Source organism: Hoplias malabaricus, chromosome 1, assembly GCF_029633855.1.
Source record: "Hoplias malabaricus isolate fHopMal1 chromosome 1, fHopMal1.hap1, whole genome shotgun sequence".
In the NCBI taxonomy this organism is placed as follows: domain Eukaryota; kingdom Metazoa; phylum Chordata; class Actinopteri; order Characiformes; family Erythrinidae; genus Hoplias; species Hoplias malabaricus.
The window spans coordinates 56,230,438-56,807,153 of record NC_089800.1 but is presented as its reverse complement, the minus strand read 5'-3'; the positions used below and the strand labels follow the sequence as shown (position 1 = coordinate 56,807,153).

Below are 576,716 nucleotides of genomic sequence, written 5' to 3'. Positions count from 1 at the left end.
TGGCTGACCCATGTTGAATTCAGCTTCCAGTTTTTGCTCTCATATGTCCAGGCATTTCACTTTCAGCTCACTCAAACATTCTCAAATCTGAGCTGACAATGAACTCTGCTTAGTCTTGTCTGGCGTTGGCTTTTTCATTATTCTTGTGAGAGGGCAGCATTTACCTGGGACCTCCTGTCAAAATTCTTTTAAGTTACTAATGAATTTTGCCATTTAATTTGTTTTAAAAGATACTATTCAGGATCTCCTTTGTTTTCCAGAAACCTTTCATAATAAGTGAGCTGACATTATTTGGCATTCAGTTTAACTGCATTATCATATAGTAAACTTCCTTTTTATTACAAGGCTAAAGATTTTGTTACGACAATGGCTATAAATTGTTTCTTACAAATATGTAGGCCATTATTTTTCTCTTAGTATCACAGGCCACAAAGATTTATCCAAAGGTCAGTTGATAATTAGTGCTACCAATAGAATCAAGCGATAATAATCAAGAAAAACAAGTCTATTATTCAGCCAGAACACAAACTGAACACAGAGGAGCCTGCAAGCACTTTCCCTTTGATGATTTTCTGAACGTGGCACTCTTTAATCATGCATAGCATTGTGTTCCTGTGTTGAAAACTCTAGGGTTTTTTTTTCACCCTTTTCCAGAGATTGTCAATGGCTCCTCCATGGATTACGCTCTCCTGCTGCCTCTGAAACCTTATAACTCTGTAATCCAAGAGGAGGCATGGCTCTCTCCATTTATCAGCACACAAGTAGATAAATGGTAACACCTTTCAGCCATTTGAGCTAATGAAATATATGCAGCTTAAGCTTTATCTTCCGAATTTGTTTGGGCTTGTATGCTTATGAAAGTTCTCTATTGTGGGTATTTAATCCGGGAAAAATATAAATGTATTTGGATGCTTTATGGATTAAAGAGAGAGCCTTTTTTCCTCCTCATACATCAAACACAATGTACATGCAGCTCGATAAACAGACTGGTGCTCGTGTGTTTATATTTTCTATTCACCAAGCCAGCAGGGGTGGCACTTTAGAAGACATGTCCTGTTTGTGTTTGGGTGCTTCAGTATTATAATTATGCAACTGGGACATAAGTTGAGGATTCAGATGGAAATACTCTTTTTTCCTACCCACAAAATGTAAGCCTAGAAATTGAAATCCTGGCTCATATCAACGAGGGATAAAAACAAAGCCAAAGCGTTCAATAGAAGTGAAGGTTCCTCATATTTGTGCTGGGGTTTAACAATGCAGCTGCAGCGGTGTGTTCCTGTCTGCAGCTGATAGGGCTTGGAGGAAACAAGGACCTGGACCACATCTGCATAGTTAATGGACACTGGCCACAGTTGTATCACATTCATTCCTTATCTACACTCATTCCTATGCCGTTCCACAACAGCAATTAGTATTCCCTTCCTCCTCTTTGCTGGAACTCAGGAAGGCTGGCAGAGTGACCAGTGGAGAGGCCACTACTCCCCAGAGGAAACAGGACTGTGGTCTGAGTGCAGGAAAGAGATTGTAGCAGAGGAAGGTGTGGTGTTCTTGTGGTTGTGTGTGTGTGTGTGTGTGTGTGTGTGTTGATGCGTGAATGTGTATATTCTGTTCTGCTGGCCTGCTATTATAAATGTGCAAGCCATTGAGCAAATTTACATAGTTTATTCATAAATAGTTATATTCCTGGACCACACTGGCTGAGGACCCTAGACATTTTAGTTGAAATAATTATTTGCATTAAGATAAAGAGTTTAGAACACTCTGTTCAAAACTATACTGCTATTACTATAACAAAATATGCTAGCTGCATGATTTTCCTGTAAAGTTACCAGTTTGGAGAGCATCTGTTTTTAGACTGATACCATTTCATTAAGAAAAATCATTTAAAATGTGTCAAATTGCAATAATGTCCTGACATTAGCAATTTAACCAGTAATTTAATCAGTATAATTACTTTAATTAATCTATTATAACAACACTGCATTTTTATTTGAGTTCATTAACCTATTTGTACAGGTTCTTTGCCCTTCCCTGTATTTCTAATGTACAACTCAATAATTCTGCATTTCTTTAAACTGTGTGCCATCTACAAACCCTTTTCCAAAAAAGTTGGAATGCTATGAAAAATCATATAAACTACAATTAATTAAATATAACATAAAGGCAATATTTAAAACATTGCAACTGAGAATTGCCATTTTGAATTTGGTGCTAGCAACACGCTAAAAATAAATAAATAAATAATAATTATAATAAAAATTGAACAGGAAGTTTACTACTGTAGTTTTTACTGTAGTTCATGCTTGTTACAGAATTTTAGCTGCTCATCAGCTCAGAAGTTGGTGTTTCATAAGGCATCAGTTGTTTCAGTGGGTGATCTTTGGGAAAGATCCATGTTATTCACTCTCATTTTGGACAGTGACAGCTTGCTTTACTTATTTATGGATTTTACATTTTTCCTCACTGTTGTTGCACACAGATTTTAGCATGGGATTTTCCATGCTTCTGCCTCAGCTTTACACAAGTCCTGAACACCTTGATGGAAGTATTCATCGTAGCCCTGCCTCTCTCCTGCTTGCCCACTGGATATCTACTAAACTTCATCTGAAGACTATGCGAGTGTGTGTGTGTGTGTGTGTGCAAAAGTGTGTACCCCAACCACTTTAAAAACTGCCAAGTGAACACTGTGGCATTCTGACAGTCGAGGCGAGCATCCCCCGCCGGACCCATGGGCATTTTAATTGGCCTACTTCCGAACTGTAATTTTTTTTAATTGCTTTGAGACGCCGGGCTTTCCTTAAAAAAAAAAATCAATGCAGATGTAATAATATCTGTAATTGTCTGCCACGCTCTGGGGACACCACAAAAGCCTCGGATCAATGGAGGAGAGCAGGGAAGCTGTTAGGGTTAATTTTTCCTTTTCTCTCAGTAATGACAGGGAGACGAGGGCTGCTCCCACTTCGCCTGCCCAAGTTCTACATTTTCTATTGTCTCTGTGCGTCTTAATTGAGCTGAATGCAGTTACTTCAGTACTGGAGGCAGCAGAGCCTATGATTAATGAAGCAGCCAGTCATGGCACTCTGATAAAAACCAGACAGAGAAAAAAAATCAATCTGTTTTGCCTTTGCTTTGTCTTTTCTTTTCATTCCTTTTAAACTTGAAGAGGCTCCCAAGGGTTAACAGATGGAAGCATTTGGCTGATGGTTGATGCCTTGAGCTATAGTGCGACTAATGACCAACCTGGGCCAGAGTTGGAGTTATTGAATGCCAAGAGGATGATTGTCCAGCACACGCTACCTGTGATCAGGATGTCACACTTGCATATAAAGGTTGTGAAAATTGGTGGATTAGGCCTCAGGTGCTAGGAGGGAACGGCCTGTGTAGCTAGCCTTCCTCTGGCATCTCTGGAGACATGTGTCAGGAGTCAGGGGGTAAAAAGTTCACAGGTATTAGCCTCCCAGGGTCAGCCTGGCCTTTGACTAATTACCTCATTAAGTCTCACTCCAATACACCCTCCCTGCCTGCGCTGCATCACTCTGGCCTGTTTCATTGCAGGGAAGTGAGGCGAGGGAACTCGAAATGACCCTGCCATACAGCACTGGACACAGGCCACAAAGGGCACTCTTAAAGAGGCTAAACTCTGTATTTGGATTAGACTTTGCTTTGACTTTGCTCACACGCAGCAGCTTAAAGCAAGACATGTTAAGTATAATTTCCATATATAAATATAAAACTAGACACAAATATTAACAAATGAATATTTGTTACATATTTAAAATGTATAGAAAGGCGCATTTATAATGCTCCATTTGTGGTGTAAAAAGAATCATTGATACCATTTCATACAGTATGACTTTATACTGATGACCATGGTTTTTGTTTAAATTTTCCCTAAATGTCTATGGCGTGTTGGATCTTTTTCATATATTTTCAGCGTTGGTGATTTTCCATCGTTTTACCTTCCGCCTGAGATCCACATCACGGTTGGTAGCTGTAGACTTTTTTTTTTTTGCCTTATTATGAATGTGATGGATATTCTCTCATTACTGCTCCAGATCATTAAGAGAAGAAAAACATTAATGTTGTTTACCACCGTTGCTTGAGTCAGTGGCTTTCTGGTGCTACACCGTTGATCTATGTCCCTCCCCTTTTCTCTTGATATTAATTAATGTTTATATTTGAGAGTGTTGATACTGCTTGGTATTTCCAAGACATTATAATTCCTCTGTGAAAAATTCCCCAATTACCATAAAAAGTATGAATGATAATTATGGAACAATGTAATGTCAATAGTTCCCTGATTAATCCCTGAGAACACAGCCAAATGGTGTACGCGGTAAGTTACTAATTGATAAGCAATTTCATTTATTCTTAATTACTGAAAGGCCCATTTTCCCCCACTCATGATTAGACTTCCAAAACTACTTATCCAGTCAGTGCTAATGCGTTTACTGTATGAAGCCATCTTGCCCTTCTTTCTCTCTCGCTCTCTCTCCCTCTTGATTTGGAAAGTTTTCAACTCCCATTAGTTCTGCACATGCATATGTGGTTACACTACACGAGTAAATCTCTCCAACAAAGTTTCACCTGCAACACGCAACATGGATGCTGGACTGGAACACTTAAAAGGAGAGGTAGAAAAACATTTATTACCCAAGGCCAGGTTTAGGGTATTAATGTGGTTTACCTCTTTATAATGGAGGAGCTGTGTAGGTTGCTTATTAATTCCCAAAGCTAGAAGCTAAAGTACAGGAGCCAGTGTCAAAGTCCTACCAATAGTTGTTGGGGTTTTTTTTTTGTTTTGTTTTGTTTTTTTGTGCTTTCCCCTTTGTGTCCCTCCCTTTTGGGCAAGAAAGTGGACTGTGCTGCTCCACAACACGAAAGATACAGCGTAGAGCTTTCTCTCCAAGCTCCAAACACTGTCACCCAAGCACCCTCAGACGATTTTTCTCCGCTTATCCCAGACCAGAATTCTTCATTTGGTCACACCGCCTGCTCCTGAATAGTCACCTTTGAGAAGATTAACCCTTTCATTAAAAATGCTTGACCGGGGTCACACTACTGCCTGGCTCTGTGCTCCAAGCTTGCCTTTGATCTATCAGCTATGGAGAAATTATTAGCAATTTCTAAGCCTTGCCATGTGATTTGTTTTTGTAAATTTGTAGAAATTATTCCTAATCCTATTATGTGGCCAGGGGGAGAAAAACCTGTATCAAATATATGAGGCTTTTGTTATCAAGGGGAGGGTTAATGTGGGACCACTGAATGTGGGTCCATTTGGAGCTATGGGAATGGAGACGCCCCAGCAGAAGGGCTCTAATCTCTTGACCAGGCCAAACACCTTTGAAGCATGTCTTAGCCCTGCACAGCAAATGTCACTCAGACCATTCGAGCCATGAGCTGCTTGAATCATATGTTGTCTCTGCCAATTGTGAACATACGGATTTCACTGGCAGACTGAATAATTGTGACATTACGATCAGTCATCTGCCAATATATTACTGCGCTGTGTGTGCAGCACATAAGCAAGGAAAGAGGGGGAAAAAAATCACTATTCGTCCACCTCCCATCTCCCTTTCAGAGCCCGACACTTTGCAGAACAAAAGTCAGCGTCTAAGTCCAAATCTCATTTGACAATGCGTAGCAGCCTGTGCTATTTTAGGTCCTTTGTGGTGCCAATCTCCTATCTCTCCTGTGACATTTTTTCAAAGAAAGAGTAGATTTCCTAGAGACTCTGCCCTTTGCAACTTCCACAGTGTATTCTAGCCTATAGAATCAGGGCCCTCCTTCCCAGTAATACAACGGCACCCCGCTTCTCCTTCACCACCGACCCCAGAAAGGGAAATTAAGACAGCGTATCACACCAAGATCAATTTTAAAAAGAACCCTCTTACAAATGCCTAATTCCCAACCTTTTTCAGCCATTTCGAAATAAAAGTGTTTTCAGTGTTGGAATGTTCCCAACGTTTACTATACTTAAGACACTAATAGGCCTAATTTCTCTGCACCTACCTAAGGACACACATATTTTACTAAAGTATTTTATTTGAGTACCCTGGTTGATATGAGGGCATATCACTGTATTCTTGTATTTTCTTAATCAGTAAGATCTAGCCACCTATATCCCTGATATTATACACACCCCATAAACAATTTTGTTATTAGCTGGTTTAAAAAAGCAGAAATTGTTTACACTATTTTCCAGAAGCAGAAGCTCTTTTTAGGGAAGTCATGAGAAGTCAACACATTAAATCCTGTATCTTCCTCTCAGTTCTTCTTGATTGCATTCAAGCCTGCACTGTGGTTGCCAGACTGTCATAGAATGATGAATTTGTATACATTTTCTCTATCAGGTAAGCAGATTCTTGGAGTTGGCAAAGACCCATCATATTAATTTGCCATAGAGGTACTGGACATCATGCCATTTTATTATTCAGATGGGCGAAAAGAGGGGAAAGTCGGTCTAAATAACACACTTCTAATTGGCTGTGTTTTGCAGTTAATTTCCATAAAGAGGCTGGGGAGAGTGGAAGCTCTCTCTGGCAGGGTTGGAGCTGTGGTTCTCCTCACCGTTAATCAGGGAATAAACTTTTTGCCTGTGTCTCGAAGGGCAAAGGGGAGCTGTGTTAAATAGGAAGGGCTGACACTATATCTTCACTACAGCTCTGTAATTGTGTGGGTGTAAATTGCGGTAAAAATGGCCTGTCGTCAAGTCTTCAGAAAGTGTTCAGTTTGCTGTTTCCAAAAATAAGGTAATGCTCAGTGAATAATGGAGGAGAAATAACACAGAATAAAGTGTATAAAGTGAAAGGGCTGAATGTGATTGAAAAATGGATTGCATATTTAAGCATATTCCATGCACTTGTAAGTGATCTTGCTGAGCTCTTCTAAATGACAATAAAGACTTATCTAAAGTAGTTTTAGGGTGAAAACCCAAAAGGATAAACATGTCATTCATATCTTTTTGCTTCTGAGACCATAAGCTTATTTCCTGTTATAATTCTCATTACAGAATTGGATGTAAATTCCTGTACACTGAGCATTGGTCTGATAGCCATAGGCTCTTTGGCCAGTGTACTGTAGCTCTGAGGATCGAGGGGTAGAATAGCTCTGAGAGGAACTGACCATTGTGTGTGTGCTTTTGAGCTGTAGGCCAGGCCTTTACTGTAGGATGAGCCAGAGCAGAGTAGCTAATGCACCATGCGTGATCCCGCTACCGTGATTTTCCGGCTGCCATTTACAAGCAAGGGCTGTGGGCTGCTGAATAGAGGTGGTCTCAACAGAACCAGCCCCTTCAGATTTATCGGATTACTGAGGGCTCAGATACAAACCCTGGTAGCGTCTTATCCAGAGCATTTCAGCATATACCAACGAAAATATATTTTGTCTCTCATGGTGCAAAACCTTATTTATTCATTTGGTTTTTGTTAGAAGACAGGAAAATGCCTGCTGACCTGTGTTAAAAGTTCATGAACAATGGGCTGACAGATTTGCTCCAAACTTACAGCAACGTGTTTCATTATTTTTTTTCCATCTCTTAAAAGTTCCCACAATACTGTCAAAGCTGGAATAAAAAATATATATTTTTTTTTTTTTCTGAATTCCTGCAAAGTTACTCATATGAATATAAAGTCTTTAATTTTCAATTCCTAAAACCATGTATTTCCAAAAACAAAACATAGATAATTAAATAAAAAATTAAAATAATTAGCAAGCAATTTTTAGATACATTCTCCATTTCTTTGATGATTTTTTTTAAATCACTAGTCAAACCCAATCATTTAAAACTAAGCACCAGTTTATGTCAGGAACACCATGTGTGTGATAAGACTACAGACGGGCTGAAAATTTGCTCTGTGTTTTCAGCCACCCATTGTGTGCGTGCAGGTGAGAATGCAAGTGCCAGGAAAGCTGTTGAAATCATCACGTTGTAAAGCGCCCTGAGAAGGCACCAGAAGCCTCCTGCTACTCCACTTTTGCTGGATTGCCATCGCTAACAGCAGACGTAAAGGCATTGTGTGCAACAATGAAAAGTTTATCACTGCTCCACAAAACTGGCTGGTATAAGGCCTAGATGAAGAATATTTTTAAAGTAGCGCAGCACATTGGTGCTGTTGAATACACAAGCCCCCTCTGGTCCACTTAAGTGCTTCACAGAGAGAGGAAGGAGAGATGGAGCTGCCAAGTGGAGCTTTATGGGGACAATTTAACATAATGGTCAAATAAATACTGGTGTTAAAAAACACCTGTGAGCAGCTGCCGCAACACTAAAACCATTACCATTTTTTTTGACTGACGTTTTTGCAGTGTTTTAGAGATTTCACTGTATTTCTCTTAAATGCTTGTACAAGTTGTTTCATCTGGCAAAATCAATGTCTACTGTATGCGTGCTGCATGGACAGAATAGCCCCAAATGAAACTGCTCAGCGTTTATTTTAAACACCATTGGACCCATGTTGCACTTCATTTTGTGGAACTGATAAATATATCCTAATGGTTAATAAATTCATAAGCCCCAGTGAAATGGGCTATACAGTGGGTATACTTGAACAAGGTCTTTCTTTCAGCTGTGCCCTTAATAAATGGATGCAATGCCTGCTGGTTCAAAGCCTGGAAGGTTTCTTTTCCCTACCATGTGTGCAATTTTGCAAGCAAAAGAAATGTACACAAGGACGTTGCACTACCTTATGTACATAAAGGGATTTCTTTTCCTTCATTGAGTCAACTTTAACGAGAAAGGTGACTCCTTGAGCGCTTCAAAAGAAGGCTTTAGAAAGAAAGACCTTCCCTTAGCCCCAGGTAGATGTGGGTAAACAAAACTGTTTCAGGTAACCACATACCAAACTTTGTTTTCCACTCACAACACAAGGCTCATTCGGGTCAAGAGCAAGGTGTTTGCTGAAGGAAGCGCGCGCTTGCTTTGTTTGGCCCTTGGGCATTCTGTCAGGGGTTTGTCCTCAGGGTCACAATGCTGCCTCAGTGTTAGCAAGCTGTCAGACTTCTCTTCACCTCGAGATTTAAAAGAGGTGCAATTGATTCAGCAGTCACACTGCACACTGGTTTATTTAGATACACCGTTTATTTTTAGCTCTGCCTCCAAAATGAACTAAACCTCCACGTACATGTTCATAAGTTTGAAATCAAAAGTTTTTTAAAAAAATAAACGGTTTTTGATGTTTCTTATTAAATCAGGTCAGTCAACTATTGTTCAGGCCTTTCAGTAGATGTGTGAGGTCAGCCAAAGGTCAGCTACTTCTATTCAAATAAATTCAAAGAAATTATAATATGCGCAGGATTTGCTGAACTGCAGAGTTATGAGTGTGACGGATTTCTTTAGGATTTAAAAGGTCATTTTCATACATAATAAGTAATGATTAGGTTTGAAAGTCTGTGTCTCTGTCTCTCTTTTGTCTAGCTCAGATTGGGGTGACCTGCGCTGGCCTGTCCACTGAATGCCTTTTGACAGGTGGTTGTTTGTGAACCCCACTGCCATGTTTGTTCCTCTCTCAATGTCTGTCTCCTGCTTCCTCACTGGCTCCGTCGCGGGCTGCCAGCAGGGCTTTGCTTTGCATGCTTCACTGGGGACATTGTCAGCCTAAAGTGTGCTCTCACCTTTGCTCTGTGTGTGTGGATTTGCAGGCTTATCTAACCATTATTTCTATGCTCACATTTCCTCTGCTACTCATTGTGCACTCACACAGGTGAGCCCTCTGTACCCTCCCCCTAAAATATTAGCAAAATACCAGATTGTGAAAAAGTCAGAGACCACTTAATTACCAGACAAACCGCCATTAATTACAAAATTATTAGTTTTTAGGATCAGAATAATATATAATGCCAGTTAAAGCAGTGAAACCAATTTTAAATATTTATTTTAGGCAACCGTTCACTGTATTATTTTCTATTGTCATCATTTTTTTTTTTTTTTGCTTTGGGTTTCTCAAATAAATCTGCAGGTAATACCCAAAGTTTAAGAAGTTTTAGAAGTTGTTTGTATTTGCTACTTCTCTGTATTCAAACAATCCCAAGCACATTAAAGACAACACCTAAAATTGGGGGGAAACAATGTTGTCTTGTTTGTTAATGCTCAGAAGCTCCACATCTTTTGAGTGGAATGGTATGTTTGAGGGGGAAAATGACTGTTTGTATGTGGATTTAGTGTAACATGTCTGTAAGATTTGATTCACTGTTCACTTAGTTGTTGTTTTTTTGGAGCACTTTTGGTGTATGTTTACTTTCATGCAGTTAGTACTCTCCCGCATTTAGAGTCAGTTCCATCTTCAGCCAAAAAAAAAAAAATGTACTCACCTTTTTCAAGACATTCATACATTTATCCATTTACAGTCACTGGGGCTTCGTAAACACATTAGAATTTTATTAAAAAGTGTTTTTTTGATTCAAACCATAGTGATGCTGAGGTCTGTACAACTTGTACTCAATTCCCATTTTGACTTGAATCATAAAAACAACATGAAACGTATCTATTTAATGGATATATTCAATGTCAGTATATTTTGTGTTTTACAATTAAAATTTGCATGGCTCTGTCTAAACATCAATTTCTATTTCTTATTTACTATTATCACATTATCACATTGTAGTAGAATATAGGGAGTAAGACAAACAGATATCTCTGCTCTAGTTCGGTCTGACAATCACTCCAAAAATATATTAATATCCTAAAGCATGGATTAAATATGGCATTAGAGTTGGCATTAAGAGTCGTTAGAGTTGACTCAATGCATGCAATTGGCCTCTCACATTTTCAACAACCTTGCTCAGGTGATGTTGTGCAATCTATGGGCCTCTATATACTTGTTGGACTGTTTCAGCCTGTGATATTGAAGCGGGGGGAAAAAAAAAGACATCAGAGGGTCCGCCCATGGTTCATGTCCACCCTAGAGCCCCCCCTTCTCCCTCCTCTCAATCCCACCCCATTCCAAGCAGTGGGAGTGCATGGCTAATTTACGAGCGTGGGTGATGCCAACTTGCTCTCTGAGGAGGGCAGATTTTAACACCTCCAAATGCTTTAATGCATCCCAGCTGACCTTAATTATAAAAGCATGCCGCCCGCGAACCCCTTCGCCCCTCGAGAGGAGAAGGGGTGTGAGCCTGGCTACCTGCCGCGAGCTCCTCTGGAACACAGCTCAATGTTAATAGTTGCATCCTGAGAAGAAATCAATAAACCTATAAAAGGTGATATCACAGTGTCTAGAAGCCCTCCACCCCTTCTCTCTCTCTCTCTCTCTCTCTCTCTCTCTCTCTCTCTCTCTCTCTCTCTCTCTCTCTCTCTTCTCTCTCTCTCTCTCTCTCTCTTTCTGTGGAGGAGAGTGCTCTATAAAAGATAGTTTCTGTATTTTGTTGTGGTAGACGTTTAGGTTGTTCATAGGGTCATTCTCAAAGCAACGTCTGCTCTAATCTCTAGAATCACACACTAAATGAACAATCATATAAAGCCATTGCTAAGGACATGCAGTTCATCCAGTTTAAGCAACAAAAAAAAAGTAGTTAGAGTAGATAGATCTCTAAGACTCCTGGAGACCCTGGACAGGGCACGTAATATACTCCACCAACCGAGAATGTCTGAAAACCGACATCGCTGCCCCAGTTGCAAATTGACCCATAACATTGAATTACGAGCAAGCACGAGGCCCATGCATGGCAAAGAACGTTGAGACATCGTTGTGCTGATAAACTGCCAAGACAATAGATAACTTTTTATGTACCTCCTCATGCAGAGCACAAATATTATGACTTCTAGTACATGAATTAACTCTCTAGCCTGGGGGTCTCCCTCTCAGCTGAGGTTAAGAGCTTCTTTAATTAAAGATCAATACTGTTTTGCCATATATTTCGCGAGTGCTGAAGGAGACTGAGGTGTTCGTCTCCACAGGCGCAGAGGCAGGCAGGCAGGAGTGATGGGCTGGTACTGGCAGAGAGAGTGCTGCGATGGTCTGCTGCATACTCGGACAATTTCTGGATCTAGCGAGGAAGTTAGAAGCAAGCAGCTGAACCTGTTTTAGCTGACTGTAACAGTTACTACAAGATGCATTACCGTACATCGAAATGTTTGACATCCATTAGACGTTTGCTGCTCAGTAGGATTTGCTTTATTTTAAATAGTAAAGTATAATAAGAAAATAAGGTACGTGGAAATAACTTTTATCTGCTCAGTCACCATGACTACTTTGTGGCATAAGCCCCAACAACAGTGAGGCAACTAATAGAAACAGCAGTGGCTTATTACCTCATTCATTCATTACCTTACTTTCCAAATAAACAACTCAGCGTTTTTCACGACGAATAATATTTTCTAATATTATTCTGATTACATATGTTGCAGCTTTTCACGTCAACAGTCACTTGGCAGCAGACAAACCTGAGCTACAATTTGTAAACAAGCCATAATCCCTCACTTGCATCTGGTACAAGTTTTAAGGTGCAACTAAAGTTTCTGTAGCATGGTCTGAGATCTGGACAAGCAGTGTTCTGGACAGTTGCAGTTCAGCAAGCGCAGCTGTTCCGAAGTCCCTTGCCTCCTGGTATTTCTTTTTTTGCTAAACAGCCGATATCAGGGGGTGCCTGTGCAGCATCTAGGGAGAGCAGGGTGGAGCAGTAGGATTGATCAAAGGCGCGGCCACTCTCCAGAAGCACACCTTGGGCCCTTGTTTGTAGTGCGGGAGATAGCGGGGCTCAAAACACACCTTCAGACTCCAGGCTGCTAAATTCCCCTCAGATCTCCCTAATCCGCTCAGATTGTGTTTGACAGGACAGGGATCCTCCTGCTGTTTCCGAAGCCCCACTCATTCCGGAGCACAGCTAACAAAGGGTGCCTATCCCGCCTCCTCAGCGCTAAGCAGCTTTCCAACACGAACGTCTCGTTTGGTTCATCACCCCTTAGCCTGGCTAATGAAGTCTGTTAATTGTCTCTAGTAAAGTTCCACCACCCAGTCTACTGTTGTGAAACTCCATGTCATGTAATTAAGAATCACCTCCACTGGAGCTGAAGAACAGTTTACAGTAGTTGGCAAAAGTTTAGGCACACTTGATAAACAAAAAATAAGTACACATCCTACAAAAAATACACACTGCCAACTTGTTAAATTTAACTTAAAAAACTAAATTAAAAAAAGTCTGAGCAAAAAAAAAAGGTATACCACATTGTATCTAAAGTTTTTCATTTTTAGCCAGTACAGTTTTCCTTTGTAAAGGATGCTACTTATTTATATTCACATAGAAAGTCATATAATTTGGGGTGTGGGGACTTGGAGTGTTCAAAACTGAATGTTGGAGTACAAAGTGCTGTAGTCGCTGTATTGTTTGCGCATATGCGCACGTTTCAAACAGTAAAATGTTGTGTCTAGTGCTGTCAGAAACACAGCACTTCCAGTGCAATTTAATAATGTGACTTTACTGTGCAGGTCTCAAGGGAACAAGTACTATTTGCAGATACACACAAACTCTAAACACACGCACGCATGCACGCACAGCGAAGTGTGTAGGGTGCGACCGATGGCTCAGACTCTTATCGACACCAGGCCGGCTCTGGTTTAGCCTGACCGGGTCTCTGAGGGCCCGTTGACCAGCTTCTCCTCTCCCCCTTCTTGACACACAAGAGTAAGCCAGGTTAAACAGTTAAACGCCAGCAAATCCTGCACTGCCCTGTGGGAAATTTGCCTCTAATCCCAAACTTATAGGCACACAATCAAAGCCAAAAAGCCTGAGCAACAAATCTGATCCTCCCCCTCCGCACAATCTGCGGCCTCCTGGGAGAACAGGGAGAGCGCGGAGGACAAGGCTGAGATGGATAAATACCTAAATGATGAGACAGTCTGGGGACGTGGGAGCAGTGTCTGGCTATGGCCGTTCACCTCCAATTTGGCAGCCGCGCGAAGAAAGGCAATTGGGCGGCAGCCCCCACACAGCAGCCAGTCCTTATTATTATAAGTTGAAGTGCAGCTTCAGGAATGATTAATGACAGTGTCAGGGCGAAAACAAAGCGTGGCGCAAGTTATCTCTCATCCACCTGCTCCAGCAGGCCGACTGGACAGGAATGGAAAAGGGCTGGAGAGCAGACCTTGATAATGGGACTGCAGAAAGGAATAGAGAATAGGAAAGATAGGACAGCAGGGACTGACCAAGGAGGAAAGAAATGCAAATGCGAAATGCGACTCACCCTGAAATATGTGCGGTGTTTAATGACTTTCCCACAAATTAGCAACAACTTTCAAAAATATATTGTCGCAAATATCCTCCAATGCAGCATGTTATTTTTTAGAACAGATTGAAAATGTATATATATGCTTGTGAATATTCATCCACACGTTGTTGTTGTTGTTGTTGTTGTGTTGATGCAGCGCAGAACAGTGGATATAATTCCAAGGTGTGAAAATCTGCAAGGTCTGTTGTGTGATTGATTTGACACACAGAGTGGACTTTCATGGCGTCTGTGTTTGTTACATACAGGCCGACTGTCCCCTGCTGTATTGGTGTTGACATTTATAGGATGGTGTTGGAGGCAGCCCTGGACAAGGCTCTAATTAGATAGAGAAGTATGGAGAAGAAGAGCAGCCAGACAGTGCCATCCAGTGGCTGCAAGTGGAATTGCTGAAAAAACGGCATACTTCAACATGAGAGCACGTAGTACGCTGTCCATATTAACACAGTCCCACTTGATGCGGTTTATGTTATTTGCTCAATATTTTTCATGAAGATATCATGATAACCTCATGCGCGGTTGTGTTTGGAAATTCTTCTTCCTGTTGGAACCACAGCGGGCCACTGTAAATTTTATTAATGTTTACATCTTTTTTGTTGTTGTTGTTTAGATATTCTGCCATTTTGATAATTCCCCAAGTGGATTTTGATTAATTTAATAGCTTTATTTATATCAAGAATGGACAAAAGCTAATATTAATATATTCATGTACAGTTTAGTGATTTTCTGATTACATTTTTTTTACCTAAATAATATAAAAAATATGTTGCTGATATTTCTATTGCCTGAAAGATGTTATCTGCAAGAGATCCACCGTGTGACACAGTCTCAGTAGTTTGTAGAGTATGTTGAAATAAGAGTCTCAAACTGTTGTGGTCAGTGTGCATTAACAAGCGAGTGTGTGTGTGTGTGTGGTCAGTGTGTGTGTGTGTATGTGTGTGTGTGTGTGTGTTTGTCTGGACAGCGCCTGTCACAGAAGACTCCCCAAATCAGGTCAACTGGTGACAGAGAGTCACAGCAGTAGTGTGAGCAGAGAGAGCGCAGCTGACCTAGATAATGACATGTAGAGTGTTTTATTTATGCACACACTACACAGCCTCACATGCTAATGTGCATATGTGGGTTCAACTGCATGTGTGCCTGTGTGCGTGTATATGTGTGTGTGTGTGTGTGTGTGTGTGTGTGTGTGTGTGTGTGCGTGCGTGTGCACACACATGCATGTGTGTAGTCCTGAGTGTGTTTGTGTGTTGGTGTTTGGACACAACTGGATTGCTGCATCAGCAGTACTGCAGCAATGGTCTCCAGAGTGTTCCTACTCCAAATTTCACAGTGTTATATACAACACAGTGTTATATAGGACGAAAATAGGCTCAAAATACAATACTATATATATATATATATATATATATATATATATATATATATATATATATATATATATATACCATATTTATGTTTATATTATACCATATTTATGTAACAAAGCACACATTTTCAAGTATATTTGTTTTGTTATGAGATGCTATATTCTTCTATTTATATTTTCTTAATAAAACACATATACATACAAACATACAAATCAATACACAGAGCATCTCCAAAATAACTGCCATAACTCTTCTTAAAAAAAAAAACACCCCTAAACCCCTATCATTTAAAGGATAATCGATTAGCGATTAAGCGAAACTTGGATTTTTTTCAATTTTGAATATGAACCTTAACATATGTTTACAATTAATTATAAACTCATTAAGATGAAGAAAAGAAAAAAGAAAATGATTCTCACTGCACTCCGGTCACAGCATGGATTTGTGCAATTTTGTCAGCTTTAACCTGATCTGATTTAAGCAAATATACTGTGACCTGGCCATTGGATGATAATCATAAATACTGGGCTTCCTGAGAGTGTGCTGGAAATGGTCAATCTAATACATGGATGATTTCCATTTATTATGAAGTTAGTATGATTTTTTTAAAGAAATATATTACATATAAAAATAGGACAAAAAATCAAACAGTACATTTTTAAAACAGAAGGTATTTTGTGCTGATGTGTGAATGGATGATGTGTAAGTTTGCCCATCTGGTCTATTATATAGCACACCACAAACTGCATCTGTGAAGAATGCCTAGGCTTGTAAATAACGCAGACATAAGTATTTTAGGTCTGCTTGAGAAATTCACATCTTGCCACCCCCCACCCCCCCAACACCACCACCAAAAAGCCAGGAAATGAAAGTCCACCACCACTAGCTCTGTTAATAATGATTCCCAGCTTTAGAAAACGTCTCATGTCGCTGGACCATCATCATCAAATGGTACTATACTATCCTCCCATTTTAAAAGTTCTATTTGTAGGTAATAAATAAAACAGGCCTGCAAACAGCAGCATGGTGCCATCGGGCCGGCCTGTGTACATCTGTGACTGCTGCGCTGTGGCAGCATAGCAGTACTGATAGAAAGGTCAAAGGTCAGCTATACTGTGGCCATAGCCCTCAGCGACGCATCCCACTGAGACAGGCTCAAGTGTGACCAAGTAGATACATGCACGTTGGAATCTGTCTGCGTGCCATTTCAGCATGAAGCCAAGCTCTTGAAACAATCGAGAGGGCATTCCAAAACAGAACTGTTTCATTCCAGCGCGTCCTAAAGAGGCCGCCCTTTTCCTCTCTTCAGATAGTCACGGACAGTTCACACTACAAAATGTCAGACTGATGCATGACGTGATGCCGCTATGTGGTGCCAACATGTGTATGCATAGGTGTGCATGTGAGTGTGTATAGTCATTCAGTCTAACTCTGCTCATATGTAACTCATTACATAATACATCCAGACTGCATGCGTTAACAATAAACAATAAACAAAATAAGATGATGTAATAAAGGACAGACCACCAATCAGCAATTTGTTACTGTGCGGTTTACTCTCTGCATCATATTAATGACATGTCGCAGGTCTGTGCTCTGGAATTGTTAACTGTAGCCATGACATATTCAGTAAAGTGCATTGTGACTTTATCATGTCATATCACGCAACAATAGACAATGTCTTATATCCCCAGGCCATACATTATCTACTCAGAACGTAGTGAATGCTACACAGGTTATGCAAACATATAATCAACAGTACTGCAATTGATGAAAGAGTCCTCTACTCAAATATCTTCATAATTCCAACATTAAGATGTATGTAAAAACGTTCAGACCCGTTTGATAAGAAATGCCTACAGAGTAAGAAAACATGAAAAAAACATGGCCTGAGCCTGAGACATTGTGGTGATATAGCTCTGAATTTTATCTGTTTGTGGTGGAAAGGTACATGGCAGGAACGACAAGGCCCAACTGTCTACTATCACCACAGACATACATAAGATTAAAACCATGCTTCCTATATTATAACAGCACTCCATGTGCTACCAAAACAGTTCTGAATCATCAAGGCTTGGACTATATAAGACCTCTCAGTTCTTCCTGTGGTGTATGGCACCAAGACATTAGCAGCAGATCTTTCACATCCTCAAAGTTTTGAGGTTTGTCCCCCATGGATTGGATTTCTTTTTCAGCATAGGCCAAAGATGCCCCATCAGATTTGGATCTGGTGAATCTGGAGGCACCTTTAACATTCATCAGGTTCTGTAAATAATTCCTGAAAAGCACATTATCTTCTTGAAAGAGGTCACTGCCACTAGGGATTACAATAGCCAGGAAGAGGTTTTCTTGTTCTGCAACAATGTTAACATAGGTGTTACATGTCAAACTAACATCCGGAGAAATGTCAGCACCCAAGATTTCAAAGCAGAACATTGCACAGAGCATCACACTGCCTCCGCCACCTTGCTTTATTGACACGGCACATCCTGGTATCACCTGTTCCCCAGGTAAGCGATGCACATGCACCCGGTCACCCACATGAAAATATCACTCTTCAGACCAGGCCACTTTCTTTCACTGCTCCATGGTCCATTTCCAATGGTGATGATCAGTGTCAGTGGTATTACACAGAGTGAAGCATGGGCACTCTGATCGGTCTGAGTGTAGATACGAGTGAGCATTGGGCCACCATGACCCTGTCCTATGTACTAGGATAACCCCACAAGACCTGCTCTGACAGTCGTCTAGCCGTCACACCGTGGTCCTTCACATCGTTACATTTGATCACTGTTACTGCTTCCAACATGAACTTCAAGAACTCACTAATGTATCACTAATATATCACTGCCCTCAACAGGTGCCCTTTTAATGAGATTAGATTTATTCAAGTGTGAGTGCTTTTAATCTTATTAGTCCTCTGTGTATATTTATAAATATATAAAACAAAACACATATTCACTGGTCATTTTAAGAATAAATCTGTGTTTTAAAATCTCATGCACAAATGATGACGAAAAATACAGAAAAGATACAGGAAAATACAGGAGTTCCTCTTTCATCCAAAATAAATAAATAAATAAATAAATTCTCCACTGTCTGCAATTAATTGTGTTGTTCTTAAGCTGGAGTTAGAACGAATATTTTATTTAAGCTGAAGAAAGTGGGAAGAGACCATGGTTTTAGTGGTGGTGGGGGGCGTGGGGGGTAATGAGAGGATAAGTAAAGCTTTTCTTTGGGGGGGGGCTGCTCTACGTTTTGGGAGTTTTTTTCTCAGAAAATGTGTGTGTGTGTGTGTGTGTGTGTGAGAGAGAGAGAGAGAGAGAGAGAGAGAGAGAGAGAGAGAGACTGAGACTGAAACAGGGGCCTTTGAAATGCTTCGCCGCGGAAGCCTCCCTTTGTGTGTAACGAGTTGGAGAAATCAAACCCGAAATGAAAAACACCCAAAAGAATCCCTGAAAGGGAACAATATCTGCTGCCATATGTATATGTTGCTTTACACATCCTCCCCTTTTTCATCCCCTTCGATATTATGCGCGCGCCTCCTCGTGAAGGCGAGCCGGGCGTCTGGAGATTCTTTTAATGAAAACAGGAAGGTACAGAGAGCGCGCGGGAAAAAAAATCTCTTATGCACTCAAACGAACAACCTAGGGACAAAACATGAAATCGCGCGCAGTGTCTTCCCTTGTAGTCCCGTGCTCAGACAAGTGCGCGTTTAGCGGCGCCGCTCGCGCGCGGGGTCCGGAGGGATGTGCAGATATGTGTTTATCAGAAGAGGAAAGGCTTCTCGTGCGCGCGCTGCTCTGGGTGAAGAACCGAGGATTTCACAAAGCCGCGGAGCCGCTGTTCCCCCCCGCGCGCTTTTAATGAGGGCTCTGGGGGTCAGCGGGACCTGGCTTCGGGTTGATCACCTCGTGTTTTTGGAGAAAGACGGGAGTATTCAGAGCGACAGCAGCTCCATTTCAGATCAGATTTTACCAGGGAATAACATTAAATCCCCCTCCGGACATCGACTAAACCCATAAAACACTCCCCTATTCACCAGAATTACAGATTTAAAGAAGAAGAAAAAAAAAATCCTCCAATGCCTTAAAAGAGGTGAAAATGTAACTATAGCCTACACCTTTACCTTGCCACGTGCACATCTATGAAGATTCAATCAGTTCCTGCCTCTCAGCTGCTGTCCTGCAGTTTTGAAAGCCCCACTGCACAAGTGTATTGCAACAGATGAAATCCTGGCTGCCAGAATCTGTGTTTTAGTTTATGGAACACTGTAGTTTCAAAGTAGAAATACTGTGTCACGGTGCTGACCGCAGATTTGCAACAGACGGGTTAGCAAAGTTAAAAACTTCATGTTTCCTGGTGTGGGTCTTTAAACCCAGCTTGGAATGGGCAGGGGATTGCCATCTATGGACACTTGAAGAATCAATGTTAATTTCACCTGAGGAACAAGCACACAGAAAAGGCCTATGTGACGGGAGAGTATACCCAAACTATGTACAAACACGAATATCTGGCAACCCAGCTTTAAAAACAGCTGTAAATATTAACCCTAACCTAAATATAAGGCAAAAAAAAAAAAAAAAAAAACAAAACAAAAAGCATAATAAATTCCAATAGGTTAGAAAAGGAGTATTGTTTCCACTGACAGAAAACTACAATGCTTTTGGGTAACAGAGGGCTGTAGTGTATTTACTGAAACAGCGCCACCAGTGGACGTGTGCTCAATTAGTGAACATACAATAAGAAAGAATTCACCTGAATTTACAAATGACAACATCTTAGGTGTGATCTTATAGTGAACTGTTTACCTTTTACACGTGATTGAAAATTTATTTAGTAGTAACTTACTATCGGCAATACATGACATTTTCGTGTTTTTACTCACAGCCATATTAGGATTTACTATTGTTTTGATTTGTCAGTAATTATAACTCATTTTTAAGATAACCGCATCATTAGGGTTATCGTAAACACAGCTAATTCACCAGTGTCAAATTAACACTATTAGTGTTAATACTGAGAGTGTTAAATTATTACACTAATAGTGTTAATTTGACACTGGTGAATTTGCTGTGAAGGTATCATAAAGTTATGTTAAAAATATATCTTTTATGTTACATGCTTCTATTATTATTTTTATTTTTATTATTACTATTATTATTATTATTATTATATGTTTTATATTCACAGTTTTGTATTGAAGTGTCAGTTAAATTCATTTAAAGTGAGTCAAATAAAGAAGCATCTCTGTATGTTCATAATTTACTCACACTTACTGACGAGTGATCATAGCTTTAACTTGGTTACAACCTTTTAATACATGCTTCATTCTGGGGACTTTTTTCTCCTAAGTCAGCACCAAAGCTGAGTGTGTGAACTGAAGTCTGCAAGACTAGAGCCAACAAAAAGCCAATGGCGCCACTTTGTGGTTTTTACACAATACTACCACATAAATCATAAGAATACTGTCCAAGATAAAATGATTGGATATTTGAGATCATTCTCTGCAGCACTAATCTTGCTGATAAGTAAAAACTGAAACAATTTGAATTATTACTGTGGACTGTGACTTTTCTGCTAAAGAGTGTTTTGACCTGTGTCTGTGTAAATGCTTGGGCCAATTTATATGATATATCACATATTTTTAAATGAAGATTTCTTAGCTCAGGTTGAATATATAAAAGTATAAAGAAGGTAGTTCATAAGCATCTCAGTTTACAGATGCCCTTTAGGGATGAATGCAGTTTCCAATGACATGAAATGAAAGGCAGAGAGACTGAGACAGAGCCTCTGAAGTGGACCCTCGACCAAAGACTGAGACGGAGCCTCTCAGGTGGACCCTCGGCCGGAGCCTCAGACGGAGCCTCTCAGGTGGACCCTCGGCCAGAGACTGAGACGGAGCCTCTGAGGTCTACCCTCGGCCAGAGCCTCTGAGGTGGACCCTCGGCCAGGGCCTCAGATGGAGCCTCTGAGGTGGACCCTCAGCCAGAGACTGAGACGGAGCCTCTCAGGTGGATCCTCGGCCAGAGCCTCAGACAGAGCCTCTCAGGTGGACTCTCAGCCAGAGACTGAGACAGAGCCTCTCAGGTGGACCCTCGGCCAGAGACTAAGACGGAGCCTCTGAGGTGGACCCTCGGCCAGAGACTGAGACAGAGCCTCTCAGGTGGATCCTCGGCCGGAGTCTCAGACAGAGCCTCTCAGGTGGACTCTCAGCCAGAGACTGAGATGGTGTCTTTCAGGTGGACCCTCGGCCAGAGCCTGAGATGGAGCCTCTCAGGTGGACTCTTGGCCAGAGACTGACACAGAGCCTGAGACGGACCCTCGGCCAGAGCCTGAGATGGAGCCTCTGGGGTGGACCCTCAGCCAAGGCCTCAGACGGAGCCTCTGAGGTGAACCCTCGGCCAGGGCCTCAGACGGAGCTTCTCAGGTGGACCCTCGGCCAGAGCCTGAGACGGAGCCTCTGTGGTGGACCCTCGGACAGAGCCTCAGACGGAGCCTCTGAGGCGGACCCTTGGCCAGAGCCTGAGACGGACCCTTGGCCAGAGCCTGAGATGGAGCCTTTGAGGCGGACCCTCAGCCAGAGCCTGAGACGGAGCCTCTGAGGTGGACCCTCGGCCAGAGACTGAGACGGAGCCTCTGAGGTGGACCCTTGGCCGGAGCCTCAGACGGAGCCTCTCAGGTGGACTCTCGGCCAGAGACTGAGACGGAGCCTCTGAGGTGGACCCTCGGCCAGAGACTGAGACGAAGCCTCTGAGGTGGACTCTCGGCCAGAGACTGAGACGGTGCCTCTGAGGTCTACCCTCGGCCAGGGCCTCAGACGGAGCCTCTGAGGTGGACCCTCAGCCAGAGACTGAGATGGAGCCTCTGAGGTGGACCCTCGGCCAGCGCCTCAGACGGAGCCTTTCAGGTGGACTCTCGGCCAGAGACTAAGAAGGAGCCTCTCAGGTGAACCCTCGGCCGCAGCCTCAGACAGAGCCTCTCAGGTGGACTCTCAGCCAGAGCCTGAGACAGGGCCTCTGAGGTGGACCCTTGGCCAGAGACTGAGAAGGAGCCTCTGAGGTGGATCCTCGGCCAGAGCCTCAGACAGAGCACCTGAGGTGGACCCTCGGCCAGAGCCTCAGTCGGAGCCTCTCAGGTGAACCCTCGGCCAGGGCCTCAGACGGAGCCTCTCAGGTGAACCCTCGGCCAGGGCCTCAGACGGAGCCTCTGAGGAGGCCCCTCGGCCATGGCCTCAGCCAGCACGATTTTAAAGGAGGATCAGAGTGAAGTGGCAGTGTGTATACTATAGTGGGAGTTACACATCAAAGAAACATAAAAGGAACTCAACACATCCATCTTGCTTCTTGCATTTCTTACCCCTTTTTCTGTCTTGCATTCTGTCTCTATCGCCGTCTCAGCTGTCAGCCATCTCAGCTGACATATGTCTACTCAACTAATCCAACACCAGAAACCTGGGCTTTCTGTAATCTCAGCTTCCACATAACATTTGATGAAGGATTCTCTTTCAGTCAGTCAATGGAAGACTTTTCAGATCTTTCTGTTCATTTGTCCTGTTAGTTTTTCTGACTAAACAATGGGTTTACCCATATGACTAAGACGTGCCATTTACTGATTTGCAAAAATCCTTCAGAATCCTTACATTTTCCCAATGCAATCACTCAAACAGGATCCAAGTTACAGCCAGATCACTGTAAGCAAAGATCGATTTATAGACTTTATTATTAAAAGTGTACATGGAATAAGTAAAACCTTTTCTCTGCAAAGATCAGAGTTGACCTGCACACAGACATGTGCAGAGTATAGGTTTAATTCCATGCTTGATTTTTGAGAAAAAGCAAATACTAAAGTGATTTTCACTTTGACTTTAAATTCACTGATGCACGGGTGACTACATACATACATACATTTTCTTTTCTGCTTCTCCATTTCAGGGTCGCGGTGGCACGGGTGACTACTTTCTACAAATACACAAGTGCTCTGGTGTTTTTCTCCCAATACACCTCCATAGAAACTGAGCATGTTAAAAAGAATTATAATATTGATTAAAGCTGCTTGGTTGTGCTGTATTAATTTTGCAAACACTGAAATTCCACTAGAGGGCCAGAAGAGGGCATATGTGAACACAAAATCAGATCGGTAACAGAATCAGTGCTGCAGAAACATGAATCAAAACATGACTTATCTCCACTAATCTGAACATATGTGTGGTATGATCTAGATCTAGTAATCTAGTACATCTAGTATTAGTATTTCCCCTCTTTATTTAAGCTTGATCTGTTCATACTTTAAACATAAAGATAAAATAATAATATCAAATTATTTGGATATGTATACAGGTATATGTATACCTCCCACTCTCCAAAAACACACGTTAGTAGGTTTATTGGTGACTCAAAAAGTGTCCATAAGTGTGAGTGTGAGAGTGAATGTGTGAGTCTGTGTCAATCTGTGAAGGACTGGCGCCCCCTCCAGGGTGTGTTCCTGCCATGTGCACCGTGATTCCGTGTAGGCTACGGACCCACCATGACCCTCAACTGGATTAGCGGTTTGAACATTTTAGCATGTCTCATGTATTTGCTATTGGACAAAAGTTACAGTACCTGCATCATATTGTGACACTAAGGATGGACAATAATTCAGTGATAATATATATATATATATATATATATATATATATATATATATATATATATATATATATATATATATATATATATGAAACGTTTCAATAACGAAGATATGGCTTTTAATCACATTTTTAACATTTCAGTATATATTATTTACAGAGTCTTTTACTGACTGTGAGTCATTACAGGGTGCTGCCATCAGTTCATTGGACTCAGTTTTAAGGATAGTTTAAAAATATTAATACTGACAAAGCCAAGAGGTTGTTGTTTAATGGTGGTGTAAATTAAGAAATATATTATGATATAAATGTTGGCCATATCCTCCAGCTCTATGTGACACATGAAATATAACTGGACCTCTGTGGAAAAGACAAAAAATCTGGAACTAAAAAATCCAACATTCCAAAAGCATTTCAACAGATTTAACCCTATTTCTTCAAGAGTCTATATTTTCAAAGAGGATCCTGTCATTGCATACTTACAGGCACAAAATTATTCAACCAATAGCCTATCTTTAAACAGTAAGTAATGCACATTTTCGTTTCAAAGACATTTCTATAGTGAGCCAAACAAGCACACACTACTTTACACACACATTTTCACAAATGTATGTATATATATATATAGGTAAGTTATATAAGTTATATATATATATAACTTTCTAAAATGGTAGGCGTAAAATATATTAACTATAAAATATGATTGATATCGAATAATTTAGGAAAAGCGGGAAAAGATTTTAACCAGAGACCTACCTTTTACGATTACCTGGTGCAAACGTCTGGAAATGGCTGGTCATTTCCCGCAGTGGCTTACTGAAGCTGTTCTTGTCACCACAGGTAACTTACTGTAGCTCACTAACCTGGGAGGAAGATTAAGTGTCCAAAACAAACAAGTTAACATGACAAAATGGGGGAAACAGTAGAGCAGAAATGTGCTGTTCACTGTTCACATTTGGGGAAAAATCCAGAACTGGCGTAAAACAGCTAGTTTCTGACTGACGAAGATGTGCAGCCACCATTGTAAATAGTCATGGTGAAAGCAAGTGGCTCACTTTTATTTGTTTTCGCTTGAAATGGAAGAGCGCAAAAATAAACCAACAGCGACCCATTACTAAATTAGTCAGTATGGGCTACTCTAATTTGTAAACGCATACACATATCCAGCAAGTGGCGCAATACACCAGCACATCTACTGCACACACACACACACACGTATATATAATGTTTAAAATATTTATAATATTTTAAATGTGTCATTTTTTGGCCAGTCATTACATATGACTTACCAGTAGCACATGGAGCAGCTAAATAAAGGCATTTTTAATTCTTAAAACAGTACTTACACTTAGGCCTATTTTAATTGGTTTGGTTTTGTTCGGTAACTTCAAGCTAGTATCAAAGGTCTGACTGGCATAAAAAAAATGTATATATATATATTTTACAAAGCTAAAATCTAAATTGTAAGCAGGGGGTCTGTTTGTTCAGACTCGAGTCTGTATGACTGAAGGCCAGTAGCCTGTGTTCTGCTCTGTTTCTGGTATGACTGTTCCATCCCAGTGTGTCTCCATCTCATTCTCAACCTCAACAAACAGATACACCATGTTTATTTGCCCTGATTGAAAAAACAAATTTGAAAATACTGCTGCAGTTCTGGAGATCAAAACCGTAAATGCAAAAATCAATTGGCTCTACAAAGTCTCAAGACTGCCATGTAGCAAATTGCCCCTGAAAGATAGTTGTATACAAAGCCCCTTTTATTTGCTCTTATTTTATGCACAAAGAAGGTTGAAATGAGCTCTATTCTAAAACTCTAATGAAGCGTTCATAAATAACACATGTCCTGTGTTTTCCTTTGAAACAAGGCCAGCACAATTACTTTCTGACCCCATTTGACATCATGAAATTTGGCTCCAAAGAACTAAGGGCAACTGCAGCCTGGTAAGATTCTCATACTATTAAAAAAATGAATCATTTTTAAGAAAACTTCCCCTTAAACAACTAAAGAAGAAGGAGGTGTCAAAGATGTGTTTTAAATTGATCTTACTCTTGACTTCAAGGACAGAAACAAGAGCATGTGTTCTAAATAAGTATAGTGGGCTTTAATTATAATAAGTAAACGTTGTAACACCAGGTATGGTACAGGGAATTTCCTTCCAATTTAGCCAGCTAATACATGATAATCCCAGAATACACAAAAACGCATAGTACCCTGTACTCAGTACTCTAGACAAGTGTTGTGATGCTTAGTAATCTGCTAGTAAATTTTAATTCAATGACTAACAAAAAGGTACTTTAGTGAAAAAGAAGTAGTCTGAAATTTGAGATATGACAAAATCCTGGAAATCTGAGATGATCCTAGAATTCTGACATTGTCATCATAAACAATAGAGGTTAAAGAATGCAGGAAGTAGAAAACAATACACTGCCATTTTGAGTGTGTAATGTATGTGGAATGCAGAACCATGAAATAGCTTCATAACAATCCATAAAAGAAGTAGATTTTTTTTAATTGAGCACATCTTACTTTACAAAGCATTATTTTTGTTTGTTTATTTGTTTGTTTTTCTTTTCACTTTTTACATTACAAACTTTACCTAAAGTATGCCCGCAGTCTTTACACACAAACACACACTTAAAAACACAAAAACAATCTTATATTCATTATTGTCTGAAGCTGGCCAGGTGTTTACAAGTGATTTTTTTTAATACAGTATGAATCAGAGTGAGAAAAAAGTGGATGTGGAGAGGAAGAAGAATGTCAATTGAACCCAAATTACATTCCTATGTGCCTTCCTGGGTGGCCAACAACATTCCTTTACCTGCCCTTCAGGCCAGGTGCACACTGCACAGCACATCCTTCCGTCCTATATATATATATACCACTGTATGTAATATGTTGGTATGTTATTAAAGCCTCTATTGTAAGTGTACTAAAACTTTTTAAAGCAAACGTTGTTCTAGTAGTACACTGAATTGAACAACTTACAAACACTAACATGGTATTCACAATATAATATGGTACTATATGATAGACAGTGTTTTTAACTGTCTAGTCATATGAATGTGTGTTAAAATCAGTTTAGAAATTACATTTTGTTGGCCTTAATATTGTAGTCTACCCCTGTTTTATATAGTTTATACAGGACATATTGCCATAAAAGAATATGTAGACGAACACACACACACTGCAGTGAGGGAGATTCACTCATGGGGATGTGGAGAGGGAGGGAGAGGGAGGAAGAAAGGAGTGGGTGGAACATCCGGGCCTTTAGACTGGCTCATCACTGACAAAGCACAGCAAATCCACAGAAGCCTCCACACAGTGTGGCTCAGTACCTGCTTCAAATCCACACACACAAACATGTGAGCAGCACTTGGAGGGGATAAGTGACTGTGGAGTGGGAGGAGGCGGGCTGGAGGGACTGGGAAGAGGTGAGAAAGGGGAGGGTGGAGGGAGCTCATTTCAATGCTCCTCTCATGCAGAGGCAGTTGTATCTGCAGGGTTTGCCGAATGTAAAAAAGCCACAGCCGGCCCAGAACAAAAGGACCATTCAGCATGCAGAGCTGCTTCCCCTCCACACTATTCCAGTATCGTGCATACACACACTCAGGCACAACCACACACACACATTCATAGGCGCATACACACACACACACAGTCTACTTGTACATGCTATTTGACAGGCACGGGACTATATGCTTGAAAAGCTTGAATCAGTCCCATTATTCCCAGCAGCTCACTGGACTGTTCCTTGCCTTCACGCTCCAACTGCCTCCGACTTCTCCCACAGCCCCCACCCTCGCACATGTCTGCATGAAGAGCACACACAAACCCCTAACAATCCCCTCCTCTCTCCCCTTTTCCATATGGCCACCTTTCAGCACTTGACTTCCAGCCATTCCCCCTTTTTAAAATCGAAGCAGAGGCTGTTTTACCACCCCTCCAGCAGCATCAGAAGTGGTACATTCCAAGGCTGCAGAAGTTGAGAGAGCACATTGTTCATAATCTAGCATTTGAGGGGTGACTTCATGAGTTGTAGGCTATATCCATTACCAGGGATCATTATTTGCACCCACAAGTTATTTAATATCAACCCTGAGATATCAAGCCAGCTTGTGCCATCCTGTTTAGCACAACATCTGAAAACCATCAAATAACCTGGACACAATGCTGTATTCAAGTAGAAACTGTCGGCTACTCCCAAAAGAGTCTTGGGAGATTAGTGGGGGTTTGCTCAGCTGAGCTTGTAGAGTTGGGGGAATAACGTATTGTCTCTGGATCTTTAGACTGTGCATGGGTTATACCAGAGCTATATATATATATATATATATATATATTTTTTTTTTTTTTTTTTTTTTTTTTTCAGATGGAAAACAATCAAACAGGAAGTCTAAAAAATATTGTGAAATAACTCAAAGCCTGTATATTTAAGGAATCACGTGTATTTTTCTACAGTGTAGTTGAGGTCAATTTCATTTCCTCTACACATTTAATATCCTCTCTGCGTTCAGCACACAGCCTCCACACCCTTTCCACTTTCGACATGAATTATTCAAATGGGAGTTACCAACTTTTAATCCCCAAATCAAATAAATGTTGTATTAGGCCAAACATGATTCACATCTGCAAATCATAAGTGTGTTAAAGTACACGCTCATGATCACTAATCCCTTTCATTCAGTGGAATTATGGGTGACTCCACATGGACACACCCATTCCAAGCATCAATGATTCTTAGTTTAAACCTACTCCCTTCAAACAACCTTGTGATTACAGACATGAAGGCCAGACAACACATATATCTGTCTAGCGCACCTGATCTGATGTGGTGTTTTCAGTGGATATCAATAAGCAAAATAATAACCACTTAAGTTCCACTGACCTTTATTGTAGACATTTGCTACTTTTGCATGTTCAAAACTGTGCTTAAAATAAAATGTGCCCATGGCCACACACCCCCTTTCCAGACGTCAACACCTTTCTAGCAAACCTGCAATTAGCTTACCTGACAGGCAGCGTTCTTCACAGCCCAGACCAACACTAAAAGCAAGTATGCAGTGTTGTGAGCTAGTGAGTGAGCTATAAATGGTGTGAATCTGATGAATGACACTAGCCTGTGGGCTCACTCTTCTCCATACTTGACAAGATTAGCTGATTGGCTTTCTTCCTGTTGTTAAGTGTTAACTGAAACCTTTAATGTCCAAAGGGGGAAATGGCATATTCAGGATTGTGAATGGCCTACGTTTCTACTTACTTAAAGATTTACACTGGGTGGAAGTAGAAAATATACATGTGACACTGGAAAATGTTGAGCTTAACTCACCAAGGGCATATATTGTCAGAGTTTTGTGCTGCATGTTCTGAGGAATGGTGGAGGAATGTCCAGAGAAAAGAACAACTTGTCCCGATTGTTTGTATAGGAACTGTTGTTTAAAAAAGCCTGAACAGACTGACAAGACAATTTCATGTATCAGAGAGAGGCTTATAAGTGGAACACTGAACAATGGTGCTATCTAGATTTCATTTCCAGTATAATGAACATAAGGAGTGGCTGAAAAGATGCTTTACACTGCTTTGGAAATGTTTAAATATACAATATTTCTTTCTTTCAACATCATAAACGTTCATTATTTCAACCCAAATCTGTAAGTATCATTATCTAAGGGTCTAGCCACAAGCTAATGTTCTAGTAATGATCCATTATATGATACAATCTTTTAACAGTAAGCAATGGTGTGTCAGTTAAGGAATATGCTGCAAAATATCCAATAACCAACAAAAGCCACATGTAAAATAGTGATGAATAATATACCTTGGTTTTTTAAATACAAGATCTGTTTAAATTGTTAAGATATTTTAATTTATCATCCACAAATGGCAGTACAGCATACAAGTTGTACTTAGTCGAACATATAATTCATTCATTCATTATCTGTAACAGCTTATCCAGTTCAGGGTCGTGGTGGGTCCAGAACCTACATGGAATCATTGGACGCAAGGCGGGAATACACCCTGGAGGGGGCGCCAGTCCTTCACAGGGCAACACACACACACACACACACTTTTGAGTCGCCAATCCACCTACCAACGTGTGTTTTTGGACTGTGGGAGGAAACCGGAGCACCCGGAGGAAACCCACGCAGACACAGGGAGAACACACCACACTCCTCACAGACAGTTACCCGGAGGAAACCCACGCAGACACAGAGAGAACACACCACACTCCTCACAGACAGTCACCAGGAGGAAACCCACACGGACACGGGGTGAACACACGAGTCACTCGGACCGTATATCTAACCCATAACCTCCAGGCCCCTGGAGCTGTGTGACTGCAACACTACCTGCTGCGACACCGTGCCGCCCACATATAATTCAGTGAAAGTTAAAAAAGTATTAACATTTAAACGCAAGTATACACAAGTTATAAATTAAAAAAAGTTAAAACTTTGCTTGGTAGTGTATGTGATGCGGAATATGGGATGCAGTGACTAATAATAATAATAATATCTTGACACCAAAGTTAATTTAATTGTGAGCAGATTAACTTTTAAATTATATGAAATAAATTGACTCTTTAATAAAACAAAACACTTAAATGCACTGGAATTGACTGACAAGGAAAAAACAATAATAAAATAATAAAAACAACAATAAAAAAAATTATCTTTTTTTTACATTTTAAAATAAATGCCATGAAAGGAGTGAAGGGTATGAGTTTGTTTTAGAAACTGTGTTATATCAAGTATTTAATTTCAATAACGCTCTAGTGTAATCCTTACAAATTAATTTCAGTTGTTTGCATTCTTTCTAGCTATAAAAAAAGTCTCCTAATAGCCGCACCTCTGCTGGAAACATCTCTGAGCTACACATCCTGTTGACCTTCTGTTTGTTCTGTTTGGTATATTTTGCAGTGTGATCAACAGGAAATGCATGAACATCCATATTTGTGGGATGAGAAAGCAGACTGACTTTACGAACTCTGAATACTCATAAGGATAGAGGCATGCTGTTTAGAAATTTCAAAGATGCTCATTGTCTTTCTGTTAAGGGGAGACAAGAGCTACTGTATTTGACATTTGTAGCTCATGATGGAAAATTAAATAGTGAAAAAAGGATTCTCTTTTTATGTAATAGCTGTATACACATTTAGCCTGTTACAACATTTTAAAACGTAACTCTTTAAATAACAAGTCTGTAATCTTTATGATTGGCACAATGGTTATATAAGCTCAGTTTTGTGGTCAAAAACTAAACTTGCCTTAGACTACACAATGGGCATCTTATATTTTTATTATTTTTTTTAATTGTAAGGATAATTTTGTATTTGAGATAAACATGCCATTTGGTTCCTTTATGCCATTTATCTTTAAGAATCAGTGTTGGCTAGAATATCAGTATTCATGTTTGTAGCTGCAATTGTACACTATATTAGCCAGCGGGAAATACTAAATTCTCAAATAAAATTCTGTCACTATGAAAACCAAACAGGATCATTTAGCTTGATCCCTTACATTCCACAGAACAGACATCCAAAATATTAACAATATATTCCACTGCTTGTCTTTCATAGCATGGACTAGATGTCAAGAGTAATTTCATCAGTAGTTCATACATATTTCTTTTTTAATTCCAGTATTTGAACCTGTATGTCCGTTTAGCACTGAACAAGGCTGAACATGAAATTCAGATTATTATGGCCTGATTTCTAGAAAAGCCAATCTTTTAAAATAATAACAAATATTACATTTTATTTGCAAATTTTGACAGTATGAGCAGACCCAGATTTTTTTTCATGCACTATCAGTCAGTGTACCTTTACATACAGAATCAATGAAAATAAGGTTGTTCTTCTAAACACAGTGACAGCATTATATATTTTCCATATATTGGCCATTATCAATCTCAAAAATCTTTTAAAAGATGTTTTGCTTAAGGTCAGTATGTAAATTTAGTATTTCATGCTCAAATTATCCCATGTAAAAAGGAAACAGGAAGTAATATGACATAAAATATATATAATTGTTTTGGACAAGAGCATCTCCTAATGCATCAATTTAAACGTAATGAAATTGCACAATGTATGTGCTTTTTTAGACTACATTTCTTTAAGAATCTGATTCTTTCTGTTGTTTCAATCTGACCAGAATTCATTCATTCATCATCTGTAACTGCTCATCCAGTTCAAGGTTGTGGCAGGTCCAGACCCTACCTGGAATCTGGAATCAACCTATCAGTGTGTGTTTTTTGGACTGTGGGAGGAAACCAGAGCACCCGGAAGAAACCCATGCAGATACAGGGAAAACACACCAAACTCCTCACAGAGAGTGCCCCAGAGCAGGGCTCACACTCACGACCCCAGGACCCTCGAGCTGTGTGACAGGACATTACCAATTCTACTGATAAGATAAGGGGGTGGTAGGGGATGGTTGATCACAGCACAACATAAAAGCACCATCCTTCTATAAAAAACAACCACAATACTATCACTAAACTATGCTACAAACAACAACAACAATAAACAATAAAAAGCCCCTTACTGGAGAAACTCTAAGGCATGCTGGGAGCCAACAAACATGCGCCTTTCACTCCTCACTGACATGTGGGGACCATATCAGATGACACAATAACTGAAAAAGGTTGGTTTTTTGTTTTTTTAAGAGTGAATAAGAGGGAAAATGAAACGAAAACTGTAATAAATGTTTTAAACAAACAAGCCATATGTGTCAATACTTGTAAGGCAAATCAACAGTAACTGTAGAAAATATGCAGTTTCTTTTAACCAAGGTCAATAAAAAGGTGTGTGTGAAGTCAGGGGGGACAACCCGTTTGTACTAGTAAATACTTTTTAACTGCAGTCAATCACATGCAACTTTTTTGCTTTCAGACATTTATCAGGACTACCTGTCATTTTCCAAGAAAAGGGAAAATCAGTAGTCTTTGTGAATAGTGGCAAAGCAGAATCCATCCATTTATTTTGCAAATACTCCAGTTTAAAAAAGGTGTTATACTATTTTAAGAAGCTGAAGTACGCAGACTTGGCGGCTGAGGTGAGAGAACGCAGGTGGCAAGCACATGTAAGTCTGGTGGAGATAGGTGTTAGGGGATTTGTAGCCAGGTCTGCCACATCCCTGCTTGTGCAGTTCGGCATCAAGGGCCGGAAACTAAGGGCAGCTGTGAAGGGGTTATCAGAAACAGCTGAAACGTCTAGTCAGTGTATGTGGATAAGAAGAGCACAGATTACTTGGGGATGTGCACTGTGGAGATGCCATTGGGATTGTTGGTGATGTAGCATGTACAGTTCACATGGAACTGGTGACACTGAGCATGCATTAATGGTGCCAGTGGGGCTAGGTACAGCGTTAGTCACCAGGGGGGCCAGTGTGGATTTACAGGTGCTGATGGTAAAGGGTAAGGTAGGACTGTAAAGCTAGCTTGGAGGGGGGTGGGTCTGGAATGCCAGACTTCACAGTTGAGCCTTCCGGAGGGGTTGTTGGCTTGATTCAGTGAAGCACTGACAAGGGGAGGTACCTACCTGATGATCCCTGTGAAGAGTTATTGATGCAGTGGGTGGCTTGGGTACTCATGTGTTGGGCTCAATGAGTAACTGTAGTTGTTAAGGAGGTTGCTGATCGGATCATAAATGGCCACAGCAACCTTAGTGCTGAGTTGCAGGATTCAAACAACAGACATTTTGTGGCTGCCGGTAGAAAGAGAGTGTGGTGAGAAGTTCTAATGGATTGGCAAAGGAAATTTTTCATCTCATCCTGTGTGTGATTATAATAATAATAAATGGTTCATAAATTACAATTAGATCTGAAGTGAAAGCATATTATCGATCTAAGAGATCTCATCCTCATTACATTATCATATATTTCTTGTCCAGTAAACATCTGTCTTACACTAAGTTTACATTTGTCTATGTTATTGTTAAACTTATATTAAATTATTTAATGTGATTTTTATTGCTCTCAGGGCTGCTGCCTCCTGTCGGAGGGACTGTGATTCCATTGGCTGCAGTGCTACATGATGGAGAGATAATGCTGGCTAGATTGGCTTAATAAAAGTGTCTGACATTAACAATAGGAGTGTGTGAGTGAATGTGTAAGTGTGTGTTGCTCTGTGAAGGACTGGTGCCCCCTCCAGGGTGTGTTCCTGCATTGCACCCAGTGATTCCAGGTAGGTTTTGGACCCACCTTGAGCTGGATAAGCAATTACAGACAATGAATGAATGAATGAATGGGTGAAATACAGAAAAAATACAACATAGGGAAAGAGACTGGAAGATGTAACCTTAAAAAGCCAAAAAAAAAAAAAGTTGTTATTTTTGGGCAATCCCAAAAAAGCACATTTTAGAAACAAGCTCCAAAAAGCAACCTACAACTACCAATATTTTTGACAAGTCAGAATAAAAAATTTAAGATATCTACAATCACTTAAGATATCTACAAAAGGCAAATAAGATCAAGTTAGAAAAAGGCAAGATATCTCTAATTGTGTTTTTGACTAGTCATAATTTAATTTTAGATATCTGAAATGTAAGTTTAAGATTGTGAATAATTAATTTCAGATATCTTGAATTGGAGCTTGTTGAATTGGAACTCAGTAGTAAATTGGACGTAATTTACACTAGTCACAATGTAATTAAAGATACCTCAAATGATTTCGCCTAGTCAAAATATAATTAGAGATAACTTAATTTAGAATTATGCCTAGTCAGGAATGAATTGCAGATATATGTAATGTAAATCCAGTCAGATTATGTTAAAACGGCTTGCTTTAACAACGCATTCTGTCTCCCTCGCTCTCTCCGTCTAAACAGTCTCACGCGCATTGGATAAATACGGAACACGTCTTTTAGTGTCCAAATAAAGGACAATTCTGTTGGCAACCCTAAATATACCTGACAGGCCAGGTAATGAGCTGGCTGTTTTAAAACCCGGACGTGGAAACTATAACCAATGTCTGTATTTGATGGCCTCTGGTGTAGGATGTGTCTCATTTTTCTTTTGCTGATCAAATGTGCTCACCAGCACCCTCTTCGTGCCCTTACCCCAGTCTTTGGTACTGGGTCTATTTCAGAAAAATCCTTTAGATAAATGTAAGGACCAATCAACGGCGAGTTTTGTTTACAGCTGAATGACTAACACGGTGGATAAAAAGTATTAAGATATCAATTATTGATATATTTGTTAATTAATTGGGATTGTTACTGAGATGCATTGCCGGTACTGAGCGGCTGTAGATTAACAATCCTACAAGGTATTTATACACAAGTACAACCGCACAAGTCTATCCCAAATACACACGTTTTAACCTAACATGGGGGGTTTTGCCCTATAGGGCTGTGTGTTTTGACGTCAGCACAATGTAGACTTGGTAGGGGCACAGGCTTAGGGCCTTTCTCTCTCTCTCTCTCGCTCCATATCCAAACTTCCTTTTGGATCTGATAATAACTATATGAAATATATTTCAGAATATTCTTCTATATGCGTATGAAACGCTAACAAGTATAGTAGTTTGTTACATCTATGGAAAGTGTTTAGGCTATATGAACTGAAAATAACGATGGCTAATTCAGAAAACAAGTTTGGTGTTTTGTTAATGGCGTTTTATTTTGGCTCCGTCGCGGAAGGATTCGAGCGAAGAAATCAGGCCAATGCTTCCGCCCAGTTTTCCGATGCGTGCTTCGGCTCCGAGTTGAAAATGGAGTTTGAGTAGCAGTAGAGGTCCTCTGAACTTCCCGAGGAGGAGACCTCGCTGATTCAGGCTTTTACACGCATTCTTCGCGCACACAGTTTTACAAAAGACATTTATCTTTCTTTCGAGTGCGCCCACGGTCCTCAGGGTGGCACGCAGACGCGGTAGAACTGTATTATCTGGTTTTGTGGCTGAAACTCCAAGTTGCCGAGGGGAGTAGCTCGGCGCTGGGGTCGCAAATTAGAGCCGTCTTCTGTGTGGGTTTGTGCGTCCGTTTTTTCTCGGGACTGGGACTATCTGGATTTTGTGGCTCTCTCCACAGAAGAGGATGAAGAGGATAGCTACTCGTTTCCGAATGGATTTTACTCATTGTGAAGATAGAGATCAGTGGCTGCGGTCTCGGTTCTTGTTCTTATTCTGAACTCTCTGTGTGTGTGTGTGTGTGTGTGTGAGTGTGTGTGTGTGTGAGAGAGACTGAAAGCATGCACCGCAGACGCACACAGTGGGTTTGTGAATAAATAAGAAACTGCTAGTTTTTGATGCTAATAAAACTTAAAAATGTTGCTTTTCGCGGTTCGTTTCTCCGCCTTGACTGCGTCGTCGATGCCGTTTCCAGGATTTGGATCTCCGTGAGAAAAAAATGAGCGAAGAATCGGCAAATCCAAACAACGAGTGAGTTCCACCATTCATTTCTCCTGACCTGTCTGAAATCATCCTATTTTATGGGTTTATAGGTTAATGTAGGCGGAGAGTGGTGCTAGGGATTCCAGTCTCTTCTAAGTTAGTGTAATTATTCCCAGAAGTTGATAATATTCTTTTATAGCAATATTACACACACACTTCACGAGTGTATTCTGTGTTTAATAATATAAAGCGATAAAACAGTAAGTCTGGAAAATATTATTTTATTTGGAGTAAAATTATTTTAAGGGCAAATTCAGTGAATACAAAACTCGTATTATTAGTTATGTGGATGGCTTTATTTCCAGTGTCGTTAGACTAAACACTATATGCACGTTGAGATCCATTTGAGTATCCACAGGAAATAATGTGGGATTCAGCACATTTGCAGTGACTCTTGGTTATGATGAGAATGTGATACACATTCTGCCAGTATTTTTTGCAGTCGAAGGTTAGAAACTTGAGTAAAAATATATGTAATATCTTAATATTCCCTCTGCTCCAGCTCCATGGTGAGGCAAAGTATTCCGTGTTATTTCAGAATGAAAGGCGGTTTTCACGCCACAAAATCTACACACACACGTTCGCTTTAGGATTTTTAAGAGCTGTATTTTGATTACTATAATTATTTACGTCCTTCTGTGGTGAGATAAGAAGCGTTTCGTTCTGTTTGCGGCTTTAGTACCGCAGTGCCAGGCTCAAAGAAGCTGCGGACGCCATATTTTTTCTCAATCACTCTCATTTGCATATCACAATCCTCATTCATAAAAACGGCGAAATGACAGCTTCTGAATCGAAAACCAGCCATAGTTGGTAGGAAACATGTCTTATTTCCTCTGTAATGCCAGGAAAGTTCTTTTTATTTGATTTCTGTTGTGATTTTCCCCTCTCTTCGGTCGTGTTTTTTTTAAATGGGCTGATCGCTTGCGTGCGCTTGTTGACAGTCACTGAGAAAAGCCTGGGCCACGTGACCGCCTCCATTCATAAAGTACCTGGCTGCTCATTCACATTGAGCTGCACTGTACACCGAGTCTCCAAACCCAGCTCAGGGGTCACACTAATGATCACACCCTGCAACTACACACATTAATGTGTTTGTGACGCATGTCTTGGTTTTATCCAGCTCCTTTTGCATTTCATCTCTGCTTTTAATGGTTGTGTATTAAGAAGGCATGCACGTTACGGATGTTTTTCTGACTTCTTTCAAATACATGCCCATTTTTTTCCTTGCAATTTTTTTCCATTGATAGAATGTAAGAAATCTGTGTATTTGAACTAGTCACTATGTTTCCATAAATGATGTACAAATGAAAAAGGTGCTCTTCAGACTAAGGGTGTAAGCCTATTAGTAACAGTAAAATATACAGATACATATTTGAGAAGATTTAATCCAGTCAAGGTTGTTGGTAGTCTTTTTTTTGTGCAGTTCTTATGTTCAGCAAACACTGCTGGTGTCATGAGGGGGTTGGGGAGAGACAGCTCAAGAAGCAAGACGACACCATTGTTTAACAGATTTTCTCCTCTTTCACATAAACAAAAGCATCACCTTTTTCTGTCTGGATGATATTTGAGTCACAGAGAAATGGGCAATTATAAATGTCTGCGTTTTCCATGTGTAACAGCATGTTGCCTTACCTGTGACGCAGTGTTGTTTTCGTGTCCTCAAATGTATACATGCAGTATCATTTTCAAAAAGCCTTAGGTTCCACATTTTTCTTTCCATCTAATGATGCAAGCCTCACCATGCACAAGGTGCTTGTGTAAACACCACATATATTATCAATGTAACAACGAGATTTTTGTTGATCCTGTCTTTTTTTTATTGAGAAAAAGATTACACAATGATTTCCGAACCAAAAGATCCTCCCTTTTTTCTTTAAATTTAAGGTAAGCTTAGATTTTAAATCAACTCTGCTCATAAGGGATATATTATGTTATGATTTTACACTACAGAGGTGTAGATTGTGAAGCCAAAGTCAGAGATGATGATGTTCAGGTTTTGACCTGCATATGTCAGATTAGTAAGGATTTTACATGGATTACATTGGATAAGGCATACTTGTCAAGAGAAGAGAGAGATTATTTGTGAACAAAATTTGGCAGTTTTGCTGATTTTTTTTTTCTTTTTTTTAAATTCATATCTAAATCAACATTTTGATTAAAAGAAATCAGTACAAACCCTTAATATGCACTGTATATGATACATTACAGAATGAGTCAGTACAGTATTCATTCTGTTCTATATGAATGTCCATGCTATTGTACATTACATTGTCTTTGTACAGAGTACCTTGGATTTTATGTTGTTGAGTGTATAATGTGTGTGAATATGAGAGTACAGGCTAAACTGTTATCATAATATTGACCAAAGCATTAACACACACTCCCAGTTTTTAATATTAATCAAATTTAATGGCCCAATCTGGCTTTTTAAATCTGTTAAATAAAAAAAGATCATTTAGTTAATGTGTAACAAATAAAGAGCTACATACAAAGCAAGAGGCAGCTGACTGTTTAGTGCAATGAGTCATGGGAAATTAAGCTATTCTGGTATAGGTGTAGTAGTTTCAGCATTCAAATACAGTACAAATATGCTCAAATGCCTCATGTTATTTAGGGCAGAGAACTGAAACACAGATCTGCCAAAATCTAAACAATTGTCAGTAACATCTTTGTAGGAAAGGTTACACAAATTGACCAAAAAAACATGTTTCCAAATGTTGTTTTAATAAGAAAAATCAGTGGATTCACAGCGGAGGCAGTGTTACTGCCTTTGATAATTTTGCTTTATTTCTGCCTTTTGAATAGTAAAGCATTCGTTAAAATCTAATTTTATATGTATATAATTGTAGAACAGGCACACTACTAAAGGTTCAGGATACCAGACAGACAAACCATTAATATTGCATTAAAATGAAATGTATTTTAATGTTTTAGGTTAGTATAACAACAAAAGTTAGTGTTAGACGTATTTGAAGTAATATACACACTGAGACTGTTGTACACTTTGAAAGTGCTATACTCATTTTCACATATGAACTTGATGGACTTGATTCTCTGCATATTTTCTTGAGTTGTCCATTCACATGTGGCATACAATCTATTTTCAGTGTCAGAGGGATTCTTAATACAGGAAATGTTCCGTGTTGTTTAGACATGGGGCGGCAGCTATGTATCGCATGTAGGAGGCACGGCATGAATTCACTGCAAATTCTTTGTACATTACCTGCTGTAGTATTCACCCATGCGCTCACAGGCAATGTTCATTACAAATGACTCAGATATTTGTGTTCACACATACAGCTCCTCCTAATGTCCAGAAACGTTGTGGGCTAGTATACGTTTCTGAAAGGGGCTATTGATTGTAAAGTACCTAACCAGCAATCACTTGAATTCTATATAGCACTGCATCCAATGTAATAGGAAAATTTTATTTTTATGTTTAGTTGTGCTGTCTATATACAGAGTGAGACACATGGAGTACATTGACCTTGAAATCTCCTGGTCCTGCAGGCCAAAATAATTTAGGCTGATCTAGAATTAGTAAGAAAAGAGCCACAACATATGTTTGTAATGGATCTTTGGGTTTATCCTTATCTGCTGCCCACATACAGATATCAATTTGTTTAGTATATTGTTATAGCATTAGTATCACAAACATTAAATGTGTCATATTTCCTAGTCAACGTCTTTCTTGTTTCCATCCAGTGTGTATATATATATATATATATATATATATATATCTTTTTTTTTTACAAGCCAAGCTTTTATGCATTGTTATAACAGCATAATTATAAACTACATTACATACTAAATTTGCTTCTAAAATCACTAACCTGTGTGTGTGCGTGATAGGCAGTTTTTTAAATTAAATTATGATAATGTGTTGGTATCACACTTGGCATAACTGGATATTATCTAACATTTTAAGGCAGAAACATTAATTCAGGAATGTAGTAGTGATGATGCAGTGTACAAAACCTGTTGGGCAACCGCACGGACTAGTAAAGTTTGTAAAAGGGAAACAGACTTAAGTCCCTCCCTTTACAAACACAGATTAGATCTTTGGTGTTTATTAAAGCTTAATGAACATCTTAATCGCACCAGATATTATATAGAAGTTGTTGATTTTTATGACCGCATACACTTATTTATTTTTTCCTTTTTAAATGTATTTTTGTTTATTTAATTTCTTATTTAAGAAATTGAAAGGTGCCCATTCTTACTGCCTTGTGGACCAAATAGTTTATTTCAGGGTCTGCTATGTCTGTTTTTTAAATGCTCTGCAAGGGAGCCAGATCACATAAAGCCTATAATGTTCATTTTCTAGAAGTTCTGTTTGTTGTACTTTACTAATGTAAAATTTTCTTTGAATTGAATTACAAGCTATAAGCGTAGAATTCTCTAGGTGCACAGTGAAAACAATCAGGACTTCTTGACCAAGTCTTTATACTAATTATATGATAAGTGATGTCATGGAGTGTATGACAGTATTCTTTTTAAAGGTGCAAGATCTGAAACTTCACACATTTATACAGCATCAGCTACTCATTCCAATGTAAAGGTGTAGTGGAGTTAAGGCGTCCTGAGCAGAGAAAGAAGTCACACTCATTTTTTGCTGTTCTCAAAGACTTGTTTTCACTCTTGGGACGACAGATAGCCCCACCCTGTGGAAACCTGGGTCCTCCTCAATGAGACCGGCACCACCCACAAAGCTTTATCTAAGCAAGATGCTGGATTCCACTACCAAACATTCAGGACAACACAACAATTCACATGTTCCTTCACTGATGGGAAATACACATTCTTCCATTAAAACAGCAACTAACAGAATGAGACAAGACAAGAATCAACGTTGAACTGACTTTTCCGATATGGAGAACACTAAGTTCTGCTGAAAGGCTCCAACAGGATTCTGAACTCAGTTATTCTCCTAGAAGCGCACTCACGGGTCTCTGACTCCTCTCCCCACCCCAATTCAGGTTCATTTTACTTAGTGTGTGTGTGTGTGTGTATATATATATATATATATATATATATATATATATATATATATATAAGTCTTCAGGAAAAGCTGTTTTATGGGTGGTCATTTTTGATGTATGTAAAATAAAAAGGCCCATTCCATCTGCCTTATTAGGTAGACTGAAATATTAGCTAGTTTTTTATATATTCATTTCTATTAGTTTTTTTTTTTTATTATATCTATTATTTTATGTTTAACATACCACTAGGATATTTGCGGTATCTTTTACCATATTATGTAGAGCAGACAAACATGCAGAGCTCAAATTTTTTTCACACCATATTTTAATTTGGCTACATTTTTACTTCCTGTGGTTTTGACAAGACTGTGGTCTGAATGAACTGAGGCATATTACTTTACTTGTACTCTGTGTTTCACTGGTGGTCATCCAAGTTCAAACAGGACTACTGGGTAATACACTGTTAAAACAGGAACCATCTATATTAGTACATGGTGAAAATAATTGGCATCTGCCACTCATTTGTGTAGTGATATAGATGGAACAGGCTGCTTGAATGGCTATTTCTTAGCTCTGTACTCTATTGCACTGTACTACACAACTGCTCTGTAATGCTGCATAACTGATAATTCTTAAAGTTATAGGAGCAGATTCTTTGCATACTGTGAATGGTGTGTGTGTGTGTATGCACACGCATCATTCTCTTTTTAAGATTTGTGGTACAAGTGTGGGGAGAAAAAATGTTACAATAACAAAAATAACAGATTTAAATGGTCAGATCTGAATATTGATTTTTTTTACATTATAATTATTTCTTAACCTTATTAAATTTCTTAACATTAATATTATTATTCATCATACTTCCTTTATTTATTTATTTAGCTAGCTATTTTGTAAATATTGAGCTTTTAAAAGATTTCTCAGTTAAAATGTTCCTGGTATAACTGGCATGCTCTTTGTTCCCATGATCAGACATAAATACTGTGTAAGTTCCTTCATGTTGGTCTCAATTCCTTTTAGTAATTCAGGAACAGAACGTATGAATGTCACATGCCTATATTATCATTTCTTAAAATTGTGTGGCTAAGCTTGTATACTAGTTTACTTTGATTATACCTACCCTTTGTCATACTCTCTTTTCCTAGCTTGTTAGAATATATCAAGAGGGATGAACATCCATTTTTGTAGTTTGAATATTTTGTTACAGTAGAGAAGTGCTTCTCTCTTGCCTCCCAATATGGTTTCAAGATGATCTTGAGGCCAAGGCCTTTGCCTTTTGTGCTTCATTAAGACCCAGTCTTGCTCGCTGGGGGCTGCAGCTGTGCATAGACTGTTCTTTCCTACTAAGCCAACGGCATAACAGACTACAGATGTAATTCTAAAACCTAGTGCTTTTGAATGATTTCCAAACATTTTGAAAACTACAAAAATGTTATGTGCTTGCCTGAGTATATTGTTACTGTCCAATTAAAAACATGTATCTTCCAAAATAGTAACTTTACAGGAGATGGAAAACTCTCAATGGAAGTGAATGTAAAAAAGGTTTATAGTCCCTGGGAACTCATTTTGAAATTTTTTTTTTGTATAATTCTAAACCTGGGTGTTATGTGAAACATTCAGCAAAGTTTAAATAAAAAAAAAAACAGAAATATGATTAATCTCTCCTCAAAAATGTCCAAAACACGCTCCTCAGAGCTCTCTGAGAATGGTGTGGGCGTGGTCCAATAGACTAATGGTCGTGCGACTGACAGCTCTCTACCACTGGAGAATGCTGTTTACGTTACCATGGCAACACACAGCCTCGAGACAGCACAGCCACTGGGGTTTTTTTTCTGGGATTTTATTCTGAACTGCAGTTGTCACGTACACAAGACACAAACATATAAATATAATATATCATTATTATGAAGATGATTCAGAAGTTCTGGCAGCAAATAATCTTCGCTCATGGTCGGCGAGGGACTGGTAGGTTTCTTGCATCTACAGCAGAATTTAAAACAGCACACCTAGCTCGTTGTTAGCTGATGTTACTGCTTTGGTAGTAATACTGTTCCGTCTTGATGTCTTCCTGGGTGGACAACTATGAGTTTACGTGCTTTTATGAACACAGTGGACATTCAGCTAATTTTAAGCTGTTAGGAAGAACACTCCCTCCCCATAGCTTGGTGAATAGCTGGATAGCTAGTTCGCTCATGGCTCATAAGCTTTAGCTCACCAGTCTCTTCGATTCAGAGAGGAGGCATGGCTCATAGCCTTGTGATTGGTCAGCGTAATGGTGACATAGGCATTACCCACTTTTAGGACTGCCTACATTGAGAGGAGAGCAGTACTGGTCATTTTTGAGGAGAGATTTATCATATTTCTGTGTTGTGTTTTTTGTTTTATTTTAAACCTTGCTATATGTTTCACATAACAGCCAAATTTAGCATTATACAGTAAAAAGAATTACATTCAAAGTTAATTCACAGGGGCTTTAATTCCAAGTAATTTTGTAGCATTTCTATTCGTTCATTCATCATGAAATATTCACCTGATATGAAGGGGACCTACTGACTTCAAATGATATAGTAAACTAATAATCGACAAAAAATGAGATGCATGTTTTTAATGGACAATGGTGCAGGGTCAACTTTGCGTATAGCGCAGTGACACAAGAATTGAGAGATGTTGCCCTGTATGGCCACTTCCTTTTGAGATTTATTTATGGCTACACTTTCATGAATGTAAACCAATTTTGTCAGTTTTAGCTTAACATGTAATGTATATAGGGAGCTGTCCTACATTTAACTATTAGATTTTTCTGGGTTTCAGGAAGGAAAAATTCTTTCCTTGGTATGAGATTGGTTTTTATTTAATTTATTTCTTAAGATAAGCCTGATTTGTAAAAATGAGTCTAGCCAAGAGGTATTAATATTGAATTATACGTTTGTTGCAAGAATGAATGATCCTTTCACTTTCCTTGTGAATGAGCCATTTTTTTTTTCAGGTTTGACATATGGTTGCAAGGTGTTCTGGGATGTGATAAACCCTAAATATAGCAAAGAGAGGCCTGCTGATTTAAAACAAAATCATAATAACAATGGGTTTGGTGGGTTGGGGTATTTTTGCAAAAGGAAGTTTGGCCTTCCATACACTGGTAATGGAAACTCTGGTGCAAAGCCTAATTGATGCGTGAATACTGCAGGGCTGGTATGAGCAGGATGTGAAAGTAAAGGAGCTGCTGAATTACTGACATTAGTAACAGGAAACATAGAAGTATACAAAGAATTTTGCTGAGTCATGCTCATTAAATCCTCTTTGAATAGTTCTAAAGAATGGAAAAGTGAAGAGTTTTGAATGAATCTTGCCTTTCGATGCACTGGTCTGTGATGGTGGCTTGCTAGATGAGCCTAGTTCTTCATCTCTCTCAACTCATTTTGTGCCTTTGCTCTACCGATTAGAGTTAGGTCCCCAGAGAGCACTTTAACATCAAAGCTCCCAGCCATGCTGCTGCAGTCCAAATTTGCGGTTCTGCCTTTTCTGTAAATGCAGTGCAAGGTTTTAATTTTCCAAATGCTTGCGGTTTAAATTAAGATCATCTCAGTATGTGGCTTGATTGATGTTTGAGAATAGTTCTGCTTTTGATACACAGACGAGAGGCCGTAATTTATTACGATGCCACAGCATTGGGCACTAAAACCTTGTAGTTGGGCTTGCTCCTCCAAAGGACGGTCATATGGCGTTAGCGTTGGTGTGATGCAGAATATTGATGGTGCCAAATCCTGAGGCGTTGGATGTTCTGTCATTTGGTAATGTTGTAGCACTTAGAATTGCATCCAATAGATTGATTGATTACTTTGAACTTTGTTAAAATCTGCATATATATATATATATATATATATATATATATATATATATATATATATATATATATATATATATATATATAATCATAATCCTTTTTAAAAATCCCATTTAAATAGGTTAATAATGTTGTCAAAATATTTATTTTCATATTGTTGCTGTGGTGCATCGGTAGATTGACTGTTGGGCAAAGTGGGGACAGTAAAATCTGTTTTAAAAAGTGAAAGTATAATAAAAATAGAAATCATTGATTAATGTTAAACCTAATTTAAATATAGGCAAATTGTTTTATGTTCAATATTTAATTTATTTAAGATTTCAAAAGCAGTCACATGGAATGTGGTCTGCTGTTATCATGTAAACTGAGGTCTCAACGTCCCTGAACGACATCTTGAAACTAAAATATCCACAAGTTGTATATATCTTTCCCGGTTAATGATGTCTTCATATATGTACTAATTAGCCATGCCAGGAGCATAAATACAACCTCCCATAGCATTTTTTAAAAACTTTATGCCTGTACGAATCTTTTCAAGTTTGGCTGGAAGAGACAACTTCCATTAATTCTCTTACTATTACATTTCTTCTTCAAGTGTGACTCATCAAATCACTGTAGACATTTCCACTATGCAGCAGCCTGCTTTAGAAAAGGAATTTCTTTGTATTTACAGATGTATACATGTTGTTTTCTACTGTTTTTGTTTAAGTACGGTTCAAAGTGGATTTACAAATCAAATTTCTGTTTCATTCTACACTCTCTCCAACTTGATTTAGAATTGAATAGATTTACTGATTTTGTTACCCATTAAAATACATGTTATGGCTCTTTTATTAATACATTAAAAAAAATGTTCTCTCCCTCTTCCTCACTTTTTTGTCTGTGGCCATGTTCTAACGTTCTACATAATACTCAAGAATATAGAAGCACAGTTCTTTTTGAGAAAACAGTGACTCAGCCAAATAGAGAGGCTGGGTTATTTTTTTTCCCCACCTTTCTTTTGGTTTGTGTTTTTTCCTTTAGGAAGTGGTGTAGAGTAACTAGCTGTGTGAGAGTATCACTTAGTGGTCACTGTGTGCAAAAGACAAAATTACTGTTCTATTCAGATTTTTTTTCCATAGTCTGATATTCCTTCCATTTTCAATAGGAATAGTTTTTAAAATGACTGCTTAATTTTTGAACATATTTTGACCACATGTTTGTCACTGCCTAAACACTGCTCTGATGGCACGAGTTTGATTGTAAATTTTTTTTTCAAAGGAATAGGTGGTGATAACAGTATCCCTCGCCTGGGAGGCCAGAAAACCAGCCGTTAGCCATGACGAGCCCAGCGGTAGTGAACTCAGGCTCTCCCTCTTTGCAGTAGTCAGAGTCTCATTAGAATTTTCTTCTCCCCCTTAAATTATGCTGAGAAATATTGTGTTTTAACACAGATAAAGGTGAATGACAAAAAGAAAAAAGTTATGTTCCCTGAATGTGAGTAAGTAAATGCCATCAGTGGAGGAACATGTGAATTGTTGTGTTGTCCTGAATGTTTGGTAGTGGAATCTGCCATCTTGCTTAGAGAAAACTTAGTGGGTGGTGCTGGTCTCCACAAAGTTTCCAGAGGGCGGGGCTAAAAACAAGGCCTTGAGAAAAGCAAAACAGAGCAGTGTGTGGCTTCTTTCTCTGTTCAGGGCTCTTTATCTCCACTATACCTTTACATTGAAATTAGTTTTTTAATGATATATAAATGCATAAAACCTCAAGCAGTTCACCACTTAATATTTTGAAATGATTCAGTAAACCTGGAGAAATACCAGTAAAGGCAATGTTGAATGAGTATGACCCTTGAGCCCTCTGCACTGCATAAGAAACCGTCATGCTACAGTGATAATTATAGCCACATGGGCTTGGGAGTGCTTCAAACAACTATTGTCACTAAGAAGTCCGCCACTGCATGAAGAAATGCAACCCGGAAAATCTGTTAGTTAAGGAGAAAACCATATGTCAATTTTATGAGGAACTGCTAACATGTTCTTTGGGCCCAAGCTCATTTTAGATGGTCCAAAGACAGTAGAAATGCATGCTGTTGTCAGAGGAGTCCATTGTTCAGCTTGTTTTCATGAAAAAACGATGTTGTGTTCTCTGTGCTAGTGTTGAAAGGGACCTTCCACACTGTAATAGGTGCAAAAGCTAACATCTCTCATGGTATGGGGGTGTGTATCAGTGACCACAGCATGGTGACTTGCATATGTGAGACGTTTCCATTGATGTGGAGGCAAACATTGAATTTTTAGAGAGCTACTTTCAAGGTGACATCTTTTCCTGGGCAATTCATGTTCATTTCAGCAAGACAATGCCAGGCAACATGTTTACATGCTACAGCAACATGGCTGTGCACTTCACTGACCCACCTGCAGTCTATATTTCTTTCCTATGGTACATTATGTATTGGGCAACGGTGTCCACAGAGTGTTAAGTAGCTTTAGTCTAGAATAGGACAAAAATCCACTTGCCAAACTTTTACAATTAGTATCCTCTGTTCCCAAATGAACAGACTGATTGTAATTAAATGAAAAGGGGATGTGAAACAGTGGTAAAAATACCTCTGTTCCAACTGTTGATGAACATCAGCATTAGCTTTAAAATATTTTGAGCCAGACAAAATCTATATACTTCTATAATATTTCAGCCTTTACACTTTCACTTAGAACATTCTTAATCCTCAGTTTGAAGAACCTTATTATCCACAAGGGAATCTTAAGTGACCCTTTCAGTGACATGTTATATACTACCAGTGATGTGATTTTTGAATGTACACAGGTGTCTGGAGACTTTCTTAAGGTTACATGCATTATATTCATTGCCAAGTCTCTGATTAGCATTTTAGTGAAGAACAGCTTTATATCTTCTACCAAGCCAAGATTTTGTTTGCAAATATGCATTTATCTTTAAAACCTCACCAAACTTACATGCTTGGTTTCAAAGTCCATGCACTTTTTTTAATAACTCTCCTCCTGACTCTAGGTAAAATTTTATTCAATGTGTTTTCTTATTCTCCACTTTTTTTTTTGCCCTAAAGGAAATGGGCCAGCAGAGCCTAATAGGCCTCCTTTGGGTTGGTGCAGGAAAGAGGGGTGACATTTTTCCCTTTCTGATGCTAATGAAAAGAGGAGCTTTTCCAGCTTTAGCTTGCAGAGCGTGTCTCTCCTGCAGCATGCTCCACTGCCTGGACATTGTGAGAGCACAAAAATCCAGGCCTGGTATCCAATAACGTGAAATTTCAGCAGAGAAGCGGCCATTGTGTGATGTGGAGTGGGAGGGGGGTTGGGGTTGACTTGGCAGGAACCCAGGGCTCAGGCCACATCCTACTGCTCTCCACTCCCTCCCCTTTTGTACGTGCAGGAAACGGCTGTCCCTGGATCCCCCTGCCTCCTGGAGCAGCCTTGAGAACGAGCGCGCCTCTTGCTCTTTCACTGCAAGATTGTCTCACAGCTTGGGTTATTTTATACATGATTACAAAGCCCATGATTATATGCTCTCTGCATTTTTTTTAAGCTACTGCATATATATAACATGAATAAATATAAGTTTGTTCTGATTTGAAGGGACATAGTGCCTTTAATGGGTGATTATTTTGTAATTTTTTCTAGTTAAATTATTCCATATATTATAGGTAAGTGTAACAACATTCCATTCGGTATATTTTGTTCTTGCAATTATACATTAATCAGTCAAAACATTTAAATTACCCTAATATTTTTTTTTCTAAACTCATTGTCTATTTTTGTAAGCCACTTCGAAGTTCAGGACCCTTTATTTGTTTGTTTATTTGTTTGTTATTTATTTAAGTAAGTCTCCATACCACCATAGAGAGTAGGTGTTACTTGGATCTTAGATCATCCTCAGCACTTCACGATGACACAATAACACTGATATGATGGTGCTGAGTTAGTGTGTGTTGCACTTTTACAAGTGGATCAAACATCAGTGTTGCTGGACACTGTCCACTCACTAGACACTGTATTATGAATAGCTAGCTTATGGGGGGGGTTGTTATATATTTTTGGGCTATATTCCCAATCTAACACTGACCCCAGTTGTTTTTAATAACTCCAGCAAATGGATGTATAAGGATGACTCCATTTATTTATTTATTTATATATTATAGCAAAATTCTTATACTTACATACATACATACATACATACATACATACATACACACACACACACACATATATATATATATATATATATATATATATATATGTGTATGTATGAAAGTATAAGAATTTTGCTGTACAGTAAAAACTCTAAAATAGCAACTTTACAGGAGAAGGAAAAATCCTTAACATTCAACGGACAATGATGGAAAAAAATTACTTTGATCCAAGTAATTTTGAAGCATTTCTATTGGTCCATTCATCATCAAATTGTACACAGTACGACAGAGAGCTGATGTGTTCGAATGGTGTAGTAAACAAAGATTGACAAAAATGGGAATACATGTTTTTCATTGGGCAGTGACAATATGTCACATTTAATAAACATTTTCAGAAAGGTGTTTTACTATACTGTCAGTCTGAGTTATGGACATCAACAGTACTAGAATTTAGAAATGATTGGTTGCAGTTTGCTGGGAGAGTAAAGATTGGATTTGAGCAATTGAGAAGGAAAAAAAACGCTTATATGGTCTGAGTTTAGATCTACTCTATTCAAGAGTGATGGGCACATAAGGGTAAGAAAGGAAGCACATGAAAGCCTACTGTACAATCTCTGGAGACAGTCTTTTAATATGGGGTTGCTTAAATTGGTCAAGTCTAGGCTCAGCAACATTATGTGGCAAAAGGGAAAAAAACTCAGCAGAGTATCTGAATGTACACAAAGACCAGATTATCATATCAGTGTTTTATGTTTTTTTCCCCCTGATGGTACATCCATATTCTACATTATTCATTGCGCTCAAATAGTGAAAAAGTGGTCCAGGGAGCATGATGAATTGGCTGCCACAGTCTTTGGGACGTTCTGGAGAAGAATTTATTGAGTGGTTAGACACTTTTGCTATCAATACAAGATCTTTGCCAAAAACGTACGCAACTCCAGATGGAAAGAAATATGTTGTGATGTTGCTTAAATTGTCACAACAATGCCATGGGTGTCATGATCGAAGCTACAGGCTGTCCGATGTGCACCTTTTCTTGGGGCCAGGCAGTGTATTTTATAAATAAGACTTCAGCTGCTTAGCAGTCCATGGTTACAGTTGACTGACTTTTATATTCACAATGCACCATAGGAAACTATCTGGTTTGCAGGCAGGCCAGTCAAAAATATGCACTCTATTTTCAAAGACATGCTGTTGTAGCATATGTAGAATGAAGCCTGGCTTTGTTTTGCTAAAATTACCATGGAATTCTAAGGAAAAGACATTGCTTTCATGGCAGATTGTCTCTAAAATCTTAACATCAATGCCTCCATTTCATTGGTACCTTCACACACAAGCAAGTCACCTATGCTGTGGGCATTGATGGATCAACTTTTGCACTCAACTAGATGGTCTCTTTAAAAATTGGTACTCTTATGTCCCATTTTCCCAAAACCAAGATGGAACAGACTAATCTGACCATAGGCTGCGGTCTTTCCAAGCATCTGAGATGAGCTTTGGCCCAGAGAATTCAGCAGGGTTTCTGCCTAGAAGAGATGTATGGCTTTATTTGTGTAAAATAGTGTTTTAGGTTGAATATCTTGATGCAGGGATTTGTTAAATGGCAACTGCTTTCCAAAGTAACTATAAAAGTAGAATCATAGTTTCTCATATAGTGCCATCTGAGTGCTCAAAAGTCTTGCACATTTTGTCTCTGCATTTCCTGAATCGTTTTACAATATTCATTTTTTATGCATACATTCATTATGAAAGACTTTATTTTTTTTAATTTTTATATATATATATATATAATTTTTTTTTTAAAGTTAGGCATTTTGTGTTGAATAATATAGTATATATAGGACGCTCGTTGTATACATTTTATATTCTCCTTATTGTGGAATGTTTGGAAAAAACATTGTGGAAAAATGCCAGTGAAAACATTGTAATAAGTTGTAAAACATTGTAATGTCTCGCACCCGGACGCTGAGAATCTCTGAGGGTCTCTGGAGAATCTCTGGAGCTGTGGGCGGGTCTGGATGCGGAGCTTCTGCAAGATGATTGGAGGATCAGTCGAAAGACTGAATCCCGTTTTGATTGACAGCTATTTTGAGATCTACACCACTTAACACTTAATCACTGGGAGCTTCAGTCCCATTCCGGATTTTGCGAGTGAAGTCGAAAGACAAACTGCAACCCATCGTACCCACTCTATGATGTAAGCCGACAATGAGTTTCCCGTCTTTGAAAGACCAGCAGCCACCCCTGATATATACATATATTTATTATTATTATCTTTATAAATCTACATGAATCTTTTTATCATTGGTTTTTGGTCTTTTTGATGTTCAGTCCATCTCAAACAATACACTTTAGTTCCCAAGATAAAATGTAATTTTGTTGTTTATGGGCTTTCTAGTCCTCCTTCTTCCATAGTGCTTCTACACCAAAACAAAATGTCTCAGATCACTGACCCATTACATAGTGATGGTTCCGTTATTACTGCAGCACTGTTGTTGTGGCCCCAGATGAATGCCACTATCACCATTATTATTATTGCATTAATCCCCGTTACTTCCATCACATTTACACCAGTACTCCAATAACTACACTGTAGCAAAATGACAGACTTGTGATACTGTTTATTTCTATCAGTAGTTTAATCAGAGGAGGATGGGTCCCCCTTGTGAGTCTTGGTTCCTCCTTGTTTTTTTTTTCCTCCAGCCTGGAGGGAGTTTTTCCTTGCCAGTCGCCTTTGGCTTGCTAGCATGGGGCTTTCTAATTTGCATTGCCACCTGTTCTGATACTAATTCTGTAAAGCTGCTTTGTGACAACATCAGTTGTAAAAAGTGCTATATAAATAAATTTTGATTGATTGATGATATACAGTCATCTTTTCCCCTCCATCACTTTGACATTCATTATGGACATTTAGGAACCTGATAGCTTGGTTTAGCACAGACCTGTCATACTCTGACATACCACTCAGCAGATTGTATTCATGACAGGTGTTTTTGTTTGAATAATTGTTGTCTTGTTGTTGCCCCCCATAACAAACCCTCTTAACCATTTACTACATGTAATATTTGCATAACGACTAATTTCTTTAGTACCGTGACCCTGAACTGCATAAGCGGTTCCAGACAATGAACAAATGACTGAACACATTAATTAAATAATTATTCATTTCTCAAGTCATAAGATTCTGTGATGTGTGTCAATATGTAGTTAAAAATTAGCACATGCATATCAAACAAATGTTAACTGACGATTATTAGGAGTGTGAATCTGCACTCTTGGGCTTGGTTATGATTTGTGGTGTAATCTTAAAATCATTGAATCGTTAAACCATTTTAATTGTGTTTAATATTTTGATTTCTACAACAACCATGTATTGCTTCATTGCCTTTACTTATCATTAATTAAGCATAAAGCTGAGTGCTTTAAAGAATCTTCTACTTTTTAAGAGATATTTATCCAAATATGACTGCTGCACTATTTCTAATTGTTTGTTAGTGTTCTGAGAGGTTACCTACTACAGGAAAATTCAGTAGTAGAAATAATTCTCACTGCAAGAACTGTGAAATGAAGACTGTTGTCTAGGTATTTTAATATGTTACTAGGATCCATAAAAAGCTGTGTTCGTCAAACTGCGACCTTTGTCATTTCCAGACACATTGGTGTGTTATTATCTAATCGAAGGAATTGTAGGCAGCGAGTCTGAAGTAGGGGAAAGTTTTTATAACAGAACAAGGCCACATCAGACTGATATTTTACTGGCAATTGTATCATATCGTATCATTCCAAACTTAATTGCCCAATATTTTATTAGCACCGATCATCACCGTTTTATTTCACAGATAATTAGCTGTATTATTTAAAAAAAAATTATGGTTATGTAACATACATGTTTAAAATTGTCTAAATTTACCTGTACTGATTAATTATGACATTCTCAAGCAATATGTCTCACTAACATGGGGATTGTGGATGTGTTATTTATTTACATATAAAATGTTTATTTTATTGGGTTATAAATGTAGTTAAATGCTTAAAATGCAAACATATATATTATTTTAAATAATTGTATGCATTTTCACATATTAAGACTGAAATTAAGCAAAATATTTTCACTACTCATATAATTCTGTCATTATTGTACATCCCTAATAATGATCCCAAACCTAAGTGTGGTTCATACAGCTGTTTCCTATCACTCTTCATTAGGGTCCTCAAGTTTGTGTTAGTAATGACCTGTTTGATTGTTTTTGCATCCACAGTGACAGTTATGCACGTGTGAGAGCAGTGGTCATGACTCGGGATGACTCCAGCGGTGGATGGCTGCCTCTGGGAGGCGGAGGACTCAGCTGTGTGTCAGTCCACAAAGTCAGCAGGCCAGACACGGACAACTCCAGTGGCGTGGATTTCCTCATCCAGGGAGAGCGCCTCAAAGACAAATTGGTAAGACTGGTGCATCCGCTTTTGGCCCCAAATCCCTACCATTATGGACTCCTACCCTGCTGTGACGCATATCCTCCTGAAAGGAGCTGTGGGATGAGATCATCACACCCTGCACTCACAGGAAGTGGCTGCTTGGCGTCAGTCCATAGTGCAGGTAGCTCAAAATAGGAGCTCACTGCATGATGCAGAGTGATGTCATCAGGAGAAGAGACAAGCTGCTCAGAGCAAAGCGAATGTGGGAGTTCTGTCTGCTTTGACAAACGAGAAAAAGATTGGAGCATTAAAATATATTTTTTAAGATTTAGTGGTCATTATATTACTGATAAGAATTAGCACTCTGTTGTTTTAATCAAGGAAATATCTGCGTTTAATGCTGTGAATTATTTTACTTTGGGGGGGAAACCATGGTCTAGTCCAGCCATGTCCATGATACACTCAACACCTCATGCCATCCCAGCTGTCAGCATTTTAACAATTTTCAGAAGTCATTAAATTCGTACAGAATGTTGCACCTCAAGTGACTACATTATCAGTAGTTGTAGGTACAAAAAAGTGCAGTTTGTGAAGGCGGTTGTTAAATTTAGGAAATTAAATCTGTAACCCCATGTTTTGGTAGTGTACGAGAACACTCTACTGTTATTCTCCAATGACTTCTAACTTCCGTCTTGTATGTATCTCTTCTGAAATATCTCATTTAGAAGTTTTAGACACGGGACACGCTAGTAAACTGAGGTGTGTTTAGGTAGTTGCTTATGGGAATTTTGTGGACTATCATTTCAGGGTTGCTTTTTAAATAATATTTGACCATAACTTGAATATTGGCAAGAAATAAGGTCTCCAACTCAGGGATGATATTGTATTGTTAAATTTCATCAGTATGGAGGGAGCAGGCTATCTTTCTTCTGAGATGCACAGAGAGAGAGATGGTTGCGACTGTAATGTTGGAGGGGATCTGCCTACAAGTGTAACGATGCGGCACAGAGTGTACTGATGAGTCAGCACAGGCTGAATATAGCCCTCCAATGTGCCTCTGCTCTCTCTCTATTCAACCACCTTACAGACGAGCTTTAATTTGCCTCTGAATTACACAGCCATTCGTCAAGTAGAGGGGGGGAAAATGACTGGTTCATATGGGTTGTGATCTTATATATGACCAGGTAAGACTTTATTATTTGGACCGTTCATTTCTTTTCATTGCAGTGCCTAGAGATCCATTCTTTAAGCCTATGAAGTTTGTGACGTTGAGGATGAGGCAGTGCTCTTTTGTCATGTGTTTGCCATGCTTAGGGCATGGTGGGCCTGCTTTCTGCTCATATCTCCTGGAACACCTCCCCTCCCCTCCTGCTCTTTGAAAGGGGGAGAGCACTGTTAGCAGCCTGTCTCTCTTCACGACACAACAGTGCAGAAACTCCAACACCAGTGCTCCACACACTGGACTGGAATTCCATTCATATCTCTCTTTCTGCCTCACATCCTTTCATCTCTTTTTACTGTCTTTCTTCTTTTCATGCTTTTCTCTCCGCCTTCCTTTTGTCCCTCCCCCAGTGTTTATCTCCATTTGCTCACCTTTCTCTCCTCTTGCACCATGCCTGGCCTGCTGGATTGTACTATTGAATGGAGTCCTCTCCTGTAGCAGGGATACATCCTCTATTCCATTTGCATTCAACTGACTGGATGAGGCTCCATTAAGTCTCACCTTGACAATCAGTCCCTAGGCCTGCTGTGGGAGTGGGCAACAGCCTTAATGACTACTGTTCAGAAACATTTCATAATCTTTCCAATTAGTTCCTGATAACTCAGTGGTTTTCATGGTTCTGAAATATTATCACGAAAAATAATATATGCTACAGGTATTTTGTTTATATTTTTTGTATTGGTACTGAACTTATAAATCAGGAGAAATGTAGAGATTAAGAAAGAATTTTGACAAGTGTAACTGTCAGATCTCTCTCTCTCTCACCCTAGAGACTAATGGGTGTCTCTCATTTCATTTAATCTGCTCAGAGAAAGGCCTGGAGCTCATTCAAAGACCCTTATTATTAATATACTTTTGAGCACTCGCTCTCACGTCACCATGGCTGCTTGCGTAGACTTTAGCGCAGAGAACTATATCATTTGAAGAAATGTATAATTAATCCTCATCTGATTATTATGTTTGTACATGCTTCCCAGGTTAATGCTGATGTTGTTTTACTTAATTTATGTCTAAATTCTCATTCCTTTCAGGTTGTGCTGGAGTGTAACATAAAGAGGGATCTGGTCTATAACAAAGTCACTCCTATCTTCCACCACTGGAGGATTGATAACAAGAAGTTTGGACTGACTTTCCAGAGTCCAGCTGATGCTAGGGCCTTTGACCGGGGGATTCGGCGGGCCATGGAGGACATTAAGCAAGGTTGGCCCCTTTAAAAATTCTTTCAGCATGAACAACAAAAGTACATGCGTAAAAGAACTGTCATAGGCAATTCTCATAAATAATTTTTTTAAGCATTCATTTATTTAACTAAACAAAAACACAAGCTGCCATCTGAAATAGAACATAATTCTTTGTTTAGGTTAGATTTTGTTTATAATTACGGCCAGGAATTCTTGCTTCCTTTTGTTTTTTTTTATCTGGGAAATCGCCTGCAAATAAAGTTTGTGCATGTGTGTTTATGCCTGACCGCACGGTAGGGTCCAATTGAAGACAGTCACAGCCCCAGATACCAGACTCCATGCAATCTCTTTAAAAAGTCTTCAGAATGTGACACATCTCTTGGAACCTGCTTAGTGTGGACTTTTTTGAATGCAGTTAAATGGCAAGCCAAGCCTGGGTGACTGTGAAAGGCAAGGATTACTGGCAAATAAGTAAAGTATAGTCAGTTTGGTGATGAACAGAACTGGAAAGGACTGGAGAGGAGGTAGCCATTACAACTAGCAATAGTTGCTTTTAGATTCTGTTGTGGTACATTCTGTTCAGGTCTTTTTATCTTGTCAATACGTTTGACCTGTGGGGGACCAAGGGCCTCACTGGGCATGAAGTAGTCGATGCTAATGAACAGGGGGCCTTGCCCTTTGTGCGATCCTCCTTTGGCAGCTTTACACTGCATTTACTTTATAGCAAATATTTTGCCTGGTCTTGAATTGTACATACACAAGCAACAGGCACACACCTGTTTTGGGAGTGAGAGTATTATTTGATTAATATCTGAATAATGTCTTGAAAAATCAAAAATCATATTTGACTGGAAAGCTCATCCCTAAACTTTTTTTATCATGCAGCAGAGACAAACACTGAAATTGCTAACAAGATGGAGCAAAAGTGAGTGGGAGATTATTGTATTGTAAAATGTTTATCAGAACTTTTCTTGCATGTGTTTCATTAAAGTCCAGAACTAGCCTATATCTCTGAAAACACATTCAGTCTGGGCAGCTAAACCTGTGTAAATTTAGCATAACATCCCCAAAGCTGCCAATAGTCTGTGCGCAAGTGGTTCTCTTGGCTCTAATGTAAACGCTTCCATAGAGCAAAGAGAAGGGTTTCGTCATATTGCCTAAATGCTAATTACTGATGCACATCTTCGTGTCTGTGAGTGAGACTGTGCTGTGGTTCAGTTTGCGTGGAATTTTCTGGAGGGTCTAGGACAGAGCAGACTCAGCAGATGGGGTGGGCTACTCTTGTGTATTTCAGGCACGGCCGTGTTGTGTAATGCCTTGCACAGGTTCCTCTGTATTCCTGTTGCATCGCTCCACTGCTCGGACCGCAGTGTGTCAGCTATGCAGGGCTCTGTTGCCATGGCAACCAGGCACATGGCTCATCCAGCACTGTGGCCTGGCACTGGCAGAGTCGTGCTGTAGGAGGCTTGAAGCTGTTTCTATCCGTGCTGCTTTCTCCTTTTCTTTTTTTTTTTCTCTTTTCCTCTTCATCCCCCTCTCTGCCTCTCTCTTTTTTTCATCCTTTCTTTCTCTGTTATATGGAGCAGGACAAAGTCTGGCCACAAGTTCTGCAACATCTGTAGCAATCACAATATTGGTTTCAAAGTGGTCGTCCCAGAAATCAGTAGTCCAGTAGTCAAACATTACTTTCAAACTCACTGGACTTACAAAAGTCCTGTCCCTTTCCTCAGCCCTATCATCGTCTCTCACATATTTTATTTTTAATGACTGTCTTTTACTAGACTGTAAGTTTAGCCCTCAGTGGTCAATGGTTAGTTTACAGTTGTACAGTTCCCATTAAAACTATACAAAAAAGTAATTTATTGAATTTCCTGCAGAAGTGTGTTGCTCTGTTCCTCTGAACGCAGAGGGTGCGGTGGCCTTAACTCAGCACTGTCTTCATCCACTAGCCACACCATGGGTATTGGGCTCACTCTTCTCCTGTTCTCCTTGCAGGTTGTCCGGTGTACAGTGACTCAGACACTCCTGAAGATGGATTACAGGTGAGTCAAATGCAAGTTTAATGCTGAAAGGAATATAGAGCGGCGAGGACTTAGCACACTGGGCAGAACTTTGAAACATAAAATAAACAGTTGCCTAACTCCCCTTAGTCATTTGGCATTCATTCTGAGTGGTCGGTGTGTGAACAAATAGAAGAACTCAGCATCCTCCATTAGCAAATGTCGTGTGAAATGAAAATCTGCACCTGGTATGGCAGAAGCATGTAGCAGTCAACAGATATCTGACTCAGTTTTGCAAATGTGTGGTGATGAAATCTCTCTCTCAGGACAGACCTTATCTGTTGTCTTGAATACTTTTTCTTAATCGACTGGTGAATGTGGCTTGATATGTAGCTTTGAGGTTTTCTGTATCTCAATGTAAATACTTTAAGTCATTAATAATCAGTTATAACATGTACATAGAAAAGGCAACAGTGAGCTGTTGTTCGCCAAATAATGAACCCACATGCATACTATTGGACCGCAGATCTTGCCGGATACTGATTTTACTTTGTCTTCTCCTTCTGTCGACATTAAGCCAGTCAGCTTTATCACGTTTGATACTTTAGGTTTTACCATTTATCCACCAACTTGAATAAAGTATCTACCAACAGATTGTCTTTTTAGACATTAATGATAAAGTGGTTCACCTTAACCTATGAAATTAATAAATTCACATTTTCAGATCTCGGCATATTCTTTACTCTGACATTTTTAGTGAGATGTGATATTTTTACTATTTAGCAAACATCAGGTCACTGATGCTGTTTCTATATATGTGTTACAAATGATTAATAATAACATTTTAAGGGGTTTGCAACCTAATAATAAACCATTTAATAAACACATTTTTAAATCATTAATAAATATAAGTGTAGTCTTATTTTAAAATATGTAAATATGTTGTATATATTATAGAAGATTTTCATGGAATTAAAGAAACAAATTGACAGTTAACAAATTGAGGTATTTCCTTTTTAAATTGTTACTTTTTTATGATTAAACAGTTTTGAGTACTAGTTTGGTTTTAGTGGAATTTTGAGAATTGCTTTTGCTTTTAAGTGTTTTTTTTTCTCTTTGATGATGTGATGGAACACATTTATTGCTTGTTTGTATATCCACTTAGCAGCATTCCAGAAAAGGCTGTGATATGTTTTTTTTTTGTCCATAAAAGGTGGGACATTCCCTGCTGCGTATCTCTACACCCATGGGGTCTGACTTAGCCACCAGGAAGGCCAGTGTGGATTTTATGGTTTTTGATAGTGTAGGTAGTTGAAATGGTGTGTAAAGTCCATGTAACTGGTGGCACAGAGCAGGCATTAACAGTGCTAGTGGGGCTTGATATGGTCTTAATCGCCAGAGAGACCATTGTAGATCTACGTATCATCACTGTCCAATGAAAAACACGTATCTCCAAAATATTAACTTTATTGAAGAAGGATAAAAATATTAACTTTTAATCAAGGTCAATGTAAAAGGATTTAGTAAAGTAATTTTGGAGCACTTCTATTGGTCCATTCTTCTCAGCAACTTTCATAGCTGCCTTGTTTAAACAAAAGATTTTAAACTGTAAGCTACAAATCCATAAAAATTGAGATACATGTTTTTCACTGGACAGAGACAATGAGTATGATAGGGCTGAAAAATTGAGCTTTCTGAAGATATCGTGTGCTTAATTGAACGAAACACTGAAGTGGGGTGGTGCCTACCTGATGACCCCTGTGAGCTAGTGGGTGTTTTGGGTACTGGGCCCCATGAGAAACCTTAGTTGTTAGGTGTAGCTGGTTTCTGATTGGGTCATAAACAGCTAGAGCACCCTTAGTGGTTAGGTGTAGTATACTTAAATTTTCGTAAGTATATGTGGTTACTGGTAGGATGTGAGTCATGTGAAGGCCTAAAGGACTAGCATAGGATATATTACACCCTATCCTATGTATAATTGCTACCAGCTTTTTCATTTAGTGTAGACCTCACTCAGTTTCATATTTTTGAAAGAATCTGCTGGTAGATGTGTAATAATATAAATAAATATTTTTAAAAAATATATTTATGTATTTATTTTTAAGGTGCTACAGCTAATTTAAGATCCTCATCCTCATTTGATTTCATTCATAGAGAAAAGGGCTGCCAACCTATGGATCCTGCAGAGATTACCTGGGATCAGTGATACATCCGGTCCAATAGCACTGCTGTTGCTAGGCGGCAGGAGAGTAGGGGAGGGATGCAGAGAGCCACTGAGGATGTAGCCATGGTGATTCACCAGCAGAGCTCTGGGGTTATAGACCTAGGACACAGCACAACACTTAGTCACTCTCACTCCACGGCTGAACGACTAGGTCACTGCCTCCAAAATGGCATGGAAACATTAAAAAAATAAGCTTGCTTTGGTGCTTACATATTTACCATTTCACCATCCTGCGGTGATAAACCAGGACTATAGCACATGGCTCGTTTTTGTAACGGCTTCTTGATTGAAACAATGTCCTTTGGTATCCCTGAAAATGATAAATGTTTTAATGTTATTGAACATAGATGGCATCCTATCGGGTTTAACGTCTCTTCACTTTTTTCGACTGTGAACTGAGAAACATGATCCATTAGTTTTCTCCAGATCTGGAATATGTGGCACTGTTTAAGGAGAAATAATTGCAAAACTCTGAATGCTCTTTTGGAATAAAGAGAGCAAAGATAAGATGAATTGCGCCCTTGTTTTGAATAGATGGAAATGCCTGAAGATTTGACTGCTGGGAGTTAAGTATGCTTTCCTGGTGTGATTGCAGCCATCTTAGTTTGAGCCAAGAATTTGTTTGCAGTCTCCCCTCCCCTCCACTTCATGAGGAAGTTGTGTACAGGAAAATCATCTTGTGGGGAGGCAATAAACTTGGAAAGGAGCATGCATTTTGGTCTTTGGGTTATGTTGGGTCATGATTAGTTAGATCCTGAAATAATTTGTGTTGAAAGATGGGTTGCATATTTTAAATTCAAAACCCTAGGATCTAGAAAAGAAATACGTAGATGAGGAAATACAAGCAAACCTGTGCACACATGCCATGTCATGAAAAGGGAGACCTTTTGAGAGTGCAGGCCTGTGGAACTGAGGCCTGTGGTTGCCTTGGAGGTTAGAGAGGGAGAGCAGGCTTTCCTCCTGCTGGTATACTGCCAGCCCTCAGTGCTTATCTCCCGCAGACCTCTGTGGGCAGATCACAACCAGATTTGCCCCTGCATATGCTGGGGCTTGGGCCGCTCTGCACTGAGGGCTTTAAAAGGAGCTCCAAGTCTGGTTCCCATTTCAACTGCCTGACTCTTCTCCCTTCCTCCCACCACACACACACACACACACACACACACACAGCTGTCATCTGACTTTTTAAGTTCTGGACTGCGTTTCTCCAGCTGGAGCTGGTTTATGACATTCCCCCAGCAGACCCATTGGCTGTGCTTTCCCTCCTCACTCGCTCACATGCTCATATGCATGCACCATTTTCTCCTCTCTGTCTTGCTCTTCTCTAGGGGTGAGAATCTCTAGACATCTCACAGTTCAATTAAAAACATGTTCAGGGTGCTAAGAAGTGATTCTAAAACACTCCATCTAAACACAAGTCTGGATTTCTTCAGTCTCAATTGTGATTTGTCATTAACTGAGCATATTGTTGCTGCCTGAACAAAATCTTTTGATTTTCTTACATATTTGAAAATAGAAACATATATTTACACAGTCAGTTTTCTCGCCATATTGACAAATAGAAATGGTCTTCTAAAATTACTTAAAAAAAAAAAATATTTGAATAAAACCAAGTTACAGTAAGTTGTGTGAAAACATAAGCTTTTCATGTTTTTTTTTTTTTTTCTTCCCCCACCCCCTTTTACCTCTGCTGTAGTAGGGTTTTTTTTTCTTTTTCTTTTTTACTGGGAGATGAGTTGTTCCAAAAGTAACAACATATAGTGTTTTAGTGTAGAAATATACCTTTTAGTCTTTTACTTATTATCCAGATAACACTACTGCATTATTGTAGTATTTTGTCAGCACTTACATATCTTCAATCTTACCCTTTCGGACCTTGTCATATTCAGCTTTTTATTACTAGCTATAAACAGTGCTAGCATTAATGTGCTCAAGCTAATTACAGACATTCAGGTAACACATTCCATTCTTTGTTTGCTGGTGTTTTATATAAATACTTTTTATATTTAAATTAAAACCTAACTTTTAATTTTTTTTAATCATATTCACAAAATGTCATTGGAAAAGGACATTGTGACCTCAAACATGCATGCAAAATAAAATCATTCTTTCTCCAAGCTGAGCCATGTCATGACATTCTCTTTTGCAGTGTTTTGTTTTACAGTACGTGAAATATAGAGTTTATATATTACAAAACATGTTTTCCTTGGAGAGATACATCTAAGAATGGAACCCCCCCCCCCAACCTTACCATCCACATTTTTGCCTCCCTTCATACTGTCTGCATGTGTGTGAGAGCATGTGCTTGTGCGTCAAGAGAAAAAAAGACACAGTGAAAAAAGAGAGGGAGAGGGGGAGAAAAAAAAGAAGTCAAAGGAAGCATCTCTTAGCAACCACAGGACAGTAATTACTGTAGCAGCAGCTGGGAGCAAACCAGATTTCCGCTGTGCGTTAAAACACTGGCGTGGGCTACTTTACACACGGTACTGACTAACCAGTGCCAGCAGCCTCCTCCACATGCAGGAGAAAAACCTGGACGTGGGTGGTGTGGGTGGGTGGGTCTGTATGTGTATGAGAGAGATGTGGGGGTGAAAAAAAAAAAAATGAGGGCTTTATGCAGTTTTCCCTGAGAGTGACAAGCTCATGTGACTACAGGGATGTGCATCCTGTAATTTAGATATCAGTTTTCGAGCCCAGTGATATATCCCCACTTCCTTGTGTTTTTTGGAAACTTCCTTTTCTTCTGTGTTGTGGTGGTCAGGCCTAACTGCAGTGCTCTGCCTCCCAAATCAGAGTCAGGCTCCCTCCGTGCTGTCCTCTGTGTTGCTTTTGCACACATCTGAAACTCATCACACATTACTGAATGTCATTCAGTTGTCAGATATAAAGTTGGACAGTAGTTTAATGTGATTTCACGCAGAGTTTCAGAGTATAACCATATATTATGGGTGTTTTGCCGTTGAAAATTTGTAAGGAATAAAATCCTCTGGGTACAGGCTGCAGAGATCGTGGGTGCTATAGGTCTCTACCTTCCTTTATTTGGCATATTTAAGGTGTCTGATGTTTGATAAGCTTATGTTAATAGATTTGACAAGTGTAAAAAATGTGTCTGGAAACACATGCAAGGAAAGGACGATGTTTGAATCATTCCAGGGTTCATATATTTTTTAAGCACAGAGCTCCATCTGGTGGAATCAAAGAACCCTATATAACTTCAGCAAAGACTTTTATAATCAACACTGATAACTGTATAAGGTAGTGTTTATATTATTTTATGAGGATCACATTTCATGCTTTTAGGATCACATGTCCTGTTGAGATGTTTTATAACTGAGGGGTTGTAATTACTGTTTATGTTCTCAGGTTAACCAAGATCCCCCTTCCATTTGCACACCCATGAGAGAGCCCTTCTCCCCACATGGCATAGTGTCTACTGAGCCTTTCCGGGGCTGTTATGTGCGTGCTCAGCCCTTTGATGAATTTCCCAGCCCCAACCGCCGCTACATGCCCCCACAGGTCAGTTGAAGCCTCATATACATGTTTTATGAGTAAATATAGTATTGTGCGTTTTAAAATACAGACTACTGTGTTTTGTCTAGTTTTTAAAGACGGTATGTCATATGTCATCACTCACATAATCAAGTGTATCTGAAATTACTTAACTCAACTTGGTTTGGGCCTGCGATGTGGTAGGCAAGCAGTTTGGAATAAAACACACACACACACAGGTTGAATTACAGGTTAGATGTCTTAAACTCATAGTTCTGAGCAAATGCAAAGCTACAGAAGTAATCTGTGAAGGATTCAGGAGCCATTTCAATTACAGCTTTTGAAAATAATTTACAGCTGATTAATTTTTATTAAAATTATTTAATTTGCTGAATTTCTGCTGTAATCCTAATCTGAAGCACCAAATTTTGCCAAGCATGTTACATACAAGGAATTGGCTTTGTTGAGTACATATATGAATGACATGTAACATATAAAATTTGAATTTTTTTTTTTTAGGTCACTTTCAACAATACACGCCACGTAAGCTTTCACATGGATGATGAAGAGGTGGTTCGTATTAACCCCCGCAAGGACGTTCTTATCCGGGGATACGAAGACTACCGGCACCCTGTCATGTGGAAACAGGACATGGAGCGAGATGATGGGGACTTCACTACCACCTTTTCCAAACTGGACAACAAGAAAAGTGAGTACTTGTTTCCAGAAGGCTCGGAAACACACGGTGGTGGGAAGGACTCCATTAAAACCCAGCAACCCTCTCCACTCCTCAAGTCCAAGAAGTCTCGGAGACGCAGAGAGGATGGTGAGCGCTCGCGCTGCATCTACTGCCGCGAGATGTTCAACCATGAGGACAACTGGCGGGGTCAGTGTCAGGATGCACCGGACCCCATAAAGCAGTGCATTTACAAGGTTAGCTGCATGCTTTGTGCAGAGAGCATGCTCTACCACTGCATGTCTGACTCTGAGGGTGACTTTTCGGACCCATGCTCTTGTGACACCAGTGAAGAGCAGTTTTGTCTGCGCTGGCTGGCACTGTTGGGTCTGTCTCTCATCGCGCCGTGTATGTGCTGCTACCCTCCCCTGCGAGCCTGCCATCACTGTGGAGAGGCCTGCCACTGCTGCGGGGGGAAGCACAAGGCTGCCGGATGAGGTCCGCCATGCCACAACTGCCAACACCACACGGCCACATGAAAAAGCGCTAAAACGGCATCGTTTTTTTCATTCACCTTCAGACAGGTGAGGTGTTCTACCCACCGATGGAGGCTTTGGAGATTTGATTTGTCTGAGAGCAGCGGAAGCCGACAAGCTTCTTCAGGTCTTCTCGGGCTCTCGGGAGCTGCGTCACAGAGCTCATAACGTGAGGAAAGGCGTTTACGAAATGAAACTTGGAAATATCACTAAATACTCACAAACGTGCAAAAAGAAAAAAAAAATACAAGCCGTCATGTCAGACTCTCATTACAGATAACATGTAACCTTTGTGAAGGAATATTGTCTTTTGTACAGAGATCTAAACTATAACAAAGAAAACAAAAACGTTGTGCATACAAGCGATCTGCTGTATGGTAATGCTAAAAGGGATATTTTCTTGCTTTTTGTGAATTTGCAGTAGGGCAGAAGTGGCCTTTTCTTTTTGACTTGAGCATTTGCAGATCTGTAATTGTTAGACAAAAAAATGCACTAGATATGTTTTCTCCCAAAAAAAAAAAAGTAACCCTCATAATCTAATGCTACATTTAAATAAGAAAGAACAACATTTTGATCAAGTTTTAGGAGTAATTTTTTTTTTTTTTTTTTTGTGTGATGGGTGTGTACACAGTTTGTTTTTCCTGCTTATCTTTTCATGGTTTGTTAAAGACAGTAATGTCATTTCTTTTTTGAAATGGTGTTGTGAAATATAGCCTCTGTTATTAATTGTGCAAATGTTTAAAATACATCCATCTATAATTGGCAAAATTATTTGGACCACATGGGTGCATTCCAGCATTGAGTGACTGTGGACAGCTGTGATATTTCCTCATTTATCCCCAGTCATTTTCTGTGTCAAGAGAAGTTGAATACAGTTGAATATCTTACAGTTGAATACAGAGACCAATTGCAGGAATGCTCCTTTGGCTTTGTTTATTTAAATTTTTTTTTTCCAATCGTGTTTATCAGAGTGAAACTGGGTTCTTTTCAGCTTAATTGTTTTCAAGCTGACATTGTGCTCAACCAGCAAGTTGTTTTTATTTTTAACTGACATGGTACATTTAGGCATTATTATGATCCTGGTTAAAAGGGTGTCCAGTTCTCATTATTTAACAAGGCACTTATATTCCTTTTAAACAGGATGCCCCTGTATTTGAGTTCAGTAATACAAAAGCACTAGTTTCCAAGCTTTGCTTAGAGCTCCATTTCCATGTGTTCCTAGTGTATTCCATGTGATTTGTTTCTATATTTTTGTCATTGTTTGGAGAGTTTGTATACAAGACCATCAGTACCAGACAGCTAAAAAGAACCCACACAAACCTAAACACAGGCAAGCCACACTTACTCAGACCTGCCACTGACCCGATAAAGCATTTGAGATTGTAAATCACTAAGGTACAAGATTTTGTTCCTGACTCTAAATAATTAATTCCTGTTGTAGGTAAGAAAATTTGGACAGACATTCAATTGGACCCTTAAACCCTGCCAGATTTTGAGGATCTAGTACATGTAGATCACATACACGGTACATTTTATAAATGTCATCCAAAGGAAGCTTTTATTCCTGATAGCAGGAATATCGCCCCCAGTATTTAAGAGGCAAGTACCTTAGCACCAGAAAGATCTCATCCATCTTCCTATGCTCTTTACACAAACACACTTTATTTCTATGCAACTATTTCCTTGAGAAACACTTAGACCTCTTCAAGTCAGTGACGTGACACTTTAATATAGTAGATGTTAATCTTGGTACCAAACTCAAAACCCTATGTAAATACGTAACACTATATTTAAGCAACAATAATAATCCCATTCAAATTTTTAAGAGAGAGTTGTATTTATCACTGCTGTCAGTATATTGCTATAACCTGAGTTTGACAGCATTTTGTACATAGGTCACATTTTAGTATTATTTCACATTGAAAGTAGAGGGAGTACATGATGAAAAATGGTTGAGCTTTTAATAGAGATTCTCTCTAGTTTTGTATTGCAAAAAGGATAGAAAGCTAATGCGGTACAGTAGTGACGGTCCACTTCTAAAAGGTTTTGTCATATGAAGCTGCTAGAAACAATCACTAATTTTGCTTTGAGAGAAATAAAATTCAGCTATGGATGACTGTTAAAATATTATAGTTCTTAGATATATGATATTGATAAGTTTTTATCTTTTAAAGGTGTTTTTTTTTGTTTGTTTGTTTGTTTGTTTGTTTTTAAGCACACCCGTTTTTGTTTGTCCTGTCTTTTATCCCATCTTTCCCTTGTTGTTGTAATTGGATTGCATTTTGTATTGTAAGCTGAACCAAGGTTAGGTGAACCTTAACAAACTTGCTGGCTGAGAAGCAAATTGTAGTATATGCTACATTCATACAATTCTATTGTTAGACAAATACTGTAATACCTAGTTTCATTCTGCATTAACCAGCACAGGGCAACCACGTGTAATGTGCTGTATTTAATATGCAACCTGTCCAAATTCTTTCTTTACATTCTTTCCACCTCACCTTTAATTTAGTCTTTATCTGTCTTCAGTTTTTAACCACTTGCTGCTAGTCTACCTTTTTTTTTTTTTTTTTTTTTTTTTTCCTTGGACATTGTGCATAACTCTGGAATGCATAAAAGATAAACATTCTTAACTGTTTAGTTTAGAGAAAAGCATATGTAAACATGTCATTTCAGTGTGATGTAAAAATGGCTCCTTTCACAGCAGTTCAGTGGTTTTTCTGAATTCTCCAATGCTTTGGTGCACTGATATGTAGCTAGGCTTTTTTTTTCCTTTTAATAGCGCTTGATGATGTAAAGCTCATGTGATTAGTTCTAAGTTGTGAAAACATTTGTGTTATTGTAATTGCAGTATACATGGTACTCTGATGATTCCAGTATGAACACTGCCTGTTTCTTTATCTGCATCTCTAAGTTTTAGTGCCATTCGCTTCACCCACTGACAACCTCGAAAAAGTGCCTCATGTCCATCATAATTTCCATCCAAAAACTTAACAGCTCTTGCTATGGTTGTATTGGTTTATACACGTCTAGGTATTTGTATCATGGTTTGAAAATACCAAGTATATGATGTAATATTTATAGTTCAGTAACTCATGTCATAGTTGTATTTTCTTTATACAGATGTAGCTTGTTACGTTTCATAAATATATAATGTAAATATGCATACAAATATTTGTAACTGTTTTTATGTTACATCATACACTTGTAATTTGACATATAAAATAACATACCATAATAAAAGGTGAGTTTTAAAGTAGAATGTTTGTGTGTGATTGAGAGAAATGGAAGCGTGCTTTGAGTAATAATGTTGGTTAATCTACAACTTTACAAATTAGGCAGTACTAGCCCTTGCTTTTAATGTTATTAGTAAAACTTTATTGCCTCTTGCATATTTAACTAAACATGGCAACATTTAAGTTGAACATTGGTGTTACTAAAGCTGTATACTTTTTTTTTTTTAATTAAAATAACAAAGCTCAAATTGTTTATTAATATAATTTATGCAACAATGCAAGTAGAAAAATAGTGACAGGTTTGTATTGTTCAAAAAGGCATTCTACCAAAATGCCTGCAATATTCAGACTTTGAGATTAAAGCAAAGTCATTCAGAATGTTATATGAAAAGGTTCAATGTCATAAAACACACTCCTACAAAGAATCCCCCGTCCACAATTGTAACTGCATGTTTGAGTTTACAAAACCTCCAAAAGAAGTGTTAATGGGTATGTTTGATTTGTTTGTTACTGAAAAGCTAACTATAAGCAAAGCTGGCATCAAACACAGGCCATTGGTTTGCAGGCTGTGCCTGAGAAATGTGATATATGCATATGATTTTGTGCAAAATGGTGTCAACCAGCATGGTCACCGTTTTTGTAGATTTTTAGATTACTACAAAATCTGAACTTAGTAACAGTGCTTCAAATTGTCATAATAATAAGTTAGATTTATCTTTACACAAAGAGGAAAAGACACATACAGGGGTTGGACAATGAAACTGAAACACCTGGTTTTAGACCACAATAATTTATTAGTGTGGTGTAGGGCCTCCTTTTGTGGCCAATACAGCGTCAATTCATCTTGGGAATCACATATACAAGTCCTGCACAGTGGTCAGAGGGATTTTAAGCCATTCTTCTTGCAGGATAGTGGCCAGGTCACTACGTGATGCTGGTGGAGTAAAACGTTTCCTGGCTTGCTCATCCAAAACACCCCAAAGTGTCTGAATAATATTTAGATCTGGTGACTGTGCAGGCCATGGGAGATGTTCAACTTCACTTTCATCTTCATCAAACCAATCTTTCACCAGTTTTGCTGTGAGTATTGGTGCATTCTCTTCCTGATACACGGCACCGCCTTCAGGATACAATGTTTGAACCATTGGATGCACATGGTCCACCAGAATGGTTCGGTAGTCCTTGGCAGTGACGCGCCCATCTAGCACAAGTATTGGGCCAAGGGAATGCCATGATATGGCAGCCCAAACCATCACCGATCCACCCCCATGCTTCACTCTGGGCATGCGACAGTCTGGGTGGTACCCTTCTTTAGGGATTCTCCACACCGTAACGCTCCTGGGTGTGGGGTAAACAGTAAAGGTAGACTCATCAGAGAACAATACACGTTTCACATTGTCCACAGCCCAAGATTTGCGCTCCTTGCACCATTGAATCCGACGTTTGGCATTGGCATGAGTGACCAAAGGCTTGGCTGTAGCAGCCTGGCCGTGTATATTGACCCTGTGGAGCTCCCGAAGGACTGTTCTGGTGGAAACAGGAGAGTTGAGGGTTAGCACCCGAACATCCCTTTCAGACAGCTTCCTCTTGCGTCCACAGTTAATCCTGTTGGATGTGTTTCGTCCTTCTTGGTGGTATGCTGACATTACCCTGGATACCATGGCTCTTCATACATCACAAAGACTTGCTGTCTTGGTCACAGATGCGCCAGCAAGACGTGCACTGACAATTTGTCCTCTTTTGAACTCAGGTATGTCACCCATAATGTTGTGTGCACTGCAATATTTTGAGCAAAACTGTGCTCTTACCCTCTGCTAATTGAACCTTCACACACTGCTCTTACTGGTGCAATGTGCAATTAATGAAGATTGGCCACCAGGCTGGTCCAATTTAGCCATGAAACCTCCCACACTAAAAAGACAGATTTTTCAGTTTCATTATCCAACCCCTGTACACCTGTAGAGTGCAGAAGTAGTGAGAGAAGAGGTAGGTCTTTAGCTGGGATTTAAAGGCAGAAAATGAAGAGCATTGACTGATAGGTAAAGAAGTTTTTCCTTCTCATGTAAATACCTATTTTTCTTTGCACAGTGAAGATCAACTACAACATTACCATGATCACATTATGTCTAAACGTGAAGTTCACAAACATGACTGGCTCAAATTTTTTTTTTTTTTTTTGATGGTTGCATTCCATATAATTTTATCATCTCATGGTTTTCATTACCATGCCTCATTAAATATCTCATTTAGTCAATATTAATTTTAATCAACTAATTAATGTCTGGGAATATATATATATATAATGTGTGTGTGTTTTTTTGGACGTCAGAACTGTTACATAATAGAGTCTACATTAAAAAATTCCATGTGCTGCCTCATTTTTACCTGATAAAGTTTAATACGTTGGTTGCTCTCCTTTATTGTTAATGTGTTACATTTCAGTATCTTATGAGGAAAAAAATGAATAAAAGCAAAGTTTTCACTTACATTCCTATGAAGCATGCGACAGTGCAGCACGTTGGTGGTTCAGTTACTTAAGCAAAACGAAAATTGATGTTTAAACTAAAACGGTTTTAAAACAGTGGGAACTACCAGCGGCTGGAACTGAAGGTGGTTCTTGTTTCATTACGAATGTGTTTTGGTCGTGAGCTAATGCTAGCAGACTAGCGGACTCTACTTGTCCGCATGAGCGGTCTATTAACTGTTTGAAATGGAAGGTGATATTCTCGATAGTCTTGATCAAGTCGGGTAAGTAAAATCATTCATACACGCCAGCATACATTTGCCTTTTTATTCTCCAGCTTCTTATGATTAAATGCTCCGTTCCGACTTAAAAGTGGAGCAGTGGTTTGACTGAGCCTGCCTCACGCTGCAACATGTTTTACAAAGGTTTCAGTTTTACCCTCCTTTCATTATTTCTGTATGTTCCTCTTTATAGTTCTATTCTGAATGTGCTTTATCTGAAGTGTGTCCTGCTTTAGTATTACCCGTGTATGTTAATAAATATACGCTGATTTAACTGTGAAGTTACGCTGGTAAAATGCATCTTGTTTTGTATCCACATTTTCCAGCTACCGCGGAGTCCTGGAGAATGAGAAAGCTCTTCTTAATGCGTGTGAAGGTGGCTTTTCCTCTAAAGAGTATACAGGACTTTGTACGTGGTTAACAGCTAAACTGGAGGAGCTTTGTGATCTGGAGAATCACAGCTCAAGCATATCAGGTTTGTTTATCTCCACAACTCCACTCCACAAGTCGACATATAAAATGTTAATGATGTAGGTGAAAATGAGCTTTGTTCTGACTGTTTTCAAGCCGTACAGGTTGAAACGCTATAACAACAGAAAAAGTCCAAGCTAAACCCTTTTGTTGTATGTATATTGTGGCATTACACCGGGTTCAAAACATGTATTGTATTCAGCTTAGTTTTTATTTTATGGAGGGTTGACTGATCACTGATCCATATGTTTTGAAACTATCAACAGCAATTTGGAGTCTCAAAAACAGATAATATTGTGCCCTGTATTAAAGAGAGATGTGCCAAACCAGATATATTTTGGAATCCTTGCCTCTGACAACAGCTTTGGCCTAAAAGTTAGAAAAGGTTACTGGCATGGTCCTCTGGATGGAAGCGAAAATAGAGGGGGTGTGTGGTGAAAGAACATTGCTGTCTCCTCACTCACCATTCAAGAATGAAATTTATTTGTGCAAGGCACTTTTTCAAATGTAGTGAGGTTGCCTTGGCATTTGTAGGCTGTGGTTTAAGTAGCAAAATGTATATGCTTGTGTTTATGATTTACAAATAGATGTTGCTTTCTTATAAGTAGGATATGTTTTTTAAAACAAGTAAATACAGATTCAAATAATTGAAAAATACATAATGACAGAAATAACATGCAATATTTTTGGCAGACTCGGTCATCTATAGAAACCAGTTTAGACTATTATTTCCAACACGGCCATGATGATAAATACAAAATGGTACGGCAATTCTGAGGGCTGTTGATATGTGGCAAATGAGGCCTAATTTTAGATTTTTGCTAGTGTTAAACGGTATAAATTTTTTTTGTCCTATCCATTGATATTTTGATAGAGGATGCTGAGATGGAGAACCTTCACTTAGGCAAGCTGCTCAGAGAGTTGTCTTGTCCATATAAAGGGCTTGTTTCAGGCCTAATGCAAGGAGAGCTAAAGAGCAAAGAGGACCATCTTAAAATCCTTTGTAAGTTTAATGACATATGTAACTGTATTACCTAATTATAAACTCTCTGAATATTCATTTAACAGTGTATATGTTTCATTTGCAGTGTTTCTGGTGTCTGAGCTTCAGGCTGCACAGATTTTGGCCAGCAAGAAAGGGACTGAAACAAAGGACAAGAAAGAGATCACACCTCTGAATGATCTTCATGCAATTTGCAGAACACTAAAACTCCCAGAACCAGGCCAACAACAACTATCAGACCTATTTTTTTCAATAGAAAATCATGTTAGTTTATCTCTGATTTGCTTGTGTCATGTGATGTTTTCTGCCTAATGAATTCTAACGCTGAAGAGGGCGTATTTTGACTCCGAACTGTATACAAATGTATAAAATTATTTTTTATTATAGCATCTTGATCGTTTCTACATTAATTTCTCAGTGGGAAAATGCTGACCATTATGTCGTTAGACTGCTAGCAAACACTGATATTTTTAAAAAAATGACTGACTAACCTGTAGTTCTAAAATCACCACAGGTTAGTAATCTAGTAATATAAAGAACAATCTTTGATCTGATGTATATTGTTTATATGTTTTATCTTACTTTACACAAGGTAAATGATTTACTCAAAAAAGATCCAGGGACGCATATTGGAAAACCTGTGCTGAAGCAGTCGCTTGACAAGGAGCAATTGGTAAGTTATTGTGTTTTTTTTTTAATTATTAGAAACACATACAGTATACAACTATTGGGAATTTCTGTGCTGTTGACCAGTAAATCCAAAAATGTATTAAATATAACCCACTTACCAGTTATACCTTCACAGCTGAACACAGAAAGAAAACTGAATTCTATATTCAGTATAAATAGTTTTATTTATTTTATTTTTTTTTTTTTTTACTTTGTATGCCTGCCTCTTGAATTCAACAGCTCAGGAGACTAAATCAATCCCAAACAAGTAGTTATTCTTCAAGATGCATTAACAGAAGAAATATTTCCTCGTCTTTTAAAATGAAAATCTCTGTACACAACTCTGCACCAGCCATACCATTTGTTTAAATGTGCTTTAAAGAATGTTTGACAAAGTGTGTTTCATGTGAAATAGGTTCATTTTTAATGATTACTTTATTTGTATCCCCAGAGACAGCTAGAGAAGATAAATAGCGTCCTTTCCTCAGACTACGAGTGTCGTCGGCGTATGTTGATCAAACGGTTGGATGTCACAGTGCAGTCTTTCAGCTGGTCTGACAGAGCTAAGGCAGGTTCAGCTGCTGTGATTATTCTATTTCATGTCTCTGCAGTGAATATGATCTACAGTTTTAACATGCTCCTGTTTAGGAGGGCATCGCTGAATCAATATTTCATGACTGCAGAGGCTTAATGGCAAAATATAGAAAAAGTTGACTTTTTGCTTGTTCTGTTTCATCAGGCTAAAACTGACACCATGGCCAAGGCCTATCAACCAAAGAGACACTCGCTGACATTAAAGTCATCAGTAAGCGTTGCTCATCTACTGGCAGCACGAGAAGATATCTGCAATGTAGTGAAGACAAGCAGTGGTGCCAGCAGAGAGAAGACTGCTTGTGCTGTGAACAGAGTGAGTGGGGATGTTTGCATGTAGTGGCCTGTTTATTATGCTAATTTCCCAGACTTGACATTAGTATACTTCATTACTTGTTTTCTGGTGTTATTTTCCTGTTAAATGACATGTAATTAACTGTGTGTAACTATGACCCTACATTCCTCTTTTCTTGAATGCCAACACACATACACTTCAACTTTCTTTTTTTTTTTTTTTTTTTTGTAAATAAAAATTACTTGTCCATCTAGGTGCTTATGGGAAGGGTTCCGGATCGTGGAGGAAGACCTTCAGAGATTGAAGCACCTCCCCCTGAAATGCCACCATGGCAGAAAAGACAGGATGGAGGAGGGCGAGGTGGATACAGAGGAGGAGGAGGAGGAGGATACAGGGGTGGTGGTCGTGGTGGGGGTGGATATGGAGGAGGTGGAGGGTATGGAGGAGGTGGGTCAAAAGGTGGTTGGGGTCAAGGAAGTGGACGAGATCATTGGGGAAAAGGCGGTAAGGGCGGGTATTATCGGTGACAATTATTTTGTTGTTTTAAGCAATATATCAAGGTATTGAAATGAATGTGCATAAAGTATTAGGGTGTATTTGTGTATAAACAAGTAACATTTTTCCTCAGTTTTTATTTATTATCACCTAGAACATGAGACTTGCCCAGAGACTGAAACAGCTAATGAGAACCCTGTAATAAAAATGGCCTTCTTTTCTACTGTCATCGAAAGAGCTTCAGTGAATTTCAACCATCAGTTTGCACCCAGGTCCTTCTCTCAGCCATGTGCTTGATCATGTTATTGTCAGTGTGATAGATGACCGTTTTTGTAATGAACAGTTCCTGATTGGCCAGTTTTTATATGCACATTAAAATATTTGCTTTAAGTAAACAGACGGACATTGTTTAGGGGTTTAGCATTCCTTGTTTATTATGAACAATGAGATGCCAACAGAAAAGTTATGGCACTACCTCCAGCAGCTAGGAATGAACTGAAAATCAACCTGCTGTATATAACAAAGGTGCTTATTAATTAGAATCTTTTTATTTGTGTTTTGTTTAAAGATAGTGTTACTGCACCTTTTGCAAGTTAGAAAAGCCTGTCTAGTACTAAGTGGTCATTGAAGTATATTGTACACCAACTCAATAAAAGGTCTTTCATTCATTTTATGTTAGTTTTATTTTGGATGTTGTGTAATGGATATACAATTTTACGGCAAATATTGTGAGCCATGTCAAACTCTCATGGAAAGCACAAAGAGATTTATGATTAAGGGAATGGGCAGCACAGTTTTTTATGCCCCCCTCCCCCAGGCCACAAAATGTTTTAAGGAGAATGCCACTAAATTTCCTTTATATCTGCATAATTCAACAATGGACATTAAAAAAAAAAAAAACATTTGGAGTGGTTCAAATGTAAAAGTATAAATTTAAGGTTCATCTTTAAACGGTGCGGCTTTCCATTCTGGTGCCTACGTTTCACCTGAAATGCCAGTTACATGTTTACAACTATGACATTTAAAGCGAAATGACTTTAGCTTTGTAGGCATTGTCTCTTGTTGTCTGTTTGTAAAATGCAACCTTTTTTAATTGGACAAAATAATGCCTTCTGAACTGAATCTGAGATTTAAACAATCGTATTAAGGAGACTTCAGAGGAATAGATATTTTTTTTCCTTTCTGGCTCAAAGCATTTCTGTCCAAATTCAAGATTATTTCACGAGCAAATTATAAACCGTTCAACTGAACAGATTTCGGATGAGATGTTTAGTCTTAGCATCCAAAAGTCATTTCTGCAGTGACCATTATGCAGTTAGTGGTGCTGATTATATAATACATCATTTTATTAAATATTCAGGTTCCTCTATGATTTCAGTGTTGTGGCAATTTTTGTGAAAAAGGTAAAAGTACATTGTCTGGTTGCAGCGCAGCCCATATCTGTTTTGTGCTGTACTTGGGTCTTGATTTGTTTTGCTCTGGGCCACTTCAGATTTGTTCCTTGCACATGGAAGGCATTTTTAGTGAGAGAACTCAAGTGGTCTTGCTTTTTTGGTCAGCTGATATTTATCAGTCTTCATTAGAACTTCATTAAAAATTTCATAGTGATTTTGTCATGTGGAAACTGATACACAAACTGTGTGAATATTCAGTACACAGAGACCTGAGCATGCCTGTCCACACAGCCCATATACTTGTAGTCAGCAACAGTTTTTGTGCATGGCGTTTAAAGGTTGTAGGACTGCTGATGATTGACAGAGCAGTTACAGTTTACTTAACTGTATCTTAGTTTTAAAAAGGTTATGATAATTTCAGTGTTGCACACATCACTGATTTACCTTTGTACACACAGAGCTGGACGATATGACTGAAAATTTATGTTGCAATATATTTCTTCAGTTCGGTCAATAGGATATAACTCCGATATTAATATTAACAATAAAAATAGCTAAAGAATATCTGCCAAGAACTGGAAGCCACACACCACCATCAACAACAACCTCTTGGCTTTGTCAACATTAATATTTTTAAACTAACTTTTAAATTGAGTGCAATTAACAGATGGCAGCACCCTGTAATGACCATCAATCAGTGAGATGCTGTAAATAATTTATAGTACACTATTGAAAATGTGATTTAAAATCATATAATTATTGATACATTTTATATTACAATATATATTGACATTGAATTATTGTCCAGCCCTATGTACATCTTTAAGTCACACACATCCAGTCGTATTAACTCTTGTCTAGATGTTGTAACATATTGTCACAGGTTTTATTGCCATATACTGTTTATAAGACAATCTTCTTGATGTCACCATTGTTTTATCTGCTGCTGGTTGTGTGTACAGTTGTACACGCTATAGAGCTTCGGAAGGTTTTTTTTTTTTTTTTGTAAAGCTCGTTGTGTCCTGGGCATTCATTTTCTGGCACGAACAAATCATTGAGATGCAGCTTGGCCAGAATCCAGCTGAGTCTGTTGACACTCCTCTGAGATGAAATGTATAAGTCCAAACTGTCCTGATCTCTCTTGTAATCCTCTTCACTGCTCTCACTCTCAGTACATTAAGAATCTAATGGAATGTCTTCTAGCTACAGTCAAAACAAACAAACAAACACAAAGTAATAATATATGGATAATATCTATTTACCATTATGTTGTCTTACATGCTTATGTTCTAGCGGCAGTGTGGAGTTTTGAGGGTTTTTTTTTTGTTTGTTTGTTTGTTTAAATGGAGAAAATTATGGCAAGCCATTTTATCATAGCATATGTTTAGCCTAACTTTTACCAATTGCATTTTGAATATCTACAAACAAACTCTGACTTGTATCAATTAGAGTTTGAGTAGTTAGAATAAAGATATCCATAATTACTTTAATGATTCTTTAGGACGTCAGCCTAGTCATAAATTAAATTCAGTATATCTCCAATTCAGTTTTAGATTTCACAGTTCAAATCATACTAGTGACATCTCACTTATTCAATAATGGCAGCTACCCTCAAGTAAAACTTCTTAACAGCTCAGTTACAAATGTGATGACATTCTTACTAGTAAAAATGTAAAGGTGTTTAATGTTAACTCTAGTCATGTCAAATGTCTAGTCTAGTCAAAATTACAGATACAGAGAATTACAGAAAAAAAGTTCAAATGGGCGGTCATAAAAGTCTTTAAAATGTTATTATATGATAAATTCATTCATTTTTAATCAATTACCCCAGACATGTAACTAAGACCCCGAACCGTGTTCCAGAAGAAGGCACCTCACCACCGGGCCTCAAATGGTTAACAGGGTCAACGTCTGTCTCTGAAGTCTACACTAGGGGGAGTAACTCTGTTCCTCTAATAAGAAATGTTTTGCTGTTGAAAATCAGTTTTCGTCTGTGTAATACTGAACAGACATGGCTGTTGTGTGCGGGGCTGAGAGAGAAAGCGTGAAGCACAGTATCTGTGCTTGTATTGACGAGAATAAAGAGAAACTGAGTGATTTGAGTCAGGCCATTTGGAGTCGTGCGGAGCTGGCCTATAAAGAACAACAAAGCCACGACCTGCTAGTTCGGTTCTTTTCAGAAGTCGGCGACTGGACAGTTGAACCCAACTACGTTTTAGAGACGGCTTTCCGGGCTTCTTGGTGTAATGGTGATGTTGAGACGGTAAAGCCGGTGAAAGTGTGTTTTCTGTGTGAGTATGACGCGCTGCCTTCTCTGGGACACGCTTGTGGACACAATCTAATTGCAGAGGTTGGTGCTGCGGCGGCGCTCGGCCTGAAAGAGGCGCTACAGAGACACACAGACACTCCTGCACAGGTAACGGTGTAGCCATATCTCCAGCATACAACTGTGTGTTATGTAAAATTTCTCTTTAACAATATATTTTTATACATAGTACCGTATAAAACATCTATCACGTGAAGATTAGCAGGAATATAAGTGTTATATTTGTGGAGGGAACATGTCCAGAATACACAGTATGTAAAGCAATAAGGACAACTCATGAAGTTGCTTTATTATGAGCGAACCAGTTTATTCTCCATGGTGTGGGAGCCCCCTGTTGGGCCAGACATGTCCCTCACGGTACTTTTCACACATCCAGGCCGCTGGATATTCTCAGTATAATGATTGTTTCATAACATCAAGATGAGTCTTTGGAGAAAATTACCTATTGCTCCTTTAAGTTACAGAATAAGATCAGAATATCTTTAATTCATAAACTTGCAATTAAAGACTGAATGGATTGCACAAATCTGGGCATCGACTTATCTGTCAGATAACAGTTCTCGGGACCCCTGCTGAAGAGGATGGAGGAGGAAAGATAGACCTGATCAAAGCTGGAGCTTTTGAAGACATTGATGTTGTGTTCATGGCTCATCCTTCACATGAGGATAAAGCCTTTCACCCCTGCACTGCTATTATAGAGTAAGCATTTTAAAGGTTTTAGTTGTCACATTCCAGTATTGTTTGCATTTAATCACTGTCCTATCTAAACTTTCCAAGTATAAATAAACGTATTTTTTAAAAGGTTGCACAGTCTCATTACCGCTTCCCATGATATCCTGACCAGTGTTTCACTAAATGTCCATACGTTTGTAGACACCTGTTAGTTCTAAGAGTTCTGCTACATTAAAAGTTCATCAAATGTAGAAACAAATATTTGATTGTGAACTCACAGCTTGTGTAATCTTTATAGAAATCATGAAATGAGACACATCTGAGATCGGTCCAATGCCAAGCATCAGCAAGAAGGTTGTAAGAAGTCAGCATCGGACTATGCTGCATTCTCTGAAGTGATGTAAATGTACCTTTGGCACAAGCTGGAGTGGCATTTGTGATCTACAGGGTGGGCCATTTATATGGATGCACCTTAATAAAATGGGAATGGTTGGTGATAATAACTTCCTGTTTGTTGCACATTAGTATATGTGCAACAAACAGGAAAAAACAATGGTGCGCTTTAATTGTGGTTTTAACGTAACTTTATTCTTTCATGAGTTATTTACAAGTTTCTGACCGCTTATAAAATGTGCTCAAAGTGCTACCCATTGTGTTGGATTGTCAATGCAACCCTCTTCTCTCACTCTTCACACACTGATAGCAACACCGCAGGAGAAATGCTAGCACAGGCTTCCAGTATCCGTAGTTTGAACTTTGAACACATTTTATAAGTGGTCAGAAACTTACTAAATAACTCATGAAAGAACGTTTAAACATTTACGTTAAAACCAAGCACGCCATTGTTTTTCTTGTGAAATTCCCAATAAGTTTGATGTGTCACATGACCCTCTTCCCATTGAAAAAACAAAAGTTGGATCCAAAATGGCAGACTTCCAAATGGCCACCATGGTCACCAGCCATCTTGAAAAGTAACCCCCCTCCCATATACTAATGTGCCACAAACAGGAAGTTAATATCACCAACCATTCCCATTTTATTAAGGTGTATCCATATAAATGGCCCACCCTGTAGATCTAATCCTCCAATGCCAGTTTTTGACCCCTTCATTCAAATTCTTACAGAAAATTTCCAACTATAAGTTTCCTTATAGATGCTGTTATAGCAGCAGTCAAGGCAAACCACTTTTTAACAGCTTTAATTTCACAGAAATGTTGGATGTATCCATAAATTTATGGTATATATTATTTTTCAAAAATATTTTTTTCAGATGATATAAGTAGTATATCATGTTTATACTGAATTGTCATTATATTTTCCAGCTGCACTGTGAAGTACCATGGGAAAGCTGCTCATGCTGCTGCTTTCCCATGGGAGGGTGCAAATGCACTGGATGCTGCAGTACTTGCTTACAGCAGCTTATCTGCACTAAGGCAGCAACTGAGGCCTGAGTGGAGACTACATGGTAAGAGAAACATGTATGCTCAAAAATATTAAAGCTGGTTAATATCATGCATTGGTTCTTGTTGGCCTTCTTATGACCCTTATTTTGTATGAACAATGTCACCACATTATCTTTGACAGGCATTATTAAGCATGGTGGAACAAAGCCTAACATCATTCCGGACTACACTGAGATGGAGTATTACATACGCACTCCACTGCTCAAAGACCTTTCTGACCTCAGAAAAAAAGTAGAGGCGTGCTTCAGATCAGCTGCTCTGGCAACAGGCTGTCAAGTAAGACTTCCGTCTGTCGTCATTATTTTGTTGTATATAGAGGGGCAAAATTCAGCTCCATAAAATAAAAATCCTTCCCAGTATTGTGTTTCAACTGCTCTCACACTTCTGGGGCTTCTTTGAGCTGATTAGAGAAGCCAAGCAGCTGCAATGAAATCCTAGAAAAGATCTTTATTTTCCTGCTTCATATTCTTTATTTAAAATACACAATCCTTCTTATTGTAGGTTGAAATGACGTTTGCAAACACTGCCTATTCCAATATTCTTCAAAATACCATTTTGGAAAAACTTTATGAAGACAATGGCAGATCTTTAGGCATGGAGTTCAAAGCAAGTGGCAGTAATTTTTCAGGTAAGCTAAATATTTCTTCTCATTGCTCTGAGAACAATAGTGGAATAGTGTTCTTTTTATTTATCTTCTTTTCTTGATAAGGGCTATCTCTAGCTACACATGCTTTCAGACCTGTACTGTTTAATTATTTCCTCTTTGTTCTCCTCCTATCTTTTTGGTTTGATGTTTTACCAGGTCTTGTATTCCTTTGACTGAGGCTAATTATCACCTATCTATTCTTCATTAAAATATCTCCTGACAAAAGAAATAACTTAAAGAAGTACCTAATGAAAATTTATCACTGGGAATTATGTGAATAACTTCTGTCCATTAATGTATATAATCACATACACCAATCCATCATAACATTATGACTTATGACAGATGGACTCCAGTCTGTAATTGTAGAACTACAAAGTGCTCCTGTGAACAGTCGAGCTGAGACAACGGACAGTGAGTGTAGAAACAAGGAGGTGGCCATAATGATATGGTTGATCTGTGTTTACAGTATTGACACAATTCTTTTGTATTTATTAAATAACTTTTTTTTTTCATTTGGTTTCAATAAATATTTTTTTCAGGTTCCACAGATTTTGGCAATGTGTCTTGTATTGTCCCTGGGATACACCCCTTCTTTTACATTGGAACTAAAGCACTGAACCACACACCTGAGTATGCCACAGCTGCAGGTGAGTAACAGGACCACCAGCAAAAGTAAATGCAGTTTATGTTTTTTTGTTGTTTTTTTTCTTCTCCTTTCAAAACGCATACTTTGCCGTGCCACACCATGGAACAATCTAAACTGGATTTGTTTGTGTAACTATGTATCTGTGGCTCTGTTTTGGCAAAACAACATTTTGCCACACGTGTCTGTATTTTAAACATCTTTTAATGTGGGTTGTGTAACAAACCAAGTTTCTTGGTTTGTTTTTGTGTGTCGCTGACCGTGACCAGTCAAAGCTATTGTCTGTAGCTCTGTTAACCTTTAAAGATCTATGTGCAGTCACAATTCAGCTTCCTCATTGTCCACTACATAACACCAATAACTGTTTTATAGGCGTTTTTTCTCCAGTTATATATTTACTGATTAAGTCTTAAAACAAGTGACTAAATAACACTCCTAGTAAACCTTGTTTTCTTTAATGCTGGTACGGCATGTTGGATTGGCCAAAGTAGGCTGATTGGGGGGTAGAAAAACATTTTTACATTTTTAAAATTCTTGTGCAATTTTAAACATTTAAAGATCACTCAGTAAATTCCTTGAACTGTACAGCGCTGATTATAACGGACAATTATTTCGCTTTAGTGATTTATTTCTTGTAGAAGGGCAACAATTTGAAACCACAAAAAATTCCACAAACAGATCTGGAGAAATTGCATTTAGAAAAAGGCCTGTTTATGTTTCTTTGTGAAACTTCAAAAAGAAAGAAATGGTACTTAATGTTTACTGTATCTTTGTGTATATTTGTATATATATTTATATTCATATTCTTCTATGGACCCAAAATAAAAAATAAAAAAACTAATGCAAAAGTAAATGACTTTGTTCCTCTTGCCCTGATGAGTAAACTATGTACTCCCTTCTGTTACAGGTTCAGGGAAAGCGCAGATGTACTCACTGCGGACAGCCAAAGCTCTGGCCATGACGGCTGCAGATGTGCTTTTAACTCCAGCTTTACTTGAACAGGTCAAAGAAGAGTTTATATTGGCCAAACAAACACAAGAGTAAAGAACCCATTGAGGTGTTCATTCCACAATCAGGTATAAATTGACCCACTTCAGTTTGGCATGAAGTAGTCATTGTCTTTATATCTAGTTCTTATTTCTTTTCTATCTGCTGTGGACCTGAGTACACTGATGTTTAGATAATAAGTTGCATCATGGGAAAGGAAGAGCTCTAATGTCAGGTGTTAATCACATTAGTTCGATCTGTTACTGAGGTCCCAGGAGAAAATGTTTAATTACACTGAAACACAATTTAGCAAAATGAAATATTAATTACATTTCTCCAACACGATTAGATAAAATTTAGCTAGTTATAGCACAAAAAATAACCTAGAGGCATGTGTAATGGATGAATAGATTCTGGTGGTGTTAATTAATATGGAAGTAAGGTTTAATTTCTTTCATTTGTTGGTTTTTCCTAGGAGTTGTCTTTTTCATGTTGTCAAATTACTTTTTTTGATATTTGACCAATAGAATAGCACCATGTCTCTCAACTGACATGTTATGCATCCTAAAAAGTGTCCATATTGAACCTTTTAAATGATTCATTTTTTTAAATGCTTCATGGTATACAGTATACGATACTGATACAGTCACAAATAATAACAAAAAAGCATAATTACAGAAAGAATGACAAATAAAATGTATGATTCTCTGAACACAGTTTTTAAAAAGCATCCATCTGACAAAATTCTGGACTTTTATTTTGTATTTCACTCATTGTATGCTGCTGTTCACATCAGCAGTGCACATACGAAAAATGCTCAGATTTCACAAAACGTTTGTTAGACAATAAGCTGTATTCTTTTTTGTAAATAATACCATCCACCTATTCCTATATAATGTATTGTTCTAAGAAAGCCTGCAGTTCATCAGATTTTGTAGAAACATGTTCAGATAAACACTTCAAATATACCTTGTGTTTATTATATTTTACTGAGAGGCTCCAAAACTTGACACAATACAAGAAGCATGATACATTAGTAAATTACAGACCGTTTAATACATGACGCATGAAGAAGGCTAAATGTACTTTTTTGTTTCAGCTTGTCACTGTCTCATTCCTCTCGTGACAATTTGTTGCATCATTAGAAAAGATTCGCTGCCTTCAGCTGACCAGATCACACTGCTGTTCTGGTTAAGACAGCAAATTGCCATCTTCTTGTGTTAGGAGTAGATGGACCAGTAAATGATGTTGAAGAGGGTGTATGCTCCTGGGAAGATAACCCTTGAGTACTTGTCAATGGCATGTGTGTCTATCCAGATGTTGACATAGCCTCTTGAGCTTTTCACCTGCCTGGGGGGTTGACTGTCTGCTATTGTAAATTGGGCCAGCATCCTCTCCTGCCTCCCTCCATTCTCTGGCATCCCATAGTTCCCTGTGGTGTTTTGGTCCACATCACTGTAGCCAGTCGTCATCATGATATCATCTTCAGCTGGGTTTGCTATACCACAGGTGCAGGGTAACTAGAGAGGAAAAAGTCAAATTTGGATGAGCTGGTAGAATTGGAGGTGTTAGTCTATACATTCCCAATCAAGCACACCATTGTTTTTCTTGTGAAATTCCCAATAAGTTTGATGTGTCACATGACCCTCTTCCCATTGAAAAAACAAAAGTTGGATGGTCACCACCCATCTTGAAAATTTTCCCCCCTCCTATATACTAATGTGCCACAAACAGGAAGTTAATATCACCAACCATTCCCATTTTATTAAGGTGTATCCAAATAAATGGCCCATCCTATATATATCCATCCATCCATTATCTGTACCGCTTATCCAATTTAGGGTCGCGGGGGGTCCAGAGCCTACCTGGAATCATTGGGCGCAAGGCGGGAATACACCCTGGAGGGGGCGCCAGTCCTATATATATATATAATTTATAGATATGATCAAGAAAAGTTTAACAATATTTTTCGAAAATATTTTTCTCCAAATTTTCTGTTCATCTTTGTTAATTCTGTTAAAACATTATCTTTTTTTATTTAAACAGGGAAAACTGCAAAATTGTCTGGACACTTGCTCTTAAGGTTCAGAGTTAAACACCCTTACCACAGAATATGTGGGAATATGTGTGTAGACTTACTCTCTCTCTAAGTTTCCTCTCTCTGCGTTCCTGTACTGTGGTTAGGTAGTTGACTGCTGCATACTCTATGACAGACAGGAATACGAACACAAAGCTGACCCACAGGTAGATGTCCACTGCTTTGATGTAGGATACACGTGGCATGGAGGCATTGACTCCAGTGATTATGGTGGACATTGTAAGGACCGTAGTGATACCTGAGTTAAAACAAATAATTGAATGAGTGTGGTGCAGATACTCATAAAGCTGGAGGTTGCCAGTGGGCTTAGACCTACCTAAAGGTACTCTAGCAGGCACAGCCCTGCGGTCTATCCAGAAGGACACCCAGGACAGCATGACCATAAGTGTGGCTGGGAAGTACGTCTGCAGCAGGAAAAAAAAGATGTGGCGCCGCAGGGTAAAATGGATGTACAGCCTGTTGTACCAGCCTATGAAAGGGGAAATACAGCCTAATAAGCTTGGCAGTTTACAGCAGGGCTAATTACTTCAGGTCCTGTATTGCTGGAACACAGCACAATTTGGTGATTTCCCTGCTCTAACACACCAGCTTGTCCTGGTAATGAACTGATTAGTTGAATCAGGTGTGTATTAGCAAGGAAATTACCAAACTGGTCTGGATTAAGGGCATGGAACAGATGATTCCTGGCAATTTTGTGTATGGCAGTTTTGATACTAGTGAAATAGGGTGCTGGATTACCTGTGCTGCTGTAGAAAGCCAGCTTTGTAGTTGTGTGAAACTTTTGGATGAGAAACTGAGAGAGTGAGATCCTGTCATCTGTGTTCAAAGACTCATTCCCTTTCTTCCAGTACAGCATGAGGTCATCATCCGTGTACGCATCTACAACAACAAAAGTAATGCTCTTTCTGACACTTCTTTTCATACACAAAACAAGGCTTGGCTAATATGGTTTTATATTTCAGTGAATAACATTGGTTAAATGCACTTTAGAATGTGAGAAATGTATTTTCTCCAGCACCACCATAATCAATACATGTCTTACTGTACAAAACAATCCTGATCATTAAAATTGATTATTAAAAATATATATATAAATATATTCAAATTTTCATACAGCTCTCTATCTCGAGTGAGCAGGTCTGGGTGTCCAGGGGAAAACGACTCAGATCCATATTGCACATAGCAGTTACTGTTACCCTGCAAAACACAAATGATTTCACATATTCATTTGTTATTTTAACTGCTTCATGCTATTAAACAGAAAGCCAATTGATTTACTTTCTGCATGGAAAAATTATTAATATGTGATCAGAGGGACACTAAGTGAATTGATGTGAAATGTATGCCATTTACAGGAGTCTTAGATTTTAAAGATATTTAACTGCAACTAAAAGCTACATCACAATGTTATGTTATGAAACCGCCTAATGGCTGTGTTTAGACACAAGAATATGGTCTAAGAATGAAAGAATGTTTCACCAATAATTTATTATTATCAATCATACATAAAAGGGCTCAAAAGACAAGGAAATTGGTGATGTTGGATAAAAGATATTTACAGTCAGGCATCAGCTGTGGTCACCCCTGGGTCTTATCACAAACACTGTATAGGAATTTTAACTTTAGTTTCTGAACCAATGAGTTGGTTCACATCTTAATTATATCGTTCATAAATTGCCTTTTAAAGAGGCCTTCAGAAACCCTGTTGATGTTGATCCTTAAGATTGTAAAAGGTAGTTTTCTAGGTTTGTGCTATTACACATACTGTATATCTACTAGACTACATTTGTGTGTGTGTTTATCCATTCTGTCATGTTGAGGCAGATGTTCTCTTTGATGCCCATTGTGGTAATGTGCTTTATTAGAAATATTAGCTTAGGCAATAAATGAAGGTCTAGGGACGCTCTTTTTTTTTTTTGTTGTTGTTGTTGCTGTTGTAATAGCAGAATGCGGCCATCTGGCCCCCTTTGCTGCAGTCACAGTAGCTTTAAGAATCTGATTATAGTCCCAAATCTTTACATAAGTGTATCCATTATGTTTCCTAAGCTGAGGGAAAGAGAGAGGTGATGGCTTGAATGTTTCTGCTGTTAGCAGCATTGATCAGAGGTTCGTGAGTTCACTATCGAGCAAAATGTTCTAAATTTAACTTAAAGTGGTGCACTGTAGACTCCAGTAGCCTAAAGGCAAGAACGCTTGGACACAGTTGTTGTGGGTTCAAACCCAGCTGATACCTTCCTCCTGCTGCTCGCCTTTAGCAGGACTCGAAACGCCAAGTTCACATAGAGACTCCCTTTGCAACTGGCTAATGTCCCTCTGATCTTAAAGCAATGCACACAATAACAAGCTTTATAGTAAACCAGTTACACTATACAAGGAGAGATTTATGGACAGTTAATTATGTACTCCCTTTGTCTCAGTAACAGTTTCAAATCTTCTGAAACACTGAAATATTTCGGTGAGTTTTTGATGGCATTCAGCCACAAGAATATTAGTGAGGTCATGTACAGCGGTGGAAGGATTTGGTCTGAATTACAAACACTATTCCAACTGATCCCAAAAAATATTAGATGGTACACTATCACTCATAAAATGATAAAATGGGTGGTTTACCCATCTAGCTGACATCTGACATTAGCAATGGTGACCCTGTTCCACAATGTCCCATTTCATTTTATGCTGTCCTGCAGAGATTGCCATATTGTGTGTTCGTTCTACAGAAGTGAACATTTATGTTCAAAAGGGGTACATTTTAAATGATCTGAATTCACACATTAGAAGTTATGTCTAAAACATTTGTATTTGTTGAGTATTTCCTTGTAAATTGTACCTTAAACTGTAGAGAACATTTCCATCAGGATAAACACGCAGCATCACATTGTCTGTGGTAGTGTCATGGATGAAAGATCTTTTAGAGTGAACAAAGAACATGTCAGGAACCCAGATCTTCTTTACCAATCTGCTGTCGAAGGTCATGCTCTGGTTGTTGGTGCTTGGAAAGGACAAACGCTCGTCCTTCCAGTAATGCCTCAGATACAGAGTCATGGTGAAATCCTAAGATAAGAGAAGTTTAATACTTCTGGAGACCACATAAATTTGAGCTTTCAGTGATTAGAACAGTCTAAAAAACAAATAAAGCCCTCATATACACGGTCAGAAACACTGTCACTGCGGGGGTATCTTCATTGGTGCATATTTGTACCTTTAGTTAGGGAACATAGTTTAACCTTATTCTATTTTAATTGTATATTTTAAAAATGCTTTCATATGTCCCATTTAATCTCCAGGACATATACTGTGTTATTTTTATTTGTATGTAACGTAACTTTAGGGAACACAACAGAACTTTAAAACCACTGATGTACCTTTTAAAGTATGTTTACACTGGACCTTTATTGACTAGTAATATACCTCTAACTGACCTTTTTTTTTTCCTGAGAAAAAAAACATGTACACAAGCTTACCTGGCATGGTGTCATTTAAAATGTGTTCCTCCTAAGTACTATATTGACAGTCAGAACTCACCATATCCACTTCAGAAATGGTGTCGAGGCTCTCCACCTGAACATCTACGCCCACAGGTATGGGAGGTCCTGTGATTGCACAATTAAATGAAAAAGGCCATATTAAAAATATCCATGGTATGTGGGACACTTAATCAGGTCATTTACTTGCAGTCTGGCAAATTTTAAGCCCTTGATTAATTGTGACCTTTAAAATGTACACACCACTGTAATTCAGGGCTCAGGAAAGGGTTTTATCAATGAACAGGATTTGATGGTGTTCACAGTGCATAGGATTTATGCCCTTTTATGGCCTCAGACTCTCGATTATCTCCATAGTACAAAAATACAATTAGGTCACAATGGATCAAAGTTGTAGTTTTCACATCTGGACTGTTTCCAGGTCTCTTTTTTGCCTTTAGTGTGTAATGTATTTTGTATTAAAGCTGTTAACACTTGATATCAATCCTATGATTGATTATTGTTCTTATTGCAAGTTTACACAATGTGTTTAGTGCATTGGTGGTTATTTTGCACACATCTATAATTGTCACTGCAATTTATATTAGCTATAAAGTGAGAAATTCACTGATTTTATCCATATATAAAATCTTTGGTTATGAAGCCATTCAGCGTGGTTTGTTGTGAAATGCTCTGTTCTAGATGATCTTACAAGGACATCTGAAGAGTTTAATATATGTTAGAGCTACCTCACCAAACATTAATGCATGAAATGATGACGGCCTGAACATGATGTTAATTGTAAAACATGGTTTTGGCATTTTATATATATATATAATTTTAATTCAACCATGGGCACGGGGATAGATACAGGTTGAGGCAAGGCAAAATAGTTATAAATGAATTACAATAAATTGTAGCTTCACTGTTCATTGTGTAAATAACTGGAATTTTCAATGTATAAATTGTTGAATTTTGTCCAATTTTGGTATCCACAATTTAGAATTTTATGGTATACTTTCTTTCAGAGCTCAGAATACTTAAGTCACCATTAATACAAAGGTCATGATGTTTTCAAATCCTGTAGACTGTGAAACCCACTCCAAATCCCTGTACACTGACCATGAAACCACAAACAAATCCTGTTCACCTGGAGCATATTCAGATATTACCAGTGTAGGCTGCAGGCTTTATATCAGTCAGGGTCAGGTCACGTGAGTGATACTCCTTGAGGATTAAGCAGGCTAGCATGGTATTTAATACATCTCCACTTCTGAAGTGTATTAAACTGACTACATGTATTTCCAGATGTTTAATATCACAGAGTAACATTTAGCATTTTAAGAACAACAAGGACATACTACATAGAAAGGAGGTAAATCCAATCATATTCTGTAACAAATTTAGCCTGAAATAGCACACACTCAGTGTGATTGTGGATTTGAGAGATTGATATTATTTGAGCACGATAGGCTACTTTTATTCTCAATCTTAAATTAACTATTTTAAATACAAATAGCTCATTTTAAATGGTTAATACATACCTCCAAAGGCTGGCCTCATTGTGAAGTCATGGTCATCTATCCTTAATAGTTGCTCTGATTTTGTCATGGGGGATTTTGTCATATCTGGACTTCTTCTGAAGATTGGACTGTTTAAATAGTTAAATATATAATAATGCAAAATTTACATTTTTTTTTAAATGTACTCAACATCTGCACTTTAATGCATCGTAATGTAACATTTCATCCCTTAGGCATTAATTGATTTAAGTCTGGGACTAATCTGAAAGAAGATCTGGCAGTGCAGATGTGAAACTCTCATATATTTATGCCTCATATTAAATGTGATGACTCACTACTATGACTGATCAAGTTCCTGGATACTGTAATATAGAGAAAGTATTGTTGGCTTGGCACAGATATCTGACTTAATGTACAAGAAAACATTAGAAAAATGTTTGAATAATATGAAACAAATGACCTGCCAGACTTGTGAATTCCTCCCTGTTGCATGTCTGTTTCCCTCCTGATTCTGTACAAAAAAAAGAACAGAGATCCCTTGACATTATATTAAGAAATTCAAACTTTTCCCTGCACTGGAAAAGTTTTTGTCCTATTTTCTACACTGATGGTGGAAATAGCTAAAGGCTAGGGTGACCTTATGGTCTAGAGGCCAGTTATAGCAACATTATTTGAACATTACAGCTCACTCCAGACAGAATTTGTGCATCTCTGAGCAGTAAGCCTACCCTGCGTAATATTAAGTAGGTCACAGTAGATGAATTTGAATGCCCAAAATGGATTAAGAGAGGAACAAAAGAAGAGAAGTGCACGCTGCCTCACGGGCTGCTAAAGTGGGCTGGCTAGGCGTAAAGTGGTGTTTAATATTATCTACCGTGACAGTGGCAGGGTGTTGCTGTTCAGGGCAGGGAGGAGAGTGCTGTAGTAATGGCTGTGACTCTCCTCTGTCCCACTCTCTCAGCAGCTGGTTCTTAATCCTCTTGGCAAAAAAAAAAAAAAAAAAGGTCTCTCCAGTCCAATGCCCTCCCTGCCTGCCCCAAAGAATATTATACTCACACACTACAGATAGTTTCTTCTTTCTTTTTTGTGTGTGTGCTTTTTTCCTTTCATACACTGTACAAAAGCCCCCTTTATTCAATATTCAGCCAAATAGGACATTATATATTATCTATTTATTTGTTATTATATTTGTTTATCCACAATTTCTTGCTGAATTTTCTCCCCAAATATTTGTTGGTTACAATTCCACCCTTTCACTGAATCTCCTAATTACATACAGTGCCACTATCCTCTGGAGGTTGAAGGAGAACACGTGCTTCCTCCGAGACACGTGAGACTGTCCATGCATCTTTTCCAGCTGCCACAGATGGTTTAGCACACTGTACAAGAATTCAAATAGTCCAAACTTGTTACATCACTCGACAGACACCCATACTTTGGTGCTAAATAACTAACATAAGTATATGAATCAGAATAATTTTAATTATATTCATCTGAATCTTGTGTATTTGAATTGTGGTTCTCTAAAATCATTTTTGAGATCATCACCTGGAACTGGACTTGAGATCCTTGAGTTTTTCCATTTCTTTAGATAATACTGATGTTTAAAAAACACAGAAAAAGGCTGACATCTAACAACATAGTAATATCTAGTTGGCCACTGAATCTGTTACCAATAAGTAAACAGAACTTTTCCTGAAGTCATTAAGGTGTGAAAAAATATCTTTGTAAAATTCTAAGAAAAACTTAAAGCGAGTCTATTGAGGTATATTAAGGCAACCATTTAACTGCCTTAGATATAGTTTTACTGTAATTTTCTTTTTAAATAAAGTTTACAGGTGTGGCACAGTGTCACTGTCACACAGCTTCGGGTTCCTGGAGTTATGGGGTTCAAGTCCTTAATCAGGCGACTGAGAGGGGCTTGGTGTGTTGACTGTGTCTGGGTTGGTTTCCTCCAGATGCTCCGGTTTCCTCCCACAGCACAGTCCAAAATAATCCAAAAGCACACAATGGTATGTGATTTGCCCTGTTAAAGTGCCCATATGTGTGAGTGTGTGACTGAGTGTGTGGTGCCCTGGGATTGACCGCAGCCCTGTCCATGGTGTGCCCCTGCCTTGCACCCAGGGGTTCTGTGTAGGCTCCGAACCCAGCCAGATTTTGAATGACTTATATTTAATAGCCACATAACAAAAAATTAAATAAGAGTAAGGTGGTGATGTACATTTTCACAGAACACACAAAACTAAATAAAAGATACAGAGTAAGTGGATTTACATTTATGCCTTAAACTGGGATCACATATTTTACTAAATGTTCACAAACTTCAAGAGAGACTATAGAGTAGTTGTGGGAAACCCCAATAGGACTAAACCATGCCATAGGCTGGAATTGTTAGTGAAATGCAATAAACACAAATATATTTGATTTGTTCATTCTTTAAATATTATTTAACTTGAAAAAGTACAAAGAAATGATTTCCATTGTCACTTGCCAACTGGACTGTATTTTTAAATTTTCCGAAATTGATGCCTGCTGCAGCACATTCCAGATACGGGACAAAGGCAGGTTTGCCACTGTGTTTGACATTTTTCATTTTAGTTAATCATTTGGGAAAAGAGGACACTAATTTTTGAAGTTTGGCACTTGGAATTTTGGCCCATTCTGGCATGACACAAGACCTCCATGATTCCTTTTGTCAGGTTCTTTTCTTCATGATGAGCACAGGAGACAGATCTGGACTGCAGGCAGGAGTTAAGCACACATTTTGTGTCTATGAAGCCATATTCTAGTAGCACATTTAGGATAAACACCTGGCACTGTTGAGCTGAAATAACCATGGACTTCCCTGGAAAAGGCATTGCATTTATGGGAGTGTATGTTTCTATAAAATCAAATAAATTGCTTAATTGTATCTCGGTAAAACCTTTGCTCATATTTGTTTTTTGCACCATTCACTGATGTATGTGTAGATGGTCTATTATTCTTTGGCACATATATCACATTAATTTTCCCAAAAACAAACAAAGTGGACTCATCTCAGCATCATACTCATATTGACCCAGATGGCTTTCCCCTGGCGTAATACAGTTTCAGGTTGCATTTCTTGATACAGCAATTGACTGTGTTAAAAGGAAAAGATGTTGTGAAGTAATTATGATCCCATGTGGGTATATTTATCATGTCATTTTTATGTAGAATGTTTGTTTTTCCATGCAATGCCATGTGAGGCTTGAAGGTCACTTATTACTTTCCAGCCTTTCCCTACACAGACTGAGATTGCTCTGAATTTCCTGAAACTTTGATGAGAGACTGTGAGAGACATAAATACTTTCAAACTTCCAACAATATATTTTTTAAATCATTTTATATAATTATATATTTTTAACTGTTTGATATTTTCCCCACAAGGTTAGATGCACATTGCTGAGCCATGACCCATCTTTGCTTATATTGCTTTATATTTGCCTGCTTTTTGTGGATGGTTTAAAGAGAGGCATCTTGAATACTGAATAAATCTTTCACTCTTATTTTACCCTGTCCTATCTTACTATACTATCAGTGTGGCCAGTAAAAACATTGGAAATCTTTTCTATGTAATTTTGTCTGTTAAATAAAGTTTCGAGAGAAAAAACAAATCAGAGATTTCTGTTTTATTGGATTTTATAAAACATCTCTGTAGACACCAGTACCTTACTTTACTATTTACGCATAAGGTCTTAGTGGCTTAATGCCTGGGCCTTTGACTTTGCCTGCTTTTCCCAGAGATTAGTCAAGTCACGTTTTCAAGTTATTGTCTGGTCTGTATGGAGTAGTCAACAGCAGTGTACCATTTTTGTGCTTGAAAAGTTTAAAGAGGTAAACAAATACATTACATCAAATGTGGGCAGCTGGACATCGTGCATAAATTTGGCTCACATAAATTGTGCTCCAAAATCTTAAGTAATTTCAGGGTCTTAGACACATTCACAAACTCTCATACCTATGACCATTGTAGTTTAGAAAAAAGTCTCTTTACCTGCTTTGTTTGTAAGTCTCCAGTTTGTGACCTCTGTCCCTGTGATGGGTTGACCTCCCAGCTGCAGCCATTAGGTAGACACAGAACAGCAAGACAACAGCATCTTTCTGCATGGTGCACATTCCCCTGTACGCCTCCTCCAGTCAGACTCTACACACCTCACCAGCAGTAGAACCTCCTGCACACACAGCTGAGGACATTGTTTTTACACACTGGAGCCTAGGAGGAATGCACAGCTCTGCCTGTCTGACTGTAAACATCCCTCAGTGCTTAATCTCCCCACTGGGAAAAGCAATTTTGACTAAACCCATAAATCCTTGAGCGTCAGATGGCACAAATTTGATCCCTCCAGTGGCGGACGCGCAATGTTCACTCTGCACCGCCCCGAACCAATTCTCCTAATGATCCACTGCTCTGCATTTCACTGTGAGGTCAGTCACGAGGATGAAGGATGCTGCACAGACAGTCAGCTGCACTAACTGCGAGATGCTGACCCCCTTGTCAGCCCACTCAGAACATCCAATCTGGATGCATTTGTGAGGACTGTCTAAAAAAACATGTTTTATAATTGTGCTTAGACAGACTTAAATCCCCTGTGACATTTGCATTTTGCACATGACTATACAATAAAGCACTCTAATGCAAACAAACCCTGCCCTCAGAAAGTACTCATGTTTACCGTATGGTGCAGCTTATTCAGCTTCAGTACCATGACAGTGACATGATCATGATCCTAATTTAGAGTTAGTTTCACATTTTGTTTTAGCTTTTTAAAGAACCCATATCCTGCTTTTTTGTGTGTCATGACACCACAATCTGAATTAAAATGAGAACGGGATATTGTTGCATCTAACTTAATAAATAGGGACTGAGGAGTGAATGTTATCTTTCTGAAACTTTTACTATGTTTAAATCCTACATCAAAGTTTTATTACAAAACATGATGAAAATTTGGTAGTCCATGACATGGGTCATTTGAAACTGGTATTAAGAAGTGTGTGTGTGTGTGATATGCTTGATGTTGGGATTTTTTTTATCTTAGTGACCTAATTCCCATAAGTGAGTAAACAGTAATGACATGCTGACGACATAAATGGAATTCTGCAATGGCTAGTTTGTATTTTCATTAGGCCTACACACATTGGCACAGCTGCATGCACAGTGGCATTATATCTTTCTTCCTTTCTTTTTTTATTCATCACCAACAAAATTTACATTTTAAGATTGTGTGTAGCCAAGGGTCAAGATTTTGTTCCTGCCCTGTGCCCAGTAACTCAGTGGGCACAAGTCACTCTGGACTGAACCAGATAAGCAGTCACAGACAATGAATAAATACACAGACCAAATGGCTTCTCTACCTGCTCTTTCTGTCCCTCTGACAGGTTGACCCCCTAGCTGCAGCCATCAGGCAGATACAGAGCAGGAAGATCGCAGCATCTCTCCGCATGGTGCACTTCTCCCTCCTCCCTTTCTCCAGTCAGACTCTACACATCTCACAGGCAGTAGATACTCCTGCACACACAGCTGGCTTAGAATTTGAACAGAACTACATTTTAGTTTCGGATATTGTATAATCACAATTAGTACATAATAAAAACAAGCAACTCACCTTTGTGAGGGTCATATATTATTCAGCCTTCATTGTCAAATATCAAGTTATTTTTCGCGTGTTATTAGGTGGACACTGTGTGTAAAGAGAGCATTCAGGTTTATTACTCGGTATAGTGATAGCAGTTCAGCTCATGGGTGTTTCTGTTAAGCCCTCATCATGTCCCAGTTCCTGAAGTCAGAGACATGAAAGCTTGTGTGACTTCTAAGCGAATGTCCATAGCGCCATCTGCTGGACTAGATGTCAGTATCACCATCCGCCACAGTACAGCGCCTCCTGTCGGTTGATGTTCCTGTCTATGGACAAATATCTGAGAAGTTTTCTGAGAAATGGCCACATTAACAAGTCATCTAAAAAATATATAACAATAATAATATCAAGAATCTAAATGTTTTCTGGTAATTAACGTGTACCAAAATAATATGAATTCCATTTATATTTATCTTAACTCCATTAAATTAATTACTCCAGTTATTTCCTCTGTGTGCCAGGTTCAGTGTATGTGAATTTAAAATGTGATATAGCTAGCTAATAATAATAATAATAATAATAATATTAATGTAATATAAACAAAATGTAAACAATATAAAAAGTTAAAGTATTTTATTTATTATTTAAATGTGCTAATAGGAAAATAGAAGGAAATTAGTAGCAACATTTGTAATAAACTCTCTCTCTCTCTCTCTCTCTCTCTCTGATCTGATGATGATGATGATGATGATGATGTCACGCGGAAGGTCAAAGTTGGCTGGTAGCTATGATGCTTCACAGTCAATTCAAACATGGAGTCTATCTTCCACGAAAAAGTGAGTTCTGCCGCTGTTTGCTGTGTTGTGTCGGTATATTTCGGAATGGTTTGGTGCAGTGAGAGCTGTGGTCCTGTAAAAGGGAGAGAGTTGTATGATTAACGCGAGTTTAACTGAGTCTGCAGCTCTTCTCTGGGTTGTCTAGCTCACTCGCTAAGCTAACTGGCTAACTGACAACAACACAGGAGCTCGTCGGTGTTTTAGCGAGTTATGGCGAAGTGTTGGGGCTGCTAATTTTACAAGTTTAATGCTCCGTTGTTCGGTCTGTTTTAGAGAAAATATCACGATCAATATGGGCGCAGGAGCTGAGCTTCATGTGTTCCTGTGTTTTAAACAGCTAGCCTCAATATTAAAGGATAATTCTACGATTGAGTGCAATTAATTGTATCAAGTGTGTTTTTTCAGCAGTATGAGAAAATATGCTTTACAGTTTAAGAATGTGTTAACACATGTCGGAACAAATCTTGCTTAAGGTTTATTAGCTGACACTGACAACTGTGCTGTTATATGGCATTTGACATTTAGCACTAGACATGTAACTTTCAGTAATCTACTTCACATCAATGTTTTTTCTTTAAAATTCACCTTTTATATATCATGAAGTGTCAGCTTGGTTATCATTAACTGAAGTTTGTAAGTAACATGTTATATTTTGCAAACTTTGTGTTATTACATGGCATTATTTGCAGTTTCGTTACATGCACGTAGAACACAATAAAAGGCACATTTCCTCTAATATTACAATATGTTATGTTCTTCTTTCTCTGTCAGAGGCCATAGTTACATTAACGCTACCCTTCCTGCATTCGGTTATACTTAACTTTAGAATGCTGTCTGAACAGTACACTCCAAGAGCTGGAACACACCTTCTTTTTAACCCATGGTTGGTATTTGTCATGTTGGACATAGAATATTGTGCAGCCTTATACTTGTAATGAAAAAGTTTGGAGATGATACCCGCCATGTGTGTGCTCACCAGTGTCAGCAGTTGTTGCCTCTTTAGCAGTCAGTGTCAATTGAGCAAATATTTCCTTTTATTTTCTTACAGCAAGAGGGCTCTTTATGTGCCCAGCACTGCCTGAATAACCTACTACAGGGAGAATATTTCACTCCAGTCGACTTGTCATCCATTGCACAGCAGCTGGATGAGGAAGAGCGAATACGGATGGCTGAGGGAGGTGAACTGAGTGAGGAGTACAGAACATTTTTACAGGTGAGCAGAAGTGTTGGAGTACCTAAGTGGTTTAAATTATTATTATTATTATTATTTTTGGCTCATCTACTTATTATTTTATTTTAGCAACCCTCTGGAAACATGGATGACAGTGGGTTCTTTTCCATTCAAGTGAGATATTTTATAATATACATTGATTGACAGTATATTAATAAGTATTCTAAGAGAGTAGTTTATACATCAGTCACTGCATTTTGTGTTTGTGAAACGTAGCTTTAATGATATGGCGGTTAAAGCATTTATGTCAGTTAAAGTTTTTAAGGTCTCGTTGTCAGAGAAAACAAATATGCGATATCGGATGTATAGAAGCATGGCTGTAGATTTGTGTTAAATAAATCCTAGATTTTTCTTCCACATTAAGATATTAATTTTATAGAGGCCTTTGGCAGATAATATGATCTAACACTGCCCTCACCTGGATCGATTGGGTATCACAGTTTTGCATTGGAAATTTTGTATGAGAACACACAGAAAAGCATTTTACATTTAGAAATAGTATTTGAATTGTCAAAAAATAACTGCCTTCATGACAGCTTTAAATTTATCATGGCAGGTTATTAGTAACGCTTTAGGAGTGTGGGGTTTGGAGCTGATCCTTTTTAACAGCCGAGAATACCAGCGACTTATGATAGAGCCAGTGTAAGTCCGAGTATGTTTTTTTTAGTCTTGTAAGTCTTTTATATTCCAGATGTTCTGCCTTTTAACATATATTCATTAATATGTTGTCTGTGGTTTCAGAAATGAAAAAGCCTTCATATGTAACTACAAAGAGCACTGGTTTACAGTCCGAAAACTGGGGCAACAGGTATGTCATCTGAATATTTCATTTTGTTTTAATTTTACAGCATTTCTTTTTAGTCAGACTATATGTTATACAAGTGCAATTCCAAAAATGACATAAATGACTGCTTTAATAATAACCACTGTGCAACTATAAAGTAAATGCATTGTAGTAAATAACTAAATAATTTACCTAAATAATTTGTACATGAATTTTCATACAGTCTTGTCATTCTTTGTAGTGGTTTAATTTGAATTCACTTTTAACGGGACCAGAGCTGATATCAGATACATACCTGGCACTTTTCCTTGCACAATTACAACAAGAAGGTTAGCCCTCTTTTGACTAGTATTTTTAATTTACTGCTTCAGTGTCCGTATATATTATGTATGACACTTATTATGTGTTCCTTTCTTGTATTTAGGGTATTCCATTTTTGTGGTCAGAGGTAACTTGCCTGAATGTGAAGCAGACCAGATTTTGCGAATCATGAGGGTGGAGCAGCAGCATCGACCAAAACTTATTGGAGAGGATGAGGCTCAGACAAGTAGTGGACAAAGGTGTATAGAATTGTATAATCAAGGAATGACTTGTATATATTTTAATTGTTCATTGTTAGAAATTTTAGTACTGGATTGAATCCGACTTTTTATGCTAAAGTATTGCTGGACTTCTTTATTAGATGTGAAACTACAGTAATTTTAGTAATTTGTACCAGTTTTAATGGCAAGGAAGTTTGACCTTGCACCCTAATTTAGTGTCCTCATTTTGTCTTCAGAACCTCAGTGCAGCATGCATTAGAGACAAGGCACGGTATGGAAGAGGGTGTGCTGGATGAGGACGAGGAGGAGCTTCGAAAGGCTTTGGCTCTAAGCAGACAGGATATGGAAGTGGAGGATGAAGAGGCTGACCTTCGCAGAGCCATACAGCTCAGTATGCAGGGTATGATGAAGTGGACATAGGCTTGTGCACTTATGGCAATTAAGCTTCGACTTCAATTTTCTAACCAGAAAGTGGATTACAGTCCTGGAACAGCTTAAAATCCATGTTCACTAAATATTTTTAATCTAAACCTATGCATTGATCTTCAACCGTGGTTTTACAAAACCATTATCTATTATCACATTGCCTTTACCATTTCTCAGTTTTCTTCCTTAATTCTCAAGTGTATTGGCACTTTGTCCACTACACCATGGACTGACTTTTCACCATTTTTACTTGTGGAGTAATGAAGTAAGTCAGTGGCATCTCTACTGTGATTTCTCTTTATGAAATTTGTGTAGTTCATTAATATTTTTATTGATTCCTCACCAGACTCAATAAGAATTTGGAGCAGCATGTCTTGGTTTGAGTGACCCTTCCTTCGAGATTACTACACACAGTTTGACTAAATTCTGATGAGTTTTATTATATTTTGCAGACTTATTGACGATATAAATCTTCCCCTTCACCCTAGGAGCCTCAGGAAGCAGCAGCCATATAGATACAAAAGATGCTGAAGTAAACGTAACTTCAAGTTCCTCAGGAAGAATTACAGGGGGTTTAGCACAAAGCACTCCAAGTGAAAGCCTCACAGCAGAAGAGCTCCGTAGGAGGAGACAGGCCTACTTTGACAGGCATGTAACATTTTACAACTAAAAAAACCAAAGCTTCAAATATTGGAAACCATTATGGTTCTTAATTGTTGCTTTTGGGAATTTGCAAGGCTGGTATATTTATGGCCAAGCTGCCTAACATGTCATTGTGGTATTGTAGCAACTCTCGTGCATGCCATAAAATTTAGCTGCTACTTTGTTTTGAACCACCCTCTAGGCAATCCCAACAACAGGCTGAGTCCACTTCCTCACATCAGATGAACGCAAAAGTTGTTGGTAAGGTCTTTGAATAAATGGCATTCCTGTTTATGTAGTAATATTTATGAAGGGGGAAATATAATCCCAGATTTGTGAAATCACTCTTGGTATTTCTTTCTTTTCTTTTCTTCCTCAGGTGAAGAACAGGACACTGGGGATAAACGCAGCCAGTGAGGACATGGAGGCCATAGGGATATATAGCCAGAGCGCTAAAGGAACCAATTAATAGCCGCCCAATCCACCTCTTTAACCGCCTTTGTGTTGAACAGAAAGGACCAGAATTCAGGACAGGATGTTTACCACCGAGGCACAGCCCTGTGGGTCCACTCAACGCTCTTATACGGATGGAGCTAATAAAATAGACATTGATGTTAAAAAAAAAGTACCATAATCTACTGTTTAAAGAGGTGTTGTGTGCAACACTGCTTTACTTTTTATGGCAGTGTGGGAAATGGGAGGGCTCAGTAGCCCAGTTCATTTTTCTTGCTTAAGTCTTTTATGGCCTTTTTACCACAGCGCCTTTTTAAAATGCTTATATAATTTTCATAATCCTGATCTGTTTGTCATTTTTGGAGGTTTGTGAATGGAACAAGTGTGCCTGCTGTGGTGACTTAATACATGGAGAGAGGCTGCTTTCACAAACATGTCAGCCAAGAGAGCACAGAAAGGAAACTGAAACCTTTCTTTAGGCTGAAAGAAAGGAACAATTATTGGGCACACTATACCCTGTTTTATCTTTCTTTGCCAGACATAACCTTAAGATGGACCGTTTCCTTGTGAGTTCTGATGCAGTACCTATGTCATAGTGTGGGTAATGCTCTAGAGTGACTTAAAGAAACTCAAAACTACCTTTTCCTTGGTGTGGGTTCAATGATATAAGGGTCCAGTATGACATTTTAATGATTTTAATGTCCGTCTAGTTTTGCAGTAAAAATTAGCTTAATGAAAAGTATTTTCGATTTCTTACTCTATTTCTGTCCTTCAAGATCAGACATTTTCATGGCTCTTTAAAAGGATGGAGGCTACAGCAGCAAGCAGTATTTAGACTGCGTGGATTCAAAGCTCTCAGTACAATTGGAACGATAACTGCTGTTAACTTTTCAACAAATTTCATTACTCTCTGTGTGTTTGTGTATACAATCCGAGCTCTATAAACACATCTGTTAAAGGGGGATCTCCACTGGTGTCCTTAATATAACAAATTATAATGTATTGACAACTCAGTCAACTAAGACCCTGTTTAGTCACTGTACATCAAATGCAGTAATTAAGTTTTCCTTTAAGTGTTTAAAGGTATCTCTCACTGGATTTACAAGTGCTGGAAATATCTGTTTATGACTGATATAAGCAGAATTCAAGAGTTTTTAAAGCAGTGAAAAAAAAAGTATGATATATTCTGATAGTAAATATATATATTACTATGGAGAACGAAGCAGCAAGCTTTTCATCCATATTTTTAATTCACTAAATTTCCTCCTAACAGTCTATACTCATGCACTTAGTTTTAAGTTTAATAATTCATTAAAGCAGGCAATATGTGAGGCTTTTTGTTTTAGATTGTTATATTACTTCCAAATGTTTTCGCAGTAGAATTTACATGATCATTATGCTCCCGAAATTTACCTTTGTAGATATATATTAAAAAAAAATTCTTTTTTATTAAAGGATGATTTCCCCATATGTTGTGTCTGCCTTTTCGTAGTTTGTTTAGATACTTTTATAAGTACAAACTTTTCTCTTGTGCACTAGGGGATGTTGTGACAGTCTCATGTGATCGTTCTGATTGAGAAACACCAAGACACTTTAAAGAAAAAAAAAATGCACGAAAGTTCATTGTAAAATTATTGTAATATATTTTAAGTTGTATCAGGTCTGTACTGATAGCAAAAATGTAAAGTAAATGCATATTTGAAAAAATATATTTTTAAAATTTTGGATTAAGCTTGCTTTCTAGACCCCACATATTGGAACACCCAACTGTTAATAGATAATCTTCAATGCACACTTGTACTTTGGTTCTCCAAACAAGACGAACAGAAGCAGTCTGAAACAAACCCTTTAGCTGGTGGTTTTTTTGGTAAGTTAAAAAACATAAAGCTCTCTATAATCAAACATTTGTTGTAAATAGTAAATATATTGCATCTATGTATATATTTTTCTGCATATCATTGCTTCCTATTATGTTTTTTAAGGTGAGGTGTTTATTTATTTGAAAAGACAAACATACCTAGTAATTACCAGGTTGAGACTTCAGTGCTTTGCATTATTCAAATGCATTAGACCCAGGAAGATTTCTATGAAAGCAAAACGTAAATTAAACTCTTACAATCAGTCTAATGGCAGCAGTAAGTACTGATTTAAATGTTTGGCTATTTCTTCAGATCAAACGTACAGAAAGATGAAGATGGAGTCCAGGGTGTTCTTTCTTCTGATCTGTATTTCATCCTTCATGTCTGCTGTCAAAACTCAGGAAGCCCAAGTTCCTAACATCACTGATCTGACCTTTAAAAATACAGACTTTGCCATGAACCTTTATCGTAAGATTTCAAATTACCATGATAATAACATTTTCTTCTCACCACTAAGCGTTTCCACCGCATTCGCTACACTGACTTTGGCAGCCAGGAACTCGACTCGCAGCCAGATCCTGTCAGGCCTGAATCTGGACACACTGGAGCAGACTGAGCAGCCTGAGCTCATTCCACAACTCTTCCAACACCTCCAGGGGAACATCACTCAAGACGGTGCTTTGAAACTGGAACAGGGAACAGCACTCTTTGTGGACCTGCATTTCCAAATAGAGAAGGCCTTCAGCGATCAGATCAAGAAGTATTTTGAAGCTGATATCGAGAATGTGGACTTTGGAAAAGTCGACATCAGTAAGGGGACAATAAATAAACACGTGAAGAAGAAAACTGGGGAAAAAGTGAAGGAAATAGTGACTACCATTGAACCACTGACTCAAATGATGCTGATAAATACCATTTTCTTTCAGGGTGAGTTATAAACACTTTATATTGGGCATAGTCATGGCATTCTATTTGGCTTGCTCCCTTCATGTTCATTCCTTTTTAAACGCCAGGTGCCTGGGAGAAACCCTTTAACCCAAACAACACGGAAAATAGTCGCTTTTACGTGGACAAGTACAACATTGTCCAGGTTCCCATGATGTTCAGCACGGATAAGTTCTACATTGCCAGCGATGATGAGCTGAAAGTGAAGGTATTACGGCTGCCTTATTTGGGTGGAGCAGCTATGCTCATTGTCCTGCCTGACGCCAACGTTGACTACACCATCATAGATGATGAAATAAACGCTAAGAGATTTCATAGCTGGATCACGAATATGAAAAAAACGTAAGTAAATATGTAAAAAGCTATTCTGCATTCACTGTCCATTCTCTCAGTTCCACTGACCATACAGGAGCACTGTGTAGTTCTACAATTAAAGACTGTAGTCCACCTGTTTCTCTGTATAATTTTTCAATCACCTTTCACCTTGTGCTTCAATGGTCAGGACCTCCATAGAGCAGATATAGTTTGGGTGGTGGATCATGCACCACATCAGTGATGCTGGAAGTTTTAAACACTGTCCGCTTACTGCCCTCTCTGTTAGACACACCTACCTTGTTGGTCCACATTGTAGATGTGAAGTCAGACACAGTACCTCGTCTGTTGCTACACAGTTTGTGTCGATCATCCTCTAGTCTTAAATCAGTGGACAAATCTTGTCCACTTATACCAGCACAACACCCACTAAAACATCTCCAGCATATCAGTGTTACTGCAGTGCTGAGATTGGTCTATAGAGTACCTGAGTAGCATACTTCTTGGTGCGAGATTGTTCCCTGCTAGACATGGCTCTATGACACAGTCGAAGATATTTTACCCAGTTGACAGTCTTGGGGTGCATCCAAGATAAGCAGGACGGTTCCTTTAGAAGAACTGGCCCCATTTGACCAAGCTGTTAGGAGGTGCTGGGAGAAGTGGTGTTGTGAATGAGAAACCTGGACTGCTTCAGACTGGAACTGGCAATGATTCCAGGTTCTGTTTGGTACCCGACAATGGTCAGTTTCAAGTATGGAAGTGGTGAGTGCTTCTGTCCTGGCTTTGTTGTGGAATGACACCCTGCGTTGTCTTACACCCTGCTGGTGTGGTGAAGTTGGAAGCCATCACATACAACAATCAGGCACTCCTAGTAGTAGGTGATAAATAGGACATGATATGTACAGGACATCATGCGGCCATATGGCAGCAGGACTACCAACTGGCAATAGGATAATGCTCACCAGCAGGAATGGTTTCCCAAGAATGCCACAGTCTAATTGCTCTTCCTTGGCCTGCCTGCTCGCCAGAGTTATCAACAATCTAGCATACATGGACTAGCTGTGTTACCAGCTTCAACAGTCTACAAGTGCACAAGATCTACAGGCCCAGCAACAACATCTGTGGGCATCTTGTATCCAGGCTCGCAGTGACCCAAGAGGAAACTAGAGCCCTTTTTCTGTTGTAAAGGTTTCCCAAATAAACTTTTCAGACTAATATTTTATTGACTTACATGTTATTATTACATTCACACACACAGTTTAATTTGATTCCAACAACACCTTCTTGGTGCTTTATTTATTATTTTTTTAAATATACTTTTTATTTATGTTAAATACACTACATATACTGGATTAGGAACACCTACCTTGTATCCATATTCATTGTCCATTGTATCCCTCCAGTGATCATTTATTCATTCATTGTCTGTAACTGCTTATCCAATTCAGGGTCGTGGTGGGTGGAGCTTACCCGGAATCACTGGGTGCAAGGCAGTAACAAACCCTGGAGGGGGCGCCTGTCCTTCGCAGGGCAAAACCCACTAACACATTCTCTCACATACTCATACCTATGGACACTTTCCATTTCAAAACTCAATCCACACACACACACTGGCGAGAAGCGGCAGTCCAATGCACACAGTGTAATCTCAGCCAGGAACAACCGTCCACCTGGTGGACTGCATCAGACACTAGGGATTCACACAGGGTTGTGTGCCAATCCATATCTGGGCATACACACCTCCACTCACACTCACATTCATTCACACAAATACTCAATCACTCACACCCTGACTGTTATAAGAGAAGCCAACTCATCTAACCTGCATGTTTTTGGACTGTGGGAGTAAACCTGATTTCTTGGAAGAAACACATGCAGACACAGGGAAAACATGGAAACTCCACCCAGATGGGTCTTGAACCCAAGATGCCAGAAGCACTTTGTAATTGTACAATTACAGAAAGTAGTCAACCTGTTTCTCTGCAAAGATCATTAGTCCCATTTCACCCAGTTCTTCAATGGTCAGGACCACCACAGAGCAGATATGATTTGGCTGTTAGTTCATTCTCAGTGCTGCATTGACACTGATGTGGTGGTGATGTGTTGATGTGTGTTCTGCTCGTACGAGTTTATCAGACACAGCTGTGCTGCCCAACCAGCCTTTGTAATTCTTCCATGTATGAGGAAAAGAGCTATTTAAACACTCTGTCCACTAACCTAGACACACCTACCTTGTTGATCCACCTTCTAGATGTAAAGTCAGAGATATTATGGTGCTTTTAATGTTATGGCTTATGTATATATGTCTCATTCATTCTTTTTCATATTCCTAGGAAACTGGAAGTCTATCTACCCAAATTCAAAATGGAACAGTCATACTCTATGCACAAAATCCTGTCCTCCTTGGGCATTCACGATTTATTTAGGGATAGTGCTAACCTCAAAGGCATGAGCCAGGAACCTGGTCTGAAAGTCTCAAAAGTGAGTGTTTATATAGAGGCCATTTGAGAGTGTGCTTTAAAGTATATAAATTGCTACCATATGTTATTATTAGTCTTTAACTCTATACAATATATACAGTCTTCTAATAAGAAAACACACGAAATACATCCACGTACTTTCATTTTGTTTTCAGGTGCTGCACAAAGCTGTGATTGACGTGGACGAGAAAGGCACTGTAGCCGCTGCAGCTACTAGTGTATCAATCACAGGTTACTCCTTGCCAAACACATTCAATGTTAACAGGCCTTTCTTCTTTTTCATTTACCACGAAGCTACCAACAGTTTACTGTTCATGGGCAGAGTCATTGATCCCACAAAGAACTAAACCAGCAGACTGCACTGGATTAATTCTGGGTTAACCGTCTGAGTAATTAAAACACCTATGTTGCATTATGTTACCACTGGTTACACATTAAAACGCATGTCTGTAAAATACATCAACTGTATTGTGGCCTCATATTACATGATGTAATGGATCTTGAGAAATTGGCTGAGGAAAAATGTTGATAAATTATTTAGATTTTAAGTCAAGTTTTCATTTACAATGTCACTTTAATTTCACTGGTAAATAATTTTATTTTAGTTTAATAGAAGGAAATATTTGTACGTATGAAGTAATAATACATGGAAAGTAAATTTATGAGAAAAAAAATGTAATTTAGGCAGATTTTTTTTATAACAATAAATAAATACATAAAATCAGTTTTAGATAAATATTTACATAATGGGAAGAAATCGACTAATTTACTAGTAATTTTACTTGGTCAAACTTAAAACTGACAAGTTCTAATATCAAAAGTAGGTTCTATATTTTGTAAATGCAAGCATAATTCAGTGCTCAGATGTAAAATCACTCTAAATATTTTGGTATAAAACAAGGATTCCTCTACTCTGGTGGTAATACCAGGGTTTTCTGAACAGAAGCAGGGAAACACTTCCCTGAAGGTTTAAAAAGTGTATTAGGTATTAGAGCAGAATGTTCATGATGGCATTTGTCTCCTAATGCTTAGAAAAGCGAGCTTAGGACCAGAAAATCTCTGGTTATATCCCCATGACTGGCCTAGCTTGCTCTCTCTCTCTCTCTCTCTCTCTCTGTCTTTCTCATTTACAATTTCAATGTACTGTTGTACAGTGATCATGAAGTATGCATCTCAATAAATTAGAATATGATCAAAAAGTTAATTTATTTCAGTAATTCAATTACTGAAACCCCCATCTTGCTGTATACAATCATATTAATGGAAAGTTGAGTAGAAGGAAAAAGTGTGGTAGAAAAAGGTGCAAAAGCAACAGGGATAACAGCAGCCTTCAAATATTTGTCGAGAAAAAGGCCATTCAAAAATTAGGGAGAGATTCACAAGGAGTGGACTGCTGCTGGAGTCTGTGCTTCAAGAGCCACCACACACAGAGATGTGTCCAGGACATGGGCCACAGCTGTCACATTCCTTGTGTCAAGCCGCTCATTACCCATAGACAACACCAGAAGTGTCTTACCTGGGCCCAGGAGAAAAAGCACTGTACTGTTGCTCAGTGACCAAAGTCTTGTTTTCAGATGAAAGTAAAGTTTGCATTTCATTTGAAAATCAAGGTCCCAGAGTCTGGAGGAAGAGTGGAGAGGCACACAATCCAAGCTGCTTGAGGTCTGTTGTGAAGTTTCCACAATCAGTGATGATTTGGGGAGCCATGTCATCTGCTGTTGTTGGTCCACTGTGTTATATCAAGTCCAAAATCAGTGCAGAAAATTTTAGGGCAATTCATGCTTCCCTCTGCTGATGAGCTTTATGGAGATGGGGATTTCATTTTCTAGCAGGACTTGCCACCTGTCCACACTGCCAGGACAGACCAATACTTGATTTAATAACCACAGTATCACTATCTGTAGGGTATTGTCAAGAGGAAGATGAGAGGCACCGATTGAATTGAATTACTGAAATACATTTACTTTTTGATAAAACTCTAATTTATTGAGATGCACCTGTAACTTTCTTTGAGGGTGCATAACAAGCATATTACTTCAGATTTGCAATGCAATTCATTCATTCATAAATGCAATTCATTCATTCATTCATTCATTCATTTGATAATGCATGAATGAATTTGGTCTTTTTGGTCTCTTGAATGTGTGCAGCTCTTTAAAACCACATATCTACCTTTCCAACATTAAATACTACCAAAAAGTGTCATATATTAACATAAAAATATATACTCCACCTCTCCATCAGCAATGAGAGTAAGAGTAATGAATCTAATGTAGGCAATTGACAAAATTATATAATTTAAAATTTTCATTGCTGTACATTTTGAGAAAAAGTGCAAGTGGACTTGTACTTACATTTAGTATGAGTGTGGCATGAGGAGACCATCATCAGGGGGTTAAGTATTATATTTTTCAAAACATCTATATATTATATTAAGCAACACATATTTTAGAACTTGATGTAATTCTTCTCCATAAGACCATGTTAAATGCAGAACTATCCCATTTCCCCTTCTGTTTGTTCAATATCCTGTCCTGTAATTTGACGAGTAGAGCCTCTGTCGTTGCTACTAAGGGCTCAGCTCTGCAGAAACTGCGCTAATGCACTTCTGGTTTCACCTGAGTGGATCTTTATGACTTGCCGTAGAAACCGCATATAATAAAGTTGTAAAACTTGAAAATACTACGACAGAGGGGGAGTTTCTTAGAGGTGTCTGGCAACCCTCTATCTGTCGTCACTACTGTAATGGCTGCGTCCTAGTGCTACGCATGTGCTGCTTCTTCTGAGAGTGACGACTTATGTAAGTACTGTGTTTCTGTCTTTTAAAGATTTACCCTTGTGTCTGAAAAGCGTTAAAAACAGCACTGTATGAACTTACAAAAGTAGCCGATTAGATGCATTCATTTGAAGCGCAGCTTAATGGCTAATGCTAACTATTCAGGTCATTATGTTTCAAAACGAACAAAGCCTTTTCACATTTGTAAAGGCAGTACACCCAGTGCACGAGGTTAACTTATGAAAGAAAGACAACAAAAAAAATAAAACATGAGTGATGTTAATGTAAACCCTCAAGTCCAGGCGCATTAATCCAACTGAAGCTGCACGTGTTCTCATTTATTAACTTGTCTTCAGTGTAGTTTCTCTATAGACTAATTTTCCTTCACGTGTTCTCACCATAATGTACCATATATGACATAAAGTTTTAGGCACCTAGAAAAAGAGATTTAAAAATAAATGTATCAGAGAAAAAACAAGAACCTAATATAAGAGTTAAAAAAACGTTATTACACTATGTCATGATATTCCATATGTGAATTTGTTTGTTTAAAGGCTAAGCACCACTTAATGGACCTCAATGAATATTTCACATTATTTTAGTTACTGACATATATAAGTATGAATTAAAATGAAAATATCATGCTTAATTTGCTTTAAAACTGACAATTTTATTAAATTGACGGAAAACCCCGAGCTCGCTACGGAAATTCTTGAACGCAACCGTGACGTCACTGGTGGACAACAGCTGAACAACTGAACCAACGGTCTTTTAAACCTTATTCCTTCAATTAGTAAGAAGTAGCATGTTTTCTGACTATCAATAAACACAAGTTAGGAACTCAAATTCCACTGTGTTTATTTGTTTGACATTTTCATATAGCTGGTGCTTAGCCTTTAACCGGTTAATTTAACAAATCCATACGAAAAAGAAGAATATCTAGAAATAAACTGGGCTGGGTTTCCCAAAAGCATGTTACAACTAATACTATTCTTTCAAGGTTTAGTGAAAATCATCAGTTTTCAACAGAACATTCTCCCTGTTAAGATCTTAACAATAAGATTTTGTTTGGGGAACTGGGCCTTGGCTTTCACACTTGCTCTACGTTTTAGGGAGAAATATTTGTATTAAATTGTATACAAAATCATAGTACGTATCAGGAAGATTAATTATTTTTAATAATAATATTTGTTGTCTAAGACTTTACACGCTGAAGAGGCTTTATTTTTAACACAGAACATGAGTGCAGACAACACAATACTTCCATGGACAAAAATATAAAGTACAGGGCCAATACTAAAAGGACAGGCCATGTGGTTCTGCTATTAACCAGGACACAATACTGCGAAATGCAAGTTGTATATAGAAAGGTGTAAGGTGTATTAACATAATAATCAAATATTACAAAAGCAGCAGTCACAGGTAGCAGCCAGAACTTTAAAAGACTATGAATATGTTTAATACTATAATCTAGCAGCAGTTAGTGTAAGAGGGGGAAAATAATAAATAAAAGAGCAAATTTGCTAGAAGAAATGTAGTATGGGAGATTAGATGTGTACAGTGACTTTAATGTAAAGTGCAGCATTTTAAAATGTGGGCATTTGAATATGTGTGTGTGTGTGTGTGTGTGTGTGTGTGTGTGTGTGTGTTGGAAGGTGTCTGTTAGTTTAGTCTCTGGGAGTTTAGTAGCCTATTGGCTTGTGGAGGAAAAGTGATTGCATAGTCTAGCCGTAATGGACCGAATTCTTCGGAACCTTACTCCAGCCTGCTGAAAAGGGAGCAGTTCCTGTGAGGGTTTTGTGAGCTCATCCACAATTCTGTTGGCTTTGCGGATGCAGTTTTTGGTGTAAATGTCCATGACTGGGGGGAGAGAGACCCCGTCTCAGCTGTTCTCACTATTTGCTGGAGGACCATTCTCCTGGCAACCACCAAACCCAGACTTGTCCAGCGGAGTGCCATACAGAAAAGTGTGATTTGCCACTCCAGAGAAATGTCTCCACTGCTCTAGAGTCCAGTGGCGGTGTGTTTTACACCACTGCATCCAACGCTTTGCATTGCACTTGGTGATGTAAGGCTTGGATGCAGATGCTCCGCCATGCAAACCCATTCCATGAAGCTTTCTACGCACTGTTCTTGAGCTAATCTGACAGCCACATGAAGTTTGGAGGTCTGTAGTAAATGACTCTGCAGATAGTTGGCGACCTCTGTACACTGTGCGCCTCAGCATCTGTTGTCCTCACTGTCATTTTATGTGCCCTACCACTTTGTGGCTAAGTTGCTGTTTTTCCCTGTTGCTTCCACTTTATACTACTACTAATAGTTGACTGTAGAATATTAATAGTTCCTCAGAGTGACCCATTCTTTTCACAAATGATTGTAGAAGCAGTCTGCATGTCTAGGTGCTTGGTTTTTATACCCCTGTGGCCATAGAAGTGATTGAAACACCTTAATTAAATTATTTTCCTAAGTGAATTAACACTTTTTGGCAATGTAATATATTTGTTTATCAAAACAACGTGTTTGCAAATTATTTATATAAATCAATATCTACGTGGATTAGAAATGGCTAAGCTGTACCTCTTCATTTAGTGCAAGTGTATATCTATGAATATGCAATTAGTTCCCACTTTCATTTCTGCTTACTCCTCTGCCAGTTCCCTGCAGACTGAAAGCCTTGACCCACAACTTGACAGTATTATAAACTTAGGTTTGCGATGTAAGAAATTCTGTCTAAATTCACGTGATGGCTTTTTTTATTATTATTTTTTTTTGCAAGTAATACAAAATAAAGAATTTTATACCTAAACTGTTATAGGCTGAATTTGTGGCCATATATAGATGGTCTTGTTTTGTGAATGCTAAAACATAGTTTTTCCATAAGGCAGGATCCTTTAGCCATTATACCTTGTTTAATATAGTCTAGTATGATTTTATCTGGTTAAATAACTTAAATACTTATTTCTTACTTGCAGGCCATTAAAAAAGGTGAAAAAAATGAAGACCAAAAAATTGCTGTCAAAGAAGCACTTTGGATCAGCTAAAAAAAGAGGGATCCTAGTAAAAGGCCAATGGAAGACTGTCAAAATAGATCCCAGCATTTTCGCTGACGAGGGCATGGGAGAGGTGGTGTGCTTTGAAGAACTGACAGACTACTCCCTGATTGAATCTGAAAAGACAGCAACTGTGTCCCAGATGTTACAGGAGCCCATTGGGAAAAAGAGGAAAAGAAAAAATAAGCGAAAAGCCAATGAAATGGATGCTGAAGAAGAAACTTTTGAGGAAGTGGGAGAGGAAACTGCAGAGTTGCCATTGGATGATCCTGCTAAACAAGTGGATTTTGTGGAGAAACCAGCTAAAAAGAAAAAGAAGAAACCTAAAAGCAACTCTTCAAATCTTGAGATGAATCAAATGAACAAAGAAGAAAGTATCGAAAGCTCTTCAGAATGTTTGCCCAATCTGGCAGAAGATGGAAAAGATCATATAAAATCAAGCTCAGAAGAAAACTTGTCTAGCATTAAGAAGAAAAAGAAGAAACAACAAAAATCAGGCACAGAACAAACAAAGCCTGTTTCAGAGGTGATCAAGTCAGATACCCAAATAGAGTCTGCTGGCATGTCGAAAAGAAAAGCTAAGAACTGGACAGATGCAGCCCTCTCAAACTCAGCCAGTAAGGATACAGATGTGTCTGCTTGGAAAGACCTGTTTGTACCAGCACCAGTTTTGAAGGCACTAAGTAAACTTGGGTTTTCTGCACCAACACCAATTCAAGCTCTTGCTCTTCCTCCTGCCATTCGGGACCACATGGACATTCTAGGAGCGGCAGAGACAGGTAAATTGACCTGTCTGCCATTTGTACAGCATCAACTGTTTTCTAACTAAATGTTAAATATACCATGTAATAAAATGGGGAAATTCATACTTTAATTCACTTTGATTAATGTAAACCTCTGTCACTGATTTGCAGGAAGCGGGAAGACATTGTCTTTTGGAATTCCTATGATCCACACAATATTAGAGTGGAAGAAGTCCCTCCAATGTAAGAGTGCAGATGCAGACGTGTCCGCAGATGAGGAGACGGCTGACACAGCGGACGCAAGCTACAACAACAACAACAACAACGAGAGTGACCCTAGTGCACAGGATGACATTACAAAGGATGATGAAGACAGGGGGGTTAATTTGCAGTCAGCAGTAATTGAAGACAATGTAGGTGGTCAAACGGAGGAAGGTCGTGATGATGGTGTACCAAATGAAGAGGAAAACATAGTCCAAGACTTAGACATTGAAACAACAAAAAAAAGGGAACCCAGTGAGAAAAAGCCTTTACTTGGCCTTGTCCTTACTCCTACTAGAGAACTTGCAGTTCAAGTCAAACATCACATTGATGCTGTAGCACAGTTCACAGGTCAGTGTCATTACGTCAGTGTGTTTATCAGTGTATTTTAGATTGACGGATCAGTACAATGCTAATAATGCTGTCTTTACAGGTATAAGAACTGCTATTCTGGTGGGTGGGATGGCACCACAGAAGCAAGACAGAATGCTAAAGCGCAAACCTGAGATAGTCATTGCTACACCAGGCCGTTTGTGGGAGATGGTTCATGAGAAGCACCCACATTTGCAGAATCTGCGGAAGCTCAAGTAATGATTGGGGTTCTGATGTTTTTATAATAATAATAAAAAAAACTATTTTTATATAGACACAGTTTACTACTTGCCTCACAATGTAAGCAGGCTAGAAGCACAGTAGATTTTTTTAAATCTAGAGTCATGTTTATTATGCAATATCTGGAAATACCCTGGTCAAAAGAACACATCCTCTACTCCAAACAATCATAAACATAACATTGTCTAGACATTTTAAAGCACAGTTCCTATTTATTTGCTGTATTTAACATATTGGGGGAATAAATATAACATTTGTTTTATACTTTTAATTCTGCAAATAATCAGGGATTATGCCTTAAATTATACAGTTGGTTTCTATGTTGGTATCAGATGTGTTTATAGAAAAATGATGTATCTTATTTGACCAGAGAGACACCTCAATTTTTCACAATACACAACTCATATTATTTAGTGGCACACTGCTGTTTATAAACTTACATCAACAACCTAAGACAAATTTTCTTCTCTTTTCAGTGATACATGTAGTTGGCCATTGTTCTTTAAGGACATTATGTACATTATATACTCAAAACCATATTGTTTGTTTGTATAGTAACTTTAAATATCTGCTTCATATTTTGCATAAATCAGTGTGATGCACAAAACAATTATTGGCTGATGAGAAAGAATTTCCTCAGGTGTCTGGTGATTGATGAAGCTGACCGCATGGTGGAAAAAGGCCATTTTGCTGAGCTGGAGAACCTGCTGGAAATGCTGAACACATCCCAGTTCAACCCAAAAAGACAGACCTTTGTGTTTTCTGCCACACTGACCATGGTCCACGGTCTGCCGACCCGTCTGCTGCAGAAAAAAGGAAAAAAACTAGAGCAGCGCAGCAAGCTGGAACTCCTCATGGAGAAAGTGGGAATCAAAGGCAAGCCCAAAATTATTGATCTTACCCGTAAGCAGGCCACAGTGGAGACACTCACTGAGACTAGAATTCACTGTGAGAAGGAAGAGAAAGATTATTACCTCTACTACTTTCTGATGCAGTATCCTGGGCGCACAATGGTGTTTGCCAACAGCATCGACTGCATAAAAAGACTCACATCACTGTTGACTATTTTGGACTGTACCCCATTGCCACTACATGCCAATATGCACCAGAAACAGAGACTGAAAAATCTGGAGAGGTTTGCAGAGAGGGAGAGGTAAGGTATAAACAAATAATTTTTAGTGACTATTACAGTCTCCAAAATGAGCATTTTTCACCACTGAACCAAATTTTATCTTTTTTTAATTACTTTCAAGCAGCTCCGTCCTCCTCACCACTGATGTTGCTGCTCGAGGACTTGATATTCCAGATGTTCAGCACGTCATCCACTATCAAGTAATCCAAGACCATTTCAAATAGATGGTTTATTAGTTTTTCTAAGTTACATTTCTTACTTCATATCCTTTTTATCTTGGAACCAGGTTCCACGGACATCTGAGACATATGTACATCGTAGTGGACGTACAGCTCGTGCTTCTAAAGAAGGTCTCAGTTTGCTCCTGATCGGCCCAGACGATATGATGAACTTTAAGAAGATCTATAAAACACTGGGGAAAGATGAAGATCTTCCCATGTTTCCTGTTCAGAGCAAATGCATGGCATCTGTTAAGGTAAGGGAGGTATTTTCTAGACAAAATATTATATTTATTGCTTTGTTTTATGAACTGTGTAGTCAAATACAGTTTGAAGAATTGTATGATTTGAAAAATGTTTTGTAATTATTTTTATTAAACGCTGAATTCAGTTCTTGGGTGCACTCCTGATAATAACACTCTTACACATTTCTACAGGAACGTGTGGATGTGGCTAGAAAAATCGAAAAAATTGAATACCACAACAACAGGGAGAAGCAGCAAAACTCTTGGTTCAAACAAGCTGCTGAGGAAATGGATATAGACCTAGATGATGACTTGCTTTTGGGTAAGAAATATTTAGATATTGTATTGATGGATTTAAATTGGCTTGTGTGATTTGTTATTATTATTTTTTTTAATTAATATTAAGAAATGTGTTGATTCATGATTTTGAAGGAGCTGGTAGGGATGAGTATGAAGAACGGGAGCAACAGAAGCTAGTAAAGAGCTTGAAGAAACATTTGAAGCACCTGCTCACACAGCCCATCTTCAAACCCCACATGAAAACGAAATATCCGACTCAGATGGGCAAGCTGCAGCTGCCAGAGCTACCCATGGCCAATGAAACGGCTGTAATTAGTGTGACCAAACAACAGCAAAAACAGCAGCAGAAGCATAAAAAGAAAATGTAAAAGCTGTGTATAGTTAATGAGGAATGCTTTTTATGTATTTGTATAAAAAGGTGTTAAAAAAATCAAAAATACATCAAATCCATTTTTAAATGCTTCTCAACAAACTTTTTTTTCCATAATTTATTGATAACTGCACATATGCTTCCTGGTTCTCTGTGAAAAAAATGTTATGAACATTTTTTTTGAATATCCTTTTAGGCTGTAAGTGAAATTATATAATCAACAGTCTTCCAAAAAGTTACTCCATAATGTTTGGTCCTGGATCATTTTCAATGTTCTCTACACTTGTAGAGTATATCATAGTGAGAAGTCTTATATAGAAGATGTATTGAAGGTTGGGATCCTTCTGGAATGATGTGGTATACAAGGCTGCCATCATTGCTGTCCATAGATATAATACACAGACTAATGTCCAGTGCCTTAGATAAAGCCAGGATCTCCACATGATCACATTCCATAGCCATGGCTTCCACTTCCTGCTAAACCAAACAGAGCCCTATTATCAGTGCCTCAGATGTGGACATGCTCTTTTAATTAGTAGTTTATATTAATATTAACTAGAGCTCTGACCTGAGTACAGTAATCTTTTAAGTTGGGTGCCTCCACAAAGTGCTGGAAGAAAACTGCATTGATCTGTAAGTGTGCAGATGTGAGGAGCCTCAGGTATTTCACCATGCTGTCTGAGATAGCTTGAATGTTGAAAAACTCCAAAAGGGTATATTCTCTATCATCTGTTTCAAGCTGATCCAGTACCTTGAGAAACTGGAATAGTGCCACACAGTTCAGTTTAAGGGTTAACATCGTTTATAAGATAAATCTCATGGCTCAAAATACTTACAGCACTGAGGTGATCTTTAAATTCACTTTCATCAAAGCCAGTTGTTATTAGCTCTTCTTGACTTCTTAACAGGTTTTCTTTAAATCTGAAAGAAAACAAAGACAAAATGCAAGTACCTTCCTTGGCTTAACAACTTTTCAGGAGAATACTGCAGGGAAATGCATTTGAATGTACCTGTTAATAGCACTTGTATTGCGCATCAGTGTTTCTACAAGGCGGAAGCACAAGGCTCTGTAAAAACAGTTTCCATCTCCTTTTACTTTGCGAATAAATCCAAACTGATGGCAAATGTCCTACAGTAAAAGAAGCAACACGGTTGATGTGGGGAAAAAAATACAGTAATATTTTTCATTAAAACTTTTGAAACTATATCAGACATCAAAATTCATAATGTAAATGGTTGTGCATAAGCTTCTTAATTGTGATTTTTCTGCCCAATGTTGAGATTGCAATTCAAAGTGAAATTATATTTCTATAAAGCAGATCTGGGCTTTTTTATATGACCAAGAACATCAAGAAATATTGTGAGTTTTTAACACTTTTATGGAACTGGTTGTACAATAAAATGTTTGGAATCTAAATGTTCCCTTATTATAAAGGACAGGTTATACATTGCAGCTGTTGTAATTAAAATATATATATAATTTTAAGCTGTGATTTTGATATAAAAGAAGTTGTCTGCCCTAATTCACACACCAGTTTGATTCATTTAAGCTTTTATTTCAGATTTACACACAGGCTAGCAACATACACAAACAGAACCGAAGAAAAGGGGGAGACAGATACACGTTAATTACTGTGTAAGGCGCATACCTTGTATTTTGAGGCCTCCGACTCATCTGTCATCTGAGTTGAAATCTCTTCTTTGGCCGAGACTAATCTGGACTCGTCCATCTGATAAATAAGGGCGCAAATTTACAAAATGCATAAAATCTCCAATTAAATCATCCCGATGGCACAGGCCCATGCAAAATGTGGAGACACCTGTTTGAATAAGGATTGGTGAATTTCAGATTATAGATGGAAAAGAAGTCCTCGTATATTTCTGCACGTTTTAAGGCACAATTACTGTTTGTATTCAACAGATAAACAAAGTAAACACTCAAGTAGGTTACAATTTGTGCGCTTTGCACAACCATGTGTAGTAAAACATTTGTGTACCATTATATCTTCTATTAGACGCCGGGTGTCCTGGTCCGAAAATACACCAGTTGGGGTGTTTGTCCTGGAGGCAGAGAGCGAGTGTTCAGTGTGTTAACGGACGGGAGACTCTCCGCTGCGTGGTCCATGTAAACGGTCGAAGCTTCCGGTCTTCCAGCACGCGCTCCTAAAGGACAGCTGTTTCAACTGCAATGTTTTTGATGTTGTATCTAGAACTCTCGGACGCGGGGTGGTCGCATTTACCGGAACTACTGAGCGACAACCTGCCTTCCCTCCTTTAAAATGGATAGTGAAAGAGTTTAAAGAGGGCGGCCTGTTCCACTTCCTGCTCTCCCGTCAAATCAAGACATAAGCGCAGTGTGAGAGAGGGCGCCCGCGAGACAGTTGGCCGGTGTTATCATGCCGTATAAAGCACAAAAGTCTTGCTTCATGTAACCCTTATAAAATGTTATTAAATGTAAATTGTCGATAGTTAGTGGTGCAAAAAGCATTCATATGGATGCCCGTTTCCTATGGAATATATTGAGATACTAACTCATTATTTTGAGACAGTATCTCATTATTTTAGATAAGTCGATATACTGAGATATATATTGAGATATGAGTATACAATCTCAATATATTGACTTAGAATCTCAACATAATTAGATAGTATCTCAAAATGTTGAGATATAAAATTGCATATTATTAAAAAAAACAGGTGCCTTTTTTGTATTATTTTATGTGGCGGAAACAAGCTTCCATACATTCCTGCTCTATCAGCGCGACCACAGAACTATCCTAATCCTCATCAAAGTGTCCTTATAATGTTCTTATAAACATGGCAAAAACTCTGCATTTAATTTTTTGCTACATATAAATATGATTAGTTGTGTTCCCAAAAATGGAAATAGAAAATCGAACAAGTTATGTAAGATCTCTGATTCATTAAAATAAAAAAGAAGTGTAAAGGCTCTGTTCAGGAAAATTATCTCAAACACTACATTGAAATAGTAGCATTTAAAGATCCAATCCTATGGAGCCCTGGAAGGGACATGGGTAAGAAAAATAATAATTCGGTTGAACGATTTACAATTTGTTCACAGGTTTTAGTTAATTTGAGTGAACAAATTAGTAATTTGTGCGCACAGATAACTAATTAATTCACTGGGGGCTCATAGAAGCCAGCTGCCTTTTGACTCTCTTATAATGTTCAAGCCCTGGTAATAACTACAGTCACTGCACATGAAGTAAAATGACCTTATGTAGTCCATAAATCCAAAAGATATCAGTTCAGTGTTTATCACTCTGTGTACATATGGATTATTAAGCAAGTGTTGAAGTAAAAGGCTCATAGCTGTCATTTAAACACAACGACACCAAAAGAATATTTATTTGCACTGGATCGAATTTCAGTGCCCTACATTTCACACAATTGTCCTGTTTAAAAACTTAGTATATAAATATTTTACATAATTCCTGTGAAGGTTGGTTAGGCTCCTATCTGTACGTCAGGGACATTACGTGTTTTAAAGTCAAGTTTATATAAATAAATAAAGAACAATATGTAGGCTTAATTAGAAACGAACTGAAACAACATTTGAATAAACAACTAATAAACCAATTAAGAAATAAATGTTTAAATAAAGAAGGAATATTACATGCAGGTACTAAATTATTCATTTATTCATTCATTATCTGTAAACCTTATCCAGTTCAGGGTCGCGGTGAGTCTAGAGCCTACCTGGAATCATTGGACGCAAGGCGGGAATACACCCTGGAGGGGGCGCCAATTCTTCACAGGGCAACACACACTCACACATTCACTCACAAACAAACACACCTACGGACACTTTTGAGTCGTCAATTCACCTACCAACGTGTGGTTTTGGACTGTGGGAGGAAACCGGAGCCCCCGGAGGAAACCCACACAGAAACAGGGAGAACACACCACACTCCTCACAGAAAGTCACCTGGAGGAAACCCACAGAGACACAGGGAGAACACACCACACTCCTCACAAACAATCACCCGGAGGAAACCCACGCAGACACAGGGAGAACACACCACACTCCTCACAAACAATCACCCGGAGGAAACCCACGCAGACACAGGGAGAACACACCACACTCCTCACAGACAATCACCTGGAGGAAACCCACGCGGACACAGGGAGAACACATCAAACTCCTCACAGACAGTCACCTGGAGGAAACCCATGCAGACACAGGGAGAACACACCACACTCCTCACAGACAGTCACCCGGAGGAAACCCACGCGGACACAGGGAGAACACACCACACACCTCACAGACAGTCACCCGAAGGAAACCCACACAGACACAGGGAGAACACACCACACTCCTCACAGACAGTCACCTGGAGGAATCCCATGCAGACACAGGGAGAACACACCACACTCGCAAATTAATTAAAACACGTGATTGAATTGTAAATTGTTCACTGGAAATGTTTTTACCCACTTCCCCTCCAGGGCTCTGTACAATCCTATCTCAATAGAAAATATTCTATATCCATGGTGAGCTCCCAGCATGCTTGGTGGGTGAGGCAATGTCATATGCTACTTTTTTATATTTATTTATTGGTAAACATTGCCTCTCCTCACCCTTCCAAAGTTTTAATGGTTTTAATGCATACACAAGTGACTGCTTGCTAAACACATTGTGGGATGTGATAAAGTTAAATATCTACTGGTTTGTAGCCACATTTGAGTGAAACTATCGATTTGAGGGTCTGTAGTTTGCACTTCACCAAAACTCCCAACCGTTCAGACAATCAGAAAGTACTTCAACGAGGCAGTAAAAACAATTTCCAGAGGACAACTAGGTAGAACAGATATGGGAGTGTTTGTTTTTCCTAGGATTCGAAAGTCAACCATGTGGGAACGTCCTTCTTGGAAATTAGAAAAATATATTCAGTAAAATTTAATTTTATTTTTACACTTGAAACAGGTTCAGAAGGGCTGAACTATTATATGTGGTTTTGCATTGACAAAATGGTCACAGTAAAAATGATAATGCTATTTTGCATAAAAACTCCAGAACACATTACAAGCTCACTCATTCATTCACTGTCTGAAACCGCTTATCCAGTTCAGGATAGCGGTGGGTCCGGAGACTACCCGGATTCACTGGACACAAGGCGGGAACACACCCTGGAGGGGGCGCCAGTCATTCGCAATCCACCTGCTAGCGTGAGTTTTTGGACCATGGGAGGAAACCAGAGCACCTGGAGAAAACCCACGCCAACACAGAGGGTCACCTGGATTTGAACCCACAATTTTCAGGACCCTGGAGCCGTGTGACTGCGACACTACCTGCTACGCCACCGTGCCGCCACATGTTCCCTCTAACACCTTATAAAGCTGGAACCAGTACTGGGTGGTTATTCTCTTACTTGAAGCAGATGATTTATTTTCTTATTATGTTCTAATAACATTTCTGATCAAAATAATTAGGCTCATAAATCAAGCATGGTAAATCGTTGACACAAGTCTGTGGAGGACATCAGGGCATGAAATAAAATATGAACATTTTCAATAATTCAAACAAACTGCATTTAAATCTCTTATTAACTTTCACAAATCTATCATTGCATTGTCTTTGTTGAGTTGAGTAGTTCACTTCTTCCACTTGTTTTTCTGGAACCTTTCAGATTGAATTTACTTGACGTGTTTCTGGTCAGGGCAGATCCTTTACTTCCAGTGTCTCCACTCACTCTGATTAATTCTGAGCCAGAATCACTGAGATGCAATGCTTTCTTTTCCATGTCTGCCTTCTCCATGATGAACTCCTGCAAAAATGAAAACAAGCACTTTGAATTTTTCCATAAAAAGTGAACCAATATTTCTTTGTCTTTACGGGGGCACATAATTAAGACAGTTGATGTTGTTTACAAACAAAGTTACAATATCAATAAATATTAATATGTTACAAAATATTAATATTAAAATATTACCTTTATCATATCCATGATAGTCAGTACATCAATATTTTCTAATGGCCCATAGTGCTGGAGATAGCATTGCTGCCCAAGGTTTTTCACTGCAATTAAAAGACTCCCAACCTCCTCAACCTAACCACCCAGAAAAAAACAATATAGATGTAAACATTTTTATGTAGTAAATGATTTCTGTTGAAATTCAGTTCAGTTGGATATCAGTGAAGCAGAAAAACTCAGTAACATAAAAAATTAGACCTGGTCTCTGGACTGACTCTGGCGAATGTGCAGAGTCATTTCCAGTTGTTTATTCTTCTCTTTGATTTGATCCCACTGGGTCTGCAGTTCTGACAATTCCTTATTGGTCATCTGCCTCAACAAAATGCACATACTGTTTTACACGGAAGCCATCATTTAATTGTGGTGTTTCTTCACCAGATCTTGACTCTAATTTAGAATAAAATTTCTAGGCCTTATGAGCTCATCTATTTATTGTGTGGTTCTGAGTTATATGATAAAGTATGTAGGCTGCATACCAGTTTGTTTGTGTTTTGCTCTTGTTTGAGTGAGTCCAGGTTGTGTTGTCCCTGGTCTAATTCCTCGGCTAGGCTGCTGAGGCGCTGCAGCAGGTCCTGCTGAGTGATAGACAGAGTCTCATGGCGACTGATGATGGGCATTACCAAGGAATCAGCTCCATATTCTAGATAATCTGCAGGTAAAAGCAAACAATGGAAAGAAGCATAGAGAAACCACAGCAGATGTTAAACCCAAATATACACACTATTAGTTTGAGTTTCTGATGAGAAACACTAACATTGAAATTAATGAGTTACATTTACTGTATACTACAGTATTTTCTCTTACTTTCTGGAAGCAATTCTAGAACCTTCATCAGGTAGACTTCATAAATCTTATATTGTTCAACCCTTTCTTTTAGATATTGATGCCTGTGGATAGATATGCAGAATAGAATAAAAATTTGGCCAGTTTATGTTAAAATGTTTGAAGTATGCACTTGCATAACTTCTGTCTTCTCACAAACCTGATCTGAAGCTGCTCAAGTTGTGCAGACAGCTCTGATTTCTCTTTCTCCTTCAGCTCATTCTGTTTTCTTTCTACTTGGTATTTCCTCAATGAACGGCGAAGCTTCACTTCATTCTCATCCACAAACTTCTCAAATTTTGCTGCTCTAGCTTTTGTCTTAGGAGAAGACAAATAAATAACTTTACAAAAGAGCAATTCAAATTTTCTATGTGATCTAATAGTCTTTTTTTATTGTGTGACATGTTGATCATTTAAGATTAACTTAAAATTCACTGGCATGATATTTTTAATTTTATATGACACTGAAACTGTCATCAATTTGAAGGAGGGCTGGACAATAATTCAATATCAATGCGTATCGTAATATAAAACGTTTCAATAACAATGATATGATTTTTAAACATGTTTTCAATATTTTCATACACATTTTTTACAGCATCTGTCACTGACTGACAGTCATTACAGGGCACTTTTGTCAGTTCAGCGCTTGATTTAAAATTTTGTTTAAAAATATTAATATTCACAAAGCCAAGAGGTTTATGTTTGACGGTGAAGTCAAGTTTCTTGTTTGTTCGTAGAAGTTTGTCAGTGGATTTTATGTTGTTCATATCGATATCGGAATTATCAATCAAAATAAAACAAATATACTGTGATACTGTCCAGCCCTAATTTCAAGCATTAAAATATGAAGAGACAATGTCCTGCATGTTTAAATCTACATACTTCATGCTGTTTGTGTAAAAGTTCCACCCTTCTCCGCTCCAAGGCCTGCAAACGATCTTTAAATTCCAGTCGTTTCTCTGTTAATTGTCTGTCCACCTCCTCCAACTTCACCTGCTTCTTCAGCACAAGAGTTCTCTGAAGAGTGTTCACACCTGTGTCCAATATTCTGCTAGAGGACTGCAGAAAAATTTGAAAAACCACATGTAGTTAGTTTAAAAATATACACTTTCACTAACATACAATTCACAAGAAAATGGCTGTTAATTTGAAATATATTATTACTGGGAAAAAATTAATCAGGATATTTTATCAATAGGGCGGGCTCCAGTCAGGGTCTGGACCTAAAATCAGTTTATTATAAAACAAAACATCAGAATGGGGAAAAACCCACAGTTTGTCTGACTTATTGTGCAATTTCTTTTCGTTTCATTAGGTTCAATCACAGAGCATGACAGCGAATGACATCACTCTGCATGCAGTTGGTTTGTGAACTAGTACTCATCAAAAGCTGCTTAGCAAATTGAAAAAAGTAGGCAAAATCACATCCAAAACTGAATGACATCTTCAAAACTGCTGGGGCAAAGAATAAAAAACAACGGCTCATTTATGGATGCATCCATAAATTGACACTCAGTTCTCTGGAAACTTGGCAAGTGGACTGCCAAAATTTATATTTGGATATTACTCGTTCATAATGTACTCATTTAGCTGTTTTATTAAATGCATACCTCAGTTATGACAGGGATGTGATTGACATCCTTGGCTTTTTCTTTGTTATGAAGACTGCAAGGAATCAAAAGAAAGAAATATTTACAAAACAGCTTCTTACATTCCTGTGGTAATTCCAAGGCAGGTCTGGCCTGTTGCTAGCAAAGCTGTGTGTGTGACTGGGTGCAATATTTCACCACATTAATGTTTTAGAAAGCATAAATGACATGTGTAACACTTTAATAACAAGACAACAACACCGGCCATTTACAATCAATCAAAATTTTTAAGTACGTAAAGATATTTGTTTATATTTACTTATACTTGTATGATGTTGAATGCTCTGGTAAACTAACCGTGGATACATTACTATATGGATATAATAAGCACATATTCAGGCACTAATTTGCATCATAAGGACTTTTTAATCGAGTCGGCACTCTGTGGTATGGGGTACTTCTTTTATCACGTGTCAACGGGTTGTAAATACAAAGTCATACTGTTACCTGATGTCCTCTAACTGCGTTACAAAAATATTTTTCATTCTGTTCTCCACCATAAGCTGCAAGCGAGGGTCGTCTTTGTTCAGAGAAGGGAGAGACAGTGTCGCCATTTCTGGAGAGGGGTCCAGCGTTCAGTTCTACCGCTGAAAGGGGAGAGAGAGGGCTGAAAGAAGTCCCGGGTTCGAAGATCTGTTCGGGCTGTATGTGTCTGTTGGTCGTTACCATGACACCGCTGGACACACACGCAGGCATGCGCTCTGATCCGCTCTCTGTGTTGTCATGGTAACTGTCCGTCAGGGGCTCTCCTCAGGTTAAGGTGTGTTTACATTGAACGCCCTGAAGGGGGCGATGCGAGCTACAAGACTGAAGCACATAAATACAAAGGAGTGTTTAATTCATGTGCTCACATCCTGTGTAGGAAATGGGTCCCTATTGACAATTTCCCATATTATTATAACATATATATATATATATATATATATATATATATATATATATATATATATATATATATATATATATATATATATATATATATATATATATATATATATATATATATATATATATATATATATATATATATATATATATATATATATATACTGAATTCAGGAGGGTAGTGAATGGTTTTGGTCATCTAATCATCTAATTCTAATCTCATGCCGATATGTTTACCAAACATATTTGACAGTGAATAGTGAATTTGCACTATATAAATAGGGCATGGGCGGCACGGTGGCGCAGCAGGTAGTGTCGCAGTCACACAGCTCCAGGGGCCTGGAGGTTGTGGGTTCGATTCCCGCTCCGGGTGACTGTCTGTGAGGAGTTGGTGTGTTCTCCCCGTGTCCGCGTGGGTTTCCTCCGGGTGCTCCGGTTTCCTCCCACAGTCCAAAAAACACACGTTGCAGGTGGATTGGCGACTCGAAAGTGTCCGTAGGTGTGAATGTGTGTGTGTCTGTGTTGCCCTGTGAAGGACTGGCGTCCCCTCCAGGGTGTATTCCCGCCTTGCGCCCGATGATTCCAGGTAGGCTCTGGACCCCCCGCGACCCTAAAATTGGATAAGCGGTTACAGATAATGGATGGATGGATAAATAGGGCATAGTTTCTGACACAGTGATAAGTATCTGGAGCCTATCACCCAACAAACGATGAAATGAAACAACCCAGCCAGTTATCTGCTTAAATAAGTAAGCATGCCATAAAATAATGTTGTGCTGTTTCTTACACAAATCACAGAGACTTTAGGATTGTCCCATACCTCCTCTGAGTCTCCACTCTCTGGTTCTTTATATGTGAAAGCGCAAAGACAACATTAAACTGAGCAAAACAAGCAAAGAGGAGTAAAAATCCTGATTTCACTAGGTGAAAACAAGAACAGAGAAGAAACAGCCTCAAGCAAATATAGCTAAAAAAAAAACATCAGCTGTGGCTCAGTCTCACTTAAAGTTAAAGCCACTCAAAACAGTTGTTTTTTAAAGGCCTGTTTAGACAGGGTAGAAATGGTGATGATTTGTTAGGCCCTTGCAGTATTTTGCATTGAGACCACCACTTGTGGAAAAGGGTATAATATATCCCCTTTCAGTGAGACTGTAAAACATTTATTAATTTTTTGCAACTTGTTCATGTTTGCCATGGGTCCATGCAATCATGGATTTAAATCAGGAACACACCCTGCACAGGGCACCGGTTCATCACAGGGCACCAAACACTTACACCTATCAACACTGTTTTAGACTGTCAGAGGAAAATGAAGGTAATCCACACCAAATGTATTCACCTACAGTGACTTGAGGTGGGGTTTCAACACACAACCCCAAAACCCTTTTGCACCATTATGCCACCTTGGTAACAAAATGTAGTTGATGTGAAATCACAAGATGTTATCCATGCAGTAGTTGTTTATTGATCAATAAATGGAGTACATGATATCCACTGTAACTTGAACCGAAAATGTTTTCATTCATTCATTCATTATCTGAAAGCACTTATCTGTAAGCACAGACACAGGGAGAACACACCACACTCCTCACAGACAGTCACCTGGAGGAAACCCACACAGACACAGGGAGAACACACCACACTCTTCACAGACAGTCACCCAGAGGAAACCCAGACAGACACAGGGAGAACACACCACACTCCTCACAGACAGTCACCTGGAGGAAACCCACGCAGACACAGGGAGAACACACCACACTCTTCACAGACAGCCACCCAGATGAAACCCAAACAGACACAGGGAGAACACACCACACTCCTCACAGACAGTCACCCGGAGGAAACCCACACAGACACAGGGAGAACACACCACACTCCTCACAGACAGTCACCCCGAGGAAACCCACGCAGACACAGGGAGAACACACCACACTCTTCACAGACAGCCACCCAGATGAAACCCAAACAGACACAGGGAGAACACACCACACTCCTCACAGACAGTCAACCGGAGGAAACCCACACAGACACAGGGAGAACACACCACACTCTTCACAGACAGCCACCCGGAGGAAACCCACACAGACACAGGGAGAACACACCACACTCCTCACAGACAGTCACCCCGAGGAAACCCACACAGACACAGGGAGAACACACCACACTCCTCACAGACAGTCACCCGGAGGAAACCCACGCAGACACAGGGAGAACACACCACACTCCTCACAGATAGTGACCTGGAGCGGGACTCGAACTCACAACCTCCAGGACCCAGGAGCTGTATGACTGCGACACTTACCTGCTGCTCCACCGTGACGCCCACTGTAAAATATGAAGGACGAAGGAGTGCGAACACACCACAATCCTCACAGACAGTCACCCGGAGGAAACCCACACAGACACAGGGAGAACACACCACACTCCTCACAGACAGTCACCCGGAACGGGACTTGGAGGTTGTAGGTTGGAGCTGTGTGACCGTGACACCCCCGAAATTTTTTTATTTTATTTTTTAATTTTTTTTCAGTTTAGCATCAAATGACATAATGGACATGCATATGGTTCAGCATAGTGCCAGTTTCTAACAAAGAACAGGACCCAAATACAATTTAACAATTTCCCATTTTTAACTATTACAGAAAAAATATGGCAAATAATATTAATGACATCTTTACTTGTTTTCCTCTTATTAATGATTGTTTATGAGGCACCTCTTAAAGAACAAACAGTCCTCTAATATATGACATATATGTGAGGTTTTAGCCTCCTCCTCAAATACAGTTATAATTTAATGTCCATGACTGGATGGTGCAGAGGCAAATGAAATAAACAATGTTAAGCATACCCTTAAAAGGCATTTGTAGTGCAGTCAGCACAGCTTGGTCTTGTCAGATCAGCCAGGGAGAGAAACGGGTTACAGATCCACATTCACACACGTACTGTGAGTACAGAATTTCCTATGAATTTGATTTTTCTGCTTCAAAGGTTTATGCTTCTACATAAGTATTGTCAGTATTACTGTCTTTCATCTCTACCAACTCCTGATTTAAGTAGTTTCTGTTTTGTTGGCATGGAAAACAGCAGAGTTGGTGAGGTTTCCATACTAGGTTTCCTCACAGACTTGAAGTGCACTGCATACTGTAGACTGCAAAGTGTACATTCAAATGTGTTTGCAGTATCCAAGTTAAATGTATTTAATGTATTTCAATTTGGTTTATTCATAATAGTTTTGCTGATGCACACATTTGAATCGCTCAGTAATTCAGTGCTGAACTTTAATACAAGATTCCAAACTTTAATTTAACAAGTAAACAAGCTGTGTTAGATTTTCTAAGAGCAATGACATCATGATGTTTTGGTTGATTCTGCTGAAATAAAGCCATGCTGATTCAGATTCAGCATGTGTTTAAGATGGGCATAAAATCCTGCAATATACACATTTCTAATGTTTGAAAATGGTCATAATGTAGAACTTTTCTTGCATAATAATACATTTCCATTTCTTGGACAAGTCTTTATCCATGCACCAAAGATTTGATACTTGGCCAACGGCAGTAAACCCTATTGCTACTTAGTTGCTCAAACTATCTATCTCAAACTATCAAACAGGTCTATTCGGCCTGATGGAGGCGCTATAGCGAAGTGAGATGTGTTGCGGTTTGTATCGCCTACCCCGTGTGACATAGAGGCAAAATTATTTTTTCCCTGATTCCTCAGACCCTACAAAAACTTCAAGAACCCACAAACTCTGCCTATGTAGATTTTGAGCTAATTTGCATAACATGCAAAATCACACATATTTGAGTGAAAAGTAGCTCCTGGATATTTACCCAATATGGACATATGTGGTATCAATAGAATCCTAAGAACCTGTGATTTACTAAATATCAAACAAATATTGGAATTTCATCACTGCATTGTGCCGAGACCCCGGCCAAAAATAGTGGTGGAGCTTGAGTTTGAAATATCAGACAAATACAGCTATAAATCCAAACTTTCCCTTAATGGTATGATACTTCACAAGCTTCATTCCTGTAGGGGTTGGAGGGTATGATTACTTTATGGTGCAACTGCAAATGTAGGGGGTGCTACAACAACTGAAAAACTGTTACACAACACAGGACTGTCAGATTGACATGATGACTGATTTGCATGTACTGAGAGACGTTCAGAATCAGATTGTATAACAATGATGTCGCATTAAAAAACACATGGTTGCCATTGGCAAATCAGGTTTCAGCAGCTATTTGACAACCTTAACAATGTCCATTTATCATGAAACTTGAATGGGATGTCTATGGGGCACTTCTTAAGTACATAAAAAATTCACATTTTCAACATGAAAGTATAAAATATTTCACTGAAATTTAAGCATAACTTCAAGAAATTTGGTTTACACTAGACTCTGCGTACTATTTCACAGCAATTACAATTATTGTAAAAAAAAGTGCATACTTTTTCCTCAATTGTCAGGTATGAAATGGACCTTTAAAAATGAGTCCCTGGATCTTCATCCTGTCAACAAACAACTGGTATTTTTGCATTTTTTGGGTGGAGCTCTATGCAATCTTTGAACTATAACTCAAAGAAACTTGGACCAAATCATCTCCATATGAATGTCATTTCTCTGAAGTAGTGTGCCAAATATGATAAAAATGTTACAGTATGATCAGATGCTACAACTGGACAGTAACAGGTTGCATAGCTTTTTTATTGATTATAGTGCCACTTAGGGAAGCAGTAACACCAGAAAATGAAAGATATTTTCTGCAGCTCATTGGAAAGTAGCTTGTGCATTTTCATAACATATGGTTAAATCATTTTTGAGTTACAGCTGTTTTTAAGCAGAGCCTGGAAGTCTCATATTGATGAAAATCCAACATTTTTTGATCTTTTTTAAAGATGCATTACCAAAGGAGAATAAATACAGGTTGAGTGTGTTATTAACAATGGTACATTGTTAATACATATATGTTATGTATATGTTAGTACAATGGTAATACAATAAAGGGCCAGGACATTTACATGATTCAGGCTTAAGATCACAGTAACAGAAACGACCTATTCGACTTAAAATAATGGACACAGATTGGTAATAATCATTACCACATAAACCCACACAAGCATTGTACATTGACCTCAAGGGTAAAAATGAAATATAACATCTTTTTCAAAAACAGCAGGACATTTTGGCAGGCAGGCCAGTCAAGTGCACAAACTATGCAACATGCTTGTAGCGCATGCAGAATGAGGCCTGGCATTATCTTGCTGAAATAACCATAGACTTCCCATGAAAAGATGTCACCCTGATGGCAATCATCTATATCATGGTCAATGAAGAAAGCATAATCTGTCAATGTACTGAAAAAATCGTATCAGTCTAAAAGCACTAAAAGACAGTGTCATTATATTACCATATTTAATGTGTATGTCCAGTAAAGATGTCATATAATTAATGATGTTAAAACACATTTGTTGTGCTTACTGTTAGATCCTGTGTTTAATATGACTCGTACATTTGTCTTACACTCTAAGAAAAATTTGTCAATGTTATTTTTAATCTTATATAACGTTATCTAATGTGTTTTTTGGCAGGATGTTGGTGCAAAAGGTAGTGTCGCTAGGTAGTTCCAAAAACATACAGTAGGTGGATTGACTACTCAAACGTGTCCATGTTTGATTGTGTGCTTCCCTGCGTTGGACTGGTGCCCCCTCCAGGGTGTTTACCCTGCTTGCACCCAGTAACCCATCATGAACCTGACTTGAATACGCGGTTACAGACAATTAATATATCAATGAACAAATACACTGTAAAATATTCATTCATTCATTCATTCATTCATTCATTCATTCATTCATTATCTGTAATCGCTTATCCAGTTCAGGGTCGCGGTGGGTCCAGAGTCTACCTGGAATCATTGAGCGCAAGAGAGAACACACCACACTCCTCACAGATAGTCACCTGGAGGAAACCCCCATAGACACAAGGAAGAACACACCACACTCCTCACAGACAGTCACCTGAAGGAAACCCACGCAGACACAGGGAGAACACACCACACTCCTCACAGACCGTCACCCGGAGGAAACCCACATAGACACAGGGAGAACACACCACACTCCTCACAGACAGTCACCCGGAGGAAACCCACACAGACACAGAGAGAACACACCACACTCTTCACAGACAGTCACCCGGGGAAAACCCACACAGACACAGAGAGAACACACCACACTCCTCACAAACAGTCACCCGGAGGAAACCCACGTAGACACAGGGAGAACACACCACACTCCTCACAGACAGTCACCCGGAGGAAACCCACACAGACACAGAGAGAACACACCACACTCCTCACAGACAGTCACCCGGAGGAAACCCACACAGACACAGAGAGAACACACCACACTCTTCACAGACAGTCACTCGGGGGAAACCCACACAGACACAGAGAGAACACACCACACTCCTCACAGACAGTCACCAGGAGGAAACCCACACAGACACAGAGAGAACACACCACACTCCTCACAGTCACCCGGAGGAAACCCACGCAGACACAGGGAGAACACACCACACTCCTCACAGACAGTCACCCGGAGGAAACCCACACAGACACAGAGAGAACACACCACACTCTTCACAGACAGTCACTCGGGGGAAACCCACACAGACACAGAGAGAACACACCACACTCCTCACAGACAGTCACCAGGAGGAAACCCACGCAGACACAGGGAGAACACACCACACTCCTCTCAGACAGTCACCCGGAGGAAACCCACACAGACACAGAGAGAACACACCACACTCTTCACAGACAGTCACCCGGGGGAAACCCACACAGACACAGAGAGAACACACCACACTCCTCACAGACAGTCACCAGGAGGAAACCCACGCAGACACAGGGAGAACACACCACACTCCTCTCAGACAGTCACCCGGAGGAAACCCACACAGACACAGAGAGAACACACCACACTCTTCACAGACAGTCACCCGGGGGAAACCCACACAGACACAGAGAGAACACACCACACTCCTCACAGTCACCCGGAGGAAACCCACACAGACACAGGGAGAACACACCACACTCCTCACAGACAGTCACCTGGAGGAAACCCACGCAGACACAGGGAGAACATACCACACTCCTCACAGACAGTCACCCGGAGGAAACCCACGTAGACACAGGGAGAACACACCACACTCCTCACAGACAGTCACCCGGAGGAAACCCACACAGACACGGAGAGAACACACCACACTCTTCACAGTCACCCGGAGGAAACCCACACAGACACGGAGAGAACACACCACACTCTTCACAGTCACCCGGAGGAAACCCACACAGACACAGGGAGAACACACCACACTCCTCACAGACAGTCACCCGGAGGAATCCCACACAGACACAGGGAGAACACACCACACTCCTCACAGACAGTCACCCGGAGGAATCCCACACAGACACAGGGAGAACACACCACACTCCTCACAGATAGTGACCTGGAGCAGGACTCGAACTCACAACCTCCAGGTCCCAGGAGCTGTATGACTGCGACACTTACCTGCTGCTCCACCGTGACGCCCACTGTAAAATATGAAGAACAAATTTTTTAAAATAATTAAATTTAAACATTAGCAATGATATCATTGTTTGTTCACCTGCTTGGACACTGGCAGTCATCTTGACTAATGTATTGTTTATTGGGTGGGATTTGGGATGCATCTCCCCAGTGTTTTCTAAAGTGAATTAAAATAGCACAAAAAGATGATCTAGTGCACCTTTAATGGCCTTTATTGGTCGGATTTCCACCACCTTGACGTCATCCATATTTCTGTACGTACAATAAAATAATGTACATTGTTAGGTGTTACATGGGGGTTTTAAAACAGCGTTCAGAGAGTGGCACACTGCGTTTAGCCTTTGGGAGAGTGGTCTAATTATGGGTGACTAAGGATAGCTGGGAATCTGTTATCATTCTTATCTGAGACTGGCCGGCCTACTTCCAAAAATGACATTAAGAAGAACCACACAAGGAAACATTAAAAATCAACTGACCTCTGGGTTAATTGCAGGGACAAATAGATGCATTTCATTTTCGTTTCTTTGGGAGCATGCCAAGCTTGTTTTGTGGAGCGAATGTGCTTCAGGTTAAGTGTGCTCTTTTTTTTTCATTGCATCTCTTTCTTTGGAAGCCTGCATGTAGGAAACATGCTATTTATACATGTAAGACTATCAGAAACCACTAGAATTCAAGCCAGGGCGATTACATTCCCGTGTAGCCCAGGCTAAAAGGAACAATACACAAAGCACGCCCACTACATGATGTCAGTTTGATAGCTCCGAACGTTTAAAGGCAGCCACTGGCAACACAAAGCGACAAGGCTGTGGGTGCCTACATACATGGTAATCCTCAGCAGCCTAAAATTACCTCAGAGAACAGCTGAGCCCTCGGCTACCTCCACACCCCCCCCCCCCCTCCCTCCCTCTCTCTCTCTCTCTCTCTCTCTCTCTCTCTCGTCCTGTGGTTATATCTCTTTCGCTTGTGTTAGTTACAGCCTCATTTCACAATGACACGTTTTAGTTACGCTGAGTATTTTTCGTTGTTTCGTTCAAGCGGAATGAAGAGCAGTTCGGCGCTGGCTATGCTTGGCCAGTGTTTTGACAGTGGAGGGCGGCCAGGGACCCTCAGCGACGTCACCTCTATCCCTCCACAGTGAGTGTGCCTTTGTTTTGCTATTGTCTAAGAGTAGAGGTCACTAGAGCAGCCTTTAAAAAAATCATGTGAAGAAGACTATTCTTATTTCATTCAAGTCAATGTAAAGAGTACATTAGAAAAGTCCATTTTAAAAACCACAAAAACGTGTGTACTATTCTTCGGTTTTAGTTAATTAATTTAACGTATGCCTTTTCACCTTTGTTTTTATCTTATTATTATTGTTGTTTATTTAATTATATTTTTAGGTGCCAGGTTTCCTTCAGAAATGTCATAGAAAATGCCTATTTCTTTTCTAAAGAACCTTATCCAAACAGCCATTATTTGCAAGTTTCTTTAAGCCAAAAATGGTTCTTTTGTGGTTTTCCACAGTCCTTTGCGATGAGTGTAAATAATTTCATTCATTCTTATTTGCCAAAAGCCAAATCAGGCCCATACCTTCTCATCTAGGAAAGAAAGTGATGCTCTCTCTGCCATTAAACGTCATTGTACTATGGACATTTTTGGGAAAGCCAGCCCCAAGTATGTAGTACAGATCTTTCAAATCACTCAGAAATGTGAACTGTCTATGAGTGTAAATAGAGAATAAAACCAGATTCCACTAGCTTAATATTTATTATCAGAAATGTTATATGTGTTTGAATTATGCAAGGCAACCTCACATCTAATTTACCAATGAATTAGCAAATTTTGTCATGTGTAATTTCTTGGTGTTCACAACAGTTCAATTAAGCATATGCGTTATGTGTTTCACAGGGATGTAGAGCCAATAACACTGGCTATTAGAAAAGGTGATGTGCAGAGAGTGTCTGAACTAGCTGCATCTACATCATGCACCCAAACACAGAGAGCAGTGGAGGGTTGGACATCCCTGCATGAAGCAGCATTCTGTGGACAAGCCCGTTGTCTTAAAGCTCTGCTCAAAGGTAAGCGATATATAGAAGCTAGAAGGCTTTCCTTTCTTTGTGATTTGGACGCAGTTAACTAGGGAGGCTGGAGACTCAAAGCCTCAGGATGTTTTGCTCTAATCATTTCTGCGGAATTCTAGATGTGTGGATAAACTTGCCGAACATGTTTAGCCGCTGTTATGTTTTGGCTGTGCTATGATTTCACACGTGTCAAAGCAAGGTAGGTAGAAAAGTGCAAACTAAGAATATATATATATGTGTGTGTGTGTGTATGTGTGTGTTTTATCTTCACCCAGCAATGCCAACTTCAGTAGATAAGCGCACACTCCAGGAGCAGACAGCTCTTCTAATTGCAACTGATGGAAAACACCTGGATTGTGTGAAGTGTCTGCTGGAGGCAGGAGCGGACCCAGATATCTGCAACAAAAACAAAGAAACACCACTGTATAAAGGTTCCATGTCCATTATTTAAACATCATTTATATTAGCTCTTGTTCTATCTGTGTGTGAGAGAAATATATATTTGCATTAGTAAACGAAAGACTGTTTAACTTATGTTCACATTATACTATTTATCTTGTACCTCTAGCTTGTGAACAGGAGAGCATTGACATAGTGAGAGTGCTGCTTGCATTTGGAAGTGCAGTGAACCAACGCTGTCGTCGGGGGTGGACAGCTCTCCATGAAGCAGTTAGGCGTGGAAACATAGAGCTGTGTGAGACCCTCCTCCAGGCTGGAGCTGCCATAGACCCTCCCAGCACCCATGGCACCACTCCACTCATAGAGGCTGCTCGGCATGGGAGGACAAAAATTGTAGAATACCTCATTCAGAAAGGTAGAGTGAAGATATTGATGCTATTACATGAACAGTAGCAGGCTGACAGTCATTTCATTGTGGGATGAGAAAAAAACAGTGAAATTCAACAGCAGTCATGCATCATTTTTAGTAGAAGCAAGCAAACAAGCTGCACACATTTCTTATCTACAAAGCATAATCATCTGATGTTGGTGAATGGCAATATACCACTGTATGGCTCCAAGCACTCTCAGTGAACCATTTGACTTTGAATTTATGGTTTCATGGGGTGATTGTTTTTATTTTAAAGGCCTAAGGTCATATTGGGAAGCCCTGTGTTTATACTTAGCAAACTAGATTTCGCTGTTGGACATGAAATTAATAGCTGAATTGTTATTGATTAGCTCTGGGTACATTACGTGAGTTACGATAGAATCCATTAAAAACAAGGTTGCTCATTCTTTTTAAACAAATAGTGGTTATTGCATATGTATCTCTTTTTTATTTATTTACATATAGTTTCAAATGCAGTTACATGGTTCATTTGCATGTGTCATTTAAGTAGAATATTTAAATTTTATTCATTTAAAATATTAGCTGTTTACGTATAGAAATGCTGAGGCTGATTATGTTTATCAGATTGCCATGCCTTGTCTATCTTCTCAAAGCAGTGTGTAAGAATATGTAATTTGTCAGTGGGGGGTGATATCTGTTGTAGTCTGATAAGATAATACTAATGGAGGAAGTGACATGGTAACATACCTTAACTGCAGCTAACAGGAAGTCAGAGTGTCAAGATAATTTTTAAAGCCATTTCCTTTTGTGCCTAATATCATAGCAATATGCAGATTTTCTTTGCATTTCCTAAGTGACTGATTAAAACATAGCAACGCCAAATTATTGTATCTCTAAAGGTGCTAATGTGAACTTCCAGTCATGTGAAGGAACAACAGCTCTGAGCGAAGCCAGTAAGCATGGCCATCTCAACACAGTACAGTTTTTACTCAGACATGCAGATGCCAACAAAGCCTCCAACTCCGGACTCCTGCCTCTGCACATCGCTGCCCAGCATGGACATAAAGAGTAGGTATTATAATACACCACCCAGGACTAATTAAAAAAGTCTGTAATTTTAGTCATGTTCCATACAATGTCACTTCAGGGCTTTCTGAAAGTAGTACTCTCTGGCTTCAGACAGCTGCTGTAGACACCTCTGTTGTCAATGACAGCTGTGTGCTGACAATGTGACATAACAGTGACTTAACGTTCAAACCTACCGCTATGGGAAACAAGTGTTAAGGGTAAGGGGGCCAAGTGGTCAAAAAGTACATTATACTGACAGTGCCTGCTGGGGGACAGGTGATGAGAATATAACACTTGCATTTAGCAGCAACTGCCAGTAGTATTTCTGTTTGTCTGTGGTACTGAAGAGTTGTTTTGTTTTTTTGTTTTTTTATAGTAAATATAGATAATTATATAATAACTCTTTTATTTGGGAAATAAAAGTTATTGCTTTCATTACTATGTTTGACAACTGTATTTACATATTTTATTTCATATTTGCATACTAACAACCTTTAATTTATAGTCTGTGCTGAGAGGGTTGAAAGTGTGCTTCCTCTTTCTGAAGAAATATGTTTTCTACAAAATAAGGCTACACACATTAACTTTAAATAAATTGCAGATTCTAATTGATATATTTAATGTGCTTCCCAATATAAGCATAGTGTCAACTAAAGATTTACTGTTCAGAGGTGTTTGGAGTGAAGTATACGGATGTAAAATTACACCTTATGAAAACTCCAACGTGCCTATAGTGGTAAAATGTGGTCAGTAAGCCTCTAATCTTTGAACGCCTTTGTCCACTCTTAACATAAGTAGAGAGGTGAGTTATCACATGTCACAAATCAAATTGTGCTAATCTTGACTTTATCTTGTTATTCCCAGAGTTGTCTCCTTGTTGCTGCCTTTCACAAGTCGAGCTAAGATACGACAAATAGGCATCACACCCCTCCATCTGGCCTCTGAGTTCAACCATGAAAATGTTGTGTCTTTTTTGATCAATTCTGGTTCTGATGTAAATGCCAGACTTTCTGACAAGCGCTCATCCATGTACCATGACCACCGCACCACAGCTCTGTACTGTGCAGTGTCAGCTGGGAATGCTGGGATTGTGAACACTTTGCTACAGGCTGGCGCAAACACTAATTTGGACCCCCTCAATCCACTGATGATTGCATTACAGCAGGGTTGTTTCAGGACTGTTGCCACGTTGGTGGAACATGGGGCAGATGTTAATGCCTGTTTACCAGCCCATCCCACAGATTTCCCAGGAGTGCTGCTGTGTACACGTCATCTGGGAATATTACAGTATCTGCTGGACAATGGCTGCAAAGCACAGGATTGTTTCAGATGTTATCATAATGTTAGCAGGCAGACCTCTTCCATTAATGAAAGCAGAAGGGAGGATACAAACCAGAGGAGTCATTCAGTGACGACAAATACAGTTTCACCGCAAACCACCTGCACAGAATCAACAGCCAGAAATCTACAGGTATGCACTTTGTAATCTTATGGAGGATAAAATCATTTTTTGTTGTAGAACATCATGTTTATGTTTAACACTTGGAGCCTTATAGCCTTAAATGAATATGATTGACTTTTATCTTTATTTAAGACGTTTAACACTTCAAACTTGGGCTGCCTAAATTATGAGTCAAAGCTTTTTGTTTCTGATATTTATTTTGTCCCACACCCAAAGAGGGAATATATTTTGTACTATGTATAACTATTTTATTTAAATATTATTTTAATTATTATTAATATTATTGTTAAAATAATGTTCAGAAGCATTTTAGCTTGTATATTTTTGTCCTTTTAGGCTCACCTGTCTTTTGTACTTTTGGCAGAAATGATCTTTTTCACATTCATAATTATATAAATATATTTTAAAATAGATTCTTAGTAATTATTAGATAGCAAACCGTATTGTTAATACATGATTACAATGATTAAATACACCCCTGATCATTATTAAATCAGCAGGCCTTATATACTCACATAGAGTCACACTCATTCAAACTTGGCTTAGTAATGTAACTGTACATATTCTACATGTATAATTCAGAGCAAAGCCTTGGCACATTTACAAATACAATTTCACCTCTTTAATGCTTTTAACATTGCTCTTAATACTTGTGTCTCTTGTGTTCAATCTCAAACTCCAGTTTTGTGAATGGATCTCTTCTGACTCTGTGAGTCATATGGCTGCACCTCTGATCAACCTGCTGCTGGACTATGTAGGGAATGTCCACCTGTGTTGCAAATTGACTGAACTATTAAACAGTAAAGAAGTGTGGAGTGAAATTAAGGAAAAAGCGTGTAAGTAAATGATTCTAATTTATAAAATTTGGATTTGCGCATGCTTCTGTTCTATTAGCACTCATAAAATGCTGATGTTCTTCTCTCTAATTTACCATGGACAATTCACCATTATTGCTATTGTGCTTTGACCATTATTCACTGTGTTTTGACCTCCACAGTGTCTCCTCGCCAACTGAAGCACCTTTGCCGGATAACGATCCGTGAACAGGTTGGTGTTCAGAGACTGACGTCCCTAAATACTCTTCCACTTCCAAGCAGACTACTTCAATATCTGCGCTGCTTACAGACCAGCAATAGTGAATACACAGACCTGAAGCTTTGGTCAGATCAAACACAATGTGCCAGACCACAAAGACACTTATGATGACTCCTCACCTCAGTTTCAGTGTGGGTTAATGCTACAGTTGCAGCTGAACTGCAGATTATAGGACCTCTGCACATTTTCATTATTATTTGCCTGTGAGAATTCTTGGAACAATGTAAGAAAAAGTGTTGATGGTCAGTCAATAAGTCAACAACTGAGGTGCTTGTAATATATGAATAATTTTAAGAATAGTTAATAAGCAAAAAAAAAGTATTTTAAATTATTTATCATAGCAGCCTGCATTTATAAATGAATGATGAAATCCAGTAATTAATGATGGAGAATTCAACTACTCTGCAGTCTCCTGGAAATATGTTTTAACAGAAGATTAAGACATGAATGGAGACTCTTTTGATGTAAATTATATAGTAATGTGCTTGTGTTCAGTGTGACATAAACAAGGCCAGCATGAGCATTTATATTGGTCAGTTTAACCAAACTATGAACAATGTACTCAGAATTGTGTTACAATGTTTTTGTAAACGTGACATTCCTTATTAGCGTATTTCCTTATTTGTTACATGATATGTTTTCATCAAGGATGAATGTCACTGCAATGATTAAAGCTTGTTTTAGGATTTGAATTAACATACTGTTCATGAGAGAGTTGGATATAAAGGCTTGCTGCAATTATTTCATTGTGCACAGGATCATGATTCAGTATAATTGACTGCCAGAGAGAACAGGAGTGTGAAATTAACCGGAAATCCTTTTACTGTTTTGCTGAATCTATGTCATTTGAGGTAGCACATCCTAATCAGTGTGAATAGGTCAAAGCTTAAATATATTCTCACACATGATGAACAGACATCTTAACACCTGACCCGCATTCAGAAATATAACATGCATCCATTCCCTGAATATAACAACAGTGTCTGTACTCTTGGATAACTACAACATTGTGTATTCGTTAAAACAGCTCTATTATCAACGAGGTTAATATTAGAAGTTAATAACATATTCTAAATGTTCAGCATTTGCATGAACACCCTGGCCTCAGTAACATAAGCTGCCAGTGGATTTGAATTTGCTACATTTATTTATTTGCCTTTTAAGTGCTTAATCAAAAGTCAAGGGTCATCACAATGAAACAGCACATTCTTGGAGGGAAATTTCATATTTTCTATAATATCTGCACAATAAAGTCTTAAAGGTCTAAACAATGTCACAAACAATGTACTGAATGATCTGGTGGGAATGTGTTGTTTTGGAGAAGTTACAGTGGTGGTGAAGGGAACCAGTTTTGTAATTTCACAGGAAATAAGTGCCTGAAGGTTCCACATTTGTTGCCTATGTCAGATACATTGCTTTATGGTAGTTTTGCAATAAGAACTTTTGGCCTAAACTAAGAGCCACTCATTCAAAATTACAAGGCTCATGATTGTGAATCTGTTTTACCACACTCAGTTTTTAAAAACAAATATAATGAAATGCACTGGTGTGTAATAACTATTTGCGTCATGGTTCTTATCACCACCCCTGTAAGAGTAGTATCTCCAGTAGCAGCTCCAGTCACACCGAATAAATTTGTATGTGAATCATAATGCCATCAGCATAATCAACAGTGGGCAAAAATTTAGATGAGACAGGTTTGTTTTAACTGACACTGGATGACGTGTTTTTATATTGAAAAAGCAGAACGGCTGGGTTTTTATTGTATTGTGAACTATATAACAACATTTTTGTCTGCAGCTCTAATCAGGGTATGTATTCTCATGAATTATTCTTGTTATAAAAGTCTCTATTCTGATATGGTAATACCAAGTTTAGATCAACAGTTCCCATCAGAGCCTCCTTCATTTGTTTATCCTCAACTGTGCAGACATTTAGAAAACTGAATTTCCACTTGAACCATCTAAAAACCTGTTAAAAACTTATTTATGTCAGCTAAGAGTCTGTTTACACCCACACAGATCTAAATGAAGCCAAACACGCTGAAAATGGAGGCTGAAACCGGTTTTGTAGGGATGGGTTTGACCACCACGTGCGTGGTGCTGTTTTTAATTCCGTCAGGCACTTTCTGCAAAGCGTCCAGTTCCGCGGTGCTGATTTTGGCCCGGAGGCCCACGTGGCTGAGAGCGTGCTGGGGCACGAGAAGGTGCGTGTGCGCGTGTGTGTGGAGCGCTGTGTTCCCGCGATGCTGGAAGGGGCTGCAGCCGCAGGTGAGCGCCAGTCGGAACGGCTGCAAGTCCGGGGAGCCGCAGCGGGCGGACGGCAGCAGCTCGGCTTTCAGTGCGTCTTGAAACCTGGCGCTTTTCTCGCACTCGTACCCCGCGTGAGTTTCGTCTTTCCACGCGTGTTGAGAAGCGCGCGGTTCTTCCCAAAACGAGGCCGGGAGCTGCCTCTTGCGCATGGGCACCTGCCTATGTTCCAGGCGCTCCGCGTGGCGCTCGTGCTTTTCATTACCTTGCGGCAGAGGCGCGCTTTCTTCGGGCTTGTCCTCGCTAGCTCGGTGCGTGGATTCGGAGACTCTGTGCGCGTGGCACCGCGGCACTCGGGAGCACTTTTGAGAAAAGCGCTTTAGCTGCTTCTGCAGGTATTTTCTGTGATCCACTGAGCGCCTGCACGGCGCAGATTTGTCCAAAGCGGCCTTGATGTCGCTCGAAGCCAAGTTCACGAAGTTCAGCAATGTTTTTACCTCGCTGTCTGAGCTTGCCATTATTGTTTTTCCAATTTTTGAATGCAGATTGATGTTTTTAATCCATGCTTCTGGTGCGTTTCTTCAGCCTTCACTCTGTTATAAATGATGGAAATTTCACAGGGAGAAATTACACAAATAGCACCATTAGAACAACAAAAAAGTTCACAAATATGCTATTTAATTTCACAGGGAACTAAAATAAACCGATAGGATGCTTGATGCCCAAAGCGTTGAACTGAACTCAGCCTTCTTCTAAAGTGAATACTAGTTGCATGTGAATAAAACGCAGTACATAAAAAGGATTGCCAAAGTACATAAAGGGAACGACAGTTATGGTGTTGATGTAAAATATTTTATTCATGTGTAGTGTACACAGCTAAATCTAGTCAATTCAAAGCATTTGATTTATTCCTTGAAAAGAGTCAATAATTCTTTATACTGATTATTTTGGCAACATATCAATAATCAACAGTAGCAAAAAAAAAAAAAAACACTATTAAACTTACTGTTTATGCTGTGGCCCACGGCCTTCTCTCTCTCTTTCTTTCTCTCACTCCCTCTCTCTGGAACGGTTTAACCACTTGAAGGAGTTGAATGAATATAAACTTCGTGTAGTTATGGAGCTTTCCTCTGAGCCAATCAGCGACCTCAATCCCCCACCCCAGTCGCCCAATGAGCGACAGAGTTCCTGCTATCGAATTCTTCACCCGCGCAAATTGTTGTCATGGCAATCCCTAAGAAAAGAGGCTAATAGATGCTATATTTCTTTGTGTCTCATTTCCCCCAAACTCATTGGAACACTCTAGGACAAAGTCTAGTGTTTTTGTTTCTTTTTCTAACTTTTTTTAAAAGTTTCCCCATAAACCTTTTATCAGCAGTTAGCTAGCTAGTTAGCTACATAGCTTAAACATCAAACGCTTGGTAGGCTGTAGCTATCTCAAGACTGTTCACTAGCTGGGGTTCTGGCATGCTTCACCGCAACAGGACAATAATAAGCTTTTAGGGCTTCCTTTGGGTTAGTTTTAACTGTTCTGATCTAAAGTTCTCTTCTCTACCTAAGAGTGATGTAAGGAGAAGTAGGATTTTGGTGGGGGGAGGGGGGTGCCTAAAGAGATGTGCGCATAACCATGGAAAGGGGGCTTGAACGCTCAAGAATCTTGTCTTTCTGTTTGCCCCCTCAATCGAGCACCACAAAAGCTGAATTACTCATTCAAACCTCACGGGACAAAAGCGAAGGAGTTGGATAGCACTCCTGCATTTGTAGTCAAACATTTAGAGACTTAAATCGAGTCGTCATGAAGGAGAAAGAGTTAGACAAAGCCCATAGAATTGCCATCAGCAAACATTTTCCTGTGTCATATTAGTGGGGTCTCCATGACTCCTTCTGGCCTGGGGACAATAGCACAAGTTTGCACACTCGAATACTGTCACCCTGCCAACGCCTACAAGGGCCAGAAACAGGACAATCCCTGCAGAAAGCACGGGCTCCACGGGGAAGGTCGCAATAGAAAAGGAAAAAGGGACTTGTGAAATGCTAATTGAGCCCCGTCCCACATTGAGAAGGGGGAAAGAGAGCAGGCTACCTATCGTCCTGTAGAGCCACCTCCTCCTAGCAGTGGGGTATTAGTTGTGAGGAGCAGTTGTCTGGACAGCATGCTGCAAAGCATGCCAAAGCACCTTACCTTCACATGTTGGGGCCTAAGCACAAAGTACAAACACAAAGCATCAGTAGACTTTTAAAAGCTTTTTAGACCATTTAATGTAACTTTGCGTATGTATTGTCAGTCTTTAATGTATTATAAGCCACACAGAAAAGTAAAACTCACAAAAGATTTCCACTTATTTGAACTGGTGCCAAAACATGTAAGCAATAACTTACATTCACAATGTCAATATGCTGAATGTAATGACAGTAATGTTTGTCTTTTTTCCACTGCTCTATAAATGATCATAATATGACAGAATTTGTGGCAGAGGTGCCTTTCAAGCCATAAATAAACCATGATGAACCTTTTACTGAGTAAATGACAGAGTACTCCCTATAAAGGGTGTGCACAATTCAGTATTCAAAACAGTGCTGCATGTACACTATGTTTCAAAACAGCTTATAATGCATGACATCCCAAATTGAAGACTAGGTACAGGACATAGTACTTATAGCAAACTGCTGCAACTGTTTATCACTTATCCTCATCCCCTAACTCTACAGCTCAGAGTTTTAATGGCTGCAGGACTCCATTGTCATTCTCTTTTTCAGTTCCCACCACTCCTCTGTTCATCTCAAAAGGCCAATTAAACAATAGCATACCCCTCCCCTAGATGCCTGGCTCACTCATGCTCTTTTGAAGTAACAGAGAAAAAAGGAGGAACGAAGAAAATAAGATGGGCTAATAAACCCCCAGTGTCTGCTTGTCTCTCTGACAAACTGAAGAAGATGGATGGTAGGATTTTTCGACAGATGATTGATTTATCTGCAATTGAAGGACATGGACAAAGTATGTAAACCTGGACCAGTGTAAGTTGTGTTTCATAGTTGTCAAGTAATTTTGATAGACATAAAAGGATTTTGAGGTGTTTAAAGGATGACCAGAGGCAAATTTTAACACTGACACTGACCTAAATTAAATGTAGATTTTTAATCTGTGGTTATCCATGACCAAAACCATGCCCGACCCTTGCTGCAAGACTGAATGCTGGGGATGCAAATACGCAACTGTCTATCAACTTTGTATTATCTGTGGTATCCACTAGAGGGCAGCAGTGATTTGATGAAATCTTATTATCATTAACAGACGTGAAAAGCACAAAACATACTTCTAAAATTCAGTGAAGTTATGCCAACGGTTACAGTAGTACATTTGTTCTATTTATTAGTTTCAAGTTTTCATTTTTTTCAAGATATTACCCTTCATGGTTTAATATAATTTAATATATAATATAATATAATATAATATAATATAATATAATATAGGCGCAGCAGGTAGTGTCGCAGTCACACAGCTCCAGGGGTCTGGAGGTTGTGGGTTCGATTCTCGCTCCGGGTGACTGTCTGTGAGGAGTTGGTGTGTTCTCCTCGTGTCCACGTGGGTTTCCTCCGGGTGCTCCGGTTTCCTCCCACAGTCCAAAAACACACGTTGCAGGTGGTTTGGCGACTCGAAAGTGTCCGTAGGTGTGAGTGTGTGAGTGAATGTGTGTGTGTCTGTGTTGCCCTGTGAAGGACTGGCGTCCCCTCCAGGGTGTATTCCCGCCTTGCGCCCAATGATTCCAGGTAGGCTCTGGACCCCCCGCGACCCTAAATTGGATAAGCGGTTACAGATAATGGATGGATGGATAATATAATATAATATAATATAATATAACAGCGTTGTACATCAGGCACCAGAATTTCTCCTCCAGCATGTTTGGTTAAAGGCTAGGGGCATTCCCATGGTCCCTGAGCCAGAGATAGTACATGGCAGATTTCAGCATTGCTAAGCAGTGCTTTAAACAGGTAACGCGTCCTCTGGGGCGAAATAAGATCAGGGCGATGCAAGACCAGGAGTTCTAAATGTCAGGTCTGCCTCTCACTTTATCTCTAATAACACAAAGGCATGGCAGCTCTGTTATTCTCCCTCAAATGGCACTTGTACCCTTGGGCTAGCATTCTACAGTGAACATGTCTACGTGCCAAATCCAGACTTAATCACTCACATTACCAGTGTGTAAACCATTTCTAAATCTGAGTGTACATGAACAACAAACCTTTCATCTCAAATACTAATAATGCTAACATGTACGGCATGTAATCTGTCCAAAGTCAATGATTTAATCTAATATCCAATTAAGCTGTGACTTCACATCATGGTCTTATAGTAGGAGTTTCTGTCTACTGTGGACAAATGCTAAGTGTTTCACATGATATGCAGTGTGATCTTTGACTAATCTGCTCCAGTTACGCAGAGTTTCGGTTTGAGTTTTATACTGAGCTCTAAGCTCTATCTTTCTCAAAGGTAAAGTGGAGAAGAGCAGAATGACATCTGGTGAAAAGCAGCTGAACAGAAGCCAGGATGGCTCTTAACATGCAAGCTGGTTATGGGTGCTGAGTATGCCTGGCAGCCTTATAGTTGTGAGCTGAAGCACAGCTTCTTTTCCTCTTGGCCTGATCTGCAGCTAATTTCTGTAGAAGAAGAATTCAACATCTGTGTAACATACTTACTGCAACAGACAGTATTTGAAATAAATATGCAAGATAAATATTGTCACTTTACAATCAGTTACATGTATCTACTTAAAAAGCAGCTTAATATTTCAAGTCATTTTGGAACATTTCTATTGGTCCATTCATAACGAAATTTTCACAAAGTGTGAAGGACGGGTCCTGTGTTCCAATTATGTAATAAAATAAAATTGACAAAAGTAGAGATACTCATTATATGAGGTTTTACAGAACAATTAATCCATATACACAATATCTTATCTTTATCTTATGCAGGCATAATTTGTATTTCTGTAGTTACAGACTAGTCCATGTGTTCCTCAGAATACTTTGTTACCCCCATTCTTCCTGTTCTTCAGTGATCAGGACCATCATAAAGCAGGTTTAAGTTGGATGGTGGATCATTGTCAGCGCTGCAGTGACACTGACGTGGTGGTGGTGTGTTAGTGTGTGTTGTGCTGGTGTGAGTGGATCAGACACAGCAGTGCTGCTGGAGTTTTTAAACCCCTCAATGTCACTGCTGGACTGAGAATAGTCCACAAATCAAATGTATCTAGCCAACAGTGACCACTGAAGGACTAAAAGACAACCAAAACCGTGCAGAAAAAATGAACTGATGTCTCTGATTTTACATCTATATTGTGGACAACAAAGTAGATGTATTAAAAGAACAGTATGTAAGACTTTTACTCCTGGGGCTCCACCTAGTGTCATTCATTTTTACAGCAATGTACTGAAATCAAGGGGGAGAGGTAAGGAGTGGAGTGGTTTCCTACCCTCCTCCAAAACTTACATAGTGCAGTTTCTGTGGTGCTGAACATGGAATAGCAACAACGGAGGCTCCCTATAACAGGTAAGCGAAGCATCACAATGCTTGGGAAACAGTAATTTGTAAGGCAAATTATTACATAGTGATCCTTTAATAATGCATGAAGCGTGTGTGTGTGTGTGTGCATGCGTGTTGGTTCTTTTATATTAACAGAGATGTTGGGAATGATGTAAAAATACATCCTGTTTTACTGTATGAATGTATGCCACTGACAATGGTAACACGGTAACACAGTGCCTTTCCATTTAAGCATCTCCTCTAGTGTACATAGGAGAGAGGCAAAGGATGGTAAGTAGATGACAAACCAGAGCTGACAGAGAGCGGGTCTCCTGTTAATATCGGCACAGCACCAGAGCACTTATGCAACTTTCTAAGACTGATCTCGCTTCATGAGACTGAGTGCCCCACATATCACTCAGGACTGCTTATCATCGTCCATGACTTTAAACTAAAACCACTGCTGTTCTAAATACACATACACTGTAACAGAAGAGCTGCGACAGATTCATTAATTCATTGACGATACTGCAAGGCAAAACTGTCAAAAAATAATTTGCCATTGTTTATATATATATATATATATATATATATATACATATACACACATATATATACTGTATATATATATAAACATATATAAAGGGGCCTACTAGTCATTTCTGATGATAGATTAAATGGCTTTTTCGCATTCTAGACATGACTCTAGTATCTACACCCCATAACTGTTTTAACCACACTGTAGAACAGTGCACATTTCAGCCGCTGAATTAAGAAGAATATTTCAAAATGTCTGATTAGCCTATTTGCTAAACTTCAGCTGAAACTGGAATAGCATAATAACATCAGCTGATATCCTGCACTATACTAAAAATGTAACCTGCCCAAATGTCTTCATAAATTAATATTAAGATAAATAGACTGTTTATTCTCCCTTGCTGCAAATATTTTGGTGTCATGTTGTTGTTTTTATTCAATGCTTCACTTACAGATACTGCGTGCTTGAAGGTGAGGTGAGCAGTGGTTCATTATAGCTTAAAAAACACATGCGTAAGCCAGCAATTCTGAACAGGGCTGTTTAGACAAGGTTGAGGAAGGTGCTTTCACCAGGCCAGGTGCTGATGCTAGATGATAGTTTTGGATCCCAAAAGCCAAGTCAAGCTCATTTGAAATATATTTAATTGGAACTCTATCACTGGGAGCATTACTTTAAACCAGAGGTCATATCAGGTTGTGTCTTTTATCCTAAGGTTAATGGCACACACTAATATTCCATTAGGGATTCAAAGTGGTTAAAAATTGTAGTGAACCAAATAAGCTAAGTAAGAGGAAGGAACGTGTAAGTTAAATTACATAGGCCCTTATTCAGCTCTCTCTCTCTCTCTCTCTCTCTCTCTCTCTCTCTCTGCCCCCTCCCTGCCTCCACCCCTCCCTCTCTTTCCCCTGAAGCGCAGCAGCCCTACGCAGAGAGGAGCATCCAGAGAGGACCGCTTCAAGAACTTTCTCCGAGCGTTATTCTCCTTCTTCCGTGTTTACTTCTCTGTGCTTGAACAAGTTATGAAGACAAGGGACGACTCTGTGTGGATTTGAGCTGCAGAAGGGGCAGGACTAGAGGACGAGTGGGTGCGTAAGCGTGAAGGATCACGCAGAGGGGGAATGCATGCACCTAATGCAGCTGACCATTCCTCTGCCTCGTGCGTTTCTGACCAGCACTGGGGACGAAAGGTGCTATGGAGAGACTCTATTGGACTGCGGAGCACATGCGTATAAAACGCGCCTGAATAATGGGACTATGTGATCAGCGTTGAACTCAGGAAAGTTTCCAGAGAAGAGTCTATCCAAATATTTAGAGACAGAAAGTACTTGCTCTCGAGGGGTGGTATGAAGGCTTGGACGGAGAGGAGAGAGCAGAGCCCTGTGCTGGAGTAGACGAAAGGGACGAGGTCCAGAGCCTGCAGTCCAGTCCAGTCCTATGCGTCCTCCGTTTGATTCCACGCTAATCTTTGCGCCACAAGAGCTCAGGAAGATCAATGCGGCTGCTTCCACACACAGCTCCCTTCACACTGCGCTTCTGCCCCTTAGTCTTAGGGCACTGCTTCTTCTCGTCCTTCCTGCTGATGTGCCAGGTAAGGTCCAGTGATGTTTGTCCTGCTGTTTCTACCTCACTTTATACTAGACAACTTGCTACAAACTACCACAGGAAAGAAGAATCCCAGAAGCCTCAACAAGTCATAGTGATGTCAGTGTTTTTATTATTTACTGCATCTTCCACTTCTTCAGAGACTTGCTTTAAACACATTTGCAGGACATTTGCTTAAACTCTACACATTCACTGTTCTTCAAAGATGGTTGCATTTTCTGCTTCGTATGATCCCAGTAATACCAGACACGTTGATTGATTCTGAGGTGTAGGCTCTGGAGCGGCCAGTGTGTTTTTCTGAATATCACTAGCTCTCATTTAAGATGAACCAGCTTTTCTTTCTTTCTGTCTCTGTTTCCTTTTTCAGTAATTGTACATAGATAACTACATTCTGTCAAAATCTGAGTCTTGTCACAGTGAAAGAATGGACAGAAACACCTGTAGAATTTTCATGTCTGAAGCATGAGATGAAATTGATTGTCTCTCAGAGATTAAACGTGTAAGGACTGTCCTGGCCCTAAAAAAACATCAAAGGTCACCTCATTAAATACGACATCACAGAATCATAGACTACAACGAAAGGCTTCAGCAGTTATTTAATATTGTGCTATGCATGTACATTCACTTGTAATTGTATTAATACTGGTTCTTTTTTTCCATCTATTTGGCCTATTTTACCAGACCTTAGAAATGATGTGCATGTATGAAAATACCTTGCAGTGTTGAATATTATAACTGTTTCCACTTTGCCCAGCCTTAATGCGGTCTTCGTTTATGCCGGTGTTTTCCACTCCTTGCCCAGAAGTACCCCTCTGTCCTGCAGATATGAAGGTTTTTTCTAGTTCTAACACACACACTTCAGTTAAGGAAGTCTTTCGGATTACAGCGTTTGATATCCGCAAAACAAGGGTACTTCAGGACAAGGATTAGGAACCAATGATACAAATGCTTCATGCCATAACTCATATCTCTGTTCTCGTAGTTTAGGCTTGTAGACAACACTGATGTGAAAATCACACACAGTTTTCACTATATTACAAAGGCAGAGTGATCAGATACACAGTGTTAAAACCGGGTCTATCTTTTTGGAACATCTCAGCTCAACTCATATATTTGCACACACTACAGTGCCCACGCAAGTACTAATAAGAACCTGCAGGCGAGTAATGGGGTTAAGGATCAAGAGTAATGTATTCTCCCCATGTCTCAAAGCCCTCCCACTACCAGTCCTAAAGGCATAGAAAAGCCCACTCTGTGGGTGGGCAATTTTTTTTTTTTTTTGCAGAAAGTGGGATTATAGCGTGTTGGGTTTGACTGTGGCTGCAGGCAAACCTCGTTCTGTGTACTTTTATTTTGTCTCCGGCGGATGCAAGGGAATTGTGCTGAGCCAAATTATCATATTCATCAATGCAAGCATCTGCCTGCTTTTTTTGTTTGTTTTCATGATTTTTATCAACAGTTGGATTGTGTAGTCACACCTCCATCATGTGGGCAATCACATAGTAGATCTCAGTACGCCACAACCCACACAATATGTCACGCTGTACGTGCTGTTGTTACATTTTTCGCTCTTCATCTATCACTCATGCATATTCTCTAACTCCCACCTACTCTCTTTCTCCTCTCTCTCTCTCTCTCTCTCTCTCTCTCTCTCTCTCTCTCTCTCTCTCTCTCTCAGGCTGAGCTTCAGAGGTCATGCTCACAGCTTGGCACTCAGAGAGGAGGTGAGCAGTGCAAGTCTCTCTGCTACTGCAGGACCTATCCACCTCTACCACCCCCACCTCCTCCCCCACCTCCTCCTAGGCTGCTGATCCCACCAGGTAGGGGTTGTTTTAAAATCTGGGTAAACCTTCTACTATCCAAACCAGCAAACATTACTGTCACAGTTTTAGGGCTGGATCGGAGGTCAAGGGACAAATTCTTTCTATAAGTATTGTAAGCAGAAGTCTGTGACAGACATATGCAAAACATAACCTAGTTAAGCAGCGAGACATTATGGAAACAATTAATGTGGAGCAGTGAAAGAAAAACAGAATCCAGTGGCCACAGTTTTGAGTCGAGAGAAAAAAGATCCGCATCCGATGAAAGAATGCCTTGCCATCTGTTTAGCAAAGAGGTGCATCTATTATGTTGTTTGGCAGCAGAGGAGACACTGCAAAGGTAGATGAAAGAATGTGTCCCACTCAGCATATTCTGCAAGCAAATTTCACGGTCAGTAAATAAACTGAAACTGAAAAGAGGTTGGTTCTACAGCAGGATAATCATTCATAGCATACCTCAGAGTACTTCAAGAACATTTTAAATGAACCTTGACATTTTGTAGGATATTTAGTGATATTTATTGTTATCTTTTTAGACTTTTTTTAGTTTGATGTTATCTAATTATTCTGTTTTTCATACCTTCATTCAAAAGAAGATGAGTGAGATGAGTGTTCAGAAATGGCCTTGTCAACAAAAATTCAACAGCTAGAAAGATGCTTCTCATGGGCTATGTTTCAATGCAGTCCAGGTATCTTTTAATGAATAAATATCTGCAAAGAAAGAATTAAATGCACATATACTTTGAAATCAGCACTTTGAAAAGTTAATCTTGTATTGTGACATTAGTAGAGAGTTTGGCTGTGGTGTACATAAAGTTGAATTTGTTGGGAGCCTTGTGGCTGTGGAGGGACATCGTTTTTGAGAGCTTTTTCAGTCTTTGGAAAATGGAAAGTATTTTCTTTCCACTCTGGTGTGGGAGGGTGCACAAACAGTGGGCTAATCACGCTCTGCTTGACCTTGGGGAGTTCCCCATATGCCTGGAGCAGCTTGTGAGATGTTTGCCTGCTGCTCTGCCAGGCGCTGTAGTCAGCTTCCCCTGGAGGAGCCCCTGATTAAAACTCAGATGAGTTAATTAAATTAGGGTTTTGATACAGATAGGGGGCTAATGAACTGGGCCAACATTCCAGCCTACTTTTTTGAAGTTGAGATATTTACAAACAGCCAGAGGCATTTTAAAAATGTGAATGTATTAAAGTATGACTCTGAGTGAATTTTGTATAATAAGCACATTCAGAGAACACCTAAGAAACGGTGTGATTTATATTCGTACTGGTTTTATTTCAAACTCTTAGCAAAGTGCATGAAAGCAGACATTTTTTTGAGGAACCCGTTATAGTAGACAACATCTTTCAGATTTTTCATGCCTCATTTTAAAGCTGAATGATTTTCATTTGTAAATTCGTAGCACATTTTATTCCTCTTTCAGTCTTACATAAGCAGAGCTGTATCTTGATTTATACCATATTCTGAGACAATTAAACACCTCGTCACACACATACACAGACACACACTCTGCATGACGGAAAAATAAGGAAATTACACACCAAAACTTTAACCGCAGGGTGCAGCAACACACACATACACACTCAAACTCACACACACACTGATGGGAATCTTGTGAATGGCTTCTCAGCAATGCCCCAAATTTGATGAACAATTCAAATTAGACAGTGATTAAATTAATTTTAGCACGAATATTACACTGCTCTTTAGTGAAATACAATCATGTGTGAGTTGAATTAGGTTTGGCCACCTTCACCTTCTGCCACAGAGATAATGCAATTCAGTGGAGCTGATTGCATTTTAAGGTGGTTTGTGTTCAGTTCTAACATGAATTCAACATTTGATTTTTAATTGCAAATCCAGACACATTGTTTTATTAAGATTTCACACAGCATTGAATTAATGTAATAGATCTTTTACTTTACATTTTGGCACAGTTTCTGCATGTCAATGTTTAAACACATTCACATGTGCACTGCTTTTCAATGGTGTGTTTATGTTTGAGGTGTCTCATGGTGGAAAGCAAAACTGTTGGGTCCTGATTACATTTCGAGCTGTACATTAAAGGCGATGTTCACAACTATAATCAAAAAGCACTTTTTTCTAATATCCTGAGGATGTTTCCCCGCCAGACTCTCTAAATTTGGGAGTGCTTACATCATGAATTAAACAAGCCCAGTTACAAATTAGTACAAATTATTCATTCATTCATTCATTCATTCATTCATTCATTATTTGTAACCACTTATCCAGTTCAGGGTCACGGTGGGTCTGGAGACTACCCGCAATTGTGGCAATTCAAACAGTCAATAATAATGTAAAGGGAAGACAAATTTCAGCCACTTACAAACAAGTTATCTTTTTGTCCCTCAAACATACTCTAAAAGACACTAAGTTTCTGAAGGTAAACATACAGAGAACAGCATTTCCTTTGTGTAAACATTCATGCCTTTGCACTGTATTTATTGCTTTTCATTTTGGCACTAATTCTTCTGTATAGCAATTATATATGCACATGCTGAAAGCCAAAAAGAGGGTGATGTACTAGGTTGTGAAAGAAATGTCCTGGGTCAAAAGGACATTCATCGTTCTCATCTGGGTTAATAAATCCTGGGCTAATTTAATTTAATTAATGCTAGGGGTCAGCAATATATATATATATATATAATTGTCAAGGAGTGATTATCATTTGAAATACAGCTATAGGATATTAAGGGGAAAAAAAGATTACATTATGTGCCAAATACAAAACTTACTGGAGGTGGTGTGTAGTAGTGTACCATGTTTGGCTGTAAGGCTCCTGTGGATTGGCTCTCATATAGGAGAGCATTCAAGTGCTGATTATTTCTGATCCCAACATGTATAGAAGTGTTGACTGCTATAAGAAGTTACTGTATGAGAAAAGTCAGCGTGCAATGCAGTCAAACATCAACTCTAATTTCAGTTCATGGTCCAACACCAGCTCCAACACCAGCTCTTTTGCTGAGGCACACTCCAGTCCATCATGACCTGACACTAAAAGCAACATCATATTTCTCTGAGGAGGATGAATCCAATCCAGCTCCTCCTCTCATTACACCTTACTCTGACAAATCCCCCTCTCCTATCCATCCCATAAAGCAATTTTAAAGTGATTTGTTTTTATTTTTTTGTAATATTTTTTGTCAACTATGTTTGCTATTTTGTTATCATGTTAAAAATACAGTAAAATTACATCCATAGGTAATGCAAGGAACACGTCTAACCCATTTAGCATTATGTCTCGTGGGAAAATATATATTATGCAGCATTTTAGAGAACATAACCCCTTAAAAAGAAAAGTTACTGTAGTTGGAACAGAAGAAATATGCAATGTTTGAAATATGAAATATGCAAAAAGAATTAATAACTAAACTGCAAGCTGTGGGGTGAATTTTTATAGACTGATGAGATATTATGGGATATCTGAAGGATAGACTCTTGCAATCATGTCTTCATCCGTAAGTGGATGACCAGTGCATGTTTGTGGATGTATAAACGCATATGAGATTGGTGATCTGCTATTGATTGAAGGCATCAGGAATGCTGACAAGTACAAAACACTCTGGAAATATCTTGACTGAGAAGAAATTAATTATAGAGCATGATAATGCAGCTAAGCACACAGCTGAGAAGACTGAGGTATTTGTCAAACAAAGACCTCGGAAAACTTAAATGTGTTTTGAATTGCATAGTAAGGAACAGAAAATGCAGCCAACTTTCAAGAATAAACATTAGTGGTGTTTACAAGAATCATGGAAGAATATCCCTGTAGATTGCTTTCAAATAAATTTCATTTTTGCACTTGTTTTGTTATTTACTTGTTGAGACTTCTGTGCAATTTTCATTTATAAGTACTGTGGTGATTGAACATTTGCGAACTCTTTAGAGTTTCCTGTATTTCTGCATGAGTATAACCTTAATCATCATCAGATTTTCATGCAAGTAAGAAAAGCATATAACAAAGAGGACTCAATTAAATGAAACAGCCAAAAATATTTTATTTAGACATTTATTTATTGAGGAAAATGATCCAGTATTACATGACCCCCCTGTCCAACAATAACTACAGTAACTGTCGATCTGTCCTGCATTGGCTTAGAGGAATTGTATCCCATTCTTCTCATTACCATGCCATTCCTTACATAGGTGAGCTGCTTGCTTCAGGTCTTTACATGACATTTTGTTTGAATTGAGGTCAGGACTTGGACTTGGCCATTCCAAAACATTAACTCCATTCTGTCTTAACCATTCTTTGGTAGAACAACTTGTGTGATTGTGTCCACCAGTTATGGCAATTGTCCTAGCCCAGTTGCAGAAAACAGGTCACAACCACCACCATTTCACAGATGGGATGAGTTTTTATTCAGCAGTGTTGCCTTTTTCCAAACAGACAGATTTTCACTTTAACCATAAAGTTCTATTTTGCTTCTTTAAAATCTATAGATGGGCAGCAATGTCTGTTTTGGATTTTTCCTTGCAACAATGCCATGCCAGAGTTATTCAGTGTTCTCCTGATGGTGGACTCATGAACAGAAGCAATAACCAGTATAAAAGAGGCCTTTAGTTACATAAAATGTATTCTGGGTTCCTTTGTGAGCTTGCAGATTTTTACAGACCTTTTTCTTGACATGATCATTGTTGATTGACCACTCCTGACAAGGATTGTTAAGTTCCTCTATTTGTACATAACCTGCCTGAGTGTTTTAGTAAACTACAACATCTTTAGAGATTTTTGTTAACCTTTTCCAGTCTAATAAGCATCAATAATTATTTTTCCTGATTGTTAGTCAATCCAAGACTTAGATGCCCTCGAGCAAGGAACATAACCCCCAACTGCTCTCCAAGAGCTGGGGATGATGGCCCACCACTCTGTGTGTGTGTGTGTGTGTGTGTGTGTGAGAGAGAGAGAGAGAGAGAGAGAGAGAGAGAGAGAGAGAGCTAACTGCCCCAGTACACGTTGTAAAAACAAAAAATGCATGTTTAATACAGTAGCCAATGAGTGGGCAGTGTTTAAAAATGCAGGAGCACTATATATTTTTTCTCTTTGGCAGGGAGTGTGGTATCTGACTTTTGCATAATGCGGAACATTTAATATTTTCTTTTTATTAGGATTACTAGTTAACTGTAAAAATAACAAATAATAATACTTTTCACTAAGTGCATTATTTGCTTTTATAGGTTGTAAGGTAGTAAGTGGTTGTGATGGTCTTAGCCTGAGTAGTCAAATAATTCATGATTTAATGCTGTATACTGAGTCTATGGAACAAAAGATTATTGACCATACATTGTGTGTTGTACCAACTCATGAGTTGTATTTTCCACCTTTGCCATTTACACAGTCTCATGTTTTGATCTTCTTCCAGTGGCTGAGCCCCCTGTTCCCAAGTTGAGGCCCTGGTGGATGGACTTCATTGTGGTTGGAACAGTAGGATGTAGTTCAGCTTTCTTTCTACTCTTAACGCTTATCATCTGCTACAAGGCTATTAAAAGGTATACACATTCAATTGTCCAAAATCTTTTGGTAACTGTTATATAGTGTTATTAGACGCAACAATACACCAATTTGAAACAGATGAAAATAATAGCACCTAGAATGTTACAGTTAGCACAAACAAAGATGTAGGGTTACTGGGAAATTGTCCTTAGGAATATATCACTATATATCATGCTCAACGAAAAATGCTCACGCTGTCTTAAAGACAACTAGGTAATTTATCCCTCAGATCAACCTTTTATGAACAAGTATAAACGAAATATACTTGTGAGCAAGATGTAAAAAATAAATATTTTTTAGTGAGTCGGTATGCATCACTGAGCATGCTTAATACTGATTCTTTCATTCCATGTTGAGTTACTGTAAGGTAATTGTAGTGCATTTGTGGCTTTTGAATCATTTAAACAAATCATTGGCCATAATAACATTCTGTAGTTTATGAAAATCAAAGAAGTCTGTGTGTCTCTATGGTAAAATGGACTGAGCAAGGTGTTCTAAGTCCTTTACCATCCCAAGCATCAGCTGGTTGGCAATATGGACATATTTACTATTTCATAAACAGAATGTATGAGTGATGGAACTGGACACATATTTGAAAAGTGGAAGGAAGGTATTTTCTAGCCTACTGTCTCAGTCATTTTACAACATTCAGGACCACTATTTAATATTCCTGATTTCTAATTAAGGCATATTTGGTGTGTTTACCAAACAGCCTGTAGATAAAAGAGTGCTCTATCAGCCATGTTCATGCTGTGGTTATGACTAGCCTTGAATTCCACAAAGATGCTTGGTTTATTCAGTTATTTGTTGGAAAATTAAATACATTGTTATCTGATTGCACACCATGGCTCCTATTACTTGTCTGTCATAAAAAGCTCTTTTCTAATCTTTACAAGCAAGCTCTTATAGAAAGAGGCCTTAAATAGGCACAGTGGCGGAGCAGGTAGTGTCACAGTCACACAGCTCCAGGGACCTGGAGGTTGTGGGTTCATGTCCCACTCCGGGTGACTGTCTGTGAGGAGTGTGGTGTGTTCTCCCTGTGTCTGTGTGGGTTTCCTCCGGGTGACTGTCTGTGAGGAGTTTGGTGTGTTCTCTCCGTGTCCGCATGGGTTTCCCCCCACGCTCCAAATGGATTGGCGACTGAAAAATGTCCATAGGTGTGAGTGTATGTGTTCCCCTGTGAAGGACTGTCGCCTCCCTTCAAGGTGTGTTCCTGCCTTGCGGCCAGTGATTCCGGGTAGGCTTCGGACCCACCGCGACCCTGAACTGGATAAGGGTTACAGATAATGAAACAGATAATGAATGAATGATCAAATTGCAACCAATTTGTTTATGTGTAAGACAACAAAAGAATAATAATACAAAACAATTTGAAACAAAAGAAGAAGAAGAATCCAAGAATCATTAAAATCCATGAATAGTGCATCTTTAAAAAAAAACAGGGACTGTTTTTCTATGGTATATCAAATGAATTGTATCATTTGATGTGAATTTGGCATATCTCAGAAAGGACACCAAAGTAGATTCTTATTTTCTAAACAAGGTATACTTGTAAACAAGGTATATACTTGCCATCAACAACTTATGCAGTGTATTATCTATGAAGCCTGGCCCAAACTTTTTTTGATCAGCACGTTGCGTACTGTGGAGCCATTTACCACATGTTACGTATTGTTAGCCATCTATGAAAAAAAAAAGTGCAATGATTCTTCAGCAAATGATCTTTGTATCTGCATGATATTGCCCAGAAGCAATCTTTTAAATCATATTTTGACATCTGTATATTTTTAACATAACATTACAGAGATTAGGCTGCTGACTGCTGTGGTAAAGTCAAAACCTTCACTTCACAGATGTGATTACTACTTTAATTTCAAGTGACAAAATGAGTTGTGACCTTTAGTGAACACCACTATATGAGATAGACTGTGAATCTGTATCAGTTGTGCAACATCTAAGGTTTAATGTGGCATTTCTCAGCAGGGACATGTTCCCTGTGTTTTCAGAGAGGCAGGGGCAAGCGCAGGCAGCGGAAGTAATGAGTGGCTGGCCTTGGAATTCATTATAGCAATTCTCCAGCCTTCTATAGCCAGGGGGCATCTTAGTTTTAATGCTACACTAGCAAGAAAGTGTTATCGCAGTGAGATGGATGCTGTAGCCCCAAACTCAGGTCATTATTTATAAATTAATGTGGCCAGCCCTTTAGTCACAGGCACCAGCTTTGAAACATGCAGGCAGGTCATGTCCTTAAACCAGTAAGACCTCACTAGTCAGAACCCAGCAGCATAACTTCGGCTTCACTGGGTTCATCTTATGGTTCAACTTGTTCATACATTTAAAAAAAATAGCCAAGCTGCAGAGTATATATGTCACTCATACCAAACCAACAGCAATCCCATTTACAGTATCCAATATAAACTCTGTGAGGGACAATATGACAGATACAAAGGGTAAGAAAAAGCTAAGAATTGAACTACAAACATAGTATGAAGGTGAAAAAAGAGCATCCAAACTACAATATGTTATACAATTGGAGAAAACAGATAGAGTCATACTGTGGGGATGAACCGTATGCCCTTTGGTTGTCACATAGTGACAAACAAAATAAAGCAAAATAAAGCAGAACTGAAGATGACCTTCTTTATGCTATCAGTAGACATGCATTCAGCCTTCATAATGTTTTGGTAGCAGTTTTTCTGTTACACATTTGGAACAAATGTGGGAATGTGAGTGAGTGCTAAAGGTCTGAATGAACAAGAATAACCAATAACAAATAAAAAGACAAATCCAACAATAGTCAGTAACAAGGAGGAAGACTGGAAAGCTGTAATTGAGCTTAGGCTGTGAGCTGTCTGAGTCAGTAACAACAAGGAGACAGTATCCTAGTCTCTCCAGCCCCTCTGTACAGGGCTTCCCCAAAGAAACATGTTGGCCAAGGGCCAGAGCTGCCAGTCGCTGCTGCTAGAGGAGCCCTGCCGCAGTGGCCTCTGATGACTTACATTGCCACCCTTATCTCTGTTTGTGCCAGTCATTCGTCACTGGCATAGAGGGTTTAAGAAATAAATTCTGCTCACGTCACCACAGAGGAAATCCTGGAAGAGCTGAATGGATGTTTACTCAGTGCTTTCGTTTCACAAACAAACGAAGGGCACAGCGGCTTTAGGAAAGCAGTTGGAGAATTTCATATACACAGAACAAAATAGAAAAATATTAGAGGGAAAGTCAACAGAATGTGTTTAATATAAATAGCCTGGTCTGTGGAGGTCATACTTTAATTAATATGAATAAACAGCTGTGGTACCATACCCACACAATTAGGTGTCCAATCAGGGTGAAAGTACTGAAATTTTAATTTGTACCTGTCTCATTGTGTATGCTCACTGCCATGCCATATATTCAGCTGAATTATCCAGCCACTTACCTTACACATTTACAGTGTGTTTTCCACTGTACAACACTTGTACCAGTCTCAGGGTTCTCCTCCAAACTTCAAACGGGGATGTGCACAGCACTTGAACAGCTTTGGTATAAAATATTTATCGATTCTGTGAAGTGTTGTGTCACCACCTGCCATGTGTCAACTGCTGCCATTTATTATTGAGGAGCCACAGTGGTACCAGGAATGTGGGATGCCCAAATGGGCTGCCCGCAGACCCTATACTATGTTACACCTTCGGTTAATCACAACTCACCTCTTATTCAAAATCTGAGTTTGAACATGTTTACTCCAGGGGAATAAAATTACAATTTGTTTTACAATTTTACAATGACAGTTAAGCAACAAGATAATTAGCAAATCAATATTCCTGCTTAATTGCATTTTACAAAAAAAAAACGTTTCTGGAAATGGGTTTGGATATTTATGTCAGGCTTTTTCACAGTTAATAAATACATAGGTTCATACATTCTCAAAAACAAAAAAAAAAAACAGAAATTGTATTATTATTGGTCACTTGGTAAAACAGTGGTTTTAAAGTCCAGTTGTGTTTCTTAAACGTACAGTACATATTTGTACAGAGACGTAAATATTTGTAAGATTTCATTATAGAACTGTGTAAAATATAAAAACAAAACATAAATCCTGGAGATGAAATCAACAACTTCAAAATCTTTTCCCAGGTACAGAATATGTTCCCGTGAGGGTATCACCTCAATGACAATTTCCCTGACAGTGTAAATTCAAATTTGAATTATTTTAGAGCATGTTTTTAACTTAAGTGTCCTAAAACATTAATTCAGTGTTTAATTTTATCTTTGTGCTCAACTTTGTTCATTTCTTATACATTGTCCCATTTACATTTGGGATTCAGCAATTCATTTTTAGCAACTGAGGATCAAAACTTTAAGAGAAACTTAATAAACTTTTACATAATTAAAAAAGAACTACCAAAAAATATGTGGTTCTTGGGTAGGAAATGAGATGATAACTGGCCAACAGCCACATAGGCATATACAAAAGCTAATAAGAGCCTCTAATGGTTCAACAATATTCACATCCCCCATCAGGGACCAAAGCACATGTTTGAGACAGCTGTTCTAGAGATGCTTCCCTCTCACAATCCCTACACAATTACAGGACTATCTTGGGACTTAAATGCCTTCCCACTGGACTCCATGTTCCTCTAAAACCCAAAGAGATTTTAAAATTTATCTGAAAGTTGTGGCCTTGCATGACTGCCTCAATCTCATGTGATGTGCCTATAACATTGTCACAAGAGGAACAAAGACAGGGGCCCTGATGTACCTTTAGGGACCTTAGCAGCACCAATAGAGCCAGTGTACAGTAGTCTGGGGAACAATGGCTGCACTGACTGTATTCAGCTTCTCTCTGTGTTACATAAGCTTAAAAAGACTAGTGGCTGGCACATATAAGACACAGTGCAGTGGAGAAATATAATAACCAGTGAGGTAATGAAAGGGAGACAGAGGGGTGCATGAATAGGCCATGTTGAGTAATACAGTCTTCCACAGACCAAGAGATTTTCAACATCATGTGGGCGTAGTTAACTCTGTGCCTTTTTCTTGTTAGAAAGGTAGGAGACCGTAGGAGGACTACGGGAGAGACAGAGAACAGAATTGATTATTTTGTTATTGTGCTGGAATAGAAATATTCTACTCCATGCACACATTGATTCTGTGCTTATTTTTGACATATGCCTTCTGAATGTTGTGAGTCTGAATCAGTATTTCTTTTTGCAGGAAACCACTAAGAAAAGAGGAGAATGGGACCAGTCGTGGAGAATACGCCATGAGCTCTCGCAAGAAAAAGACCAAAAACGTTGGCACTAATAACGTTGTGGTGTGAAATACACACAGACTTAAGTGAAAATGATGCCACTGGCCACTTTTGCAGCATCATCTTCATGCTCTGAGGCACAAATGCACAGGTCAAAGCAGAAAACAAAAGGAATGAACAAGGCTGAGACTGACTGGCAAACTGTGGCTTAGGATACACTGAAGGATATTTGCATGAGTTTTTTTATTTATTTATGTATTTATTTATTTATTTACATCCCATGTTTATTTTTACATTTGATGCACTGTCATGGGGAAAACTTTGATTTCTTAGATTTCTATTTCTTAGTATTCGTTTTTTAACTATGATTTTTTAAATTATTTATTGCTATGTAAAAATCAGTGGACAGTGGGACACTTTTTTACACTTATGTTATATTTTGCTGCTGGGTCTTGGGGAATCCTTTATTTAAAAATAGATAAATAAAATATTTGCATGGTATGTCCGGGACAGCTGTCAGAGATCCTCCATATAAAATTTTATATTCAAACTATCATCTGTAGAATGGTTGACCTACTCAACCAAGGCTGTGGACACATCTGTGCTGTGTATATAAGTATTTGTGTTCTATATCATTGAGATATGCCTATGCACCGACACTTACACAAGGTGTGTTACGTCATCATTATCATCTTCCTGTGATGAACATTGGAGGTCTTTCCAGTGTTCCCTTGCATTATTCATGTGGTGTAGTGAGCTTTCATATGTGCAGTGATGCTAACATTCCATTTTTGAGGCTGTATCCTCCTCAAGGCTAGAATGTGAAACACCCCCGTATCTGTGCCAAATTCTAGTGATTACAAGGACAGTGGACATTTGCGCAGGAGGCACTTGGTCATGTTCAGATGTGATTACATGCTAATTGTTCTCTACACAAGCCACCAGACAAGGGCCCTTCGGCAAAAGTGCCACCACTAAGTTTAACCCTGCCATGTAACATGAATGATTACAAGACGTTCAGTCGTATCGTATATGCCATAAGGTCTCATCAGAAGAAAAATGAATGTCTGTTACATTGTTGATACTTTAAAAAAGGTATTATGAATCTCAAGCCACAGTGGTAATGAAAAAACATTAACGTGGACAATCGAGCCTTGGGATCTGCATCTACAACAGACACACTTCAGTTTCAACACATCATGTTTAGTGTCAGACAGTGCTATCTGTCTAGATCTGATATCTACATGCCCACAACATGAAATGTCGTTTGTCACCTCCATTGTAATAAAAACATTCTAGAAAATCTCAGAAAGCTCTATTTAAAATAACAGAAAAATGATTCCATATACTAAAGAGAGGGAATGATGCATGAATGTAAATATTGATTTCAGCATATCTGCCTTCCGGACTGTTATTCACTCATACAGAGTGGCTGAATATGTTTATACATAGTAGAAATAAAACGATGCAATATGATGTAAAATGGTTTTCGTTTGGTGGTGTGCTGTGAAGGCTAACGTTTGTGTGTGAATGTCCTTTTGTGCTCCAAGCTTGTCCAGGCTTAACATAGTTAAAGTGTCCATTCTTTCAGGAAAGTTGCTTCAGAAAACTGCAGAAATATTATTTCAATCCTCCAAAGTTCAGTCTTAGACATTGGTTGTATTCAGGCTTCAGGCTTCAGGCATGATCTAATGAATCCTGAACACCTGTGGACCTGGGCTGTTGTCACAGAAATGTACAGATGTTTAGAAGCAATAGGAAATATTGTTACAATATAATTCATCTTTCAGCTTCTAAAAGAGGCATTTATTTGACTTATGGATTTGTAAATGAGAATAATATGTCTAAGAAACTTTCTCTTGTAAATGTGCTGCTTGAGGTTAATGTCATGTGGCACTGCGAGCAATTTAAACATTCATGCATTGTCTGGCCTGCTGCAGTCTAAATGACTGAGGAAAAACTCTGATGTGACAAGGCTGTGCGGCCCGACAGGGGCTGGGCTGAATCTGAGTCAGGAAATCTCTTTGCAGGGGCAAATTTCCAGCCATGGCACCTTGACTACTGCAGAAAAAAGCACAGCTTTGTAAAGGGATATTTAAGAGGATTAACTCTGAGTCATATGCCTGTAAAAAAAACACGTAGATATCCATTCTTAACATTAAAACAGTTTTCATACATTCTATATATAGATAACAGAAACAAACACTCTGTGAAACATAGGCCTGATTAACAGATAAGTCATGTGTCATTTCTCCTGCCATGCCTGTATTTAGTAGCTAATAATAAATGCACAAAATTCTTCATCCCAATACTAAGGGCCGCTAAAGCCTTAGAACCAGTGGAAAGTGATTAATTGATCCAGTCATTTTAAGACACTCTTGGATCCACTGTTCCTGCTGTGTATCAGGGATGAGCCTGTGTTGCTGTCCAAGGTAGAAAGCAGATGGTGCCAGTCAATAACAGAATCTCTTACACTTGCATTCATCCTATATACAACACTAAAGCAATACTCCTTGAGTTTACTGAGTAGTTGAGTTTGATGTTACAAAGTTTTTTCATGGTTCCATGATGTTAGGACACAATATAGGGAAATGGGTTTTAAATGGGCTTTAAAATAGTTTAATATTTAAATAGTTCATGTTTTTAGTAATAATAATTGTCACAAGCATGTCTTCTGCCATAAATATTGAGCCACTAATAACTCAGTAATGTGCAGATACATGCAAAGACTCATTATATAGTCTTGACATCATTGACTGGGCAGCTTGGGCTAGGCCATAGAGATATTCATTTATTCATTCATTATCTGTAAGCACTTATCCAGTTCAGGGCCACGGTGGTTCAAGGGCCTAACCAGAATCATTGGGCACAAGGCAGGAACACACCCTGGAGGGAGTGCCAGTCCTTCACAGGGCAACACACACATACATTCACTCACACACTCGCACATTCACTCACACCTACGGACACATTTGAGTCGTCAATCCACCTATCAACATGTGTTTTTAGCCTGTGAGAGGAAACGGGAGCACCTGGAGGAAACCCACGCAGACACAGGGAGAACACACCACACTTCTCACAGACAGTCACCCGGAGGAAACCCACGCAGACACAGGGAGAACACACCACACTCCTCACAGACAGTCACCCGGAGGGAACCCACGCAGACACAGGGAGAACACACCACACTCCTCACAGACAGTCACCCGGAGGGAACCCACGCAGACACAGGGAGAACACACCACACTCCTCACAGACAGTCACCCGGAGGAAACCCACGCAGACACATGGAGAACACACCACACTCCTCACAGTCACCCGGAGGAAACCCACGCAGACACAGGGAGAACACACCACACTCCTCACAGACAGTCACCCGGAGGAAACCCACACAGACACAGAGAGAACACACCACACTCCTCACAGACAGTCACCCGGAGGAAACCCACACAGACACAGGGAGAACACACCGCACTCCTCACAGACAGTCACCCGGAGGAAACCCACGCAGACACAGGGAGAACACACCACACTCCTCACAGACAGTCACCCGGAGGAAACCCACACAGACACAGGGAGAACACACCGCACTCCTCACAGACAGTCACCCGGAGGAAACCCACGCAGACACGGGGAGAACACACCACACTCCTCACAGACAGTCACCCGGAGGAAACCCACACAGACACAGGGAGAACACACCGCACTCCTCACAGACAGTCACCTGGAGCAAACCCACGCAGACACGGGGAGAACACACCACACTCCTCACAGACAGTCACCCGGAGGAAACCCACGCAGACACAAAGAGAACACACCACACGCCTCACAGACAGTCACCCGGAGGAAACCCACGCAGACACAGGGAGAACACACCACACTCCTCACAGACAGTCACCCGGAGGAAACCCACGCAGACACAAAGAGAACACACCACACGCCTCACAGCCATAGAGATATTTGAATGCAATTTTCCAGTCATTTCACTCATCCACATATTCCTACTATTATGGTCTCCTCTATATTATGAGACAAAAGGAGGAAAATGTCCATGTTCATTCATTCATTCGTTCATCCATTGTCTAGAACATACCCTGGAGGGTATCCATTGCACACACTTTTCTGTTTACCATCGGACATGTTTGTAGTCATTTCTGAAATCATCACTTATATTTCTCATATAGAAAAATGACTTTGGCACAAAGCTCCTTATAGGCATGGCGTTTAACTACAGAATTACAGACTTCGGATAGTCATAATAATAAGAATCATATGACATATTTTTAGTCATGGCAGTTTGTTTCAGAAAGTTTGGAAAGAACCAGCAGTCCAGGTCTATGACCCATAGTGTGATGAGGACCAGTGTGTGGCCTGTCAATGGCCAGGTAATATTAATCTGCATTAACCAAAGCCACTCTGATCTTTCCAGGCACAATTTACAAGAGGATTCTCAGAATTCTCTGGTTAGCTTTAAATGCTGACCTCCAGGTTCCCACTCATCAAGTCATTTCACACACACACACAGGCCAGAGTGTGGAAGCAAAGCAGGGTTTAGGCAAGAGGAAAGCCAGTGTTCCTGAGAATGATTATATAAGCAGCTTTTAATGAGTGAGATATTTGAAAGGGCTGCGAGTTCAAACGACCATGGCAGGCATCTGGCAGATGTTGCATCTGAGCATGGGGAGTTGATTGCGTGCGTGCACACACACACACACACACACACACACACACACACACACTCACAGGCACTCATACACATACACACACTGCAGGATAAGGTCTCTTTGATGAGCTAGGCTTAGAGGTTGACGGGAAGTGTGCCTCACCTTCTGATTTGCTTGAGGGCAGGGCATGTTGCCAGGGATGCATCATGTGCAAGTTATTAAATGTGTACAGAATAAATGTGTACAGGCCACAATCTATACTTGATCACAGTTTGTCTAACATTGTGTAGACAAATCCCCTATTCTATTAACACATGTCCATAGCTAAGTGTCTGAGAAGTAAGACCAGTTGCTGGAGTTTTGGCTGAGAAATGTTATCCCACTCTTGTGGATTGCAGAATTATAGCTACTCAATGGTCCTGGGCATCATTTTTGAATGGTCTGGACAGCAGGTGGCCAAGACTCTTTTTTTGTGAAGCCATGCAGTTGTGAAGGATGGTTTATCATTGTCTTGCTTAAATATGTAAGACCTTCTCTGAAAGAGAAGTTGTCTGGATGTGAGTATGTTGTTCTAAAACCTCTATATACTGTTCAGCACTGATAGTGCCTTACCAGACGTGTAAGCTGCCCACATCATAGGCACCAACGCAACCCCATACCATCAGAGATGCAGGCTTAAGAACAGTGTGTTGATAACAAGCTGGATGGTCCATATTCTCTTTAGTCTGTAGGTCAGTGCCCATGGTTTCCAAAAGAATGTATATGTTTTCTATTCTGCCTCAGTCCATTTTAGGTTTTCGCCAGAGAAGACAGTGGCGTTCATGAAGACATTTCACAGCAAACCGTATTCACAGACAATGATGTCTGGAAGTGTTCCTGAGCCTGAGGGCCCAAAGAGCATGAGAATCCAGGACTGACCATCGGCCTTATACTTTGCACACAGGTATTTGCTCCAGATTCTCTTTTATAATCTGGTCATTTTTGTATGTCCTACTGTGAATACAACATAGGTTGTAATAAGCTCTGCAAATCATTGCATTCCGTTTTTTATTTATTATTATAATTTACCATGTCCCAATGTTTTTGGAATTGGGGTGTAGGTCACACATATGCCATAAGTTGGGAACATGAAATGTAGCACATTTAAAATACATTATGGAAAGATAGGAGGCTTGAACAGGAAAAAGGGCAATGCTGCTTATCTGTAACCTAATGAGACTTGGCCAGAACACTTCATCACTTTAAATATGGTTGAGGAAAGCTGTAATTGTATTTGCTGCATTTCTGAGAAAGCAAGGCTGATAAATGAGTGAAATTGGCTTCTATTCTCCATTTCACCAGGCTTGTTTACCTCCATTGCCTGTTGGTCAGGCTTTATTGAGTTACACGGCAGCCTAGACCTGGTTTGTGGTCTGATTGATTTGTTCTGAGCTGGATGGATAGCGGCAATATGCCTGATCTTGGAGCCTGAAAGAGGAGGATGATACTGGAAATCCAAAGGCCAATTAGATTTGTATGAGATTTGCCATTAGCTTTGCTCTGTGTTATTTTGACAGCTACACGTTTTACCTCAAGTAGTTCCTGGATCAACATTTATCAAAATGCCCAGTTCAAGCAAATGTTACAACACAGAATAGTTTTATTTTGGACAGGAATTCATAAAATGGACATACACTCCATATTAGAGAAAACATACTCTTGTTTATTTTTTTTACCTGAAATGAATAAATATATAAACATATTTCTCATGTTTTTAAGCCCTCAAGTTTTAACCTCTCTGTTCCACAGCATCTATTAATACATTTGAAAAGTGTTTACACTGTAGCCAGTGAATTTCACGCCTTATACTATCTGGCTGAGAAACACACAACACACACATGCACACACACACACACACACACATTCACACTCATAGGCATACACACTCACACGGGAGGAAGACTCCTGCATCTGTTTGTACAGCAATCTGCTGTATTGACACTGTTTTGACCGTCATTGTTTCGTTTTGCCTATGGCTTTCTTTCTCTTTAGCATGCTCCTGACAGTTACATGCGAACATGAAGACCTCTATAAAGGTATGCACAGTTAACCTGTATTTGTTACTGTATATTTGCTGTTGCCAAAACCCACAGACTGTAGTACAGTTCAGTTCATCGATACAAAAGCAGAGCTGATAAATATAACTATATTTGGAGGCAGGATGCTGGTTGGAGCACAGTATGGATGTATGTGTGCTGGTTTCGAAGAAGCTCCTATAGGACTGTAATGCACATCACATGGGGTAGAACTGGGAGGCTGCCTCAGACGACTGGATCTCCACTTGAGCCATTTTAAACTGAGTACACTGCAGCCACTTGCGCAGTGCGAAGGGAAAGGAGCCAGGACCAGGCCCCTGCAGGCACTGATGATTCACTCGGTTCTGGATGGCCTGCAGACGCAGCTGGAGACCAGCGGATAGGTGCTACAAATGAACACAGAATCACTCAGCTCACTGGGAAATAACATGTCATAACAAATTACAAGGGGCAGGATTATATCACAATGGTAGATTCAATACTTACATTTAAATTGGATTGAATCATAGGCAGCCACATAGGAATTAACTAGAAAAAAAACAGCGATGATGATAATTAAGGACAGAATCCCATATATGACAATGATCATATGCGCTGAAAGAGGTAATGCATTGAACGTATATGTTTCCAACCTCTACATTTCTTGATTTAATGATTTATAAAAGATATAAGTTGTTATATGTATACAAATATGACATTTCATGAAGCGGTTTTATTTATAAAAGTTCTCACGGATGTATCTTCTCAAGGAATTTGTTTCCATTTTTATTTTGTGCAATGTTAGAATTACCTTTATGCATTAAAGAAATAACTTTTACTTACTTTTACAAAAATGGTTGAATTACATTCTTGTAATGCTTCCATTAAACTGATGACATGCAAACACACCATCTCCACCATCTAAAGGAATAGAATAACAGCCTCTCTCAACAGTTGTCATTTATTATTTGCTAAATAACACAGTGCTACTAATAATTTATTTATGAACACAAATCTGCTCACGAGAATATATAGCAAGTACTGTAAGTGCATTCAAATCAAACAAACCTCTATCCATCACATTACATAGCCTGAATCATTTGTCATCTGTGCTTCAGTGCCACATAAACCACACAGCAGCAGATGTCTAACCTCATGACTCAGTCTCAAATTATGTTGGACATGCAGAAGGGTTCATATCGCACAATTAATTCATACAGTTTCACAAACACATGCTTCAGAAAAAAGCCACAAAACAAAGAATAAACTGAACATGCACGGCAAACTAAAAGAAAGCAAAATACATTTTAGCAAACAGGGTCTTACTACTTTGTTGTGTGCCATGAGCTGGAGGATGCTGGGCGTGACACGGCTCCAAAACTCCAGGCCAGTGAGGATAGCTCCAGAAGAGAACTCATTCTGGTTCTGGTTCTGTCCGGTCGGGGCTGCAGCAGCCTGCTCACAGTAGATGGTCCAAAGCTGAGCAAACATGAATGCATGGAACAGGGAGCACATGTGGAGCACTGACGTCTAAAAGAGAGAAAAGGAATATCAGTCTCTTCAGGGGAAGATTTAAGATCATTTTAATTGAAGTGTACGTGGACTAATTTAGAAAAGATTTGTTTATATATATTTCAAATTCCGATTGGCTAATTTTCTCCTGAACAGGTAAGCAAGTGATTTACAAAAAAATACAGAAATACAGATGCCTGTGTGTAGATTAAAGGTTTAAACTCCATCATAGTGATGAATGAAAGGTGTAAGAACTGTGCATTTTATATGAAGAAAGCAACAACATGACGGAAAAGAGTAAATACCCCAGTTAGTGTGTTTTAAAAAAAATTGAGGCAGATCCATGTGTGTTTCTCCAGAATGTGTGAACTTTAAATAAGTTAAGGAGGAAGAATTGTGTTTGAAAAAGGTTGCAGCTCTTTCAGATTTTGCCTTTCACTTATGTAGGTAGATGTTTTAGTGACGTGATATACAATTGGTTGCTAAAAACACATAAAGTGTACATATATTAACAGTTGCGTCAAAAAAGATTTTCAGAAGGTAGCACTATCTTCAGCTCTTAAGGTGGAATGAAGTATTGAAGTAAGAAGCTGGCAAATACCACGAAGACTGGAAACTGAGCCATTTAAAGTGGAAGTAAATGGTTGAACATGAAGACTGAATACAAAACAAAGATCTGCCTCCTAAAATGGCATTTATGGTGGAAGTAAAAATCTATAAGTAACACCATCCTTGCCTAGTCCAAATATTTAAGATGAATTTAGACAGTAATGTAAAACTAGGGAAAACAGCAGACGCTCATTCACATTTTGTCCCTTTCTCTAGCATAGGTAGATGTTTTAGTGAAATGATGAACACTTTTCTGTGTAAACGTTGATTATAGCACATTCTTTATATCTATTATGGTCCAAAGTTTTGGTCAGCTCAAATCTGGCAGCCTGGTTGAGCTTTGCATTTGTGGAGGAGGGAAAGGAGGCAGACACCTCTATCCACTGTTTAGACTCTGTATTGTAGTTACCATTTTACACACTTGGTGTCAGTATTACAGTTTGCTCCTTTAAGGGTCAAGTCCTTTTTTTTTATAACCAATAAGGTCTGGCATCTTTTTAAACGGCTAAGTATAGCGCAAGTCTGTCATCTACAAGTGGTAGTTGCATATACAGTTTGTCTGGCTCTGACTGATCTAACTCTAACTGTTTTAGAGAAGTTAAATGTACCCCTTTAAGTCTTTTTAAGACCTTGTTCTAAATAATCTTACATCCCTAATGCAAATCTAAGCACTGTTAAAATTAATCATTCAAAGTTCCATAAAACTAGTTCTAAATTATTAATAGCAAAGTTAACAACACTCTATGTTATTTTCAATAACTTTTCAGTGTTAAAGGAACAGTTTTTAACACTGGATTTTTTATCTGGTGAAACCACCTCTACAAATTTCTGATGCATTGCTGTACCTTAGATTGCTCTGGGAAGCCAATCAGAATGACAATGAGGTGGTCTGCTATGTGAGAGCCTGCATCCAATGGAATGGGCATACAGGATGTAGAGCCCTGATGTAAAGCACAGTGGGTAAGTGAGCCCAGCAGAAGCCAGGAGAGCTGACGAATGTGTGACACACATTCAATAAACTCTTTGGGTCTGCAGAAGACAAAGCATATCAGTTAAAATACACAAAGCCTTAGTGACATTTTAAACATGGACTCATTCTAGAGTGAAATTCTAATCAGCGTATAATTTTTAAGCTTAGGTATAAATTACAAATAAAAATGACTATGGGAATTAGAGTTGAAGATCTGATTCACTTCTTCCTAAAATATCTCCATATGGATGCTCTTACCCCTGTTGCATTGCAGAGGGTGGGTGGTAGAGCCATGGTAGGTAGCGAATCACTGCCTTGTTGTCACGATGATTGCCTTTACTGATCTCCATGGCAGCCACCTGGGCCAATCCTACTTTCAGATTCCCACCAAAAGTGTCCTCATGGAGGGGCTGACAGCAGGCCTTCATATGACTCTACAAGAGAGAACGTATAATTCCACAACTACTTATTTTTAACAAACATTCTGAGAAATCGATGAATATTTATGATATTTGTAGAACACATACTACATAACACATACTCCACCTTTAATTTAGTTAAAGTATGCATGTCTGCGATGAAGTCCAACAGCTCACTGAGGTACTGTCTCAAACACTCCATGGCAGCTGTTGTGCACTGAGAGAATAGAAATGAACGAGCTGTGTAAAATAAGCAGTCTGAACAAAAGTAAAAAACAAAGGCCATAGCTCTACAAAAAAAATCTGCAGTTTCCCCCTTTCCACTGCTGTTTTAGACACATTTTCCCTAACTGTCTCTTCGAGATTACAAACACGAGGTGATTAAGGCATATCAAACCAGTGGCGTAATTTACAATTACTTGTACTGTTCAACCTGCATGAAAATTTTGCATGTATATTTTTGGTCAAACAATTATTTGAATATACTTGATCTATCTTTTATTACACTGAGCACTCACCCCAGGTATAGATGAGATCATGTGCTTTTGTAGAATGGTGGACTCAGAGAGCCGGGTTCCGATGTCAGCACATACAAACTTTATGAAAGCAGAAAATATAGAGTGAAGCCTTATGCTATATATGAAGCTGTATGTCTCTCTACATTAAATATAAACGAGATCACACAACAAAAAGTACCTGCACCAAGAGTAGCAGATTAGTGTCAGGAATTGGAGACTTGAACTTCAAAGCTTGCAGCAACTCCAGAACAACAATACGGGACATATAGAACTTGTCTCTCTCCTGCACAAAAGAAGCAGAGAAAATCATCTTTTGTATTTGCCTGTATTAACTCAATATATATATTTAATTTTAGCATTTATACATTTTTCATACCCAATTCATCCTGATCATGGGAGCAGTGACAATAGCAATTGATCAAACCTCTATGAATATCTGTCATTTACGCCTAATTATCTCTTTCCGTTGCTGTCGTGCTCACTGTAATGTCATCTATTTTTAATTCCAGGCTGAAAACCAGTACAATGGCAGACATCCCAGCTCTTGTGCCACAGTCCCAGCTCAGATAAAAAACATCCCAACTGCTCCTTATCCTGCTCTGTTTTTCACAGCAACAACATCTGTGTCTTTGTGTCAGCATTTTTAGTCCCATTGGGTCAAAGCAGAGATGGTGGATAGTCCAACAGTAATCACTAAATTCTGCTGTGCTTACAGAGGTCAAAGTTGAATGCCATACTGCAAAACCCAATTACACAAAAATGATTTCTAAGAACAAAATGATCTCTTAAAACACAACACATTTTATTTTAGGAATGATATACTGCCTAAATAGGTATTTCTAAACACAAAAACAACAAAGAGGATTTAAAAGCTGACATTTTTTCCTTACATTTTATCTAAGCTATACATGCACTTCCTATTAATCATTTTACAAGGACTGAGAAAGGCAGCGCTTATGTCCTTATCCAATCAACAAATTTTAAATTACAACCTCTTCTTTAACATCATGTATAAGAGTATTTACTACTAAAACAGTCCTGACAGTGTATATAACACTCCAAGACCTTTTCATATGAAGTAGCCAACAGAATTTGTCATATTTATGATGCTGAATCATTCAGAATGTAGTCCATTCCACCAGCTTATGAAAAATGAATGCTGCACAGTCCAGGGAGAACCTGCCTAAGACAGATCAATAGAATTGAGAGCATGAACTCATAGTGCTGACAGGTGGGATGCTACGAAGATCCATCTGAAGGACAGCACCTCACACCCACTAGAAATTACTGCAGGGCCTCACTTATCATAAGATCAGCAGCTCCCTGAGGTAGATGTATCCCTTGTGCCTCTAAAGTCACATTTTAAAATGTGAAAATCAATATGGACTGATTGAATTCTTCTTTGATGGTAGACAGAAAGAGAGGGAGTCCATATTTCACAGAGAGAAGATGAAGGATAGATTTGCTCTGTGGTGTATTTGCCACTAGTAATGAAGGCTCAAATGTTAAACATTTTCAGTGATCCATGTAAACAATGAAAAGAAATTTCATTGTTTACATGTTTGTTTACATTCGGTTTACATTGTTAATTTTCCCTCAAAATGGGCTCATGATATATTTATTATCAGAATTTTCCATGCATACAATCCAGGCCTTGGAAATTCTGCGACAATTGTTTAATATATATATATATATATACACACACTTGCTGTGCATCAATTATTATAATGTAATGGAAAATACAGGGTGGGCCATTTATATGGATACACCTTAATAAAATGGGAATGGTTGGTGATAATAACTTCCTGTTTGTTGCACATTAGTATATGGAAGTGTGGAAACTTTTCAAGATGGGTGGTGACCATGGCGGCCATTTTGAAGTCAGCCATTTTGGATCCAACTTTTGTTTTTTCAATGGGAAGAGGGTCATGTCACACATTAAACTCATTGGGAATTTCACAAGAAAAACAATGGTGTGATTGGTTTTAACATAACATTATTTGTTCATGAGTTATTTACAAGTTTCTGACCGCTTATAAAATGTGTTCAAAGTGCTGCCCATTGTGTTGGATTGTCAACACATTGTCAAGACACATTGTCTTCTCCCACTCTTCACACACTGATAGCAACACCGCAGGAGAAATGCTAGCACAGGCTTCTAGTATCTGCAGTTTCCCAAGTTTCTGTAGTTACCCCATCTTGAAAATTTCCCACCCTCCCATATACTAATGTGCCACAAACAGGGAGTTAATATCACCAACCATTCCCATTTTATTAAGATGTATCCATATAAATGGCCCGCCCTGTATATATAGTACTGTGCAAAAGTTTTAGACACCAGAAATTATGAGATTTAAAAAGCTATTTATCTTAGCAGTAAGTGTTCATTTGCTAAAAGACAAACAACAAATAATGGGCAATGTTAGAATAAACCCAATCACATTATTCCAGTGTGATCCTCTGTATGTGAATGTGATGGTTTAACTTTGTCCAAATCTCTCCTTGTGGAGTCCGTATTATCTGAGGTTATCATCCAATACCTAGTTTTACGGGTTAATAATGATGTGTGCTGCTGATTTAACAAATTCATGCAAATCAAGGAGAATCTGAACAAAACAAACTTCTTCAAACTCACTCACACCTACAACTTTATAGGAAAAAAATATATATATTTCTTATTTGTTTTATATTATTATTATTTTGTATTTACTGTAATTATATATAATTTTATACAAGCACCACACTTACTGAGAAGGCATTAGGTTAAATATATATCATTATCTTAAGTGCCTAAGACTTCACAGTACTGCATATATTCATATATATTTGATGCCAGGCTATTTTCCATTACATTATAGTGATCAATACACAGCAGGAGTATTGATTGCTCTTGTGTTTTAACCACTATAAACCATCCACAAAATTAAACATGCTCACCTTACTGAAGGTTTTGTAGCACAGGCCACACAGTTCTACGAGGTAGGAGAGGCTGAAAACGCCATATTGGATAACAAAACTCAGCAGCTTAGAAGATGGCTCTAGCAAGCTCTAGTAGAGAGATTCAGAGAAATATTCACTTCTTAAAATGTACTTAGTATAGCCTACAAAATTCTATAATAGTTTATATTTTAAGTGTTCAGTGATTTAAAGTGCTTACCCTAATTGCATTAGATGTTGGGATCTTCAGTAAGCAAATGATTATTCTCAAACTGGAGTCCAGAGGATACTTTATGGAAGAAAAAAATGGCAAATGTGCATATACTCAACTAGTGAAGCATTTACAAATGACAATATTAAAGAAATTGTAATACCTTTAGAGGCAGCACAGCAGGAAGCTTTGTCAGAAAGGTTTGGAACTGGTTACATATGGTTGTCCAAAGGTTACTAGGGGAGTCCATTGGAAGGGCCTCCAGGAAGGATGCAATGTTGTCCAAGCAATGGAGCATAGTGCCCCCAGCAGGCAAACTTTTCTTATTATTCAAACCCTAAAATAATAAAACATTGAAAATGAAGTTGGAGTGCCACAAATACAAACTCCACTCCCAAAAAAGATGAGACCCTAAAAATGTAATAAAAAACTAATTCTGTAATTTGACAGATCCGTTGATATATCTTTTATATACAGATATTTACATTTCAATAATTCAAAAGAGTGTGACATGAATTTTCTATAAACATTTCGTTGTCCCAAATTTTTTAGAGTGTGTTACAAGCATCATTTTCTCAGTTTGTCTATGTTTACAATACACAATGAAGTCGGTCAGTTGAAAACTTTGGAACCATTTCTTTGTACATTTGTCTGTTTTATAAAGGTTAAAATGAATAAATGTTATGTATTGTCCTTGTCATATGCCTTGTTTTCCTAGCCATGTGTATTTGTTGTTGTTGTAGTAGGTTCTTAATTTTGTCGTACCCTTGTGTCTCTGTTTATTGGTCATTGTTTTAATCTTTCTAGATTAATCCTGTGGTGTTCCTTATGACGCTTGTCTTGACTCATTTGTGTTACATTGTTTGGCTACATTTGTATATATTCACCCTCGCAAGTTCATCCGTGTCCATGTTTTTCATGTCTAACGTCTAATTACAGACATTTTACAATAAACCCTAACTTTTCTGGAAATGGGGTTTATATGTTAAAATATAAGCATAATTTAACCAATGAAACCAGTTCACCACGAATTGATTTGACCAACTAAGGGCCGCAATGTATTAGGGATAAATACATTTTTCCTACAATCCAACATAGCAGTGAATATTTAATGGTAACAGTGGTAATTTAAATTGTGATAGTTGTACTGGAAATACGTTTTAATACAAATAAAATAGAAAAATACATTATTTCCTCTATTATTATCCAAAATCTCACTGCCTTGGAGGTGCACTACTTAAAAAAGCCATTTGCTATTCTGTGATAAGAGTGCCATCTACTGGAGAATATTCTGCCATTTTCATTGAGGCTTGTACAGATGGAAGAATGACCATAAAAACTGTCAGTAAGCTGAAAACATAAATTCCGAGACATACCTCAAGAAGCTGACTTAAGGCTGCCACAGAGCTCAGTTCATTGAAATCAATAAGAGATGTGGCTAGTGTACGGAGGAAGCTTCCATCTGAAATGTAAAAACATTATTAACAGGTGCTCCGTATTTTTGTGAGTGTGTGTGGGTTTATGTGAGTATCTACAAGTAGGTTTTTGATACCTTTGATGTTGCTCTGGAACAGCTGTGGGAGGATGCCGTTGGGTGCGAGCTGGTGGAGCACACAGCGCAGGAACTGCTTAGCTACACCTGCAGCATTCCCAGGAATCAGCATGCTATTCACATACACAGAGCATAATTTTTACACACAGCATAGTACAGGGTCATAAAAGCATATACACACACACATTTCACTAAAATGAGAACTCGTTTGATCATTTTAATCCAAGTCTCCACATTTTTCATGTTTTTAGGAAAAACAAGAGCAAGAGCACTCTATTTTCTTTTCTTCGTCAGAAGCAGAGAGCTATCCCCTCCAAACCAAACTTCCAGCGCACACAGAGCAGTGGTGAATAAGACCCTAAAACTAGCCTGGGTTTGGACATCCCTGAGATGTAGCTGGCAATTAAACTGAAGTCTATATGCCTGTGATATTGAATGTGGGACTGAAAGAGGTGTCATCACAGACCAAAAGAAGACCATCAGTGGTTTTAGAGCTCGCATTTAACTTCTGGAAGCGAGAATGTCAGGGAGGCACCATGGTAAGGTCAACTGGGTTACAGAACATTTCAGAAAACTCAGTCACCCTCAAGTTATTTTAATGCAGTTTGAATGTTAGAGTTTTATTACTGTAAAATGTAAAATATTTAATTCTAAATGTCCCTTTGATACATTAATCCTGTCTGAATAGGGCTAATGTAAATATGGATGAACACACCTTTTTTCAAAAATCCTTAAAAAAAGGAATTAATTTAATCATCAGATAAAGCTTTTTAAAGTTTTTTAAGCCTTTAATTTCAGTCATGAGTGTTTCTGCCCATGTGAGAATACAACTCATCAATATGTGATTTAAAGGACGTGTCAAAGGGAAACCTTTGGCCCCCTTGGTGTTCCTCTTGTGACTGTCCTGCTCTCTGTTAGATTCCTGTCTCTGTTCCTTGATCTGTGTCTCTGTGCCTTTTTAAATATCCTTAGTCTTTGCATACCTTAAATATTCTCAAGTTTTAGTGTTCCAGTCTGTGTTCCTATTGGCTTCCTTTAGTGAGTTCTGTTTGTCCAGTCTTAGTTTTGTTCTCAGTATAGTGTTTTTGTCTAGATTTCTAATTTCTAATGTCCTTCTCACCTATTTACTACTGTTTATTTATCTGATCTATTCTAATATCCATGTCTTAACTTCATTGTGTTCAGTCAGTAGCTTTTGTGTATCTATGTTTTATCTGTTTCTGGTTACCTTTACCTCTTGTTTGGATTAGCTTTAATTTAGATTCAGTCCTTATTTGTTTTCTCTAATTGTTGTATTAATTGTCTTCTTGTGTTCTCCTCATCCTGCTTAGGTTCTGTCACTTCACTGGTTTTGTTCATCTCTCTTCTGTTGTTGTGTGTAGCCAATAAACTGGCATTGATGCATTTACAACAGTCTCTTGCTTTATTGCACCACACTCTGGTAGTCTTCTGAATTATTTTTTATGTTTACTCTGATTTTTCCCACTCATTTAATTAGATTTTTTTGGAATGAAATTAAGTAGGAGTATGATATTATGCACTTTACTGTACATTCATACAAATAAACATCAAAGATGAAGACTACCAGCCTACAAACACACACAATAAATACACACGCATTACGTACCTTTCAGCCTGACCCGAGTGATTAGCACTGGAAGCCAACCTGTAATATTAGACAAAAATATGAAAAAATATTGCGATTGCCGAATTCTTTTTGACACTAATGATATTCGAAATAAGCACCAAGTGATCTGCTATTAATCAGATAATCTCTGAATTTCATGTCTTGTGGTCTTTTGTTTTTTCCTGTGTTAGATTAACACTGAAAGTGATGCCAAACCCTAACATCCTGCCGTTTGTTTAAATTGTGCACTCAAGTTTTTTTTTAGTGGAGCTGCTGTATTTTACCTTCCCACTGACTGCATGATGTCCAGCAGTAGTGGAGCAGCCAGGTCTGGACTCAGGTGTATAAACATGGAGAGAACAACTACAGCCAAAGCCAAGGTCTCCTCATCATACTCCTCTAATACAGCTCCACAGTCACGACACCTTTACGAACACAAGCACACACATTCATATGTACATTTTCATTCATTAACACATACATCACATCAGAGATTATAGTACACAACAAGGCTAAGCAATGAACACACGCTCTTAGACTCATGCCAGGATGAGTGGTCATACGTAAACAATTTAATCTGAATTTTGTAATATACATATAACAACACAAGTCCTTGCATGGCAACATTTACACCTTCGGTAAGTGCTACGGTATATGTCCTGCATTTCAAAATATGATTATTTGTAGCACAGTATCGGTCACAATGTGCAGGAATTCTCTCTGAAGAGGCTATGTAATGAATCAGACTCTGCAAAACAAGCTGGAAGCAGTTGGGAAAAAGACTGCTTTTGTTTCCTTGCAGCCCTCTTAGTAGCCAGCTGTGTGTTTCTGGTACTCTGAGCCACAGGGATTCCGTTACAGGCTGCAGTTCTCCAGGATGCCCAGTCTGCTGCAGTGTCCTCCCAGTGGTTGACATTGATGTAAATCAAATCAGGTCACATTGCAGGCATTACAAATTTGCAGATGGGGTCATCTGACAGTTCTGGAGCTCTCCAAAAACTTGCTGTAGAGCACATCCATGGGGATGCAGCTGGCATCTATCAACCCACCTGAGCCCTGTTTCAGTCCGTTGTTCATGTGAAAAAGTCTTCTAATGTTGCACCATTAAAGTATGTGATAATGCTGAATGTGATAAAGAAGGATGAGGTAATGCTGATCATACTATCTTTTGCAGTGCACCGAAGAGCCTGCTACTGTTAACCAGTATAAAACACTTTGTTCAGGTCGATTAAAGCATTATGGAGTGGTTTTGCTGTTTGCCACACTTTTATTGCAGATAGCACAATAAGATGATCATATTCACTGTGGATCTACCATCTCTGAAGACACTGAAAGGCGATCAGATAAATGCTTTCCCCACAGTGCTATGAAGAATGGTGCCACCGTATTTGTTACAGTCAATGTGTTTACCCTAGTTCTTCTACAGGGTGACTATGTTGACATCACACATGTAATATTGGCTGTAACTTTTCTCCCACCAGAGACAAAGGTGTATGTTGCAGGTGTTGCATGTTTTCTGCTCTTCAATACTTCAGCTTGTAAGCCATTGCTTCCTGGAGTCTTCTCACATACTAGGCAGTGTATGATTTTGACGAGCTGTTTCAGTGCTGGCAGGAAGTGTATCTAGCTTCTCCAAGGCATGTAGATCTAGGAATGCATTTAGTACTAGTGCTGACAATCTTGGTTCAAATCACAGGAATGCTCAACGCAGAGCTCCATCTATTTGCCCTGGTCTTAAACCACATTTCCTGTCTTGGACTTGGTAGGGGGAGTGCAGCCAGTAGCTTGCTTCACATCCTCATACATTCCCCTGATGTCTCCAGTGTCTACAGCAACAACCAACCTGGATGCTGTTGCACAGGAATATAACTGGTGAACAAAAGGCAAGCAAGGCAAGCATGGTCTGTGCTGGGGTTGGTGTTTTGTTTGTAGGTGAGGTGTGCTTCTTTTTGTTTCAGTCACAGGTTCCATCTGCTCTCAGCTCGCACCATACCAGTCAGCATTCCTGCACTGCTGCTAAGCTAAGACTGTGATAGCTGAGTTGTAGATGGCATTAGGAAGGTAGGACCACTTGGTATCTATGCAATGTGTGCAGGGATGGACTATGCTTTCTTCAAGGTGGCTGACAAACTGCTTTGCTCTGAGCTGAACATGCAGAACTGCTGTGTCTGATCCACTGCATAAAATGTATGCAGAGAAACAGTGGGCCTAAAGTCTGTAATTGAATAACTAAAAAGTGCGCCTATATGGGCAGTGGAGCTGAAAAATGTAACGATGAGTACAGAAAAAAAATTGTCTGGTCTGGGTATCTTGTGAACTCAGAAGAAGAAAGTTTCATTCCAGAGTTATCCTTGATGCCTACATCCATTGCATGGAAGATGTATTAAAATTCCATCAGCAAAACAACTTGATTTAACAAGCTGTGATACAGGCATTGCCATGAAAACTGGAATTAAGACAAGGCTTCCCCCAGAAGATGGTTGAAAATAAATTAAAACACTGACACATAAAAGGTAGTTCTTATTTAAAAATGTTAGTCATATTCTAAAATAGTGTTCTCCCCGTGTCCATGTGGGTTTCCTCCGGGTGCTCCGGTTTCGTCCCAAGGTCCAAAAACACGTTGGTATGTGTACTGTCTAATTGTCCGTAGTTTTGAGTGTGAGTGAATGTGTGAGTGTGTGTTGCCCTGTGAAGGACTGGCGCCCCCTCCAGGGTGTATTCCTGCCTTGCACCAAATGATTCCGGGTAGTCTCCAGACCCACTACGACCCTGAACCGGATAAGTGGTTACAGATGATGAATGAATGAATGAATGAATGAATGAATATTCTAATGTAATCTTTTTTAAACAAACTCCATTTGTACTGTTTGTGCTGTGTGTCATTTCATGATGAATAGTTAAAACGCTACAAAATAAATGAAAAAAAGTCTTGTTCCCTCATTATAAATTTCAAAATGTTTCTTCACCCTAAGGCTTAATGAATTTAATTTTGGGAAAATCTAGATACTTTCCTGACAGTGATGACATATATTATATACGTTTACCTAACTACAGGAAACAACATTGTTTAAAGCCTAACACAAAAGCTAACTGAGCCATCAATGACTACTACACATGATTTTGCCCTTTACAGCTTTAAATAATTCATAATGTAGCTTCTATAAAAACACTTGTAAAGTCAAAGCATTTTAAATATGTCCTGAAAAGGTAGATGACGTCTGTTATTATCACAAAATATACATGCACCATATAACACCTTTACCTGTCAGCCATATTGGTAGGCTGCTCATCGCTGAAGTCCTCTGGGGCAGGTACATACATGCTTACTGTGCTAGGAGCAGACAGCAGGCTGGTCTTTGTGGGTCCTGGGGGAAAAATAAAACATTAAAGTTCAGTATAAACACCTCCTAAAGTACTTTCCATCTTGTTTATGTTGTTTATTATAATGTACTCATGCTGGTTTTAGCTCAAATGAGGACACTTCATTTGACTGGTCATAAAATGTGAATGAGGATTGCCCACTCAATGACCTGTATCCCACGTGCTGATGTTGTGTGGAGCACTGGATTGGTGCTCCAGCTGTCTCTTCATTAGCTGACTCATTGTAACCGCACCTAGAGACCCCCGCTTCACCTGCCGATATTGAGCTGTGGGGCATAAACACAGAAGCACAAAAGCATGAAATTATATGAACATTTAAATAGAGACAAGACAACAGGCCTTGCAACTTTGAAGCACTCCACACATATAGTTCATAAAATCATGAAACAAATGACACAATGAATATTTTAATGAAACAAACACAAATAAAAAAAAATATTGTTTGCATTAAAAAAAATACTGTGCGTAGTATGAAAGTGAATATAAATCTTACCACCTGCTTTTTTTTTCTAAACTGTTATTATACAGTTTAGTTTTGTTTATCCTAATAATTATTTTTTAAAAACCTGGAAAAAACTCAGAATCTTATATAATGAAATGTAGGTTTGATAAATATTTAATTATTTAATAATAATAATTAATAATATAAAAAGAAGTTAAATTAATAAATTAATAAATTAAAATAAATATTTTTTTTTTTGGCCTGGATTATCAAAAGTACTGATTTTGCAGTTGTTTTAAGACACTTCCCTCCTGAATATTTCTCTTTCAGCCCAAGGACACTGTTCTTCAAAACAGCCAGTTCATGTTACATTGCACTGAATGCTTGTAAAATATAGTATGTATAATAAGATAAAAATGTATCCTACTCTAAGGGAGTACAGGTTCCACCCATGTAATAAACACTGAAGATGGGTAACGTCTGCTTTGGTTTATGAGTGAGGATGAGTGGATCTAGTTACAGATATATGGTCTGCTTAATGGATTAAAGACATCTTTATGAGCTAGAAGTACCAAGTGATGGATGTGATTATAAGAAGGTCCTTGTCGCCTACTTGTAACTGAGGAGCGGTTGCTTGTTTCTGGTATTGTGGCTTCAAGGGCAGGGGCTGAGGCTGATTCTCGCGGCTTTTCCAGTTTGGATAGAGCTTTGTGATCTGCAAGGCAATGTGGGGGGTGATGGGAAAGATTTAGTGCATCACTACGGGAGGGCCTCATGTTTTAGCATGTGGTAAACTATCCTTCTGATCTGAAAAAACTGGACAAGGAAATTTTTCTTTTGTAATATTTTACAAAATGCAGTCCTTGAGAAAAAGACATTCATAGTTGTTGGAATTGAAATGTTGCAGTGAGGCACTTGGATTTTTTCATAATGTCGGTTACAGCAACCAGACGCTGTGATGTATTTGAAATATATAGGTATTTTTAGCCAAATTAAAAATGACCAGACAACCCATACATTTACTTACGACAGGTTTCAACTTGGTGGTAATTTGTTTTTATTTTTTAGGAAACTAGTTTTTCTTAAAATGTTTTTCATGTGCTTTCTTCCAAAAGCCATGACACATACGGACACAGAGCAATATTACATACCTGAGTCAGTACTTTGTTCTCCCATCTTGTCCAGTGTGTTGAAGGAGATGTCCAGGTATTCCCGTTGGATGGCACTGACAGCTATCTTCCTCTGTTTGCGCTGGCGAGGAACAATCTGAATCTTAAATTCGGCTTCATCACTCTCATCGTCTGGCTTTGGATCGCTCTCTCTCTCATCACCAGTGTCATCGTCATCTTCAACATCATTCTCATCCTCTCCATGGATACTTCCTTCCTCTTTGCTGGATTTCAGCGGATCCAGGCTGTCAAGAGTGTCCTCTGGGATGTTGAGGAACACCGATCTTCCAGAGGGACTTCCTCCTCCAATTTTGTCTTCAGACGCATCATCTAATGAATTGTCTGGTAAGTGGGGTGTTTTTTTTAAGAGGTCTCGCTTCTGTTTTAGTGTCATTGGGCTCTCCAAACCAGTGTGGCTTGTTGAGTCTGGGATCTCCAAGGAGGCAGTAGGTGTTATATTACGAGGTGGCTTGCTTTCAACTGACAGAACAGGACTTCCTTTGAAAGGGGTATTAGACCCGCTCCTTTTCCCTTTGGAGCAGTCTTCCACACTGACTTGAACAACAGGAGATAACCTCAGAATTGTGCTTGCAGATGAGGGTGAGGGATGCTCAGATTTGATTTGCATTCCAGCTGGAGGCTTAGAAAGTGCCTCAAACAAGTCCTCATCACTCTCAACGATGCGCAATGGTGGGAGTGGCTCAAACACCAAGGAGTCACTGTCAGACAGAGAAAGAATGGAACGCTTTTCTGGTATAGATGCGCAGTCTGAAGACAAGTCGATCAGGTCAGCATCCTCTTTTCCAGGCCTGCTGGAGACGACCAGCGGTGAGTCTAGCCCTGTGGACTTATCCTCAAATGTCTCCATACAGCTTAGACGGACCTCGGGAATAACTGGCCTTACGATATCATTCTGCATGTTGGACCCCCGACGGCCAGCGCTTGAGGAGTTGTCAGACGAGTCTTTGCCCTGACGGTCTCCTCTGCGTGAGTGCCTGGCTGTAGAGCAGGAGGATGAAGGGGGCGGGGGTGGTGGACCCTGCAGGTCACATCGGTCAATGCAGGACTTACGGCGGTGCTCATCAAGGTTGAAGAGTATGGAATCTGTGTTGGCAATGTCCAAAGACTTCTGTTTGTGCATGGCCTGTAGTCTCTTCTTTTTGCTGCTGCTGCTGTCATCTCGTGAAGGGTGAAGCAGACTGTCCTGCAGTGTGCCTGGCTCTCTGTATTCCGCCAGCTCAATCTCACCTGAAGCAGGGTCAAATTTTTGTCAAATTTTTACAAAACAAAGTAAAATGTTTATAAACGTATTAGATTCAAAATGTGCATATACCAGGCCTAGGCCATATCTAAAAATATCTAACACGATATTTTTGTTAAAATAACTCAACTATGTATCAGTACACTACATCTCCTCTTGATTTAAATGTTGTGGCCAAATAAATGCATTCATGAGTTACTCTTGCTTTTTTCTTGCACACTTTTAATCAAGAATTGGGACACTTTTTGACACTGAAGGCCACTTTAGTATTTATATCCCTGCTTGTGACACTAGATGGGGGCTGATGGGGAGGTACGGGGAGATACTGCTGCCCTAAGTCCTCAGACAATCAGAAAGGGTTATGTATTTTGACCAATGAAGTTGTACCTGCTGCTCTTCTCCACAATATCCATGATTGAAAATATTGTGGTGAACACAACCTCATACCCCTCCAGATAACCTGGCTATATTAACAGTTAATCCAAATCATCAGAACACTTACTAACAATGAAAAAAAATCACAGGATTGTATGTTGCACTCTGCAAAACCCATAATGGAGAATTTGCTCTATTGTAGATAACAGCTTACAATGTTGCATAATAATAACTTGTTTTACCAGTGAAAAGAAGAATATAGCCCAAACCTCTAGACTTCAAATCAGACATATAATATAGTGCAGAAAACATATATATTCCAGGACAACTTCATCACTTTAATTGAAGTTGTATAATCTATGTAAAAGGAGCAGACACTTACTTCTTTGAGCATTGAGCTCCACAGGCTGATATTTGACAGACTTGCTGCCTCCAATCCTCTTAAGTCGTGCAAAAAATGTCTGGGATTCTTTGTTGCCTGCCCCCGTAGGTGTGTCATGGATGTCAGATTCATCAAATACACTGTCTTCTTCTGTAAATCAAGTCGTGCCAACAGACATACACATGTCAAAACTGTCAGCAATGAGTGGTGCTGTGTTTTATCCTGTATCTTCAAAATGCTCAATCTTATCACATGGCTATTGCATACCTTTCTCTTTCTCACTGTAGCGGCTAATGTTGGAGTTGTCACTGTATAGTGGGCCAGCAGAAGCATGGGGTCTGCAGCTGTGATACTGTGCATTCAGTGTGTTGATGGTGATGTGGATCAGATGCAACACAACCTCCTTACTCATATCCATGTCTCTGTATGGGTACTGCAATACACATTTATTTATTTATTTATTTTATAGTAACTCTTCCTCTATATGTGCTTTCAGCTGACTATGTGTGAAAAGCAAGATATGGATTGAACTTGTGTTTTTAATCCACATTTATTAATGATATGTAATGTAATATAATAGTAATTTTTAAACCAATATGAAATCCTTAAACTCCTTTGAGGGAATGTTTTTCACACAAATAAAGTTCTGCCTATAGGGGGCGCTCAACCATATATTTTCAGCCACAAAGAATGATTTGTTGAACATTTATCAGAATGCAATACTCAGTTATGAAACATAATTATATAATAAGATCATATGCAAAACATGCTTTGGTTATTAGTGCCAATGTCATGTTACCAGAATGAAGCAGTGAGTACCTTGTAAAGGATCACAAGCAAGGCTTTGAGCCACATCTGCCTGATGTGTGGCCTCAGTGCCCACAATGAGCAGCGTGGGGCCTCCTGGAAGTTGGGTCTGAGCTGAGGGCATGTACAGTACTTCAGCACCTGCACCACAAGGGGCAACATCTGCTTCCCCAAGCCTATGTTGTAGTCCATCACCTGACAAACACATATAGAACAGAAGTTTATTGTTGGCAATTATAACAATTAATAATAATTATATAAATACTTGAATCTTAAAACTAAAGAGAAAAGTTGCTCCCAGTAGTGTTACTGATATTATTTTTATTTAATGAGATCAATATATTAATTTGAGCTCAGACTTAATATAATAGAAGAAATCAAATTTTTCTGAGAAAAATGTTTCCTTCATCAGGTCCACGAGGTATAATTATTTTTAACAAAGCCACATATGCCACAATGTTGGCACCCCTTTAATGTTTTGTACAACATCCCTTTGCAAATAGCACAGTACTTAAACTTCTCCTGTGCATCTTATTAGGTTAGATTATACATAGCAGGCAATTTGATTATTTTACAGAGCAAGAATTATATTCTTCTTTACAGAATCCCTCCAGACCACACAGGGTCCTATTTCCTCTGTTGTGCACAATCCTCTTCAGATCCTCACATGTTTTGTGTAGGGTTTTATTCAGGGGACATGCTCATGGCCTAGTTAGATTTTGTGTTTACTAAATCAATTTTGTTTTGATGTGGACATATGTTTTGAATTATTGTCCTGCTGAAAGATCCAACGACAAACCCGATTTGGATTTAAAATGCACTGGTATGTCCATTAAGCCATTTACCCTAACATGGCTCACAGGGCTTTTGGAGGACCCTGGAATATCACTGAAATTACTCATTAGGTTCTTTTTATGCCAAACCCACCCATGTTGAAAAATGACTAAAATTAACTCTGGAGACAGAAAGTCATGAAAGTATTGTATATATTTGTAAAAAGGTGTTGCCAGGAAGGATGAAAAGACATGAATATTTAGTCTTTCAAGGCTTTGTTGACTAAGGTGTAAAGGTGTTTTTTGACTTCTGCATAATACTGAATAAAGCATTTATTTATTTTAAATTACTTATTTAATGCTTCTTAATGTGAGCTACCAAACCAAAAACAAAATATCAACCAATATTTATATGATGAGTGCATAGTTAGGATACTCACTTGTGCAATGCCAGCAATGAAAGCATTGAAGCAGGTGGAGGAACGCATTTTCTGAGGGGCGATCATGAAGCAGCCCATCTGCTGATCATAGCCTAAAAGCACATAAAGGTGCCTTTTCACAGTGTTAAAGGCTTTAGCACTGCCAATATCTGCCTCGGCACTGCTCTTGTCCTTAGCCATGAACTTCATTAGCACCATGATGAGTTGGTGAACAGTCTGGTGGTCTATCCCTGCATCCTCTGGGAGAAGATCCTTGATGACGGAGATGTCCTCTGGGGGCGAGACCTGGCCAGGCAGGTGGGCTGCAGAAAGTGGAGGTTAACATATTCACTACTTGATTGAAGAACAGTAGAGCGCTCAAGAATGTAAGCTTAATCATTAAACTGATTTGAGAAGTGCTAATTTTAGACCAGTGATTTATCTGCAGGCTGGAAGCATGGTGAAGAAATGGATCAGGATTTCAGGATGAAACACTATCACTGCAAATATCATAAAGAAAACTGTAGCCACACTTCATACCTCCATAATAACAGATAGGGTAAATAAAACTAGACACATTGAAAATTGTACATCATTACAGTCTGTATATGAATATTAATGTGTAGGATGCCTGAAAAAAAAAAGAATTTCATTAATTTAGAAAATGTTATGAGTTTTAAAGGAATATATGCACAAAAATTAAATCTACACAGTTTTTTTGCCTTACTTCAAATGTCAGCCCTAATATGTTTATTCTCTTTATAAATTTTGCATTGGAGATACAAGAATAATGTAACTAACAATAGAAGCTTACCAGTTAAAATTATGGATCATGCACGCAAGCCTGAAACTTCTGTAGATATTTAAGTAATCTCAGATGGACTTATTCATGTAGTTTTTGACACTGTATAAATATTCTATTTAGCAATGCAGTTTGCACAACTCTAAATAATGAAATTGAATTAAATATATAAACCTCAATTACATGTTAACTACACTAGGATTTGAGCTGCAGTGCAAAACAATAAAGTAAACTTTGGACAACGAACATATTCATATATATATTTGGGTAAGGAATAGGCATGCACAATGATATGAAAATTATACTGGTACCAGTAGACACCAGTAGAATATCCATTAAAGCTTATACTACAATTGTCCTTTTCATCAGCTCCAATGATGATAGTGAAGCACTTTGAATTTTTACAGTTACAGAGTGTAGTCCACCTTACCTACCACCACATTACTGCCACAAAGCAGGTATGACTTGGGTGGTGGATCATTCTCAGCGCTGCAGTGACACTGACATTCATTTATTCATTGTCTGTAACTGCTTATCCAGTTCAGGGTCACGGTGGATCCAGAGCCTACACAGAATCACTGGGCACAAGGCAGGAATACACCCTGGAGGGACTGCCAGTCGTTCACATTTTTTAAAGTGACCAATCCACCTACCAACGTGTGTTTCTGGACTGTGGGAGGGAACCAGAGCATCCAGAGGAAACCCACACGGACACAGGGAGAACACACCAAACTCCTCACAGACAGTCACCCGGAGCAGGACTTGAACCCACAACCTCCAGGTCCCTGGAGCTGTGTGACTGTGACACTACCTGCTGCACCACCGTGCCGCCCCTAAGAATGGTCCAACAATCCAAAATATTCAGCCAGCAGTGTGCTGTGACCACTGATGTAAAACTAGATGAAAGTGTGCAGCAACAGATGAGCTACTGTCTCTAAAGGTTAGGGTCACTGTGGTGCTGAGGATGATCCCACATTCAAATCCCACTAAAAATATTTTTTATTCTGATGATGTTCTATGACTGAAAAGGATCTAGCCGTATTTTCTACATTTTATAAATGTTTATGTCTCAATATAGGCAACAGCAAACATGCACATCGTATCGGCCCCATAATTCCTATATCAGTACATCCCTAGCATGGAAAAACTGTGTCAATGTAATTTCTGGCCAAATATCCCTTTAAAGTTGATATAAAAGGGAAAATATTAATGAAGACTAGAATTTTGGTCCAAGCTGGTCTTCGTTACCTGGCAGGACTTTCTCTAGCATATCGCCGAGTGTGGGTGCAGACTGTTCTTGTCTTGTGAGCCTTAGAGCTATGAAATCACACATGGAAAGACAATTAGGGAATCCAGGGGTGGGCACAGACACACATCTGAGTTTCCACAATTCAATATACATTCCACCAAAATTAAAACAATCACTTGAAATTTATTATGTTGTTTGAGTTTTTAGTCAGAAAGAAAATGGCACGTTTGTTAAATGTAATATTCAGAAAAGATCATTTTTAAATATACTATTATCTTCTTTTTTCAATTTTCAATTTCTTATATCTTTTCTGCAGAAAAGAAACAAAATTGCTTCACATTTTATTTCATTTTTACATTCACATTTAAGAAAGTGGAAGTACTTAAAAGTTAAAGTCTAAAGATTTAATGGGACCAATAATCTGTAAGTACTTGGCTGAAACTCAGAGAGTTTTGTGCAGTAACACAGGTGTTGAACAACACACAAGGCTCTAATTTTGTGGCTGCGCTGGGGTGATTAAACTGTGTAATGCCTCATTCATAGCAATTTGTTAATTGGCAAACAGAAAAAATGCACCTGTGAAATGGTGTGTTGAGTGGCACACCAAGGGGTGGTGGGGGCAAGGGGTATAACATTTAAAATCCATTGGAGCAAAATTTGTTTAGAACCTACTCTGGCTTCAAACTGTCCTTTCTTGGACCTGCTTTTATCACCAACTCAAGTGCAACAGTATTTTCTTCACTTCCAGCAGGCACCTTAAAGACCATCTAATAACTTAGAACAAGATTTTCACCAAGGATATTCCACCTGGAATCACTGGGCACAAGGCAGGAACACACCTTAGAGGGGGCGCCAGTCTTTCACAAGGTGGTACAAACACACACCTATGGACACTTTTTTGAGTCACCAATCCACCTATCAACGTGTGATTTTTGGGAGGAAACCGAAGCACCCGGAGGAAACCCTTGCAGACACTGGGAGAACACACCAAACTCCTCACAGACAGTCACCTGGAGGAAACCCAAACAGACACCGGGAGAACACACCACACTCCTCACAGACAGTCATCCGGAGGAAACCCACGCAGACACAGGGAGAACACACCACACTCCTCACAGACAGTCACCTGGAGGAAACCCACGCAGACACAGGGAGAACACACCACACTCCTCACAGACAGTCACCTGGAGGAAACCCACGCAGACACCAGGAGAACACACCAAACTCCTCACAGACAGTCACCCGGAGGAAACCCACGCAGACACCGGGAGAACACACCACACTTCTCACTGCCAGTCACGTGGAGGAAACCCACACAGACACAAGGAGAGCAGACCACACTCCTCACAGACAGTGACCCGGAGCAGGACTTGAGCCCACAACCTCCAGGTCCCTGGAGCTGTGACAGAGACACTACCTGCTGCGCCACCATGCCGCCCTCACCAAGAATATAATTTTAATAAAAACATATATATTCATTATTAACTTAACGCACACGATTTATATTTTTTCCTGAGGACATAATAATTCTGTGACTCAATCATATGTCTGGCATCATTATACATATAAATGTTATCATTTAAATAATTAATCATACCACAATTTTACAACTAATACATCTATTATTATCACAGTAAATTGTTATTAATATTATTATTTAATAAAATATTTATATCACAATTATTCAAATATCACTATGATAAATAATAATAATAACAATATTTATAATAAGAATAATGACATTAATAATAATAATATTGTCAATAATTAGAAATATAAGCATATAATAATCATTATAAAAAAGCCCAAAAATAAGTATAATAACACATTATTATAATATTTATTATTATCATTATTCACTGTGACATGCATAAAATTAATATAAACCAAATTGTGAAAAGAAAAATTTCCATATGTTCACTGTCATAACTAAATTGTCGCTGTGTTGTGTTGCTGGCTTATGCTCTGATATTAAAGGGAATAAGAGGATTTAATCTGATTGGATATTGCGGTGAAACATCTAAACACACCTGCTGATCACGTATGTAGTATATCAAAACCTCTTTTTTTAATCCTGCATCTCTGGGCATTTGCCTGTCTGTCATGAAAATAGCACACATCTTTCAGTCTTGCCAACTGCACTACCATCATATGCCTTATATCTGCACTTGCATGTGTCCACAACATTAGAGCCCATGGTGACAAAATGTTAATAAATCAATAACATACTGTAACACATTGGTTTACAGGTGGAGAGAGACAGTAGGAAGGTGCGGTACACACAGAAAATGGAAAAAAGACAAAAAGAAACATGAAGAGACAGAGGAGAAGTAAGACAACTCACGCAGTTTGTTGCAGAGAGTCTCTGGAAGAGAGAAGGCACGTTTGGACTCTGGAGGGCCCTTTATGCTGTCTCTAAGTGAGCGGACATTCTTCTGGTGATTTCTAGCAAAACGAGCTCTTCTGATCTTCCACATTGCTGCATCACTTAGATTGGCTGTGTTAGTCCTCACTGCAGTGATGGCTTGGATTATAAGGGAGTAAGTGGTGTTACAATAGAAGTACATAATAACTGTGTTGAACACAGTTTTCTACAAAATTTACAGAATATGAAAATGTCCTTGCGCCAATGTAATAAGATATTGCTCACTAACTACAATGTGTTGTTCATTAACTATAATAGCACATGTATGCAAATTGTCATGTATAGCCCTGTCTAGTGTTTTCCTGCTGTCTGTGTATCATTGTTTCCTTTGTTGGTCATGTATGTATAAGCACATGGCTCTTTGTTTTGTTCCTGTCTTCCTTGTCTCTGCCTTGGCTCCTCCCTCTTTCGCCTCCTTCGTGTTCCTGCCCCCTCATTATCTGTCCCAGATGTTTCTTGTTTGTGTTGTCTTTTTAAAGTCCACATCAGTGTCTCCGGTTTGTGGGTCATTGTGTTTGTATGTATGTTTGTGATTCATGGCTGTGCTTAAGAATCTTGCTAAGTTTTGTTGCTCTGTTTAGTTTCTCTGTGTTCTGCTGTTTAGCCATCTTGTTTAGCCCTTGTGTTTAGTTGTTTAGCCTCTGTGTTTAGCTCTTGTGTTTAGTGTTTAGCCTCTGTGTTTAGCTCTTGTGTTTAGTGTTTAGCCCTTGTGTTTAGTGTTCTAGTCCTTGTGTTTAGTCCCTTTGTCTAGTCCCAGAGCCTCTCTTTAGTTCGCTTGTTCTGTTAATTAAGTCTCCTGCAATTACCCCTGTTCCCTTTTATATTTCTGACCACCCTGACACACCCTTACACACCATATCGTGACACAAATTATGCAGTTAGAATTATTAAAACAGTAGAGAAAGTTAGTAGAGAATAATGAATGGAAGTCTGAAGTCATCACAAGCTCCTTAGAGTTTAGTGGATTAAGTTGTGACAAAACACATGGACACCCACAGATATAATAATGCTTACTAGTAGGAAAGGGAAATTCTTTGTTACAGTCCAAGTGCAGTTGAGCCTCCAGGGACAGAGTCTCAAAGCGGTTCACAAAGAATTCCCAGCTCAGTGCAGGAATATCCTGCTTCAGAGAGTGAAGCAGAAGTAGTTTGTTCAGGATGATGGGACGGTCCCTCACTACTGTGTCAAATTGGAAGTCCATGCACAGACACAGACCCTAATGGAAAACACAAATATACACATATAAATACTCATCCACATTAAAAAAATATATGTCAGAGTGTAAAAATGGTAATATAACGTGTGTGTATAGACCTGCAGTGAGGGACGTTTAATGGTGTCCAGCAGTAGCCTGGCTCTGGTGGCCACAGCTGGGTTTACATCTTCAATACTGGCCAGAAAACAGCAGAAGGCATGGGCCAGTGAGTACTTCAGTAGATGACTCTTAGTAACTGAACCGATGTCCAGAAAACGGCATAGAACTGCAACCCGCTCCACTGTAGGGGCAGACATTCATTGTAACTAACTCAGTAAAGGGTCTTTTCAAGGCCAATATCAATTGTGACACTTTTAAAAGGACCATAATTACAGTGATATACAGTGAGAGAGATAAATCTATTAGGAAAAACCCAGTAATAAAGTCAGCAAATGAGAGACTGTAACATAATGCATCAGTAGATGGCACTGCATGAACAGCACTTGTGGCTTATGGGAAGAGAAAACATTTTTTTTTTATCTGTAGATGGTTAAAAAACACTATTTTTTTTAAAAATGCTCAACAAATGATAAATAAGCAGTGTGAATGACTACTTATTAATTAATGTTAATTTCTGCACAAAATTTAAGTGGAAAAAAAGGAAAAAGCCAGTGGAAATCTTGAATCTGCCAATTTAGCAATAAACGTATTGTATATGAAGATTGTAATTACATCCGTTAAGTATGACTCCAGTTGGAAGATTGGATACACACCTGCTCTTTGTGAATAAAATTTAAGACTGTATTCTAAGGCTACAAAATACACCACATTTAGTATCCTGTGCAACACATTTTTGTTATGCAGTGATTTTCTCTAATAGTGGGATCTCCTACAAGGTCACAGCTCCTTTCTGCCAATCACCATAAGAGGCTCCTTTAATCCCACAATTCCTCAATGCTGTAGGACCCAGAGAGGTAACCATGGCAACTAATGGAGAATTTCAGCATGCACAAAAAATCTCTCCTGCATGCACACAGACAAAATCTGAAGAAGATTGGGGTCTAAAAGTGAGTGTGAAAATAGGGTGGAGCAAAACACCCTTCTGCATCAAGACTGGCTGCTTGTGTTATTATAAGCAACTAATTCCATATTCATTCATGCTACAGCCATTTAGCAACACCAATGGCTTAACGCTCCCCTTAATTCACAATGAGAAGAAGCAAACAGCACATAACTGGACATTTGCAAATGATTCAGACCTGCTTCAAAACGAATCTTCCAGTCCTTGTTGTTGAAGCTGCTCTCCACCAGCATCCAGAATATGTCTGCACCATGGGACAGCGAGATGGCATGGAGCAGCTGAGGCACTGCCAGAGAGGCCAGCTGGCAGAACTCAGACTTCAGCATGGACCACAGACTGGGCACCAGAGCAGACATTACATCACACATTCACATACACACCATGACATTATTACGGGGGACCATTTAAATTCCATGTCAAAAGGCTATATTAGATAGGTTTGAGTGTACAGAAATTTTCTCTTTTATATTTACTATAAACAAGTAGATATATATTTTGATATCATTTATTGTTACCTAAAACAAGAATTAGACTACACTATGCAAAATACGAATAAGGCAATATTTAGCTCATACCAGGGGATAAGCATCTTCTCCTGAATGTAGGCCAGGAACTGAGGGTGGTCTTTGCGAGCATGATAAAGACACTCCCCATGCAGACACAAGATCTTCAAACAATTCAGCATGTTGAAGAGGATGTCTGGCTCCTCAAACTTAGCCATCTCCTACAGCATGGAAACATCATTTACCTGAATTCAGACGTGGAACTGAACCGACACAGCAGTATATACAGGGTACAGAACTCAAGATTGTAATATTTACCTGCAGTATTGTATAAATAAGCCTGAGAGAAACAGGAAGATGCTGGTAGGAGAATTTCCTCTCAGTATTATTCTTTAAAGCTGTGGAAGAGAAAATCTCATGAGATGTTCCAACTTGTTTATGAAATAATTTTTTGTCTTTCTATTATTATTTTAATACTGTTAATTACTTAAAATACCTAAGTCGGACCATGAGGCTTTCAGGAACATCTTACCCCAAGGACCAGATGTACAATTACATCTACACTAAAACAAGTGTACTATAGAATGGTGCGTACTATAAAATATGTGTACAGAAGTGTACTATAGAATGATGTGTACTATAAAATAAGTGTTCAGACGTGTACTATAGAATGGTGTGTACTATAAAATAAGTGTACAGAAGTGTACTATAGAATTGTGTGTACTATAAAATATGTGTACATATGTGTACTATAGAATGGTGTGTACTATAAAATAAGTGTTCGGACGTGTACTATAGAATGGCGTGTACTATAAAATAAGTGTACAGGAGTGTACTATAGAATGGCGTGTACTATAAAATAAGTGTACAGGAGTGTACTATAGAATGGCGTGTACTATAAAATAAGTGTACAGACGTGTACTATAGAATGGCGTGTACTATAAAATAAGTGTACAGGAGTGTACTATAGAATGGCGTGTACTATAAAATAAGTGTACAGACGTGTACTATAGAATGGCGTGTACTATAAAATAAGTGTACAGAAGTGTACTATAGAATGGTGGATTGGTAGTTTTCACAGCTGGTTTCAATGACTAACAAAAATTGCTATTATCATTTTACTGATAGTTGAATAGTTGAATACATACGCAGGTTGTCAGGAGAATGACTCTGGTTGCCGTGGTTGTCTGGGTTAGCACCAGATGTGTTGTCCTCCTCTTCTGTAATGTTTTCTGATTGCAGACAGTGCTCTGACCTGGGGAAGACCAGACTCTCCTCAAGACTGTCTGCAGGCTCCTGTTAGAAACAGCACAAAATGATTAATGTTTTACTTCATCAGCATTTACAATTATAATGAGAACAATTAGGCATCATTTCTACAATCATCTGAGTGAGAGGGTGTTTATTTATGTACATTTTCAGGATAAAGATATATTATTCTGAATGCAATAATCTACCAAATTAAGACCAACAAACTGGTGTTGTCGTTGTAAAATGCTTTTAAACACAAGCTCTATGTTACATATCTTAACACTGGAAAGACAAAAAATTGATATTTGGTTACACATGTTACGATTAAGGTTAAGCTTAGGTAAAGCTTAGACATTTCTTAATGCACAGAGATACATACTGACAGGTTATAAAAAACATCTTATGTGTCTGTGTGTCTTACCACCAGTCTTATCTCATCAGAAGGGGCGAGTCTCTGGAGGAGCTCACAGCCCAGCTGGTAGCAGAGGATGCTGGACTGGCACAGGCTGCACTCCAGAGCCTTCTCATCCTTCTGGCAGGTGTGTGAGCCACCCCAGGGAGCCTGGAACACGCTGTTAATGATGCCCACAATATCCCTGCCCAGACTGCCCTCCAAACCCAGCATCACTCCATCATCCTGCAGCTCCATCTACACTTATTGGAGCAGGACAACAGAGATTCACTACTTTTTCAGGCACTGATGAGGAGGTTAAGATTTCACTATATGTTAAGAAACAGAGTGTATTGTATTGTATGCAAGTAATAAGCTACTCAAAGCTGTTTGTTAAATGATATCTCATTTAATGTGCTTAGAAGTGTTAAGAAGTACTTTACATTATAATTAGTATAATACTAATTCATTCATTTAGATACACACACACACTCACACACCTACGGACATTTTTGAGTTGCCAATCCACCTACCAACATGTGTTTTTTGGAGTGTGGGAGGAAACCAAAGCACCCGGAGAAAACCCATGCAGACACAGGGAGAACACACCACACTCCTCACAGACAGTCACCCGGAGGAAACCGACGCAGACACAGGGAGAACACACCACACTCCTCACAGACAGCCACCTGAAGGAAACCCACGCAGACACAGGGAGAACACACCACACTCCTCACAGACAGTCACATGGAGGACACCCACGCAGACACAGAGAAAACACACCACACACCTCACAGACAGTCATCCGGAGGACACCCACGCAGACACAGGGAGAACACACCACACTCCTCACAGACAGTCACCCGGAGAGGGACTCGAACCCACAACCTCCAGGTCCCTGGAGCTGTGTGACTGTGACACTACCTTCTGCCGCCCATGTTATGATAATAACACCCATCAACCAGGGCTTAGTTTGATCTGGCAAAAGGACAGATAGAGACCCAGCATATCCAAGGTTTGATCTGGAACCTGCTTTAGTGTATATGACAGTGTATATGATTAAATACAGCCCTGTAATGATTTGGTCAGATGTAGAAAGGAAATTCAAAATCACCCTCATAAAGTCACAGTAATGCAAATATGCCTATATCATTTAAGCAAAATAAGAGTCAGTAGGCAGAATATGTCTTGGTCAATATGGTTATTTTAAAAATGTTTCTCTGGGCACATCACCTGTTTAAGGATGAGGTCAAACATGAGAATGAAGCAGCCCAAGTTCATGTCGTCATCATCACAGTCCAGGTCCAGAGCACAGTTGCCTGTGGCATGGCCCAGGTTTTTAAATGGGCTACAGCGCAGAGGGCTTCGGAATGGGCTCCGGAAGGGACTTGGAAATGGACTGAGGGTATTGTGCTGTCCCCTTCTTCCAGGGTCTGATACTACACTCACCTACACATAAAGACACACAGACATATATACAAAATCATATACATATATTCTGTATTATCGATACTAACATTAATTTATTAATTTCTGTATCCGCTTCTCCATTTCTGGGTCGTGGTGGGTCTGGAGCCCACTCAGAATCACTGGGCGCAAGGTGGGAACACACCCTGGAGGATGTATCACACATACACTCACTCACACAGTCGCAACTACAGACACTTTTATGAGTAGCCAATCCACCTACCAACATGTTTTTTGGACCCTGGGAGGAACCAGAGCACCTGGAGTAAACCCATGAGGACATAGGGAGAACACACAAATCTCCTCACAGATAGTCACATGGAGCAGGGCTCAAACCCACAACCCCAAGACTCTGGAGCTGCGTGACAGCAACACTACAAGCTACACTCCAATGCTAACATATTTCATGATAATATTTACTGAACAGTATACACACAGAATATCTCCAGTGTTTGCACAATATATATTGTTATATACAACATATGTCAGTATATAACAAAATCAGATATTTTGCTCTGACAAAAATCCAGCTGCGTTTGGATAGATCACTTCATCTTGCTTGCCAATAATCAAGCCCCTTAACCAGACTATATATAGTCTTCAGCTTGTTGTCATGACAACCATTCTCCCTTTAGTATTGCACCCAGTAACTGAGGAGACTCACATCTCTTTTGCTCTTTTTAGAGCCTCATCTATGTACACCATCCATCCATCCATCCATTATCTGTAACCGCTTATCCAATTTAGGGTCACGGGGGGTCCAGAGCCTACCTGGAATCATCGGGCGCAAGGCAGGAATACACCCTGGAGGGGACGCCAGTCCTTCACAGGGCAACACAGACACACACACATACCTATGGACACTTTTGAGTCGCCAATCCACCTGCAACGTGTGTTTTTGGACTGTGGGAGGAAACCGGAGCACCCGGAGGAAACCCACGCGGACACGGGGAGAACACACCAACTCCTCACAGACAGTCACCCGGAGCGGGAATCGAACCCACAACCTCCAGGCCCCTGGAGCTGTGTGACTGCGACACTACCTGCTGCGCCACCGTGCCGCCCTCTATGTACACCACAGTTTGTTATTTGCATTCTAACCCAATTCTGTTGATAAAAATTAGGAATACCCGTCTGGCCCCTGCATTTCTGGTCAGGTCTGCAGCACGAGCCTTCCTCTGATTGGCCAGCTCCTTCAAAGAGTTTACACCATCGGAGAACATGCCAATCAACAACTGTAGGGGCACTACAATATCCAGTTCTGACAGCACCTGTATACAGAGAGTCATAAGAAATAATGTATTACATTATCAGCATACATAAAAGGCAGAACGTGTATGAGACTTGTGTCATTATGTGATATTTTGTTTCACCAAATACTGAGGCAGCTCATGCCGGTGGCTGGATATGTTACATCAAAATCTCAATTTCAATCTGGGAGCTATAGCTCCCTGTGTTTTTCTCATGATACCACTGACCCAGATCCATACTCAGCATGGCCCATGTCTTTATATTTTCTCTCCGAAATCCTCCCAAAATAGACACATGCTATATTTTATCAAGTTCAATCTGAGCATGTGAAGTTTATAAAAGGGAAAATGGGAAGTCAGGGATGCAAGCTTGTGGGAATGTATTTTCAGTGGAAATGAATGATTGATTATGACTGTCAAGTCATAAATGAAACAGTGAAATAATCTCTGTGTGTGTATGTGTGTGTGTGTGTGTGTGTGTGTGTGTGTGTGTGTGTTGACTCTACTCACATGCAGCCACAGTAAGGCTTGCTCCTGTACAGATGCAGGGTATCCTGTGAATCTACAGCTTATGAAACCAAACATTTCCTCCATTGAGAAGGGTAATGGACACAATTCTATATCAAACATCTTGCTGTAGGGAGAAGAAGAAAGAAAGAGGTACAAGAGAACAAGATATGCTTCATTTATTTAAAGCAAAAGCAACAAATTAAGACTTAATCAAAGTAGAAGGAAGAGGAGCTGGATGACAGAAAAGAGGAGACGAATGAGGGCAGGAGACATAGCTAAAGGGCCCTTGGATGTTAGCTGCTGTCTTCTCATTAACACTGACCTCTATAAGGTTGCTCAGTACATAAATAAACTCATTGAAGCCAGAAGGGCTTCAACGTTTGACCTTGTTTACACTGAGGGTCACAGCACCTAGCTGGTGCATTTGTTGCCATGGTAACAGACATAGATCAGGCTGGGCTTGAGGGTGATTGAGTACACTGTACCTGAGCACCACTGGGGCATTTTATGTCTTAAACATGGTTGAAAATATTAATATGATAGAGACAGACAAATAGCAATACAATAATGCACATGCCACCAAAACGAAACTTATGTCTATAGTGTTTTGCCCAGGAGATATTTGTAAATTCCTTACAAATTAAAATCAAAATATGGAAAGATGTATAGCAGATGATTGCTATATCAGTGCAAATCTTATATTCTAATAAGGGACGGACAATAATAAAATATGACTGTATTCTTACTATATATTTTTTACTGCCTATATTAAAATTTGTTACATTTGAGTGTTTTTGATGCATTTTTTTCTACATAATACTGCCATGCATTACTTTACTGAGAAAAGTATTGCAATGTATTATTTCATTACTTGCCATAATACCCAACATTGATACTGACAAATAAAACATTAAAATAAAACTAATTTCAGCAGAACCCCCATACCTAAGCACTTCCCGGAACTCCTTCAGTTGGTTGTCTGGTACTTCAGTGCGGATAGCCTCCAGCCATTCTGGCATGAAGCACTCCCACAGTGGCTGGCTGATGACGTTATAAGGGATCAAACACAGGATGCGGTTCAGTCCCTCCTTCAGTTGTGAAACTGTACTGCAGGACTTATCCCAATAACCACCCACCTAGGCACACAAACACAAGTACAAAGACTCAGAGAAGCCTAATTCTATATAAGCTATTTAGTCCTATAGCATCATAAATCCTTCTTACCCTGGCAAACTCCACTGGCTTTGGCAAAAGGCACATGACCATGACATCAAAACGAACATCACACACTGTCTTGAGCCACTTTGTCACAAACTGTGGCTTGAGCTTCTCCACCAGACTGCCCACCTCGTCGTCCATCATGTAGGCTGTGGAGTGGAACCACTGAAAGACCATGCTGACCAGCCGAGCCAAGCTCTCTGTTGGGGTGTTTTCACTAGGAGTGCACAGGCTGACCTGGGGCAGTGGAAGGGTATTGGAGGGGTGCAGGGTGTTTGGAAATGTTAGTTAATGGGATTAGATGAATGGTTAGCACAACTGAGGTAGAACATTGTTGCAGTAAGGTACATGGTAGTTTTAATAATTCATAATCTTGGAAATGGGGTAAAAGGGACAGTGTGTATGAAGAAAAATAAGGGATTTGAGCATGGCCATGGAGTTCATTAGCTGTGGGGTCTTAGCAAACTAGTCTTGGTAGTGGTATTATTAATATTGTACAAAGAAAAGGTTACATTTCAGTCTGTTAAATTCAATGCACTACCTTTTATTTTACAAACACACACACACACACACACAAATCACACAAGCCTACAATTCAACACATGCGCATGTACACACACAGATATGCCCCATACCAAGAGCCAGATGCCAAACTGACTGAGCAGCCTCTGGTCATGCTGGTCATCTTCTTTGTTGTCAAATTCCAGGTTGTCTAGTGAGTGGTGGGAGGTAGATAGGCCCATCTGACGCCGACGGTTCATCTCAAACTCCCGCTGTTCTGCATGAATCTCTGCCTCTTTCAGCAGACTGCCACAAACAGACAAAAACAGACAGGGCCTAATAACACATCAAATAACAGTAGTTTTACCACACACTTACCAGCTGACATTAATCTTATATGCTTAAATACTCTGGCTGAGAATCTGACAGCCACTGGCTTGTTGTTACACAGATATTATTAGTAGTATTCTTATGTTTTAGGAATTACAATTTTTTTTATAAGTGCACTATTTATTCATTGTTTTCTGCTGATAACAAAACAATGTGTCCATATTTCTGGTTTTTCTCATATTTTAATAATTTTAGAATTCACGAGGACCTAAAATTTTGTCATATGATCTACATTTAAATGTATTCTCCTTTTTCTGTAGTTATTTGTTAAGAAAATCAATGTATGAGACTGGAATAGCTATATATTATTCCCACATGTACAGCTCTGAAAATTAAAACACAGAGCTACTGAGAAAAATGCTATATCAAATGATGTTCGCTGTTCACTGATGATGCTGTTTTTACTTAAGGGTGCATTGTATGTTTTTTACACTTAAATTAAAGCTGTTTATAAGTTTTCTGCTCTTTTTGAAATGAATGAATCCATCTCTGTCATCTCTACTGTCAACTTCCTGTACTTGGACTGAAAGTCTCAACTATCCAAAGTGATCTGGACCACCTCTTTAACTTAAACCAAATTTTCGTCATTTGTTCCCAACAAAGTAGGTGTGAAAATATACAGCTGGTAAAGTCCTCCAACATGACTCTGAACTGTTTTCTTCTTTACCTTGATAAGTAATTAACTTGATGGTTAAATAATGTCTATATTCATGAGTGACTGGGTGGAGTAGACATGAATTGTGAATATTATGAGTTCTGTTGTGCTCGTCTACTCAGCGGGAGTGAAAGTTGTGGTTGAAGGAAGCATTTGTTTTGATCTGAGATGTTGGTGCTTTAGTGTGACATCTACTGGCAGAACGTTGGATATAGAACCTTTAATCCCAAGGCTTGTTATTTACTAATTTACTGCTATGACATGTAGTAATGGGAAGGAAGAACATATGGATCTGCTGGCAGTAAAAGGTTAAAAAACAAACAAAACAAGCATAGAGGTGTTTCAGCTATAAACAGCTTTGTGAAAGTGTGTTTTGTACTGACTGGAGGTGAGGGTCATAACTGGCAGGTGCAGTGCCTGCGTACCTGATTACAGACTCCACAGTGCAGACAAGCTCTTCAGCTCCACACTCCCGTGTATTGATGGGCGGAGGAGATGTCTGATACAGATGAGTTTCGGCTGAGGCCCCCACCTCACTGCTGTGATGGTTGACATGGCAACGCTTGCAATAGCGCACTGGCCGGTTGCCATGGCGACCACAGCAGCCAGCCGAGAAGCAGGTGACGACTGCTCGCCTCACATGAGAGCTGCAGTTCTGTTGCAAGGAGAAGAGTCGGGGGAGGGGGGGGGGGGCAACGCAAGAACAAGCAAATTAAAAGAACAGTTAGGAAGAGGACAGAAATCAATAAAACCCATCTAAGCCAAGTAATGGCAACAGTGTTTGACATCAATTCAGCTGCACTGTTTTCAAACAGGGAATGACATCCCTAGAGTCTTTCACTTTTCTAAAAATAAAATGCATGGTGAGAGAGGGCCACGCTTAATCTGATCAGTCCCTAAAAGCAATGCTCCTGAGATACTGTGCAATTTATCAAATGATCTGATATGTTCCTTTACTAGTTCCATCTGTCACCACAGCATGTTATTGGCAGAACAAACAGTAAGAGCCAATGTTGTGTAGCTTTAAATGTTCTCTACCTGCAAATATGGCTTTAATCTAACTATTACAGTTTGGAACATAAGCTCTGAATTTATTTGGTATTTGTCATAAGATGTAACAGATGCACTGCTACAGATACCAGTCCAGAAAGAAACCACAAAAAGGATGATTAAGTCCCTATAGTAAGAATACAATAAGAGATTACAGATAGTACATTTATAGGACCATAACATGAATATATTGGCTTCAGAAATGCTTATATCACGATACCGAAAGCAATTATTTCTGAAGCTCAGAACTGTGCATGTGAGCCTAAGCGAAAGTAGGATCAAAGCAGCACACTTCTCTAGATGAGAAAACTGGCATGAGTCCAGGTGAAAATCAAAAGAGCATACTACACAATGAAAAAGCCTATTTAAAAGATTGTGGATTAAAAAGGGACACATCACTCTAAGCTTCAGGACAGCTGTCCTTCATGTGAAAATGCTTTGTAGCCGTTTAGCCAGGCAAACTACCTGAGGTTAAGGTCCACTGCTCACTGCTTCACTATGAGTCATTAGCTTTTAGAGGACATGGCTTGAATTTGACACCATATAAGCTCCAAAAATCTGGAATATTGTACTGCTTATTAATTGCACACACATTAAAAGGGTTGCAATATTTTCAAATTTGAAAATACAATGAAAACTAGAAATATGTTTTCATATTTGTTATGCCAGTAAAAAAAATATGCATGGGTGATGGACTGTATGGAGGCAACTGAATTGTTACCTCAAATAAGATGAAACCATTTCAAAAACATCTGAGACCAAGAATTAATTCAGCAGTAATAATTAAACTTTGTACCTGCACAAGTGTACTAAGTTTAAAAATATTTACACCAGTCTACTATAATGCACCATCACAGGCTTCACTTGATCTGAAGATGGAGGCAGGTGTGAAAAGGTGAGTTCATTATATCAGTTTCAGATGAGACACAGACTGCCATGGCAACCACCATGCAAAGCACACACAGATTCACAAGTACAACAGCCAGTGTAAATACAGGGTGTGTAACCTGCCAACAATTGTCAGTTGTCAATCAAAGGTCCTATGTAAAATCACACAAATGAGAAATGAAATATGACTCTATACAAGGACAGATCATGCTCAAAGATGTGATGTCCCACTGTCATGAATACTTTTCCCAAACCACATACATTAACAGACATCAAATACCCACTGCCAAGATCTTACCTTCTTCTGACATATAGCCGATATCTCAGCTGTTTGGGTGAAACCATACAGGTATTTGTTACAAAAAAATCACAGAATCAAAAAATAAAAACCTCAGTCAAGTCAAAAAAAATCACCCAATAACCAAATGACACAACTTTGGCTAAATATGTTGCAGCCTCGTATATACAGATTGGCACCATTTCTGAGTGTCTACAAAAAGCTTTATGATTTTATTATTTATGAAGAAAAGTGGGCAGGAGGTTCATAAATAAATATGATTTTACTCTCCATCATCCCACATGCAAACCTACAATTATTTATGTCTATCAAGCCCTCCATATTGGGTTCACTGTGTGTGGTCTGCCTGTGTGAGAGGGACATGGGTAAGTGTGTGCGAGTGTAATTGTGCACAAGTGCTACATGTTGACTAGCAACGCTGACCTTGGGGTAAGAGTACATCAACAAGCCACTCAGCATGGTCTCTGCAGAGGTAAAACATAAGAAAACATCTCTTAAGAAACACATTTGCAACACTGAGTAAGGCCAACTTGCCCTGATATCATTTGCATTGGAAATGCAATTATTTATCTCAATTTTTTGTGTCAGAATAAAAGCTGCAAACATAACTAAATTACAACACCAATTATAATGTCAAATCTACCAGTATGTAATATTATACTCTATTTTCCTTTTGCGCAATTATTTCCTGTAGATGTCTTAGAAAAAGAGTGAAAGCAGTGAAACAGACAAAGGCTGAATTTTTTAAATATATATAACTGAGGCTTCTATGTAATTGTATGAATACCTTTGCAACATAGAATATTCAAAAATGAAAAGAAATAAATTTTAGTATATGTATAATAACAAATTAAATTCTAATATACACAAATAAAGGAAAGTTTGAATTGTAATGTAAAAATGTCTTTCATTATATTCCATCATCAGTCTGTTCATTGATGACAACATATGGTGCACAATTATGTAATATATAAATTTTGTTAAGGAACAAACAATAATAACAATAATGTTTTTCCTTTCTCCTATAAAAAAACCCCTTTAAGATATTACATCTTGCATTGACAGCAACAATATTTATACAGACAACCTTTGTCCCTCATACAGTCTTGTCCTAAAGGCCAATATTGACAAACACAAACTGGCAGAAGCCTTACCAAGCCTCTACAGCCTCTCACACCCAGCCTCACTGACATCTCTTTTAACAGTACTTCAAGTCTAACAGAATATCAGATTATACAAAATGTGAGACAAGGCCCACGGTTATAATCCCATTACCTACTCTTTAGGAAAAGGGAAGAACAAAACTATTATAACTATAGAAATGAATAAACAGAATGTTCAGATTCTCATGTAGCATGAAGTGTGCGCTGTGGATGCAGTAAGACCTACCCAGCAATCCTCTGACTACATTCTTCACAGATATAGAGTGGAGGGGGCTTGTCTCCCAGGGCAACAGAGAGAGTAGGGTCAATGCACATCTGAGAGGAGAAGATGACAAACATGTTGCAGGACACCAGAGCCATATTACTACAATAACTGTCAGATAAATTAGACAAAATTGATGAGAGGAAGCAACCACCAGCAAAATGTACTTTAGTCCTTATCTGCTAACCATATCACTGCTGTAATATCAAATTATATTTGCTGGTTTTTGGTGTCTTTGTTTTTTTTTATATATATATTTGTAAATGGTCAAAGTTTTTGCACTCCATAATGAATTGTCAAAAGGAATAGGTCCATAAATAATTAGAATTAAATATCATCATTTATGTATATGTATATATGCCATTCAAGTTACACTGTAGTTCTAAAAAACCTGTAATGTGTAATGGTAAGTTAAAGGACAGTGGCTGGGCTATTGCTCATAATGCAATGTCCAGTAATTTACAGTTGTCTTCCACACATGCATCCACTCCATCCTCAGGCAGCACAGGGTCATCTCTCCCCATTAAGCTCCCTCACCTCCAACCCATAAAGCACCATCCCCTACCAGGTTTGTAGTAATTGAAATGCGGCACCTGTCTGTTCTTGTTCTGCTTCTCAGCTCTGTCTGCAGGCTGAGCCAATATAGACACAAATGGCCACAAACATTATCAGTGTGTGTGTGTGTGTGTGTGCGGGAGAGGGAGCTAAAGGGATTATGTGTTTTCAAAATAAATAAATGAATTTAATGTATATTCAGTAAAATGTTTATACATCACCTTCACTGCAGGTTTATTAATAGAATTATGACATTCAATATGCTGGCAGTGGATGGGATTCCAAGCTGTACAAAGAAGCCATGGGAGCACAGAAAATGTAGAAGGCATTCAATTGAAGGGATAATTGACAATTGTGACAAAATTAGAAGCTGTAGATACAAGGTAAACTAGACCTTACTGACTCACCTGTGTACTGCAGTCCCCTGTATTCACTAATCGCACCCGGTGGCTTGAGATTCGGCCAGTAGTGGAAGAGCATTTGAACGGCAGGTGGCTTTACTTGGGATGGCCCATAAGATATCACATAAAGAAGGTCCTATTAAACAATAAAAAAATGTTTACTCATGTAGATCATTCAGAAAGAAGTGAAACACTATCAAAAGATAAAGAAAATGCTAAATCATTACCTTCCACACTTCTTGCTTATACTTCATTAGGCACTCCAAAAGTTGACAGTGGTACACTAAAAACAGCATCAAATAGGATTCTTAGGTTGTATACTGAGTGGTATTTCTGTTTTTGCTCACTGAAATGGAGGTTGTACTAATGTTCATGTATGACTGGTGTAGTTTTCAATCCAGACATGTAAGAGCTTTAGAAACAAGAGTATTGTCTTACAGACAGTAGAAACATATTTACCAGGGTTGGAGGTGTACTGCATAGCAATCATCAGCATAGAGGAAGCAGAAAGGTTGACATATGCTGGTACGCCTCCTTCTCTTCGAGTTGATCCCACTGGAAAACAAAAGAAAATAATAAAGGCAATAGTATACGTAAAAATGAATATCCAATTCTCTGTACAATAGAATGTTAATTATGCTGATGCTTATAATATAATGTTCTTGCACTAAACATTTCAAATGTTTGAGGTCTTTGACCATTCTCTCAGTGTCTGGCACAAATTGATGAGCCACCAATCATCATGTAAATAGTGAGCCTTTGGTGGAAGCTCCTTTTGTACCTAATCATGACACCCTCGCCTGTGAGCATGCTGTCACCTGCTCATTAATGGAATGTTTGTATCTTGAATTTATCTTGAACATTCTAAAACGTTTCACCCTTATTTTGCCTGCGTCCCAACTGTTTTGGACATCACATATTTTGATTTTTATTGCATTTTACAAAATGTCCCAACTTTTCTGGATATGGGTTTATATGTTTTTTGTAGTGTGAATTAAATCTGCAACAGTTTCAATTCTTGTTTTACCTTCCGTTGCACGATGACAGTGAAAGCAACATACTCACGTATAGCCATAGGGAGGAAGGATGTGCTCAGGTATTCAATGATGTCTTTGTGTAGGAAAGGAGGGAAGGTGGCTAAAGTGGAGATCATAGTATATGGCAAAGTGCTGAGAATATCATCGCTCAGAAATGGTAGCAGGCAAGTCGTTGTATAAAATATGGCCTGTCCCAGATCTAATAGAATAAATGAAGAAAAAGCAAAGAGACAAGGAAAAACAACAATGTAACTACCTACTACCTCACATAGATTCATAGTTTCTGGACTTAAAAAACAAATAATTCATAGACCTCTAAAGACTATTATGAAATGAAATATAAAAAGTTGCCCACAATGATTTACATCCTTTGTATCAAAAATAGCAAGACTGTGATATGTACAGATGGCTGTCAGCTCAGATAATCTGTGTTTCTTAAGTATAACAAGCCTAAGAAAAAAAAGAAAAAAAACATCTATAAGTTAATAAGCAGCATTTATATGAGTTGTTTAGAATAGTTTTCTCAGCAACAACAAGAAAACCCTAACTGGATTTTAAGAGTACACAGCGTGAAGCATCTTAGGCTTAAAATGTAAGCATCTTTTTTCTTTAGATGAAATATTCATAAACATAAACAGCTCCCACACAGAAGGCAGACAGATGGGCAAACACATTCAAAGACACTTCGGCAGGAGCTTTGCAATTGCTAATTTGCTAACACAATGAGTGTGTAAGAAATGACTTTTAATGGTTAACTGCTTTTAAATCACCAATCTTTAATTTAAATGATGAACTCAGAAAAGATAAAATTTCATTTTATTTTTTGTTTTGTTTTATTTTTATTTAAATTTGGGCTTTATCTGCCATACATACATAGATTTTCTTGCTTTGGAAAGACTCCAGTCCTGGATTCACAAAACCACAAAGGCATAGAGATTTTCCCCACTTCTTACAATATCAATATAGATATATAAAAACAAATTTGGCAAGAAAAATATTTGTTAAAACTTGCTTATCATTGAAGACTTTCGATGCCAATGACCTACAGGGGACACAGGCCTAGACTCTTCAATCTTATATTTAATTAATAACAAGCCTTTTGGTGTTAAATGTATTTTTTTCTCTACATTTAAATTAAAAATGGACTGTTTTGGTATTTCATCTCACGTTGTAGTACTGTTTAAATGGTCAGAAAAGTAGAGGACCCTGATGAAATCATCACTCACCGTGCTGACCGTGCTGCAGCAGGGGCACCAGGTCAAGCAAGGTGACGAGGGTGGCATAAAGCCCCTGATAGTCCAGAGAGGGGTACTCTGAGAGCTGAGCGTCCCGACTCTGCTGGGTGGCACCCCCCCGGTCGGCCGGGGCGTCCCGCAGAACGCTGTAAAGGAGGGAGCGAGTAACTGTAGGGTTGATGGAACTGACTTGTGGTCTTAGAGATGGGGTGAGTGGGAATGGCACAGGAAAAAGACACATGGTCATGGGCACGGCCAAATTGGAAGCTTCCTGGCTCTCCTTCCTGCCTGTACGGGACAGGATGCTGCTCCGGGGTAGAGGGGAACAGGGGAAAAAAAGAGACAACAAAGACACAAAGAAACAGCACATTACATTGAAATGGTTCTACAGAGACAGTGTAAGTAGAAAAGAACCAAACCCAGATAAAACCCACATAGGATGCAGTGTCTCCACTCAGTAAGCATGTGAAGCTTTCTTTTAGACATTATAAAAAGTAATATTCTTTCATTGTTTTATTTTATTAATTTTTTTATTTATTAACAGTTTTAAATCTATAAACAGAAGCTTGCAAATAACTGCAATGATCACTGCATCTCATGCGTATCTGGTGACAAGGAGCAAAAATACAAAAAAAATGGCATGTTTTCAGTGGCAGCCCCGTACTTCTCCAGAGGAAAAGCTCTTGGAAACACTGCCCCATTCTTATTAAATCAATTGTAGGGCAGCTGTAAGTCAAATCATTTAGGAGGCCAAATAACCATGCTTTGTTCAAGAACAAAAAAAGAAAGAATGGCAGGGGCTGTCAAAGATGAGAGCAATTTTAAATTGGTTTGGGCACAATACAGAGATGACACTTCTGAAACATGCTTCAGCCAGTAATAAACATGTGTGTGAGGTTAGACTAAAAGCTCCTTGGTCACAACACATGTTTATTGCATCATAAAAAATAATGTCAGTATGTAAATACATTATGATACTGTCTCAGTATCATTGGGGAAGAGAAATAATGAGATCCAACAGGCATATGGATTTCAAGTCTAAAATAAATGTTACTAATCTACGGTTGGGGAAGAAATTGTAATGGAAAAGGAATAAGGTTGCTTCAAACGGGATGGTTGGCAGCATTATGCTTGTGAACTAATGGGGGATGGACATTTGTGTTTGCTGTCTCCTGGGAGTATTTTTTCCCTAATTCTCTGAAGAAAAATGGCAGCAATATTTGTTTGAGCTAGGATGGGCTTGAGAGCATTCGGAAGAGAAAACTTGGTCTTTGGATGTACATTACAAAAAAAACAAAAAAACAATAAGATGTTTCATTTGTTAAACTATAAGCTGTAAGTTAAAAACATGTATGTGCAGTATTGGTAGCATTAGATAATAACAATGATGTTATTCAGTGATTAAACAGTGCTGCTAAAATATACAAATATCATAAAATAATACTCTTTAAGTTTTCAAGCCCACTTCGCCACTGTTTTGTTTTTTACATTAACCCATTTTAAATAAATGGAAGGAATGTAAACAATGGTGGACAACGCTACATCTTAAAGAGTATAATTTTGTGTCTCTGTTCTAGCTGACATCATCCATAATTAGATATCTTATTACACAAATACTAACACAAAGACACAAACTGGACTTACAGACAAACAAACAACAGTATATCCCTCCCTTAACAGGCTGTTTTCCTACACATCTATATATTTACAATTTAAGACTCAATGGATGAGTGAGCAACTGATCATAGGATACATGTTTGATCTGAAAAACAACTGGGTCACAATATACACAATATACAGCACTGTACATAAATTAGCAGACGTTTTTTAATTACGTTAATTTTTAAGAAAGCTGGGTATAAGGTAAAAAACCCAAGCCTCATTTTTCACCATTACTGAATAGGTTTGTGATCTGATTAGCAGGTTTTGATAAGCAGAATATACAACAAATTTTGAAGGCTAAACTTTGAAAGTGTACAAATATATCTTGCAGATTACACTGAAAAAAATGAAATCAAGTCTTTTGAAAAGAATAAATTAATAAATAATAATAATTTATATTGATATGCAACAGCTGATATTTGCATTTGCTGAAGCTTCCATGTTTTATTATTTTTGTTTTCTTATTTTCAGAGAATAAAAATATTCTCTATGACTGTACTCTATAATATCAACATAATGTTTTTAAATATTGTCCACATTCTGAAGATGCCTTACAATCAATCAGTACAGAAGGATATTACAAGGTCTCCACACATAACCTACATAAGTAATACATACAGACCACTAAAGTAAATTAATACATAAGGGATACGAGTATGTACGGAATTATGGACTTGGCTCACTCATGCATAGAGCTGGAAATGTGCTTCAGCTGGTTTGATTACATTATCTAAGATAAACACTCATCTGACTGAGAGTAAACTAACTTTTGTTAATATTCCTAACAATTCCTGAGTTCTCTTGCCCTTTCATTCTTCATGTCATTTTTTCCCTGCAGTCCCTGCTGAAGCAGTACAGAACTGTGTCCATGTATCAAATATCCATTTGGCTGCTCCATCCTCTGTCTGATATACTCTCTATGAACCCAACATATGCTGTGTCCCTGCCGTCCTGCTTTCAAGCTCCGCTGCTCTCTCTTTACCCCAGGCACTCTGTAAAACAGGTGTCTGAAAAAATATAAGCAAAAAGAAGAGCAGGGAGCATTTCAAACTAGCTATTTTCTCTTTTCTGAAGAGTGCACTGGAAAATGTAGAGCTCTGAATGTGTTATGTAATTGAGCACATGTATTTGTTCCAAATTAATAAATTACTGGATCTACACAATTATTTCCCAAGAATGTAGAAATATAATAAATAGCTGTCTGTTTTATTCATATGGGAATGTCATGTTACATGTTCAAAACGAATAAACCAATGTATTTAATTTCTCAGACATTCTATATTTATAAATAATATTAGGAATGTTTTTAAATCAAGATCAAGCAGATAGCAGATGGACAAACTGCACAGCATATGTCTGTCTGTCCTGTTTCCTACAGTAATTACATGCGTTATCATTGCTGGTGCCCCTCCATTATCCAAAATCAACATTGCTGTAATGAATGTCAGGGGAAATTAAAACCGTCTGAAATTGTGACCCTAATGCGCTATATCAGCAATGGTCTGTCAAACCAATAAATATTTAATCTTGCAGTAAAATAAAGTTTAGAAGACAGCTCTAACTGCAAAATCCTCAATATACTCTTGAAAGAATCACATAGCAAATAAATGCTGATCTTTAATGCCTATGGGCTACACAAACAGTGCAATGGAATGAATTTAAGTACCGTGTAAAAGAAATCAGGAGAGACATGCCCTGAGACCCAAAAGCTCCACTGAAGTTTCATTAGTAGTTATATACAGTAATTAACATTTGCATTTAGAAGAATAATTCAGTTTTTAATAACACTCATATCTACCAGAATATATATTATTTGTAAATAAGTCTGATAAAGTGTAATGGAACCGTTGTTAAAGTTTGATAATATTCCATTAAATACCCAGTCCATTTATGAAAATTAATTAGCAAAACATAGCATATCTGTTAAAGGCAACATAGACGATTCTGGAGAATTATTGTTCTCAGAGCAAAACAACTGCTCTCCTGATTGTATTCATTCAGAAGCATATTTTAAGGTGGAACAGTATCTTTGACTAATGCAACATTTAATTAATTGTTTGTATTATCAGAGTAACTCAGTGCTAACTTGAGCTGTTTAGTTTTGTAGTTTCTATAACATTTTATTTTCTATTTTAATAAATTGAATACATTTGAGCATATTTATGTATTAAACTATTACTTCTCTTTACAGATATAGATTTAGATATTGGACCAAATACATATCTAAGTGTATCTTATGACTTTCTATATTAAATATTAGTAATGAATTAAAGAATTGTTGGTTGAAAAAAGTTTCATGTTATGTCTTTTGTGCCTAATAGCACACTTACCTATGTACTTTTTTTTAATGCATTTTATGCTCTTAATGTAATGTAATGCTCCAGGTTTTAGTAAACCTGTAATACAGTTTTTAGAGGCATTGAAGCTTCTGACATTTGGGACCTTTCACCATGACTATGAACTTCAGTTTCTTTAGAAAGATGCTTTGCATATCAAATCGCTCTGATTGACTTTGTTTTCTTTTTACTTCAGCTGAATTATGCAGGACATTAATAAAATCAGTCGAATTCATCTATAAATAGCACGGGCAGAGACAGAGACAGAGACAGAGACTGGAGCAGATCAAATGATGTAATAAAAAGAGGTATCAAAACACCAACATTTATGCAGGGTTCATAATATGCTTACAGTCACTTCTTCTCTGTAAATAGTCACTAAACTGGCCCTAAGTAACTTCAAACTGTAGAAACACTCAAATAACTTCTATAAGATTTCTGCAGTATACTGTACTTCACCTGTTAGTCCCAGCGTGGTACACTTACCTTAGCAGGGTTTGAGAAAAGTATTTCAGAGTGTTTGCAATGTCTGTTCCAGATGGCACAGGATAAATATTGTGTAGCACACGGTTGTGATACTCTTGCAAGTATCGTATCTTAGACGCAACTAAACAAAGAGCAAAGTAATACATAATCAACAGCAAGCCAGGCCTCAGTGCTGTCACAGATTAGAAAAGTGGTTAATATTGCCCATTGAACATGATATATCTGCCCATTCACAATTTGTGATTCAATGAAAGCAGAGTTATGTTTTAAAACATTACACGATTTACAGAAATTTGGAACATAAACAGTTAAATTAAATTAATCTAGGGTTTTACACATTTTTCTACATTGTCACTGTAGGGGTACACTCGCATTGCCAGACTCTTTAGGGAGCGTTTGGTACCTTAACCTGGCAGAGAACAGCCTACTACTGCAGGAAAAGAAATGGACTGAAACGCAAAAGGACCAATCACGTGTCTGCTATTTTGGCATGACAAGTAGAAGCAGGTAGATAGCCAATCAGAATGCAACTGGCAGAATCCTGACAGTAAGGCCAGATTAATGCACTGAAAGTATCAGACTCTCCGTCAGCTTGTGGGTCTGAGTCTGTGGCTGAGATTACCCTCAAGGGTACAAATTCAGTACCTTCAATTACGGTACATTACTGTATTATATTAAGGAATAATTGTAGATCAAAAATTTTAATTTGTGTTCATTTCATACACCCCATTTTATCTCCATGATTTATCTTATGTTCTTTTATTTTACACAGCTCTATAATGAAATATTAAAAATATTTAAAATATTCTCTTCTGGAGAAGAGAATGTAATGTACCTTTAGGGGACAAAACTGGACTTTAAAACCAATTGTACCTTTAGTATCAATAATGTACCTTTACTGTACCATTTTGTCTGAGAGTGTATATAAAAACAGAGCTACCCAGATAGCAGACACATATGGCCTTAGCTTCAACACTAGCAAATGTTGTGTGCAGTGGATGTGGACCAGCTGTCAAAAACCGGGCTTGACTTGACTAGATTTGGCCCAGATTTCGTCCACAACACACCTAATGTCTGGCCCGTATAAGGTGGACCTGTGGCTAAGTTGAGGCAGCCAGATTCACCATGAGGCAACGCTATTAGTCAAGGTCAAATGTGGGCCCTAAGAGAACTAGATTTGTGGGCCAAATCTGAGCCAAACATGCATTGCTATCTGGGAACACCGCTAAAGAATTGTTTAGGAAAACATAATTGTTTCTTCATTTTTACATCATCTTTAGAAAGATTTTTTAGAGCAACATTATTGAACAACCTAAAAAACAATCAAATGCTTGTTCAAACAAGTATAACCAACGTTGTGTATAGGATCTCCACATCATTTATTTGACAACCATATAATTAAGGTGAGAACCACTCTGAGAATGGAAACTAGGTCTTACACATTTTTAAGCCCTTTGATAAAACCCCCAATCTCCAAATGAGGTTCGTCATCTCCACCAACATCCCTGCTTTTTAGGGCAGAATATGTAATGTACAATATTTTAAGCATAATCCATTAAATATGCCATGAGTGTCTAACCTGCAGGCAATTACATGAAGTATCTGGGGGGGTCAGATCATTCCTGGCCCTGCAGATAGCTATTGTTCGGCTATACATTCGCTCTTAATGTTATGTGTATTAACAGAAGTCGGCCCTAACTTTCACAAACACGGCTTATAGACCAGAAGCACCTTGGGGGTGCAGAGTGGGGGCGGCGGTGAGGTGAAGGAAAACAGAAATAATTGGGGAATATGAGATTTAACGAGAGCAATGGGAGACATCAAAATAGAGATGAAGAACCTGAACATAGAAGAGACAAAGGGGGAAGATGAGATTGAAAGACGCGGAGCGGTGTGTGTGTGTGTGTGTGTGTGTGAGAGAGAGAGCGTATTTTTGGCAGCTTTTTTTTCACAGTACCTGATGAGTGTGTGTATATGGTGATGTTGTCATGACTGAGCTGCTCTGTGGCGCCCATCGGTGACTCACCTGTTCATTGAAAGGGGGGCAAACCAGTTCACACTACACTCTACTCTGGAAAAAAATCTACAGCATTTTTACGTGAGGGTTCAGACTGATCAATTTCCTGATCAGTCTGAAGAAGCAACTTGACCTTGAGAAAAGCGCATCCTTCACGCTTAAATTCAATTTTCCATTTTCCTCAAAACCTTTTAACGCTTCAGTCCAAGGCGCGTCACCATCACCTGAGAGTGAATGGCCACTGCTGTGTTCAGCTCTCTGTATGTGCCTCGCTCCTTCTGAGCCTCGTCTCCTGCAGCAGGAGGACGTGTTGCAGCTTCTTCGCCTTAGCAACGTCTCTCCCTCTATCATTCCTCATCACCAAGGGCAGCTATACCCACATCCACAGCCCTTTTCAGCAACACATTAAACACACTGACCACCACCACAGCGCCGAGCAAATAAGCGGAGTGACAGAGAGAGAGGAAACGTGCCGAGGATACTTACATTGCTCTGCTTTCGTAGACATATCGAAAACGCGCCCAAAAAAAATCCCACGACGTTTTCTTTACCCCTGCGGCGTGTACACTGTTTCCCCCTCAGTGTTAGAAAAGTGAACACCCCCCACCTCTACCCGCTCGAGTTCAGGTTGTACCACTATGACCACATCAGCTGGTTTCTCTCTTCTTTCTGCGCCCCATCCACGCACACAAGCTCACACCCCGTCCATGATCTCACTGCAGTTTAAATGAGCCTAAAATGTTAATGTCACAGCCTCCGACTGCGAAAAACATCCCAAACATAGGCTAAGCTCCTCTGCTCACCTTTGCAGCGAATGGACTGCTCCGCTTGCCATTCATGATATTAATTTCTGACGATCATAGCTTTAACACAACAGCTATCTTAATGTTTCCTCGTTTCTCTAAAAATCATACAGCGATTAAAAATGTAGGGCGTTTGCAGCAAGAACTGAATGTGCAACAGTTGTTTGTTAAAGACGTCTTCCCCATTTTGGAGCGCATTGTAAATTGTTGGTGTTCATTTTAACCTTAAATTATTACAAGCAAATGAGCTCATTATATTTAACTAAAATAAACTGTCATTATTTTTACTATTTTATAGTGAATCTCTCTAAGGCTATATACACATCGTGTGCTGACTACACAGGTGTATTTCTTCCAAAGAAAAACGTGTGTCCTCAAAATATGAGCTTTATTGGAGAACAATACCTCTTTGCTTTCCATGCAGTCAATGTAAAAATATTATATTACAAGTAATTTTGGAGAATTCCTATTGGTCCATTCCTCGTGAAATCTCCACAAAATAAAAAGGACAGATGCTGTGTTCAAACAATGCAGTAAAATAAAAATAAGCAAAAATGAAGATACATTGAAGAAATTGTATTATCAACGTACAAATGTATGTCTATGCAGCACTTCGCAAGTTACATGAACAGCCACAAAATTATGAACACAAACAGGTGAAGTGTATGACATTCATTGATTATATTATTACAGCAGCATTTGTCAAGGGATGGGAAATGTTAGGAAGCAAGTGGACAGTCAATCCTCGAAGCTGATGTATTAGCACAAAAAATGGGCAAACGTGAGGATCTGGGTCACTTTGGCAAGGGCCAAATTGTGATAGTCATCATAGGGTGTTCCCTATATGCAGTGGTTAGTACCTACCAAAAGTGGCCCTAGAAAAGACATCAACAAAAGGATCATGGGTTCAGGGTTCAGTTATTTTATTTTAACCTATAAATAAATTTGGTTTGCAGTAGATGAGCCAGCAATAATCTTAACAAATGTTTTACACACAACATAGACAGAGTACAAACATAATAAAAGACATGTTTCCAGGCCTCTGGGCGGCCACCTGTTCATCAGTAATGTCTGCTTGAACCAAGCAGTTTTAATACCACTTTTTTTCTGTACTCTGGCACTACAAAATTTCATGCAGAGGGAATCAATTGAACTTGAGTGTGCAAAGATTGTCAGTCATCGTTTAGAATCAAGTCAATTTTTCACTTTCACTGGTGTAATCAAGGTTATTGGGATTCACTAATTTGCCACTAGTGCCCTTTTTTCATACACCATTACAGTTTGTTTCAAAGTTCAGTTTTCTAACAATAATTGTCCCATGGTAAATTTTAAGACAAAACCATCCAAACAGTTGTGACATTATGTGTGCGGGTATGTTTTCTGAAATCAATTACTATGATTTTATCTTAGATAAATTACAGCAGGTAGCCTCACACCATTTGACAAAGTTGTTGTTGAATGTGCTGTGACTGCTCTAAAAGGAAAAATAATGGTGAAAGCAACATGTGGAACTAGTTGAAGAGCAAACTTGGTCAAAAAAAAGTTTCACGGGTCATTATTTCCTGAAGCATGGTTATGAAATTGAACTGAAAGCAGAGAAGAAAAAAAATCCAACATGTTTATCATGGCGCTGAGATTCTTGAATGTAAAATCATCCTTTTATGATGGTAGTTAAATGTATAATATTTATTTAATTTTTATAGACATTGTCCAGTTGTAAGAAGACAACTGTCTTACATTAATCTGATGTGCATTCCACATTAAACAGGAAATGTTATAAAGCTGGAGTTTTTATATTTTTACACACCACACATTTAAATTAAGTTCCACCTTAAATGGTCTGGCATGTAACTTCTGTAGCACTTAAGGGATAACAGAATATTCAAATAAGAAACCAACCGTACCTTGGATACCTACCAGTCATTACAGTAAACCAACCTACATTAACCTTTCACTCACAGCCTCTTATCTGCAAGATTTCTAATTCGAAAATAACAAGTATTCTGACTTATTTATAGGTTTTATTTTTCTGCCTTATTTTCACATTTTACTTTGCAGCACTCAGACGTCTACAATTTATTAAGTAAATATACAACCTAACATCACATCGTTAATTTCTTTAAAGATGGTGGAATCCAAGCCTCACAAGAAGCTGGGCTCATTTCACGCATGGGCTTGTCTTTAGCTGTTATTTCTTTGTTTAAAAATATTTTAAATACTGGTCTATGATTGGTTCCAGGTAATCCCTGACATACAATGCGCTATACAATGGACAAAAGAAGAGTTTTTCTAGATACTCTGAACTCAGTCTACACAATCGTTATGAGCTAAACAAAACAAGATAAGTTAATATACACTTTTGTGTGCAAGGGTGTTTTTAATATATTGTACCAAATCATAGTTAATTTACATTTTAATCAAAGACTAAAGCATAATATATTTGATCTTTTATATATTAAAGCACAGACCAGGCCAGATAATCCAACTATAAAGCAGAGTGACCAAATATCTTATTAATAATTTCAAAGTCAATTTTATTGTTATTGTTCTCACAGCAGATGTGTGAATAATATGATATACATGTTCAATTTTCATTCCATTCACATTTTCAGAAAAGAGTATTAGAGTGTACTAGCAACACATTCAGGGCCAGTTTCTTGATCCATTTTACAAAGATGATTTACCATTTGCACTGCAACATAACCCAAGCCTAGTCCTAGTCAGGGAAACTGTCCTTTAGATGCAAAATTTCAATTTCTAAAGTAATAAAATATAAAAACATAGCTTGCCACATAGCTTCAGGGTCCTGGCTTTGTGGGGTTAATCCTCACCTCAGGTCACTGTATGTGAGCTGTTTAGTGTGTACTCGCCATGTCTACATCCGTTTCCTCTGGTTTCCTCCCACAGTCCAAAAACACATGTTGGTACGTAGACTGACTGTGTGAAATGTGAGCGTGTGTTGCCCTGGCCAGGGTGTGTTCTTGCAATGTGCCCAGTGATTCCAGGAAGACTCCAGGCCCACCATGACACGGAACAGGATGAAGCAGTTAGAGATGATGAAGGAATGGATAAAAGAATGATATATGTTTTATATACTGAGATATATCTAACAGCATCACTAACAGGGATGAGCAGTGTGGTCAGATTTGTGGAGAGGATCTTTGCCGGTAAACTGGGATATGGTGCACGATCCAGCCTGCTGGACCCAGGAGAGCAAAAGCAAACACTGATATGGCAAATGCCATTTGCTGTGGAGAAATAGTGGGAATGTGAAAGAAATTAAATTTTCTCACAAATTGCTGCAGGGTACTTTATGCAGCATGTTTTGTTTAATTCATCTCCAGTAATGAATTAACACTTCCAGTGTTCATTAGTGTCCACTGAGTCTGCGTTAATTCAACACTTTGGATATTAATTCAACTTGATATATTGCTGTGAACCATCTATACACAGACAGACAGACTGACACACACACATGCACAAACTCACATACATCTTTGCCATATCACCAAAAGTTAGTAGACACATACATGGACAAAACTACTTCTCAGGTGAAAGATATGAATAAGAAATGGTTCCTCCTATGTTGGAGTAATGCATCTAGGAAGCTTTAAAATAGTAAAAAACGTAAAGGAAATATTACAATACAGTTGTTGGCAAGTCTAGATGTGTGAATATATTTTGTAATGAATATATTTTCTTAGATTAAAATATTAAAATATTTTAGCAATGTCGTGGTAATATACACTTTGGGTATATTTAATGCATCATGTTGAGTGCCTTGCACAACATATTAAGCCAGGATTCTTTCATTAAACACTATCAGTTAACATTATGATTGTGCAATTTATATTCAACCAGAATAACTGCATAACAGATTAATTTTTGGTTACATTCTAGCTTTTGCATTTGCCTTTGTTTCTTTTATTTTTCAGTATAGTTATAGGTTAAATCAATTGGCATGTTATTAATATGGTTAGAACGTAACAATATTAGCCTAAAGTACACAAAGGGGGGTAATTAGTAAACAGTAATGTACAATGTTTTCATTATTTTTGAGCATAGTATATATTTACCCCAGCTCCAATCTTGTCCTTTGGTGGTTTGCAGTAGATATTTGACCTGAGAAATCGATTGGACAGCTTCACTTGAGCCAGAGCCCTGATGTGTCCTGTTAGGCAAAAAAGCATTTTAAATTAAATTAAAATGAAGTACGATCCAAGTGAACTAGCCCTTGTATGTCAGTGTGCACTGTAAGCTTGAAATGGCATGTCCTGTTTTGACTACTGTAATACAAAATTTATCTTACCAACAGGGAGGACCCCTGGGCCATGGTAATGATCCAAAACGATCCACTGCATCCACAGTCTCTAGAGAATAGCTGCAATTAGAATTTCTCACATTCTCACTTTGTTTTCAAAGTTTAGCATGGGAAGAAACCTAACAAGAATCTCACATGATGGCCCAAATGTTCACAAGTTATCAAAAGTGATAATTAATGTTGACAGGTCCATGATTTTGATCCTTACTCAAATAATTCCAAATAACACTCTATATCTGTTTTTCTTATGTATTTTGAGGGCAGATTTTAAAAAAGGATGGTTAAGGTAAGTCTCAAGCTAGAAAGCTTTATTATCTTTCAGTTGAGAACTATGACTGGCTGTAAAATGTAGTCAAACACTAGATTTAGTCTGAGCCTAGAAAGCCACCACAAAATCACGCAGCAAATTGTGACAAACAGCTGTGTTTTTTGTCCCTCTAGAGGAAGCCAGAGGTCAGAGGAGTCACCACTGCAGATGTCCACTTTTAAAAAGTGTAAACACCATCTAGAGACAGCAAACACATATCTATCTCTGCATAAGGCTCCATATTATTGAACAGTTTCAGCATGGTCTTGGAATAAACTGGAGAGTCTTTGTTAAATATGTGTCTAACTATATGTCATGGAAAATATAATACATGGTACCATAGGACATTATGATACTATAGTGTTATACCCATTGCAAACTTGTTTATCTGATACGGTATGATTGTGAAATTATCACCACTATATAAAATGAGTTTGGGGTTGTTCATTTTTGTTTTTTCCCAACCACAGTACTGAGAGAGCATTGGTCTGTAATGTGAAAGACCTGAGGCTGATTCTAATAAAGCATGATGGATATAAGAGCAGCAAATACACTGGCTATAATGTTAGATTCTGATTTCTTTTTAATCATTTAAAATAAATGCTACAAACTACGTTTTGTAATTATGAAGGGTTGGAAATGTCCAGCTTGCAAATATACAGGCCTTCTGCCAAATGGACCATATACAAATACAAACTTGTATAAATTACAGAAGAATTTGAAAATTTCTTGTATTTCAGTTTGACTGGGCTTAAAGTTGACTTTAACTCAGAAAGGTTTTTAATGACTGCAATGCTTGTTATAATGATTAATTAGTTAACTAGTGCACAGTTTTAATAAACACAGCGTATCTCAACACATACTGGTCAATTTCAGTTTTATACGTCAACAAATAATTTGACCCAATCAGAGGCCAATATTTTAAAATATGTAAATGAGGACCTTATCTGCAGAACAGAGAAGTCTGAACAGAGAGCTGTTAGCTGTTCATTATAGAACAGCTGTTTAGAATAGATAATTACAGCGGTTTCTAATTTAGTCTAACCCAGCTAAAAAGAGACACAACACTGGCTAACGTAATGTAAAGGTCCTCCGAATTTTAGAAGCAAACATTCTTACAGTATCAACGATGGAATGTCCCATATATATTACTTGACCTTGATAATAGTTCTCCCAATGTTAGTCTGAAACATTCCAGGTGAACGTTACATGAAAATTCTTTTACATTTTTTTTAAAAATATATATATATTGCCTAAAGGAGCGTATTTATGGTATTCTTTAGACACATTAAAAAAGAGTAACCTGTTTTACATCAATGTTTGAAATAAGGTAAACTATGATGTGGATCCATTGGATATGTTCAACTACATTAGTCATGAGATAAAACTGATTACATAGGCTCTTGTGTTAGGTTATCTCGCTAATGTTACCAAATAAGTTATTCATTTTCAAGCTGTTTTCTGCTATGTAGCACTGTTTTATACACTTAACACACCAGTGCACGTCGACAGGCAAAAAAACACTCACATTTGCCATTTTATATATTTATGAAAAAAAATTAGACAGCATAGATATTCATTTTTAATGACCCGCATTTGAGTTAATGTTTACATATTATATGTCAGTAAAACCAGCAGACTCTCAGGATTACGAGGATATAAGCCATTATACTCTTAAATGTATGGCAAAGGAATTAAACTGAAAGAAATATTTATTACAAACTTCAGATAAACATTCAAATGATGCCAAAATACAAGTTAAAAAAATCAGACACACATCCGGGACACCAAGGATGAGCAATCGATTCGTTTGGATTTTCTCTTTCACCTTAAAATGCTGCAGTAGTTTCATTCTGTCGCCGCTAGATGGCGAAATACGAACACAACATCCACACCGTGGAAAAACTACACGTTTAGCTTCCTTCCGCGGATATTATCTCTTTATTTTCAAAGTGTCTCAAAAATCTGAAAGTCTCACTACAGACACATTATAACAGACTATTGATGTCCTGAAGATGAAGAGATTTTACTGTGGAATTTTTGTCATGGCCCTGTGAACATATATGGCCCTGTGAATATATATTTTTTTTTAAATGAAACTACTGCAGCATTTTAAGGTGAAAGAGAAAATCCAAACGAATCGATTGCTCATCCTTGGTGTCCCGGATGTGTGTCTGAATTTTTTTTAATCGTATTTTGTTACCTGAATTTGGCTTATCGAATTTGAGCAACTTCACCGCGACCCTGAGATGGACAAGTGGAAAAGAAGATGAATTAATGAATTTGAGCAACTTCGAAATATACTGTTTGAATTTTTTTGAACTTGAATTTTTTTATCTGAATTTATTAACTTTGAATAATAACAGTGAAAACATGTTCTTGAAAATTCACAAGTTCAATTCAAGAGCAATTATATTCAGATGAATAATTGCGAAGCACAATATTCAGAGGTGGAAATCTGAAGACTTAAATTCAAAAGCAACAAAAATCAGAAGCATAATTTCAGTAAGGTGATATTACTGGGGTAGGAACCGCGGGGCGTGTGGGGGACGGTTCCCCTGCAAAATTGGAAAAAATGCTCTCTATATCACGGAAAGAAAAAATATGCTTTTCTCGCAAACCTTTATTTTGAAAATGCACCATCGAGGTGAACGTGTTTTGGCAGCGAAAAGGCGGTGGTCTTTCAGCCTTCGTTAATGCGCCTGTTCAAATGTAAAGCTGCTGCAATCATCAGCTTCACAGGTCTTCGCTTCTAGTGATGTGTCGGTCGCGAACGAACCGGTTCAAAGAGCCGGCTCTTGTTAGTGAACGATGAGAGCCGGTTCCCGTCTAAGACCGAGCCATTTTTTTCTAAGGCTTGTCATTCAACCAATCAGAGAACAACAAGCAAGCTCCAACCCTCCAACCCTCCGAGCTGAGACACTTGGTTTTCCTGAATGCCAATCTGCCTTCCAAAAAATAGTTGAAGAAAATGTTAAATCAGTTAAATGTTGACAGTTGTGGTTGTTTTTTATCACTACCGTTGAATGCTGCTGTTTTGCCCTTTGTAGTTTATTTGTTTATTTTATTACCCAGAAATGGATGGTTATTTAATTTAATAAGCTATTTTGTAATACCTACCTTTTGGGTTCCATTGGCTGTATTTCAGAGTTTACAAGTGATATTTATTAAGGTGTTTAAATAAAAATCCAGTTATTTATACAATTGAATGTGTGAGTGCAATTAGTGAGTTATTACAAGACAGACATAAAAACAATTGGCCATTGCAACACTATTTATTATTTTTAATATTGAACAGTAATATTTTGTCCCTATAGTCATGTAAAATGTAGGTAATATTGCCCTGTACCAGTGGAAATAAGTGGTAAAACAAAGAGCCATTTAGGAGCCGAAAGAGCCGGCTCTTTATGAAGAGTCGAGCCAAAAGAGCCGGCTCCCCAAAAAGAGCCGAAATTCCCATCACTATTCGCTTCACCTCGTCCCAGAGCCTGGTTTATAAAGTTAGATTTTACCAGCTCTGGGGTCAGTAACGACAGCACAACAGATAACAATGACGGCTAATTACAGTTGTGAAAGCGGTTTGAAAGTCAACGTTAATAGCTGTGTTCAGGTTGTGAGAAAGCATTGTAAACATGCAGCAAGTCAACGTTAGTCTCTGACCGTGTCCCAAACTTCACACTGCTGCACTGAATAGTATAATAATACATATACCCCACCCTTAGCAGTGCTTCCTCTAGTGTAGTATGTAAACAGCCGTAGCATGTTGTTTGGAACACAACCTCACTGTGTAACTCGGTCAAGCTCGAACTATGTCAGTGTTTACATAAACCGTTTTGTAATCTGATTTCAGCACAGTGACACAGAGAAAACCATCGCAGGACGTGACTTTGCTTAATTTCTTTTTAAAAACAGTAATGTTAGTGTAAGACACCAGGTTTTACACACTAGGACAAAATCACACTGTAATCAGTCATTAACCTATAGCCTAGGTTTACTGTACTTTAAACATCTTGTCTTGTTAGGAGAATGCTGGTGGAGACGGGAGTGGCAGAGAAAGAGAGTGAGGTGAGATCCACAGTGGATTAGTGCTGAAAAAGTTAGTCCAGTGTTGCTTTGTCTGAAATATATTTTATCAGAAGAACCCAGATGCAGAATTAGAACAGACAGGAGCTGCAGGGAGTGAGGTGAGGTTTGAAAATTGACTCATGAATGTAATGAAATAAGATCAATAAACAGAAATAATGCAGTATGCTTAGTTTCCTATGAGCATCTAGTGGAAATTCCTCACAGCAGTCATGCTATACTTTAGGAGCAGGAATGCAGTGTTTTACTGCTTTATCTACATATGCATCAGCTAATAGCTAGCTAATATTCTGGGTATGGGGTTGGCTTTGACTCAGCAAATATGTACCCCACAATATTAAACACTTCTATGCCCTTGGGTGAGATAATGTATAACATTATAGTGTGAGGTAGTTGAAATCAGTAAAATACTTTTTTTCCGGGGCAGCAGGTAGTGTCGCAGTCACACAGCTCCAGGGGCCTGGAGGTTGTGGGTTCGATTCCTGCTCCGGGTGACTGTCTGTGAGGAGTTGGTGTGTTCTCCCCGTGTCCGTGTGGGTTTCCTCCGGGTGCTCCGGTTTCCTCCCACAGTCCAAAAACACATGTTTGATTGGCAACTCGAAAGTGTCCGTAGGTGTGAGTGAATGTGTGTGTGTCTGTGTTGCCCTGTGAAGGACTGGCGTCCCCTCCAGGGTGTATTCCTGCCTTGCGCCCGATGATTCCAGGTAGGCTCTGGACCCCCCGTGACCCTAAATTGGATAAGCGGTTACAGATAATGGATGGATGGACTTTTTTCCGTTCTACCTTAAATGCTATAGAACAGTGGTTACCATACATATTTTAGAGAATCCCTTACTTCAAACACAGCTGAGGAAAAAAGAAAAATGTAAAATAAATGCAAACAACTGTTTCTCCTGTGAGGAATGTGGTGTGTTCTCCCCGTGTCCACGTGGGTTTCCTCCGGATGCTCCGGTTTCCTCCCACAGTCCAAGAACACACGTTGGTAGGTGGATTGGTGACTCAAAAGTGTCCGTAGGTGTGAGTGAATATGTGAGTGTGTGTGTTGGCCTGTGAAGGACTGGCACCCACTCCGGGGTATATTCCTGCCTTGCACCCAGTGATTCCAGGTAGGCTCTGGACCCACCGTGACCCTGAACTTGATAAGGGTTACAGATAATGAATGAATGAATTAATGAACTGTTTCTGCCATGTGACATATCCTTGATATGATTGGCTATGTTTAGGTGCCGCTGTAAGTCCTTATCAAAGACCCTGACTTTAGCCTGGTAAAGTTCAAATTTAAGGGGGACTGGAGCAAAGATTAGTTACGTGCAGCTTTAGTTTCTTTTCATTGCTGTTACAGTTATAAACAGGGGAGCTTCTTTTTTTTCATCATTTAGGTTTAAAGAGAATGCACTCGAAATCCTACTGTCGCCCCCATGCGACTCATTACAGTACTGCATATTTAATACACCGAGCAGGAATAATATATTTACCAACTCCTAGTTTATACACTTGCTGTCAATTCTTAGCTCCACTGATCATAGGAGCACCAACCAAATCTTTTTGGTGATCGTGTTGGGTTCCTGACCATTGACGAACAGGGCGAAACTGTGCAGAGCAACAGATGGACTACAGTCTAATTACAAAGAATTCCTCAATGGCCATTGGACATGAAGAATTGGCCATGGGTCTACAATCAATGAGATGGTCATAATGTTATGGCTGACCAGTGTATATATGATTTATATGTCTGTAATAAATAGGTATGACGGAATACAATAATACTGTCACTTTAATATCATAATACTTTTCTCACCATGTAGCCTTTTATCATGTGAATGCTTCATTTAAAATATGTAATAAAATCAATCCTTAATTTACCTTAAATAAAATGTAATAAAAAAAGGATAAATAAAAGTCATGTTGATTTACTGCAGTCGGTCATGACCATATAAAGAAGTCTAGGTCTAATATACTACTTTGGGGGAAAACACACCATGTTCCACACCATGTAGGATTTGCTGCATGGACATTTTTTCTGCAAGGACACAAAATACTATTACTACTTCAACACTGAGTTCAGAATTTATATTCCTGAGAATTCCCAAAACAAACCAAGTTTAGTCAAATGTGATAGTCCATTGCATTGACAGGCTACAATTGAAGTAACTGAAGTTGGTATGTAGGTGTGGAAGTTAACAGATAGGCTTGTGCATCTCAGTTCATATGATTTTTTTTAATAATTTGCAGGATGCAGTGACACCATGGCAAGTTGTTGGACAAAAGAGGTCCCTTTACATGTATAAATGTAAAGTATAAACATGTCATGTGCGTGTTTCCTCGGTTTTGTCAATGAGGCGTAATGTAAGGATGTAGTTCGTCGTCTCCCCGCTAGTTGTCGCCAAAGTAAACATTAAAATTAAAATCCTCTCTGAGTGAATCGGTCCTGAAACAGATCCACTAACGTCATTCAGCACAGGCCACAACACGGAGCGAAACCAGAGAAAACACCTAACTTCCACACTCGTGTCTTTTTCTACGAAACGCCAATGAGTCCAGAAAGCCGGGGTCTGAGCGTTTGTTGAGATGTTGCGGTCGATCTCGCGTACGTCAAGGAGAGTCGGAGTGTAATGTGAGGCTCTTTGTGCTTGTAGAAAGGAAATCCCTAAACTTCACACAGGGAGGCTGTTGCAGTTTAGTCAGAGCCCCCGTGCTGCTGCAGCTTTGCGTAAAAGAAACAGAAAGGTAAGATCCATTTCTACTTTGTTTTAAGTGGAACTTTCAGCCCCAGCTTGTTTAGTTTCAGGGTTTCCTTTGCACCGTCGCTGTGGTCGGATTACGTGAGCGAGTGATAAAACCGCTTATCAAGGCGTATTTCCGATCATTTTCTACTTGCATCACTGCGTCTGAGGTCTCAAATGTGAGACTGAAATTGGCTTCGAATTCGCCAGATTCTTGTTCGAAATTTCCGTTCCATCTTAAATGGTGCAAATAACTGTTGTACCATTTTTTAAGGTGGAAGGAGACATTTAGACTAAACTGTGGCGAATAAGAAGCCAAGCGAAGCTTAATCTCCTCGGAAAGCTGGCTCGGGAGAAAGATTACGAGCATGCTGAAATGAAATGACACGAAATTAAATAAATGCTTTGTGTACATTCAGCAGTGCCACTGCTTCACATATGTGGTGCTCGTGATAACAAAGCAACCCTCTGCACGAGCTTCTGCATGCTATGGTTACATTAATCCTCGTGCATGCATTATGTCACCATTATACGTTTGCAATTTTTGAAATTCTTTTTCTGTGTGTCATATTAAAAAAACCCGGGGTGTCATACTCTTGACAGAAGTGTCCCAGTGAACAGTAGCCCATTGAAAGCTTCGCAGTTGCATTGTGCATCCTGTTTGCACAAGCAGGTATCCAGTCATTGTGTGGGTTGGGACCTGTTGTTATAGAGCTCTGGCCTCTGCCCTCATTTTCCCTTGTCTGTCTCTTCTCTTAAATTATCTAAATTGCAAAGAAAAAGAAGGCTGTGCCACAGATCAAGTCCCGTCGGTTTTTCTTGGTCTCCAGTGTGTTTGGGAATGCTGCTGCTTTTGCTTTGCATCTGAATTTGTCTGCCCGAACTTAAAAGATTAAGCACTCTGTCAGAAGTCTGCTAGCTCTGTGTGTGTTTGTGTGTGCATGTGTGAGCTGCTGTGAATTAAATTAGGATTAGCAATGTGTAGTGTGTAAAAGATTGTGGAATGTGAAATATTCCAAATAGTAAATAGTCTCCAGTGTAGAGGTCATCTGTAAAAATAGAGATGACTGTCAAAAATGTGGCGCTGTCTTAAAGCCTTAGGGGAAAAGCCAAATCTGCCAAATGTTTGTAATTCTGGGCAATGGCTCTTGTCTTACTGATAATAAATGACATGCCTTTGCACTAATAGCTCCATTGAGAGACAAAGGTTTGTATATCCCTCTTCCACATATACTCCCTGTCCTTGTTCCCTCTGTGCCTTGCTTGTTCTAGCTCAGACAATTTTTTGTTGCTTTTGGGAGGATATGCATGACCTTGAATAAAGTACACACACTTTTAATATCACTAAATTCTTTGCGGTCAACCTATGTAGAGCAGGTAACTTGTATAAGCATTCCTCGTATATTGCCTCTCGAATTAGCTTTTTGTTTCAAAGTCTTTTTTAATTTAAGCAAGATATACTGCATTTTCCTACATCAGATTTTATTTAGAGGCTGCTTTAATTTCATGTAGAGTTCACAGTATGGAGAAGGTTGTGTAATTTTACAGCCGTAATTTGTGGTGTGTGGTTGAACTGTGATTAATATACGAATAATTTACATTTATTAGATTGTGATCCCATGGAATCAAGCATAAATGTATTAGTTGTAGGCTACATCATTTGGAACTTCTTGTTTTCTTGATGTGTTATTACATTAGCTCAAACAAATACTTACTGTAAATATGATGGATATTTGTCCCAGGATTAAAGGGACACCAGTCAAAATTTCAAACGTAACAATAAATGCTATATTTTGTGCTGAAATGTCATTTTGAGCTTTGCTTTCGTCTCTGCTGATGTCAAGCATATTCTTGTTTTGTTGTATTGATCTTAGAACAGACTACTATTCTTTCTCCTCTTTCAGGCATTTTCACAATATTCACAGTTGCTGGAAGTCGTGTAAATCTGAAGTTTTTTTCATAGCTCAGCTGTAATAGTGCTAAAAGACGTTTTTGACTTGCTTTTTCCAGAGTTATTTTGTTCTGTTGTGATGCTTTCAAAAACCACTATGATGCAAACGACATGGGTCAAGTCAATATGTTTTACTGAGTGTATATGTGTTTTCTTCGGCTTATGCGTCTCAATTTTGAATTGCGTTATTCTGTGAGAATTTGTCACAATACCATACGAAGGTCTTTGCTGAAGCACAAGTTAATATGCAGATGCTCCTTATGCCGTGCATGTGTACTGGAGACACGTGTACTTTGTTTGTTTATCTCGTGTGCCTGCTACCACAGAAAGCCTATTGAATTATAAACATGTGAACTTTGATCCATTTTGTGATTACACATGTGATATATGTTCATTTGGAAAGAAAGCTGTTTTGTATTAGATGTGCAGATACTAAACACTAAACCAGGAAACTTCCTGTAAAAATCTGATTAGACCTAGACCACAATGAACTAGGCTACTGTACAATTGAATGAGGGTATTTCAGTACCCTTTTGTGCCACTAGCTTCAGTAGTGTCTGTTCTCGTAGCTTCCGCTCTCTGAACACATGCTGCCATTGTTTATTGTTTTTGTCTGAAAGAGAAATGTCGACCTTGTGCTTTGATTTTAGGGAAATGTATGGCTGAGCATTATAACAGCTATATGGCACAAAGCATTTTAACCAGTTAAGTCAGCAGTGCCCATTCTGAAAAAGAAAGAAAGCAGACAGAAGCAATAGCTTTTCCCGAGCTCTTTGACTGAATTAGCAAAGCTGTGGAGTCTGTGTCAGAATTATTCTGCTTCTGTTGTAGTGCTAGTTGAGCCACTTTTCAGTGAAATGTAAGTCAACACAAAAATCACTTTATAATATCATTGAGCAAATCGCTGCAGTGCTGTACTTTGTAACTAAATATTATGATGACTACTTAATAATGGATTTGATTATAATTCGGTAGGAAGATATGAAAGTTCACCGTGCTTTAGTAAAAAAAAACAAATACATTTTTTACAGTAGTACACCGATTACTTTAGTACACTAAAGAATTACTTTTAAATCTACACAAAATAACCAGTGTCACCACATGAGCTGTTTACACAGTAGTGAAATATACACAGCACAAGAATAACATTAAATTATTATTATTATTATTTAGGAGAGAGAGAGTGTTATTTTTGTTTGACTGCATAATATATTAAATTTTATTATAATTGTATGGGATCTAAATTTTGAGATATCAAAATTATTGTATACTTAAGGAAATTCAGACTTGCACTATTTGTAACCCATTATTTGTTTTTTTACAGTGTACAGAGCTGTGCACTGTAGATGTGAAGTCAGCTGCTCAGTTCTTGGAGCAGGGATCATGGTGCAAAGCCCTCTTTGTTGTCCCCCATCTACCATGAAGTTAAAGTCTAGGTACAGCCAAAGAACTGGTCAGGAGCCAGCTGTTTGTGTGTATGCTGTGATGCTTATGTAGCTGTTCTGGGTTTCAACTGACAGCTCGGTGGCCTGGCTCATCTAAGCTCTGACTGACTGCCAGTATGGGTCACAGGAAGGGAATGATCGAAGCTCTTTAACTCATCCCTGTCTCATGAATGGCGGCACGGTGGAGCAGCAGGTAGTGTCGCAGTCACACAGCTCTGGGGACCTGGAGGTTGTGGGTTCGATTCCCGCTCCGGGTGACTGTCTGTGAGGAGTTGGTGTGTTCTCCCTGTGTCGACGTGGGTTTCCTCCGGGTGACTGTCTGTGAGGAGTTGGTGTGTTGTCCGCGTGGGTTTCCTCCGGGTGACTGTCTGTGAGGAGTGTGGTGTGTTCTTCTTGTGTCAGTGTGGGTTGCCTCCGGGTGACGGTTTGTGTGGTGTGTTCTCCAAGTGTCTGCGTGGATTTCCTCCGGGTGACTGTCTGCAAGGAGTGTGGTGTGTTCTCCCTGTGTCTGTGTAGGTTTCCTCTGGGTGACTGTCTGTGAGGAGTGTGGTGTGTTCTCCCTGTGTCTGTGTAGGTTTCCTCTGGGTGCTCCGGTTTCCTCCCATGCTCCAAAAACACACGTTGGTAGGTGGATTGGCGACTCAAAAGTGTCCGTAGGTGTGAGTAAATGTGTGAGTGTGTGTTGCCCTGTGAAGGACTGGCGCCCGCTCTAAAGTGTATTCCCACCTTGCGCCCAATGATTCCAGGTAGGCTCTGGACCAACCGCGACCCTGAACTGGATAAGCGGTTACAGATAATGAATGAATGAATTAATGAATGAATTCCTTGTTGCAAAATTTCATACACCATATGCAGATTTATATTTGAGTTAATTTGTGATAAATGTTCTTACGTTATACTTCCGCTGTTATAGGTTTACAGCACAGTTATGTTGGTGGTTTTATTTTTTATATTATTATTATTAATATTATTATATTATTTAAACCTTAACCTGTCCACAAGAGTTTTTTATTTTCTGACCATGGCTAAGCATTTCTGCAAATGACAGTCTCAAATGAGTGGATTCAGCCACTAGAGTCTCATATGACACAAACCTAAGGAATAAGTCCTGTCAACTTGCACGGTAGAGCTTTCCACGTAAACTTGAACTGTTAGTTCAGCCATGTTTCACAGAAAGGGCTTGAGGTGGCACGACCACACCCTCTGTTATTAGTTCAGCCATATTTTACATTCCAGTTCCTGAACTAAATTTGGAACTCTTTGGTGTGTTTCCACCGAAATAAACTGGTTCCCATCTGGAACCAAAGAACAGTAGGTTCTTCAGTGTGAACCATGGCTAAATAATAGGAAATAAGACAGGAACATGCTCAGTTTGTGTTTGTTTCTGGGGCTGTGTTTTGTTTCTGGGGCTGTGCCCATTGGCCAGAGCCTTGGCTCAGCATTGGTTAGATCACAAGCTTAGCAGGACGCTCAGAACTCGGCAACATTTACACACATATTATATCTCACAGAGAGAGGAGGACTGCTGAATTTGTCTTATTTCACGTGGGTGTGTGTGTTTTTGCCTGAAATATTGTAAAGGGAAATGGTGGGGAGACATGTTATGGCATTAGTGTGTTTATAAAACTCAATATACCTGCGTGCAGCCATATTAAATTTCACATGCTTTAACCTGTTACACTGAATAAATAAGCAATTGTAATTCTTAAAATCAACAAAATGTTCTTGGTCTTCTTTGTTCTTTGGCGGTAGATCATCTAGTATTTATTTTTAAATAAAATGAACAAAAAAAACACTGATGCCGGTGTTATATATTACGAACAAAACTTTGTGCTCCTTTTTTAATTTCTGCATTTATTAATTGCTCCATATTTTCTGTACAACACAAACACATAATAAAAACCACACATAAACAAAGACATTGATATGAAGCACCTCTGTTTTTTATTTTTTCTTATGTGCTTAATGTTTTTCTGATCAAGTTAAACCAGTAAGTTTACAAATATTAATTTGGGGCTCTGTTTGTATTTTCAGCTTTATAGTCTAAGTTTCATGTTTGTTTGTACTGAATTACTCATGACATGTTGAGTCAGTGATGATTCAGATTCGTTGTATGTCCTGCTGTGTTTTGAATGTGAAGACAGCATGGTGTCATTTGAGTACATTGTGCTTACTGGTGTATGTGTCAGGATCATGTCCATATGGGCATAATTCAGTGTTGTTGTTGTTGTCTTTTTTTTTGTGTAATAATGAAAAAGAAGATTAGTTTATTTTTTCACTTGTCAAATATATGTACCACTTTGTTCACAGTGGCCTTGTCTTTTTTTGTGGTCCAGCCGTGCTTAGTATTATTTATTGAGGAATAAGTTAATAATTGTTGCTTGTGGTTAAAGAGAGGCTTGTCAGGGAGCAACGGGGTACTGGGGTCAATCTCAGATGAGGCTCAGACTGCACCTAGGCTCTGCCCCTTCTCATTACTATAACATTATCCAGCCTTGGTAGCCATCACACCACATACCCACTCAAACCTCCTCACTGACCTGCCTGGTGTTTAATACATAGCTTTTTGTCCCTTTAGACATAAATATTACCGGCATGCTTAAGGCTGTAAAACTGTAATAAAACATAATTTTGCCAAATCACCTTTATTGACTGTAGAATGTAAGAATCCCTATAATAAATATAACAGAGAAATTAATTAAATAATATTTACATTTTTTCCATAGCTACTTTCTTAAGAAATTTTAAAATAGAAATATCAATTGTCAATATATTCCTTGCTTGTACTGAATAAATAGTTTGGTTTATTGAGTGTAATTCAAATGTAACTATTCTGAACTCTAAATGAGTCATGCCAAAATAATTAGGGCTGGCTGAAATAGAATTTTTCTGGCTTAGAATTCACACTGAATATTCTGAAAAGGTAACCAAAACACTTCTCTAAACCTTTCGAAGCATTTTAAGTTGTTCATAACAGATGCACTTTCAGCAGCATACCATTTTCAGCAGAGGAAGGTTTCTATAATCAAAGTTGATTTTGTTTTAAATTAATTATACCTAAATATTTATTTTATGTTTTATTTGATTTCATTTTAATAATAAATAAATACATACATAGACTGTCAGACAGATAGGTTTTCTAAAAACTACCTGAATTGAAATTATTAATGTGGCTTTAAAAAAAACAAAAAAAACAAATTGCATTAATATTGGATTTAAAATTTCAGGCTGATGTTAATATTTAGTTTATGTCCCTTTTGAAATAACCTAGCTTCATATGAACATTCTACTCTCATAATATTCAGTAAATACATAATCAATGTTTTAAAATATCTCAGATGTTGATAATTACTTAAGGGTGTGTGTGTGTGTGTGTGTGTGCATTTTCGTATATTCTTGTATGTAGGCCATGGTGTGTGAGTGTGTTGAGAGTAGTGATATAGGTGGAGGATTAGTGCAGAGCAGTGTATGTGCAGTGGGTAAAAGCTTGTTTCCACTGAGCTTTTGAGGAGCTGTGCAACTGAGCAGAACCACACACACACACACACACACACATTTTCACGTGTTTACTGCATGAGGAGGAGGAACTAACATAAATACCAGCCTGAGCTTAAACAGACTTCCCAGAGCACTCAAACACACTGCGTGCCTTATCACAGAAAAAAGAAAGCCACCATGTCTTTTACTGTTTTCCATTCTTATTTAGTGGATTATCTCAGCTCTAAAGCCCCTCAGATATATCTTGCCCCAACAATATTTTTTACCTAATGTATGTTATGTTTAGAATTTAAATAAATGTGAGGTGGTCTCAGCATTGTATACTGTGTACACATAGTCTGGACCATGAAGCACATACATTTACCACTGGGCAATATATTGCACAACTTTATCACCGTGTTGTATATCACTGAAATATACATATTTCCCCTTTCCAACTATGTCTGAGAAATAAACCAAGTAGGCTTAGTTGGATAAATAAAGTAAAACGAATAAACGTCAGAGAAGCATACATTAAAGGATGAATCTATAACACACAAATGCGTGTAATTGAATAAGTAATATACATAATTTCATAATTAATGTACTATAAAGAAAGAGGCTCAGGTAAATTGGCCATGTTTCACAGAATACATTTGTGTTAGCCTAGAACAAAACTGTGGGTTTGTAAATTGGCAAATTTAAAATGTACAAACTAAGTGAATATTTAAATTAGTCGTTGTTTATTTATTCTGCTTAACATGATTGTTCAGGGGAATAAGCAACAGTTTCTGCTAATTTGTTTGGTTAATTTAAGTTGCCTCTTTCACACATGAACTCTGGAGAATTTATAGAGAAACTCCGTAGTATCGGTTCCCGGTGTTACACCGAATTCTGTGACCGTCGAGTTCTGTGACCCTAGAGGGCGCTATTTCATGTCCAGCATAGAGGTCACAGTTTCTGACAGCTGCCGTCAGAATTCGTGACCCCACTGAATATTAATTACATAAATGTACTTAAACCTGAATGTTTATAAGGTTTACCTGGTGATTCAGTGGGGGTCACAAATTCTGACGGCAGCTGTCAGAAACTGTGACCTCTATGCTGGACATGAAATAGCGCCCTCTAGGGTCACAGAACTCGACGGTCACAGAATTCGGTCTAACACCGGAACGGTCGTTCACACACGCAGTTCATAAGGGAGATTTTCTGCCTCACGCGCGCACTAGCAGCGGGAGATAAAACACGTGCGTTGCGCATAGCGATTGTACAGCGCGTGCAGGAGAAACTCCGGAGCACTTCCCGCGCCGTTCTCACAGGCGTTGACTCGAATTTTACCCTGAAATTTTTCTAGGGCGGAGGAAGATAGTCCGGGTAAAGTCCGGAACGAATGTTGCGGGTGGTCGCGTTGACGCACACAGCTCCTCCGGGTGAACACCGGAACATGTATGGATTACCGTGCATGTGTAAAATGGGCACTATTACATACAGTTGGGAAGTCAGTTTGAATTAGTTAATAGGCTGTTTGGGAATGTTATTTCCTGATTAAAGGCTTTATGACTTAACAGGTGGCTAAATATTTATGTACTTTCATAAGGTCCACACAGCAGGCAAATAAACATTTACAGTCTTCAGTCACTAACTGCACTCATCTTGTACACGTGTGCCTAATAAGGATATTTAGGGAATGTTTTATTTCAACAAGATTTTCATTTTACTGCAGTGACATTTTAGGTGTCCCTTGATTTAGTCCCTTACTAAGCCAGGTTTTCACACAATGACAAAACTGTGAAAAAGTTATATATGAAATGTTTGTTGATTATGGGCTTGAGCTTATAGAAAAACATCAGTTGTTACGGGGATTTGTTTGTGGCCTTGAGACGTAGGCCTTGCATAAAGGATTCATTTAATGGTATTTTTCGTCTGTCATGAGTTATTTTTAATTATGCGAATTGTAGGTATTGTATCTGTAAAATGTTCTAACTTTATCTGGTCTTCACTAATTTTCAGATGGATTTGAAAACCTCTGTGAAATTATACATATCCAAAAAGATATTTAAAACATAATTCTTTTATTTACAACATTTTCAAGTTCAGTATTTTATTCAGTTTTATTTAGTTTTGACATTATTTCATATTTTGGGACCAGTACTAGAACTGCAAAGACCCACACATTTTCCAGAGTGATTTTATTCAGCATGTTTTCACCCGGTGGTTTTAATATTATGAAGAGGTCAGTTTGCAGTAAGAGAAAGCATATATCCAAAAGAATGGTTAAGATAGTCTTTACAAACATTTTCAGAATTTTGTCAGATATCAGTCAGTGGAGGAAAAGAAATCAGTGCCTTTATTGGCTAGAGCAGATTACCAAATTTTTTATTGAGAAACAGTGAAATAAGCAAAGTAAATAGAAGTAATACTGACCAGTTCAGTAAGAGGAGGCTTGGTCAAGACATTTACATTTATGCATTTCTTTTATACAATAGATATATTTTTTATCATTGCATTAAAGCTCTGCTAATTATTGATCCCTAGTGATTACGTCAGGTTCAATACTTTTAGACCTGTTTTACCATCTGTACCTTCTTGAACTGTCACATTGTTATCAGGCTGAAGTAGTTATTCAATAACTGTTAGTGAATGGACCATCCTTTATCTTACCTCCTTTCGCTGAACAGTCAGCAGTGTGATTAATTCAGAACAGTGACTCAGTTTTCTCCACCCTTTCTGCAGGAGGCATGGCTGTTTTGGTCTTGGCTTGCAGTGCCCAGAGTCCTGACCAGGCACTAGTGGACATAGTATGCAGCTGAGGAAGAGAACTCCTTGCTGGGCCGTAATGACGAAGAGACAAGGGCCCTGCAGGTGGAAGTGAAGAAGTGACAAGGAAGAGGGAAGAAGAAGATGGGAGCCAATGCCTCCAGCTACCCACACTCATGTTCCCCTCGCTTTGGTGGAAATGTACAGACACAGCAGACATTCATTGGTGAGTATTTTTTTATTATCTCAATTTTCTTCTCTGTCATTAGTCATATTCAATTCTATCTTGATATGAAGTACTCCCTAATCACCAAAAGTGTGACCAGCCTGAGAGAGTGAAAGCCAGCACATGCTTTTTCTGAGACATGTGAAATCATCCACCAATAGACAGCTCAGCCCCACAATGGAAATTGCGATCAGATATTCACACACGGCTAGCATTGCCATTATGTGATGGCGGGAGAGTGCTGGCCATTCAGAGAGCAAGACTAGTTGTTTTCTTTTGGACTCCTGGGAATGGCTGAAGCTTAATTGGTGATTGTACCAGTGAACTCCCAGTAATAGGGCCAATGCTTAGAACACTGTGCCATTTAGGAGGCTCGAAAGAAAACACCATGAAAGCATATTTGAGCTATTTTGTAGAGATGTTAAATCATGCTGTCTGATTATGGGAACAATAAATTGCATATGTCAGTGCAAACTTTACAGACAGTTTGGCTAAACAATTTAGACTGCCATAGAACCTCACTGTTTAAAATGTGAGTCATGTGATGCTTCAGGTTTGCTTGGATTACCAGTGAATAAACAGGAAAAATCTAGAATATAAATGCCAGGTTGCTTTCAGTGTCATTCAGGTCGGGAAACATAATGTGCATCATGTTTGCTTTCTTACTTATTGCAGAAATATCATGCAGAATTACTGCACAACAATATCATTCTAGTGAAATATTAGTTGCATTTAATGTTTTTGAAATATAGGACGTTTCATTAAATCATCCCACTCAAGTTCACTTGTACATATTCTTATAAGTTGTTCAAGAAAATGTTCATAAAATGTTTAACATTTAGGCAGATTTTGTGTTAATGATGACAGTCAACTTGGTATTGGTGCATCCCTGATTTCCCAAACCACAGTAATATCTTGCATTTCATTTTTCTCAAACTTGGAGACCAACTTACCCATGGGTTGTCCTCAAATGAAACGTTCTAACAAAGATATTTGACAGCAGAACCCATAGCATTTATTGATGATTAACCCTGGCCTGTGACATTCGCTGGCATTTCAGTAATGATTTTTAATCCCCTCTGTGAAAAGTGCAGTTCAATTACCAGTGAAATGGGGCTGGAGACTGTGATTAACAGAGTGTCACCAGCACCATTAGGGCGAGAGAGAGCGGGATAATGTGCTGCTGAAGCCTGCACAAATGCTGTTTTTTTGGATAGCACCTAGTTATCAGGTCTGCCCGGTAAAAGGGAATGTGTCCATGTGAATGGATGCTGATTTTGGGGAAAAGACTTCCTTGAAGTGTTTTTGGACTTTGGTGGCTGAAGACAGTTTGCCAAACTGTAACTCGGATATAAATCCTCAGATATCTTACAGAGCTAACAGTTTTGTTTTTCATTTTATCTTCATTCACTGTCTTTTCTTTATACTGAAGACTCAAAAGCTTGCGGAAAATATTCCGCTAATGGATGCATGAGTACATAAACAGGTATTAATTTAACTGCTGTGAAATGAATGGTATAAATTTTAGGACTTTTATTATTTGCAGTTCACTCAGGTAAACAAATAAATAAAATAAAAATAGCCAAGGTTAATGTAGTCACTCCGCTTAAGGAAAGCTTGACACTGGGCTAACAATGATATTAGTGTTAAAAAAAAAAAAAAAAGATGCTTGTTAAATCAGCATTATATCTGCCTTTTTTATTCCTTTAGTCCTTGGCAACACACTTGCATTAATTCACTCAAACTTTCTGTTTGTAGATTATAATCAAATATACTTAACTATGACAAATAACACTTCAGTGCTTCCATGTTGCTGAATTGTTGGCCTGTTTTTTTCTTTTCCTATTTGACTTGAGTTTAAATGCACATTCATTGTGCTATTCAGTTTGATATTTAAACTAATCTTTCTATTTGTATCATTCTGATTTAAAAACATGGAAAAACATAGTTTGTGGTTCCCCTGAAGTATACAAATACTAAGATTGCAGATATCCATATATTCATGACCATGGTGATCCTTACTTAGTAACATACTGCTCTTTGTCTCTGACTCTTAGGAACATCACTGTACTCACAGCATGGCTACACCTGGGAGCCAAAGCTATACAGTCTGGACCATGGTGGGCACGATAGGCCTCAAGACAGGAAGAAGAAGAGTTCAGGTCTGGCCACCCTGAAGCGGAGGTTCATCAGGCGCCGCAGGGCTGGCCGTTCAGTGGATCATGCACGATTGATGCGCGAGCTCCTCTCAGGCTGGGATGTCCGCGATGTTAACGCATTGGTGGAGGAGTACGAGGGCACATCTGCCCTTAAAGAATTGAGTCTGGCAGCTGGCCTGGCCAGGCCTGAATCATCCACACTGCGTTCAGACATGGCTGCCTTGTTCCAGCATAAGCACTGCACTGATGTGGACCTGGTATTTCAGGACACCTGTTTCCCTGCCCACAGGGCCATACTGGCTGCCCGTTGCCCTTTCTTCAAGACCCTGCTCTCCTCTACAGGCACAGCAGCGTCGTGCTACAGCGGAGCAGAAGTGCTGCTGGATGTGGGTACTGCGGGAATGGATGTAGCACTGTTTTCTGCTCTTTTACACTTCCTCTACACAGGAGAGCTGGGTGCTGGAGGAGTGGGTGAGGCAGAAACCCGGTTGAGGAACATTGATGTTCTCCGGCAGCTGAGTGAGGAGTTTGGTATGCCTAACCCTCTGGAGGATGACATGAGGGCACTGTTTAATTACATGTGCTACTATGACTCCATCCTCAGCTTTTGTGCTGATCCTGAAGTTTCAGAATCATGTGATGGGGTGGGGGGTATAAGTGGAGGGGGAATTACAGGAGGCAGCACTGTACACAGCAGTGGTGGAAGCAGTGGGCAGTCACCATCACCCGAAGAGGACCTGAGGGCCCACAAGGCTGTCCTCTCTGCCCGTTCCCCTTTCTTCCGGAATCTGCTGCAACGGCGCATTCGAACCGGAGAAGAGATGACTGAACGGACGCTGCAGACTCCCACCCTAATCGTACTGGATGAGTCCATCATCCCACGGAAGTATGCCCGTGTTATACTTCACTGCATGTACACGGATGTTGTGGATCTATCCTTGGTACTGCATGGCAGTCCTTCTGCTGGCAGTCTGAGTGAGGCGCAGGCCCTGCTAACAGGCAATGGAGTTGGTAAGGGCGTAGTATCTGCACGAACTGAAGAAGCCATGGAGCTCTACCACATTGCCCTGTTCCTGGAGTTCAGCATGCTGGCTCAAGGTCAGTCAAAACATGCAAAATTCATTATAAGTAAAGAAATTTAATTAAGAAATAACTTTCAAAATAATAATAGTTAAATGGCTAGAGCCATAGATTTGCTATTTATAACAAAATATAAATGCTTTTTTTTTTTAGTTTATATGCAAAGAATAGATTTTTAGATGTTTCTGATTAGATATTAATGACCTGTAAGGTGTTTTTAAAACTGGGCATTTTGGTCTGTCTTTAGTTTACAAACATATTTTTTGTAAAATAAATCTTTCAAAACCATAAACGCATCTCTTTTCATCAAACATGGCACAAATCTCCTAATGCCTTAAAGCTGGATTGAGTGATTTGTGTTTGTTACATTTCTTGAAATGCTCTTTACACCCCAGTAGCAATCTGTAAATTAAATGCTCATATGACATTGGAAGATTCTTTTCCGTAAAGGCCACAGGACAGTAAAAACTCTGTTTGATCATTGCATTTAGTTCATTTGACTGGCTTGCCTGGTTGTCAAACTATCTACATGACCCTGCTCGCTTTACACGCACACGCTGCCCAAATTCCACTTTTATTCATTTGTTCATGCTCAGAGACCCCACACAGACAAACACACATGCTGCACTGAAGGTTGGAAGAATGGGAGAGAAATATACAACCACTTGCACAGCTAAACAAATAAAGAGAAGGAATACAGAGATGCAAAATGCTTCCCACAAAAAGAGGCTGGTAAAGCCAACAGTGAAGGAACCTGAGGGCACAGAAAATTTGGAAAAAACCTCAAAGGTTGCTTTCTTATTTGACAGGTAATTATCTGATTTGTTTTGTCTATGGAGGATAACGTTAGGTGTTTTCTTACATGTGGATGAGATATAAGATAGGGATAATGCAACAACACAGCACTCTCTCTCTCTCTCTCTCTCTCTCTCTCTCTCTCTCTCTCTCTCTTATCTATCTCTATCTGTCTCTCTCTCTCTCTCTCTCTCTGTCTGTCTAATGAAGTTGTGCCATTTGTGTGTTTTAGGGGAGTGGCTTCAGAAAGAGGGCTGATAGTAGGGAGTGGGACTTTTTTTTTGGTTGGATTTTTTTAACAACTACTTACACCATCTTTAAATGTGGCTAAGATGTAATTATACAACATTTTTTCTTCATTCATTATACATTGATTATGGTTTTGACTACTTACTTTGCATCTGCTAGCTTATAATAAACACCACATGGACATGATTCAAAGGTAAACCACTTGATTTTCTCTGTAGGGGAGTATTTAAGGCATAATAAGTTAAATGAATAACCTGATGTGCAGGACAGACCCAAACATCTCACAGACTTTTTATTAGTACTTATTTCACTAATAGACTACTTTTCCTAATTTTAAGCAGTGTTCAAAGTCTCTGTTCCTACCTCTTTACTCCTTCTGTGTTCTGTTCAGTAATGTCAAAGTTGTGGTTTCTGTTAGCTCAGCATCTTATATTTTGCACTGATGATAACAGTGCCAGCAAATAAGCATATAAAAAATGTAGAAACATAGACTAAACCCACCTGAATCGGCATTGTTGATACATGTATTACCTTTTATACAGGGTTAAAAATACAGTCACATGATAGACGTGCAGACAACTTAAGGTCATTTAAAGTACATCATCAAATATCTGTTGGAAGTCTAAGACAGATCTTAACATTTGTCTGATGCTAAGTTAGCCATGACCCACAGCATGAACAGTTCCGTTTTATTAAGTGTTATGTGTTGATGCAATACATTCTATAGGTAGAGATAAAATGGCTGCCTGAATATCTGTAATATACACCAAATCAACCATAACATTATGACCACCTCCTTGTTTCTACACTCACTGCTCATTCTGAGTTCCACTGACCATGCAGGAGCACTTTGTAGTTTTATAATTACAGACTATAGTCCATTTGTTGCACTATATATTACTTTCACCCATTTCACCTTGTTCTTCAATCATCAGGACCCCCCAGAGGCCCACCACAGAGCAGGTATGATTTGGGTAGTGGATCATTCTCAGTGCTGCAGTGACACTGATATCGTGGTGATGTGTTAATGTGTGTTGTGCTGGTATGAGTGGATCAGAAACAGCACTGCTGTGTCCACTCACTGTCAGCTCTGTTAGACACACTTGCTTCGTTGGTCCAGTTGCTGCACAGTTTGTGTGGTTTTTCCTCAAGTCCTTTTGTCAGTGGGCACAGGACACTGCTCACGGAATGCTGTTGGCTGGATATTTTTGGTTGGTGGACTATTCTCAGTACAGCAGTGGCTGACGTGGTGGTGTGTAATCCACTCGCACCAGCACAACACACACTAACACACAACCACTGTCACAACAGCACTGAGTGTCATCCACCCAAATCGTACTTGTTCTGTGGTGGTCATGTGGGGGCAAACAGCATGTACAGAGCAACAGATGGATTCCAGTCTGTAAATGGAGAACTACAAAGTGCCTGTGGACAGTGGAGCTGAGAGAATAGAAAGTGAGTGTAGAAATGAGGTGGTCATAATGTTATGGTTGATCTGTGCAACTATACGTTAATATGATGTAGATGTATTATGAGTGTGATAACCATATTTCTACTTAGATGAGATTTTCAGCTCTGATGAGAAGCTATAACTAGTTTTTAAGTGTTATGTCATAATATCTGTTTAGTGGTTTTATTCTGAACTCTAACTACATCCACACAGCATGGCTTTGGTTCACATAAACAAAAAATTATTTTCAGTGCCACACATGTCTATTTGAATATAATCCTAATACCAGATGTTTTTATAATATACTGTAGTTTCAACAAAATATGATAAATAAAAAGTGCTAAAATGTGAGCAAGAATATCAGTGACAGAGTTTTAATTTATAACACCGTTTGAAATCAGACTTTTTGATGCACCAAATTAGTTACACCCTTAACTGATACTGATGTGACTATGCAATCCTTGTGCATCACTGATTTCTAATAATTACTTTCAAAAAATTTATAGCAAGTCATGTACATTTACTTTAATTAGGATCAGTGAGAGATGAGCTGCCGTGTTCACTTCAAAGACTGTTACTGGCCAGTAATACTTTTCTCGTGGATGAGGACAGGAGTGACAATGAGATTTTGTTTCTCAGTGGGACTTCTTGCTTTGACTGAGAGACTGAAGAAGTAATGATGTCCTTGTTCCACCTTAATCCATTACAGAGGAGCAGTAGAACACTAAAGTATATCAATGCTTTACTTAGACATTGGGTTAGTGTGTGTTTTTGCAGATAGATAAGGTAAAGGCCAAGACAGAGTTAATGGGATTTTTTTTTTCCACTTCACTTTGATTAAGTAAAAAACATGTTTCCAGGAATGTTTTTATTTTTAGTAAATTGCAATTAATGCCCTGGATGCGTGAAATCAGAATTAAATATATATTGTCCCATATTATAAAGTTAATTTTGTGCCAAAAGTTTTACATAAAATTATTAAAATCTGCAGACAGAAAAGTTCAAAAAATCAAAATGAAAAGCGGTGTTTATATTCATTCATTATCTGTAACCCAAATCCATTTTGCAAACTAGAAAAATATTTAATTATATTTATTTTTAAAGATACTTGACTACTTTATTACTCTTTGCTCTTATTTGATTCTTATTTTCATTGCCAGTGTTTTTTTTATTTTGGCAATAAACTGTTGTACAACTGGATTATCTCATTTGCAAAGTAAGATATTTAAATGCCACAGATTTTATTACACATTTGAAGGCACACTACCATTACAAATATAAATATTATATAACTACTTAGCCAGTTGACAAGCTCATTAAAAAATCAAATAAATTTGTCAAAGCATCACAAAAGCTACAGTTGTTACAGCAGAGTTGATGGAAATCATCCGTCTGGATGATTTGCATTTACCTGTGGTGAAGGATGTTGGGTTTTGATAGCTATTCAAACATCTTGTGCCATGATTACGCACTGTTACTCATTGTTACTTTTCCTGCATAGCATTACTGGAGTTACACATCATGGTATCAACTTGTTCACAATTGCATTTGCCAATAATGTGACAATTTAACGTTAGTACAGACATCTGGACATATGACGTGAGTCCTGTGAGTATTCTCCATTTAACTATGCAGTGAATTGACAAACATTTTGAATTACACAAGTTTGTTTTGCATGCCCAAGATTGCATTGGATTATAGACTAAATCTTCACTCTGTCGTATCTGCCAAAATATTTGAAACATGAAAACACAGTTATAATGTTCAACAATGTACATGACGTTGCGAAGGCTGGGATGGAAGGCAGGGTCCCTAGCATGCCATGTATGGCCCACACATTGCAGCTCGCTGTGAATAGTCTTCTTCCAGCTCAGTGTCTCAGATGTAATAACGATTGGTAGATGGAAAGTTGGCCATTGACCTTAAACGTGACTATGGACAACAGTTATCCACTTATGTCTCAAGAAATACAACCTGAAACACTATTATGCAAAGAGAAAGCCATGCAACAATTTTGTACAGAAAAGCTATGAAGTTTTCTGTGGCCTAGCTCACAGTGGCCACAATGGCTTTGTAGTTTGTGTACTTGCCTGTCCTATCTGCAGTCCAATCTGTCTCCCATTTCAAATGTGTGGTGCATCATGAAGAGGAAATCATATAATGGCAAGGGTGCTTAGATTGTTGGGAAATTTGCATTCTTCAGATAATTTTAATATGAAAATATGCCTTTAAATCTGTAATATCTTTTGATTGATTGCATTTCTGAGGCTTGATGTGCAACCCTGGGAAAGCTAGAGCAGGCCTGCTCCAGATTTACCATTGATTCAGATGGGTTTATATTGAGAACGTATAACTTTTAAAGTTCTATATAGTCCTGCGAATCCCAGTTGGATAATGGAGAACAGAGGCAGTGTCTTTCATCTCTCTGGCATAACCTCCAAAGCAAACCTCCAAAGGAAAAGCAAGGATTTACCCTTCAAAGTGTGTGTGTGGTGGGGGGAGTGCACCAGCTGTAAAGAGAGATACAGAAGTGTAAGGGAATGTTCTGGCAACAAATAATGAAGGGAATATAGGCATAAAGTTTACAGGGATAATGAAAAATATAGTAGGAGGAGATCTGATATAATATACAAAGTGAGTAGAGAGAAAAGGTAGAGGAAGAAGAGATGATGAAAAATGAAATGAAGGAGAGTTGCAAAATCCACTTATTTCACTGTAGTCTGTTTACTGGAGATAAAGACAAACCCTGATTTACTTTTATCAACATGAGCAGCCACTTGAGGACACTTCACCTTTAGAACATTGTTTTATTGCTGTAACCAACAAGGAACTGAAAATGAATCTTCAGATATATATATAATATTTCCTTATTTTTGACAGGCTTTGCAGTTTGTTACTTGAAATGGTGCTTTCTGTTCCATTTTTACATACTCCAGTCCTGTTAAATTTGAACTTTTCAGCTTTGTATCATCCCCAGAGTTTAACCCCATATTAACAGCAAACTGCGTTCTAAATGATGTTGTCAACTTATGATGTGTTTTCATTTCACTGTTTCAACCTTCAGAATTAAGGCAAACTGTTTCAGGTTGTCACTACAAAAAATCTAATGGAGACTGAAGTGGGGTTACCCTATTTTATTTATTAATTTTTTTCTTTTACAGCAAATGCATTAGCTATTCAAAGTGGAATGAGAAAAGAAGCATAAGGATTAATTGTGAGAATACACGGGTGGAGATAATATCCCCCTGCAGTGAGGTGATACTGGGGCTGTCTTACCACAGACCAGATAGGTGACATTTAAAAATGGAGCTTCTACTATTGCCAGCACCTGACAGATAGATGTGTGTGCCTGCCACACCAATCTGCACTCCCAGCCCCCCCCCCATTCAGTTTTCTGCTACCAGAGTTTCCTGTGTGCTACTTGCCTCAAGCAGTCCTTGCTTGTTTATAAAGAAAAAAAAAAGAACAAAGTAGATCTTTCATGTCCCTGTGGCTACCTCCTGCTCAATTTTCCTACATTAACTGACAGCTTGTATAGCTTCACATCCACTGACATCACTAGTTGAAGTTTAATTTCAATAGATTCAGGCAGTTCACTGCCTTCCTGTCTGTAGCCACAGTGTATATGTGCAGAATGAGAGACTGGAATGGGGGCAGGTGTGGAGGTATCAAAGGCATTGCTGTGAGTTGGTAGTTAATGGAGTTCAAGCAGCACCCGCTGTTCTGGTATGTGCTCTGATTTTGAGAAATGTTTAGGAAATTGGTTCAGAGAGGTGGAGGGAGGGTGATTATATGACTGAGACTTCAGAGCGTAGGACAGTTTCTTCCATTCTGAAACCATGTCATTAAATGCTGTCTGACCTTGTTTTGATTTAGCCTCTCTTTCTCTCTGAGGCTTAGCCATTAAAAAAATGTATATCAGTAATGCATATTTGGAATTAGTTTAAGTGATTATGCTGTTTCTCAGTCCAGTGCTAGCTGCAAAGGCTTGATTATGGCCAGTGTCAACTGCAATATTCTGTGTTGAAAATGGGCTTCCTTTTCTTAAATTACATGTAATACAGGAATTACAAAATGATTCATAATTGAAACAAAGCATTTGGAAATTCTTATAATAATTTGTAGACGTATTTTACTGCCCTACATTCTCCCCAATGACCACAGAAATCATAGCGCAAAATGCACGGATTGAAAAGTGCTGTTCAGTGCTACTGCTAGTTAGTAATAGTGTTGTTGTGTGAAGCAGGACCTGGACAGTTGTATGGTGTTACATTATGTTGGCTTCCTATGTTCACTAAGGCAGCTGTTAGGTGGATGAAACTGTGACCTACAGGTGTTAATATGAGCAGGGGGCCACTGTACTACAAGATGTAGCCTTTGGAAAAAAGCCCTGGATTATCTCTGGTTAGTGCTGGCCACATTCTGTGCTTGCTGCTACAAAGGGTGATTCATAGGCGTTGAGTTGGGGCTGTTCAGGGCTGGGTTTGTGCAGCAGACTCGGGCTGATTTTATCTCTCCCCTCTGCCTTTCTGTCCTTGTGCAGTTAATATGTGCAGGAGGCAAATGCTAAAACATCACAAATGGAAAAAATACAACCTTCAGGATAGGGACAAAATGAGTATAGCACTATTGATATTACATTCAATTTGGGGAAAATACTTTTAATGCAGGTGAAATTCTCTGACCTTATACCTGGTGGCATATTGGTTTAAAGAATTAGGCTGATATCAGCAGGAAATATGCTGCACTGGATATTAGAGAGAAAGAATGTGATCCAGTCTAACAATTCTAACCTTAAACAGTATTTGAGTAGTTTGTGCATGATTGTGTGTTTCCTAAACTTTTTTCATAACATTGAATCAGTATTTTGGTCTATAATTGTTTTACCATTCATATAAAAATATTCAGAAATCAGTACAGTTGAAACACTAGGTTTATACCCATAATTATCATTCTTTCAGATGTTTTTTCCCCCATTGTAGTCTTTTAAAGCAGTAACAAACACTGTATTTTTTTTTATCTTAGGATGTGAAGACATTATTGTGGAGAGCATCTCTTTGGACTCCCTGGTCTCTATTTTGAAGTGGAGCACCCAACCTTACGGCTCCAAATGGGTCCACAGACAGGCCATGCATTTTTTATGTGAGGAATTCAGCCAGGTCATGACCTCAGAAGTGCTCTATGAGCTGGTAAAGGATCAACTGCTGGCTGCTATCCAGTCAGACTACCTGCAGGTATGACTCTCAGCTACCTAAAAATTACGTTTTAAAATGGTCATCTTAATAATAGCATAATAATAGCATCTGTTTTTGTATTATTCCTATATTTGTATTTGTCCTGTAACCTTCATCTCTGTTATTCGGGCATATTTGTTTTGTGTAGAAGTTATCAGATAATCTCAGTGTGTCATTGTAATAAATTCTCATGCTTTAATCAGGGACTGGGGTCAGAATCCTTCAAACGCATCCATACTCACTCTGTGGTTGAGAGGGATTTAAGTATACATTTTAAGGACTTTCCACATCATTTCAGAGTTTTAAAACGTGTCAATTAGAGTGTAATATTTATGAACTCTTAGAATCTCTAGATATCTTTACTGTGGTATTCATAAAAAAAAACTTGTGTAGAATTGTCACACTGTAAATATAATTGTTGAATTTGCTATCTACAACACCAGTGAATCTACAGGTTTCTTCGGAGTTTTGTATGTGATGTGGTTAATGGTACATCAAAAAATAGAAGCTTGCTTTAAAAAACCTGTATGTACATCTAAGGAATAAATGGATTAAATATTTTTTAAGACAAAACCTTATGTCAGAACTATAATGAATCAGTGCCTAGAGCATCAGGCAGCATATTTACAGCCATGTAATATACTGAATTCTTTGCTGTAGCTTTTAGAGGGTTTGGTCAAATGCCTGATTCCTATAGCATCAGGTAGTGTCTCTGTCACTGCTCCATTGACCTGGAGGTTGTGGGTTCAAGTCCTGCTCCGGGTGACTGTCTGTAAGGAGTGTGGTGTGTTCTCCCTGTTTCTGCATTGGTTTCCTTCGGGTGACTGTCTGTGAGGAGTGTGGTGTGTTCTCCCTGTATCTGTGTGGGTTTCCTCCGGGTGACTGTCTGTGAGGAGTGTGGTGTGTTCTCCCTTTGTCGGTAGGCTCTGCACCCACCGTGACCCTGATTTGGATAAGTGGTTACTGAAAATGAATAAATGAACGAATGTTCTAGCTTTGTATTTTCCTCCAAAATTAGTCTCATTTTTTTAAACATCTGAACAGTTTAGTTATGCAGAAGAATTGATAAAATGGTAAAATTACCTTATTTACAAAAAAGTTACACCAAGTACACTTTGTCGATTGAGTCAGTGTTAAAGTGGGTTTGTGCCTTTGTACCAATTTGTCATGTGAGTCTCACACCATTCAGCCCATCATTATGAAATATGAGGCCGGTGATATTCTTGTGCTGTCTCTCTGTCTCCCCGGCCCCTCCCCGCCCTCTCTTTCACAGGCGAGCGAGCAGGACATTCTGAAGTATGTGATTAAGTGGGGCGAACACCAGCTCATTAGAAGGATGGCTGACCGAGGTGAGATTGCTGCTCCCAATGACCCTCTAAAGTCACCCCTGCCGCACTGAATTATTCTGCATTATCTCAAATATGCACTCTCTGGCTCTTTACTACACAGCAATGATGTATGTATTAGTAACACTGTGGTGACATGAGATCTTTCAGATTAGCTCTGTATACACTCTGTAAAATGTGATATGATCAAATGACTAAATGCTATAATACTGTAATTATATATCTATAGTTATTTATTTATTTTTATCAAGATCTTTGGCTCCAGATTTCATTTTCATATTTATAAATAAACACATTATGGATGTTCATTTGGAGCTTTACTTGTAGATTGCTTACAGTTTGCTTACAAATGAGTAAACTAGCCTGTGAGAGTGATTAGGTGTATAAATGGTTTTTTTTTTTTGTTTTTTTTTAAGCTGCTTTAATTGTAACATTTATACTCTCTTTTGTCATTTTATGGTAACTGTTGTCTAGTATTAAAACTGACAATTGTCAACTAAAAATAATTTAGTACAACAACATTCCCAAAAAAGTTGGAAAACAGTTCACTTTCAAAACTACAGTAACTTGTCTTCTCAGTTTTTATAAACAGTTAGAGTGCTTTTAAACAGAGTGCTTTTAAAAGAAGAGGTAATGCAACACAGTAGTAAATATGCCCCTGTCCCAACTTTTTTGAAAGGTGTTGCTGGCATCAAATAAAAAATTGGCAAATCATTTTCAAAAATACATAAACATTCTCAATTTTAACGTTTAAAATATTGACTTTGTACTATTTTAAATTAAATATAGTGTTTAAATGATTTGCATGTCATTGCATTCTGTATTTAGTTACATTTTGCACACTGTCCCTGCTTTTTTAAAAATGGGATTGTAATTTGAATGACATGTGAGAAGAATTTATTCACTACAGCATTTTTTCAATTAAGAAAAAGCACTGCAAAAGCATGTGCATAGATATTTATTCTGTTCTGGGATAATATTGTATCCAAAAGTTTTGATTTAGACAATTGAAAAATGGTGATTACGATGTTAGGGTTCATGAATATCATGTACTAATAATTAATTTTTAGGGTTTTGATTTGTTTTTAGAAAATGTCAACTGTCATTTTTGATTTTATGGAACAGTTACCATAAAATTACGAAAACGTGGAGAATGATTACATTTGGAATTACACTCATGTTAAACAAAATGTTTTAACAATTTGTACACCTAATATTTTATACATTTGTATGCACACCAAATAGGTTTTATACCATTGATTGCAGACATTTCAACAGTAGTGCATGCATGTCATTGCACTGTGTTTATGTGCATGTCAGAGCCCAACCTGCTGAGTGGTACAGCCCACAGTGTGAATAAACGCGGGGTGAAAAGGAGAGACCTGGATGTGGAAGAACTGAAGGAGATCCTGTCTCCTTTCCTGCCTTATATTCGCATGGAGCACATTCTCCCAGCCAACAGTGATGTCCTTGCTGATGCAGTGAGTTTTATGGTTGTGTGCATGATTTCGCATATTGTTTTTACAGGACCAGATTGAGGCACATCATGGTGGTTACATCAGGTTAGGTCTCCAAATTACCTTCAATATTTACCAGTATCTTTCTCAGAGTGTGAGGCAGTGACAGCAGAATGGAGGTGTGTGGAAGCACTGTCAGCAGCAGTGCTGTGTTTGAGACAGATGTCTGTGTTTTGCTGCAGATGAAGCGTGGCCTGATCAGCACTCCTCCATCAGACATGCTGCCCACTGCAGAGGGAGGCAAGGCCAACGCCTGGCTTAGACAGAAGAACACCGGCATTTATGTTCGCCCACGCCTCTTCTCTCCATATGTGGAGGAAGCCAAGGTAGGACTTCTTAGTACCTTGATATTAGGATCCTACACTCAGTAGAAAGTTCAGAATCAGATATGAATTTGTATGCAACACAGGTCAAGCAGGAAAAGAGAGAGGAATATTAACTGAAATGATAGCACAAAAAATAAAATCATTGCTAGCATGTGTAGTGAATATTTATCAAATCAAATCAAATTTTATTTATATAGCGCTTTTCACAACAAAAAGTCGTCACAAAGCAGCTTTACAGAGATCCGGGTCCAAGCCTCCTATGAGCAAGCCAAGGGCAACAGTGGCAAGGAAAAACTCCCTCAGCACACGAGGAAGAAACCTTGGAAGGAACCGAGATTCATACGGGGAACCCATCCTCCTCGGGTCGACACCGGAGACACAACAGAGAACAGAACAGAAGTAAAAGTGAAAGGATGACAGATAAAGGGGTTATAGTAATATAAATGTAGTATATTAGTGATGTATGAGTCTGAGGAAGGAGAAGGTGATCAGGGATTCTGTGTGAGTTAAAAGTAGGTGCAGAGTTAATCTGAGATAAAACAGCATGGCCAAGCATGATATTGTAGATGAGACAAGGCCAGGATCTTGTACAGGATACACAGGGGCTGGATCAGGGCAACACCTGGATAGCAACAGGACATCTCAAAGCATGAGAGAGACAGGAGAAAGAAAACCAGACAAAGGGAACAAATAAAAATACAGAGGTTCATGGTAAAGAACGGGCAAATTTGTCCTGCGAAAAAAGCTTCCACGGGTCAGGCAAGGGAACCCAGCGACATACAGCGTGTTGGTGGTTACTAGAAAGCTTATTCTCTGCTTATTGAAGTTTTAAAAGATAAATTCCTTGTCCTTCAGCTGGTTATCTGGTTTACGCATTGGACAAATACAAACACTTCTGTCTGTATGCAGTGTGTCCTAGAGGAGATGATGGTGGAACAGACTGATCTGGTTCGGTTGAGGATGGTACGCATGTCTAACGTGCCTGACACTCTGTACATGGTCAATAATGCTGTCCCACAATGTTGTCACATCATAAACCATCAGCAAATCACTGGCAACCAGACTGCTGCCCCATCTGTTGTGGCCAATGAGATACCAGGTAAGAGATAGACCCAGGTCATGGCTGTGAATAAAGTGTTTAAAAGTGAGTGCTTCATCTGCTGTCTTAACAAAGAAATCTGTTTAGCAAAGACATTTATGGGACATGACTTAGGATCTGATGTTCTGTCAGGTTCATAGATGATAAGAGACATTCTAGGGCTGAGAAGCATTTAGTGGATAAATGAGGGAGACTATGATGGATATGAAGAGACAGGAGCCTAAAAACTCCATCAGTAAGTCATGAGCATTGTGTCCTTGAGACAGACAGGGAGGAGTTAGCAACTGCATCTGATGGCTTGTTCAATAATGCAGCAATTAAAATTTCTGACCATCATTCCATCCGGCCCTGTTTCGGTTTTTTTTTTTGGGTTTTTTTTTCTTTTTTTTTTCTGTGTGTGTGTCAGTGCCCAAGCTGGCAGTGGTAAGAGAGATGATTGCCAGGCTGCAAGAGCTGAGGCACACAGATCAGGTTCAGAAAGCGTATGCTCTAAACTGCGGGGAGGGAGCCACAGTCAGCTATGAACTGCAGCTTCGTGTCCTCCGAGAGTTTGCCCTGCCAGACGGAGCAGCAGAATTACTTCAGGTGAGTTAATGAGCATTCTGCAAAAAATCCAGTTGTGGGTTTTTTTTTGTTTTTGTTTTGTTTTTTTTTATTATTATTATTATTAGCAGTGAGGTACACTATATTGCCAAAAGTATTAACATCCATTCAAGTCACTGAATTCAGTGTACCGAGGTTGCCAACTTTCTGCAGAGTCAGTCACTACAGACCTCCAAACTTAATGTGGCCTTCAGATTAACGTAAGAACAGTGCATAGAGAGCTTCATGGGATGGGTTTCCATGGCCTAGCAGCTGCATCCAAGCCTTACATTGCCAAGCGCAATGCAAAGCATCGGATGCAGTGGTGTAAAGCATGCCACCACTGGACTCTAGAGCAGTGGAGACATGTTCTCTGGAGTGACGAATTATGCTTCTCTATCTGGCAATCTCATACTACTTATCTGACTGCATTGTGCCAAATGTAAAGTTTGGTGGAGGGGTGATTATTGGTGTGGGGTTATTTTCACGAGTTGAGCTTGGCCCCTGAGTTACAATAAAAGGAACTCATAATGCTTCAGCATATCAAGAGTTTTTGGACAATTTAAAGCTGCTTACTTTGTGCAGGGTTTCCTGCATTGCTTTACACTAAGGGCAGCCAACTTGACAACGCCGTCCACCCCCCTCCCCAATCCCCACAACTCATTTCATGCAATTCAATCAGTTTCTTATCAAGGCTTTCAATGTGTTTGTACATGGCTTTCTGTCAGTGACCCGTGATTAATCAATACATTGTAGAAAACACTCAATAATAAGATATACTTCAAAGTTCCAAAGTACCTTCTGTGACTTGTTTAATGCATTATTCCTCAGTTTTCAGTCACAAACACGCATTCTGAAGTATAATCCTGTGTTTAAAGTGAGCTATGTGTTGTCTCTCAGTTTCCCTACAGCCGTTTGTACATGAGGTCAGAGCATGTGCAGCCCATGCTTGTAAACAATGTTTTCAATCATTGATTTTCCCTCAAAGCGTCCAAACATCACACAGAGCACATCATTTATGAAATATCAGTGGATTTTTAAAAAAACGAACGATAACTCGGTTCGTTTCTTGAGCTATGATTCCCAACGGGAGCGTGCATAGGGATCGTTGCAAGGTTGTTGCCCTTTTGTCCACCACCCTCCAGTCAGAGTCTTGACCTCAACCCAATAAAATAGAACACCTTTGGGAAGAATTAGAGCGGAGACTGTGCACCTTGATGCTGCAGTGCAAGGTCACTGGTGAACACCACTTGTAGACTCCTTTGCATTTAATTATAATAAGCTTGCTGTACATGTTACTCTGGGAAAATTTAGTTTGCCTTATAATACTGACTAAGGCTTTTAGCTTTTTTAGCTATTGTAAACTAAATCGGGGTGTAGCGGGGAATAATTGCTGCCATGTTTAGTGGCAAGACACGAGAGGGTCTGTTTTATGAATACCTGAGTGAAGTCAGAGAAGTTTGGTAGCAAGGGGAAAGTTGTGAGGTCTCACAGGAAAGAGAACAAGAATGAATGGTATAAATGAAAGGCACAATAGCTGCCTCTGGCTACACAGGGTGCTAGTGTTTTATTTATTTATTTATTTATTTTATTCATATAGCACCTTTCTAAAGACCAAATTAACACTGCACAGAACGCCATTCAATTCAACACTCAATCTACACACACACTGGCGAGAAGCAGCAGCCAAATGTACACAGTGTACTCCCAACCAGGCACGACCATAAACTGGAGGATTGCATCAGGCAGTAGGGGAATGCTGTATCACGATCATGAAAGGTTTGCCAGGTGCCATTGGTGCTTCAGTGGTCAAATCATGAAGAGGGGTTTCGCATACTAAGATACCAAACAAGAAGAATAAAAGAGAATCAATGTTTATCATAGGGAAATCACAATTATATATTGAGCTTCGTGTGAAGCCTGCTTTCACACACTGATTATGTTTTTAAATGACTGTTTAGTTTATCACTAATAAATTTAATTGTTTAACAGTCTTAAAACATTTGTAGCAAACAACAGTGCATTTGTTCATGCTGCAAATATCCAATTTATTATTAATCAAGAATTAGATCAACTGTATTTTTTTCATCAATTATATAATTTAATAAATAATATAATAATGAATAAAATAATTTAGACTTCTTATAGGCTAAACCAGAGATTTTGTCCTATTGCCAAGAATATCGTTATCGCCAAAATACCCTAAACTATTGAGATATTATTTTAGGGCCATATCGACTGCCCCTAGTGGGAAACATTGAGGAATACCATGTGAAATTTGGTTCCTATGAGGAGACCCGTCTAGGACCACCAGTGTAGACAGCCACGAGATAGAAAAGACAATAAACCAAAATGAAAAATGTTGTTTGATTGAACAAACTGTAATACTGTAATCTTTTTTGTGCCGCCCCTGCAGAACCCTCACAAGTTCTTTCCAGAGGAACGTTTTGGGGATGAGAGTCCTCTCCTCAGTTTAAGAATAGCTGGCCGCTGCAGAGTGAACAGCTCCCCTGCTATGGAAACAATGTTTGCAGACCTGGAACCCCTTGGGGTGTTCAACCCCCCTCTCCCTCCTCCACCTCCCCCATACCACCCTCCAGCCATGATTGCTCAGGCTCAGCTCAGAGGAAGCTGGAGGCCAAGGGTCCCTCTGCCCCCACCCTCCCGCTCTTTCTCCTACCCCTGTAACCACACCCTCCTCCAGCAGCGAAGCTCCACTGCACCCAAACCCAGCAGCCATTCCTTGCAGCCGCCTGACTACAGCACTGCACAGAGCATGCCCAAAACTCTTCCAGCAGAGTCATGTGGGGTGAGTACGAAGCAGATACATGTCATTATTGTCAGGAGAAAACATTGAATCTCCAAATTATTTATTTTACTCCAAAGGTATTATTATGAGAGGTATTATATATCCCCCACATTTATTCTTCTGTTCTATTCTATTCTGTTCTATTTCTGTGTTAGTGATACAACTTTAATCTGGATTTATGTTTCTTCCACTGAACATTAAAAAAGCAATGTGAACAATGGCTTCACATTATGTGTTTAAGATCCATCCATCAGAAATATTGTCTGCTGACAGCAAGCTAGAATTTTGTAGTTTGGTGCTCTCCAGTTATGTGCATCTTTTCCAGCAGCTTCTGACTGACAGCCTTTCAACGGCTTTGTAATGAAATCGCGTTTATGGATGGGTAGGTCACTTATTATTAATGACAGTAATCTAATAAAAATGCTTACTGTTTAAAAATTCATTTAAAACTAATTTAAAATCTACGTCTAATATAAAATGCTTTCTATCCATCCTACATTTCACAAGTTTTGGATTTCAGCTTTTTAAACCTGAAACTATTACAGTATTTTGTGTTGTGGCATTATATGAAAATCCAAAAGAAAATGATTATTATATGTGGAGTTAAAATAAATTCTAAGGTGAAAGCTGGAGATGTCTCTTTCAAAAGTCAAGCTACTAATTTTTTTTTTTTTTTTGCTTGGAACAATTATGGCTGAATTCTTGGGGAGAATAAATGTGCCTCTTTTTTCTGTCCAAGCTTGGTTCTCTGACATTTTTCAGGTATTTTCTTGCTGACATGGATTTTTTTTTCTTAAAATTTCTTGGAAGTAGACTGTTGGTAAAAGTCATGACTGTTCATTGTGCTCTGTATTTTCAGAGTCTGGAACCTCTAATAAGTGATTACATGCCAGACATCGCCCTTGGAGTGTCTGCTATGACACTGTCGGAGCACAGCGAGGCTCAGGACCTCACCCTTCATCCTTGTTCTCGTCCCAGCATGCCTTCTTCAATTCCTCACTATCCATCTGGACCCTGTCCCAGTGCAAGACACTCTCTCACTCATCTGCCCTGCAAGAGGCATCCCCCCAAACAAAAAGCAGAACCTCAGTCTGAATATCCAGATCTTTATGATTTCTCCACCCAGACAGACATCCCTACATCAAGCCATCCTTCTCAAGCCACCTACACTGGCTCAGACTTGTACAGCCACCATAGAGGTACATTCAGCAGCTTGCACCTTTCTTATATCCCTGACACCTCCCTGCCTGTTCACTCCCAGGGCAGGCTCGGACAGCCATCTGACTCCCTTCATTTGGATGTTTTGGGTCAAAGGCTGGACTTGGCTCAGGCCTCCTCTGGAGGACCCTCATTAGGGGGTGCTGTTGCGCCCAGTGGGCGCACTATAAATGACTCTGACCTGACCTGTGGTCTTGGGCCTTCGAGGGTAGGTCCTGATCCATACGAGGAGCACAAACCAATCACAGACGGCACAGGGAGCATGAGGGAGCCCTCTGGAGGGGTTGGGCATCACAGGGCCAACAGTGAAGAGGCAGGGATAACCCGGGATCACAGGTCACCCAATAAGCCAGAGTACAAGTATAAGAAATCTGCACTTTAAATGAGGTGTCAAAAAAGGAATTATGATAGTAGGACAATGACTGATAAAACTACAAGTTTATTTAGGTTGTTACACTACCAGTCAAGAGTAAACATTGAAGGATTTCTTTTCCACATTTTATCCCACTTATGTCTTTTAAAATAACATTGAAAACATCAAAATGTGGAATATTGTTGTGATCATTCCGAATAAATTCAAAACGGTCTTCTATTTTAAATTCTTGAAAATGTCTATTTTAGGGCGGTACAGTGGCGCAGCAGGTAGTGTCGCTGTCACACAGCTCCAGGGATCTGGGGTTGTGGGTTCAAGTCCTGCTCTGGGGGATTATAAGGAGTTTGGTGTGTTCTCCCTGTGTTTGCATGGGTTTTCTCCAGGTGGGTGACTGTGAGGAATGTAGTGTGTTCTCCCTGTGTCTGCGTGGGTTTCCTCCGGGTGACTGTCTGTGAGGAGTGTGGTGTGTTCTCCCTGTGTCTGCGTGGGTTTCCTCCGGGTGCTCCGGTTTCCACCCATGGTCCAAAAACACACCTTGGTAGGTGGATTGGTGACTCAAAAGTGTCCATAAATAAGAATGTGAGTGTGTGTCATCCTCCAGGGTGTGCGCCCAGGGGTTCCAGGTTTGCTCTGGCTCCACTGTGACCCTGAATTGGATAAGCGGTTACAAACTATGAATGAATGTCTATTTGATACATTCTTGGCATTCTCTCAAACTTGGCAGTTGCTGAAAGCTGGTTTGGGGGTTTTGGTGGATATTTTAAACTAACATTGCAATGAGGAAATGTATACATTGGCATGGCCTTTATTATTTAATTAAGGTCTTAGCTTTTGACTGGTAGTGTAAAATTCAAGTAGGGAATGAAAAATAATGTTTTCTGATATTTTGGAATGCTGTGAATTTTGAGCATGAGCTAGTTATGAATGAATGGGTCTTGTAGTTTAATTTTTTGTGGGTAGACTATACAGACAATATTCTGTATTTCTATATTCAGTTTCTGCGCCTTCTTTGGGGCACCCAGAATACTGGGATCAGTAACTACTCGAATTTAGTGATCACAAAGACAGTGACTCTATTAACTGATGAGGGTAACATCAATAAAATATGCCTATGATTTAAAATGGGAATCAAAGAAGCCTCTAGCTGAAAATGAGTAAATGCCAACACTTCTATGGTATACATATGTTTATCTACCATTTGAAACTTGAAAAATGTCAGGACTACCACAACTTGACCAGCCCAGTGAAGAACTCTTCAGAGTAAACTCTTAGGACTGTTGTCAGTACAATGGAAATCAGATCAGTTCTGTTTGGATTATGGTAAGGAATGTAGGAGTAGGTTTCATAAACACAACTCATTTTTAATCCCAGTCCATTTCAGAAGCTCTTAGAGTAGGGTGTAAAATTTTTTGTTATAAAAATGATACTGTTAGCAGCCTCAATGTGACTGTTCACAAGTGTGGAGATCAGTGCCACAAGTTTTTAAGGCCAGTCCTATGTGTTATCATAATTAAATCCTCTAAAATCCTTGCCTTGCTATAGGCTATTTGTTGAAAAAAATGTCCTTATACTTGTGATCATGTCCTTTAAGCTTTTTATAGTAAATTCATGTACGGAGAGCAGAATGCTTTTACGGTACTAAAAGTGGTCGAAAATAGAGTTTGCCGTGTGTACTGAAAATTGTCACTGGTCAGGAGAAATGGGCTTCTGAGAAACGAAGTTCTGAATTACTATACAATCAATTGGCCATGTATTTTTAATAGTATCATGTTCCTTGTTCAGCGTGAGGAATTGCTTTTATGCAGATTGAATACGACATCATTGTTAGGTACACATTTCAATTATGTAAGAGGCTCCTGGTTTCTACAATCAATCAGGACTGTTCAATATTTACATTAGCACCAGCCTTGAGAATGATTAATCCATGTACTGTAGAGAAAATACTGAACATGCTTGAATTCACCTCCTTACATCCAGTGGCCTTAGCTGTGGGTTTTAATCTCAGAAACCATAGGGAGATTGCAAGCCATTACTTATTTTCCATGGCATGGATTTAATGATTGATACTTTGGTCCGGTTTCACAAGGCTCAGTAAATATGTAGATTTGTAGTGTATGGTGCAGTCTAAGCATTGCACTGAGTCTTGGCAGCTTCCTTGATTTCTCATCAGATTTCAAAATATTAACAGTGACATCTGGTGGTACAGATGAACGCCAGAGAGCTTTAGGGTGATGGTGCACAACTTAGTTGTTTTTGTCTATTTACTAATAGCTACTGGAAGGTCTTTTCACAATCTGGTATTTTTTAGGCTACATATCCACACACTAAATGTTTTCCCCATAAGCATTTCACCAGCGGTAGTATAAATATCGTAAGATGTTTTCCAGTAGATTGCATGTTTAAGTGATATTGGCTGTTTGCAATGTGAGAGTAAGACAGAATTATTTCTTGAGGCTTTTCCCAAAATGCAAATTGTGTGTTACATTATGTAGCACTCAAAATATTTTGCTGGACACTTTTTTTTTCTTAAAGGACATGGCTATATAGCTAATACCAATATCTCTAAGAATTGAACTGCGCATTGGATAAAGTGTGTTATTTTTGGAAATGTTTTTGTAGTCATTACAAGCATTCATTTATCTGTACTGTAGAAAAGCCCTTTATCAAGGCTAATGCTGCTTATGCACTCCGGTTCTATTTTGCTGCTCATCAACTTCCTTTAGTAGCACAAGGTAGGGGTTTCTATACATGAACAAATAGTAAAAACAAATTGTGCTCATAATACACTGCATCTTGGTTGAAAATGTAAGTAAATCTCCTAAGTAAGAGCCGATGGCTTTAAGGTTCATCCTTGCATCCATTTAACACTGTAGAAGACCCAAAAGCCTGTGCCTTGCCTGGCAGAGGCTAAGTTTTTCTTAAAGAAGTGATTTTGGCCTATGCAAGCCTTCTTAGGAGCCCACGTCCATCTGTCTGTTTCTGAACTGCCTGTATCGTCTCACATACATGGTTCTGAAGATAGTATTTTTGATTTTTAGGTACCTTTAACTCAAGACATGTTGTGGTTTGATACATTTGTTTTAAATATTTTTTAATTGTACTTTAATATATAATTGCATTTCTTGTAATGGATTTTGAATTTTCACTGGTTCTATTTTTCTACTTTTACCTTGAAGAGGGTAAATAAATGACCAACTTTGTAGCTAGAGAGCATCTTCAAAATAAATCTTCAATATTACTCTATGGCAGTGTCATTTCAAACTCTGGTTGTTAGCTTAAAGAAGTCTGAATGTTTCCAAAGGAACATTCAAGAAATCTATTTATTTTAAGTTGGGTATAAAGTATAATTATTAGCAAGTTGCTGTGAACACATTGTTCCTTTAAAAGCATCCACAACCAAGTTTAATCTATTCAACTAATGAGTGCATCAGTGCATATTCACACTTAGCTAAATTACCATCACATAAGAGCTCCTAAATGTACACCCATGACCGTCAGCTCCATGTCAGTATCAAGTTAAAATAGGAGGCATGCAAATAATAACATTCCAGGAGCTAATAAAGTGCAAGGAAACATTTACTTGCAGAGGCCTCTCTCTAGCAGCAGCAGTCCTTTTGAGTTTGCTTTTTATTCAAAACACAAGTTACTGTAAAACAAAGGAACTGTAGCTTGTCCTGGATATTGGATGCAACACCGGCTTGATCCGTGCCAGCTTAGCTGCAGAGATACTGCCCAGCAGTGGACTGCTTTTTTTTCCTAGCCTGAAGCTCTTCAAAAAAGTTGCAGATTGCTTCAGGGGTCACATCCTGGAGTGACAGAGGAAAAATAAATAAATCAATAAATTGTGGAACTTTATAAAAATAGATAAATAAATTTAAAAAAAAAAACAAGATTATATTAAACTGGTCTTATAAGGCCTAAGAAGTGTAAAAATCTTTACCTTCCCCTGGTCTGTCAACTCTTGAATGAACTCCTGGAGCTCTACTTGCATTTCATTGTACTCTGTTGAAATAAAACAACCCAATTAATTTATTCATCACTAGTTCCTTTTCTGCAGAAATTGATCAAGAAGACTTATTATCCATTTACAATCTTTGTCCAAATCCTTTATTAGTAAATTTAACTACCTTCAAATGCACCAATTATGGGGACACACAGCATTGGGCTGTGGAACAGTTGAACTGTGTTCTCTAGAGTAATGGAGCACTACCCAATACCTTTGGCGTGAGCTGCAGCTGCATTGGTTAATGAGAACCAAATAGACCCTAATGTTTTTATGACTAAATGCCATTAAATTCTACAGAAAATATTCCAGTATTTATCATAAATAATTCCCAAAAGAGTAGAAAACTGTTAATGCAGCAAAGTGGGATAATAATAAAACAATAGTAAACAGCTCTTTACGGTAAATAATCTCCAGTTGCTGGACACGGTTCAGGGAGTTGAGGCAGGACATGAGTAAGTCTTCTGTTAGCAGCGCTCTCCCTCTGTTCTCATACGCAAGCACAGTGTCTGACTCATCCAGCAGAAATGGAGCACCTGTCTCCACATACACTCGCTAAACAAGGACAACAGTCTCAGTTAAAGCATCACTTGTTTCAGGTTGATGCTGAAAAACAGTCCTGTTATAATACATAATTAAATTAAAATTGACATGAAATAAATAACTTGGGCAGCACAGTGGCGCAGCAGGTACTGTCGTGGGTTCGAACCCCCCAGCCCCAGGTGACCGTCTGTGGAGTTTGGTGCGTTCTGCCCATGTCCATGTTTCCTCCGGGTGCTCTGGTTTCCTCCCGCAGTCCCAAAAAACATCATACGCATTAGTATGTGGATTGGTCACTTCAAAGTGTCCATAGGTGTGAGTGTGTGTTGCCATGCGAAGGACTGCCCCCCCCCTTCAGGGTGTGCCCGGACCTTGCTCCCAATGATTCCGGGTAGGCTCCAGGCCCACCACAACCCTGAACTGGATAAGCGCTTACAGACAATGCATTAATGAATGAATTTAACATTTTTGAAACTCAATTTAATTTTGTGTAATTGCTTTTTGTCCTATTCAAGGTCTTGTTGGATCAAGTAGGCACAAGGCAGGAAGACACCCCCAAATAGGGCACCTGTCTATTGCACTCACCTATGGACAGCCAATCCACCTACCAACATGTATTTTTAGAATGTAAAGAGAAAGCCACACAAACTCAGGGAGAACACACCAGACCCCTCACAAAGTGACCTGAGACAGGTTCAAAGTCACGACTCCAGCAATACTACCTGTTGTTCCACAGTGCTGCCACATGGGTTGATAAAGTTTAATATTATGAAACAATCTGATGAGAGGCTTTTTAACAATAACATACTGCTTTAAATACCCTACAGTACTCATCCATTACATTTAATTTTGCATAATTTAACTTAAAATGATATATGCATCCGTACACATACCTTACAATCTGTGCAACTGCACAGCTTGGACCTCCAGCAATATGGCCAGAACACTGCTCCAACTCTAGCTCTCACTGAGCCTTTGGCTTTTAGCTCCTTTAATTTACATGTCAACATTTGAGACTGGGATGTTAAAGAACATCTCTCCATCTCTTCATGAGTCCTCTTGTGGCTTAGAACACTCGTCCCTTTAGAAGTAATCTGAACCAGGCATAACATGAAAAACTATTTAGATATAAAAAAAATCATATGTAAACCACCTCAGGACAATTTCAGTTTAACGGTTTTGCGCCCTCTACAGAGATTGTGCAAAATGTCAGGCCTATTCTCATTGGGAGTGTCATCTTCCTACACTTGTTTGTTTGGAGTGTTTTGCTTTTTCTTCTTTTTAATCACACCAGACGTAACATTTCTGACACACCCAGCAAATAGCAAGCACTGCAGTTAACAATCAGATAATCAATAATGCTAATCCTAAAAATACAAATTACAGTGTGACACCAGTGCTAGGTTGGGAATGTAAAATATTTCACAGAGAACTGGTATAGTAAATCCTCCATAATATTTTAACATGTACAGTACCACATACAAATGGTCAGTATCCAAATTTTCACAACGTAATACCGTCTCTCAATTTAAACAGTAAGCGGTATTACTGTGTGTGGGAGGACTGCATTGTCACAGTGTGAAAACCTGTGAGCACAAAAAAATAGTTGTACAGTACAGCCTGACAATGCACTATGACACCTGTTTGAGGGAGCAAATTTCACTAACTGGTGCTGGAGGAAGAGAAAAGCTAAAATAAATAAATTAATTAAACAAGGTTCTACACTGTTCAGAAGCAGAGCTGGTCTGCTAACAGGCACTTATTGTCTAGCACACCACATCACCCTCCCTGTGGATCTCAAATGCACATAAATTAACACTGGCCTTCTGCTTACTCAGAGAAAACAAATTTAACACACGTCATAATTTTGAGATACCATCAACACTTTTAAATATTATGGTGTACAGTATTACCGTTATACAGCCTAACCCTAGTATCACAGTACATTTACCAGCTTCAAACAACACAGTTGCAGTGCAGTTTTGGTTTTATACACTTTGGTTTCCCAACACTTACCTCTTTTTGACAACCTTGACTTGTAGAAGGCTCATCATTACTGCCTAAATAAAATACTGTCTCCTTCTCTTCTTTATCACCCATCACAGTCGTATCCTTATCCTCTTTACTGCTTACTGGAGGAGCTATAAATTAGAAAATACACATTAGTCAACAAACCTGGGTTAACAATGTAAATGTCCTATATGAGATAGCAAATAAAGAAAGGAAGATAAGAATACATGTAACATACAGGAATAATAGGCAGCATAGGTCCAAAGGAAGGGAGCTCTGTTCATACAACTCTCACAGACCATCTCCAATAACTCCTCAGCATCCACTACTGAACAGCCCAGGTGCTGAAACAAAGAGATAATGAAGAAAACATTAAAGCAAATAACACACGTCACAAAAAAAAACTAATGTCTTCAAAAGTGTTAAATGCATTTTTACCTTTGAATGGTACCAGTCTTCACATACAATACACTGAATCATTTCTTCACCGACCTTCCATCAACAGAATATATCAGGCACAAAAAATAAGAGCAATTAGAGCAAATAACAGGGTTCCCATTTCTCAGGTTTGTTTATTGTATGCACATGTTCTTTAAAGAAAGAAACAACATATCTAAAAATGTGTATAAATATTATGCTACCAAGATCACAATGCAATGACTTCTGCCACTAACCTGATCATTATCATCAGGGTAAGGTCTGTCACAGGAGCAATAACGTCCAAGGTAATTGTGGTTATATAAGTTCCTGATGTTCAAGCCATCTTTTTCCTTTGAATATTTAATAAACAGAAGACTAATGAAGTTACTTCATATGGTATATCCGGTAAGTATGATTTTTATTTGAATTCTTCTATGCATATTTTAAACTGTTATATGGGTAAAGAATCAAATACTGATACAAAGTTACATCCTGGGTGAAAAGTAACCATTGCAGAAGACATTAATTAAAAAAAAAAATGCATCTCTTAAATGTTATTCTAAAGTGATTGTCAAGCTCTTTAGAAACTGGGCCCCAAATGGCTTACTCCTTATGAAAGAAAGTAAAAAAAATCCAGTCTTCAATTAGCATACTCAATTGGAGTGTTAGCATGCTGGTGGCATGTATGTAGTGTTGTTTCCATTTCCTCAGAGGGGAAATATATTAAGGTTAAAATGTATCAATTTTCCCCCTCACAGAAAGTCTGTTTAGTCTGGTGTCTATTATACATTTTGCATGAGGAGCAAACATTATGGAACAAAATTAAGAACACAAATCATTCGGTCCTTCTGATTTTCTGGGAACTTAATGAACATCACATGCTGAAATTAGAGGCATTAAACATCTGCCATTATTACGAATATACTTACAGGACTCAGCTTGCACTTAAAAGAGCCAAATTTTTCATTCCCACAATCACAGCGAAAGTTCCTGTTAAAAGAAAGAAATGACAAACATATTGGAGGCAAAACGTCACATTCTAATAAAACAAGTAACAAATTAATAATGCCAATACACACAACAAGAAAGATCACAACATAAAACAGCTTTTCACAATGTATTTACACTCTATACCTTTTAGTGTACAGTTCAACAACGTCATGCTCATCATGACAGTGGTTAGCACAGGCCAGGCACACTCCAGCAGGCTCCATGCCTTCACTTGTACACGTTCTGCAGGCAAATACAGCCTGTCTTTTCACATAGCCCTGCAACACAATAAAAACAGAGGTACATTACTATACACAGACTCACTAATTACATACACGCCTGTAAGCTTAAAGATAAAGTAGTGAGCATTCAATCACCTGTGACACATTATGGACCAATTTCCTCTATGATAATTAGGCCTAATAGCAGATTATATTTACCTCTCTGAGAATGTCCATTCAAAATACTGTGTAGTCCTACATTAAAAATGAATCCATGTCTGGAAAAGGTATATTGTGTGTCAAATTATTTGTGGGCACTTGCTTATTTAAAATTTCTAACAAATAAATACAGAGAACGTCCCCACATATTAATGCATTATTAGAATGTGTGTTGAATAGAAATATTTAGGGGAAATAAAACATGACCTATGACTGGTGTTCACTTTATGTTTCATGTTTAAATTCTGTCCGAATATTAATGCGTATGTTCAAAATCATTGGGATTGTCATAACGTTTTTCATTTTATATGGTTGTGCTAAATTCTTTTCAGTCAGAAGATAAGCAAAGCGTTATTTGATCGGGGTGTTCAAACTTTTGCACATGGCTGTAGGTACTGAGTAATTAACACAGCTGGGTGGGTTGGACAAGTAGCGCATATTTATAAAATAAAATTAATAAAAACAATAAATAAATAAATAAACCTTGCCCACTTCATATTTTCGTATCATCGGCGTTTCTCTTGTTGTGGTTTCAGAGCTGATGTTCATGCCCCTCACCTGCTGATAGGAACAGTGGTTGGGGTCACTGCCGGCCAGAACCACGAGAGCTTCACGGAGCTCGTCATCATCAACCAGATCCTCCGAAGAAAGAGCAACCTCCCGTCCTTCATTAGCAGCCATTCTTCTAGCAGCACAAACGGAGATCCTGTTTAAGTCAAAAAGAGCTTACGAAAAAACACACCATAGCCCGAGACAGATAACAGACACAATGGAAATAATTTCTCCGTCTCAAATTACGCCATCTTCCCTACGTAGTGCACTACAAAGGGCATTAACCTACGTCTAATATTTCCAAATTAATCTCATTAAACAGTCAGCCAATCAGACCTACTGATTTAGGGTTGAAGACAAGTGTTTCTCCTAATGAGATAAAGAAACGTTTTAGGTACAGGGCCTTATTTAACGATCTACTACTGCGCACTACAAACTATGACTCCATTGGAGACGCCGCCAAAGACGAGCGAGAGGAACATCATGTGATTTCCGCTTTGGGCAGACACACACACACACTGCTTTTGGCGGGATTTTTTTGTTTTTTAGAAAACACGTTATTTTTATTTACTAACAATTTGTTACTTTTTAAAAAATATATTTATCAAATCAAATTTAACAAAGCTTTTAGGTAACCCAATCTAGAATAATATTTTAACATTAAATCATCTTCAGAAATCTTTTTTCATTGTAGAATTATTTTGTACCATACGTAAAATTAAGTACCTAAATACCTTAAGCCCAGAGTTAATCCTCACCACTGTTAAATATGTCTATACCCTGTTTTATTTGTATTTCCAGATAACTGGAAAGTATTCTGCAAAACAGGATTTCTAACAGTGGAAAAACTAGGGATATTCCTATCGGAATTCGTACTTGTTATCTAACTACAAAGCATAAGACTCGGGTCAAACATATCCAATACGAAACGAGCTGATGGTTCTTAAGTAAATTTAACATTAATTTGTGGAACAGCACCTTGGCATCATTCATCTAATTATCTTGTACTAAACATTTTAACGGTTAATTCAGTTCAGATAAACATACCTTACTGGTTTCTCTCAGTTTCCGTGGCTCTGACAGCAGCCAATTTCGTTTACCAGAGTGCACATACATACGCGAGTCAGTGACTTTCAGTACACAACTCCTCCCCACAGGTATCTACTGTGTTAGACCTGTAGAAAACAAAAAAGTCTAGTTTATCGCTCGCTTACTACAGGCATTTAAATGAGCGCTGTTCCAACATGGAGTAGAGTACGGTCAAATGGGAATGTTTCTCAGTGTATTTCCTATTGGGCATAGTTGACATTAGGCTTAAGTTATCTGTCTAAAGCTGATATTTCCTTTTTTGTGGTAGACCTTAAGGATACAAATTAACAAAACTGAACCGTAAAATTTTGCGTCGCCTTTTTTTTCCAGTGTCAGTTTAGACGCATGCGCAATGTCCAGTTCTATGTTGCCGGGGTAACGCGGGAGCATTAGTGTGCTAACTGGCTATTGTCAGGAGAGAGTCTTACAGTCAGTCCTCGAACAGTCCCCGCACTTTTCACCATAACATGGAGGTGACGCTGACTATGGACCCGCTGTTTCTCGCCTGGAGTTATTTTAGACGACGGAAGTTCCAGAAATGTTCGGACATTTGCACAAAGGTGTTGGAGGACAGTCCGTACGACCAGGTTAGAGCCGAGCTCAGCAGACTCTTTAAGCCGATAAGCTGAAGTGTAGCTAGCTAGCACTATCCAGCTAGCTGCTATATAAGAAATGTTTAGGTAGCTTTCAAACAGTGATCTTGGCTGAACACTAATAAAACATGATTCACCAAGTTAACATTAGCTGTCTCATGTTAATTGCATCATTGTTGTTTACTGCGGTCGTTCACCGTACACAACATAAATCAGGATAAGCTGTGGTATAGCTGTAGGTTAGTAGGTTAAACTGGTTTCTAAAGAAATGTCAGCTCTTATTAAGTGCTTGTGAATGATGTGAATTAGTTTGTTGATTGTTATTAAAGTCGTATACTTTAAAAACGTAAAAGCAACTTAAAAAGCTGGTATTGCATAAAAGGGCAGCAGTAAACCCGTTGAATTAAATAAATATCTAATAAAGAAGGTATGCTGACAGATGGATTAATAAAAGTAACCAGTAAGATCTGAGGTTTATCTATATGAAAAATGTGGAGACAATATTGGAAAAACAGTGCAATATTGTTACTCTTATTTTCATGTCAAAGCTGCTTATAATGACATTACGATGACCAAACCTAAAACACTTCAATTTGTTTGAGCTATTCCCAAACATATTTTAAGTGTAGTTTTGTTAAAATGCACTGTAAAACTTATTTTCCATTCAAAGGGCTTAATTAAGTAGTGATTGACTTAAGCTTCTGTTACCTTATTACTTGTATATTTATCACACCTCTACCTTTTAATTATTTTTGCAAAGGAACATGATACTTCACTCCATATTTCTGAGGTAACAAGTAACTTATCAAATTTTAGTTTTTATCAATACTTCCCCTGTTCCCTCGCTCAAAATCCCCCAGTCCCTTCATATGCCTAATGTAACTGAGGCAGAGTCCTAGTTAGAAATCTAAAGTAATCACCCCCTCTCCACCCACGACTTCCATTTTTGTTGTTGAATGTTAAATCTAATGCTAATGTACAAGCTAAAATTTACATTAGAAAGATGATGTGTTGATTTTCGTAAAAGACCATGTTCTAGTAGAAAGTGAAATGTTGTGCCTACATAAAGATTTAATGATACAATTTTCTGATTATAAGGCGGCTTGGAGTCTGAAAACAAGGGCTCTGACTGAGATGGTGTTCATTGACGAAGTGGATGTGGATCAGGAGGGCATTGCAGAAATAATGTTGGATGAAAGTTCTATTGCACAGGTTGCCCGTGAGTATGCTATTTTGAATTTGTAGTGGTCTCTGGTGTTGAACAGAGGAGGATGTGTTCCCTGGTTTGAGTCTTGGTTCCTCTTTCTCTTGCTCTGAGGGTTTTTTCTTGCCACTGTCAACCTTGGCTTGATCTAAGGATGCTCAGACCGCAGTCTCTGTAAAGCTGTTTTGTGATGACATTCGTTGAGAAAAGTAATATAAAAATGTAATTGAAATTGGAGTGCTAAGACAAAGTCCTTCATAAAATTATGCTTTCATAATTGCTTTTAGTTAACATAAACCAGAAATAATTTTTTGTTATTCTAAGCCTTGCTAAGTCTTATTAAACTTCTTATGCTTTATCAGGCCCTGGAACATCACTAAGGCTTCCTGGAACAAGCCAGGGTGGAGGACCTACTCCAGCAGTCAGGTGCAGACATATGACAGACATAGTTTAATTGTGGTAATAATTTTGCTAAGTCAGTTTTTCTGTATCATTTAATGTGTGTGTGTTTATCTCAGAGTCACTCAGGCAACTAGATCACACTCACGTAAATAGTAACCGGTATGTTATGTTAAAATGCAAAAAACGTTCATGCATGATCATGAGCAAAATGGTACATGACCAATTTCCAGACTAAAGCTGAATTGTTTCTTATGAATTGCCTACTCAAGGTTTTTTCTCACATGTTTTAGACCGATGACACAGTCAGGACGTCCTATTACAGGATTTGTAAGGCCCAGTACTCAGTCTGGTAGACCAGGGACAATGGAGCAAGCCATCAAAACCCCTCGAACTGCAAACACTGCCCGTCCAGTCACCAGTGCTTCAGGCAGATTTGTCAGATTGGGCACGGTAGGTATTACTGAGGATAATATATCAATTTTGAGTCTTTAAATGTTCATTGTGTACACATCGGCAGTCCATAAACTCTTCATGATTTAGTATAACCAATACCGTGCATCCAAAGTTCTGCATGCCTCTTGTTCCTAAGATGTAACAATTTACATTATTTTTCTAGGCATCTATGCTAACAAATCCTGACGGACCATTTATAAACTTGTCCAGGTTAAATTTGGCTAAGTACTCCCAGAAACCAAATTTATCTAAGGTATTCTAAAGCTTGAAATTATATTCTAATTATGCAATAAATTACAGTCATCTCAAAACTTTAATAAAAATGCAATTTCTTTTTCTCTCCAGACGTTATTTGAATACATATTTCATCACGAAAATGATGTGAAAAATGTAAGTACCTCTACTCATTTATTAAGTGCTTTTCAATTTGAGGGTTGTATTACCCTAAGGATCCAGAGAGGTGCACTTAGAGGTCCACAGAAACATTCCAGCAATTAGATCTCCACTTAGTTAATAATTATAATTAATTTATTACATTAGCTTTGTCTAAGAAGTGGGATTTTTGTTAAAAAATAAAACAACACAAATTTCAACTGCATGCATTGGATTATAATTTCTACTTGCTTGCATCCCACATGCAATTTCCTTTTTCTCTCGGTGGAATGTTTTAGGCACTGGACCTAGCTGCCCTTGCCACAGAGCATGCCCAGTTTAAGGACTGGTGGTGGAAAGTCCAACTTGGGAAATGTTATTACAGGTCTGTCACACCGTTATAAAGACACACTGTTGTTGCTAATATTTTATGAGTCATCCATAATTACCTAAGCATTAGTCAAAGCAAAAATAGTATTCATATTTAGGTGAACTGTGAATGTGTGTTATGCATTTAATATAATGATATTAAGTAGAACATTTGTCTTTTCAGACTTGGTTTATATCGTGAAGCTGAGAAACAATTCAGATCCGCCCTTAATAATCAAGAGTTTGTAGATACTTACTTATATCTTGCAAAGGTACATAAAGACTAATTTTTACTTCAATTATAGCGCAAAGATGAACAGAAATATAATTTGTACATGTCTTACACACAGGTATATCAGCGTCTGGATCAGCCCATAACTGCCCTAAACCTCTTTAAACAAGGCCTGGACCATTTCCCGGGAGAAGTTACTTTGCTGACAGGAATTGCTCGCATTCATGAGGCATGTATTTTTCAAATTTAAACATACAACTGGCATTAATAGAAATGTAAGGGTTGTTTTTAACTACAAGTTATGGCACCAAAAAGCACAACTTAAAGTTCTGCCATTTTCAGGAGATGAATAACATCAATTCAGCCACAGAGTACTACAAAGATGTTCTAAAGCAGGATAATACACATGTAGAGGCCATTGCCTGCATTGGAAGCAACCACTTCTATACTGACCAGCCTGAGATAGCCCTGCGCTTTTACAGGTTATCACTTCATTTGATTTAAATGAAGAATGATCACTCTGTAGGAAGTGACCCCTGTATTTATTACTCCTTCCTTATTCCTTCTTGTCTCTTTGTTATTGTGTTTCAGACGATTGCTGCAGATGGGTGTGTATAACTGTCAGCTGTACAATAACCTGGGACTGTGCTGCTTTTATGCTCAACAGTATGATATGACTCTCTCTTCATTTGAAAGGGCATTAGCCCTGGTTTCCAGTGATGAGGAACAGGCAGATGTTTGGTATAATCTTGGACACGTTGCAGTGGTAATTCTGTTCTTTTGATCTAAACTGCTCATTTGAATAGTTTAGCTAAATAGGGTTAAGAAGTAGATGTTTTAACTAGTTTTGTGGTTTGTGAAATATTGCTTATGTTTTGTTAAATATTTCTTAACTGCAGGGTATAGGTGACTTGCCTCTAGCTTATCAGTGTTTCAAACTAGCTTTGGCATTCAATAATGATCATGCTGAAGCTTACAACAACTTAGCAGTACTGGAGCTGCGGAAGGGCCGCATTGAGCAGGTAAGAATCATTATCTGAACAAATCTCTTAAACTACTCTTCATCTGTGACACTACTGCCAGTACAATAACATCAAGAATCTTTGATTTGTTAACTCTCTTAAATCTTTATGTAACGGTCAAAGTACATAGAAACAAAATCCAATGTTTTCAGTTCTAATGAACTCCCATGATGTTTTTCACCAACTTCATGAACTTTACTGTGTTTTGTAAATATAAACAAAATTTGAATATGATGCCTCCTTCACTCCAAAAAAGTTGGGACAGTGCAAAATGAGAATTTAAAGTTCATGTGTCACCCTCTTGAAATATAAAAGGAGCATAAAGCCCAGTCTTTGCAAGCAAAAATGTGTTGTTGTTTATCACTATATGCCAGATAGTGTGAAATAGTTCCCAGTGATTCCCAATGATTGAACCAATTCCCAAATTATTGAACAATGTAATTAAAAGGAAAACTGTTGTGACACTGTGTTAAACATTGTAGACTCTGTCCCAATTGGAGTCTGTTGAAAGTATCAAATTAGAAATGTGTTTATAAAAAACAATCAGGTTGTCAGTGAAAACATTTTCTTTGTGCTTTTGTCGGTTTAATTAAATTAAAGCTTCAAGATAATTAACAAATCACAGATTCTTATTTTTATTGATTTCTGGAAATGGGATTTGTATTTTCTCCAAGTTCATCTGCACCTAGGCTGGCTTGGAATTTACATCGTGTTTTCTAGATGCACATTCACTAATGCAAACTTTAATCCTCAAGAACCCTAGTTGAAATTACAGGTTTAATATGAACCATTGAAAATGATTTGGACTTTTAAAAGCATAAAGATATGGAGAAAATGAAACAAAGTTGGTTGGACTGTAGTATTTATATGAGCTAAAATATTAATTAAAAACCGCGAATATGAATATAACATTCTCAGTCATTTATTACGTTTGTTACAGGCTAAAGCTTTTCTACAGACAGCTTCTTCTCTGGCACCTCATATGTATGAACCACATTTTAACTTTGCTGTATTATCAGAAAAGGTATGGATTGCTCTTATTTTATTGCACTTTTTAATTGAACAAACATATAGGGATGGTGTTATTGCATCGGTAGCATCTTTGTTTACACAGCTTATCAAGCAAATTATTTTCAGAAAAGGTACTGGGACATATGAGTTAACAGGGAAGGTGATAATACAATCTCTTTCTCTTTCTGTATGTGTGAAAGGTGGGTGATCTTCAGAGTAGCTACACGGCTGCCCAAAAATCTGAGGATGCATTCCCTGAGCATGTGGACACTCAGCAGATTCTTAAGAACCTCAGGCATCACTTTGCTGTGCTATAAATAGGCCTGCCCAATATTTTCACATAAATCATATGAAAGAGTATTCCAGAGCACATCCAAATAATGCTAAGGGATGTTTATACATTTTCTAAAGATGGCTGATTTCTTAGGCAGATTAGAGAATTATTTTCAGAATATATTTTTGAAGATGTTATGGGTTGGATCACTGTTTTCATATCTTTTAGTTTAAGTTATGCCAGGTGTCTGTGATATAATATCTCAGCCAACACAGAGAAAGTTAGTTAGACAAAGGACATGTGTTTTGTTGCCTTGATGGAAGGTAATAGTAGTAAAGCCTTTTACTTTGAAATGTTATAAATGTATGTTGTCTGTAATATTTAAAGAAATAAAATGCAAGTAATTTTGTAAGTAATAAGATTGTTTTTTCAGTCCAGTACGAAATAAAACAAATTATAATAATGATAACAGCTTTACTAAAAGTACAGATGTAAATCTGTTCTGCACTTTTATGCACATGCAAGACATACTGCAGAATCACAGTATATAACATAGGCAACTGAACTCTAGATGCATGCTTTTATTTGCATAAGACCCATGGCTTGTATTTTCCATGAGCTTTCACATTAGTGTTTCAGAATAAAAATGCATTTGTTTAAGGTCATTTAATACCTAAATTGTGAAAAGCAGATCTCCTGATAGGTGGAAATGTAGAAATCTTTTATTATAAGTTTATTTTATTCTCAGTATGCAATTCCTGTAACATCTTATAATCCACTTGAATCTCCAATTTTCATACTTGGCTTATTTCTTAAAACGAATTTAACTGGGTCATAATGATATATGAGTAGCCTGATGTGTAGATATCACTTCAGTGACACAATACTTTTTTGGCCAAATGTTTTTTTTTTTTTTCAATGTCCTTAAGTTTGATCCTTCTTGTGCTTCAGGTATTTAGTGCTTTAGATTTATAAAAGGTTGTCAGGATGCATTCACATTACATTATCACTTAAAAATAAACTCATTTATAAAACACTACTTCATACAATCAGTATTATGTTGCAGTCTGCAGTGTTCAGGCTGCCAAAGCAGTTACCTAAAATGATGCAGAATAAAATATTTTGGGGGATTCCTAGCATGAATGTACCAGACTGATGTGTAATAAAATGAGTGAATATGAAAAGTCCATGGGTTATTGTGGATTCTAAGATGATATAGTAATTTCTTTCTCACATATCCATTTCAGTGGATGGGAACATGGTACATCATTCCAGGACTTCAGTGGGTTATTGGTGGGATACACAGCAGCACAATCTTCATAGCCAAGGTCATCATTTGGTTCTCCATCCATCCAATATCTGTAAAGAAAATGACACTGACTTACCCTTTTACCTATAACAACATATAAATAAGCTGCAGGCATATGCCATAAATGCTACAAAATACATTTTTAGCAACCTCGAATCTTATACTAATGACTTTTGTACCCTACAACAGGAAAACTTAAAAGACTACCCTTCCGTCATAATGGTCCCATTTAGCCATGTCCAGCTTCCTTCTGTGTGATCATCCTTCAGTCCCATCCAGAATCCATTTCGATAACTAAATGGTAAATTGTACCTCAGTGCCTTTAAGGTGTCAAAAATGAACACCTGTGGATAAGAAAAATATATAAGACAAGAATAATATGATTAAACAATTCATAACAGTTAATTGTGAGGTCTGAAATAAAAAAAATTTAAAATGATTTAAATGGAGGATTTACTTATGTAAACAGGGAAAATATTTCTGATGATGTATATTGATGGTAGGTTGACATTTTGGAAGAATAATATAGTTTGAGGGTTTAAACTTTGCAGGAAATCAGATCACTACCAACATTATTGCCATGAAATAATGGAGCAAGTGCAAATTATATACAAGGTATACACCAAACAGCATTTATACAATATAATAAATACACAAATGAAGAAGAACATGACCAACAACTGCATATATATATATATATATATATATATATATATATATATATATATATATATATATATATATATATATATATATATATATAGAGAGAGAGAGAGAGAGAGAGAGAGAGAGAGAGAGAGAGAGAGAGAGAGAGAGAGAGAGAGAGAGAGAGAGAGAGAGAGAGAGAGAGAGAGAGAGAGAGAGAGAGAGAGAGAGAGAGAGAGAGAGAGAGAGAGAGAGAGAGAGAGAGAGAGAGATGTTATAATATATGATTATAAAAACATTTGTGCAAACAATAGCCAACTGTAAATGTTTTTTTAATGTTAAAAAAATATCTCAAGTCTAGTGCTAAACTAGGATCAGGACTGGTGAAAAAAACAATTACTTTCTAATTTAAAAAACACAACACAGGAAACAAAATGTAATATCACCTGTTCCTCTTTTGAGTTTATGACAAGCAGGTCAGCTTCTTTTTTTGTGCACTCTTGCCTTCCTGCAGCCCAGCCCTTGCGTGGAATTGCCTCAGACACAGAAAAGAAATAACAGGTCTTGTTCATCAGCACCCAGTTTGGTGGACATTGGCCACAGTTGTCTTCTGTTTCCGTAAGACAGAAATAAAAAAAATAATGAGGAAAGTAAAATAAGATGTCATAAGAAAAGCAAATTAAAAAATCAAATGTCTAGCAGAATTTTATTTAGCCTATTTCCCATTAAAAAAATACTTATATACTTAATATTTCTGTGACGTACCATGCCTGTTACTTTAATTCTCAAACACATATTTGAAAGATGTGTTTACAGTAATGATTACAGAAATGGTGAATACAATCATTTGTGAATTTCTTTCATTTACGCCATTTAAAAAAATACCTCACCAAGATGTAAGAGCTGAGATTTTAATTTTTGTTTATCTTCTTGTAAGTTGCGATTTTGAGATTGTTGTTCACTCTTCAGTCTTGTCTCTGTACGCAGAAGTGCCTGCAGAGATCTGATCAAGTTTGTATCTTCATTTTGCTTGTTCTGAAGAGCCTTGGTGGTGTCATTTAGATTTTTAAGGTCAGATCTGAGCTGTGCAATTTGAGAACTGGTCCTTGAAGAGTTGAGCGACAGGTTGTAGTGGCTGTCACTCACCCTATTAACTGAGAAAATAACAGATTAGGACTGAGCACTGTCTCAGAGGACACTGGGATTCTTAACATTATTGACATACATTTGGATGTTTTGAGATAAATGTATTTAACTTAATAAAAATGTAAGTAATTGCTCACTGTGAACACTCAGTCCTATGATAATGACCAGAAATATAACACTCAGGAGGCCCAGACTTATGGCTGCCAATTTATAAGTCCTTGAACTGGGTCCATTTCTGACAGTAAAGCTGCGTGCTGAAGAAAAGAAAATAGAAATTTATGTCAAGATCAGTATCTTGCCATAACCTCTGATAACTTTTGACTGCCCTTTACTTAGGTAGCATGTATTTTACACATTAATGTAAAAATGAAAGGGTTGACTATCTGTATTATTGTGTATTAGTGTCTATATATAGATTACTGAATGTGGCACTGTTTAAATTGTATTCAGCAGTATGTATTCTCTTTACTGAAAGCTGAAGCCCAATAATAGTAAATTATTTAAAATCTTGTTAGAAATTATTAAATAAATGTGAGGGTTGCTGCTGCATACAACATAATATATATTCTGAAAAGCACATAAAAAAGACAGTCTGTTATTTTTTTAATAAAATTATTATTAATCTCAATGACAAATTACATGTAAACCTTATTATTGATTAAGGCAATAACAGCTTCAGGGTTAACAGGCTGAACACAGTTGCATATTTTATGAACAAGCACTGACATACCATGTGAATAAAGAGGATGATCATCTACACTGAATTCATGATGATTGTCCAGTTCATTGTATGACCCTGTAACCTTGTCTTTGAAAATCTCTGAATCTGCCATTTTAATACTACCTCTATAAACAGTGAATTATATGTCCATGCTCTTTCCTCATAGCAAATGCAGAGCAGGCTTCTGTTTGTGGACTTACGGTCGTTGCCCTTTTTTTGACAGTCACTGTGTGTGGACTTGAGCTTGTTGTAGTGTTGATGCATGTGGGTGATGGGCTTAATATGCAAAGGGTTGTAGAATAACTAAAAGACATCTTAATAGAACTAATTATACATATAGAATCACAGATTCTGGTTATTCAAAAATATTTTAACAGTAGAGAAATTAATATGAATTATAATTAGGAACATTATTTATTAAATGAAAAACAAAATAAGTTCTATTTTGTCATTCTTCAGGCTAGTTTAACATAATTATTACAGCATAATGATATTTAATCTTGCTTTGCGCCTTTGTTGTTCCTCTTTCGTTGACGTCACGATAGTGTGCACTTCGTGGAGGGCAGGAATTGATACACGGCCGAAGTTTCATTCAAATTTTGGGACACAGCCAATATATGAATTCGGAAGCACAGCCTGCTTAAAAACGTTTAAAAAAAGTTAAAAACTTTTGATAGTTTTTTTTTTAACAAAGAAGTAAATATGTTTGGCTTATGAATGGTACAAATATGTACATAAGGGAACACCGGCTACAAACACCAATACAACATTCATTTCGTAGTTTGGGATGTGACGTCATTGCGCGGGCTGTTGGCGGAAAGCTTGAAAAACGACGAAAGAAAAGGCATCAGCTCGCGAGGTATTTTCTATTGTAATCGTTTTTAGGAATGAAACGATACAACCGTTAACGCAAACACTACATAATTTATAGGTGTTTCGGTAGGGTGTTAGTTTTGTCGAGTTATAATAGTGAGCTACTGCTTTAGCTAGGTTACTCACGGTCGATGTGTGTACTGTTGTAGTCAGAGCTGAGGCTGTATATTGCTATATTTTATTTGTCCGATAAAATATGATTTCCTCGATCTATGGACAGTGCTTTTTTTCTATCTTAGCTGACGGTGTCTTTTTTATTACTCAGTGTTTGTCCATCTGTCTGTTTTTATAATATATCGCTGTGTCTACTCGACAGGGTCGACGTATTTGCAAACAAATTCTGGTATTGTGAACTAACGTTAGTTATAGTTATGCTATCTAGTTGGTCTTTAAACTTATCTCTTTTGTTTTGTGTAAGCAATATTTGTAGATGCTTCTATAATTCCTAAGTTATTTAGCTACAGTTTTGGATTATGACCCTCTTAAAAGGTCCGTGTTCTAGGTTTCTGTTGGGTCCTGTTTGGGTCCCTCAGGACATGTGTGTGCCTTTAGGACTGAACACTGTTTTCGTTACTGTTCCTTGAAGTCGGATTCATGTCAACTCCAGCAGTTCTGATCGAAGGAGTCCACTGGAGACTGAAAACAAATAGATTTTTATAAATTTGTTGGCTTTACTTAGGATTTCACAAAAAAGTGCATTTTTGTCTTGTTTTTCACAGAACAGATGCATTCGGGTTAGAAATGTTTACACACTGCATTAATGTCAACTTGTCTAGCAGAAAAAGTAACAAAGACACATCTCTGGCTGTTAGCTGAAGAACTGAGATTTTTTGCAGTTGGTCTCCAATTCCCATTATGTAATAATCAAATGTAGAAAAAACTTTAACATTATTTTGTGTTATTGCTGAAAAATATTGATGCACTACATTTTAATATCCTATTATTTCCTATGATAGTGAAGGTAGCATAAATACATCTATGAAACTTTTACTTTGAGATATTGCTACTTATATTTTGTAACATCATATTTTGCCTCAGTTTTGTTTTTTGTTTTTAACAAAGGGAACTTTTATATCATATTGTAAACCTTAACTAGAGTTAAAATCGATTTGCAAAATGAAAGGGTACATTTTTAACTGTTGTTTCAGAACAATCTGAAGCCACTGGCCAGCCCTTTAATTACTTTATAATTTAAATGTTGCAGTTAACCTGGATGTTATTGGGGAATGAGTTATACTGACAGTTTGTTTTACAAGACAACATGTAGTCTAGTTAGCCCCCAAAAAAAAGCAACTGACACAAATAATTTGCAAAACCTGCTTATATTACATGTTTGTTGATTTTCAAATTAAAAATGAGTACACCTTATTTACAGAGAACACAACATGCACAGCATTTTTATTCACAGTTGTGAAAATTTAGAACAAAAGAGTTGGCTTGGCCAAATTATATTTTGCCCCAATATATTAAGCTAAAGTAACAGATTGCACATCACACCCTTGATACTTGCTTTAGAATCCACAATGAGCAGAAGACCCAGCAGAAGATTTTCTGAAATGCCAATGCGTGCAAATGATGGCAGAATGAGCCTGGTGAATGCAACGCCACAGAAGTATGTGTTAATCTGTTTTATTGCACATTTAAAAGTATTATTTTTTTCATTTGTTTATTTTGCATTACTCTAAAGTCTGTTATGCACAGAAGTTTAAAAATCTTGATTTTACGTGAAATATTTTTGCAATTTTGTCAGCAAAGAAAATGTCTTTGGGAAGCTGAACATTCCAAAACCTCAGTCAGGCACATCGGAGAGGAGGACAACCTTTTTTGGAAAGTGAGTCTTGGCTGTAAAATGTCTCTATGTTAGAGGAACTGCTTATGTTGGTTAAAAAAAAATCAGAGAAATATAATTGCCTAATTGAACGTGAGAACATAAACAAGACTATAATTCATTCAAGTGCTTGTGTGTATGTATTAAATATATATAAATTAAGTATGTTATAGTCTGCTCCTGTTTCTTCCCATGGTAAAAAAAAACACACATTGGATTGGCGACTCAAAAAAAAAAAAAGGGCGGGGGGACTGCCGCCCCTTCCAGGGTGCCTTGCGCCCAATGATTCCGGGTAGGCTCCGGACCCACAGCGACCCTGAACTGAATTTTGCGAGAGCACTGTACGTAGTCTTGCAATTTTTTATATATATATATAATTTGAAATGACACCACAGATCAGGCTTCTTTTCTTAAATAAACACTCCCAAGTGTGGAACTGTTCCCACCATGATTCTGGGTTGGCTCCAGATTCACTGTGTCCCTGAACTGGATAAATAGTCATAAACAATGAATGGATGAACATACAAAACTAAAAAAATTTTAGCTTTCCCACTTTTACAAGCACTGTTCTAAGCCTCTAATGGGTTAAGTGCAATATATTTTTATATTTTAGCATTGGTAGTGTTTATTTATTTATTATTTTAAACTCTTCTTAATCTATCTTTTTACCCATTCTGTTTCTTAAAATGCTTGAGGTGATAATATCCTAAGAATGTTTCCATGACACAAAACATAGATATCAATACTTTGTGGTAAGAAAATTTTATTGTTCCAGTGAAATCTTTCCTTGTGACTTTGATTTGAGTAATGTGCACATTTCGCAGTCTATGTTTTTAGAAGGATGTCCTTTTGTCACAGTGTGACATAATTTTAATATTTTTAGCCATATTGCCCAGCTCTGTTTAAAAGATACAGACAACTGAAGGAAAAGTAAAAGCCTACATGTCTTAGCTTTTTATCAGTGATGTCCTTGCCCTTTCATTTGTCCACAGAGGTGGTGGTGGTGGTGGTGGTAGTGGTGGTCAACGAAGCAGCTTCTTTGGGTCCTATGGGGGAGCAGAAAAAATCAAGGACCCCAGGCCTCTTCACGACAAAGCCTTTGTTCAGCAGTGTATCAAACAGCTTTATGAGGTGCTTAGTGCTTATTCAAAACATCATTCACTGCAAATGTATCCATTTCAGCAATTTCATGTATACTAATTACCAGAGTTAAACAATGTGTTTTATGTTATCATGCTTTACCATGTGAAGTAATTTTTTTCATGTTTTTTGTAGTTCCTTGGAGATAATGGATTCCCTGGTACCATCACCATAAAGGCCCTTCAGTCACCTTCTACTAAAGAGTTTGTGAAGATTTTTGAGTTCATTTACAGTTTGTTGGACTCTACTTTCCAGATGCCCAATGCCAAGGTTGAAGAGGAAATTCCAAGGATGTTTAAAGACTTGGGGTAAAGATAAATATCTTGCTGATGATCAGTAGTGGACTGTCTATGTTATGATGTCTCGTTTTCAGTATGACTGCTGTTGATCTTTCAGTTGAAATAATCTATGTTTTGTTTTTTCACTGATTTGTTTCAGATACCCATTTCCATTATCAAAAAGTTCAATGTATTCTATTGGGGCTCCTCATACCTGGCCACAGGCTCTAGGGGCACTCATCTGGCTCATTGATACAGTTAAGGTTAGTTCAGTCAGTTGATGGGGCCCTTTACAGTTAAAACATCAGTATTTTGATTTGTTTGAAATTGGTGTATATTTTCAAACTTGAGTGACTATCAGAATAAAAGTGAATAAAATAATGAAATGATTAATTCATCTAAAATACATATCTATTATTATATCTGAAGTGTTTTTACAATAGCCTTCTCTGTTTGATAGAAAGGATACTGTTTGGAATAAGTTTCTGTGTAAAGAAATCTTTTAAATGGTCTTACAGATTTTTAACAGCATGAAAACTCAGAATCTTCTGACAGCAGACTTCTCAGATGGCTCCACTGAGATAGAGGAGGGAGCTGAGTACAACAAGGTACAGCTGGCTCTCTTTCAGCAAATTCTGGCATGATGGTGCAACACGTAATGTTGTTGTTGTGTTCAAACCCTGCCTCAGGTTTCTTTCCTTGAGATGTTTGATATATCTCTGTCCAACTAAAAACATGTATCTCAATTTTTGGACAGCGATATATCAAAGTTCTTAAGAACAAACTGCATTAATAATGCCAGCTTACGTTTGGAGACCAGTCAAAGGAAAACATGTTTTCTTTGAGGTTTTGTGTCCCAAAATGTTTTGCATTATTTTCCAAGTCTGTCTGAACTTTTTCCACAGCTCTTCATGGACTACTGCTCTAAATGCTACAATAAGTTCATGCAGGGAGCAGACACCTTTGAGGAGGATGATGAAGAGTACCTGAGCAATTTGAGTGAGTGTTTGTTCAGAAATGAATGTAAGACCAGGAGTGTTGGCTTTATAAATGAAACATTTGATTTGTAATGGCTGCTAAGATAAAACCTTGAAGCATATATAACCAAATCAGCCAAAACATCAAAATGGGCTTATTTCTATATATATTCTTTGTACATTTTTCTGATCCACTTATAGTTCTGCGATTGCAGAACGTAGTCCATTGATATTCTGCATATTAGCTAGTCATCTCCTAGTCCTCTGTCAGTGGTCACAAGACACTGCCCATAGGACATTGTTGGCTAAATTTTTGTGGTTAGTGGACTATTCTCTGTTCAGGAGTGACATTGTTTAAAAACTTTAGGAACACTTCTGTGTTTGATCCACTTAGCACAGCACACATTAACACAACAACACCACACCAGTGTACAGCTAAGAGCAATCTACAACCCAAATACTACCTGCTCTGAAGTGGTCCTGTGGCAGACATGAATATAGAAGGACAGTGTGAAAGGGGGCTGACAAAGTATGCACGGTGACAGACGGGCTGTGATTGTTGAAATACAAAGTTTACCTATACGGTGATTGGAGCTGATAAATGGACAATGTGTATAGAAACAAGGAGGTAATTTTAATATTAAAGGTTGATCAATATATATTAGTGTCTTCTACAACTTAAGTATCAAAGGGGATGTCTAAAATTGTGGAAAAATACGGTTCCCTTTGGTTTGTTTGTGTCCAGAAGCTCAGTGTCCTTTAGATGGAACAATATATTTGAGGAGAAAAACAACTGTTTGTAAGGGGCTGAAGTTTAACTTGTCTGTAAGATTTTTTCACAGTTTGAATTACCTCAGAAAAAAAAACTCTTCACTTGAAAGACACTTTCAATTATGCAGTTAACTCTCTCTCAAATTTGGAGACATTTCATTGTAATACGAAACAGCAAAAATACGTTAATATCCACCTATGGAGCAGGAAAAGAGCAATGTCCTCATCTTGGATCCTCTTTGTGCTTTTTAACCTTTGGAGTTCTCACTATTATCTAAAAAAAAAAAAAAAAAAAAAGATGCCTTTTCTCTGCCATGAGAGAAAGTATAGTGTACCAGACACACTAGACAACAGAGACACTTTGGTTTTTACATGTTTATAGACAGTGGGACTTTGTAAACACATTAAACTGGTTTTGGGCAAATAGACTACAGAGCAGCCGATGATGAAACATCCTCAGAATTTTATATACTTTTTTGTGATTAAAATAATAAATTTAGCCTTTAAATTAATAATTTTTTCAAATTAATAAATAATAATTTGGTAATGTTAATTTGTACATGATGCTTATAGAGAGGCTGTACAATGTGGATGATGCTCTATTGGAATCTCAGAAGGAAAAACACAGGGTGCTGATGGAGCAAGTAGACAGACTGGAGAAAGAGAGTCATACTGTAAGTCTTCCTTCTAAAATAATATTTGTGTGGCATTAATTTAACTCTGATCTGATTTTAATCCTTTCCATAGCCACAGTATTTATGTAACATTTTAACCAACTACACGTTCCATACTATTTAATGATTAAGATTTATGTTACTTGATATTAAATGTATATCAAGTGATTGGAGTAATTAATGGAGTGATTGGAGATATTAAATGGAGTAACCATAAAGGGCTGACTCTTTCAGCTCCCAAACAGCTCAAAGCTTCTACATCCAGTTGTTTGGAGAAAGATTGGTTGTGTGTTTCTCTGCAAAATTCAGATAACTTCCAAACTGCTGAACAATATCAAGTCAAATTCTGTGTCAGTGGATGCAGCAAAATAGGGCAAATTATTTACCACAGCCTCAGCTAGAAAGAGTAAATAATCTTACTTTTATTTCTGTTTAAATATGTATGTGTACATAGGATCGACTGATGTCACAGAGGACTGAGAAACTCAGGTTGCAGACTGATCTTCAGAAACTACAAAACTACCGTTCTCACATGGAATCATTCAAAACTAACCTGGAAAATAAGGCAGCAGGGCTTTCTGAGGAGCTGGAAGCTACTGGTATGAGATTTTAGTCTCTCATTGCCAGAGAGTCTGGTGTTTTTTTTTTTTTGTTGTTTGTTTTTTTTTTTTTTTTCAATTAACGTGATCATAAACCGTCTACTACTGCAGGATAAAGAATTTAACTGACACACAAAATGACCAATCACAAGTCTGCTATTTTGGCATGACGTGTAGGAGGCAGATAGATAATCAGAATGCAATAGCAGAATCTTGACAGTGAGGCCAGCTTATTGCACTGAGAGTATCTCTCTATCAACTGGTGGGTACACTTTGGAGCCTGCTTCTTTGCTTGTTGTATAGATCTCTCTGCATTATATATCAGCACTGATTTAAACACATATGCTTTATGTAAAGGAGAAAAGACATTACAGTGTCATTTTAACAGAAGTTTTTTAGGCAAAAACATGAAAAGAATAAATTGAAGGGTTTAACCAGAATTAATTTGTTACTTTTATTTGTAAGAGTGAGAGTATGTGTCATTACCTGTTTTTAAACTAGATGAGGCACAAAAGTGCTTCCATTTGGTGGGTGGTGATTTAAGTAAAATTCTGTTTTGCACAAATAGCAAATGACTGTATTTTTGTGGCTTCTATTATTAACTGTCTAGAGCTGCAGCTAGAGAGCCTGAAGCAAGAGAAGGCCAGACTGCAGCACATTCTGGAGAATCAGAAGTTTACTCCAGCGGATATTGAACGCATTAACAGAGAGAGGAATGAACTACAGCAGACTCTGAGCAGCCTGAGCCGCAGTTTAGAAGAGGCTCAGCAGCTGGCATGGAATGAGGAAATTACCCTGGTGAAAACCAGGGAGAGGGTAAGTCATTTTTTTTAACATTGAACGTAATCTTTATATTAATAAGGTATGGCTATATTACATAAATAGGGTACAGCTGTACTATAACAACTGAAACCTATATTAACTTTATTGTGGTTGATATATGCAAAGATTTCTTACATTATTGACTTACATACTTATTCATCTGTTCTTGTAGGCTGAGATGAAGTTGGCAGAGTACCACAAACTGGCACGCATGCTGAAGCTTATTCCCCAGTCTGCAGAGAATGCCTGCGGCCATGATTTTGAGATCAAAACTGTTGATGACTATGGACCCACCACTGCTACTCTGATCAGAACCCAGATACAGGTACAAAATACAACTTCCACACCAAACCCAAAGCCAAAATCTGAATGAATTCTCTACTGTCATTCTGAATCTCTTATTCATGACTGTGTAGAATCCTCTTAAAAACATGATCTCAGATGTAGAAGACGAGTTCAGCAATCTGACCAATATGAAGCTCAGCCTAGAGGAGACAGTGGAGCAGGTATGAAAATTCGTCTACATGTAATTTTAGCTTCTTTCATTAAAAAGTCAGAATGGGTGATCTATTTTTGTTATGGCAATTTTGTAATGACGTTCATTTTCACAAAATGGCATGTATGCATTGGCAATTTGACATTCAGAGAAATTACACTGTAAGTTAATTAACTCTTGCAACTTATTTTAGGTAAAGTTTAACATATCTGAGAAGTTGAATGACTTAAAGCTGATAAAAGAGCAGATCCGCAGATTGGACCAGCAGCTGGAGCATGACATGCAGGTATGTCAGTTACAGTTGTTTCTTGAAATATTTAAGGGGAAGCCTTGTGATATTCATTATAGTTTTATAACAGACTATCTCTGGATATTTTGTTCAAAGTGTTGATCTATGATAAATGTCTGCTGCCGCAAATGGAATTAAAGTTCATTAGCTTGTCATAATGAACATATGTGCCTAATTTTGGTTTGAGTAGGAGATGGCTCAGGAAGAAGAAAAGTGGGCAGCAGATGTGGACTCTGCTGAAAGAAACAAAAAACTGCTAGAAAAGAAGGTCATGGATGGCTATGAGGAGGCAGAAGAGCAACTGAAAGCAGCACAACAACAGTAAGAATTCATATATAATCTTGGTTCTATCATGTCGCAGTCACACAACTCCAGCGGCCTGGAGGTTGTGGGTTCAAGTCCTGCTTTGGGTGACTGTGAGGAGTTTGATGTTTTCTACCTGTGTCCGTGTGGGTTTCCTCCGGTTTTCTCCCTCAGTCTGAAAACACACGTTGGTAGGTGGATTGGCGACTCAAAAGTGTCCATAGGTGTGAATGTGTCTCACCCTGTGAAAGACTGGTGCCCCCTCCAGGGTGTGTTCCTGCCTTGCACACAGTGATTCTGGGTAGGCTCTGGATAATGAATGTATGAAAATATACATATTATTAAAATGTGTATATTAGAGATTTTTCCTGGCAACAAATTAGGAAGAAAAACATAAATGGTCTGTGTTCTTCCATTAGGTACCACTTAGTTCTTCAGGAAACCACAGAGGAGAGCCGGTTGGTGGCAAACAATTTGACCCACGTCTTCAGTGCTGCGGCCAATCACTTGGATATAGTTGAGGTAAGAAAGAGACTATGTCAGTAAAACGTTCACAATTACCAGATATTAGTTATGAAAAAAAACTGAATTTGATCCTCATTTAGTGGCACAATCCATTAAAGGTTTCTGAGAATATTAGCAAGTTTAAAATTGTGGGCTCTGATAACTTTAATGTTCCAAATGTGAAAATAGTAGTCAATATGCAGTTTATGCTGTGTAACCTACATTTGGAAACCATAAACACTGATACAGTGGTATTCTGTGACATTTTTTCTTCTCTAATTTTCAGAAACACTGCAATGACCAACTTAAAAAGATGGACAAGGTGGATGAAATTATCACTGAAGACAAGGCAGATCTGCAACAACTGAAGGAAATGATAGATAACTTTCTTTCTAGAGCACAAAGCTTTCAGTGAGGGAATGAGAAGACGATTTGTAAATACGTTTGCACTCAAATACTAATGCTACTTGGATTATCTGTACTTATAAACTCTTTGTACACTTTAATAAAAATGTTGATGTTTTTCCTTCAATAAAAAAATCTGTTAATGCTAAACCTCGGTTACGTTATGAATGTTTTATGGGTGGAGTGGAATCGTAATCCCCATACAGTGGGTACAATCTCTTGAAAGACCCTTTTTTTTTTTTTTTGCTATAACAGGAATTCTCCAATAATTCCTCGTGTGATTATAATTTTATTTATTATGCACTTTTACAGTTCAATGCTTTGTGGAATTTATAAAAGATGCTCTGTGTAGGCTACAAATGCAATACTAGTTACATTAATCAGTTCGTTAGGCTGCATGTGCGGAACACAGTCTGTTTATATCACCTTATTTGAAAGCCAGTTTAATGTTAGTTTTCCGTGTATTGTAAGCTTGCATACTAATAATTTGACAGTAGCCCGTTTATGAGCTCTTTACTGACATTTCGAGTTCAGCTCCCACTCCTTGGATAAATCTTCGATGAGCGCCTTTAAAATATTGGCCAAAACAAGACAAACCCAGACCAATCTAGTTAAATACAACCATAAATCTGTACGTTACATTTTTGTTTATAAGATAGCTATAATATTTAGACATTCACAATACTTTTATTTTGAATTTTAACAGTTCATTGATTCGGTTCTTTTTTAGGTTCATATTCAAAAGCCAGTTAAATGTGAAGATTTCAATGAAAAAAACAATGGATAAAGCAAATAGAATTAAGGAGAATTACTTCAAATCCATGAACGGCGAGCTTTATAAAATTATGCTGCTTCCATAATTGATAAGGTTCACTCATTACAGTTTTCGCAGTAACTTGGGCTACGTCTTAATCTGTTAGCTTTTTCGCTATGTAGTGCACTACAAAATCACCAAACGATAGCTTTTAACAATCCAATTTTTTGACTAAATGCAAAACAGATACGTGCACTCTGTGGCTGGTTTGCAAATGTGTCTTTTTAACCTGTAACATTAAAGTGTATTTTTAATCCCTAGGAGCTCGTATTATCTAGATTCCTATGCCGTGCACTATTTAGGAAATAGTGAGCCATGTAAATCTTTTATGGATTGTCGTGTTCTGCTCGGTTCAGAGTCGTTTATAATGAACCATACACTAATACAGGAAAAACTCCCACTTGTTGAATGAATATTTCATTGGTTTTCTCCGTGGAAAAAAGTCATAACGAGTAAACACGTTTAATTATTGATGCACTTATTGCTTTTTTTTACTGCTTTTTATATAATAAAAAAGTAAAATGTTCCTTAAAATGGACAAACCAGAAATATGTCTACTTATTGGTTAACTTCAGCATGTAGACAGTTATTGAATAATATAATGTACAGAAGGATTCTTTGTAGAGGAAATCGGGCTCCGGCCTGGAAATTGATCTAAAGATTCACTGAACTATTTGTGAGTCGACTCCCAGAGCTGGCTACGCCTTTCGACTGCTTCAGAGTGAAGAACCAGTGCGTGACTGAAAAGCAGTCATGTCAGTTGCAACTAACAAGTAGAGTTTGGGTTCATGCGTGATTTTTTTTACACAGAAATCTTCCCGTTAGATCAGCGCCAGACTTCGAGCGGATTTTTTTAGGATCTATATGCAATTCTGTGTTTATAACTCTCTTGTTTAGCTGGGAGGGTAAGTTAACTTGAGTAATTCAGCTAGCAGTGGAGCTAACGCCATATTTATGACCGTGTGTTGATGTGAGGCCAAGATACACTTATGTTAAACTGCTTATCTTCTGGATAGACAAATCATTATTACTAGTGATCCCTCGATCAAGGTGCCATTTCGCCTTTTTACTCCTAATTTTAAACTTATGTTTTTGAAGCATTTTTCGATATTCAGATAAAAAGTTAGCAGTTAACCACATATCTTCTGTACATTTAACAAGTTTTTTATGCAGGTCTTTGCAAAGTTATCATAGCAGTTTCTGGTGAATTTGAGACCTTCAAATCCCCCTCCTGTAAAAAAAAGTCAATGTTTTGTTTTTGTTGTTGTTTTTAACTTTGTAAACACGTCTGCGTGATGGTGTAATACGCTAGAAGCTCATTGTCATGAGCAAATATAAAATTTAAAACTGCAGTCTCCAAGTGACCCTTAAACGGGGACATAAGCCAGATGAGGTTTCTTACATCATGAATTTAAGGAACCAATCCCATCAACTTGGAGTTTTATTTTTAATCTGCAGATTTGGGTGGAGATAGAGGCGGGAGTAATTACATATTCATAGATCTGCACTTATGAATGAAGGTGAAGGTGCAGTATGGCATGCATTTAGGGCCAAAATCGTCTTAATTCTAAAAATATTAGTGTCCAGATGTAAAGTATGCGTGCGTTGATGTACGTTGATGGCATGTTTTTGTGTCTGCAGAGGTATATTTTTTCTGTGTTTTTATATTTTTACATCAAATAGGCGTTTTTTGTGGGCGCAGACGTAATTGTACGTCTTGGCCTTTTCACTAAAGTTGCAACATTCTGCCAGTACATGGCGATATTTACTTACACATTGAATAAAATTGCAACATGAACGTGAATATTTTATTAATCTGCTGATTTATTTGTTTATAATCTGTAGGATATATTCTATAGTCGGATTATTATGATAAATGTAATATGACATAAATATAAATTTATAATTTTAAACACCCTTAGGTTATTACCCTGAATAAGCAATAAATTGAATTAAAAAAATACAGTTTAAAATATAAAACAAAACTAAAGCAAAAACAGTATGTAGACGCATATATTAAATGTAATGCAAATACATCTGTTAACACTCTAAAAGTGATCCAGATCGGTAATTGTTATTTTGGTAAATAACAAGTAGTTTCCTTCCTGTAGCATAATCAAAAGAAGCATAAATATCTGGTTCTCACACTGCCATAGTCGCGTGTAATACTGTACCTGTTTGTGCATATAATCTTCCACAGCTACAGCAGCAATTACTGTTTCTTTTGCAGTATACTTCAAATGATAGTTATATCTCCTGACAACCTGTGAAGATTTTTGAACTGCTTTACTGTGTAAACCTGTCATCACATGTCTCTGTGCCTACCAGCGAACTGTGTGTGCCATGCAAATACTGAGACTTTTGAAATGTCAGAAAGAAAATATTAATCATCATAATAACAATTAGTTATATTTTATTATATCTTTTGTAAAGACAAATCAAACCAAAGCTCAGGAGGGGGGACCTATATATCCTCCTCTGGTCAGACTACCTACAAATTATTGACAAAAGGTCCCTGTACCGTCACATAAGTCTGTTGTTATGATCATGTTTCCTGATATTCCTTTTCTTTAACAGAAGGGTACCAACAATTGTATCTCTGTACATAAAACGGAAATCCGCTTTTATGGCTCTGTACTCAGATCTACATCTGCCGGAGCATGGCTGGAACTGGCCAGCCTTGTGCAGTCCGCAATTATTTTTTGCTAATTTGCTGCCTGTACATGTACATATTTTACTTATAGACATGTAATATTTTTTAGGGCGGCAACTAATGATTATTTTGATAATCGATTAATCGAAAAAATAAATAAATAAATAATAATAATTGACAGATTAATCGATTATCAAAATAATAATTAGTTGCAGATTATTAATTGGATAAAAAGGAAGACAAGCCAAATTTGGTTTCCTGTCTGTTACTAGCATATTCAGGATACCATCAGTGAGAACAGCTGCTTGCTGTGGTGTGCAGATCTTCTTCAAAACATAGTCAGCAGTGCTGGGCTGTTTTTATCTGAGGTGAGAGAGAAAGTGTAGATATGAACATACATCTTTTTTAAGTTAATAACTATTGATCTAAAATGCACACAACAATGCAGGCAAATTGAAATTACATAAATGGATATTGAACCGCGACCCTGAATTGGATAAGCGGTTACAGATAATGAATGAATGAATGAATGAATAAATGGATATTGGGTGAAGCTGCCATGTGCTGAGAATAAAAGGGAAATTCAACTAACACATATGATCAGATATTGTTAAGATATTTAACATTTTAGAGAACTAATGTTGTAATTGTATAAGGAACACACAACCTACCATTATAAAAAATTAGTGTTTACATGAAGAATTAACCCAACCCTTACATTAATTTTATATTTATCAATATTTAACACAGTGTATGTAATGTAATATACACTTATAATGTAATATACACTTGGCTGTGATACTCAAACACTAACACGCAATGCCAGTCAGAAAAGACCTTGAAAAAGGCTTTAAATATATTATTTTAAAAAATGTTTGGATTTTTTTTTAACTCTGAATGTAACTGCCGCCACATTTAAGGTGGAACGGAAAACTCGCTAAATACAAGTTTGATATAAATTTACTAAAAATGAGACATCTTGTTTAACTACTCTAGCAGACTCTAGTAACATTGAGTGAGAGAAAAAGTAGAATTAACTTACTATACTTAATCTCTTTCACACATAGCTCCAACAGGCTTCCTTTTCAGATGCTCATGCAGTGATATTGTGCTGCTGTGCCATGCAAGATCAGCTGTGCACATTTTGCACCTAACGCTGTTCCTTGAAGGCATTAATATAAAGTGTTCCCATATATTTGATGACTTGGGTCGTACATTTTTCTCTCTGCTTGTGCTAACATTATCCTCTGCTATGACGGCGTCCGCCATTTTTCAAATACTTCTTCCAGAGTTCGTCACGTGTAGCAACTGTACATGTGTATAATAACTTAGACCCAACTAATCGATTATTAAATTAGTTGCAAACTATTTTAACAATCGATTTTAATCAATTAGTTGTTGAAGCCCTAATATTTTTACATGTCCAGGCGTTAGAATTAAGACAATATTGGCCCCAAATGCATGCCATATTGCAGAGTTACAGGGTTCTTTGGGAATAACTTCTGAATGTAGGATTTTAATTAACAGAGATGTGTTTTTACCATATTTCAATTTCAGGATTATTTCAGATTAAATTTATTTATGTAAAATATCCTTACTATTTCATTTTTAATTTAAAGAGTAATTAGACCTCAGACCTTAACAAGTATTATGTTTAGCTGCCCAACTAAAATTAACAACTGGCAGCAGTGCTTTTATATATATGTATATTTTTCTGATATTTTCTCATTGCCAGAATCATAAACAACTACACGACTGTCAAGAAAATGTCACTGGAAGACTATGAGAGGCACTACGCATCACTCTCAGACTCAGGATGTGAATCTGTCAGTGGCTCACATGCATCCGGCACATTGATTAACGAAGAGGAAAAATTGCACTACATTCCTATTCGAGTTTTGGGTAAAGGAGCATTTGGCGAAGCCACTTTATACAGACGAACAGAGGTAGGCGCTAATCTCATCTTCAACTGTGCAAGCTCTTGTAGTATTTATGTGGCGAATAAAAATTGGACCTGGAAATGTGAAAGATTTTATACCTCTTTATATTTCTCTGAGTGAATCTGTTTGTTTACCTGACAAACCCAACCCCTTTTTAATACTCACTGAATTTAGAAATACCAGTGTGAGTGTAGGATTCACTCAAAGCGCATTTGGGTCTTCTGAAACCAAATCTTACTTTTTGCCCTAAAGACAATTATTTAATGTCATGAGTGGACCTCGGGGGAAAAAATAAAACATAAGAATTTTTTAAATATTGGCCCATTAAATGTTTATGTTCATGGGGCTGATTTGGGCTTGTTATAATATGCTGGTCCACAGTGTTTCAGTTGCTCCTCTAGTCAGTATTTGTTTGTGGTGATAGTTAATCACAATAAACTGTTTAACAAAGATGTCAATGATATAACCATGGCCCTTTTGTCCTCAGGATAATTCGCTGGTGGTTTGGAAAGAGATTGATCTAAATAATCTCTCTGATAAAAAGCGCAGAGATGTCATGAATGAAATCAGCATCCTATCCATTCTACAGCATCACAACATCATAGCATATTTTAACCATTTCTTAGACAAGAACACCCTCCTGATTGAGCTGGAGTACTGCAATGGTTAGAAAACTTTTTTGTTTGTTTGTTTGTTTGTTTGTTTGTTTTGCTTTTTGTTTCAGAATAATCATGCAGAAGTCCACTCTTAAAAAAAGCAAATATTATGCATACTAGTAATGTGTTTTTTTGTTCAGGTGGAAATCTTTATGACAAAATTAATCAACAGAAGGGGAAGCTTTTCACAGAGGAGGTACTATTTCAAATTTATATTGTTTTTAAATTTTTGATAAAAGGATGCATTTATGTGAAGTAATTCGTAGAAAGTCTGGTGTATGTTATTTCTCATGGTTAATATTTTTTCCAAGGTTGTCATATGGTATTTGTACCAGATTACCTCAGCTGTGGCTCATATTCATAAAGCTGGTATCTTACACAGGTAAGAAGCAAGTAATCTAGCCGTGTCCCTATTGAGCACTTTCTAATTCTAACTAGTGTTTCAGTATGAAATATAAAGTACAGTTCATCACGTCCAGTCAGTAAGAAATGGCATAGTATGTTAATGTTCTGTGTTCTGTGTACTAGCCTGCCAAACTCATACTTTTATAGTTAGTAAATAGTGTATATTATATAGTATTTCTGTTTATACACAGTTGGGACACTGCCTCTGTCTACTGTAAGTGTTAGTCGTGTTGCCTTATGTGCTGCATTTTTTTTATTTAATTACAATAAGTAATAAAGTTATGGGAATTTAATTTGGATGTTTTTTTTTTTTTTATTCTTTTTCAAAGGGATATCAAAACATTAAACATCTTTCTTACTAAGACAAACTTGATAAAACTCGGAGACTATGGCTTAGCCAAGAAGCTGCACTCTCAATATTCAATGGCTGAGACTGTGAGTGATTTGAATTGCTTTTCATTTTATAAAAATGTTTAACAAATGTCCCCTTCTGTTTTCTATTTTTATTTTATTTAAAGTTAAATGAACACTTGACTGAATCAAAGCATTAACCCAGACTTCAAGGATTATGATTGTTTTTATGCTTCAGTGCTCAATACTGGAACATTTTATGAATCGGCTTTATTCCAATTTTTCCTTTTATTTACAGTGTGTAGGAACGCCATACTACATGTCCCCTGAGCTTTGTCAGGGAGTGAAATACAACTTTAAGTCAGACATCTGGGCCATGGGTTGTGTCCTATATGAGCTTTTGACACTCACAAGGACCTTTGATGCAACGGTATTAATTTTTCCATCTACTGTTGAGTACGTTTAAAAGTCAGTGAAGCAGCAGTGCTTATTTTACATTTTGAACTTTCAGAATCCTTTGAACCTGTGCGTGAAGATAGTCCAGGGTAATTGGACTATGGAGGTGAATTCTGATATTTATTCAGCTGAGATAATCAAGATAGTCTATGCATGTTTAGATCAGGTGAGTATGTAAAATTCTAAATCACCTTTACTGGCTTATTTACAGTAATTAGGCATGTAAGATACACCATAGCTTAATGCAAATGCAATGAAAATATACCTGTTTGTGTTACAGGATCCAGAGAAAAGACCTGCTGCTGACCAGATTCTTGACCAGCCCATCATCTCTAATGTAAAACAGTGAGTTTTAAATTAGGAGGAATAAAGAGTGTTAGTACACTCACTGACGGAGACATATATGAGATAGTAAGTTAGTAGGTCAGAGTTAAAATCACAACCACCCAAAAAGCCTAAATCACCTTTGCTTGCAGAGTGTTGGAGGATCGTGTGGCTGGTCTCAATTCAGCAATCAGAAAACCCAAGTAAGTAGAAGGGATTTTCTTATTGTTGCAGGTGCTTTAACGTTTATATTTTCTGCTAGAACTATGAGTTAAGCTAAAAGGTAATGCAAGTCTATTTCAACCCAGTCTTTTTAGACCTCTACTTATATTAACTTTGTTGCTCTGGTATATTAGAGAACTATTTTGTGAAAGTTATATTTTCTCTGTCATCTGTCTGATTTTTAAGGTTGAGTACAGTATCAGAGACACCAGTTGCTGTAGTGACCACTCGCTCAAGGGAGGTGTATTTCTGGGGAGGTGGAAAGTTCACACCTCAAAAGCTGGATATGTTTAAGGGCGGCAACAGTGCTCAGCAAGTGTGTTCAGGGGAAACACATTTTGCTGTGGTTACTGTGGAGAAAGAGCTTTACACCTGGGCTGTAAGAATCTTTCTTACCTCTCAGTCTACACTTAAAAATCTAGTCTTCTTTTGTGTATATTTAAATCTATTTTATACCAAATAACTGCTCAAACAAGAAAGATTTTGTTCAGTAATAAATGATTATATAATCACAAGATAAAACATATTTAAGCACTGATTTAATTTATTGTCTGCATTTGAAATTTTTGTGATTTCATCTATTTATTCCAATTACAAATCGATGAAGCATAAAGCAAATTTTGTTGTTAGCTGGAAACTTTTACAACAAACAAAGATCCTTCTCTTGCATTAGAGATGATACAGATTAAAAATTACCCACATCAGTGAATCAAATGTACAGTTTTAATACATGTATTTAATTGATAGACTTGGCATTTAGTCTATTATATTTATATAAGGGAAAATTAAACTAGAGTTTAATTATAAGTTTTCTGTAATTATAAGTAATTATAAGATAACTATAAGTTATCAGCAGCAGTACTTCAGTGATCTGTTCGGATTATACCTTTGTAATCTCATCCTGTTTGGCACATGCTTTTCATGGAGACAGTAGCAGTAGGTTGTTTTTAAACATAATTTTAAGATTGTTCATATGTCTCTAAATAAATAATTTGGTAGTGTAATAGGAATGATGTGCATGTTTTGATTATGTCCTACATGACACTATTTACAATGTCATTTAGGACAGGATGGTATTTTTTATGAGAATGGCAGGATTGATTTTATCCTGTATTGTCAACCTTTTGGTGCTGTCCTCTTAAATGACTGCTATTATATGAAAGTGTGGTGTCTTTGTGTTATGGTTTATATCCTGTATAGAGTGTGCAAGGCGGTGCTAAGATGGTGGGTCAGCTTGGCCATGGGGATCAGGCCTCATACCGACAACCACGCAAAGTGGAGCGTCTGCAGGGGAAGGCTATCCGGCAGGTTGCTTGTGGAGGAGACTTCACTGCTTGTGTGACTGGTGAGCAGGAGTCAAAAGCTGTTTTTTGTTACTGCCAGTATTTTACATGTGTGATAAAAGCCTTCAAATGTCTAATTTCAGATATGATAACTTAGTAAAGCTCAATTATATTTGTTTTCTCCAGATGAAGACCAAATGTATATGTTTGGCTCAGACTATTATGGCTGTATTGGGGTGGAGAATGAGTTGGGAATGGAGGTTCTAGAGCCAAATCTGCTGGTATTTTTTGAGGAACGACCGGTGCGGCAGGTGTCCTGTGGTGATAACCATGTGGTAGTGCTCACTCACAGTGGAGACATCTATTCTTGGGGCTGTGGAGAACATGGTGAGCACAACAGGTGTTAACAGCACCCAAAAATTAGTGATTAAGACAGAAACAAATTTTATTCACAATGGGTTATCCTCTTTTATGCAGGTAGACTTGGCCTGGACTGTGAAGATGACTTTTCCTCCCCTATGCTAGTGAGTATGGACCTTCCAGTAGCCTTCCAGTCTGTAATTTCTGTTGTGGTGACTGTACTGGACTGGGAGCCACGTCTGGACCCATATTAGTTCAAATTCATACTTGTATACCATAATATTTTGAAGCCACTCCATGAGCCCCTTTGTGTAAGATTTTCAGGTGTCTGTTAAGATATTTTTTGTAAATGTCGTTTTTATTGATGTTTTTCTTATGTTTCCTGAATATAATGTGATTGTGAATGGGAGTTGCTGTTGTTCTGTCTTTTCATTGTAGATTTTCCGTATATCTGTGATCTGTAGGTGGAAGTACCCAAGGGTGCCAGTATCGACTCTGTGTTTTGTGGCAGTGATGGTACATTCTTCCTTACAGAGTCTGGGAAAGTCTTGGCCTGTGGAAACAATGAATTTAACAAGCTAGGTCTCAATCAAGGCATCACTGGTATCATGAACCACTTTGGGGAGGTATGGATTGTATTTTAAAGTTGCGTGTTTTTTATAATAGTGTTTATTTGGTTTAAATTGAATTCTTTAGCAGTCTACAAAATTGAATTGTGTGTGTGTGTGTGTTTGTTTGCTTGTGTGTTAGATCTGTTCCAGAAGGTTCATATATAAATACAATCTTTGTTTATTAGGGTTATCAGGAGATACCATACACCACAACTCTGACTATAGTAAAGCAGCTTGCCCGCTTTAAGATTCAAGTCATTGCTCCTGGGAAAACGCATACAGCAGCAATAGATGGTATATCATTTTTCTCTTAACAGTGAAAAGCAGTTAATTAAGAATAAGAATTTAAAAAATTCAATAAAAGAAAAGACATGATTAAAACAATGCAAACATAAGAAATTAAAGCATTATCATATTACTTGCTTGCTGCACAACTAATGCATAGTATAATCATCTGTATAGCTTACTTTAACTGTACGTTTGTATGTCTGCAGAAAGGGGACGTCTCATGACTTTTGGCTGTAATAAATATGGCCAACTGGGTGTGAAGGATTTTAAAAAACATCATGGAGTTAAACTACTTTTGGGGCCCTTTGGTGGAAAGGTTGTCTCCAAAGTGTCTTGTGGAGATGGATTCACAATTGCTGCTACAGAAGGTGAGAAATGCAGAATAGAAACGTTTGAAGTCAAGTGGCTTGGTAAAGAAAACTGATTTTTAATTATATTTCTCTGTTTCCCCTCAGACAATCAGATATTTGCCTGGGGCAATGCAGGAAATGGACGTTTAGGTATGCCAGCTGATCGAGGGTTCGGCTCTGAGGTTTGCCCAGCTCTTCCTCGCCCTATTTTTGGTTCTCTTCACCATGTGCCTGACCTGTCCTGCAGGGGTTGGCACACCATCCTTATTATGGGTAATCAGCTAACAACAATAATTTTACAATTATGTTTTTTACAGGTATTGGCAACTCATGTAGAGTTCAAGATTGTTTTAAGTTATTAGCCTACCTCTCTGTTTTTTATGCATTTCACAGAAAAAGTGCTAAATTCCAAAACTATCCGTTCCAACAGTAGTGGGCTGTCTATTGGAAGTGGTGAGAGAATGTTTTGCTATTATTATATTTCTTATTTTGAAGACTTCTTGTTGTTGTTGTGTTATTTCCTTTTAATGCTCATTTATGACTTTGTAGTTTGATATTTATTTTTACGCATCTATGTTTATTTATGCATCTGTGTGTTCACCCAAAATGTTAGGCATTGGTCAGGGTTCCAGTTCATCTCTGGATCTGGGTATTGAGCCGGGTTCAGATTTTGAGTTGCGAGACGGTATTATGGGTGGGACTGTGGAAGCAGACTTGGAGGACAGAGGTCTGGAGACTCCTATTTTCTCAATGGAGAGCAAGACCAGTGAGAGTTCTTGCCCATCTTGGCTTCGCAAGGTACACATTTAGTCAAAACATAAAATTACAGCTTCATTAGGACACCTGCCAGTCATTGCAGAGGTCTTTAAAATACATGGTAAAATCATTGTATTTTTTAACCAAATGTAATTCACCACCAGTCTTTCATCTTCAGGAGCTGCTGGATGCAGAATTCATTCCCATGCCTGAGGGCTCCAGAGATTCCATGTCTGTACCTGTGGAGTCCTCTTTTTCAGAAAGTGCTACGCTCCCGTATGAAGAGCTTCAAGAGATAAAGGCAGCTGCAGTAGTAGCTGCCAATGGGAATGGACTCATAGTAAGACCTGTTATAAAACAATACAGAATCTGACTTCTTTTACACTCTTCTACATGTAAATTCTGCTTTATTCGTCCAGTTTAATTCCATCATCACATAGATGACATGGTAAAATATTACCTTATGTTGTGTGTTTTTTTAAGGAAACAGCATGTGTTGAGTACGAAAGGGTCAATGGATTAGAATACGAAGCCTGCAAGACACGTAGCCTCTCGCAGCAAAACACCCAACAGACCTGCTGCCAAGCAAGTGGTGAACTTGTCCAGGTAAAGGTTACATAAACAGGAATAAACGCAGAAATGCACCACTTGTACCATGTGACATAATTTGTATCTTGCTGATTTGACATAGTATTATGGCACTGAAACCATTAAAAACTGTAGGTACTCTTTCATTCACAGCTCCGGGAAATATTGAAAAGACAAGAATCCTCTATCCAACTGTTACAGAAACAAGTGAGTAGTAAAATAATTCTGTAGCATTTTACTGTTGGAGTGTAAAGTTTATTAAGAAATTTACATTTTATTTTTCATTGCAATAATAGGTGGTGTTCTCTAAATAATTTTTTTCACAGTATTCTCATAAGCTCTTATTACTACCTAATATAAGTAAATAAACGTCCCACTGTCTTTTGAACATTTGGCTCATTGCACAATTTGCTTCCGTTTGAAATTGAATATAATGTAAATAATATATACATATAAACACTAGGACAGGATGGACATGTTTTAGCTTTTTGAAATTGCAAATTATTTGCCTCAAACTTATTTAATTTATTAGTTTTCTGTGGATTTATTCATGTCAAGGTCCCAAATTTAGTGTGAGAATGTGTTTTTTTTAAAAAAAAAAGATTTGCTTTACAACTGATTTTTTTTCATGCATTTTCCAAAATGTACACTCATGGGGAACAGTTAAGGCACAGAGTGAAATCCTTTGTAAACGTATATTTAAACATGGACGTTTGATTTTCATTTGAATGATGTTTGATATAACACATAAAACTGAATGTTCTGTATCTAAAATGTTTATAAAACATTTTCTCACATTATTTCTCCCCACGTATATTATATCGTATCGTATATCGACTAAATATCGTATTCAGCTAAAATATATCGGCATATGATTTTTTTGTCCATATCACCCAGCCCTACTCTCCACAAATGCTGAAATAGCTGTCTGGGTTCAAATGTGCTCAAACTATAAAATAGTGTACACATGCACAGACGTAGACATAAAAGGTCACGTTTTGCATGAACCACAGAAGTAAGAGTTTTGACTTCAGTGTCAAAGTCAGAGTGATTGCTGTGTTCTCACATCTCTTGAAATTATTCCCAGTCACTGCATGTACCAAACAGATTTAATATGTAGCAAATTTAGCATGTAATCATTTTTTCTCCTGTTTTTCTCAGTACAAAGATCAACTTGAAGAGAATGAGAAGCTTTGGAGAGCTATTCAAGACCTCCGATTAGGAGCTGGTAATTGTGCAAACAACAATCACGAATCAAGCGTTTTCTCTGATGAATGAGTGGGAGAGTTTTTGCTCGAACAATAAATTACAATAGTTAATATCCAGAGTAACACATTGCTGGTCAAGGCATGCCTTGAATCCTCAGTGAATGAACTGGTGAAAGTATGTTGCTGAAATGTTAGTCCTTTGGTCTTCACTACCATAAAATAATGAGAATTGTTTTCTCAGTCGCAATATATTTTTGCCGCCTCTAGTTAACCAAAGACTACTCTTTTTATAGTGACAACATAGGTCATTACATTCCTCTTATTATTTGTGCCATACAACAGTATAGATATTTTGCTATAGATAATACACGTTTGCTCTTTAGAATGTAACAAGTCTTGACTTTATTTTATCAAGTTTCCTTATGCTGTGGTGATGTGGTGTAGTGCACAGCATAAAATATTGTTCTTACCAAGCTTTAAGCTATTTAAAGTGTCAAAACACTGCCAATATTGTTTACAGTATTGGTTTCTACACCAAAATCGCCTAATCACAGTGTGGAGAATGTGCTTTTATTAATGTTTCTTTCATTTGTGTTAAATGGCCAATGGACTCACTTGCATTTATAATGATACAACAAAACCTGGAAAGGTGAAAATGTTTAATAGCCTCTCTCATAATAGCTTAGCATAACTAATGGGACACTGAATTCAGAAGTTTGCTTTGTTTTGTGCTAATGTATGTGAAATAGTTTTGTAGACCATATATGATTTATAAACATGGAAGAATGTACAAACTACTGATGTTTCTAGATTTTCTGGGATTGTATTCCCTAGTGTCTTTTTATTACGGAATTTTAGAATTCATATTTTTATTGGAATAAATATCAAAGTATCTTCAGACAAAACAAACCCATTCTCCAGTACAATGCATGATCTAAAAATAAGTTTTTTTCCCTGCTTGGGCTCCTGTGTTTTTTTTTTGTTTGTTTGTTTGTTTTTTTAATATAAATATATATATTTTATTACCAGAGTCATTTACACCTATTTGAATACGGTGTAATAGAGTAAGTGAAACCAAAGACTGTTAGTGTGTTTTGTGTATGTTGTTTACCAATTTGTATTGTCACATTTTGTATGGTTTTCTTTTTTGATGGATGCATACAAAATGGATGCAACTTTAAGCTGTATTTGTGTACTCTGTTTAGTAATTAAAAGCAGTAATCTCACCAGTAGAGATTAAATGGTTACCTAAAGCCCTTAAACCAGAAAGCAGCTATAATACACTGAGTTAAGTGCCTTGTTAATTTCTTAAGCGATGCGGGCTCAAAAACATTTTTCAGTCTTGTTTTCACTGTAAGTTATTTTTCTACAAGGTTGCTCAGCTATAGAATTGGGGACAGTACTTACTGGGTGTATGTATTCCACATGTAACTGCTCTCACTTGAAGGAGAGTATTGCATTGCATGAATAAATAAAAAATATCTATGAGGAATATAATGTGTAATTAATTGCCTCATTCTCTATACATACTTGCTTTATGATAGTAAATATTTAAAATAATATGCTGATTAACACTCCACTGTTTATGTTGATAATACCAGGTTAAAAGGAAAATGAGGTAAATCATGTTGAAGATTGAAAAGTGTTAATGACACTGGCATCTGCAAATGCTCACACTGACAATAACTATCCATGCAGATTAGGTGAGTATATCCAGCTAACAGGTTTCAGGGACTACAACATTAAAAAAAACAATTATTCATGTATTCACTCTTTTATTGGCAGTGATAATGAATACAACACAGCTGAAAATTATTCAAATTTAGTAAAACATAATCCTGCCCCCATGTTCAGCGGCGATGCCTAGGAGGAGGTGGAGGTCTGCTCTTGATGGTCTGACACTTTGGAATGTGTCTCTCTGCTGGACCAGGAGCAAAGCGTCTGCCACAGTGGGGACAGCTTATATAATCTGGATTTACATCGGCGTTTGCCTGGGGCTGCAAACCACCTGGTGCAGGAGCACGAGCTTGGCGCATATTGTGAATAAATGCCTCATGTTTCTGACGCCAGTTGTTCTTTTTGACCTAAGAATATAAAATCATAAGGAAATCTTTTAGGTTAATGTAAATGCCCTAGTATCTTTAACATTCACAAAACAACCATATTTGGATGGATTCATGGAGGAAAAACCCCAAAGACTCTCTGGCAAGGCATTGTAATAACATTTCATTTGGTAAATGATGAACTAAGAAGTTAACAAAAATGTATCTAGCAAGTGAACAGTATGATCTTACCTCTGGAGACATAGGCCGGCTGTTTGTCTTCATGAACGCCTCTAGGTCTGTGCCCTTTGCCCTGAAATGTGCTGAGTCAAAGACTTTACGTTTCGACTGCTGCTGTTTCTCACAAACTCTGCTATGCCTCTCGAGACGGTCATTAGTAAAGCATCTTTGACATATGTTACAGGGCACAAGTTGGACATGAGCGTCGGACCCCTTCTCTGGGCTTAATTCCACATGCCGGAGGCCAGTATACTTCTGGCTGAGTGGAGGAGATTGGTGAGCTCTTTCAGTGGGCTGTTCACTTGTTCTGATGTCACCTTTTGTTTCCCTTTCTACCATCATTTGATGTTGCCACAGCAGTCTTTCTTGGGTCGGGTGCCGATCAGCAGTAAGCCCATTGGTCGTGTCATGCTTGGAGAATATTTTTGTTTGTGAATATGACTTGAATGAGTCCATTCCGTCCCATTGTTCATCCTGATATTTCTGCTCCACAAACTTGTCAGGTTTTACCCTTTCACTCCTCCTTTCTATATAATTCACTCTCTCCTTTTCTTTACAGTCTCTCACATTTCCCAATTTAATATCCCATTCTCTCATTTCATTTCTGGCTCTTTCTGTTGCTCTTTCTCTTTTGATTTTGTCTTTGACTTCTCTTGCTCTTTCCCAGGTTGTAATTTCTCCATAATTGTCCCAACTCTGAGTATTTCTTTTACTGTCCTCCCATTCTATTCCTTCTCTCCTCCTCTCTCTATAACTCTCCTCTGTCTCCATCTTGTGGTTCCCCCATCTTTCTCTGTCATCTCTGTTGCTCCTCTCTGAGTTTCGGGCTCTCTCTCTTTGCCCTTCATCTTTTCTGTCTCCTATGGTCCTTTCTCTTTCTTTGGTGCTTCTCCAGTCCCGTTCCTCTTTTTCAGGAAAGAACAACGCATTTTCACCTCTTGTGTCCTTATTCCTCTCCTCTCTTTTGACTTTGTCCCTGGATCCATTCCCCTGCTGAGTTTTTCTCATATGTTCTACAGTCTTTAACAGCTTTTCTTGTAGTATTACTTCCTTTCTGTGTATCTCTTCTGTCAACTGACTTTCATTTATAGCACGTCCATACTGATCCTTATATGTTGGCTGATATGTACGGGATGATTTGCCATAAGTCTCATCTCTTTTCCATGATGGCTCGTAGGATAAAGTATCTGAAAGCTCAAATTTACTCAGATACTGTTTCTCCTGTCTCTTGTTACTGGTCTGTTTACCCTTTCCTCTGTCTCTCTCCAGATAATCAAGTCCCTTTAGGTCCTTTTGCGTAAAAAAGTAATTATTTGGTTGGCAGTTGTTCAGGTTAAATGCCCTCTTGTGGCACACAGCCTTCATAGGAAAAAGATTTTCCACTTCACATTTTTCCTTGAAAATGTCACTAGCTTTGTCTTCTGAGTCCATTCTGCGCCTGGACGTGGCGGAGTTGAACCTCCTCTGGACCAAGTCTGGATTTTGCCTGTTTTTGCCATAGGAAATCTGTCTTTCTCTGTCGCTTGCCTTGTTGAGGTCTGATGTAGAACATAAGGATGAGGCTTTCTGTGCCAACATGTCTTCTCTCCACAGTGATGGCAGTGTATCCGGCATCATCTCTCTCTCCAAAGGCACATGTACAGATTCAGGTTGATTCATCATTTGCACTCGTGGCATACTGACTCTATACATATATGTTGTAAAAATACTATATAGCACCCTATATATCTAATTATGACAATAAATGTCTTTCTCTCTGGAACTAGAAAAAAACAGGCGTGCACTGCCCTGGTTATTTAACTGGCTTATGTTAGAATGACTGTATTCTAGTGCACTTTTCTCTTGGTCACTATTGTCTAACAGTCACTGAACTGCTTTAAAACTCACCAGAACTGTCTTTTCTCCTCATCTGATATCTCTGTCTTTACGCTGAGCTTGTTTGTTGACACTCGTCGCCTGGATACAAGAAAACAAACGTGATACTTCATTCGCTTGCTGATTGGTCGGTGAGAGTGAAGGGCTCTCCGGCCCTTTCAATGAATCAGATAATTCGACTCTGCTCTTAAGAGTCGACACTTTCGGCACTTAAACTGCACTTGATCAGTAATTGTGTATTAGGCCACATGTAAAACACTATTCAAAGCTATTGTATTAGCCCACATAAAGGATTCAGTTATAAAGCTAATATTACCTCTTCACCTCTACAAAACAGAAAAACAATTATAACGTTAAACATTCATTTATACAGTTCAGGATCACGGTGGGTCTGGAGCCTACCCAGAATCATTGGGTGCAAGACGGGAACAAACCTTGGGGGTGGCGCTAGTCCTTCGTAGGGCCACACACACTCACACGTTCACTCACACCTTTGAACACATTTGAGTCGCCAATCCACCTACCAATGTGTGTTTTTGGACCATGCGAGTAAACCGGAGGAAACCCGGAGGACACGGGGAGAACACACCAAACTCCTCACAGTCACCTGGAGCGGGACTTGAACCCACAACACCAGTAATGGTGAAATCATGAACGCTGTGTATAGGCTGAAAACTGGTGAACATCACTCATTCACATCAATTTGTTACAAACATTTACCTTGTTACCAAAGAACCTGAAGTAATGAGTCCAAGGCTAAGGTGTGTATGAAGCGTAAGTCTGTGATAGGTCTTTTTAAATAAACACATGAAAGGTTCATACAGTGATGTATCTAATACAGAGGTTTTCATAATTAGAACGCTCAGCTCTTATTTTCAGAGTTGTAGTGGCAGCAGATAGGGCATGTGCAAAAAGGGGGGCTTCAGCAGTTTTCAGTAATGAACTGTGGGACATCAGGTGTGGATTTTTGCTGGAGTTGCCCTCTTACAAATGTAGTGCACAGCTGGATATTTTCTGTCATCTTCTAACAAAAGAAATTATTCTGCATGTTTTAGTGCAGGAGACAGGGCATGAATTCACTGTGATTCTCCTGAACCTTCTGAACTCAGTTCACACATGGACTCCCCCGACTTTGTACTGTAGCACCGGAAATAAGAAGTCTGGTAGAAATGCTATTTATCTGTTCAAATATACAGCTCATCCAGGTAAAGTCCAGAAAGTTTCTGAGTTACTGTGCATGTGTTAAAGAGGCTTAGGTTGTAATTAAAAAACAAATGGGTTACGTTTTGGTTTAAAAACCATGGCTGAATTGTGTATGATGACGTGATTTAAGACATGGTGTTAATGACTTATGTCACATTGCACACGGTATTCAAATCAAGGTGGAACAAAAAAGAAAGTGTAACTCACTGCCTGGGCTGGTGCAGGCCGTTTCTTAATGCTAAAAAAAGACTTATTGTTAAGTAACTGTAGCTTCCTATTTACAAATACTGGTTTTGCCAGGAGTTATTAACGCCATTATATTTAAGCTTTTCTTAGGGAATATTTGTTTTAATAATAGTTACTAAACATGTACCTTTAATGAACAGAAATGTGTTTTGAGTGGTTAGAAACAAGAGCGGATAGGAATCGTTTAAATAGATATATCAACTAGTGTTCGGTTCTCCTAAAAGAGCCATTTCAACGTGTCGGTTTGTAAGTGAATCATCTTTGCTTGAACCAATTATGAAAGGAGTCGGAGCCGCATGAGGGGCCGTGTCTGGTACCTATGAACAAAACAGTCCTGTTTCAGACGCTCTCGGTTTATTTATTACTCTTGAAGGTGCATATACGTTTTCAGCATCTCTATCTGTGTGTCTGAAGATGTGTTGGCTGGTATCGTTCTGAGAGACTTGTTTACCAAACAGGAGAAACTGCTTTCATTGAAACGCAGTGTCGCTTGCTGTGGCCTGTTATTTGTCCCATTATAATTTTTGTTGGGTTGTTTTCGTTCTGTAGGTTTAGTTGTATTTCTGTAAGTGGGCGTTCTGTACCGATATCGAGACATTCCAATGAGCTATGTTTTTACGTTAGCGTGCTAGCCAGCTATGCTAATGCCTTAATGTAACGCTATGTTTGTGAGCACCCGTTTGATTTTGCTGGTGTCGAGCCTAAATATAAACAACATGGCACCAACTATCGACTATTAATTTCACTCAGACCACGAGCAGTGAGATTTATCCAACTGTGAAACTAAATGTGGACTCGCTATTTGCCACTGCAGAATAACAAAACACTGTTTTAAAAATCATAATTGAATGTATTTAAGTATTTCTATTTCTGGCTAAAATTCAGAGTGTTTTAGAGCCCTCAATTCAGTTCAGTCCTTAACAGTGTAGCTCCTTTATTGTTTATTATCTATGTTTTTGGTGACATCTTTGTAACCAATATCACCTGATTAGCTACAGATATTACTGAAAATACATTGATCTCTTGTGTCTTTTTCCCTGAAACCTGAAAATAATATTAAACACTGAAAATGTGTGTTCTGTTCAGACCATAACAATGTCCAAAGAGGAACTTATGTCATTGGATTACGAAGTCTATGGGAGGGTCCAAGGTGTGTTCTTTAGAAAATACACTCAGGTGAGGTCAAAGTGGTCTGTTTATACATTCTTGCATGTAATTTTTTTAGTGTGTCTGTCCTGAATGTATATACACTGTGTGCGTGTGTGTGCGCTTTCAGTCAGAAGGGAAGAAGCTTGGCCTGGTTGGATGGGTCCAGAACACTCAGGCTGGAACTGTGCAAGGGCAGCTACAAGGACCAGCCTCGAAAGTCAAAAAGATGCAGGAGTGGCTTAAAACCACTGGGAGTCCTCAGTCACGAATAACAAAAGCAGAATTCAGTAATGAGAAGACAATTGACAGCCTTGATTTCAAGGACTTTAGAGTGGCTCACTAATAAACACAGTAATGAACAACATTGTGCTGTGACTGCTTCCAAGTTGTTATAATTCTTTTTAGATATTCAAGATAAATTATTTGACTGTTACTTTTAAAATATCCTACAGTGCTAGGGTATTCAGTATCTATACCCACTAATAAAAATACTGAACTGTGCATTTCTTTGTCATTTTTACATGCAACCAAATATTATGTACAGAAATGTTTCTTCCAGTAATTACATCATCTAATTGAGTGTAATATGGCAGAACCATTTGTCATTTTGACTGGTGACATTTTATTTTCCAATTTAAGGGAATGTGTGGGGCGGTCTATTGTGGCACAAATTTGAAAAATCCTTAGAGGTTTTCTTCAAACTCAGAAGAAACGGTACTGTACAGGTACATTTTTGTTCTGTTATTTTGTAAGTCTCTAAGGCCAAATGTGTTCTTTTAATTAGCCTCAAATTTACACTACATTCATGTTCAGAGATGAAAGTGGAATGGATTTACCTTTATATAAAATAATGTTTTAAATATGAAATGAAAAGCCAAACTGAAGACATCGGTCAGTGCTGAAACAAAGAATCTCCAAACAAGTAAATACCCAGGAGAAGCCAAAAACGAGCTTGGTTTTCAACATTAGTTACTTTAACAAGATTTTAAATGTTTTGGTCGATTTATATAAATGGGCATGTACACATCATTTTAAAATATAAAATGACAATTAGAAAATATTCTATCGTGTAATATTATTTAATTAAATAGGTTTTTATTTAGCTATGCATGGGCACTTGTACGCAAATTTGTAGGACAACATTTGACTATTAGAAGAACTTTGGGTCCCTATCTTTGCTCTGAAGAAAAATATGGTATATATTAGAGTATTTCTTTCAGTAGCTGCAGTTTTTCCTCGGTTTGTCTTGGCTTTGCCAATTGGTAAATACACTGATGCTTTTTTTATGATTGAGAAAGTCCAAACATGGGTTCGCCGCAGATTAACTGTGAACCTTCTGACTGACAGCTTGTTCTTTTACTGGTTCATATGAAGGAAAGACTACTAGACTACAGCACTAAACCTTCTGTAACCAGTGCACAGTCCGTACAGTATGAAGTATGAGGCCAATAAGAATGTAACCATTCCGGGACTCGTTCTCACTGACAGACATTTAAAATTCAGCATTGCCCAACTGTACAGCAACAATCTCAGATTCTGGACCACCATGTGAGCTGTATTAATATTATGATAAATTATGCTTTCCACTTTCAAAGTGTCATATAACTCAACATACCATTTTTTCATCTCCCTTTTTTCACACTGGCAATGTCATTTACAACAGATCCAGGTCTCAGACGTACACTCCCTTTGCAGAAGTTTATTATTATTTCAACGTTGTCGTTCTTACAGTACCTATGTAAAATCAAGTTGCATAAGACTAGATTACACTATATCGATAGGAGCTGTAATGTACCTGTAGCATGCGCATCTGAAAGAATTGTTTCCAATGGAGGGTTAACCCATTAAAATCTCTGATTCTAATTAATACAGCACTGTGTAATGACCTTGAAATTCTCATCTCGGATCGTTTATTTATTGCTGTTTGGTAGGTCCATTTCCTTGATTTCAGCTCAAGGTTAATTTTGGCACATACTTGCAGCAGATACTTACCTCTTCATAATTCTTAGCTTCCACGCCATGTTTCATGTCTAAATTGACCAGCTGGTCTGGGACCCTCCCAGTACCTAGACCCCAGAATGAAAAGACTTATTGTGAGAGAGCCAAACATTCCAGGAAATGACTGTTCCCCCCTCCACCTCTCTCCTTCCAAATCCAAGCCTGGCTGCACGTTTTGTACACTACTTTTTTTTTTTAAAGGCTCAACAATTCCAGCCACCCATATGGAACCTTGCACTATGCATAATACCACGTCCATTTAGTGAAGCACTTGCACTTTTTGGCTCGTCTTCTGTATCATAGCCGCTGCTGCTGCTGGGGGCGCGTGTAGAAGGAAAAATACTCATGCATGGAAGATTTGCTCTCCAGGCAAACCTCAAACATGTCACAGTCTTCTGCTGCCGTGGCAAATCGTTGAATTTACTTTCACTTCATTGATAATGTCTTGAGAAAACAATTGTTTTGTGCAAAAAACCTGCAGTTGCATTAAATTTACACAGTCAAAAACTCTAAAATAACTAAAGTTATCTTTTGATGTCACTATTGTGGTACTGTCAAGGGGACATATTCAATATGGGTAGTTAGGAAGCATAATGGTATGATATTCTATATCAACTTTAGATTAAGTTGTGTTTATTTCACGCACCCCATCTCCAGGACTTATATTATTTTCTTTACTTTGACACAGTTCTATAATGAAAGCTTACAAATATTAACCTCTCCTTCTGAAGATGAGAATGCAACTTTATTGATCCTCTTTTTTGTTTCTTCATTATCAGTTTAATTGTGCCAGTTATATTCATGCTATGTGGAGATTAGCATCTTTTAAAACAACGTGTCTGGAGGCCAGTCGGAAATAATATAACTGCATTCATCTGTGGCCACCTGGTGAAGATCTTAATCGTCAAGAACAATCACAAAAATGAGACTCTGATTTTGTCTTAGGGCGGCACGGTGGCGCAGCAGGTAGTGTTGCAGTCACACAGTCACACTCCAGGGACCTGGAGGTTGTGGGTTCGATTCCCGCTCCGGGTGACTGTCTGTGAGGAGTTGGTGTGTTCTCCCTGTGTCTGCGTGGGTTTCCTCCGGGTGCTCCGGTTTCCTCCCACACTCCAAAAACACACGTTGGTAGGTGGATTGGCGACTCAAAAGTGTCCGTAGGTGTGAGTGAATGTGTGTCTGTGTTGCCCTGTGGCAACTGGCGCCCCCTCCAGGGTGTGTTCCTGCCTTGCACCCAATGATTCCAGGTAGGTTCTGGACCCACTGCAACCCTGAATTGGATAAGCGGTTACAGAGATTGAATGAATGAATGATTTCGTCTTCCTGAAAGATCTTATAATAGAGGTGTAAGATAGTACATAATGTAAAACTATTGAATACTATATATTGATTTGATCTGTATATATTATTCTTATGTAGATATATATGTGTATTCAGATTAGTGTTATAATTTAGTCCAAGACTAAGTTGAATCCTGTTCTGGGAAAGCAGCTGTTTTTTTGCTATTACAATGTGGAGCTGTGCAGAACAAGTCAGATTGTGCACAGCGTGTGAGAAATAACAAAGCTTTTTCTCTTCTTCCACCAGTGGAAACAATAACAGAGGTTCTTAAAGAGCAACAATGCTTCCAAACAATGCCTTCCTGGGAATTCAGACTAAAGCCCTGCCATCGCTGTGAGCAACACAACTGCCAAGCGCACAGCATGAAACAAATAATCTACTGTAACTGCTGCTCCCTGAGTCATCACTAGTGGGCCAGGGTGTCATGTTGTCTTCCTCCCATACTGAGAGGTAGAGTGTAGAGTCCACCTTCAAACACCCAACAAACACATCATGCCTGCATCAGGAGTTTTTTGTAAAAAAACAAAAACAAATATGGCACCCCTCAAAGGCCAATCGCACTGTGATCAAATTTGCTGTGGTGTTGAGCCCTTCAGCGTGGCATCACAAAACAGCTTGTTTTTCACACCAAAACTACTTCAAACATTCTAACAGACCACCTCATTAGATAGGTCATTACTGTCTGTCTGTTGGACTGTTCTAACATATTCATTAACATAGTTATTGGCAATAAACTATCACATTTTTACAAAGGTAAAGATCTTGAAGGACTAAAAGTATCTGAACTCTAGAGCAGCTAGACCTTAATAAGCATAATATTCTGTTTAGTCATTTTGCACAAAACTGGCACATGTAAGTGAGTAGATCTAGGCTCAAATGCCCACCAGTACGGAGGGATGAGTTCCTCAAACGTTTCTTAAGTAAAGAGTCTCTCCACTACTTATTCATTCATTCATTGTCTGTAAGCGCTTATCCAGTTCAGGGTCACGGTGGGTCTGGAGCCTACCCGGAATCACTGGGCGCAAGGCAGGAACACACCCTGGAGGATGCACACCTACGGACACTTTAGAGTCGCCAATCCACCTACCAACGTGTGTTTTTGGAGCGTGGGAGGAAACCGGAGCCCCCAGAGGAAACCCACGTGGACACTGGGAAATGTGTAAACTTTCATTATAGAACTGGGTAAAATTAAAGAACATAATATAAGTCCTGGAGATAAAGTTTATGAAATCAGCACAACTTTGCAGTCTGCAATTCTTAAAGAATATTATTCAAATACGTTCCCTACATTAAGGTACTGTATACTGTGTATATACCAGCACTGTGACAGTTTTAAGAGAATGTGGATCACTGTGCACAAGGAAGACAGGGTGCTAGTGTATCACAAGATATCACAGACACCTCTGGACAATGTCTGTTAGCCTACACCTACCAATATGGGTTTTTTGGCCAGAGCACCTGCAACACGAAAGCAACACAACCTGGAGAGAATACATCAAACTCTTCACATACAGTGGCCCGAGGTGGAGGATTGAACCAAGGACCCTAGAATTGTGTTGCAGAAACACTATCTGCAGCAGCACCATGTCTAACATTTCTGCACAAATATAAAAATGTTCTTCTCCATATATAATACCAGGTCAGTAAAGCTGGGTAGGTCCTCTATGCAAACACACCCAATAAACAAATGAATGTACACTATTAACTTAAAATATAGATTTGAATCCTACCATTATGTTATTATGATACAGGCATGGATGTGAACTAGCTGCATTCTGTATATTCTATATATTTATGGTAAACCTCAAATCATATCATTTAAACCAGTGTCAGAAACAAAACCCTGTAAAATGAGGTATTTCCTGGGGTGGGTTAAGACTTTTTAAGACTTTTTTAATGGTGAAATGGATGTTTTCTTAGATTACGTAACTGAAAAACAATGCTGAAATTTTGATTATTAAGTTCTAAAAAGTGCTATGTTTTTGACATGTCACGTTTGATTATTTTTTTGCTGTAGTAGTGAAAGGGCTCTCTAATATAAGGCTTCAGTGTGTGAACTATTGTGAAGTGTCTCCTCTAACATTATGACCCGCCATTATTGCTTAAATCTATTTATAGCCTCTTCCAACCCCTGCTCTAATAAACATAACTGTGGTGTATCTAAAAAGCTCAGGCCTGAGCTCAGCTCATCTATCTATTTGATTTTATTCAATTAAAATAATAATAATAATAAAATAATATTAGAAAGGAGATATACAGTGTCCAGGATATTATACTGAAACTGTAAGCTATAAATAAATGTAATAAAAACAGTAAGATAATGAAATAATAAAATAAAATAAAGTCAAACGAAAGAAAAGCATAGAAGAAGAATATACAATAAATACAAAAATTAGTTGAACTTCGTGATGATTTAACACAATAAGGCAGTCCTTCTTGGAAAAGCAGAAGATACTGGGGGATGAACTTTTAAGTTTTCAGCTCAAAAATGGAATCCCAGTACGTCAGTGTCCTTATATGGTGAAAGCTTCCTGTCGGACGCCGTTGCGTCACTGCAGGGGCGTGAGAGCGTGAGGGAGTGAAGGGGTGGGGGGGGGGGGGGCAGAACAGCAATTAGATTCAGCGCAGTGGAGGGGCTGCAGGGTCGGCCTTTCTTCTGCATTTGCATCGACTTGACCGATGCAATCAATAAAGAGAGAGAGAGAGAGAGAGAGAGATCGACTGACTGAAATATGATTTGATGATAAAAGGTGTATGTTTGAAATAACTCAAAGCCTGTGCAAAGATAAAGAGACAATCGACAGCTGCTCAAAGCCAATAACGCAGCATCAATATTCAACTCCCAGCGTTCACCTTTTCTCCACCGCGAGGCTGTTACAAAGACTCTGATGACCTCACAGCGCCTGGTATAAACACGTGTATCTCAATAAATTCAGTATAAACTGCCTCTTGTACCATGTCTGTGCATTTTTGCACATCTGTGTTGTTTAGATTTTAGTGCAGAGGAGGAGGAGGGATGGGGTGCATCAGTATTTTATGAATGAACATGCTGCACGTGCCACATTTCTTCCTCATGGGGGGTGAGTTATAACATGCCAAATTACACGCTAACCTAAACCTGTGACTCCTGAGCAGGGTCGTTACACACCGTAAAGGGGCTGTTAAAACAAAAGAGTGGCAGCGTTTATGACTGAACTGGGTTAAGACGCTTGTATTTGTGGCGTGATGCACTGAGGCGCTCCCCACGCGCAGATGGTACATGCTCGGTTCATTCATAAAAATTCTGGGGGAATATAAGGAGGAGCTTGCAGAGCAGTCTGTCAGTGGCCAGGTTTACAAACCTGGAATAAAAGGGAGCTTCTGCTTTCAGCTCGGGAGAATATTGGCTGACAGAGCACACAGCGCCTTAGCTGCAAGTGTTTCTCGCTGGTGACCGGTGGAGACATGTTCCTCAGCAAAGTGAACGGCGTCGATTCCGTGGCTCCCTGCAGCTCGGCGTCTTTGGACGGGGGGGACACCCTCGCAGGCTTTCCGCCGATAGAGACCACACAGGTAAGTGCTAGGGGGGCAGGAGGCAGTACCGGAGGAGGGGGTATAGCAAGTCAGTTTATTGGAGGAGGTTTAAATTCATGCCCAAAAAGCAAAGCAAGAGAAAGGAAAGAGGCTCTTTAGAGGAGGTTTGTCCATGTAAACCAGCGGGGGATCAAAATGTGACGCCATATATATATATATATATATATATATATATAACGAACCTGCCTTTATATCTGAATGTTTCATTCCACCTTAAATGATCTGATCTGAGAAGCTTGTATGGAACTGCTGCACCATTATTTTGATGTGGAAAGGAGAGTAAGATTAAAAAAAAATTAATTTATCATATTCAGGTGCCTTTTCAGTCTAATGTGAAGAGTGGATTGCTTTAGAGAAACAGCTCCCCAACCCCCCACCCCCATCACTGGCCAGTGCAGATACATAAATGAATCAGCTGTAAAAAAAAAAATAAATAAATAAAAAGCGCGCATTCTCCCACACTGCGTAAAACCCGCTGTCGCTGCGCATCGTTTGGCATCTGCCTTGCTTTGGCAATCAAGATACTTGAAGCTGAGCCCTGCAGAGAGAAAGCAGCCCACTGAGGAGACTCCACAGCAGGGGCTGCGTCAGCTCTGACGTCAGGCTCAATGCAAAAAAAAAAAAAGTCAAATATTGATCCGAGGACTATTTTTGGACGCCTACATGTATTTAAAGAAAAAGACACGTGCGCTGCTGAATGATTATTACGTCACAATGGGCTAATCTAGGCTATTATTCATACGTCACTATAGACTAATGTACCCAAATATTCATATTTCACAATAGGATATTCATATGTCAAAAGGCCATATTTTTACATCACAACAGGCTTATGCAGACTAATAATCATATGTCACAAAACAGCATAACATTTTGTTAGGATTAGCAGAAGTACACAAAAATGTATATGTTTATATGGTGATTACTGTCTTTACATATTTATTCAGGCTTGATATTTATAGTCTTGATATTAACAAGTGCATTTGAACACAGGGGGCTGTGGCTGAGCCTGAGGTGCCTGTCACTCCATTTGTTCCTACGGTGACAGCGATCTCTACCACCCCAGACCTGCAGTGGATGGTGCAGCCCACCATCGTCACGTCCGTCTCGCCGTCTCCGGGCAGAGCTGCAGCCAATGAGGCACAGAGCTCCCTCAAAACACATGGGGCCAAGGGGAAAAACGCCTCCAGAAAGGGGAAAGTCGAGCAGGTAGGAGAACATGGCCCTCCCCCATGCAGCTGCTGCATGAAGCCACAAGGCTGAATTCGTCACCTGCATGCTCTAGTGCACATCTGGAAGATCAGTGAGAAAGCAGCAATGCCACTAGTGCATAACCTGCATGCTCTCCACAAGCCGTGCAAGGGCAGTGAGCCTAGAAACAACTTCCACTTCATATTCACATCACAGTGTGTCTGCCACAATGGGCTATTTTTAGACGCATTGCAGAGAGAGGCAGAGGTGGGGAAGACGAGAGAGAAAGGAATGGAGAGGGAGAGGAGAGAGCTTGCCACATTTTCATGGGCTGCATTTTCAAAGGATGTGGGATGAAATGGGTAGATTCATTAGAGTAGATCGTCTAATCCATCTTTTACCACTGAGCAGCTCACACCAGAAGAGGAGGAGAAGAAGCGAATACGGAGGGAGAGGAATAAGATGGCTGCTGCCAAGTGCCGCAACAGACGGCGAGAGCTGACAGACACCTTGCAGGCTGTAAGTAGCAATGCAGATGCATGGTTTAACATGTTCTCACCACTGCAACAGTTTTCGCTTTAACTCGAATCCTATTGTCTTTAGGAAACCGACAAGCTGGAGGAAGACAAAGCAGCCCTGCAGGCCGAAATAGCAAACCTCCTAAAGGAAAAGGAGAGACTTGAATATGTTCTCGCCACACATAAGCCTTTATGCCAGCTTCCCGAAGAGCTAGACAGCATTTTCCCTGAGTCGCCACAGCCACTTCCTCCTTCAGATTCACCCAGCAAACTCCCTGAGGATGGGGCACCGGATGCACCTTCCCTACAAGACTTGGAAACTCCTTCCGTCCCATCCTCAGCTATCTCAGGGAACTCCAACATCTTGCTGTGCTCCAGTGCAGAGGTCAGTCTGTGTGACCTTGAACCCTCGCTGGACGTCAAGGAAGAGCTCCTGGAAAACATCCTCGGTACAGTGGACGAGGACAGACTCTCTATGGAAACAGCCCGTTCTGTCCCAGACATTGACCTCACCGGTTCCCTGGGTTTCACAGACTGGGAAACCCTCTACAAGTCTGTGGCCAATGATCTGGAACCCTTAAGCACCCCTGTGGTCAGCACCTCCACCCCCACCTGCAGCAATTACCTGTCCGTTTTCACCTTTGCCTGCCCAGAGCTGGACTCTCTTGCTGAGGAACTGGATGGCTGCAAAGGAGGGGCATCCAAGTCTGATTCCAATGTAGATATCCTTAACTCGCCCACACTGCTGGCCTTATAAACACAAAGGTGATGGGAAGTAAGGTAACTGGTTTGCTGACAATGGTCTCAACTGACGGGTATCACTGCGTTATGATACCTCAGATGAGTGGAAATGATGTGAAGCCAGCAGTGACGTGGCCACATCTATGAAATAAGTAATGTGACAGAGATAGTATTTATCCTCTTCCAGATAATTTTGATGTAGCTAAGAGCATGGAAAAATTATCCCATGGACAGTTATGAGCTACCTTCTGGTTCGTAAAAAAAGCATGCGCAGAGATCTCGTATAAATAAGTGAATAAACAAATGAATATATAAATGAAGAAAATATATATGTATGTATCAGTTTTATATTTGTTTGATCTGATGTGAGGTCTTATGTAAGCTGTATTGTGCACTGTTCACTGTGCAGTTTTGTGTTTTTTGATGGCAATAGTTTATCAATGTTGTGCTTTAGTACACATTCTTGAAGTTCTTGCATACCTCAGTGTCATCATTCAGACTGTGTTTTGACGTCATTCAAAATGTTTAGAGTTTTCCATGAAAACATCCAGTGCTATATCGATCAAGATGTATTTTATGATAATTTATTTTTCTACCGTTTAAATTTTGACTTGTTTGTCAAATGAGAAGAGTTAAATGAGCATTGATTGCTTATGAATTAATATTCACATTAAATATTCATGCAATGTGACCTGTCTCCTTTCTTTTGTTGATGCCAAAACACCAAAGTGTCTTCTGCAATTATATTTGATGAATTTAAAAGATAATTCCATTGAATACATTTAGAACTGTTCTCTAGGTCTACAGCAGATCAATCTATCGCTTTAATTTATGACAATTTCGTTTTCAGATCATTTCACTACTGGGATAAAGCAGTGAATTATTCGATTATTTATATAGTTTCGATTAATTGCTACCTTACCTTATATACCTTATAAAGATAAACACCATAACCACCACTCTCTATTTTTCTCTTTCTACCTCTCTGATAAAAATGGGAGGGGCGCTTTAGCATTTTGCCTCAAATGGTGAATATTGGCTTACAAAGTATTTGGAGCAACAGATGGACTACACTTTATAATTACACAGTGCTCCTGTATAGTCAGTGGACCTGAGAGAACGGACATTGAATGTAGAAACATAGAGGTGGTCACAATATGGCTGGGCTGTGTATGTGCACTGTGCAAGTGTAAAATATTGCATAATATATACAGCACACTTGTGATCAGGTCTGAAACCACCCAAGATTATTATATTATAATATATTATATTTTTATTGAAGGAAACACTTTTTAAAGTTATTCTGATGTTATTTATACTATTAATTTTTCTGGAGAAATTTCGGATTAGATATTTAAAAAATATATTTTTTTAAAGAAACAGAGATAATAGGGCATCCTCTCTTTGTAACTGCGCATCCCTGTTATCCTTCAAATCTCTGCTTAAAACGTTACTCTTTTTTCTTTGGATTCCCTTTTTGTTTTGTTTTGTTTTGTTTACTATGTACAGCATAAACTTGCACTTTTTGATAATGCAGTTAGCCGCCTCCAGAGTTTGGACACATTTCCACCTTAAATGATCCGAAACAGCAAAAATAAGTCAATATTACCCACCAATGGAGTAGGAATAGAGCAATATCCTCATTTCAGTTAGTGCTTTTCAATGTTTGGAAATCTCTCCATTGTCTAAGAAACTCCAGATGCCTCTGTCATGAGCAGAGAGAGAGAGAGAGAGAGAGACAGAAAAAGAAAGAATAAAAAAGAAAGGAAGTCTAGCATACCAGGCTGAGACAAACACTGGGGCTTTGTAAAACCATTAGACTAATTTCAAAGCATGCAAACAGACACAGACTGGAGAACTAGTAAATAGTGATCTTCTGAATTTCATAAAAAGTATTTTCTGATTACATTCTTTAACTTTGCCTTTAATTTATATTAATATATATATATGATAGCTGGGGTTTGTGACTGTTCATGTCTCTTTAAGGGGATAAACTTACAAAATCAGAAGGGGATCAAATAATTATATACAGTTGATAAAATTATTATTTGATCCTCTGCTGATTTTGTAAGTTTATGGTAGGTATATTTTAACAGAGAAAGAAAGAAAATCAACAAAATAAAATCAAAGCAAGCACTTTAAATAAAGGTTATAAATGAATTTGCATTTGATTACATGGAATATGTATTTGATCCCCTACCAACCAGCAGGTACGTGGCCCATCAGACATAAAGATTAGTCTTCTCCCTTTAAGAAAGTCCTCTTATTCTCACAGTGTTATGTGTATAAAAGATACCTGCCACAGAATCAGACTCTTCCTTTCAAGCTTTTGACCCCCATGGGCAAGACCAAAGAGTTGTCAAATGATGTCAGGGACAAGATCGCAGACCTGCACAAGGCTGGAATGGGCTACAGGACCATCAGTAACAAGCTTGAGGAGAAAGAGACCACAGTTGGTGGAAAAGAAATGCAAGATAACATTCAATCACTCTTGCTCTGGAGCTGCATGCAAGATCTCACCTCATGGGGTAAGAATGATTCTGAGAAAGGTGAGGTGTCAGCCCAGAGGTACACAGGAGGAGCTTGTTAATGATCTCAAGGGAGCTGGGAGCACGGTCGCAAAAAAAAACATTAGTAACATACTTCGCCGTAATGGATTGAGATCCTGCAGTTGCCCGCAAAGTCCCTCTGCTCAAGAAGGCTCACGTACAGACTTGTCTAATGTTTGCCAATGAACACTTGAATGATTCAGAGAAGGCTTGGGAGAATGTGATGTGGTCAGAAGATACCAAAGTGGAGCTCTCTGGCATCAACTCGACTTGTCGTGCTTGGAGGCAAAGAAATATATGGATATGACTCAAAGAACAACATCCCCACTGTCAAACACGGAGGTGGAAACATTCTGCTAAAGGTACAGGAAGAACGCATTGAGGGGCTGATGAACAGGGCTGAACACTGAAGATGGGTCATGGACATGTCTTCCAGCATGACGATAACCCAAAACATTCGGTCAAGGCAACAAAGGAGTGGCTTAAGAAGAAGCACCTTAAGATCCTGGAGTGGCCTAGCTAGTCTCCGGACCTTAATCCCTTAGAAAATCTGTGGAGGGAGCTCAAACTTCGAGTTTCCAAGTGACAGCCTCGAAACCTTTAGGATTTGGAGAGTTTCTATAAAGAGGAGTGGGCCAAAATCCCCCCTGAGATGTGCGCAAACCTGGTGACCAACTACAAGGAACGTCTGACCTCTGTGCTGTCCAACAAGGGTTTCTCCACCAAGCAATAAGTCACAGTTTGCTTGAGGATCAAATACAAATTAATTTATTACCTTGTTTTAACTAACCCTACCATATAAATAATAGCGTGTAAATATAGTTTCAAACATCCTGATGAATCAAAATAATTAATTAATAAAAACATGTAAACATTTGTTTATTTTGTAAAACACCAATGTTAAATAACCACTGTTAATGTTAAAAATAATGTTATTAACTTAACATTGGTGCATTTAGTGGGCAGTAACTTTGCTTGTGATGACTTGGATCGTGAGAAGCAAGAAGTAGGCAACCAACTGCTCAGAGTGAACTTTGCAGATATGGAAAATATTGTTCCAGATGTAATTAGTAAAACTGAAAGCAATGATACTGAAAAGAATTAAAGCTGTAGAAAGCTGTAAAGCTGTTACTGAGGCTTTTTTTTAATAATTTATGCTTTTCTACTTGATGATTTGTTTAATTTAAAATTCAAAGCTAAAGAGTGGTCTTTGACTTGTGCAGAGTAAAGTGTACATACTCTAGAGAGGTGCACGGGGAGTGATCAACACTTAGCCTAATTGATTTGGTCTTGGGACTAATGTACTGCCTCATACACACACTTCAACACACCCTTAAAGATTACAGCTCTGATATGGGAGCACGGTAAATGCCTCCATATTTTTCTGGGGTCTCTCAAAGGGTGGAAGGGCTGTTTGTTTTTTGGTATCTAAGGGGTGGAGTCTCTCTCTCTCTCTCTCTCTCTCTCTCTCTCTCTCTCTGCATCCCTGCTTACGTGTGGCAGGCTGAGTTCAGGCTCGAGTTCCGCATTCCTCACAGAGCAGGGATCTCTATATAAACGCGCTGATGCAACGCTTTCCTCTGTTCAAAATCTACTCACGACCCCCAGCTGACCTCAAAAAGCACCATCCCGCGAGCTCGGCACCAAAGGCAGGTAAGCAGGACACTTGGTGAACTTTTTTTTTCGCTGCAGCAGCAGGACTGTGTTTGCAGGGGTTTGGCTTCGCTCGCTGTGTGCTCCAGGGAGGCAGCGAGAATTTCTCCTCACTATACAAACCCCTGCATGGACTTCAGGGGCTGGAGTAGACTGTTAACACCAGAGTGAGCGGCAGAACATGGTGCAGAGGGTCTCTGTCTGTACACGGTGTTCTCTGCACTGATTTACTGATTCTGTAGGACTCTCTATGGTCCCCAACCAAAGCTCACATCTCCAGTGTGGAGCTCACTGCACACGGCCATGTCTCTGCACGGTTATGCCTCTCTCTCTCTCTCTCTCTCTCTCTCTCTCTCAACTGAAGTTTTAAATGCTGAGCCCATGGCAATATTCACCAGAAACAGAGATAGAGAGTGAGATAAAGGGAGAATGAGAAGGAGAAGGAGAGAGAGAGATAGAGAGAAAGATAGTGCAATGGATGGTCTGTAAGTGTAACCCTTTCCTCTGCTTTTCCATTAACACACTGCAGCCTGCTCTTCACTTCATGTTACGTAAGATCAGCTACATGCTTTTCCTGACCAATGACTTCCTCTTTGAGACTGAGTCATGGCACAGGGTGTGTTACTTCAGGATTGAAACTCATAGACTGTGTATACATCCAGGGCCAAATGACATGTTTTGTTGATTTTATAAATGAAAATATGAAGTAAACAAACGTCCACACACACACACACACACACATGCAAACAGACATATACACACATAAACACACAACCTCTACAGGTAACAAACCATTAGCCCAATATTGATTGATCATATTACATACAGTATGAAATGTCCCAGAACATTTCCACAAATTAGTCACAGTTTATGGCTAATTTATTCAGCAAATATACAGTAAGTGTGCATTAAACGGTACAGTTCTTTGTGGAGCACATGCACATACTTTCACTTTGAAGATCAGCATAATGTGCAGTTTGCCCTGAGGTGCCTAAATGCTGGCAAGTGACTGTACTCCTGCTCTTTGTTATATGACGGGTCTCATTCCACAACACATTTTAGATCAATTTGTACACGCCCTTTTTTCATTCTGCACATTCTATAAAGGCACAAATGCAATAAATATCAAGATTTTGTTTTATTATTAATGTCATAGTTATTACAAATACAAAATTGTGTTTTGAAATTAGATGTCGTTTGATGTTACATATATTTAACAAATTCTGTATGTTTTTAGTCACTGATACTTTTGAAAACAATTCAGGAATAACAACCACAGGTAGCTCTGTGTGTTATAGATTGTTTTATGTAGATATAATGTAATACTCAGGTTCCACCGTGCAGCTCAGTATAAATGTGCCTCATAGGAAATTGCAAGCCCAAAATGGAGAAAGTTTTATGGAGTGGTGAAAGCAAAAAAATAAAAAATAATAAATAAGTGAAATAACATTTAAATTTCAGCATCAACAGGGCCTGACGTGATCAAAAGATTTAAGGAAACTTTAGTGTGTGATGATGACATTTCTGTCCATATATATTTCAGCAAGAATGGGGCAAATTGAAATACTGAAAAACTGACATCTACAATGCTTCATCACTCAATGCATTTAGTCCCTAAATGTCTTTTAGTTGTAAAATAGAACAGCAGCATCACAAGGGTGTAAAGGCTTTACTGTTCCAACTTTATTTAAACATGTTGCAAGCATCAACACTTAAATAATAATAGTTTATTTTTAAAATGTATGGAATTAAACATCAAATAATGTGCTATGGTTTTGTTTTCAATGTAATATCAGTCAGAAATATTTAAAAACCACTGCTTTCTTATCTATGTGCATTTTTTACTCTGTCCCAACTTTTTCAATTATATATCTTTAGTAATTAAAGTTGCCTTTAACGTGCTTCTGTTTAACTGGATTAGAACTTGGAGTGTAAGGTAAAGCAGAAAAAGGGAAGACATCTGTAACTTTCATTCTGAGCTTATGAGAAGTCTCTACAAGATTAGACAAACCGATTCGTAGTTGTTCTACAGTTTACTAGTAGTTTTTACTGTTTCTTCAGGTTGTGTAAGCACATTTAAACTTTCATTTTCAATTTGCACTGTAATGACACCACGGATGATCCCCCAGAGCTCCAGACATTCATATAACATTATCCATTTACTATTACTGTTTTCTGAAAACTCTGAATTGAAATGCAGTGTGCTTTAACAGTGAAGTTCATCAAGTGTCAGAATTCTTGAATCAATAAAGGTCAATGTCATTATGTAGCTTTACAGACACCGTCATAATAACAGTGTTATGCAACAAGAAGCTGTTTCACTGCTTCCAGATTTCTTCAGCCTCTTGTTGTGCTCAACTTTTAGGAACAGAAACTCAACTTCAGACCTGACGGTACTTGTGGTCATTTGTTTATTGTAAAAAGAAAGATTAAATATTAACAACAACAACAATGATAATATTAATAACAATTCTTTATATTTCTGAGAAATTAAGTACAGCAACCTGCAGAGTTCATTCCGTTTGAGTGGCATCTATGATTTTTTATTATCTACTTTACATACAGTGCTTTGCAAAAGTCAGAAACCATCCCTTTAATTTCCAGTCAGTACAGATATGAAATACAAGTTATTAGTTTATTCCAGAAGTATTTCAGAGGAGGTTAAATATGAGCAAATCCGTTTGTAAAAGGAAAGTGAAAGTTTACAATACAGAAGTTGATAAAATGTATATAGAGTAAAGGACTCGTGTTACCTGTAAGACCAGCTGGCCAAGTGAAAGGGTGGCCATATACTTAAACTTTATATCTTTGAGAGACTGGAGATTTCAAGCATCCACCCTCTCTTCAGATCAATGAAGCTGCTGGTTGTGTCCTTAAATAATGGGCCAGGCACCCCAGAGCCCATACGTCTGAATTGTTCATTTGATTGGGCTATGGAAAAATATATTTTGTAATTGTTGTCATATGTTCTGAGATTTATTTTCCTGACACGTAACAATGACCTAACTGTACTTAATAACTGGAAATAACTGGATATTTGCGCATGAATTAAATAAAGGAAAGGAGCCACATTTTTCCACAGCACTGTATATATATTACATGCGTGTGTTGTGTTCTGTTCTTTATTTAATGGAAGAGATTTCTGAAGAGGCTATATAGCTGGAAAAACAATGTGCTGATGCTGGAGTTTTTTCCCCTTAGATAGCACTAATCTGTAAGCCACTTCTTGGTTTGAGCCTCCACATTTTGAACACAGTGTGGATCACTGGTTGAAGAAAGGGTCTTGTGGCAATGCTGGATGGAATTTACGGTGCATTCAATCGTGAGAGTGGCAAGTCACATTTCTTTTCCTTTTTCTTTTCTTTTTTAAAACTTGGGCACTTTCCCAGATGCCCATGTTGCAGGTATTTCCTTACTGTAGTGATTAATACAGGCCTACAGGTTTGTTCTTTCGCTGTTCAAGAGCACAGGGCTAATCTAATCCAGCCTCAGTGTACTGTGTGGCAGAATTGACTTTGTTATTTGTCTCTTTTACACAGATGTTGGTTTTGAGGCGTAGAGGAAATTCAAATAATGCTTAATGAACACCATGTTTTATTTGTTTAATTTCTTTACTTTGATGTCTGGTGTCTATACCAGACTTTTGTTTTTGTGCAGGAGTCCAAAGCTGCTCTAGTGTATTGTCAGTATGTGTCCAGAGCAACATATTCTGTATTCCATTGCTCTATAGAGTGTTCTGGTAAAAATCTAAACAAAGGGAACACTGTTGTATTCCGTTTATTTTTCCAAATTACTCATGCTGTCATCGCTTGAATACATGCTTGTCCCGACTGGCCCGCGTGGAGTTTTATTTGGAAGTGTGCTACAAGTTTCAAGGATGGAGATTTGGGTAGATTTACTCAGGAAACAGCTTTCCTTAATGGTATTCAGTGAGGTGGGGGATGTGTAGGGATATTATACTCATCTAAAGCTCTATTTAATAGACTCCTGCAGTTTTGTGACTGCAGTGTTGATTCTTTCAGTGGTCAGAACCATAGATATTCATATGGGCTTTTTAAAGGATGTAAATGTGGCAACAAAACAAAAATCAATTTTAATGCACTGAATTACAGTATTCTAAGAAAGAATGAGTGGAATGTTCGGTTTAAACAGGTTGACATTTGGTCTTGATGAACTGCACAATATAATAAATACCTAATAAATAGGAATACATAGTTTCAAAAGTAACAGCACACATTTAGTATTACCCAGTGGTTTGCCTGGAACTAAACATACCTGATCCAAGTTTATCCAGTGCCTTTATGGCTTTTGATTTGGTAGGGCAATGTAAACTGGAATCATACGATAACTTTACAAACTGGAATTATATTAAGCACATTAAACAGTTATAAAACAAGATTTGTTCTTAGATTGTGTGTACAAAAGTTACTGCTAGGAGCTATTTACAGACAACAAAATCAGGCATGCAGAAAAGATGCTGACCTAGAAGTTACACTGCTTAGGGCTTTTGTATATGTTGTAATCACACTCTCAGTGAATTAGCTTACTGCCACTGTTAACAGAAAAGTAGCAGCTGAGAATTTGCACATTAACTATTAACTAGAGGTTTTCCTCTTTTGTGCTTAAGCATAAATGTTTGTAGTCAAATCCCAGACCAGACAGAAAATAGACTCTCAAACTCCTGTGTAGATCTTGTTTGCAGCCTCAAGTTTTATTAAAGTGGGAGTTTTTTTTTTTACATTTTTGAGAGTGAGCAGGGTGGCAGAAGCTGATGACATTGTTCTGTTCCTCTGTGGCAACATTCCACTGGGTAGACACAGAGAGAGAGAGAGAGACAGAGAGAGAGAGAGAGACAGAGAGAGAGAGAGAGAGAGAGAAGGCCTGTGTGGGGGGAACATGGGCAGCAGGCGGGTCTTGGCTGGCTCCTTCTCTTCTTCTCTCCGTGGAATAAAAGGGAATGTGTCTGGGTCTACTTTTGTGCAGGCACTGCTGTGTGCCTCTCCCCTGGCCTCTGCAGAGCAAAACGGAAAAAAATGGAGCAAGTCTTGCCAGTGCGTCTGTAAATGGGAGTACACTATACATGCAAAAGAAAGGGTGGAGAGGATACTCTCGAGAAATATCTTGGTGGGAGCCAAGACATGGAGTGAGCCAGAACTGATAGAATTGGTAGGTGAACAGAGAGACGAGCAAAGGGGAATAAGGTAATTGAAAATTAATAACAAGCATGTGTTTGTTATTAAGTATGTTCCTACTCAGTCTGTATGGAAGGAAAGTTGCCAGTCATGTTGCAAGAGATAGGAGGACCACTCATAGCTAGTAAGGAAAAACAGAAATTTATTTGAGATCTAGTGACTTACAAATAATATATTTTACATTTGTTCACTTGGGTTTAATCCATGATTTTTAAATGACTTAAAGGTATTTAAGTCCACTTCTATTCAGCCAATGACTTTTATTACTTCTGAAGATTAAGGCTGTGGTGCTCATTATTATTACAAGGTTGTAGGCTCTTTTAAGTTCAGATACCTCAGGTAAGGATGCATGCTTAACGAAACCTGTACTTTGTCATGATATCCTTGAATAAGGCATGTCCCTAAGAAGTGATGGAAAGATGACAGAACATGATGTGACAGATTATGAAATGATGAGAAGGCAATATGACAGTAGCTTTTGATTCAGGGCTTTGAGAAGCCTATTGGGCAAAATACCCATGGTTCATTAAAGAAATCTCTTCCAGTACTCGATAGCCCATGGGGTAAATAGATAGTCCTTCTTTCTGCCTTAGTAGGTACAGATACAATAATGTGGAAACTGTGGTCAGCTGCCATTTAATTCTGAAATTTTTCATGATGCTGATGCTGTTACATAAACGTTTATAAAAAAAAGTAGAAATTGGGGCCGTTTTGTTTAGCAATACTCAAAAATGTAATATACAAACTTGATACATGTGTAGTAGTGCATCCCTGCTGTAACCATTTGCACTTTCAGAAAACAATAAATAAATGGATACAACTCGATTTAGGGCAGCACAGTGGTGCAGCAGGTGGTGTTGCAGTCACACAGCTCCAGGGACATGGAGGTTGTGGGTTTGAGTCCCGCTCCGGGTGACTCTCTGTGAGGAGTGTGGTGTGTTCTCCCTGTGTCTGCGTGGGTTTCCTCCGGGTGACTGTCTGTGAGGATTGTGGTGTGTTCTCCCTGTGTCTGCGTGGGTTTCCTCCGGGTGACTGTCTGTGAGGAGTGTGGTGTGTTCTCCCTGTGTCTGCGTGGGTTTCCTCCGGGTGACTGTCTGTGAGGAGTGTGGTGTGTTCTCCCTGTGTCTGCGTGGGTTTCCTCCGGGTGACTGTCTGTGAGGAGTGTGGTGTGTTCTCCCTGTGTCTGCGTGGGTTTCCTCCGGGTGACTGTCTGTGAGGAGTGTGGTGTGTTCTCCCTGTGTCTGCGTGGGTTTCCTGCGGGTGACTGTCTGTGAGGAGTGTGGTGTGTTCTCCCTGTGTCTGCGTGGGTTTCCTCCGGGTGACTGTCTGTGAGGAGTGTGGTGTGTTCTCCCTGTGTCTGCGTGGGTTTCCTCCGGGTGACTGTCTGTGAGGAGTGTGGTGTGTTCTCCCTGTGTCTGCGTGGGTTTCCTCCGGGTGACTGTCTGTGAGGAGTGTGGTGTGTTCTCCCTGTGTCTGCGTGGGTTTCCTCCGGGTGACTGTCTGTGAGGAGTGTGGTGTGTTCTCCCTGTGTCTGCGTGGGTTTCCTCCGGGTGACTGTCTGTGAGGAGTGTGGTGTGTTCTCCCTGTGTCTGCGTGGGTTTCCTCCGGGTGACTCTGTGAGGAGTGTGGTGTGTTCTCCCTGTGTCTGCATGGGTTTCCTCCAGGTGACTGTCTGTGAGGACTGTGGTGTGTTCTCCCTGTGTCTGCGTGGGTTTCCTCCAGGTGACTGTCTGTGAGGAGTGTGGTGTGTTCTCTCTGTGTTTGGGTGGGTTTCCTCCAGGTGACTGTCTGTGAGGAGTGTGGTGGGTTTCCTCCGGGTGCTTCCTGTTACCTCCCACAGTCCAAAAACACACATTGGTAGGTGGATTGGAGACTCAAAAGTGTCCGTAGGTGTGAGTGTGTGAGTGAATGTGTGAGTGTGTGTGTCGCCCTGTGCCTTGTGCCCAGTGATTCCGGGTAGGCTCTGGACCCACCGCCGCCCTGAACTGGATAAGCAGTTACAGACAATGAATGAACAATTCAGTTTGAAAATTCTGTAAACATAAGTCTGTTGATAATAATTTATATTTAAACAGTCCCCTTCCTCAACGCAATAGGACTACAATAGAATACATTCCATAAATAACCACATGGCTGACTATTTCTGCTGTTGTTTTTTTAACACCATTTTACACTTCTTATCTCTGATATGAATAAGATTCATTAAAGCTTCCATCAAGAAATTAGTATTTCCAAATTCAGCAGCTAAAATGCAGATTTACTTTATGAATTATGATTGCATTAATGATGAGCCATAAACAATCAGACATTCTTTGGAATGTGCTAAAAATCGTGTTGGGCTTCTTGATGATCATGTACCATTCACAGAAATTCAAAGACCCAGACCTTGCAGAGTTTATTTGCTGCTTTAGGCTTTGTTTCTGATGGTACTTCAGTTAAAATGACCTCAAACAATCCATCTCATGCTTTCTCCTCTAGCTGTGGTCAAGGGCGTGTGTGACATGATGCCCGGACAGATCCCTGACCCATCGGTGACAGCAGGCTCTCTGCCCAGCCTCGGCCCACTGGCCGGTATCTCTGCCACCACGCTCACTGACCAGCTGAAATATGCAGATCTGTGCAGCCTAGGGGCCATGCTGTCCCCTCTGCACCTTCTGGGCAAACTGGGCAAACGACACCTTCCTATTAAAGCAGAGGTGAGAAATTGTATTTGCTTAGTTAATGTAGCACTGACACTGTCAATAAGTTCTTGTGGTTTTACAAAAAGATGCATGATAAGAAGCATGCAGTACTATCCTGTGTATCACAGTGCTTTATAAAAATGTGTTTCTGATTGCAAATTCTTCATTAACTTTGTTTATTTGCTTATTTATTTATTTTTGCCAAGAACCATTTTTAACACGATCCTAATTATGCCATATCTTCATTAATGTTTTTCCCAGACTTTTTCACTGATTCCCAGGAATGTCAGCAGAGCACAGTTAACCCCAAATATAAATGTTCTCAGACTCAAAAATATGAATTTCTGCATATACCAAGAACAACAACTCCATCTAGTGGACAATCAGTGGTTTCATGTGTGTTATATAGAGGACACAATGCTGCACATTGTCATATGAAGGAAATTTTGAGTACACGGAAAAGCCCCTACAGCATGTGGCTTTTCAGTTCTCTTTGCAGTTCAGAAACTTTAAAGTCCACTAACTTTAGCCAGTTTTCTCCAGAAAAGTTAAAAACCCTGTTTCATCGAACATGCCTCTGTTTTTACTGCATTTCAAAACTGATGATTTTTAAGAGTGTATAACACACTCCCTAGTTCATGTATATCCTAGATGGAAACTAATCTGCAAATGTATTGTTTTTGTCATGTCACAAAAAACTGTGTATTTACATATCCACCTACCACGTCCTATTAGTAAAGCACTGCTGATTATGCTGATCCTGATTATTACAAAATAAATGTTTTAGAAATAACTGCTTATTGAATTAGCCAATCACAACCACTTATATTCATTGCGCAAAAAAAAACTAAGAAAACAAAGCAGCCTTTTCAGCTTTATTATAAAAATTTGGGACAAAAACTCACATGTACCAAAAATGGAGTGGGCAGAGCAAGTGATGAACCTAAGCCTAAAAAAGATGTTTTTGTCTCTCTTTAGAAGGATGAGGAAGAGGAGAGGAGGAAAAGAAGGCGAGAGAAAAACAAAGTGGCAGCAGCACGATGTCGAAATAAAAAGAAAGAACGCACAGAGTATCTTCAACGGGTGTGTATTCTCATGTGCTTCTACTGGCTGTAGTGACGTTATTTAGGTATATGAGCTATGCAGAATTCTGATGATGTTACATGTGTAAACATTTCATACACTCTGTTAATTTAATTAATTAAGTAATTATTGGCCAGATTTGCTACTGGATTTTAAAAGTAATAAGAAAACTGTGTTGTCAGGAATCAGAGCGTCTGGAGATGATGAACTCAGAGTTAAAAGCACAGATCGAGGAGCTGAAACATGAGCGCCAGCAGCTCATCCTCATGCTCAACCGCCACCGGCCCACCTGCATTGTGAGGACGGACAGTGTGAAAACACCCGAAAGTGAGACTAACCCTTTGCTGGAGCAGCTGGAATCTAAATGAGGAGGTGCAGGGGATCTGAGTGGTGCCTTTCCACAGTTACTGTTTACAGGTTAGCTTTCATACAGCTAACTAGAAGCACTTAACTCTAAGCTCTTGGACGTTTAAAGAGGAATGAGTCAAACTCTCCAGCCTGTGAGCCTGGAATTTAAGAGCATTTGTGGACACCCCCTCAAGCCACACAGACATATCCCAATCAGATTGGGCTGTGTGCTGACAGTTACACATTGGTATTACTGTTACTCTTTTCTATTTGTGGTCATCCAGTGCCTAATAGGTTCATCATAGTCCAGCAAGATCAAAAATTGGTAAAAAAAAAAAAAATGGTAACGGCTTAGGAACAGCTAGGCTGTGTGACAGCCCTTACTTAATTGCGGTTACATGTTCGATGATAAGGCTCACAGATGCAGCATTGGTATTCCTGTTTGTGGCCTTAATACCAATGTAACTGGATGATTTGTACTACACTATTGTATCTTCATGATACTGAGTCATGACTTGCCCTCAATAGCATTTTTTTTTTTTGACGCAGGCGTCATGTATGCACATATATATGAACTGTTTACATCATTCTGTTTTATTAGTTACCTACAATTTATATATATATATATATTTCTGATTTTTATACTTCTTGTACATTACATTATATGGACTGTTGTCACTAGATGTGATACATTTTATATTTCTGCAACAAATAGTTATATATAACCCTTTTTTCCTGTGACTTACTCATTTTGTTTAATGGCTGTGAAGAAATGCAAACAAATATTAAACAGGAGTCACTCCTAAATGTATTTGGGTTTCACTATATTTTATAGTGTGTGTAGCACCCCAACCAGGTACTCTGAGAAGGTACTGCTATTTAATTAATTAAATATAGCTGGGGACCTGGTTCCTCTATATTATATGGTGGGGTATATGTAGTTAACGATAGATATTTTAAGGTTATCTAATTGAATTGACCATTACCCTCATGTGAACTGCATAGCAAAACACCATACACAACCTAGACACCGGGAAAATTCACATTAAAGCATAAAGAAAAATACAAACAACACTCTGATGTATATCAACTGGTTATAATGTATTGGCTTATCCAAAAATAATGAAAAATAAAAAACAGGGCCCACACTCTCAGAAACTTAGCTTCCCAGGAGCAGCAGTTAACGGTCTCACTCGACAGTTCTCTAACCCCCCTTTGTTGCAGGCCTGATACCGTTGTTTGAGTGCGTAGTGGCCGGGTAAAACACAAATTGGTCCCTTCACTCCGAAGAGCCAGAAGTAAAAATTTACCTCTGCACTGTATCCCTTTACTCTTTTTCTCTCTCTATTGGTTGCAGGATTGAGCCTTTGGTCATGCAGTCACATACACAGGGTCTTGGGCATCCGCCATCCAATGCAAAACCCTGCAGGTCACTAGATAACGAGAAAGTTCAATCAGCCAATGGAACTGGACGGCTACGTTCATGCATTTAGTAGAGAAATAAAGGCCGACTAAGCTAGCCACCTTAAAGTATCTCAACTTCTAGAAAAACAAAATCCCAGACGTTTGTGAAATTCCGGCCGAACATTTTTTTTAACTCTAAAAAAGAGGACATGTCCGGGTAAAAGAGGATGTCTGGTCACCCTACTACTATAGCTATATCTGAGCGGAGTATGAGGGGAAAATTAGCAGCCTGAGCTAGTCTGCTAGCACTCGACTTGAACAGTTCATTAACAGTGTGTTAACATCATACAGTGGTTCTCAGTCCGACAACCACACAGCGGAATGTACTCACATACAGTCAGTCACATACCCGCTTGAGAATAATAAGTATTACCGCATGTTTTTCACTCATACACGTTCACCTTCTGCGCCATTCCCTCATGTTCCCCATTGGCTCGCCTTGCTTGTTTCTTTCTCTCTCTCTCCTCTCTCTTCAAGCTGATAGGCTCCTAGACATCAGACCCTAGAATATTATTGGCTCACCAAAGAGAAAGAGACTAAAACTAGTAGAAAGGTACATAACCAGATAAACAAAACACACTGAATTCACTGGAACATGTATCAGAACATCTACACCATTTTTTAAATAAAAATATATAAAATGAACTGTTAGTTTTTTAACCGGGCTACATGTGTAATGATTAAATCAAGGCTCTTTGATAACTGCTGTACGTTCTCACAACTTTTTTCAAGACACCACATGAAGGGGTTTCCATTTTAATACAGAATAATAATAGATGTATTCAAAATATTTTTTGAAATCCTGTCTACACATTGTCTGTAAATGTGCACCGTGGTCTGTAGTTAATCACTCATTTTAAAAACAAAGTATCTGCTAAATAATGGCTGACTGTACATGAATATTGCTAATAGTCTATGAATAGGGTACACTGATAAATAATATGCACATGAGCATGAGTGATATATTTTTACAAATCATAGCAGAATTAAGATCTCACCAATCCTTCTAAACAGTACTTTCATCAATGTTTATGAAGAACATTTCCAGAAAATGAACTCTCTAAATGTATTTATTTATGCTTCTGTGCTTATTTGGCTGGTATATATCTGCCCTCCACTTTGGCAATCTAGGGTTCAGTTCCAAACTTGGACAGGAACACAGTGTAATACCAAAAAACGTCCTATCAAAAGGACCCCTAACACCGAATTCACCTAAATCTGTAACATGATTAATATTGCATCTAGCTACGAATAAGAGAGTCTGCTAAATGTCTGCTGTGCTGACAGTATCATGTAGGAATAATCCAAGAAGATTTTAGGTATATAGAATTACAGTATTCAGGTTATGTGTGTTCACTACAAAGGATGGGTTAAATGCAGAAGACACATTTTGTTGTATGTTGTACAATGAAAAATTTATGTACATGTACATTTGCATTTGAAAAACAATTGGTCCATTGGGGACATCTAGTGGTAAAGATCTGCAATAGTTAAAAACTGGACAGTTATCTAAAGGGAGATGTATTAATAAATTAAAATGCGTTAAAATATAACTTTACCATTAGCTGGTTAGGTCAGATAACCAGAGACACAGACTGTTTGATATTCGGTCTAATGATGAATGGACTCAAGATATGAAGGATTTATTTCCAAAATGCATTAAAGCAAGTTTTCGTCTATTTTTGTTTATCAGTTGAATAAGCTTGTGAGCTTTATATACAACAGCACCATTCCAGCATAAAACAAAAAGTATATTTTTGATACATTGTTATATTAAAAGTAAATGGCGATTTTATTGTACATTATTTATTTTTATTTATGTATTTATTTAGTTTCTATTTATTAGTAATAACAAATTTGGGGATCATTTTAAACAGAATGTTTCCAGTTTTGTACACAATTTAAAACTGGAGAGGTACTGTGTACTATTTCTTCTGAGCCTGTTTATACGGTAAATGATTCTTCTGAAATGTGATAATAACATTTTCTACAGGTTTAGAGACAGTCTTGGTACGAGCTGTGTGTTAATTGGAAGATCAGTGCCTGAAAAATACGCCTTAAAGATCTTGACCAATCATAGCGCAGGTAGGCGTGGTTTATGGTGGGAAAAGGGCGGGAAGAGAAATAACACGTTAAAAACATCAGATGAATGAAGGAGCGCTGTCACTCCACCGCTTTTTCTGCTTCAGCCAGGACACGCTTTACCTCTACTGAATTTCTACTGAAGTTTTCACTGATATATTATTTTTAAAAGCTGAACACATTCAGGAAGGGAGGAAAAAGAAGAAAATCATGTGCGACTGCGATAACAACTCTGAAGACCTGAAAGGGGAGAAAAACGGACGTGTTCTGGTGGAGAGTAACATCACAGAAGACCACAAGGAGAGTTCTCCAGAGAACCCCCAGGAGTGCAGCACCCGTCTATACAAGAGAAGATGGCTCATAGTGTTTCTGTTCAGCTCCTATTCTCTGTGCAATGCCTTCCAGTGGATCCAGTATGGAATCATCAATAACATCTTCATGCACTTCTACAGTGTCAGCTCCTTTGCCATAGACTGGATGAGCATGATCTACATGCTCACCTATATCCCTTTCATATTCCCAGTCACTTGGCTCTTGGATAAGAAGGGCCTGAGGGTTGTGGCCCTGGTGGCCAGCTCCATAAACTGCCTCGGGACATGGATCAAAGTGGTCAGTGTCAGACCTCACCTGTTCTGGGTGACCATGCTGGGTCAGTTTGCTTGCTCCTTTGCTCAGGTCTTCATTCTTGGGATGCCCTCCCATATCGCCTCTGTGTGGTTCGGCTCAGGAGAAGTGTCCACTGCTTGCTCCATTGGAGTGTTTGGAAACCAGGTGAGGTTTAGATTTTATAAGCATGGATAGGTAGACTGAGGAAAGCATCCAAAACCATTTTCAAGTGAGCATAACGGTTTGGACATTGTATAAATCCCTATGTGAAATTTGAACACCCCTCGTAAATTCATGTCTTAATGATTTTATTAAAAGAAAATAATTAAACACATACTCAAGGAGCATACTCAGACTTATGTCTTGTGATGTAACTTGAAAGCAGAGGTCATTTTTCATGACAGATCTGGTCAGTAATGGCTTTTACTGATTAGCTGATCAGAGAGTTGCTCAAGTGTTAACCGTACTTATAACAATAAATATCCTTTACTATGTTTATGCAATGCTATGCCTGTTCTTACAACAGCTTTCAGCTGACGGTGCTTCCTGATTACCCTAAAAAATCTATAGGATCAGTCACTACTGTTCCGAAATCTCCTTTTCTCCTGCTTCTTTTTTGTGGGAAAATGTAATTGCCTCTAAGTGCAGTTGAATAGACCAAGCAGATTAAAACCATTCTCAAAGAAGCATGCTCGTTTTCTCATTTGCATATGACTGAGTATGACTGAATCATATAAAAGAGGTTTTTTTTAAAGCCGTCTTTCCGTATAAATCTGAACAATGGAAAGCCAGTCTTGTTTTATTCGATCAAGCAGAAGTCAGTAATATAGCATTAGTTTGAGTAAATGTTGGGCTTATTGTTGACTTTGAAAAATAATACCTCAAGGGATTGGTGAATTATGTTATGTTGTTTTTCATTATTGTTATAAATTACATCCCATTTCTATGTGTAAACTGCGGATATTGTATGGAATCAATGTTCAAAGCATTGACCACCTAGTGTTTCATTGCAAAGTAATGAGCCTTGTTTAACTGGATTGGAAGAAATGTTGGTACCTCTGTAGAATACGACTGCACTTATAGAAGTTTATACATGTTTATATAAAAAAATAATAATTAATAATCAGTTACAACAAATATATAGAAAGGGCAGAAGTGACCTGCTATTTGCTAAATAATGAACCCACATCCATCTACACTGTTGGACCTCAGATCTTGTCGGACACTGACCTTACTTTCTCTTCTCCATCAGTCGACATTTAGCCAGTCAACTTCATCATATGTTTGTTAGTAAGTTAAATTATCTTCCAACAGATCTGAGTCGTTTTAGATGTTAATGACAATGTGGTTCACCTTAACCTATGAAATGAATGAATGAATGAATGAAGTAAATTTCAAATCTCAGCATATTTTTTACTTTTTATTTTGACAATTTTAGTAAGATGGTACTTTCACTATTTAGCAAATATCAGGTCACTGTTGCCCTTTCTATATACGCTACAAATGATTAATAATGAGATGTATGATGTTTCACTACTGCTTATTTTTTCAGCTTCAGTTTCTTAAACTGCACAAAAACTTAAAACTCTGATGCATGTTATGTTTCGAGAAAACATACTGAAGTAGGTAATCATGTATTTCTGCTATATTGCTTACCACTTACTCAAGCAGACGTGAAAATGTCATTCGCAAATTAGTGAAACGGAATCAGGTCAGAAAACTAGAACTGCAGTGGTACAATCTTTCAGTACATCTAGCATCTATCAGCATTAAAAATGAAATCAGGTTTACTCTACATGCTTTAAAACGGAGATGCTGAAAATTCTTTATACATAACATGATCTAAGATTCTTTTTTGGTAGATTTGTTAAAGAGTGTGTTTTTTCATTTTGATGTTAATGTATTCTGAAAAAAAATATTGAATTTTAAATATTGAAAATGAAATCAAATTAAGTGACAAAACAAAGAAAATAGAAATGTGAATGATTACAAAATAATCCCTATAAACTTATTCCTGGTGGTTTTCCTCTGTGACAGTTCTCAAGTTACTGCACTCTGCATAAGTGTCAGCACAAAATCAGATTGACTTGTTTCATTCCATGTTTTCAGAATTAAAAACTTAAAAACAAAATACTTGTTATATTTTACAGTTTGAGGGTTGGTAGGAGTTCCCCAAATTAGTGTGCCCTCCAAATAAAATTCTGCACCTGTGTATCATTGCCACAATATCACTATTCACATAAACTTGATGAAAATGGTGGTACATGCGTACTGATTCAGGCAGGCACATGTGGAAAATGACCACTCAGATTGGTTCTGGAGGCAACACTGCCTTAGAGGCAGGAGGAATGTTATTGGGTACCAGCCAACATGCGGTGATGAACGTGATTGGTTAAAATGGATTGGTCAGAGATTCTCTAATACAGCGCTAATTAAGCTGGTAAAACTACACTTCGACCAGTCTGTTTGTCTGACTGCTAGAAATTACCCTGGAAAAACTGATGTGGAATACATTTTTTTTACTGTACATTTAGTTCTGTTTTATAATTTCTTGGAAGTGCTTCCTCAGATTAAGATGCAGAATGTTATAATGATCTGCTGCCTCTGAGGCAGATACTGAATAAGTACATTCCTGCACACTTAAGTTATGACTGCTCTGAAGGAGCTACAGAATGTTATACAATAATGCTCTTCTGCTTCAGAGGATGTAGAGCATTAGCATTTGTGAGTCTGCAGCTTCTTCAGAAGCAACAAGCATAAATAAATCAAGTGTGCAAAGTGCACTTCCTTTGAATCTGCCTCATAGGCAGCTGAATTTTATTGTATTATATTCTACAGTTTCCTCTGAGGCAGCAGTTATAACACAAATGTGCAGAAAGTACTTCTTCAGAATCTGCCTTAGAGGCAGCTGAGCATTCTGCAGTTTCCTTGGAGGCACTGAGTTACATTATCCTCCAGTACTTATGTTTTTGCAACACTCCTAAAAAAATTATGGAACAGAACTAAGTGTACAGTATGTTGCCAATGCGTTCAAATTATTTTTTGCCAGTAAGAGCAGGCAAAAAACAAGGGTCTAGGCAGAGTTTTACTGGTTAATGGCACTGTATTTATAAGTCTCTGCCTAATCTACAGGGTGGGTCATTTATATGAATACACCTTAAACTTTTCAACATGGGTGGCGTCCATGGCGGCCATTTTGAAGTCTTCAAAATGGCCACCATGGTCACCACCCACCTTGAAAAGTTTCCACACTTCCATATACTCCCATATACCAAAAACAGGAAGTTAATATCACCAACCATTCCCATTTTATTAAGATGTATCCATATAAATGGCCCACCCTGTATTTACAAATAACAAATAACATTCATCTCGCCTGTTGGCTGATAACCAATTACGTTCCTTCTGCCTCGAAGGCAGCATCGCCTCCAGAACCATTTTGAGTAGTGATTTTGCACATGTGCTTCAGAGCACCACATTAACAGGATGTTAACTGACTACATTCGATTACTGGTAAGCTATATTAAATTCATAGTTCCATTACCAAAAGAGAAGACTTGTTGATTTAATTTAAAGGCAATATTTATGTATCCCGAGTTAAGGCCATTACTGCATCTGTTAATGTAGGGTGTGATTATTTGTGTTTATTGGGGGATGCCATATTTGGCAGACAGCACGCTTGGACCATTTTGTGCCATTACAGTTTACTAACCTAAAGCACTAAACACTTCTGCTGGTTCAGTGACTCAGTGATGTGAGGATCCCTCATAGACCCTGCAACCCAGGAGGCCAATTTGTCACCACTATTCATTTCCTTGTCTTCTAGTCTCCTTGTGACCCAGAAATATTTGCTAATCTGCCCTGTCAAGTGCTATTTCAGTAGCCCAGGAGAAGAGTGGAGGAAGATAAAATTTACATCAAAGATTTCCTTTGGCAAGGGTGTGCTAAATGTTACTTTCTTTCTGAAAGAGAATTGCATCTTTTGGTGAAACTCATACATGTCAGTAATGTGCTAAAGATGCACATTTTACATGGGAGGAAAATGTCCCCATTCTTTTTTTAGAAACTGAGCAATGTGTATAGACAACTTTAGCCCATATATCGATGCTGAGTTACTAATTAATGTCCAGAATAAATATGAGGTTATATGTCTTGGACTAGTTTTTTGTCTCTCTCTGTGGGATAGCCTACTTCTGTTTGGCTTTAAGTCAAGTTAAATTTACATCATGTCAAAGCACATTTAATGAGTCACTGCATTTATCTGTGACATGGATGGCCCATAAAGGTCCCATAGATGCCAATGCCTTCGTGTATGAGTCATGCATTCTGTTACTTTGTTGAAGGCGGTTTCCGACATTTAACACAATAGTCTCTACACAGAAAACCGGTTCAGGATTGTCCTGTTTCTTGTCTTTACTCCTGTGATGTGAACTCCACTCTGTTCAAAAAGGCTTTGAAAAATAAGCTAAGGAGAACAGATATATGTCTGTTGAATAAGATGAAACACCCAACAGTATGGATTTGAACATTTACACTGAAGTCTTTAGTGTAATTTTCTTATACTCTGAATTTTGCACAGCACTGCATATCACAGGTCATCTAGTGCACATTGTACATTGTTGAAATACTGTCCACATATTTTCCAAGATTTGTTTTGATAAGGACATTATTTAACTTCCATATGGTTTGAATATTTATCTTGACACATTACCTGACACAGAAAGAACCCCCTGTTGACAAGAACCTGCAGCACATACACTTTTCATTATCCGGTGTGTTGACATAACTTTTAGTGAGCAAGCATAGAGGTCACATCTTAACTGCAGAAATGAATCAGTAGCATTTCAGTATTAAGTGTGACCAAAAACACTATGGTTTTCTTTGCTCTGTAATGACCATTAGTCCAAATGTATGACACATGCACACAGCGAGTCAAGTGATTTATTCTGACCTAATTTTTAAGAGGCTTCTTCTGGCTTGTGAACTTTGTATACATGCAAAGTGTGGAAAGTAGGTTTTCCTTTTCTTTTTTTCTTTTTTTTTTTGTGTCAGTAATATATGTAGTTAATCAGCTGCTTTTGCAAGGCCCTGTCACATGACCAAAGTGATTAGACTCTTTCAAATACAAGGGCACTGAGTAGACTCATACAAACAGAAGTGTATGAGAGATAGTACGGCTTTGGGTTTGGAGGAGTTGTCTTGGTGCTAAAAAGACTTCTAAAGCAAATTAAGCTTTACATACAAGGACATAAAATCTCCAGAAGGCTAAATGTTAATATAAACCAAAGGGTCCAGAAAGCTAAGGGCTTCTAAAACCCAAGGCTCCAAAAAGTTCCAGAAAGACAAAATGTTTCAGAAAGTTAAAGGCTGTAGGAGACTCAAGACTCCAAAAGGCACAGCGTCAGGCAAGAGAGACGAAAATGGAATCTGTTTCCTTAGAGCAAGACAGCAAAGGCCCAAGTGTTGGCTTAAATTGGAACAGAAGGTTGTCCTTGCCTGGCAACACTCAGCTACAGGCCAGGTCATCAAGCCCAGTAATGCTGTTTCCTCTGGTGTAGACCAAGGTCTACAAGTGCCAGTGGCTCGTACTGCTGCTGTTCAGCATTTATTTCATGAGCCATGCCTTCATGTGATTTTGTGTGTTTAATCAGCAGTGTCTTTTTGCACTTTTATAACATCAGCATCTTTACCATTGGCTTGCCATAATTTACATGCATCGTACTCATTGGGCCCACTCAGCTACTATAGCAACAGGGAAGTATTTTTATTTGGATCTGCCATTAACTGTATTGCGGATTGGGTAAGACCCATGGGGGTAACCCCCCGTGACATGTTCCCCGTTACCGTTTTGGGTAAGACTGTGTTCTCTGTAGCTTCATGATGTTTTATTGGTATACCCTGCTACTTAGCCTTAGTAGGGTTTGGTAACAAAGAAGTTTTCACCGTCTGCTCCATTTGAGTTCTTGGAAACCAGCTGTGTCCATATTTGCTTTCTGTGCTTATTTAATGTTCTTTCATCCAGTATTGTTGTTTCTTTTCATTAGGGTATCCCTGGGGGTGCACACTGTGAGGAGGGTGCATCGAGTGCACTTTATTTCTTGCACATAGTGTGGCAGAATGTGATATGAGCACTGGGAAGTTATGAAAATAAAGCTTTAAAAATAAAGCAAGGATGTCACCCGGTTGATCCCATTGAAACTTTGACCTATTGTTGCTTTCTAATGACCAAATATGTTGTTGCCAATTTTATCCCTTCTTTTTGTCTCATATTTTAGATAAAAGGATTTGTGAGGGTCTTTTGTGACAAGTTCTTGGGGGACACAAAATGTTTTTGAAATTTCAAAAATTTTGAATTTTGAAAATTTTGCAATCACAAGATAACCGTTTAAGTTCAAGATCACTATGATGTAAATAAAACCAATCAGTATTTTTTGTTTTCATTGATTCTAATCAACAGCAAATTGGTCATGTTGATAATAAATTGATTTTGTTCTTTCTTATTTTATTAACAGTCAAGTGAAATCACCATGTGACGTAGTTTTGGGAGCCAGACCATTCCCCAATTACCTATCCACCACTTCATATATATACTCCTTCACTCACACTTCGTCCCCATATTAAGTAACGTTGCACCCACCAACTCATTCATTAATTCTTTTTGGCCAATAAGGAGGGGAGGGTAGGTCCATGCTAGCAAAGTAAGCAGTTAATCTGAATGTTGGAGAAAGCCTTTTTAAATAATCAGTCATAAAAAAATGTTTTTAAAGCCGTTTGATAGTTACAGATAAAGTTTTTTACTTGGCAAGATACATTTATACAAATTCATGCTCTTCACACACATCTGGCTTCATACCCAACTGTTACCTTTCTCTAGTCCATTAGCACACATACCAATTTGAGTGATAGGAATTCTATGCACTTGTAATTTCTTGCCCTTTACGTGCATCAGCGAGGTCACCCTAAAGTTACAGACCCCAGATTCTTGTTTGTTTACATCATCCATATTAGGTAATAGTAATTTCTTAATTGATATGCATTTGCCTTCATTCAGCATGGTGTTCTTGCACCATAGAGAGTATGTGTCTGTTAATATAAACAACCTATGATTATTGTTAAGAAAAAACAGTCTGTACAAATCTCATAAAATTCTATATCACGTGATTGTGCCAATTTCTATTTCTTGTCCCTTCATCTAATAATATTTGTTGCTGTTTATTAGTGGTAGTTTTAGTGTTCTCCTTCAGTCCCATTACTTGTATTGAATGTGTTTAAAGTATGTGGAGCTGTCAGCTTTATATACACTATTAACTCTATTTTTTATTCATAATTTTGCGGCAGCTTGGCATTGCCATTGGATTCCTGGTGCCACCTATTCTTGTGCCCAATGTAGAAGACATGGATGAACTGGCTTACCACATCAGCATCATGTTCTATATGACAGCTGGAGTGGCCACAGTCCTGTTCATTCTGGTTATCATTGGTAAGACAATTTAGACCATTCTCAGGCTGTTTCATATTCGGATCATTTTAAATGTAACAGGTCTAAACATTACGTATGTACTGATACACACAACCCATGATTCTGTACTGTTCACACTATTAGTTTCAAGATTCCATTATCAGCTATTGTTGCACAACTTTCAAAACTAGAGCTGGGAGACAAGAGGAATTGGTGCAGATTGTTTCCAAATTTTAATGATTCAGACAATGCATCTGCATCAAATCACATAATGAACTGTCAGTTCTTCAATATCAGAGTGTAATGATGCCTTGCTTTACCTCTACTCAAACAAATGGGTTTTTCATTTAAAAATGAAAAAAAAAATGGCTACACATAAAATTGCTTGAAATTAATATATTTTAAATATATATTATTTCATTACTTTATTGCAGTTTCACGTTGTAGTGGAATTATAGAAAAATGTAAGACAAAACATATGATGTATATTTAATAAGTAATATTTAGTTTAATATAGGTTTTTGTGGTAAATCATATTTCCCCACTGTTCTGTAGTGACAGTTTTTAGTGTCTGTAAATGTGCCATTGTTACTTCTTCAAAATGCACACCAGGAACAGGGACTCTTAACAAGAATATTTCCTGGCTTTATAATCAGCAGTGTAGAAAATATTTATTTGATTGCTAGTGGTCTATCAGTTCTATGTGCTAATCTGTCATTAATTGCCACGTTGCTCTTTTGATGGTTGTACAGGATCATATTTCTGGTGACTCATTGTTTATCAGTGCCAGTTAGGTATGATTATTGTTGTGACTCAGTGTTTCATAGATATTGTGTTCTGTATGGGTTATGTGGGGGTACTTTTTTTACTAAATACTGTTTTCATGTGTGTTTACCTGATTGTTAACAGTCATATTTTGCCTGTGTGCTGCAAAAACTGTGGGCTCATTAAAAGGGAAAAGGGGAGTATAGCTTTGGTTATCTTATCTCTGCAGTAGTGTAGGGTGAGTTCAGGCATTCCCTGCCTTTATTCACTTCTTAAATTTGGTCTTGAAAAAATAAAAAAAACACCACAGATGTTCATACAGAGCACAAATGTATGCACTCGTCTCTACTATCTGTGAAATAGCCACACGGTCAATAAACACACATTACAAAAAGTAATGTTTAAAGAATTGCAAGGGAATTTCTTATGCTCTTGAATAACTTTTTTATGTACTTTGTTCAGGTTTTATTGGTTCATTGTCATGACATGTCATATATATATATATATATATATATATATATATATATATATATTATTATTTTTTTTTTTAGAGAGCATTTCATAGACCCAATTTACAGCAGCAGTGGTAAAGTAACATACATAAATAAAAGGGACAAAATGTAATAAAATGCATAAAAACATAATAGGTTGTTGTAAATAAGAAATGATAATTAACATGCATATGAATGAATCAAAGTGGTTTATTTTTTGGAAATACACTGTATTTTTTATAATACTTGTATTGTTTTAGAGTCTAAGCATGATTCGCACTAGTTGCTGAGTTATACTAAATCATGTGTTTATCTTTCAGTGTTTCAGGAGAAGCCAGCTGTCCCTCCTTCTCAGGCCCAGGCAGCAATGAGAAACACGTCTCCTCAGGACTACTCTTACATGGCCTCTATTAAGAGACTCATCCATAACAAACCTTTTGTCTTGCTTGTAGTCACTTATGGTAGGTGTCACAAATACAGGAATAGACTGTTTATTTGTGTTAGTCTTTACATTCTTCCAATAACTGCTTTCTTTTGAAACTAATGGTGGGTGTTATGCCAAAATATATTGTCATATAGATATTTTACTACTATATTTTGTCACACGGATTAGTACCATGGTTTTATAGGGCGAATTTAAAAATATGTCAGCAAACCCCAATATAATAGAAATTCACTAGCAACACAAAATATTATTTTTTACATTGATAGTGCCTCCATGTTGTCACTTGACTAATAAATAGATAAGGGTAATTCTGGGTGTTGTGTTTAAGAATGTGAGTGTTCTCTGTCTCTGTGGTCCATTACTACAGTGTTTTTGTAAAATGTAAACTATTGTAGATATTTGGTTCCAGATTTTAGAAATAAATTGGCTTAACAAAAATAGATCAGCTTGAGCCACATTTTACTATTTTATATGAACCTGGAAATCGCAATTTCAGATCTACTATAAGATCTATAAACCATCCAGGACAATTTGGCTTATATAAGTAGATTCAAGACAATTATCATGGAATCACAGTAACCTGCTGTTGTGCATTATGCATGATGTAATGATGACAATTATCCAATACACTGATCATTGATGATGAATGGAGAATAACTCTAGCTTGTTTTTTTTGTTGTTTTTATTCCTGCAGGATTAAATGTTGGGTGTTTCTATGCAGTCTCCACTCTGCTGAACAGGATGATCATTGACCACTATCCTGTGAGTCACTACCAATCTTATCTAATCCACCCCTCTGATTACCTCACTGGCCACGTTCTCTGGATGAGGCACAAGGGCCTTAGGACATGAATTTTGTCATCCTTAGTTACTCTTCCCTAGGGACAGTATACTGTCTCTGCATACATCCAGTGGGTTCTTGAAGGATAATGTTACAAAAAACAAATGAAACATTGGAACAATATAAGTAATGCTAATAAAGCTAGAAAGTGATTATTACTTGTGTTTAAATAAAAGTAACAAAACTTGTTTAATATCTTTTCAGACCATTATGATTCTAGTCCCAACTTGTTTTTTGGATGTTCTTGCAGTGATCAATTTTAGTATGAATTAATATTTACCAATACATAATTAAGTTGATAAAGCTAAACATATGATGTATAATTTTCTTTTAAATAAAGGTAAAAGTTGGATTTGGCAACATTCATTTTTACATATCTTTTTTATTAGTGTTTATTTAGTTTTGTATATTACTGTGATACAACTAAAATTCTATAACCACTCTACAACTATTGAAGAGGGTGCAAGCTTTATAAACTGCTATGCCACAGTCTTCTCACTCACTCAGTGTCGTTCTCCAGTCTATTATTTTGGGTCACTGAAAGGACATTATGACTTTCTTCATGAAATGCTTGTCTCCAAAGATGAGTTATTACTCTGATGAAATGTCGTCCATCATGTTCCCTTCTACAAAAAGCATCTACAAAACATTTTGGACATTGAACAAATCCTTAGCTCTTTAAGGCAAAGGAGAACATAAAAAGATATAACTCTCTCTATAAAGTGAGTTGAGATATGCATATATAATACCAAAAATTCTCAGTCAATATATTTTCTTATTTTAAAAGTTCTGTTACATTTCCATGAAGCTCTATGGGTTGGCTGAGCAGGTAGAGTCACTGTCACACAGCTCCAGTGTCCTAAGGTTGTGGGTTCAAGCCACGCTCCTGGTGACCATCTGTGAGGAGTTCCTCCAGGTGCTCCCATTACCGCCCAAAACATGTTGATGGGTGGATTGGTTACTCACAAGTGTCCATATGTGTGTGTGTGTGATGGACTTGTGCCCCCTTTCCTGCAAAGTTACTACTTCAGAGCTTTGGAATATAATTGATGAAATATAACTGTCATATAAATCAGCATTTCTAATTTTGGACAGGACTGGTTTCAGAATAAGAAATGTATTGTGTTCTGTCAGACAAGTGTATTGATAGAACCTGTGTATTTACCTTGATTTGAGACTCAACAACAAAATGCCTTGGTAGCACTACATAATAACAGGTCTGGATAAATAAAACAAACTCTCTAAAATGTCTTCTTTCTGCTACTCTCAGGGGGAAGAGGTGAATGCTGGAAGGATTGGTTTGACTATCGTCATTGCTGGTATGGTGGGCTCTCTCATCTGTGGAATCTGGTTGGACAAAACTAAAACCTACAAGTACGTCTCAAGTTATCATGACTTTTAACAACGCATTGAAGTAACAATTGAAGTGACAATTGCCATTGGACTTTTGCAAAACTCAAACCTAATCCTTTAGCTAAGGTGCTGGTAATCTGGGTGACCAGGCCCACATTCAAATAATTCCTTCACAGTTTTACAAACTGTGAGGTGCTGTGGGAAGTATAGCCAAGTCTGTTGACAGTGTATTGGCTAAAATTAGAGATCAGAGACACCCGGATGTTGTCTGGAAATGACTCTGAAGGCCTCATGCCAGCTGTAACACATAGTGGTCTGTTACACACATGTGGCAGTGGAACTGAGCAGAGTCCTGTGCCAATGCCATCTGCACAGCTCACAGCTGCACCTGTGCTTTAATTATTTCTCTGGTTTTTCTCCAAAATCTGTTATCTTCTCATATCACGTGTGTTTCCACCACTGGCCAAATCTTGAAAAGTTAATACATAAGTTAATACTCTTTTTTTCTGACATAATGAACCTACTGTTTCTTTTAATCCTTCAGAGCTTGAGAGGATTTGGCTAAACAATAACTGCTGCATGCTCTAAAATTCCAGTACAAATTCTTTACATGTTCACACTTGTCAGGGATAACAGCCTTGAAAATGTAGTGTTTTTAAAATTATATTCCACATTATTGCCACATTATTATATTTCATGTTATTGCCACATTTAACTACAGCCTACATGCAGTAAATTAGTATTGTATCCATTTAACACTTGGGTGCAAAATATTAAATTAATTAAATTGTTTTTTTTTAATCCCGTATGGTGGCACGGTGGCGCAGCAGGTAGTGTCGCAGTCACACAGCTCCAGGGGCCTGGAGGTTGTGGGTTCGATTCCTGCTCCGGGTGACTGTCTGTGAGGAGTGTGGTGCGTTCTCCCTGTGTCCGCGTGGGTTTCCTCCGAGTGACTGTCTGTGAGGAGTGTGGTGTGTTCTCCCTGTGTCTGCGTGGGGTTCCTCCGGGTGACTGTCTGAGGAGTGTGGTGTGTTCTCCCTGTGTCCGCCCGGGTTTCCTCCGGGTGACTGTCTGTGAGGAATGTGGTGTGTTCTCCCTGTGTCTGCGCGGGGTTCCTCCGGGTGACTGTCTGCGAGGAGTGTGGTGTGTTCTCCCTTTGTCTGCGTGGGTTTCCTCTGGGTGCTCCGGTTTCCTCCCACAGTCCAAAAACACACGTTGGTAGGTGGATTGGTGACTCAAAAGTGTCCGTAGGTGTGAATGTGTGAGTGTGTGTGTTGCCCTGTGAAGGACTGGCGCCCCCTCCATGGTGTATTCCTGCTTTGCGCCCAATGATTCCAGGTAGGCTCTGGACCCACCGCGACCCTGAACTAGATAAGCGGTTGCAGATAATGAATGAATCCCATATTTTAATTCAAAATTAAATGCTGGGTTTAATTGAAAAATGCTGTTTATTTGCCGGGTTCTGGGATCAACTCCCACCTCAGGAGAATGACTGTAAAGAGTTAGGTCTGTTCTCCCCCTGTCTGCATGGGTTTCTTCTGAGTGCTGCATTTTCCTCCTGCAAAGTAAAAACACACATTGGTAGGTGAACTGACTGTGCAAAGTTGCCCACTGATTACTGTTTGAGTGAATAGACGAGTGATGCTATGTGATGGACTTATGCCTCACCCATCACAACACTAGTCAGGATGCGATCACAGGAAGATCACAGTTTTATATGAACAAAGAACAAATAATGTACCAAACACACTGTTTTTCCAATATGACATTTTTTTTACAATGTTTGATGTAAGTTGCCTGGAGACATTTGCATAGTAACGTTATCTCACACTTCACACAAATCCTCAGGGTTTAAACAGACGGGGTTCAGGAAATAGACCGATAAATGAATCATAGACAAACTACTCTCAAAAGTCCAAAAACAGATCAAGCACTAATCTAAGCTGAGACAGGAACAAGATAAAAACAAGACAGGAATTGACAGGCTAGGACTATGATAACAAACAGATTAAACACAAAGACAACAAGGATAAACACAGGTAGTAAAACAGAGACTTTGTATTGACATTCCCAAACTGAGGGGTATGATGAAGAAAATCAATGAGTCCATGGTTTACTGCAGATTTGTGCGGTAAATGAAAGGGTGGATCCAGATTTAAATGTTCTTATTTAATGTTTGTTTCTGGTAGGCGATGTGCTAACATATACTCATATAGAAAATTAACATTTTGGCCAAGGGTATTAAAATATGAGAGCCTCATTGAAACATTGTTGAAAATTTGTTTCATGTGCATTCATTATCACTTTTAGTTATATTTTATATTTTGTCTGACTTTCCCATAGTGTGCTGTAGCAGTGGAACACTATTCCCATAGTTTTGTCCTAATGATCCTGTTCTTAGTATGCGTCCCTCCAGCCACTGACCATTCCCAGAGATTTACCCTATGGAAGAAACTATTTAGATAAATGAATTATCATGCTAAATAAAGTTCAGCATTTCCAAACTGAGAAGCTTCATATACTTTATATACAACCCATCTCTTCAGTAAATAAGCTTTAAGGTTTTTTTAAAGGGTACGTCCTCCAGTGCCTAAAATTACTGATGTTTTAATATCTCATCTTCTCATCTGCCACATTGGAGAGGAGAGTTATTCACAATATTAGTAGCATTGCAGATACCTAGCTTTGTGTAGGTGGTATTGACACTTGATAAACAGGGCACTGAGGATCCCACAATCCGTTCCAGGGTCCTTCTGTCTAAGACTATGTAGCTCTCTTTTGTTCCACTGTAAACAGTAGTTTGCTCTCTTCATACTTACCAAGAAGTGAAGCCTTTGCTAGGCTTTGTTTTGTTCAAAGTGAGGTAATCAGAGATGTCCACAACAAGGAACATGATGGATTAGTTAGTGCTACCTTCAGAGGATTATTTAGTGCTGTTAAAAGAAGGCAGAACATGTACTGCTTTCAATTCAGTACTGGCCAAACTGAAGTACTAATTATTTTAGTATTTCTTTTTACTTTAATTGTTTTAATTAGGTGTGTAAATCTACCTTAAAATACCAGAGATAGTAGTGATTCAGTTATATTTTGTCTCTAAAAGTATCTCATCTTTATCGACCCAATTAAATAGCCACAGAATAAAACCATCTGCAAGTCAGTGAACACACAGAATACAGACCTCCACAATCAGGACCGAATTTCTTGTCTTATAAGTCTAAACTAAGCCCCAGGCTATTTCCAACAGCAGCAGTGAAGTGGGACATTTTCTTACGCGTGGTTGTCCAGCAGAGTGCTACCTCATAATACACTGTTTGTTTAAAGAGAGCCAGGCCCATGAATGACATTGTTCAGGAATCTTGTTTTTCCTGTGAGAATGGTCATGAATTGGATGTGTATGTGACAGCTGTAGGAGTGGGAAAATGGCAAGAGCTGGAATTTTATGGAGAGAATATTGACTTCTAATGCATAATTGTATTTTTGTTATGTCACAAAAAAAATATCCTCTTTTCCCCTCCAGGCAGACCACACTTGCTGTGTATGTTCTGACTCTAGTTGGCATGCTGATCTACACTTTTACCCTCAGCTTGGGCCATCTCTGGATAGTCTTCATTACAGCAGCATCTCTAGGGTAAAATCTATTACAGTATTTGTCACATAAACACTGCTGCATTTGCTGAGTGTAAGGTACAAGGATCAGTTCAATATGAGACATTGTAAATAGTTGCCAAATACTAGGTAGGGTTTGCTGGATTCAGCAGAATATAAATGGAGAAAATATTGACTGTTTAGGTTTGTTCGAGGAGAAAAGTTCACTTGTGTGGGTGTTTCCGTGTGTCAGACTAGAGAGGATAAACATAATTTACATTTGACATAGAAGTATTTTCTCAAACCTGACATAGATATATAGGCTTGGAGAATTTTCCATTTATTCTTGATTACTGTCCAACTTAAGAAGTGTTTTAAAGCTGTCAACTTAAAATAAGGGCATTTCCTGTATCTTCATACTTACATATTTACAACGAGACTAGCAAATGTTCATACTCTGTACCTATTATTACACAGATTGATTTTTATTTTTGACTACAGATTTTTCATGACTGGCTACCTGCCTCTGGGCTTTGAGTTTGCAGTGGAGCTAACATACCCAGAGTCAGAGGGCACATCTTCCGGCCTGCTCAACTGCTCAGCACAGGTACACTGACCAAATCCCTGTTTGTCACCGGAACTGTCTCTTTTAAAAGACATATTCCAAATCATTTTTACATGCAAATATCTGTAATTCCCAGCCAGTAGTTTACAGGCCTGGTCCTGGAGTGCCTTATGTTAATTTGAGTGATTTTCTGCTCCCAACACGAGTGAACAAGTGAATCACATAAAAAAAAAGCATTTCTTTGAAAAAGGTGCATTAGATCAGGAAATACTAACTATTCAGGGTAGGTGGCACTCCATGGCCAGGGCTGAAAACCTTGAGCAGAACACTGGACCCAGCGACAGAGAACAACAGAAATACACAGAGACACTGCATGTATTAATTGTGCAAGATATCAAATATTGTGATGGAATTCACGGTGAGTTAGAAATGTAACAATATAATTTTCAGTTTTGGTTTAAAAGACATTTCACTGGCATTTACAGTCATTTATTCACTGTCAGAAAAAATATTCGGGTCAGTCAAGTTCTAAACAATGCAAATGCACCTACAATACAGTAGTAAAAAATGGCAAACATTTTTCTAAATAAAGATAAAATTGAAGATTACATTCCCATCTCTAGAGGAAAAGGCCATATAAAACCCATTTCCAGGAAAGTTTGGTTACTGTACAAAATGTTAAAAAATAATGCAATGCTGTGTTTTATTCTAACCCTGAAACTGAAAATAGTCAAATATTTGATAAACATATGAACACATTGAAGTTGATGCCAGTAACATGTTTCAAGAGAGTTATGACAGGGCAGCTAAAGACGGGTAGAGTTGTATAATGCCACAAAAATGAAAAAATAAATAAAATAAATTAATTAATTGTCTGTATCCACTTTTCCAATTCAGGGTGGTGGTGGGTCTGGAGCCTACCAGAAATCACTGTGTACAAGGCAGGAACACACCCAGAAAGGGTGCCAGTCCATCATAGGGCAACACACACACACAACCCCCTAAGGATACTTGAGTCACCAATCCAACTACCAGTTAGCGTTTTTGCACCCTGGGAGGTAACTGAAGCACCTAGAATTGTGAAGGTTTAATTTAGTAAAGGTGCTAAAGTAGTCCAGACGTGTTACCCATTAAAAATAGTTGGTGAGTTCTGAAACCAAAAGCACTATATATGGAGAACCCAAGCTGTTGAGCAGCTGAACTATTATAACAGGCAAAAATTGGAAAACAGTTCACTTTGAAAACTACAGGTCAAACAACTGGTCTCCTCAGTTCCCAAAGACTTACAGAGTGTTGTTAAATGAAGAGGTGATGCAACACAGTAGGACTTAAAAATGGGCAAATATTTTTAAAAACTATTTCTCAATTTCATTGATATTCTGTGTACTATTGTAAATTAAATATAGGGTTTAAAATTCCATCTATTCAACTTATTTCTATATGAAGCCTGACCAATAGTCAGTGGAGTTGTTTCATAGATAAAGAAACAATGGGCTTTTGTTCCCATTTGTCATTACTTAGTAATAAAATCATCAATTTCTTTTAAATCCCTACATTCTGTTCTGAATATCCATGGTACAGGCATGTGGATGACAGTGAGGACACTATAATGAAGACCCCAAGCTGTTGCACAGCTGAAATCTTGCACAAGCAAGAATGGGAAAATATTTCACTTTCAAATCTACAGCAATTGGTCTCATCAGTTCCCAACAAAAGCAATTATATGAAATGTCCAACAAAGACAACACATAAACAGGGGAATTGTATACACTGGCCCAATGCCAACAATTAGCAGGACCAGCTGGGTGTGCTTAGATAAGGGGCGGGGCTACAGAGCAAGGAAAGCAAAAGAAACCAAGACAAGCAAAAAAAGGGGCAAATATTTTTCATAAAACAATAACACACGTCAAATGTTGTCTTTCTTCTACCAATTAAATGTAGAATTTAAATGACTTGCACATCATTGCATTTTGTTTACATTTAGCACAGTGCCCCAACTATTGTGGAAATGTGGTTTGTATATTACATTGAGGAAAACACAAATGCTAAATACTGTGTAAAAAAAATACATTATGTTAAAAACCTTTTGGTCTCAGAACATTCATAACATCCATTTAGGGTCATTTGCCCAATAGCTTTGGGTAATATTAAAATAATAATTTAAATGATCTTAACCTGAATCAAGTTGTACTGATTGATAAGCTTATGCAAATTACTCAGCCAAAAATACTTCATTGTAACAGTGGATACAAGTATGAGCTTTTCTCTAATATAAACATTTTTGTTGGCAAATGGGGAATGTGTCCCAAATACATGCCTGCATTTACTTTGATGGATTATGCAGAGCGCTTGATACAGAGAGAGGGAGAGGGAGAGGGAGAGGGAGAGGGAGAGGGAGAGGGAGAGAGGGAGAGGGAGAGAGGGAGAGGAGAGAGGAGAGGAGAGAGAGAGAGAGAGAGAGAGAGAGAGAGAGAGAGAGAGAGAGAGAGAGAGAGAGAGAGAGAGAGAGAGAGAGAGAGAGAGAGAGAGAGAGAGAGAGAGAGAGAGAGAGAGAGAGAGAGAGAGAGAGAGAGAGAGAGAGAGAGAGAGAGTGTGTGCAGGCAAGGGTGGCATGTGAATGAGAAATTTTACAGAACTCTGTTCATTGGAGTGGAAGGGAGGAACAAAAAAGCAGTGGAAAGATAGATACTCTCTGAGGTTGTGTGCATGAAACTGTCACTGAGAGAGAGAATATGACTGCTGGACTTCACATGTTACATATATCTATATACATAAAACCTTTCTGCTTCTCTGTTCAGGTATTTGGGATTATATTCACAATCTGTCAAGGCATGATCATTGATTATTATGGCACGCTAGCTGGAAACGTCTTCCTTTGCATTTTCCTTTTTTTGGGGAGCATTCTGACAGGTAGGGGACCACTGTAAGCTGAAAATCATCTCCCACACACCTCTTCTCAAAATGCTAAAATAAAAAATAGTCACATATGCTCACGGCTGTCATGTAAATATGGTTGATTTAACAGTATGGTTGCAACACATGAGATCTGTATTTAAAAGTCTTGCACCTGTATATTATCAGGTTAATGGTATGCATAGATAAATAACGCCCTCTAGTGGTTAGCAGTCCTATGCTTTTGGGTTTTTCTGTTATTACTAAACCTTTTTTCACTGCTGCCAAACAGTTTATTGTTTATTGTGATATTTCTTTGGTAATCATACTAAGTACTCGATACAGAACCAGTCGTTTAAATGATGTAGGACTTAAAATCTAAAGATTACGCAGTTCCCTTTAACATCCACAATAATCTGCTACCATTCACTCTCTGAGCATATTATATATTAAGAGCAATAATATATATATATATATATATATATATATATATATATATATATATATATATATATATATATATATATATATATATATATATATATATATATATATATATATTACATGTGTAAACTTTATTGGCTGACAGTTATGACAGCTTGAACTGTGTTACTGAAGACATCATGTTCTCTTGTTCATAGCATTTATAAAAGCAGACCTGCGGCGGCAGAAAGCTAATCAGCCGATTGAGACTCGGGCAGCAGCAGTAAGTGACTATTTTACTGTTGTAGTATTACACTCTGAGCACTCCACCTCATAACTCCTAGGGGTTCAGGCAACTAACTGCTGTTTTCCTCTTTTTTTTTGCTCCACTGGGCATGTAGTATGTTTTTTGTGTGTGTGTGCTGGTGAATACAAAAGCAGACATTATTTCACTCTTTTTCCTTTTTTTTAATGGGGAAACTTGTAATCCAAATGTAGTTTCTCTTTGGTAATATGCAGATACAGAAGTCTAAACTGGTTTGTCCTTACTTTATTTGCATTAAAGCATCATCTCATTTTTACGGTCATTGTCATAACCATAACATCAGTTTAGACAACAGAAAAGTCTGTGCAGTCTAACATAAGATCATATATACCTTGAATGGTACTAGTTTAACTATTTGATTGTCATATACTCTACTAATGAGATGGTGTTTAAGTGATGTTTAAGTGTTTTTTGAAATTTGATTTTAAACACTTGCAATGAGGAAACTGTCTTAATGAAACTGAAGCTGTTAACCATTTAACGGTTCTGAGGAACTTTAGAAAAAGCTTTGGAAGACAGAAGCATTTTGACTGAGTTCAGGGCAATTCAGGACCTATTTTCTGTGAATTAAACTATTGGATAAATACACCTTGTTTTGCTCTGTTTCTTCAGAGGGACTCAGGATGCCAAGAAGGAGGAGTATCTTTACCGCTGAAAGTGGTCAAAGTCTAGGAGTAATGTACTCTCCTAGTGACTCTGTCTCCCCTGAAGATACATCTGCTTATAAAGTGCAGATAGAGAAGGGAGATTCATCATAAGTACACTGAAGAAAATGTGCTTCCCTTTTTTGGGGAGTTTTATGACACAGATTGGGTACTGTATTTGCCACAACATGGATGAATTTAACTAGATGTACTTAATTTAAGAGCCAATGTAATCTATAAAAAATGTAAAAGCACAAACATGTTTTTTTCTAAAATTCAAGGCATAAGAAATGTATTGTGTAACAATAATTACAGGAGTTTACTGTCTATTTATTTATACTAAAATGAAGTGCAATCTATAGTTTATATCATCTATATAATGCACTTTAAAGTTTAGAATTATTTAACCTCTATTTATTTTCTATTTTTATTCTAAAGAATAACTGCTATTCCATCACAGTTTTTAATGTCAGCATTATTGAGATAGTGCTTTTATTAAATGTTACCTGTCCTAAAGATTATGACCCACAACTTAGCACAGATGATGGTTTGGATCTACCCGGTTCTATGTTTAAAATGTACAAGATAAAATGATATGTGCGCATGTATAGCTTCAGTCACCCACTTAAAAGGGACAGATATAACCTTTAATATTTATATAAATTAAAATATAAATTAATAATGAAGTTCAGTGGTTTAGCAAATATTTCTGTTATGATTTCTCCTTAAGGATTTCTGAGCAGGCACCTGTAAGTACCGTTGATGCTATGCATCATATAATTCTCTCTGCCAAGAAAATAGAAATGTTCTGTTCTTGCTGTATTTTGAAAATTGATATAGAATATTTTTGGATTTTTTTTTTTTTGCTTATTTGAAAAGTATCTCTCTACGCGGGCTTACTGTTATCATGAACTTGACTGAAGGACTTGCAGCTAAATGGTTGAACGATCAAACATAAAGCCCTACTGCTTTAATGGTTTGGTTGTGCTCTTGATTGCCCATTACCCTATACATAACATGAGGTTTAAGTGATGTTATACATACTGTTCTGCAATAGTTTGAATCAAGAATATAAACTCCTTCCTTCACTTAGTCTCAGTCAGTGTTTGAACTAGGCTCTGTTCAGTTATGTTAGATTTACTCATGTGTCACTTTGAATATTCACTTTTTTTTGTACTATGTATGTGCCAAGGAATGCAACAAAATATGCTGATTTTCAAGTATGTAGGAAAACACTTGCATATCAGATTAGTTTTGGATAATGACCAGAGACAATGTGCCCTACAATGTGATAAAACTACTACTTTGGGGTAATTTGTCTGAGGGTGGAACCACCAATAATTATGAAATAATGTTTTTGCATTTTTTTTGGCTGTCCTCTCACAATTAATTAATTAATTCTTTCATTCATTCATTCATTGTCTATAATGATGTATCCAGTATCCAGGTCCAGAGCCCACTCTGAATCACACGGTGCAAGACAGGAACACACCCTACAGGGGGTGCCAGTCCTTCGCAGGGCTCTCTTGTTTTATTCATTCATTCATTCATTCATTGTCTGTAACCCTTATCAAGTTCAGGGTCGCGGTGGGTCCGGAGACTACCCGGAATCATTGGGCACAAGACGGGGACACACCCTGGAGGGGGCGCCAGTCCTTCACAGGGCAACACACACACTCATACATTCACTCACACCTACGGACACTTTTCAGTCGCCAATCCACTTACCAATGTGTGTGACCATAGGAGGAAACCGGAGCACCCGGAGCAGGACTTGAACCCACAACCTCCAGGTCCCTGGAGCTGTGTGACTGCGACACTAACCTGCTGCACCATTGCACAATTAAACCTTCTCTTGTTTTAATTTAATTAAATGAATGAATTAAATGGACTTACAACATACATATGTTTTATTCTAGTTCTTGTATAGGTGTGTGCTACTTATAGTACTATTCATAATGCTTTTTATTGTTATAACTAAAGGAGTTAAGGTGCTCAGTTGATTTTGGATCATACAGCATTACTTTGATTTGTTGTTTCTGGTATGGAAATTAATTATATAACTTATAGTTGATGATACACTCTCAGTAAGACAGGTATGGTAGATGTACATTATTGGTCACTAAAGGTACAAACAGTGTAAACAGTGTACCTTTGAGTTTAAAAGTCCAGTTGTGTTCCCTAAAGGTACATTCCATTCTCTTCGCCAGAAGGAGGGGTGAATATTTGTAAGTTTTCATTTTATAACTGTGTCAATTAAAAACATAATATGTAATGGAGGTGTTATGGGGCATATGAAATCAATATGATTTTAAAATCTACAATTATAATAATGGGGCGGCACAGTGGCTCAGGACCCACCATGACCCTGAACTGGATAAGCTGTTACAGACAATGAATGAATGAATGAATGAATGATATTAGAATAAGGTACAATTATGTTCCCTAATTAAAGGTACAAATACGTATCCTTGAGGGTACCACCACAGAGACAGCAAAAAGGACCCCCAGAGTGACATCTTTCTGACATTGTACCTATATAAAGGACATTCCCATTTCATATGTTTTGACACATTGTATTGTCTTGGATTTCTAAAGTGTATTTTGGGTAATAAACTTTCCTAAGTGTATTACATGAAACATTTGGTTATGTGATGCCTGTCCGACATGTAAGTGATATTTTTTTTAAGCTGTAACATACTCAGAGTATATGTATATGTATATATATGTGTACAGTTGGGCAACACTTTACTGTAGGTCATTATTCAAAAGCTTTATGACATCCACCCATGCCTTTCATGACAACAAGCATTAAACATTTATAGCTGTTTATTACAACAAATGTCAGATGCCAAAAAGGCTGCTGTAGTCAGTGTCTACATTCAGTATGTTCTGACATCTGATGGGTTACTTAGATGTCATATAGCTTAATAAATGATGACCTAGAATAAGGTGTCACTCATAGATGCACTGTTGCTTGGTGGGCCCTCACTGTGAAACAGTATTCTCTCTCATTTACGTTTCCTGACAGAAATAGAGATTACGAACTTAATTCACATTTAATTTACTTTTTTCTTCAAGATATTAATTCAAGAGCTCTATTTAATGATATATAGAGAAGGATTTTTTTTGTAGATTATGTTCAGGTTGTTCAAATAAACATTTATTCAGAGACATTGATTGTTAATATCTTTTCATTCAAAAACAAGTTTGCTTCAAGTAAATTTAGTATCATCTTTTTATAATAAGCTTATACATTTAAAACCTATACATACATTCCAATTATGATCATGTATAATGAGCATAAAAACAATTCAAAACACAATGTTTCTAATCTAACAATTATGAGTTTCTCTACATTCTACATACTACGTTTTATATTAAAAAGATGAAAATTAACAGACCTAGACTGATATGAGATGGATGAGGCTGTATGTACGAACTCCAGATAATTTAAGATCAGTGCAGTATTCTTTAAAAGTCTTGGGATCAAAGCTTGGGCTAAGATTGACATCACTGTTCAGTTTTATTTCATGAGATAGTAGATCAGTTATACAAAAATGCCCTGCTGTTGACCACATAGTGGTCAGTGTAACCCTTTTTAAGTTCTAAGTAGTTCAGCTGTACTTGTCCTTAGGCAAAAGTGATGAACCCATCCAGTCACATCAAACCACTAAAGGACCTAGGTCGCTGAGGCATAGATTAACATAGATTCAATTTCTCTTCTTTTGTCTTGCTCCGCTTATTTCCTGTGGCTCAGAGATACACTGGAAACCAATTAACATGCCCACAATAGAAAAACCTGGAAAATAATCGCAAGAGAAAGTCATGCACTCTCACAAGACACCCTGGATGAACTTATAACAATGCAATGGAAGCATAATCTTGCAAGATGCATGAAGTGTTTTAAACTTTAAAGGCTTACATTTTTAAGTCCTCTCCACTAATGTATTTGTCTGTCTGCAAAACCCATTGTCCAGGTGTGAAACTGGTGATATGTTCAGCCAAATAATGACATGTCTGTGTATTTTGTGAAAGATTTAAACTGACCAGCTTCTCAAACATTTTGTTCAAACATGAGACATTTGACCACCACACATTCAATTTTTTTTCTTCGAATTTTAAGCTTTCACTGTTTATACAGGAAGGAAACATATTATAAAAATCTAGTTCACAGATCTAGTATCATTATAAGTTTCAGAGTTTCCAGAGAAATCTCTATATGCAAAGGACAAGGCCCAAAACCTGTATTAGCTGGCTACGGTCTTTAAGACGTAAAAATTGAAAATTATTGAATGGGCTCAGAGACACTTTAAAAACCACTGTCTGTGAACATAGCTTTTTTTGGGTGAAAATTTGCAAAAAACACCTCAACCTTTAAAATATTGTCTTTGCAATGTTTTAAATTAAATATAGGTTTTAAATGATTTATACATCACTGCATTTTGCACACTGTCCCAAATTTTCTGGAATGGTGTTGTATATCTATCTAGTCACCACTTTCCTATATGAAGCCTGACCAACTTACCTGCCACAAAGAGAGGAGCCATGACTCCAATGGTAAGAGGAGCTGTTTTATAGATAAAGGCCTCAGATAGGAAGTGGCCAAGAGCCAAAACAAATGTCCATAAAGTGATATGGTAAAGCCTAATATAGGGAGAAAGATATGAGAGTCAAGTACATTGCAGCTATTTACTTTTGTTCCTATTTTTCATAATAAATAAATAATAATAATAATAATAAAGTCAGAAAAAACTATTTGTAAAATCCCTACGTTCTGTTCTGAATATCCATGGCACAGGCACATCGAATTATGGATGACAGTAAGGTCCATATTCCAAAGGTTCTGGCTTGAAGGCCATTTACTGGGGGAGGAAAGGCAATATGCATTACAATCAGTGATTGAATGTCAGTATAATTACACTTTCACTGAGTTGAAAAATAGTACATGTCAATAATCATAATTGCAAGAAATAAGTTATTACTTTTAAAATACATTTTTTATGTATTAATATCAAGTTATTTAAGTTTCAAAACCATCCTGTTGGGAATGCACAGCTTTTATGATGTCAGAAAACCAACACATTTACATATAATTATCTAAAGAGCATTAAAATATTACTTAAAGATTTTAGACCACATTATGAACATCATTCATAATCAGAACATAGATTTTATTTCCATTGTCTATTTCTTTGATATTTCTCTCTTTTCATAACCTCACTGACTTTATGTCTGCCCTTTGTGTTCTTAAAATAATGATAATATTATGATGTTTAAGAGGAAGAAGGAAGTAATTCATTCATTCATTGTCTGTAGCCCTTATCCAATTCAGGGTCGTGGTGGGTCCGGAGCCTACTTGGAATCACTGGGAGCAAGGCAGGAACACATCCTGGAGGGGGCGCCAGTGCTTCACAGGGTGTCACACACTCACACATTCACTCACACAATCACACATTCACTTACACAATCACACATTCACAATCGATAATCACCTACCAATGTGTGTTTTTGGACCATGGGAGGAAACCGGAGCACCCGGAGGAAACCCGCATGGACACAGGGAGAATACACCAAATTCCTCACTGACAAGTCACCTGGAGCGGGACTCGAACCCACAACCTCCCTGGAACTGTGTGACTGCAACATTACCTGCTGCTCCACAGTGTCGCCCATAAGGAAGGACTATTGTTTGATAAAACAAGTCCCCCACTTGTCATCAATTAAACCCCTAAAGCTCCTCTCTTTTCAAGTCTTTTTACTGAAGAGTATCTATAATGTTTTAGCATAAACCAAAATTTTAGAATACAGCAAAGAAGTGTTGATAATCCTTTAGGGATATCTTTAGTTAGTCTGTCTATCTATCTATCTATCTATCTATCTATCTATTTGGCCCATTACTGAATATAGCTATTAAAAAAACCCAACAATATATTTTGGCTCTAACTGCAGTTTTTGAATGAGACTGACAACTCTGTTGCATTATTATTATTATTATTATTATTATTATTTATATATGTATTATTATTATCTGCTGAAATTATCGTATTACTGTGAGGTTACAGTAGCACTCACCATAATCAGGTGTTCCTGTGTAAAGTTTCTCAGAGAGAAAGCTGTGGTCTCTGAAGCTCTGGACTGTGTTTCCCAAAGCAATAACAGACACCATCACCAACCAGCTGCGCAGTACATTGAGAAAACGACTCATGTTCACTGAGATCACCAGCAGAAGACCCTCAGCAAAGAAAACGTTCAGACAAAGCACCCGTTCAGATTCCAGTTCACACCTGAAAGGGCAAAATATGATATATTAACAATTCCACTTCTCTAATCTCCTGGTCATGTGTACTTCAATGCAGACCCGCACCTGTGGTGATCTACAAACCACAGAGAGCTCCAGAGATCTGCTCTCACAGTGATTTAATGTGCTAGTCATTAGGCCTCATTTCTTACTGTTCGAGGGCCCAGATCTTTAGATGTATTTAATTATCTCAAGACATTCTCCTAACCTCCGTTTAAACGTGTACCTTTAATATGCATGAGAGCCGGGCGCTCAGTTCCCTCCCTTCACTTGAGTGAGCACTTGCAGCAAAACATTTCAGACACGTCCTTAGTGTAGGTCACAGTACAGACACAATATCGGACCAATTACAAACTGGTGACGATTGTCGGACCACTCCATAATTGGACTGTTTAAAACCCGTGGTATAGACCCCGCCCAGTTGGACCCATTCCACCAATCACAGACGAATGAGAACATCTGACGAGAACCACACGAGCTCCAGCTCTGGAGAAACACAGCGCGTAGCTCTGACTTTCACTGTGGTAGATACCGTAGTCATAATATGAGAATATCTTTAACATAAGAAAAGACCTTTCCTCTATGAGACTAAAGAACATGGAACTATTGTTTAAAAATATAAAAATTGTAAAGCTAAAGATACTTTGTTTCACCGATCATCAAAGCCACATTCACGTTTCTTCAATCATTGTTTGTTTAATCAGCTCTACTTTCCATGTAGGTGCACTTCGTAGTTTTAGTCCATTTGTTGCCTTACACACTTTGTTAGCCCTTTCACTCTGTTCATTAAAGGGGATGTCTACGACTCAAAAAAACTCAAAAAATGCAGTTAGCCATTTCCTGGATTTTGGAGATACTGCCACATTAAGTAAGAGAGAGACAGACCAAGACACTATATATTTTTTACCCATTTACAGACACTGTAGCTTTGTATATACTTCAAGAACACAGACAGACTTGACAGACAGACTTGAGAGCTTGCAAATGGTGAGAAAACACTAAGAATTTTAAAAAAGTGTTTTGTTGATTAAAATCGTGAACACTGCCTTTAATAGTCAGAGGACAACCACAGAGCAAGAATTATATGGATTGTGGGTTTGTTTTTTTCTTTCATTCTTGTAATCTGAGAAATGTAATCTAGGCACATCTCTTCAAGACGTGGATGTCAACATTTGAGCCATATTCATTACAATTATAGGGGCATGATTTTCAACTTAGCTAGAATATTTCTCACATAAAAACCTAAATCTGTTTGAGCTCTGAGAATGAACTGTTTTCTTGTGTGTGTGCATGACACGTTCATAAAAAGCGTTTGTATTTGAATGAATAATATTTGATTGGTTAATGCCTCACAGTTCCTTAGATGTGTTGGCAGATATACTGTAATCCACTGTCAGCATAAAAAATGAGTCCCTTTAGCTCACATACCATGTGAAACAAAAACTCAACATTTTGTTAAAATGATTATTTGTTCTTCTGATATTAAAATTAGGTATGAATGGATGGCACCTCAAATATATTTTTGGAACTGTATATTTTTAAACTGGAACTTAACAGTGAAAATATTTAGATGAAGACAGGTTTAAATTTAAAGACCCCTTTAGTGAAATGTTTTAACCTGTTAAATTGTCCATGTAACGTTGTTTTATTTGCTGTACAATATATCATGTCCTAAGAATGCAATGGGTGTACATTTTGACTTAGTGTTCCCAAGACTCCTGGGTTCAAATTGCCAAGATTTCTTACATCATAAACCACATGAACGAATCACATCAACGTTATTCTTTTGAGCTGCAGGTGAGTGGAATCGGGATGAGTGGAGAAAGAAAAAGGTGGGGTATTGCATATCCATAGAACCGTATGAATGAATGTTCAGATGTCGAGCTACATGGACGAAACGATTTTAGGGAAATTTCTTTTGAATTCAATGAGCAGGGATGAGATGTTTAATAGAAGAACGGATAGTTTAACCAGGAAGTTGGAAACCTTTACAGACCCTCTGCGCGGTGAACTCTGCATTATCGCCACTGAGCATGCGCAGATGTGTTGTCGCTACCGTTGGTTGTTATAGTTACAGCGGTGAGAGAAGAATGTCTGGTGAAGCTGAGTTAACATCACTTTCCTCCTGAGACTCTGTGATTTTTCTCGAGCGGCTGTATTTAGAGCCGTTCACCTCTTCATTAAAGACGAACCTGCTCTCCTGAATAAAAAAGGTAAATATTACCTGTGTTTGCACCCTTAGCTTGCGATGCTAAGCTAACCTTGGTTAACTCCAGCGCTCAGTCCAGCTTTAGATAAAGCTGTTTAAAGCCCTTTAGTCCGGAGTGCCGAGTTGTTGTTATACAATATCGCATTTGGGTTAACATAATTCCATAGTTCACGTTACCAGTAGAGGCATGTCTATAGATGATCTGCATTAATGTTGTCTGTTTTCAGATAATTGACGGTTTAGAGTGTACCATGGCTCTGATATTAATGGAAATGGCTTAAGTCATGTATCGTTTTCCTACGTTAAATCATGTATCTAACGTTATTCTGAGTTAAATCATAGTGCAGCATGCATACTTTTATTGACTACATTAGTTGTAAATATTTATAACAGATTAGCTATATGAGTTAAAGGTAGCCTCGTCCTATGTTCATAAACCAAGCCATATACTTAATTATTATATTGATTTAAAGACAAAATCCTTCAAATTGTTGCCATTACTGTTGTGGCATAAAATGGAATAATTAAAAAATATGTCAATTATGTTTTACTATGATGTTATGATGTATGTGTTAAATGATGCGAGTCCAAACAGTATATGCTATCTGTATGTTAGCTCCTCTATTCTTTCAGATTGCCAGAGGACATTATCTTATTTCAGACTGGGATGGGTGTAACCTGCGTTGACGTATCTTTTAATGCTTTGAGTCATGCATCTTTATGTACTGCATTCTGTGGTTTGCTTCTTTTTAACCTTTATTTAGAAAGAAGCTGAATAGGATTCACACGCAAAGACAATATTTGCATCACTAGAAGTCATTATCTTCATTAAACATCCGTTTGTTTTTGGAAGGTACTTTCAAACTGGAGATGTATGTGGTCATAGCCACTTTTAGCTGACACCTAGCAGAACGTCTCCAACGCTAGCGGAAATGCCAACTGTAACCCGGGATAAAGAGGATTCTGAGACTCCATCAGAAGATGAGCTGGAGTAAGTGGTTGTGCATCTTGGCTTCAAAATGATCTCTTTAGATTTCTTTGTGCACTCTGATTAGAAACTTAACAGCATAATGTTGACTGTTATTGATATATTCTTAATGTGACATTAGGTAACATGAATAAGTAATGCTGTGGTATTTTTAGAGATAAGCTAAGAACTACTCTTGGTCTGATTTAAATAGACACTGTCTGGTGCAGACACTCCTAAAATGTCAGAGTGCTGTTTTACAATGCTGTTTAATCAGTGGTTAAAGTTGTGAATTCTCCTGGATTTTAGCAGATAGTTATTGGAGACCATGCTACAAAATATGAATGTCAGTGTGGAACAGTGCTGACAAAACTATAAGTTCTTGTCTTTGCAAAATATCTTAACATTTAAAATGCGTCATTTTTTTTATACACAGACATGTCTCCTGAATTAGCGTTTTAACTGAAATTTGATCACCTATGACTTGTCCTTTTTTCCTTTATTATTTCCTCATTACTCTTAAGTGAAAATTCCGGTGGTGTTCTACAGTCAAAGCTGTCAGTAATCCTTTTAAAATTCAATATACTTGTAAATGTTCTGACGATCAGTAAATAATAGCTAAGCGTTTATAAAGATCACCATCTTATATGGCATAATTGAAGGTTGCGACATGTATCTTGTTTTTCTTGATATTGTTCATCTGAGATAACCTGGATTTTGACGGCTTGTTAGTTTGCTTCTATTAGAGATTTGCGGTACTTGATGTATCTTTCATGTATTCATTGCAAGCAAGGCACTGAATGTTTTTCTTTTGACTGGCCTGGATAGATAAGCATAAATAGACATTGCTACCACCTGTTTGTACATTTCTCTGTTATGGGGTTTGCTTATCACCACTGTCATTTCTAATATAGCATAGCGTTAACATGCCATCTTATTACTACCACGGGTTGAATTTGTAGAATTTGTAGATATAGTTTATAGTTTATACTTCACATAGACATGCTGTGATTTCACACACTTCTGTGCATTATTAGTAAATACTAAATATTCATATACTGAATTTCTGCATGACTGATATCTAGGAATCCCCACATTCAACAGACATTATATATTGTCTCTTTCTTCTTATCCTTACACTTGTAGAAGTCATCCCTGCATTGCCTGGAGTGGTGTCAGTAGGAAGATCCCTATATTGCTGTTCCATGCTGAAGCCATTGTGTTGAAAGATGGAAAATGTTGCTCGATTGGAGGTATTAAGGCAGTTAGGACACAACAGCTTCCATCTGTTTAAAGTTATAAATCCTGTGGTAGGGGGATGAAACTGTAACTGTAAAATGTGAGTTGCACATTTTTACATCACACGCACATATCACCTGTCACTTGATATGGCCCTGGGAAGTTCTTTTGGAGTGCAATTAGCCTATGCTAGTACATCATTATGTTTTTACTAAAATGTTCTTCTGTTTCATTGCTGTCCGTTACTGAATATTTGATGCTTGAATCCTTGATATTGTAACTAATTTTTGTTTCTCTTTGCAGAAAGACATAACTTAGGTTTCAAAATTGTGAGGACAGAGAGCCGACTTGTGCGTGGCATTCTTGTAAATCATGGATTCCATGAGGTAGATTAAAACACACTTAAAGCACATGGACAGTAATTGCTGTTCAAATTGTTCTAATATTCATGGTGTTCAATATTTTAAGTACTGCTATTTTACATATGTAATGTTCACTGTTGAATGATATTATATATTAACCACAAAACAAAACACTGCCTTGTGGCAGCTGTATGATCTAACTTGTCTACAGCCTTTTAGCTATAGTCAGCATGACTCAAACTGTTATTTGGTTCCTGATTTACTCATCTGACGTTTAAATATAAGTTTGTATTGTCATTTAGATATAAACACTAACTGCAAATCTTAAAATACATATATTTATTTAAATTTAATATTAATTCATACTTACATTGAGACCTAAAGATACTGATTCTGGATAAGCAGGGAAGTGCTACTATTCTGTAGGACTAACATCCATGAAATACAATACAGTAAAAGAGTCTTTGTTCCCCCAAACTGACACAGTCGATGTCAAAGCTTAGGAATGCAAAGTAACTGGCCTCCAAAATTGCTAATCCTGATTCACAAGGGAGTGCTTGCACTATTATCACGCAATCTGAGTACTTACTATTAATGCCCATTTTATTTCACTTCAGTACTGCTGGACTTCCCCTAAAATCATCATCAAAGGCAGGGCTAGTATCTACCACAGCAACGCTTTAGCCAAGGTTTAATAAACTTCTATTGCTAACATCTGGGTTTCTCATAGCCAGTACGGATGGCTATGCCAAATCTGCCTCCACAAAGAGAGCAAGAGAGAGTGAGGCAGGGTGAAGGGAGGGCCACAGATTGGAGTAGTTTGACTGTGTTATAGAAAGGTCAGTGTTTCAGCTGGGAAAATGAAGTACTGTATAACAGAAGATAAGTTATTTTAGGGCATTTGGTTTGATTTAAATGTCATTTATTAAGCAAGGATGTGAGAGAAGCTTTAAAAATATTCATGAAAATCAAATTTGGAAAATGTCTTAAACTGTTCTGTTAGTCTAAAAAAATGTATGATTTTTTAAATTTTATTTATTTATTTATTTTTATTTTGTATTGGCATTTATCCTTCATGTTCTTGTCTCTGTTTAGGTGCACCCGAATAGTAATGAGTTTAACCTCATGTGGACAGGCTCCCACCTTAAGACTTACCTGCTCCGCACTTTTCAGGATTTTCAAAAAGTGAACCATTTCCCCAGGTTTGTGTTTGTTTGTTTGTTTGTTTTTTATGGCACACTAGCTTAAAGAACTAGTAGAGCCCCGTTTTAATTTCTTGTTGCTGAGAGCAAAATATGAAAATGTCACACTGACTCACTTACAACAAACTCATAATATCCATAACAACTAATGCCATGCCAGTCAATCAAGAAAACATGGAACATTAATAATGATTTAAAATATCGTATTTACTTGGTGCTTTTCCATGTGCTCAGGTGACTCGCTGACTCGCTGTGTGGACATAGATTGTAGTAATTCTCTGTCTGTGTGAAAGCAGTGCTGCAAGAGCATGAGTGAGCACAGTTTCCCGGCATGAGAGAGCTCTCCACACCGGCACAAATGAGTACAGTTCACTGGTGTGAGGGAGCTCTACTCACTGGTGCATTGGGGGGAAAAAAAACAGATGTTCTGCCTTGCCCGGTATTCAATCCCTTTGGGGAGGGCAAAACAAATGTGGGGAGGGCCCAAGTTTACACAGGGCAGTGCTATCTATCATCCAAAGTTTGAAAACGTGCTCTTGAAGGAGCAAAATAGAGCAGTGTGTGTCTGCTTACTCTTTTCAGGATGCCTTAACTCTACATCTTTACATTGAAATTAGTCATTTAATGGTATGTAAACATGTAAAATCTTGAATAATGCACATTTTAATAATTAATTTAAGATTAATTTGTTTGAAGATACTCATTTTAATACAGTACAATAGATCCAATCTGCCATGAAAGATACATGTAGCTGCCGTGATGTTACAAGAGTTGATATTCGAACCCTGTTAGATGTTGACCTCACATGGTCACTTATGACTTATGATTATGTTGTATGTTGACAGGTCATATGAGCTGACACGGAAAGATCGGCTCTACAAAAACATTCAGAAGATGCAGCAAACACATGGTTTTCAAAACGTCCACATTGTGCCCCAGACATTTGTGCTTCCTGCTGAATACCAAGAATTCTGCAGTGAGTATGCCCCTATCCTCCCGCCCCCCAAAATAAGCTTTGCTAACAAATTTAAAGGCTCTGCACTTATTTATTCTTCCACTGTTTTTTATTTATTTATTTATTTTTTATCCTCATTTAAACGGAAGGCCACTTCTGCAAGGATAAGGGCCCATGGATCATCAAACCTGTGGCATCCTCCAGAGGCAGGGGCATTTACTTGGTCAACAGTGTAAGTGAAAACCCTGCAGCTGAGCCTAAGAATGCATTTACAGTAATTGTGGTGCCTTGAGATTTCAGTTCAAATGTACTCACCTTTAGTAATTTATAATACAGTCACAAATATTTAAACAATCACAGATGGCCAAACTGTCAATATTATAATTATTTTATAATTTATGCTCTATGTAATTTTATATATTTTAATGTACATATTTTTAATACATTTGGAAGGCTTATCTGAACTCTTGTATTAACTGTATTTGGGTCTGTTGATAAGAAAGCTGTAGTGACTGCTACAGCTTAATTTTGTGGCACTAACTGAGTTAAACTTGTCACATTACAATAAAATTCTAAATTGCTTATATCTAAAATGACAATAAAAATGATTTATAAAAGATTTAAAATTATTTAACAAAAATTAGAATGTGTGCTCCCCTCTCTGTCAGTGAATAAGTCAGTACCTGTTTGGTTTTGTGATAATCAGGACCAGCTGACTATATAGTGAAGTGGTTCCAGAAAAAAATAAATAAATAAAAAAAGTGTGTCCTAGACAGTGCACCTTGGAGTAAATCACACATCAAGGAATCCTCTTTTGGCTGAGTTTCTGATGATTTTCAACCTTGACCATAGTATGAAGCACCACCCTTCACTCCTGAAAAGGTGGAAAGAATGTTGCTGATATTTGGAAATGCAATTGGTTAATTTTTTTCCTGCTTATGCTTTCTGTGAACTGGTGCCAGATCTGAAGTTGGTAGCAGCAAATACCTCCATCTGAAACAAATTTTAGACAGAAGAAAACTACTTGTTTTGACTAAGTGGATTACAGATAGGAGAATTGGGAGTGTGACTGAAGAGACAGAGAATTGATGATAATGAAAAATGGTCTTGCCCTAAAAATATAATTATTGCTTGTATTTTTGACTCCTTCAGCCAAGTCAGATTCCACTAGAGGAAAATATACTGGTGTCAAGATACATCAGCAATCCATTACTAATAGATGGTGAGTACGTAGTAAAACACCAAAGAAAGTTGGAATATATTATATATATATTATGTATTGCATAGTGACACTATGTATTTTTTATGCAGATTTTAAATTTGATGTACGTTTGTATGTGCTGGTTACCTCTTATGATCCAATCATCATCTATGTTTATGAAGAGGGGCTTGCTAGGTGAGGACATTTCTTTCTTTCTTTTTCTCTCTCGCTCTTTCTCTCTCTCGCTCGCTCGATCTTGCACTCTCTCTCCCTCTCTCTAAAGTATGGTTCCAGATCGTGGAAAAATATTTCACCTGGCACAAAGATTTGTTTGGGGCTGACCTCATTTGCATGTTAGACAGATGTCATTTTTTAAGAGAGCTGACTCCACCATAATCCATAAAATGTGCACATTAAGTTTCTGTCGTAATGCATCATGAAGCATAAACTAGTCTTGTTAGCAGAGACACCACTAGATGGCAGCAGGAACATTTCTTGTAAATTTGGACACCCGTAGTAAGTCCATAAAGCTTTCCATTGTCTCATTTTTGGATGAAAAATATCAGGATTAATGACTGTAGGTTTTCCTAAAACAGATAAAGATTACTGTGTTGTGAAGTTGTAAAATGTGGACCATTTTTGCTGTTTCGTTTTAGAATTGTGTGGAAAAAAAAGAAACAGATTGTTTTCTACGAGTTTTACAAACACATTTGTATTTACAGGTTGAGTAATTAAATACGACTAAAGCCATCTTTGATCATTTGTGTCTCTCTAAACGCAATCGTCCATCTATCTGTTTTATGCTAAAATATACAGTAAGTAAAGGCCTCGTATAACTCCTCCGCTCTTGGATTTCTGATTGTGTAATACAGATGTCACATCACCATCTGTCCAACTCACTGTGGAAATAAAACTGTGGGAACTGCATATATATTGGCTAGGTGTGGCTTGGGGAGAATTAGGGGTCAGACTGACTGGGATAAAACATAAAACGGCTGGCCTGTCGCTGTTGGCCTTGGCACAAGTATGGCCTTCACAGAGTGACACTCAAGTTTATTTTCACCATGCACCATTATTAACTGTCTGTAATAAATCCTGGCAGAATTCCGAATCCAACTTTTATCTTTGACATTCCAGTGGCTTTGCAGGCATTCAGGTGCTCCTGATGCCAAGGAATTCTCATTATTCCACATGTGGTGTCCACCCTGTGAAGTACAGCACTATTGTACACTGAGATGGAAGATTCCTGCTTTGTGGGAGAAAATAATGCTAATAATTATGTTTGAAGTCATGGTATTGGACTTTTTTATTATTATTATTTTTAAATCAGGCATTTGCTCACCTATGAAAAAGTCTCACCTATGGTTTGTCAGTATACTGATGCCTGAGGCTAAAATGTTTGTTGCAAACATAGCACGTGATTAATGCTGTATGTTAATTTTTTAGGCTTTCTGTAGGGTCAGTCTTTAGAATATTTAGACAGACCTATTCAAATATTGGAACTCTTTGTTCACCGCTGTTATAATGGTAACGTAAAGTCATTAAAAGGAAATCAACGTATGCAAAATGCACGTCATGTACGGTATTGAGACACTTCTTGTTTATGGTGTTTTAAGTAATCAAATAAAAAAACTCCTCCTGCCAAGACCCAAAAGATGCATGCTGCAGTATATCATGTTCATACAGTCTTTTGTCTCCTTGGTTGACTGAACTGTAGATTTGCCACTGTGAAATACGATCATGCTGTGAAGAACATCAAAAACCAGTTTATGCACCTTACCAACTACAGTGTAAACAAGAAGAGCAGTGACTATGTAAGGTAAAACCTAATGTAACTCCAGCATTTCATGGGTTGTTTTTTTGTTTGTTTGTTTGTTTCCAATGGAGTTGTTCATTTGCACAGCCATATTTTAGATTATCCAGTAACATGCATCAATATCATAAAGCTGTCAATCAATAATGAATGGCAAAATCTTCTTATATTCTAAGACTTCTTTCCTCACATTGTTTTTATTCTAGCATTAAAAGTAGTCTAGGTTTTGAAGAAATACATAATTGGAGCTATGCATCTTACTGTCACAAGTTGCTTATTTGTTGTATGTGGACTCCATATCGTCTCGAGGGGGGCTGGGGTGGCGTAGGAGGCTTGATGTAGTAGAAATAGATGAATGTGACACTAATTGGAAAAGATTTTAGCTGTCATGAAAAACAGTTAAATCATCATTCACTATTGTTCCCTGTTCCCAAACAGAGAAGGAATGCATCCTCAGATGTGAGATAATCCCCTTGTTTGCTAATCATGTCAACATTGTTGCACTGTGCTCATTTCTCAGTGCTCTTTTGGCAAAGCCAGACACTGTGGGCCTTTTCTTCCTTTTCAGCTGCGATGACCCTGAAGTAGAGGATTATGGGAACAAATGGAGCATGAGTGCAATGCTGAGGTATTTGAGACAGGAGGGAAAGGACACCACATGTGAGTGTCCTGTTACTGTCACATTCACCTGTTGATTAGTGTATTGCTTGAAGGGAATGTGTATAAAATAATGTATGCTATTCTAATAAGATGTATAAAATAAAATTCATATTTGCACCAGGTTTGTTTTGTGGTTCAGCATTAATAGACATTTAAACACAGTATGGTTAAATTCGATGAATTACAAAATCATTCAAAATGAATTTATTTTGATCATTTTTTTGTATGGGGCGGCACGGTGCCGCAGCAGTTAGTGTCTCAGTCACACAGCTCCAGGGACCTGGAGGTTGTGTGTTCAAGTCCTGCTCCGGGTGACTGTCTGTGAGGAGTGTGGTGTGTTCTTCCCGTGTCTGTGTGGGTTTCCTCCGGGTGACTGTCTGTGAGGAGTGTGGTGTGTTCTCCCCGTGTCTGCGTGGGTTTCCTCTGGGTGACTGTCTGTGAGGAGTGTGGTGTGTTCTCCCCGTGTCTGCGTGGGTTTCCTCCGGGTGACTGTCTGTGAGGAGTGTGGTGTGTTCTCCCTGTGTCTGCGTGGGTTTCCTCCGGGTGACTGTCTTGTGAGGAGTGTGGTGTGTTCTCCCCGTGTCTGCGTGGGTTTCCTCCGGGTGACTGTCTGTGAGGAGTGTGGTGTGTTCTCCCCGTGTCTGCGTGGCTTTCCTCCGGGTGACTGTCTTGTGAGGAGTGTGGTGTGTTCTCCCCGTGTCTGCGTGGGTTTCCTCCGGGTGACTGTCTGTGAGGAGTGTGGTGTCTTCTCCCTGTGTCTGTGTGGGTTTCCTCCAGGGTGTGTTCACGCCTTGTGCTCAGTGATTCCGGGTAGGCTCCGAACCCACCGCAACCCTAAATTGAAAAAGCGTTTACAGATAATGAATGAATTGTTAGTATGTTAGATGCTATTGCTGTATAATAGAAACAAATAAGAACCACTTAATAAAACCAGGCACGTATGAATTAATTTTTTCTATCTGTGACTGAATAGCATTGTTTCTTATTCTGTGTCAGTGCTGATGGGTCAGATAGAGGACCTGATCATTAAAGCTGTGCTGAGTGCAGAGATACAGATTGCTACAGCCTGCAAGATGTTTGTACCTCACAGGAACAACTGCTTTGGTAAGCTTTGTATTTTACACTCATATTGCTGTGGCCATAGAAACAGTAAAGACAAATGCTTATGTACAAATCACATTTCCAGAAAATGTAAAATGCAGTAAAAACAAATATCTGGAAGTTTTCTGGAAGCTTTATTTAACTGACTAAAGCACAATGAAAAGATTTTCAATGTTTTCATTGAGCAACTTGATTGCATTTAGAGTTTGACACCTTAAACACACTCCAAAACGTTTGGGACAGAGCAATGTTTACCATGGTGTTACATTAACTCTCCTTTTAATTATACTGTTTAATAATTTTGAAAATAAGCATACCGTTGTTAAAGTTATACAAGTGGAGTTTTTGTGTTTTATTGTTTGATAAAAGACTTCAGCTACTCAACTGTCCATTGTTGCCTGATTCTTCTCTTCTTGATGCGCAATAGGAGAAAGATCTGGACATCAAGCACATGAACATGACAAACCAGGATAAGATGCTATGTTGGCAGCTGCATATGTCTCACTAAAAACCCATTGTTTGCCTTCACGTCAGTGGAAACATGTATCTCCTACAAATAGTAACTTTACAGGAGAAAGAATATACCATTTTTTTAAATTCAATGGAATTTTGGAGCATTTCATGATGAATGCCGTTGTGTCCAAATGACTTAGTAAACTAAAAAGCCACAAAAATTAACATAGACAATTTGCAAGTCACCCATGCCATGGTCACTGATGCACTGCTGTTAGCTTTTGCAAAGTCTGGAGGAACCCTTTTTGCTGTCAACATTATCACAAAGCACAACATCCATTTAAAAAAAAGAACAATAATGAAAACAAGCTGAAACGCGGATGCCTCTGACAATAGCCCACATTTCTACTGCCATCTGAAAGGAGCTTCAGCCACAGAGTGGTTGGCTACAACTCATTTTGCTTGTAAAGTGTGTGCCTTTTGATGTAAGTTCCTTTTGTAACTAATCACGACATTGTGTTTTAAGATTAATATATACAATTTTCTTTAAACGTTCCACACCTATTTTGCTCCTGTCCTTAATATTTGGAGTGTGCTACACAAATCACTTTCTAAATGTGTTAATATTTACAAAATAATGACTGTGGTCAGTGATAACAGTGTTCTTAGAATGTGTGAACACATCACACATTCTGACTTTTACTGAATTTTACAAAATGTCCCACCTTTTCTGGAAATAGGTTTAAACAGGGTCAGAAAATGACATTCTATTCATATGTGAACCAAACCAAACGTGGAATCTTTAGACCCCTCCTACTATCTCTTGAAACATTTGTTACATGACCTTGCCAGGGTTCAGCTAAACGAAAATGGTTGACATGGTTGATGGTGAAGTGATCGCAGATGTGAAAATTTTACCTCTGCTCATCACATGCTTGTAGCTGGTATCTTTCAGTGTTGCTTGGCTTTTATGCATCATGCAGGCAGGCCAACTGTTTTTCATTCTGTGCTATTATGAGGTGTTAATTATTGAGGTGAGCTGTAACACATTTCTTTGCAAATTACTCAGTAACTCAGTTTGTACTTACTTGGCCTGTAAGAACTTGTTTATTGTGTCAGTATTAATTCCAATAACGTAAACCTACAGTGATGTGTTGTACCCTGTGATGGACTGGTGCCCCATCCAGGATGTGTCCCTGCCTTGCACTCAGTGATTGTGGGTAGGCTGTAGACCCGCAATGAATATAAATTTTTTAAAGATTCAACTTACATTAATGGAGTCATGTCAAAGTTTAGATACATCCAGTGCATACCACAAAATGTTAATGTCTTGGTACCTAAAACATTCTTTTTTTTTTTTTTTCAATGTCTCCCCATTGTATCGTGTTTTAACCTGTCAGGTTTAAGCACTAATGGGACTTTACATAGGAAAAAATCTAGTCAGCCTTTTAAACCAGTAGTACTATTTGTTATTCCCTGAATCAACTCTTTTCATTTAGGGTATACACATGATTGATTTGGGCATTTTTTACAGTTTGAAATGACATAGCAATGCTTTGTTTCTGAAATAATGTTCTTGCCCAATAGCTGTTACTCAGGAAACAATCAAATCAAAGGGGAAAGAAAAAAAATCTATTTAATAAACCTGTTCTTCAAATAATGTACTGGCCACCCCACAACAAAATTGAATGTGGTGGATTACTTGGATTTCAAACAAGTTCTAAGACTGCCCCTTGGTTTAGTAAAGTCTCCTAAAAAGTGGTAGATGAAATAAACTGAAAAACTGCCTACACTGACATCTGAAATAACATGTACTTAACAGCCATTTATTTACTAGAAATGAAATAAATAATACTACAGTAGTGTGAACTACAGCCATGTCTTTTGCTTCTTTTTGTTACAGGTCTAATCTATGAAAAGTTAATGATAATGACAGGATATTTCTTTTCCCAGACCAATTTAATTTTTTGCAACAGATATTGTCTGAGGCAAGTTTTTAAATTAGACATACTGAAGTTTATTGCGCAGCACTTAACATTTCTAATTCCAGTGGCTTTTATACTGAAGTCTGTGTTATAGCAGGCTCATGTGAACTGCACTTTGTAGCCGTTAGCTCTGTTGGTGTTGGCATTAATTACTCTCTCCCTCACGTTCTCTTTCCTTGGCTCACTGGCTCTCTGTTTCTCCCTTCCTCGGCATTTTCTTCACCCTCCTCTTGATCTGGCAATTCCTCTAAGAGCAGCGAGGAATGGAATTGGAATGGGCTGAAAGTGTACTGACTGAGCCTCCCAGGGTTGCCTTCTCCTGTTTCTCTCTCTCTGTCTATATATATCCATTTAATTTTCTTTTCTCATTCAGCATGCATCTTCTGTCTATCTGTCATCCTTTTAGCACTGTAACATGTTTGTAGACATAATAGTTCCGATGAAGGTGTTGGTTGTTTAGATGATAAATGTTGTATACTAGCTCTATGCTTTGCTAACTGAAAATCACCTGCATGAAGATGATATCTGTCTTTCTCTCTGTGGTGTTGTGTGTGTGATAGTGGGCTGGTAGTGAGGCCAGGGCAAGTTCAATTCAGTGCAGTACGTGACTGACGCTGAGCAGCCTATGCAGGTGTAGGCGCCAGTGTAATGTGATAGATGTGGTTAGATATGGATAGGGTGCCAGTAGACATCTGTATGCATTCAGAAACACTGGGTCTCCTTTAATACTGTTTACTAGAATGATTACATCAACCAAAATGTCTGAATTTTCGATTTATGACAGATTATCTGCCAGACAACATTTGTAAACATGATAGGTTGAATAAGATAATGCCACATACCCCACATACTTAATAATGACTTGTGATCCCAACAGATTACTCTTCTGACTAACACATTGTGTTGAAACTGTGAAGTTGTCCCTTACCAGTAAGGGGTGTTGGCTTGTCATAAACAACGGGTATATCAGAGCAGCACTTGGCTAGTTCACATTTTTGTACTTCTGCATGTTCAAACACACTCAATCCATGTTTTTAAAATGTTGCTTGTTAAAGGGTGTTTCATTCATTTTAACAGAGAAGCAATGCCTGGGGCTCTTCAAGGACTGGATTGAAGGCTATTGCCTTATAGTGATAATTGCTTATTAAATAATTTGTTGATAGATTTTATGAACAATAAGCAGCATGAAAGCGTAACCTTGTTCAGTGTCATTGTGTAAATACTATTTGTTTGACTATATAATTTTTAAAAGAATATGTGTTTGCATTGTGATAGAATGGACAGGCAATAGTGAGAAGATCGCGGTGGAAAGATCTTTGGCCAGATGTACATATGCTGAGCTATGTCTTTATTCCAAAGAAAACATACTGCTTTGGTCAAGCAGGATGGGGGTCATTTTACAGAGCTTGCCTTGCAATTCATCTTCCCAGTGATTGCAGTGATTTTTTTTCACTCCAAGACCAATTTTGTGCTTCTCAGACATACTGTTCTGGTACAGTAGACGTGTGAAATAAAGATAGACCTGGTTAACCTGGTAATTAAAAATGTACTTGAGCTAGTTCTACACGAGTTATTGACAGTGACTCACAGCATTGTATTCTATACAATGGACTACTAGGATAATGCTAGTAGTTGAACTAATAGATTTAATGTTATGGGAATACTCAGAAATGGATGTGTTCAGATATGCAGTGTCATTGGTATGGTTTAGTAAGCTGCAAAGTTGGAAATGAACTTGTGGTGTACTTTCATTTTAGATAATAAAATGTTAAATTTATGGTGCGCGTCTTAAATAAGATTATTCTGCCTTTGATCTTGAACTTTACTCTCATATAACTCATCCACATCACTTCAGATCTTAAAAGTATCCTTTGCAAGTTTGCCCTGCATCTTTTACAGTCCTTTTATCTTTAGACCACCCCCCCCCTATACATTGATCACAGTTCTCCACATTTCACTCCTTCTGCTCTGTTTTTAGTCATTGAGCTACCCCAGCCCCCCCATCTCTTGCCTAATCACCCATTATTTATCTCAAACATTTTTTGCACTTTTGCAATTTAAACTTTAACAAAACCTGGTGTTATCAATTTAAATGTAACAATACTAATATAATAATAAGTTACAATTATATAGCGCCTTTCATAAACCCAAGGATGCTTTACAGTTTAAAAAAATTGATTTTATGAAACAAACACTAAATGTTGATTAGTCTAATCCTTAAATGAGCCCTTTAGTTTAAAGTGCAACTTTATTTGCTTACATAGGTTTTTTTTTCTTTTTTCCTTTCTTTATCGCACAGCATTGTGAATGTCACATTTCTCATTGCAAATACTCCCAGGCTGTGTTGCCTGGCATGCACCAATAAAATGGAAAACAGTAGTAGGCAGTGATGCAGAGGGCAATAAATAAGAACACTGAAAAATTTCAGTAGCTGAAAGCATTAAGTAGCCTACAAGAGAACAGGCTTCATTGTTTTCCCAGTTTACGCACCATCTCGCCTGAGTTTGGACGAATGCCACACTGGGCTGTTCTGCACATTGTAATTTTGATACGCAGCAACCGATTCCCTCAACCATTTAAGGCCTCTAATATATTCTTTATTGTGCTAAAGCAAGTTTTCAGTGGGTTACCCTTTTCTGGCCCAAATTGCAGCTCATATCTGAGCGAGTCATTGTAACTTAATCCTTTATTGCTCCCTCTCCTCCTCTGATGTGGGGGAAAAAGAAAGAAACAGTCTGCGTTTTCATGCTCTGTGTGAAGAAACGAGTGTCTGTGTGTATGTTGGACTCAATTTCTGTGTATGCGACTGTATGCGTATAATGTATACACTATTTCATCTGCATATTGTGAAAGCACACATGTGGCTGTCTCTAAGAGACCATAAATGTGTTTTGCTGGTTTGCATAAATGTGAACCTATGTTGCATATGACAAATATACTTTAAAGGCTGATGTGTGTGTGATTGCCTGTGAGGAAGCCTGTCTCCATATCTAAATGAATTACTGAAAATCTCTGTCTGTAAATTGAAGTGTAGACCAGACTGAGTGCCACCCGTGTAATAACTCAGTGCTCCTGCTTGTGATTAATCAACAGGCAGCTAGAGCGTATGATGCTGATTAAGAGATGTTATTGCTTAGACCTGATTAGCCAAGCCAAAGCCCTATTTTATTACACACTGCACATACCCCTTTCTGGGCTTGGATAACACACTGAATCCTTCATCTGACCAAGCTCCAGTTATTGAATTGTTAAAAATAATCTAATCTCACTAAAAAAAGATCAAATGTGGCTTTTGTGAGCTGTTTTATATTTTACGTTTCCTAATATTTAATGTTTGGCCTACGAAAATATTTTTAGAAAATAAAAGGGGGGCATTTTGTTCGTGTATTGTTCATAGTGTTGCCACTTCATTAAAAATATGTGTGTGTTTGTGTGTATATATATATATATATATAATATATTATTATAATTATTATATATTATAATATATATAATTATATATATAATTATTTCCAAAAAGGCATTATGCCCATGAATATTTCTTTGCTGGTGTAGGTGTGTGATCTGTGAAATGAGTGTGTCTGTAGGTGTTACATTTGTATTGACTTTCTTAGTAACTTGTCACATACCAGTAATGTCCATGGAAACAAGGTTCTAACCTTTAACATTTAACAGTCTACTAGTTTGGAAGCTAAGTAATATTTGCATGTAAATATTAGGGAATGAAAGGGAAGAATTGTCAACAAATGATGGGGTAAAGAAACCCAGGCATTATAACCTGACACAATTTGGTTGAATGCGATAACTTCTTGCAGTGAAATGCATTTTTTTAAAAACTATTTACAACTGCAAATGAAATTATATTCAGATTGAAATGCAGTTTTCAATTAAAATATAGTGGTTCTGAAATCTGTATCTGTATCTCTGTATGTGTTTAACATGATTTCTTGCCCAGCCACAGTATCGATAATTGTTTGTCTTACCACTAAAACTCACAAATCAGAATGATAATGAATCTGGTAGACGAATATTGGCTTCTCAGGTTTTGATCGTGTACAGTGGCTAAATTTTAAGTCGCAGTAAAATTCATGATGTAATGCATGAACTTCAAATCAGAAATTTAGTGTAGATGGCACGACACAAGTACAACAGACATGGGTACTTTCAAGGTCTCTGCTAATTAGCCTGGAAAACATGTAGAAAAAATAAATAGATTGAAGGCACCTTTACAAAGTACTGTTAGTTCTAGGGATTTCTGAACGTAATTCCAGCAGGCTCCACCTTGACACACCCAGATTGACGCTAGAACCCATTGCAGTTTTTCTGTGTGAAGTTATAAGAGGAGAAAGAAGTCTTTCATAGCAGTGCTGATATTTCATCTCTGACCTCATGCAGGCAGCTCCACCCGTTGTTAAATTGTTTATAAAAAGTCACCCAAAGCTGATTTGAAAACGATTTGTTATGGAGTGATGCAACAATGTCAGATGTCAAAACAAGCAGTGAAGTGATATATAACACCATTGTTATTGTTGTTGTGGCTTAGTGTGTGGTGCAGCCATGGTGGCGGGTTTGGTTTTGGGTTGGAGCACAGGGTGCAGCCTTCCTTTTCTCTCTTCCAGTGCCCAGCAGTTCATAATGGCACTTTGCTCTTGATCTTTTCTTGTTGATATTTATTTATTTTCCTAACTGTGAATATTTTGTGGTTACGTTAATAGGGCCTCCTGGTAAATGTTGAAGGGCTAGAAAAAGAGAGATTCTGCTTGTGAGGGCTTAGGCAGTGGGGAAGACCGGCGTCTGCTCCTAATTGGGGGAAAATGCGTAGCACATGGAGCTTGGTTGGCAGAGAGTGTGTGTGTGTGTGTGTGTGTGTGTGGTAAGCATGAGGTCTGTGTGTATGTAGGGGTGGGCATTCCCGGGAGCATAAAGGGTTATATCTACATTTTTCTTTTTGTGATGTTTGTGTGTTTCTTTCTTCGGTTGATCTTCTGTATGTATAATAAATGGGACAATTTGGGATGTTTTGATTTAACTTGTCAAATCTTTGTGCAGGGCAGTAAATATTATTTGGGTAGTTGTGCAATAATTACTTATTTCCAAGTGATAAATTACTGCTTACAAAATGTAACAGTGTTACATTCCTTTTTAAATCCAGAGAAATGTAATCACACTACTCAATTTAATTCTGCGTAACTTTGTAAACACAATAAATGCCTATTACATTGGAAAGGTACAGAAGAAAATCCAAAATATATTTTCAGTTCTTTTTTTAATAAACAAGCATCCAATCACGCTGTCATTTGAAGGGATATCTACTTTTGCAGCTATTGAGCAAGACATGGCAAATTTATCAGTTCAGAAACAGAATTACTTAATTTTAGGTAAAAGGAATAGCTTTTTTATTTGTACCACATTACCGTCAGTACTGGTGCTGAGACTTGGTTTAATTATTTAGAAAGTGAAGGTACATAGTGGTAAATGTAAGAAAAAGTGAAATCATAGGGTGAAAATAGAAAGCTAATTCATATAAATGTGTGTTTCAATAAATGTATTTTGACACAGACTGCAAAAATGATCAATTAGAGCAAAAGAATGATTGATTCATGAATTTAACTTTAGTCGTCAGTATTCTGAACACCTGATTCAAAAAATAGGCATCAGTTTTGAATGCATCTGTACATCTGTGTGTCAACATTCAGTGTGTGTTATTATAATTAATTATTAATTCATATTTTTCCTAGATCATATTGTTTGAAAATAATTAATTAACACAGGCAGTGCACAGAGAGAATGGGACTGCCATGGAAAAACAGAAGTGAAGCTTTGAGGCTCAAATGGCAAAAGACACTTCTAGACGAGCCAGTCTGGCAAAAAGTAGGAAAATGAAAAAAATGGCTTCATGAGCTACTGTAGGTGTTATCCCTCTAATGTTTCAGGCCTTGGCACAGTTTTGCATACAATCTGGAGACCCATGTGGCCTCAAAAATCCTTTCTGAATAGCTGTACTTTTTGCAAAATAAATAAGGATGGAATTTAATATGTGACAAGATTCGTTGCTTAATGAAAGATGAAGCAGTTTAGATACAGTTTTCTTGTAAGCTTTGTTCCGTCCAAAACAGTGATGCTTATTGTGGTGTTAAATATCTACTGCTTGAATAAGGCAACCCACAGTGCAAGATGCATTATGTAAAGCTATTAGAAGGGTCATTGGACACAAGCAGTCTAGTTTAGTCATTAAAATTTGCACAGCTTTTAATCTTTCTATGAACGATAATTTCCGTGAGATGTATTTGTATTAGTTTTAGCACATTCATGATTAACAACCGTTATAGCAACCTTTTAAACGCGTTTTTAAAATAGCGTTGTTTGACAAACATGTAATATAATTACATTATATTATTCTTCAAATCAGTGTCTTAATTAAGGACTAACTGAATGTGAACTGATGAATATTATGTTGCTGCTGTATTCTGGCTGACCGGTGATCACCCTCTTCATGTTTATCCAGTAGTGGGAGAGCATGGCAGTGAAATCAGATCATTCAGCCAGAGACACATACACACAAAAAGACACACTCTTGCCATAATAGCAAAACTGAGCTGTTTGAGAGTGCGCAGAAAGAGCTGAATGGACTCATTTGAGCATAAGGACCTCCTTGTTTGGTAAAAGGGCTTTATTGTATGGCCCTTTTTGCCTGAGAGGCTTAAGATAAGGATATATATTGCAGAGATTTTGAAATTGCCAGGTGCTTTTTGACACTTGGAAAATACTTTTCCAGGTTTTCCATTGACGTGGAATCAGCAGGGAGTGGGACCCATGCATATTTAACTTTCTGTAAAGTCATTTTAATGTGCATTTTTCAGTTAAAAGGCAGGCTGTTGAGTGTTCACTTTCATCACAATAATGGACAGTGATACATCAAACATGGGCAAAGAAATGTTCAATGTTTGTAGCAAAGTCTTGTATTGTGTGTACTTATTATGCTGTTGTCTTTTTCTCATTACATTGAAGATGTCCTTGGTGTTTGAGAAGGCATCTTTATAAATTGCATTAGCACGTTATTATTATTATTAGTAGTAGTATTTAATTATTATTATTTTTTATTATTTGCTCTGCTCTGTGGTGGTACTCTGGAGGTACTAACCACGAAAGAACAGAGTGAAAGAGGGCTAACAAAGTATGGTATCTACAGTATTGTGCAAAAGATTTAGGCATCTACAAAAATTTGATTTTAAAACTGATTTATCTGAATAATAAGAGTTTATCTGCCCAAAAACAACTAATATTAAAATTAAAAACAAATAACAAATAAATTGTGGCATCCTGTGTAATTGCCTTGGTTTATATATTCATATATTACCCTATGATTTTTCAGGCCAACTACTATTAAAAGGCATTGAAGCTAAGAAATGGTCTGAACAAGTAATTTAGCACGATTCTTTATTCTGGAAACCCAAAACGTCAAATACCAGCTTGATCTCACATTGTACTGTATGGGAGATATGATTTTTGGACAAAAGTATTGGGAAACACCGGTTATTCATTGCATTCAAGTGTTTCATTCAGTCATATTGCTACAGGATATAAAACCAATCACATTCCACGTTTGTAGTCAGCTTTTAAAACCTTTGTGAAAGTATGGGTGGTTATGGGAATAGGATGCCACCATTGTAACAGATCAGTTTGAGATCTCTTCCTTTCTAGATATTCCAGGATCAGCTGAGTGGGGTTATTGAAAAATGGAAGCTTTCCACAAGAAGCAATCCACAGTGGCACACTACATAAAGTTACAGAGTGGGGTTGCAGAGGCCAGCAGTGCATAAAAATCACTAGTGCTCTGCTGATTCAATAACTGTAGAGTTCCAAACCATATGTATGTATGTATATGTGTGTGTTTGTGTGTGTGTATGTTTTCTTTTTTCTTTTTTTATCCTGGTCTGTTTTCAAATTTTTCCATTCTGTTGGAATGCTAAGTATACTGATCATTTCATTATCCTTAATACCTACTATTTGATTAACACTTTTTTCTTCAGTTGATCTGATTTTTAATATGTGATTAATCGATAACAGGCAGAAAATTCATTGGCAAAAGGCTGCCTGTATAATCAGGCTACTTTAGTGGAAATAAGGAGCATGAGGAGTTATTTTATCTCTTGAGCTTATTCCTTAACTGTGTGTGTGTGTGTGTGTGTGTGTTTGTGTTCCTTTTTCATTTTCAGAACTATATGGTTTTGATGTTCTCATTGATTCCAACCTCAAGCCATGGCTTCTGGAAGTGAACCTCTCTCCGTCACTGGCATGGTGAGTGACATATCATTCTGAGCTCATTGGTCTATACCATTAGTTTTTCCATTTTGTTGTGCTTTTTAAATTGCTCTGAGCAAAATTCTGAGCATTCAGTCTTTTTACATATATGATTTTAGCTAACATACATGCTTAAATTTTCCTGCTGAATATTATATGTAATAATACATTGCCAGGCTTTTGGTTTTGTCAAAACGATCCTGTGTGAGGCCTGAGTATAGAAGGTCTTATATATACATCATATATAACAGCCGTCTACACATGTATCGAATTATTATCTATGATTTAGGTTAATGTTAGATTAATAATACATGCCCAAAATATCCCTGAAAAATCTTTTGAGCTGCTTACCTCAGAGTGGCTTGGCAGGTGTATGGTCATAGACCAGGGATTCAGGAAAAATAATTTATCCCGACCTTTTACCTGTATTTTCAAATGAAAGCATGCAGTACTTTTAAGGCCCATTGAATTCCAGACAGCTGGCAGTATCTCACATGAACAAATTCATAAAATATCTGTTTGATTCTTTCTTCAAAGTGGACGTTTATTAGGCACCCTTTTGAGAAGCAAGTCATGGGTGTGTCTAACCAAAAAAGCAGATAGGTGAACACATACAAGTGGGTAAGATCCACCCATGTTCTTTTCATAGTTTGTTAAAAACCCTGAATCAAAGACAGCCTTCATGCTGGTTTGGCATATGGAAAAATAAATTTCTAATGAAGTTTTAAACGAGTAAAAGGTTTTCCCCTCAAACACTGCTTTGCCTGTAATCATACTGTAAACATGCCTATAAACATGTTGTACAGTGGTTCTTAAAATAGCATGAGCTTCTGTGACATATAAATTTAAATGGTAAGGTTTACTACATTTTCACATTTAGCATCAATAAATTTTTGCTCTGTTGGATGTAGGCCTTTTGTAAAACAAACCTGTCCTTTTTTTCTAGTGCATCAATGTCACTTAAATGTAAAATGGGTTCCCAGCATTAACTTGAAATTTCCATTCAGCATTCGCGATTATAAGCGTTCTGTTACATTCAGTAAAATATAACATGTCTCTGCTTCCATCCTTCTGATTTTCTTAAAATGCCCATGCTTTTTTAATTAAGTTCATCTAAGACAAATGTAATATTTTTATGGTCTTTGTAAGAAAGTTTTTATTTTAGTGCCAGCAGAGGTTGTAGCTATTGGGATGTACGCAATTAACAGTTAAAATAAAATTAACTCATTTGGTATGAGTTGGAGGAGTTAAATTGGTTGGAGTTAAATGGCAACATTACAATATTATAAATAAAAGCGAGATTAAATGTGACCTCTGAAGTGCTGTTTTGTTTTTGGTATGAAACAACAGGTTCTATACATTTTCCCTGTCATTAATGAAGAACAGAAGACCAGAGTTGTTTGATGTAGCTTTTGTAATTGTAGATATAATTGTTGTTCAATATGCATGCATTCTTTTATCAGCTATTGTTTGGTTGATAAAACGGGAGAAAATAAAATGACTGACTGCAGACATAATAACATATGGCCTTTATTGTGTGACACACTGCACTTAAGAAAAGCAATGAGCATAACAAATATTCCCCTGTAACCACTACCAATATATGTAAAGATAAATGAGAAATATTATTATTTCTACTACATTTAACCTAGGATTCAAGTCTGTATGCTGTTCTGGTATACCCCACACTTTGTTATTGATGTATCTTTAAATTTCATCCATTGTACTTATAATGAATTCTTTTACTTAATCTGACTTCTCTTGATATTTCTAGTGATACTCCTCTTGATCTGAAGATAAAGGCTAGCATGATCTCAGATATGTTCTCAATCGTGGGTGAGTTCTTTATGACATTCTTTATTTAAACATTTCTTCATTATTTTATAACATTCATGTTACTCATATCTATTTGTTCTTAGTGTACTGAAGCAGTTTCACATTGTCAATAGGTTTAATGAGTTCAGTGAGCTTTGTATCTTTTTTTTCACCTGTGAAATAGTAATAGGAAATAGTGAAGGAATGCCAGTGTGCTGTGGAAACTTTCCTTTGCCCTTGTTCCATGTACAAGATTTAGCCTGAAGCAGGCTACAATACATTTGTGTTTCTTAAACTGGGTGTCTCTTGTTTATGGAGCTTCTCACTTCATTCACTTCATATTACAAAATGGAACAAAACCACTAAATGAATATTGTATCGAGTGCTGATCTTATTTTTTTAAGCTCATGAATCAAGCAAGCATTGTTTCAATTTTGAAAATATCCCATATTCATTTAGTACTGACTATGGACTTGTTAGAGAGTTTCACAAATGATCCACAGCAATTCAAAAGGAAACCACAGGCATTATTTATTAATATTATATTAAAAACAGAAGATTTGCTAACAAAAGATTGCAAGCTAAAAAAACAGTAATACTTATGTAAATTTTCCATAATCATTTGCCTAGGCCATGCTAATTTGTGTACTGGGTGAAAATAAATTAACTTAATCAAACGATTGCTTTAGTGAAACTTTGTTTTCATTTTAAAAAGAGAAAAAGGTATGTCTTGTAGCTTCATGTTTGAATTATGTCTTTAGTTGTTTAGTTTTATAACATAATAGAAGATCCAAATATGTCTTGATATTTGACTCCTTTGATGCCATGTGAGTGATGCATAATAATGGCTGTTCTGTGCAGTTGTCAGCTCATGGTTCCAGTTTATTGCCCCCAGGATACATTACAGGGAGAAGGGGTGCTCATAAATTGCTAGTTTTTGTTGGATGGATGCATTAGTGGCGCCAGGGGGTGGGATGATGGAGGGAATTGGTGTATGTGTATTAAACATACCCCATCCATTTTCCTACAAACAAACTCTGATAGTGCTGGACTGCGTCCCAGTCCTGTAAATAGGGACAGTATGCCAGTAGCGTCAGTGTTGTTATTTTCCCCTCTTCTAGGACTGTCAGGTTTATTTTAGCCTTGTTTTGAATAATTGCTGCATGTAGACAGGCACACATCACATACTGACAATTTGGATGCAGATGTGCAGAAAACTTTAGGGGATTAGAGTGTGGTGAATAACAAACCTGATTACCAGAAAATTTGAGACACTGCAGACTTTAAATAAAACCTGAATGCAATGATGTGCAAATCATTTAAACCCTATATTTAATTAAAAATAAAAACCGGATTCCAAAAAACTTGGGACACTAAACAAATTGTGAATAAAAACTGAATGCAATGATGTGGAGATGGAAAATGTCAACATTTTATTCGTAATAGAACATAGATGACAGATCAAAAGTTTCATTTGAGTAAATGTAACATTTTAAAGGAAAAATATGTTGATTCAAAATTTCACAGTGTCAACAAATCCCAAAAAAGTTGGGACAAGTAGCAATACATGGCTGGAAAAAGGAAATTGAGCATATAACGAACAGCTGGAAGACCAATTAACACTAATTGGGTCAATTGACAACATGATTGGGTATAAAAAGAGCTTCTCAGAGTGTCAGTGTCTCTCTGAAGCCAAGATGGTAAGAGGATCACCAATTCCACCATTGTTGCGCAGAAAGATAGAGCAGCAATACCAGAATGGTGTTACCCAGCGTAAAATAGCAAAGACTTTTAAGCTATCATCATCAACCGTGCATAACATCATCAAAAGATTCAGAGAATCTGGAACAATTGCTGTGCGTAAGGGTCAAGGTCGTAAAACTCTACTGGATGCTCGTGATCTCCGGGCCCTTAAACGTCACTGCACCTCAAACAGGAATGCCACTGTCAAGGAAATAACAGAATGGGCTCAGGAATACTTCCAGACAGCATTGTCAGTGAACACAATCCACCGTGCCATCCGCCGTTGCCAGCTGAAACGCTACAGTGCAAAGAGGAAGCCATTTCTAAGCAAGCTCCACAAGCTCAGACGTTTGCACTGGGCCAGGGGTCTTTTAAAATGGAGTGTGGCAAAATGGAAGACTGTTCTGTGGTCAGATGAGTCACGATTTGAAGTTCTATATGGAACACTGGGACGCCATGTCATCCGGACCAGAGAGGACAAGGATAACCCAAGTTGTTATCAATGCTCCGTTCAGAAACCTGCATCACTGATGGTATGGGGTTGCATAAGTGCTTGTGGCATGGGCAGCTTGCATGTCGGGAAAGGCACCTTTAATGCAGAGAACTATGTTCAGGTTCTAGAACAACATATGCTCCCATCTAGACATCATCTCTTTCAGGGAAGACCCTGCATTTTTCACCAAGGTAATGCCAGACCACATTTTGCAGCAATCACAACATCATGGCTACGTAGGAGAAGGATCCGGGTACTGAAATGACCAGCCTGCAGTTCAGATCTTTCACCTATAGAGAGCATTTGGCGCATCATAAAGAGGAAGGTGCAAAGAATGCCCAAGACGATTGAACAGTTAGAGGCCTGTATTAGACATGAATGGGAGAGCATTCCTATTTCTAAACTAGAGAAACTGGTCTCCTCTGTCCCCAGACGTCTGTTGAGTGTTGTAAGAAGAAGGGGGAATGCCACACAGTGGTAAAAAATGGCCTTGTCCCAACTTTTTTGGGATTTGTTGACGCCATGAAATTTTGAAACAACATATTTTCCCCTTAAAATGATACATTCTCTCAGTTTAAACTTTTGATCTGTGATTTGTGTTCTATTCTGAATAAAATACTAGATGTTGGCACCTCCACATCATTGCATTCAGTTTTTATTCACAATTTGTTTAGTGTCCCAACTGTTTTGGAATCCGGTTTGTATTACAAAGACAATATTTTGAAACTGAGAATGAATAAAGTATTTACTTTAATATGTGGCCATGTTTAATTTGATGCCAGCAACATGTTACAAAAATGTTGGTATGGGGCAACAAAAGACATAAAATAAGACCAAATAAACAAGTTAAGTTAATTGGCAACAGATCAGTTAATTTATTGTGTATAAAAATTATCTTAACATGGCTATGTGTTTCAGAAGTTCAGCCATTTGTGAAAGACTACACGGGCAAATAGGGCAACAATTTAAGAATAATGTTTGTCCACTTAAAATAGTAAAAATATATGGGGATTTCAACAAAAGTACATAATATCATTAGAAGATTCAGAGAATCTGGAGATATGCAAGGCCCAAAACTATTATTGGATGGGTGTGGTCTTTAGGACCTGAGGTGGTAAATTTCTGTAGAAAAACATTATAACAGAGTCCACAAGTAGTAACGCAGCTGGAATTCTATAACCAGCATGTATGGGACAAACTTACATTTGCTTTCTTCAGTTCCCAAACATTTACAGAGTATTGTTAAAAGTAAAGATGATGCAGCATTGTGGTAGACATGCCCCATTTTGGAAATATTTTATTTTGTTTTTAATTTACATTTTGTGCAGTGTCCAACCTTTTTGGAAATGGGGTTTATAAAATAATTATGGTTTGTCTCATAGTTTTGAATGGATATAGAGATGCCTTCGAGATTATTTTTAACACCTTGCATATTAGCGATTAAGTATTTGTCAAAGTAAAACCAAGATTTAATATGTGGTTATTAAGTCAAGCATGTAATAAGAACAAACTTGTTTTCTGCCCCCAGGGTTTGTATGTCAAGACCCTGGACTAAAACCAGTGCGGTCTGATAAAGCTGGTCCTGATCCCAGTGTAAAGAACCACACTCAAAAAACTCAGGTATGTGCTATGATTTTGATCACTACATTTTCCAGTATACTCGCTCAGAACATTTCCAGCACGTTAACTCACTTATAAACTCACATGGCTGACAGCTTTCAGTGATTGATATCAAGAACTCTGCAAAACATTACTTTGTTATTAAACCTGGAAAGATTTTGTTTAATCTGTTTGATCTGAAGCTTTAATTCATATAAGGATCATGATAGTGGTATTTTTTATTTACCAAACTTTCATTATTGCATGCTTCTTTTACTTTGAGGTTTATTTTTTTTAAATTATGAATATATATTACTAACCAGTAATAGATCAGAAATTGTTCTATTCCACTGTAGAACGTCTTGCTCATAAGCATGTCTGTATCATTGTTTGTTGTCTTATAGCTTTCTTTCTCTGCACAGTCATCAAAATACAAGGTGGTAAGTAATCCTCAATTTAATGTAAACATAACTGAGTAATTTATATATATATTTTTCTCTTTTCTCGCTTTTTTGCATCATTACGGCCAACCATAGGTAAGAGAGTGTTAAAAATGTCATGGCTCAGCTCCAGTAGGCTTTTTTTTTCCTGTAGTGTACAATTCTAAGCATGGAAATACAATTTTCACCACACTTCCTTTTGATGTCTGCACTTTTTTGATGTTTACTGATTATAATGGCATAAAGGAAATATGTTTGTATATTAAGGAGCTCTGTATTATTAAGAATGCCAGAATGGCCTCTCACAACCTCTTGACGTAAATAAGCTATGCCTTTTCATTTATTGTGCTACGTTTTTCGAGAATGATGAGGCCTATGGTATCATGGTGATTGAAATACTTTTTTTTTTAATTGGCATTGAACAACATTCAACAAAAACGTACTTCTGTACAGGGGAAATAAGTGGCCATTGTATTGTTCTACACTTTGTTCTGTTGTGGGGCCAACAGTGCTGGTGTTATGATGTGTGATGTATTTTTATGCATACTGTTGTGTGAAAAAACAGTAGAATGGAACACGATACTAGAATACTGTTGCCAATCAGGTTAATTTCTTTATGGCCTCATACTGTAACATTTTCCCTGCCTTACAGCATGTCATATACAACTGTAAACCATTAATCTTATTTAAAATTTTTGCTCAAGAGCTATATTATTTGTCTTTATCCCACATAATATCATGCATGAAGTAACACTTTATTGTATTTCTTTCAAAGCAGAGTTTCTCCTTACAAACTCAAAGCAGCTTTAGTGGATTTTCTTAGTGCAGTTGTAATCCTTGTCTATTAAATACATACGTTTCATGCTCTCATGAATGTTTATGGGATATGGTGGACAATACCTTCATCTTGCTACAGATTTTGTAGATGTACAAAGACACTATAGTCTCTGGATTTGTTTATAACTTGCCTTTGCCTGCTGATTCTTTGATTAGATGCATTGTGTAAAGTTATTTCAAGGGATTACAACTCTGTCTTTAGCTGCCATGATAGCCCAGCACCAGTCAGATAAAGTAAATGCAAGCCCCATGTTATTTAAGATGACAACTGCAGCCAGTGATCCTTGGGGTCATTCCTGGCATGCAGTCAAAAGCCTAGTTAAAACTGTCAGTCTTTTGTGGCAGTGCTTATTATTATCTTGGAAGAGCAAGGAAAAATACAAGTCTAGAATGCCAAAGTAGATGGAACGTGACATATTAAGCAACCAAGAAGGGGATTGCAACATCTTTGTAAATGTAAATTTAAAATCATTATATTTTACAATGTCACAATTCTCAATCTATCAGTCTGTAAATATTTTCTGCTAGGAACACCTTATTCCAAGATTCCATATGGCCAACTATGAATTGTTTTTTTCTTTCTGGATCCTGAATCGGCTGTATGGAATTTATTGAATAACTATATATTAAAAAAAAAATCAAATAAACAAATCCCCATAAAACCTAAAATAATTTAAACACAGGCTGATCGTTATTATGAAGGGACATCATGAAATATGTGATTTTGTGACCAGACACTGTACTAGAGGGGCAATATTTCTGGCCTCTAGACAGGGATTTAGAGAATGGATTTTTAAAGTTTAATACAATTGCTTGTGTTGAGATGGGGTTGTGTAGCCAGGTAAGGGAATATACTGCTCGTCTTCCTTTCTCTAGAGACCTGTGTCTGACAACACTGATGCTGAAGAGCAAAAAGAGAAACAGGGAGGAAAGCAGGTGGATACCCTGGGCTTGACTGCAGAAGAGGTAATGTAACAAAATCTCCTGATTTATTGATTGATTGATTTATTTTACTTTTAATTTTGTATTTTTTTTTAACCTTTGAATGTGTTTCAATGAAGGTCCCTTGGAGGTTGTAATGACATGATGGCATATCCAAAGTAAAAATGATCTCCCAGTAAAAATTAACTTAATGACTGTTGTGATTGTAATTTAACAAAAATCAAAGGTGCTCTCTGACCTTTGTACAGTGCTGTATCTAAGCAGCCAATTTTGGTAACAGAGAAGAAGAAAAAATGAGCAACAACGTGCAGGGAAACAAGGAAAGGAAAACAAAAAATAATAATCATGTTAAACAGTAAGGACTATAATATTTATGAATTAAGCTGATATTACCGTGAAGTTTAGAGATAAAAACTCATTATATTTGCAGACACAGTTACATTGATTATACAATACGGTTAGTACAGAGCTCTTACATACATTATAATATGTCCGTCCGTGTTCTATGCTTTTCATGTTTTTCATTTGACCCACAAAACCACAAAATAGTAATCACTAGAAGATGTGTTTGGCACAGAATTCACAAAATTCCTCACCTATTCCTGTTCTAAAGTCACAAATATTGCTGATGTTAGTATGATGGTGCACATTCAGGAGTCTTTGCGCACCCAATAAGAGAATGTTTTTTTCTTTGTTAGTCTTGAGTTTGATATTAAGTGTCAAGGTTTTCACATCTCTTGGCCAGATGAAAGTTTTGAGGAGGACTCAAGAGGAGTATGAGAGGAGAGGTGGATTCATACGCATTTTCCCCACACCACAGACTTGGGAACTTTACAGGTTAGAGGAAACTACACAAAAGTCTTTTTTTTTTTTTAAAAAAGAATAAAGCTTTATAAACATGTCAGGCGTTTTAGATTTCACACAAACTGTTTTAATAACCTTATTAATTGTCCCAAAATATTAAAATGTAAAACATTAACATAGAGTTTTGAACAATATTTTCTCAGCCTTAAAACATAAGTAAAACTTTCTTTTTCATTTTTTTGTCAATTATTCAGCATTTAGTACTTAAACAGCAAGAGGTTTTTCTACATTTTTAGGAGAAATTAGTTATATAATAATATTCTTTTTCTCTGTGTTTGTCCCTGTCAGTGGTTATCTGGAATACAAGACATCTATGAACTCCATGTTGGCTAATAAACTTTTCCATGGAAGGTGAGCCTTTCCACTGCGGTTAGGAATGTTTTTGAGGGAAACTTGGGCTGTATTTTAGGTCTTTAGTTGATATTTTGTCTAGAGATGGATCAGTGGAGGTAACAATATATGTACACTACTAGTGGAATTTTAGCTTTTCCAGAATGAACAAACTGTTTCTGTGTGGCTTGTGTTGAAAAAAAAATATCTGAGAATTTCAGATTTGGAAGATCTGATAATATTTATTTTAAAAAAAGTCTACAGCTACCAAATGTACTTCTAAAAAATGGTCAATAAAAAATTTTCTTAGAGCAGCAGATTGATTAGGGACCACATATCCCTTTTAAGAATGTATAGACAAGACCAGTTTAGTGTGTTTTATTTGCACTTGTTGTTGATAGTAATTGTTTCAGACCTGTATTTTTTATTTTTTATGTCAGTTGTTCTTTGTTTCTCAGGTCAGGAAAAGCATCTGTGAACTCTCAAGCCAGGTTAGCTCTCTAATCTTTTAAATATAAGTGTTATTTAATTTTTTCCTTTGATGCCTTAAGAATCTGGTTAGTCATTTTATGAGAAAGTTAAGAGAAAGTCTAGATTTTACTCATTTGAAGAGAAGCTGTGGCATTTGATGTTATTTGTGATATATATTTGTGTTATCAAACAAACAATATGTAGTACTTTTTTTGTTCACATGTGACATGATCTGGTTTATTGTTACAAAATGCATACTATTTACATTTAGCATATGTTTTTTATTCCATAGAAATAAGCTGAAAGGTAATCGGCCTTTGGAGTTGGAGTCACTTAACACTTGTCACTTGGTCCTGTATGAGAGGAAGCTGGTTTCACTGGAGGCCCGGACTCATCGACAAAGGCGTAGGACTAGTCGTGCCACTAATGGGAGGAAGAAAACAGGTAAATATGTATGTATGGGTGGGGGGTGTGAGAGAGACTTTATGTTAATATTTAAATTTTAATTTATTTAATAATTTCATACATTCACACGCCAATAAAAAATTTAAAAGTATCCGAGTAAACAGAGAAACTTCAAAAGCTACTTAGACTTTTTTCTTTCTCAGGTCAAGGACTCTCACCATCTTCTCCACATAGCAGTGAGAAAGAAGGAGATGATGGAAAGGAACAAAGGCCACAGGACAGCAAAGGAAACAAAACATCTCCCACAGACCCTCATGTCACAAATAAGGAGAGTGTTCCAACAGAAGAACGCTTGTTAGTTAAAGCTAGCAAACCTAAAGTGGATCTGCTACATATTCTCCAGCAGGGATGGGATCTCAGGTCAGTTTGAACAATACAAGTGTGCCTTCATATGTTGGCTAGAAATGAAAGGGAGCTGTGTGCGTTTAAATTATCCAGAGTTTCTATAGTTAATATATTAATATAATACTTTTTCTGAGACCTAAATTCATCATTGACAGATCTGTTCAGAATTTTTGTTTTGTACTTTCTGTGATACATTATCTGCAAGACTGTTTAATAGTGTGATTTGAATTGAGTGTGAAGTTTTAACTGACCAATTCAGTGTTGTATACGTTTCAAAATTGTGGCTTGCGATGAGGCCTGCTTACACGCATTAAGAATACTTAAGGCAGTTTATATATTACATGCTATCTTTTTCACTATTTATATTTTGTTGATATTTTTTGGATGGATCTTATTGCTTCTTGGCTGGCTACTTCAAGTATTTGTGTAATACAGTGCTTTTGTTGTCTGCTGATATGGATCAAATTTTGAGATTGTGCTTTGCTGCAATGCCTGAATCTGTTTTGATATAGCTTCTCTTGCTAGTTCACTGGGAAGTACTCTGGGAAGTAGTATGGAAAAATCGCTGCTGAACATAACGATTGTAGATAAAAGGCAATTTAACCTACTACTGACTATTAACTAACTACTGATTCCTATAAAATGGAATAAAGTGTCATTTAGTATGAAGTTTGATAGATGTCTCTCTATACGGTTTGATTTAAGCACAACAATACAAAATACATAAACACACAAGAATAAGTATAAAACTGTGAGAACTCGAGTTACTGTAAGGAAATTCTCACTAGAAAAGCATGGAAAGCTCAGGACAGAACTCTGGCAGTGCTGTGGTGTCCTTTTCATCCACTGCCGCAGCATGTTTTCACTCCTTTTGCACGACTCCTCTGTGTCTACCTCATTTACACAGGAAGTGGATCCTTCGCCAGCCAACCAATCCTGCAGGTCAACCCTGACCTCCATGTAGAGACTCTGGCTCTGATTGGCTGCCTAATTGCTGGAGTCAGACTGTCTTTCCTTTGTTTAACATTTTGCAGGATCCTGGAAAGACTTAAAACACATTGCTCCCCCCCTCATGTTATGCAATAGCCCTACAAAAATATTTAGACCTGTTCTTTTTATACTGTGACATTAATGAATATTACATACTCCTGTCGAAAGTGTAACAAAGACACCAGTCTCCCCTTGACTTATAAAGCGCGTCAGAAATTGTAATTTGAGTAGGGAATTATAATGACAAGTCTGAGTTTGTAGAAATTCCTCTGTGCTTGCCAGGACTGAAAAGGACCCAGGCAATTAGAGTACAGTATATCATTGTTTGTGTTTGACAGCCTTTTTCAAAATATTTTTCCATTGCATTGTCGTCTCACTGCCCATCCCAGGTTGTTCTAGGACATCAAACCAGTTAATCAGTCTTGTCACTGAATTTAAGTCCTTCTTTTCATGAATTTTTTCTGCATTGACACGTACCGCTGTTTGTTACGCCTGTCATATCAAACCTATAAAAACAATGCATTAATATTGGTATCCTTAAAATTCCTAAAGGTATATACATGCTGAATATTTTTACTTAAAAAAAATCATCTTCTACCCTCTTCAGCCACCAAACTTTAATAATAAAAAAGAGCAAAAAAGTGTCAGGGTTGGTGTAGTCTTTCTATTTCTTTCAACTGTCTTCTTGTGCCATGCTTTCCTTTTAAATGTTATTTTATTTATCTAATACTTCCCAATGTGTATTTCTTCTCTCCAAACCTGTTGTTGAAGAACTCTTCAACCTCCTCAATCTTTTCTCCATACTTCTTAAGCTAGTTGATCTTGCTCTGATTTCACCTCCCTCCCTATTTCCCCTGTAGTAAAGTCCAGGCCCGGATGGCCTTCTCCTCCTATCTCCACCGGGTCCAGATAAGGCTTCTTGCAGAGAGCAGAGAAAACAGTAGCTCTGCCTGGCCAGAGAAGGACAATGATCAAATGGTAAATAACTTGGGATTATAGAGAAATATTTAATATTCTAAATAGTGAATAACAATACAATTGTGTCAGCTATAAGTTTTATAATTCATTAACCTGTCTTTTTTTACAAATTTATGATCAAATTAGCTTTAATTTTTCGGAAGTATCCAAATGCCTTAGGATTTTACTAGTTCATTAAGTTTTGATATTTCGTGGTTAATTAAACCATGAAACAGGAGTTCTCCTGATGAGCATTTTTTTATTCTTAGCAGAAGTCATAACTCAGCCTATATCAACATAAATCAAATTATTCACACCGGTCTGCTAAAAATGCATAGTCTTTCTTTTTGTAAATGATTGCACTGGGAAAAATGCGATGCTGTCTGCAGAATTTCAGTAACTGTATTACGAAATACTGAAAGCAACCTCCCAAAATGACTTGCTTGGAATTTGTCTGCCTCAACTTCAAAGGAAATTAATTTTGGAGGTAGCTGTGTAACCAAAGGCCAGCCCCTTGGCTGACATGTATTTTTGACCACTCTTTCTGTTATCCCGCAGGAGTTGGTAATGCGCTTCCTGAAGAAAGCTGCCAGTAACCTGCAGCAGGACATGCATATGGTGTTCCCTAGCCGCCAACTTTCCCTGACTGACCGTCGATGCATGTTGTCCCATCAGCTGGGGGAATTCATCCACTGCTACAACAAGGTTGTGATTGTTGTGTGTTTTTTACATTTGAGTAAAGATGCAGTTTCTTTTGTCCTCCCATTTTTTTATTGTCTAAGTTTACACACAATCTGCAAAGAAGACAAATAACAAAATGTTTGTTAATAAATGAAAAGTTTTCATATTTATATATTTAGGAGACAGAACAAATGGTCCAAAGTTTGGAGAATATTAAAGATGAAGATCGATGTATCAATCCAAATGTATTTCAGGAGTTTATTCTGGAAGCGAGGTTGGTGTATTAAAAATTACTCTTAGACTGAATACTGATTTCTGTTCTGTAAACCACACTGCAAGCAACACCATAGTGTGCATAAGTAATTTTAGCACAGAGAGTATTGCATTACTTCCATTTTCTGTTTATTATTCTGTTTATCCTTCTTTAAAGTGAAAGTGATCTAGAAGAAATCCTCACTTTCTATACACACAAGAACAAATCAGCCAGCGTCTTTTTAGGGACCAAATGTCAGAGTTCCAGGACAGAGAGTACCAAACAGTATAGGAAAGGCTCAGGTGAGCCTACAAAACATCACATTAGAAAATGTAAGTAATTTTTATAGTATATGCTTATACAGTTCTCTACAGATATCAGAGATCACTTAGTTGATTTTGAGTGGAAAAAGTCTGTTAAATTGAAGTCATTAATGTTTCACTGACAGGAAAATATTGCCCACAATTCATGATCCAATTAATTCCAATCTTTTATTATCTTTTTTTTTTCCTCTCCTCTCTCAGTAAAGCCTACTTGATAACCGCTGTCTTTTCAAACCTGTAGTAGGTGCAGTTGAATGGACAGAAACAACTTTGAAAACAACTCATTTTGCATTTAAAATCTGAAATGGGATTAATTTTCACATATTTTTCCAGGATAAGAAGTTTAAATTCACTTTATTTAATGCATCTCTTATGTGGTCTCTGATGTTTGCACATTTTTATATGAATGTTTAGAACATTGTAACATAGTCTCTATTATTAAGGCACGTTGCTTAGGTTGTAATGATTGTCTCATCATAACACATTATATTGACACTGATGTGGTAGACGTTTTAAGCATTCACTCAGTAATTTGTGATATTTTTGGGGAGCTACTTTTTCAGTTGGGGCTGCTTTATCTATGCTACTACAATGATTCGGAAATCATAGTAGTGAAATTCTAAAATGTGGTGTTTTGAAGATAAGTGTATGCATTACCATCTGTGTTAATGCCATTTCTCTGCCATATGTTTTTCTGCCCCTCACCCTCCAATCAGCTCTTCTGAATGCCAAAGAAGACTTTAGTGCTTCTGAATCTTCAGTGACTATTGTCAAGGCCATCCAAGCAAAAAGTGGAGTAATGCAAGAGAACACAACCCATCCCAAAGAGAGCAACACAGCTATAAGTCTTAAAGTGGACAAGCACAGTAATCCTGTCCAAGATAGAGATATCACATACAGTACATTTAATGGCGGTGGAATTAGAAGCAACAAAATCCCGCTTGGAAATACAGGAACTGAAGTTCAACCTGAAACTTTAGCTCAATCTGAAACTCAGAATAATGCAAGTGAAATGAGGAGTACACCAGATGGGGATGCTGGCAGTAAAAATTCCAGCTCAACAGCCCTATCAAAATTAAAAAAAGTCAGTGAGGTACAGCCTGATACTGTAAGAAATAGTAAAACCCATGCCAGGTTTCTGGCTTCCCAGCACACTTCATCTTATCCTGCAGCCTTAGACTGTGAGCATATCTACCTGCGGCACTGCTTCCCACCATCTGTATCTGAACCTCAGCCCCCACCTTATATTCAGCCCCCACCGCATCCACATGCTGAACCTCAAAGCAAACCAGAGCCGGCTATAACTTATTCATCCAACACCCTTCAGCCTACACGTGTCATGTGGGCTTCATCAGCTTCTAGTTCAGCTGGATCGGCAGCTGCTGCTGATATGCTGCAAAGACTCCGGTATTCTCATTCAGAACATTCATCCATTAATGCTGTCTCTATTGGAGCAGCTTCCAGCCCTATTGCTGTGAATATCTACAGTCCGAAAGTCTCACGTCCTTCCTCTGCAGGGCAGGGTAATCTATGTTTATCTTCAGTCAATAATGTATGGTATAAACCTGATACACTGTGCATATGTCATTGAAAGAGCACTTGTACTCCTCTGATCTGCTGTACGATTTGCTTGTCCTTCAGTGATTCGTAAGACGAGTAAACCCCGACCTGGATCTGCTGGATTGTTTAAGGAGCTGGATTCACTCTCAGCTCAGGCCCAGTCTAATCAACAGGCTATTGTGTCTGCCCTGAAGAAACTAGTGGAAAAACAAGCAGCTCGCCAGTACACTACATCCAGCCACATTAGCCTGCTTACACAACATGTGAGTCCTCTGTCAGCACTAATTACTGTTACCTGTAATGTGGTGATGTATAAGGGTCATCCTTCATTTTTTACTTTTCCTATCAAATGGAAGTTATGTACAATTGCCTCAGGCAATATTTGTATGGAACTTGGATATTAAACAAAATCCTTTTATCATGAGAAGACTACGTTGATTTTGAAAGGTTATATAGTTGTAAAGAAGCCTTTGCTGTCAGAAGAAAATATTAGAAAATGTGTTACTCAAACAAAGAAGCAGCTGGTATTCTCAAACACATAGACTAGCTGCTTCGGAACTCAGACCTCAATATTTCTGAATGGGCTTGTTTCCTTAGATTGCTAGATTTCTACGAATTCTCCCAAAAAAAGAAAAAAAAAACAGGCTGTATTTGAGTGTGGACACTACAGTTATAACAATTAATTCATTTAAGGTCTTTTGTTTCTAAAAATAAAATGGTAAGATAAAAGATAAAATTCCTCAGCAGGGATATCTGGGTGAAAAATGCATTTTACCCTCTAGAAACCTAATGCTCTAATCCAGTTATGTCAAGTGTATCGCCTTTTTTGACTGTAGCATGCATGGGTAGTGTTTCTGATTGTGTGGTATGTAGTTTAACCAAACTTTGTGAAAACAGTAATCCAGTAATGGATGCTTTCTTGCTTATGGGCAGCACACAGCACAGGGTACAGCTGATTATTTTGACTGGTTAGTATTTGGTCTAAATATTAATGGTAAAGTAACTTTTCGACATTTAAGATCTAAGTCAAAGATCAGTGGATTGTGATAGGAACTATAGGGTACAACATGATGTTTAGTTGAATCAGTGGTAAATGCATATCTGCAGCAGCTCTGTGTGAGGTCTCATTATCAGATGAACCACAGGGGAGGTGCTTTGTGTTGATATTTAACAGGCAGGAAGAATTTTTTCTGAGTAATTGATGCTTATAAATAGAAGAATGTGGCAAATTGGCACCACGTGAGGGTGAAGGCATAAGAGGCGTATGTATGCTACTTTTGTTTTTTCTGTCTATATTTCTGCCCTCTAGGTTTTCTAATTCCTTTCCTTCTTTTCTCCTCTTTTATACAGTGTCACTAGACCACACAGGATGCGTATTTTAAGCCTACCCTGTCCTCAGCTCCAATGTATACTGTTACATTAGAAGGTGTTTGCATTGCTTACCATGAAAATTCATGATGGGTCTTTTATTTTAGGTTAAAAAAGCACATGAATTAATCTACCCTTTGATTTCTTGAACTTAAATAAAAAAATCTACTTTTTAAAATGAATATACACATTAATTTTAGAAAATTATATCACTTTGCATAATTTGTTTGCCCCCTTTCACCCCGCTCTACAATCGTCAGTAAACCCACAGGACCACCACAGTGGTGGTTGCTGGATCAATTTGCAGGGCTGCAGTGACACTGATGTTGTGGTGTGTTAGTGTGTGCTGCATTGGTACTGTGGTTCTCAAAGTGGTGGATGTACTGAGCTATTTTTGAGGTGGCAAATCAGTGCATGATGCAAGTTTCTTGTAATAATCCACTGAAAATGTGATTTATCACATTATTTAGTTTTGTTCATAAGAAGGCACGATTTTGTTTGAATTACAATTACTAAAGTAACTTCCAGTGGAGTTTGAAATCAAAAGATACATGCGTGTGGCAGGGTGGGGGGGTGGGGTGGTGTCTCAAAAAATTTTCTCGTTTGACTGTATACACAGCATTGCTGTGTCTGATCTACTTGTACCAGCACAGCACACACTAACCCAAGACCACCACATTACTGTTACTGCAGTGTTGAGAATGAGCCACCCCCAAATCATACTTGTCCTGTTGTGGTCTTCCTATAAATGTTTCTATTGTCTTTTGGACTGCCTGAAATGAGCTTGGACCCAAATAACTCATTAGTGCATACATATAGATGTGTTGTATGGCTTTCTCTTTGCATAACAGAGATTCAGTTTGCAAAGTTGCATTTCTTGATGCAGCGGAGGTCTCTATTATGGCAAGGGTTTTTTTTTTTTTGTATTCCGAAGCTCATGTGGCTGTATTTATCACTGTAGCATGACAGTTTCTTATGCAGTGCCATATGAGGGTTCAAAGGTCATGCTAATTCAGTATTGTTGAACACAATATTAAGTATGGTAGATGATAAAAATTCTTAGCAATATTGCATTAAAATGTTCTGTTTGAACTATTTGACCGTTTTTCACCTGTTTGTACCTTTGCTTCAATAAGTTTGTGATGATATTTCTCTTAAGGTTTCACTCATTTTTCTCCTGGAGTGTTTTGCAGGCACTTTCTCAATTTGTTTATATTTACAAAAAACAATTACATACCCTTGGTTTATTTATTTATTATTATTTTTTTTTCTTGTATTTTACATAATGTTTCAATTTTTCTGGAAATGAGGCTTATCGAAGTCAAGCATTATGTAGGTGTAAATGGCAATTTTTAAAAACAAAATCAATCATTCAAAGTGCCTCATGTGACCCTAGCCATGAGGGCAAGTGAAGCACGATAGCTATCATGAAGTAACTTTTCAGCTTTAACATGCATCATTACCATACTCACAGTCAGAACAGCACAGCATAACAGCATTTCTGTTTCATCTCGGCTCATTTAGCCCCAAATATAGAAGCTGTACATGCAAAGTTATTCACATTAGTAAAGCTTACTGCTATATTAGCTTGTATTTTTTTTCTACCCTGGAGAACTGAGGCTGTGAGATATTTCATTCATCCACCAGCAAGTCTTTTTGGCAGGAATAACATCATAGTTTCACTGACAGATGTTTTAAATGTGTCTATTCCTGCACTAAATGGATAATTTGCTGATGATTTTCCTGTATTTTTAGAACTGTGGTCATGAGAGCAAGAGACAAATAAAATGAACATTAGGTTTCTGGAAAGGGACATACTTTGCATATCTGACTTAAGTCAAGCAAAATATATTTAGCTTTTCAATTCAATCATCAATCTGGGATGGTCATTTCTGAGGTATTTACTGTTTGTAATGTGGCTGAGATATGATTGCAATTTCCTCCAGCTTGGACTGGAGACGTGGCACTGCATAGTGGCATTTGACCCACAGACAAACTAAACTCAAATATTAGAGGGTAAAGGAGGAAATGAAAAATTAAAGCTGCTGTGAAAGCACATTAGGATATAATTCATATTTTAAACTGCACTTGCAATTATGCATTAATATTTAATATTGTAATATTGTTTTTTTTTCCCAAACAAGGGTTGATGGAAGTATGATGGAACTAAAAGTTGGTGTATCCTTTTATCTAAATGGACCAAAGCATCTATGATGGACCATTACAAAAACACCATTACATGCAAAATGAGCTATGTCGCACAGCTATTTAGCCCAGCACTGTTGTTGATTTTTAGTGTTGACCTTGCTATTTGTTAAATATAATTGTCTTTGATATCTTTGGAGATAGTGGCTCTCAAGCAAATATTAGAAATAAGAGAACGAACTTCACCAAAACTAGGAAAGCATCCAAGGCCTGGCTGTGCTCTGTCAGATATTGAAACACCTGTCTCTAAGGAATGTTTGACATTTCCCTTTGGTATGACAACCAAACAAACAATCTGTCCACCTGCATAGAATCCCAGTCTAATACTCTAGGAAAATTAACAGTTCTGTCATAGGAGTGTGGGAATATTAAAGTAAAATTTTAATCCAAAAATGACCTTGTAAATATGGCACAATTAGCAGAAAATCTAGATAGATAGACATGTAGACAATACATATAACACTTGGACATGCAGGAATAATAGCTGCAGTATGATTTGTCATGGACTAGACAAGTTTCTGGATGTAGGCAACACCAATGTTCAGCCAAATCTTGCATCAAAGGATTGCACAGTTTGGCCAGATTTTGTTGGTGACTTCCATGGCGTTTTTCTTGTTCATATCTGAAGATTTTGCAGGGCAGTCCAAATATATGAATGCTCCTGAATGTTCATTATGCCAGTCAGTCACATTTGCAGCCCTTCTTGGAATACAGTGTTAGGAATGTTATGTTCCTCTGTAAGATGATGAGCAAAAGGCAAAACCTGGTTTTCCAGCAGCTCACTTGTACTTTGCTTCAAATTTACTGTCACCTCATCCATCATCACATCACACAGCCTTCTCCAGCTTGAACTATGCTTTGCATGCGGTCCTCAGTAAAGGCTTCCTGAAGTCTACACAGAGACACACGATGTCTAGGATCGTTCACATAGTTAGAAAAGAGATTCTTCTCACCAGATAAAATGTTCCCAGTCATGATTATTTCATTTTTTGTCTCTTCACCCACTGGAACCAGGCAATTTGTGTGAGCACAAGTGAGCAAAGCCGTCTTGTGTGTCACTCTGTTGCATATGTTCGTGGTATGCTGTTCCATACAGAGTGTTTTTTCAGAAAAAATGGAAAAGGTCCTGCGTTGTATTCACAAACTGTCCATCAGTTGTGTATTTCAGCCATAATTCATAATTTATAGTATGAAAATTTCCTGTAGACTGGGATTTTTTTTGGCACTGCTGGTCGACCTGAGTTACTGTGCATTTTTTTTTGTTTTGTTTTGTTTTTTTTGTGTGTGTGTTATACACACACAGAGTGAATAGGAACAGGACCAGGCAAGCCTATTTTCCTGTACTGCCATCGGCTGTTAAAGTCTTTGTAACACAAGAATCACTGTTATATCATTAATGGGCATGCACTCATTCATGTGAGTCCATAACAGGCATCTCTCTTATTAGAAGTGCTTGAGAGCTGTTTGGATGTCCTGTGTTTTTGTGACAGTCTAAAAATGACACAGCAAAAATACCTATATCCAAAGGATTTTGTACAATCAATATTTTTTATGCTTTCAGAAGATGTCTGATGTAGGTAATTGAAATGGAATATGTTGCATGTAATATGACATTAAGTGTTTTTATTGCTTTTAAGATGTTTTGCACAGAAGGTAAATAAGCATAGCTAGAGTCATTTATTTTTATTGTGACTTTGTGGCTGAAAACATCATGAAAACATGCTGAACATGCTTTAAATCCTTAACCTGCCAGCTTCTAAAGTGTTATTTAAGGTTTATAACAGACATTTTTTGTCAGATGATTCGTCACTGTTTGGGCATGTGGTAGTGCCTTCTCCTCAGTCACCACAGTGTACATTGCCACATTCAGTCAAGTGTAAACTAAAACACTCATACTGAGGATTAAGGGGCAGACCGCTGGAACTAATGCAAAGCCACCAAATAAAGTTGTGGACGTCAGAGTATCAGAATTCATAATGGTAGAGTAGGGTTTTGTGTGTATGTGTGTGTGTGTGTGTTTGCAATGTTTGTCAGTACATAACTTGGGCAGCAAGAGTTTTAAATATGAGATCACATGTTTATTTTGATTGTTGCTGTGTAATTAGATTGTTTGTCCTTCCCATAGTTGACCAATTTGAACTTGGCCAATGGAGTTTTCAGCAAAGGAGGACTCAACTTGACCCCAGGGGTCCTGCCTGGAACAGTGAAAGCTACACAATCAAGCATAAACTTCTCTGAAGCTGGAGGGTAAGCGTCCACACATACAAGCATGCAAATATCTGTGTGGATTAACAGGGAGCTTTATCTGAACTCTTCTCGAAAGCCTGACATCACAGTTTATTAATATGAGAGAAGTCGTTTCACAAGCGGTCTTACAATTTTGTAATAATAATCATACACCATCATGCAGCACAGAGTCACAATGAATCATTACATCAGGGCTGTTTCTGGTACTATTTTAGATCATTTCTTTATTTTGACTTTAAGGTATATAGTCATTATTTGGACTGATAGGTATTTGTGTTAACAAAGGCTAGGTCTTGTAGATTAGCTGTAGCATATCTCCTTTGTGCCATGGTAAATGTTGGAATTGGAGTAAAAGGATATTTTGATTGCATCATGCCTTTATCCTACTTTTAATATTACAACCTTTTTAAATTCCATATATGCCTCTTAAGGCTACAGTACACTTCTCATGGAGAAAATGTCCACCTGTCTTCTGTGTACAATATGATGCAACTGCAAAGAGCACAAACTACAGCAGATGTTGTGAGCCCTGTGACAAAACCTGTGATTTGTCAACAGGCAAAATGAAAACTCAGATTATACTAGCTACCTGTAAACTCATTAAGGTGCTTTCAGCTTTGCACAACCATCTCAAATGTTGTCTATGTTAGAAGTATGCTGAGGCCTTTATTCTTTATTGTTCACACTTGCTTTTACTCACAGTCCTCAAAATGAGTACAACTACTCTTCCCTGGGATTGACACGAGGATTTTAAATTAGGCTTCAGTATATTAAAAAAACATTGATGCTAAAGTGACAACATAGGGACTAACTAAAAATTAGCAGGCTGTAGGCTCTCTCTGTGTAATCATCTCAGGACAATTTTATAAGTGCTTAGTTTGTGTTGGCCAAATAGGTCACAGGCAATAAAACTTAAAGGCCAGTTTAATGGTCTCTGAAGAATCTTTAAAGAGAGCTGGGAGTCTCCAATTTGGTGAAAAATAAGTAATTTAAGCTGTGGGACTTAGCAAAATTCATTAACACTCCTTTGAAATTTGAGAATCTTTTATCTGTTAATAAAAAAAGCTTGCACAGTCTTAGCCCTGTGCTTAATGAAATTAGTCTTATTCATCCTCTTTCTTTCTTTCTTTCTTTCTTCCTTTCTCCCTCTCTCTCTTTGTCTCACACATACACTCACTCGCTATGTGTGTGTGGGCATGTGTGTTATGCTAGGCTATAGCTGAAATCTTTGTTGTAAATAATTCACTTTTTCTTCCTGACTGAGTAAGAGAGGAAAAAAAATTACAGTTTTTGTACTGCAAATACAGTTTCAAGTAACTTTTCACATGTAGTTTGATTTATAAATCTTTGTTCATTTAATACGTAATAGTTTCATTTTACAATTACAGCTTCAAAATCATTGTGATGTTTCACTGAACTCTAATAGGTGAAAGTAAAGCATCTGCCGTTGCTACTCAGCTCACCACTGCAGAACTTCACTGCTAGTGCATTTCCACCAAAAGAACTCTGGTTCTTGAACCGGTTCCATTCCTGAATCTTAGAAGCTTGGTTCCTTCCAGTAAATGGCCTGCATTTCTACACATTTAGAAGGGAACCAGGAATACGAAATCAGGCGGGGGGTGTGGCTGTGGCTGAAAACAGTTCCAGAGCCACAGATAAACTGTTGGAGTCATGACAGGGTCATTGTTTATTCTTTGTTTGCCGTGGAGTAAGACCAGAGTGAGATATAATACATTTGTGAATGTTGACGAGTTCAGATCCGTTCTGCTGAGCTTTTAAACAGCAGAACAAAGTAACCAAGAGCCGCAGCTCTGACCAATGCGCATGATATCGCTTCTAACAGCACCAGGAACACACAAAAACAGAGCGTGTTCCTGTTTTATTTCTTGTTTTGACTTTGACTTTAATGATTCCACATCAGGGAAATTCACTTGTTATGTTAAACATATAAACCCACACAACCTGCACAGAGATCAGGGGATTTAAATTATTGCACATGATTCTTCACATTGTTGGGAAAAAAAGGCAGAGGTAGTAATACTGGTAGTGATAAACATTCATTATCTGCAACCGCTTATCCAGTTCCAGAGCCTACCTGGAATCATTGGGTGCAAGGCGGGAATACACCCTGGAGGGGGCGCCAGTCCTTCACAGGGCAACACAGACACACACACACATTTACTCACACACTCACACCTACGGACTTTTTTGAGTCACCAATCCACCTACCAACGTGTGTTTTTGGACTGTGGGAGGAAACCGGAGCACCCGGAGGAAACCCACGCGGACACGGGGAGAACACACCAAACTCCTCACAGACAGTCACCCGGAGCGGGAATCGAACCCACATCCTCCAGGCCCCTGGAGCTATGTGACTGCGACACTACCTGCTGCGCCAGTGTGCCGCCCTAGTGGTAAACAGATTCATTCATTCTTTCTTTCTTTCTTTCTTTCCTTTCTTTCCTTTCTTTCTTTCTTTCTTTCTTTCTTTCTTTCTTTCCTTTCTTTTCTTTTCTTTTCTTTTCTTTCTTTTCCTTTCCTTTTCTTTCGCTTATCCAGTTCAGGGTCGCGGTGGGTCCAGAGCCTACCTGGAAACATTGGGCACAAGGCGGGAATACACCCTGGAGGGGGCGCCAGTCCTTCACAGGGCAACACAGACACACACATACACACACACATTCACTCACACACTCACCTACGGACAACTTTGAGTCGCCAATATACCTACCAATGTGTGTTTTTGGACTGTGGGAGGAAACCGGAGCACCCGGAGGAAACCCACGTGGACACTGGGAGAACATACCAAACTCCTCACAGACAGTCACCTGGAGCGGGAATCGAACCCACATCCTCCAGGCCCATGGAGTTATGTGACTGCGACATTACCTGCTGCGCCAGTGTGCCGCTGCTATTATTATTATTATTATTATTATTATTATTATTATTTATTCATATGAAACATTATAAATGCTCGACTGGGTAATAACGATATATTTGAAGCTCTGAGCTCTTTCTTGAGTTGCTGAACCTCGACATGCTCACAGACGATACGCCTACAACTCTTCTTTGGTTCCAGCTGGGAACTAACTTTTCTGGTTTTTGAACCAGTTTATGTCGGTGGTAACATACCCAACAGTTCCAGTTTGCGAACTGGAAACATTCTGGTTCCTTGTTGGGAGAAAAGCGCTGTGTGTAACTTTGAGAGGAGGGGAGGAAACTAGCCCCTCCCTCCCCATTGATTTCAGTACAATGCTGTTAAAATGAATTATTCTAGGGGGAGCCCCAGCAGCAAAAAAAAATCTTACCTATTGTTCCTTTAAGCCCTGCTTAGGGAACCCCTTTAGTCTTAGAAGGGGAGGGGGTGGTTATCCTGCTTTCAGCAGCACTTGAATGGTAATTGAAAGTATTTATTTGGTACTTCAGAGGGTCATGCCACAGGAAGGGTTAAGCATATGTGGTTTATTTTGTATTTTTATAGTGTAACATGTGAGTGACAATGTCTTAGACACTTTGGCCCTCATCACTCCTTCTCTGTTTTTTTTTTAGTTTGACTTTTCCTTATGTATGTCAAGGAATTATCAGAATGTCTGGCTTTTTCCCTTTTTTTAATGTTTTTATTTTGCAATAATCTTAATATTCTCATAATGTTCTTGTTTAGATGTGCATAACAGCCTTTAACTCTAATAAACAAAATGTCTTGTTGTTATTTTCTTTTTCTGATTATCTGGGTACAGAGCACCTTTTACTCCACTGATTTAATACACTGTTGTTACCACTATGCTAGCTCATATGAAAACCAAAGTGACTCACCTCTTCTCCATGATTTCTGGCCATCGCTGTGATTAGTTAGAAATTAATCTTAATTTTGTTGGTGATTAACACTGAGAGAATGTAGTCTTTCCCCTAAACTATTCCCCTTGTGTTTTGGCAGTAAGTCTATGTTTGTAGTAAAAGGTTCTTTTCTGGTCAAAACGTGGCATCTCCTTTGTACAGCATCTGCCTGGAACTTTCCACTGTCTGCTGTCTGCTGTGCCTCAAACCAAACTAAATTAAATCAAGCCAGTTTGTTGTTATCCCTAACCATGCATGTGGTTCACTAATACTAAATACTTCTAAAGTATCACTATTCTAAAAATTTACTTGGTTATATATACCTGATAACTTGACCCCTACTTTATATTTTAACTCTGGATTTCTGGAGCTCTGCCTCTAGTGTTTTGAGACCAGGGGTCTGTGCCAAACATGCTGAAGCTGTTAAGCATACTGACTCTTTAAGAAGCCAAGGGGGTGAGGCATGATGCCATTCAGAGAGCAGGGGCCTTTGATGTTGCTCTCACCAGGAGCTGCCAGGTATGCTGTATCAGCACTTCCAAACCATATTCCCACTCAGGTATTTTTTCAACCATTGTACTTCCACAAACATACCCCTCATTGTAATTGTAACTCCTAAACCCACTGTTGGATCTTATTGAATGTTATCATAAGGAGCACACCCTATAGGTTTGATTTAATGAATCATCCCATATTTAGTGACAATGAAGTATTCTAACAACAGGATATATGAGCTGTGGCTGAGTGTTGTATTATTAGATTTTAACAGCAAGTGTGTGGCAAACATTGTAAATGACAGTGTTGTCATAAGTCTGTGAAATATTTTGGTAATTTTAGCTGCTCTTGGAAGGGTGCTTGGACTGCCTTTGCTCTTGGCTTAGGTAGAGATTCATTTCCAGTAAGTTATTGGGTACCGCTTGCAAACAGTAATAATAGACGGGTTTTAGGATTGTAATGGAATGTCATAATTATTGGATATTTAGGTTTTGGAGTACAGCAGGAAGAATGTGGAGCCCAGCAGAGAAGATAATGCTGATTTAACTTTCTCCTTTACCTTGGCTCTTTGTACCAGCTGTATAGTATTCAATCTACTTTTCCCTCCAGAAAAAATAGAAAAAGATAAAAAAGATTTTTATTTCTACACTATTCTGCTCTCATCATCAGAGCAGTGCTTTAGTTATCTTTGTAGATATTCCAGAGCTTTTATCAGACATAAATTACATAAAAGTGTGATTTATGCATATGGTTTATTACGTTTTGGTTGTAGTAATAAACATTTGACAGAAAATGACTTAAAGTGTTTAGCTGTCTTTCAGAGTAATGAAAGATGTTATATCGTTATGAACTTACCTTGGGGAACTTTGACTCAGACTAATAAATTTGGAATGCTCTACATGAATAATTTTTGGCACATTTTCTTAAAAGCGACAATACCCCCCTTAAGCAAGGTCATGATGTAAGAATTAAAATTAGTAAATATGTTAAGGAACTGAAATCATGGTCATGACTTGCTCTACTGGAACATTGTATAGGAGTAACTAAACTGAACATGTACCTTGTGACAGCAACTTATAACTGAACTGGAGTAGTGTACAAAAGTTAGAGACCACTCATCATTTATTAAATTGTTTATTAGACAGACACTAAAGTTGAGCTGTTAATATTTCATCAAAGGTCGATTTTCAAGTAAATGCTTTACAAAAATGTTTGGGAATATTTCTCATATTTGATGCAAGAAATTCCCAGTGCACCAAATACAATAAAATCTGTTATTATTAAATTAAGGATATTTAAAGCTTAAATTAAAATCAAGACCTACTCTTGCTTCAGATTTGAAAATAATCCACATCTCTTCCTGTCCATCCTTCTGCAGTAAGACAACTAAGCATGTCTGAAAGGATGTGTAGCTGTCGAGAAGCTGTTACTGAGAACAGGAAATGGACTGAAACATTTACAAGTTAAACAAAGAAGCTGTTGATGTTTTTTGAAAATGGACTGCTCATGCTAGAGTAAAAGATGTTAACACATTAAAATACTAATATATGTGATGTCAAATTAAGTGATGAAGACTTTTGTGTAATTTCAGGTACGTATTTCCTGCTTTTTCCCTGTATATTACCCGATAGTCTTAAAATGAAATAAATGCACTTCTAAAATTTCCACAGTAATGTGTGTGAGACAAATTTTGTTTAATTACACAGAGGAGTATAAAAAGGTCTAGAACTGATTTTAAGTTTAGATTTGCTTTATGGCTGTGTTCAGAATAGTGTTGTTTCTCATCATAAAAAAATAATGAGAGAATTTTGATTCTAGCAAGATGGAATTACTCAAAAATGGAGTCCAAGTTCAATTGTTTCCTGATGTATATCCAGATATTTGAGAATAAACAAATAAAAGTTACCACAGTTTGTTAAAAAATTAGTTTATTCACTTTAATGTGTTCCAGATAGAGGGCTGGGTGCTGGGTCCTCTCCTGAGGTAGTGCTGTGAGAAATTCCACTCAGCGATAACAGTAGTGTGTTAATGAGTCGACATAGACGCCCAAGGGGCAAAACAGTGGGAGTGATGCCCAACTTCACCTAGCTGTAGGTACTTTTCTGTGACTCCATATTCACATATTCATATATCCACATTGTTTACCAGGCTGAAAAATAAAACCATTCATTATTTAGTTGCAGATTAGGAACAAAAATCATAACTGCATGCTGGAAATGATGCTTATTGTATGTACCATGTTGATTTTAACTTTTGACCTCCTAGAATTCCTTTAGTCTCTTCTGGCTAGCAAATTATTAACAATACATTCAGTGTCGCATGACCTTCCATTGGCCATGTTTTCCTTAGCTGAGCAAAGACAGAAAGAGAATGCAAAAGAAAATAAATAGGTGATGGAAATACCCTGATCTTCAATGTCCTGATGTTAGCCACATTGACCAGCTTGCTGCTTTGAGGTATTACTCCAGGGCTAAGGAATGATGCTGAATGATGTAATTTCCCTGAGCAGGCCCTTTTCCCACATTAATATGTGGATGAGAACAATGCCTAACATGCATGATTGGTATTGTAGTTATTCCTCACATCAACATTTGGGTACAATAAGCAAAGTATGCAGATGACTGACAACTCTCAAGACTGTAAGGGGTGAACTTCGCCTTTAACACACAATACACCCTCAGCTTCATCAGTGCAGTTATTTTTTGCATATATATCTTATGATCATATTGTCTCAGATTTTGTTTTTAATCTTCAAATATGTGTTGTTTAATTACACAGAGGAGAATTAAGAATTCTTGAACTGCTTTTAAGTTTAGATTTACTTTACTGCTGTGTTCAGAATAGTGTCATTTCTCACTGTAGAAAATAATGGGAGAATTTTGATTCTGATTGCCCCAAATTATTTCCGTAATTGCACTGATCAGATACAATTACATATTATGTGAGAATTGTCTGATTATTTATTATTATTTTTTTTTTTGACCGAACACATGAACCTCTACTTTATTCCTGTTGTTTCATCCTCTATGCTTGCACTGCTCTTTACACAATGATTCAAAGACATTCTCACTGAAAGACAGCTTTTTTTCACTGCTGCTGTATTGAACTTGATCAATGGGGCCTGCTCTGACACCTTGTAGTTGTAGACATGAACAAAAAAAAAAGCAAAGGTCTGTCATAAGCTGAGCTCAAGTGAGAGCTAATCGCGTTACAAACGCGTGGAGCCATTCAAAGGTTTGCTTTTCTGGGCACTCAACTGGTGATGGTGATGGAATGTGACATGTCAAGCACAGAGCAATGAGAGGTTATGTGTTCTGTAATGCAGATATTTGCCACAATCCACACACTTACTTGGCCTACCAGCACCAGGGGGCTTTAAGTGGTGGGAACAGAACCTCTTATTTATTTAAAAATTCGAGTTATTGAAATTAAGAAGAAATATTCAGTATTTTCGGGGTATTTAACAACATAGCATAGACTCATTAGTTACTATCAGTGTGTTATTGAATGTCTTATAGAACACAAATTTCAGTTGGAGTTTGGCATACAGCAAGAATTTAATTGAAAACTTTAAACTGTTGTCATAGAATTGGAGGAATTCGTAGTTTTTTCTTAGAATTAACCTTGACAAAATGCAATGTGATATTTCCTTAGAAATAGTTACAACAGGATCAAAAATTTCAAAGTTTTTTTTTAATAATGTCAATTATCTACTGTAGAAATATTAGTTTTGACTAGGTAATATATCAGTAGATGTAACATGCAGTTCCCTAAATTCACTATTTCCCACAGTACATATTCACCACAGTTTTTAATACAAACAGTTTTATTACTAATTAAAATTGATAAAGCCACCATCCTCCATTTGCTTATAAAACATAATGGTCCAACATTTGTGTATTAAGAGTAATCTCCATTTTCCTCTTCTGTAACAGGTGTGAAGCTGTGGGAGTTAGAGAACACAACATGGTCACACGAGACACTTCACAACAACGCTATCAGCCAACACCAGGTAGCTATCAGCTCCAGTTTGCCATTAAGCAGCTCCAGCAGCAGAAACTTCAGTCCAGGCAGCTACTGGATCAGAGTCGCACACGACATCAGGTCAGTGATTTTTAGTATAAACAACATGTTACAAAGTGTTTATTATTTTTTTCACAATTCTGGAAAATTGTCTGCTCTGTTTTTTATCTGAGATGGGGTGATGACTGATGGGGTTATATTTAATATACATTCTGAATATTATTAATATGTGTATAATATATTCTTAGTCCTACCCAGTATAATAGTGTGCCTGAATGAACTGGAACAGACATACTACTGCTCAAGTGGCTCTTAGTTTGTGTGTGTGTGTGTGTGTGTCAGGTGAATTCAGACTCTAAATAATGACGTGTGTCACTTCTCATAATCTTAAAAAGACATTTCTGAACCTGAAATGTCTACCACTTCATTTTTCTGTTCCATGTCTCTTCACATTCCTAGCTTATGAATGTCTATACAAACATTTTTCGTTTAGTACAATGTTTTATTAATTTTACAGTGCTGTTCACTCAGTATTCTCCAATACATCCCCCAAGGAGTCCTGCAAATGCTAAGATATGTTATGGAAAATAAACTGAATAAAACTGTAGAGTCTTATGAAAGCTATCATGTTTAATAAATGAGGCAAAATCAGAGAAATACCTTTTTAAATTTAGTTAAAGTTTGCAAAACATTTTTAGCTAGAATAGCTTCATGAAACATTGCCATAGGTGACAATTATGCTTGACTGAATATCAGATAGCAAGCTTGGTTCTGCTGGACTCTTGCAATTCTTCCAATGTCTCTTTGACCCGGAGAGCTTGTGTTAGGGCTCTGCACACCAGATGGGTATATCTGCTTACAGGTGAAATTTACGTAACCTTATGTTACCAAGAAAGCAACAATCATATTTAATTATACATAATAGTGTGTTGTGGTGTTTTTAGTATTCTGTCTGTTAGCAAAATACAACCTGTGCAAATATGGAAAAAAGGTTTTTTGTAGTTGCGGTTCTCTGCTTATTTCAAATCTTCTTTTTTTTTTTTTTTTTTTTTTTTTTTTTTTTTTTTACTGTAGTAAACTGTTGTTACAAGGGCATGTTGAGTACTCTGATTATCTACAGTTCAAACATGTTTCATTGTGGACTGAAATATAGTAATCAGAAGTGTGTTGTGATTTCCCTACTCCATAGTGCAGTCACTGGGTGCAGACTGCACGGCTCCTTAGCTGGTTTGGCCAACAGCCACTTGGCAACATTAGAAAGGTGCCCTTTCCTGGCCTTGCTCAACAGAAGCATATACCCAGACCCTCCAACCTGCAAGCTCAGCCCTCTCATTCATCAAAACCCAGTGGCCTCAGAACACACTTACTGTCACACTGCTAGATGCTATTAAGAAAACATACATACCAAGCATAAACACATGAGTATACATCCTTTTGCAAAAGTCCCATGCTTCTAGAAAATATATGTGCACAGGGTAGTGCTATGACTTTGCTTAAAGAGGCCTGTAAAACTCTGAAGTTCTCCAATCACGTCAAGTTTAAAATGGTACTAGATGGAAGGAATGCAAAGCATTCCAGGCCGGTTCAAATGACATTAGCCATTAAATTTTTTTTCAGTGTGGAATATATTTACCAAGTCCACCTACTCATTCAAAGGAAATCTTGTCTAAACAAGCATGAAATGTGAAGAATTTTTGTGTTGTGGTATGTCCGATTATAAAGTATTTAGTGTCTGTTTTGATAAGTTGTGGCATTCCTTTCTTTTATAAAATTGAATGAAAATTTGGATTGAAAAATACTGCTTCTAATATGGGCATGAAGATATGGTTGTCATTTTGCAGAGATCCAGAAAATGTGCTGAAACATTAATTAATGTTCTCCTATGAAAAGTTTGCCCAGATCTACTGGAACTCGTGTGTCTGTTTAGTTTCATATGGTTAGTGTCAGTGTCATAGTGCATATCTACAATGTAAAGTTTTTCTCCTGTTCTGTTTTTACCATTAATTTTTTCTACTGTATGTTTGTCTGTCTCCAGGCACTGCTGGCTGCACAGACACTTGTGCCCGGTGCTGCACCCCAAAGCCATGTTCCTACAAGCTCATCCTATGTCCCTGTTAGCCAGCAATCCCGGTATACCCTCAACCAGCCTGTGAGTCAGGGCACTCAAAGCCAGGCCAAAGCTCAGATGCATGCGTGTGGGGTTAACATTCTTACTCCTAAACCTCCCAGCACCATACCTAGAGATGGATTCTCACGCAAATCTAGCAGCCAACGCATAAGCAAGTAAGGTTACAATTCAAAAGTACAGTACAAATGCTAAATAATGATAATAAGATACAAAATGTTTTTCGAGATATTTTGTAAAAATCAAGCAAAAACATCACTCTGTTGTTTGTTCTTTCTTTTGATATTTTATTTAACTACCAAGAAAATAAGTCCAGTGTGTTTACTGAACAACTTGAGCCACCTGTTCTGTTCACCCCCACACCATGGCATATTTTAGGTTTTACGCACATGACTAATGGATAATAGTCTGGTTGGTCCTTTTTGTCTATGGCTTATAGAATTTTACATACATTTTTCCTCACTTTGAGCTGAAATGTAAACTCATTTTTCCACTATCTTGAGGACCACCTGAGATGTGCTGGGACCCAGAGAACTCAGTGACATTTGTGCAGAGTACTGATGAACGTCTTACCCTTTGTGTAATACAGTTTGAGATTTTATTATTGCCTTTCCCAATGTTTTTTGTGTTGCCTGCACCTCATTTGAAATCTATATTTTTTACCCTTATAATGTAATTGATGTATGGTCAAAATCTAAAAAAAAAAATTCAGTTCTTTATCAGGACCAGGTGTTTAACCTGGTGTTTGACAGTGGTTGTGTCATAGCAAATAAATGGCAGATATGCTTACAGTTGTGCTTAACTAGTGTTGTGGTCTGTGGCCACTTCAGAAAGGAATTTAGACATTCATTCAAACATTGTTAGTTTTTCCTGATGTATAGAACTGTGGCTGTAAATTACAAATCAGTCAAGTACTTTAGCCAACAAACTATGTAGAAAAAATTCACTTGCTGACAATGCACAGCTGCTCTGACATCCAGGAGTAGTAGTGGGATATAGAGTTTATGTGAAATTTATGAACCAATCGTGTAAATTTGGCGCTGCTATTTTTTGTACTAAAGATGTGCAATTTTTTTTATATAATGGTTTAGTTATTTTTTAAACTAACTATTTCACCCGCTCACTGATTCTCCACAGGCACGACTAAAGAATATTTAATAATACCCTAAATATTTGAATAAAACTCTGGACTGTTTATTTATTTCTAATTCTTAACATCAGTAATTAGACTATTTTGGTGTTAGTGGTACATTCACAGTGTAGCTTAGATTAATACATTTTAGTTAATAAAAATGAATTTACACACAAAAAAAACTAAAACATTTGGGGAGGCCCCTTTTATAAGGTTAAAATCATTTTATTCAGGTGGTTATAACCACTTTATATGTTAGTCTCTTTATTTCATTAGGAGCCAAATGTAACATTATGTTTTGCTAATTTCATGAACATTGCACAGGCCCTGCCTATGTGTGAAAGATACAATGCTACCATCATTTCTCATCTTATGTCAGCAAATGTATACATGCGCATACAGGCACATGATAGAGCTCTGCCTTCTTTATAAACAGTGTGGTTCAGCTATCAGCAAAGCCAGTGTGGAGCCCAATCATACATCCCCCATATGGACGTATGATTCGGCTCCACACCAGCGTTAGGTATGGGCAAGGGTGGGTTCAGCCCACCCAAACATGTATCTTGCCTGCCCAATCAAAAATCAAGAATTTACCAGTATCATTTCTAGTAACGGCTAATTGGGTGAGCAATTTTACAACCCGCCTCCAGAGTATTGAATCAGAAAAACATGCGTCAAGTCCCTTCCAGAGGCACAGCTTCAACAGGAATGAATGGATTGTGGGTGACGTTTTTTGGATAGTGCATTCTTGGAAGCATGTCGTCTTCTTATGATGATTGGTAGAAAAGTCAAAAGAAGGGTTGAGACTGCGTAACCATTTCTCAATCAAAGAACTACTGTGAACATGATTGATAACCCACCTACTATAAGACCGTAATAGAACGTGCTAAATTTGACCTGATTTTTAACAAGGCTTTCGATGCTCATACTAATGACCTACTGTAAAACTGATGTGCTTCATTTACTATTAGTGGAGCCCTTTTGGTACATGTTCCTGTAACTGAGGTGCTATTATAGAAACGATAACGTGTCTGTCAGAACTCAGAAGATGAAAATACATTAAATGTGTGCTCTGTGAGCTGTAATTTAACATAATATAGTGAAAGCTGGCCACTGTGAAAATTTATTGTGATACTTTTAATACATGTAGCCTTTGAAATAAATGACCAAATGTTTCTCATTTACATTGATCTGCCATAACATTATGGCCACCTCTAGACTGGAGCGCTGAGAATGAGAATGAGAAAACCACCCAAAGGGTGCTAACAAGTTATACAGAGCCACATATGGACTACAGTCTGTTATTGTAGAACTACAAAGTGCTACTGTATGATATGTGGAGCGGAGAGAATGGACAGTGAGTGAAATAAGGAGGTGGTTGTAATATTGTGGCTGACTCGTGTATACCACATTCATTCGTTAGTTTTTTCATTGTATGTAATGACATCTCCTGTCATTTCTACAAGCCCATCTTAACATAGCAAGCTACAACTGGCCCTGGCTATCAGGCTGTGTTTAAGAGTGCTTAGGAAACCTTATTTTGTTTGGAGATTTGCAGACAAAGGGTGGGAGGTTGGGATCAAGGGAGAAAGGACCAGAGAAAGCCCAAACTGTCATCTGTTTCCCACGCTGTAGCATGACTTTATTACTGCACATCTGGCCAAACTACACAGCAATGGCAAACGTCTGTGGTAGCAGCAGCCTGTTTGCTGGAAGTACATGGGCCACCATGGTGGACTACTTGGAGTCATACAACATGCTCCCTTTGCGCCTACTCCCTACCCCCAACTCTCACACAATCATACTCTACACACACACACACACCAACACAAACATTAGGGTCATGGGACTATTTGTCTAGAGTTGGCTCATTTTTAGATTTATGTGCATCAGGGTTGTTAATTGTTTTATATTTAAAACAATTAGACATGCTTAGTAGAAGATTTGATAAGCATCTAGAAAGAAATTAGTATAAGTGGGTGAATAAATATAGCTTGAATGAACAAATATAACCAAAGAATTTGAGGGACAAGAATGACACCTCCCAAAAGAAGTGGTCAACTGCTGATACATTGCCTTATATGCTATAGTTTCACAAATTACACCAGATGACAATCTGGAAAAAAAGTTCTTTGGGTGTTCTATTACAGATTCCTTTGTCTGCGCTTCATTTTGGAAGAGATATAGTTTTATTCTTTACTGTGGAATGGCTGTATGTGTCTGATGCCTTGAAACACTGTCCTGCAGGAGGCAATTCTCTAGCCAGAGAGTATAGGAAAGTGGGGGTGAAATTAGATTTGGGTTACTGGACTAGATGAGAATGTTGTGGGATTGGGCCATTAAAGACAGCTGGTCCTAAGTGGTGTGCGGTGTGTGAATGTTGTTTAGTTAAATAAAGATTATCTTATTTTCTCCTGTTGACATCAAATTTAACAGAGTTAACAGGGAAAAAGGAGAGTAGAGAGAGAGTAATGGCAGGTAGTTAAAAAGGGTTAGACAGTTACTGGAGTGAGTGAAAGAAAGAGAGAGAGAAGATAGTGAAGAGAGCAGAATGATGGGTGCTGGGGAGGGTAGATCCAGTGTTTGCTCCTCTGTGTGCCTTCCTGGCTCTTGCTGTGTTTACCCTCTGCATGCGGAATTCCAGAGCCCCTCACACTCTCCACAGTTGTGCATTTTTGTGGTCGGCCTGTGTGACATGGGAGAGTGTGGGAAAAACGGAAGCCTGAAGACCAAAAATGTTCAAATGGAAACACCGAACCAATGAGAGAAAGATATATGGAAAGTAAGGGGGTTTAAAATCAAGAAAAAAAGGGCACAGGTGAAGGGAAAGTAAGAACGTATTTAGAAGAATGAAGCAATGCAGAGTAGAAGATAGTAGAACAAAGTGGAGGAAATTACAAGTAAGAAAAATTCATTAGAAACAGAAAATAGATCTTAAGCTGTTTCCTTAGATTTTTTTTAACCTCCTTTTAAAAGACATGCCACATCAGGATTTGTGTCCATGTATTCCTTATAATTTTTCTTTACTGGAATTCTTTGAAGCTGCTTTGTGACATCAGTTTTAAAAAGTGCTATACTAATAAATTTATAAATTGATTTAATTTGATTTACAATGAAATAATAATAAATTCACTGCCAATGTCTGAACATGTCTGTATAGGAGCTGAGTCATGCCCTCTTTAGAAAATGACTAGGCTTCCTTCCAGATAGGCCATTTAAAGCACAAAACATTATCCCTGTGGCATCTATCACTGTCTAAAATTTTTTTTTTTATTTAGAAAAATTAAATTAATTTGCAACTTGAAGTGCATTGTAGGATGACTAGCAAACCAAGCATTAGTACACACAGGGTTTGTATTTTGGCAAAATTTAATGACTCTCAATACTACTGGAATCCTTAGTGTCATGGGCTATATGTTGTTCCATTGGTGGAAATCTGGGGAGAATGATCACCACCAGATGGGCAGTGTTCTACTCACACACTTGTCAGTTTTAAATATAATATGTGTAAGCTACATTGGTTTGTGGCCTAAATGTCTGGTGTACAACTGACAACCCACTTTGTATATGCTTCTTTGCACAGAGGAATTGGAGCTTACAAAATCCATAAATAATTGAGACCAATCTGTACCTATTTAAACATGTTATGGACATTGGTTGGTACTTTGCATCACTTAAGCTGAAAGGATCTGAAAGGAGTCATTTGTAGGATAAATTGCATATGCAAGTGAATGCATGGTTATGTTTTATTTTCAAAGCATGGTGAGTTTTGGAGCTGTAGTCAAGGAAACAGTGGCTGCTAAAAGGCATAACTAATAGGGTGACAATTACAGCAGCACTCTTACTGTCTGGTGTGTAGCCACCTCCAGCTGTGCCAGTGAACCCAAAAGTCACTTTATTTTCATTTTTGTCCAAGTCAAAAGAAAAATATAGAACATTTGTTTACATGTTTCTTAAACTAGAAAGGAAACCAAACTTAATGTGATATTTTATCAGATTACGATAGATACTAAATTGTTTGCCTTGTGAAATCATGCTGGGTATTGCTTTTATGCCTTTAAAATATGTCAACTACTATATATAATATGTCAAAGAATAGAAACAATTAAAAAAGAAATACAGTCTGATCATATTAGAAAGTACACAGAAAAAAAATGATATCATCCTGTAAAGTACCATTTTAGCGATTCAAGATTTGACTTTATATTATGTATATCATGTATATTATGTCATTTTGTTTTATGTTTTCTTATGTACTAGTAACATTTTTGCTTGGCCCTATGATATGAAACTGAATGGATTCAGAGTGTGAATCATATAAATTGGGCAAAAAGTGGTGCATACTCCCACACTCCCCTGCATGCTTAATGCTGAGTAAATGGCCCAAAGAGCCTTGAACTCTCATTGTCAATAAAGTACTAAAGTGTTGCTTCCTGCGTGGTCAAGCAGGGTTTTTAATTGGAGCATTTCTATCTGCTGCAGTGCCCTGGGGTTGTGTAACCATATGAAAGACCAACTGTGTGGACCCTACAAGGCAGCACTGTGCACCCTCATTACTGTGTTAATACGTCTCTGGCAAGCCACTGTTCTGTTCCTGGAGGTTAATACCAGCTAAGCTTTATTTATTGTTCCCAAAAATGCTTAGCGGATTTAATGTATAGAGTTACAGGCATGTTGGCCCCTGTTTTCTCCCCTCCTGGACAGACCTGATGATTTAACATGTTCAGCGCCAGATGTTCTTCAACAGAGAGGCATAATTATTTAGGCCATTAACTGCCAAAAAAGAGACGTTTGTCACAAGTTCCATGATGTCTGCCATTAGGATCATGCAATTAGTCAACATCATTAAATAAAAATTGAAGAAATTCTTTATCCCCATTTCCCTAAGTGAAACACCCTGACTGCAAAATAGTCAATAAAATGATTTTTTTTATGAATGAGAACAGTAGAATCATTTGACTGTGATGTGTCATGGAGATCTTACCTTTTCAGTTAATCCATGTTATAAGTTGAGAAAGTATTTTTAAAATGCTGATAAATGTTTGTGTATAGGTTTCATAGCTCAGGTAGTCTTCATAGTCTAATCTTGAAAAAGATTAGAAACATTTGGCACCGGATTACATGGCAACCTTACATCAGGATCTTTTCATGACCTTTGGCTTGCAAAGGGGATGTTGATCCTTTAATATTTTTGTAGTAGTTTTGAAGAGTTATACTTTAAGTAATGCATACTTTCTCTTACCTTTACGGTTGCTTTATTAGCAACATTTTAAGGTCAAAAGCCTGCTGCCTTGACACTTTGAGATGACACAACAAATTATCGACTGAATTAACCTTTATGAAGGTTTGCATCTGTTGTCATGAAAAGCTTACCTTTATCGTGCTGCCGTTATCGTGTAGGCTGCAAATGCTGCCATTCGGTAGATAAATGTCATATCTATATGTTTGTCAAATTATGAATATGTGGTATTCATCTAAATATTTTTTTCTCTCTTAAAAGGCATACACCATCTGAAGCTCTGTCCAGTAACGGCATATCCAAACCACAGCATGTTGTCTATGATGCCATGTGTGGAAAGACAGGTGAATACACAAGACACGTTTATTTTAAAGGTTTTAATAGCAATTTTTATAATAGCATTTCAGCAAGCCATACACACTATATGCATGTGTTCTGTGGTAGAGCTGGGTCATTTCTTACTCTGGTTCATTTTTAAATATTTGATTTCAATTCATGATTGTTAGCAATTGGCCCAAAGTTAATACATCTGATCAGAGCAATGCTTTGTCTGGTTATGATGGACATCTATTCAATGGCAATTTATTTAGTACTACATTGATTTTTGAAATCCACTTTCCAAGCTAATGCAGGTTAATTAATTGAGCATGCAGCGGGAGTTCTGTGGTATTTTAATGGCCAGCCTTGGCAGAGAGTTCTTTGCAGCCAGACAGGTGGGTTACTCTGTCAGTGTCAGAGACAGGCAGTTGGGCATAGTGACCATGCTGCATTTGAAGAAATCCATTTAGTACAGCTATTATTTTTATCTTACTCTATAGCAGCAAGACATTCTTAAATTTCAAGGCACCTCTCAGCTTAGGATACTAATAAGAATAGCACTGATACTATTTTCAGAAATTGCTCAGAAATCTTGAGCAGGGTATTATGAGATATAGAGCAGTGGTATTTAGCCCTTCCTATCTCACTATTTTTAACCTATACTATAAAGCGTATGTTTGTTTTGCTGATAGTGTAAATTAAAATAAAACCAGCTAAATTTCTACAGTACTAAACCTATTATCTCTGTTTTACTGACTGGTTAGCTGAAATAGAGCTGAGCACTGAGGTTACATTTTAGCATTTATCAAGAGTTGACCTGACTGCTCAAAAAGACAACTAAACATGTATATATTGCATACATATACAGTACAGTCCTTCTAAAGTATCACTGTATGACACATTTCAGCCGTTCTTAGATGTTGGATGTAGACTTTATAGTACTGGTAGCACACTACCAGATGTGCTTTTACTTTGACAGCAAAACAGCAAGAAATTTCACACACATTCCTGACAATTTTTTTTTATAGTTTATATTTATTTGATATAATATAAACATTAAACGTTTTTTTTAAGTACATACTTATGAACAAGTACAGTGACAATAAAATAAGATTTGAGGCATGGCATCCTGCTTACCACAGCAAACAAATGTTTCTCATTGTTTATTATACAGCATTTACACTGCTCCAGTTTGCTGATGCAAATGTATCCCAGCCTTTGTCAACAGGAAGCGTTAGTTCTGTCACAGTACCTGTCCACTTACCACTTCATCTTCACTTGAACTGAGATGAGACACGCACCAGATGTATACACCTTTATATGTCCTTGATACATTTATCATTAAACTACTAAGGTACTAAGGTACTATTAACTGATAATCCAGTTAATATTAAGTGTGAAGAGTGCATTTTTTAAATAGTACTTTAAATACAAAATTTATGGGGGTTTTTCTGTCTCTTTTTTTTCTGTGTTTGTCTGAACCATGTGAGAGTGTGGGTGTGAGCACTCGCACATGCTCACACCCCTCTTCCTAGGGTTGCACAACACTTTCCACCTTGGAACCTAAGCATGGGTCTGGAAGAACTGTTGATTTTATTGCAGTAACAGTGATATTAAGCAGTTTAAGCTGCTGCACATCTGTTTGTCTGATCAGGACTTTCCCCAAACGCCTTCTATACTATGTGTCTACATGTATCCCGCAATACATCATGGAACACACACACACACACAGAGAGAGAGAGTCTGGAAAAACTAGCAGAAAATGACAATCGTTTTGCACAGACCAAAAATATGCAATGTGCAGTCACTTCTTTCTTTCCTTACATTTTTTCCCTCCTTTTCAAGGTATGTACTTTGGCATGGTTCAACGGGCGTCTTATAAACTCATCAATAACTGCAACTTGATCTACAGGGAGCTGCTTCTGAATTTCATGAATGCATTTTTCCATTGTATGGGGAAAGGGGTTTGGGAGGTGCTTGGCACCTGAATTGTAATGAGAGCAGAGAGAGAAAAAGAGGTAATTTGAAGACAGAAAGAGATGATAAAAATGTAGATGGAACAGCTCAAAGTAGAGTGCAGCCATGCGTTGTATTGCTATGTTGTTTTGAGAGTGAGAAGGGCCCTCTGTGTCTTTGTGCTGAGATGAGTGGGCAGTCCTGATTGAGTGTGACAGGGAGTTAGGGCTGCTCTATGAAGGCAGCATTCTTTGTGATCAGCCGTCAGTGTGCATCTGTCAGCTTCCCTCTACTGCCATGATTCTCCTTCCATTTATCTCTACCTACTTCACACCTATTCTGGTTTATGTATATCGTGTGCTGTCTTTTCATGAGGCCTGCCCTTAGAAATTGCTCATCACATATTTAGCTCTCATTCAAAAAATTATTGTTATGTTTTTAATGAGATAAAGGAAGTCTGATCTTTATAGAAATAGGATTATGGAGACAGTTTGAAGTAACTCAAGTTTTCTTAGCTCCTTTTTCTTGCCATGTAATTATTTAATTCTGTTTTGGTGTTGGGGGGATGAATAAAAATCAGAAAACACAAATGCATGAGTGAGATATATATATTTTTTTAAACACAAAAAGATCAGCCTGTGGCATGCAAAATTATAAAAGGACTACACCTACATTTACCCCCAGAAAATGGAGTCTTGGCCATAAGAAAAAGAGGACATAGTGTGCTCAGACCTGTAACGTATCCCTGAATCCAATGAGAGCTTCCATTCTGTACCCCCTAAAAATTCTAAATCAAACAAAGAGCCGACCAATTAGACTTCCCTTTCAACCTTTGCTAGGTTTTGGCAGTGGAGTACAGTACAGTTCCAAACCAGAAACCACACCGGGCCTCATTTTTCACTACACTTTGGTATTTGATCCTCTCCCCCTATTCTTTCTTTTCTTTTCTTTTTTTTTTTATTGTATTGTCTGTTTAATCACAAAATCTACTATGAATGTAAGTAATTGTATGAGATGTGTATTGAGAGGTAATATACAATGAAAAAGAGGAATATTTTCCCTTTTCTCTTTTTTTTTCCACCCTTCTTCTTGCTGAGCTTGGAAAGCTGCTTCCAGCAGTCATGTCACTGGATTGGAAGTCAGGCCTGATGTTTTCGTTCTCCTGCGCCGTAAGACCTCACGGTGTAAAAGAGCACCAAAATAAACAGAGTCTGCGGAGAGGGAATGAAAGAGAATACTGTTTGGGAGCACAAACACAGCAGCTCTTACTGCACTTGGAATTTCTTTTCTCCTGTAATGCTGGCTTGGGGCCAGGAGATAGACCACTGAGAGAGGAGCACAGGGACAGGACAGCTGCAGCTTCTGCTGCTCTTATCTGACATAACCCCATTTAGAGGATAACTCTTGAAATTGACCAGAACTTCAATTTGCGTGACGCATGCATTCATTTATTTCTCTACTGGAAATGGCGTCATGTTTGTGCTTTTGTTTTTATAAATATATATTTGAATATGATATGAATATAACTGACTTGTAGTGGAGCATGTGTTTTGCACAATTAAAGTTTTTTTGGTTTGTTTTTTAATATTGTATATGTGCATCATTTGTAGAATATCAATATGTGGTTTGTTTGATATTTGCATATTTCTATGTTAGTTTGTATTGACTTGAGTTCTAGATTAATTTCTGGCCCCTGATGGAAAGGTATAAAAACCTGTATTTGTACATGATAAAAGGTATTACCTTATGGATTGTTTATACTGGAATGTGTTAATAGATACTGTTAGTTCTCACATTCCTGTCATGTGTTCTTGTCTTCTCTAGGTCTCTCTGTGTACAGCAGACTGTTCCAGACTAATGGGTCCAATCATAGATGACTGAGTGAAGGCGGGTCCTCTGGCTCCCTGCAGGTGTAGGATCCTGTCACTGATGCGGATGTTTATAATATGAAGTTTTGTGAGTGCATGTTCTATGGGTATTATGTGGTGGGAATACCTTTACAAAAAAAAGTCAGCTGTTGCAGGTAGCACCAAAAGCATTTGTATTTTGTGTGCTTCCTAACATTGTTTCCCTGCTATCTTTCTCCATTTGCTCTCCGCCATGCAAGAATCATACCTTCACTTGTAGTATTTTCAGTAAGGGAACAGCTGACAAATGCTGTTACCCTTGAGACTGTGTCTGACATCAAACCCGCCTTATTTATTTTCTTGGAGAGTATGTGGGTGTGCAACAGGATAGCCTGCAGTGTAAGAAATCCCTGGCTTTGACACGAACGGAGATGTGTTCCATGGCCCAAGACTTTCCGGTGGCCTTCAGTTCCTCCCCATCCCACTACTGCAGTTGTCCAGCCCCGTTCTCACATGCAACTGCTGCTATGGAAAGACTGTGTGAATGGACAAGCAACAACAGCTGCTGCCTGTACTGTACCAAGCCTGCACACTATAAGAGAGTTGGCAACTTTAGTGCAGACCCTTCATTACATGCATTGGCATATTCGCATTCAGATTAAAACCTTAAATATATAGCAAATTTTGTGTTGCAGTTATATTACATAAACCACTTTGAAGAAAGAACCCTCATACATAAATGTGTGAAGCTATATTCCTTTTCCTAGTAACTAATGGAATCACAAGCATCAAATCGTTGGCTAATAAATGGGTTTGACCTCTTCAAGACCTTTGAAAGGAATCTGTCGAAGAAGAATAAATGTTGGTTTACATTGGTAATGACATAAAAAAAATTATGTAGCTCTAATATTCCCAAAAGACTGTGCATCACAAAAACTGTCACACTGTCAGTCAAGACTATTAATACACTGTAAAAGTGCCTCATTCAGGTGCCACATAGTGCTTGTACACTTGGATGTCTTGAATCATGTTTCACGATCTGTTCAAAATGTAATTGCACCCTTAACAACTGGAGCTATTGAATGTTATGACTTCACACTATTATTATATTTGTGCTTCATTAACAGCTTCTAAATAATGTCTAATGTTTACATTATGTTTACATAATGTTTACAATGTCCGTTAACTCCACAAAGAACCATAATCTATTGAGTTACTACTCCTTAGTACAACAGTGGGATAAATATTGTCTCAGGGAGAATTCATAGTTATATTTATGATTTGACAGTCATTTTCACACACTGCTTGTGTGATGATTGTTAATAATGTGTTAATATTAGGCTGGTCAGTTGGCGCTGCAAATTGTTGGATCCTGGTAATGTTTGATGTTGTTTCCGTTTTTAGTTACGGGCCCTTCATTCTTCCCCATTATGTCCGGCCATCAAGGTTTACTGCTGACATATGCAAAACAAACCCTAATGTCCTAAATCGAGGACATTGTACTGTAATATTTATTTCCTCAGGGTTTTTTTTTTTTTTTTTGGTGTGGATTTAGTGCTTTTTTTTCTACCTGTATTTACTTGAATGTCTTCTTATTCTAAATCAAATCCTTGTTTTACAAATTAATACGGTGTTGAACTGAATGTGTTGTGTCTGTGAGAACACTGTGGAATCATTCATAAATATCAATCTGTATAGTTTTAACTGAAAAACAAGATTCAATTGTCTGTGACATGACTACAGGAACAATACTTCAATTGATTAATGAATAATATTAATTATTATAAATGAATTCATTAATAGTAAATGCATTAAGATTGTGCCTGTCACTTTTGTTGTTGTACACAAATGATGGTCAAAGTAATCTGATACAACACAAAATACTTTGTATTTTGAGTCTTAAACTTTAAATATATCATATCATCATATCATCTACTTTTCCGCTTTTCCATTTCAGGGTCGCGGTGTAAACTTTTTAATATATATTTTTTTATATTACCCAATGTTGCTCCAGATGTTAGAGCCTACTTGTGATATCCTGCTAGCCCGGACTTCCTCTGAAATGCATGTACAAATTTGCCACACCTTTCTGATCTGATGGTTGCATCAATAGGGAAAGTACCAATACATGCCTCTCAGTTTGCAATTGGTTAACTGGTTGAACTCTCAGCATTGTATGGCGTGATGTTCCTGTGAATATTATATACTGGTCAGCTTCCTGATGCTGCAAAGTTTGCTTCACTGGCTGGGACCGAAAGTAGAGCCTATTCAGAATATTTGCTACGTAGCATACAATTCTGAGCAACTGACACTCCCTTTAAAACAAACTATACTATACCATACCAAAACGTGGAAGAAGTTTCACATTTTTCCAGGCTGGAATATTTCAGAAGTTAAGATCTAAACTTGTACACAGAACAGATTTTTATTAATTGTCCCAACTTCTCAAATCATATATCATAGCTTGGACAGACTTGAGTATAACCTCCCATGCTGCCTACAAGATTTATTGGCTTGTTTTATTTTTTCCAAGCATTTGAACAAGCACTTCAACAAATTTACAACTAGAGTCACTTTAAAGCTATTGCATGGCCTTACGTCAAGAGCTCCAATAAATAAGAAACCCAGAATTTTTTTTTGTTGTTTTAACAGGAAACAAAATCACTGTGCACCTATAGTGTAATCAATGAAATAATAATGTTGAACCAGATGATCTAGTGTTCCAGATACTCTACAAATGCTGTATGCATTCAGTTCACATGAGAGTATGTATAACAATTATGCAGGAATACCTTACTTTGTTACTTATATTACAGTTGCAGAAAATCTAGGAATTCAGTCTATTTGTCCGAGACCAATTTTGTTTTTAATAAAAAAAAGTGTTCTCAAGAGTAATAGCAATTAAAAAAAAACATGTACAGTTTGTGATCTAGTTTAAAGTTCATGTAGTGTCATACATCATTTACATTGAATTGTCTGCTTCATTTAGGCCTAATGACCAAATATTCCTTTAAAAAACAAAACAAAAAAACAACAACCAAAACAAATTTTTTCAGAAACAATTATTTCCAGCATATCTGTATAATTATTAACATTACTTGTAAGATTATTGGAGTCTGTTAGCCTGTCTTGTAGACGAACAGTGTAGGGTACTGTGAAGACCACAGTGCAACTTTCAGCATAGATGAATCCTGTGCGTCAAGGCTTTAGATTTTAAACAAATAAAAAAAAAAAAAAAAAACAGAAGAAAACAGGAAAAAAAAACTGTTGATCTCCTTAGCAACAGCCATTTAACACTTATTAACTCTTAAGTCTGTTTCTGAATAGATCCAGTAGGCATTGTCAGTCTTCCTTGGAGTCCTGACCACAGCTGCTGAGTCATCCTGGATAAAGCAGCTTCTGCACGTGTCATTAAGTAAGCGCTGTCATTTGAAGTAAATTGACTGGTTCAGAAATGCCCAAAAAATGTTGCATGGCGGCATAGACAGTTCAAAATGCTGAAAAAGCAACAAGTAAAGGAGAGGGACAAAACACAGAGAAAGGCAGGGGAAATCCATTTCAGATGGGGTCTGTGTGGAGGTCCGAGGGTTGGTAGTGTAGCATTTGGTGGCAAATCCACCTGGACACATATCTTGTTGGTGGTGTAGTGCTTTGAAGCATCATGCTTTGAAGCTCCAGGGCCTCAAAATGGGTGAGAAGGATACATAGAGGTATTTTAAAGTCCAGCTCTCGCTCCTCCCGTTTCTTTTTTTTTTTTTTTTCTTTTTTTCATTTAATTTTTTTTTGTTTTTTTTTTGTTTTGTTTTGTTTTTCCCTTTTCGAACTAAAGTGTTAGGACCTCTGTGGGGCTGCCACTGAAAAACAAACCCTCAGCTGCATTTGCAGGATTTGACAATCATGTTGGAAAGCTGTTCCACTTTGGGTGTTCGTCCCACATAGTAGAGTATGGTTAGGGGCTCTAGGTCCTGAGGCACGCAGCAGGGTGAGGCTGAAGCCTCTGGGTTCAGAGTGTTGTACAGGCTCAGCAACTACAGAAGGAGGTAAAATGTGGAATTAACCATATTGCATAATTGAACTCTACACATTTAAATGTCTGCCCTTGGTCATACCACTTGTATAAATGTCTAAGTGCCCATACCATACATGTGTCTTGTAGGTCCATTTCTAACTCATTGTAGCTTGTGTTGTTTTTTGTATAAAAACAGTGACACCTTTTTTACATGACATTTTTTCAACCTCTTTATATAACCTAAGCTGATATATGTAACTTATCTCTGTACTGTTTAGCAGCCTCACATTCCAAAACTACTGGAACTTAAACAAGCGATATATGTACATGAGTACATTTAAGATGTCTATATATTGACTGTAAGCACTAGAAAAGGAATAGTGCTTTTTGAAAGCATAAAAATCAGCATAATACATACTGCTTTCTTAAGGAAAATAAGTAAATGTGGTTTTCCCCCAATAAGGACCCTTTTAAATGGTTAAGTTGTAGCTAAACTTACTGGCCATTTTGTCAGAAGCCCACCCCACCCCTCATACAGGTGCACTTCAGTCCATTACTAAATGTAGCCATCTGTTGCTGCATAATATTTCAGCCTCAGTCTATGGAAAAGGTGCACCTCGGGGCCACGACTGACAATATATTATTGACATGATCATGCATGTGGTGCTGGTATGATCAGAAAACACTGTTTACACTTACTGACCCCTTTATTAAAAACATTTGGTTTGAAAAGTCTTGTATTTCTTGCACAGTTTGTGTTAGTCCTCCTCTAGCCATTAATCAGCTGTGAGATTCTGACCACAGGACCCCTGATGTTTAGATATTGTTTGTTGATGTACTGTTCTTAAATTCTTCCAATCTTAATTTAGGCGAAATGGTCCCTTCTCCTTGACGGATAGAAAGCTGCTGTAGCAGATGTAACAGATGGGTTATACATTCAGTATCTGGATAATTATTTTCTGAAGAATTAAAGAATGAAAGAAAGTTACTGGATGAGGAGGAGATTTAAAAGTTACTAAAAGAGCAAATAGTAAGGTAAAAGAAACAATGAAGGAAACAAAAGGAAAACAATATGAAACATCTGAAAAGCTGATGAGTGTAGAGAAATCGAGAGTCTAATAATAGGCTCAGTTTGCAGCACTGTGTGTTTATATGTTCAAACTGCATATACAAGGTAAGTATTTCTAATTTTATCATTTTGCTCCTGTTGCTTTTTAAGAGCCCTCCCTTTTAAAGCTGTTGTATAAGGTACTAAAGAGAGAATATGAGTGTTGTGAGCTGCTCACCGTGCTGTGTGTGGTGTCAGCACTGCGCAGGTATGGGCACGGCCCTGAGCAGAAGTTAGCGTGGTATCCTTTAGGCTCGTGAATCCATTTCCAGCCCAGATCCTGACGGAAATCAATGTAAAGTCGGCGAACGCAGCAGTTCTCCTCATAATTCCTGCAGCGGAGAAAGGGGAAAAAAGACAGACAGACAGACAGTGACTGATCAATTGCTCCACTGCCTCTTTATTCCGGCACTCTACTTTCTTGGCACACTTGATGCATTCATTTGAAGACATTTCCATAGCCCTGTGAAGTAATCCAGCTAATACTTACTTGACGTTTGAAGCCTTCTATTTTCATTCTGCATTGCCTTATAAACAGCTCTGCCTGTGCCTTTGGAGGCTCAGAAATTCCACTGTGAGGTGTGTCATTTTTTTCCCCCCCTCCTGGACTGGGCCCAGGAGTCTAACGCTGTTGAGAGTAAAGCAAGTGATCCTCACAGTGACGAGCCCGCTCCAATTTAAATACAGAGACAGATCTCAACTTGCTGATTCCTCTTCCATGCTTAGAGCTGTCAGATGCCAATTAAAGCTTTAGTCATAGAGTCTCTTAAGGGAACTGTGGTGTGCTAATAGTAATTGGAATGTGAACTAGAGAGGACTGGCAAACCCACACCAATGATGAAATGTAAATGTTTTGTTGTTGCTTTTTTTTTTTTTTTTTTTTCCCCTTTTCATATTTTCTTTCATTTTCCACTGTGGCAACATGTTGTGGTTATAGGAGCCAGGATTCTCAGCGAGTCAGAAGACAGAGAATCTATTGACATTCATAATATTTATTTAAGTAAATACACATATGCTACTGCTCAAAACTTTGGAATCGCTCATCACGTTCATATTTCTGTTGTGTTGATGTATGTGACAATATACGACAGCCAAAAATGAATGTTTCTGAAACCAATTTGTATCGAGAATAAGCTGATCATTAATATACGAAATTATACGCCAATCAGCCATAACATTATGATAATCTCTTTGTTTCTACAGTCACTGTCCATTCTCTTATCTCCTCTGAACATACAAGACCACTTTATAGTTCTACAATTGCACATTGTAGTCCATCCCCTTTCACTCTGTTCTTCAGTGGTCAGGGACACCACAGAGCAGCTATGATTTGTTAGACACTGACGTGGTGATGTGTCAGTGTGAATTGAACTGTTATGAGTGGATCTGATACAGCAGTGCTGCTCACGTTTTTGATCACACTGTATCCACTCACTGTCTACTCTGTTAGACACACCTACCCTGTTTGTTTACCTTGTAGCTATAGTCAGAGACAGTAGCTCAAATGTTGCTCCAGTGTGGTATGTGTTGGTGGACACAGGACGCTGCTGGCTAGATGTTTTTGGTTGATGGACTTTGTAATACACAGAAATTCCACCCCCATAATGCATTCTGGAAGCTGGTTTTAACTCTTTATGATGTTTATTTTTCAGCAAAATAGAAATATAGTCAATGTTAAAACCTTTAAACATTAAAACCTTGAATTAACTAGAAATACTCACGAGAAGCAGTAGTTGGTGTCAAGTGCTCTTTTGCGTCGCCTGGAGGTTGGGGGCACGTCCAGGCGATGAGGGGGCAGCATCATGAGGATGAGATGGGGCAGGAGCTGCTCCTTCTGCTTCTTTAGCCGGCCCAGGTCCAAGCGATTCTGCTCATCATTCTCTGGATCCATACCTGCAAACAAACACAGCTCAGTGGTCACAGAAGGACTGATTCTCTGTGTTCTGGTCATTGTTCTACAGCTTGTCCCATCGGAACAGGACCCTCTGTTCTCCCACCTCAGACGTCTGCTCTTCCTATCTGTCCCTGATAGAAAAAGCAGCTTAGGTCCCAAGAGGACCGTCGCCAGTGGATACGGACGCCCCTCTTTAATTCAGAGCCAAAAGTCTGAGCCTGTGGCAGCAGCACATTCCTTACACTGAGGACTGTTGATGGAGTGGGGAGAATTCCCAAAACCCCCAGCCCCCGCCCCCCAGCTCTAAGCGAGATTCCACACTCAATTGTGTTCCCATGATCAAGCTCACAATCTCAGTCCTTCTCTCCTAGCATTACCTCCCTTTACAACCCAAACTCGCATGTGTTGGATGGGACTTCACACGGCATTTGTGTTATCCCAGAGGAAAGTGGGAATGAGGTGACAAACAAGGCATAGATGAGTAAGTTTCCTTCAGGTTGTAATACATGATCAGCCAAATATAATTCCCAAACACTGGTGCAAACCATTAGCTCTCTTTATTTGGCCATTAAGGCAGCTGCCAAAGATCTTAAGATAAAATGCAATCAAGTAATATAATCAACCCAAACCTCAGAGACATGCTGACTAAGCTCAGGACTAATCAACCAAAAGTCACAATCAAACATCCATGCCAAGAAGGCCATGATGTATTTAATCATGCTGTAAGTTAGTGTCACCAAAATCAATACATTTAATACATTTACGTGTAGAAAACTTTGGCTTGGAAATACTTGGTCAAATCAATGCTAATTTATGTTTATAAAACAGCAGAGTTGCCTTCTGAACTAATGCAGTGTTGCATACATCATTCCGCCAAATTCAAGCTGAGCAAAAACTTAGGTGGCTTTTCTGGCTCCAAAGCAACTCACCTTTGAATTTGACTTCCAGCACCTCATTCATGTTCTCGATGATGTCACCATTAGTTTTGAAGGTGTGGCAGGGACAGTGCACACTGATCTCCAGGCCAAGGTTCGTCTCTGCTCGACATTCAGAGAGAATAGGCAGTTCACTTAAAGAGCCATGTTACAGTACTCCTCCTGGAGATTTATCATTGAAAGATCCTGACCTTAGCACTATACTCAGATGGAGCTAAATCAAAGAAATATAAGAGCCCACTGCATGCAAAGCAGGCTACACACTGACCAAACGGTCTAAATTCTGTGCTCTGTCAAAACTGTTTTTATATTAATACAGATTGTTATTTGTTACTTCCTGAAACAAAGATTTAAACATTTTCATTCTGCAGTTCATTAAGTTCCAACTATTCCTTTCCAACTAAGGCTGGGACAAACGCAATTTACTGTCCAACACATTTATTTTCTGAGCTGTGCTTTTAGAATGAGTTTCCAGATTCTGTTTTTTTTTCTCCACTGAAAAATGCAAACTCAACTTGGGTGGTTTCTAATATCTATTTTCAAGCTATTTACCTTAGTAAGACCCTTAACAATCTCCAAAGCACATATTATGTCTCATAAAAGATACATACTATGGACTTCATTTGGATTACAGTACACATGTATAAGAGAAATCCTAATGTTCTAAATGGGTATTCATCTACTATAGGGCTCAGTTACGTTTAGATATCCTTGGATGTCCTTTAAACCACTTTTGAAACCCATAGCAAATAGTTGCTTTAGCTAAGGATGAACAGTACTACTTTTGTCCTTCCAGAGCTGATACTGATACCTGACTCTCCGTTATCTGCAAACACTGATCCTAATTCCTACTCTAACTTAACTACTTAATAGGTGTATAGAAATGCTGATGTTTATAACATAACTTTGCTGGCATTACAGATTTTGTAAAATGTATTTTCTACTATGTCACCATGCTAACATGTTGCTTTCTTCATTTAAATTTATTTAACGCAGTCAATTCTCAGTATTGTGCATTAGAAAATGCTTAAATGGTATCATTGTTCTTACATCAATACCAGTACTATACTTAAAGGCTAGTATTGGTCTTAATATTAACTTGCTTAAACTCACCTCTGTATGTGAGCCACTCCCTCACTGTCTCTGTGACATCAAAGGAGACCCACTCTTGCATTCCCCTAGTCAGGACGTTCTTTCCCCCGATGTACCTCTGCTTGGCGATGTGCTCATCAGGCCGAACTATCTGTCAATCAGATAGCAGATAACAGCATCCTGAGCACACGGAGTCAGCAGCGCAGTGATTTTTTTCCATAACAGAATAATAAATTCACCTCATGGCGGTTTTGAGTGTTTTTTTCTAGTATTTTACCAGTGAAATAAAACATTTGATTGCTGGTATGAGTGGTTGTGTCATATGGTAACATACACTTGAACACACATGCACACACGCTCCAGACATTGGCCTGGCCAGCGCTGTCTGAGCCAGACACTCGAGGATGCCCGAGGCCAAAGCTTTCTCCTCTCTCCCTCATGGAAAAAGTGACTCCCGGTGTGTGAGATATCCCCATATTGCATGTTAATGTCTGCATGTAGCCCCTTTTACCAACTTAGAATAAACTACTTCTCCAGCATTCTTCAAGATTTACACTGCACTGGTTTACATTTACACTTATTTGGGTAAATAAAGTAATAAAAACTATTTCTAAATGTTATTCCAAGCCTTAAAAACGACCAGACCTATCTACTCAGGAGGCCTTAAAGTAGCTGAGAACAGTTCCACACTCAATACTGTAACATCTAATGCTTCAACTTTCTTGATAAAATCACTGTACTCCCCCGTTGTGCATAAGAAGTTTCCAAGACTTTTTGGCCCACAGAAAGGAGGCTGGAGTAAGAAGGTTTCTGAGCAGCGTCAAGACTTAATCTAACTTCCTGTGAGAGTGGAGCTGAGGATGGGGGTCCTGCGAGACCACTCAGGCAGCCCACGTTAAAACCCTAGACTCTGCCAATCAGCCCCAGGCAAATGTGTAGGGGCAAGGGTCTTGCTTTGCACAGTACCCCCCCACACTTCCCCTCACTCTCCCCTCTGCCTCCTCCTTTCGATGGCTGACCCGGCCTCTATCTCCTGCAGGGCTCCTGGAAACCATCTGGGGGCCTGTCAGGCCGGGGCTGCTCCGTGGCCGGCGGCTGGCCGAGAGGAGAAGTGGTATGCAGGGCCGGAGACACACGTCTCTCTGGCAGGAAACAGTGGAACCTGATCAGGGCTCCAGCCTCTCTGGGGAGATTAATGGGGAAACCGACCCAAAATCTCCCCTCACCTCATATACACACTCTTAAGTATATATGTATATACAGATAGAATATGTGTATATGTAGTACACTTCTACGCACAATATATCTCCTACCTCTCTCACCCTCACTGAGTGTATTACATTACCCAGCTCTGGCTATGACAGTGACAAAAAAGCAAGCTTTACTCAGGCTTTCTCAGAATACTTCCTTTGTTCAGTTAAATTGTGCAAATGCAGTTCTGTATAATCCATTTGCCAACACCTGGAATAGAGATCAGTGCATTGAAAAACTAGAGAAGCAAGAGTTAGGGGACATGATATAAATTCAGTATTCAGTGTCCTTTTTTGGTCCCACATTCAGATCCATGATGATATATAATAACGTCTGGTGTTAAGAAACTGTTGGCCTGGGAGTTCACTGTGCAAAAAAGGAATAAAGATTTAACCACTTACATCCTAAAGGCCTGAACGTAGGCCTATATGTAAATTCTTACCCTCAAAACATTTTTTCTGTTAAACAGTAGTTATTCATAGATGTTATTGAACAAAATATCATACATTTACAAATGAAAAATAATGCACTCCTACGGTTCTTAGGAGTAAGAAACTTTTTTTCTTTTGCTTCAGTTTAACATCAGGGCAATTCAGTACTTAAATACAGAGTTCCTTCCTCTTCACTAATGATCATTTTTGTTGTGGGCCAGGGAGTACAGAGATCATTTTTCAGATGATTGTTTTTAGTAATTGTTATCTTAAGGCATGTGATTACAAATATGGCAACGTAGTTTATTATAAAGGACTCATCTCTAAAATGTATTTTGAATATGATTGAATCCCAGGCAAAACATATATTTTTAATGACAAAAATTAATTTCTGAAATAATGCCTCTTTTGAGTTCTAGGGTATTATCTAAGACACGTAGATGTACTTTCTTCACTCTGTTGATTCACTAATGTGTTACTGTCAAAGTACATTTATTAAGAATAGGCACAAGTATTGTATTCATTCATTCGTTCATTGTCTGTAACCGCTTATCCAGTTCAGGGTTGCCTACCCAGGGTCCTGAGCCTACCCAGAATCATTGGGCGCAAGGCGGGAACACACACTGAACACACACTCACACACTCACATCTATGGACACTTTTGAGCCGCCAATCCACCCACCAATGTGTGTTTTTGGAGCGTGGGAGGAAACTGGAGCAGCCGGAGGAAATCCACGCAGACACAGAGAGAACACACCACACTCCTCACAGACCATCACCCAGAGGAAACCCACGCAGACACAGAGAGAACACACCACACTCCTCACAGACAGTCACCTGGAGGAAACCCACACGGACACAGGGAGAACACACCACACTCCTCACAGACAGTCACCCGGAGGAAACCCACGCAGACACAGGGAGAACACACCACACTCCTCACAGACAGTCACCCGGAGGAAACCTACACGGACACAGGGAGAACACACCACACTCCTCACAGATAATCACTCGGAGGAAACCCACGCAGACACAGGGAGAACACACCACACTCCTCACAGACAGTCACCCGGAGGAAACCTACACGGACACAGGGAGAACACACCACACTCCTCACAGACAGTCACCCGGAGGAAACCCACGCAAATACTGGGAGAACACACCACACTCCTCACAGATAATCACTCGGAGGAAACCCACGCAGACACAGGGAGAACACACCACACTCCTCACAGACAGTCACCCGGAGGAAACCTACACGGACACAGGGAGAACACACCACACTCCTCACAATCACCCGGAGGAAACCTACACAGACACATGGAGAACACACCACACTCCTCACAGACAGTCACCCGGAATGACTAAACTAAAACAGAGGATATATCCCAAGTCTTTATTTCACAGTTAACCTCATGCCACTAGGAGACTCTAGGAGGACAAAACTCCAGCTAGTGCAGTTAGCATAATGATACAACTGCCAACAGCAGTTAGCCAGTTTGTCTGCTCTGTGCAGTTTCGCTACCTTTTCTTGATCTGGAGCCATCAGAGACATTTTTCTCTTTCTCATCTTTCTCGACCTGGAGCACGTCTGCATGAGCTAAAGGTTTAACCTTACACCATATGGTACTGTTTTTTTTTTTATAGTTTAGGGGTAATATACTGCATCTAATTTATGAAAATTAATTTATTAATTAATTCATTCATTCATTATCTGTAAGCGCTTGTCCAGTTCAGGGTCACGGTGGGTCCAGAGTCTACCTGGAATTATTGGGCGGACTGGAACACACACTGGAGAGGGCGCCAATCCTTCACATTTATGATAATGGGTAAAAAAAATGTAAGTAAGAAGAGAACACAGACTAGAGTGCTCTGCTACTGTAAATAAAAATTATAAGTAAAATTCATTCAAAAGTCTCCATATGGAGAGTTATTAATCAAATAATTAATTGAAAAATCGATCACCAAATCTGACTGAAATGCCATTTCTTAAAACATGTAGTTGTTTTTCAATACTATTAAGATTAATAACTAAGAAATAAACCTGAAGTTAAAGGAGTTTAATATTTTTTGGGATGCATTTTTTCATTATCATGTGCTCTATTAGTGTCATGACAGTATCACTCATCATTATCCACAAGGAAAGGCTTCCTGTATATTGGCTCCTAAAATCAATGACCAAGCTTGAACAGGCACTTAATTTATCATAGAATAAACTTAGAGAAAGCAGTCTTGCTTCTTACCTGATAGAGCTCAATGCGCTGCTCATTTCTCTTGGCGCTGAGGTTGGGCATCCGAAGAGCACGAAATTCTGCTCGGAACAGGTTGGTGGAATTTTTCTCCATGGATGAGACATTAAACCGAAACACTTTTGATGTTATCCCTTTGGGACAGTAGTGCAGCTCATCTGCAAGGCAACAGAGCAAAGTTCTTTCTTAGTCCATTATTATGGGGCATCACTGGCTAAATTCAATTTCGAATCTCAGATCTCAATCTCCCTCTGATGTGAATGAAAGCGATTACTCGCTTGAGAAGAGTGTGGAGGCAAAGCCACGTCCCATCTGTTTGTGCTTTACAGAAGAAAAGTTAGCAACAAGTTGAAGTCATGAAATGAAAACCAAATGTCCCAAGTAAAGTTGGTGAAGTGGGCTGAAAGGGTCTGGGATACCGGTAAGGTTCCTCCTACTCTCTAGACAACAGAACAGGTGCCTCAGAGTCCTAAACATCCAAAGGCTGAGATTTGTAGGAGGAGTAAATGATGTCAGCTGATTAGTAAAACTACGATTTGTACCTGTTCTAAACCTGGACCTGTCCATATACACAGTCGTGCCTTTGAATAGAACCAAACAACATTCAGGGTCTCTTAAGATCATCAGATCATTCCATGGTTTCATGTAAAACTACTTTAAATGACTTCTAAGAGCTGAGCAAGTTGATGACAGACCACAGTCTATTAGAAATCCATGGAATCCCTCACTGGTTGGATGGCATGAGAAATGTGGTGCGGTATATTTATGTAATAAACAGATTATGCCAATTGGACCTCTGTCCAGTGCATTTCTAGGCAGACTATACCTCCTTCTAAAGCACTCCGCTTAAGCACACTTTTCTTTTTTATTTTATTTTACTGAAAACTAATGCAACTCAATTTTGCTTATTATTTTAATAGCCTGGGTACATTAAGTGCTGAACAAAACAAGCACATAGCAACTGTTTTATAAGCCTAATGGAAACACCAATTTACAGCCAACTCATCAGCTATTTAGACACCTTTGTGTTCAGCAGGGACACGGTGTCTTCAGAGAAGAGAATGACAACATGATAGGCCAGCTGTACCCTTCTTCATAAAGCTTTAACTGCATTTGATCTTTAATACCTGTTTACAGTTTTGGCACTTTGATTAATAACTGTTTTTCCACATCCTTTTCCAAGCAAGCTTTCCAAATACCACAGTAACTTTCCACAAGGCCTGAGAGCGTACAATAGAATTGTTCGGTATTATCTATTGCCCCCTTTCAGTGCTTCCCTCACTGCTGAAGGTGGAAAGCCCCACTTTGAGAGGAGATTTGAAATTCTAATCAAGTCTTTGGTTTCCTTTTGGATGACCTCATTTTTCCCATTGCAATGGTTTAAGGTGGATTTCACATTATGGCCTATTTTTGCCAGGGCTTTAGTGTTTAGGTCATTTGTTCCATGTCTGTGAGTATGGAGGAATTGTTGGCATAATTGGGTGAAATACAAATTGTAATTTACAACCCCCTTTATCAGATTTGAGTTCAAGGCCATTATCATTGTGGCTACATCAGCAGGAATCTGACCTCGACTACTGTGTGTGAATGAAAACCTTCAACTTATACTGATCACTCTAACATCAGTTATACACTAATGTACAGTAAAAAAGTATAGGACAAAATACATATATTATCTTGTTCAACCTCCCTTTATATTGTGTGAAAATGTAATCACTAAAGAACCAATAAAACGAACCAAGTTAAAGGTTACATCTTTTCCATTGGTTTCCATTAAAGCTTGAGGATGTTTTTTCTTCCTCTGTTCATTTGGCATTATATTATAATCAGGAAAATATCTTGAGTTGGTCTCTTAAACTTGAGGAATGAGTATAAACCTAACATTTGAGGTCATCAGTGAGATCATCCACAGAAATGTCTACTCCACAGAAAAGACAGCAGCTACTAGAGTCCTCCATCATCCTCTAAGCATTCTCTAAGGCCCTGTCCAGACCCTGTGTAACCCCCACATACAATCCACTCTTCCTGTGTCTGGGCTCTACCTCCATCCTCCAACAGGTGACATCACACAGACTTTCTGAGAAAGTAATCTCTCTGCAGTCGGACAGCCCAGTGCCCAGAGGAGCTTCTGGACATGTCAGAGAGTAGAGGTAAACACAGGAAATGGAACAGAGGAGCACGGAGGGTCACATGCCGGCCAGCTGCTCAGGAAGAATTTGGGCCGTATTTAATAAGAAACAACATTCAGAGTGTACAAAGTAAAGATGGAGGTTTTGTGTTACTTTCTCTCAGATTTTAATTTACATTAAGAATGCTGACTATCACAGAAGCTCTACACAAAATGATTTCTTTACCTGTCATCCTCTGCAGATTCTACCAGGTCAATATAGTTTTGGGTTCTACTGCTTCTGCTTTGGGAAATATTCATTTATTCATTCATTGTCTGTAACCCTTATCCAGTTCAGGGGTGCGGTGGACCTGGAGCCTACCCGGAATCACTGGCCACAAGGTGGGAATACACCCTGAAGGGGGTGCCAGTCCTTCGCAGGACGACACACACTCAACTATTCAGTTGTTTCAATGAACTATCTGTATAAAAGGGTGGCATACACACCTACAGAACTGAGTAAACTCACAACTATTCATTTATTAATTACTAATCTAATATAGATTTTGTGTGCTTAATACAGTTTAATCTTTAGTTGTTCAACTAAAAACTGCAGATTCCATGAACTTATATCTAGTACCTCTTTTCAGTAATGATTTCTTGACAGTTACACATCCTTTCAACCCACTGTGTTGAAAGATCATTTTCTCGTAGTGAATCTCAACAGAAACACTTGCAGATTTCTTCAGATCTAAAGCAAGAGTGGAGCCTGAGTTCTCCTTTCTTTCACAGAGGACATCTTTTGATGTTTTTACTTTTAAATTACACTAATGAAATAAATGGACTGGTCTCTGACTTTTACATTGTATTTTTTGTTTTATGAATAATATTCTCAGCATTTTGGACCATGTATCACCTAATAGTTTTGTGTATTTACAAATGATTTGAAATTGGGTCATCCAGAAGACGTTTCAAAGGCCTTTCTTTTGGATCCTCTTTGCTGTTGACCTATGTTAAGTGACCATTTGCCTGAATGACTCCTTGGGCTATTTAAAGTCTTAGAGTAAGCAGCACCACTACAACACTGTGCTCTTGTGTGGCTTTGCACTCTGAACGAGGCGGCTCTTGAATAAATCACACACACGCACATGTGCACACGCACACACACACACACACACACACACACACACACACACACACACACATAGCCTTGTAGCCTGACTATGCTTAGATGAGATAATGCACTATGGCTTGCTGCAGAAGTAAAACTTTTTTCCACTTGATCAGGGATGAAGAAGAGGAAAAAATCTGTGTGTGTGTGTGTGTGTGTGTGTGTGTGAGAGGAGTTAGGGGGAGGACTCTGGCCCTCCAGTATTGGCCAGAAAATTTGGTCTCTGTTTTGCTTGGAAATTACATCACCTTCTTACTATTCCATATATCAGAAGCAGTGCTGTCTGCAGTTCCAGGCCACATCCTCCCCTCCCTGCTGCTCAATCACTGATTAACTAATGCCATATACTATAAACCATACTCATCTTCAGATCATCTTTATTAAACTGTCTCAATTAACATTAGATTCCAGTAACATGGCTCTTGCAAGTTTCAGGGTAAGAATATCTCAATGTCTATTGACAAAACAGAAATTTGATCATATTTTCATTTTGGTTCAAATCTAATCTTAATATCTGTTGAGATATTTCCCACTGAGGCAAAGCTAGCACAGCAGAGGCTAAGGAATGCAGGTGTGGGACTGAGAAAGCACTTAACGGTCCATATTTCCCACCAAATCCAGGCCTGTTCAATGGGCAAACAAACCTGGTATTTCAAAAATGCTTTCAAGTGATATTACTCTGGTTGGCTATTTCTGGAGACAAATAAAGGAGGAGAAATCAGTAGGAGCAATGATTGGTTAAGGTCAAGGATAAATGCTTAGCCAAGAAATGAAGGAAAATCTCCAGTGTTTCCATACACATTCCATAATTGAAATTATGAAATGCAAATCAAGCGTAAGTCAGTAGTTTAGATGGTGAGCGTTGACAGTGAATATACATTCCTGTTTCTCCACGGTGACTTCAACTAAATTCTAGTGAAACGGGCCCTTTACTGACCACATTGCACAATGGAAATTACAAATAAATGTAATTATTCGACTCTGGAAACTATTACAGATGAGGCCTCAAGTCCGTTTCTTTCCTCTCATGTCCATATCTCATATGAGAGATGAGTGTGATCTCTTAATAACCAAAAAGATCACCCCAAGCCAGTGGCCTGCTGAAAATGGCGAGGTAACCATAAGCCATATATTTGGTATGGCAGCTAAAGTAGCTGGGGGAGTGTATATTTTGAGTGTCAGAAGTACTTTAGTTGACCTGAAATCCACATTTGGCGCAGAGGCTTGTTTGGGAGCCAGAGGACGGTCTGTTCAGTGTCTCTCTATCATAAAACACCTGTTGATTTGAAAAAACAGTTACATGATGCAATGACCTGCTTCCATCACAGCACAGGCCCCATGCCAATTCTTTCACTTTCCAAAAAGCTTGCATTCTCTTGAGACTTCACTGCACTGAAAAAGGCAGTGTTAAGCTATAGCTGGTTTAGCTGGTTGTTGTTAAACATCTAATACTAATCAAGAGCTACTGTAGCTGACAAGACAGTACATGGGCTCTTCTTAAAAGCATCACTTTACAACCCTGTGCAACACTTCAAAAGACCACAACAAAGCATAAGTGGTATTAATGCATGGTTCCAGACAAAGACTAAAAGAACAATTATGTATCTAAACTGCGGTTGTGGTGTCTGACACTGGGGGAAAAACACTGACGATTTGTTCCGTGGACAGTATAAGTAAAGCTCGTTAAAATGGTTCCAGTGGAAAGGCTGCCTGAGACCGTCTGGTCGTTAGCTCAGTGGGAAAGGACTGGCGAATTCCCACACTGCTCCAGTCACAGCTGAGGACAGTGCATATCCTCTAAAGAAGGGGTTGAAAAAGTGGAGAAAATCCTTGCTTATTGATATTTCTTCTCTATTTCACAACACAAAGTTTGGTTAAAGACTTCACCCCCGAAATCTGGGACCCATGTGAACTTGGACAGGACCATAGGGCCTAACCTGCTGTGGACCCGTGGAAAAATCCACTAGGGTATTTTCCAAAGAGCTTCAGGTGAATGTGCTGAAATGGAAAGTAATGAATGATCTAATAAAGGCATGTACAGTGTTTACCATGTTGGCTCCTTCTTTCAACTTTGATGGCCTGAAGTAAAAAAAAAAGAACATCCTAAACTCTTTTAAGTGGGAAAATACACTACACACACAATCTAATTTTGAAGGTGTTGTATTTTCCCAGCTGTACATTCAGACTGGGGCATGTCAGAAAAAAAATATATTTAAAAAAAGCCTTTCTTGTAAAGCACATCAACATCTGTTGTGAAGTACCACATATTGAATGACATTATTACTGTTATTACTCTGTGTGCTGGGTTTCCAGCTGTGGTGATCTAATAACAAAAATGAAGCATCTGATTTGTTTTCTATGAGCACAAATTCCGTTGTGCCGTCCAATTTTCAGGCCATGCTTACACAGCACCAGTTTCTTTTGCAAAGTACGAGAAATGTAACAGCATTTTTATTCTATTCCAGATGTGGTGATCCAGAGACAAATTAAGCAGCAGATTTGTTGTGGGAAAAACAATATTCCTTCTATTAGTCCTAGAAAGATCACAGCTTGTCACTTCCCCACGGCACAGAAATAAAATCTGAAATTGGGTTACTCACTGTTTTCAGGTGGTCCGTGGAGCATGTTGAATTTGTGTATCTCTTTGGCATAGTACTCTGTCTCCGTGTTGTCCTGACCACAGCTTTGCTGCCGGTCCCTTCCCAGCTCCTCTATCAGCTCTTTCGTGCTGTTATAGAGCGCCAGCACCTGGTATGGGATCGGAGTGTGGTCCGGGGATTGGGGTGGACTGGTCAATCTCAGTTTGCTAAGAATCTGTCCTCGGATGGCCTCCACTCGCTTCTTCTTGATGTGGTCAATGTCCACAGTGGTGCAAGTAGACAGTGAGAAAATCATGGTCACACTGTTTAAGAGGAGAAGGAAAAACAAAAGTGCTCTGCCTAGATGCATGGTGGTGTGTGTATGTGCATGAATGTGGGTGCGTGTGTGTGTGTGTGTGTGTTTGTGTGCGTGTGTCCTCACTTGTCCAGATACCAAAGGTTCCAGTTCACTTAAGGTGATCTGTAGTTCACACAAAAATTAAATACTTTAAAAATATCTAAAGGGAAAAAAATTAAAAAATAAAAAAAAAATCTGAAAGTAAATTCCAGATTATCCTCTCAGTCGGTTGGAGTTCAAGTTGTGAGGGAGTGTTCTCCATCCTGTAAACCTAAGCAGAGCAGCCATGCAACACACTCCAAAAATGCATCCCAATAGAATTCCATAACATAGCTAAAGCATGGATACTTTCTATCAAAAAGAGTTTGTATGTTTTTAAGCAGTCCGGTCCCTCCAGCATATCCCCTCAAAGCAACAGTTGCTGTGGACTCTGTGGACTCTGTGCCCTCGTGCCCTCGCCCCCTCTTCTCTCTGCAGATGAGCGCTGGGCTCTCGCAGCTCTTTATAGGGACGGGACCCGTGACGTCCAGGGACGAAGGAGGAGCAGCTTCTTCTCCACAGCCTGGGTAAAGGGCAGGGGAACTCATGACTGTAGCACTTCAGACAAGAAAAAATTCGTAACCAGAAATGAGCTGAAACATTTTATCCACGCCGTAAGTAATGAATCAATCTCTCTCTCTCTCTCTCTCTCTCTCTCTCTCTCTCTCTCTCTCTCCGTGTGTTTGTGCGTACACATGTATTCACGCAAGCACCCACATTTTACATGCATTCGCGCCCCCAAGTGGACATTAAATGTCATGTATGTGTCCACTCTAAGAGCTGTGATACCAGCACATCATACATCCATATTTATACAGGACTACGCTATGTCCCACATCCCTCAACCCATCATTTACTGATTCATTCAGTGACAATAACAAGGTGGAGGTTTAGAGTTCTAACTGAACTGCCTCTATCTCTGCCTCTGAACAGCAGAACACCACGATGCAAGGTGCTAATGATAATAACATAAGCATTTATACGCTATTACATGCCCTATACGACATGAAGTAACCCATGTAGGAGTCTCAAATCTACATTTCTATATATGGTGAGCTCCAAGTCCCTCAGATCAACATCCACTGGCAATATCCCATTAAACAATAAAAGACCCCAGATTGCTGGCACTCAACCAACTATCCATTGACTAACAAAAATAAACTCTGTTCCTCCATTGGATGCCATGAACCTATATTAGATTTCATTGAATAGTTTTACCATAAGAACAACGACTCCATGGGCATGGAATGCCTTTGCATGTGTGGTAGACGTCTAACACACTGGTCCGGAGTTTTCATGGCTAATGTCATAGAATCAAAGTTTTTTTCTATGATCAAGTCATATCATAGGCAGAGTCAAATCACTGCTTTTGAGATATCTCATCATAAAATTTACACACCATGTTTTATATACACACACACAAATACTAAATAGTCATAACTGTGAATGCAAAAACATAAGTTCATATCTTATTGGTTAGACAAGTAAGCTTCTAGGATATTTATAACCTAATTTACGCAGAGGGTAACAGGTGGAAACTGGACACAAATAGATTAAAAATGATTAAAAATATAACAGCCTGTAATGTGATGAGAGGAGTTTGGTGTGAGTTTGAGAAAGGTTTTGGTTGCATTTACAATGGCACAATTTTTGGCAACAGCTTGAAAGTGGTGTGGAAAACAGTTGCCTGTTTGTTTAAAGAACAAAAAGCAGAAATCTGACGAGGGCCAATCACTGTGGTATGATAGGCTGAACACTCACAAAAGATAACAATGGTCTGAGGTTCATATCTTGAATTAAATTGATGATACTTGTTGGTTAACTTCTTACTGAGCTAGACAATAAAGGGGTGGAGCTATGGCTGCACTGTTCACTGTATTATTATTCTTTCTAATATTGTTAGTTCCTTAGGAATAAACATTTACTGTTTACACAAAAGGTGTTTAAAATATGTACACTGCACTGTATCCCTAATCCACTTCATGTTTGAATCCCATGACTTTGATTCAATCCCAAAAAAAGAGTCGATTCTCTGATTTTAGGCCGTAGATCTTGGAATCGAGGGTCGACTCACAAGCTTCATTGAGATAGATCAGAGGACTTACACAGGGCCACCCGGTGCTGGAGAGTATCACTGCTGGACTGAGAATAGTCCACCAACAAAAACACCCAGCCTGTGACTAATAATAGAGCATGACCAACATAATCTATGCAGTAAAAGAATAGCTTCTGTCTCTGACTTTAAATCTACAATGTCGACCAACATGTGATAGATGAGGCTAATAGAATAAAATTATGTATTTGATTAATATAGCATAATTGTTTGATTTTAGAAATACAACTGGGAGCTGACTAAACGTTTCTATTTAAAATTGGCTTATTTTGTTGTATTATGAACGTTATTTTAGGTTTTTCAGATATGCGTTTGTTTTGCCGGAAAACTTTTGTGGAATCGACTCAATCGGTATTCATTTGACTTGTCCATTCGGGCAGAAGCAGTTGTAAAGCGCGCCATTTTTTTTTATCTCCTTGGCGACGGTTGTTGTGTGACGCTTAGCTCGTCTCCAGGAAGTAAGAGAGTGGACTAACGGGAAGCTTCGTGGAGTAGCGGTTATAAACAAATCGAGATGGACGATTCTCTGCAGCTCGGGGAGAACGGACTATCCAGAAATGTGAGTTCTGATCCACTTAAACGACGCGGAGGCACCGTATGAGCACTGTCTCTCCCTGTTCTATACCACAGGCCAAGGGCAGAGACCAGAGTTTAGCAGCAGCTCACAGGCTTCAACTCCTGTATCGGCGCCTGATATATTTCACTGTGAATAATAGCACTCAGCAAACTGATACCCAGCGAGGAATATCTGGTTTCTGCTTCTTTATGCCATTAATATAATTCTACATCTGTAGTGTACGTTAGCACAGATTACACCAACGTTCCTGAAATCGCCTCTCATTGAGCTAAGTTATCTATCTAGAGACTGTAGAGCAACAAAATAAGCATAGACTCCCACATTTCAACACCTGTTTATTTTTAGAATTTAGAAATGCTTGATCCATCATTCAGGTGAACAGAAGCTAAATCTAATATGATACGGGGGTAAAAATCATAGGCTTGGCCAGTACTTGAAAGGAAGACTTAGGAAAAATTTGATGGCAGCTGGAGTTGTTGGTGGGGCCGTTAGGGATTGTGATTCATCCCTGTGCCCTTTGTGAATCCCAATACAAATGTGCAGTGACGGGGGCAATGTACTCTCTAAATGATACCAATATGATCCTGAATTTCTGAGGTCATAAAAGATCCATGCCCATTACCTTGAAAAGACAGGGGTGATGCCTCAATGCCCTTTCTAAATCATCTACTGTGGCCACTTCTGGGCACTTGGTCAGCTTTAAAATAAATAAATAAATAAATAAAATAAAATAAAATTAAAAGGTAGTTGTCTGTGACCTCATTTTATACCCCATAGCTAATGGGTGGTAAGTATAATGGTGAGGACTCCAGTTTATTGGTGGTTGAGATGATAACCTAATATTTAAAAAAATGTCTTTGTTTCTACATTCACTGTCCATTCTCTTAGTTTCACTGACCATACAGGAGCTCTTTGTAGTTTTATCATTACGGACTATAGTCCATTTGTTTCTCTGTATACCTTTCCCTCTTTCATTCTGTTCTTCATTGGTCAGGACCCCCAAAGGACCACTGCAAAGCAGGTATGATTTGGGTGGTGGATCATTCTCAGTGCTGCAGTGACACTGACATTGTGGTGATGTGTTAGTGTGAGTTGTACTAGTACGAGCGGATCAGACACAGCAATGCTGCTGAAGTTTTTAAACACACTTTGTCCACTTACTGTTCACTCTATTAGACACCTATCTTGTTAGATGTAAAGTCAGAGACAGTAGCTCGTCTGTTGCAGCACAGTTTGTGTTGTTCATCAGTGGACACAGGACACTATTGGCTGGATATTTTTGGTTCTCAGCTAAGCAGTGACTGACGTAGTGTTGGTGTGTAAACCTCTATTGTACTGGTACAAGTGGATCAGTGCACTTTTCTCAATCCAGAGGTGACACTGAAAACTGATGGGTTGTGAAAACTCCATCAGCAGTGCTGTGTTTGACTCATTCATACTGTCACAACGACCACACAAACCCACCACCACCATGTCAGTGTCACTGCAGGGTTGAGAATGGGCCACCCAAATCATACCTGCTCTGTGGTAATCCTATAGGGGTCCTGACGACTGAAGAACAGGGCGAAAAAGGGCAAACAGTGAATACAGAGCAACAGATGGACTCCAGTCTGTAATTGTAGAACTACAATGTGCTCCTGTTGATAATGGAGCAGAGAGAATGGACAGTGAGTGTAGAAACAAGGAGGTGGTTATAATGTTATGGTTGATGTGTGTATAAGTGTAGCTATCATTTCTTTCTTCATTTATGCATTCATTACTACTGTTATAAAATATTGAATGCTTGTATAGCTGAAAACAAATGAATAAACGTGTACTTCTGCAGTCTGGTTGAAATTTGTATTTCAAGTTTCAAGTTCTTAGGCAAAAGACCTTGAAACATTAAAATCTATAACTAAACACTGAAATGTAATCATTAAATTCTTAAAAATGTCAGAATTATTTTATTAAAATGTTTCATGACATTTTCTTTATAATAATTTTAGAATTATGAAAATATGATCTCTCATTCCTTTTCTACATTTTGAATTATAATCGGTGCTGTGATACTGAAACTGTCATACAACCCTGTGACTCAATTTATAGGCTGAGGTTCCTTAGATTTTTTTTTTTTTGGGGGGCAAACTTGTGAAACACCTGAACAGAAATTACATATTAATGGGTGAATTTGTTTCACATATGTAGCTTTTTTTTATCGCCAGGCTGCTAAAAGTGGCAGAAGAGCTCGACAGGCGGCCGACACAATGGGCACAGAAGAGTTACGTCCTGGGCGCAAAGCTTCCTCCTCTGGAGCCTCAGGAATTGGAGAGGTAACTTCAGCCCTGAATTTACCCATTCACGTCCAGCTCTGAATATCTGCCATTACAAATTCATCATTATTTATGAGAATAATGTCTTAAAATCCTAATCATACTCATGTATTTGCATCTGGCTGAATTTCTGTGCTTGAACCGAAGGAGGAGGACGATACGGTACAGTAGCAAAATGCATGGCTTTGTTTGGAGTGTGTTGTTGTGAATTTTGCTTAGTAATTTTATACCTTGTGTTAAAGGAAAACTTTGAGTAATATGGTATGAAATCAAGTGGAAACTCAAAAGGGAAATACAATTATTCTAAAAAGTCACTTGGTATAAAGTTACTTTCTGCTTTGGGTTATATAACGAGGTTCTTAAAGACTTTTTCTTATATTTTTCACCTGGTGATTTTTAAAGGTATTGATTTATATAGCATTTCTGTTCAAATGAAGGAGCTGCTGAAGTAAATTTGGGCCTGTACATGCCTAATGATGCATGAGGGCTTCAAGTAGCATTAGGTTCTTTGCAGCGGTCTTACACCAGCAGATTGGCATCTACAGAATGAAGGTTTTGGTTTGTCCCCAGGCCGTTTGAGAGCTGTACATGGGTCAGATCTTCTCCACTTGGAATTCTAGCAATGTTATTTTTTCCTTTTTTCCCCTGTAAACTTCCTAAATTAGCCCTATTTTCCTCATGAAAAAAGAGGATTCTCGCGCCCTCTGTGACCTCCCAATGACATTAAATATATTTTTTTGACATGTGTGACTGGTCTAGTTTATACATAGGCAGAATTGTACTCTCTTCTAAAAATATGTACTGCATCAAATAGGACAGGAAAAATCAAAACTCAATCTTGACTTGATTTGGAGCAACAGACATTTAAGAATATCACTCATATTATCAGACAGGCATGTCTCTGAGTTCCCGTATTGTTTTTTTTGGGGGGGCATTTTATGTTTTAATCATTTGCCACAAGATGAATTATAATTAAATACAGATGTTTTTTTTCCCCAAACTTAATGAAATGAAGATCCACAAAGATAGGCACAAGCTTTTATATTCATAGCTGGAAAAGAAAATAAATATTATAAATATAATAAATACTGGCTGAATATTAAACCAATTGTAGGGAATATATGTAGCAAATGCAAAATTGTTGCAGATTGATAACCAGGCTGTTATTTTTAATTCATCATGTCTCATTCTTTCCACCTTCAGCCTTTCAACTTTGCCCTGAAATTACTACTTCTGCTTTAACCTCCTGATATAATAGGACATCCTAATGGGGAATATAAACTCATAAACACCTGTCTTGAAGTACCCCATTAATGGGAGATAGTTCTTTCTTTCATGCAGCAAGGAAAGAAAATCCTCCAGGGCTATGTGTCATTTTGCAGACCCAATTTGGTAATGAGAAATGCTGTGCATTTTTCAAACCAATTTATGACCCGCCAGTCTTCTCTTCCCCTTTATGCGCTGTTCCGTCATTCGGAAGTTGGTAATCTATTTTTTCTGTTTGACATCTTTGACGTCTTTAATCTTAGCCCAATTGACTGTTTCCATGACTATTTTCAGAATCTAAGAATGAGAATGAATGAGCCAATGATTTTTTTTTTTTTGAGCTATTTTGGGTCATGCATAGGCAGCTCTCTAGGCCTCTGTGCAGTTCCCACATTCTACTGGTCTACATGCTGCTCATTCTCTAGCCCCCCTCCAAACTGCCAGACAGCAGTGGGTCTGCCATCGCTGAAACCAACAAGACACATGTTCATAGTCGCTAATTATGTCAGGGAGCGTGAGTCAAGCAACCACATTCTAATTAGTTTGTGAAACCTAATTATATGCTTCTTTCAGGTCAGTGTCTGTGCAGTAGCAGAAGTAAACCATTAAATATCAGTTCAACTATCCTGTATAATTAAAGGTTTATACACAACATCAATATGAAATAATTTCATAATATTTACAACATTAATAATTGCTTGTATATATTAGGTATACCTCTGTGTTAATGTGTTAGTTGGTTTAACAAGGCCTGAATAGAATTAATACAGTCATTTATTGAATTTCTTAATATAAGGTTGTTGATGTGCTCCTGCCTGGCTGAAGATGCCTCTTGTATGATGTCATGGTGAAACAACATAGTGTCAGATTTAATCAAAATCTGACCAGTGTAATTAGATCACTTATTCCTATGTCTTGTCTCAAAGACCTTTATACGCAGTAAATTCAGACTTCTATTTTTTCAAAACCGGGTAAAGTGCAGTTTTTCAGCATTAGTAATAGGTGACTGTGTACTTATATAATACTGATGAATGGTTGCTTATGTTAGAGCCTCTCCTTAAGTGGTCATTCCACAGAGCACACAACTCATTGTATCAACATATCCTACTATAAAGAGAAACGCCTGCATAGCATGATTGTGGTTTGTTTTTTTTTTTTGTTTTTTTTTGTTTTTTGCTGTGAATATGAATAACTGAATATATTACATTTAAAATCATGTGATTTTGAATCTCAATTATAAAAATGAGATTTCCAAATTTGTTTGAAATCTGTGGGAGGAAACCGTAGCACCCAGAGGAAACCCACGCAGACACAGGGAGAACACACCACACTCCTCACAGACAGTCACCCAGAGGAAACCCATGCAGACACAGGCAGAACACACCACACTCCTCACAGACAGTCACCCGGAGGAAACCCACACAGACACAGGGAGAACACACCACACTCCTCACAGACAGTCACCCGGAGGAAACCCACACAGACACAGGGAGAACACACCACACTCCTCACAGACAGTCACCCAGAGGAAACCCATGCAGACACAGGCAGAACACACCACACTCCTCACAGACAGTCACCCGGAGGAAACCCACACAGACACAGGGAGAACACACCACACTCCTCACAGACAGTCACCCGGAGGAAACCCACACAGACACAGGCAGAACACACCACACTCCTCACAGACAGTCACCCGGAGGAAACCCACACAGACACAGGGAGAACACACCACACTCCTCACAGACAGTTACCCGGAGGAAACCCACACAGACACAGGCAGAACACAGCACACTCCTCACAGACAGTCACCCGGAGGAAACCCACGCAAATACAGGGAGAACACAGCACACTCCTCACAGACAGTCACCCAGAGGAAACCCACACAGACACAGGCAGAACACAGCACACTCCTCACAGACAGTCACCCGGAGGAAACCCACGCAAATACAGGGAGAACACAGCACACTCCTCACAGACAGTCACCCAGAGGAAACCCACGCAGACACTGGCAGAACACAGCACACTCCTCACAGCCAGTCACCCGGAGGAAACCCACGCAAATACAGGGAGAACACAGCACACTCCTCACAAACAGTCACCCGGAGGAAACCCACGCAGACACAGGGAGAACACACAACACTCCTCACAGACAGTCACCCAGAGGAAACCCACGCAGACACAGGGAGAACACACAACACTCCTCACAGACAGTCACCCAGAGCAAACCCACGCAGACACAGGGAGAGCACACCACACTCCTCACAGACAGTCACCCAGAGGAAACCCACGCAGACACAGGGAGAACACACCACACTCCTCACAGACAGTCACCCGGAGGAAACCTGGAGCTGTGTGACTGAGACAACTACGTGCTGCTCCACCGTGCCGCCTGAACGATGCAGAAAAGAACAAAAGAATCTAAGGGCAACAACACAGCTGATATAGTCAATGTTAGCTTTCAAGGAGGCATCAGGATACATTACTATTCACACCCCAGATTTGATCTGCTCTGATGTGTCTGAAAACATCTTTGAAGGTAGTTTAAGTGATGGGATACAAAAAGTGTTTGAGACTAGTTGTATCCACTCTTACCATGGGGATTTTTGCAGAGGTCTGTGGGCACAGTGCCCTCTACTGATACTTTGTTGCTATAGACATAGTGTTGAGAGACTTTTATTATTTATTAGAGTGCGGGTAGGTGAAACTTTAAGTATGGGTTTTATGTGTATAGTGTATAGTTACCACAATATAGAATAAGAGTCATGAATGGTAAACATCTTAAAATAATTAATAAACAATTGTCATAACATAAATAAAAGTTCAACAATTAGAAATCTTCTCACTATAATCTGATTAAATTGTATAATGCTGACTGTTAAGAAAACAAAGTAAAAAAAGAAGCAACTAGCAAGATCTGAGGTTATCACAGTGAATGAATAGCTCACTATTTGGCAAACAACAGGTCATTGTTGCCCTATTAATTGTTGTGTTTAACATTAACATGATTTACATTGGTAGCTTTATTGTTAAGTACCAAAGGGTGTTTAAAGCCTCACAAATTGTCTCTTGTGATAGGGTCCCCCACCTAAGCCACCTCGGCGACAGGGAGGTTGGGCTGAGGAGACAACTGGAACAGGCTCTGCCAAGTGAGTTCACGCAAAACCACATTATTTCTTGGGATTGTAGGTGACAAAATACTAAAGTTCATTATTTGAATTTAAATCAAGCTACATTAATTCCAGTGTCATTTAAAAGGCTCATACATCAGAAAACATTTCAAAATAAATGACAATGGCCAGTAAAGATCAGACTCTGAGTAAATTAATTTATGGAGATTTAACAGCAGACTTTATGGGTGTATTGAAAAATGGTAATCATTACTCTCCCTGTATTCAGTGCAGTGATTGTGCAGTGCTTTGTTTTTTTAAACTTACTTTTCTTGTAAGAACTCTACTTTTAAAAAATTTTTAGTGTATACACACACACACACACACACATCTTCTCAAAGCAACATTTCAAAAATGAAATAAATAAGCAAAATGGCAGTGTAATCCTTAATCCTTTGTTTAGCTCTGAATAGAAAACCAGCCCTAAACATTACTGTAATTCTGAGTCTAACACTGACCTACAATTTGTGATGTCTGATCCTCACAAGGGATAAAACTGCATATTGTTAATTTACTCTACCATTGTTGTGTGTGTCATGAGACAATAATGACTGGCAGCAATGACTCTAAACTGTGCAAAAAAATTGGAACTTGACAGAGTTTTAAAAAGAAACCTGGATGTGTGAAAAGAACACAGCTTATTTTTCAGTTGGCTAGATTAAATCCGCAGGGATGCTTTATGATTTCCAAGTGTTATTATGGTTAGTGAATCACAGATCAATGCAGTAAGCCACATGTACCACAGGAGGGCACTGTGCTCTGTGGAATATAACAGTAAAACAAATAGTACAAGCTCTAATTTGTTAGTTGCATTTTAGTTGCTTGAGTTACATTCAAGTTACTACATTACAAGTTACTTACATTTTTATTAGTTAAACCTGTGGTGTTGAGCAGCATGTGACTTGCTAAAACCATTGTCGAAAATGTAGAACTAAAGACTCTAAAGAGTATTTGTGCACATGACGGTATGTTAATGAACCAGGCTTTTGTTCCAGTTGATTCTGTACTCTGCTGCTTTACTTGTTCTCTCCTCGAGAGCTGGAGATGCATATACTGACACATTGAAATGTACAAGCCAACTCAATTGGATTCATTTGCATGGTTTTCTGAGTCACTGGTTTAAATAGGAGAGAGAGAGGCTCTATACATCTGTCTCAAGAAAGGTCAGGGTGTCTGTTCTGTGTGTCTTCCTAACCTATCTTGATTTTCTGTGTTTGGGGTTGAGAGAGAGAGAGAGAGAGAGAGAGAGAAAGAAAGAGAGGGAGAGAGAGGATTGCTGTATAAGGTGTTAAAGGGGTTCACAACGCATTGATCCTCCTCTCTGAAACAAAGTAACTAATGGTCCCCTCTAGAGCAGGCAAGGACTTTTTTCCGCTCAATGTCACCCCTCATGCTCAATCACCGCCGCCCTGCTCGCACTAATCCCACAGCAGAAATCCCAGGATTTGCCGATCTATCACTCCTAATTGACACTAACTGATCTGTCAGTTTATTGATGAACCTTTGAAGCCTGGTTGTCACAATATATTTTATCCCTAACAACTTTTTCCAGACAGTTTTACCATGTCTATCGCTTTACCTTACATGAGTCTTAATCAAGAGACCCATAATGTGTCTTAAATGTGGCTCCAGCAGGACAGGACACACAAGGGCAGCAAGGTGAGCTACTGCTGCCTTACATATCAGTGTGGAGCAGAATAACTCATCAGATATTTAGCGGGATTTAACTGTTGTCCTGTAAAACCACTGTACCATATCTTTTAATAAGAACAAAATGAATAATTGTAAGGTTTTTCAGGGATGATGCACAATGTTTTTGTACAATAAGAATTTGTACATCCACAACTTTTTGCAGTTAACAGTATGAAAACTGTATGAGGCAAAAAATCCACACATCTTTTAAGCTAAAGGGAGAACAGCATGTATAAAAACAATGCAGTAGAGTAGGGCTGATGGCCTGTGCAGATGCCGAGGTCTGTTCTGTCCTGAAAGATATGATATTTGAAAACAGCATTTATCCCAGGATATTAGTCATTATCTCAAATACCAGATTACCATACATGTAAATAGGTATAGTTCAGGAAATAGTGGGAAAAAAATCTTTTACTACAGAATTACAGAGAATAAGCCGATGTTGAGGTTATTTTCAGACTAAAATCAGTGACTTTGTGTAAAGGTATTCAGACTGTTTTTGATCAAAGCTGTTTTTTAAGTTTGGATTTAGAGGCCATACGTTTATTTTTTGCCCAGTAGGGGGCACTAAATTCTAAGCGAAACGTTTGGATTCATATTGTACGTGATTAATCACAACAACACTGGTTTGTTTTATCTGCCTAATCAACAAGTGGTGCCCTCACTATAGCCAGATTACTGATAGTGACTTCCTTTGAAGAGTAAAGGACAAACTCAAGTCTGTCTGTGCTGATGTGTTTTTATTTCTTTGATGTCTGATTTACATAATTGTTGTCATTAATTATGAATTCTTTATAAAGACGAAGTATAAAAAAACATTTTTATCGATAAAAATCAGTCATGTTAACCAATATAAATAATAAATCAAGTTGGAACATTATAAACAGTGTAAATAATAAAATGCTGCTTTTGTGAGTGTATGAATGCACTCGCAAAGTACATTGATTATAAACAAATAAAAATTCAGTATAAATGATGCTTGATTACTTTAACCTTTTCTGTGTTTTGTCATCCAAAGATCGGGAAGAAGGCAAGGTGCCGAGGAGGTCGAGGAGTAAGTTCCATGCCTTTCTCTTTATTTTCATCCTTGTTTTATTGTTATTATTCCACATTGCTGATTAAATCAAATGAAATTTTAATACAAAACGAAAGCCATAGAAATGTTTGTTTGTTCTTGTTGCTATAAGAAGGAAATTACCATTGGCTGGAAATTGTCCTTGGTTGCAACTAATCCTGGCGTTCCAAGAACAATCACTTAGCCTGATTAAAAGACATCATGGTGGAGTTCTCATCATTTTAGTTGAGGTTGGGGGCCAAGATGGCTGGCTTTTTGCATTCCCCCAACTCTTTACCTCCTCCCGTTAACCATGCAGGGCATATTCATAGCAGGAATACTTAGTATGTGTTTATATTACTCCTAAGCAGCAAGACTTTTCTTTGTGAATGTTTTAGTGGTCTTTAAGAAACAATTACCACTCCTTGGCTTTAACAGACATCTCTCTTCTTGTTTGTCTGTAGCCAGCGGCTGAGACCACAGACCCCTGAGGGCTCTGATGATGAGAGTGGTGAGTACCCCCTGTGGCCCTGCTAGTGAGGCTGCTCAGCTTGCCTCAGTGGAGACAGATTTGAAGAAGTCTCCACTTTGACAATCACTTCTTGGGTATGATACTCAATTACAGAAAACTAGGAGCAGTAGGGGGTAGCCAAATTGATTGCAGGTGCTGAAATGTGCAGTTGTTCAAGATTACCGTGGATGTGTTAACTAGCTGTAATTGACCTATGGATTTCATTTATGTTCATTATCTATCTGACTTCAACATGACCACTCCAAGCATCTAATTGCCAGTGTTTTTGGTATTAAGTGTCACACACTGTTTATTTAATAAGGTGTCTGTTTAACATTAGACTGAAAATGGATGCCTGTTACTTTTTTTACTTGAGTAGCGAAGTCATCTCAATATATCTCATATCATATACTTTTTGTGGCAGCTCTTGTGTGTGTTGAACCACACTAGTCCCTGTTTGGAGTGATTCTCCACTGGGAACACAGCTTCTACACACCCTGCAGCTCTGAGTTCCACCAGACAAATATGTCAGGACTTTCAGCAAAGCAGAGCCCGGAATAATTGTTCCATTTTTCTACCAAGCAGCAGGGGAAATAAAGGTTGAAATTGCCAAAGTAAAGAATGAGGGGGAAGAGCAATGCCACTGGTTGCGCGATTTGTGAAGGCAACATTGGTAAAATGTGCAAACGTTAAATATATTTAGAATGGGTTTAAGTACATACACATCTTTAAGCTGGGTTTCGTTAGACAGTTTTTATTCTGAGATGTTAGTATATAGTTCAGTATGTAGTTTGTTGTTAAGTCTACTATAACGTTTATACTTTGATTAGATCAGCCTTACACAGTCAAGCACAAGCAATGATAATGCACTGCCGATGTTGGATATGTTTTTAATGAGGAACAAAAACATTATGATATAATATATATCATGATAATGTCATAGAATTATATATATATATATATATATATATACACATGCACACATAGTGACTTGTATGTATCTTTACACTTATATAGCCCCTTTCTAGACACCCAAGGATGCTTTACAATCCACACACACTGGTGAGAAGCGGCAGCCAAACGCACACAGCGTACTCTCAACCGGGAACGACCGTCCACCTGGAGGACTGCATCGGGCACTAGGGTTTAACCCAGGATAGAGCGCCATACAGACATTCATTCACACACCAGGACCGTTATTAGAGAGTTATCCATGTTTTTGGACTGTGGGAGGAAACCGGAGCAGACACGGGGAGAACATGGAAACTCCACCCAGATGGGACTTGAACCCAAGATCCCAGCGCTGGGAGGCGAACATGCTAACCACTAAGCCACCGTGCCGCCACAACGACTTGTGGTGATTGTTTGGTGCTTGGTTTTGATACAGTCAATTTAACAAGGCAGTCCAACACATAATCTAAGCCCCCAAACACCACTCAGCTGCCCACACACTAAGAAGTCGTCAGATACAGAGACCCTGGTGCTTTAGGGTTTTACCCAGTAAATATAACTCAAACTATGATTACTTTGTACACGGTGAGTGCCACAGGCTGGTTGTTGGGTAATGGCAGTTACTGAGCTTTGAAAACTCACATATTTTGTGTTCCGTTTGAGCAGATATCCTTGGTGAGCGTTTTGAATTGGACATAAACAGATTTGAAATGCTGTCATACTGCCGTGAATGTAGACCTGGCTTTTTGATGGAGTCGTCATATTATCTTGTATTCAGTGAGCCTTCCTTCCCCTTCGACCTCTCATAATACGCTGCTTTGCAACCTCACTGAACACATTGTTTTGCTTTTTTTCCACATAATCATGATGTTTGCATACATGCTTAGCCCTCTCTGTTTCACATTGAACTCTCATAGAATTCTGTTGATCATGCATTATTTGCTGGAACAAGGGGAGGGTTCGGGGAGAAACGGGGGAAAAAAACAAGTCTGGAATCTATTTGTGAAGAGCTGGACGTAGAGGCTTTTTGATGTCATTGCGCTAAGACCATTAAATTTGATTGGGGGTCCGGGGGGGACAGATTCTGCTGAACGCACTGCTTTGGAAATGAGAGGACAAAGTGTCACCCAGAACCTCATGAATATGAAGCAGAGCTCGGCGCGCGCCCGCATTTATTTGGATATCAGAAACGCAGATGAATCTTGTCAGTGACTAAACGAGGCTGGCATTTTTAATTAGTTTTAATTAAAAATAAGAGAAAAGCAAGAAGTTATCAATGGAGGGATAAGGGGGCTTGTTATCTGTGTCAGGGTGATGGAATTTAACATGAGTTGTGTGGCATGTTGCTGTGACCTGAGCCTTACAGTGGAAAAAATTCCCCAGAGTATGTCTTAGCTTTTTGAAGTTTTTGAGAAATACTGATACAGAATACAGAAATAACTGAGTCTGTAAATGGAGGGTCCTGTGGTCACACTGCTTATTCTTTTGTGTCATGAAGGTGAAAGTGAAAAATAATTTCTAAATACATCTTTTCCATCTGTGAAGATTGTGACTGTCTTATGTAGCAATATAATATATAAGCTTATGTTTTATTAATCATATATTTAGTTTGTTAGCAAGTGTCCGAAAAACAGCAAGGCAACTGCTTAAAAATCACAAGCTGAGTTCAAGTTTTTGTTGAACTTTATTGTGGAAAATTCTGAGCGCACCTTTCATTTATTTCTTTTATTTACTTATTTATCTTTTTACACAAGTAGCAGGATACATATCTTTAACAAAAAATTCACAGAAGCCAGAACAACTAAATATTCTTATTACTGTATTACTGCATTTCATTGCCCCTGTTCTTATACTAAGCAATGACAATAAAGTTGAATCTATCTATCTGTCAATCTGTCTGTCTAGCTGTTTGTCTACATTTACCTTAATCTTTTATTAGAACATCCATTTATTTCAAGAGGTCTTTAGGAATATTTCCCAAATCTCTGTAGTTCAGTCATGACACGTTTTTCTTTTCTGATCCTAATAACCCAGTTTATTCAGTATGTAGTGATCACACATTATCTAGTTTTGGGTTTGCTTTCTTTTCTCAGTTACATCTTTAAAGATACGCATTTTTTCAGACCCCTATTTTTGAGTTGCTTTTCCGTTTTTTCTTTATACGACTGATTTATCTTACATCTACATGTAAATTAAATAAATTAATGCGTGGTCTTTGGCTTTTGCATGTTGTGGTGAAAAAATGAACATTGGATGTACGTACTGGACAAGCTTAATGGATATCAAATATGTATATCCTAAATGTAATACTGTATGCTCTGGTCTTGTGTTTGTATTACTTACCAATATACACACACTTACGCTTCCTCACACCAACAAAAGTCCATCCAAAAAAAAAAAAGAGGGGGAAACTGAAAGTTCGCCCCGTCCTTCTTTGGGAGTGACGCCATGCTCTGTCCTGTTGAGTTTTGCCAATTAAAGCGGGTTCCCACTGTTTTGAGCGGCGGGCAGGCAGCTCCTGGCACCGTGGCTCCTGCCAGGGCGCGCCGTGACTTCCGACCCCACACAGATGGGCCCGCACGCCTGGAGCCCGGCCCAGCCCGAATGGACACTGAGGTCGCCTCTCCAGCCCGAAGGGTCCTTAGGGTAGCCACTGCTGACAAGGCCCAAATGCTTGGGTAGTGGGGGGTAAGGTGGGGTGCGTGGGTGGTGGTGGTGGGGCAGTGCACAGGGGTTGGGAGGTGGAGGGGGGGTGCTTTCCGGGGAGCCCCTGGCCAGAGCCCTGCCTCACAGCAGGAAGAGATGCCGCCTCGCTCACTGAATATTCATGGCCGCCTGGTCACTGTGACAGGGGGCAGCATGGAAGAGGATAGCTGAGAGGGAGAGAGATGATGGTGATGAGTCGGAGAGAGAGAAAGATCAGGAAAGGGAGGGTGGGAATCAAGCACCAATTCACACACAACATAAACAAAAATGAACAGAGGAGACAGACGGCATCTGTGAAGCCCTCTGATTCAAGGGATATGAGATATGTTGCAGCTTTCACTAACACACCGCAGTAGCAAGCAGCATATGGTCTTGAGTGTTCCCAGAGCTTCAGTGTTTTTTTAGAAAAGTTCTGAGTGTATGTGGTCATTAAAAAAGATGCTTTAATTCTTCTCGCCCTCTTTTCCCCATTTCCTCTCCCTCAGATCTGTGCCAAAGGCTGATCTGTTACATACCCACAGTGGAGTTATGAAGGAAGTGCTCTTCAGAGCTTAAATTCAAGTCTCTGACCAAATGTTAGTTGAAACTCTTTCAGCAACAGATACAGCACATGTTATTTGTGGTGCTTTGTCTTTTAGACATCCCAGTGATCCCTGATCTGGATGAGGTACAGGAAGAGGACCTGACCATGCAAGTGGCTGCACCTCCAAGGTACACTACACATTTGCCCGTTTGTACTAATACTGTTACTGATTTACCATTTTAATTATATAGCGAGTTAAAATATTTGCAGTAAGTCTGTGTTAACTGCTTTTCAAATAAAATTGCCATCTAAATAACAGTCATGATGTACAGGTCATTAAAGCTTTGGTGAGATGTTATTAAACAACACAGCACTGCTCTCTATGTCTAAACAGCCCTGTTTAGAGCGACAGGTTTCAGTGCTTCTATCTTTAAATGAGGATGAGCAACAGCGAGAGTCATGAGTGAAAAGCAAGTAGCAGAACTATGGATTGTGCTTTTGCTCAGTTTTCTTCCTTCCCTGTTATAATTTTTAAACATATTTTATCAGTTTACTTTTTTCTCTATTATCGTTCCTTTGCACTCTCACACAAACTCAAGTTCCGCTCTAGGATTGTCCAGAATCAGAGAAGGGGGAGGGCAACGCTAAAGTCTCTTCAATTTATGTACAAACAGAAGCAGTACATAATCAGAACGTCTATTTTATCCCATGTTTTCTGACTTAGGCAGCCCACACATAACTGATTCTGGGTCGTCTTATTTCACAGTTTGTGGGTTGGCTGGTTTGAGCTACTCAAATTAATGAAATTAGCCTTAATGAAAAACAAGTCTTATATTTTCAGAGTTGTGTGAACTAAAATCTTTCCAAGCAGATTAAATATATATCATTTGTGGCTTAAAAACCTAAAAGGGACTGATTAGAGCCAAATGAATTGCTTTTTCCGGCTCCTCATGCACATATCTCCCTCAGAGTTCAGTGCTGGTAGCGCTTGTAGATATGGGCAACCTAGAGCTTTTCAGAAATAATTCTTTTGGTCATGAAAACTTCTGCTGCTTTTTTGTTCATTTGTTGGTGGTGTTGTCATTTTTTAATGTTCATGTGATGTTTTTGATTAGGATGTGTACATGAAGACTGTTTCAAGGCACATATATTTTCACAATAGTGACATATATACATCATATGCACAAACAAATGTGACCTAAAAAATATGATGAAGTGTGAGTAATGCTTTTAATTCATTTATTCATTCATTCATTATCTGTAACCACTTATCCAGTTCAGGGTCACGGTGGGTCCAGAGCCTACCTGGAATCATTGGGTGCAAGGCAGGAATACATCCTGGAGGGGGCGCCAGTCCTTCACAGACACACAGATATACATTCGCTCACACACTCCCGGACACTTTTGAGTCGCCAATCCACCTACCAACGTGTGAGGAAACCGGAGCACCCGGAGGAAACCCACGCGGACACGGGGAGAACACACCAACTCCTCACAGACAGTCACCCGGTGCGGGAATCGAACCCACAACCTCCAGGCCCCTGGAGCTGTGTGACTGTGACACTACCTGCTGCGCCAGCGTGCCACCCTCGAAATTATTGTCAGTTGTTACATCAGTTTTAGGTAAAAACTCCCAGGACCTTATCAACTTTCTACATGACCTTTTCAGTATGTGTTTTTTAATGTGTGTCTGAATATGGTCTGACAGCACAGTAAGGTTCTGCTTGTAATTAGATTTCGAATAATGAAGTAGAATAATATGCAGAATATGCCTTTAAAGAACAAGCTCTCTATTCCTGACAGTGAGAGTAAGACGAGATCCAGTAACCGTGCTACAAATAGGAGAGGACTGTAAGCAGAGGAAAGCTAATGCTCTGCAATACTAGTCAGGCAAATAATCCTGAACCTCTCAACCAAAAAAAAAAAAAAATAGGTTTTATAAAACATGGAGTTCATCATGGTCTTAATGGAGTTAGTCTTTTTCTAGTGATAATAAAGGTTGTGAAGATTAACTGAGGCAGGTAGAGCCCCATGTCGTTTATGCTGTGGGCCCTCCACAGTTGCCCAGGTTGTTAAAGTGGGTGCCCTGTCCCCTTTGGCTCCCTGTGTGTGCTGTGTGGGAGATAATATCCACACTGAACTCATCGCAGGAGCAATGTAGCGTGTAATATGGCTTAAGTAGGACTGGCATGCACTACTAGGCCATAGCTACTTTTACAGACTCCCTCATTTTAATTCACAAATTGCAGATAAGCAGCTGGCTTTCAATTTAGAGACTGACTTCAGCTTGGCATTTGTTTCCATGTGTCCCAGTAGTTCATAATCAACTCATTGTTCATGGTGTATTTGTTTTTGGATATACTTTTCAGGCTATTCATCAATATGTAATTTGTTGAATAGCGCAGACATTATAGGGTAGCCTGATTTGTCTGTAATCCCAAATTTAGTTATTTATACTGCTTTGATTATTAGTGCTGACATGTCAGAGAAGGCTTTTTGTCTGTCATTTTTATCGTTAAAGCACTTGGTCTGTCATGGATGGTAAAACTACATTTTTTATTTTTTTATTTTATATTTACATTGCTTATTGCTATATAAATGTTTTTCTTTCAGCATCCAGGTGAACAGAGTGATGACCTACAGGGACTTGGATAATGACTTAATGAAATACTCTGCATTTCAAACACTGGTGAGACAGGAAGCCCTACTAAGCTGCTTACACTCATGACTGACATACACACAATTATTAAAGTAAATGCAAATGTGGGTCCAATATGAAGAGTGAGTCCAGTGCTGCCACTTAGTTGCTATGATGGCTGTCATTTTTAAAGGACGTTTATTGAAAATACACCTAAGGGCCAATAATGTTCATTTAAGCATGGTGTAAAAGCAGAGAAAATGCACACGGTTGCTCAGACTTCTTTATTATATAATCAGATGAGCTTCCTGACCTGTTTTATGTGATCCCACCATATTTTCTAATGTTTACAAAATGTAAATAGTATTTCTGCATTCTTTTTTACTAGCGCAACAGCATTTTTAAAATTGAAAATAAGCATATTCTGTGGTTACTTGCAGATGCAGCATTATACCTGAATTATTGGTCACTGTCAGAATAGTATATGTTTATTTTATGTGGCTTGGAGATCTAAAAGCTGTCTCTAAGCATGGGAAAATAGTTTGGATAATATGTGGCATGTGTTTTTATCCAGGATGGTGAAACTGACCTGAAGCTTCTCACCAAGGTTTTAGCACCAGAGCAGGAGGTGAGAGAGGTGAGTGGAGCTATAGAGGCAGCAGTCTGACCAACCGTTTCTGGGCCACCAAAGGGGGTCAATGTTGTGTCTCTGAAGAATATAAGATTAATAAGTCTTCTCTAGAACACTCTTTCTCAGATCCTGTTTTGTATTTTGTGTCTTGTTTTCCGACTGCTTCATGCATCCAATCATTTTGCTCCTGCCCTCTTTCATGTGCTCTTGTCCTTGCTCTGTCTCTTTGTCTTATTCCTCCCTATTCATTACATCTCTCTCTCTCTCTCTCTCTCTCTCTCTCTCTCTCTCTCTCTCTCTACCCACGGCATTCTCATTACCTCTCTCACCTTGTATGTTCAGGAGGATGTTGGCTGGGACTGGGATCATCTATTTACGGAGGTGTCGTCCGAGCTGCAGACGGAATGGGATCAAGGAGAGAGAGAGGACCAGTCTCCTCTTCCTGTGGCCTGAGGATAGATGACTTTCAGTCAAAAAGGCCAGTGTCACTTGTTACGTTCTAGTGGTCCTTTCCTTGTGGCCAGCTGGATGCACACCAAAATGTACAACCGTTTATAGTTATTCATCATATTACTGTTCATATTGAATATTTAACTTTGTCCTAGTTGTGGCCTGACTTGTAACTGATACTTGGATTCACACGTCTCATTAAAAGTCAGAAACCTTAAACTCGTCCTAAACTTCTTCAGTTATCACAAGACCTTTGGTGTCATTTGTACTGTCTGAAGAGAATTTGTGAGCTCAAGTCCAAGGTTAATGAGAAGGTAAGCTGATTGGTTTAAGTTGATTGGTTTAAAATGAACTTTACACACAGAGCAATACAACCTTATCATTATTGACTGCACCATCGACTCTATCTCTCTGCTCTTCTACCAAAGCTTCCTTTTTCTGCACAATTATCTCAACCACATTGAGCTAGGATCCTATTGACATCAGCGGGATTAACATAATTAAATGTTTGTATTGGGTCTAAATACCACATTCTAATTATGAAAGGTTAAGTGATTTGGATACTGTTTTTATCTTCTTTTGTTACTAATTTGCGTTACAATGAATTTATAGAGAGTAGCACAACAAAGGGAATTGTGAAAAGGTTATTCATTCATTATCTGTAAGCGATTATCCACTTCAGGGTCGCGGTGGGTCCAGAACCTACCCGGAATCATTGGGCGCAAGGCAGGAACACACCCTGGAGGGGGCGCCAGTCCTTCACAGGGCAACACTCACACTTTTGAGTCGCCAATCCACCTATCAACATGTGTTTTTGGACTGCCGAAGCACCCGGAGGGAATCCATGCAGACACAGGGAGAACACACCAAACTCCTCACAGACAGTCACCCGGAGGAAACCCACACAGACACAGGGAGAACACACCACACTCCTCACAGACAATCACCCGGAGGAAACCCACGCAGACACAAACTCCTCACAGACAGTCACCCGGAGGAAACTCACGCAGACACAGAGAGAACACGCCACACTCCTCACAGACAGTCACCCAGAGGAAACCCACGCAGACACAGGGAGAACACACCACACTCCTCACAGACAGTCACCCGGAGGAAACCCACGCAGACACAGGGAGAACACAACACACTCCTCACAGACAGTCACCCGGAGGAAACCCACGCAGACACAGGGAGAACACAACACACTCCTCACAGACAGTCACCCGGAGGAAACCCACGCAGACACAGGGAGAACACAACACACTCCTCACAGACAGTCACCCGGAGGAAACCCACGCAGACACAGGGAGAACACACCACACTCCTCACAGACAGTCACCCGGAGGAAACCCACGCAGACACAGGGAGAACACAACACACTCCTCACAGACAGTCACCCCGAGGAAACCCACGCAGACACAGGGAGAACACACCACACTCCTCACAGACAGTCACCCGGAGGAAACCCACGCAGACACAGGGAGAACACACCACACTCCTCACAGACAGTCACCCGGAGGAAACCCACGCAGACACAGGGAGAACACAACACACTCCTCACAGACAGTCACCCGGAGGAAACCCACGCAGACACAGGGAGAACACACCACACTCCTCACAGACAATAACCCAGAGGGAACCCACGCAGACACAGGGAGAACACACCACACTCCTTACAGACAGTCACCCAGAGCGGGAATTGAACCCACAACCTCCAGGTCCCTGGAGCTGTTTGAATGTTCAGCTATGTCTTAATACACAAGGCCAAAACAAAAGGGAATTCTAAAATGAAAAGCCTTGAAATTAATATTTTGGTCCAATTAATCAATTTTCAGTTTTTGGACACATTGCATCTATAACATGAATTACTCTATAAAAATGAATGCCTAAAACTCAACAGAAATATTTAAGCTTAAAATGTAAGCTTTACATTTTATACATTACTGAAAAAGGTTTCTTTTAGAATCCAACTAATCTAAAATATATCTTACTTTTTTTTCTTACAGTTTTAATAATGACAAAACAAAAGCTGTTCTTCTGAAATCTCATTGTTTAGGTAAATATCTATTTCTATATTTAGAACAAAAAAAAATTAAAGATTACTAAAAGAGTTCTTAATATATACTTATAATAGCTGGAGTTTTGCTGAATTATATTTACTACATAATAACATGACGAGCAATGTATTATTCCTTGCATAAATACGATTCCCTCAACTATTTCCTTGTAACATTTTCTTAAAACTAGGTTTTTAAAATATACAAGTATGTCTTAATTTCACTGTAACTTTTGCAAAACTCCAAATACAAAAATAAAATATGTGTAATCAGCTGGAAAGCACTCATTTTGATAACTGCTGTTTTACTAAATTACTCTTTGCTTGTAGTGCCCACAAGCTTTGATCAAATTGTAAATGACACTTTGGGCTCTCAAAATGTATTATATTTTAATAATATTGTTTAGAATTGTGTAGTGGGAACATACAGTAATTTGAATTTGGGCGACGATTATGAAAGTAATATGTATTTAATAAAAATGAGTTGTACATGAGATGTGTGTGTATAAGCTACATGAAGGACACTGTGATTCTGAATGCAGTGCTGGGCCAAAGCCATTTCAAGCTTTATGAGATTTTAATGTAAAGCTTATGCTCTGAGACTGTAGTTGGTTTAATTGTGAAAAAAGCTTTAACTCCAGTTCTCTATGAGCCGCGTGTCAGGTGCAGGAAAAACCAGGCACATTCTGCTTTTGTTTTTTTCAGCCCTCCATCCCAATTTCCCTCTCTCTCCAACTCTGTTTCACTCTTTCTCTCCACGTTGGCTTATTTAGCCACCTTTAATGAATTCTGCCCATATGCCCTGAGCAGCTGCCGTGATGCCCCTTCCTCCGTCCCCTGCCGAGCTGTGAAGTGCCCATCCATGTACAGACAACCTCTAGCTGTCTCTCTCAGGGATGGCAGTGGCTGCCACTCCTCTGCTGGCAGCGGGCCGCCGGTGTGTTTAGGGAAGGCAGCATGCGGCAGGCCGCACAGATTAAAGCCCTGTGATAGTGGGTAACTGACCCGCCCCAGACAACTGGCCCCGGCACTGGCCAGTCTGCTGGAGGATTAGGCGACAGGGAGGGAGAGAGACGGAGGGAGAGGGAGCAGTGCTTGGCATGAGGCTGTGTCCAGTTCCTCAAAGTGACCTCTCCCACTCTGCTCCTTGAAAAACTGCTTCTTTCTCTCTTGCTCTCTCTCTCTCTCTTTCTCTCTCTCTCTCTCTCTCTCTCTCTCTCTCTCTCTCTCTCTCTCTCTCTCTCTCTCACACACACACACACTCTATCTCTGTCTCTATCTATCTGTCTCTCTCTTTCTATCTCTCTGTTTCTCTCTCTCTGTCTCGCTTTACCTATCTGTCTGTCTCTCTCTGTCTGGCTAAGTTGCCCAGTAGGTGCTGTTGATCGGCTTTATTTTAACAATTTACCCAAAGCAAGTGGTTATTTGATTTATTTGTTTATAATTACAGCCTTCATGTATACGAATCAAACAACAGACAACAATAACTAATAATTTGAGGCATTTATCTTTCATAAAGTGATGGAATATACTTGACATATAAGGTGCGGACATCTTTTTAGTGATTTAGGACCGTTTTGGAGGGTAAAGTCTTTCGAAAGATTAGGACAAAAAAGCAGAACCTTTTGTGTTTTTGAGATGTGGGAAATGCACTTATGACAAAAGGTACCTTCATTTGTGTTTGGGATTTGGCACTACATCATCAAGTAAAGGTCTCAGTGAGATTGATTCACAGTGTCTCCTGAAAGTTCTTAATGTTATCAGAGTTGTGATGCACTTAGAAAGGCCTTTATATGGTTATACACTACTCATTTTCTGGTACAGGGCTTGAGACCACGAAACATTTTTTCTACTGACATTTCTTTCCTGCAGTCTATACAGAGGAACATACAGAATGTTCTCATGGGAATCGGGCAAGGTTTATATTTATTTCTTTTTCTTAAAGGGTTTTTCCTCTGTTGGTATTTGGGCATGAGTAAACAAATACAAGGTTTGAAGCCAGGCCAGGCTAGCTGACCACTGCTCATTCTCAGGCCCTATTTTCCTGAGCCCTTCATCTCTGTTTTCATTGGATCTTTTTGTGGAAATGACTTTTCATTCCTGTGGCCAACAAAAAAAGGGAAGTAATATATTTTTAATAAAAGTATTTTGTGTGTGTATGTTTTTTTCAGCTCTAAGCTCTGTGCATCTGACTGTATGTATTCTGATACAGCAGTACACTTAATTGTGGGTCAGAAAGAGATAATGGGCTCTGTTGCATTTCTAATATGCTGGGCTGCTGACAGAAGTTTTACCATTTTATCTGCTCTCAATATCTGCTTTCCATAAGGCTCAGGGGCAATATACGGCCATGTAATTAAAGTGTTAAGAAAATGTGAAGATCTGGAGATAGCTGTTGTCTGATATTGGGCCTCCTTTAAGCTCAGAGTGAGTGGTGAGGACAGACGTGACCAAGTGTGGAAGTCACGGGATAATGTTATGAACATAGCTACCTGCTGTGCCTCGTGCCGGACCACAGTCGGCTTTATTGTACACTGGGAGAATTTTGTAGTGCTGGGGTATACTGTAGTCTTTCTACAGTAAAACAACTATAAATCTGTATACTATAAAAATAAATATAATATAATATAAATATTTCTACAGGATTCCTTCATTAATATTTAAATAAAGTGTGACAATTTTCATAATATAACCTAGAATACTTCACATGAACTATTAATTATAAAGTGAAACTGTCCAGCTACAATATACTACACAACTACTATAGGTTACTATAGCAACGCTACATGAACTGAGTATACATGCAGTATGCTTAATACATTTAGGAGAACTCAAAAATATTAAAATAGAGTTACAATCATAAATTAGAAAGTAGTACTTCTAGAATAATCAAATTATAAGTGACGAATTTATTCAGAATTAATTAATTTAGGCAAAAATTCTTCAGTTTGTTGGAATGTTAAATACACCCTTAAAAAGGATGACTCTTAAAGGATCTTTAGTAAAGAAAATGGTTCTACATTGAACCCTTTTGCATAATTAAATACAAGAACCTTTTGCATAATTAAATTGTTCTTTACAGGTGACTCGTGGCGCAACAGTAGTGTTGCTGTCACACAGCTCTACGTTGCTTTGGTTTCCTCTCACAGTTCGAAAAACACACGCTGGTAGGTAGACTGGCTACTCAAAGTGTACATGTGTGTTGCCATGTGAAGGACTGGTGCCCCCTCCAGGGTGTGATTGTAATAAAAGAAGAAACACAAACGTTTCTGGTGCTATATAGAACTCTTTTCTGAAAGGTGCTATATAGAACCGTCTATGGTGCATTTTCCATCAGAAGAAAACTTTCATGATGCAAAGAATCATGCAGATGTTTCTTCATGTGTCCAGTGTTCTATGTAGAACCATTGTCTTTACTAAAGAGCACTTAAAGAGCCATCATAAAGTGTGTAGATTACAGGTAATATTTTGAATATAATTTATTGATGTGCTATATTTTGTAAGAAATGTATTATTTTCTTACTGCATCTGTATAGTTGTTTCATGTAAGGGTTATATATTGGTCAACACAGGTAAGATGTAAAGTGTAATGGACTGGTGTTGTAAATTAGAATTTAGCTACAAACACTGTCTGGTTTTTGTGCACAATTATATGTTACAGTTCCAATGTTGCTGTATTGCCCATGTCAAATAAATAAATAAGTAAATGTGATGTTATATGAAAAATCAAGGGAACACAGTGTCTTTGATGTGAAGCACTGCATAATTCCCTCTTTATTCCGTCTTCATTACACAGTTAATTCATTTATTCATTATCTGTAATGAATAAATAAATGTAATTATCCAGTTCAGGGTCGCGGTCGATCTAGAGCCTACCCAGAATCACTGGGTGCAAGGCAGGAATACACCCTGGAGGGGGTGCCAGTTCTTCACAAGGCAACACACACTCACACATTCACTCACACCCACGGACACTTTTGAGTCACCAATCCACCTACCAACATGTGTTTTTGGAGCGTGGGAGGAAACCGGAGCACCCGGAGGAAACCCACGCAGACACAGGGTGAACACACCACACTCCTCACAGACAGTCACCCGGAGCGGGACTCGAACCCACAACCTCCAGGACCCTGGAGCTGTGACAGAGACACTACATGCTGCGCCACCGATTACACCAGGGGTGTCAAACCAAATCCACGGAGGGCCGTGTGGGTGCAGGTGTTCTTTTCAACCACGCAAAAGCCCCACACTACTGAAAGTCAATATCTATTGATTAGATCCAATGATTAAAAACAGGTGTGGCTTCTGCGTGGTTGGAAAGAAAACCTGCACCCACACGGCCCTCTGTGGGTCTGGTTTGACACCCCTGGATTACACAGTTCAGCAGATCAAACTTCATGACTGATTAAAAAAACTAATAAGACTATATAGAATGAAGTATATATCTCTGTCCACAAACTCTAGTACAATACAGTGTGAGCTGAAGTGAGATGATAAAAACATTTAAATGAGTGAGATAAAGTCTAATTAGGTTTTTGAGAATACCTCCTGTTTTTTGACTGCTAGTGTTATTATTTGTGATCAGAGGACACTGTTTCAAGGTTTAAAAAGGACTCTCATATTACATTTGACCGTTTAATCACTTTGGAATGAATGCTCAAGTCTAAGTGCTTATTTGTTCCATACTCTGTTCAAGGCAAAAGGCTTAACACAAAGAAGAAAGTGTGAAATCCAGGGCAAAACTGTTTGTCTGGGGCATAGTGTGGAAAACAGAACTTTTCAGACAGCTTTTTGTTCTCTTTTTAAGGCTCTGTCTCTTTTTACTTCATCCCAGGTGGGCTCGGACATAAAGCGAGCAGGCTGACGGCAGGCTGAATGCCCCTGGGCATCTTCTCCGTGTCATGTTGTCAGAAGAGCCAGGCAGCAAGTGAGCGAGGCAGTGGGGGGCATCGATTGGTGTGTTTTTCAAGTACAAAATAATTTAGGGAAAAATACGGTATACTTTTAGACATACTCATTAGAGCACTTTTTTTTTTCTCTGTTCTTGTGAGTGTGGGCCACTCTGGTTGGTCAGTCAGTGTGTGTGTGAGAATTGGCAGTATCAGTGGGCGTGTGTGTATGTGTGTGTGTCTGGATGTGGAGCATGAAATACAGTCAGGCCCCACATTTGTCATGTATTTTATTATTTGCCCCTCGCTCTTCTCTTTGCCGGACATGTGGCCCCCTTCATTTTTCACATGACTGCTTTTCTTATCATTGCAGACCCTCATGGCTGGCCCTGCTGCTGACTTAAAGGCAATAAAACACAAAACATTCTGTAAAACACGGGGCCACTCATGCCGGCCTGAGGCCCCGAGTCACCTCGAGAGGAAATTATGATAATAACTCAGAGCCGAGGAGAAGCGAAGAGTGGGGGGGGAGTGGACGGGTGATGCTGAGGGTCCGGAGTTCATGGTTTCTGCCCGTAGTGGGACAGGTCAAGGTGCTCTGCACAATGGTGCCCCCCATAAACACACCATATCCCCCACAGCTGAACAGACTGCAGCTCTAAATATCACAAAGCCTGTTTGTGTTCATAGTAAAGAGAGAGAGGAGCAGAGTACTTTAGATGCATCCGAAAATCACAGTGTGCTTCACTAGTGAGTTAAACCAAATGCACAGCACAGCATGCTGGAATTGGGGATAGAAAGACAGAAATTCTTCCATAAAAGCACGGCATGGCCAAGTGATTCTTCAAAAACGAATAGATTGATATACTTATTAACACTAGACAGTAATAGGCCGTTTTTCCACATTGCTGCGATAGTAGCTCCTACTCTAATGGGAAGGCTTTACACTGGATCTTAAAATATTTCTGTGGGGGTTTGACTGCATTAATCTGTGAGTTCAATGATGCGTTTTTGGATAGAGTTCAGACAATCGTAAATGCAGACGTTTCTTGGTTTTAAGTTTTTTCATTAAAGTGCAGCCTAAGCATGTGGAGCATTGTCAAACTAAACTGTAGTACAATTTAATTTGTAATAACATTTATTCAGATTATTACACAGAATTCGTTCTCTCAATTAAACGGAGTGGAAATGGGGGAGTGCGTCCTGACATTTTGCATTAGCATGTGTTTCAAATCTGAATTTTGCTTTAGTATACTTTGGCTAGATTCCATTTACATTTTTCACTATGATGTGTCCCCAGTGTGACCAGACAATCAGACTTTACCACACCCTTTCCACTACTTTCTCTACCCATTACCCTATGAATCATCAAGTTCTGTCAGAACCATACTCCTGTCAGAATAAAATCACGTGAGATTTTCTGGAGTTGCAGTGCGCTCCCATCGTTGCGATCATTTGGAGGAATGTCTTGATGTTCTGATAAAAATTACGTTTTTAGTTTCTTTGGATTTTCAGAGTTTTTTAAAGTCTTCTAGTGTATGCTTAGCTTTAACTGAGGACAAATGATATAGCTTACTGTTATTGGAAATGGCTAGTTATCATGCCATACCTTATGGGAACATGGGAATTAACTGTGCTAAAAGACCTTACACTAAACACTGCAAACCAATAATTACAAACAGTTTCCAGCACTTCAACACTGAAAATTTTCTATGCCTTTTTGCATTTACTAATTCCTGTAAAAATGACTAATCCACCAGTGAAATACGGAATTATACCTTTTGGGACAAAGCAAGAGAAAATACTGTAGAAAGACTAAAGTAGATCTTGCGCTTGCTCTAGTTCTGTCCAACCCAGACCAGGCCGGGTTTCTCTGACATCTGTGGCTACTGCCACTCTTCCTCCCTCTCCTCCTCTCGGTCTTCCGGTGCAGGGGGCTCCATCTGTCCAGGACTGCCGGGGGTCTGCTCAGTCCTACTGAGAAGTGCTGAGAGGGCCTTGGGTCCTTGTGGCGCAGCGGCAGGGGCATCACAGTTGCAGCCCAGCTCTCCACAATGCTTCACCACGACTCTCCTGCCAGTTGGCTGAGCTGACTTCCTTACAAACAGAGAGGTAATGGCCTTCTCACACCTTCTCTCTTCATCCCACTCTCTCCATCAACACATCATTTCCCTTTCTGCTCTACACCTGACAGAGTGACATCCAACAAGATCATGGAAATACACAAAGTACTGGGTTTTAATAAATTATTTCATATGAGATTGAACCCTGTTAGGGTTCACACAACCACTGGCCATTGTATTAGTTTCATTGTTATTGCTCATTATTAGTAGTACTATAATAATGAACCTGTTATGGACTGGTGCCCTGTCCAGGGTGTGTTCCTGCCCTGTGCCTAGTAATTCTAGGTAAGCTCCAGAACCACACGGACCCTAAAGACAGTGAAGTCATTACAGAGAATGAAGGAATAAGTGAATAGTAATGAATTAAACAGTAACCATGTAATTTATGGGATAAACCAGATTGTATTGAAAACTGGTCTCAAAAGACCTATATATTCTCTTTACTTGTTGAAAATCTCCAGGGTTAATGAGGTGGACTACAAAGATTACTGTTTTCACCTTCAGACATCAAGACTTATTACTAACAGTTGTTTGTTTATATTATTTAAATACAACTGCTTAATTAAATACTTTATATATACTCAGTTTTCATTCTAGACTTCAGCTGTTTCTCAGATTGTTTTAATATTAGTGAAAGACAAAAATTAATAAGGACTTTTTTATACACAAATCAAGACAATAAGCACAATAATGTTTCAACAAATTCCAGTCTTGTACTAACAAATATGCAAATGTGGTGTAGATCAGAGGAATTTAGATTTTCTTCCTCCCTTACCTGATTTTTTTTAGAACTCAGACAAATGTTATATGGACACTACAAACAAATATATAAAATAAAATAAATAAGATTAATCATCCTATTTACTCAGAACTATAATTCATTCATTAATTCGTTATTTATAACCGCTTATCCAGTGCAGGGTCGCGGTGGGTCTGGAGCCTACCTGGAATCATCGGGCACAAGGCTGGGATACACCATGGAGGGGGCGCCAGTCTTTCACAGAGCAACACGCACACACACACACGCTCACACCTATGGACACTTTTGAGTCGCCAATCTACCTACATGTGTTTTTGGACTGTGGGAGGAAACCCATGCGGACACAGGGAGAACACACCACACTCCTCACAGACAGGTGTCCGGAGGAAACCCACGCAGACACAGGGAGAATACACCACACTCCTCACAGACAGTCGCCCAGAGGAAACCCCACGCAGACACAGGGAGAACACACCATACTCCTCACAGACAGTCGCCCGGAGGAAACCCACTCAGACACAGGGAGAACACACCATACTCCTCACAGACAGTCGCCCGGAGGAAACCCACTCAGACACAGGGAGAACACACCACAATCCTCACAGACAGTCACCCGGAGGAAACCCACTCAGACACAGGGAGAACACGCCACATTCCTTACAGACAGTCACCCGGAGGAAACCCACATAGACACAGGAAAAACACACACCACTCTCCTCACAGACAGTCGCCCAGAGGAAACCCACGCAGACACAGGGAGAACACACCACATTCCTCACAGTCAGTCACCCGGAGGAAACCCACGCAGACACAGGGAGAACACACCACACTCCTCACAGACAGTCACCCGGAGGAAACCCACGCAGACACAGGGAGAACACACCACACTCCTCAAAGACAGTCACCCGGAGGAAACCCGCGCAGACACAGGGAGAACACACCACACTCCTCACAGACAGTCACCCGGAGGAAACCCACGCAGACACAGGGAGAACACACCACACTCCTCAAAGACAGTCACCCGGAGGAAACCCGTGCAGACACAGGGAGAACACACCACACTCCTCACAGACAGTCACCCGGAGGAAACCCACGCAGACACAGGGAGAACACACCACACTCCTCACAGACAGTCACCCGGAGGAAACCCACGCAGACACAGGGAGAACACACCACACTTCTCACAGACAGTCACCCGGAGGAAACCCACTCAGACACAGGGAGAACACAGCACACTCCTCACAGACAGTCGCCCGGAGCAGGACTTGAACCATGGAGCTGTGTAACTGTGACACTACATGCTGTGCCACCATGCTGCCCATAACTATAGTTGTATATTATTAAAATAAAATAAAATAAACCGATGTACATTACTTATTCATGTGTCCATAAAGAACCTAAATTCCACAATTCAAAATTTCTCAGAAGACATTAATTATGACTATTAACTATGAAAATAAACATTTAACTAGTTTTAGAGGGAGTCATTAAAATAAACCCCCCATGGAGCACCCCCCCCCCCCCCACAGTTTGAATACCTTTGGTGTAGGTTTTAATGTCTAGAATATTCCTGCTTGAGTAAATAATCCCTGATCTTGAATTACCGCATGCCTTTGTTACAGCTGGCCTTGACTTTTAAAGCTTTATTCATGAAAAGCACATGGAATATGTGAGGAATGGGCTTGCTATACATTTCATTCTTGTTGAGATGATGTTTGAGTTGAAATGGTGCAGAAACTATGTTCTCCTGGGCTGGGAGTTCGTGCTGAGTGAGTGCTGTGGAGCTTTTGAAAGTGCAGGCGGGTGGTCTGTGATAGTGCAGCCCCACTGGACACAGCCCCTGCTCAGACATGGTCAACCTCAGCAGCCTCCTGCTGGGTTCAAACACCACTGGCTGGTGTAGAGGATTTGAGCTTGCTGTCAGAGCTACAGGGTGAAGCTGCGTAAGATTTTCTGGAGCCCAAGCTGCCTTTTGAGCTTCTCCAGGGCACGGGGCCCACAGCTGTGATCTAATGACTCTGGTCAGATCAGTGCTAAAGAAAAGCTGGCACCAGATCAATTATTCTGGGATTTTATTTAAGGGAGATATGAAACATCTGACCATCGTTTATAGATAGACACATCGCAGTGAGCCTGCACTAATGCGGAACTGTTGCCCTAGGGACTCCAAATACTTTGGTACACCAGTTTTTATTCTTCACGCAAAGATATTTTTATCCTAGAACGTCAATACACTGCTTAGGGCATGCAGACATCTATTGCTATTATACTTTTCTCCCAGTTTTCTCCTTCATTTTACGTTATAGGAGAATGCTAATTATCCACCTCTGTTAACAGGCACCTGAATCTTCTAGCACTCTGCTGGGTGACAGGGATGGCCATCCTACTCACCCAGAGAGCATTCGGGCAGCTGAAAACTACACTTATAATATGCAGAATATACTTTCAAACATACAGCATACACACACACTAACAAGTGAATTCACACAGAGGTTAGGGACAGTGAACACACACCTGGAGCAGAGATCAGTCAACTTCATTGCCCAAGGAGCAGTTGTAGGTTAGGTGTCTTGCGCAAGGGCAACTCCGTCATGGAATGAGAAAGGAGGCATCATTGTTCCTTCACTCACACAACCCCCAATTCTCCAGCTGGGCGAAAGAATCGAACCAGTGATGTTTCAGTTCTCTCATTTTTAGGCCACAGCAGCCCCATATTAGATTGGAAAGATGGTGAATGTAGTCGATCATTACCAGAAATTATGCATATTTCCATACTTTGGCATTTCACAAGGGTCAGCACATCTGGACTGCAACAGATGAGCCTTGTGATTATGGTGTCACCCCTGTCAGGTTGTTAAATACAAATTATTTATTTTTTCTGCATCAAGGTATATGAGAATTTCACTATTATTAGTGGGCAACAGTGGTTCGACAGGTAGAGTTGCTGTAGCTCCATGGTTCTGAGGTTGTTGGTTCAAACCAGGGGCGTCATTAGACCCAAATATTATTTGGGCACACGCCTCAGTAAAATGTTGCTGTGTCCCACCAAAACACACCGGTAAAAGGTCAACTTTATCCTGGATTGCTTAGCATAATTACAGGACATCCACGCAAATTCACGACAGGCACTACATTTCCCATAATGCCTCAGCGACTTTCCAACGCTTGAGCTGCTAACGGTCAGTCAGAGCCAGTTTATTTTTGCAGCGAGCAATGAATAATTTTTAAAAGAAAGTCAGCCGAGCAACAGACAAGGTAATTGTTGCTCATATCTAGAACTTAAAGCACTTTATTTTTGCTAGCTCAAAAAAGGGGGGACAGATAACACAAGCTCAAAATCTGAGGAGGTTAATACTGCTTCTGTTTTTATTTCTTCAAGAAAGTGCCTATAAAAATGTAATCATTTTTTTATTTTAATTTGTTATTAATTTCGCATTCATGGTAGTTTCACATATATTAATCCAATTAACAGGCATTTTACTAGATGCACAGTTGTGAAAGTACATCAAATATTCTACAAACTACCCTGGTCCAAACCCCACGATCAAGTGTCATCCTCTCACTATATTTGTGTGTTCTCCCCGTGTCTGTGCGGGTTTCCCCCTAGTGCTCCGGTTTTCTCTCACAGTTAAATAACACAAGATGGTAAATAGATTGGCTGCAAAAATTTCCTTTTCTGAGAAAAGCAACAACTTCTTTGTTTCAATTAAAATGTTTCTGGGTTAACATATATATATATATATATATATATATATATATATATATATATATATATATATATAAATAATTATTATTATTATTATTGGACCACTTGACAACTACTCCACATCCTTTTAGTCACTCTGCGTTTTATTGTTATGAATCCCATTTTCTATACATCTATTTTATTAGAAAATCCTATTTTTCCTCATTGTTTTTAATTAATTATTTTAGTTAATTCCAGAAATTCACTGACGAACCGATTAAAACCTCTGATTTCTGAAGTAAATAACATTGAATATCATGGATATGTTCAGCAGCAGTGAACAGTCAGTTCTTGAAGTTGGTTTGTTGAAAGCAGGAAAAACGGGCAAGTGTGACAATCTGAGCCACTTTGACTAGGGCCATACTGTGATGGTTATATTAATTTGGTCGGAGCATCTCCAAAACAGGAGGCCTTAGTTTAAATAGGGCTGTGGCTAGTACCTACCAAAAGTGGTCCACTGCTGAGCTGGCCCCAGGGTTATGGATGCGTAATGTGTAGCAGAGGTTCTGATCCCACAGAAGTGCTACTGTAACACAATTTTTTATGCACTGTGTTCCAATGTCAGCAGTAACTTCTTCAACATTTTGTCCTGCAGTAGCTCTTCTGTGGGATCTTCCAACACATAGTTTTCAATTGACTGTTCACTTGCTGCCTAGTATATCCCACTGTACTTAATGGTCCTCATTGACTGGCAATGACATAAATGAACATTTAATGTGTAGAATGTGAGAACAGCAGGATATTGTGGGAAACTTGTCTAATTTAATTCAATGGTTCTATACCTTTTGGCAAAGCAAATTTACATAGTAGTTTTTTACTGGTACATTTTTCTTTTTCCAAAGTTTGGAGCTGTTTTTTTTGTTCATTTACTTGTTACATTTAAGGTTTTCAAGGACAAATTTCTCTAATCCCCAGAGTCTCTTATTCACCTTGCATTCATATCTGATCTCATCTTATGTCCGTCAACATGGACACAACCTCATGTTTCTCAGGCCTTCTGTTTATCTGATCAGATTACTCATATTTTTAGCTTCCTGCACATCAGATAATTTCATATGTCTCTGGGTCTCACCCAGACACACGTCCACCTACCAAATGTCCCCAAAGCTTTCACTTGTATCAATACCACAGTGAAGGAGAGTATAAATGATAGAGACAATGGAGCTGACATTGGGTTCTGAGATGGAGTGAAGGCTCAGGTCACTCAGGGCTGAGACATGGTCAGCTACCGACTGGTCCAGGCCACCTCACGTACCGACTGAGCTTCATCTACAAACTCCCAATAAATATCTAGCCATCATTTATTTTAATTCACCCCTTTCTTTGGCTTGGACAGAATGGATCCTTAACCTTGTAAGACAAGGACACCCATGAGCCGGGTGCCCAGCTTCGGCCGCTAAATTATTCTTCATTCTTCTGACCAGTGTTTGGAGGAGAGAGGAGGGAGGGAATATGAGAGAGAGAGAGAGAGAGAGAGAGAGAGAGAGAGAGAGAGAGAGAGAGAGAGAGAGAGAGAGAGTCTCTTCAGTGAAAAACCTTGCAGTACTGAGTTATCACTGAAGCTCAATTTAAGACTGAGATAAAGTGCACAGAGGAAAGACACAGAAACATGGCGAAGGGGAGAAAAAGTAAAGAAAGGATAAAGGGAAACAGGGAGGGTAACGGGAAGTTAGTGAGAGATTGTTGGAACGATTTAAAAAGGAAGAAAGGAGAGATGTGGAATGAAAAGGGCATGGCCAAGTCCAAGAGTTCTGAATCAGAAGACATTTGAAAAAAAAAAAAAAAAACAGAAAATGAAATTAACTGTCAATAGGAGAAGAACAGAGTCAGAGGAGGCTCCTAAAGAAAGAAAGAAAGAAAGAAAGAAAGAAAGAAAGAATCGGAGGATAAATAGAAAACATGAGAGAGAACCGTGAAGAAAATCTGCAGAAACAGAAATGGCCTGAGACAGCGTGTTAGCGGAGAAAAAGAAAGACGAGACAAAAAGGCTTAGAGAAATGAAAAGAATGAAAGAGAAATAGTGAGGAAAAGAAGAAAGCTGAGAGAGGGAGGGAGAGAGAGAGAGGGACAGAGGGAGAGTGGGGGAGAATAAAACGAGCAGCCTCTGGAGTGATTTATTTGCCAAATCAGGACACAATGAGTCGATTATGAGTGCTCTAATAGGAGAGAGTGTTTGGGGACTGCTTAATTGGCTGTGATTGAGTTGCAGGGAGGAGAGGGAGAACAGTGGAGCTGGGCGGCGTCTGTCAGGCAATCATCAGCTAATCAGAGCTCAAATTAAAACTGCGTGGCTGGGCTTCAGGAGGGGATAATGGCGGGGCCCAGTTCGGTTTGAGCGTGTGTGTGGGTGTGTGTATGCATGCATGCAAGTAAGACACTGTATGTGAATATAGCAGAGTGAGTATATTATGTATGTGCTTTTCTGTGCAAAAAGGGCAGTGTATTATATCCAAGGCTCTGTATTAGGAGTAGGCTTTTCTCTTTTAAAATGTATGTATGGACCACTTTATGTCTATTCTGGATTACTCAAACACATCTTAACTTTTAGACAATCAGTGTAATGTTTGTATTTCTGTATTAACCCATTGCAGGAAGGCTGATTGACAGAAGGTTCGATGTTGGTTCTTGATGCCGTTTTCCTGCCTGTGCTGAGATCAAAGACACAGATCAAAGAGTAAGTGACACTTAGTTAATTTTGCATTTTGTGAATGTTTTCTTGACTATTGATGAAACTATTCTTCTTATTATTTATTTATTATTATTATTTTTCTTAATGAGTGCATTTATATTTTTCTGTACTGTAACTTTGGAGCAGTGTGAAGTCCAGAGGTTTTCCTGGAAGATTGAGCTGAGGTATAGTAGCAGTTGCTATTTTTTTTTCCACTAGGGGGAGGTGTTTAGCTGTGCTGCTGCTGTGTGACTGGCTTATATGAGTAGACTCAAATACAGTACATGCTATTATCTCGTATTTTTATTAGTATTAACCTCTAATACAATGAGTAACTGTGTTGTTCATGTTGTATGCACTGTAACTCACACAGCCCTATTGAATTAAATTGTAATTACACTGCTTTAGAATCCTCCAACCTTTCCACAATGAGCTTGTAGTGAGGTAGTGAGATATCTCAACACTTTTCAATTTGATCAAAAATGTACTTTATTGTAAGCAGTAAAATCCAAAACGTACATGTTACACAAAAAACAGGCACCATCACGGTTGGTATTTTTGGTTATCTGTCCAAGCAGCCAGTTACAGTTTGAATTTACATGTAATGAGTACACACTATAAAAATAAAACATGAGATTATTCGATTTTATTTATCATGTATAAATAAATTCAGTTAAACTGTATATACTGCATTAAACTACTCGCCTGGCTGCTGGTTTGTTGTTAATATTATCTTATTTAAAGCAGGTGTTATTTATCATCATCAGTTAAATGGGCATTTAGTACTACCGAAGTTTAAACTGCAGTAAACCACTTCTTACACATGGATATGACTTTAGGCAACGTGTAACATGGCCAACAACTTGGTCATCAGCTGTTAAATAAAGATATCAGCATAGTGATGCAGGAAAAACATTTTTTAAGCAGTTATATTATTGCTGTGACATGGCGTATAACAGTCAAAGCCATATTGTCAGCCCTGTGTTATTTTATATAAATAGGTAGTATATGTAATATTGGTTTAGTTTACCGCTGTTATGAAAATTCCCCTCACTCCCAATACTGCTTCCTCTGGAACTATGCCTTTCCTCCTGAACTCACCTGCTACACTCTTGATCTTTGGGGCCAGGTTGAATGCTAAACTGGATTAGAAATAAAATAATCCTGAATTAGCCCTTTAATCTCATTTACAGAGCAGCACACCTTGAGAGAAATCACAGAGCAGCACACTTTGAGCAAATCTCTCTCTCTCTCTCTCTCTCTCTCTCTCTCTCTCTCTCTCTCTCTCTCTCTCTCTCTCTCTCTCTTTCTCCAGAGATTACACACTTGGAGGTTGTGGGTTTGAGTCCTGCTCTGGGTGACTGTCTGTGAGAAGTGTGGTGTGTTCTCCCTGTGTCTGTGTGGGTTTCTTCTGGGTGCTCCGGTTTCCTCCCTCAGTCCAAAAACACACAATGGTAGGTGGATTGGCGACTCAAAAAAATGTGTCCAAAGGTGTGAGTGCGTGAGTGAATGCATGTGTGTGTGTGTGTCGCCCTGTGACGCCCTGTGATTGGCACCACCTCCAGGGTTCTTGCCTTGTGTCCAGTGATTCCGGGCAAGCTCCGGACCCACCATGACCCTGAACTGGATAAGTGGTTACAGACAGTGAATGAATGAATGAATAATTCCACTGTGTTAAACATCACAATACACAGAAACTGGAACTAAATTTACAGGGGGAAAAAATCCATATTTTATTGTGTTTCCTGTTATGTACTTATTTTCACTTGGAAAATAAAATGTTCATTTTTCACAATCTATATGCTAAAGGACCACTTTTCAGTTCTCTATACAGATATACACATTCATATGCAAAAGTTTGGAGACCCCTTGTTCATTTTCCGGAATAGCACTGTATGAAATACAACATGATCAGATCATAGACGTGACCCCCCTGCCCCACCCCCAGTTCTCAGAATCTCAGCGAGAGAGCATGAATGAGAACATGAGTGAGAGAGTTAAGATTTGAGAGTTGGGTTGTTTAGAGATGGGATGGTTCTCAGTGACGACTGTTCCAGGCACAGGACCATCCAGGACCCCCCCCACTCCCACCCACCCATGCCCCACCCCTGCCCCACCCCTGGAACACAGCCCCCTGCCCGTTTTGATTTAATTAAAGGAAAGAGGGCGCATCAATTCCAGCGGTGGCGCAGGGAGATGACAGCACACAAATTGAAAGTAAGCATCTCAGTCTGGGCGGGAGGGGGCCTGCTCATCATTAACATTGAACACAATTCAGTGTGCCATGTAACAAGATTAGAAACATTATTATCATTCCTCCTCTATACACACCCAGCCTGTCAGAGACAGAGAGAGAGAGAGAGAGAGAGAGAGAGAGAGAGAGAGAGAGAGAGAATTTGAGTTAAAAAGTTCAGACTCGTGTGTACACTTATGTGAAAACAATCATTTTGCTTAAAATGGCCTTAAAAGTAAAAGATGCTCAGCGTCAAGGAAAGACAGAAAACACAAATTGGAAATTATAAAAAAATATTCCATCACTATATCAGTATTTATATTTGCCATATTTTTCTGTGCCCTCTTTTATAACTTAAATGGATCCCTCCTTCAAGTGTCAATACCAACCAGTTACTGATGTATTTTTCCCAACAACAGCTGCTCTCATAATGTCAGACTAGAAAATCTGCATTAAAACCCAGAATCCTGAGAGATTTAGAGTTAAGTTTTGTGGATAAATTTGAAGCAGCACTTATTTATATCCCTTATATATGCTTATTTTATTTTTGTTAAATCAAGTTACAAATTTATGAAATCAGCTCCTGAGATTGAATGTTGGACATGTGGTAAAATATCTCAACAGTTAAAAAAAACTTTAGTCAGGCCTGAGGAAATGAATGGAAAAATCAATAAATGCAAAGTGTGAAGTTTTTACAATCTGAAAAAATGGTTATTGTGTTTGGCTGTGCATTTATTTCACTGACAGTATAAAGCATAAGGCCCATATGAGTGTAACTAATGCTACTAGTGCTCAGAGGGGTAAGGACAGAAGAACCATAAAGGAATAGCGTATATTTGTGTTTGAGTTTGTATGTGTATGTATCTGTCTGTGTGTCTGTGTCCGCGTGTGTCTGTGAGTCACCTATCTTGGCATGGCGAGTGTGTGTGACAATAGTAGTGGATTGAGAGTGTGCCTCAGTGCCTGTCCAGATTACATCACACACCCCTGTGTTGAACACTGTAGCAAAGGAGAGTACAGCTGATAAATAAATCACTGTCAGTCACTGACATCCACTCCTCAGCATTTACACCGGCAGAGAGTCAGACTACACGTATCATGTAGAAACTGAATAAGCAGCCTGGAATTGGGAGGTGACACAGTGTGGGTTTGCATTCACATACATTTACACTTCTGGCATTCAGCAAACTTCTTTATCCAGTGTGGCATTCGGGTTTTAATGTCACAGAAGTAGACAAATGTTGTAGCCTGTTAAAAGTTTCAGCTGATCGCTCTTATTGGTGCAGTATAGCAAGCTTACCTGAGTGGGAAACTGAATCTTATTCACCTATCAACCATATCATTATGATCACATACATGTTTCTACACTCGCTGCCCATTCTTTCAGCTCCACTGATGATACAGGAGCACTTGGTAGTGTTATTATTACAGACTGCTCTGCATACTTTGTCCAGTGGGTGTCCTTACCTTTTGAAGAACAGGGTGAAAGGGGTAAAATCAGTATGCAGAGCAGCAGATGGACTGCAGTCTGTATTTGATAAATTACTACAAAGTGGTCCTGTATGTTCAGTGGAGCTGAGAGAATAGAAACAAAGAGGTGGTCATATAGTTATGGCTAATTGATGCAATTATAGCTATTTTCACTGCCTTTGATTCTGTTGTTGTTGCTGGTGGTACTATTGTTACTAAGTTGTTGCTTTTTTGTTGTTTTTATTGTTGCTATAGTTACTACTGTTGCTAAGTAACTTATTGTTTTTTTTTTGTTTTTTTACAGAAGTAACCTAGAAAAAAATAAGTTTAGTTGCTTCTCTTACCTTCAAATATTCTTGTTTTTCTCCAGTTCTCCAGATATGCTCCATCTTCCCCTCCAACATAACCACTGCACTGGACTGTAGTCTACTGTAAATGTGTGTACTACACTACGAAGCATTTGCAGCATAATGCCTTCTGTAAACATTGTTGACAGCCTGAGCAGTCGGCTCCTCTGAGAGTATATTAATGAACCAAAAATACAGATGAGGCACTATGATGCCAAACATACTGCTTGAATTGGATTATAGATACTGTTATTGGGATGGATACTTGTCTGTTTGCCAAGTGGCCATTAACGTGCCACCCCCCGTCCAAATATCTGTGCTGCATCTACTGCAAATATGAGATCTCAGATATTAATACACTATCCATTAAACTATCATACATTTCTAACAATGTTGCTGGGAATGTGTGTTTCTGCCAATGTTTATTCTGAAAAACATAAGCCGAGATATTATCAGTCACTGCAAGTGATTTTGTGGATGGCAGAAGGAGAGCCCTAAAGATAGAACAAAGAAGAAGAAGAAAATGTGAGGGAGAAAGAGAGAGAAAAAAGAGCATTCTGGTGTAGTAATCCAGATGAAAATCACACGTTGCTGACACATGATTGACAGCTCATTTGATGACCTTGAGGAAGTGTGGTTGAAACTTTCAATCCCATTTAAGTTAGGCTAAAATGGGATTGAAAAAGTGAGGATTTTTTTCCAGGCTTTTGTTGTTTGTTTTTCCTTTCAAAGCAGCCCAATATAATCGTGTGAAGTGGTTGTGAGGCAAATAAAAACTGGTGTGAGTGAACCTCAGGTGGTACATTCCTGAACCTCATGACTAGATTTTCTATGGTATTTTTTTAAGACTCTTCATTTCAACACTGTATTTTGTGAACTACTTTATTAATGTGTAAAATGTTTAAAAAATACTCCTGTATCTCAGGAAGAATTAGTAATAATTAATCCATACAGTCATTCCGTTTTTATATATTTTTAGTATAACCTGTCAAACGTACCTGTGAAGTCAACTGTCAGTTTCTAATTATGTAAAAAATCCTGATTTGATTTATAAAAAAAACAACATTTTTCAGACAAAATGCCAGTCCGTGTCTTTGGTGAATTTTGTAAATGTCACTGACTACAAATGTGAGCAGTGTTCCTGAGCTTAGTGCTAAAATGCTAGTAGAGTCTCACAGGAGTGCCTCATGAAATTTGTATCGTCATATAAGTTAAGTTAAAATTAAAAAACGAAACTGTGAATAAAACCTCAGCTGAGCTTCTCAGAGCTACTGGTGCTTTCCAAACAGCAAGTGCGTGATATTCAATCCAGGCGTGGTGAAGGTAAGCTTCCCCTGAAAGAAGATAGCCAGTAAACACACATAAATATTAAGAGAGGGATATCAGGGAGATCCCATTGTTGCCAGTCAGTTTGATGAGGATTTAAGCCAAATGCAACTGCGTTTGAAGAAACTTTACCTCGCAGTTCGTCATGCGGTTGGCATGTGAAGTTTTAATTGTGAAAGGTCAAGGGATCAGCACTCAGATTAAAGTCCACTAACTCCCAAAGGACACCTGACCATGATGACGGCCTGCTTCCTCCGGCCAGTTAAACAGTCGGAATATTTCTGGACTCATTTCTGGATTGAGCCCGAAAAATTTGGCAGAATTTTCTGAATCGGATTGTTGTATCATGTTTGTCAGGTTGCATTTCTGGATGCAGTGGTGAGAGCCGTTTTCCAAAACACTCCCAACCTTAATCGACTATATTTATCACAGTATCTTATGGAATACCATCTTAGACCTTAAAGAGTTATACACATTCAGCAGTGGTTTCTGCCCTTGCTGTACCCTGATTTCTACCTACCAACCAGGCTTGTCTCTCACTGACATCAAGTGGTGCACTGAAGTGTATAAAGGGGAATATATGACACCTGAGGTCCTGCATGATTACTCTGCTGAAAAAACATGATGTCTTCATTTGATAGGGAACTTTTGAAACATGTCAGCATCACATTTAGAATGATTAATTTTTTTTTTTTTTTAATAAACTGTTAAATACTGTGTTAAATAAAGAATGTACTAATCACAGCTTTCTGTTTTAATTAGTATTTCACATACTGTCCCAACTTTTTGGGAACTAAGCTTTGTATTAAAATGAACTCCCCATATGCAGTCACTACATGTGTTATTATTGTTTTAAAAAACTGTTATGATCCATTTTATGGCTATGAAAATGAATTTGTCCTTTTCAATTATTCCAATTAATTCTAGTGCCTTCATGATCATAAATACAAATGTCCTTTTCCTCTCTTTGAAAGAAAGTTCCCTCTGCTAGAGTTCTTTAATGAGAGTGTGCACACATAAATATCAGTTATATGCTCACCACATTGGCGGATTCACTTTGTATTTCACTTTGATCTCTCTCTCTCTCTCTCTCTCTCTCTCTCTCTCTCTCTCTCTCTCTCTCTCTTTTCTCATTCTTTCTTGTCTCTCTGACACACATGGTCACACACACTCTGAATGAGGTCATCAGAATAGCTGGAAGCATTAGATATCAGTTGTGCCCTTTCCATGCTGGGCGATGCAGCTCTGGTTGCTGGGCCAATGTTTACCTTTCTGACAGACCTGACACTGGCCTCAACTCCTGTTACATTCTGGACAAATTCACTGATGCAGGACCCGTGATACTCACCAGATCTGGGCTTGAACTCTAGAAACTACAGCAGTCCAACAAGCCACACCACTGATGTTTAGAGAACACTGTGCCAGAAACAGCTGATTATGGTCTACACAGTCGACATCAGTGGGGTGAAGAACTTCGATATGTCTTTAAGAGTCTACAGTGCACTGATTCTGCACTGTGTTCAGAATTAATCAGCAAACAAAGACCTGTTTATCTTTATTATGCGCAACATGGTGGTGCTGCAGGTAATGTAGCTTCTACACAGCTCCAGGATCTTGAGGGCCTGGGCTCAATGCCTGCCTCGGGTGACTGTCTGTAAGGAGTGTGTTCTGGTGCTCTGGTTTCCTCCCACAATCCAAAAACACGTTTTGTGATATTGTCCTCAGGTGTGTGTGTGTGTGTGTGTGTGTGTGTGTATGTGAGTGAGTGTGAGGGACTAGGTCTAAGTGAGTCTTTGAAATTGAATGAATGATTAACAAATTTAATTGTATAAATTTTATTAATATTGATAATATTATAATGAATTTATCAAAGAAATCATGGATGACATGGCTCTTTTTAACAGAACATTCATCATTATCAGAGCCCACAGCTCACCTCAACTTTCACTTTCTACTCGAATGAACAATAGAACTCTACAGAACACCACCAGTATTTTTCTGTGCAGTTATTATCTAAGGTAAAATCGAAGGTGTTTTATTGGCATGGAATAGATGTTTACTTCACAATTCAATTGTAAATTAAGAACAAGAAATGCAGGAGAATTGTGATTTGCTGTAATATTTATATAAATAAGTAAAGAAAAATGTGGTTAAAATATAAATACCAAAGAGAACATTTCTCACTGGAGAGAAAGCTAACCGAAGCAAGTGAGTGAACAATTGGGTTAAAAAATGGTGTCTTTATGTCTAAAATATTTTTGAATTTATAGGAGAAGCTTTCACAAACTTGGCAAATTCATTCTTAAAATTTTGTAGGTACAGATATCTGTTGGGTGCTTTTACACTCTCAAGAAAACTCACTGTGTTGGAAACTTTTTCTATCCCACTGGTGGGTCCCCTTAAGGATATATATTTAGTTTCTTAATTTGGGAACATAATTGTACCCTAATTGATAAGAATTTAATTTTTTTTTTTTACAAATATTTACATATATTCACCTCTCTTTCCTTCTGGAGAAGAGACTGTTATGTATCTTTAGAGAACACATTTAAAGTTACATTTACACTGTACTTTTTCTGTCAATAATGTACCTGTACCATACATTTTTTTCCTGAGTGTATCTAGCATTGTTCATATCAATATCAACCACATTGTATTAACAGAAATCTATTGTGAAATCAGTTTCACCATATCGTCCAGCCCTAATTATATCTGGCTCTCCCAACCGTATGAAGCATTGTTTCCTAAACTAACTTCAGGTGACTACAATGACTGCTGACCCCATTCTCCTAATCATTCCTAGACATAGTGTTTCTGCCTTTCACTGTGCTCAGTATTAACATAAGGCCTTGTTTGCTTTTTGCTATTGCTGTGATGTTGTTTTATTGTCCCTTCTTCCACCTCCACCTCATCTCTCTGTGCTACATTCCCATCTCTCCAGCTCATCATTCTCATTCACCTCCTATTTCTTGCCTCTCCACTTTTCTCCTCTTCATCTGTTCCTTTAAGACTTTCTACTTCTTTCCTCCCCCCAATCTCTATGTAACTATCTCCACCTCCATTCCTCCCTCACACCCCTTGCACTTTCTCTCTCGCTGTCTTTTCCTCCTACATTCCTTCTTGGCTGTGGTTCTGGTCAGTGGTCAGCCAATGCCGTCCATATTCAGCCGTTAATGCTGGGAAATGGTGTGGACCTTTGTTCCATGGGAGAGATCATTAAAATTTATGGTGAAGTGACTTGGCCCAGCTTGCAGGGTTCAGGTGATATAAGTCATCATTACGTACTGACAGTGGAGGGGCAGCAGCAGCGGTCATCCCAGCCCTCTCAGCCCTCCTGGCCATTCACATGATATAATTACTCAGGAGGAGAAGTGCATGCCCCAACAACACAACTTATTTCTGTGTGAACCTCATCTGTGTTGCTGTTCCTCAGCAACTCCCCCTCCAGCTGCAAACAGCAGCATCTGAACAACTGAGGCACATGCTCAAAGAAGCTGTGGCATTCTGAGAAGTCCTCAGGTGTAGTGCAGAACGTTTTAAATTCTAAATTCTGTTGTTTAATGTTTGTATACGATCTATGATTTTATTTTTTTTTTTAACTAATTGTGGCATCAGCATCAACACAGCTCTTTTAGAGAGTATACTCTATAGGTTGGTTACTCAGAGTGGGATTAAGCCTAGTCCTGGAGTACACAGCATTTTGAATTGTGATTTTTTTTCATTGAAAGTACAAACCGGATTCTAAAAAAGTTGGGACACTAAACAAATTGTGAATAAAAACTATAAGGGAATATAAGGGAAAATTTTTTCAAAATTTCATGGCATCAACAAATCCCAAAAAAGTTGGGACAAGGCCATTTTTTACCACTGTGTGGCATCCCCCCTTCTTCTTACAACACTCAACAGACGTCTGGGGACAGAGGAGACCAGTTTCTCAAGTTTAGAAATAGGAATGCTCTCCCATTCATGTCTAATACAGGCCTCTAACTGTTCAATCGTCTTGGGCCTTCTTTGTCGCACCTTCCTCTTTATGATGCTCCAAATGTTCTCTATAGGTGAAAGATCTGGACTGCAGGCTGCCATTTCAGTCCCAGGATCCTTCTCCTACGTAGCCATGATGTTGTGATTGCTGCAGAATGTGGCCTGGTGTTATCTTGGTGAAACACCAGGAAAGAGATGATGTCTAGATGGGAGCATATGTTGTTCTAGAACCTGAACATAGTTCTCTGCATTAATGGTGCCTTTCCAGACATGCAAGCTGCCCATGCCACAAGCACTCATGCAACCCCATACCATCAGTGATGCAGACTTCTGAACGGAGCGTTGATAATAACTTGGGTTATCCTTGTCCTCTCTGGTCCGGATGACATAGCATCCCAGTGTTGTATGTATGTATGTATCTTTACACTTATATAGCGCCTTTCTAGACACCCAAGGACGCTTTACAATCCACACTGCTCAGAACACTCAATCCACACACACTGGTGAGAAGCGGCAGCCAAACACGCACAGCGTACTCTTGACCAGGAACGACCGTCCACCTGGAGGACTGCATCGGGTACTAGGATTTCACCCAGGACAGAGCCATCCATATCTGGGCTCACACACATATAGACATTCATTCACATACACACTCAGTCTCTCACACACCATGACAGTTATTAGACAAGCCAATTTACCTACCCTCCATGACTGTGGGAGGAAACCGGAGCCCCCGGAGGAAACTCACGCAGACACAAGGAGAACATGGAAACTCCACCCAGATGGGACTTGAACCCAAGATCCCAGCGCTGGGAGGTGAACGTGCTAACCACTAAGCCACCGTGCCGCCCAGTGTTCCATAAAGAACTTCAAATCGTGACTGATCTGACCACAGAACAGTCTTTCATTTTGCCACACTGCATTTTAAAAGACCCCTGGCCCAGTGCAAACATCTGAGCTTGTGGAGCTTGCTTAGAAATGGATTCCTCTTTGCACTGTAGAGTTTCAGCTGGCAACGGCGGATGGCACGGTGGATTGTGTTCACTGATAATGCTTTCTGGAAGTATTCCTGAGCCCATTCTGTTATTTCCTTGACAGTGGCATTCCTGTTTGAGGTGGAGTTTTACAGCCTTGACCCTTACGCACAGCAATTGTTCCAGATTCTCTGAACCTTTTGATGATGTTATGCATGGTTGATGATGATAGCTTAAAAGTCTTTGCTATTTTACGCTGGGTAACACCATTCTGGTATTGCTGCTCTATCTTTCTGTGCAACAATGATGGAATTGGTGATCCTCTTACCATCTTGGCTTCAGAGAGACACTGACACTCTGAGAAGCTCTTTTTATACCCAATCATGTTGTCAGTTGACCTAATTAGTGTTAATTGGTCTTCCAGCTGTTTGTTATATGCTCAATTTCCTTTTTCCAGCCATATATTGCTACTTGTCCCAACTTTTGTGGGATTTGTTGACACTGTGAAATTTTGAATCAACATATTTTTCCTTTAAAATGTTACATTTACTCAGAACTTTTGATCTGTCATCTATGTTCTATTACGAATAAAATATTGACATTTGCCGTCTCCACATCATTGCATTCAGTTTTTATTCACAATTTGTTTAGAGTCCCAAGTTTTTTTGGAATCCGGTTTGTAGAATATAATCCAGGCTTAATCCCTGTCTGTCTTGCTGACACTTTATAGTTTGGTTTAGGCGGTACAGAGTAGCTTTGGTCAAAATACCACAAGGATAAAATACAAAACAGCAGTGTTCTCCCCTGTCTATACAACCCTGTTCAGAAAGGCTATTCCAGCACCTGTTCCTTTAAATTAAAATGAGCCACAGATCTGTTCAGAGTAAGAGCCCAGGAGTGAGAAGTGAGGAGCAGAAGCTCTGGTTTTTAGCAATTTCCCTTCATTCTCTTGTTTTCGCCATATTTAATCAATGCACTTATTCATCCATACAGATTCTCTTTGAAAATACTGTTTGACTCACAGGTGCTCTCTCTGTTTGACCTGCTGCACTGCTGTGTGAGTGTATACAAGTGTGTACTTAAGCAGCAGCACAAAACCAGAACAGCTTGTTTTATCCCATGTTTTAAGACTTTGGCAGGTCATGTAAACCGACTGGGTGGTTTTATGTCACCATTTGTGGGTTAGTAGAATAAAACAAATAAATGGAAACGAAAAACAGCTTGTAATATGCTAATGCTGCGTTTGGGTGCTGATCGGAAGGTTGTATATACCGGGTGGGTAAGTAGTAAATACTACTTCAGTGTGTTCGGGAGCATGGCTAAAGATCCACCCACTGGACACAATATGTCCCCAAAAAGTGATTTATCATTAAATAACAACTTAATGGTTTTTGAGTAATAACAAATCTGATCAAAATATTTGTCTTTTAATTACAGAAAACATGCAGAATAAAACTATTCAAATGCAAATTTGCCATTTTCTCCTGGGAAAGAGTCGCAAAAGTAAAAAGCAGCGATATACGTCACATCTCGTAAACTCGTGTATCATCGAGAATGCGGTAATTCGGATGCAATTTACAACTCGGAAAATTGGTAGTTCCCAGTTTCGGACATCACTGGAACGCAGCATAAATCACTGTGAAAGTGATTTTTTTTAAATACTTTGTCCCCTCTAAGTTGTCACTCAAGCTCAGATTTTCAAGAATTAACGAAAGTCATTAAGTTTTTACAGGTTCAAAGGTCTGTCATTTTTGGTGCAAATGCTTAATATTTAGCCATTGTGATCATTTTATTTAAAATCTGTGCTTAATTTCTGTCACTTTTATGTTGTCTCTGACCTAAATCGAAGCAGAACTCTGATTTCACAGTGAGATCATTTAAAATCTACAACTTTTCATTGGTTTATGGTGACAGCATCAATTCTGTTACATTGTTTTGTACTGTGGTTAATTTCGGGCAAACTTTAGTTGTCACTTCCCTGAAAAGAAGAAGTATTGGTGCCTTAAGGTGCCTTTGCTTGTGTGCAGTCCCAGCTCCACTCTGCTGAGCCTGGGCTTGCTGGTGGCACTCAATTTGTCCCTGGTTAAGCTGTAATAGAGTTGGGGGTGAAGTGGGCTTGACATACACACACTCTGTTCCCCTGCCTGTGTTTCCCCGCTAGCCCTTTCACGACGTGTGTGTGTGTGTGTGAGTGCAGGGAGCCATAAAGCATGACTGTCGGTGATTCGCACTGAGGACATTCCCTGCTCACTGCCACCTCTCATTCAGGAAGTAAATAAGTCAGAGGAGGTGAGCAGCAATCTGAGAAGATTAGAGGACAAGAGCAGAGGAAAAAAAAGATGAGAGGAGAAGAATGGAGGAGACATGAAGGGGGAGGAGAACAGGGGAGAAGAGGAGAATGAAGGAGGTGAGAAGAGAAGTGGGGAGAATAAAGGAGAGTCAAGGGGGGAATAAAACAAGAAAAATAGGAGAGGAAAGAAGAGGAGAGGGGATGAGAAGAATAATGTGGATAAAGGAAGCAAAAGAAAGAAAGACCCGCAGGGATGAGTGCAGGGATGACAGGAAGAGAGGAAAACTGGACACAGACTTTCAATTGTGCAGCTGCACATGAGTCTAAATGTAATGCATTGTGGCAGGATTTTTGGCCAAACCAACACTCATTGTCATAGCCTTGAGACAAGGTCATGATGCCCAGTGTCAGTGTCAGCTAAAGGGGTAAATGCTCCACAACACTGGGCTTTGGAGTGCCTTCTCTAGAGTGTTGGAGTGAAGTTCATGATCCTAAACTATACTCATCCAGTGTCACTATCTGACCTCACTAAAACGCTTGTGAATAAACGCGGTCAAATCTTCACAGTAATGTTCCAACATCTTCTGTAAAGGCTTCCACAAACACTAAGAGCTGTTGCTGCACTAAAAGAAGCCCCAGCTCCATGCTCATGGCCTGGATTGTATCAAAGGATTTCCTCTTTTTGCACAAGGATGACTGTGTTATTCAGCAGACTTTGTGAAGATGGACCGTGCAGGTGTCCAGTCAGTGTCCAGCTCCTCAGCAGTTTGTTGGAAGGCTGTGTGTGGCATGTGTAGAGGGCTGCTTGGCCAAAGTGCTGTGTGCTTTGATTTGTTATGAGCTCTAGAGCAGCAGGAGCAGGAGCTTCCAGCCCTTACCCAGCGTGCCTGCGGAGAGTGATACTTCCTCTGTCGTCTCAGACTCGCTGGTGAAGCTGTGCCAGCAAAAGAGAAATGCCCCACTGTTCACCACCACAACACCCTGCCCACCACACACACCACAGGAACACACACCACTTGCATCTGCTTTTTTTGTGCGAGTGAGTGTGTGTATCTGTGTGTGAGTGTGTGTGTGTGTGTGAGAGAGAGAGAGAGAGAGAGAGAGAGAGAGAGACTACTGAGTAATACCTATGTGTACGACATAGATTCCTTGTTCTCAGATTTTCAAAGAAGTAAAGGAGTCTGCTGGAATGATTCTCCACACCTTCAAAGTTTAGTCCAAGACTTTTTTTGCATTTAGTGTTACTCACATTCAAAACTGTTCCCTTAGAAAATGCAAGGTTCTACCTGCCTTTCAAGCTGTTTTAATATATTGTGAGTCAAAGATTTTTGCATTCCAAATAGCAAATCAGATACATGGAATAGGTCTTGTTCATACAAGAAAGAGACAGAGACATTTGTAAATTATTTTTATTTTTTTATTATTTATTTTATTTATTTATTTAAAATAAATGTTCAATTCTAATCTTAAGAACTCTCTTCCCCTTGGAATTAAATGGTTCTAGTTGGCAAAATAGCTTTGATTGTTTTGAATGATTTTCAAGGACTACCTACAGATTTAATTACATTTTATTTGACAATAATGATATTTTTATGAAGTTTATTTCTATTGTTTGTTTAATTGCTTTTTTGAAATGACATTTCTTGTTTAAGGAAAAAAATCTTTTTCTAACTCTAAAAAACATTGCAGTTTAGATATAAAGGTCATTCCTAAATAGTCTAACCAGTCTAGTGGTCAGTTTTAGGTTGAAACTGTAATTTTAAGGTTCCTTTATGTTAGACAGCATTATGATGCCATCAAATCAAATATCTAATATATATATATATATATATATATGCTTCTTGGCAGCTACAGCTACACATCCTTTCAGTCCCATACCATTAATTCTGTCTCACAAATATTAAAGCTTTAAGCACTGCTTACCTGATGCAGGTTGGTGGTCTAGCGGACCCTGTGTTCATGTTCGGATTTGTGTCATTATAGCTTTTATGTTTCTTTTTGTGTGCACCTAACAAAAATATTCAGCCAAGAGCAACAGTCTGCTGAGAAACTAATCGCTGATGAAGGGCTGGATGACCAATAACTGAGCACAGTAATAAGATTAAGATCATCTCTAACTCTTAGAGAGGCAGGCATGAGAAGTAGTTTGATCCCCTTGAGTGGCATGAGGGTGTGTGTGTGTGAATGAACAATGCTGTTCTCCTCCCTTAACATCCACAGCTGAGGTGCCCTTGAACAAGGCACCTACAAGGCAGGGGTTTCTAATAATGTGGAACATGATTTGTTTGTGGTGCTGATGCCCTACTCATCATTTTCCATCAGCAATGGATAGAAAGAAAGTCCAGGCTTAAATCTCTGCCTCAGTCTATTTCAACATCAGCTCTAGCTGGTGTGATCTAACTGCCCAAAAGTGGTCAGTCCTAATGATCAGTGATTGGAAAATGACAGGGGCTTTTGTAAGGCTCTCTGAGTGTCTCTTATGGAGAGCTGTGTTTTGATAGAGACTGTGCTGTAATATTAAGGTTGCAGAAACAGGGCAATGATTGTCTTTAATCACTTGAGAGGTGGTCATCTCACCACAGGACAACAGAGGCCTGGAGACTGGAGTAGAAGTCCTCAGTTTGCCATAAACATGTATTCTACACTTTACAGATAAACTATATATTTTGTATTGCACAGACTTACATCTTTTTCATATCTGTTCAGATGTGAAGATAAAGGGATCTGAGGCTGAGGCTTGTTTTTAGTTGTGGTTGAGAACTCCAGTAGGTCCATGGCTAAAAATACCTGTTGCTAGTTGCAGGGCGATGATGATAATAACTGTGGTTTCCTGTAGGTCACTCTCATGAAGAGCTTTTCTGTGTGTGATTGCAAGTGGAGGAACAGAAACACAGAGACAAGGGCTTCCACTCCTTAAACACTGATGTCAATTAAGTCTTGATTGGCCTTTCAAGTTTCTTTCCATCTCTCTCTCTCTCTCTTTCTCTCTCTCTCTCTCTCTCTCTCTCTCTCTCTGTGTGTTTGTGTGTGTGTATAAGAGAGAGAGAGGTGGAGAAAAAACAGAAGAGGTGGGAGGATATGTGTCAATGGTCTTTTTTTTTACTTACAGGGTGTGTTTGGGGGGGGGGTGATTGTGTAAACTGCGTTGTTTACCATTGTCTGTGTTTTTTCGAGAAAATAATTAAACAGAAATTCTTAGTGTATACATTTATATTTTTATAGGTTTAATAAAAATATGTTCTTAACGTTTTATATATATATATATATATATATATATATATATACACATATATACACACAAAAAGCATAACTCTATTATAACATAGTGTGCTTGTGTATGTGTTTGTGTGTGTGTGTGTGGGTGGGTGTAAGATAGACTCCAAGCTTTCAAAGCTATAATCACAGCTGTGATCACTGGCAGGGAGTAGTGAAAACAGCCTTTTGCTCTCTCTCTCTCTCTCTCTCTCTCTCTCTCTCTCTCTCTCTCTCTGTGTCATTGTTTTTCTGCAATCCCACCTTAGTCTCTCTTTCTTTCCTTTCCCCCCACCTCCTCATTCCCCTCCTCACTACTTATTTTAGAGCACATTCTCTCTATGTCTCTCCTTTTGTTTTTCTCCAATACACAACAATGCTTTCCTCCAATGTAATGTTTTTCCCCCCACCTCTCTCTTTTTGTCTTTCTCTTTCTCACACTCCTTTCTGGGTTCCCACTTATTTCTCTCATACACTCTTCTCTTTCGGTGTCAGTCTTCTCTCTCTCTCTCTCTCTCTCTCTCTCTCTCTCTCTCTCTCTCTCTCTCTCTCTCTCTCACCCCTGGCCCCGTGCCTGCTCTTCCGCTCACCCTCATGTTCGCAAATCACTTCTTCCCGTGTCAGCAGGTAAATTGTTTTGTCCTCCCAATCCCTGCTTTCATTACCTTGTGTAAATTAAGCGATATGTCGTCCAGCGGTGCGCTCCGTGGCTCTCGGTGCCGCCACGCCAAAATCATGAGATTTGGCATAATAAATGAAGACAAACTGGCGCCGGCAACTGCTCCTTTCTCTGCGCCGACTCGCTTTCATTATTCGCTTAACTTGCCGGAGAAAATGACTTAACCCTGACCCGCACATTACGTCCCATATTCACTCCAGATAAAAGCCTTTTTACAGCGGGCCCCCCACAATTTATATTCCACCAAGGAGGCCGCTTCTCTCTGTCACTTTTCCAATCTCGGACCCCCTCAACACACGTCATTAAACTTGTCGTGCCTTCCTGTATTTGTCCATCAGTCCTTCCTTTTACATAAAAGCTGGCAGCATTATTCTTGGCTTTGATGGCGCCAACTCATTTTTTCCCCTCTGGAATGTTTGATTGGAAGAAATATAGCCCGGGTCCGCTGGCCCCTATCTCCTCTTCCCTCTCTCCACGAGGAATCATGCGCTTGATGAAATAGTGTTCCCCCAGCAAGAATAATAAAAACAGACTTGTGCATTACGGGCCGCTCTCAATCTGCCAGGCAGGGTCTGAGGCGAGGCGAGGCGAGAGAGAGCCCCCTGAGCGAGGTTTATAGTTATACAGCAGATAAATAGAAAGTGCTGAGAGCCTGGGTGGAGGCCACAGTGAGAGCAGAGTAGGGCCAAGGCAGAGCCATCATCACAGCCACAGTGAGGGCTTTCAGACACAGCTGAGGAAAAACAGCACCCTCCATCATCTCACCGAGGTTCCTCTGAGCTCATGTTTACACAGCACAGGAAATAAATGGCTCTCAAATATCTGAGCTCTTCAGATTATTATTACATTGTACCAATGTTCATAACATCAACCTACAGCTGAGGAGATACTGCCCTCCTTCAAACTAAATGGTGCTGGCCCATGTGACTCAGTCACATAAAGGAACACTCTGTAGTAGGTCTACCTTAAAATTACAGCGTCTAAATTATTGTAACGTTACACAGAGCTGCAATAGGGAGAATAGAGCCTCCGTTGCGGCTACGCTGGGTCCTCTGTTGGTTTACTGCACTAAGCAGCTTCTGAATCACGGGGCAGAGGACTCTCGCGAAAAATGGGTAACACTTTATGGCACATAGCTCACAGGTGGATGGTTGCCTAGCTACAAGAAGATTCTAGCTCTGTATTCCTGGTATGGACATTATATGGCAGAGAGAGCAAGGAGGAGAAAAGAGAGAGAGAGAATGATCGGCCGTACAAGTGTTAATACTGGACTGAGTTTACACAGTAGAGTGAGCTGAAACAGACCTGAGGACACAAGCTGGAGCGGTAAGTATTTGTTGCCCTTTTTCATGTGTTGCGGTGCTAGTTAGTGAAAGTTTTGTTGATGGAAGTGTTATAATCAGTTTTTAGGAGTGTTACTGAGCAGTGAGCCAGGGTTTGCAGCTGCTAACTTTAGCCAGATTAGCTCAGTTTTTTCACATTAGACATCGATTTTGGTAATAAGTGCTTTTCTCCGGTTGCTATATGAATTAAATGACTGTTACACTTTGTGTCGGTGGAACCCATGCTTTGTTGAGGACAGTGTTATAATCCGATTTTGAGAGTTACTGTTGAACGAGGGCGGGTGGTAGCACCTGCTAACATTAGCCAGATTAGTTCAGTTTTTAGCATTGGACATCGATTCTGGTAGCAGGTGCTTTACTGTCAGTTGCTGTGGTTATAACGGCTAGTGTACCACCAAAGTTATGAATTATGGATGTAATAGCACGGTCCAGTGTTTATTATAAGCGATATATGGGTTTTATCATATAGTCAACATTGTTTTATTCAATTACACATATTCCCTTGGATCAAAATCAGCCGGAGCCCCTAGAGTCAGTCGCTACTTTTGTAAACATCACTCGATGAGTGAGTGCGTAAAAGTGAGGGAGGTGTGTTTGTTCTGTGAGTGACAGGGAGAGTTTGTGCAAGACCCGGTGTTACACCGAATTCTGTGACCGTCAAGTTCTGTGACTCAGTGGCGGTCTCTTGCTTTTGTGTTCATGTGCCCGACCCCAACAAAGGGGTCACAGTTTCTGAGAGCTGCCGTCAGAATTTGTGACCCCACTGAATATCAATTACATAAATGTACTTAAACCTGAATGTTTATAAGGTTTATATGGAGACTCAGTGGGAAACAAATTCTGACAGCAGCTGTCACAAATTGTGACCCCCTATGCCAAAGATATGAAATAGCATCCCCTACGGTCACAGAATTCGATGGTCATGGTATTTGGTGTAACACCGATCGTGTTTAAGTGAGCAAGTGAGGAAGAGAGAGATGTGTGTGAGACTTGATTTCACAACAGTACTGTAAACATGAATTACACTCAGCAGCAGGTAGGGGGTGCTGAGGAGACAAAAAAAGTCAATTCTTACATTGTATTCTTTTAAAGGAGCAGTGAGATAATACAAACATTCAGCAGACAGTGCTTATGAAAATTATTTATTATTTAAAATTTTTTCTGTAACATGTAGCTCACATGAAATGAAGGATCACATTGCTTTGTATAAGACAGATTTTGCTCCATAGGGTTAGCTCCCTCACAATGGAGGCAGCCATAATTAAAATTTAGATTAATTTATGCTGCTTTTCAGTCCTGGTTTTCAGTTTCCACTTCCACTGACTACTCAGATCTATGTAGCACCTATGTCACACAAGTGGCCACTTACAGTACAAGGGGAGGAGGGGGCAACATGGAGTAGGCTTTTCAGTTAGGACAGTATTGCCCTGGACAACAAACATTCCATTGAATGATTTCTTTGGTGATGTGTACATTATGTTTGCTACGGACTGTCTACACTTTAATATCAACGAAAAGGTGAAGATTTTAGTGAGCTAAACATTAAGAGAATATACTTTATTCCAATGTTTATAACCTAACCTTTGTGTTAAATACATCACCAGTGTCCAATAAAAATTATGTATCTCCATTTTTTAAAATTTACTACATCATTTAACCCAGCAGCTGACCTTCACATTATGTGAAAATTTCATGATGAATGAAACACTCCAAATTTCTTTGGAATCAAATCTTTTTACACTGACCTCCATGGAAAGTTAAGACATTTTCCTGTAAAGTTTCTGTTTTGGAGATACATGTTTTTCCATTGGAGAGCAAAGATATATTTTGTAATAATTTCATGTTTTTCAGCTCACACTTAAAAGCTGGTTTATCTGGCATCGATTTTGCAGTTGCAATGGAAACTGCATCATATCGCAGTGCATTCTGGGCAAGTTCTTCTTATGAAGTGGACATTTGTGTTGACTTGTTCCCTCACATCCCAGAGGGCTCATTTAAAATACTTACAATACAGAACTGGAAACGCCCTTAAGATGGTGTTGGGGATTCCCCTGAAGGGAAATGACAAGGTGAAATGGGCGATGGCAAGTTAAAACTGGAACTAAAACACAGCATTCAGATAAATTCAGATTTATTTTATTTTGCCTCTGTATTTGAACACACATCTGTGACAGTGAACACACATACATACATACACACACACAAACATACACACATACACACACACAAACATACACACATACACACACACAAACATACACACATACACACACACAAACATACACACATACACACACATACATACACACACACACATACACACACACACACACACACACACACACACACACACACACACACATACATACACACACATAAACACACATACATAATAGTGCACTAGGAGGAGTGAACACATACAACCAGAGTGGTGGGCAGCCATCATAGTGCCCGAGGTTCTGTTGGGGGTTAGGTTCTTTGGTCAAGGGCACCCCTCAGCCATGGATGTTGGGGGAGGAGTCAGCATGGTTCCTTCACCCACCTCCAGCAGCCGGGCACCCAGCCCCCAATTTCTGACACATCCAGGCAAATAAATGTCAGTTTAACTGTTACAGAATGTCAATGATTATCTTTGGACAAAATGTTTTTGCAAATTTAATAAAAATAATATTCACCGGCATTCAAGTGCCTGTCTGTCTGTCTGTATAACAACAATATCCATGTTAAACTCTCATCTGTTTCCTCCCTTTTACTCTAAAACTGTCTCCAGGTTGAAAGGAATAATGGAGTTATGAGGGTATCATCACTGCAACAACATCCACCAACAAAAAACAATGCCCCTTAAATGGGCCGGTCTTGTTTGCTGATGGTGTTTCTGATGGCAGCTGATGTCCACAGGGAGCTTCAGAGCATGGTGAGCGGAATCTGAATGAGACCAAACTAAACTACAATGGCTTTATTTCTTCTTTCCCCTGTTTCTGTCTGATCAGCAGTCCGGTCAGTCAAAGGACACTTCTGGTAAGTAAAGACCGATGTACTGTAGAATGTTGAGGAAATTTGCTACGTTCAGTTGTTGGATTTATGCTTTTCCTTTAGTGTTTCTGAACCTACCGCTCTGCGGATGTAACTCTTAACACTGCGCCACTCCCACGGTTGACACGGTAGAACTCTGTAAACATTAACACTGATATTCAGATGATTCTTTAGGGTTTAAAAGCGAATTTTAATATTAATCCCATACACCCTGTCCTTCATGGAGACCCTGTGTATATCTCTACATTTTTCAATCCTTATATTATTTCTGAATGATGTTTTAAGATTGGCATAGGTAGATAGATACAATGGCGAATTCTACAGAGCAGTTAGCATTGAACTAGGGGTAAACAAATAAAAAAAAAAAAGCTTTATATTTATTTGACTGGCACAAATTTGATTATGTAACAAAAAAAATTCCTCACCAGTGCAAGCCTTATGTGCACTGAAACATAATCACAATGGTCATCACAGACTGTGTTTGAAAGGGTTTTTACATCTCACAAATCCCATTTACAAACAATATTCTCCAACCAGTAACGGTTTTTAAGAAATGAGAAAAAAAGAGGTTCTGCAAACAAAAACAAAAAGAAGTAAAAATCCTTTATTGCACATATTTATTTATTAATTTTGAGAAAATATATCATTACTAATATTGTAATAAAATATATGCTGAGAAGAATTGACCTACATCGGACTGTGTAATTGGTCCCTGTTTGAGAAATTTAGACTCTAATACTCTTAATTTTATGTTTAAATAAAGTGCTATGGTTAATGTTTGAAAAGGCAGTCACTTTTAAAAAGTCTCACTCTTGGGTCAGGATGTAGAGAAACCTTTAATGGCATTTAGACGACCTTAATTAGGGGTGGCCTACAGGTCGTAACATTCAGATATACTTAAATAAAGTACTGAGGAGTGAAATATGGTGAAAACAATAACTTATAAAAGCTCTTACTCTTTGGTTACAGAAGCCTTTAATGGCATTTGATGACATTTAATGCCAGGTAGAGTGCTTTACCTTCACTTACCCCAAAAACCCACGACCTGAAGGAAATCAGTGCAGTTCGAGCAGGAGCTCTTTAAAGGATGTATATCTTCTGTGTACAAACACAGGGAAAGAAAAAAGTTAGTGGAGAAACGGGAACCAAAACATGAAACAAATGAGAAGCGGTTGCTCCATTTTTTACAGTAGAAAAGTTTTGCAAGGTCGTTCAAAGAGTCACGTTGCTACACAATACCTGCATACAAATATGCTCCCTTGTTCCACAAGTCGTGACACGGTGGCTCTTAAAACGATCATTATTACCATACAAATAGACAGATCTATTTAACAACCGGCTTTTTATCGCATAACAGTTATTCTTTAGTGTTGTGCCTTGAAAGGGATTGAAATGCAGCCCCCCCTTTCTTGCTGGGGAACGTCTTAGCCTTGATAAAGGCTTGGAGCAATAGATGGAGCAAGGCTGACATCTTCTTAAGAGATGATAGGAGAGCCAAATCAAATAGGATGGAGCAGTCACTCTCAGTGCAGATAGGTACTTCATTTCAGCACTTCTGCGTTGGCATCCCCAGTGACTCCCTGCCCGGGGAAGATAGCTTACTCGGACTTCATTCATTATTCCAACCCAGGCCTTTTCAGAGCTTCTAAACGCTCCCCTTTTGTTCTAAGCTGAGACGCATTTTCTTCCCTCTGATGAGAATCTCCAAATTTAGGTTTGCAGACCAGTCTGCATTATCACCGGCTTCTTTTCTATGTAAGAGAGTGGAGTGAAAATCAATTATTTTTCTGTGATACATAATTGAGTGCAAATGAATGAGTTGAGTTGTGCAATTTAAAACAATGCAGTCTTGGTTATCCTCACTAAATGTTTTCCTGCCCCTTGAGGTAAGATGTGTGGCATGGATTTTTAAACACTTCCTGTGCTATAACTTTGTTAACAGTTGCCAGTTTACTAGCATACACTGCACTCCCTTTTTTGTTGTTGTTGTTGTTGTTGTGTTTTAAATCTATATTTAATAAATTAATGTACTACATTATATAATTTCTTTTGCACACAATTTCTTTTTACTTGTTGAGTATCAAGTAAAAGAAAATGTAATAGTAAATATAAAATGTGCACGAGTGTGTTTCTTTAGATCAATAAAAACCAAGTCATTTGAGCAGGAGCACCTCAGCTTCAGCTTCAGCTCACTTCAGATGAAACCGTAGCCTTTAAGACAGCAAAGAGCATCTTGATTATGATTCATCTGTTCAGCAGGTCTGGAGAACCCCCAAGGTCTTTTATTTTTCAAAAGTCTAAATGTGTCAGACGCTTAGGAAATGGAGTGGTTTTCTTTTGCTGTGTTTTTATTATAAAGCTGGATCTGGAGTTTAAAATTTCCCATTAAGAAAAAATCTGGAATTAATGAATTAATTAATTAATAATGAATGAATGAATGAATGAATAGTAAAATAAAAATAATTAATTTCTTCCCTGACAAATTCTCTGGAGTCATGCAAGACGCATGGGGAACACCTACTACAAAAACATCTCATGTCTAGCCCTTAATGAACAGTGGAATTACAAAGTAGATGAATTATAAAACTATCACCTGTCCCTGCCCAAACAATGTACTAATGAGAAATTAGTAAAGTGGAAGAAACAATGAATATTAAATGCTGTGTGAGGCCTGCTGCTCTGACCTGACAGACTAAATTGAAACTGTGTATCCTGAGGGGGCAAGGTCTCTAAATTGCTAATTATTAGCTTTAAAAGGGATCTGATTGTGATATGTTTTCCTGTGAAAAGGCAGATGCTGAATGGAGTGGAGCTGGAGTCCCACTGTGTTTTAGCTCAGTCTTCTCCCTGGATGCTTGGACTCGCCTGAAACAATAAGACCCCTGAGCCGGGGGTCCCGCAGGCCTGGAGCGGAGGCCTGAGGGCTGAGTGCTGAGGGAGCCGCTCTGCAGCACAAAATGTGGAAGGGACAGATAAGAGCTTAGCCGCTCACTGAGGCCCTCTCCCAGGAGCCTGGGGGAAATTTGCAGTTATTAAGAGGAAGATGAGAGAGATTAAATGGTCTTTGTGCTCTTGTTCACGGAGTTTCTTTTTCTTTTTTTTTTTTCATTTTCCCCCATCCTTTTTGGTTTGAGTGTATGTGAGGGATGTATAGAATTTCGGCTGAAAGTAGTTATAGCTGCTCAAGTAAAAAATTCTCTTTAACCACTGTATATAACCATGTGCATCAAAGTTACAAAATGGCTTATATATATATATATTCATTCATTCATTCATTCATTCATTCATTATCTGTAACCACTTATTCAGTTCAGGGTCAGGTTGGGTCCAGAGCCTACACAGAATCATTGGGCGCAAGGCAGGAGGGAAACCCATGCAGACACAGGGAAAACACACCACACTTCTCATAGACAGTCACCTGGGGGAAACCCACGCAGACACAGGGAGAACACACCACACTCCTCACAGACAGTCACCCAGAGGAAACCCACGCAGACACAAGGAGAACACACCACGCTCCTCACAGACAGTCACCCGGAGAAAACCCACGCAGACACAGGGAGAACACACCACACTTCTCACAGACAGTCACCCGGAGGAAATCCACGCGGACACAGGGAGAACACACCACACTCCTCACAGACAGTCACCCAGAGGAAACCCACGCAGACACAGGGAGAACACACCACACTCCTCACAGACAGTCACCCGGAGTGGGACTTGAACTCACAACCTCCAGGTCCCTGGAGCTGTGTGACTGTGACACTACCCATATATGTAATGCTGGAGGCTGAAGCACAAGTGGGTGTGGTGAGTAGGCAGGGCAACAGTCAATCATTTTCGACTGCAGCCAATCAGATTCTAGACTTTCGTGGTCAATCACATTTTATTAAGCCAATCAACAGTAGGAGTTACTTGTCAATCATTTTCCACTGCAGCCACTCCTCTTAACAGATCTTTCAAAAGGCAGCGGAAACTGCGATGCTTTTGGTTCAAACTTGTGCGATTGAAACTACAGAGCAATGGTGAAGCAGGGTCTGTACATGTATTTTATAAAATGCTATATTAACACTTAAACAAACTACTGTGCTATTTTAATTTGTCCTGCCTAAGGTGAAAACTAAACATGGAGAAGCTGCTATAATGCTCTTAAATGAAACCAGCTGACTTAGAAAATTAGAACATTAGAAAAGCCCAGACTTTAGACACTTTAAAATCAAGACTGAAAACTTTCCTGTTTGAGCAGCTGCAGCTCAGTTTAAAATACTCTTCACTTTTAATTCTGATTGGCATTTTAGTGTTTTTTCCCTTTATTTTATCATTTTAATTGTTTGAATCATTTTAATAATGTATTTTCTTTTATTGCACTATTTTAGTCCTGTAGGAAAATGAAATCTGCATCTCCATAAAGTTGGTCAGCAGCAGGAAGCATGAAGTGCTCTAAACCTTGGACCTCAGTGGACCATCACCAGCAGATGACATGACGCCCCAAACCATCACTGACTGTGGAAATTTTACACTGGACCTCAAGTAACGTGGATTCTGTGCCTCTCCTCTCTTCCTCCAGACTCCGGAACCTTCATTTCCAAAGGAAATGAAAAATTTACTTTTATCAGAGACATAACTGTGTACCACTCAGCAGCAGTCCAGTCCTTTATGGAAGCGAGGCGCTTCTGATGCTGTCTCTTGTTCAAGAGTGGCTCGACACAAGGAATGCAACGCTGAAACCCATGTCTTACATACGTCTGTGTGGTGGTGGTTCTTGAAGCAGTGGCTCCAGCTGCAGTCCAGTCTTTGTGAATCTCTCCCACATTTTTGAATGGGTTTTGTTTCACAGTCCTCTCCAGGGTGCAGTCATCCCTATTGCTGTTACACTTTTTACTACCACATCTTTTCCTTCCCTTCGCCTCTCTATTAATGAGCTTGGACACAGAGCTCTGTGAACAGCCAGCCTCTTTAGCAATGGCCTTTTGTGTCTTGCTCTGCTTCCTCAGACATGTTCTCAGCACTTCTATGGGGTGTGTGGGGGGTGGATGTTAGTGGCTATGCTTGGGGCTACACCCTATTTTGCTGAAGTCAGGGGGGATGTTTGGTGCCATAGTTATTTTGGTGCTTCATGATGATCTCTCATTATTAAAAGAAACATGAAAAAAGTTTTACATTCAAGCTCTTACTCTTGAAGCAGAACTACTGAAAAAATGTGTATTCTTCTTTCAATGTAAATTATTTACTTAGGCAATAACAATTGTAGTACATTGTAAAATAGTTCAGTCAGTTCAAAGAAATAAAATATGTGATAACAAGCAATTAAACTACTTTGACTTCAACCACTTTACAGCATAAACCAGGAAAGACTCTACAGCTGTTTAGTGTTAGCACATCTGGAGTGTACGTTGGTCCACTGATGAGCTTTTTGTTTCTGCCTCTCCTCTGATGAAATTTTCTCCATCATTTATGTATATTTTATATTTATGGAAGTAAATTTAGCTTCTAATCCACCAATTTTGTAAACAGGAATTGAAAGCGAGCATGTAAAAATATTAGCTACACCGGATTAAATTGGCATGTCAGAATTGTTTTACTAGAAATAAGTATATGTTTGCAAATATAAATTAAGTTTTGATTAAAACTCATAGCTTCTTCCAATTTGCTGGAAAGAGACAAATATTTTATAGTATATTTTAAATTTTCAATGTGCTAATTTCAGGTCACAGATATTATAATTGTTCAGAACAAACCAATCATTGATATGTAAACAAATTCATTTGGAGTGATGTGCTGGTTTGAACCGAGTCAGGTGTCAAAACCCAAAAACAGGCATTTTATTTACTTTTCAAAATAACTAGTGAACAACTTCTTGTTTATACCATGTTTGTGTTGTTGATAATAGTAAAATAGTAGTAAATCTGTATAAAAAATGTTCATTCATTGTCAGTAACTTGCTTATCCAATTCAGAGTTGCGGTGGGTCTGGAGCCGATACACACTAACATGTTGAGTCACACCTATGGACACTTTTTTGAGTAGCCAATCCACCTACCAACACATGCTAACATGGCATGTGATTCTGAGAGCTATAGTTTTGTGAGACATCTCTAAAGGTCTTTTTCCTGTCACCAGTGAACAGTTCCAACTTAGCATGTTTGTCTGGTCAAACTATAGATCAAACTATTTTGTAAGATTTTAGTAGTTTAAGTATGCTGACATCTGGGTAAACACTGAGAAATTCATATTACATGTTGAAACTGACTTTGACAGCCAAAAAAAATCATTATATTTATATAATTTATATCATGTATATTATTTATATAATTACATTTAAGTTTGCTTAAAAATGAGCAAATTCAATTATTGGGCTGTAGTCATTTTATGAGCATTAGCTCCAATTATATTTTTTTTCAGGAAAGAAATCTTAAGGAGATCATAATATTAGACACAGCTCTGCTAACGAAGACAAGGCGGAAGTGACGTCCAGCGCGCTGGGCGGAAGTCCCTCCCATGTTGGAGCAGTGAAAACAAACAGCAGGTTGAGCAGCTGGTGAGTGAGAGAGAGCTTTAATAGTTTTAGCCACTTTAACAACACCTTTACATTTAAAAGACACGATACAGTCTAAGAGAAAAGCTTCAGTGTTTAAAAAACCCGCCTCTGTGCGCTTGACTGTATTCATTAGCAGCTTAATGCAGGAGAAGATGTGATATGTCGTTTATAACATCCGTATTATTACGTGTAATACCAATGCAGTGGTTCAACTGTAACAAATTTTAACGCTCAGTCTTTTGTGTGTAGCCTGTTAATTACATGTGGTTTGAGGGTCTCCGTCTTCTGCTGCAAAGACTTGCGCCTTTTCCGTGCTACCTTTTCTTCAAAGGCACTGCTAACGTTCATTCAGATACATGTTATAAGCGGCGTGTTAGAATTGTAGCTAAATGCTCTCGTGAACAGCACCGTGTAACATCATTTCTCTGAAGGGAGGCTGTGTTATGTAATCCTCGCGCGTGTCCGCATTGTTTTGATCTGTCATTGAGGGTCCGTGACGTCATCATCACACGTCAGTGCCTGTGCAGTGCGAGTGTGTTTTACGTGAAAACAACCAAACAGTTTATTTCCAAAAAATGCAGATAATTCAACATGATCAAGCAGCACTTGCCTCAGATTTGTGGAGCGTTTCACCAATATTCTTATTTGCATTAGCATTATCTGTACATGGCACATTTATTTTAATATCCAAAGTTAGGTTTTCCCATGTCAAGAACTGCATGGGTAATAACTCTACATAATCAGCAACTATAACTTAAGCTTGTGCACTGCTTGTAGAAGTTTTAGACCAGTAAGAAACAAACTACGTTTCAGTCTCGAACCAGAATATTACTGCCAAATCAACAAGTCTGGACCTTAAACTGTATATTTAAAAATGAATTTTAAATGTAAGTCACATTATATGATAGAAACATTTGGTAATTTCCAAAATTTTTCATCCCTGGATCTGGAACTAGCTTGAATCCTAGCATACAGTACTGCATTTGAAATTTTTTTTTACTAAGGCTGAAAAATACATACCTGTTAATCATATTACAGGAGGAGCCTACTGATATCACAAATTGCCACATGCAAACAAGCCAATTAGCAAATGATAAATGTCATTATGGTGTTGTTTGAGTGTGTGTGTATATATAAATATATATATATATCTGTACCAACACACATGCAGAATGAGAGCTGCTAAAACCAGAAAATAATGTGAGGAGCAGAAGGAATATTTATTAAGTGACTGTAATAAAGCGCAGGCTAATCAAGAAGTACTGATTTTAATAGTATGCTTGCTGGCTTGAAATTCCTTGTACTTACATGTTTCTTCGGCTGTCCAAATAAAAACACGTATCTCCATTTTATAGATTTTTATTTTACTGCATCATTTAAACAAAGCAGCTGTCCTTCACATTATGTGAAATCTGAGGATGAATGGACCAACTGAAATGCTCCAAAATTACTTTTGGAGATCTTTTGACTTCCATTGCTTCTCCTTTAAAGTTACTATTTTTGGAGATAATTTTTTAACAGCAATATTTTACTGAAATTAGTGTTGAAGGGTTTTTGTAGTTTTGACATTAATTACATTTTTTCAGTGCCATAACATCATTTTTTTTATAAGCATTCCTAGCTGGCGATATACAGCACTTTAATCACATTGTAGTATTTAAATTGTTCTTTGTTCTTTTTAGAGACTGGACAGAAAATGTAAAAAAAAGTTTACATTTTTATGTGTCGTATAGCCTTGGATTTTACTTTACATTCTCTTTGAGGCTCTCTCTATATAAGTAGCTTTGCCTTTACACCTCACAGCTATGTTTTGCTTGGTATAGTTGCTGAAATGGAGGAGCTGGTGCAGGACCTGGTGTCGGCTTTGGAGCAGACATCGGAGCAGGCTAAGCTGGATGAGCTGTGGGAGGAAATGGTGCTCAGCCCTCTGCAGCATAGGCGGCAGGTCCGCAGACGGAGGGGCCGCAAACGACGCTGTGATTTCTCCCTGCAGGGTCCGGGGCACAGTCGCTGCATCAGCGAGGCGTCGGAATCTAGCCTGGATGAGGCCTTCGTCCGGAACCACAGACAGAGTGCCACGGCCACTGTGGCCATCGCAACTGCGGCAGTTGTTCCTGCTAACTACAGCGATTCAGATGACACAGTGATAGCGACGCGTTGGCCATCAGCGTCAGTGTCTTTCAGGGCCAGACAGCACTCATGGCCTGAGTCTGACTCTTTCACTGAGAATACGCCCGGTAGGCCTTTGCGCAGACGTCGCAAGGTCAAACGAATGACCTCAGAAGTGACCATGAGCCTTCAACAGAAACTCAGAGTGTCCGGGATGAATCGAAGTGAACAAATGCACCATCACCATTATCATCATCATCATCATCATCATAATCAGAGGTCATATAAAAAGCAAAGGCTGGGCCGATTGAAGAAGCGACCTGGGGCCTGGTCGGGGCAGGACGGAGGCTCTGTCTCTGGGGTAGGAGACCTGTCTGTGGATTGCTGGAAGGACAAGATCCTCCGGCAGGCAAAGGAGCAGAGGGAAGCCTCGGATGAGAACATGTCAGAATGGTATTTCTGCCTTCATTCTCTAATCAAATCAGCTGCAGGAACTTTTATTCCACTATATAAATACACTGAAGGTTAATGTAAAGTCTGGTCCCTATATACAATACATATAGGTCTAGAGGGTATTATTAGCGATCAGTGCTGGAACTCTCAGGTTAGGATTAAATCAATTTCAAATCTCAAAATGATTATTGCTACATTTAAAAAGTTATGAATTTATCTAATTCAAATGTGTACAATGGTTACATATGAATGAAGCATGCTATATTAATGCAAATACAGTCATTAATTTAATTTATGTTTGGCAAAATAGTTGCTGATGTAATATACAGCACTGTGCAAAAGTTTTAGGCACCAGAGACTGAGATTTAAAAAGCTATTTATCTGAGCAGTAAGTGTTTATTTGCTCAAAACAAACAACAAATAACAGGCAACGTTACAATAAAACCCAGTCACATTATTCCAGTGTGATCCTCTGTGTGTGAATGTGTTTATCTTTGTCCAAATCTCTCCTCGTGGAGTCCGTATTATTTGAGGTTATCATCCAGTACCTAGTTTTAGTCGTTAATAAATAATGATTTTAAATAATGCGTGCTGTGGATTTAACAAATTCATACAAATCAAGAAGAATCTGAACAAAACAATGTTCTTCAAACTCACTCTCACCTACTACTTTATAGGGAAAAAAATCTTTATTTCTTATATGTTTTATATTATAATTCTTTAGTATTTACTCTTATTATATATAACTTTATACAAACCCCACACTTACTGAGAAGGCATTAGTTTAAATATATATCATTATCTTAGATGACTAAGACTTTACTGTACATTACTGTATACTGCACATTACTGTATATTTTTGGTGTACACATTTGACTCAAGTAAATTCAGACCTCACTTTCATATGCTGTAGATTACTGTAATTTAAGTCTCCTATTTATTTGGATTAAAAAAGTTGTAAAAATAATCATATTATTTTTGCACATTACAAGAGTGCACCTTTTACAAATCTGAATTTACTTCGTTCCTTGTTCCTTTAAGTGGCTAAGCTGATAATATAAACCTGACAGGCCATAAAAGTGAAGACATTTAAAACGATCTACTAGCTGACCTAAATCTCTTTGGCAGTATTCAATGTGGCCTCATTGTACCATGATTCATATTGGCACTAATTCATCTATTGAATTGGTATTAAAAATGTATGCTATAAGGCAGTATGGTCTTTTGAGTTGCTATGGTGATCAGCAGATAGGATTGAGTGTTGCTTGTTGCCTTTAGGCTACAATTAGGTTATGATGTCTCTTTTCCAGAATTACAAATAAGAAGTTTGGTGCTGTATTGATCTCTGGGAAATGAAGTTCAATAGAATTCCAGTTAATTAAAGTTAGCCGAGTCTCCCGCCTCCCAGCAGTGGTGCAGCAGCACTCCCTCTGCCACAGATTATGTGTATCACACAAATGTCTGAAAAGTGACATTGACTCTGTGAATTACCTCTGTGTCAATGGAGGCCTGCAATTTACTTAACTCATGCTATCTGAAATTTCAGTGATGGATACGGTGCAGTCTGTCATTAGAGGAGAGATGCTCAATACGTATTCTATGGTTGAGTTAATTAATTTATGAAGACCTGTATCTGTTTGGAAAGAATTTTTGCTCTGTGTGGAACATGGCACCGCATCTGTTTTAGGTCTAGTCAGCGCTTCTGTCCTTCTTCTTCCTCCTACTATCCCATACACCAGCCCCCAGCCTTGTCCCCAATCCTTCCTCAGCTCCATGATGATATAATTATCTGTGGGTTGGTTTAAAGGAGAGGAATGAGGCGCCTGCTGTGGCAGCCAATAATGGGGCGACAGCCAGCTTTACATCTTCTGCTTTAATTTGTGCTGACCTCGTGTGGCCTCTTGACGGTGCTTGTTTTCTTATTTTATGGAAAAATCAATATCTCTCCTGACGGAAAACAGCTCCAGAGAAGAAATAAATGGGAACACAGTGTTGCCCTGTCAATCATTTCTCACTTACACTTGTGCCCCACGTGCCTGATGGCTGTGTGCTGGGATTGGATGAGAGCGTTGGAGAGTTTGCTGAGCAGTTTGGAGAGGTTAGCATTTAAAGTTCAATCATGCTAAAAGAAAGGCACTAAAGACTCCAGAACTGAACTCCAAATCTCAAATAGAAGAGGACAGGACTGATGTTTTGAAAGTCATAGGAATGAGGTTAAGCAGAATAGTGATTTCATTCTGAAATGCTGGTAACAGCTTTCCCCTTAGGGTCATGCCACACACACAAACACACACACGCACCACACACACACACACACACACACACACACACACACACACACACACACACTGTGAGCCCAGATGTTACATGCGGCGTATGTGAGGTACGCCCCGTCTCCCCTCTCGGCCCTCGCTTGCAGACCGTGTCCAGACTTTCCTTAAGCCAATCCAAGTGTGTGTGAAGCAGCTGTTGGCATCTCCAGCTGGGCTGCCCATCCTTGATTAGACCTGCGCTGGGCCTGATGGATGGCACACCACCTGGAGCTCAGTCTGGCCTGGCTGGGAGGCCTCACCTGTGGGTACAAACACGGAATAGGGCTGGGGCTCAGGCCATCAATGACCTTGGCCCTCGGTAGAATAACCAGCTGACCATGAATTAGCTTTTTTTTTAACTAGCAGTGAATGATCTGTGGGTTTTATTTTGTGATTTTTCCAACTAATAATATGAATTCCAGGAATATTATGATTGCTAGGAATTCTAGTTTTGTACATATTGAGATTCAGGCTTGTTTTAGGCCAAAAGAAATAACATCTCCACTGTTTTCAATGGAAATTTGCATGGTGCGAATAATGTTAAAGCTTGCCATGTTTGGGTCAGTAGTTGAGGAATTCTTCAGGCTTTTTTTTTCTTCTTTCTGTGGATTAAAAAAAAAATTATATATATATATATATATATATATATATATATATATATATATATATATATTGATCAGGACTGTATAGTCATAGTAAATTCAGCAAAGGATCCCAGACAATATCTTCTCTGGCCAGTACATAGCTGTTTTACAGGCTCCTTGAGTAGTTTGCTTTCTTTTGATTTTTCTTTTCTTCTTCTTTAGATCTGCTTCCACTTGTCATTACTTTAGTAATTTTGATTTGGCAAAGTAGTCGAGGAGTTTGGGATTGTATCCTGTCTTGCCCAAGTTCGTTTCCATAAATCCCTGAGACTAATCCAATTACCCAAGCTGAGGGAGACTGGAAGACCCGTTTAATCAAACGCTTATGGAAGAGGGCATAGTCTTGGAATGGGGCTTCTTGTTATCAGCTAGACACTCCCCTGGTTTTTTGTCAGCCTTCTTTGTTCTGGAGTATGGAATAAGCCAGCTCTCAATGACTCTTGGTTGCACAGTAATCTCACCCCAAACTGGCCTACTAGGCCTACTAGTCTCAGGAGGGTGGGATTATATCCTAATGATTATGCCCTGTCTTGGATGAGTGTTTTGGGCTCACCTCCCCAGAATGTATGCAGACAATGGGAAAGAGAGGAAGATATTAGCTCATCCAAAGTGTGTCTTTCGGGAGGTCTCTGCATGTGTGCAGGAATTTTGAATTGCTTAGCCATGGTTGTTTACGATGAATCGAATGCCGGTGTGAATGTGTTTTAACATTTATTATTCATCTTTGTATATCTCACTGTGGGGTTTTACTTAACGCAAGGCAAGACAGAGACAGATAAACTTGCTTCAAAGTTCTCCCACTGAAGGTCATGTTAGAGGGGGAAGGGAGACTTCTACAAGCTGAAAGAAAAATGTTAGTGTCAATAATGCATGGCATTAATTACGTACTACTTAATGGAAACAGTTTCTTATTGGCAGCAAGCCTCTCAAGGCAACATCACATTACACCTTTAATATTGTTTAATAGTTAATGTGCCGTCCTAATTAATTGTTTATATTGCACCTATCATTCTTCAAATTCAACACAGCTTCTCTTCTCCCTTGACATTCAAGTACATCAACAGAGATCGGATTTCACTTAGATTTCTGAAGATACTCTTGTGCTTAAGTGTGCTTGTATCTGATATAGTTTGATTTCATTGATTATTGTTCAGATCTGGAACGTGCACATATACAAGAGAGCATGTAATCAGTTGTGGACCCTTGTTGCATTGTTGCAATGACTAAACCTTAAATTGCTTTTATCTGTCACATGCAATATATGACCCAAAGTTTGTAAATACTTACTCATCTAGTAGTTCTTCAGAAATGCAGGCTATTAATGGATAGTTTGTATCCCTTTGCTCTAGTAACAGTTTCTACTTTTCTGGGAAAGCATTAGAGTAGGTTTTGGAATGTTTCTTTGTGATTTTAATACCAGTTGGCCATAAAAGCATTAAAGGAACACTAGGCAATTGTTGGTTTTTATGCTCCTGGGCTCCCCTAAAGTGGTGGAGTGCAATTAATTCTTAGAGCACTGTCTTGAAATCAAGGGGAGGGGTGTCTGGTTGCCTGCCCTCCTCCTGAAGTTGCATAGTACAGTTTCTGCAGTGCTGAGCCCAGAGTAGCAACAACTGAAACTCTGTTCTCCCTATTACAGGTCAGTGAGGCATCACAATGATTTTGTGGCTGTAATTTTAAGGTAAAATTACTACCTAGTTTTCCTTTAATGAAGTCACTGCTAATGACTAATATGTAGTTTTGGATTACATATCCAATTCTAACAAAGGTGTTGAATGGAATTCCATTGCTACAGAGAGTTCCACTACTCTTCATCCCAATCTCAGGACTGGCGTTGGGCATAGGGAACTTTTTGTGATTTTGTGTAGCTGCTCCTGTGGGTCTTTTCTGTGGTGGTAATAAAAGCTAGTACAGAAACTCAAGTTTCCAGTCTCTAACTAAGGGTGGAGACTTGTGAGTAATGTGTACCAGTATTTTGAAATCATTTCACATATTTGTTTGTTTGTTTTTTCATAGTAGATCATTTTATAACAAACATAAAACTGACTTTCTGCTGACACTGATAATATAATGCAATATGATCACTATGTATGATGCATTATGTTAAATGAAATTAAATAGCGACATGGCTATAAAATGCAGTGATAAATTGCATTGTAAAGTTTGTATCTATCTATAGCCATGCTTATGAATGCGTAATAATGTGCCATGCGCTGTTGATTATTTACTTTTGCAAACATCTTAGCAATGTTAGGTTCTTTAGCAATTAAATGTTTTATCTACAACCTCTGATTCAAGCCAAGAACCATTTACGAAATATTTATTTGTGCATGTTCAGTTCCAAAACCACAGTCTGTTGCCAGTCTGAGGAGCTATAAATGGACAGTTATGATTAAGTAAAATGGCCCCTGTAATTTCTTAAGTGTTTCTGGGTGTGAGCACACTAGTATGGTTGCTGGCAGATGTAGAGAGGGAGAAGGCATAAGGCAGAGTCGTCCGTGCTACTGTTTTACAGGGCGATTAATGTTCATTTATGAATCTTACTTTGCCAGGAGGAGCGGTCGCCGTCTTCCTTCTGCTGACACATAAGGGCCCCTGTAATGCTCCAGATGCACAGCCTCACTTCCAGAGGCCAGCAGACAGCTGAGGAGAATGTGTGTGTGTGTGTGTGTGTGTGTGGCTGTGCATATGTGTGTATTTATCCAGGAGTGCTGGGTTAAGCCAGCCTCAATCCCTTGAGACTGTGACCACTTCTCGCATCTGTTTCCAGGGGGTGCGAGGGTGCGGCAGCACAGAGGCCATCTGCCGAGAGTGATGCATGGTGGGCCGGCAGACTGGGCCGCACACCGCCCAATATGGCGAAATCCTGCATCAGCGAGTGTCTGACCCCACCAACCTCTCTCCTCATGGTCAAGGTTAACTCTGATCACCACAAGGCAAACTGCAGAGCAGACAGGACTGTCAGTCCCCATTGCTGCACACCAGGGGAACGCCCACCACTGCGCTTCATCTCCATGAGCCGACCACATAGATGTAGCTTGATTTTCTATACATCAGGTTGTATAGTATGTTTTTGGTTGTCAAGCAATAGAAGATGAGATGAAGCATGCTGTTTGCAGTAGCACATATCCTTAAATGGGTGTTATTGCTTTTACACAGCAGATTAAAAATAAAAGATAAAAGCTCAGCCCAGAGGCCTCAGGAATAGAACACTTTTCGGCCGGTCGAGTTGGAACAGCAAAAAATATAATTAAAAAAATATAATATAAAAAAATATATATAATTGACTATTTTTGACTAAATATTTAACTGGCCTTCTACTGTTTCCACTCACTTTGCACTCTTTAAAGTGCCAGGGTCATTCCAAGGCCCTGTTCTAATTGGCACTTGTTGTAGAGTGAAGAGTTTCTCATTTTGTTATTCAAACACAGGTAGTGCAGCTATTTGTGTGGTCTGTGATGCTGATGTGCAGGCGCTGGAAGTCTGGAAGAATGAGGCCTGTTTGAGCACTGCTAGAATTGTATGTCAGGTGTTTTCTTATCTACAATAGTGGGGCGAAGTAGAACATGTTTAGGAACCACTGGTTTAGTGTGTTTTAAGGCTTCTTTATACTTGTAGTTTGGTTTCCTTGGTTCGGACCATGCAAGAAAATCTATAATAGGTTTAGTGTTTACACTGACAAATTAAACAAAATAATTATGAATAAATTCATCGTCATGGTTTGTTTCTTTTGCAGTTTGTTTAGTCCTGAGTGTGGTTTGTTTAAATGCATTTTGTTTGTATTCTCCTCACACTAGAAACTCACCAGAGTTCATTTAGAAACGAACTGAAACCCACCTGCTTAGGGGTCTCAGTCTGCTTGTTTGATTAAAAAAGGAAGCGTTCCCAAATACTCAGTAACAAAAATTGTATAAACTTTCATCTTAATTGAACCAAAGCTGACCAGTGTAAACACACCCTGAGTCCGTTGCAATTAAAACACTTTTTTCCCCACCATAATTACTATTACAATTAATAATTGTTGCAGTCCTGTTTCTTTTTAATGTGACTTAACTGTGGTTTAAAATACACATTCACATATGAATCCCTGTGGCTACTGTGAATCCATTATCTTTTCTATGTCTCTTTTAGATTTATTTAACTGTAACATGCATTGTGTGGGCACTCTAGCTATAATCATTCCATCAGGCCTTGCCACAGCCCGGTGCTGCCACACCAGTGCTTAGTACAAGAAGCCTGAGGTGAGACTGAATCTGTTTCCAAACTCAGGGGCAGTGGGTGGGGATGAGGATCAGTGATGTGAGCTGGTGCTCCAGGCCAGAGCAGCTTTTAGAGCAGATGCTGTCCAGTTGTTGAAGTTGAAGCCTGAGGTTCATTCTCTTCCTGCTGAAGGAGCAGACGGGGAAGAGTGGGAGGAGAAATCTGGTGCATTCCTGTCATCCTCAGAAAAGGCTGGGCAGATTAGATTGGAGCTGACAGGGGGGGGGATATTCAATTAGATTGGGCATGTCACTCACGAGCTTCGATCCGCATCTGTACCTGCCCCTCCCTGACGTCTTTGTGTTTGTAATCTGGAGAGCAGACGTGAGCGCAGAAAGACCTTGTGTGTTTGCTTTGGTATAAATTCACTTGACCCACGTCTCTGCATATTTTCATAATTCTTATGCATATGTGATGTCAAAAGTCAGATGTTTTTTTTTTCTCTATGTATTGTATGTATGTATATGATCAATTGTTTCCAAGTGATAGCAGCACATTACTGAAACTAGATAATGTATTAATCCTGGAATTTTACATTTAGATCATAAAGTACAGACTCTAAAATGCAGTCTTTTCTGTTTCATTGCAGTGAAACAAGCAGTGTCTGCAGCAGTGACCCTGGGCTTTTCACAAATGATGAAGGAAGACAAGGTAGGTTGTATGTTGTATGTGCTTAAAAAATCTTGTATATATTATGTCTTGAATAGGAATAATAAAAACCATTTAAAAAATCCTTTACAGTTTACTCTACCATTTTCTTTTATAACTCAAGACATAAAAATGCAGCAGAAAATATTGCAGAGTTAGTAAGAGACCCAGAGCATGTACTATCATGTTGGGAAATTATTAACTGTTTTATTTGTATTTATGACATTAAAAATACTTGGTTTGCTGGATTACATTACCAGGAAATGAGATGCCTTTAAAGGGGAAAATGAAAATGAATAACATGTAATACACAGTCAAATTTGAAAAACAAGTGATCTGTGAAAGTAAATGCAAAAAATGCAAATTAAAAAATGTAATCACATCACAGAACCAGCTTTTTAATTCTGTGCATTTCTTGGGAAAAATGAATACAAATAATGCTGCCAGAATGTTTAGGCTACAGGAAGAGTTTTGAATGAGGGAAAAGGCATGCATTCTTAAGTGTATTTGTTTTGTATTGGGATGTATATTGGTTTCACTGTAAGCCTTGATTGAGTGGATGTACAGTAGCTACTTTTTAAATAATGTTATCCTTTATTCTCCTTTACACATATTATTGATCATGAAAAAACTGCATTCTAGTAACCTTGCATAACAAACCATTCTTAACCAATGCAAAAATAACAGAAAAGGGATATAGTGAAGGCTTGGTTGGTGTGGGTGGCAGTTGCCGGGTGCCCATGCGGCTCTAATGAGAGGTTGTCATGTAGCGCTAATGAGCGCTGAAGGCTTTGCTAATCTCATTAGCCGTGGTGGTGCTAGGCATCCTCTGATTTAACAGTTGTCACTACACCTTGACTGTGAGAGGCATGGCCTTGCTGTGTGGGTGACTGACAGATCCACTGAGAGCATAGCATCTGGGACCTATGTGTGTGTGTATGTATGTATGTATGTGTGTGTGGGGTGGGGCCCTCTGTTGCAGTTCCGGGTAGTGCTGTGAAAGCCCTCAGTTGACCCAGAAGCCACACTGAGATTGCACTTCACTTAACACCATTTGACACAAAGGGCACATTCATGAGTAATTGAAATGTTGCATTGCCAGTTATGATCCTCTTGTCTCTTGAAATTATTCCTTGGCCAGAAACACTGATTCACTAATTCAGCTGCACTGTGGAGACACAAATGCGGTGGAACAATACCATCAGTGTTATTAAGAAGACGATGTAAATCACAGAAAGTTAACATTGATTAACATCGCCAGACTGAATATTTCTGTTTTGTTCAAATGACTGATTATTAATTTTTTATCTGAAGCTCATGTGCTGTGCGCTTTATGAACATGTGTATCATACTATTACTAGCACTTTTTATTAGATACAGTTTTAATGTAAATAATACTATTACTCATTAACAGGGCAGACATGCATTTTGTGTTCTGAAACAAAAATTGGTTAATTGTTAAGCTTGAATATTGACAAATAATCTTTATCATGTTCAGAATAATAAGGATACATTGTAAACAAATTCACCACATGTAAGCATTGCTAAGCCTTCCTGATGCTAATGCAATTACCATATACATTTATTTAGCTGTTTATGTTTAAAGACATGTTTAAGTTTCTTTAAATGATTATGATTGCCCCAGTGCTGTTAATCGGCTGTTATATATATGATGTGAATCCTAAAGGTGCTGGCTGCTTTGTATAATATGTCATATATAATAATGCCTAAGCATTTTTGCATTTTTGCTCACATCAGAATTACAGTGTGTGTGTGTGTGTATGTGTGTGTGTGTGTAAAACCAGTATATACAGATGATTTAATACATTGAGCAAAAATTATAATCTTTTCAATCTTGGCTGATTCTGATTGTGAGACATTATCCCATGTGATTTACCACATTGACCCTTCAGACTTATGTAAGGAAGATTTAAATTAAGGACATTTATGAAGTAAGCGAAAATAGAAAAAAGGATTTAGATTTCTAGGGACCTTCACAAGTGGCAATAGCAATGCAAAACAGTAGGAATTATGGAAAGGAATATTTTTCACATCTTGTTGGCAGACTTTTTTTTTTCTTAATGTAGCTTATTCAACATTATGAGCATACACTCATTGCTTGAGTTTGATCTTGTCTTTGCAGGGGATGATGAACAAAGTGACTGGTTCTTTGAAGGCGAGTGTGTATCAGGGATGAGTGTCCAGGGCTTGCGGTCCAGCAGGGAGTCAGAAACCGCCCCTAGGCCTGCTGGGCTGGACACCAGGAGAGAAAAGAATCACTCAGCTACTTTTCTCCAACCTGCTCGCCCCAATCAAAGAGGTACAGCTAGCTTCTCTGACCTAACTGTGGTGGAATAATTAACACATTCAAAGTAATAAACAAGGAATTGTTAGTAATTGCATAATGAAAATATAATTAAAACCATCATTGATAGCAATTGATATCTGGTTTGGGCAGTAAGGCCACAAGAGTCAGTTTTCATGAAGTTTCAGAATTTGACAATTTCATTTTTTGGAACAATAAAAATGCTCCAAAATGATTTACAATAAAACATTTTTACATTGATTTTCAGTGAATTATCCAACAACTGGATCAACTTATTCTCTTTCTCTCTCTCGCTCATATTTTAGCATTATGCCTGTGTTATTGCAGGTTATCATGCCCGTGTGAACCGTTTGCCAGGTGTAGCTGCACACTGCATTAGGAGAGGCAGGAGGAGGTTTCCTGGCAAGGTACAAGACTGTTCTGGCATATTCTAAGCATGTTATAGGACCTGTAGTACATGCCAGTTTTACACAGAACTAATAGGTTCCATTCTGGCCCATTACACAGAGCACTGATTTACTCTTTGTTGTGCAGGACAATATGCCTAATTTTGTGGACAAAATGAGGAGCTGCCCACAGGGATCATATCAGAAAGAGTAAGAGTTTACCCTTTTCCTTTTTGTTACATTTGATCTGAAATCAGATGAGAATATTCATTTTAATCAGCAGAGAGTGCCTTTTTAATGAATGGTGGAATAAATGAGAGAATAAATCATTTCAGGTTTTGGTTGCCTTCCTTTGGAAAACGAGACAGAAGTCAGGTAAGGCTTATTAAATTCATTTAATTAGACTCGTCTGTTTTTTTTGGCCTTCATAACATTTGCATACTTAATTTGTCTCCAGCTGAAGCCTCTGTGTCCGTTGCCCATGTATCCTATTGGCATGGTTCCAGAGAGCTCTCATCCACGCTACTCATCATCCACATGCAAAAGCAGGTGAGTGCTTGCCGGTGACTATAAAATACATTTCAAAACAGTCATAACAGAAACTGTGGAAACTGTGGAGAGTTTCACAATAAACCATGTATTTTGAAGAATTATTTGTCATTAGTAGAAGAAGTGCACTGACTTTTATTAGCGCTTTTGTCTTGTCACAGTAAAATAACTAAGCTTTACTTTCTGTGTCTCTGTTTATATCCACTAAACACTCTTCTAAATTATCATTGAGGCAAGTGGCAAGGTGAAACCCTAATGTATTTATGCCAATCACTTCAGAAAAACCTCCCTTCACTGTAGGCGGGATTGAGCTGGTTATAGAATATATCAAAAAGATCTTTGTGTCTCTTGGGTGCGTGGAAAACAGCGCTGGACAGATTTTGCTGTCAAAGCTCAATATATTGATGGAGCAGTTTTTAGTTAACTCCTCCAAATCAACCGTGCATAGAACAACAGGGGGGTGGGAGGTGGGGGTGGGAGAGTTAACCGATTTGACCTGCATGAAAGTTTTCATCAGGGTCAGTGTGGTTTGATGTGTATAAAAATCACTATGGTGGACAACTCCCTCAGGAGTGCAGTTCAAACCATGACCTTCTGATCTGTAAGGCTTGATATACATGACAGAGCGTCTGATGTGACAATATACTGGATGTTTTCTTTATGGTCACCATACTTTTAAGCAAAGATAAGGGTTACATCATTGTCCTAAAGTGGACACATTGCAGCAGGATGCACTCGGTTCTATTAAGGTGTAGTAAAATATGTCCATCTTCCGTATTCCGTATTTTAACTTTTAAGATCATGTCACTACCCCAGTCAAACAGTTCAAATAGCAGCAGGAAGTCCTTCTGTGTTTATTTATTAATTTATTTGGACTGCCTGTCATGGCATGTCAAAGGCGAGGCAGGCTTAGAGGCAAATAGCCGCTCTCGGGGATGTGTGCGTACTTATTGAGAGTTTAATTGCCCCAAGAATGTTCGACTTCACTGCATTGTGCCTTTGGTGCCTATTTACAGTGCATTCTTAATTCTCTCCCTCACTCTCTCCCTCTCCCTCTGTCTCTCCGCTCTCCTGGGCCACTCTAAAAAGCTCTCCCTCTTTCCTTGATGAGGGGCAGAAACACGACGCCAATGAAGCGGCCGCACTTCTTAGCGCTCTCTTTCATACTCATTGCCTTTCTTCTCCACCTGAAAGGTTTCTTCAGATTGGAGTTTGAAGCATGTTGAATACTAATTTCTATCTATTAAAAGGCCCTGGTATCATTGCCATGCTCTCATTTGAATGCTGTACTCAGGGGAGGCCTCTTAATTCCTTTATAGAAGAATTCAAGACCCCTTTTACTTCAAAAAGTATAAATCATACTCCCAAATGAACGAGGGAGAGAGGGGATTCGCGCATGGTGCCTCTGATGTGTTCCGTCGCTTAGTGGCAGTCGGGTTGAGCTCCCAAAGCTGCTCAAATCCGGCCTCTGGGGGGAAGACATGTCTGTCCTCCTGACCCAGGCCTCCAGCAAAGCTCCCAGTTGCAACAATGAGACGCTCAACATATACATATGTGAAATGCATATAACTCGGAGAGATGGAAGTCCCTCTTCCTGCCACGGCAGAAACAACATTTCTTTTATTTTTGTCATGACTTTTGCTTATAATAAATGTTTAAAACAATCGGCGTATTTTTATGGGATGGAGGGGGTATAGCGCATATCATAGCATATTTTGATGTATTATAATGAATAACAATATTACCAGCATATAACAGATGTGAGAGTGGCTGCACTTTCTAGAAAGATCTGTTTGTTTGCTGCAAATGCAGTACACATTGCAGTGAATCCAATAAAGTTTATGTTGTGTAAACCAGACAAGCTTTCCAACCGAAATACAGAAATATATATGAGAAATGAAAGAGTGGTTCTAAGACTGAGAAATGTTTAATTATGTATGACAAGAAATACCCACGGTATAATTTATAATCATTTCTTTCCAAGACTATGATAGTGTATTTTTAAATCCACTATGAATGGTTCATATTAACAGGGGGGAAGTAAACTAATCCCACCATGTGTACGCCTATACTCTTGCTGTGAGTTGGTTATTAATTTCAAAACAAAGAGGATATCTAGTGCACAAATTTGAATTCTGTGATTTTGGTATAAAAAAAAATCCTGATATGAAAAAGTAGATTTGATGATACAGGAAAATTCTTCATGGAGGATCTTGAAGATTATTTGTCTGATGACGGAAAATTCATAAGAAAAATCTATTATTTTATCCAGTGTTAGATCCTGTTCAATACTGTCTTATGTTTATTCACGTAAACGAAATGATAATGTGACTTTATATATATATATATGTTATGTCATAATTTCAACCACCCATACTGTCTGAATACAGTATTCTGACCCCTGACAATTGCATCTAAATTGAGCCGGATATTTCTATATTTTTTCCCAATCAGCGTGCTTGTGTCATATACAGTAGAGTGTGTGTTATTAGCTCTCTACAGATTGTTTTTTATGGCTGTGATCCTGTGGGAGCAGGCGTCAGGCGGTGACAGATCGCCCTCTAATACCTCACACTCTGTTGCCATGTTAAAATGCATAACCGTGTCCCACCTGCTTCTGCTGCACGCAAGTTTTCTCGATCGACTTTATTTATTTCTAAATGACATTCGCCGGCTTCAGATAAATCATAGTCCTCCAGCACTCCTCTCTCCTGCTTTTCATTTTAATTGTGAGATCTCGATGTCAGCAGTTAGTATATTGGTGTGAGTGGCCTATTGATTATTGATTTGCTAGCATTGATTGCAATCCCAGGGGACCCTAATCCTTTTTGATTCATTTGAATACCTCTATTCATCTTAAGATCCTCCTCACACCTGGAGTGCCCTGGAGCCTAATGAAAATAGATGGAGGTCCGGCAGCTAGCCGCAGCTCTCACGCCTTTTTGATTTATTATTTTTAATTGATATATCTGCTGTGGAGGTGTGGGCATGGGAATGATGATTGACCCTTGTGTCAGTGTGTTTTTACGCTGTGCCTAAGGGACTAGCCAATGCTAAATGTTGGAGGTGTCTTTTCATGACTCAGTTGACCTTTTTAACATACGTTTTTTTGGTTTGTCCTCTAGTTTTTGGTTGTCAGTCAAAGTTTTGTTTTTTTCTAAGTATTGATCTATGTTGTCTTTGAGAAATTTACAGAAAAAAACGTTTATCAACCATTTAATAACTCCTGTCCTCCTGATACATTTACCCCATCAATAAAAGCGCTCTTTCTCACACTAAAAGCTTTTAATAAGGACATGAGACATGTTTATCAGCTAGACTGGGTTAATGCAGAATCCATTCATTTAGTTATACATTTTTATACAGGTGTTTTTCCATAAACCACTTTACTGAAACCTGCTTGAAAAGTAGCTGTAAACTGTTATTGTGTCTAAGAGTAAATGGAGAGAGCAGCCATGTTTATCCCCTGAACCTGTGACAAGGCATTGTCAGAGACAGTCAAAACAGTGGAAAATTAGAGTTTAGAAACTGTGTATTGTGAATTGTGTAGAAAATGTAGTGATATATAAAACCCAGAGCATTAAGTACAAACTATTCCTTTTATTTTATTCACTATTCATCTATTTATTTTATCTACTTGTCAAACAGAAAACAGAAAACAAGACAGAGGTTTCAGCAACTAAAAATAATGTATTCCTTATTCCGGTTTACTCACCATTCCCCCTTCTAAGCTGCGTAGTCTTGGAGATCGAGCCTTCTCCAGACATGCCCCCCGCCTCTGGAACTCCCTTCCTCCAGAAATTCAACAGTCAACATCTCTATCACTATTTAAATCCAAACTTAAAACACACCTGTTTGCGGCTGCATTTAATCCCTCTGTTTCTGATTAGCCCTTTTTTTTTTTTTTTTTTTTTTTTTTTTTTTTTTTTTTTAACCTTGTTCCTGTTTTGTATCATCGTATGTTATGTAGTGTTATGGATGTGATTGTCTTTTTGTGTTCATCTGATTGTAACAGCGTCTTTGGGTTACTGAAAAGCGCTTTAAAAATTCCATTTATTATTATTATTATTATTATTATTCGTGTGTCCAAATTTATTACAGCTTCCATTTTTAAGAGATATTTGTTGCTTTTCTCATTCATGACACTGAGGTCTGGACACTGTAGAGGTCCAGTAGATGATTTGGAATCAAGAGTGGAATTTTTCTGCTATCTCTTGAAGATGAAAGTATTGAGATGACTCATTCATTCATTGTCTGTAACCGCTTATCTGATTCAGGGCCACGGTGGGTCTGGGGCCTCCCCAGAATTTGAGTTTTTAAATTTTCAATTTGGTAAATTCCTGTTTTTTTCCACTTTTTAGTTTTTTATTTCTTTTTAAAAGTATGTAATTGCATTATTTTATGTCTAATATTCTTAGAAATATATTGCAGCAAATTAACATAATAAAATTCATAATGCCTGCTGGAATGGAAATTAGGGAGTGTTTACCTACTGCAAAACTCTGAAACATCTTTAAATTTTATTTTTATATCATATTTTAACGACTTAATATAAATTTATTTCCGTAACCTTTTTTTAGAAGTTGAAAATACTAAAGCGGAAATTGAAACAATACATAAAGAAACCGTATCTAACTGAGCGTCAGAGAGATGCAGACAGACAGGGAGTTCTAGTGAAGGAGGGAGAGAGTCGGAGGGCCATAGCCCTGTGCATTAGACACAAGCGCATCTGGGTATTACTTTTAATACCGGCCTGGGCAGCAGCGAGTGAAATAATGTGGTGTTTAAGCGCCCATTGATTTTGGAATTAAAAAGTTAGTTTGCAAAGATTTACTGTGGGGAGTTCAATGGCTGAGCTCTTTATCAGTGCAGCAAATGGCTGGTTATACGCTGTCCGACAGAGCTACGATTGAGGGATCGATAGACGCGTGATTTACTAACTGGGCTACAGCTAATCAATAAGTATAAAAGTAAATGAAATATGCATTACGGGGATTTTATTAGAGAGGGGTAGCAGGCAGAGAATACTGGTCAAGCCATTTATTTTTATACCTATTGATTATACAACATAGAGACTTCGCTCAAACCTCCCTTCCCCAGGTAGTGCACCAGTATCATGTGATTTATGGCTTTTGAGGTCAGGGAATGCGAAGGCAGTTAAAAGGTGGCTGCAGCGGGGCCCTATCTACACACGTGTGAGGTGAGAGGTTCATGTGGCTGCCAGAAATGACCTACACGCTGGCAGGTATCAGGTTTCTGCTGCTCTTGTTTTACACACAAGTCTGGATACTCCAAAACGACCTCTGCTGTATTTATTGTCATTGTTGTAAAACACAAAATCTCTGAAACAATAACTTTATAAGAGCAAAACAATAATGCACTTTAATGCATGTTATGCAGTAGGAATTTCTGCTATAAATGCAATACTGAGGTTTGTGATGGCAGAACAGGTATATTTATCTCACACACAGAGCACCTGGATGGTGTAATTTGATAATGGGTCCTGAGTGTTAGTGTCTTCGAAGAAATAAGCTTGAAAAGTTTTCACCTTACCATTCAGAAAAATATCCAGTTACACTTTGTATATAGGCTCAGGTCAAATACTGTGCCTTGAGCTAAAAACCTGTAAAATAGCCCACACGATTGCTCTTTTCTTATGGATGTGTCTAACATGTGAAGCAGTCATGCCTGCTGTCAATACAACCCTGCATCAAGAAAAGGAAAATTCAGTAATTAAATGTTCAGCCAAAATATTGAAATTACCTCCTTGTTTCTACCCTTGCTGTCCATTTTATCAGCTCCTTTAACCATCCTTTATAGTCTTACAGTTACAGACTGTAGTCCATCTGTTGTTCTACATTAATTGTGAGACTACTTTGACTGCTCACTGGATGCTTTTGGCCTCCATAATTTGGCGTTTCTTCTGAAACTATTCTCCGTCCAGCAGTGACACTGAGGGGTTTAAAAACTCCAGCAGCACTGCTGTGTCTGATCCATTTGCTGTGTTTGATCCACAACTCACATTAACACACCACCATCACATCAAATAGTACCTGCTCTGAGGTGGTCCTGTGGGCCTGGCTAACAGGGTGAAATGTGGCTAACAAAATGTGACGAGTAACATATGGAGTAAAGTCTTTAACTGTAGAAGTACATATGTGGAGCTGATAAAATGGAAAATGAGTATAGAAATATATTAATATTTTGGCTAACTGTGTATATTTAATTCATCTTTTTTGAAAAGGTTGTGTGGAATGCTGAATGTTATTTTATCACAAAAAGGGCTTTAATTTTGAATATGGCGTTATTTTCATTTTGCCTCATGAATGAATGAACATAGGACAGCACTGTGGAGCAGCAGGTAGTGTCGCAGTCACACAGCTCCAGGGACCTGGAGGTTGTGGGTTCGAGTCCCGCTCCGGGTGACTGTCTGTGAGGAGTGTGGTGTGTTCTCCCTGTGTCTGCATGGGTTTCCTCCGGGTGACTGTCTGTGAGGAGTGTGGTGTGTTCTCCCTGTGTCTGCGTGGGTTTCCTCCGGGTGACTGTCTGTGAGGAGTGTGGTGTGTTCTCCCTGTGTCTACATGGCTTTCCTCCGGGTGATTGTCTGTGAGGAGTGTGGTGTGTTCTCTCTGTGTCTGCGTGGGTTTCCTCCGGGTGACTGTCTGTGTGGAGTGTGGTGTGTTCTCTCTGTGTCTGCGTGGGTTTCCTCCGGGTGCTCCGGTTTCCTCTCACAGTCTAAAAACACAAGTTGATAGGTGCATCTGTGACTCAAAAGTGTCCCTAGGTGTGAGCATGTGTATGAATGTGTGTGTCGCCCTGTGAAGGACTGCCCCCCCCCAGGGTGTGTTCCCGCTTTGCGCGGGATGAATGAATGAATGAACAAATTTGTTTAAAGATGAGTTCTGTTCCTTTTTTAACACTTTCAGAGTTCCTTTTTGTCTATATCACACAGCCCTAATATAACACTATTTTACACTTTTCTAAATAATTTTAGAGCATGTTTATTGGTCCATTCTTAAAATGTTGATACATAATAAATTACAGCTGTTCATGTTTTCTGCCTTGGAGGTGTAAAAATATCAGTGAGAATGTAACAATGTACCAAGTATTTTTCATGAATGGTTTTTCTTCCTTTTACCGAATCAGATGTTGTGTGTACACACATACACACACTTACATCAGCTCTTGAAGCATCAATCCCTTCCCCCTCCACAGTTGAGAGGACCTTGACCTTAACTTTACATCCCAGTAATCAGGGTTCCCTGTGCGAGGGGCTTCTGACATATGACACAGGGGGTCTGCAGCCAGGGTAATTTGTTTATCTGTACCCAGCAGCGACAGAGACACACGGCCCCCACACCTCCTTTTCCTCCACTGATATTTCTGTTAAAACTCCTACACTACATCTTACTGATTTCTGCCTTTAACTGCTGCATTTCTTGCAGATATCTGTGGTCCCTAAACCGTATTCCTTTCGGTCCCACTATCTACAGTATTTTCTGAATGGATGATTTCACTTACTCACAGGAAAAAAAAAATACAGTTCAAGGCAACTCTCAGAGGATGTTATATTTGTTTTTACACATGTTGCATTTTTTACATTTTGAAATCACCTATGGGCAGTTAATTCAAAACATTCATATTATTCAAATAATTTATAGAATCAAAGACAGATATTGTGTACGTTTCATAAAATTTGATGTTTTGATGTTTTTCTCCAGTAGACAGTCTAATGCACAAACGGGGCTGTTATGTGCAGGAGACATCAAGAGGAGGAGGAAAACCACAGCTGTTCCCTCCACTGCTTCAGGTAAATTATACTGCAATTATACTGCGATACTATTAGGCATAGTATTTAAAAAAAAATTGTGAAATTGAGCCAGAATTTCAGTCACTAACACATTATATACTATGATAAAATGCTTAATATTTTTGGATATTGTTTTTTTAAAAAAGACTTAATTAATTCAGTGAAAATTTTAAGTTTTACCTGTTCTTTTCAATTTCTCACAGATAAAGTGTTTATTGTGTGACAGGGCTTTTGCTTTTACCTTTAGGATTTATTAAAACAATGTAAAATGTTTTTTTAATGTTCTGATGAGTGGGGTTTTCTTATATCATAATCTAAAAACCTTTGGGTTGTTTGTCATCAATAGTTGGTGGAGTTGGTGGAGTTGGTGGAGGTGTTGAATTTTGGAAGGCTTCCTGCGTTTAACTGTTATAGGATGGTGCTACATGTTCCTTTAATAATTACTGCCCTGTCTTAAAACTTCTTATTAAACTCAAATTTTGCGCTTTCTGAGATAAACCTTTAATTTTTTTCTTTTTGAAAATACAACTGCTGCTTATTAAAGGAAGCACAGGATTAAAACCTGTTAATGATATTTGTACACCTGTAAGGAAGAGCTTACCTGATTCAGATTAATTTTACTGGTCACTTATTGTAAAATGTTTGACTTCTACTGATTCAATGCAAGTCTGGTTTTTCTACCGGTTAAACTGATGAATTACACAGATGATCCTGGCATATGGTGGCAGTTTTTGGTTATTGTTATTGGTGTGCCACAAGGCTATATGTTAGGACATGTGTGGTGTATATATTTTTAAGAGGGTGTTAGATATACAGTGAAAATTACAGTATTCATGTGCTTCTGCTGTGAAGCAGGCAATTAAAATCTGCAGAATTGTTTTTGTCGTCCTGCTGGACCATGATTGGATGTTAAATAATGTATATGGCATTCTTTAGGTTCCACAGTGGTAAGAAGGCATGTGTATTATTACTGTGGGGAAAACACAAACAAAATGTGTACAAGCTTTTAAATTCCTAGGACGCTGTGTTAATGTCCATGTTGATATTTCAGTTTATACACACTGGAGTTTGAAGTAATATTACAATGTAAATGTAGCAACTTCTAAGCCATTTTTACTGGTCTGTCCATCATGAAATTTTCACACACTATGAAGGGCAGCTGACATTTTGTAATGATTTAAGAATGTGTTTGTTATTCTATCATGTATGTGTAGTAGAAGCTATTTGCAAACAGGAGAATTGAACAGATAAATCATTAGGTAGAATGCGTGTCTTAACTGCATATTTCCATAATTTTTAAAACATTTAAAAAATTAATTTTATGTATTTATCAATGCAATCGTAATTGGATAGCCCTTGCTTGTTGTGACCAGTCCCAGAAAGGGGAGGATGACAAGAGGGAATCGGAATTGGAAGTGGTGCTTGGTATCAGCCCCTCGTCCGTTTGGGCCAGCCCGCCTGCCTTTTCTCATTACACTGATGGTTCCTGGACTCCTGGTACACAGCGCTGCAGGATTGAAATCTGAATTGGTTTGTCCACCTCTTCTCCAAAGTCTCCTCTGTCTGCGCCTCTTTCACAGTGTGCTGTTTGTCATTTAAATAACAAATCCCCCCAGTTTTCTGATTTAGTGAGGGGCGCTGGCCTCTGATGTATATTAATATTGCCGCACAGTGCACTGTACCAGAGTCCATCATTCATTTGGATAAAAGAGGTGGAATTTAAAAACAGCCGATGCTGTACAGGGATACAGATTGCATCCATTTATTGCGCTGAGTGATGGAATGGCTGGCCACTCCGTCCTTCACCTCCCTGCGCTACCACGTTCCTTCCCATAAAACCTAAAAAAAAGTCTCACCCTTGCCCCCTCAAACTCCCAGTGGTGGGGTAGGCAGGAACTAGGTATCCCTCATTACCCTTTTCCTCAAAACCTGTAGACGATTTGGGTTAACTTTACTTTTCAACATGTGATGTAGGATTGAGTTTTAAAAGTTTAAAATGCTCTTTCATTTAAAATGTTTTTAAAAAATTACATTTACTTTCATTAGCCTAAAGAAACAGTCTCCTGAGGAACTGAGAAGCAACTGATACGTATTCAGGATAGTTGCAATCTAAACCTTTAAAAATACTTTGAGCAAAAGCCTTGAAGCCAGTTTTTTACTTAGTTAACATGTCAGTGTGGTGTTGTTTATTCACTGGAAGGCACATCATGCATGAAATTAGTCAGCTCCATGGCTGAGCAATTACATTTTTTACAGCTGCAGTGTTCTGAAGACCATCTCAAATGACAAACCAGTGTTTCTTATGTCATAAACCTAACAGACCAATCCTGTCAACTCGGGGGGAGGGGCTCTCAAGCTGCAGGCACATAGGGTTAAGTCTATATGGGACACGCCAATAATTGTATATTTATGAATCTACTGAATGAAGGTGGAAATTTACAATTACATTTAAGCCACTTTTAATGCATTATATTCCTGAAAATAACTCCTAAATATGTCATTTTAACAAACAGTGAAGAGTTTTAGGGGTTTATTTGATACTGGAAGGCAGACTTCAAAGTCTTCAGTATTTACAGATACTTGAGGAAACGGAAAAGCAAAGATCATGAAGTGCTTTCAGCAGGTGTTGTGTTTTTTTCTCCTTTCCTTTACATGCGCCCTTGCTCTGCACTCCATGTTTATTTCCTGAGTGTGGAGTCTGGAGTGTGTGTGTTGTGATTTATCATGCAGTGGGTGTCATCCAATGTCAGTTTCTGTGGCTGCATCTGCTCTGTATAAATCTTTACTTTGGCGTCTCACAGGGCCAGCGCTCTCTCTCTGGTTATATTAGAGTCAGGGAGAGTGCCGCTTGGAAAGATATCGTCTGTTTGATTGTTTAAATGGTAATCACTTTTCTGCTTTTAATTTGTGTTTGTGCACGGAAGCAGTGCGGTCGGTGGGATCCCAGAGAGAGATGTAATCAGACGAGTGCTACAAAGACACTTTGCAGCGTGTGACAGTGTGATTCTCGACTCTGTGCTAAGCAGCTCTGCTGGGTGACAGGATGAGGTGTCTACCAGAGTTCCTGTGGGTATTGTGCTGGTTGTACCCAGCTGTTGCTCAGGCTTCTCTCTTTACCTCTTTAGCACTTAGCAGACATTGTGTTGAAGCTAGCTGTGAGAGAACTCATCAAACTGTTTGGATTGGATGAGCACTCCACTTTACAGGTTCAAATTGGCTGCCAAGAACACATCTCACTGTCACTAACCTAACAATACAAATACTCTGCTCTCCAAAAGTTCCAAACCGAAGGCAGTGCACCAAGAAAAGGCCTTGTTTAAAGCAGTATTTATATTTGGTTACAGCCACAGTACAGTCATATGCAAAGGTTTATTTAACATATTTTCTAAGTGAAACACATCATTTAGAGAAAACTCATTTTTGTTCATTTGTTGAATTTAACCAGTCAAATTAAATTTTACTAGTGTTATTTACACTTTTGCATAATATGATTAAACATAATTATACAAAGAACACAGGAATAATGTATATTAATTTTTAAATGGTCAAGAAATTGAATGGTCTCTCCTGGTCAAGAAATTGTAGCTCATATTGATTATGTGAATGTGTTCATTCATTCATCATCTGTAACCTCTAATGCAGTTAGAGGTAAACATTGGGCACAATTAATAACAGTGACCAGTGACTAATGAAAAGTGACTGGTATTCTGAAATAAATGACTGGCTTATGGATCTCTCTGGTTCAAGAATTGTCAGGAGAAAAAAGAGTTTTTCCATGAGCTTTTACACAATGTTAACAATGTGTACAATTTTAAAGCAATGTTTTTAATGTGACAGTCACATCAAACTACACTAAACTACATGTTTCATCACTTACTCTATTATTATTTTACTCCTTTAATTTTGCTCTGCTATCTCCATCAATGACATAATTCCAAAATACATATGGTTTCATATGTCACTAGAGCATGATACCCTCAAATCACTGAATCTCATCAACCCACCAGCAAGGGCATACCTTTGTGCTGGCATGCGAAGCGCCATGCCAGCTTTCATTTCTATTTTTGGACTTTCATTAGAGAGTGTTGTCTCTCCATCTCTTTCTTTCTCTCTCTCATTCCGGTGCTGCCCTTCTCTACCTTTCTCCTGCATTTACCCTTCTCTCTCATTCTTCCATCTCCATCTCTCCTTCTTTTGCTTCCTATCTTTTTTTTGTCCCTCTTTCTCTTGCTCTCTTTTCCCCCATGGTGACAGATCACCTGTGTCTGAGGCCCTGGTGTTCTTGCCCGGCGGTCCGGCCCCCTCTCATTAATGCCCATGCCGGCGCGAGGGCCATATGGCAGCGCAAGACAAATAACGCCAGCGCTCAGCCATCACTTCTGCTGACAGAAATGCAGCCCACCGCACTATTTCGCCCTCGCCCGCTCCACTCTGCACGCTCCCCTCTCCTCCTGCGTCCTTCAAAAGCCCACCACTGAGACGCTAAGCACCTCTCTTCACTCCTCATCTACACACCTCTCCCTTCTGCTCCTTTCCTCTCTCCTCACATCTTTTCTCTGTTCTTCTGCTACTCTTCTTTTTCTCTCTTGTGCTCTATTGTCCTCACCTGCTCCTCCTCTCCTCTCCTCTCCTCTCCTGCCCTCCCCTCTCCGACTCCTCTTTTGCCTACTGGAAATCATGAGAACACTTGGCTTGCATGTTGGCACACAATCATTCATAAAGCCATTATGAATACGGCATAGCATGATAAGACCTGTAATGTGTGATACACACTGAGCAGGTCTAGTGATAAATACCAGCATTAGCCACAGCGAAAGGGTTTGTGAGAGCCACTCAATCATAACCATCATACTTTTAAACTGCGAAGCTGGTCACGCCGTAAAGTGAGATCTCTTGTGGTATTTCAGGCTTTTATTAAAGCTTCTTAAGTCATTCATTTGGTGCACATGCCTTTCTGGTTTGTTATAGACAAAGCTTTGGAGTTGATTGGATTTTGTGTTTTGAAGATTTTTAAGTAAGTAGCGACATGTTTCAGATGTTTATGATAACATGGGTTAAAACACAGAATTATTATTATATTTTGTGGGTGCATGAAACAAGGTAGTTGGTGCTTTTATATTGTCGTTTAAAATTGTAAATAGTAGCCAAGAGATTCAAACTTTTGTTGCTCTACTGAGCAGCATCAAGTGGTTTTCCATTTTGTCACTGTTGTCCTCCTCCATCCTCTCGAGTGGATGCTGCCTTGCTATATACAGTAGGCCGCACAAAGGGCTAATCATTAAATAGCCATTCAGTCCTATTCATTTAAGTGCATGAATCAGAAGCCTCATTACTGTCAATGTGTAATTAGCTGATTAATAAACAGGGGAAGGGCAGGGCTGGAGGAAGTGCTTGGGAAATAATTGTTTTCTAAGAGCCTGAACACAAGGGGCCATTAAGACATTCAAATCCTTTCATTCAAGCTAGATCATTATTTTATATAGTCCAACGCTTCTTCTGTTGATGTGTGATGGCCTCTTTGTTCCTGGAAGTTATCATAACACCACCATTTTTATGGTTACAATAAAATTAAAACGATAAGGATCAATGTAACTAATGTTTGCAAAATGTGATAAATGTTCTGTTTCCGTAAACAGATGCATTTCTATCTCCACAGGAATGCTACAGAGCTGTTAGAAGAGTGCAATGAGTTTCCACAAGAATTTTAAATGACAGGGATTTTGACCTTTTTTCTTGAATATTTGAAGGTTAAGTGTTTCTCATGGCCAGGTGCTCAGCGTTTTCTGAATATGTAAACCCGCACCCCTGTATCAAACCTCAGATAACTCAAGTGTTTGGTTTTGTTTGGGTTGAGCACAGCTCATGGTTAGCCATCATTCCCTCCAGAAATATTAATCAATGATCCTGCCTTCCTCCCTGCACTGGATCAGTTTGGAGGGGAAGTCATCTGGAAAGAGGCACAAGCAGATATAATGGGAACTAGCAAAAGCACATGCCAGTGACGGCTGTATTGCCTAATCCTGTGAGACAGCCCAGAGCCACAATGTCAGTTTTAGTTCCCTCTTGAGTCTTCTAACCCAAGACCTCATCTCAAAATGGCTGTGTAACCTGAACAAACTTCTGAAGCGACCAACAAAGACAGCGCACTCTAAATGATGTTTTTATTTTGGAACGTGCAGCTTCCAGCATCTCTGATAAGCTTTTAGGTCAAGGCATTTTAGTCTTTGTGGCATGATAAATGTTGTATGCAGGAGCAGCGCTTAAATTCTGGGAAAAATAATAAACTGGCCATTCTCTATATAAAATATAGCCAGGAAACAGCATGTTCAGTACAAGCTTTTCTTATTATTGTTGTTCCACTTCATTGTGACTCAAGATGAAAATTCTGTTTTCTCTCCATCTCTCCACTCGTTTAAAGTTTTAACGTACATCACAGTTTTAATGTACAGTGTTTGCTGATTTCTTTGTCATCTTATTACTCACTTTATAGCTGTTTTTAATAGGCTCATGTTTTGGATTTAATTAATATGAAATCAGCCCGTGCAAGCAATAAACTGAAAATAGTTTACAATAGATTCACACTGAACTTAAATCCAACATGGAAATACCAAGTACTATGTCAGAGAACACCTTTAATTTTTTTATTTGCCAGTCTAAATGACCATTAAAGTAACACTATGTAATGTGTTTACCTTAAAATTACAGCTTGAAATGTTCACTGACCTGTAACAGAGAGAAAAGAGCTTGTGTTTTTACTACTCAGTGCTCAGCACTGCAGAGACTGCACTATGTAACCTTTGGGGGAAGGTAGATGAATTATACTAACAGTACAAGCTGTTCCTTTTTTTCAATGGCAGAATGTAGCTATGCTTTGTTTTCCTATGATAAAAAGAACATTACTGAAAAAAAAACAGGCTGCAAGGTAATGGCACTAACATGTATTTCATTTTGACAGCATACATGCCTTTTCAAAAGGATTCCAGGCGAGAAGAGGATGACCAAGACTTCATGAAAGCCCCCTCTGCTGGAGTTGAGTGTGCTGCCCCTCTGCCCTCCACATCACGGACACATTGCTTCATCAAACCAGGGACTTCATTCAGCAGTCATGGGGAACACGAGGATGACTGACGGAGATGCTAGCACTGGCTGCCCTCTTTTTGGGCACAGCTACTCAGGGGTGTGGAAGATCTATGCTAGAACATAGAGAATAATATCTGAATCAGTGCCGTGAGTGTACAAGAAAATTCTTTGGGACATAGACCTCCTGTGTGAATCCCCATTGTGAATTAAGTCTTTCCAATGAAGCCACCATTTTCAGACAAAAATGCTAATGCAATCAAGCCTGTTAATCACCTTTGGCCATTTTCTCAAGGAGGTGGGCCTGTTTAATAGCTGTACTCATTTGTGGGTCAAGATGTAAGCCCAAGGCAGCTCCTGTTTTTAACCCTCAAGTCATCAGCCCACCTGCTAACTGATCCAGCAACTATGTTCTTTCAGGGTGAGACTGCCTCTGACATCCTGGCAGTAGGGAAAAAAACACTCATATATGTTTTAAGTCTTTTAGTTCAGTACCTTTATCTATTAGTGAGATAAGTCTATAGTAGCTAAATTTGTGGCATAACAAAGCTCAGCTACCTCATGTTGGAATAAGGTTCAGAGGAGCGCCCACCAAAAGTGTGGCTCAAAAAAAACACAGGCCCCCTATTAGCATGGATATGAAACGCTAGAGTGCTCTAAAAACACTCATTAGCACAACAGAGTGAGTGTGTGTTTCTGCACCCTCCGGGGCCTCTGCCCCGCCCCCCCTCGCTTCACCCTCCAGATTCAAATGTTCACACATGAAAGTTTGGAGCAGCTCAGTGCTTGTTCAAACGTGCATTTTAATTGTAAAACAGTGAGTCGATTGGAGAGAAGTCTAACTGGACAGTGGGCTAGCCTTAATGTATCGCTGGGAGCTAGTCTGGTTTAGTTGTGTAGTGTTAGTTGGGGTGAGCAATATGGTGATGTTTAGCATGACAATTTACGTTCCGTTGTATCACATTATGCATTTCTGAGCACACTGTGGATATTAACAGTCATTAAAGGACAGGTTTCATTGGATGGTGCTGTAGTTTTGCCATATTGCCCACCCCTACATTTTAGATAGCATGAATCTGTGTTTTAATTGTGAGCATGAACTGTTGTAAATTTTACTCAGTAAGCCTTTATGGGCTTATGCTTTGTTGTTGGCATCAATTACTAAAAACAGGCACTTAGTAGCAGTCACTTAAAGCAACAGATGTTAAAGTTTTACTAATACACATCAGACTACAGTATATTTAATCAGGCACAGGCTGCTTCTAGCTTGTGTTGACATGTATAAATGGACCAATGTGGACCTGTAGACAGCTGTAGTAAGCATTGTGTCCCTTTTCCACGGCTTTTTCCATCTTGATGTCCAGCTGCCTTTGTGATGTGGAAGAATTGACAGATAGGTTGGTATATTTTCTTATCACGTTTTGTCAATCGTCAAAGCATTTCCCTCACCTGCCTCTGGCTGTAATTAGTCGTTACCATGACAACATCACTCGATGAACCCCTCCTCCCTTGGCCGGCATGGTCTGAAATGAGTTTTGTTGGCGGGGCAGGAAGTGAGAGCAGGGGGACGAGCGTGCGCCCAGTCAATCGCCTCAGCTACAGTTAAGGAATCCAGTGGGTTGATGCTGCTCATATTTCATCCTTGGTAAAGATTACCTGTCAGCCCCAGAGGAGATGTATTGATCTGTTTTCCTTTTTTTCTGCCAGCAATCACCTGACAAAGGCACCTAGGAGTGCAGGAGTGAGTGATGCCCGTTCATGTCTCCACCCCAGTGTGGCGGATTGGGGGCTTCCAGTGACCACTCACACTGGAAGATAATGCCATCATAAACTCTACGTGAACTTACACATCCAGTCAAGACCAACACACCCATTCCACTCATCACTGGAGCTCACTCAGATAAGATGCAGGTTAAATGGCTCAGTAGTGTGCAGGGTTCAGGGTAAGGGATTTTGCCCTAGACATAGTTGTATGCAAAGGTTTGGACCCTCTGGCCAGATAAAATGTTTTGTTAATTTTGTGTTACTAAATTGTTATAATGTTTCTGTGCAGTTTATCACAGAATTACATTACATTTTCTGAATGTAACATATTGGTATAAAACATAATGTTGGCGAGTGTAAAGGAAATGGCATATTTTATATTTGATGTTTTAATTTTTTCTAAAACTTAGCAAACAGTATGAAATTCACCAGTTGAAAGAAAACTTTTAGCAGGGCATACGTTGATATTTGTACAGAATTTGGCCAAAAGTATTCAAAATTTTTTCATATGACTATGTTTCAGGGAACCTTTAATTTAACCCTTAAAAGTATAGTGATATTACTTTTATTGTGCTCTCATTTATATGCACTTAAATAGTTAATTACACAAAAAAATCAGACATTGAATTACAATTACTTTATTTATCACAATCTTCAAATTTGCATTTAATGTCTCAAGCGATGGCAAAAATATACATAACACCCCCCCCCCCCACCACCACCACCACCACCACCCCTTTTTATCCATTCCTTTTTGAATGTATAGTTTTAAATTAACTATATAAATGCAATGACCTGCATATTTATTAGGTACACCTACATGGCCATTTATAAAGTATACAAGAACTTTTCATGAAGAGAATTTATGAAAATAAGAGGTAATGAACAGAAAATATTTGCCTTATATGAGTTCATAAAATGTGACATTTGAAAGTGGACCTTGGTCTTTTTTGGTCAGTAAAGCAGTGTTTACATAAATGATTGGATTCTAATGTTTTAAACACAATTACAAAACTACACTGACCAGTATTAAAGGAACAATAGGTAGTATTTTTACCTTAAAATTACAGCTTCAAAATCATTGTCAAAAATCAATTCCTTTAAAAGATACTTAACATTTAAAAACCTTAAAATTGGTATTCATATCAGCTATAAAATATATTATCAGCCTAATCTTATTATCCAACGAGAAAAGCAGCAACACATATGTGTCTAAGGAAGTGTCAAATTGGTGTATTTTCAGTTTCCCCAGTCTATGCTTAATAACAGCTCCTAGCTGTGTACCTATGTTTTCTATGTATTACACATTCTTTACTGTGATACTTGACAGAGGTTATTATAGTTATAAGGCAGTAACATTGGAAATGTGTTATGCAATGAATTCTGAATCTAGTAATTGAAGAATAGGTATTATTTAATGGGTGGAATATTATGTGTTGCACTTACATGACTGTATCAGCTTGGGCAGCTATTTATTAAGATATTGAACATGGAGCAACAAAATATCATAACTTGTTAGTAGAGTGTGTGTTTAGTAATGAATGTGAATGCATGCATATACAGAGTACTAATCCTTTCATGTCAATATGTGTATCAGTAGATTTAGAGCTGTTATGTAATGAAATACCCAAATTCTATTAAAAATGTATTTTAACAACTAACACAATATTGACATGTTCAGAACATATACTTGTCCAGACCATAATATTGCACCAAATGTGGGACATGGTTTTCTCATCATCCACCAGACTGTTGAACACGTATGTTTAAGTTTGGCTTTTCAGAAATACCTTGATATAGAGGTCAGTATTTGTATACCTGTCCTGTTTCTCAGTTTTGGCCAATAAAGTGACAGATGTGAAGTTATGAAGAATAAAAACATTGGAAGATGTTTTGTGTGTAAATAACTTTCATCAATGATTCTTTATGTTTTCTTGATATGTTTATCTTGACATAAAAAAAGTTTTGGTTCCTCAAAAACCTTAAGAGATTTGTGAACATAAAGAACACATTAAACATTAAATAATTGTCATAATGTAAAGGTTCTTTATGAACTTCCCTTAACTTTTACAATATGTGGAGATTGTGTTAAAAAACAAACAAACAAACAAAAAAGCAATTCACACTTATCACACATTTACAGAACTGGATTCCTCAAAGAACCAAAAGTGGTTCTCAAATGCCATTACACAATCCTTATGGGCACTTTTATTTTTAAGAATGTAGAACTGCTGTATTTGATCAGGTAACTTCCTGTTATAAACATCTTCAATGTCATGTTGGATTTCTGCGAGAGTTTAAACATGTTATGTCTAGCTGGTCATTTGAACTCTAAGGTCAGTGCTTCTGAACTGTAGTACCTGTAGTGTGTATTTGGCCATAAGTCAAACTTATATTTAGTGTGCTGTTAGATCATCTGATGCTGTACAGTGCACCCTTCTGTTATGTGCAGAGAGTACGTATCCTGTGCCTTTTAAATTGCTCTGACAGACAGATGACTTCAGGCTTGTGGCCTAAACTCAATCATTAGGTGGCCTTTAGTTAATCTTGCCTGGACTACTATTAAATATGTCCATCGCCCCTTTCCCTTTGTGTGAAGAGCTGGGCAATTCTTTGCTTACCATTGGTTCAGAGTTACAAATCACATCTTCACATGTCTGTCCAACGCTCTGCCTGCTTCTTTCTCACTGCTGTGCTTTTCTCCTCTGGAAGATTGATGGAGAGATGGAGAAAAAATCAATGCTTTCCTGCAGCAGCAGTGAACAAGCTCTGTCATGTTTAAGAGCAGCTGATGTGGAGGCGCAGCTCTTTCCTGAGTCCCCACCACCATCCACTCACACCTTGCTGAGTGAAAGTGGCATGGGCAAACAAATATTACAGAGTGGCCTGCTTTGATTCACTCTAATCTACAGATCTCTCTCTCTCTCTCTCTTGCTCTATTTCTTCCTCTCTATCTCACTGTCTATTCCTCTTTCATCCTCTTTTCCTCTCCTTTTACACTCTGTCTCAACCCCCTCCCTCTCTCTCTGTGTATCTGTATATGTGTATAGCGGTAGTCTAGGTGAGTGAATCAGACATAGAATTGCTGCGTCAGTGTCGGTGATGAGAATGACCACCACCCACATCGTACCTGGTCTGTGGTGGTCCTGTGTGGCTGCTGACAACTGAATAAGAGGCTGAAGACGGGTAAACAAAGTATGGAGAGCAAAAGGTGGAATACAGTCTGTACTTGTAGAAATAAAAAGTCCCCCTGTGTAGTCAGTCAAGCTGAGAAAATGGACAATGTGTAATTAATATACTTATATATTAATTAAATGTTATTAAACTAATATACATTTGAATATTTAACACTGTGCAAAATTTTCAAGGTTTAAGTAAATGTGCCCTGTTTACTATGCAGTTTATTAATTTGAGGTTCCACCATTTTGAAGTCCAGAAAATTCGTTGCACTACTACAATCCTTCAGTTAGCTTCAAACGTCACGAATATGCTTGAGCCAATCACGGTCCAATATTTTAAAATATGTAAATTGGAGAATTCCTTACCAACGGACCCGCAGTGTAGTTAGCCGTTTGCTAACGTTATACAATCTGTTAGTATTCAAAGCAATGACATATATATATATATAATGTGTACAAAAGATAAACCAACAGTAATCCTGAATAGAAAGTCTTCACGATTTAAGGTGGAACATAAGAATCCAATCCATGGGGAAGGTGAGTGTACATAAAGTTCGTAGCTTAAAAGCTTAACGTTTAACATTTAAGTTCAGCCAACAGAAAACTACAGAAAACTAAAGATTTTGGTAAAACTTCTGAACGATGTATATTGGAAAGAAATATTCGAATGAAGCAGACACAGCTATGAAAGTAATCTTCGTCACCTACATTTAAGGTGGAACGTGAAATTACATAAAGTTCAGGTTGCCAGCCGTTAAAGGTGTAAAGGAAAGGAACTTTTAAGTGCAGTATTCTCATTTTGCAGGTGTGCATGTCCTTACATTTTTGTATTGTTTCAAAAGGTTTAGAGGGGCGTTTCTGCCATTATATAGTCACTAGGCAGCACAAAAAAATTTCGTTTTCGAAAAGAATTTTCGTTTTAGTTTTCATACTTCCAACTTTACATGATACTGAGAGGAAATATTATGGTTATTTTATTGCAGTATATAAATGGTAAGTGTGTGTGTAAGTATTGTTTATATATGTATATATTTATATATGCTTGTATGGACTGGGCAAACTTCATTCGAACATAAATTACACTTTAGTTTCATAATTGTTTATAATGATAGATTATAATATTTTACACATAAGCCTGCGTTTTATACTAAAGTATGTTGGTGAAATGGTTTAGTTGATTCTGTTATCCATGCTGTTGATTGTTCACTGACCTTGATGCTGTTAATCTCACCATTTTATAAATCTATTCACATGCCCACTCAGCATTGTCTTCTTGTTTGCTTCTTGCTTCTTCACCCTTTTCTAACACCATCTCCTCTGTTCTCCCCCCTCCCCACAGCATCACTTCCATTCCTTTTCATTCTTTCTGGCATTCTAATCAGGCCTCTGCGAGCTTGAGCGCATGAAGTACGCAGGAAGTTGTGTTTCCTGACAGCCAATAAAAACCCAATAATCTCCTCCATTCAAGTGGCCTCATTTTAAAAAACACTAACTAGAGCTATCAATCAGCCCCCTTCCTTGTTCTGTCATTTCCCTCTCTCTCGTCTTCCTTTAATGCCCTTTTTTATTTAATATATAGCCCATGAAAAATGAGAGACTCCTGTCTTGGCGTGTAGATATTTTGTTGCTGATGATGCGCGACGAATTTCCATCACAGCTTTGTTTCCAGCGGGCAAGCGGATAATCTTTTACAGCACGGGGAGGGAGAGCTGCACGTCCATCAATCTCCTGTGCTTATGGCCGCTGCACATGGCTGTCCAATGAGCAGATCTGCAGTGAGAGCCCCACCGCACATGCACAAACACACACCCAGCCAGGGGACACAGCAGGGACATGAGTGTGCAGGTGAGACTTCCTCTGCAAATTGCTTTCATGTTTAAATTTTTATCTTTATTTTTTTTTTCTTTCTTTCTTTTTTAAAGGACTCATATTTAGAAAACCACATTTGAATTACACTATAATTACAGTTTATTGTTTTTATTTACCGTTTAATGTATAACTTTTCTATTGTACTTTTGAACATCCCAGTCAACACAACCCATATATAGAAACAAAGTGGCAAAATCAGCACATGTTGAATTATTTGTTTTTGTGGTGTCATGATAATCAACACATCTATATTCATTCACCTTTTGAGCCTACAGGAGTATGGCTCTGCCCATTCAAACTGACATTATAAGGAATATTCCAGGATAGACTGATTTTCATTGAGTTTGAAGAGCAGCGAGTTAGAACAGAAGTTTACATGTATCAGTCTTAAATATGCTATTTTATAAACTTGAAACAGGTTAACGCTGTTCCCTGCGGTCTTCATGACAATACTATAAGGATTAAACACTACAGCACAGTTTTCACCCTGTTTAAACAATAATTTTCATGAGGGCCAGTTGCAGCAACTGTTTGTCTTAATGATAATGAGCCACAATGAGGCACAATGATGCTGTGCTGATGCTGTGAATGGAGATACTCAGATGTGGGGCCAGGGCAATTCCAATGATTCCCCTTATTACATCAGAAGGGGAGCAAAATCAGAATGACTCAGTGAATCCCATGTTTTCTCACGTAGATAGATGCCAAAAACTGGCTTTTTTTCCTTGTTTCACGGTTTATAAGTCCATAGGGTCTCTAGATATGCAAAGGAGCGTGCAAACAAGTATATTTCACTTTAAATACCAATTTAAAGGCGCAAATATAAATATTAATGTTTGTGAAGGTTGGTGAGCTGTGTGGAACGGCAGTGTGGTGTTTAGGGCATTTGTATAGGTGCACTGCTTTGTTTGGGAGCTCTTTATAGGTGATGCGTTCAGTGTTGTGTTTTGGAGGTGTGTGAAGATGTAGCTTTATTTTCAGGACTTGATTCTTGCTGTGGGTGGAGGTGCAAAATTTTGCCACAGAGATGCACTATTTTGTCGGGGAGTCAGGTGGAAATGCAGGGCTGTTTTTAGGACATATCTGGAGGTGCTTTGTTTTTCATGGCGTGTGGAAGTGCAGTTTTGTGTTTAGATATGGAGATAAAGTGCTGTGTGTGGAAGCTGTTAGGAAATGCAGTATTTTTTTCACGCTGCAAATGGAGCAGATTTATTTTGTCTGGGAGGTGTGGAGCTGCAGTATTTTGACTGGACGGTGGTATGAAGTAATTGTGGATGTAGTATATTGTCTAGGTTATGTGTGGAGGCAGAGTGGTGTGTGGGGGTGCAGTGTTTTGTTATGGTTTTTATCATGTGTGGAGGCAGAGTGTTTTGATTAGTGGGAACTGTGTAGAAGTGTGTGGAGTGTGCAGTGCAGTGTTGTGTGTGTGGATTATGTCTGAAGGCACAGGGTCATGTTAAAGGTGTGTGTGTGTTGAGGGTGCCGTATGGTGTGTGGCTGTGCCTCCACTGCACCTCACTGTTCTCTCCTGCATGCCTCGTCTCTCTTCCGCTCAGAGGCTGCACTCTTGATTGACAGTAATGGGTAGTGGCAGGATCAATGGGAGACAAGTGAGAGGGAATGTGGGTGTGTGTGTGTGTGTGTGCGTGCCTGTGTGTGCGTGTGTGTGTGTGCGTGCGTGTGTGTGTGTGTGTTCGTGTGTGTATGCGTGCCGTTCTTTTAGCTGAACGGTGACTGAGGGTGTGCTCGGGTTCTGAGTGAGGTACAGGAGCAGCAGGAGAAGTCTCTTATGTTCATGTCATGCTCCTGGCTGCTCTAATTTCTCTCTGAAGAAGGGCAGGTGTAGGTGGTGTTGGTTTGTGGCCCTTGCTGTGTTCTTCACACATTTAATTGTGGAGATACAGTGTATGTGTTTGGAATCTAGTACTTTGGAACAAACATTTAAATGATTTATATATGTAAATCACACTTTAGTTGCTTGCTTTGAAAATTTGTATCTGAATTTTTGTCATCATTTATAGAGCATTCCATGGGACTGACTTGTAACTTAACTCACATTTAGCAACAGATGCAGGATGTGTATGGTTTTCAGTTATTTGAAAAAGCCATCAGCCCTTTAAATTGTGTAAATGCTATTATCCTGCTTAGAATTTAGTGTGCTGTTTTCTTCCTCACTGCATTTTCGCTGTAACATCCCTGAGGATGACCTATCTGTCTCTGCATGAACCCTTTTAGTGATTGGCTTGTCGCACGTGTTTGTTTTTTCACATTGAGCTATGTCAGATGCTGGTTAGATAACATCTCTCCTTCTCCATGGCTGGACCTGTGTGTGTATGTTGGATGTTATAGCAGAGAGAAAAGTCCACAGAGAGCTGTGTGAGTAGAAAAAGTCTCTGTGTGTGTGTGTGTGTGTGTGTGAGTGTGAGAGAGAGACTGTGAGAATGAGAGAGGGCAGGTAGAGTGTCGCGAGGGCAGTCCATTCTCTAATTGATCGGTGTGAGATGCACATGAAGAAGACGTTAAGGCGAAATGAAGTCATAACAGTGAATGGAGACATTTATTAGGTCAGATCTGGGACCCTCCGAAACGTTGAGATTGTTTATTGATTTTTCTGTTTTGGCTGGCTGCTCCTGGGCAGTCACTCATGCTGGTGCTGCCACCCAGGCCCTCATCCAAGCTCACAGAGGAGATGTTTCTGCACCACTGTTTCTGGGACTGAAATGCCATCATCAGCGAATCACTAATGGCTACATCCATTACCTCACAGGTTTTTCCTTATTGGATTCGTTTTATGCAGAAGTTTTGAAAAAGGGCCACATGACCCATGTTGGAACTGTTGAAATTGTTTGAGGAACACTTTCATACTGAAGAAACCATACATTGTTGTTAAAAGGAACATTGAAGTTTAAGATATTCATACTTTTCATTAATGTACATATTCAGGCCTAATCAAATATATGATATTAATGTGTAATAGGTGAAATCTCTGTGCTAATAGGTCTCTATTGCTGTAGTGTGATGGAACCCTATCACTTTAGTAACTCTAGTTACTTCAGTAAGTGAAAGTATATAAGTCTTGCCTTATTAGGGCTACGGACTGAGATGTACAGACAACAGAAGAACAAAGTTGCCTGGAATATTGTTAGTCGCTCCATAAAACGCTTGATAAGTCAGACTGTCCTGTTCTTCTGTACACCTACAGTGTGTGTTGTAAACTAAATGTATTATTTTCAATCGGATTTTATAGTCACAGTGGATTCCCTTTGCAATAAGAATACAGCTAGAAGTTTTAAAACACAGGCCCATGACATTTCAGAAATGAAATCCCTCACCTTTGCTCCCCCAACCAGCCCACACCACCCCGACTCTGCCGTGCTGTATTCCAGTGAGCACAGACACACACACACACACACACACACACACACACACACACACACACAGCAGTGTGATATGAATCTGCCTGTGCTTTATTAGACGGAGCAGTGAGCTGTAACTGACTGTATTGTCCACAGATGGACTGAAGTCCACAGCACTCAAGACCCTGCGTGGCCCTGCTGACAATACAATCAATAACCACACTCTCATTACATGACCCCTCTCTCTCTCTCTCTCTCTCTCTCTCTCTCTCTCCTCCCTGCTCTTCTCTCCCTCTCTCCTCCTGCTCTTCTCTCCCTCCCTCCCCCTCATATTCCTTTTTTTCCTCAGTCATCCCCCATCTGTACCTCTGCATCTTCCCTCTCTGTTATGTCTGTCATTCTCTTCCCATTCATGTTCTGTTCTTCTCTTGTTCTATTTTCTTTTGATCCCTTTTTCTCCTCTTCTCTTCTCATCTCTTCTCTTAGTACTGTACTTTTGGATCCTCTCTCTCAGTAAGTAATGTTCCTGATCTTCAGCAGGTTGAGGATTGGCGTACACCGTACTCAACGTGGGCCCTGGGGCCCATAAATGCTAATGCCCTCCACTTGCCTTCCTCATAAAGCCCAATAAAAGAGAGCCATAAATCCTGCTAATTAGCAGTGTCCATCAGGGCCGTTAATTGGAGAGTGGAGACTCGTTGGCAGGTGACCTTGCGTGTCAGAGGTGATGCTAATGTCTGATGGAGATTTGTGAGTGGTCAGGGTAGTGCTGCTCTGGCCTGGCATGGTTGCATTACTGCAGTAGTGTTGTACTGAGAAAATTTGAAACATAAAATATGGAATTGAAACAAAGTTTTAAAAACAGGTTTAGGCAGTGCTTCAGCCAAAACGAAAATGAACACAATTTACCCCCTACAAAGTCAGCTGAACAAAACCAGTGTAGTCATCTCACTAACATATTACTAAAGGCCTGAAAATGATGTGTGGCTAATTTGGTCATTTTAGCATGTAAGCTATTACACATTACTAAGAGATACACTACCCTCGTAAGGTGTTATAGTGCATTTTTAAAGTTTAGTGTAAAAGTTTTTTGGTGTAAAAGTCATATGCTTTTTTATACATGTATAGGTTTGTAAGCTTTTGAGCACCTCCATTGTGGAGTAAATGTCATGCAGCATTATGAACTCTGCTGCACTGTAAATTGTTACTCTTATTTGCAGTAGAACTGCTTAAGGGAACGGAAGAATTGTGTAAATATTTTTGTGGCCAAACTACCCTTTTCAACATTTATAGGCTTTAGTGTGCAGTGATATAGAAAGGACCATAGAGTTAGGGCTGTTCTTGAGCAGGTGCTCAGAATATGATAATCTTCAGTCTTTCAGCACCTGAAACTCCTTGGTTCAAAGCTTTCGTTCTAAACGTTCACTCACAGCTCTCACGTCTTTTCAAACGTTGAGATTTAGAGCAAAGGAAAGTGTGTGTGTGTGTGTGTGTGTGAGAGAGAGAGAGAGAGAGAGAGAGAGAGAGAGAGAGAGAGAGAAGCCAGGGGGAAACACTGAGAAGAAAGGGAAAGTAGAGCCTTCTGTGATCACTGTTTTGCGGCCGGTAGCCTGTGCTCATCCCTTTCTCTCTGCAGTGATCTCTCTTCATGTGGATTAGTGGCTGAGGCTGGGTTAAGCAGGAGTGAAGGGAGCACTGGGCTGGCCACCATGCTGAGAGGAGGTCCACATCCGCTTCCTCCCCAGCTCCAGCCAGAGATAATTCACTCATCAGCCTTTGAACTGCAGATAAGCATGTTAGAGGATGAGCCCAGAAATGCCCCTTTGTGTGACCGTGTGTGCGTGCGTAGGAAGATGGAGAGGAAGCTGACACGGCAGATAGACGTGCTTTTATGTATGGTGATCAATAGGTGCTGACCATAACGATTGAGTGTGCTATTGTGTTGCTTGTGCTGTTCAGTTTTGCTCAGAATGCTATACCTGCGCCTCAAACAAGGCAATAGCTTAACCACCCGTGGAGTTCATGGTTAACCTACACTGCAACTTTGAGCCGAGCTTCTCCTCATAACTGCCGCTTCCTGTCATAGTTAATCCTGTTCTGATTCACTTTGAGTGATCTGCCTCTGCCTCCACTGCTTTTTTTATGAATGCAAAAAAAAAAAAAAAAAAAAGAAGATGAGAGGACTCCTCTCTGAGCAAGAGAGGAAATTAATTTGCAATAAACGTCCCATACAAAGTGGCTTTTGTTTCGTCTCATGGCACGTGGTGGAGTGTACCTGCCAGGTGTTGTGGGCTGTGACCCGCACCCCTCTGCTCCGGGGCAGGATGGAGGTGATGAAAGGCCTCGGGCTGCCCCATCAAAAGCCTCATTCAGGCAGTGCCGCGGGCAGCACAGAGGAGGACAGTGTCAGGCCTGGAAATGTGACACTCTCTGACAGTAGCATAGGATGGCTGCACTCCGCAGCTGCTGACAGAACACTCTAAGCCGAATGCAGCACAGGCCCCACGGCCTCCACAGTCCACAGAGTCCCCATGGAGAAGGGCCTGTCGCTGCAGTGCATCACTGCAGCATAGATGGTCATGTGTAATGTAGGGTGTGAAAATTGTATTCATTATCAATAAGTAATATTTGGTGTAACAATGATGTGAATGAGTGAGGACAAGAACAATTGTGGCTGGAGATGAAGTGTACTAGGCTTTCACTGATGTTAATTGCGTAGTTTTTTAAAGAATCCCCTTGCATAACAAAAACAGAAATTTCTACATTCACATTTATTTGGGCTTACTTGGATTGTGAGAAGTAGAAAATGCAGTCCACTAAGACTTCTAAGACACTTCTAAGATTTGGGGAGGGAATTGTTGACCAAATAAATAGTGAAATCTTTTTGTTTAGTTGTGTAGTTTTCTCATGGATTTGTTTTCTGTCCTTTTCCTGATAATTTACTGCATACCTGAAGAATTACTGTGCTTTATGTTTTGATTTTTTTTTCTTTTCGATTTTTGAGTTTAACTAATTACCTCATGAAGTGTTTTAGCTTGAACTGAACATTTTATTTACGCTGTGAACCTCAAAATACTGATGTACACATTTTATTTTTATGTGCAACATATTACACGGTTAGGGGCTATGAAACCAAATGTTTGAATTATAACCTTAAATATTACAGTTAATTATAACAGTTAGTTATTATTTTTCCTCACTAAATATATAGTGAGATGTAAGCCACAAACCATGGTTTAGTGTGTCAGTTCAAAAATAGGCCCCAGAAGAGCTGCTCACATCTGCCTGATCTTCCACCTGTACTTCGCTAAAGCAAGGTGCATCATAAAGTCTCTGCGTTAAGGCACTGCTGGAATGTTCCATCCTGTGAGGCTGGATCCCACAGGGTGCTCCCAGCGTGCCCTATTCTGCGGGACGGACAGTGTGCAGGGGCTCAGTGCTTTGATCAGCACTGCCCCCCCTGTGTGAAGGATTCTCTCCTAATCCCCGTTCTCAGCATGTGAGCTGTCCCGTGGCTTTGCTTCCAACACAGCCGTGCCACCTGGCTGTGCATATACAAATCACCCAGCCTTGTTAGCATAGTTTAGTGAAGATGTCAGCTTTACGAGGCCTGGGCCACACAGACTGCACTTATTGCTGACGTGTATGTGTGTGTGTGTGTGTGAGTGAGTGAGTGTACACACGCCGAAGGGCATGACCCGTGTTTGGGGGTGTTGAGGCAGAGCAGTTGGAGGTGGGTTGGGGGGGTCTGCCGCACACAAGTCTCTGACACTTCCTGTAAATTTGGGGCTCTGGCATGGGCCTGATGGAATGGCCGCCGGAGTCTACAAATAGGCTTTGTGCTTTAGTGATTTAATAAGGAGAGGAGAAGGGCCATAACATATGCAAACTAAAAGAAGCTAGGATTGGGTTCTGCCTCTAAAACCAAGATTCATTTGACTGAGAGCTGACATGCCCCTCCAGTGCGTATACTCTTTAAATTAAATGCTCACTGGAGTAGGGTGTGCAATTTAAAGGGACCGTATCCTGCCATTTATTTTTTATTGATTCTTTTTCCCTAAAGTCTATTTAAGAGATTTGCAAGTATTTTTTATACAGAAAACAGTCATAGTAATCGTACATGGCCGTGTTTGGACAGAAAGTTATTAGTGCCTTTAAGACACAACATATTCCCATTCATATCAAAATCTTACATAGATTTACATATGTTTTTGCTTTACTACTTCATTAAAACACAGCAGCCTTTATAATATGTGTATACTAGTATAATATGTAATAATAATTAGTCTATAATTAATAATAATAATAATACATGTATTTCATAATAAGTACATTCATATATCACTGTCCATTAATAAAATGCTTCATAGCACTGGCTTAGGATTATTATTTATATATATATATATATATATATATATATATAATTGTCTGTATTATTTGTGTTAATCCAGTAATGCTGTTTATTATTATTATTATCCTAATAACATGTGTGGGTGGTTATATATGGCATTTGCATATGGCTATATATAGCAATTGCAGGATTAGCCGATATATAATGTGAAATCACAAAAACATTAAATTCAAACCAGATTTTCTGCTGCTGTTTCATATATTGAGTGTATGGATGAAGAAATTGTTTTACTTACAGAAAACAAAGAAATGCAGGTCTATGTTATAAGTCTTTAAAATGAAAATTAAGGATTTCTTCAGCTGAATATCAGCTCACCAACACCACGCAGAGGCACATAATGGCCATCATATTGGTTTTTCTCTGTGTCTTGTTGTGATCATTAGCTCGTTAATCTAATTTCCCTTTCTGGTGATTGAAAGCCATGGGCTGCTCTTACTTTATAACGCAGATAAATCTGCGGCCTGTCGTCTGAGGAAAATGTAATCTGTCACGCGTCAGCCGTGCGCTTGCTCACCTGATGGTGGCTAATGATGATGTCGAAGGGCACGGTGCTGCTCGCCTTCTCTGCAGCCTTTGTTTGCCTTTACCAACACCTGATGCTGCATTCATTAATTGCCCACAATTAGCTACGAGCGCAGCCGTGCCAGGTGAGGACCTTAAAGAGAAATATGGGCCATTAAAAAGCAAGGAGGGACTCTATTAGGGCTGACCTTTTCCTTTAAATTACTGATATTTGAGATTTCATTCTGAATTCAATGAAAACTTCATTCTTATTCTTATAGCAGGGGCCTTTTTAGTTGCCATGTTAAAATGGGGTGCTCATCTGGCTGGAGGTCATTAATTATGGTCTTTATGAATTAGATTAAGAAGGTGTCAGTTCTTGATTCACTTTTTCTCTCATGCTCACAGGTTACTGAGTGGGCAGATGCATACATGCAGAGGACATGCTCCGATGGGGGATTTTACTGTATGCTTCATTTATTAATAAAAAAAAAACATATTAGGATATTTATATTAATAAGTGATCTATTGGGAAAATATCTATATTCATATCATTATGAATAAGCACAAGTTAAAGAAATTAATGTATAATTTTAGAACTTCTTTTTATAGTTACAATACAGTAATATTTGTTTTTCTGACATCTTTGTTATTAAGGCATTATGGGGATCACTCTGTCATTCCAAATGAATACATGAATAGTTTGCAGTTTTATTTTTAAGCTTGAGGAATGTAAATTTGTACATGTAGATTTTTTTTTAATCAAGTGAGCATATCTGTCTTATTACAAGATGCTCACAATATGTTCGACAGATTGTCACAGTAAGATGCAACAGTCAAGTATGTGACACACTAGAACCCTCTCTCTCTCTCTCTCTCTCTTTCTCTCTCTCTCTCTCTCTCTCATATATACACGATCTCTCGTACCACAAGCCTGACTTGCATGCATTTATTTATTCGTTATATTTCCTAATTCAGTTTGACGAATGAGTGACAGGTTGACACCTCATTCGGCAAGATTAATAGAACGACACAATATTTACGTCGCCGAGACAGCCAATTATCCCACCATCTATCACCAAGATTATCTTTCTGATTGAAAACTACTCGTCCATGTAATCGGAATTATTTGGAATTAGAAGGGAATTTATGGCTTCTTGTGTCACTTTTCCTGGCCGGTGCTAAATTAGAAATATTAGATACATAAAGAGAGCAGAGGAAAGGAAGTATATAACACACACAAAAATGAATGCCATTTCATTTTTATTTCATTCTGGTTAAGACAATGTCCAGGTGAAAAGTAGGAATGCGTGAGTTTAAACACATTACAGTTCTCACTTGTCCAATTTAGCAGCTGTGACCAAGGGCTGAGCACATCAGATTTAAAGTAAACAACATTGAAATAGGTTTGTTTAATTTAGAGGTCTTAATTGCCAGGTTATAGTAGTTTACTGTGATTTTATTGGTCTAGTGAATGGAATTATTTGGACCCCTTTAGGTGCCGCAATATATACAATAAAGTTTATCTCTATACAGTATGGTATTAAAGGGAAAATCCACCATTTTAAAACCATTAAGATATTAGCAGTTTATCCACAATGGTTTGTTGTGAAATTATACATTCAAGAACATCTTGCTGAGTCCTATTCAGTAGTGGTAATAGGAATCTGAAGAGGTTAAGGCCTGTAAATGCATAAGGTATAAAATATGTTTGAGATATGCTGTGTTGGTCTAAGTCATATATTTTTAAAAATAATTATTGGCAGAGATTTCAGAGGACAAAATATTCTTTGTTTTTAAATGTTTTTATTCAAGACTCAAGTAAAAATATATAAAACAATATATATATATATATATATATATATATATATATATATATATATATATGTTCAGATAATTAAAATTACATATTAAAATTAAAAAATGTGTAGGTTCTCTGGTCATTCTGGATGGTAATTCTTAAATATTTGTATTCTAGATATTGCAAACTCTGATCTTTAGAAACTCTGAATCAGTTAAGTTTCTCTACTATGAATGGCTTTGTTTATGCCTGAAAAATTGAGTCCTGCAACCCTTTAATCATGATATAGTTAACTGTGTAATAAAATCCTCTATGCAGCAAAATGACTGACAGTGTGTTTTATGCCATTCAGTTGAAGTCAATTTCTTAAAGTTTTGTATTGTTGCTGTTTTGATGCAGTGTTTAAATCTTTACTACACTGCACTTCCTTCTGGAAATAATGTTGTAAAGTGCTGTGAGTTGAGGGAGAAAAAGCATTTCATTGAATTACCTGACACTAGTAATCAATAATAGTCAAAACAAAAAAGAATAGTGTTTATGGTCTTCTGTAAATAGAGATGGCTCTATTTCACTATTAGGTGAATTGGTTCTTCTTAGACAGTCTTTTGTAATGAAATTTGGATCATGACGTTTGATCCTCTTATCCTCACTGGCACCAAAAAGCTTTTGGGTCAAGTGTACCTCGCTTTTAAAAATAGTGAAAATTGTCACATCTAAGCATGTTGGTGCCGTTCAATATCATTGCAAGAGATGCGTTCAGACTTGTAAACAGGATTAGACTCTCCCGATATAGAGCTTTCACAACTCGCTTGTTTATTTTTATCCTCTTATTAGTGGAGTTGTATCCTTAAAGGGTGCCAAAATTATCCTGCAATTTGCTGACAATGAAAAATGAAAGGTCTCTAACGGTTATTATAAGCAATCTGTCTGCATTGGGCCACAATGTGACTGCTGTGCTTGCGATACCAGCGGGGGTGACCTCAGCATGAAAGAGAGAGACTTAGCATTTCATCTTCAGACTCAGAGTGAAGTGGACACAGAGGTGACTGATATGTTCTAACTGTGGTCCTATGGAGAGCAGAAAAAGGAGGCCTTATAAGACAAAACTTAATTTTCTTTAGTTTATGAAAATTCTGTGTTGTCCTGCTGCAATTCATAAAAAAACGTACAATTCATAGTTTGAAAAAGTCAACTGCTCTGTACATTGAGTGTGCCTTCCATGATGACATAACCAGTAGAATTTGTATTAATTGTAAAATAAATTGGGAATACATCTAGTTAATTCTTTACATGAAAAGTTGGAAGACATTTTGCTGCAACAGAGACATCATTTTCATTCATGGTTTTGAACTTTTGACTGAGCCATGTTTCTTCTAAGGGTGCATTTATGTTGTTAGCCGAGACAAGCTTTAGAGAAGATTGGCAAAAATATCCTTTCAACTTAATGGAAAATTACATCACAACACAATTTGTTTGGAGTCACTATTGAACATTCAAGGGGTTAAATACTACATTACACAACTAGATTATGACAATGTAGCTGACTGAAAATTTACTGTAAAATAATTAAAAATATTGACTGTTCACAAATACATAAAAATATTTGCTTATTTATTTTATTTTATTTTATTTTTTATTATTTTTTTAAACAACACATTGACCTAATTTGAATTTGTTATTTTTAATGAGAACTCTGGAAAGTTTGTCCAGCCCAGACAAGACAAGCATCTTGTTAAAAAAAAAAATCTAAAATGATGTATTTTACAGTAATTAGGAGCAGATCATACTCACCCAATGAAAAACAGCACTGGGGAGGAGCTTACCATAATTTTTAACACAGTTTTTGTTTTAATATCTGTATACCATTCTAGAGAACGACTGTTGGTGTTTGAACTCAGCAGTGTCCCTCTCATCAGTGCACTTTCAGAAACTCTGTTATGTGTTTTGTTTCTTTGTCTGGGCCTATTTGTTTGTATCCAGTTTGAAAAGCTGGGACAGGGCACAAATGCCAGATATTTTTCCAGCATACAAACAGACCAGAGGGCTAGGAAACCGTGACAAATTATTCACCATGTTTTCCAAAAGATTTATTGGATTAAAGTTGTATACAGGGTCTTTATGTCAGCTTGCTACATGCAGATGCTTCTACAGTAAATACTAAGGTTACTGTTGTAAAGCTAAAAAAATTATATATATAGAAATTTTATTATAAATAACTTAAATGTTTTTTTCCTGTGAACTACTTTTATTTACAGTAGACTACTGTACCATGTAAATAGGTTTATCATTGTTTAAGCAGGATTTAGATTTGTGTCCCTGTAGAATTACAACAAATGGTTTGTAATTCCTCTTTTTAGTATAAACTGTATAATGTACATAAGAATGTGGCATAATTACAATAAAAGAGAATGACCTGTGGTTTAATTTGATAATGATCTTTGAATAGTTTTTATTATTGTTGTTTCTGGTTTATCAGTAGGTTTAAAGATCACCTTTCAGCTGCAGGGTAATAGTTTTATACATGCAGGTGTTTCTCTGAAAACCCTGGCTGCAGTTCATATGGAGCACTCGAGGCACTGATGGAAAGTCAGTGCATTGTGAGAACTCTCTTCGCACCAAGGGACCAAATTAAGAGTTTGCCCACATGTTTGTGTTTGCCCTCTCCGTGCCCTGAGTGACATTTGTATTCTGATTGTCTGCATGGCTGCAGAGGCTGTGGAGGCCGAGATGCTGCCGAAATGCTGCATATGTAAATGCTGTGTGTTGTGTGAGGTGGCGAGATGTCCCGCTCGGCTCGCTGACTGAAGGCTTCCTGCAGCGTGTAACTGAGACTTCCTGGTGTGGTTGCCACACTGAGGTCATGACCCCAGAACATGGCACAGACTCATATCCCTGTCTGCCTGTCAGATGAGAGAGAGAGAGAGAGAGAGAGAGAGAGAGAGAGAGAGAGAGAGAGAGAGTATTGTTTATTTATTTCCAGTCTCTGCTGATGAAGCTATTTGGCAGCTTGAATAAACAGGAACAAGTGAATAAGGCAGAGTCAGACACATGGCATAAAAGATAAAGTGCATTGCGTTTATGCTATAAAATAAACTGTTTTAAACACTTTGCTCAGTTTTTAAGCAAGACAGTGATTTTAGTTCAGCTTAAATAAGAACAAGTCTGAAGAGGTTTACCTGCAATATTGGATATGTAATCATGCAAAAACATAGATGTGTTAAGATTAAATTATTTATCTTATTTTTATTTTTAGTCAAAATGTTAAAACAATGTACAAAAACCCAAGCACACCAGTAACACTTTACAGACTGGAAATAAGTGGGTACCAATATATTAATATTATGGTAACAAGTTTTATTTTCTTGTTGTTGCTCAGTAATCGCATCTGAAATATGTTTTGAGATATTAGGGTTATTACCCCCCAAAACAATGCAGTAGATCTGCAGAAATTATACGTTGTAAAATACTCACTTAAAAAATGATCTATGACTTATGATTATTCAAATCAGATTTTAAATATTTATTTTAAAGCTCAGAGTGGTCGTTTAACACTAACAGTGTTGGTGTAACACTGGCAAGTTTGCAGTGTAGTCTGTTGTGTAAAAGGCAGCAGCTTTATTCACCGCACCCACTCATTACAACAGCCTAAATAACTGATGTTATTGTCTGATATGAAATGCAGTAGCCCAGTAATAGGATGGAAAGGACTGATTTGTATTTTACAACTCTTACCGTGTAAGTTTGTCTAATTTCGCTGAACATTTACTGATATAACAGCTAAAACACAAGGCAGAAAATGAGACTGAATTAATATTTTACAGCAATAATACCATATAATAATTTCTGCAGAACTAGTTAAAGTTTGGGGGTAATAACTCCAGTCTCACAAAAGTACAACACAGGTATACTTGCTGACTAATTATTTAGTAAAAGCTAGCAAACGAAAGATTTTTCTTGGTAATTTTTTATTCATTCTGTGAAAACAACTCATGTCTGTTGCAACAAGCCTTTATAAATGTTTAGAGTAAGTGTATTTCAATGGTCATTAAAGGTGTATAAACTGTTGTGTAGCTTTATGGAGGTTCTCCTCAGTGACTTGTTACCAAAAAACTATACTATACTATGCTACACTATACTATACTATACTATATACTAAAAAGTGTAGATTCTTAGTGATTTTTCTTTGTTGTTGGCAAGCAACTTTGAACAGGTTGTTCTATTACACTGTCGAGTTGAGATCATTTAATATCCACTCAATTAGCCACTTATCAACCATTGCTAGCTATCCTTCACTTTGCAAAGCTCAAAGTGATGACTCAATTGGGCAATGTCTACAACACATGCTGGTGCTACAGAAAAGATATTTAATCACAATTTGTGTGCACGGCCATCCCTTACTGTGTTGAATCTTCTCTCTGCATCAGAATGTTCTCGGCCAGCCAGGCTCACAGGGCTACTTCTAAGTGTTAAGTTGTAGGAAATTTTTTCTCTTTTTCATCTTGTAGCCTGGGGAATCTCGGCGGGAAGGAGGCTCATTTCCTCATCAAACACTCAGTGAGTGATTCGGAATATTTATGAGGGCTCCAATTTAAGTTAAACATTTAACAAAAAGCATCCGATTAAAATTATACAGCAGAAATGGTTAAAGTCCCCGTGGGGGGGCCTGGGGTATAAACTGAAGCAGGAAACAGGTTGAATTAAAGCAGGATTTTACTGAGAGGGCTAGTAATTCACTCTCTCTCACTCTCACTCTCTTTCTTTCTCTCTCTGTCTCTCTCTCTCTCTGTATCTATCTCTATCTCTGTTTATATATGTATAATCTTTATCAGTTCAAATTTAACAGGTGTTAATAAATTAGTATCAGTGGGGAAAAAAAGATCTTAGGAAACATGTCTAATGTAAAGCTTAGGATGCAAATCTTTTCATGTGGAACATCATTTAATTGTGTTTGGACTGTCAGATGATATCTTGGTGAAGGAGACAGATAAGACCAAGGCATTTATATACCACTCAAACATTCTTTAATTACCTCTCTGTTCAGAAACTGCAGCATAGCATTAGCACAGAGAGTTATACATATCATGTTGAAGACATAGGACAAGATCTTATGTGATCAACAGATTAGCCCATTTAACCCCTTATACACCAAAGGAGTTCTAATGCAAAGATTTAATGAAGTTTTTTATTCTGATGTTTAGATTTTAAGTGTTTTTACAAAGAAAACAATTTAATGGAAGCTCTTTCTACCCAGATTTGATTCAGTATATCAAAGTAATGACTTATATTTGAAAGTTGTCATATCTTATCATGTTTCAGTTTAAATTTAAACTGAAAAGCTCTTGGTGACTTAGTGTGTTTAGAAAATTAAATTTCCAGAAAATAAGTAAACATTTTGGATATTAATCTAATGAGAAATGGGTTATGGTTGTTATTTCGATCTTAGAGTTTGAAAAATGTGGGAATAATGATACCAATAATAACAATAATAATAATAATAATAATAATAATTTTAAAATGTTATTTTAGATATGAGAGCTTAAATGAATTTCTGTCAATACAAAATCATATTTACAGAAATAAGACGTGATTTACTACAACATCCAGTGTCATTGCAGTATTATGTTCTTCAGCCTAGTAACACATTTTCGCTATAGTTCACCCATGTCACACTACACTCTTTTCTATTTCCAGGTTCTCCGCCTACTCTGTCCTCTATATTTTCACACTGAGTGGGTAGAGAAGGGCTAGTGGAGCACTTCAGTGCCAAAGTGACTCATGCTTGCTCCAGTTTAATCACCCCTCCCTGGGGGTCTTGTGTGGATCTATGAATCAGGTGTGGAGAGAGGGCTCTGGCTGGTTTGATCAGCAGGAAGACAGACATGCACTCTGGCCTGAGTGTGGCTTACATAAATGAAAATGGTGCTACTAGACGCTGTGTTATGACAAGCTGGACTGTGTGATGGAGGCTGGTCAGACATCCATAAAGGTCCAGCTCCCACTGGGATGCACCTTCTTTCCTCTTAACAATGATACAGGACTGGCTTTAGGAACTACACCAGTGCAATTTATATAGACTCAGACTAGCTCAGAAGCAGGCAGTAAGGATTTGGGCTGAAATATACATCATTAAAAATGTAATTTTGTTTTTACTGGAGCAGTACATGCAAGGATTTGTAACAGTTTTACAAACATAACAACTGTATGTTTGTAAATGCATTACTCATATGAAGACTATACCTATGTTTGTATGACCCCTGGTTCCTAACATCCATTGCAAATCAAAAATTAAGAAATTTTTATTGCATTTGTAACTGCAATAAATAGACCCTTCTGAAACAAAAATCACAGCATGTCCTCCTGACTGATGCCATTGAACAGCTACTTTTGGTTCCCTAAAAGAACCATATCTGAAAAAGATAAGTGAGTGAATTCTCATTTTATATTTAGAACCATTACAGTTAGAACTTTCCTGTAACGTAAAGGTTCTAAAAGAATTTACCGGAACCTTTTCCTGTAGAAGTCAGTTTGAATTACAGAAAGTAGATCTGAAACTACTGTGTGTGATGGAGGTACAATGAAATGTATGATTTTATCCTTTAGTTATAAAAAATGGTACGTTTTATAAACATTTAGTCCATTTTAATAGAAAAATAGATCATTTTCTTCCAGGAATACAGCTGCATCTACATTAACAGTTAAAAAGATAACTGCTGTGCGTTTACTGGAATAAACTCAGTGTGCTGTGGCTTCTCTGCACAGTAGGGGTTCACCTTGTGTTTGTATCATGTGTGTGGCGGCCTTCAGGGCACTCACTGATGCCTACTCCACTGTTCTATAGCCTCAGGGCATCATATGCTGCCCGCTATGGCTTCTGGCCCAAACTGCATGTGGCTGTGAGTGTGTGTGTGTGTGCGTGAGTGTGTGTGTGTGTCCCAGCATGTTTATCTTTCTTTGCATCAAGTGCAACTCCTCATGCTTGTGTCACTTGTCAATTCCAGCCATGCATCTCCTCAGAGGTAACACACTGCAGTCTGTCTGTCTATGCAGGCATGCAAACACAGCCATGCTGTGCTGGTAAACATTGTTTAGTTGTGCTCCCTGCCAGAGAATCACACGCTAAGGTAGTGTGTGAATAAGGTTTGCCTGGAGGGTCAAGGATGCCATTGTGTTTTGTTATGACCTGCTCTGGTCATATGACCTGTTCAGAGATTCCTGGAATGTTTTTGACATGGCTCACATGTTCCAGTGTTTAACATGATTGTTTTCCCACTGATAAAAATAGATTGGTTGTCTTCCAAGACTTAATAAGAGTCATATTCATAGCTAATGTTGTAGAAGTTCTGTTAAACTGTAACTTTACAGAATAGACTTCTTTTATGGCATCCTTCCTCCTCTGCAAAAAATAGCTTACATACTGCAAGATACATTGATGTCAATTGAAAAGCAAACACATGCACACACATCAGAGAAAGGAGGGGGTTAAAGAGAGTAATTTGGAAGTGTCTATTTATACATTATAAACAAATGACCCTGTAGACGTTCATTAACTTTGTAGGTTTTTATTGCTGCCTTATAAAGGTCTCTGATTTGAGGGGTGTGTGTGTGTGTGTGTGTGTGTGTGTTGGGGGGGTGGGGGGGGGGGGGGGCTTTTATTACTGTTAACATACACTGATCAACCACAATATTAGGAACATTTTCTTGTTTCTACACTCACTGTCCATTATCTCAGCTCCACTGACCATACAGTAGCACTTTGACTACACTCTGTAATTTAGAATTACAATCTACTGCTCTGCATATTTTATTTGCCTCCTTTCACCCTGTTCTTCACAGGTCAGGACCACCACAGAGCAGGTATCATTTGGCCGGTGGACCATTCAGCACTGCAGTGACGCTGACGTGGTGTTGGAATGTTAGTGTGTGTTGCCTTGGTACAAGTGGATCAGACACAGCAGTGCTGCAGGAGAATTTAACATTGTTCCCATACACTGTCTGCTCTAATAGATACATCTACCTTGTTGGTCCACATAGATGAAAAGGCAGAGACAGTCCATCTGTTGTTTAAGTTTGTGTTGGTCATCCTCTAGAAACTGCCCAGAGGACACTGTTGGTTGGATATTTTAGGTTAGTCGACTTTTCTAAGTCCAACATTGACACGGAGGGGTTGAAAATCTCCAGCAGCACTGTTGTGTCTGATCCACTCATACTAGCATAACACTAAGTATCACGTCACCAGGGAGTCAGGGTATTATTACATGGAAGGGTTTCAACTACATTTGGAAAAACAATGAGGGTGATGAGAAACACACAGAGGATAGTAAAATAATACATTTTGTGTTGTTTACAGACTTTCATTTTTTTATTGATTTCTTCTTCCTATCACCACCCCTGAACATAAATCTTGAAGAGAAGAAGAGTCATCTTTATTAGTCCCCTTAGGGAAATTGCTTCTCTGCATTTAACCCACCTGGGGTAGTGAACACACAAATGCACACTAGTGAGCAATTCTTCACACACACTAGGGGCAGTGAACACACACACACACACACACAACCAGAGCAGGGGGCTGCCAACTATCTTGATGCCTGAGAAGCCGTTAGGGGTTTAGGTGCCTTGCTCAAGGGCACTGTGAATGTATTTTTTCCTCTTGATCCTGGGAATAGAATCTGTGACAGTCTGGCCTCAAGCTCACTTCTCTAAACTTAAGGCCACACCTGCTTCCAGTTTTATCAGTAGAAGTCTCCTTTTAAACTTGTAGTTTTAAGCTCCTGTGATGGAGAAATGATATTTCATTATGACTGCGATTTGTTGTTAAATATGGTGATATTTCACAAACTTTCCATTTTGGCTTTGTTTTAAGCATTCTAAACAAATTATTTTCCAAACAGAGTCCAAAATAAGGGACTCATTTAGACCAAGGTGGCAGGATGGATAGATTTTAGACCCAGATGACCTTTGGTAAGCTGCTGTATAGTTTGCTTGTCGGCAGGACTGTTAGACTTGGACTGCATGGCACAGATGTCTTTCCAAAGCATTGGGACTGTGATTAGCTGACACGGCGCGTGGGTTTTGCAAGCTGTACTATTTTGGGACAGGCTGCTTGGGCTGAAATGGGAATGAAGGTATTGATCCTTTGGCCTGAATGAGAACGATGCACCACAAGCTATTTTGGTAGTGGAGGGGAATTCGTTGCCTTTGAGTGCATTATGCAATGTGACGTAGATAAGCTCAATGATATTGGCACTAAAACAAAATGGCTGCCTTATCACATGACCTCTAAACCAGCTGAGCCAAAATAACTGTCCCCCTTTTGCCCTGTGTTGTGAACGAGAGATGACTATGGTCCTTTCTATTCTCTATCTATGTAACCCTTAGCCAGCAAAGTAGCTATTACCTGCAGTCAGCCATTTACTATATATAGGATACTCTTACATGCATCTCATCAAGTGTGAGTCATAGTGAATACGCATGCACTTTCTGAATGTGCAATATATTCTGCTTATTTTACTGTTGGGTTATTGACCCATAACTCTGACATTCTTAGTAGTGATGTTAAAGAGTTAATAATTGACTGCTTTTAAAGTATATATGGACAACAACTTTTGCTTAAAACTGCGATTTTCAATATATTTGTCCTCCCACTGTGCATTGTGGCTGACAGTGATGAATATTTGTTCAAAAGTTTGTGCTTCACATAATGATTTTCCTTAATGAAAATGGATTAAGGCAAAGGGGGTGTGGTTACTGTGTGCAGAATGTTGTGTGTGGCGAGCTTGATAGAGTTTACACCCCTCTATAAGACCATCCATGATTCAATTAGCCTCTTTTGGTGCTAATAAAAGCAACATATGAGATAAGCTTGTAGTCTAAAAAAGCCCAAACATTTTTAAAAACAAATATTAAGCTTTTATCTTCAGTAATTTTGAAGTTACTGAAATGTCCCTCAGAAGAAGAAAAACATTTTTTTGCATATTTTTAGTAAGACTTTTCAGTAGGGTCAGTACAGTCTTGGACTGTACTTTTTTGGATTACATTTTTTGTGACTATTTTTGTGGTTATATTTATTTTTTGAATATATCATCGTATAGTGATGTCATTTTGAGTTTTTTATTTTCATTCCTTTGACAGCCCCATTTTACAAATATGTATGTTGCAAATTTGGATCCAGTTTTGCAAAATTATTGTGTAATAGCACAAAAGTAAAACAGTTTTACACATAAAAGTTAATCAAAATGATCCAAATTAATGCCAGTTATCCTAATAAATACCTTAAACTATTTCATTTTATGCAGTTTAATTTTAAATTGTTAAATTTGGAGGAACCATAAACTGACATGCGCAGCAAAAAATATTGTGTTGTATGATATAACACCATATATAAACAATAAATCACAAAGCAGTAGTTTCCATTATATCAGATGACCCATACTGTACTTATTCTCACATGCATATGTATGAACTCAAGCAGCCATTTTATCACTGAGTAGTCAGACTGATCCAGCCAATAGCAGCCGGGTCAACAAGCAACTAAAATAACAGATGGCATTGTGCGGATTAGAAAAACGATGGCCTCTAACAAGCCTGAGGCTGTCCCACTGGCCCATGCACTACCCCCTCTCCACATGTGGCTGCCCACTGTGGACATTAACTGGTTAATGGTGTACTAGCTTATTGATATCACGCGTGGGGTTTTATGGAGCACATCCACTGTTTTAGAGCCAATGACTGAACTTCCAGATTCACATCTATGCCAGTGTAAACTCATTCATAGACATTTTTAAGGCTTGAACAAACATTGAGTAATCAGTCATGAGGATACGGTGGCCTGTATGACTTCATTTGGAAACCAACTTTCCACATTAACACTGGTGTAGCATTTATTCCTTTCTCAAATATCATGTGTTCCCAGGTTATTTATTTAACTTTATACAGAGGCTGAACCCTAAGCCCTTTGTGTTCAGATCCGAAAGAGAGTTAACAGTATTACTTCCCCAAAAATGTTATAATTAATAATATACATTTTTTAATCACGTTTCAGCTGTAAAATTGACTGCTGCTCTCTGTACTGTAAATGTTCTGGCTTAAGAGTGTTCTACAGCATTTTTGTGGTTTTGCTTTCTAAAGAGAGTATTACAAATGTTATATAAGCCTGGGTGGCACGATGGCACAAACAGTAGTGTCACTGTCACACAGCTCCAGGGTTCTGGGGTTGTGGGTTCAAGCCCTGCTCCGGGTGACTGTCTGTGAGGAGTTTGGTGTGTTCTTCTTGTGTCCGTGTGGGTTTCCTCCAGGTGCACCAGTTTCCTCCCATGGTTCAAAACCACACATTGGTTAGTAGATTGGCTATTCTAAAGTGTCCGTAGGTGTGAGTGAATATGTGAGTGTTTGTCACCCTACGAAGGACTAGCGCCCCCTCCAGGGTGTGTTCCCCCCTTGTGCCCAGCGATTCTGAGTGGTCTCCTGACTCACCATGACTGGATAAGCGGTTACAGAATATGAATTAATTAATTAATATATTAAAATTTTTATTTACCATTAATAAAATTGTTGTGGATCATAGTAACCCCACTTTTGCTATCAGTATGCAGTGGTTTGCTTATATGTTTTTACTGATTACATACACTATATACTTACAAAATGTTATTGTGGCATAATTTATTACAATATAATTAGTGATTGTCCTATTTTTTACCCTTGAGCAGATGAATTCAAAACCTTTGAAAAGTTTGAACTTAACACTAGTGACTGCCTGACGTAAAGCCTTCTGTAAATATCTACATATATTCTAATCATAATTAAAGGGGACGTCTATGATTGTAGAGAAACAGTGTTCTCTCTGGTTTCTTTGTGTTCAGAAGCTCTGTGTCTTTTAAGGTGGAACAGTATGTTTGAGGGAAAAAAACGAATGTTTGTACTTGGCTGAAAATTGTTTCCAGCCAAGTTTTTATTCACTGTTTAAATTACCACAGAAACTTATTTGTAATTCAAATTAGCCATCTCCTGAATTTGGAGACGTTCTACTTTAAGTAATCTGAAACTAAATTATTCAGTATTACCCACCTATGGTGCAGGAATAGAACAATATCCTCATCTCAGTTCATGATCTTCAACATTTGGAGTTCTCTACAGTGTCTAACAAACTCCAGATGTCATTTCTCTGTCATCAGCAGAGAGAGAAAGCCTAGCATATGGGACTGAGACACATTGTTTTTTTACCCATTTACTGTCACTGGGGATAAAAAAAACAAAGAATCTAGAAATATTCATGTTAGTGCACCAGAATGAATTACAATATATATATATATATATATATATATATATATATGTGTGTGTGTGTGTGTGTGTGTGTGTGTGTGTGTGTGTGTGTATGTGTGTGTGTGTGTCCAGAAGAAAATTGACATTTTTTAATCACAACAGGTTTCAGAGGCTACTTTTTTGTACACTAATCAGATTGTAAGAGTTTCCTATATGGTAGGTTGACAGCACTGGCTTAAATATATACTTAGTGAGTGGAATCTTTCATCATTTCATTCTAGCTGAGGCTCTTTAATCACAGACTGAGGGCCTAGCTCAGACTATGTCCATCAGAGTTGAAGTCAGATAGAAAGATAGAGCAGCTTTAATATCCAGCAGCTCTGTGTCTAATACGCAACCTGGCAGAGTCCTGGTTGATGACAGCGAGGCCATTGAGCCTACCGAGGGGAACATGACCCAAGCCCTGGGCATGGAGCACTGAAAGTGCCATGGTCCATTCAGCACTCTGTGCACTGCCAGTCTACTGCCTCCTGAGTAACAGTTGCTGCATAGAGGAAGCATTCAAGAACAGCACAGAAAAACACACATTAATCTTCACAAATAAAGATTCATCCTTTATTATTGTGCATTTTCCAGTCAGAATCAGGGCTGCTATTAAGTTGGAAAATGGGGGGAATACAAATAAATAGCTGTATTAAACCATACACATATAAGTCTATGTATAGCTTACATTTTTGCTTTAATCTAGGCGTTCAGTGATAGGTGCAACATTTGTCATGGTATGAGAGTGTATTGGTGACTTGCATATTTGTGAAGATTAATGACATCATTTTGAGACATATGGTGCCATCAAGGTGGGGTCATTTCCTGATCCATGATTATTTCAGCAAAACAATGCCAGGTCTCAGTCTGCACATGCTACAACAGCTTGGTTTTGTAGACGCTGAGGACTGGCCAGACCTGTATCCTGTGGTGCATCCTGCAGAGGAGAATTAGACAAGGGTGACAAGACACCGTGGTGAAGCTTCAATGTGGAAACTTCCACTTACAAAACTGCAACAATTGGTATCTTTAGTTTCCAAACGATTAATAAGTGTAATTAAGAGGAAAGAGGATGTATCACTGGTGTAAACTTGACTCAATACCAAATATTTTACAGTCTATTGCAGGCATCATATTTACAATTTATATATTTACAAAATACAGTCAAGTTGGTCAAAAAAAACATTGAATACATTTTTTAGTTTTTTAAATGGTGTCTTACATAAAAGCATTTTATATACTCACAATTTATCTCACCAGTAACAGCCATACTTTACTGGAAATACATGTAAATACATCGTAAATTCTATGTTTATATTTAAGCTGGCATGTATGTACATATTTTTATTTGAGTATTACAGAAAGTTTCTATTCTGTAGAGGCACTTCACCAACAAAAATGTTTCTTTAGTGGTGTGCTTTTGTGCACCATAGAGCACAGATACGTGACTGCCCGAGGCCTGCTGAAAGTTCTGTAATATTTCCCTAAATGTTACCTAAAGGTATTTTGGTTGAAAACGTGATGAAACTTGTTTTTTCCTCAGGAGATTGATCAGGTCACAATCTTTGTTGGATACTTGGCTGCACAGTTTGAGTGGACATTATACTGCACAATCAATGTCCATCAACCGTTTCATTTAGGCATTTTTTTTCCTGCTTGGAGTTGGAATAATGTATCCGAGGCTGTGCGGAAAGCCGTTTAACCACTTTGGAGCTGTGTCTCTAATTGGATTTTAACTGCAGAGCCTATCAAATGCCCAGCAGTGACCATCATCTCCACTATTGGATTTTTCCAATACTTTTATGCATCAGGTCCTCGTCTGCATTCCCTCCCTGGTTAAATGACATGCCTTTTAATCAGGAGCTGTGTAAAATGTCCATATGAATTGCGCTCATCAAACCTGGACACACGCGCTGAGCAGTCCATTAGCAAGCCAGACAGAAGATTGTCTCTAAAATGAAGCCATTAGTTACGCAAAGCCCATGGAGTAAGCGCTTGTTTGGATAAATCGGATTGATCTGCCTGCCGCTGCGGATGAATATTTTACCCAAAATGAAATTTGGACGCATGGGAGGAAAAAAAAACAGCAAAACAAACGTTGAGGACAAGCCGGTGTTGGGGGGCTAGGTAAAGGGAGATGTGATGGTGGAGGGTGATCTCAGGGAGGTCTGTTCTCTCTAGAGATGGGCAATATGATGCTATTTTATTGTCACAGTGATAAACGATATGCTTTTACCATTGTAAAAATCCCTCTCCTAAATCATCCTCTCCTAAAATACCCATGGAAGTGGCTCCATCAGGTTCTTGATCTGACTGGAGTCCACATTTTAGAGAATATCTGGACTCACATTTTCAACAAAAGAATTCTGATTCTTGAATTAGTTTAGTTCCTGATTCTTGGAAACTTATATGTGTCAATGTTGCCAAGTTCTGAGCCGTCCTGAGGAGCTCAAGAACAGTGGAGAAAAGTAGCCAATGCACCTCGTGTTGAGCTAAACACAGCCACAGAAACACATACATACGGTGCACATTCCTCTTTTTTTATTTATTTAACATTATTTGGAGCTCTGTGCTCTTTCTGGACATATCCGAGAACATATGAGAGGTGTTCATAGGTCAGTTTAAATAAAAATCTGTTCAAAGCAGCAAATGTTAATATTAGTGTACAGGTAAAAATGATGTACATTTGGATTGCCATGTGCAAAATGTATTAGTAGATTGTTGTTTTTTTATTAATATTGATGAAATAAGTTTTTTTTTTACAAAAATCAAGCATTTTTACAGGTTGTTTATATTTACATGCACTCATGAACTTGATTACAGCGATACGCCTAAGATGCACTGAATAGCAAAACTGTCAAACAGTGAAATTTGCTCTAGTTTGATGACCGTAAACAACTTTGATGAATGAGGGCCAATGAATATAGTTAATATAGCTGATGAGCCAAAATGTTTTGTAACTCATCATCTATATTAAGCCATCAACACTGAGTGGAATAACACAAACACTTTAGTTCTTACTAATTGACAGCATAAGCATTTGGATATCTTCAGGTAAAGAACACTGGGCAATGGCATGTTTTATTTTTAAAGAGAGTATAATTAAACTATTTTATTAGGATGTAGTTTAGTGAAGAGTATGAAATATTGAATAAAATAATTGGTTTAAAAATGAAAAGCTTTGTTTTTTGATGTTGTGGACAGTGAACATCCCTTTAAGTATCAAAGGAAAACACATTTTGGGCACAACAAAATACACATCTGGAATGTCACAGGAGTTTTGTTTTTTTCTGAACCATTTATGGTGGAATGGATATAGAACTTCTGCACTGTAAGAAGCTTGCTTTACCTTTGGTACAAAATAGGACTCATTGTTTTCCCCTCCCCCTCTATGCCCTTAGGATATACTGAATTTGTGTTTTGCCAAGAATTTTGATTCTGATGCATCACTAATCATGATAGGATATTTTTATTCTATCTCCCACCCCTAATGCTCCCCTCTGTCCTCTCCTCTTGGAGCCCCAGGAAGAGGATTTTCTCCAGGTTGAGTCGGTGGGTCTGATGATGAGTCGCTGAACGAAGGCTGCGGTCTGAATGCTCCCAGTTAAAGGAGAAATTAGGGGCCGAGGAGAGGGGCTAATAACTGTTATTAACCCCGCGCAGGCGTCGCCGTGCAGAGAGTGCCGCGGTAACGAGGGCCCACTGTCAGGGCTGTGAGGCGCGACGCCCAGCCGCTCGCCCCCTAGGAGAAGCTAACTTATTAAAATAATGAATTAGCCCAGCAGATTACTGCAGCCTGCGGCAAAGGCAATTATCCCTCTCCAAATCCCCGGACGGGGCTCCCCAGCGCAGCCATAAAACAAGCGCTCGCAAAAAGAGCGGCGGCAGAAAAGCCACACTCCAATGAAAAAGGCTGTTAATTAGGATCTCTCCCACTGCGGGCAGCCCTTTACTTCAGCCATAACACAGCAACCACAATGGAAGAGTGAAACAGAAGCAGAGAGAGAGATAGTGTGAGAGGGGGGGAGAGAAAGTGAAGAAGAGTGAGAGATAAGATGGCAGGAAAGAAAGATGGAGCTCTGGCAGAAAGCAAAGGGAAAGCACTGTCACTGGAGACTAATAGTGCTCTTCAGCTAAGACCATTTAGATGTCAGGTGAAAACCTTAGTGCCAGTTTATTTAAATGATCAACATATTATTAACATATACAGACTTGTGCAAAAACGTGCAGACACACAAAAAAAGTATTCATCAAAGCAATGTTATGTTTATAACAGTATACATTCAAAATAAATCACTCCTAAGAGAATTTCCTATTTTTAAAAAATTGTGATGTAATGAACGTTCTATGAAAACACAGATTTAGCTCCAGATTTCACTTCTATGCCTCCAGTCATTCAGTAGATTTGTTCAAATCCTTCAGCAGCGCTCATGATTTAATTTAATGAAGAGTTGATTGAGCCGACCTCCTGGATAATCTCTAAAATTAATCCTCGTTTTTTCTCAGGAGAGGTTCAGAAATCGTTAAACAAACACAATGCCGTACATAAAATCACTACTGTTTAAATTTATTATTATTAATTTTAACGTGTGTATTTATTCTGGGTAGGCTCCGGACCCACTGCGACCCTGAAATAGATAAGTGGTTACAGGCAATGAATCAATGAATGAATAAACACATCTGTCCCAGATAAAGATTTTCATATAATTTCTTTCCACAGCATCTGAAGTCCATAAGTACCTCCTCAGGGGCCATCTCTGGCATCTGCAAAGAATTTCATTTGGATCACTCAAATAAACTGGTAAGAAGCCACTAATACTTGCTTCCTGACACCAGGAGGTTCCTTTTTTATGTTTATTAATTGTAGGGTGAATTTGCACATTTTGCTGCTGTTTTTCAGTACAACTCAACAAATAATTCCTAGTACATAGGGGCACTTCCAGCATATAACAGGGATAAAATTTTATCATTAAAAGTTTTTTGGTATTGTGAGGACATTTTGGTCTTCCTCACAAATTTACCTGGAACTTTAATGTAGAAAAATTAAGAGTGAACATGATTTACTAGAAGTAGAGCAGAACCAATTTGTGTTTGTGTGTGACAGAGAGAGAAGGGGAGGGAGAGAAGGAAGGAATGGTAAGAGTCAGAGTTAGTTATGTATTAGCTATATTTCAGCATAAATGTCATCTACCTTCTGAACTCAACAGTAGCAACGTTGTGTTTTCATCACTAAATAGAACCACTAATACGTCACTAGGCTCTGTTAAAATTTGATAAAAGATTACTCTCTCACTCATTGTCTTTAACCGCTTATCCAGTTCAGGGTCTCGATGGGTCCGGAGCCTACCCGGGATCATTGGGCGCAAGGCAGGAATACACTCTGGAACACATCCTTCACAGGGTGACACACACACACATACGGACACTTATGAGTCGCCATTCCACTTACCAATGTGTGTTTTTGGACTGTGGGAGGAAACCAGAGCACCCGGAGAAAACCCACGCGGACACAGGGAATTCCTCACCCAGAGTGGGACTTGAACCCAGAACCGCCAGGTCCCTGGAGCTGTGTGACTGTGACACTAACCTGCTGCTCCACCGTGCCACCCATAAAAAAATGTACATTGAACACATTCAGGTCTCAAACTGACCTCTGTGCGATACAGAAAGGTAGGGGTTTTCACATGTGTAGCTCACTGCGCCACTGAGGAACACTGATAAATGATTAAGTAGCTTAAAAATAATTGTATGTAAAATTTCTGTGTGCATTAACACGTTAACTCGATAATTGTGTTCTGACAGCACTAATGTTAATATTTATTGTCACTGTCCAATGAAAAATCTCCAAAAAATAGTAACTTTAAAGGAGACCTTCTTAACTATCTATTATATACATATATAAAAATACACACACACAGAAACACAGGTTGGAATAAGTGTATCTGCAGAGGACCCCTGGTGGTATTAAATGCTGTCATTGTGTAATGGCCTTCTATAGACATAAACAGACCAAATCTCTGAACTGGACATAAAGCATTTGTCTCTGTATAAGTGTGTGTGTGTGTGTGTGTGTGTGTGAGAGAGAGAGAGAGAGAGAGAGAGGGAATGGTGTAAGTTTCAGCCTCCTTTCCCATGTCACAAGCTGGTTAAATCTCCCTGGTGTGCTGTATGTGCTTTATCATGGTAGTAACTCATGCGCTGTGACTGGAATGAGTCCGTACGGACTCCACCGCAGCCCTCGAATGGGTGCAATTCAATTCAATTGTACTCAATTCTATTTGTACAATGCTTCTTGCAATGTCATTCCAAAGGGCACTTCATAAAGTCTCTGTTAAAGTTAGGACTTTAGTCTATGCTTATGTTAGGCCCTCACTGCTGGAGGGTTTTCTTCGCAGCCCTTGAAGGTGAGAGGGACATGGTCTAAGAAAGTCAGGCAAGACTCTGTGACAAGTGAAGTAGGCCAAAAGTAACACTGACAAAAGGGCTCCACTGTACGCCTTGACATATATATATATATCTATTAATGGTTACAGATACAAAACATATCACGTTTGGCACTGAATAAACCAACCACAGAGCTTTCATCTTCAGTCAGGGCCACAGGAAGTTTTGAAGGCGGTGCTCACCTTGTCCTGTTTAAGGCTGAACTATGGTTTCTACACATATGTGCTATATAAAGTCATTGTCACAGAACTCCAAGTCATATGCAATAAATATAATGAAAATATCCAACTAAATTTAACTATATTAAACAGCCTATATTACATTGTTCCTAATTGTTCCGCTCATTTTAAATAGAAAATCTAATCTAGTATGATTTTTATTTCCAGGCAGATTTATGAATGAATACAACTGACACAAACCGCTCTGTCCAGTTCTGTGAGGTACTTTAACACACATGGACACATGCTGTTTTATTTTTCTTGTTTATCTTAGAACTTTGCAGTTTTCACATTAACATCTCTTTACTGCCTTTGACCTTTGCATAATGGAAGTCATATTGCACGCACACACACACACACACACACACACACATATATATATATATAAACTGGACCCCTATAAAGCAGTATTGAAAGACAGTGTTATTACATTACCATATCAGTGATCATTGCAAGTTGTCCTCTGTAAAAGCAACAATAACAAGATAACAGCAACCTATTACTGTAAACCAGCACATCTAGTGCAGCTGAGGAAGGACTTATATGATGTAAAATTATGGACAGGATTGAAGTCATTCTGTTGCAGCCAAATGACTCAATTCACCTCATGGTTTTACGTCCACGTTTACATCCGGCACTGCATATCACTGTCAGGATTTACATATTATGTATGAATACGTGTCTGGATTTGCATATGCATGAAGGGCTTATGCTCAGGGACTACAGCTTGGTGACTGTAGGTCAGTTGCTGCTTGTCTGGTTGCTAACAATAGATATTTTGACATAGACATGGCACCATGATGAATAGCGTGGTAATTATAGTGTATCTGATCACTCTGAATATTTTGAGTGAAAACAGCAGGTACATCTGTAGAACGTCCACTAAAGTGACTGACACTACACTGAGTGACGCTGTGCTACATAGTGTCCATATACAATGACCCTATTAATGGTACACGGATGGTGCCTGAGCGCTTAGACAATATCCCTCCACCTCCAATCGCTCCTTGCTCTGTGGTTGCCTGTGAAGAACAATCAAACAGCCCCCTACCCCCCGCTATTTATCACTTTAAGACATTAGCAAGACATGGGGGGGAATATTAACGAGTTCCTTTACCGCCGAGTCCCACACCAGAGGCTCTGCATGGTAACATCCATTTTTAATCAGCGGGGAGATTTAGTTCCGTGTGTTTAACACTCCTTTGAGTCCTCCGCTGATGCTCCTGAATACCTCAAAGATGAGGATGCTGATCCTGCTAGCTGTACCTGCCTTTGCTCAAAAGAGTGAGTCCTAGAAGACCCATGCCTATTCCAGAAGCTTAGTCAGATTTAGTGTCATGTCTACATGAGCAGGTCACTACATGGTGAAATGAAGGTGGACACTTTTTGTACTTACAGCTGTTTGTAAGAGGTTAGAAAAGGACAACTTAAAGTAATAGTCTGACACCTTTCTTTGTCAGTTACAGTTATATGCTTGGAATAATAGCAACTTTAAACACCATCCTTGTCTTGGCTGCCTGACTATTACTAAACTACTGAATTATTGCTTTAACTCCACAGGCTAAAATGGATTGTAATATAACTATTTCCCAGACATGAGCCCAGTCTCAGGTTATCACAGGTTGTTCTGCTTTCCTTTTAACACACGGATGATCAAATCTATAGGATGAAAATGAAACTACACCAAAACGTGGATATTGAATACATGCATACCATCATTACCAATATGAGTTTTCATCTGTACATTATACATCCAGTAGAGGCAGAAATATGTTGAACTTCAATCTCTATCAACAAACCATTTCATTATCACTAAAGTGTAAAGTAAAATAACTAGATAAATGTATTTTCGGTGCAAATTATGCTTCTCATGTCAGATTAAGTCTAACAGATGACGTTGTTTGGTGGGGAAATGATGCAAATCAGTTAAATTCTTAAGGAAGGCATGCTTGAGGGGCTTCTGCCAGCATATATCAATCTCAATCCCCCTCATAGCCACACAAATTAAAAACTAAAGAAAGACATTTTGTGCCCAATGGAAGTTTTCCTTTGGAAACTTTGCCTTCCATTAAGAAGCAAATTAAGTACTGGACCACTGCTCCAGCTCCTATTAACCCCCCTCTCAGGACCTCCTCACACGCACACACACACACGCTTACTCACGCACAAACACACACGATTAATTTGTGATTTATTAAGTTCCAGTAAAGGCTGAAAGGATTGGCATGATGAGGATATAGAGCATTTTTTTTCTGCTGTACAAAACCTAAGATTAGCTTTAGATTTAGTGTTAGAAAATTCTTACAATAAACAGTCACCAGACACACGCTCCACGTTCTTATTGCTACACAATAAGTTTAAAGTCAGCATAATATATATATAAGTTGGTTAGAATTATATAAATACCCCCTAGCATTGGGCTAAGCAGAAATGGATTTTTATAGAGAAGATAGCTCAAGCCAATGTTTTTGGGATGAACTGGATTGAGGATTGTGATCCAGACGTAACCGTTTAACATAAATACCTGATGTTACTAATATGCTCGTATGACTGAATGAAGTCAAGCTTTCACAACAAAGTCCCAGCACGAAATATAAACCCTTCTCAGAAAAGCAGATGCTGTTACTGCATCAAAAAAAACCCCTTCTATTTAATACCCTTCATTTGAGAAGAAATAGATAAGAAGGTGGCCACGTTTTTACCATGAATGGGTGCTGTGTATGTGGGAACATGCCTATGCAAGTTTATGTGTATTCCCATAAGTGTGGTGCTTTTTTCATAGAGAGAGAGAGAGAGAGAGAGAGAGAGAGAGAGAGAGAGAGAGAGAGAGTTTAAAAACAGTAAAGTGTATGAACATCATTCATGTTGATGGGTCAGCTCTGCATGTGACAGGTTTGGTGACCAGAGTGAGACAGTAAAGGTCACAGTCCAGAAGACTCTACTCTCCGTCCTCCACTCCATCCATCTCTCCTACAATCATATTTCTCTCCTCAGATCAGTTTTAGATATTTGCCTAGTAGAAAAGACCCAACCTGTTGTGATTCATAGCTTTCATTCAAGTACATGTGCAAGTGTAGATCAAAGCATGAATGGAATAGACAGCGTTCCAACC

General features: G+C 38.6%; 30 protein-coding genes and 3 long non-coding RNA genes across 66 annotated transcripts; 20 read left to right on the top strand and 13 right to left on the bottom strand.

Moving 5' to 3' along the window:
- Nucleotides 1-35,938: 35,938 nt before the first annotated feature.
- Nucleotides 35,939-68,548, top strand: spred1 (sprouty related EVH1 domain containing 1). Its single transcript, XM_066667493.1, has 6 exons — nucleotides 35,939-36,590; nucleotides 53,829-54,009; nucleotides 56,236-56,404; nucleotides 58,381-58,427; nucleotides 63,970-64,122; nucleotides 64,615-68,548. Exons 1-6 carry the CDS (start codon nucleotides 36,559-36,561, stop codon nucleotides 65,266-65,268), a joined length of 1,236 nt encoding a protein of 411 aa, XP_066523590.1. The 5' UTR covers nucleotides 35,939-36,558; the 3' UTR covers nucleotides 65,269-68,548.
- A 1,909-nt stretch (nucleotides 68,549-70,457) lies between these two features.
- On the top strand, nucleotides 70,458-75,480 carry fam98b (family with sequence similarity 98 member B). 2 transcript variants are annotated; one of them, XM_066667512.1, is made up of 8 exons: nucleotides 70,458-70,582; nucleotides 71,615-71,763; nucleotides 72,634-72,762; nucleotides 72,848-73,026; nucleotides 73,355-73,435; nucleotides 73,883-73,999; nucleotides 74,171-74,338; nucleotides 74,572-75,480. In XM_066667512.1, exons 3-8 carry the CDS (start codon nucleotides 72,645-72,647, stop codon nucleotides 74,842-74,844), a joined length of 936 nt encoding a protein of 311 aa, XP_066523609.1. In that variant the 5' UTR covers nucleotides 70,458-70,582; nucleotides 71,615-71,763; nucleotides 72,634-72,644; the 3' UTR covers nucleotides 74,845-75,480. The 2 variants fall into 2 exon arrangements, with proteins under 2 accessions (XP_066523609.1, XP_066523607.1); XM_066667510.1 differs by lacking the exon at nucleotides 70,458-70,582 and adding an exon at nucleotides 71,077-71,291.
- A 2,627-nt stretch (nucleotides 75,481-78,107) lies between these two features.
- Nucleotides 78,108-95,601, top strand: LOC136694088 (peptidase M20 domain-containing protein 2-like). Of its 4 annotated transcripts, none has more exons than XM_066667474.1 (9): nucleotides 78,108-78,622; nucleotides 79,083-79,231; nucleotides 80,527-80,669; nucleotides 80,789-80,943; nucleotides 81,169-81,295; nucleotides 81,659-81,727; nucleotides 81,856-81,963; nucleotides 82,867-83,035; nucleotides 95,426-95,601. In XM_066667474.1, the coding sequence occupies exons 1-8, from the start codon at nucleotides 78,218-78,220 to the stop codon at nucleotides 83,001-83,003; spliced, it is 1,293 nt and encodes a 430-aa protein (XP_066523571.1). In that variant the 5' UTR covers nucleotides 78,108-78,217; the 3' UTR covers nucleotides 83,004-83,035; nucleotides 95,426-95,601. The 4 variants fall into 4 exon arrangements, with proteins under 4 accessions (XP_066523571.1, XP_066523565.1, XP_066523557.1 ...); XM_066667468.1 differs by lacking the exon at nucleotides 95,426-95,601 and adding an exon at nucleotides 92,728-93,598; XM_066667460.1 differs by lacking the exon at nucleotides 95,426-95,601 and having other exon boundaries at nucleotides 82,867-83,855.
- LOC136694061 (gamma-aminobutyric acid receptor subunit rho-1) lies at nucleotides 83,768-96,013 on the bottom strand. 5 transcript variants are annotated; one of them, XM_066667439.1, is made up of 12 exons: nucleotides 95,653-96,013; nucleotides 95,402-95,571; nucleotides 94,044-94,233; nucleotides 90,489-90,539; nucleotides 90,050-90,156; nucleotides 88,567-88,634; nucleotides 87,872-88,095; nucleotides 86,159-86,241; nucleotides 85,783-85,923; nucleotides 85,361-85,513; nucleotides 85,086-85,150; nucleotides 83,768-84,466 (listed from the first exon to the last, which is right to left on the bottom strand). In XM_066667439.1, the coding sequence occupies exons 3-12, from the start codon at nucleotides 94,163-94,165 to the stop codon at nucleotides 84,167-84,169; spliced, it is 1,314 nt and encodes a 437-aa protein (XP_066523536.1). In that variant the 5' UTR covers nucleotides 94,166-94,233; nucleotides 95,402-95,571; nucleotides 95,653-96,013; the 3' UTR covers nucleotides 83,768-84,166. The 5 variants fall into 5 exon arrangements, with proteins under 5 accessions (XP_066523536.1, XP_066523514.1, XP_066523529.1 ...); XM_066667417.1 differs by having other exon boundaries at nucleotides 83,775-84,466; nucleotides 85,086-85,282; nucleotides 95,653-95,999; XM_066667432.1 differs by having other exon boundaries at nucleotides 83,775-84,466; nucleotides 85,086-85,282; nucleotides 95,402-95,567; nucleotides 95,653-95,999.
- Nucleotides 96,014-96,366: 353 nt separating this feature from the next.
- Nucleotides 96,367-102,076, top strand: atxn3 (ataxin 3). Its single transcript, XM_066667518.1, has 11 exons — nucleotides 96,367-96,458; nucleotides 97,507-97,671; nucleotides 97,759-97,803; nucleotides 98,246-98,331; nucleotides 98,431-98,497; nucleotides 98,715-98,802; nucleotides 98,898-99,033; nucleotides 99,252-99,415; nucleotides 99,930-100,089; nucleotides 100,286-100,344; nucleotides 100,463-102,076. The coding sequence occupies exons 1-11, from the start codon at nucleotides 96,435-96,437 to the stop codon at nucleotides 100,498-100,500; spliced, it is 1,032 nt and encodes a 343-aa protein (XP_066523615.1). The 5' UTR covers nucleotides 96,367-96,434; the 3' UTR covers nucleotides 100,501-102,076.
- On the bottom strand, nucleotides 96,392-103,046 carry LOC136694156 (uncharacterized). The gene is made up of 4 exons (XR_010802149.1): nucleotides 102,906-103,046; nucleotides 102,719-102,828; nucleotides 102,554-102,620; nucleotides 96,392-96,531 (listed from the first exon to the last, which is right to left on the bottom strand). It is a non-coding gene; the product is annotated as an uncharacterized lncRNA (long non-coding RNA).
- Nucleotides 102,356-106,767, top strand: serpina10b (serpin peptidase inhibitor, clade A (alpha-1 antiproteinase, antitrypsin), member 10b). The gene is made up of 5 exons (XM_066667505.1): nucleotides 102,356-102,403; nucleotides 102,708-103,322; nucleotides 103,409-103,682; nucleotides 105,986-106,133; nucleotides 106,288-106,767. The coding sequence occupies exons 2-5, from the start codon at nucleotides 102,725-102,727 to the stop codon at nucleotides 106,477-106,479; spliced, it is 1,212 nt and encodes a 403-aa protein (XP_066523602.1). The 5' UTR covers nucleotides 102,356-102,403; nucleotides 102,708-102,724; the 3' UTR covers nucleotides 106,480-106,767.
- A 1,901-nt stretch (nucleotides 106,768-108,668) lies between these two features.
- Nucleotides 108,669-115,985, top strand: ddx24 (DEAD (Asp-Glu-Ala-Asp) box helicase 24). Of its 2 annotated transcripts, none has more exons than XM_066667366.1 (9): nucleotides 108,669-108,932; nucleotides 111,881-112,737; nucleotides 112,873-113,313; nucleotides 113,396-113,549; nucleotides 114,215-114,727; nucleotides 114,828-114,906; nucleotides 114,993-115,181; nucleotides 115,362-115,491; nucleotides 115,602-115,985. In XM_066667366.1, coding segments are annotated over exons 1-9 (2,601 nt in total). In that variant the 5' UTR covers nucleotides 108,669-108,930; the 3' UTR covers nucleotides 115,838-115,985. The 2 variants fall into 2 exon arrangements, with proteins under 2 accessions (XP_066523463.1, XP_066523471.1); XM_066667374.1 differs by having other exon boundaries at nucleotides 108,670-108,932; nucleotides 114,831-114,906.
- A 114-nt stretch (nucleotides 115,986-116,099) lies between these two features.
- Nucleotides 116,100-118,196, bottom strand: LOC136694047 (ubiquitin thioesterase OTUB2-like). 2 transcript variants are annotated; one of them, XM_066667405.1, is made up of 6 exons: nucleotides 117,837-118,196; nucleotides 117,489-117,659; nucleotides 116,850-116,968; nucleotides 116,676-116,760; nucleotides 116,408-116,599; nucleotides 116,100-116,313 (listed from the first exon to the last, which is right to left on the bottom strand). In XM_066667405.1, the coding sequence occupies exons 2-6, from the start codon at nucleotides 117,567-117,569 to the stop codon at nucleotides 116,107-116,109; spliced, it is 684 nt and encodes a 227-aa protein (XP_066523502.1). In that variant the 5' UTR covers nucleotides 117,570-117,659; nucleotides 117,837-118,196; the 3' UTR covers nucleotides 116,100-116,106. The 2 variants fall into 2 exon arrangements, with proteins under 2 accessions (XP_066523502.1, XP_066523494.1); XM_066667397.1 differs by having other exon boundaries at nucleotides 117,489-117,569.
- Nucleotides 118,197-120,659: 2,463 nt separating this feature from the next.
- si:ch1073-416d2.4 (coiled-coil domain-containing protein 42 homolog) lies at nucleotides 120,660-124,956 on the bottom strand. Its single transcript, XM_066667387.1, has 9 exons — nucleotides 124,757-124,956; nucleotides 124,271-124,325; nucleotides 123,543-123,719; nucleotides 122,818-122,975; nucleotides 122,640-122,722; nucleotides 122,312-122,484; nucleotides 122,034-122,144; nucleotides 121,794-121,910; nucleotides 120,660-121,628 (listed from the first exon to the last, which is right to left on the bottom strand). Exons 1-9 carry the CDS (start codon nucleotides 124,861-124,863, stop codon nucleotides 121,425-121,427), a joined length of 1,185 nt encoding a protein of 394 aa, XP_066523484.1. The 5' UTR covers nucleotides 124,864-124,956; the 3' UTR covers nucleotides 120,660-121,424.
- Nucleotides 124,957-133,778: 8,822 nt separating this feature from the next.
- Nucleotides 133,779-139,641, top strand: asb2b (ankyrin repeat and SOCS box containing 2b). The gene is made up of 8 exons (XM_066680087.1): nucleotides 133,779-133,924; nucleotides 134,681-134,850; nucleotides 135,129-135,284; nucleotides 135,422-135,667; nucleotides 136,543-136,711; nucleotides 137,576-138,182; nucleotides 138,856-139,009; nucleotides 139,171-139,641. The coding sequence occupies exons 1-8, from the start codon at nucleotides 133,779-133,781 to the stop codon at nucleotides 139,374-139,376; spliced, it is 1,854 nt and encodes a 617-aa protein (XP_066536184.1). The 3' UTR covers nucleotides 139,377-139,641.
- Nucleotides 139,642-140,573: 932 nt separating this feature from the next.
- On the bottom strand, nucleotides 140,574-142,646 carry LOC136706148 (protein FAM181A-like). Its single transcript, XM_066680100.1, has 2 exons — nucleotides 142,524-142,646; nucleotides 140,574-142,110 (listed from the first exon to the last, which is right to left on the bottom strand). The coding sequence occupies exon 2, from the start codon at nucleotides 142,033-142,035 to the stop codon at nucleotides 141,292-141,294; it is 744 nt and encodes a 247-aa protein (XP_066536197.1). The 5' UTR covers nucleotides 142,036-142,110; nucleotides 142,524-142,646; the 3' UTR covers nucleotides 140,574-141,291.
- A 5,905-nt stretch (nucleotides 142,647-148,551) lies between these two features.
- Nucleotides 148,552-161,954, top strand: LOC136690729 (proline-rich membrane anchor 1-like). The gene is made up of 4 exons (XM_066662719.1): nucleotides 148,552-149,164; nucleotides 150,857-150,998; nucleotides 156,387-156,513; nucleotides 161,717-161,954. The coding sequence occupies exons 1-4, from the start codon at nucleotides 149,069-149,071 to the stop codon at nucleotides 161,820-161,822; spliced, it is 471 nt and encodes a 156-aa protein (XP_066518816.1). The 5' UTR covers nucleotides 148,552-149,068; the 3' UTR covers nucleotides 161,823-161,954.
- Nucleotides 161,955-168,118: 6,164 nt separating this feature from the next.
- On the bottom strand, nucleotides 168,119-216,706 carry LOC136694000 (protein unc-79 homolog). 5 transcript variants are annotated; one of them, XM_066667326.1, is made up of 51 exons: nucleotides 216,600-216,706; nucleotides 214,097-214,217; nucleotides 209,604-209,917; nucleotides 208,406-208,576; nucleotides 207,800-207,895; nucleotides 207,568-207,623; nucleotides 207,347-207,476; nucleotides 207,161-207,225; nucleotides 206,349-206,437; nucleotides 205,383-205,423; nucleotides 204,960-204,988; nucleotides 203,149-203,378; nucleotides 201,813-201,984; nucleotides 201,184-201,414; nucleotides 200,905-201,095; nucleotides 199,960-200,083; nucleotides 199,330-199,470; nucleotides 197,966-198,181; nucleotides 196,763-196,990; nucleotides 196,239-196,386; nucleotides 195,409-195,488; nucleotides 195,163-195,311; nucleotides 194,766-194,923; nucleotides 193,626-193,807; nucleotides 193,326-193,527; nucleotides 192,231-192,410; nucleotides 189,886-189,954; nucleotides 187,857-188,158; nucleotides 186,656-186,838; nucleotides 186,104-186,269; nucleotides 185,837-185,986; nucleotides 183,801-185,066; nucleotides 183,263-183,364; nucleotides 182,357-182,473; nucleotides 182,089-182,191; nucleotides 179,111-179,251; nucleotides 178,827-178,865; nucleotides 177,200-177,312; nucleotides 177,024-177,109; nucleotides 175,811-175,984; nucleotides 175,657-175,725; nucleotides 175,437-175,547; nucleotides 172,678-172,782; nucleotides 172,500-172,577; nucleotides 172,109-172,198; nucleotides 171,821-171,996; nucleotides 171,438-171,621; nucleotides 169,798-170,001; nucleotides 169,315-169,392; nucleotides 168,979-169,020; nucleotides 168,119-168,878 (listed from the first exon to the last, which is right to left on the bottom strand). In XM_066667326.1, the coding sequence occupies exons 1-51, from the start codon at nucleotides 216,619-216,621 to the stop codon at nucleotides 168,690-168,692; spliced, it is 8,103 nt and encodes a 2,700-aa protein (XP_066523423.1). In that variant the 5' UTR covers nucleotides 216,622-216,706; the 3' UTR covers nucleotides 168,119-168,689. The 5 variants fall into 5 exon arrangements, with proteins under 5 accessions (XP_066523423.1, XP_066523428.1, XP_066523453.1 ...); XM_066667331.1 differs by having other exon boundaries at nucleotides 169,801-170,001; XM_066667356.1 differs by having other exon boundaries at nucleotides 209,604-209,758.
- Nucleotides 216,707-217,345: 639 nt separating this feature from the next.
- Nucleotides 217,346-223,788, bottom strand: LOC136710920 (cytochrome c oxidase subunit 8A, mitochondrial-like). Of its 2 annotated transcripts, XM_066686824.1 has the most exons (4): nucleotides 223,748-223,788; nucleotides 221,226-221,286; nucleotides 220,993-221,087; nucleotides 217,346-220,164 (listed from the first exon to the last, which is right to left on the bottom strand). In XM_066686824.1, the coding sequence occupies exons 2-4, from the start codon at nucleotides 221,275-221,277 to the stop codon at nucleotides 220,057-220,059; spliced, it is 255 nt and encodes an 84-aa protein (XP_066542921.1). In that variant the 5' UTR covers nucleotides 221,278-221,286; nucleotides 223,748-223,788; the 3' UTR covers nucleotides 217,346-220,056. The 2 variants fall into 2 exon arrangements, with proteins under 2 accessions (XP_066542921.1, XP_066542931.1); XM_066686834.1 differs by lacking the exon at nucleotides 223,748-223,788 and having other exon boundaries at nucleotides 221,226-221,298.
- A 1,785-nt stretch (nucleotides 223,789-225,573) lies between these two features.
- LOC136693948 (BTB/POZ domain-containing protein 7-like) lies at nucleotides 225,574-261,599 on the top strand. 3 transcript variants are annotated; one of them, XM_066667247.1, is made up of 11 exons: nucleotides 225,574-225,609; nucleotides 237,957-238,206; nucleotides 240,264-241,463; nucleotides 248,965-249,173; nucleotides 250,447-250,522; nucleotides 251,840-252,000; nucleotides 252,219-252,362; nucleotides 253,272-253,461; nucleotides 253,868-254,046; nucleotides 256,460-256,852; nucleotides 257,712-261,599. In XM_066667247.1, the coding sequence occupies exons 2-11, from the start codon at nucleotides 238,125-238,127 to the stop codon at nucleotides 258,450-258,452; spliced, it is 3,375 nt and encodes a 1,124-aa protein (XP_066523344.1). In that variant the 5' UTR covers nucleotides 225,574-225,609; nucleotides 237,957-238,124; the 3' UTR covers nucleotides 258,453-261,599. The 3 variants fall into 3 exon arrangements, with proteins under 3 accessions (XP_066523344.1, XP_066523328.1, XP_066523337.1); XM_066667231.1 differs by lacking the exon at nucleotides 225,574-225,609 and adding an exon at nucleotides 228,070-228,354; XM_066667240.1 differs by lacking the exon at nucleotides 225,574-225,609 and adding an exon at nucleotides 236,433-236,669.
- Nucleotides 261,600-261,629: 30 nt separating this feature from the next.
- LOC136693974 (putative E3 ubiquitin-protein ligase UBR7) lies at nucleotides 261,630-268,573 on the bottom strand. 5 transcript variants are annotated; one of them, XM_066667281.1, is made up of 12 exons: nucleotides 268,446-268,573; nucleotides 267,339-267,552; nucleotides 266,551-266,684; nucleotides 266,346-266,406; nucleotides 265,671-265,766; nucleotides 265,435-265,488; nucleotides 265,235-265,340; nucleotides 265,003-265,127; nucleotides 263,880-264,080; nucleotides 262,848-263,001; nucleotides 262,384-262,445; nucleotides 261,630-262,249 (listed from the first exon to the last, which is right to left on the bottom strand). In XM_066667281.1, the coding sequence occupies exons 2-12, from the start codon at nucleotides 267,525-267,527 to the stop codon at nucleotides 262,157-262,159; spliced, it is 1,275 nt and encodes a 424-aa protein (XP_066523378.1). In that variant the 5' UTR covers nucleotides 267,528-267,552; nucleotides 268,446-268,573; the 3' UTR covers nucleotides 261,630-262,156. The 5 variants fall into 5 exon arrangements, with proteins under 5 accessions (XP_066523378.1, XP_066523403.1, XP_066523394.1 ...); XM_066667306.1 differs by having other exon boundaries at nucleotides 267,405-267,552; XM_066667297.1 differs by having other exon boundaries at nucleotides 267,339-267,531.
- ttc8 (tetratricopeptide repeat domain 8) lies at nucleotides 267,788-274,784 on the top strand. Of its 2 annotated transcripts, none has more exons than XM_066667268.1 (14): nucleotides 267,788-267,883; nucleotides 270,179-270,299; nucleotides 270,647-270,710; nucleotides 270,977-271,136; nucleotides 271,303-271,392; nucleotides 271,485-271,529; nucleotides 271,811-271,896; nucleotides 272,065-272,152; nucleotides 272,231-272,341; nucleotides 272,455-272,594; nucleotides 272,704-272,878; nucleotides 273,012-273,134; nucleotides 274,075-274,158; nucleotides 274,346-274,784. In XM_066667268.1, exons 2-14 carry the CDS (start codon nucleotides 270,215-270,217, stop codon nucleotides 274,460-274,462), a joined length of 1,368 nt encoding a protein of 455 aa, XP_066523365.1. In that variant the 5' UTR covers nucleotides 267,788-267,883; nucleotides 270,179-270,214; the 3' UTR covers nucleotides 274,463-274,784. The 2 variants fall into 2 exon arrangements, with proteins under 2 accessions (XP_066523365.1, XP_066523358.1); XM_066667261.1 differs by lacking the exon at nucleotides 267,788-267,883 and adding an exon at nucleotides 268,846-269,074 and having other exon boundaries at nucleotides 274,346-274,781.
- Nucleotides 274,785-274,878: 94 nt separating this feature from the next.
- On the bottom strand, nucleotides 274,879-278,352 carry LOC136672472 (CD209 antigen-like protein D). The gene is made up of 6 exons (XM_066648418.1): nucleotides 278,250-278,352; nucleotides 277,657-277,773; nucleotides 277,264-277,527; nucleotides 276,820-276,983; nucleotides 275,936-276,072; nucleotides 274,879-275,778 (listed from the first exon to the last, which is right to left on the bottom strand). The coding sequence occupies exons 1-6, from the start codon at nucleotides 278,350-278,352 to the stop codon at nucleotides 275,625-275,627; spliced, it is 939 nt and encodes a 312-aa protein (XP_066504515.1). The 3' UTR covers nucleotides 274,879-275,624.
- A 585-nt stretch (nucleotides 278,353-278,937) lies between these two features.
- On the top strand, nucleotides 278,938-288,339 carry LOC136709664 (kinetochore protein NDC80 homolog). The gene is made up of 17 exons (XM_066685071.1): nucleotides 278,938-279,099; nucleotides 280,629-280,725; nucleotides 280,864-280,944; nucleotides 281,934-282,072; nucleotides 282,217-282,389; nucleotides 282,520-282,622; nucleotides 282,878-282,967; nucleotides 283,265-283,358; nucleotides 284,681-284,781; nucleotides 285,236-285,380; nucleotides 285,991-286,196; nucleotides 286,375-286,527; nucleotides 286,619-286,708; nucleotides 286,892-286,984; nucleotides 287,178-287,308; nucleotides 287,710-287,812; nucleotides 288,081-288,339. The coding sequence occupies exons 2-17, from the start codon at nucleotides 280,637-280,639 to the stop codon at nucleotides 288,207-288,209; spliced, it is 1,920 nt and encodes a 639-aa protein (XP_066541168.1). The 5' UTR covers nucleotides 278,938-279,099; nucleotides 280,629-280,636; the 3' UTR covers nucleotides 288,210-288,339.
- A 1,297-nt stretch (nucleotides 288,340-289,636) lies between these two features.
- LOC136693940 (serine/threonine-protein kinase Nek9) lies at nucleotides 289,637-302,947 on the top strand. 2 transcript variants are annotated; one of them, XM_066667206.1, is made up of 24 exons: nucleotides 289,639-289,918; nucleotides 293,402-293,612; nucleotides 294,094-294,271; nucleotides 294,403-294,458; nucleotides 294,574-294,644; nucleotides 294,997-295,102; nucleotides 295,317-295,448; nucleotides 295,530-295,640; nucleotides 295,755-295,819; nucleotides 295,951-296,001; nucleotides 296,207-296,399; nucleotides 297,221-297,365; nucleotides 297,490-297,690; nucleotides 297,781-297,827; nucleotides 298,128-298,289; nucleotides 298,460-298,568; nucleotides 298,769-298,930; nucleotides 299,018-299,185; nucleotides 299,306-299,365; nucleotides 299,526-299,710; nucleotides 299,847-300,008; nucleotides 300,152-300,274; nucleotides 300,410-300,463; nucleotides 301,418-302,947. In XM_066667206.1, the coding sequence occupies exons 2-24, from the start codon at nucleotides 293,433-293,435 to the stop codon at nucleotides 301,532-301,534; spliced, it is 2,838 nt and encodes a 945-aa protein (XP_066523303.1). In that variant the 5' UTR covers nucleotides 289,639-289,918; nucleotides 293,402-293,432; the 3' UTR covers nucleotides 301,535-302,947. The 2 variants fall into 2 exon arrangements, with proteins under 2 accessions (XP_066523314.1, XP_066523303.1); XM_066667217.1 differs by lacking the exons at nucleotides 300,410-300,463; nucleotides 301,418-302,947 and having other exon boundaries at nucleotides 289,637-289,918; nucleotides 299,343-299,365.
- Nucleotides 302,948-303,239: 292 nt separating this feature from the next.
- zc2hc1c (zinc finger, C2HC-type containing 1C) lies at nucleotides 303,240-305,693 on the bottom strand. 2 transcript variants are annotated; one of them, XM_066641843.1, is made up of 3 exons: nucleotides 305,634-305,693; nucleotides 303,759-305,369; nucleotides 303,240-303,548 (listed from the first exon to the last, which is right to left on the bottom strand). In XM_066641843.1, the coding sequence occupies exons 2-3, from the start codon at nucleotides 305,361-305,363 to the stop codon at nucleotides 303,315-303,317; spliced, it is 1,839 nt and encodes a 612-aa protein (XP_066497940.1). In that variant the 5' UTR covers nucleotides 305,364-305,369; nucleotides 305,634-305,693; the 3' UTR covers nucleotides 303,240-303,314. The 2 variants fall into 2 exon arrangements, with proteins under 2 accessions (XP_066497940.1, XP_066497932.1); XM_066641835.1 differs by lacking the exon at nucleotides 305,634-305,693 and having other exon boundaries at nucleotides 303,759-305,623.
- A 1,608-nt stretch (nucleotides 305,694-307,301) lies between these two features.
- On the top strand, nucleotides 307,302-308,714 carry acyp1 (acylphosphatase 1, erythrocyte (common) type). Its single transcript, XM_066642455.1, has 3 exons — nucleotides 307,302-307,443; nucleotides 308,157-308,246; nucleotides 308,347-308,714. Exons 1-3 carry the CDS (start codon nucleotides 307,390-307,392, stop codon nucleotides 308,560-308,562), a joined length of 360 nt encoding a protein of 119 aa, XP_066498552.1. The 5' UTR covers nucleotides 307,302-307,389; the 3' UTR covers nucleotides 308,563-308,714.
- A 6,180-nt stretch (nucleotides 308,715-314,894) lies between these two features.
- On the top strand, nucleotides 314,895-318,202 carry fosaa (v-fos FBJ murine osteosarcoma viral oncogene homolog Aa). Its single transcript, XM_066680054.1, has 4 exons — nucleotides 314,895-315,110; nucleotides 316,125-316,340; nucleotides 316,734-316,841; nucleotides 316,926-318,202. Exons 1-4 carry the CDS (start codon nucleotides 315,003-315,005, stop codon nucleotides 317,595-317,597), a joined length of 1,104 nt encoding a protein of 367 aa, XP_066536151.1. The 5' UTR covers nucleotides 314,895-315,002; the 3' UTR covers nucleotides 317,598-318,202.
- Nucleotides 318,203-321,634: 3,432 nt separating this feature from the next.
- jdp2a (Jun dimerization protein 2a) lies at nucleotides 321,635-331,829 on the top strand. Of its 3 annotated transcripts, none has more exons than XM_066685781.1 (4): nucleotides 321,635-321,783; nucleotides 329,454-329,671; nucleotides 330,638-330,739; nucleotides 330,922-331,829. In XM_066685781.1, the coding sequence occupies exons 1-4, from the start codon at nucleotides 321,696-321,698 to the stop codon at nucleotides 331,105-331,107; spliced, it is 594 nt and encodes a 197-aa protein (XP_066541878.1). In that variant the 5' UTR covers nucleotides 321,635-321,695; the 3' UTR covers nucleotides 331,108-331,829. The 3 variants fall into 3 exon arrangements, with proteins under 3 accessions (XP_066541878.1, XP_066541872.1, XP_066541885.1); XM_066685775.1 differs by having other exon boundaries at nucleotides 330,635-330,739; XM_066685788.1 differs by having other exon boundaries at nucleotides 321,674-321,779; nucleotides 330,635-330,739.
- Nucleotides 331,830-334,843: 3,014 nt separating this feature from the next.
- On the top strand, nucleotides 334,844-355,206 carry flvcr2a (FLVCR choline and putative heme transporter 2a). The gene is made up of 10 exons (XM_066667156.1): nucleotides 334,844-335,404; nucleotides 342,578-342,719; nucleotides 344,275-344,415; nucleotides 345,094-345,161; nucleotides 346,511-346,614; nucleotides 350,111-350,221; nucleotides 350,680-350,785; nucleotides 353,542-353,653; nucleotides 354,277-354,341; nucleotides 354,996-355,206. The coding sequence occupies exons 1-10, from the start codon at nucleotides 334,844-334,846 to the stop codon at nucleotides 355,053-355,055; spliced, it is 1,470 nt and encodes a 489-aa protein (XP_066523253.1). The 3' UTR covers nucleotides 355,056-355,206.
- Nucleotides 355,207-358,340: 3,134 nt separating this feature from the next.
- On the bottom strand, nucleotides 358,341-369,730 carry erg28 (ergosterol biosynthesis 28 homolog). Of its 4 annotated transcripts, none has more exons than XM_066667194.1 (5): nucleotides 369,611-369,730; nucleotides 361,103-361,314; nucleotides 359,802-359,892; nucleotides 359,556-359,674; nucleotides 358,341-358,829 (listed from the first exon to the last, which is right to left on the bottom strand). In XM_066667194.1, exons 2-5 carry the CDS (start codon nucleotides 361,233-361,235, stop codon nucleotides 358,741-358,743), a joined length of 432 nt encoding a protein of 143 aa, XP_066523291.1. In that variant the 5' UTR covers nucleotides 361,236-361,314; nucleotides 369,611-369,730; the 3' UTR covers nucleotides 358,341-358,740. The 4 variants fall into 4 exon arrangements, with proteins under 4 accessions (XP_066523291.1, XP_066523265.1, XP_066523282.1 ...); XM_066667168.1 differs by lacking the exon at nucleotides 369,611-369,730 and adding an exon at nucleotides 361,555-361,686; XM_066667185.1 differs by lacking the exon at nucleotides 369,611-369,730 and adding an exon at nucleotides 361,481-361,567.
- Nucleotides 363,405-427,411, top strand: ttll5 (tubulin tyrosine ligase-like family, member 5). Of its 3 annotated transcripts, XR_010802127.1 has the most exons (34): nucleotides 363,405-363,541; nucleotides 364,391-364,528; nucleotides 365,651-365,757; nucleotides 366,047-366,129; nucleotides 367,201-367,307; nucleotides 368,153-368,283; nucleotides 368,412-368,494; nucleotides 369,415-369,484; nucleotides 369,574-369,658; nucleotides 371,181-371,282; nucleotides 371,845-371,936; nucleotides 372,933-373,040; nucleotides 383,692-383,773; nucleotides 385,551-385,612; nucleotides 389,356-389,447; nucleotides 389,831-389,866; nucleotides 391,580-391,669; nucleotides 392,391-392,482; nucleotides 392,798-392,860; nucleotides 393,298-393,330; nucleotides 393,603-393,754; nucleotides 393,919-394,135; nucleotides 395,971-396,088; nucleotides 396,626-396,772; nucleotides 396,928-397,022; nucleotides 397,179-397,333; nucleotides 398,041-398,847; nucleotides 398,966-399,147; nucleotides 404,583-404,704; nucleotides 412,966-413,134; nucleotides 415,089-415,336; nucleotides 421,811-421,893; nucleotides 425,648-425,779; nucleotides 426,037-427,411. XR_010802127.1 is itself a non-coding variant. In XM_066667142.1 (33 exons), the coding sequence occupies exons 2-33, from the start codon at nucleotides 364,470-364,472 to the stop codon at nucleotides 425,698-425,700; spliced, it is 4,125 nt and encodes a 1,374-aa protein (XP_066523239.1). In that variant the 5' UTR covers nucleotides 363,405-363,541; nucleotides 364,391-364,469; the 3' UTR covers nucleotides 425,701-427,411. The 3 variants fall into 3 exon arrangements, 2 of the variants coding, with proteins under 2 accessions (XP_066523239.1, XP_066523251.1); XM_066667142.1 differs by having other exon boundaries at nucleotides 425,648-427,411; XM_066667154.1 differs by lacking the exons at nucleotides 412,966-413,134; nucleotides 415,089-415,336; nucleotides 421,811-421,893; nucleotides 425,648-425,779; nucleotides 426,037-427,411 and adding an exon at nucleotides 410,982-411,054.
- Nucleotides 427,412-428,098: 687 nt separating this feature from the next.
- tgfb3 (transforming growth factor, beta 3) lies at nucleotides 428,099-445,311 on the bottom strand. Its single transcript, XM_066680036.1, has 7 exons — nucleotides 444,518-445,311; nucleotides 438,634-438,797; nucleotides 434,730-434,859; nucleotides 433,611-433,718; nucleotides 432,509-432,680; nucleotides 430,966-431,119; nucleotides 428,099-429,698 (listed from the first exon to the last, which is right to left on the bottom strand). Exons 1-7 carry the CDS (start codon nucleotides 444,864-444,866, stop codon nucleotides 429,540-429,542), a joined length of 1,236 nt encoding a protein of 411 aa, XP_066536133.1. The 5' UTR covers nucleotides 444,867-445,311; the 3' UTR covers nucleotides 428,099-429,539.
- Nucleotides 445,312-447,241: 1,930 nt separating this feature from the next.
- On the top strand, nucleotides 447,242-465,768 carry LOC136664556 (intraflagellar transport protein 43 homolog A). Of its 2 annotated transcripts, XM_066641805.1 has the most exons (10): nucleotides 447,242-447,565; nucleotides 449,785-449,892; nucleotides 450,040-450,054; nucleotides 454,237-454,307; nucleotides 457,039-457,074; nucleotides 457,539-457,585; nucleotides 461,881-461,953; nucleotides 464,379-464,454; nucleotides 464,978-465,040; nucleotides 465,377-465,768. In XM_066641805.1, exons 1-10 carry the CDS (start codon nucleotides 447,521-447,523, stop codon nucleotides 465,485-465,487), a joined length of 645 nt encoding a protein of 214 aa, XP_066497902.1. In that variant the 5' UTR covers nucleotides 447,242-447,520; the 3' UTR covers nucleotides 465,488-465,768. The 2 variants fall into 2 exon arrangements, with proteins under 2 accessions (XP_066497902.1, XP_066497910.1); XM_066641813.1 differs by lacking the exon at nucleotides 450,040-450,054 and having other exon boundaries at nucleotides 447,256-447,565; nucleotides 465,377-465,712.
- Nucleotides 465,769-509,117: 43,349 nt separating this feature from the next.
- LOC136693877 (G patch domain-containing protein 2-like) lies at nucleotides 509,118-541,410 on the top strand. 2 transcript variants are annotated; one of them, XM_066667112.1, is made up of 10 exons: nucleotides 509,118-509,190; nucleotides 511,014-511,752; nucleotides 519,558-519,619; nucleotides 521,760-521,936; nucleotides 522,270-522,349; nucleotides 522,477-522,538; nucleotides 522,664-522,703; nucleotides 522,786-522,877; nucleotides 530,602-530,687; nucleotides 537,643-541,410. In XM_066667112.1, exons 2-10 carry the CDS (start codon nucleotides 511,022-511,024, stop codon nucleotides 537,813-537,815), a joined length of 1,503 nt encoding a protein of 500 aa, XP_066523209.1. In that variant the 5' UTR covers nucleotides 509,118-509,190; nucleotides 511,014-511,021; the 3' UTR covers nucleotides 537,816-541,410. The 2 variants fall into 2 exon arrangements, with proteins under 2 accessions (XP_066523209.1, XP_066523200.1); XM_066667103.1 differs by having other exon boundaries at nucleotides 530,599-530,687.
- On the bottom strand, nucleotides 537,748-542,921 carry LOC136693889 (uncharacterized). Its single transcript, XR_010802125.1, has 3 exons — nucleotides 542,659-542,921; nucleotides 542,150-542,233; nucleotides 537,748-537,880 (listed from the first exon to the last, which is right to left on the bottom strand). It is a non-coding gene; the product is annotated as an uncharacterized lncRNA (long non-coding RNA).
- Nucleotides 542,922-543,087: 166 nt separating this feature from the next.
- LOC136693884 (uncharacterized) lies at nucleotides 543,088-573,040 on the top strand. Its single transcript, XR_010802123.1, has 4 exons — nucleotides 543,088-543,244; nucleotides 544,365-544,552; nucleotides 571,663-571,743; nucleotides 572,261-573,040. It is a non-coding gene; the product is annotated as an uncharacterized lncRNA (long non-coding RNA).
- The last annotated feature ends 3,676 nt before the right edge of the window (nucleotides 573,041-576,716 follow it).

Bases quoted from the DNA above. Each gene is read 5' to 3' on its own strand.
- spred1 (XM_066667493.1), top strand. From the start codon at position 36,559: ATGAGCGAAGAATCGGCAAATCCAAACAACGA. The intron at 36,591-53,828 runs GTGAGTTCCACC...TTGCATCCACAG, and splicing joins TCGGCAAATCCAAACAACGA to TGACAGTTATGCACGTGTGA. The intron at 56,405-58,380 runs GTTGGCCCCTTT...TTCTCCTTGCAG, and splicing joins CATGGAGGACATTAAGCAAG to GTTGTCCGGTGTACAGTGAC.
- fam98b (XM_066667510.1), top strand. From the start codon at position 71,254: ATGGAAGGTGATATTCTCGATAGTCTTGATCAAGTCGG. The intron at 71,764-72,633 runs GTTTGTTTATCT...ATATTTTGATAG, and splicing joins TCACAGCTCAAGCATATCAG to AGGATGCTGAGATGGAGAAC. The intron at 73,436-73,882 runs GTAAGTTATTGT...TTGTATCCCCAG, and splicing joins CGCTTGACAAGGAGCAATTG to AGACAGCTAGAGAAGATAAA.
- LOC136694088 (XM_066667474.1), top strand. From the start codon at position 78,218: ATGGCTGTTGTGTGCGGGGCTGAGAGAGAAAGCGTGAAGCACAGTATC. The intron at 78,623-79,082 runs GTAACGGTGTAG...CTTATCTGTCAG, and splicing joins ACACAGACACTCCTGCACAG to ATAACAGTTCTCGGGACCCC. The intron at 80,670-80,788 runs GTAAGAGAAACA...TATCTTTGACAG, and splicing joins GCCTGAGTGGAGACTACATG to GCATTATTAAGCATGGTGGA.
- LOC136694061 (XM_066667417.1), bottom strand. From the start codon at position 94,165: ATGTGCACCATGCAGAAAGATGCTGTTGTCTTGCTGTTCTGTGTCTAC. The intron at 88,096-88,566 runs GTGAGTTCTGAC...CTCTTATCTTAG, and splicing joins CCATTTCTGAAGTGGATATG to GATTTCACCATGACTCTGTA. The intron at 84,467-85,085 runs GTAAGTCTACAC...TTTCCTCTCTAG, and splicing joins AGAGGAAACTTAGAGAGAGA to TTACCCTGCACCTGTGGTAT.
- atxn3 (XM_066667518.1), top strand. From the start codon at position 96,435: ATGGAGTCTATCTTCCACGAAAAA. The intron at 96,459-97,506 runs GTGAGTTCTGCC...ATTTTCTTACAG, and splicing joins AGTCTATCTTCCACGAAAAA to CAAGAGGGCTCTTTATGTGC. The intron at 98,803-98,897 runs GTTAGCCCTCTT...TCTTGTATTTAG, and splicing joins TGCACAATTACAACAAGAAG to GGTATTCCATTTTTGTGGTC.
- serpina10b (XM_066667505.1), top strand. From the start codon at position 102,725: ATGAAGATGGAGTCCAGGGTGTTCTTTCTTCTGATCTGTATTTCATCC. The intron at 103,323-103,408 runs GTGAGTTATAAA...TTTAAACGCCAG, and splicing joins AAATACCATTTTCTTTCAGG to GTGCCTGGGAGAAACCCTTT. The intron at 103,683-105,985 runs GTAAGTAAATAT...TCATATTCCTAG, and splicing joins ATCACGAATATGAAAAAAAC to GAAACTGGAAGTCTATCTAC.
- ddx24 (XM_066667366.1), top strand. The intron at 114,728-114,827 runs GTAAGGTATAAA...ATTACTTTCAAG, and splicing joins AGGTTTGCAGAGAGGGAGAG to CAGCTCCGTCCTCCTCACCA. The intron at 115,182-115,361 runs GTAAGGGAGGTA...ACATTTCTACAG, and splicing joins AATGCATGGCATCTGTTAAG to GAACGTGTGGATGTGGCTAG.
- LOC136694047 (XM_066667397.1), bottom strand. The intron at 116,600-116,675 runs GTAAGTATTTTG...GCACTATTCCAG, and splicing joins TTAAAGATCACCTCAGTGCT to TTTCTCAAGGTACTGGATCA. The intron at 116,314-116,407 runs GTCAGAGCTCTA...TTGGTTTAGCAG, and splicing joins TAAAAGATTACTGTACTCAG to GAAGTGGAAGCCATGGCTAT.
- si:ch1073-416d2.4 (XM_066667387.1), bottom strand. From the start codon at position 124,863: ATGGCGACACTGTCTCTCCCTTCTCTGAACAAAGACGACCCTCGCTTG. The intron at 123,720-124,270 runs GTATGCATTTAA...ATTTTTCTGCAG, and splicing joins ACATCCCTGTCATAACTGAG to TCCTCTAGCAGAATATTGGA. The intron at 122,976-123,542 runs GTATGTAGATTT...TCTTCTCCTAAG, and splicing joins TTTTACACAAACAGCATGAA to ACAAAAGCTAGAGCAGCAAA.
- asb2b (XM_066680087.1), top strand. From the start codon at position 133,779: ATGACACGTTTTAGTTACGCTGAGTATTTTTCGTTGTTTCGTTCAAGC. The intron at 134,851-135,128 runs GTAAGCGATATA...ATCTTCACCCAG, and splicing joins TCTTAAAGCTCTGCTCAAAG to CAATGCCAACTTCAGTAGAT. The intron at 135,285-135,421 runs GTTCCATGTCCA...TTGTACCTCTAG, and splicing joins AGAAACACCACTGTATAAAG to CTTGTGAACAGGAGAGCATT.
- LOC136706148 (XM_066680100.1), bottom strand. From the start codon at position 142,035: ATGGCAAGCTCAGACAGCGAGGTAAAAACATTGCTGAACTTCGTGAAC.
- LOC136690729 (XM_066662719.1), top strand. From the start codon at position 149,069: ATGCGGCTGCTTCCACACACAGCTCCCTTCACACTGCGCTTCTGCCCC. The intron at 150,999-156,386 runs GTAGGGGTTGTT...ATCTTCTTCCAG, and splicing joins TAGGCTGCTGATCCCACCAG to TGGCTGAGCCCCCTGTTCCC. The intron at 156,514-161,716 runs GTATACACATTC...TTCTTTTTGCAG, and splicing joins TGCTACAAGGCTATTAAAAG to GAAACCACTAAGAAAAGAGG.
- LOC136694000 (XM_066667326.1), bottom strand. From the start codon at position 216,621: ATGTCTACGAAAGCAGAGCAAT. The intron at 172,578-172,677 runs GTACTTTTTGTT...GCTTTCATAAAG, and splicing joins ATCTGCTACTCTTGGTGCAG to TTTGTATGTGCTGACATCGG. The intron at 169,393-169,797 runs GTAAGACCCTGT...CTATTCCTTTAG, and splicing joins TCATGGCACACAACAAAGTA to ATGGTGGAGATGGTGTGTTT.
- LOC136710920 (XM_066686824.1), bottom strand. From the start codon at position 221,277: ATGCAGTGGATCGTTTTGGATCATTACCATGGCCCAGGGGTCCTCCCT. The intron at 221,088-221,225 runs GTAAGATAAATT...TTTGCCTAACAG, and splicing joins CCCAGGGGTCCTCCCTGTTG to GACACATCAGGGCTCTGGCT. The intron at 220,165-220,992 runs GTAAATATATAC...ATTTCTCCACAG, and splicing joins AGGACAAGATTGGAGCTGGG to CAAATGGCATTTGCCATATC.
- LOC136693948 (XM_066667247.1), top strand. From the start codon at position 238,125: ATGGGAGCCAATGCCTCCAGCTACCCACACTCATGTTCCCCTCGCTTT. The intron at 238,207-240,263 runs GTGAGTATTTTT...TCTGACTCTTAG, and splicing joins GACACAGCAGACATTCATTG to GAACATCACTGTACTCACAG. The intron at 252,001-252,218 runs GTGAGTTTTATG...GTTTTGCTGCAG, and splicing joins GTGATGTCCTTGCTGATGCA to ATGAAGCGTGGCCTGATCAG.
- LOC136693974 (XM_066667281.1), bottom strand. From the start codon at position 267,527: ATGGCTGCTAATGAAGGACGGGAGGTTGCTCTTTCTTCGGAGGATCTG. The intron at 265,489-265,670 runs GTTAGTGGCAGA...TGTTGATGGAAG, and splicing joins ACCCTGATGATAATGATCAG to GTCGGTGAAGAAATGATTCA. The intron at 263,002-263,879 runs GTATGTGTACGG...GTCCTTGTTTAG, and splicing joins GCAGTTGCACAGATTGTAAG to CGAGTGTATGTGGAGACAGG.
- ttc8 (XM_066667261.1), top strand. From the start codon at position 268,955: ATGGAGGTGACGCTGACTATGGACCCGCTGTTTCTCGCCTGGAGTTAT. The intron at 271,530-271,810 runs GTAAGTACCTCT...GGAATGTTTTAG, and splicing joins ACGAAAATGATGTGAAAAAT to GCACTGGACCTAGCTGCCCT. The intron at 272,595-272,703 runs GTTATCACTTCA...ATTGTGTTTCAG, and splicing joins ATAGCCCTGCGCTTTTACAG to ACGATTGCTGCAGATGGGTG.
- LOC136672472 (XM_066648418.1), bottom strand. From the start codon at position 278,352: ATGGCAGATTCAGAGATTTTCAAAGACAAGGTTACAGGGTCATACAAT. The intron at 276,984-277,263 runs GTGAGGTATTTT...TTACGGAAACAG, and splicing joins ATCTCAGCTCTTACATCTTG to AAGACAACTGTGGCCAATGT. The intron at 275,779-275,935 runs GTAGTCTTTTAA...TTTTCTTTACAG, and splicing joins GGGACCATTATGACGGAAGG to ATATTGGATGGATGGAGAAC.
- LOC136709664 (XM_066685071.1), top strand. From the start codon at position 280,637: ATGAGCAGAAGACCCAGCAGAAGATTTTCTGAAATGCCAATGCGTGCA. The intron at 284,782-285,235 runs GTAAGTCTTCCT...ATGTGTACATAG, and splicing joins TGGAGAAAGAGAGTCATACT to GATCGACTGATGTCACAGAG. The intron at 286,528-286,618 runs GTACAAAATACA...ATGACTGTGTAG, and splicing joins TGATCAGAACCCAGATACAG to AATCCTCTTAAAAACATGAT.
- LOC136693940 (XM_066667206.1), top strand. From the start codon at position 293,433: ATGTCACTGGAAGACTATGAGAGGCACTACGCATCACTCTCAGACTCA. The intron at 293,613-294,093 runs GTAGGCGCTAAT...TTTTGTCCTCAG, and splicing joins CTTTATACAGACGAACAGAG to GATAATTCGCTGGTGGTTTG. The intron at 299,366-299,525 runs GTGAGAGAATGT...CCAAAATGTTAG, and splicing joins TGGGCTGTCTATTGGAAGTG to GCATTGGTCAGGGTTCCAGT.
- zc2hc1c (XM_066641835.1), bottom strand. From the start codon at position 305,438: ATGTATAGAGTCAGTATGCCACGAGTGCAAATGATGAATCAACCTGAA. The intron at 303,549-303,758 runs GTAAGATCATAC...TTATATTCTTAG, and splicing joins GCCGGCCTATGTCTCCAGAG to GTCAAAAAGAACAACTGGCG.
- acyp1 (XM_066642455.1), top strand. From the start codon at position 307,390: ATGAACAAAACAGTCCTGTTTCAGACGCTCTCGGTTTATTTATTACTC. The intron at 307,444-308,156 runs GTGCATATACGT...TGTTCTGTTCAG, and splicing joins TTTATTTATTACTCTTGAAG to ACCATAACAATGTCCAAAGA. The intron at 308,247-308,346 runs GTGAGGTCAAAG...GTGCGCTTTCAG, and splicing joins TCTTTAGAAAATACACTCAG to TCAGAAGGGAAGAAGCTTGG.
- fosaa (XM_066680054.1), top strand. From the start codon at position 315,003: ATGTTCCTCAGCAAAGTGAACGGCGTCGATTCCGTGGCTCCCTGCAGC. The intron at 315,111-316,124 runs GTAAGTGCTAGG...ATTTGAACACAG, and splicing joins CGCCGATAGAGACCACACAG to GGGGCTGTGGCTGAGCCTGA. The intron at 316,842-316,925 runs GTAAGTAGCAAT...TATTGTCTTTAG, and splicing joins TGACAGACACCTTGCAGGCT to GAAACCGACAAGCTGGAGGA.
- jdp2a (XM_066685775.1), top strand. From the start codon at position 321,696: ATGCAACGCTTTCCTCTGTTCAAAATCTACTCACGACCCCCAGCTGAC. The intron at 329,672-330,634 runs GTGAGAAATTGT...GTCTCTCTTTAG, and splicing joins ACCTTCCTATTAAAGCAGAG to AAGGATGAGGAAGAGGAGAG. The intron at 330,740-330,921 runs GTGTGTATTCTC...CTGTGTTGTCAG, and splicing joins GCACAGAGTATCTTCAACGG to GAATCAGAGCGTCTGGAGAT.
- flvcr2a (XM_066667156.1), top strand. From the start codon at position 334,844: ATGTGCGACTGCGATAACAACTCTGAAGACCTGAAAGGGGAGAAAAAC. The intron at 345,162-346,510 runs GTGAGTCACTAC...TGCTACTCTCAG, and splicing joins TGATCATTGACCACTATCCT to GGGGAAGAGGTGAATGCTGG. The intron at 354,342-354,995 runs GTAAGTGACTAT...CTGTTTCTTCAG, and splicing joins TTGAGACTCGGGCAGCAGCA to AGGGACTCAGGATGCCAAGA.
- erg28 (XM_066667194.1), bottom strand. From the start codon at position 361,235: ATGAGTCGTTTTCTCAATGTACTGCGCAGCTGGTTGGTGATGGTGTCT. The intron at 359,893-361,102 runs GTGAGTGCTACT...TTCCTCCCCCAG, and splicing joins CACAGGAACACCTGATTATG to TAAATGGCCTTCAAGCCAGA. The intron at 359,675-359,801 runs GTAGGGATTTTA...TCCCTATATTAG, and splicing joins ATGGATATTCAGAACAGAAC to GCTTTACCATATCACTTTAT.
- ttll5 (XM_066667142.1), top strand. From the start codon at position 364,470: ATGCCAACTGTAACCCGGGATAAAGAGGATTCTGAGACTCCATCAGAA. The intron at 364,529-365,650 runs GTAAGTGGTTGT...TTACACTTGTAG, and splicing joins CCATCAGAAGATGAGCTGGA to AAGTCATCCCTGCATTGCCT. The intron at 389,448-389,830 runs GTATGTGCTATG...GTTGTCTTATAG, and splicing joins ACCACACTCAAAAAACTCAG to CTTTCTTTCTCTGCACAGTC.
- tgfb3 (XM_066680036.1), bottom strand. From the start codon at position 444,866: ATGCATCTAGGCAGAGCACTTTTGTTTTTCCTTCTCCTCTTAAACAGT. The intron at 438,798-444,517 runs GTGAGTAACCCA...GTTGCCTTGCAG, and splicing joins CCACGGACCACCTGAAAACA to ATGAGCTGCACTACTGTCCC. The intron at 431,120-432,508 runs GTGAGTATTTCT...TCTCCGCTGCAG, and splicing joins GACACCAACTACTGCTTCTC to GAATTATGAGGAGAACTGCT.
- LOC136664556 (XM_066641805.1), top strand. From the start codon at position 447,521: ATGGACGATTCTCTGCAGCTCGGGGAGAACGGACTATCCAGAAAT. The intron at 457,075-457,538 runs GTAAGTTCCATG...GTTTGTCTGTAG, and splicing joins GGTGCCGAGGAGGTCGAGGA to CCAGCGGCTGAGACCACAGA. The intron at 465,041-465,376 runs GTGAGTGGAGCT...TTGTATGTTCAG, and splicing joins CAGAGCAGGAGGTGAGAGAG to GAGGATGTTGGCTGGGACTG.
- LOC136693877 (XM_066667103.1), top strand. From the start codon at position 511,022: ATGGAGGAGCTGGTGCAGGACCTGGTGTCGGCTTTGGAGCAGACATCG. The intron at 511,753-519,557 runs GTATTTCTGCCT...GTTTCATTGCAG, and splicing joins GATGAGAACATGTCAGAATG to TGAAACAAGCAGTGTCTGCA. The intron at 521,937-522,269 runs GTACAGCTAGCT...GTGTTATTGCAG, and splicing joins TGCTCGCCCCAATCAAAGAG to GTTATCATGCCCGTGTGAAC.